This window comes from Bufo bufo, chromosome 4 (assembly GCF_905171765.1).
Source record: "Bufo bufo chromosome 4, aBufBuf1.1, whole genome shotgun sequence".
Taxonomy (NCBI): Eukaryota; Metazoa; Chordata; class Amphibia; order Anura; family Bufonidae; genus Bufo; species Bufo bufo.
Window position 1 is genome coordinate 433,599,392 of NC_053392.1, and position 566,081 is coordinate 434,165,472.

The window sequence follows — 566,081 nt, forward strand, 5'->3', positions numbered from 1 at the left end:
TGTGTTCTCTTGTGGTAGTTTTTCTTCTTTTAAATATGCTCTCCTCCTTTACCGAGTTGATTCCCTTTATGTATTTAAAAGTTTCTATCATATCCCCTCTGTCTCTTCTTTCTTCCAAGCTATACATGTTAAGGTCCTTTAACCTTTCCTGGTAAGTTTTATCCTGCAATCCATGTACTAGTTTAGTAGCTCTTCTCTGAACTCTCTCTAGAGTATCTATATCCTTCTGGAGATATGGCCTCCAGTACTGCGCACAATACTCCAAGTGAGGTCTCACCAGTGTTCTGTACAGCGGCATAAGCACTTCACTCTTTCTACTGCTTATACCTCTCCCTATACATCCAAGCATTCTGCTGGCATTTCGTGCAGCTCTATTACATTGTCTTCCCACCTTTAAGTCTTCTGAAATAATTACTCCTAAATCCCTTTCCTCAGATACTGAGGTCAGGACTGTGTCAAATATTCTATATTCTGCCCTTGGGTTTTTACGCCCCAGGTGCATTATCTTGCACTTATCCACATTAAATTTCAGTTGCCACAGTTCTGACCATTCTTCTAGTTTTCCTAAATCCTTTTCCATTTGGCGTTTCCCTCCAGGAACATCAACCCTGTTACATATCTTTGTGTCATCAGCAAAAAGACAAACCTTACCATCGAGGCCTTTTGCAATATCACTTATGAAGATATTAAACAAAATTGGTCCCAGTACAGATCCTTGTGGAACCCCACTGGTAACATGACCTTGTTTTGAATGTTCTCCATTGACTACAACCCTCTGCTGTCTGTCACTCAGCCACTGCCTAATCCACTCAGCAATATGGGAGTCCATGCTCAATGACTGCAGTTTATTGATAAGTCTTCTATGTGGGACAGTGTCAAAAGCCTTACTAAAATCTAGATATGCGATGTCTACTGCACCTCCACCGTCTATTATTTTAGTCACCCAGTCAAAAAAATCTATAAGATTTGTTTGACATGATCTCCCTGAAGTAAACCCATGTTGTTTTTCATCTTGCAATCCATGGGATTTTAGATGTTCCACAATTCTATCCTTTAATAGGGTTTCCATTAATTTTCTTGGAGCAAGAAGTGAAAATAATAAAAGAGGAGAACATTACATTAAAAAAAGACTATAACCACCTGAAGAAAAAAAAAGGAAAAGGTGTATTTAGAAGATCGGTCAAGAAGATGCAATGTTTGAATTATTGGCTTAATAGAATCCTCAGATGATAAAGATCTAGCAGGAACGATACAATCCATAATTTTTGATAATTTTGGGAAGGAACATTTTTCACCTCTGTCTCTAATTGAAAGGGCCCATCGAATCCCTGGTGGTAAATCTTCTCCAGGGAGGCCGCCAAGGACTGTAATTATCAAGATGCTAGCCGCTTGTGATAGAGATATGATCCTGAGGCGAGCACGGGATACCCCTCCGATTTTGTATAATGGGTGTAAACTCCTTTTTTTCCTTGATTTCTCCAAAGAAGTTCAAGATAAGAGGCGTACCCTTTTGGATGTTAAAAAACGCCTTCAGGGCAAGGATATTAAATACTCTTTTTTGTATCCAGCCAAGTTAAGGATTGTGTTTAATGAATCTGTGTTCTTTTTTGAAACTTCAGAGGTGGCCACTGAATGGCTAGATAGGAATAATGTCTGAAATTCGTTTTTTTTGATCGAGGGAAGTTCGGTTGAGGGAGTGGGGGAGGGATGGTCCTAGTTAAGAGGTCTGTTACTTTTTTTTACGGATCAAGGGGGATTTGGGGTTTGCGGGTGGGGGAGGGGGGGTTACAGGGGAGAGTGTGCTATGATGCGTCTTTTTCTTGAGGTGGGGAATGGAGTGAAGCCGGAGGACTCTACTAGTTGGAAGCTTTAAGATTAATTAATGACTACAAAAATACTAACATGGAACATTTGGGGTCTTGGGGAGAAGGAAAAAAGGCAGGCGGTTCTAGATTTGATCCGGAGACATTTACCAGCTATCGTTAGCTTAGTAGAAACTCACTTTACACAGGACATGATTTTTCGACTTGGGGGGGGGGGGGGGGGCTACACAGGGCTACAACTCTACATATACCAGCTACTCCAGCGGAGTTACTGTTTTAATCCATAAACAGATTAACTTTTTCTGTTTGGCATCCTCTGTTGATAGACAGGGGAGATATGTCTTTCTCCATGGTAGGCTAGATGGGAAATGATGTATCTTGGCCTTTATTTATAACCCTCCTCCTTTCTCTATGCAAATATTGACCTCTCTGATGGCGTTTGTGGACCAGTGGCCTCAATGTTTGGTAATAGTCAATAGGGATTTTAATTGCGTGATGAACCCTGAGGTGGACAGGATCTCTAGGGGGGGGGGAATGGTTATTTCCCGTCCCAGGGGTCCCCCTTGGCGTGGTTTTGCCAAGAGGTGGTCCTCGTGAATGTTTGGGAATAACTATGCAAAGGAAAAAGAGCTTATTCCTGTGTCAGTAAATCTGGAAGCTCCATGTCTAGAATTGATCTGGCCCTGATAAATAAGGGATATCTGAATTGTATTAAACGGATGAAATATGAGACCAGATCCGTATCCGACCATGTTCCCTTTTTTATAGAGCTATGTATGGTTAGGAATAATTTTAGACTGAAACCCCCATTTAGATTGAATCCCCACTGGATATTAATAATTGATAATCATAACCAGATAAAAAATTAGATTACTTCCTTCTGGGATAAAAATATTCTTTCCGCCAAATCTCAATATGTTTGGGACGCGTTTAAAGCGGTTATGAGGGGGATTTTTATTAGTACAATTGCTAATCTAACTAAATGCTATTCAAGGAAGGAGAAAGAACTAGAGGAAGCAGCCGCGGCTGGAATGGCTGGTTTCACTAAGTTAAAAACGGAGGAAGCTAGAGAGATTATGCAGAGGACTAGCCAGGCTTTCTCTGACTTCCTTTTGGACAAATTGCATCAGAGGTTATTCTTTAGAGGACAAAAATATTTTTCTGAGGCAGGACATCCTGGGAAGATGCTGGCCAGGGTAAAAGCTAGCCAGGATAAAAAAAAAAAAGAGATTCGTATTATTCGTGCCTCGGATGGGACAATTATTGAAGATCAGGAGGGAATAATAGTAATATTTATAAACCATTTTTGTGAATTATATAAATCAGAGAGTGTTCTCTCAGAGGAAATGATGGACTCATATTTGGATTCTATTTCCCTTCCAGTTCTTGCAGACAGTCAAAAGGAACGTCTGGAGATGGACTTATCTCTCCAGGAGATTGATGATGCAATTGACTCCTGTTCAGGTAATTCCTCTCCTGGACTGGATTGACTCCCGTATGAGTTTTATCGTAAATACAGGGAGGTTATTCTTCCCCATCTGTGGAGAACACTCTCTTATTCAATAAAGGAGGGAACTCTTCCAGAAACAATGACAGAGGCCGTGATCACAGTGATACTAAAGAAGGGTAAAGACCCCAATGATTTGGGGTCATATAGACCTATTTCTCTTCTTAATACAGATGTCAAACTTCTGTCTAAAATCTTAGCTCTGAGGCTATCTAGTGTTATGACATCAATTATACATCCAGACCAAAATGGTTTCATGCCTAATAAAGGGACTTATTATAATCTTCACTGTCTTTTTGCTAATTTACAGACCTCTGGAGGGACTTCACGTTCCATTTTGTCTATAGATGCCTCTAAGGCCTTTGATAGGGTTAAATGGGGGTTTCTCTGGAGAGTGCTTTATAAGATGGGCTTTGGCCCTAGATTTAGTAACATGATTAAACTTCTGTATAGATCTCCTACTGCAAGATTGAATATAAATGGCAATCTTACAAGAAGTTATTGTATGACTAGAGGCACTCGCCAGGGATGTCCACTCTCTCCTCTTCTATTTGACATCTATATTGAGCCCCTGGCCACCATTGTCAGACAAAACCCTAGGATTCTAGGGTTTGGGGTATCAGGAACGGAAGATCGTATTTCTTTATATGCAGATGATATTTTATTTTATATTCAACAGACTCAATCTACTTTGCCATATATCATTCAAATGATAAATCAGTTTGGAGAAGTTTCAGGTCTGGATGTAAACTGGGGAAAAAAATACCCTTATGCCATTGGATAATATGACTATATCCTTAGATAAACCTGCACTCCCTAATGATGCCCCCTTTAATACTCTGAAAATTTCTGAGTCCTTTCAGTATTTAGGTATTACAATCTCTCCTAGGGTGGAAGATTTTATCCCGCTTAATTTAATGCCATTGATAAATAAGTTGAGGTCCAAAATAACAACATGGCTTTGCTTATCTTTATCGAAGGCCGATAGAATATCTTTAGTTAAGATGGTGATTCTCCCCCAGTTACTTTATGTCTTTAGGAACTCTCCACTCTGGATTGGGGACAGGTTTTAAATTAATAGAAATAATTATTAATGACCTACTTTGGGGGAGGAAACGTGTAAGACTTAAACTAGAGCATTGGTATAAACCATTTGATAGGGGAGGAGTCAATCTCCCTTGCTTCAAGGGATATTTTTTAGCTATACAGTTTTGTTTTTTCCGGGAGTGGAATGACAGCCCACTCTGTAAGCATATACTGAATAGATCTCCATATGATAACTTTTTTACGTTATTGGAGTCAGATCAATTGACCGACTCCGATAAGGAATTTCAATCCACCAGGAATCTTTTTTGAAGTCATGGTATTCTATTAGACTTTGGTTTGGATTGAAGGGCTCAATGGGATGTACTCCTTTGTGGTATAACAGGCACTTGCAAACTTTAGTTGAATTAGGTAGAGATCAATACGGGCAAAAAAGTAATATTTTATACGTGACACAGATAGTAGGTAACGGGGATATAGTTCCATTCACGTACTATCACAAAGAGAAAAACCACAGAAACTACTATGTTTCGCTACTTACAGTTAAGATCGGCACTTTTAAGTATAAAAAAAAAAATAGGCTTGAAATACACACTTCTACACAATTTAATGATTTGATAGGGAATTTGGAGCATAGGATGAAGATTTCCCAACTTTATAAAAATTTAATTATAGCACGATTTGTAGATACCTGTTCTCCAGGACAGAGGGCTTGGCAAAATGAATGTGCAATGAATCACCTGGATGATCAGGATAAGGTAGTTCAGGATTTAAAAGTGGTTTCACGTAATTTTAATCACATTGTGGTGCAGTTTAATATTTTACATAGACTTTACGTTACACCTTTTTGGCTTAAGAGATGTGGTATTAGGAGTGATTCCAACTGCATATGTTCTGGTTCTTTGCAGAGCTGAAACAATATTGGGGGACTATTCATGATTACATAGAGGGAAAACTGAATGTACGGATTCCTTTTTTTTTTTTTTTATAAATATTTTTATTAGTATCACCGTTGTACAAAGATATAAGACTTTGATTACAATTCAATATTCATAGCAAAAGGCAATACATAATTTTCTCAATTCTGAACAAAGAAATCCCAACCCCCCAAGCCCTCCCCCCTCCCACCCAACTGAGTCACATCTGCAAATACTGTCACTTTTATATTATAATCTCCTGTCAGCTATTCCAAATTTTGTCCAGAGCTTTCTGTCATATGTTAACCCAGATCATTTTCTGTCTCCCCCACCCCTCCTTATGGCAGTACTTAAATGGCTAAATTCCCCAACGTGCCCTTAAGGCAGTGCTTCTCAAATAGTGGGGTGTGCCCCCCAGGGGGAGCGCCAGGCTCCGTAAAGGGGGGCTCATTCAGGGCCGGCCTTTGGGGTGTGCGGGCTGTGCGGCCGCACAGGGCGCCATAGCAACAGGGGCGCCGGCCGGCCGACAGCTCGCAGTGTAATATGTGGCAGGGAGATGAGCGCTTCCATTGTGGAAGCGCTCATCTCCCGTCTGATCAGAGGCCGGCGCAGGCGCTGGAAGGGATGTACGGAGCGGGGGCCGGGGGAGGGACTGGGAGGAGGAGCTGGGGGCCGGCAATAGCAGTGGGTCGGTGCGGTCACTGTACTATAGCCCCGCCCCACCGCTCCCTCCGGTATACTAATATAAAATGTATTATTGAATTAAAAGTTATTAAATATGCCCCCCTCACTCCTAATAGTACCGTATATCCGAATTTCTTCTGTATAATGCCGGCAGGCAGGCCGGGCGGCCGGCGCGTCCCTCAGTGATGTCACGTGCCTGTGCAGCCTGCTTTATGCCGGCATTATACAGAAGAAATTCGGATATACGGTACTATTAGGAGTGAGGGGGGCATGTTTAATAACTTTAAACGGCGGCGGCGGGCACACGGAATCTGTGGATGGCACAGTTAAGGGGTGGGGGTCTGTGGATGGCACTGTTATGGGCTGGGGGGGCACTGTGGATGGCACTGTTATGGGGTGGGGGGTCTGTGGATGGCACATATATAACAGTGCCAGCCACAGATCCCCCTGTAACAGTGCCAGCCACAGATCCCCCCCATAAGTGTCCGTCATCCACAGATCCCACCATAAGTGTCTGTCATCCACAGATCCCCCTATAAGTGTCCGTCATCCACAGATCCCCCCATAAGTGTCCGTCATCCACAGATCCCCCCATAAGTGTGTGTCTGATCCACATTTCTTTCTTTTTTTATTCTCTTATACGTTAATAAGGATACAGTGTTATGCAGAGGTGTACTTCTAACAATTTTATAGACAAATGATACTATTTACAGTCGCGCGGGGGGCGCGAAATGTTTTCTTCTTCCTAGGGGGGGCATGACAGAAAATAATTGAGAAGCACTGCCTTAAGGGCTTCTAAGTTATACCATTCTGTGTACCTGAATGATTGCATAATATTTTTAATATCCTCCTGGGTAAAGCTATTGGCAATAAAAGTTTTCCATCTTTTGAAAAACCATTTAGTTTTCTTATCTTTGTTTGACTCTGTGTCTAATTTGTCTATATACATAAAATGAACCATATGTGTCTTCACCTCATGAAGTCTAGGCACCTCCGTTTTCAACCACCACTGTAGAAGACATCGCAGTGAAATCACTAATGCTGCATCTATTATCAACGGGGGAGAATGCTGGGACTCTTCAAAATCATGAAAGAGCATAGTTTCGGGTGCTAATCTCATGTCATACTTCCAGATTTCCCTAATCCAACTTTTGACCTGATTCCAAAATGTCTGCACCTGTGGACATAACCATATACAGTGCGTCAAATCTGCCTTGTCCAAAGCACACTTCGGGCAGGCAGTAAGGAGATCTGTATTTTCTGGGAAAGGGGAAATCATAGATGGCCGAATGAATTAAACGCAAGTGCGACTCTCGCCACACTTCACAAGGTATCACTTTGCACACTCTAAGCCATCCCTACAGGATTTTTTCAGGTATTATTGAAACATTCAGTGTCTTCCCCCATTTTTTGGAGAGAAATTGAGCTGAGGCTTTATTGCCCGATTCCCTTAACACTCTGTAGATATATGATATAGAAAGCCTGGATTTATCAGCTCCTAAGGAGAAAATCAAAGAGCTACCTGTACATTCACCCGATACATCTCTCAAGTAGTCTCAACCTTTCCCTACAGAAAAGGTACACTTCTTGGAAAGGTAGCATATGAGATTTGTCTAGGTTATATTTTTGGCATAATTCCGGAAAGGTAAGATATCTTTTTTCTGTTACATGAAGAAGGTCAAGTAAAGTTTTAATACCCCTTGACCTCCATACCTGAAACATCTTATTCAAAACCCCTTGTGGGAATTCAGGGTGTTGCCAGATGCCCATTACCCTGGAAGCTAAAAAAGGTTTCTTAGCTAGTTTGCTCGCCTCCTTCCACGCTATAACCGTATCGCGTATTACAAGTGAATGTTTCAGGAGTTGAGGTAAAACCTGTCTCCTAGTGTGAAGTAAATTTACTAGTGGCCAGGGATGGGACAGCTGTGACTCCAAATCAAAGTTGGAAAAGTGACTAGTCTCATGTATCCAATCTAAACCATGCCTAAGGAGACATGCCAAATTATAAAGTCTGATGTTTGGTACATTAAGACCACCCAGTTCTCTTGGTAACATTAATTTTGCTAAGGCGATGCGAGGCTTCTTACCTGACCACAAGAACTTAGTAAACACTGAGTGAAGGTCACAGACATCAGAGTGTTTTAAAAGTACTGGGATTGTCTGTAGGGGGTACAGTAATTTGGGGAAACATATCATTTTCAGTAGATGACTCCTGCCTGACAGAGATAAAGGGAGACTCTGCCACCTACTGAGGTCGCTTTTAATTTTCCTAAACAATGGGAGGTAGTTTAGATTGTAAAGGGATGAAGGAGACCTTCCTATATTTATTCCTAAATAGGTGATCTGGGAATCACTGACCTTAATACCCTCACACAAATTGGGAAGTCCTTCTCTAGTCTTCAGTGTCTTTAACGGCATCAGAACACATTTATCTCGATTTATTTTGAAAACTGACACTGTCCCAAAAGAGTCTAGAAGGTGTACAACTTTTTCCATGTCCTCCAAAGGGTCGGCCATGAACAATAGAACATCATCTGCAAAAAGTGACGCATATATTTCCCTTTGACCTACTTTAATTCCTCTAAAAACGTCACCCCCTTCCAACATTCGAGCCAGCGGTTCCAATGTGAGGTTGAACAATAACGGGGAAAGCGGGCAACCCTGACGTGTTCCCCTGCACAGTGGGAAGGGAGAAGATAAAAACCCTGGAATTGCTATCCTCTCCTTGGGAGATGTATAAAGTGCTGTAATAAAAGTTCGTACTGGACCACTGAAACCCATTCTACCCAATATCTCATCTAGCCAATCCCACCTGACGTTATCAAATGCCTTCTCTGACTTTATCAAATGCCTTCTCTGCCTTCTCTCGCCAAAAGCGACGGACGCTGAGAAGGACAAGTATTCCACTGAACTGCATCTAAAACCGCCAATACTTTTCTGATATTGGTAACAGCAGCCCTACCCTTGACAAATCCAGACTGAGAGGGAGACACCAACCCCAACATAAATGAAGAGAGCCTGTCCGCCATAATCCTCGCCACTAATTTAAGGTCCACATTGATTAAAGATATTGGACGATACGATGAAGGATCCGTAACATCTTTCCCTGGCTTAGGGATTAACTTAATATAAGCCAAATTATCAGACGATGACAACGGAGAACCCTTCAGTATGCCATTGTACACCGCCGCTAGAGGATTTTTTAAGTCATCTCCTAGCATCTTAAAAAATTCTACTGTATATCCATCAGGACCCGGGGCCTTATGTAAATGTAGACCTTTAATGGCTGCGCAGACTTCCTCCTCAGATATAGGGGAGTTCAGTGTATCTAGCTGGGTTGCCAAAAGAGTAGGCAGATTTATACATTTGGAGAGAAAGGATGACAACGGGGCCTTGGGACCCGGGTCTCTATACAGATCTCTATAATAATCTCCCAGGATAGAAACCTCAGGTATATTATGCATAAAACCCCCAGCATCAGCTATTTTTAGGATGTGATTCTGACGTCTAGAATTTTTAATAAGGTTGGCCAACATTTTTCCAGACTTATTTCCTCCCCTGAAATACCTGTTCTCTAGATTGGACATGTCACTTTTCATTTTTCTTTCATACCATAACTCATACTCTCTTTTAGCCAGATGCCAAGCTTCTTTATTTTGTGAGGTCATGCTAGCTTGGTATGCTGTGTAAGCATTTCGCAGGGAGGAACCAAGTTCCAGGAGTCGGTCCGAATTTTTTTTCTTTAAACCCCTTACATAAGCAATTATCCTACCCCTAAGGACAGCCTTAGCTGTGTCCCAGAATAATGACGGATTCTCAGCGCTGGACACATTGTCTCCTCTAAACTCCAGGTACCACCCTCTAAGAACGTCACCAAAGTTTCCATCGTTATATAAGTAGGAGGGAAACCTCCAGATGATGTCCTGGCCCTTTGGCTGATTCTCTGAAATCGTAATAGAAATCGGGCTATGGTCTGAGATTACCATGTCATGAATTTTCGGATCCACTACTCTCGATCTCAGGGAATCCGAGACTAGAAAATAACCGATCCTAGACCAGGAGTCGTGTGGAGATGAATAGAAAGTAAAGTCCCTGTCATCTGGGTTGGCGAACCTCCAAATATCTGTTAAGGCCGTATCCCTCAAGAAGGGTTCAAGTACTTTGTCATGGATATAAGGAAGATCTGACCCTCTCCCCACACGTCTCCTATCTTCTATCGTACTGACTACTGTGTTCAGATCACCTCCAACTAGTTGCTTAGACACCGAGTCCCTATTTAGTCTGGTCGCCAGGTCAGCAAAAAAGGTCTTATTATCACCATTGGGGCCATATATATTATGTAATTTAATTTCTCCCGAATTAGTATTTAGGTGCAGTGTACACCAGCGCCCTGAGTCGTCAGAGTCAACCCCAAGAATATCATATGTTAAATTCTTGTGTAGTAGGAACAGTACCCCTGCCTTGTGTTGCACTGCTTACGAGCCCACTACCTTTCCTACCCAGGACTTCTCCATGCGACAAAAATCACTTTCTAGAAGGTGAGTTTCTTGTAACATAGCAATATCAGCTCTTAAATTTTTTAAACGTTTTAGAATCATATTGCACTTTTGAGGGGAGCGCAACCCTTTAACGTTCCACGACACAATTTTCATAGCCGCAGCAAGGATAAAAAGAACCCTTTGAGACATTTGGATGTGAGTAACATAAAGAACCCAATCACCCTCCGACCAACCCTCCATACTATAACAGTAAACCATATTGAACATAAACATGCCCAGAGCAAAGCGCACTGTAGATCTGCCTAGTGCTTCCTTCATAGCTCTTACAAACTTCACTTTTTTCCACATGTGGCGTCAGGCAAAGAACTGCTGCAAATACTCCCTACCCCCAGAAACAGTTGAGAAAAATATAAAATAGAATAATAAGGTACAGACAATAGGAAACAAGACTGACTACCCCCTCATATCCTTCTTACTCAGCAGCCTAGACTCTATGTTCCCCTAGTAAAGAGAGTGTCCCCATACTAAAACTGTATGTAATCTTTACTTTACAGTCCGTCAGCACTTCTTGAGAGTCTCTTGTTGAGCCTGTCAAAATCTTCAGCGATTCCTTTTAGGACGTGGGTCATCTTGTTGGTCCGTATCCCGGGACAGATCTTCTTGCGCGCCTTTTAGTAAGTTCCGTTGGCCTCGCGTTATAGGACCCATTTTCCCATCTAAGTCGGCCGCGGCCTTCTCAGGTGAGGTATACGTCTTGCTGGAACCATCCAGTTTAAAGACTCTCAAGGTGGCCGGATAAATTAGGGCGAATTTGACTCCCCCTCGATGAAGCTGGGTGCATAATGGGGAGAAAGCTTTACGTTTCTTCGTGACCTCAGCAGAATAGTCCCCGAACAAGAGAACTTTCGTTCCCCTTAGTGTAACGGGTTCTTTGCGGGCTTTAAAAGCTTTGAAGATAGCCTCTTTGTCCGTGTAGTCCAAATAATGCATGACTACTTGTCTTGGACTGTTCGGCTGATTTTCAATAACCGAGCGGGGGGGGGGGGCCCACTCTGTGAGCGCGCTCAACTTTGCAGCGCCTTGCTATCCCCAAGGCCTGAGGCAATTCCAGCTCGCATATATTAAGTAAGTCCCCCTGGCGTATAGATTCCTGAAGACCCACTAATCGTAAATTGTTGCGCCGGGATCTATTGTCCAAGTCCTCCATCCTTTCCCATAGGCGCTTGTTATCAGCTAATGCTGTTTGGAGCTTTAAAAGAATCGACTCCGTGGTGTCTTCCATCACTTGTATGCGGCCTTCTGCTTCCTCCAGACGGGTCTCGTGCTGCTGGACTGCCTCCTGCAACTGTCGCATGACATTGGCGACCGACGACGCTAAAGTTTCCCGCAAATCCAGGGCCAATTGTGTGGCTACTTCCACCGCCAGCTCCTTATAATCGATTTATGGTGAAACATTTACGTTCACCGTCGATTCAGCTGCTGAACTCACCTCAGGTACGTTAGGCGCCATTGTTGAAGCAGCCTGATCCTCGGGCCGCGAGGGAGAAACCGCTCTGCCTTTTGTTTTCTTGCCCATGTTGGTCAGAAACTGATCCATACGTTATGGTCGGTATTCAGGGTAGCTAATTCTTCCGGTTTCCAACAGTTTACGGGCAATTTGGATCTGTATGAGTCTCAACTGTTACGGAGCTCCTGTGCCAGGCGTCTTCACATGTCGGCGCCGGAACCGGAAGTGTACCGATTCCTTTTACTGCTGAATGTTGGGTATTGGGTGATCTTGCCAAGGTGGGTTGCCAGCAATATAAAAAAAATCTTCTGTACAAGATAATGTTTCTGGCCAGACTGTTAATAGCTCGCTCTTGGTTTGCGCGAGATGCCCCCAGTATGAATACATGGCTAAACTTGATAAATACTAATAAGAGATATGAATATATTTTGTATAAGCAAAGAAATATTGAGATAAAATGGCTTAGAATCTGGGGATACTGGAGTCCCTCGCTTCCTCCGTTTTCTCCAGCCCTCTCCATCTCTCCCCTGTCTGGTTACGGAGGGGAGGTGGTGAAGGGAGGACGCATCATGGGAGGGGAGTAGGAGGGATTGGGAGGGTATTTTGTGTGAATTTTTTTTAAGATTTATATGTTTTTAGAACACTGATTGTTAATATTAGAACTTTAATAAAGAAAGTTAATATGGAAAAACAAACAAAAAACACCCATAAATGGCCCCATTTTAGAAACTACACCCCTCAAGCTAATCAAAACTGATTTTACAAACTTTTTAACCCTTTAGGTGTTCCACAAGAATTAAAGGAAAATGGAGATGAAATTTCAGAATTTCACTTTTTTGGCAGATTTTAAATTTTAATGTATTTTTTCCAGTAACCAAGCAAGGGTTAACAGACAAACCAAACTCAAAAAATGTATTACCCTGATTCTGTAGTTTACAGAAACACCCAATTTGTGATCGTAAACTGCTGTATGGGCACACGGCAGGGCGCAGAAGGAAAGAAATGCCATTTGGTATTTGGAAGGCAGATTTCAGTGGGATAATTTTAAGTTGCCATGTCACATTTGAAGACCCCCTGATGCACCCCTAGAGTAGAAACTCCAAAAAAATGACCTCATTATGGAAACTACGGGATAAGGTGGCAGTTTTGTTGGTACTATTTTAGGGTACATATGATTTTTGGTTGCTCTATATTATACTTTTTGTGAGGCAAAGTAACAAAAAATAGCTGTTTTGGCACCGTTTTTATTTTTTGTTATTTACAATGTTCATCTGACAGGTTAGATCATGTGGCATTTTTATAGAGCAGGTTGTTACGGACGCGACAATACCAAATATTAGTTTTAAATAATAAAGCATTTTTAAAAACAAAATTTATCTTTTTTGGGCAACTGTCTTTTGTAGGGGCTCATTTTTTTCTGTATGAGATGATGGTTTAATTGGTACTATTTTAGGGTGCACATTACTTTTTGAACGTTAAAACAAAAACAAAAAAAAATATTTTTATTAAGAACCACTATATGAATTGGGCTAATCCACCCTTGTTTATGTGCAACAGGCTACAGGAATAGAGTGTATAAAGAGGGACTATCTATATGCGCCGTCTACACACTTCTATTCCTGAAGTAACTCTTCTGTAGTGTATAGGGATTTACTCATCGGCTCCTATTGTTACAATCAGCAAATCCATATCACCATGACCACCAGGGCAGGTATTTAAGGTAAGTCAATACACACCCCAATTCGAATCCCTGGTGTTAAGGTATCAAACACCAGTACAGTGTACCTGGGAGGGAGCCCTAAATGGCAGTGGTCACCTAAGAGTTCCTAACTGAATGCTCAGCTAACATACTGCCCTGCCTGCTGTATAGCTGCAGATGCTACTCTTTCATACGCTCAACGCGTTTCCGCATGGAGATTATTCATACTTACTCATGAGCAATATAGGTAACAAAGTTGTGGCGCAGGTTGCTGCTATGAAGCCGCACTGTTGCGTGCAAGCACCGGCGCTATGATGGCCATATGCGGTCGCCAGAATGCTGGGTACATAAAATATAAGCCCCACCAACCTGGGCGTATGTGCCGGTACAGTCGGCCAATCGGGGAAGTAGGTGTGTCAGACTGACACCCCCCCAGCGAGGCCGACTGACACAGGAGGGCATTGCAGCCCGGGAGGTGAGCGCAGGCGCGCTCACAAGGTACAGGGGGAACCAAGCATGCGGCTATCTACACCCCAGTATATATTCCCCAGTATATATTACTCTCAGTGCTGGTAAATGGGATCAGGTTGAGAGGAAGAACTGTAGATACATGCAATAAGTAGGGATGAGAAGGCAGAACGCTCCAAGGCACCATAAATTACATCCCTGGACAATGCCCCATTGCGAATAGCACCATCACAGGTAGACACAAGATCATATCAATATCCCCCCCTATCCTGATCCTGAGTATATCTTATAAATATAGTATACACGTCATCTGTAGGAAAAGGGGGTCGGAATATTAAATATGAAGGACAAATGAATCACAGACCCATATTCAGGGCGTATTATATCGCTGAAATAATCAGTAGGGTGTCCCTGTATACCATGGTATGTGCACTATATGAAGCAGGCATATTAAATTGCTTCATTCAATCCGTTAGGTCTTACTGCCCGTAGTTTAAAGATCCATTGGATCTCTGTCCGGAATTGCATGGTGTCAATGTCGCCCCCATGGATGGGTTTCGTAATGTGCTCCATCCCTTGAACCCTCAATGTCTCTGCATTCCCTTCATGTTGTTCCCAGATGTGACAAGCCACCGATGTGTCACGGTTGTTTCTAATATCTGATAGATGCCTGCCAATGCGTCGTCTGAATTCCAGTGTGGTCTTGCCCACGTATTGCAATCAACATGAGCAGGTTAGCAAGTAGACCACCCCTACAGACAAACAGTAAATGAAAGATCTGATGGAATACAGTATCTTTCGTTAGTAACCAAGCTTGTAAAAAATGCCCCCTTAAGTAATGTTGGAATATGCCACACAAGATCCGCATGGAAAAGTGCCCACAAGGGTATTTTTAAGCCATGTTGATGGTCTGGGGTGTTGGTACAGACTGTAGACAAGACGGTCACGCAGATTTGAGCCATGGCGATATGTGACGAGCGGATGTTCTGGCATCAGATCTCCATTGTCTGGGTCCGATATTAAAATGGACCAGTGAGACTGTAAGATCTCACATATCTGTTTATGTGCCTTGTCATAGGTCCCTATTATTCTTGTGGTCGTTTCTTCAGCGGTACTGATTTTAGGGCTTAGAAGTTGCTAACAATTAGTGCTCATGGAATGATGATAGGCCTGTCTAATGATCTCTTGTGGATACCCCCGATTGGTGAAACGGGTCCTTAGATAACGAGCCACTCTTTTAAAATGACTCAACTTAGAGCAGTTCCTTCTTGCCCTCTGGTATTATCCCTTCGGGATACCTATTTTGGGGGCAAGAGGATGCCCACCGTCCCAGCACAGAAGACTATTTGTTGCTGTCCTTTTTCTGAACAGGTTCGTGACTAGTTTTCCTTCTGTCCCTAAAGAGATGGTAAGATCAAGGAATGTAATTTCACGTTCATGAATCTCGGATGTGAAAAAGAGACCCAGCTGGTTCGTATTTAGTTCTGCCACAAATTTGGCGAACATTCCTCTGGTGCCTTTCCACAACATGAATACATCATCGATGTATCTAATCCAGATCAATATTGATGATGTAAATTGATCCATGAATCACTGAAAACGACCTCTCTCTCCCACCAGCCCAGGTAGAGATTTGCATAAGTCGGGGCACATGGACTGCCCATCGCAACTCCCCTGAGCTGGTGGAAGAACTGACGGTCAAACAGGAAGACGTTATGTGTTAACACGAATTCCAGAATATCCATCACAAAAGCGTTATGCCGATTCATATGTTCACCTCTTTGCTGGAAAAAGGTTTTTATGGCCTGGCATCCAGTGCGATGGGGAATGGAGCTATATAATGCCTCCACATCTAGGCTAGCCAGCCATGTATCTCCATCGCACTGAATGCTATCCAATCTCTGCAGGATGTCCATCGTGTCTCTGGCATATGACGGTAGGCCTACCACAAATGTGCTGATATATATGTGCTGATATTGGCTGTAAGACCGCCTATGCCCGACACTTTGGGCCTACCCTTAATAGGTGTGCCTGATTTGTGTCGTTTTGGCAGGCTATAAAAGGTGGCACATATTGGAAAATTCGGTAACACATAGTCTAATTCAGTCCTGCTAATGAGACGGTTATCATAGGCCTCATTTAGGAGAATGGACAATTGAGCCCTGAAAGGTGCCATAGGGATGGTGGCAAGGCGTCTATATGTGTTATCATCTTCCAGTATCTGAAGACACATGTCTCGGTACCGGTTATAATCCATTACGACTATGTTACCCCCCTTGTCTGAGGGTTTAATCACAATAGTCGTATCACCTTCAAGGTCCCTCAGAGCCTCTCTCTCCTCCCTGCTCAGATTGTCTGGGCCGAACTGCCTACTCTCCAGCTTAATAAGTTCTTCAGTGACCACTGTTACAAATGTGTCAATCGGTGTGGTATCACTGATGGGGGGTATTGTTTAGAAGGTGTTCTCAACTCAGTTAATGAACCGTCGCCAATATCTCTTTGTCCCTCTTCATACAAGTCAGCTAGAATTTGGACATCCCCAAGATCTTCCATTTCTATTCCTAGCTCTTGACATTTGCGCTTGTCATGAGTAAGGAAAAATGTCCTCCTTTTGAGCTTACGTGCCAATAAATGTAGGTCTTTGAATTGAATTTCCGCGAGGGAACAAAGGAGAGGCCTCTTTTGAGGACATCCATTTTAGATGGGGTAAGGGTACGCTGCGAAAGATTTATAACTTGCAGTTCTTCTGTTTGGGGATGGTTAATCACTGCTTGTTGCGTAGAAGGTAGTCCAAGACTGCGGGGGTGTTGTCTAAAAAAAAAAACTTTTACGCCTCTCCCTGGTCTACCTTTTTGTCTCCCTGCAAATGGTCTGCGGGGACCTCTAATTGATGTGCCTCTTCCCCTTACTTGTGTAGGTCCCTGATCTATATCTGTATCACACTCTGAGGAGGATTAGTCAGTTTCCGCCCCAGAGGTGATTCTCTGTTTTGAATTGTAATCAAACACCTTGCCTTCCTTAACCCCTTATGGACCGGACTCATTTTCACCTTAAGTACCAGGCCATTTTTTGCAAATCTGACCAGTGTCACTTTATGTGGTGATAATTTTAAAACGCTTTGACTTATCCAAGCCATTCTGAGATATTTTTTTAGTCACATATTGTACTTCATGACACTGGTAAAATGGAGTAAAAAAAAAAAAAATTATTTATAAAAAAATACTAAATTTACCAAAAGTTTGGAAAAATTTGCATATTTCCAAGTTTCAATTTCTCTACTTCTATAATACATAGTAATACCTCTAAAAATAGTTATTACTTTACATTCCTCATATGTCTACTTCATGTTTGAATCATATTGGGAATTACATTTTATTTTTTGGGGACGTTACAAGGCTTAGAAGTTTATAAGCGAATCTTGAAATTTTTCAGAAATTTTCAAAAACCCACTTTTTAAGGACCACTTTAGGTCTGAAGTCACTTTGTGAGGCTTACATAATAGAAACAACCCAAAAATTACCCCATTCTAGAAACTACACCCCTCAAGGTATTCAAAACTGATTTTTACAAATGTCGTTAACCCTTTAGGTGTTCCACAAGAGTTAATGGCAAATGGAGATAACATTTCAGAATTTAGATATTTTTTTGGGCAAATTTTCCATTTTAATAATTTTTTTCCAGTAACAAAGCAAGGCTTAGCAGCCAAACAAAACTCAATATTTATTGCCCTGATTCTGAAGTTTGCAGAAACAGCCCATATATGGTCGTAAACTACTGTACGGGCACACAGTAGGGCGTAGAGGAAAAGGAGTGCCGTGTGGTTTTTAGAAGGCAGATTTTGCTGGACTGATTTATTTACACCATGTCCCATTTGAAGCCCCCCTGATGTACCCCTAGAGTATAAACTCCATAAAAGTGACCCCATCTAAGAAACTACACCCCTCAAGGTATTCAAAACTGATTTTACAAACTTTGTTAACCCTTTAGGTGTTCCACAAGAGTTATTGGCAAATGGAGATGAAATTTCAGAATTTCAATTTTTGGACAAATTTTCAATTTTAAGCCATTTTTTTCAGTAACAAAGCAAGGGTTAACAGCCAAACAAAACTCAATATTTATTCCGCTGATTCTGTAGTTTGCAGAAACACCCCATATGTGGTCGTAAACTACTGTACGTGCACACGGTAGAGCATAGAGGGAAAGGACCGCCGTGTGGTTTTTGGAAGGCAGATTTTGCTGGACTGGTTTATTTACACCATGTCCCATTTGAAGCCCCCCTGATGCACCCCTAGAGTAGAAACTCCATAAAAGTGACCCCATTTTGGAAACTACGGGATAAGGTGGCAGTTTTGTTGGGACTAATTTTAGGGTACATATGATTTTTGGCAAGTTTGCCAAAAATAGAAATTCTGAAATTCAATCTCCATTTGCCATAAACTGTTGAGGAACACCTAAAGGGTTAATAAAGTTTGTAAAATCAGTTTTGAATACCTTGAGGGGTGTAGTTTCTTAGATGGGGTCACTTTTATAGAGTTTCTACTCTAGGGGTGCATCAGGGGTTCTTCAAATGGGACATGGTGCCAAAGAAAAAGGCCATCAAAATCTGCCTTCCAGAAACCATATGGCGTTCCTTTCCTTCTGCGCCCTGCCGTTTGGTCATACAGAAATTTACGACCACATACGGGGTGTTTATGTAAACTGCAGAATCAGGGTAATAGATATTAAGTTTTGTTTGGCTGTTAACCCTTGCTTTGTTGCTGGAAAAAACGGATAAAAATGGAAAATTTTCCAAAAAAAGCTCAGTCTTTATTTTATTTTTTTGACCGTGTCTGAGGGGTTAGGTCATGGGGTATATTTATAGAGCGGATTCTTACGAACGCGGCGATACCTAATATGTCTACTTTTTATTTATTTAGTTAGGTTTTACACTATATTATCCTTTTATAAACAAAAACAAAAAACATTTTAGTATCTCCATAGTCTAAGAGTAATTTTTTATTTATTTTTGTTTTTTGACGGTTATCTTAGGTAGGGGCTCATTTTTTGCGGGATGAGAGGACGGTTTTATTGGCACTATTTTGGGGGGCATATGACTTTTTGATCGCTTGCTATTACACTTTTTGTGATGTAAGGTCATAAAAAAATACCTTTTTTTGCACCGTTTTTATTTTATTTTTTTGAACGTGTTCATCTGAGGGGTTAGGTCATGGGGTATTTTTATAGAGCAGATTCTTACAGACGCGGCGATACCTAATATGTCAACTTTATTTTTTATCTATTTTAGTTTTACAAAATAATATTTTTGAAAAAAAAAAAGTTTTTTGTTTTAGTGTCTCAAGTCTGAGAACCATAGTTTTTTTTCGATTGTCAGTGGCTAAATTGAATTAAAATTGGGGAGGGGGTTTTTATTTTTAGTACTCCATGGAAGTGTGGTACTTCCTGAAGCAACCGTCAATGCAGAGGCCCGGATGATCAGGGCACGTGTCACACTGAGTGGTGGTGTCCTTCCGTATCCCCCAACCTGCACTTTTTTGGGACCGTCCCTTCTTTCCAGTATGGGGGACCACACCTGGAAAGTGTTGGCCAGGGACGATCCGGGCGCCTCCAGTTCCCGAGGTACTCCGGCCTGCTCTTTCCCAGTCAGAAAAAATCAGGGCCTTGAGGACTGCCTCATAGAACTGGAGGAATTTCCCTGTGTTGCCAGCGCTCCGGGACAACACAAAAGAGTTGTACAAAGCAACCTGTACCAAGTAAACCGCAACTTTTTTGTACCATGCCCGGGTTTTGAGCATTGCGTTATATGGCTTGAGGACTTGATCAGAGAGATCAACTCCTCCCATATACCGATTGTAGTCAACGATACAATCGGGCTTGAGGACCGTTGCCGCGGTACCTCGCACAGGGACAGGGGTGATGCCGTTACCGTGAATTGTGGACAGTACAAGGACATCCCTCTTGTCCTTATATCTGACTAGCAACAGGTTTCCACTGGTAAGGGCAGGGGTCTCACCTGGAGGGGGTGGGTAGGGAGGCCGCGTTGATTTTTCCGCATGGTCCCACAAGCGGACGTGGATCTGGCTGCGAGGGACTGGAACAAGGGGATACTAGTATAAAAGTTATCCACGTACAGGTGGTAACCTTTATCTAGCAGTGGGTGCATAAGGTCCCGTGGGTGCACAAGTTTCCCGCTAACACCCAGAGTGGGGGGACATTCTGGGGGTTGAATACGGGAATCTCGCCCCTCGTACACACGAAACTTGTAAGTGTACCCTGAGGTACTCTCACAAAGTTTGTACATCTTCACGCCATACCTCGCCTGCTTTGAGGGAATATACTGGCGGAAAATGAGTCTCCCCTTGAAAGCAATGAGAGACTCATCAACCGCGACCTCCCTTCCAGGTACATAGGCCTACAAAAATTTGGCCCCGAAGTGATCGAGACCCGCCTGATTTTGTACAGGCGGTCATAGGCAGGATCACCTTGGGGGGGAACATGCTGCATTATCTGCATAATGCAGGCATTTCCGGATGGCCTCAAACCGGGTACGTGTCATGGCCGTACTGCAAAGTGGGGTCTGGTAGAGGACGTCCCCACTCCAGTAATGCCTGACACAGTTTTTTTTTACTAGGCCCATGTGCAGCACGAGGCCCCAAAACATCCTCATCTTGGCTGCACTGATCGGAGTCCAACCACCAGCCCTAGCCAAAAAGGAGCCCGGGTGTTGAGTAATGAACTGTTGAGCTCCACCATCAGATTTACAAAGTGGTCACTGAAAAAAATACTAAAATAGTCATATTCAGTGAAGCCCACTGTGGGAATCTGGATTCCTGCTTGGCCAACAAAATCAGGAATCACAGGCTCAAAATGCTCTGGGGTACAAGTTACAAGCTGCAGCACCCCTGGGGGGGGGGTCTAGGGTCACACAGCTGAGTGCTGTGGACCCCAGACACCTGATCCGGGCGCTAGACCACAATAAAAAAACTTTTTTTTTTTATCCCTAACTCTCCCTCACTATCCCTGCCTAATCTACCTTTCCAAAATACACTGATTTGAAAAAACTTACAGTACAGCCGAGCTCCTCTCTCTCCCGCTCCACGGACGTGTATGAGCGGGGAGAGGAGCTCCGGCAATTCAAAATTGCCGCTGCGCTCGCCCACCTGCCCAGCCGGCCAATCAGAAGCGATCGTGAGAGGTGGCGTGACTGCCACCTCTCAGGATTGCAGGACGGTGATTGGTGGTGTATAATAACACCACCGATCAACATCCTATTCCGGGTTATCGGGTCTCAACTGGCCTGTGGTTTGCTACGATCGCCGACACGGCAGGGAGGGGGGTCACAGGACTCCCCTGGGCATTGTACCAAGGTGCCTGCTCAATGATTTCAGCAGGCACCTTGTTCCGATCACGGCCCGCCGCACGGCGGTGATTGGAAATACACAGGGCGTACCAGGACATCAGGGCGTACCTGTACGCCCTGTGTCCGTAATAGGTTAAAGTCCTTAATGTCCCTATTGTATTGAAAATGTTTCTATTGCTTTAGCTGACACGTAAATCGTTCTATGTTTTGTTGTAGAAGAGTTTCTTTTTTACCAAAGTCAGTATGTGCATTGAATTTCTTAGTTTGTGCTATTCTCTCCTTTAGATAAGTTTCACATCTAACCAGTAGTCTCTTTTCTTCCTCAAGTAATAGCTTCATGAGACGGAGAGAGCCCCCAGTTATTGATAAAAGTCGTTAGAACGAACATGTGCCGCTGGTATGATAGGGTTTTGTAATCCTCTAGGGACAATATTGTTCTTAATATATGTATCTAGTGTTTGGACCTCCCACCAACACTGAATGTAATCTTTATATATGCGGGTCAGGTTTTTAAATGATGCGGTGATGCTTGTATTCACTGCCTGTCCTGACAGTTCTTTTTCAGAATAAACCTCTCTAGGGTCTCCCAGCCAGCTTTCTGAACTTAAATCACTGGATAGAAAGCCTGCCATTCCCCAGCACAACACTAACAGAAAAGCTCAAAACACGCTAAAGAATATCAAGTTGTATACATTCCTGTTTCAATTCCAGGATATTCCTGTATGCCTGTTGCACATAAACAAGGGTGGATTAGCCTATTTTATATAGTGGTTCTTAATAAAAAAAAAAAAAATTTTTGTTTTTGTTTTAACGTTCTATCAGGCTGTGAACTTTATAATTGAAACAGCAACGTATGCAACTTGATATTCTTTAGCGCAGGGATGGCCAACCTGTGGCTCTCCAGCTATTGTAAAACTGCAATTCCCACCATGCCTTGTTGTAGGCTAATAGCTGTAGGCAGTCTGGGCATGTTGGGAGTTGTAGTTTTGCAACAGCTGGAGAGCCGCAGATTGGCCATGCCTGCTTTAGCGTGTTTTGAGCTTTTCTGTTAGTGTTGTGCTGGGGAATGGCAGGCTTTCTATCCAGGGATTTAAGTTCAAATAGCTGGCTGGGAGACCCTAGAGAGGTTTATTCTGAAAAAGAACTGTCAGGGGTGTGGCCTAACCGGCGATGTAGAGAGTTGCATGGCGCAGAGCTCCTGGATATAATCCTGCACTTTATAGTCTACCCATCTCCTACCTGACCTCAGTGAGGACCGACACTGCTCAGAAGCCTCCCTAGACACTGGGTGATAATCCGGTCACAGTATGACCCTTCAGAAGCAGAGGGAGAAGGAGAATAGAGACAGCGGCATGGACACGCCGAATAAACAAAATGGCGCCGCACACACTACAAAACTTTCTGATGTGGGGGCGAAGCTGGGGAAGTTTGCCCGTACCTCAGCTGCTGCAGCAAGTGATCCGGAGCCTGATGCTGGGACGTCCGGTGATGTGAGGGGAGCGGAGTCCCTAGAAACGGCCTCATATGCCTCTGTAACGCAGCCAAAGGTGGGTCCCGAGTTGCCGCCAGAAGCGGCGCCCATATCCGAACCTACCATAGCAGACGTGAACAAGATGGTAGCGCAATGCAGTACAGCCCTCACGTCCCTAAACATTAATGTGGGAGGCCTCAAGGAGGAAGTCTTATTGATAAGACAAGATATGCGGCAATTTAAAGAAAGAGTTGGAGGGTCACGTTAGTGAAATGGAGGACCAGCTACCACCTGTTAAGAGGGACTTGCAGCGTGTTATACATAATGCAGGGCTCGACAAATCCCAGGCGCCAGGTCGCCATGGCGACCAGGAATTTAGTCCTGGCGCTTGGGTATTTGTCAGCCCGTTTTCAAAGGTGCCCGGGCGATGGGTGCGGAGCTGCCGTTCTGTCCGGAGGCAGCACCGTTTGAAACAGCTCCTCAGTCTGAGTCAGCTCCGTCACAGCACACAATAGCAGAGAAGCTGGCAGCAGGGAGGGGAGGGACTCGGGAGGAGTGTAATCTGATCCTAGAGTGGAAGCTGCTTCTGCCAGCCCCTCCCCTCCCCGCCCACCAACCAATCAGAGCTGAGGCAATGCAATCACTAGCAGCTCTGGGTCACTGACACAAGTACAGGAGGGAGTCTAGAAAGAATCGCTCATTTGATTCTTTGAGTTAAAAGAACCGTGAGTCAGACTCTAGAACAGTTTACACTGAGGCTGATGCTTTTGTTGCAGCAGTGATAAGATTAAGGGACAGGAGCAGAGAGATAAGTGACAGGACACAGTTTAGATTACAGTTTGAATTAACCCTTTAGGATCAAATTGGCTTCTCAAGGAGATATATATGTTAAAGGCATCCCTTCATCTGTCTCATTCAGTAGCTATATAACTAAGGGTACTTCACACTTGCGGCAGGACGGATCCGGCATGCTGTTCACCCTGTCGGATCCGTCCTTCCGCTGTTTCGCCGGACCGCTGCTCCGTCCCCATTGACTATAATGGGGGCAGAGCTCTGGCGCAGCACGGCAGCGCCGGACTAAAAGTACTGCATGTCCAACTTTTTAGTCCGGCGGCCTCTCACCGCGAACTGTGCCGGAGCTCCGCCCCCGTCCACATTATAGTCAATAGGGTCCGGGGACGGAGCGGCGGTATATGTAACATGGTATACAGCATTATTGGGGGGCTCTATGGAAAAGTGGGGGGGGGAGCACTATGGGGGCACCTACTGGGGGCTTTATGACTCGGCTCCGCCTGGCTCCTAACTTTTTTAGCTGGCTTCTAGATTCCAAGGAAATTTGTCAAGCCCTGATACATAATGTGTCTCTGCTCATATCGAAATCAGATGATTTGGAAAACCGTCTGAGACGGAATAATGTGCGATTTATTGGGATCCCGGAACGCACTGAGGGCTCAGACCCTGTTTCATTTATGGAAAAATGGCTGGTGGACACTATTGGGAAAGAAAAGCTATCCCCACTCTTTGCAATAGAAAGAGCACATCGGGTGCCATTTCGCCCGCCGCCACCAGGGGGCGCCTCCGAGACCTCTCCTGATCAAGGTTTTACATTACAGAGACCGGGACGCCATACTTAGAGCAGCCAGGAATAACCCTGACATCTAAATTGGCGATAGCCGAATTCTGATGTTTCCGGACTTTTCTGCTGAAATACAGAAACTGAGAGCGAAATTTCTGGAAGTCAAGAAGTGGTTGAGATTATTGCAGTGGCCTTATTCCATGTTATATCCGGCAAAGCTGCGGGTGGTGGCGAATGGATCCACGCATATGTTTGAAGATCCGTCTGAGGCATGTCAATGGCTGGACACTCATGAACATGATCGGCGTGGCAACAACACCTGAAGAGACGATGATACCTTTGATGGGACTGTTCTTGTTCTACTAGTGTTCTTAGATTGACACCCCGCACTGCAGGTTACAGCTTTGTGGGATTATTGTATGTTTTCTTAAGGAGGGAGGTTTCATATGATGACCTTTCACTGGTTATGTTTAACAATGTGTGGGTTGGTATGTGGTTGGGGGGAGGTTGGGTGGACTAACCTATTTGCACATCCAGGTTGAGGCGCCTATGCTAACTAGGTAACTGCTTTGCTATCTGTGCCTCTATCGTTAACCCATGATGGCTAGGTTCACTTTATGTGTTTATAGTGTACCCCTGTTTATCTGGTTGATAACTGGCAGAATGTTCAGGGAAGTTAAGGGACAGTTGGGGGGACGGGGGGGGGGGGGGGGTACAGGGGCAGGCTCTATTTTCAATTTTACTATCAATGGGAGGTTCCTCTGGGGTTGTCGGCACTGGCTTCTATATCTGCTTATGAGTCACCATGATGTCTTTTGTTAAAATTCTCGCGTGGAATGTGAGAGGAATGTCACAGGCGTCTAAACGATCAGCTATTTTCCATGCCCTGAGAGATATACAGCCAGCTATTATGTGTTTATCCGAGACCCACTTGACCGCTGATAAGACGCATCTGATACATAAAGCATGGGTGAGTTGTGAGTTTCACTCTACCTATTCCACGCATGCCAGAGGCGTTAGTATTTTAGTACATAGATCTGTTCCGTTTGTTGCCCAGGAGTCATATATTGATAATGATGGTAGATTTATTTGTATAGATTGTCATATCTTTCAATTCAGGATTATTTTGGTGGCAGTGTATGTTCCCCCTCCATATTCAGCTGAAGTTATGAGGTTGATTATTACTTTTACATCTAAATTCCCGCTAGTCCCTATATTAATTGTAGGAGACTTTAACATGTATATTGACGGTTCCTTGGATAAATTTCATAATGGGTCGGGAACATACACTGCTACTCCTACTTCTCTGGCAAGATTGCTATCGGAGGTGGATCTATGTGACATCTGGAGAATCATAAACCCTGGTCGGTGTCAGTATTCATGCTATTCATCCTCACACAGCTCCCTATCCAGAATAGATTTAGCAATTGGATCCTCATCCTTGGTAACCCTGACAAAGGAAATCTCATATTTGCCTCGTAGTATATCTGATCATTCCCCACTATTGATTACATTGGAAGTGGGAAGACACCTATGCACTACTAGACCTATATGGCGTTTAAACCCATTTTGGTTATCAATAGTGGATACAGGAACGGATATCTCTAGGGCCATTACAGATTTTTTATCTATTAATGTGGGCTCGACATCGGAAGCTATGGTATGGGATGCCCTGAAGGCATATGTCAGGGGACTGTATATTAAGCACATTAGTATTAAAAAGTCTAAGAGTCGTATTCTGGATAGGGAGCTCTCAGATAGGGTTACGCACTTAGAAGCTAAATTTGTGGAACAACCCACATTGACTAAGGAGGCACAGTGGAAGGAAGCTCAAAAACTTTTGAAAGAACACATACAGACTAGGGCGGAGGATAAACGTCTCTTTGTGACTCCGAGATATTTCGCTGAAGGGGAAAGTGCGGGCCACTTGTTGGCTACTGTGACTAAAGCACAAAATGGTCCTTCCTGTATAGCCTCAATCAGAGGAACTGAAGGGCAACTAGTAACAGGAGATGAGAACATTTTGGGAGAGTTCGATGCTCACTTTGGGGAGGTGTATAAGTCCAGGCTGGTCACTAATGAGTCTGATAGATCCAACTATTTGGAGGGGATTAATATCCCTGTCTTAACTGGTTCTTGAGGAAGATATAGCTCTGGAGGAACTGGAGATGGCGCTGAATTCGATCCCCAATGAAAAGGCGCCTAGTGGGGATGGTCTTCCTGGGGAATTCTATAAGAAACATGGGGAATTACTACTTCAACACCTTCTAACTGTTTTTAAAGATGCCTATCGAGAGGGTAGGTTGCCCTGTTCCATGAGAGAGGCGATAGTCGTGGTAATACCCAAATCAGGCAAAGACCCCTCACTAGTGGACTCCTATAGTCCCATCTCTCTCCTGACAGTGGATGTAAAACTTCTGGCTAAAGTTTTGGCCAATCGATTAAGTAGGATCATTCAAACTATTATCCATGATGATCAATCTGGATTCGTGCCTGGAAAATCTACGGCTTTGAACCTTAGGCGACTGTTCTTGAATCTCCAGTTGGAGGGAGGAGACGGACAGGATAGTAGAGCTGCGGTGGTCTCACTTGACGCTGCCAAAGCTTTTAACAGCGTCGAGTGGGAATATCTGTGGGCAGTCATGACTAGGATGGGCTTCGGATAAGGATGTTTAAAATGGGTCAAGCTATTGTATTTCGAGCCTAGGGCTAGAATTAGAGTGAATGGTCAGTTATCACCTGCGATTGCTCTGGAGAGGGGGACGAGATAAGGCTGTCCGTTGTCTCCCTTATTATTTGCGATTGCAATAGAACCATTGGCATGTCTTTTAAGATCTACACCGCTGCTGGGAGGGCTAGTGAGGGGCTCTATTGAGTGACAGTATCGATGAACCCTGCAGATTATATCTCTAATAACCTACTACCCTCGATACGGAAGTTTAAAAGTAAGATTGCCATCTGGCACAAACTGCCTCTATCGTTGATAGGTAGAGGTAACTTATTGAAAATGATTTTAATGCCTCAGCTGCTCTATATTTTGCACAACTCCCCCATACGGATCCCTGCGCATTATTTTCATAAGATGCAACAACTGTTTCGGTTCTTTATATGGAAAAATAATAGAGGCAGAATCTGCTACAAAATTTTACAGAGGAATAAGGATGCAGGGGGTTTGGCTCTACCCAATCCTATGCTTTATTTTTTGTCAGCCCAACTACAACATTTCAAGGGGTGGGGAGTGCCAGGTGGCTTGGGAGGGAAAAGTGGTCGGCTGATGGGATGGGCATCGAATAGGTGTCCCCCGTTAGCAGCTATTGAAGGAGAGATAAAAGGGGAAATGGGGCGTATTCCAACTCTACAACTCATGAGGAAAGTATGGGGCAAGGCAAAAATTATCTTAGGGATAACGGGATTAATTAATATCTCACCCACCTTTATGGAGTAGTTCTGTGCTCCATGAATTGGGTGGCCTGAATAGAGTCTCCCAGTGGAATAATAAGGGAATATGGAACTTAGGTCATATTTATTCTAATGGGATTTTAAAGCAATACCAGCAGCTGTGTTCTGAATTTGGGCTGCCCTCTTCGCAAGTACCTGCAGCTTAGGCATGCATTGTAAGCTCAATCCAAAATAGCCCCGGTGACGTTTGTATCCAATCATATTAAGTATGGCGGTTAATGCAGGACCAGTAAAGGGAGCGATCTCCCTGGTATATCAAGCCTTGTTAGAGGACTTTCTTAAAGGGTACCCCCTTAAAAGCAGACAACATTGGGAAAGAGATGTGGGTGAACTCATGGACGAGCAGTGGGTGGAGGTGGTAGAACTCGCCCCTAATTTATCTCTTAGTGAGGCAGTACGTTTATCCCATCTGTACTTAAAGAGGACCTTTCACCGATTCTTACCCTATGAACTAAGTATACAGACATGTGGAGCGGCGCCCGGGGATCTCTCTGCACTTACTATTATCCCCGGGCGCCGCTCCGTTCTCCTGCTATGCCCTCCGGTATCTCCGTTCCCTAAGTTATGGTAGGCGGAGTCTGCCCTAGCGCTGGCCAATCGCATTGCAGAGCTCACAGCCTGGGAGAAAATAACTTCCCAGGCTGTGAGCTCTGCGCTGCGATGGGCCAGCGCTAGGGCAGACTCCGCCTACCATAACTTAGGGACTGGTATCTCCGCCTACTATAACTTAGTGAGCGGAGATACCGGAGGGCATAGCGGCAGAACGGAGCGGCGCCCGGGGATAATAGTAAGTGCAGTGAGATCCCCGGGCGCCGCTCCACATGTCTATATAGTTAGTTCATAGGGTAACAATCGGTGAAAGGTCCTCTTTAATACATAGGGTATATAAGACCCCAGTGTTTTTGCATAAAATAGGTTACAGAGATAGTCTGACTTGTCCAAAGTGTGGAAGTGCTGAGGCTGATCTACTTCATATGTTGTGGCATGCCCCTCACTGACATCTTATTGGAAGGCTGTAATACACCTTGTAAATAAGGTATATAGTGCTAATCTTACGCTAGACCCTAAGCTGTGCCTATTAGGCATAATACCAGAGGTTAACCTGCAATCTGTTATAGCCACTGGAATAGGGAGAATGTTAAATCAGGCTAGGAAAACATTAGCGGCAAAATGGATCCAATCAGTACCTCCAGATATCTCAGAATACGTCGCTAGACTAAATATGGTGATTCGCCTAGAAAGGGGAGTGTACCAAAAAAGGAAGAATCTGTCTAAGTTTGAGGCGATTTGGGGAAGTTGGATTGATAATTCTGGATGCTGTAGCCCTTGGTTGGCGCTTACAAGAAGCTTTCTGTGTGCTAGGTGAGTGCATTGAGTGTGGAGGTTATGTATGATTCCGAAGTATATATGAGAAGGGGGAAGGGAGGGGAAAGTCCATAGTGCGTGGTATGTGAGGTGTATGTATACCAAAACTGGTTGCTGATTGATTTAAATGGAGTTGGGATATGGCTGAATGTGGATATGGATGCTTGGTGGAGATACTCTTTGGGTATATAGGTGATTGGAAAATGGAGCTGGGTGATAGTTTACTAATAAGGATTGCGGTGCCGACACCTCAGGGATGGTGTTGAAGGGAGGTTGGTATAAATGTGTCCTGCTTTTGTAGGGTCTGGGGTGGAGGGAGGGGCTAAGGGGGTTACTTGTTATTGGGTGGTTTTATTGATTACCTTAAAGATGTCCATACTGTATGACTTTATGCATAGATGTATGACTTGTCTTTGTAGCCTTGTCTTTGTGGTTTGTACTGTGTCTACTGTATATGTCTGACAATGAACATGTCTTTTGTCAACAAAGTATGTCATAATAATGTTAAAAAAGTCTGAAAACTGATAATAAAGAAATATCTGATTAAAAAGAAAAAGAACTGTCAGGACAGGCAGTGAATACAAGCATCACCGCATCATTTAAAAACCTGACCCGCATATATAAAGATTACATTCAGTGTTGGTGGGAGGTCCAAACACTAGATACATATATTAAGAACAATATTGTCCCTAGAGGATTACAAAACCCTATCATACCAGCGGCACATGTTCGTTCTAGCTATTTTCTCAAAAAATGGGAGGAGGAATCAATTAAGGGCTCTTTCCGTCTCATGAAGCTATTGCTTGAGGAAGAAAAGAGACTACTGGATAGAAGTGAAACTGATCTAAAGGAGAGTATAGCACAAACTAAGAAATTCAATGCACATACTGACTTTAGTAAAAAAGAAACTCTTCTACAACAAAACATAGAACAATTTACGTGTCAGCTAAAGGAAAGGAAACATTTTCAATACAATAGGGACAATAAGGACTTTAAGGAAGGCAAGGTGTTTGATTACAACTCAAAACAGAGAATCTCCTCTGGGGTGGAAACTGACCAATCCTCCTCAGAGTGTGATACAGATATAGATCAGGGACCTACACAAATAAGGGGAAGGGGCACATCAATTAGAGGTCCCCGCAGACCGTTTGCAGAGAGACAAAGAGGTAGACCAGGGAGAGGCGTAAGAGTTTTTTTTTTAGACAATACCCCCGCAGTCTCGCACTACCTTCTACGCAACAAGCAGTGATTAACCATCCTCAAACAGAAGAACTGCAAGTTATAAATCTGTTGCAGCGTACCCTTACCCCATCTGAAATGGATGTCCTCAAAATGCCTCTCCTTTGTTCCCTCACGGAAATTCAATTCATTTAATTGGGTTAAAGACTTAAATTTATTGGCATGTAAGCTCAAATAGAGGAAATTTTTCCTCACTCATGACAAGCGCAAATATCAAGAGCTAGGAATATAAATGGAAGATCTTGGGGATGTCCAAATCCTAGCTGACTTGTATGAAGAGGGACAAAGAGATATTGGCGACGGTTTATTTACTGAGTTGAGAACACCTTCTAAACAATACCCCTTCATCAGTGATACCACACCGATTGACACATTTGACAATCTGAGCAGGGAGGAGAGAGAGGCTCTGAGGGACCTTGAAGGTGATACGTCTATTGTGATTAAACCCTCAGACAAGGGGGGTAACAGTCATAATAGATTATAACCGGTACCGAGACATGTGTCTTCGGATACTGGAAGATGATACCACATATAGACGCCTTGCCACCAACCCTATGGCACCTTTCAGGGCTCAATTGTCCCTTCTCCTAAATGAGACCTATGATAACCGTCTCATTAGCAGGACTGAATTAGACTATCTGTTACCAAATTTTCCAATATGTGCCACCTTTTATAACCTGCCAAAACTACACAAATCAGGCACACCTATTAAGGGTAGGCCCATAGTGTCAGGCATAGGCGGTCTTACAGCCAATATCAGCACATATATAGATACAGTGGGGGAAATAATTATTTGACCCCTCACTGATTTTGTAAGTTTGTCCAATGACAAAGAAATGAAAAGTCTCAGAACAGTATCATTTCAATGGTAGGTTTATTGTAACAGTGGCAGATAGCACATCAAAAGGAAAATCGAAAAAATAACTTTAAATAAAAGATAGCAACTGATTTGCATTTCATTGAGTGAAATAAGTATTTGAACCCTCTAACAAAAAAAGACTTAATACTTGGTGGAAAAACCCTTGTTTGCAAGCACAGAGGTCAAACGTTTCTTGTAATTGATGACCAAGTTTGCGCACATTTTAGGAGGAATGTTCGTCCACTCCTCTTTGCAGATCATCTCTAAATCCCTAAGGTTTCGAGGCTGTCTCTGTGCAACTCTGAGCATGAGCTCCCTCCATAGGTTTTCGATTGGATTAAGGTCCGGAGACTGACTAGGCCACTCCATGACCTTAATGTGCTTCTTCTTGAGCCACTCCTTTGTTGCCTTTGCTGTATGTTTTGGGTCATTGTCGTGCTGGAACACCCATCCACGACCCATTTTCAGTTTCCTGGCAGAGGGAAGGAGGTTGTCGCTCAGGATTTCACGATACATGGCTCCGTCCATTTTCCCGTTTATGCGAATAAGTTGTCCTGTGCCCTTAGCAGAAAAACACCCCCAAAGCAAAATGTTTCCACCCCCATGCTTGACGGTGGGGACAGTGTTTTGGGGGTCATAGGCAGCATTTTTCTTCCTCCAAACACAGCGAGTTGAGTTAATGCCAAAGAGCTCTATTTTGGTCTCATCAGACCACAGCACCTTCTCCCAGTCACTCTCTGAATCATTCAGGTGTTCATTGGCAAACTTCAGACGGGCCTGCACATGTGACTTCCTGAGCAGGGGGACCTTGCGAGCCCTGCAGGATTTTAATCCATTGCGGTGTAATGTGTTTCCAATGGTTTTCTTGGTGACTGTGGTCCCTGCTAATTTGAGGTCATTAACTAACTCCTCCCGTGTAGTTCTAGGATGCTTTTTCACCTTTCTCAGAACCATTGACACCCCACGAGGTGAGATCTTGCGTGGAGCCCCAGAGCGAGGTCGATTGATGGTCATTTTGTGCTCCTTCCATTTTCGAACAATCGCACCAACAGTTGTCACCTTCTCTCCCAGCTTCTTGCTAATGGTTTTGTAGCCCATTCCAGCCTTGTGCAGGTCTACAATTTTGTCTCTGACATCCTTGGACAGCTCTTTGGTCTTTCCCATGTTGGAGAGTTTGGAGTCTGCTTGATTGATTGATTCTGTGGACAGGTGTCTTTTATACAGGTGACTAGTTAAGACAGGTGTCCTTAATGAGGGTGACTAATTGAGTAGAAGTGTCTAACCACTCTGTGGGAGCCAGAACTCTTAATGGTTGGTAGGGGTTCAAATACTTATTTCACTCAATGAAATGCAAATCAGTTGCTATCTTTTATTTAAAGTTATTTTTTCGATTTTCCTTTTGATGTGCTATCTGCCACTGTTACAATAAACCTACCATTGAAATGATACTGTTCTGAGACTTTTCATTTCTTTGTCATTGGACAAACTTACAAAATCAGTGAGGGGTCAAATAATTATTTCCCCCACTGTACATACCATTTGTGGTAGGCCTACCGTCATATGCCAGAGACACGATGGATGTCCTGCAGAGATTGGACGGCATCCAGTATGATGGAGATACATGGCTGGCTAGCCTAGATGTGGAGGCATTATATAGCTCCATTCCCCATCGCACTGGATGCCAGGCTGTTAAAACCTTTCTCCAGCAAAGAGGTGAGCATATGAATCGGCATTACTCTTTTGTGATGGATATTCTGGAATTCGTGTTAACACATAACGTCTTCCTGTTTGACCGTCAGTTCTTCCACCAGCTCAGGGGAGTTGCGATGGGCAGTCCATGTGCCCCGACTTATGCAAATCTCTACCTGGGCTGGTGGGAGAGAGAGGTCGTTTTCAGTGATGCAATCGTTCAATTTATCGATGATGTATTCATGTTGTGGAAAGGCACCAGAGAAATGTTCGCCAAATTTGTGGCAGAACTAAATACGAACCAGCTGGATCTTTTTTTTTACATCCGAGATTCATGAACGTGAAATTACATTCCTTGATCTTACCATCTCTTTGGGGACAGAAGGAAAACTAGTCACGAACCTGTTCTGAAAAAGAACAGCAAGAAATAGTCTTCTGTGCTGGGACAGTGGGCATCCTCTTGCCCTCAAAATAGGTATCCCGAAGGGACAATACCTGAGGGCAAGAAAGAACTGCTATAAGTTGAGTCATTTTAAAAGAGTGGTTGGTGATCTAAGGACCCGTTTCACCAATCGGGGGTATCCACAAGAGATCATTAGACAGGCCTATCATCATTCCATGAGCACTAATTGTTAGCAACTTCTAAGCTCTAAAATCAGTACCGCTGAAAAAACGACCACAAGAATAATAGGCACCTATGACAAGGCACATAAACAGATATGTGAGATCTTACAGTCTCAAGGGTCCATTTTAATATCGGACCAAAACATTGGAGATCTGATGTGCCAACATTACTAAGGGGGCATTTTTTACAAGTTCGGCTACTAACGAAAGATACTGTTTTCTATCAGATCTTTTATTAACTGTTTGTCTGTAGGGGTGGTCTACTTGCTAACCTGCTCATGTGGATTGCAATACGTGGGCAAGACCACAAGGGAATTCAGATGACGCATTGGCAGGCATCTATCAGATATTAGAAACAACCGTGATACATCGGTGGCTTGTCACATCTGGGAACTACGCCCTGAATATGGGTCTGCGATTCATTTGCCCGTCATATTTAACATTCCAACCCCCCTTTACCTACAGATGACTTGTATCCTGTACACTGCATATGGATTTATAAGATATACTCAGGATCAGGATAGGGGGGGATATTGATATGACCTTGTGTCTACCTGTGATGGTGCTATTCGCAATAGGGCATTGTCCAGGGATGTAATTTATGGTGCCTTGGAGCGTTCTGCCTTCTCATCCCTACTTATTGCATGTATCTACAGTTATTCCTCTCAACCTGATCCCGTTTACCAGCACTGAGAGTAATATATACTGGGTGTAGATCGCCGCGTGATCGGTTCCCCCTGTACCTCCCGGGCTACAATGCCTTCCTCTGTCAGTCGGCCTCGCTGGGGGGGTGTCAGTCTGACACACCTACTTCCCAGATTAGCTGACTGTATCGGCACATACGCCCAGGGAGGTGGGGCTTATACTTTATCTACCCGACGTTCTGGCGACCACGTAAGGCCATCATAGCGCCGGTGCCCGCACGCAACAGTGCGGCTTAATAGCAGCAACCTGCGCAACAACTTTGTTACCTATAACGCTCTTGAGGAAGCGTGGTGTAAAATCTCCACGCGGAAACACGTTGAGTGTATGAAAGAGTAGCATCTGCAGCTATACAGCAGGCAGGGCAGTATGTTAGCTGAGGATTCAGCTAGGAACTCTTAGGTGACCAGTGCCATTTAGGGCTCCCTCCCAGGTACACTGTACTGGTGTTTGATACCTTAACACCAGGGATTCGAATTGGGGTGTGTATGGCCTTACCTTAAATACCTGCCCTGGTGGTCTTAATACAAATGACTGTATGTGATATGGATTTTCTGATTGTAATAGGAGCCGACTATTAAATCCCTATAAACTACAGACGCGTTACTTCAGGAATAGAAGTGTGTAGATAGTCCCTCTTTATACACTCTATTCCTGTATGCCTATTGCACATAAACAAGGGTGGATTAGCCCATTTTATATAGCGGTTCTTAAAACAATATATATTTTTTGTTTTAGCGTTCTATCAGGCTGTGAACTTTATAATTGACACAGGAACGTATACAACTGGATATTCTTTAGTGTGTTTTGTGCATGTGACTTTTTGATCGCTTGGTATTACACTTTTTGTGATGTAAGGTGACAAAAAATGGCTTTTTTAGCACAGTTTTTATTTAAAAAATTTACGGTGTTGACCAGACGTGGTGGATTATATGATATTTTTATAGAGCAGGTTGTTACGCACACGGTGATACCTAAAATGTCAGTTTTATTTTTTATTTTTCCTCTGCAACAGTCTCGTGTGGAAGGATTCCTCCTGGAGTATCTTTCTCCTTGTTATACAGTTTCAAGCGATTGCGATGTACTATTTTAAGCAATTTGTTTTCTCTGGTGATCTCATAGGTGTCAGTTGCTGGATTGGGGATAGCTGAAACGATGTAGGGGTCTCTTTCCCACTTACGCAACTCTGGTGCGATGATTGTTCTTTAGCCACACATAATCACCAATTTCAAGAGGCTCTGCTTTGGCAGATTGGTCATAATCTTTTTTCTGCCTTTTGTGAGCATGTTCCATGCGGTGGTGAACAATTTCTTGTGCATCAGCTAGACGTCTTTGGTTCTCGCTCACCCAATCAGTTTTTGGCAATGGATTGATGGCATCAGGCACTTGTACGTCCAAAGTATGATCAGCAGGTAGTTTACCTTGTCGGCCAAACATGAGGTAGTAAGGTGTATACCCAGTGGAACAGTGAATGGTATTATTATATATAGGTATACATCAATTGAGGCAGAAGAGTAGGCCAATCATTCCTGGTAGAAGGTGGCACAGCTCTAAGCATTTCTATTAGGGTCTGGTTCATATTTTCACAAAGTCCATTACCTTGGGGATGGTAAGCTGTCGTTCAGATTTTCTGACAATTGTGAAGCGAACACAGTTCTTTAAAGAGTTGCGATTCAAAGGCAGATCCCTGATCTGTAAGAATTTTTTCTGGACATCCGTATGGTAACATGAAATGTTTCAAGAAGGCATCTGCAGTTGTTTTAGCGGTTAAGGCTACTTTCACACTTGCGTTCAGAGCGGATCCGTCTACTGTCTGCACAGACAGATCCGCTCCTATAATGCAGATGTTTGAATCCGTTCAGAACGGATCCGTCTGCATTATAGCTTAGATCCGTCCAGACTTTACATTGAAAGTCAATGTGGGACGGATCCGTTTGAAAATTGAGCCATATGGTGTCATCTTCAAACGGATCCGTCCCCTTTGACTTACATTGTAAGTCTGGACGGATCCGTTTGCCTCCGCACGGCCAGGAGGACACCCGAATGCTGCAAGCAGCGTTCGGGTGTCCGCTTGCTGAGCGGAGGCTGAACGCTGCCAGACTGATGCATTCTGAGCGGATCCGCATCCACTCAGAATGCATTGGGGCAGTACGGATGCGTTCGTGGCCGCTTGTGAGCCCCTTTAAACGGAGCTCACAAGCGGAGCCCCGAACGCTAGTGTGAAAGTAGCCTAAGTCCTTAACAGGTACGGCTACAACGAATTTGGTGTAGTGGTCAATGATGGTCATAGCGTATGTGTAGCCTGAGCGACTTGGTTCTAGTTTCACGTGGTCAATTGCAACGATCTCCAATGGTGTCTGGCATACAATAGGATGTAAGGATGCTCTTTGGTCATGCTTTTCACCTCGTCCAACAGCACAGGCGGAACACTCTTGATACCACTTCTCAATGTCTCCTCGCATTTAAGTCCAATAGAATTGTTTACGGACGGTAGCTTCTGTCTTCTGCACGCCAAAGTGTCCTGATTTGTCATGGTACATTTCGAGAATGATGCTTGCATCCCAGCGGGGTATTAGGATTTAGTATACCCTGTCATAGGTAACTGGATCCAGGCTTCTTCTCAATAGTAGGCCCTTCTGCAGGAAGAGTTGTTTTCGTTGTCTCCACAGCTTCAACAGTTCTGGGTCTGCATTCCTTCTGCGGATTCTCTCAGGTGTTCTTCCACTGGCGAGGAAGTCATGTAGCTCTCCGATTACTCTACTTTCTGACTGAAGTTTGATCCATCTCTATTTTTCAATTTGAGATTCTGGATTGTTCTGTAGATGGGGATTTAGGACTCTTTTGTTTTTGATGGAAAGTATGTCTTGTTGGGCGAAGTTTTTGTAGAAATTAGGCATCTCCACTTCTTCCCAGACATCTATGTGTGCAGTAGGATCTTCCTTGGTAGGCAGGTGAGATAAGTTAGCAAGACGTGAGGCCCATCTTTGTTCTAAGGCACCTAGCTTGGCTGTATTGAGATGCGCCAGTGGGTTGTTATTGGTGAAAGCTATGAAGGGAGTTGCTGCAAGGTAGTCCTTAAATTTTTCGGTGACAGCCCACACAAGTGCGAGGAACTCTAACTTGAAAGAGCTATAGTTCCGGTCATTCTTTTCAGCTCCTTTCAGGGATCTACTAGCGTAAGCAATCACTCTTTCATGTCCTTCTTGCATTTGGGACAGAACAGCTCCCAGGCCTTTCTGGCTGGCATCTGTAACGGTCGCGTACACACACACAGGGGGGAGGGAAGTGACCACTGCGCTCCACCCTCACCCCTGGGCCTGCCTACTTGCCTTGCGATTCCTAATGACAGGGGACAACTGGACAGCAATCCCTAGCTTGGAATAAGTGCAGGGAGGACAGACCAGACAAACAACAGAATGTGAACGGACCGAGTCTATACCAGGAAAGCTACGAAGTACAAATGGAGCAAGCAGAGAATAGTCAGGAGAAGCCGGGGTCATAAATACCAGGAGAGTCGTGAAGTACCAAAGGAGTCAGCAGAGGATCGTCAGGAGGAAGCCGGGGTCAGAATACCAGGAGAGCAGCAAAGTACACATGGAGCAGGCAGAGGATCGTCAGGAATTCAGCAGGAGGTAAGTATGCCAGGAAAGACAAAGTCGCAGGTGGAACCTAAATAACAGGCAATCTGTGGCCAGCAGACTGCCTGTTTAAATAGGGAGCCAGAGGGGTCATGTGACGTGGCCAGCGTCACATGACTCCACACAGACTACACGGCCGAGCACCGAGTGATCAGCTCGGCGCTCAGCCCTAAAACCATTCTCATGAATGCGCATAGACGCGCGGGGGTCGTGCAGAGTATTATCAGGAGCGCGGGCGGCGTGGACGCGCTGATGATGCGTGCGCGCTCCAGACGTGCCCGCCTCCTAGACCGCGCCGTGACAGTACCCCCCCTTTTACGTGGGGCCTCCGAACCCAAGGACTCAGATGACAGCTTCTCGGGATGATCCTCATGAAATTTCTTAACCAGTCTAGGGGCATGAACCTCCCTAGCTGGTACCCAAGACCTTTCCTCGGGTCCATAGCCCTTCCAGTGCACCAGATACTGCAAGGAATTACGCACTCTTCTGACATCCACAATTTTAGATACCACATACTTCACAGAATCATTAACCAGAACAGGCAGAGGTGCGGCTTGTGACAGTACAACAGGTTTGATGTATTTTTTTAGTAGGGACTTGTGAAATACAGTACATCGTGAATGTGGAACGAGTCGGGCAATTCTAACCTAAATGATACAGGATTAATCACCTCTATGATTTCATATGGCCCTATAAAGCGCGGAGCAAACTTTTTTGAAGCAACTTTAAGTGACAGATTTTTAGAGGACAACCACACCTTATCCCCCACCTGAAAGTTCACCCCCGTGGAACGTTTTCTATTGGCCTGGACTCTTTGAGTATTTTGAGCTTTTTCCAGGTTCGATTGAACCCGAGCCCATACTGTGCACAGTTTTGAGGAGATCTCATCCGCCTCGGGATTACACGAGGAGACGGATGACCCAGAAAGAAAATGAGGATGAAAGCCATAGTTACAAAAAAAAGGAGAGACCCCAGAAGAGGAATTAACACGGTTATTCAGAGCAAACTCGGCTAACGGAAGGTATTTCACCCACAACTGTTGATCATCTGCAACATATGCCCTGAGAAATTGTTCCACTGACTGATTGAGGCGCTCAGTCTGTCCATTACTTTCAGGGTGATAAGCAGATGAAAAGGACAGAGAAATCTGGCATCTCAGACAGAAGGCCCTCCAAAACTTGGACACAAACTGCACACCCCTGTCAGATACAATATTTTCTGGAATGCCATGTAAACGTACAATTTGTTTCGCAAACAAAGATGCTAGGGTCTTCGCACTCGGGAGTTTAGGCAGGGGAATAAAGTGAGCCATCTTGCTGAATCTATCAACCACTACCCAAACCACAGTCTTACCCTCCGCAGGTGGCAGATCAGTGATAAAATCCATCGAGATATGAGACCAGGGTCTACTGGGAATGGGTAAGGGTCGTAGGTCCCCAGCCGGGCGAGTCCTAGGGGTCTTAGACCTCGCACAAACCTCGCAGGCCAACACATAAGACTTGGCGTCTCTAGTTAAAGTAGGCCACCAGAATGATCTGGAAACCAGCCCTCAATGCCCGGATGTCCACAAAACACAGAGTCATGACACTCACCCAGCAGTTGGGGACGAAGCTGTACGGGAACAAACAACTTATCTGTAGGAGCTAGGTGTTGTTCAGCCTTGATGAGAGTCGTGATGTCCTGAGACAAGTCTGCTAGGAAGACCTTAGCTGGTAAAATGGTTTTAGGTGGAGTTTCTGTACAGTAGGCTGGTACGCACAGAAACTCAGAAAGAGTGCGTCGGCCTTCACGTTTCTACTTCTTGGTCTGAAAGTGATGGAAAAATTAAATCGAGTAAAAAACAATGCCCATCTAGCCTGACGGGGATTTAACCTTTTAGCCGACTCGAGAAATATTAGGTTCTTATGATCGGTAACAACAGTAACACAATGTTTTGCCCCCTCAAGAAAATGTCTCCATTCTTCAAATGCCCACTTAATGGCCAGTAACTCCCGATTTCCTATGTCATAATTTCTCTCAGAGGGGGAAAACTTTCTGGAAAAAAAGGCACAAGGTCTCAGGTTAGTGAGGGTAGCAGGACCTTGCGAGAGGTCTGCTCCTGCCCCGTCCTCAGAAGCATCCACCTCCACGATAAAAGTATTTTCCTGATCTGGCTGGGTTAGAACGGGAGCGCTACTGAAAGCCTCCTTTAGGGTTTCACATGAATCTAAGGCCTCAGTAGACCAATTTTCCAGATCCGCCCCTTTCTTAGTGAGGTCGGTCAGTGGTCTAGCGATTACCGAGAAACTCTTTATGAACTTACGGTAGTAGTTAGCGAAACCAAGGAAACGTTGTAAGGCCTTTAAGGATGATGGTCTTACCCATCCCTTAATCGCTAAAAAACCTTGCTAGGATCCATCTTTATGACGTGGGGAGTCAGAACATGTCCGAGAAATATAATCTCCTGCACTCCAAAGACACATTTTTCCTGTTTAGCAGATAATTGGATCTCTCTCAACACCTCTAACACCTGTCTAACATGGAACACATGACTCTTAACCCCTTAAGGACGCAGGGCGTACCGGTACGCCCTATTTCCCGAGTCCTTAAGGACTCAGGGCGTACCGGTATGTCCTAACTTTAAATCGTTATTCCGGCGCCGCGGGAGTTAATCGGAACGGGATGCCGGCTGAAATCATTCAGCCGGCATCCTGTCACAACGCCAGGGGGGGGGTCATGTGACCCCCCCGTATCGGCGATCGCCGCAAACCGCAGGTCAATTCAGATCTGCGGTTTGCTGCGCTTTCTGCAGTTTCTGATCAGAAACTTTAGTGTCCCTAAAATAAAGATTTTGCACCCCCCCTGCACCCCTGCATGATTTTTTGCCGGCGGGTGGTGCAGGGGGGGAGTTGTGGGCGGTGGGGGCCGTTGGTGTACAGTGGGTATACCAGGGTGTCAGCACATTGCTGACACCCTGGTATAAACGGCTGACATCTGTGCAGATGTCAGCCGTTTAACCCTTTCCATACCGCGGTCCGTACGGACCGCTGTATGGAAAAAGTTAACAGTAAGAGGGAGCTCCCTCCATCTCCCATCGGGGGGCTGCTGTGCCTTTGCAGCCCCCCGATGGAGAGGGAGAGAGCCCCCAGACAGCCCCCAGAGATCCCCGTCCTTACCCTTCCCCGTCTGCTAAGTTCTGACCACTACTGAGCAGACGGGGAAGGTTCCCATGGCAACAGGACGCCGCCTCAGGCATCCTGCTGTCCATGGTGCTGAACAGATCTGTGCTAAAGGCAAAGTGTAAGTAAAATTCAGTACAAAACACTATATGGTGTACTGTACTGTATTATACAGACATCAGACCCATTGGATCTTCAAGAACCAAGTGGGTCTGGGTCAAAAAAAAAGTGAAAAAAAGTGAAAAAAATTTAAAAATCAAAAAACACATTTATCACTGATTAAAAATGAAACAAATAAAATTCCCTACACATGTTTGGTATCGCCGCGTCCGTAACGACCTGATCTATAAAATGGTCATGTTACTTTCCCCGCTTGGTGAACGCCATAAAAATAAAAAAATAAAAACTATTAGGAAATTGAAATTTTGCCCACCTTACTTCCCAAAAAAGGTAATAAAAGTGATCAAAAAAGTCTCATGTACGCCAAAATAGTACCAATCAAACCGTCATCTCATCCCACAAAAATCATACCCTACCCAAGATAATCGCCCAAAAACTGAAAAAACTATGGCTCTTAGACTATGGAAACACTAAAACATGATTTTTTTTGTTTCAAAAATGAAATCATTGTGTAAAACTTAAATAAAAATAAAAAAGTATACATATTAGGTATCGCCGCGTCCGTATCGACCGGCTCTATAAAAATATCACATGACCTAACCCCTCAGGTGACCACCGTAAAAAAATAAAGATAAAAACGGTGTAAAAAAAGCAATTTTTTGTCATCTTACGTCACAAAAAGTGTAATAGCAAGCGATCAAAAAGTCATATGCACCCCAAAATAGTGCCAAACCATCATCTCATCCCGCAAAAAATGAGACCCTACTTAAGATAATCGCCCAAAAACTGAAAAAACTATGGCTCTTAGACTATGGAGACACTAAAAAAAAATTTTTGTTTTAAAAATGAAATCATTGTGTAAAACTTACATAAATAAAAAAAATTGTATACATATTAGGTATCGCCACGTCCGTGACAACCTGTTCTATAAAATTACCACATGATCTAACCTGTCAGATGAATGTTGTATATAACAAAAAAAAATAAGTGCCAAAAAATCTATTTCTTGTTACCTTGCCGCACAAAAAAGTGTAATATAGAGCAACCAAAAATCATATGTACCCTAAACTAGTACCAACAAAACTGCCACCCTATCCCGTAGTTTCTAAAATGGGGTCACTCTAGGGGTGCATCAGGGGGGCTTCAAATGGGACATGGCGTCAAAAAAAACAGTCCAGCAAAATCTGCCTTCCAAAAACAGTATGGCATTCCTTTCCTTCTGCGCCCTGCCGTGTGCCCGTACAGCGGTTTACGACCACATATGGGGTGTTTCTGTAAACTACAGAATCAGGGCCATAAATAATGAGTTTTGTTTGGCTGTTAACCCTTACTTTGTAACTGGAAAAAAAATATTAGAATGGAAAATCTGCCAAAAAAGTGAAATTTTTAAATTGTATCTCTATTTTCCATTAAATCTTGTGCAACACCTAAAGGGTTAACAAAGTTTGCAAAATCAGTTTTGAATACCTTGAGGGGTGTAGTTTCTTAGATGGGGGTCACTTTTATGGAGTTTATACTCTAGGGGTGCATCAGGGGGGCTTCAAATGGGACATGGTGTCAAAAAACCAGTCCAGCAAAATCTGGCTTCCAAAAACCATACGGCGCACCTTTCCCTCTACGCCCTACTGTGTGCCCGTACAGTAGTTTACGGCCACATATGGGGTGTTTCTGTAAACGGCAGAGTCAGGGCAATAAACATACAGTCTTGTTTGGCTGTTAACCCTTGCTTTGTTAGTGGAAAAAATAGGTTAAAATGGAAAATTAGGCAAAAAAATGAAATTCTCAAATTTCATCCCCATTTGCCAATAACTCTTGTGCAACACCTAAAGGGTTAACGAAGTTTGTAAAATCAGTTTTGAATACCTTGAGGGGTGTAGTTTATAGAATGGGGTCATTTTTGGGCGGTTTCTATTATGTAAGTCTCGCAAAGTGACTTCATACCTGTAGTTGTCCCTAAAAATTGGGTCTTTGTAAATTTCTGAAAAATTTCAAGATTTGCTTCTAAACTTCTAAGCCTTGTAACATCCCCAAAAAATAAAATATCATTCCCAAAATGCTACAAACATGAAGTAGACATATGGGGAATGTAAAGTCATCACAATTTTTGGGGGTATTACTATGTATTACAGAAGTAGAGAAACTGAAACTTTGAAATTTGCTAATTTTTCTAATTTTTTGGTAAATATGGTATTTTTTTATGCAAAAAATTTACTTTTTTGACCCAATTTTAGCAGTGTCATGAAGTACAATATGTGATGAAAAAACAATCTCAGAACGGCCTGGATAAGTCAAAGCGTTTTAAAGTTATCAGCACTTAAAGTGACACTGGGCAGATTTGCAAAAAATTTACAAGTCCTTAAGGTGAAATAGGGCTGAGTCCTTAAGGGGTTAAAATCAGGGGAAAATATCAAAATGTCATCGAGATATACAATAACAAATTTTCCCAAGAACTCCATAACGAGATATTCAAAGTGACCAGCCAGGGTATTGAACGCTGTCTTCCACTCGTCCCCCTCCTTGATTCGGATTGAATTGTATGCTCCTCTTAAATCAATCTTAGAAAACCAGGCCGCCCCTAATACCTGGTTATATAAATCCGGAATCAATGGGAGGGAGTATTCCGGATAGTGATCTTATTTAATTTCCGGTAATCTATACAGGGTCTAAGACCACCATCCTTCTTCTTAACAAAGAAAAACCCCGCCCCCATAGGAGAAACCGAGGGTCTAATGTGCCCCTTAATGAGACTCTCCTTAATGTAATCTTCCATGGCCTCACGTTCAGGTTTGGAAAGATTGTAAATACGCCCCTTAGGAAACCTTGCCCCCTTCTCCAGGACTATGGCGCAATCATAAGGTCTTTGGGGAGGAAGAGCCTCCGGGGACGATGACGAGAACACATCAGCATACTCCTTTATGACTGCGGGTAATACCTCAGACTCCACAGAGAACCCAACCCGTATTCTAGACAAACACGAGCCGGACTCAGATCCCCAACTCACCAGTTCCCCTCTGGTCCAATCAATCGTAGGATTGTGTAATTGAAGCCACGGCATCCCCAATACCACCTCGACAGGTAAGTTTTCCAGGACTAACAGGGAACATTTCTCTAAGTGGCACACTCCCACAGTTAAGGAAATCTCTGAGGTACATGACCTCACAGTACCCCCTACCAGGGGAGTGGAGTCGATTGCCATGATATGGATGGGCATAGGTAAAACAAAAATTGGAATACCCTGTCTAGTAGCATACCCATGGTCAATAAAGCTGGCCGCTGAGCCCGAATCTTTAAAGGCCTGACCCGACCACTTATTAGAACCCAGAGAAATGGTTATAGGAACTAAAAGCTATACTCTTAGTAATAACAGGGAGTACCTGGTCCCTTGGTGGTCTTGTCTTGGAAGCCTTATCAGAAAGGATCCTCTTTGGACACTGATTGATCCAATGGTCAGGATCTCCGCAGTAGAAACAGATCCGTCAAACGTCTGTGGTGCTGATCCCCTCTGGTCATGCCAATTTGCATAGGTTCTTCTGAGGAGACCTCAACACCACTCCTAGTACAAACCTCAGACTGGACCAGCACCTGAGAAGAGAACTGTTGTTCCTGTCGTCTTTTTCTCACACGTCGGTCGAGTTGGACTGCTAGGGTCATAGTCTCCTCAAGAGTCTCTGGGATCTGATAACTCACTAGTAGGTCTTTTAGATGATCAGATTGGCCTAACCTGAATTGACACTTAAGAGCTGGCTCGTTCCACCCTGAGGGAACACACCACCTTCTAAATTGGGTGCAATACTCCTCCGCAGAGAGGTTGCCTTGAACCAATGCTTTCAGCGCGGTTTCGGCTACCAGGGCCCTGTCTTTTTCATCATACAGGGTACCCAGAGCCTGAAAAAAAAACTCTACTGTGGCTAAACAACTAGCATCAGGGGGTAAAGAAAAGGCCCACTCCTGGGGATCCCTCTGTAAGCGGGAAATACCAATGCCCACCCGTTGGCTTTCCGACCCGGAAGACAAGGGGCGTAAACTAAAATACAATTTCCAGCTCTCCTTAAAGGAGTGAAACTTCCTCCGATCTCCAGCGAAGGGTCTGGAAGCTTGATTGGTGGCTTCATATGAGGGCTCAAGTTCAGATCAGAGGCCTGAGGAGCAGCGGCGTCTTGTCCTATTTCTAGGGAATGAGTCTTCTCCCCTAGCTCCTGCGCCATCTGCGTCAGGTTTGACACATGCTCAGTCAGGGTCACTAGAGAATTCATGGTACAGTGGTTTCAGTAGGCCTGAAATTTTGTAACGGTCACGTATACACACACAGGGGGGAGGGAAGTGACCACTGCGCTCCACCCTCACCCCTGGCCCTGCCTGTTCGTGGTGACGCCAATTTATTTTATGCAGTATACCAGACCGACAGGGGAATTATACGTGAGGTCACGTTGTGAGCATTAGGTGGGCCGAGGGAAATACAGTTCTGGTTACTCACGGTTATGTCGTCCCTGGGCAGGCCTACATAAGTGATGAGGAGAACGGCACAGGAATTCTCTGGGGCACACTCTGGTGTAAGGGACACAGGCCAGATGGTGGTTCGAGGTGCTCTTGATGGTCTGTATTAATGTGCCTATGGCAAGGTCCCTTGTACTTGTAATGCCAGTACCTTTTTATGGTGGTACAACCATTTACTGTAGTGTTAACTGAGGAATTGAAGACTGAGACAAGGATGGTGCAATCCAACTTATAACTTTTACTAAACGTTGCTCCTGATAACGGTTACATCCAAGTATAAAACAGTCTCTAGTACATCCAGATATTAAATACAGTCTCTTTAAGATGGACAGAGGTAAAGCTGCAAGAGGTCCACTGCTTACAGGTGTGATGTCTGTCTCTCAGGCTATTAATGATATAAGTTTTATGCTTACTGGCAGAGGACTTCTACGCTGGTCCCTGTTATCCCAGTGCAGGTTAGTGAGGCTGCCGGAGGGCGGTAAATCCTTCACTTTTAACTCCAAAGGTCCTAAGGCGCATATAGCGATGGCCGTAACCCTTTGTATCTCTGTTTCTTTAGTGGTTTCTGGATTAATATCCTTTTCTAAAGCTAAACTTCTAGCTGATGTCCACTAACTCTTAGCAGAGTTCTCAGCTGGATGTGGACCACTTCAGCTCAGGGCTGAAGACTGACTACTACTACTTAAAGGGGTTCTGCACTTTGTTTAAACTGATGATCTATCCTCTGTATAGATCATCAGCATCTGATCAGCGGGGGTCCAACACCCGGGACCCCCGCCGATCAGCTGTTTGAGAAGGCAGCGGCCTTCTCACTGTTTACCGCCAGCCCAGTGACGTCACGACTAGTATCACTAGGCGGGGCTAAGCTGCATTCAAGTGAACAGAGCTTAGCCCCGCCCAGGCAAGTTGATTCTAGTCGTGACGTCACTGGGCCGGCGGTAAACAGGGAGAAGGCCGCGGCACTGCTGGAGCGCCGCTGCCTTCTCAAACAGTTGATCGGCTGAGGTCCCGGGTGTCGGACCCCCGCCGATCAGATGCTGATGATCTATCCAGAGGATAGATCATCAGTTTAAACAAAGTGCAAAACCCCTTTAAGACTAGGCATGAGCTGGGCTATATATATGGGATGTGTTGTCTCCCCCTAATGGTAGGCTCGATGAAATGGAATCTAACACATCTGTAGTCAGAGATTATGCAAAAAGATACACTGCAGCATAAAGCAGGTTATTTAAAGCATACAAAGCATAACACTACGACTTTGTAGTACCCACGTGGGTAGTGGGACACTGCAAATACCCAGGCCCTTTTACTGTCAAGCATGCTGCCCAAAACGGCGCAAAAACAGGTGAAACAGTCGGCAACCCCTTCGCAGCGGAGGAGAGACTGGCATGACGCTGCAGGGGACCCCCTGGATCAAACGCAGAACTTAGGGAAAAACGATGACGACAATCTGTGCTGGGAGCAGCTCTCGGATACTGTTGGAGAAGGAGAGGAAACTGCTGTACCGTCATCACAGTCCTCCATGCTACTACGCCAGACCATGCAGCACCTGCCTACCAAAGAAGACTTCAAGGCATTGATAGCAGAGGGGAGAAGCACATGTAAGTCCGAAATATCCTCATTGCGTCAAGATTTTAAACAAATGTCAGCATTGACTCTATAGAATCGGATCATGACGAGACTCGTCGTTATGTAGCCCACCTAGAGTCTATTATCACTAGTCAATCTCAGACTGTTAAAGATCACTCCCGCCATTTAGAAGACTTAGATAACAGAGGGCACAGGAACAACATTAGAGTCAGAGGCCTGCCAGAATCAGTCAGTTGAAAACTTATACGACCCTCTGGAAGAACTTTATTATGATATTAGGCTCTTAACCACCAATAACTATCAAATTGGTGTTATGCCCCAAAGGTGCCTACCTGCACTACCACGTGACGTAATTTGCTGTCTGCAAGACTTTCAACTTAAAGAAACCATTATGGCCAAGGCTCACTCCTTACAATCTATTGAATTTCAGGGCACAGCTGTGCAGCTCTATCAAGATCTCTCCCGATTAACACTTCAGAAGAGGAAAGCCCTGCAACCTCTACCTACATGTCTTTGCGACAGGAAAATACCATACCGCTGGGGATTTCCTTTCGCTTTACTGGCCTCTAGAAACTGCAAAACATCTGTCCTACGGAGCCATGCAGATTTAAAGACCTTTTGTATGGCCATGGACATTTCCACACCACCTATTGATGATTGGGAGATTCCAGAGACGACACCTGCCCCTGCCCCGGTGTGGCACGCCGCTCGTCAAAAACGGCACCGCTCCCCTCCACAAAGCGGCCTATCCAAGCCTGTAAATCGGGATGAGCCTCCATGAAAATGACTATCTGTGGAAATTCACTTATTACAAGTCTCCCGCTTAAAGCTCTACAAATAAGCGGCGTTCACAACATCTGAAGATAGTGTATACTTATTACAGTTATTTGACACATTCTTGTTTTTCTTTTTTCTTTTTCTTGATGCGCCCGAAGTCTTTATGGGTGCTCAGTCATGCCCCAACAGACGGGGTTTTTTTTTCTGTCCATCCACCTCGGCCCGTGAAGCTGATGGATGGGGAGGAGACTTGGAGAATTTTTGGGGTTGTTATACCCTCCAAACCCCTACCTGGGTATATATACCCAACGATAGTCAAACTGTTTGGATCGTGTTATCTATGTACATTACTGTGTGTTTCCCCAATCCCTCTTGTGTCTCCTTATATTTTCAGGTATCCTGGTTACATCTTAGCTGCAACAACAACTCCAGACCAAACTCCCCAGTCCTGATTCTCCTGGGGAATTGTTCTACACACTTCTTAATAGCAAGTATGGTACTCTGTATACACACATAAATGATTAAATGCATTTCATTGAATGTTAAGGGCCTTAACTCCAATGCCAAAAGGAGATTGGTCCTTAATGAATGCCGCTCTCAAAAAGCGGATCTGGTTTTCCTTCAGGAGACTCATTTTGATCAAAATGGCTCCTTTAAATTTGCAACTAGGTCATACCCTCGAATATACTATTCTTCAACTGACAAAAAGAAAGCAGGTGCAGCTATCCTGTTATCAGCGAACTGCCCTCTACAAGTTGAGGCTTCAGTCTCAGATGTTAATGGAAGATATGTCATACTCAAATCTACTCTCAATGGCAACCCACTCATACTGTGTAACATTTATGCCCCTAACTCGGCTCAAATACCCTTTTTGACTACAGTGCTATCGAAGCTCTCTTCTTATCTCCCTGCCATACTAATCATAGGGGGAGACTTTAATATCTCCTTCTCTGAGCACATGGTTAGAACCTCCCTTAGTGGGAATGCACCCTCACATTCTCAGCGAAGACTTTCACGATTAGACGGTTGATCCGAAGGTTTGCATTATATGACCTGTGGAGAATAAACTATCCCACGGCTAGAGCATATATTTTTTTATTCCCATCCTCACCGCACGCATACCCGTATTGATTATTTTTCTGGTAATATCCCAATCCTAATAATGCCAGAAATAGGGGATATCACGTGGTCGGATCATTATCAAATTTCGATCTCCATTTATACATCGTTCTGACATGCGTACTAGGGTTTGTCACTGGCGGTTAAACGAAACATTACTCACTAGACCAATACTCAGACAAGAACTTCTGACTACTTCTCTCTTAACCAATCTTCAGTCTCTTCCATCTCTACACTGGGAGGCACATAAAGCAGTGTTTAGGGGTAGCTGTATTGCTCTTGGATCGAGACTGAAAAAGGATTGTACCCTATTACAGGATACTATTAAAACACAGTTGAAGGGCTTGGAGTCCCAGTTGGAGACGCAATGCTCTCATCATTTGTTACGAAGAATAGTGCTCCTACGAGCCAGATTATGCGAATTAGCCTTTGCAAAGACAGAAAAGCTCCTATTATACTCGAGACAGCGAGACAACTAACTATGTTAGCGAGATAACTCAGGGACTCTAATCTCTCAGGACCTCCTACAGTCCTAAGATGTCCCGATGGAACTAAGATATACGATCCAGGAGTAATTTCAGACCTTTTTCAAGAATATTATGCCTCTTTATATTCCCTCCCACAGCCAATGCCCTCTGACCAGACGGGGAACTGAAATCTCCTCACCTCCTTCCTGAATAAGTACAACCTGCCTAAGGTATCGAGAGAGGCATTATCATCACTTAATGCTCAGATTACAGCGGAAGAGATTCAGGAGGTGGTGAATCAATTACCCAATAATAAATCCCCCGGACCGGGCGGCTTAGGGTACTTTCACACTAGCGGCAGGACGGATCCGACAGGCTGTTCAACCTGTCGGATCCGTCCTGGTGCTATTTCGCTGTGCCGCCGGACCGCCACTCCGTCCCCATTGACTGTAATGGGGACGGGGGCGGAGCTCCGGCACAGCACGGCAGTTTGGGGTGAGAGGCCGCCAGACTAAAAAGTCAGACATGCAGTACTTTTAGTCCAGTGGACTTTCGCCGTGCACTGCCATGCTGCACCTGAGCTCCGTCCCTGTCCCCATTATAGTTAACAGGGACAGAGCGGTGGTCCGGCGGTCCGGCTGTTTTAGTGTGAAAGTAGCCTTACCCTATCTTTACTACAAGACCTTTTCTTCTACTCTCCTTCCACATATGCTACCACTTTTTGACTCTTTTCTACGGGGCTCGCTAATTTTTGCATCCACCCTGCATTCATATATTACCATCATACCAAAGCCTGATAAAGACCCGTTAGACCGTTCAATCTATAGACCTATAGCTCTTCTTAAAGGGGTATTTCCATCTCAGACAATGGGGGCATATTGCCCCCATTGTCTGATAGGTGCGGGTCCTACAACGAGAACGAAGTGGGGAGCGCTATGGCTGGAGGACACCGGATTTCCCGGGGTCCGTCAACCACCAAGCGCTGCTCCCATAGAAGTGGCCCATGCTCCCATTCATTTCTATGGGGCAGACGACAATAGTGTATTAACACAAAAAGAAAAAATACATTTGACGCTCAGCGGTGCAGTTATCTGTAGTAAAGGCTTTTGTGGGGTGTTATAGCGGAAAAAGAAAAAATACATTTGCCGCTCTGTGGTGCACTTATTTAATGTTATGCCTTTTGTGACCTGTATTAGCATAAAAAGAAAAAATACATTTGCCGCTCTGCGGTGCAGTTTTTTCTTGTTAAGCCGTTTGTGACGTGTATTAGCGTAAAAAGAAAATATATATTTGCCGCTCAGCAGTGCAGTTATTTCTTTTAAAGCTTTTTGTGACGTGTATTAATGCAAGAATAAAAAATACATTTGCTGCTCAGCAGTGCAGTTATCTGTAGTAAAGGCTTTTGTGGGGTGTTTTAGCGGAAAAAGAAAAAATACATTTGCCGCTCTGCAGTGCAGTTAAGCCTTTTGTGACGTGTACAAGCACAAAAATAAAAAATACATTTGCCGCTCTGCGGTGCAGTAATCTGTAGTAAAGGCTTTTGTGGGGTGTTTTAGCGCAAAAAGAAAAAATACATTTGTCGCTCTGCGGTGCAGTTATTTCTTGTTAAGCCTTTTGTGACCTGTATTAGCATAAAAAGAAAAAATACATTTGCCGCTCTGCGGTGCAGTTATTTCTTGTTAAGTCGTTTGTGACGTGTATTAGCGTAAAAAGAAAAATATATTTGCCGCTCAGCAGTGCAGTTATTTCTTTTAAAGCTTTTTGTGACGTGTATTAATGCAAGAATAAAAAATACATTTGCTGCTCAGCAGTGCAGTTATCTGTAGTAAAGGCTTTTGTGGGGTGTTTTAGCGCAAAAAGAAAAAATACATTTGTCGCTCTGCGGTGCAGTTATTTCTTGTTAAGCCTTTTGTGACCTGTATTAGCATAAAAAGAAAAAATACATTTGTCGCTCTGCGGTGCAGTTATTTCTTGTTAAGCCTTTTGTGACGTGTATTAGCACAAAAAGAAAAAATGTATTTGCCGCTCTGCAGTGGAGTTATTTGTGACATGCATTAGCACAAAAAGAAAAAATATATTTGCCGCTCAGCAGTGCAGTTATTTCTTTTAAACCTTTTTGTAACGTGTATTAATGCAAGAATAAAAAAGACATTTGCTGCTCAGCAGTGCAGTTATCTGTAGTAAAGGCTTTTGTGGGGTGTTTTAGCGGAAAAAGAAAAAATACATTTGCTGCTTTTTGGTGCACTTATTTCTGGTTAAGCTTTTTGTGACCTGTATTAGCGTAAAAAAATTAAATACATTTGCCGCTCTGCAGTGCAGTTAAGCACAAAAAGAAAAAATGTATTTTCCGCTCTGCAGTGCAGTTATTTCTTGTTAAGCCTTTTGTGACATGTATTAAAGTAAAAAGAAAAAATATATTTGCTGCTCAGCGGTGCAGTTATTTTTTTTAAAGCTTTTTGTGACGTATGTTAGTGCGAAAAGAAAAAATATATTTGCCGCTCAGCGGTGCAGTTATTTCTTTTTAAGCTTTTTGTGACGTGTATTAGCTTAAAAAGAAAAATACATTTGCCGCTTTGTGGTGCAGTAATCTGTAGTAAAGGCTTTTGTTGGGTATTTTAGCGGAAAAAGAAAAAATACATTTGCCACTCTGCGGTGCAGTTATTTCTTGTTAAGCCGTTTGTGACGTGTATTAGCGTAAAAAGAAAAAATATATTTGCCGCTCAGCAGTGCAGTTATTTATTTTAAAGCTTTTTGTGACGTGTATTAACACAAGAATAAAAAATACATTTGCCGCTCAGCAGTGCAGTTATCTGTAGTAAAGGCTTTTGTGGGGTGTTTTAGCGGAAAAAGAAAAAATACATTTGCCGCTCTGCAGTGCAGTTAAGCATTTTGTGACGTGTATAAGCACAAAAAGAAAAAATACATTTGCCGCTCTGCGGTGCAGTAATCCGTAGTAAAGGCTTTTGTAGGGTGTTTTAGCGCAAAAAGAAAAAATGCATTTGTCGCTCTGCGGTGCAGTTATTTCTTGTTAAAGGGCTTCTGTCACCCCACTAAAGTCATTATTTTTTTTTGGGCTAGTTAAATTACTTATACTGCGATATATGAAAATATAATGGTCTTACTTACTTTGCTTCAGCAGTTTATTATAAAAACGAACTTTTATAATATGTAAATTAGGTCTCTACCAGCAAGTAGGGCGTCTACTTGCTGGTAGCCGCCGCAAAAAAACGCCCCCTCGTCATGTTGATTGACAGGGCCAGTCGCGATCTCCTCCTCCGGCCGGCTCTGTCAGCATTTCAAAAATCGCGCGCCTGTGTTCATTCGGCGCAGGCGCTCTGAGATGAGGAGGCTCGCCTCCTCAGAACTCCCTCAGTGCGCCTGCGCCGATGACATCACCGAAATAGAAGACGTCATCGGCGCAGGCGCACTGAGGGAGTGCTGAGGAGGCGAGCCTCCTCATCTCAGAGCGCCTGCGCCGAATGAACACAGGCGCGCAATTTTTGAAATGCTGACAGGGCCGGCCGGAGGAGGAGATCGCGGCTGGCCCTGTCAATCAAGACCATTATATTTTCATATATATCGCAGTATAAGTAATTTAACTAGCCCAAAAAAAAATAATGACTTTAGTGGGGTGACAGAAGCCCTTTAAGCCTTTTGTGACGTGTATTAGCACAAAAAGAAAACATGTATTTGCCGCTCTGCAGTGCAGTTATTTCTTGTTAAGCCTTTTGTGACATGTATTAACGTAAAAAGAAAAAAAAAATTGCTGCTCAGCGGTGCAGTTATTTATTTTAAAGCTTTTTGTGACGTATGTTAGCGAAAAAAGAAAAAATATATTTGCCGCTCAGCGGTGCAGTTATTTCTTTTTAAGCTTTTTGTGACTTGTATTAGCGCAAAAAGAAAAATACATTTGCCGCTTTGTGGTGCAGTTATCTGTAGTAAAGGCTTTTGTTGGGTATTTTAGCGGAAAAAGAAAAAATACATTTGCCACTCTGCGGTGCAGTTATTTCTTGTTAAGCCATTTATGACGTATATTAGCGTAAAAAGAAAAAATATATTTGCCGCTCAGCGGTGCAGTTATTTCTTTTAAAGCTTTTTGTGACGTGTATTAGCGCAAAAAGAAAAATACATTTGCTGCTTAGTGGTGCAGTAATCTGTAGAAAAGGCTTTTGTGAAGTGTATTAACGCAAAAAGAAAAAATACATTTGCCGCTCAGCGGTGAAGTTATCTGTAGTAAAGGCTTTTGTGGGGTGTTTTAGCGGAAAAAATATATATCTATTTGCCGCTCTGCCGTGCACTTATTTCTTGTTAAGCCTTTTGTGACGTGTATTAGCGTAAAAAGAATAAATACATTTGACGCCCTGCAGTGCAGTTATTTCTTGTACAGCCTGTTGTGACGTGTATTAGCGCAAAAAGAAAAAATGCATTTGCCGCTCTGCAGTGCAGTAATCTGTTGTAAAGGCTTTTGTGGGGTGTTTTAGCGCAAAAAGAAAAAATATATTTGCCGCTCAGCGGTGCATTTATCTGTAGTAAAGGCTTTTGTAGGGTGTTTGTTCCTTTTTATTTATTTGATCTAACAGTATGTCAGACAGAAGTGCCAGGCCCTGCACAGGGGAGTGGCAGAGGCCTAAATGTTACTGGCGCAGGCAGAGGTCACAGCAGAGCAAGGGGCCGTGGCAGCAGGGGTCACTTTGAGAGGCCTGAGCTCCCAGTGTCAGCTAGCGGTCGTGTCGTGACCACCAATCCAGCGGTTCTTGAGTGGTTGACTCAATCTTCGACTTCGTCGTAAGTGACATCAGACACCCCTAGCCAAAAGTCAGTGGGTTCGACAGACACAACCCTTAGTTGCAGGGCTGGCTCCAGGTTCATTTGGGTCCTTGGGCGATAAATCTCAGTGGGCCCCCTTGTGGCATTTGTCAAATGTCACCATGGCATCTGATAGTGTTAAAAAATGGAAGCACGGGCTTCCTGCTCAGACGCGCCCAGGCTCATTGTTAGTATATTCCAGTTCAGACCACTAGGTGGCAGCACTAAACTGTGATATAGTGATTTCTATAGAGAATAATGGAGCAATTTCCATTATTCTGTATAACTTTCAAACTGATGAAAAGTAATTTAAAAAAGTAAAAAATAAAAAAAATGTTTGGAAAATATATAAAAAAAACTTAAAACATAAAATCACCCCACTTCCCCCAAAAATGAACAAAATAATAAAAAAATGATGGGCATCGTCGCATGCGAAAACACCCATACTATTAAAATATAAAAAAGTTAGCCCATTTGCCATTTTTTCATCACTTTATCTCCCAATAAAATTGAATAAAAAGTGATCAAGTCATACACACCCCAAAATGGTATTGTAAAAAAAGACTGATTTCCCTAAAATGAGCCCCCACACATCCCTGTAGACATAACTATAGAAAAAGTTATGCGGGTCACCGGGGAGCAGGGGTTCTGTTAAGGTTGCCACCTTTTCCAACAAAAAATAATAGTTACACAAATTAAAAAGGTTGGTGTGTCAATTTAAGTTTTATTTAGCCTCTATTTTTGAAATGATTATGCTGGGATTCAAACTCACAGCCTTCTACATTAACATCAAGAACCTTAACCACTGGGCTATAGAGCTTCATGTTAACCTGCTGTACATATATTATGGCAAAAAACCTCAGTAGTAGTTTCCCACATATTATGCATTCATATATATATCAGAAGTATGATTATATATACTAAAGAAATAGAAGTGGGGTACTCTCTAAAAGTAAAGGGATCTTTAATAAACGTGAAATACAATAAATTGACAATATAATATACAATAAAATTCAATAATAATTAAAACAGCAGAGGATAAATCATTAATAGCAGTGGTGAGAGTTCAGCGGTGAATAAAACCTAAAATGATAAGATCAACATAAATATAGATCCCAATAGATAATTATTGAAGCAAATAATTTGAATATTTAAAAATAATCAGAAAAATATTCGAATAAATAATCGTAAAAATCTTGTTTTCCACTGGTAGTAAGTAAATGCGTTTTCCACATACGAAATATAAATGGATAAATAAATAATCGTTTGTGTCCGATGATGATGAACTTATGACCAATCTCTTGTACACGTAAATAAATAGTCAGTGCGAAATTTTCGTGATATAAATAGTCGCTGACTGCCGAATATTGAAATCGATTTGCGGCCAGTCTTTTAATACATGTGCATAGTGGTGGCCCAAGTTCCAAGCATGTATGGCTTTCGATAATTTGGGCAGACAGTATTACAGCTACTTGCTAGCACAGCGGCGTCCCGCTGTATTTAGTTGAAAAAGAGAGCATTAAGAACATTGTAAAAACATTGTATGGATATTTCTCTAGATAGCAATAAGTTACATAAGAAGTCTTTCATACAGTTATTCAACATCCCCTTTGGAGTCACATGATATAAAAAATGCACCGGTATCGCATGTGGTTTTAATGCGTTTCCGGTGCGTTTTTTCTAGAAATTTAATATTTCAAAAAGATGATTCATTTTCAAGCTTCTTACAACAATTTGGAAACATAGAAATATTATGTGGGTATTTCTTCATAACTAGTGTAGAGTGATTGAATGTAGAGTAATTGGATGAGGGCCAAATGTAGAGGAAAAACTGGACGAATTTAAAATATCGTCCAGTTGATCATCGACAAATGGCGCCCATCCTATAGAAAACCGAATAATTCAAAATCTGCGTTCAGACCTTATGGTTGTAATGTATTTAATTCAAAAATTCGCTTTGTTTCTAAACGCGACATTTTGTCTACATGATTTCCACCTCTCCAATCCTTTTGTACTTTGTCAATTGCTGTGAATCTCAAACATGAGGGGTCTTGGTTATGTGCTACTTTAAAATGGTATGATAGAGAATGGTTTTCAAAGCCCTTCTTTATGTTGCCAACATGTTCTGCAATACGTTTTTTCAACATTCTCTTGGTTCTCCCTACGTATTGGAGCCTGCAAGGGCACTCTATAACATATATCACGTCCTCTGTACTACATGTAAGAAATTCATTGATTTTGTGGCAATGTTTGTTTGTAGTTGATCTAATTTCGATAGTTTTTTTAGGGAACGAGGTTAGTTTACAATTATTGCATCTGCCACAGCGAAAAAAAAACTGGATATTTGCCCAAGATTGGACTGTAGGGGTGCGAACTTTCTTTCTCTGAACAGTAGGTGCTATTTTAATATTCAGGTTAGGGGCCTTAGTAAATACAATTTTCGGTTTAGGTGGTGTTAACGTATTTAATATTTTGTCTTTTTTCAACAGGTGCCAATGTTTATTGATGATAACTTGGATTTTCCTAAAATCTCCATTAAAGGGCAGGATTAAACGCAAATTAGAATCCATTATCTGAGTTTTCTTGTCTTTTTTATCAATAAAAAACTCTTCCCTATCCATTTCTTTTACTTTATTGAGAGCTGCGTCCAAAATTTCTATAGGATATTTTCTATCCAAAAATTGGTCCGTCATGATTTTAGCTTCCTTTTCAAACTCCACATTCAGTGTACAATTATGTTTTGCTCTCCGTATTTGTCCTTGTGGGATGTTAATCAACCAGTTAGGGAGATGACAGCTATTGAATAAAATATAGCTATTACAGGCCGTGGGTTTAACAAAAGTTGTGCATTGCAGTTTGCCCTCTTGGTTAAAAATCCTTAAATCTAAAAATTCCAATGATGTTTTACTAATGTTCCCCGTGAAGGTCAGATTCCACTCATTAATGTTAATATCATTTAAAAATTGTTTCAGAGAATCCCCATCTCCCTGCCAAATAAAAAATATATCATCGATATATCGTTGCCAGAGCACCAGGTTCGTCCCCAGTTTGGGTTGAATATTTTCATATTCCCACTGTGCCATAAATAAATTGGCATAACTGGGGGCGAACCTGGTGCCCATGGCTGTTCCCTGGGTCTGTATGTAGAAATCTTCTGCAAATTTAAAATAGTTATGGGTAAGAATAAAATCTATGGCATCTACTACAGTCGTGGCCAAAAGTTTAGAGAATTAGATACACTGCTCAAAAAAATAAAGGGAACACAAAAATAACACATCCTAGATCTGAATTAATTAAATATTCTTCTGAAATACTTTGTTCTTTACATAGTTGAATGTGCTGACAACAAAATCACACACCAAAAAATGGAAATAAAAAATTTTAACCCATGGAGGTCTGGATTTGGAGTCACCCTCAAAATTAAAGTGGAAAAACACACTACAGGCTGATCCAACTTTGATGTAATGTCCTTAAAACAAGTCAAAATGAGGCTCAGTAGTGTGTGTGGCCTCCACGTGCCTGTATGACCTCCCTACAACGCCTGTGCATGCTCCTGATGAGGTGGCGGACGGTCTCCTGAGGGATCTCCTCCCAGACCTGGACTAAAGCATCTGCCAACTCCTGGACAGTCTGTGGTGCAACGTGACGTTGGTGGATAGAGCGAGACGTGATGTTCCAGATGTGCTCAATTGGATTCATGTCTGGGGAACGGGCGGGCCAGTCCATAGCATCAATGCCTTCGTCTTGCAGGAACTGCTGACACACTCCAGCCACATGAGGTCTAGCATTGTCTTGCATTAGCAGGAACCCAGGGCCAACCGCACCAGCATATGGTCTCACAAGGGGTCTGAGGATCTCATCTCGGTACCTAATGGCAGTCAGGCTACCTCTGGCGAGCACATGGAGGGCTGTGCGGCCCTCCAAAGTAATGCCACCCCACACCATTACTGACCTAATGCCAAACCGGTCATGCTGGAGGATGTTGCAGGCAGCAGAATGTTCTTCACGGCGTCTCCAGACTCTGTCACGTCTGTCACGTGCTCAGTGTGAACCTGCTTTCATCTGTGAAGAGCACAGGGCGCCAGTGGCAAATTTGCCAATCTTGGTGTTCTCTGGCAAATGCCAAATGTCCTGCACGGTGTTGGGCTGTAAGCACAACCCCCACCTGTGGACGTCAGGCCCTCATATCACCCTCATGGAATCTGTTTCTGACCGTTTGAGCAGACACATGCACATTTGTGGCCTGCTGGAGGTCATTTTGCAGGGCTCTGGCAGTGCTCCTCCTGTTCCTCCTTGCACAAAGGCGGAGGTAGCTGTCCTGCTGCTGGGTTGTTGCCCTCCTACGGCCTCCTCCACGTCTCCTGATGTACTGGCCTGTCTCCTGGTAGCGCCTCCATGCTCTGGACACTACGCTGACAGACACAGCAAACCTTCTTGCCACAGCTTGCATTGATGTGCCATCCTGGATAAGCTGCACTACCTGAGCCCCTTGTGTGGGTTGTAGACTCCGTCTCATGCTACCACTAGAGTGAAACCCCCGCCAGCATTCAAAAGTGACCAAAACATCAGCCAGGAAGCATAGGAACTGAGAAGTGGTCTGTTGTCACCACCTGCAGAACCACTCCTTTATTGGGGTGTCTTGCTAATTGCCTATAATTTCCACCTGTTGTCTATCCCATTTGCACAACAGCATGTGAAATTGATTGTCACTCAGTGTTGCTTCCTAAGTGGACAGTTTGATTTCACAGAAGTGTGATTGACTTGGAGTTACATTGTGTTGTTTAAGTGTTCCCTTTATTTTTTTGAGCAGTGTACTTTCTATGGATCTGTACTCCGCATGCTCAAAAAACTAAGCAGAAACAATAAAAGCAAAACAGCAGAGCACTCTGAGCAGTGCTGCTGCCCTTTCATATTTTTTAAGGTTTAGGTATTCTTTAAGAAACTGACTGCAGCCAAATATTTATTCCCAGAGAATTCTTGTACTGTCACTCAGAATTGAGAAAGCTCGTTGGAAGAACGAGTGAAACGTTTTCAAGAAATCTACAGTAAGTCCAGTTGCCTTGATTTATTCTTTACATATATACCATGACCTGGATAAATGAGAACCTTCACAGACTGACTGCAGCCAAGGAACAGTGAAAAAAGTAAAGTGTTCTTCCGCTGTACTCTTCTAAAAGGTTTAAGTCCTTTGCATTTTGACAAATATTACAGTTATATCCTGTGTGGATTTCCAGTATCAATTTCCATATTTTCCTTACTAGCATCTGGCCAATTGTTTTCTTTCATCCATTCTTATTTTACACAATCCCTGACTTCTCTGACTTTGAGTATCCTCTAACTCAAGATACATCATCTTGTCAAATCTATTTTCATTTCGATCACCAAATGTAAGTATCCTTATTTTTTGTATTTTTCAGTTTACACTTGTTCTGGATATTTGTTGTAGGCAGGACAGAGATATTTAGCTCCATATCTGGAGCCGCTGTCTGTTAATCCAGCCTTTTTGGCACTAGGTGTTTGATGTTTGCAGGAGAGGTTGTTTTGTAGTGACATGTTCCCTGCAATTAGCTACCACTACAGGGTGCAGCAATACTTCTTGACTGCTATATAATAAATTAACCCACATACTGCAGATGAAGGAATTTATTGCACAGCATAAGGAGTATAAAGACCATTTTAGGAGATTTCTTCTTGGATTGGTTTTCAAACACTAAGGCCCCTTTCACACGGGCGAGTTTTCCGCACGGGGGCAATGCGGGGTTATTATGGAAAATAATAGCATTCTTTAATACAGAATGCTAAGTAAAATGTCCCTTGAGGGTTAAAAAATAATAAAAAAATGACACCTCATCCACTTGCTAGCGCAGCCGTTATCGTCTTCTTTCTTCTTCTTGCAGGAGCTGCAAAAGGACCTGCGCTGACGTCATCGTGCTCACCACGTGGTGCGCGATCAAGTGGATGAGGTGAGTAATTTTTTTATTATTTTTTTAACCCTCAAGGGACATTTTACTTAGCATTCTGTATTAAAGAATGCTATTATTTTCCATTATAACCATGTTATAATGGAAAATAATAAAATCTACAGAACACCGAACCAAACCCGAACTTCAGTGAAGAAGTCCGGGTTCGGGTCTGGGTACCACATTCAGTTTTTTATCACACGCGTGAAAAACGCTTTGCACTCGCTGGGAAAAAACTGAACAACGCAATCGCGGACAAAACTGACTGAATGTGCATGCGCACTCACGCGGGTTTCCTGTGATGCACCCGCAACGCATCCGGACAAAATCCGTGATGCACGTATGCAAGGGGCCTAAGGGATACATTTATATGCCGCACTTAATCCCTCTCTGCTGCTGGTGGATGCACCAAAGTTATGTAGAGGAGCAGGCCTCTACATACCTTCTAACTCTTGCTGCCGCCAGCCGTGTAACGTGCTTTTAACTACACCAGCTCCCTTCAGCCGGCTGGTCTGTCCTCTTCCCTGCCCACACCACACCCCCTTTTTCAGCCACTTCATAAATGTGGCGTGAGTGGGTTAAAGTCACAGATTTTGTCGCAAAACACCTTTGCAACAAAATATTTAATTAAACCTAATTACGCCAAAATGTGGTGTAAAAAAATAATAAATGACCGCCTAAGTATATTTGCCACCATTTTCCTTTTCTTCTAAACCCCCACTACCCAGCTTTCTTTGTTGACCCCCAACCATGAAAGTAGCATATTAGAAAGTATAGTGTACATACTGTAGCACTTTTTTTTACCAGCTTGCCTTTCTACATATACGGTACATTTATCAGCCATAATATTAAATGGGTTGTATAGTGGGTTAATATTGATGACTTATTCTCAAGATAGGACTAGAGTTCAATACCATAAACAAGTATTGCGATACCCCATACTACACGAAAAAAAAATAAAACACAAAAAAAGCTGCGTGCATTACGCATTTTATGGAACTTACGGCCCATAATAGAACAGTCCTATCCTATTTTTTGGGGGGGACAAGGTGACAAAAAAATGGCGAATCGGGTGTTTTCAGTAGCATCCTGGCTGCCATGGTAACCGATTGGAGCCCTGCGATTTCACTGCTGGGGCTCTGATCAGAAGCTTCCACTGCCACCAATGCAAATCCTGAGGGGGGGGGCCCTGTGTGCACCAAAGAAGATAACAATGGGAGGGTTAGGGTGGGTGGGTTGTTGGCCAATGCACAACCAATTAATATAATTAACCCCTTAAAACAAATGTACATGATGGGTGCCGGCTGTATCACACAGCGGGCACCCAGCCTCAATGACAGGGATCCCGCCGAACTGCGTCAAATAACTCCTCAGGTGCCGCACCTGAGGGGTTAATTGACAGAGTTTGCGGGATCGCTGTGCCCTGTCATTGAGGCCAGGTCTGTGATAGTGATCTCTTTCAGCAGGATAATATCACACCTCAAAAATTGTTAATGACTGGTTTGAACATGAAAAAGAGTTAATGGTGTTGATTACACCTCCTGATGATCTGGGGGAAAAAGTCTTCAGGACCTTTGCGATTTTCTGTTTTTGCTTTTTTTAATCTCTGCCTTCCCAAAGCCATACCTTTTTATTTTTCCATTCACATAGACATATGAGGGCTTGTTGTTTGATGAACAAGATGTACTTTCTACTGCATACAATGTAGAGGCAAGCTGGAAAAAAACTAAAATTGGTGGTATTGGGAAAAAAAATCTGCTATTTTGCCAAAGTTTTATGGGTTTCATTTTTATGGCATTCCCTACTCTGTTAACTTCATTCTACGGGTCAGTACAGTTTCAGCAATACCACAGTTATATCGTTTTACTTGTGTTTTAATACTTAAAAAAAATGTAAACTGAAAAAAATTATTTTCTTTGCATCGCCATAACTCTGACTCCCCTAAATTTTTTATAGTTACGTTAGTCTATGGACCTGTGTGAGGGCTCATTTTTGAGGGGCAGTCTGTAGTTTTCATTGATACCATTTTCGAGTGTGTATGATCTTTTGATAAATTTTCATTCAATTAAATTTTTTGGGGAGGTGGAGAGACCTGAGTGGTGTAAAAAGTTAAGCCTCATGCAGACGTCCGTGGAACACGGTCCGTGAGATACCGGACTGGCATTGCAGGAGCGCACGGCGTCATGGCAACCAATGACGCCATGCGCTCCTGCAATGCCAGTCCGGTATCTCACGGACCGTGTTCCACGGACGTCTGCATGAGGCTTTAGTGAGAAAGTGGGTGTAGTTAGCCATGTTAATTAGTTTTAATCCAGAATTATCACTTTAAATTATCAATCGCAGGTTGCAAAAATATTCACAAGCTCACTTCTGTTGGTGTGGAGATGGAAAACCCAAAGTAGCATTTCTAGACGAAAGTGTTATGCTTGAAGATGCACAAATTTAACAAATGTGTGACATTTGATAAATTTGGTGCAAAGTATGCCTAAACAATCTTCCTGTTTAGCTGCATACATAGGGGGAGATTTATCAAAACTGGTGTAATGGAAAACTGGCTTAGTTGCCCATAGCAACCAGTCAGAATCCACCTTTCATTTTCCAAAGGAGCTCTGAAAAATGAAAGATGGAATCTGATTGGTTGCTATGGACAACTAAACCATATTTCTTTTACACCATTTTTGATAAATCTTCCTCATAATATATGCGGCTGAACATGAAGACTTGGGAACACATCTGGTTAGGAGGTGACCTGAGTGGAGGAGCCCGCAGCCAATCTGTGGTGTTTTTTTTTGGTGGCCCAACAGAGGGGTAAGTACCAACCAAACTGTTTTCCCACAACAGGGTAGGAGGCAGCTGGAAATTTTTCATAAGCCTGGAGAACCCCTTTAAATATATTCTGTCATGGATGGACTTTTTTTTCCCCCAGTGATGTTGTCTTTTGGAGATATTTGAATGCATTCATTTTTATGTACTGTAGGAAGGAACAAGGGGCCATCATTGATGGTCGATATGTGTCACCGAGGTTCCTGGCCTCGGTGAGGTAAGAGCCGTTTTTTCTCAAGTGTCATTATTGCAGATTGCAGTCTGACATTTCAGCTGTTTAGTATGGGTGTAAAGCTGATCGGGGACGGCTTTTACTGGGAGTAGTCAAAAGTGCTGGGTGGGTGGCTACTCCCCACGTTTCAGGCCGGGTCTTGGCAGGCTTATAAAGCAGTCAGCACTATCCAGGTGGTGTGGATCTACCTCCATCTGACAGTGAAGCTGTGGAGTCCTCTGTGCTGAAGGCTGAAGACTGCAAACAGGCGTGCATGCCAGTGAACTTTTCTGTGGCTGAGCAGTCAGTCGGGTGTGAATTGACACCTAGGATTCCAGGTGAACATTGTTTTGTTTTGCTGTGTATGAACAAGCACCAAGACTGTTATGTTTTGCTGAATGTGAATAAAACACTGAAGTTTGATTTATAACCTGGTTCCTTGCCTCTATACTGCGTCAGCTAACCTGTCTACCAGTGCAAATCCCCACAGTACGTACGTCTTTATACACACAAAAATGAATGTAGTGAAATATCTCCATCTAAAAAGTAATAAAGAGATAAAAGCCTGAATTGAAATTCTCTGATCTCTTTATAATAAAAATGAAAATGTCTTAGTATAAATTATGACTCTTTCTTCAGCCCATGCCTAGTGTGTGGTAGCCATATTCCTTTGAGGATATCCTCAGATGACTGAGTAACTCAAGCATCAAAGTGTCTGTATGAGAAAAAATAACAAAGAGGAACAATGGGTTTATCTATTCTACAGCAATGACATTGGGGAATTTCAGAGTGGCATGAAATATTCTGATTCATATCTGGTTTATTTTACTTTGTCATGTCATAGATCACATATGACAGAATCCTGTCAGATATCGACACCACAATAAAATCCTCCAACAACAGTTGTAGAGTATATAAACTAGTATCGCTTGTCTTCAATATTTTCATTTACTGACATATTCAGAACTATCAGCTGTGCATTTGTAGTGTCCCACTAGGTAAATATGGGCACTACACAAGGGTTAACATGACATTTGTGTTAATATGATGTTTTATGCATATTTTCCTGTGTATCTGGGTATCAGGCCTGTTAGGGTGTAGTTCAGCATCCTAGGCACTAGAGCGAGCTAGTGAGCACTTAATATATATAGTTAGGCCCAGACAGGGAAGTGTAGTGCAGTCCAGGAGGCTAGTAAGTGCAGTCTAGCCTGCCTGAAGTTCCTGAGCCTCTGTTAGCTCAGAAGATTCACCCCAAGAGAAGAGTTTGCCTCCTTGAGAAACCTTCAGTTCCTAAACAAAGCAGAGCAGAGCCAGTGTTCCAGCTAGTCAAGTAAGCTGAAAGGCAGAAGAATCATTAACCTAAAGCAAGGGATATATACCTGAGGAGGATTGCTACCAAGGATAAAAGCCAGCATTAGGGCATACAGGCCTTGGGATACAGACAGCCAGGATATCTGAGGAAATAGTGCAGCCTGGTCTGTGAGTGTTGATTTTACCCTCTGAGTATCTTGCAAAGAACATTACCTGCCATTGTTGTAAGAGCCTGCTATTGATTAATGCTGCAAAGTGGAACTGAACCTAAATTGTATAAAGTTTGAACTGGTTCCAGTAAAGAAAAGTTTGGTTCACCACAACACTGTGTTCCTCACTTATTACAACTATAAATCGGTGTGCCAACGTTACAGGCACTGGCGTCACAAACCTTAAAGGGACCTTTCCCTAGGCACATTAAACATCTGCAACATCCAGGGCACCTCATCCACCATCAGGCCTGGTCCCTATATACAGAGAGTGCCCCAGAGGACTACTGTGCCAGCCTCTCCATCACTGCTGTACGCTGCCCAGGGTCATCCTACAAACTGTGAGTGACCCATAGCAACCCTCGTTTGCCTAAGTAACCGTGACCTCACATCGCAAAACCCTGCAGGCCTGCGTACCGCATATTTTGGCGTCACGAACAGGATTGACGGACTATTCCTACGCCATTTCGGAATTTAAAACTGTGTGCCATTGTATGCCCAAAAAGTGACTAAGGCCTACTTGTTTATTGAGGAAAATTGCTGGGCCAAAGGACTGTAATAATCGCGGTGTGAAGAATTTATTGCATGGACTGTTTTGCTGTTTCTGAAGTCACCGCTTGCTGTCCGTGAATGGACAGCGTGTGCTCAAAAATGGCCGCTTAACCTGACTGGATTATTTGTGCGCCTTGTTGGGTCTGTTTGGCACGAAAAAGACAAAGAGAAGGTACCGCCCAGCCTGCAAGAAAGAAAACGCCGCCCTGTCTCTGAAGAAGATACCGCCTACCTTGAATCCCGGAGCTCCAAGAGGCCGCGCCTATCTTCTGACACCGCGCGTGGGACTCCCGTCTGACGTAATCATGCATCTCGTGAGATTTGGAGCGAGCACCGCCGGAGAAAGTACAAACTTTCATGTTCACCGGCCCCTGCATATATCCGTACCGGGAAGGTCCCGATCCTTGCCAGGAGACTGGGGAAGGTCCCCCACTAGCAATAAGAGACTTGACCTGGGGGAAAAATACATCTACCTTAGCTCCGGTCAGGTCCGGAGTTTCTTAAAGGGCCATACTCACTCCATAGCCCCCTTAGCAACGCTATGTCCGCACCTGAGGAAGCGGGGCAGGCAGCCCCCGATGTGCCTACTGAAGCACACGCAGCGGATAATAGGGTGCCTGCCGCTGCGGCAGCATCAATCCTGATGCCACTGACCATGCCGTATTATTTTGGGGTGCCCTTATAAGGCCAGCTGAGGATGCTGTCGGCCCAACACCCCCATTGTGCGTTTTTGGACTTTAAAGAGCTGTCCATCAGTATCCTAGGCCAAAACCCACCCATGGGGCCAGCACCCTCTCTTGAACCTCAGGCCCGTCAGTCGAAAACTTTCAATGTGAGGCCGTCTGGAGTTAGTCAAGCCACACAGGCCCCAGTAACAGATGTGGTGGCGGCACTAATGGAGCAGGTAAACCATCTCACTAAGAGCCTGGAAAAGGTGTGCAGGAAAATAGAAGAATGGGAAAGACCATTGCTACTGGAAGATGAAAGCCCCCTGCCTCCAAGGCTCCCGCCTGCATATATATGATGTATACCCCAAGGAACCTAATGGACGACCGAGTTACTGGTCTAGAAATCGCAGGCAGCCTGTCTGTCACTATTGTAAAAAATTTGGACATACTGAATCCACGTGTTGGCAGTTAAACTGGCCACCCCTGAGGCCGAGGACCGCCCCTCGGGAGGTAGAACAATAGGTCCAAGGGATTCAAGCTGGATGCCCAGATACGTAGGATCTCACCCAAAAATTAACATATGTAACAACAAGATACCTTTTGAAGCCCTGCTGGATCCCGGGTCTCAGGTCACCACCATCCAACGGCCTGCCTTTGACCAATTTTGGGATTCAAGTCTCCTCACCCAGCCACCAGAATCCTGGCTGGATATCATTGCCAGCAACGGTAAGCCAGTGAAAGTTCATGGGTACTGGGAACCTACCCTTCAGGTGGGAGAAGCCACATTACCACAGCAAGGTGTGATTGTGGTACAAGCCGGAGATAAAGGAGGACACCCTGTGATCCTAGGGACTAATGTCTTTAAAAATTGTTACTCCGAGGTGCTTGAAGCATTGAATCAAACTTATACCCTCAGCCTCACCTGCTTCTAAAAGAGTCATTCAAAAGACTATCAGTGTGCTGTGTGCTCAACAAAGGTTCGCAAATGGAAAAGGATAAATCTGTACTGTCCGGATCCGGGACAACCAGCCGGTAATTCTGCCTCCAAATTCCCAGATCATCCTGTGGTGTCGTGCTGTGTTAGGGATTCAGGGCCAGGACTATTAAGCCCTAGTGGAACCTATTCAAATTGAGAATCATCCCTTCGTATGAACAGCCAAGAGTCTGGTGACCGTGTCTCAAGGTAAACTGCCTGTCCGTCTGATTAATTTCGGTGATCACCCTTTGGGGAACCTGTCACCAAAAAAATCGCTTATTAAGCTGTTCAGAGTACCTTATAGAGCTACATAGTAGTGTCCTATTGCACTTTTTCTTCGTTTTCCAGCATTTAGCCTCATTGAGAAATCGATGTTTTATTCAGCTGCTGCCTTGTGCTTCAAGTCAGTCTTGAAGTCAAGGGGGCAGCGGCCTAGTCGTCTCCAATCCTGCTCTCCCCGCCTCCCGTCGCCTTGATTGACACGCCGCATCTCAGTGCCGGGACCGTGCTCTCAGCCCGCATGCGCAGTAAAGGGCTGCTGTAGCGCGATCCCGGCTCGTACACTCAGCCGGCTTCAGTCTCGCTACAGCGCATGACCCCGCTCTGTATGCGCAGGTAGAGAAGATGCCGGGCGCAAGTATGTAAGGCTGGCGGGCGCATGCGCTGTAGCGAGACTGAAGCCAGCTGAGTGTACGAGCCGGAGCCGGGATCGCGCTACAGCAGCCCTTTACTGCACATGCGGGCTGAGAGCGAGGTCCCGGCTCTGAGATGCGGCGTGTCAATCAAGGCAGCGGGAGACGGGGAGAGCAGGATTGGAGACGACTAGGCCGCTGCCCCCTTGACTTCAAGCCTGACTTGAAGCACGGGGCAGCAGCTGAATAAAACATCGATTTCTCAATGAGGCTAAATGCTGGAAAACGAAGAAAAAGTGCAATAGGACACTACTATGTAGCATTATAAGGTACTCTGGACAGCTTAATAAGCGATTTTTTGGTGACAGGTTCCCTTTAAGCACTGCCCCGTTGCTCAGCTTTTCCAGGTGTCTTTCCAGGATGTGATCCGACTGCCTGCCACGGAGACGTTCCAGACCACACAGAGCAGCAGCGCCCCTGCCAGCGCCTCTTCAGTATCCTGGTGGGAAGAACTTCATGTGGGGAATGAATCCACCCCGAAGGAGCAAATAGAGGGAGTCCTGAGTCTGGTAAAAAAAGCACCACAAGGCCTTTAGCAAGCACTCCATGGACTATGGAGAGGTCAGTGTAATCAAACACACCATACCCACTGGCTCTCATCCTCCTATCAAGGAGAGATACAGACCCATACCACCTACTACCTATCAGTCTGTGAAAGAGAGGATACAGGAGATGAAGGACTCTAACATAATCCGGGACAGTCATAGTCACTGGGCTGCGCCCCTAGTTCTTGTCCGGAAAAAAGATGGCAGTATAAGGTTCTGCGTGGATTATAGAAAAATCAATCAAATCACCCACAAAGACGTTTATCCGTTGCCACACATTGAGGAGTCCTTGACTGCCCTGGGGTCATCCGCCTACTTCTCCACTCTGGACTTAACCAGTGGGTACTGGCAGGTACCCATGGCCCCAGAAGATCGAGAGAAGACCGCTTTCACTATGCCTATGGGCCTGTTTGAGTTTAATTATATGCCGTTCGGATTGTGCAACGCTCCAGGGACATTCCAGCGGCTGATGGAGCGTTGTTTAGGCCATAGGAATTTTGAGACTGTACTACTATACCTAGATGACGTCATTATCTACTCAAAGACGTATGAGGACCATTTAAAACATCTGACTGAAGTGTTTCAAGTCCTTGTTAAATATGGCCTTAAAATTAAGCCGTCCAAGTGCCACCTACTGAAACCTGCCGTGAAGGATCTAGGGCACGTTGTTAGTGCCGAAGGAGTCCAGCCTGATCCTGATAAACTTGCTGCTGTCCGTAATTGGCCTACTCCCACCACCGTGAAAGAGGTGAGAAGTTTCCTCAGCTTTGCAGGATACTATAGACGCTTCATCCCGCATTTTGCTCAAATTGCGGATCCGATCCAGGAACTTCTAAGGGGGCATCCCAAGAAGAGTCCAAAGACTCCTATCCCTGTTGAATGGAATGAGGAACGGGAGATTGCCTGCCAGCTCCTAAAGAAGAAGCTGACTGAACCCCCTGTTCTGGGTTACCCGGATTATCAGAAGCCGTTCCACCTCTACACGGATACCAGTAAAAGAGGCCTGGGAGCCGTGTTGGCCCAGGTGCAGGACAACAAAGAGAGGGTGATTGCCTACGCCAGCAGATCCCTGAGGGGAGCTGAGAAAAACAATCAGAATTATAGTTCCTTCAAGCTGGAGTTCCTCGCTTTAGTGTGGGCTGTAACTGAAAAGTTCAAAAACTATCTTGCTGCCACTCCGTTTGTCGCCTTCACGGACAACAACCCCCTGGCGCATCTGAACACAGCCAAATTAGGGGCGCTGGAGCAAAGATGGGCCTCCCGCCTTGCCAACTATGACTTCACTGTGAAATACCGAGCAGGCCGCTCCAATGATAATGCTGATGCCCTGTCCCGGCTTCCCACTACAGAAGCCCCAGAGGAACCAAAAGATGCCTGGGAAGAAGTGGAGATGCCGGCGTTTTACAACAAATTTGCTCAGCAAGATAATGTTTGCACTGAAAATCACTCAGCTGCTGATTCTTCCTCATCAAATATTCCAGGGGCGAACAAGAAAGGTGGATTAAGCTCCAGTCCGAAAGTAGAGTCCTCGGTGAACTGCTCGACTTCCTTACTAGTGGGAGAACTCCTGAGAGAGTCCGCAGGAAGAGTGCAGACCCAGAACTATTGAGACTGTGGAGACATCGCCATCGACAAGGCCTGTTGCTTAGAAGGAGCCTGGATCCAGTGTCCTGCGATAGAATATACCAGATCCTCATACCATGTCCAGATGCCAGTCTGGTGCTGGAGATGTATCATTACCAGTCCGGACACTTCGGTGTGCAGAAAACTGAGGCCACTATTCGCAGGAGATTCTATTGGATCGGGATGAGAGAAGACATTGAGAAATGGTGCCGGGAGTGCACTGCCTGTGCCGTGGGGAGAAGTGAACGCCATGACCAGAGGGCGCCTCTCCATCCTATCGTAAGTAAAACTCCCTTAGAACTTGTTGCCATTGATCATGTGAAGCTGGAGCCAAGTCGTTCAGGGTATACTTATGCCATGACTATTATTGATCACTTCACTAAGTTTGTCGTAGCAGTGCCTGTGAAAGATCTGACAGCCAAGCCTGCGGCGGAGGCATTCTGGAAGCATTTCCTCCTGCCCTACGGCTGCCCAGAGAGGATCCTCACCGACCAGGGGCCTGCGTTTGAATCACAGCTGTTCCAAGAGATGTGCCTGCTACATAATTGCCAGAAAGTCTGGACCACCGCCTATCATCCACAAGGTAACGGACTCTGTGAAAAGATGAATCAAACTCTCATTGAAATGCTGAGAGCAGTACCCCCTAAGACCAGGGGTAATTGGCCTACTCTACTGCCACAACTCATGTATACTTACAACAATACAATTCACTGCTCCACCGGGTACACGCCCTTCTATCTGATGTTCGGTCATCAAGGGAGGTTACCTGCTGACCACTCCCTGGACGTACAGGTGCCTGATGTCATCAATCCACTACCAAAAACCGATTGGGTAGTGGAGCATCAAAGGCATCTCCTCAATGCTAAAGAGATTGTCCAGGAGCGCATGGAAAATGCCCGGGAGCAACAGCAGAGAGACTATGACCTGGCTGCTCATGCAGGGCCTCTAGCTATAGGAGACATGGTGTGGTTAAAAAATAACCACCGTGCCAGTAAATTGGACAGTAAGTGGGAAAGGACTCCCTATGTCATTTCTGCCATCCCTAATGCTGAGGCACATATTTATCAAATTTTCAGAGAAGATAAAGGCTCCCAAATTGTACACAGGAATCGCTTAAAACCCTGCATAGAAGGAGAAAGTGCAGCAGAGGACATTGAGCCAGAGTCTCCTGAGTGAGTCCGAGTTGCCGGCCCAGCCTGCTGATCCTATGCAGGCTGTGGAGAACCTGATACATGATGAAAATCCACTTCATTGGTTCCTCACACCCTGGTTAAACCTGGTAGTACCAGCTCCAGTTCCTGCTGGTTCTCAATCCCAGGATGAACCCTCTTCAGCTCCTGCTATTCCTCCACCTCAGGATGACCTGTCCCAGAGTGTACCTGAAAGAGTTCCAGAGCCTGTGGACTCCTCCAACCCTCCTGAACTAAGCCAGGAAGAATCTCCGCCAGTAAGAAGATCCACACGGTCTACTAAGGGGCACCCACCTGTGAGATTTGGGGACTACATTGTGGGCCCAAGTAGATCCTCCCGGGAAACCTCTGTTTAACTGTTTATAAGACCCCGGGTACGGACTCATTTTTGTTCTTTGAGCCTCCAGGAACTTACCTCATGTTTTCATTTTCTATCGTCATCATTATAGACTATCTTTATGGACTATCCTGGTTATCCTTGATATGCTGTACCAGGTCAGCGCCCCCTGTTCCCTTATACTATCCTAAGAGAAGAGAACGACGCCCCTTTTCACCGCACTTGCCAGAGGAACTGCTTGATATTTGTACTGTAACAATGGTGACGGTTGTATATGCCTGCTTTTCATTTTGTCTTTCAGGCTGCGGTTTCCTGCTGGGCGGGCCCCTTATGTTGCGCCGAGGACGGGCAACGTCACAGCAACGGGGTATGTAGTGTCCCACTAGGTAAATGTGAGCACTACACAAGGGTTAACATGACATTTGTGTTAATATGATGTTTTATGCATATTTTCCTGTTTATCTGGGTATCAGGCCTGTTAGGGTGTAGTTCAGCATCCTAGGCACTAGAGAGAGCTAGTGAGCACTTAGTATATAGAGTTAGGCCCAGATAGGGAAGTGTAGTGCAGTCCAGGAGGCTAGTAAGTGCAGTCTAGCCTGCCTGAAGTTCCTGAGCCTCTGTTAGCTCAGAAGATTCACCCCAAGAGAAGAGTTTGCCTCCTGGGAGAAACCTTCAGTTCCTAACCAAAGCAGAGCAGAGCCAGTGTTCCAGCTAGTCAAGTAAGCTGAAGGGCAGAAGGATCATTAACCTAAAGCAAGGGATATATACCTGAGGAGGATTGCTACCAAGGATAAAAACCAGCATTAGGGCATACGGGCCTTGGGATACAGACAGCCAGGATATCTGAGGAAATAGTGCAGCCTGGTCTGTGAGTGTTGATTTTACCCTCTAAGTATCTTGCAAAGAACATTACCTGCCATTGTTGTAAGAGCCTGCTATTGATTAATGCTGCAAAGTGGAACTGAACCTAAATTGTATAAAGTTTGAACTGGTTCCAGTAAAGAAAAGTTTGGTTCACCACAACACTGTGTTCCTCACTTATTACAACTATAAATCGGTGTGCCACCGTTACAGGCACTGGCGTCACGAACCTTAAAGGGACCTTGCCCTAGGCACATTAAACATCCAGGGCACCTCATCCACCATCAGGCCTGGTCCCTATATACAGAGAGTGCCCCAGAGGACTACTGTGCCAGCCTCTCCATCACTGCTGTACGCTGCCCAGGGTCATCCTAAAAACTGTGAGTGACCCATAGCAACCCTCATTTGCCTAAGTAACCGTGACCTCACATCGCAAAACCCTGCAGGCCTGCGTACCGCACATTTGTCCATCTGCTGAAAACCCCACTGATTGGCCAACGGGATTTTCAGTGATTTTCAAGGGAGATGCTACACACGTCTGTTACAGATGACCCTGCCTCTAAGGGCTTGTTCACACGACAGTGCAGTGTTTTGCGATCAGCAAATTGCAAATCCGCAAAACACAGATGCCGCCCGTGTGCCTTCCGCAATTTGTGGAACTGAACAGGAGGCCCATTATAGAAATGCCTATTCTTGTCCGCAAAACAGACAAGAATAGGACATGCCTCATAATTTTTGCGGGGCCACGGGATGGAGCAATAGATGCGGACAGCACACGGTGTGCTGTCCGCATCTTTTGCGGCCCCATTGAAGTGAATGGGTCCGCACCTGAGCCGCAAAAAATGCAGCTCTGATGCGGACCAAAACCACTGTCATGTGAACAAGCCCTAACAGAGCATTATGACAAGATGTGTCATGCTTTATCAAGATAAATTCTGGATGCAGATTGTCTAAAGGGATATGAATTTTTATTCGGCCAGCCATTGCTCCTTGAGTCAGATCTCCACTGTGAAGTGCTCTCTGGACTGAGCTGCTTCACTGCCTTTCCCCTCTGCTTTAAATGACAGAGCACTGTGTCCTGGCTGGATGCTACAGATGTTATTTGGAACAGAGAGGAGGCACTGTGGAGCAGCTAAAATGCAGAAAAAACTTCACAGTGCAGCATCGGCTCCTGGGCACTTTCAGGAGTAGTGTCTGGCAGAACAAAAGTTCATAGTTAACCCCTTAAGGACTTAGTACGTACCGGTACGCCATGTTTGCTGAGTCCTTAAGGACTCAGGGCATACCGGTACGTCCTAAGTTTAAAACTAGATTACGGCGCTGCGGGCGGTGATTGGAACAAGATGTCCGCTGAAATCATTCAGCGGGCATCCTGTCACAACGTCGGGGTGGTCCCGTGACCCCTCCGTGTCGGCGATCGATAAAAGGGATTAGACACCCAAAAGTTGAAGTCCCAAAGTGGGACAAAAAAATGTAAAAAAAAAGTTGAAAAAATAAAGTTTTCCCCCAAAAAATCAAAAGTTTAGAGTAAAAATAAACAAAAACGTCATTTCCCCCCCCCCCCCAAAAAAAGTTGACATATTAGGTATCGCCGCGTCCGTATCGACCGGCTCGATAAACATATCACATGACCTAACCCCTCAGATGAACACCGTAAAAAATAAAAACTGTGCTAAATAAACAATTTTTTTGTCACCTTACATCACAAACAGTACAACAGCAAGCGATCAAAAAGGTGTTTACCCAGCAAAATAGTCCAATCTAACCGTCACCTCATCCCGCAAAAAATTAGCCCCTACCTGAGACAATCTCCCAAAAAATAAAAAAAACTATGGCTCAGAATATGGAAACACTAAAACATAATTTTTTTTGTTTCAAAAATTATATTATTGTGTAAAACTTATATAAATAAAAAAAAGTATACATATTGGGTATCGCCGCGTCCGTATCGACCGGCTCTATAAAAATATCACATGACCTAACCCCTCAGATGAACACCGTAAAAATAAAAAAATTAAAACTGTGCTAAATAAACAATTTTTTGTCACCTTACATCCCAAAAAGTGTAATAGCAAGCGATCAAAAATTCAGATGCACCCCAAAATAGTGGCAATCAAACCATCATCTCATCCCGCAAAAAATGAGACCCTACCTAAGATAATCGCCCAAAAACTGAAAAAACTATGGCTCTCAGAATATGGAGACACTAAAACATGATTATTATTTTTTTGTTTCAAAAATGATATTATTGTGTAAAACTTACATAAATAAAAAAAAGTATACATATTAGGTATCGCCGTGTCCGTATCGACCGGCTCTATAAAAATATCACATGACCTAACCCCTCAGATGAACACCGTAAAAATAAAAAAATTAAAACTGTGCTAAATAAACAATTTTTTGTCACCTTACATCACAAAAAGTGTAAACGCAAGCGATCAAAAAGTCATATGCACCCCAAAATAGTGCCAATAAAACCGTCATCTCATCCCGCAAAAATCATACCCTACCCAAGGTAATCGCCCAAAAAGTGAAAAAATTATGTCTCTCAGACTATGTAAACACTAAAACATGATTTTCTTTGTTTCAAAAAAGAAATCATTGTGTAAAACTTACATAAATAAAAAAAAAGTATACATATTAGGTATCGCTGCATCCGTAACAACCTGGTCTATAAAAATATCACATGATCTAACCTGTCAGATGAATGTTGTAAATAACAAAAAATAAAAACGGTGCCAAAACAGCTATTTCTTGTTACCTTGCCTCACAAAAAGTGTAATATAGAGCAACCAAAAATCATATGTACCCTAAACTAGTACCAACAATACTGCCACCCTATCCCGTAGTTTCTAAAACGGGGTCACTTTTTTGGAGTTTCTACTCTAGGGGTGCATCAGGGGGGCTTCAAATGGGACATGGTGTTAAAAAAAACAGTCCAGCAAAACCTGCCTTCCAAAAACCGTATGGCATTCCTTTCTTTCTGCACCCTGCCGTGTGCCCGTACAGCAGTTTACGACCACATATGGGGTGTTTCTGTAAACTACAGAATCAGGGCCATAAATATTGAGTTTGGTTTGGCTGTTAACCCTTGCTTTGTAACTGGAAAAAAATTATTAAAATGGAAAATCTGCCAAAAAAGTGAAATTTTGAAATTTTATCTCTTTTTTCCATTAATTCTTGTGGAACACCTAAAGGGTTAACGACGTTTGTAAAATCAGTTTTGAATACCTTGAGGGGTGTAGTTTCTTAGATGGGGGTCACTTTTATGGATTTTCTACTCTATGGGTGCATCAGTGGGGGCTTCAAATGGGACATGGTGTAAAAAAAAACAGTCCAGCAAAACCTGCCTTCTAAAAACCGTATGGCATTCCTTTCCTTCTGCGCCCTGCCGTGTGCCCGTACAGCGGTTTACGACCACATATGGGGTGTTTCTGTAAACTACAGAATCAGGGCCATAAATATTGAGTTTGGTTTGGCTGTTAACCCTTGCTTTGTAACTGGAAAAAAATTATTAAAATGGAAAATCTGCCAAAAAAGTGAAATGTTTAAATTGTATCTCTATTTTCCATTAATTCTTGTGGAACACCTAAAGGGTTAACAAAGTTTGTAAAATTAGTTTTGAATACCTTGAGGGGTGTAGTTTATAGAATGGGGTAATTTTTGGGTGGTTTCTATTATGTAAGCCTCGCAAAGTGACTTCAGACCTGAACTGGTCCCTAAAAATTGGGCTTTTGAAAATTTCTGGAAAATTTCAAGATTTGCTTCTAAACTTCTAAGCCTTGTAACATCCCCAAAAAATAAAATATCATTCCCAAAATGATCCAAACATGAAGTAGACATCTGGGGAATGTAAAGTAATAACTATTTTTGGAGGTATTACTATGTATTCTAGAAGTAGAGAAATTAAAATTTGAAAATTTGCAATTTTTTTACAAATTTTTGGTAAATTTCGTATTTTTTTAATAAATAAAAATGGATTTTTTTTACTTCATTTTACCAGTGTCATGAAGTACAATATGTGACGAAAAAACAATCTCAGAATGGCCTGGATAAGGCAAAGCGTTTTAAAGTTATCAGCACTTAAAGTGACACTGGTCAGATTTGCAAAAAATGGCCAAGTCCTTAAGGTGAAATAGGGCTAAGTCCTTAAGGAGTTAAACTACTCATTATAATAAAAGCTCTGTAAAAAGTTTTGATTGTCGTGCTCTCCTTGACCCTTACTTAGTGCTGTCAGCAGCTTTGCATTGGCAAAAACTGCTGACAGACACACGTTATACATAGTGAGATTTAGAAGTTTAGAAGATTTTTTGCAGAAGGCTACAGAAAACTAAGCATTATGAATATCAGAGCACTTGGGAAAAATAAAACAGCAGGCGTCACGGTAAAATAAATAAATAAATAAATAAAAAATATACTAAAAATAAATCCAAAACTTTTCGCTAAAAGTCTCAGACAACGCACATTCATATCCCCTCGCACAAATTTCTTGTCAGTATGATGCCCTAGTTTTTTCTTTTTTTCTTCTTCTTTCTAATATTGTATTTATGACTCTCTGAAATTGTCACGCCGTCTGCTCTTTATTGACAGGGTCAAGCAGTGTAGACAAGATCAAGCCTGCCTGGCCCTGTCGATCAAAGTGGAGAGGCAGTTGCAGAGAGAGCTGAGACTCTAGGTGTAATAGTAACACCCCCATTGCCCCTAGAAGCTCATTTGCATATATGAAAACTTCATTTTTTTTTAGCAATGCTTGCACATATGAACATGAGACCAACAGAGATGCCTTCAGCTACTAAGGGCACTTGCAACAGATCAGTTTTATAGGTACAAATCTGCTGACAGATCCCCAGCAAGAGGGAAAGGTAAAATGGTAAAATGTATAAGCTGTGCGAGAATAACTCTGGGTACACCCTCAGGTTCCAAGTTTATGAAGGGGAAAATACACAGATTCAACACCCAGAATGCCCCTCCCCCCCTCCATCCTAGGAGTTAATGGGAAAATAGTGTGAGACAGTGCACCCGCTGCTGGACCAGGGTTACCCCCTCTATGTGGATAACTACTGCACCAACATACCACTATTTAAAGGATAACTGTCATATTTTTTATTTTTTTTTGCTAAAGTGTAGGGCAAGTGATAGGTAACAATTTTGCAATAGACTTTATTTAGGCAAAACGTTTATTTTTGGTAGAAAACTGGGGCTGAAATGGCCCTTAGCAGCACTCTTCAAAAGAGCGTTGCTAAGGGCCATCCGTCCATTAGAAAAGATGTGCTGTGCAGACGCTATGCTTCTGACTCGTGCTTCCCTGGGAGACAGAAGGCTGGGCACAGGAGTCTTCGAGTTAAAATTACATTTACATTCCCCCTTTCTATGCAATCTAATGCTCCGTTACATTCACTGACCTGCGATCCCTGTGATAATAATTCATGAAGCAGCCACCGGAAGTAGAAGCACTGTGCGCAGTGAGTCGGCGGCTGATTCATGAATTATTATCACAGGGATCGCAGGTCAGTGAATGTAACGGAGCATTAGATTGCATAGAAAGGGGGAATATAAATGTAATTTTAACTCGATGACTCCTGTGCCCAGCCTTCTGTCTCCCAGGATAGCACGGGAGGCAGAAGCATAGCGTCTGGCTGCACAGCCCGTCTTTACTAATCGGAGACGGATGGCCCTTAGCAACGCTCTTTTGTTTGAAATCTCTTTTTATTAGACAGACAAAGATTATATTTAAATGTACAAATACATTGTTGAGTGCGTAACAACGTACATAGATCAAGGCATATATCTTCGTAGGCACAGCCTAACAATACAGGCTAGGTTGAGAAAATCACTCATCTAGGACCAAGGGGCCCCGCATGTGAATGACCTTACAGTACAAACATAAAGTACATAGATGGCATGCAAATAAAGACAAAAGGTAAACAATCAACCAGAACCAACAGCCCTAACGTTGTGTCATCCTAAATTGTAATTTAGGAGTAGCAGTAAGACAATAACTATTCATGTCTTCTAGATCGTTGAGTGGGCTAACCTTAGCCAATATATCCCTAAAAGTGGGCATGGGGGGGGATAAAGAGGCCTAGGAGATCCCAAGAAAGAACATTTTCCAATTCTTAATTCTAATTAATTCCTGAGTGCAAAGGGTCGAGGATGCTTGTTCTGTAATTCAGCCAAGGTTGCCAGAGCAGCAGATAGCGGTCTCTACTGTGGTATGTCCATCCTATTAGTTCCTCCATTTGACACATCTGGTGTACCCTATCACGCCACATTTCTATGGTAGGTGGATCAACTGATCTCCACTTCAAGGGAATTAGGAGTTTTGCAGCCATAAGTAAGGGGGTGATTAGATTATTCTTCCCTGGACGAAAATTTGGAGTAGGCAGCCAAAGTAAAACTAACTGGGCTGTGAGTCTCTGGGTCGTGGCACAGATCTTGTTTATAGCGTGCTCTACTCCTTCCCAGAATTGGCGAATGGCCGAACAGGACCACCAGATGTGGGAAATGGACCCAGTGGCGGCGTTACATCTCCAACATAGGTCTATACCATAGGGTTCTATACCATCTAAACGCCACCTTTACAGAGTTTTCTTGTATTTTTATACATTTGGAAAAACCGTGTGAACACTTTTGGATAAATTTTCTGCTAACATCATCTAGTGTGAGGTGTAGTTCTCTCTCCCAATCATCTACCCATGGTGGTAAATTTGAGTCCCTAGCGCAGAGGATTTGCCTATATATGTGGGTGGTGCACATGTGGGGCAGGTTTGGCAATAAAATGACATTTTCTAGCCACGTCGGATCTGGTAATGGAAGAAACTTAGAGGATTTAAACTGCCTGCAGATGATTTCAAAGTCATTCCTTTGAATGAAATTTTTCCCAGGGTCTGTTTCTCTTGAGAGGGCAGTGTAAAAGTCAGCAGGGGCTTGTAGCTTTGTCAAGTCACCTAGTCTGTGACGGGTCATTGAAAGCCAAATTTCAGATGGGATCTTAACTTGTGGACACATAAGGGTGGGTGGAACTGATATAGGAGCCAAAGGAGAGATCTTCGCTAGACCAGAGTTAAGTTCCTTTGATTTGTGGCAGCCGTGCAACAGCCCCCTGGTAAGCTCGCTGTCTATTTTGGCCCCCTCTCCTGCCTTTCCAGGCATCCACAATCTGTGGAATGATTCTTTGCCTAGCAGGGCCAATTCTAAATCTACGTGCATACAGTGGATCTCCTGTCTGGTCAGCCTAAGCCACCGTTCTAGATTAATGGCCTGGGTATAGGTCGGGATGTCTGGGAGAGAAATGCCACCATGTTTTTTCCTACAAGAGAGCAGGCGGAAGGACATTCTAGGACGGCCACTAGCCCAGAGATATTTGCTCATAAGGGCTTGAAGTTTGTTTATGAAGTTACAGGGTATTGAAATAAGAAGGGCTCTTAGAGTATACATTAGTAATGGAGGAATGGAGGTGGTCAAGACATTCTTCCTGCCTAGCCAGGTGAGGAAAGGCGAGGAGCTTTTTGAGAGAATAGAGGTGGCTTTGGAAAGTAGCGGGGGAAAATTGAGACAAAATAAGAGCTTGGGATCCATCAGGATCATGACTCCCAGATATTTTATAGCCTGGGATGGCCATTTAAACGGTGTGAGGGCTTTGACCCTAGTTCGCAGGGCAGGTGACAGGGATATACCTAAGGCTTCCGACTTATCAAAGTTTATCTTAAAGTTTGAGATTAGCCCAAAAGATTTGAATATCCGCATAACCTCCGGCAGGGCCTCCTCAGGGTTTGTCATCAAGAGCAGCAAATCGTCCGCAAAGGCGGCCATCTTATGGGTGTGATTTCCCAATTTCACTCCTTTAATCATGGGGGATTGGCAAAACCTTAGCAGTAGCGTCTCCAGGGTGAGGATGAACATGGTGGGGGACAGCGGGCGTCCTTGGCGGGTACCATTTTTGATTTGGAAGGCGTCCGATAGGGTCCCGTTGACCATCACTCTCGCAGATGGTGCTGAGTACAGTGTAAAGATGGCTCTTATATAGTCCTTTGGGAGGCCAAAGGCATTCAATGCCATTCTCATATAGTTCCAACTGACCCTATCGAACGCCTTCTCAGCATCTGTGCCTAGGAGCACAAGGGGGGACTTAGTTTTAATAGCGTGCGTGGTCACATGTATCACTCTACTGATGTTATGTCTGCCCTCTCTGCCTGCAACAAAGCCCACTTGCTCTTCACCCACAAGCCCAGGAAGCAACTTCGAAATTCTGTTGTTAAGCAATTTAGCCCACCATTTTAGGTCAGTATTTAGCAGTGATATCGGTCTGTAATTTCCACAGGCCTCTTTATCCTTTCCATCTTTGTGGATAATTGTTATATGTGCTTCCTGGGCTTGTGGGGTCAGAGAACTACCCTTGAGGAGGAGATTGCACACATCAACAAAGTGAGGTATTAGGATGTCCCTGAATTTTTTGTAATAGGAGATTGGAAACCCATCAGGCCCTGGGCTCTTACCGGAAGGAATAGAGGAGAGGACTTGGTCTACCTCTTCTACCGTAAATGGCAAAAGCAGCCCGCGTATATCTTCCGTGGTTAGCCTTGGGATGTTAATGGAGCCTAGAAACTCAGAGATGCGCTCATCAAGCTGCTGGCTAGTGGAGGGTGCCGGGAGGTTATACAAAGTCGAGTAGAAGGAGCAAAACTCTTGAGCTATCACTGGGGTGTTAATAAGTCGGGAGCCTGAACTCGATTTAATGGCTTGGATAAAGGATTTGTTCCTTTGACCCTTAAGAAGGTTAGAGACCAGTTTGGATCCCCTATTCCCATGTAGATATTGTTTAAAACGCAGGGTCTTTAGGGCTTTAGCCGCCCGTACGTTTAGTAGTTCAGTAACCTTTTGTCTCAATCGTTTAAGCGACTCCAAGACCTCACCTGACCTCGCTCTCTTGTGCAGAGTCTCAAGTGTGGAGATCTGCTGAAGGAGGGAGTCTAACTGTTTCTGTCTATTTCTTTTAACTTTGGAGCCCAAGCTTATAAGCTCTCCTCTGACAACTACCTTATGTGCTTTCCAGAGAGTTGTCTTGCTGGCGAGATCTCTGGCATTTTCTCTAAAATAGTTCCTAAGGCACTGCTCTACAGCTCGTCTGTGTGGTTCGTCCTCTAAAAGTGTCTCATTCAATCTCCAAACCCAGGACTTCGGTGGGATTGCGTGAAACCTCACCTTCACACTGTTCGGCGCATGGTCAGATACGACTATGTTCCCAATGCTGGCCTCCGTAACTGAAGACAGCAATTGGTTTGTTAAGAGTAAGTAGTCCAGACGTTGATATGCATTGTGCGTCCATGAGTGGAAGGTGTAGTCCTTATCCTCAGGATGGAGAAGACGCCAGACATCTGAGACCCCTAAGTCTGTGAAGGTGAGAAGAAGTCATCTCAGCTGTCTCTTAGAGGGACGTCGGCCTATAGAAGTTGAGTCCTTGGATGAATCTAGCGTGAGATTGAGGTCTCCCCCTATGATGAGGTGCCCTTCTCTAAAGGTTTTAAGAATCTCCAATGTGCGTAGCAACCAGGGGATCTGCCCACTATTCGGTGCGTACAGGTTCACCAGTGTGAACATGGAGTTTGCCACCCTGCGTTTCAGAAATAGGTAACGTCCATCAGGATCAGCCAATTTAGACGTCATAGTGAAGGGCAAATTCTGCCCCAGACCTATGGACACCCCTCTGGCTGCTGAGGAGTACGAGGCATTATGCCACACAGGGAAATGTTTGCTTACTACTCTAGGTATGTGCAAATGTCTAAAGTGGGTCTCCTGTAGTAGTACTAAATCAGCACTTTCCTTTCGGAGTAGATGGTAAATTTGGCTTCTTTTTTGCGGAGTATTCATGCCATTCACATTGAATGACAGAAGCTTTAAGTCAGACATGATGGTAATATGTGGATCTGAGCAGATGACCTGGGAGAGTAGTTAGAGGGTGACACAGGGCATCAAATGTAAAACAGAGTATAAACATTGCAATATGTAGGATTCTTGAGGCAAATACTAAAACGGTAATATTTACCTAGGAGGTCTCAGACCTCGGTAGGGGGGGATTAGTGTGGAAGTGCACCTAGCGCCAACTCTCCGGCTGCGGCAGGCTTGGGAGATCCGGTATCGGGCTGCAGGGGAGCCAAGACTGAATGTCCGGGGCCTCTGTTCCCAAGGCCTACCATATAGGCAGTAAGTCCTCCGGGAATCTCACAGTTTACTGCTTCCCCCCGATTTCGGTGCTTAAGCCGAAAGGGAACAGCCATCGGACCGGTATTTTCTTGTCCCTCAGCATCGAGGTTAACGGACGTAAGTTCCTGCATTTGGCCAGTGTACTCGCCGCCAGGTCTTAAGACAGGAGCACCTTGTGACCATCTAGGGTGGCATTGCCTTTCTCTCTAGCCGCTCTCAGGACGGCGGCTGTGTCTAGAAAGTTCATCAGGGCACACACGACGTCTCTGGGTGGGTCTCCCGCAGCGGGTTTAGGCCTAAGAGCTCTATGAACCCTTTCAATGACAATGGCGGCGGCCTGGTCTTCTCCCACCAGGAAGGCAAACAGGCGGCGCACTGTGTCTGTCAGGTCTTCAGCCGACACCGTCTCAGGTATTCCTCTCAGGCGGATATTTTTCCTCCGCCCTCTATTTTCCTGGTCTTCCAGGTGCACATAGGCTGTGTTAATCATTTTAGACATAGCCGCCAGGTGATTTTGTACTCCGGCTTCATGCTGGACTAGGAGGTCATGGCTTTCTTCCAGGTGTTCAACCCAGTGACCAAGCTGCTGGAACTCGGCCTTAATGTCAGAAAGTTCTTTCATAACCGGGGTAAGGGCCTGGGCAAACGATTGTTGCAGGAAGCTTCGGGTGAGAGGGAGAGAGTCTGTCTCACCTCTATTGTATGCTTCAGCGTCTAAACTGTCGGCATCTGAATCGGCACTGTTAAAGATGTGTGAATTTTATTCTAGATTTTGTATCTCTAGGAATGTAATGAGTTAACTTTTTCTTTTTCAAGTGCCTCCCACCCCCCTCTTTGTTTCAAGACTGGAGAAGAGAGGGGGGGGGGCAAAGAGCTGTGCTGTGAGAAGTGTCTGTTTTCTCATCTTTGTACAGGTGTATAGATTGTGGAGGAATGCATAGGCCAATCATATGACTTGATGATATGTATACACTAATATATAGGATAACCAGGCACTCAAATATGGAGTAAATTGATCAGAATATTTATTCCCACAATAACAATAGAATATAACAATAAAATTTACCAGTAAAATACCATAAAACACTTTAAATCGTTAATAGCAGCAATATTCAGCATATACACTAATTAAATAGCAGCGGCAGTGGACATATTTTCCAAAGTGACAGATGCGGCTTAATTGAAGTCGTTGTATCCAGAAGAAAAACGCAAACGAAAACGCAATTTCGTACTTGGTAACAAAGTCTTATGAACGCTCTTTTGGTTTCAATGATAATAAATTGCAAAGCGGTGGCGTCCCACCGAATTGAGCAACTATGTTGCTTAGTTTTACCTGGCCAGTGTATCCTTATCCTAAGTCCGGACCTGGAGAGATATGCTGTGGACGCGGTGTCACCTGGATATCCACTCACGGAAGCTATGTCTGTGGCTTTGTTTGGATTCCTCCGGTGTTCGTCGCTCTCAATCACAGCTATTCAGTTTCAGAAGTCCAGGGGAGCTATTTTTCCAGCATGCCGGTACAGGGTGTTTAACCATACGCGTTTCGGGGTTCTCTGAATGACCCCTTCCTCAGTGGTTACCACTGAGGAAGGGGTCATTCAGAGAACCCCGAAACGCGTATGGTTAAACACCCTGTACCGGCATGCTGGAAAAATAGCTCCCCTGGACTTCTGAAACTGAAGCGGTGTGATTGAGAGCGACGAACACCGGAGGAATCCAAACAAAGCCACAGACATAGCTTCCGTGAGTGGATATCCAGGTGACACCGCGTCCACAGCATATCTCTCCAGGTCCGGACTTAGTATAAGGATACACTGGCCAGGTAAAACTAAGCAACATAGTTGCTCAATTCGGTGGGACGCCACCGCTGTGCAATTTATTATCATTGAAACCAAAAGAGCGTTCATAAGACTTTGTTACCAAGTACGAAATTGCGTTTTCGTTTGCGTTTTTCTTCTGGATACAACGACTTCAATTAAGCCGCATCTGTCACTTTGGAATATATGTCCACTGCCGCTGCTATTTAATTAGTGTATATGCTGAATATTGCTGCTATTAACGATTTAAAGTGTTTTATGGTATTTTACTGGTAAATTTTATTGTTATATTCTATTGTTATTGTGGGAATAAATATTCTGATCAATTTACTCCATATTTGAGTGCCTGGTTTATCCTATATATTTTCGTAATTTCTTTCTGTGACTGGGTGGGTCACATAAACCAAGAGCACCTTAAATCCATTACTCAGCTGTAGCGATCCACAGATACCGCATTCTGATATGTATACACTGCCTATAGAGAAGCACCTCCTTGAAGTGTCACATATGACGTATGCAGTATTATTGTTAGGATAAACGCCATTACAAAATGGCGACGATAACCAGATGTTTATATCAGTTCACATTCCAAAGTAGTGCCCAGTGCGCAGATGCCAGGGTGTTATCTTCTCTCTCTTATCTCTTCTTCCTTTTGAGCCAATTAAATAATGCCTGGGCCTCAGAAAGTACTGCCCTTTTCTGAAGATACATATACCACTTACTTTCTGTAATAAATTAGAGATTGCTTTGACCAGCTTCTGTGTCAGTGTCCAGTCTCTCAACCACGTGTGGATATTAACCCCCTGGGGGTACATTGATTTGGAGCACCAGAGTGTATCTCAAATGCTCTAATTTAGGGCTACTTTAACAGATGGCACCCCAGATGGGACCCCAAGGCGAAGGGAGCATCAACAGCCGACACACAAGAGGCCCCAGGACTTGACGAACGGCAGAGAGGAGATGGCAGGCTTTAATTTAATGGTAAGAATACTCTTTCCAGCCATTTAGTTCGTCACTTCATGTTGGCTTAGTCTGCTGTGAGGTAGTACCCATGTAAGTATAGTAATCGGCTAATATGCTGAAAGCCTGGGGTCCATAGAACCATAATCTGAATTGATAGATCACTCTGGTGTGTATATGTTTTGTGTGTGTCTGTGATTTATCTGAGGAGTGAGTTGAGCACAGATGGTAAAACCACAGACAAAGGGAGGGAACACTAACCTCCTGGTTTGGAAGGGGGCGCTGTAGCGCAGAGGTGTGGGACAAAGTAAACTCCAGCTGACCTGGCCAGGAAGACGCGTGGCGCCACATAACCCTTAGACAAGGGAAGACTGCAGAGATATTCTCCACCTGACCTGACCCCCAGGAAGATGCGTGCGGAGCCCGCCTGACCACTGGAGAGGGGAAGACGTGCGGGGAGTCCCAGCTGACTAGTCAGAAGTGATATAATCACAGCTAAGACGATATCCCGTCAGAGGGAGTGATAACCACAGGTGGTGTATATGTAATAAATGTAATCACAGGAAGCAACCTGTTTAAAACGTAGCCTTTAATCTAATATCAACATAAAATAAGAAACTCCCACAGACACACATAGAAACGAACAAAAAAAAAAAAAAAAAAAAAAAAAAGATATATCCTTGATGACATAAGAGATAATACTGCAATCGTCCAGTGGCACGGGTCAATGATAGACGAAGTGGACAGTCATGGATACTGATCTGTCCCTAAAGCTGACCCTAGACTTGATAGCCCTGCCTAAAGACGGAATAGCCGTCCTGATAAGGACGATCCCGTACACAGGAACCTCCTTATGATACCTGGATAGACCCTATAATCCCGGTGAGTCTCTATTAAGGGGCCTGCTCTAGGCGCACAGAAAAAAACAAACAAAACGAATATAGATTGACAGTATAGGGAGCAATGAACCACCCACACTCATGGATGCTGCGTCTTGTGGGTGGACAGTTGCTCACACAGATATGTCATATAAGGTACACAGACAACCACAGGTGTGATCATCTGTGAGTATGCATCATCAAGTAGGCAATATCGGTGCGTGCCCCCCACACATCAGAAATGCGTGATGTTCATACGCCGATAGTCGCCGTTCACATTTGTACAAGCAAGTGTATAGTTGAGATGTGTATACACTCTAGGCACCAGGACCACTGCCTGTAGTGGCATGCAGTCATGTGCCAGTGTCCCAACGCGTTTCACCCTAATTGATTTTCGGGTTCCTCAGGGGACATATATAAGTACAATGCTCTTTTTGGCATCAATAAGAGGTAACGGAGCAGTCAGCAGAGTCCTCAATCATGATGACACGATTAGACCAGATCATTTACTGGTCTCATTAAGTTCAGTTAATAGATAGCTTTTAAGCGGTCAGATACAAGGACCATATTAGAGGACCATGGGGACATTACCTGAGTAAATCACTTGCCTTAGTGTGTATAGAGCATGAGTTGCAGATTACCACACAGATATACAGGCTCATGCAAATATAGTTCCCACATAGGTAAACAGAGTAACGACCTATAGAGGCGGCCACATATGTGTGATAACATGTATGAACAGCATGGCAAACAAGTAACAGGTACTACTTGCGTGTCCAGATGCAGTCTAATAGGCCCCAGGCTGTCTATGGAGTTAGTAGGTTCTCTGTCACTCCATCCATAGCCCGTGTGTACACTGTTTAGGGCAGAAGAAATCATAGTTAACAGCCAGATAAGGCCATGCACACCAACCTTTAGTAAGTAGGAAGAGAAGCCCTCCGTGGAACTCACAGGTAAGGGTGCCTCACTGGTCCTGCGTGTGAGGTCGCCATGCAGGGAAGCCTGTCTGGTTTAAATAGCCCGCGCTTAGTGAGTAATGTTGGGGGTGAGCCTATGACTCAGTCACGCCTCTAATGGGTGTGTCTGTCATACTGAGTAGCTGAGGCCACCCCCACACCTGCTATGTATTATGTGCCGATGCCGCCCCATTACACCCACAGGGGCTGTACCCTGCTGCTATGGGCGGACCTAATCCTACTCGTGTCCTACAATGTGCAGCCGGCATACCGGACGTCGCTATTGACGTCACTGGCCGCACTCGGTCACATGGCCCAGCAGACGTCGCGTCATCAGCATAGTGTCAGGACGCTGCCTGATGACGTTGCCAGTCACCTCCGATCACATGGCTCGGCAAGTACAGTTTAAAGCAATCAAATGCTTGTGATACACGGATCATATTGTGATCAAAAATCGGGTCCAGTAGGATGAATAAAACATCGTTGTGATACAATTGTGAGGACCCAATGTGAATACCTGGGCCGTGATTAAGGGTATAAGACAATTTGTGCAGTATAGATGCACAGACCATGAACCGGTATAATATACATGAATAGAATGGGGACAATACATAGGACAGGTATTGACACGGTACCCATACATAGGAGGCGATGATATTCATGGGACAAGAATCCTGCAGGCTTAATAAAGCTATTTATAAGATCTATTGTTATATCATAGTGAATAGAGTTAATAATCTATATATATGTGAATTGATTTGTACATGGGATAGAATAAAAAAGCATACCAGTAATGGGGATGGCCACATATCCTCCCCTCAAATTATTACCGTGCTATGATATATATATCGACCCCATATTAGATAGTATATGGCTGACTAAAGAAAGCAGGAGTAATCGATATTTTCATTCAGTCCTGCAGGCGACATAGTATTTAATCTGTGTATCCATTTTGACTCTTTCTGTCTCAGGATAATGTCAATGTCTCCTCCTCTGATGGAGTGTTTTATTGTCTCCACCATGGAGAAGTTAATTGCTTTCGGGTCTCCTCCATGTTTAAGAACCACATGCCTGGACAAGGGCTTATCACGCTTATGGCGGATGTCACCGATGTGTTCCAGGATCCTCTTTTTGAATGCTCTGCATGTTTTACCAATGTATTTGAGGTTACATTTACACTGGGCCATGTAGACCACACCTGTTGTGTTGCAATTTGCAAAGCCACGGGTCATATATGTATGGTTCTGTTCGGCATTCGTAAAGGACTGGCCTACTGCTATAAAGGAACAGGCCTTACATTTACCACACCTATAGGTCCCATTTCTCCTGTCCGCTAGCCAGGTACATGGAGGGGGGGTTGGTTCAAAGTGGCTGTGTACCAGCTGATCCCCTATGCTACGACCCCGTCTGAAGGTGATTGAGGGGTGTTCCGGAAGAAGGTCGGTCAAGTCAGGATCAGATTTAATCAACGACCAGTAACGTCCGATGATCTGACGCACTTGATTGGACTCAGTGTCGTATGTGCCTATGATTCTAATGACATCTTCTGATTTCTTACCCTTCCCTACAGAGTGGATTAATGCTGATCTATCAAGGGACCCAGCATGACTCCAGGCTTCATAAAGACAATCCTCCGAGTATCCCCTCTGTTTGAACCGATGAAACAGAGTGCTGGCTTGTTTATCAAACTCAGTTGAGTCGGAGCAGTTCCTGCGTATCCGCAGAAACTGTCCTTTAGGGATACCCTTTTTGAGCGGTTTGGGGTGGAAACTCTCCCACCTCAATAAACTGTTGGTGGAGGTTGATTTGCGGAACAAGGTAGTTGTTAAAGTATTGTTCATGTTCTTACTAATCTGTAGGTCGAGAAAATTTATTGATCTAGATTGTAATTCATAGGTAAAAAATAAGCCGATATGGTTAATATTAAGATCCTTCATGAACCCATCAAAGTCTTCTGGGGTACCTGACCAGAATAACAGGATGTCATCGATGAACCTTGACCAAGATATTATATGGCGGGTCCATCGTTGCATCCCTTCCGTGAAGACAATGGTGTCCTCCCACCAGCCCAGGAGCAAATTGGCGTAGGTAGGCGCACAGGGGCTCCCCATCGCCGTGCCCCTGAGCTGGTGGTAGAATCGACCATTGAACACAAAGTAGTTGTGTTTTAAAATGAAATCTAGAAGTCTGATCACAAATTGGTTGTGATCCTTGAGGTCAGTTGATCTGGTATCTAAAAAATATTTGACTGCCGCCAGGCCCTTGTTGTGTGGGATTGAGGTGTATAGAGCCTCCACATCAATGGAGGCCAACCAGACATCCGGATCCAATGAGATGCCATCTATCCGTTTCAGCACATCATTTGTGTCACGGAGATATGAGGGTAGAGACATTACAAATGGACGCAGGATCTTGTCAATATAGGTACCTGCGTGCTCAGTCAGGCCCCCTATCCCAGATACGATTGGACGACCCTTGAGGGGGACCGTGCCCTTATGAATCTTAGGGAGACAATAGAAGGTGGCCACCCGGGGATTCGATATTTCAAGGTAGTCACATTCACGCCGGTCAATAAGTCTCCCCTCAAGGGCCTCCTGTAGGATCTGAGATAGTTCTCTCGCATACATCTGGGTTGGGTCCAGCCTGAGTAACTCATAGCTGGGTCCATCAGATAGAAGCGACATGCACATGTCACAGTATTGTTCACTGGACATAACAACGATGTTCCCCCCTTTGTCCGAGGGTTTAATTATAAGTTGTTTATTGGGGCCTAGATCCCGTAATATTTCCATTTCCCTCTGTGTGTAGTTTTTTGTGCCGCCCGCTTGTGTAGATGTCAGATTACCTAGGTCCCTAGTTACTGATCTCAGAAATAGATCAATGTGGGCCTCACCCAGTGTTTTCGGAGGCATCCTAGTACTTTTGTTTCTGAGGCTTGTAAATGGGCCATGACCCGGGGGGCGATCGTTATCGTCCAATAGATCCACCAGGGCATCATAGCCCATAAGATCACTTGGATCTAGTCCAAGTTCAAGGCTCCTCTTTTTGTCCGAGGCGCAAAATAGCTTGCGCCACCTCAGTTTTCTCACGAACAAATGAAGATCCTTTACCCAGTCAAACAAACAAAAGCGGGTGGTTGGCACAAATGACAGTCCTTTCTTCAACAGTTTTTGCTCGACCTCTGATAGATCTATCCCAGATAAATTAAGAATCACAGGTTGAGCCTCAAATGAGGTCAGTGCTTTTTCACGGGTTGGGACTGAGTTTGGGTGCGATCCCTCAGGATATACGTATTGGGCGGTGGTGGGCCTAAAAAAGAGGAATTGCTTGCAACAGGTGAGGTACCAGATGAAGAAGCAGTATCCGACAAGATGGTCCCACTTTGGGCCATCATTAGCCTGTTTGTTGGTTCTGGGTCGACGGTAGTTTCTGTTCTTACAGTTTGATGGGAGGGGGCCTGTATTCCCCATGACGTCCCAGACCTTTGGCCCGTAGGTGCGTAGCCTCTTGTCTGAGGTCTCTGATTGTATTGTCCTCTCCCTCTACCTCGTCCCCTACCTCTCCAGTTACCTCGACGTCTAGAGTATTGATTTTGTTGGGACTGGTGATAGTCCAGACAGGCTTCCCTGCATGGCGACCTCACACGCAGGACCAGTGAGGCACCCTTACCTGTGAGTTCCACGGAGGGCTTCTCTTCCTACTTACTAAAGGTTGGTGTGCATGGCCTTATCTGGCTGTTAACTATGATTTCTTCTGCCCTAAACAGTGTACACACGGGCTATGGATGGAGTGACAGAGAACCTACTAACTCCATAGACAGCCTGGGGCCTATTAGACTGCATCTGGACACGCAAGTAGTACCTGTTACTTGTTTGCCATGCTGTTCATACATGTTATCACACATATGTGGCCGCCTCTATAGGTCGTTACTCTGTTTACCTATGTGGGAACTATATTTGCATGAGCCTGTATATCTGTGTGGTAATCTGCAACTCATGCTCTATACACACTAAGGCAAGTGATTTACTCAGGTAATGTCCCCATGGTCCTCTAATATGGTCCTTGTATCTGACCGCTTAAAAGCTATCTATTAACTGAACTTAATGAGACCAGTAAATGATCTGGTCTAATCGTGTCATCATGATTGAGGACTCTGCTGACTGCTCCGTTACCTCTTATTGATGCCAAAAAGAGCATTGTACTTATATATGTCCCCTGAGGAACCCGAAAATCAATTAGGGTGAAACGCGTTGGGACACTGGCACATGACTGCATGCCACTACAGGCAGTGGTCCTGGTGCCTAGAGTGTATACACATCTCAACTATACACTTGCTTGTACAAATGTGAACGGCGACTATCGGCGTATGAACATCACGCATTTCTGATGTGTGGGGGGCACGCACCGATATTGCCTACTTGATGATGCATACTCACAGATGATCACACCTGTGGTTGTCTGTGTACCTTATATGACATATCTGTGTGAGCAACTGTCCACCCACAAGACGCAGCATCCATGAGTGTGGGTGGTTCATTGCTCCCTATACTGTCAATCTATATTCGTTTTGTTTGTTTTTTTCTGTGCGCCTAGAGCAGGCCCCTTAATAGAGACTCACCGGGATTATAGGGTCTATCCAGGTATCATAAGGAGGTTCCTGTGTACGGGATCGTCCTTATCAGGACGGCTATTCCGTCTTTAGGCAGGGCTATCAAGTCTAGGGTCAGCTTTAGGGACAGATCAGTATCCATGACTGTCCACTTCGTCTATCATTGACCCGTGCCACTGGACGATTGCAGTATTATCTCTTATGTCATCAAGGATATATATATTTTTTTTTTTTTTTTTTTTTTGTTCGTTTCTATGTGTGTCTGTGGGAGTTTCTTATTTTATGTTGATATTAGATTAAAGGCTACGTTTTAAACAGGTTGCTTCCTGTGATTACATTTATTACATATACACCACCTGTGGTTATCACTCCCTCTGACGGGATATCGTCTTAGCTGTGATTATTTTGATTTAACAATTGTGATATTTGTGAGCTTGTCTCACACAGTGTTATGGCTGGCTTCCTTAGCACACAATTGGATACCAATAAATGGCTCTTAGAAGCCAATGAAATCTTTTCAGAGAAAGAGCTGACGGGCATAAATACGGTTACTCCATCAATTAAAACTACTTTTAAGGACCTCTATGAAATCCATAAGGAGTATCACAAATCCTGGTGGGAGGTCCAGTCCCTGGACAACTATATCAGGAACTCGATCATACCCAGAGGCCTACGAATCTACCTTAAACCAGCACCACGTATATGTACCCCAGAATTTCTGAGTAGATGGGAAGGTGAAATAATAGAGAGTTCTTTACGCCTTATGCGATTGTTGTTGGAACAGGAACGGGTTAACTTGGAGACGATTGAGAGATCTTTGAATACCCAGGTGGAGATAGCACTGGGGTTCAGAGACCACCCAGAGTTCTCAAAGAAAGAGACTGAATTACAAACCAATGTAGAGAGGTTTAAGTCCAACCTAGTGGAGCGAAAACACCGCCAATTCATCAAGGACCTGTCGGACTTTAGAAACAAAACAGCGTACATAATAGCAAAGTCCACCGAGAAAGTCTCCGCCAGTGAGGGCTCGGCCTCTGAGGCCGAAAGCTCAGATCTGGACTATCACCAGTCCCAACAAAATCAATACTCTAGACGTCGAGGTAACTGGAGAGGTAGGGGACGAGGTAGAGGGAGAGGACAATACAATCAGAGACCTCAGACAAGAGGCTACGCACCTACGGGCCAAAGGTCTGGGACGTCATGGGGAATACAGGCCCCCTCCCATCAAACTGTAAGAACAGAAACTACCGTCGACCCAGAACCAACAAACAGGCTAATGATGGCCCAAAGTGGGACCATCTTGTCGGATACTGCTTCTTCATCTGGTACCTCACCTGTTGCAAGCAATTCCTCTTTTTTAGGCCCACCACCGCCCAATACGTATATCCTGAGGGATCGCACCCAAACTCAGTCCCAACCCGTGAAAAAGCACTGACCTCATTTGAGGCTCAACCTGTGATTCTTAATTTATCTGGGATAGATCTATCAGAGGTCGAGCAAAAACTGTTGAAGAAAGGACTGTCATTTGTGCCAACCACCCGCTTTTGTTTGTTTGACTGGGTAAAGGATCTTCATTTGTTCGTGAGAAAACTGAGGTGGCGCAAGCTATTTTGCGCCTCGGACAAAAAGAGGAGCCTTGAACTTGGACTAGATCCAAGTGATCTTATGGGCTATGATGCCCTGGTGGATCTATTGGACGATAACGATCGCCCCCCGGGTCATGGCCCATTTACAAGCCTCAGAAACAAAAGTACTAGGATGCCTCCGAAAACACTGGGTGAGGCCCACATTGATCTATTTCTGAGATCAGTAACTAGGGACCTAGGTAATCTGACATCTACACAAGCGGGCGGCACAAAAAACTACACACAGAGGGAAATGGAAATATTACGGGATCTAGGCACCAATAAACAACTTATAATTAAACCCTCGGACAAAGGGGGGAACATCGTTGTTATGTCCAGTGAACAATACTGTGACATGTGCATGTCGCTTCTATCTGATGGACCCAGCTATGAGTTACTCAGGCTGGACCCAACCCAGATGTATGCGAGAGAACTATCTCAGATCCTACAGGAGGCCCTTGAGGGGAGACTTATTGACCGGCGTGAATGTGACTACCTTGAAATATCGAATCCCCGGGTGGCCACCTTCTATTGTCTCCCTAAGATTCATAAGGGCACGGTCCCCCTCAAGGGTCGTCTAATCGTATCTGGGATAGGGGGCCTGACTGAGCACGCAGGTACCTATATTGACAAGATCCTGCGTCCATTTGTAATGTCTCTACCCTCATATCTCCGTGACACAAATGATGTGCTGAAACGGATAGATGGCATCTCATTGGATCCGGGTGTCTGGTTGGCCTCCATTGATGTGGAGGCTCTATACACCTCAATCCCACACAACAAGGGCCTGGCGGCAGTCAAATATTTTTTAGATACCAGATCAACTGACCTCAAGGATCACAACCAATTTGTGATCAGACTTCTAGATTTCATTTTAAAACACAACTACTTTGTGTTCAATGGTCGATTCTACCACCAGCTCAGGGGCACGGCGATGGGGAGCCCCTGTGCGCCTACCTACGCCAATTTGCTCCTGGGCTGGTGGGAGGACACCATTGTCTTCACGGAAGGGATGCAACGATGGACCCGCCATATAATATCTTGGTCAAGGTTCATCGATGACATCCTGTTATTCTGGTCAGGTACCCCAGAAGACTTTGATGGGTTCATGAAGGATCTTAATATTAACCATATCGGCTTATTTTTTACCTATGAATTACAATCTAGATCAATAAATTTTCTCGACCTACAGATTAGTAAGAACATGAACAATACTTTAACAACTACCTTGTTCCGCAAATCAACCTCCACCAACAGTTTATTGAGGTGGGAGAGTTTCCACCCCAAACCGCTCAAAAAGGGTATCCCTAAAGGACAGTTTCTGCGGATACGCAGGAACTGCTCCGACTCAACTGAGTTTGATAAACAAGCCAGCACTCTGTTTCATCGGTTCAAACAGAGGGGATACTCGGAGGATTGTCTTTATGAAGCCTGGAGTCATGCTGGGTCCCTTGATAGATCAGCATTAATCCACTCTGTAGGGAAGGGTAAGAAATCAGAAGATGTCATTAGAATCATAGGCACATACGACACTGAGTCCAATCAAGTGCGTCAGATCATCGGACGTTACTGGTCGTTGATTAAATCTGATCCTGACTTGACCGACCTTCTTCCGGAACACCCCTCAATCACCTTCAGACGGGGTCGTAGCATAGGGGATCAGCTGGTACACAGCCACTTTGAACCAACCCCCCTCCATGTACCTGGCTAGCGGACAGGAGAAATGGGACCTATAGGTGTGGTAAATGTAAGGCCTGTTCCTTTATAGCAGTAGGCCAGTCCTTTACGAATGCCGAACAGAACCATACATATATGACCCGTGGCTTTGCAAATTGCAACACAACAGGTGTGGTCTACATGGCCCAGTGTAAATGTAACCTCAAATACATTGGTAAAACATGCAGAGCATTCAAAAAGAGGATCCTGGAACACATCGGTGACATCCGCCATAAGCGTGATAAGCCCTTGTCCAGGCATGTGGTTCTTAAACATGGAGGAGACCCGAAAGCAATTAACTTCTCCATGGTGGAGACAATAAAACACTCCATCAGAGGAGGAGACATTGACATTATCCTGAGACAGAAAGAGTCAAAATGGATACACAGATTAAATACTATGTCGCCTGCAGGACTGAATGAAAATATCGATTACTCCTGCTTTCTTTAGTCAGCCATATACTATCTAATATGGGGTCGATATATATATCATAGCACGGTAATAATTTGAGGGGAGGATATGTGGCCATCCCCATTACTGGTATGCTTTTTTATTCTATCCCATGTACAAATCAATTCACATATATATAGATTATTAACTCTATTCACTATGATATAACAATAGATCTTATAAATAGCTTTATTAAGCCTGCAGGATTCTTGTCCCATGAATATCATCGCCTCCTATGTATGGGTACCGTGTCAATACCTGTCCTATGTATTGTCCCCATTCTATTCATGTATATTATACCGGTTCATGGTCTGTGCATCTATACTGCACAAATTGTCTTATACCCTTAATCACGGCCCAGGTATTCACATTGGGTCCTCACAATTGTATCACAACGATGTTTTATTCATCCTACTGGACCCGATTTTTGATCACAATATGATCCGTGTATCACAAGCATTTGATTGCTTTAAACTGTACTTGCCGAGCCATGTGATCGGAGGTGACTGGCAACGTCATCAGGCAGCGTCCTGACACTATGCTGATGACGCGACGTCTGCTGGGCCATGTGACCGAGTGCGGCCAGTGACGTCAATAGCGACGTCCGGTATGCCGGCTGCACATTGTGGGACACGAGTAGGATTAGGTCCGCCCATAGCAGCAGGGTACAGCCCCTGTGGGTGTAATGGGGCGGCATCGGCACATAATACATAGCAGGTGTGGGGGTGGCCTCAGCTACTCAGTATGACAGACACACCCATTAGAGGCGTGACTGAGTCATAGGCTCACCCCCAACATTACTCACTAAGCGCGGGCTATTTAAACCAGACAGGCTTCCCTGCATGGCGACCTCACACGCAGGACCAGTGAGGCACCCTTACCTGTGAGTTCCACGGAGGGCTTCTCTTCCTACTTACTAAAGGTTGGTGTGCATGGCCTTATCTGGCTGTTAACTATGATTTCTTCTGCCCTAAACAGTGTACACACGGGCTATGGATGGAGTGACAGAGAACCTACTAACTCCATAGACAGCCTGGGGCCTATTAGACTGCATCTGGACACGCAAGTAGTACCTGTTACTTGTTTGCCATGCTGTTCATACATGTTATCACACATATGTGGCCGCCTCTATAGGTCGTTACTCTGTTTACCTATGTGGGAACTATATTTGCATGAGCCTGTATATCTGTGTGGTAATCTGCAACTCATGCTCTATACACACTAAGGCAAGTGATTTACTCAGGTAATGTCCCCATGGTCCTCTAATATGGTCCTTGTATCTGACCGCTTAAAAGCTATCTATTAACTGAACTTAATGAGACCAGTAAATGATCTGGTCTAATCGTGTCATCATGATTGAGGACTCTGCTGACTGCTCCGTTACCTCTTATTGATGCCAAAAAGAGCATTGTACTTATATATGTCCCCTGAGGAACCCGAAAATCAATTAGGGTGAAACGCGTTGGGACACTGGCACATGACTGCATGCCACTACAGGCAGTGGTCCTGGTGCCTAGAGTGTATACACATCTCAACTATACACTTGCTTGTACAAATGTGAACGGCGACTATCGGCGTATGAACATCACGCATTTCTGATGTGTGGGGGGCACGCACCGATATTGCCTACTTGATGATGCATACTCACAGATGATCACACCTGTGGTTGTCTGTGTACCTTATATGACATATCTGTGTGAGCAACTGTCCACCCACAAGACGCAGCATCCATGAGTGTGGGTGGTTCATTGCTCCCTATACTGTCAATCTATATTCGTTTTGTTTGTTTTTTTCTGTGCGCCTAGAGCAGGCCCCTTAATAGAGACTCACCGGGATTATAGGGTCTATCCAGGTATCATAAGGAGGTTCCTGTGTACGGGATCGTCCTTATCAGGACGGCTATTCCGTCTTTAGGCAGGGCTATCAAGTCTAGGGTCAGCTTTAGGGACAGATCAGTATCCATGACTGTCCACTTCGTCTATCATTGACCCGTGCCACTGGACGATTGCAGTATTATCTCTTATGTCATCAAGGATATATCTTTTTTTTTTTTTTTTTTTTTTGTTCGTTTCTATGTGTGTCTGTGGGAGTTTCTTATTTTATGTTGATATTAGATTAAAGGCTACGTTTTAAACAGGTTGCTTCCTGTGATTATAGTCAGAAGTGATAGTCGGATTTGAGCCAACCAGAGGGGAGGGTGAATCCTTTGTCTGTGGAGGAAAGGGTTAAAGGTGCCTCTTTACTCCTCTGTTTTGTGTGTGTCAGTCTGAAATACTGCTGTCAAAATGGGTCAGTCCCAGTATTATGAAGAAGGAGAAAATACAGACCCTAGCTAGTAGCGAGGGAAGAGGGAGATTATAGGATGTGATATTAATGGAGAATTGAAAGTTAAAATGTGAAAAAGAATGTTAGAGAAAGTGTGGCCCCGGACAGCAGGTCGCCCGGCTGGCAACAGGGATGAAAATCTGTAAGAATCTGTGAAGTTAGGGCTTACAGACTGTGGGCATCAGAACTCCTGTGATGTTGAGGGGGGGGGGGGGGGGTTCTAATGAGTGAGAAAACAGAGAAGTGTCAGGATGTTAATTGATGGCACTAGCAAGAAAGAAAGTGCCCCAGTGTCTGCAATCACAAAGGCTTTTGTGTTAAATGTTCAGAAATGAACTGGTTAAGTTTTGTTACCCTAATAATATGTGTGTGTTTAAATAGGGAATCATGAAGAGTAAGTGATGTGTAATATATTATACAAGACGAAGAATTGTTCAATAATTTTCTTTCTTCTTTCCCAAACAGTGTAATGTGGGAATCCAGCTTTTAACAAAATGACTGTATGATTATAACATGTATATTGTCTTCTTATAAGAGTTGATTAATCACAGAGTGAAGACCAGAAGACATTGGAAAACACAGCACAACTGCGACATAGAACATCAGCAATTCTGGGTGTGGTGTGGTTATCTGTTTTCCAGGAAAGCTGTGTTTGTCTGTGCTGCAAGTTTTGGGATGAAACAAAGAGAACTATGTGGCTGGGTTGGAAGACATAAATGATTCAGTGGAATGTGAATGGGTGTGGCTTTGAGTTGTAGTTGAGTTGAAAATGTGTGAAGACTGATGGATGTTTTTAGCAGATGCTGTAAATGCAATTCACATTTTATGTATAAGGGCGTGGTTATGAGCTGTTTGTGAAAATGAGTACATGAAAATGTTAATGTGTATGGAGTACGATATTTGTTTTTTTTTAAATAATATGGGCATTGAGAATTTAATTTTATTTTCTTTGGAAAATTTTGGGTTTTTTATTGGTGCCAACAGTGTTGATTAAGCTGTACATTTTTTTTTAAATTGAAGTCAATGAAAGTTTCTTATGGGCCCTTTGTGTGTTCATGTCTGTATTGTCAGATCTGTTTGTTTCAATGTTTGAAGTTAAATGTTACATGTTAAGTGTTGTGCTAAACATCAGAGCTCTGTTCTAATGGACAGCTGGCACACTACTGAAGGACAAAATGAGGACCACAGCGTCCAACTGAAAGGGGTGGACTTAGATGACTCAGAGCGGAGGGAGGACGATAGGGGTGGACGTTACAGACAACGACAGCCCTTGTGCCCATCCCCTAGTTATAAGACACTCCCATGGAAGATGAGAAGTCCTGTTTTCCAGTCTATTAATTCCACGATAGGAAAAGTTGGATACTTCTGTAAGCCAAAATGCAGAGTAACATCAAGCAGCATTGGGAGGTTCAGTGGTGCCAACCATAGGTAGTGTTCCTTTGGCATTGCTTTAGCCCTGATGTCAAACGCCACATTGAAGTGAGGAAAAAGTAAGTCTGCCACCCTATAATGGTCGTGGGAGATGGGCCTGCAGAGTCTGTGGGACCCAGATCCCAGAAAAGAGAGTGTTGTGCTGTGTGTGGTACTCCTCGTCCACACCACACAAGAGGATTGTATTCTATGTTGACCATGCCCGGATCACTGTCCGTCCCCACAGACACCCATGTTTTTTTGGTCATAAGGAAAAAACAAAGACAGGTGAGGGGGAGGGGGGGGAGTTAGATCAAGATTAGGAAACAGGAAATCCAGTATCGGCTCTACTTTTAAACATTTTTAGCAGATTCAGTCTGGCCCAATGATATCCCTCACTCTGGGTGATACTGGACCAGCCAAGACAGTTGTGCACAGCAAACATGGCCTGCCCTGATTTACTCTCCAAGGACACCAGTCTTTGGGTAGAAGTGGATGGGAAAGTAGTACGCTCCCTTTTCAACAGAAACCATCCATATTAGATTTGCCCCTAACCAAGATGTGCTTGCCCGTTTGCTGGTCAGTGGTAACGCCCCTTATTGCCTCCTGGGTGCAGATTTGCTTGCAAAAGTACATGCTAGTATCTCATATCAGGAGGACGGCACTGTGAAGCTTACAGGTGCCCTCAATGACCAGGAACTTTGTTTGTTGGCCATTAGTGATAAAATTCCCTCGTCCATGTTTGTATCAGTACTCCCAGAAGCTGAGAAAAGCAAAACCACTCACCATTGGATGGTACATGACCTACATGCCGTTAATGAAGCCACAGTTTCTAACACCCACATCGTGCCCAATACACACACCTTGTTGGCTCAGGTTCCCATTACCTCTACGCACTCCACTGTGATTGATTTGTCCTTTAGTCCCTACCGCCTCACAGATGAGGTGGTAGATGCTTTTTATGCCTAGAGCTGGCAATTTTGTGTTCCCCCACACTGGGCCTATCAGATTATTACATTTAGATTGTATTGTTATGAAGTGAGTGGCCATGACTCAGCTGTCCTCACCCAACTGCATGGCCAGCAATAACGCCCCGTAGCATATTATTCAGCCAGACTTGATCCCGTGGCCAGAGGTGCCCCTTTCTGCATCAGAGCTGTAGTAGTTGCACTAGCCATGCTTGATGAAAGCTCTGAGATAGTTCTGAACCACAAAGTGATGGTGATATTACATCTATCCTCATGAACATACAATCCATATGATTGTTTTGTTGCCCGTTATTTGAGAATGCAGTGTTCCATATTGTTGCTTGACAATGTTGCTCTCCAAAGGTGTAATACTTTGGACCCAGCCACCCTGTTGCCTCTGGATCAAGGGGGGAGGGAAGAGTTAGGGCACCGCACTTTAAACTTTTCTTCCAGATTTAAAGGAAGAGGCTCCTGACTGTTTGCAGATGATGACACAAGAGGTAGTGGGATTTGGTAAATCAGCCATTAGGTAATCTAGATCAGCGGTCCCCAACCGCCGGGCCACGGCCCAAGACTGGGCCCTGGGAGATATGTTGCCGGGCCGCAGAGGAGAGAGGAGCACAGACGCCAGGCGCATGCGCGCCCGACATGTACATGTTGCCAACATTAGTGGAGACGGAGGGAGGGACGGAGGGAGGGAATCCCTCCCATGACGCGGCCGCTGCAGAGCCCAATACAATGAGCGGGCTGTGAAGCGCCGCACCACTGCCACCAATGAATATGTCTAATATTAAAGTAGGAGAAGGGACGGGGGAGGGTTTACCGCTGCACCGTCTCAGCTAGTGTGCTCGGCAAATGGCAGCCTCCTCCTCCTCCTGACTCTGTTCTCAGACCAGTCCCAGCAGCCATTAGTGATCTGGAAAGCGCAGTTACCCACACACTGTCCCACAGATGCGGTCACCTATTATTAATCTGATGTACATGGTGCTATTACATTAGTACCCCCATGTACCTCAGATTAAAAGTATGTGGCCCCCAAGCACATCATCAAATAATGGGCAACATTGGGTTAACCATTAATATGAGGGACACATAATGAGGTTTCTTACTATTAATGTGAGGCACATGCAGGTCCAAATTGATTAAACAATGTGCCTCATATTAACAGCATGTACCTGATGCCATTAACCCCATGTTGTCCATTATGTTAAGCGGGGTACTTGACGAGGTTTCTATTAATATGTGGCACATGGTTTCATCATTTTAGACTTCATGTGCCTCACATTAATAGCCAGTAACCTTATCATACTGTAGTATCCAACACCAGCCAACACATTAACCCCATGCTGCTCAATGTCCATTATGTCAGGAAGTACTTGCTGGTGTTACTATTAATATGAAGCACATGGCTTTATCAATTTAGACCTCTATTTACTTCACATTAATAGTAAGTGACCCCATCAAGTACTTCCTCACATAATGGGCAATTGATACTTTGCAAAAAGTAAAAATAAAAAAAATACTCACACGTTAACCCCATGCAACATGTGGTTAACGTGTGAGTATTTTTTTTTTCATGGTATCGAATTGGTCTTGCAATACTTTTTTTTTGGAGTCACATTTAAATAATAAATGTAATCGTTATATAGTGTTATATATTTTAATATGCACATTGTGTTTTGTCGTGCGCGTGAATCAGTCAGCGCCGACCAGCACCCCCATAAACCCCGCCCACCCCCTAAGCCCCGCCCCAGAACCCCCCCACCACACCCGGTCCCTGAAAAAATTTTCTTACATGAAACTGGTCCTTGGTGCAAAAAAGATTGGGGACCACTGATCTAGATCATGTGCTCTTTGTGGATGGATCGAGGTATAGCCAGGATGGCAGGTAAATGGGGAAGCAGTGAGGTCTCTGATGGAAGCCCTCTTGTCACTAACATGAGGGGTGATGATAGCAACGAAAGGCCACTATAAACAGATGCAGAGGAGGCAAAGGGGAAAGCCACGGCAGATCAGGCAGCAAAAATGGCTGCCAAATTACCTAAGCAGACCCCTATCTTAAGTGGCCACAGTTCAGGTCCCTGAAATAACTCCTCCTGTCTCCCGAAAGTTCTTAAGACCTTACAGAACCAGATGGGGAAAGAGGAAAGGGACTGGTGGATGGAAAAGGGGGGACTACAAATAAGAAGGGAAACTTTGCCTTCCCAGGTCCCTCTACTCTACGATGGCACAGGCAACCCATGGAGTGATGCACCAGACAAAAACTGCTATGTGTGATTTAGTACGTAGCATATGGTACGCCCCAGGGTTCAGCACTGTAACAGTCAGACATACTCAAGGATAAATGATTTGTGCCCAGAACAACGTGGGCAAGGTGGTTAAGGTACCCAAGAAACACGTCTTGCTTTTTGTATCTGTTTCAACGTTTGCAGACTACCTTTAACTACCCAAGGTGGGCATGTATGAGTATGTATTGATATGTGATGACTTGTTTTCAGGATGGCCAAAACCATACCCAAAGAAGTAAAGAAGATTATGGCCGAAGTTGTGTGCAGGTATGGGGTACTTTAGATCATTGAAAGTGACACAGGTGTTCACTACACAGGTGAAGTGATGCAGGAGATGATGAAGGTTTTGGGTGTAGGACAGGCCTTACATGCTTCGTACCATCCACAAAGCAGCAGTAGAGTAGGGAAAAGGAACTGAACGGGACACTAAGTTAAAGATTCAAAAGCCTTAATAGAGTGCCTGCTGGTAGCCCTCTTTTAGTAAGGTATAAGCCTAACCGTGAGACAGGCCTTTGTCCCTATAAGGTCCTTTTTGGGTCAGCACCTAGGATAGGATTTTATTTCCCACAGCAGCTCCAGATGCAACATGGTTGTCTGACAGATTATGTGATCAGTTTTGTACAAGCATTTGACTAAAGTACATTTTCGAGTTTTTTGCTTCACTTCCAGGTTTTGATAAAGTACACTTGTGTCTGGAGATTGGGTGGTAGTAAAAGACACGTTGGAAAAGTCCTAAAACCCTGGTTTGATGGTCCATTCCAAGTGTTGTTGACCACAAGCACAGTGAAGCTCAAAGAAAAGCATAATTGGATTGATTTCAAGGAAGTGTTGAGACTGGTTTTCCCTTGTGTGACTGTTGATCATGACTCAAAAGAATATGGAAAATAGTATGAAAACTTCAGTCCAGTCAAATCAGAAGCACTGATGACCTCCAGTCTCCCTCATGTGATGTCAACGCAAATTAGGGAAAGATCATCTGACTTCCCCGTGCTCAAATCCAGTGTCATGGGAGGCTGTTCACTAGGAATGGCTTGTCGTGGAAGCTGGTGAAGAGGAAGAGGAGGCGGAGCATTGGGACAGATGTTTAGGTTTAGGGAGAGAATGAAATTCAAGGGGGGAATGTTAAAGATGTGTGAATTTTATTCTATATTTTGTATCTCTAGGAATGTAATGAGTTAACTTTTTCTTTTTTAAGTGCCTCCCACCCCCCTCTTTGTTTCAAGACTGGAGAAGAGAGGGGGGGTCAAAGAGCTGTGCTGTGAGAAGTGTCTGTTTTCTCATCTTTGTACTGGTGTATAGATTGTGGAGGAATGCATAGGCCAATCATATGACTTGATGATATATATACATTGCCTATAGAGAAGCACCTCCTTGAAGTGTCACATATGACGTATGCAGTATTATTGTTAGGATAAACGCCATTACAAAATGGCGACGATAACCAGATGTTTACATTAGTTCACATTCCAAAGTAGTGCCCAGTGCGCAGATGCCAGGGTGTTATCTTCTCTCTCTTATCTCTTCTTCCTTTTGAGCCAATTAAATAATGCCTGGGCCTCAGAAAGTACTGCCCTTTTCTGAAGATACATATACCACTTACTTTCTGTAATAAATTATAGATTGCTTTGACCAGCTTCTGTGTCAGTGTGCAGTCTCTCAACCACGCGTGGATATTAACCCCCTGGGGTACATTGATTTGGAGCACCAGAGTATATCTCAAATGCTCTAATTTAGGACTACTTTAACAGCTACTTTAACTTCCCGCTCAGAGTTAGTTCATACTTCACGCGCCATCTTGCCGCTCTGAGGGTGCGAGGAGGATCCTCTGTTAAGGAATTTGTTCAGGTCCCCCTGAGTCTTTTTCGTCTTCAGGGTGTTCCCTGTCGACCCATCTCTGTCTCTGAGAGTTTTCCCCATCATGGGATCTTTGTCTACTGAATAAGGCTGATAAAGCTGGGCTAGCGGTGAGGAGCTCTGGTGGAGACGACCTACACCATGGCTTTCTGGCTCCGCCCCCTAGCAACGCTCTTTTGAAGAGTGCTGCTAAGGGCCATTTCAGCTCCAGTTTTCTACCAAAAATAAACGTTTTTAACCTGTCCTTTAACCACCTCAGCTCCCCTAGCTTAAACACCCTTAATGACCAGACCACTTTTTACAATTCTGCACTACACTACTTTCACGGTTTATTGCTCGGTCATGCAACTTACCACCCAAATGAATTTTACCTCCTTTTCTTCTCACTAATAGAGCTTTCATTTGGTGGTATTTCATTGCTGCTGCCATTTTTACTTTTTTTGTTATTAATCAAAATTTACCGAAATTTTTGCAAAAAAATGACATTTTTCCACTTTCAGTTGTAATTTTTTTTTTTAAAAACTACATTTCTATATAAATTTTTCTCTAAATTTATTGTTCTACATGTCTTTGATAAAAAAAATGTTTGGGTAAAAAAAAAAATGGTTTGGGTAAAAGTTATAGCGTTTACAAACTATGGTACAAAAATGTGAATTTCCGCTTTTTGAAGCAGCTCTGACTTTCTGAGCACCTGTCATGTTTCCTGAGGTTCTACAATGCCCAGACAGTAAAAACACCCCACAAATGACCCCATTTCGGAAAGTAGACACCCTAAGGTATTCGCTGATGGGCATAGTGAGTTCATAGAACTTTTTATTTTTTGTCACAAGTTAGCGGAAAATGATGATTTTTATATATTTTTTTCCTTACAACGTCTCATATTCCACTAACTTGTGACAAAAAAATAAAAACTTCCATGAACTCACTATGCCCATCGCAAAATACCTTAGGGTCTTTTCTTTCCAAAATGGGGTCACTTGTGGGGTAGTTATACTGCCCTGGCATTTTAGGGGCCCTAATGCGTGAGAAGTAGTTTGAAATCAAAATGTGTAAAAAATGCCCTGTGAAATCCTAAAGGTGCTCTTTGGAATGTGGGCCCCTTTGCCCACCTAGTCTGCAAAAAAGTGTCACACATGTGGTATCGCCGTACTCAGGAGAAGTTGGGCAATGTGTTTTGGGGTGTCTTTTTACACATGCCCATGCTGGGTGAGATAAATATCTCTGTCAAATGACAACTTTGCATAAAAAAATGGGAAAAGTTGTCTTTTAGAGAGATATTTCTCTCACCCAGCATGGGTACCGTATTTATCGGCGTATAACACGCACTGGCGTATAACACGCACCTTCATTTTAAGGGAAATTTCAGGAAAAAAAATTAAATTTCAAATTGTACTGCTATGGGGTGGGGGGATCTGTGGATGGAACTGTTATGGGGGGGATCTGTGGATGACACTGCTATGTCATCCACAGATCCCCCTCATAACAGTGTCCATTTCAAATTGTACTGCTATGGGGTGGGGGGATCTGTGGATGGAACTGTTATGGGGGGGATCTGTGGATGACACTGCTATATGTCATCCACAGATCCCCCTCATAACAGTGTCCCCCAATACACCGGGCCCCGCCGCTCACCGAAGTATTTATAAACGTGAATCCTTATCCTGTTATTAAGCTGCCCTCTCCCATGTTCCCATGTCCCCCCTGTATCCCCACAGCACTTACTTAAGCAGCTAAGCTTCCATAGCAGGCAGAGCGGACGGCACCAGTAACGTCACTCACTGACGTCGCGCGTCTGCTCCGCCTGCTTCATTCATAAAGGGGGCGGAGCAGGCGCTCAACGTCAGTGAGTGACGTTACTGCTGCCACCCACTCTGCCTTCTATGGAAGCTTAAGTAAGTGCTATGGGGATACAGGGGGGACATGGGAACATGGGAGAGGGCAGCTTAATAACAGGATAAGGATTCACGTTTATAAATACTTTGGTGAGCGGCGGGGCCCGGTGTAAGAGTACAGTGACTGCACCGGGCCCCGCCCCTAGTTACGGACTCCAGCCCCTCCTCTCTCCCGGCTCATACAGCACAGTCTGTGATGCTGCATCTTTGCCGGGCCGCAATGAATATCGGCGTATAACACGCATACATCATTTGCCCCCTATTTTCAGGGGGAAAAAGTGCGTGTTATACGCCGATAAATACGGTATATGTAAAAAGACACCCCAAAACACATGTGGGGTATTTATATTGCCCTGGCATTTTAGGGGCCCTAAAGCGTGAGAAGAAGTCTGGAATATAAATGTCTAAAAAATTTTACGCATTTGGATTCCGTGAGGGGTACGGTGAGTTCATGTGAGATTTTTAAGAAAAAACAAAAAAGCAAAAAAAAAAAAAAAATCTATTTCCACTAACTTGTTCCAAAAAAATGTCTGAATGGAGCCTTACAGGGGGGTGATTGATCACCCCCCTGTCATTGATCACCCCCCTGTAAGGCTCCATTCAGACGTCCGTATGTGTTTTGCGGATCCGATCCATGGATCCGTGGATCCGTAAAACACATACGGCCGTCTGAATGGAGCCTTACAGGGGGGTGATCAATGACAGGGGGGTGATCAATGACAGGGGGGTGATCACGGAGTCTATATGGGGTGATCACCCCCCTGTGATTGATCACCCCCCTGTAAGGCTCCATTCAGACGTCTGTATGTGTTTTGCGGATCCGATCCATGGATCCGTGGATCCGTAAAACACATACGGACGTCTGAATGGAGTCTAACAGGGGGGTGATCAATGACAGGGGGGTGATCAATGAAAGGGGGTGATCAGGGAGTCTATATGGGGTGATCAGGGATTAATAAGGGGTTAATAAGTGACGGGGGGGTGTAGTGTAGTGGTGTTTGGTGCTACTTTACAGAGCTGCCTTTGTCCTCTGGTGATCGATCCAAGCAAAAGGGACCACCAGAGGACCAGGTAGCAGGTATATTAGACGCGGTTATCAAAACAGCGTCTAATATACCTGTTAGGGGTTAAAAAAATCGCATCTACAGCCTGCCAGCGAACGATCGCCGCTGGCAGGCTGTAGATCCACTCGCTTACCTGCAGTTCCTGTGAAGGCGCGCGCCTGTGTGTGCGCGTTCACAGGAAATCTCGCGTCTCGCGAGATGACGCGTATATGCGTGACTCTGCCTGAGTGAGCCGCCTCCGGAACGCGATCCTGCGTTAGGCGGTCCAGAGGCAGTTTAAGTGGTTCTCTAGGAATTAGGAAAATAAAAATACTTAAATATTACTTTTATATATAATATTACTTTTATATTATAAATATATTCCTCAATACCTTTTATTAGGTATAATGGCTCTTTTGTCTAGGGAGCAATCATTAGAAGAAATAAAATGGCCGCCATCCTATAAGTACACACAAAGCCTGGCCTACTCACACAGATAGGACAAGTTACTTTACAACACTGAGCTAAAAAGCTGCCTGCCTCATCCTCCTCTAACATTCTCTACTTGTCAGGGATTATGATCCTGAATATAGCTGATAAGATCTTCCGTTGAATCTCTGTGGGAATGGAGTTCATGAGGACACTGTCACGGTCCCGCCTGTGACAGGGACTAGAAGATTGAGGAGACTGGCTGCACGTGATTGACACTCTCTTTGGTTTCACTTTCAGTGTTGTTGCTGGGGATGACCGCACCTCTTGTCTCAGGTGTAGCTTAAGTGGTCATGCCTTCTCCTCTATTTAGTCTGACCTCACCCATCATGGTATGCGGTTGATAGCTCCTTGTTTGTGGAAGTGCTGGTGTTTGCTCTCTCTGAGTTCCTGCTCATCCGCATACTTCTGGAAGTAAAGTTGATCTTCATTATTGTTTGTTGTTTTCCCCTACCTGCTGATATTAGACTTTAGAGGGTCTCCTATTCCTTCATCTGGGAAGGAATAGGCCATCCGGGTCCTGACACATTCTGCAGGGCCCTGTTAGGGTGAGATTGGGCTTAGGTTCCTGCGTATGAACAGTCCTACCATCAGGGTCTGTTCATAATTATAGCAGTCAGGGCTCGGAGTAGGGACTCTCTAGGAGTGACCATTTCCCTTTCCCTAGGTTCCTGGCCTAATACCTTTTCCCTTCCTTCTTTGTGCAGTGTGGAGTGAATATACCACACTACGCCGTGACAGACACATTGGGGAGATTTATTAACCTCTTTATGCCACAATTATGGCGCATGCTATGTGTGCACCTTAATTTGAAACTTTTTGATCTTCTCTGCACTTTCCTGAAGTGCCAAGAAAAAGGAGGCATGGCTTAGTGGGAGGGGGCGTGGCTTTGTGCCACCCGCCGCATTTACTAAAACTTTCGCCAGAAAGTGGCCGAAGTTATAGCTGAAGTCTACGCCAGCATGTACCTGGCATAGACTTCAGTTTTCTGGCCATTCTGGGCGCATCTCACGCCAGTCTTGATATATCTCCCCTATGAAGTACAGCGAAGATAGACACGGTAGGCAGAAATCAGAGAAGCCTTCCGAACATACCGGAGGACATAACGGGAGAACGGAGCGGCGCCCAGGGATAATAGTAAGTGCAGTGAGATCCCTGGGCGCCGCTGTATATGTCATGATATTTAGTTCACAATGTTTGGACCGATGAAAGGTCCTCTTTAAAAGGACCCAGCCATTTTTCACCTTAAGGACCAGGCCATTATGTGGTGATAACTTTGGAACACTTTTACTTATCCAAGCCATTCTGAGAATGTTTTCTCGTCACATATTGTACTTCATGACAGTGGTAAAACTGAGCCAAAAAATTTCTTTTTTATTTATAAAAACGACCAAATTTACCAGAAATTTTGTAAAATTAGCTAATTACTATTTCTCTACTTTAATAGTTATTACTTTACATTCCCCATATGTCTACTTCATGTTTGGATCATTTTGTGAATGCCATTTTATTTTTGGGGGGATGTTAGAAGGCTTAGAAGTTTAGAAGCAAATCTTGATCTTTTCAGAAAATTTCCAAAACACACTTTTTAAGGACCAGTTCAGGTCTGAAGTCACTGTGAGGCTTACATAATAGCAACCACCCAAAACGACCTCATTTTAGAAACTACTCCCCTCAAGGTATTCAAAATTCATGTTACAAACTTTGTTAACCCTTTAGGTGTTACACAAGAATTAAAGGAAAATGGAGATGAAATTTCAGAATTTAACTTTTTTGGAAGATTTTCCATTTTAATAAAAATTTTTGCCACTAACAAAGCAAGGGTTAACAGCCAAACAAAACTCAATATTTATTGCCCTGATTCTGTAGTTTACACAAACACCCCATATGTGGTCGTAAACTGTTGTACGGGCACACCACAGGGCGCAGAAGTAAAGGAACGCCATATTGTTTTTGGAAGGCAGATTTCACTGGTATAATTTTAAGCTGCCATGTCACATTTGAAGACCCCCTGATGCACCCCTAGAGTAGAAACTCCCAAAAAATTACCCCATTTTGGAAACTACGGGATAAGGTGGCAGTTTTGTTGGTATTATTTTAGGGTACATCTGATTTTTGGTTATGGGGTTTAGGTCATGTGATATATGACATGTTAGAGCCGGTCGATATAGAGCGATACTTAATATGTCTACTTTTTAAAAACACTTTTTTTCATTTTTTATATTTGTAACACTGTGGGACTTCACCTTTTCAGGGTCTGATCCCTGTTTCAATTCAGTACAATACATTCTGTATTGTACTGAATTGAACTGTCAGCGTCTTACACAGTAAGACACTGACAGTTGCCTAGGAAACCCAGCCCTCAGAATGGATCTCATGGGCTTCCGTAGCTGGCAGGCCCCAATGCCTGTGTAAGGCATCAGGGCTGCCATGGCAACCATCGGGCCCGCGCCACCGCAGTGCAGGACCCGATGGATAAGGAGAGGGAGCGCAAACCTCCCATATGCCGTGGTCAGCGCTGACCGCGGCATATGAGGGGTTAATCCACCGGCATCGGCGTTATCACCGATGCTGGTGGATGCAGCACGGCTCCGGCTGTCAGTAACAGCCGTATCAGTGCTGCTGATCGCAGCAGCGCACATGGGGGGGAGGAAGGACCGCAGGACAAGAATGCTCGTCCTGGGGCACAAATTACCTGCCATTTAGGACGAGCGTTCTCGTCCTGGGTCGTTAAGGAGTTAATATATTGACACACTAATTATACAGTAATGTCCCCCATCTTACTGAAACAATGGGGGAGATTTATCAAGACTGATGTTTACTACACCAGTCTTAATCTTCCGTGCGCTGGAGTGAGATGCCCCTAATTTATTAAGAGGCATGCCTCTTAATAAATTAGGCATATCTCTGTCCTATATGAACAATAAACTGAAATCCATGCCAGTGAAAAGCTGGCATATACTTGAGCTATAGTTTACACCAGTTTCTAATGTACATTATGGTAAATCCAGGGGACCTAGGGTACTCCTCCCTTTCCAATAAGCTCCACCCCTTTCATCACCACTTTAGAAAAGTGCCGAAAAGCACAAAAACTGTCTATTTACAAATGGTCCCTAAGACCAAAAACCCCTTTTTATTTTAGGGCTCTTTCACACTTGCGTTGTTCTGTTCCGGCATAGAGTTCAGTCGTCGGGGCTCTATGCCGGAAGAATCCTGATCAGGATTATCCCAATGCATTCTGAATGGAGAGAAATCCGTTCAGGATGCATCAGGATGTCTCCAGTTCAGGACCGAAACGTTTTGCTCCGGTCAAAAATCCTGAGCACTTGCCGCAAGGCCGGATCCGGAATTAATGCCCATTGACGTTTAGCTTTTTCTGAATGGTTACCATGGCTGCCAGGACGCTAAAGTCCTGTTTGCCATGGTAAAGTGTAGTGGGGAGCGGGGGAGCAGTATACTTACCGTCCGTGTGGCTCCCGGGGCGCTTCAGAGTGACGTCAGGGCGCCCCACGCGCATGGATGACGTGATCGCATGGATCACGTCATCCATGCGCATGGGGCGCTCTGACATCATTCTGGAGCGCCCCGGAAGCCACACGGACGGTAAGTATACTGCTCCCCTGCTCCCCACTGCTACTATGGCAGCCAGGACTTTAATAGCGTCCTGGGTGCCATAGTAACACTGAACGCATTTTAAAGACGGATCCGTCTTCAAATGCTTTCAGTTCACTTGCAGTGTTACGGATCCGGCGGGCACCTCCGGCAAATGGAGTGCACGACGGATCCGGACAACGCAAGTGTGAAAGAGGCCTTATGTGCCAATTATGAAAACATAACATTTATTGGATCCATAAACTAAAATATCCATAAACTAAATAAAGATGTTTAAAACTATCAGCTGTGTCACATAGTTGCTTTGTATTTATAGCTCTTTTAAATACTGTTTTACTCAGAGTGTACTTTCACTAGCTAGGGAGTAGGGAGCCGGTTACTGCGCACTACTACCGGCTCACTACTGTTCAATCCCTACGCTATAGTAATTTTCCTATGCCTTAAGTTGCTACTTTCTTTCCTATGTGCACTTGCTGTTTTAAAATCGCTCAAACACTGCCCCCCAACATGTTTCACCAGCTAAACTGGCGTCCTCAGGGGAATTGGGCAGAGTGTGCTTGAGAGGGGTAGGGACGGCCCTATTAACCTTCTGCTGGTGACATCACCAATATCGCTAGTCTCAATGTTCCCATATGGGCTTAGACTTCAGTTATGAGGGCTCTAATTTGAGAAAGCCCATCCTCTCCCCTCCTCTTTTTACTGGACAGCCGCTTTGTGCACGGCCCCTCTCCCTCTATCAGCTCTTGCGCATGAACAGAGACTTGGTCTACAAAACTCAAGCCCGTGTTCACTGCACATGTCAGGGGACTTAGTCTCTTTTCCCCATGATTCAACAGATTCTGCTCATGTCAGGGGACTTAGTCTCTTTTCCCCATGATTCAACAGATTCTGCTCATGTCAGGGGACTTAGTCTCTTTTCCCCACGATTCAGCCGTGTTCTTTGTGCATGTCTTAATACTTCATTTCTTACTTCTCTTCTTAGATGGAAATTCTCATATATACAGTATGTCTTGTTCCGCTATTTATTTTAATCATGATTGGATCGATTTTCATGATTTTCCATATGATATGGCCATATTTAAATAGAAATAAAATAAACTACTTTACCAATAGATGAATTGTTATTATTTTACATTATTTCATCATGTTTGGTATTATATATTATTTCATCATGTTTGTACATTAACCACCTTAATTTATTTTAAATCAATAATCATGTTCTGATTCATACATCATTGGTTATTTAATTTTTGATTTATCTGATCTCAGATGAAATATATGAACTATCCTTTATAATATTAATTACGCAGTTTTTATCACTAAATTTAATATCTCTTCTGATATTTATTTCTTATTTTATTTCTATTCTTTATGGTTTTTAGAATTTTTTTATTATTTTTTCATTTGATTACTTATTCTATTTTAATATCTAAAACTAAATCAATTCATACTAATTATTCATTAAATAAATAAATACAGGGGGGTATCATGACATTCATGGATGCTAAATGAGGGAGCAGGGGAGCCATTTGAAGAGGGGATAAATATTGCTTAGGATCATGGCCCCTACCGTAAAATTATAATTGTCCTTTTTGCTCATTAGTCTATAGAAATATTATCGTCTTTTCATTTTGAATATCTCTCATAGAACCACTAAAGTCAGAGGAATGATACATATGTGAATCCTTCATTAAGTCCTAATGGAGTTAGGCTCTTCAGGCGATATATCAATTTTGCTTCTTCTTGTTGTAGTGGGCCAGAAAAAAGTTGATACTTAGAGAGAAGCACAAAAAGTCTCAAATTATGGTGCAAGTGCCATAATTTGCAACTTTTTGTTGTCACTTTTGTGGTGTAAAAGGTTTAACTTTTGCGTCACCCATATCTTCTCGTAGATTGCAAGCTCTTATAAGCAGGGACTTCACTCCTCTTGTTTTAACTGTTGACTTGCTTGTTGCTATGTGATGTATGATTTTGTTTGCACATGAACCCTCTGATTGTAAATGCTGCAGTCTTTGTAAAACAATGCAGGGACAACAAAAAGACTTTTGCCATTCATTTCAAATGAATGGCCATCTACATACTGCAACGACAGGCCTGTTGCAAGACAGACACTTTTCCCGCCCACCTTTGATGACATCTATATGCCCTAATAGTCTATATAGACGGTGGTTATTTATATGCGTCAACCCTTTAAGGTAAATGAAACAAGACCCAAATAATTTGGAATTTTGTTTTATTTGTTGATTTTACTGTACAACTAATAGGGAAATTTTACAATTAGTAGTCATTTTCACTTCAGTAGAAAGGTGTAGGTAAAAGTATCAAAGGTTATAGAGGAGCCTGACATGTCTGTTTTAGTAACTACTTGAATTCCCCATATAACAACAATTCTGGAGCATCTATTCTTATGACTCTGTGTTGTGCCATTCCTTTATTATTACTGCTAGAGGTTATTAATGAATTGCTAGCACTTGCAATGAAGTTCCAGCTGGGTGTTACCAGTTGAGGCGTGTCCCTGCTATGCAATCAGTACTGCCAGTGTCAGACTGCAGAGTCACACAACCAACTGGTAACACCCAGCTGGACCTTCATTACAAAGTGCTGGCAATTCATTCATAACTTCTAGCAGGAATAGCAGGAATAATAAGAGAATGGCACAACATAGAGTCATAATAGATGCTCCAGAATTGTTATTACATGAGGAATACATGTAGTTCCTAAAACAGACATGTCAGGAGACATTACAGATCCCCTTTAAGAGTGTTTTTAGAGGATCACTACTTTCTAAGGTCAGCACCCAAGGCATCAATGATAAAGTTCAAAGTACGTTGGTAGATGAATGAGTCCTTACTCTTTGGCTTGCAGATGTTTAGATGGTTTACTTCCACAGGAATAATTTCACCAATACCCAAATCTGAACAATAATAAAAACAGAATAATATAAATTAATAATGTCATTCATCAGATGCACAAATCCATCTCTAAAATGGATTGCTCATTCTTACATACACTGAGCAAAAATATAAACGAAACACTTTCGGTTTTGCTCCCATTTTGCATGAGCTGAACTCAAAGATCTGAAACATTTTCTACATACACAAAAGACCCATTACTCTCAAATATTGTTCACAAATCTGTGTTAGTGAGCACTTCTCCTTTGCCAAGATAATCTATCCCACCTCACAGGCGTGGCATATCAAGGTGCTGATTAGACAGCATGAATATTGCACAGGTGTGCCTTAGACTGCCCACAATAAAAGGCCACTCAGAAAGGACTTACTGGGGCGGGGGTCAGAAAACCAGTCAGTATCTGGTGTGGCCACGCAGTGCAACACATCTCCGTCGCATAGAGTTGATTAGGTTGTTGATTGTGGCCTGTGGAATGTTGGTCCACTCCTCTTCAATAGTTGTGCGAAGTTGCAGAATATTGGCAGGAACTGGAACATACTGTTGTATACGCCGATCCAGAGCATCCCAAACATACTCAATGGGTGACATGTCTGGTGAGTATACTGGCCATGCAAGAACTGGGATGTTTTCAGCTTCCAGGAATTGTGTACAGATCCTTGCAATATGGGGCCGTGCATTATCATGCTGCAACATGAGGTGATGGTCGTGGATGAATGGCACAACAATGGGCCTCAGGATCTCGTCACGGTATCTCTGTGCATTCAAAAGGACCTTAATAAAATGCACCCGTGCTCACTGTCCATAACATACGCCTGCCCATACCATAACCCCACCGCCACCATGGGCCACTCGATCCACAACATTGACATCAGCAAACCGCTCACCCACACGACGCCACACACGCTGTCTGCCATCTGCCCTGAACAGTGAAAACCGGGACTCATCCGTGAACAAAACGCCTCTCCAACGTGCCAAGTATATGCAGAGATCTGGCAGCACTACTGGGCCCAATAACCAATTGGGAAAACCATACAAAATACCTAAAATGGTGGTGGTGGTGCAAGCAGATGGGGGTCTTGGCTGATGATCCCAACGTCAGATAAATATAAAAAAATCTGCAGCACTCGCCATTTGTGAAAAATCCAGTAATGGGTTTATTCCATAAAACAGCAAGGTGATGCAACGTTTCGACCTTCCTCTGTCTTTTTCAAGCAATACAATGAATACAAAGTATGTGTCTTATATAGTGCCTAATGGGTGGGATTAACCCTCCCTCAGGTGAATTAATACATCTTCATCAATATACATCCATGTGTCACCATACATAGTCATTAATATACAATCTTCCAGTGCAATAAACAATCTTATAGGTTAATATTACCTCCTATATAGAGATGGCGTCCCCGGGGTATTGTACCATGTCCGCATAGCTTCTCAGAACATGCCAAACTCGGCGTCCCGGAAGCTATAGTGCGCATGCGTCCTCCTCCGTCATCAGCCAATGGGAAAAATTCCGTTAGTGACGTCACCTGTTACCAATGGCATGGAGGCAGATTGCGTTCCACGGCACTGTGGTGCGCCAGGTTTGTCCCTCATCAATGACGTAGGGGTTGCCATGGAGACGCGGCCGTCCACACAGTAAACCATGGAGCGTGCGCGTCACACGGCTCTTCCCCTCGTCAATGTTAAAGTGGTTCCAGGACAGGTCCTAATGGGTGAAGGTCCAACCCATTGTGCCCGAATACCTCCAGTATTAAAGTTGGGGTAATTTGTAGACAATACAAGTTCCTCCAGGGTGATCGCTGATTTCCTTCAGCCATACACCCCTATGGGGATACCCTATTCTCAAACATACTACCCCTTCACAAATGGTGACCCTGTCCCACCTGTGCCAACAGATGGGGCAGATATCCCCTATTGGGGTTCACGGTCGTTTTGGGGTGTCACACGGGCCAATCATATTTAATGAAAATAGCCCCCGTGACACACCACGTCCGTCCATGCATACACTATAGTTTCTTTTTAGAGGTAAAGGACCAAAGGATAGGACTCGACCCCCACTGGCCAAGCCTGGATACCACAAATGCTGGACATTAGGCTATATGACATTGGGGACATCAGAATCAATGGTTGCAGACCAAGTAAAAACCCGGCGAGGACATCCCTAGAAAGAGACAATTAAATATTAGTGTTTGGTGAACATCTCTAAATGTTAAAATCATCGCAACATAATCATTGTTGGGCACAATATTTCGTTACACAAAATAACAAAGTAAATATCCCATCTACACTTAAGAGGAAGAGATACACTCTGGACCCCCTATAGAAAGACCCCCAGATTGAAGTCCCTATTGAGTCCCCTAGGTTCACGCATATCAAGCCTATATATCCATTTTAGTTCTAGTTGTTTAAGTAGGGTTTCTCGATCCCCTCCCCTCCGTAGCGGTGGTACCCCATCTATGATCTGAAACCGCAATTGAGATAGATTTTGCCTTAGCTTGTCAAAATGATCTGGTACTGGGAGATCCAAAGCTTTTTTCCGGATCTTGGACTTATGTTGTGTGATCCTCTTTTTTATCAGCTGTGTGGTTTCTCCCACATAGAGGAGCCCACATGGGCACTGAAGGGTGTAAATGATATAGGATGAATTACAGGTGTAAAACTGTCTGATTTTATATTTTTTTCCTGTATGGGGGTGTGCAAATGTTTTTCCTTTTATCATGTTATTACAATGGCAACACCCTAAACAGGGATAACATCCTATCTGTTTCTGTTGTTGTATGTTTGGAGGTCTGTCAGCATGTACCAACCTGTCTCTAATGTTAGGTCCTCTTCTGTATGAAAATAGGGGGGGGGATTTTTAAACTCTGGGGTATCTGGAAATGCCTGTGTAAGGAGTGTCCAGTTCTTTCTAATTACCGTAGCCACCTGTCTACTCAACATCGTGTATCTGGAAACAAAGGGAATCCTATTTTGAACACTCGATTTATCTGTGTTTTTCTTGAGTATTGTATCCCTTTCTATCCTATGGGCCCTGTCCTGATGCTTATTGGTCAGTTGTGAAGGGTAGCCCCTATTCACAAATTTTTTGTTCATTTCCCGCAATCTTGTCTCTACCTTTTCCTCATCGCTCACAATTCTACGTACCCGTAAGAATTGGCTGTAGGACAGTGATTTTATCATATCTCGTGGGTGTGAGCTATCATACTGCAAAATGTTATTTTTGTCAGTATGCTTCACATGTATATCTGTGCCCAATTTCCCGCCCTGTACACACACCAGTGTGTCCAGGAATTGCAACTGGGTTACAGAGCTGAATTTTAGGGCTGGATGGATATTATTCAGGTACTCGTTGAATATATGTAGTTCCGGTTCTGTACCTGTCCATATACAGAAAATATTGTCTATGTATCTCATCCAGCCGCTCACATTATTGAAGGAGCTGGATGGATAAACAAACAGACTCTCTATATAGGACATATAGATGTTAGCGTAAACCGGTGCGGCGTTAGACCCCATTGCGGTCCCCCTGGTTTGTAAAAAAAATTGGTCCTTAAACTTAAAATAATTGCAGGTCAGTATTATCTCCAATACGCCAGAATAAAATTCACCATTTCTGGTGTAAATTCTGAGTCATTCAAGATATATCTGACCGCCTCCAAACCTTTGTCATGGTCAATACTAGTGTAAAGACTAACCACGTCAAACGAGACTAGCATATCCCCTGGTTCAATTTTTAGTTCTTTCAGCCTAAGTAAGAAGTGGGTGGTATCTTTCACGTAAAACAAGGCACTCGTTGCATATTTTTGGAGCACTCCATCTAAAAAGATGGCTAATCGTGAAAGAACAGAGTTGATGCCGGACACTATAGGGCGCCCTGGCGGATCAACCCTGTTCTTATGTATCTTAGGTAGGGTATACAGTACCGGGGTGATGGGTGCATAACTATCAAGTAATTATGTAATGGGCTGTCTATGATATCCTCAGCGTACGCGTCATCGACCAGAAATTTGATCTTTCGAGAAATCTCAAATTTTGGATCATGGTCAATCTGACGGTAAACTGAGGTATCATTAAGCTGTCTCTTTATCTCATATTCATATTTCGCAGTGTCCATAATGACAATGGCCCCGCCTTTGTCGGCCGGCTTAATGGTGATTTCATCTCTATTGCTCAATTTAGTTAATATCACTTTCTCTGTTTTTGTGAGGTTAGATTTGAACTTAATCTGAGACCGTTCTTTTAACTTCTGCATATCTTTCTGCACCAATGAAATATATGCCTCAATGGCATTAATATTTGGCGGTGGTTGGAACCTGCTTTTAAGTGAGAGGTTATAATGTTTAAGGGTCATAGTATTGTGCCCACCCTCCTCCTCCTTTCTGGTAGTTTCATCCCCCTTTCCTGAAAAAAAACCTTTAAGTCTCAAACGTCTAAAGAATAAATACAAATCAACCTCATATTCAAACCAATCAATAAACATGGTAGGGCAATAGGATAAGCCCTTATTTAGTAATGTCAATTCGGACTCTGTAAAAAAAAAAAAATGAGATATTTACCACCAAATTATCTACTTTGTTCTGTTCATAACTTGATCCTTCGTTTTGTCCAAATGTCCCATCCGGTTCTGACCCGCAGGTGGTTTCTTTGACCTGGTTGTCACAGTGCTTCCTCTATCACCTATGTTTAGATCCTCCCCTCCTTTGTTGTCGCGTTTTCTTTGATCGAGCCCTTGACCTAAAAAAAGAGGGTCATCTCTATAGTCCTCAGATGACTCCGGGGTGGTCATATCTCTATCCGTTCTTCCATCATAAGGCTTACGGCGTGGTTTTGCTTTAAATTGTGTATTTTCGTTCTTTTGTCGTCCCATGTTTTGCTTTCTATACACTTCACCTCTAGTGTAGTCATCGAGGTCTCGATGCCAATTTTGCCTCTCAGTAATCTGAATGTTATTCCGGTATTTAGCTAAGTCCGTATCCAATTTAATTTTAATTGCCGAAATTTCAGTCGCTGGTAATAGAGTGCTCAGTTGGTTCTCTAATACATTGATACGTATCTGATTAGCTTCCAATTCAATTTGTAAATGTTCCATATTTAAAAGCATGATGTCCATGGAATAACGGTTCGATATCATTTCAAATTTTGCGCAAAATTCATTATTATTCGGTAATAAGATAGGTCTGAGATGAGAACGGAGACCTCTAGGGATTCTCCCAGCTTTGTAGTATTCCCGGAGGGTAGATTGATGGAGTTCATGAGAAACCTGTGCCTTTCTCTCCTGTTCCAATTTACGCTTGATTAAATCAGCCGTGGGTTTATTCAAAAAGGAACCCTCTCCGGAGGTCTCTCCCAGGATCCTTGTCACCTCCTCCTCAGTATAGACTGAGCTTTCTGCTGTTGCCATTATTTTTTTATAAAAAAGTGAAACAAAATAATTATTTTTCCTTGAAAAAAAACGTCCGTTTTAAAGTGTGCACGCTCAGATAATGGCCATGTCAAGTATATGCAGAGATCTGGCAGCACTACTGGGCCCAATAACCAATTGGGAAAACCATACAAAATACCTTCAAAGATGGTGGTGGTGGTGCAAGCAGATGGGGGTCTTGGCTGATGATCCCAACGTCAGATAAATATAAAAAAATCTGCAGCACTCGCCATTTGTGAAAAATCCAGTAATGGTTTTATTCCATAAAACAGCAAGGTGATGCAACGTTTCGACCTTCCTCGGTCTTTTTCAAGCAATACAATGAATACAAAGTATGTGTCTTATATAGTCTCTAATGGGTGGGATTAACCCTCCCACCCATTAACCCTCCCTCAGGTGAATTAATACATCTTCATCAATATACATCCATGTGTCACCATACATAGTCATTAATATACAATCTTCCAGTGCAATAAACAATCTTATAGGTTAATATTACCTCCTATATAGAGATGGCGTCCCTGGGGTATTGTACCATGTCCGCATAGCTTCTCAGAACATGCCAAACTCGGCGTCCCGGAAGCTATAGTGCGCATGCGTCCTCCTCCGTCATCAGCCAATGGGAAAAATTCCCTTAGTGACGTCACCTGTTACCAATGGCATGGAGGCAGATTGAGTTCCACGGCACTGGATTTTTCACAAATGATGAGTTGTCACTACCAGAGCTTTGGGACGTTCTCACAGCTCTGTTTCTCCACCCCTGTGATGATGTCACTACTAGAGCTGGGAGGAGTTTTCTGTTTCCTTCCTCCCAGCTGCGTTTGATTTCCCTGCCTTTATATTCCCCCTCCTCCTATTGTAGGTGTGGATTATATTTCTCATTTGGGTTATAGCTCATGCTTGAGTATCTTCCCTTGTATGCTATCCTTTCACTGGACCTGTGTTCTGCTGCAGCAAGTACTCCGGATATTGCCAGCCTGTCTTTGGATCCGTCTTCACTGCGGCTGCAGCCCCTTCAGCTAAGTGTGCAGACATTGTTGTGTATCTGTGTGTTTTCTGACTGGATCCGAGGCGACCACGGTTCCCTCCATATTCTGAGCAGGGCACCGGTGGCCGTGCCCCTTCCACTGTATGGGTTACAGTGGTCATCAGTCTTAGGTACGCGGGCATGCCTCCTTCCACCATTTGGATCCGGGCATGGGCTTAGCAGCATAGGGAGAGCTTTCGAGGGTCTGACAGGGGTCACCCTTTATCCTCCCTAGTTTGGGTCCGGTCAGTAGCTCTATTTTCTGTGCATGCTCTTGTTGCTCACATACAGCCGTGACACGAGTGCTGCAGATTTTTTTATATTTCTCCAACGTGCCAGATGCCATCGAATGTCAGCATTTCCCCACTCAAGTAGGTTACGACGACGAACTGCAGTCAGGTCCAGACGAGCATGCAGATGAGCTTCCCTGAGACGGTTTCTGACAGTATATGCAGAAATTCTTTGGTTATGCAAACCGATTGTTGCTGCAGCTGTCTGGGTGGCTGGTCTCAGACGATCATGGAGGTAAACATGCTGGATGTGGAGGTCCTGGGCTGGTGTGGTTACACGTGGTCTGTGGTTGTGAGGCCGGTTGAATGTACTGCCAAATTCTCTGAAACGCCTTTGGAGGTGGCTTATGGTAGAGAAATGAACATTCATTGCACGGGCAACAGCTCTGGTAGACATTCCTGCAGTCAGCATGCCAATTGCACGCTCCCTCAAACATTGCGACATCTGTGGCATTGTGCTGTGTGATCAAAGTGCACATTTCAGAGTGACCTTTTATTGTGGGCAGTCTAAGGCACAACTGTGCAATATTCATGCTGTCTAATCAGCACCTTGATATGCCACACCTGTGAGGTGGGAGAGATTATCTCGGCAAAGGAGAAGTGCTCACTAACACAGATTTAGACAGATTTGTGAACAATATTTGAGAGTAATGGGTCTTTTGTGTATGTAGAAAATGTTTCATATCTTTGAGTTCAGCTCATGCAAAATGGGAGCAAAACCAAAAGTGTTGCGTTTATATTTTTGCTCAGTGTAATTAAAGAGTAATTACTGCAGTATGAAAAGTTAAACAATTTTCTAAGATATCATATTTTAATTGCTTAGACTGGATATAGTGCTAGAAAACTATTAGGAAGTATTAGATTCTTTACATACTTTTAACATCTGAATCTAAATAGTAATGTTCCCAAACACTGTCTGCAATATGATGTCTTGAAAATGGTGAGAAAGTTGCAGAACTTTTCATAATACAATGATGACCCCCCCCACTATTAATAATGCCCAAGTAGTGGCCCCCAGTTTTTATAATGCGCCATTAGTGGCCCCGAGTATTAATAACACCCCCATTAATTGTCTCAAGTAAAATTAATGCTCCCAATTGTTGCCCCCCTAGTATTATTTTTCCTCCATGAGTGGCTCCCAGTATTAATAATGCTCCCATTAGAGGCCACAGTATTATTAATGCCCCCTTCCTCACTCTTCTTGTGCAAACAAAAATGAAAAAAAAAAAAAAAAAACTGAACTCATCTATTTGATTGTGCCACGGGGAACACTCTCTGCTCACTGGATGCGCAAGACAAGATCTGCGCTCCAGCGTGATGACATTTCGCAGGTTCTGCTGCTTCCAGTCAGTGCTGTGAAACATCATCACGCTGGAGCGCAGGTCTTGTCCTGCGCATCCAGTGAGCAGAGAGTGTTCCCCGTGGCGCAATCGATGAGGTGAGTTTTATTTATTTTTTACTTTTTTTTTTAACACAAGCAGAAGAGGGGGCAAAAGCTGTATTAATGAGCGCTCCACAATAGCGCACAGATGGCAACCCCATGCACAGCCCACACAGAGCCGTTTTCCCACAGAGAGGGCTCTGAGTGTCCCCTCTGGCACACGTGCCATAGGTTCAACACCACTACTAAATAACTTTACACCAACAAAGATTTACTATACAATTATAAAAAGAATAAGTCACTTAATTGCAGTTGTGCTATAAATGTACATACCTGCTGATTGTGCTGGAACTACATACAGTTTCATCATGCTGCCTATTCGTGTTGGCAATGTTTCCGAAAAGCTGACAACCTTGAAGTCTTTGTTTTTGGCAAATTCTATGAACTCTTCATTTAGCTCTTTCAGTGCAGGGGAATCTTTTAGAAAATATATTAGATATTGCTATATTAATAATGGCTGTATGCAAGTGATATGTTTATGTTATACTTCTATGCAGAAAAAAAATATAATATGAACCACTTCAACCAAAGATTTCATGCAACCACCTTCTCCTAAATTGCAGGGGAAGTGACTTTTAATCTACTCATGAGATTAATATACTAAAGTTTCCATCACATCTCTTTTGACAATAGATAAAGTAAACCATGTCAGGTACAATCTGGTGTTGTTTGTTCAGTAACTGCGTTACGGTATATCAAAGAGTGGGTATATCCATCCCAAGTATTAAATCTTAATCAATGTAATATTGCATAATGAAAAGTTCTGCAGCTTTTCAGACCAAGTTGTGCTGCAGATATACACTCACCTAAAGAATTATTAGGAACACCATACTAATACGGTGTTGGACCCCCTTTTGCCTTCAGAACTGCCTTAATTCTACGTGGCATTGATTCAACAAGTGTCATGGTCTTACCTTCTTGCTGTTCTCCTTCGTTTGACATGTGCTGGCGGCCATCTTGGTTTCTGGGTTTCTTGTAGCCTTCCACCCTGCGGCTCCTCCTTCCCACTGGGAGGAGCTGGATGCCTAGCTCATATATATAGGAGGTCTGTGGCTTCAGTTCCTTGCTTGGTCCTCTTGTGTTCACATGCTTCTAAGACTGCTGCTGCTTCTGGTTCCTGATCCTGGCTTCGTCTGACTACCCTGCTGGTTCCTGATCCTGGCTTCGTCTGACTACCCTTCTGGTTCCTGACCTCTGGCTTCGCAAAGACTCTGCTCGGTTTCACCATCCGTTTGGACTTTGCTTTACAGCTTTATTTTCAATAAAGCCTTCTTATTTTCACTTATCTCTTGTTGTACGTCTGGTTCATGGTTCCGTGACATTAGGACCAAGCCATGAATTCTGACGGTACAGGGCCATCCTCGCTACCCACGCTGGTTGCCAGACTTGATCAGCAGGATCACCTGTTGGGTCGGTTCGCTGTGGCGTTGCAAACCCTGCTTGAACGCACGGCTCATTTCGCTCCCGTTGCCGATGGGTCGGTTGTCGCTCCTGGGCTCGCTCCTACTGCCGCTCCGGTTGTTGCGCCAGAGTCTACCCCGACACCTGTTGTTGCGCCTGCGGTGTTTCGGGGTATGACCGGTTCTGCCCCTCTTCCACAGCGCTTTGGGGGAGAGCCAACTCAGTGCCGAGGTTTCCTTAACCAGGTGGGCATTTATTTTGAGTTGCTGCCACATGCCTTTCCCACTGAGAGATCAAAGGTGGGCTTCTTGATCTCGCTGCTCTCGGACAAGGCCTTGGCCTGGGCCAGCCCTTTATGGGAGAACAACAATCCGGTGGTTGCCGAGTTTTCCGGTTTTGTTGCTTCTCTTCGGAAGGTATTCGATGTGCCGGCTCGTGCTGCCTCTGCTGCGAAGCTCCTTATGTCCATCAGACAGGGTTCACGATCCGTAGCTGAATACGCCATTGAGTTTCGTACCCTGGCAGCAGAGGTGGGCTGGAATAATGAGGCTCTGGTCGCTGCTTTCTCTCATGGTCTCTCGGATGCCTTGAAGGATGAGGTTGCAGCTAAGGACCTACCAGTTGAGCTCGAGTCTCTTATTTCTTTCCTGATTTTGATTGACACCAGACTCAGGGAGAGACCTTCCTTTAAGGAGAACCTGCGGAGGTCTTCTAACAGATTGGTGCCTACGTTTGCTGTCCCACCCGTGCCTTCCTCTCCTCCCACGCCTCCTGGGGATGACTTGTTTGGGGGTGAACCCATGCAGCTGGGGTTTGCTCGCCTGTCCGAGGGGGAGAGGGCACTCCGGAGACGCGAGGGCCGATGCATGTACTGTGGTCTCGGTGGGCATTTTCGGTTGGCATGTCCGAACCGTCCGGGAAAACGCTCGTACCTGAGATCCTGTCGGGGGCAGATCTTGGGTGGAGTCTCCTCGTCCCCGGTTTCCCGTGTTGACAAACCACTGATCACTGTTGTCCTCTCCTGGGTCGGGGGCTCGGTGACGACCCAGGCGTTGGTGGACTCTGGTGCTGGTGGTTTGTTCATTGATAGTGTGTTCGCTGCCGCCAATTCCATTCCTCTGCAGGCTCGAGGTTCCCCACTGGCTCTTGAGGCGATAGACGGCAGACCCCTTCTGCCGCCACACGTGACTCATGAGACCCTTCCAGTGGGGATAGCCATTGGTGCCGTTCACAGAGAGTCGGTCTGCCTCCAGGTTATTTCGTCTCCACACTACTCGGTGGTCTTGGGGTACCCCTGGCTCCAGAAGCATAATCCGACTTTCGATTGGAGATCGGTCGAGATCCTCTCGTGGTCACCGCAGTGTGGGGCTAGTTGCATCCATGGGTCTGTCAAGTTGCTGTGTACTTCCTCGGACTCTCTGTTGCCTCCTGAATACGAGGAGTACCGGGATGTATTCGATAAGGTGCGCGCGGTTGCCCTACCTCCGCACCGCCCATACGATTGTGCCATAGAGTTACAATCTGGTGCCGTTCCTCCTCGTGGCAAAGTCTATCCACTGTCGGTAGCGGAGAATGAGGCCATGGAGGAGTACGTGAGGGAGGCGCTTTCACGCGGACACATTCGCAAATCTTCGTCCCCGGCAGGGGCTGGATTTTTCTTTGTGAAAAAGAAGGGCGGTGAGTTGAGGCCTTGCATCGATTACAGGGGTCTCAATCGCATCACGATCAAGAACCCTTACCCGATACCCTTGATTTCCGAGCTGTTCGATCGCCTTAAAGGGGCCACGGTCTTTACCAAACTCGACCTGAGGGCGGCATATAACCTGGTAAGGATCAAGGTGGGCGATGAGTGGAAGACCGCGTTTAACACCAGGACCGGTCATTACGAATCCTTGGTTATGCCCTTTGGGTTGTGCAATGCGCCCGCAGTCTTTCAGGAATTCATCAACGATGTTTTCCGTGACCTGTTGCAGCAGTGTGTGGTGGTCTATTTGGATGACATCTTGGTATATTCTGAATCCATGGAGGCCCACATTCTGGATGTCAGACGAGTGTTGCAACGGTTACGAGAGAACAAGCTGTTCGGTAAGCTTGAGAAATGCGAATTTCACCGTTCCCAGGTAACCTTCTTAGGTTACATCATTTCCGCTGAGGGGTTCTCCATGGATCCTGAGAAGGTTTCGGCTGTCTTACAGTGGCCCCAGCCCAGTGGTCTTCGTTCCCTGCAGCGCTTTTTGGGCTTCGCCAATTATTATCGGAAGTTCATCAGGGACTTTTCCATGCTGGCCAAGCCTCTCACGGATCTGACCAGGAAGGGCAGTAATTCCCAGGTCTGGCCGCTCGAGGCCACCCGAGCTTTTGAGGCCCTAAAGTCCGCCTTTGTGTCGGCTCCGATTCTGTCGCATCCCAACCCTGGGTTGCCCTTTGTCCTCGAGGTGGACGCGTCTGAGACGGGAGTAGGCGCCCTTCTGTCTCAGCGTAGAACACCAGAGGGTCCTCTGCTTCCTTGTGGGTTTTACTCCCGGAAACTGTCTTCCGCGGAGTGCAACTATCAGATTGGTGACAGGGAGTTATTGGCCATCGTGCAGGCCCTTAAAGAATGGAGGCACTTGCTCGAGGGTTCGGTGGTTCCGGTTCTCATCCTGACGGACCACAAGAATCTGACCTACCTTTCTGAGGCCAAGAGATTGACACCACGTCAGGCCAGATGGGCTCTGTTCTTGTCACGTTTTAATTACGTGGTCTCCTACCTACCCGGTTCCAAGAACATCAGGGCGGATGCCTTATCACGGCAGTACTCCGAGCTGTCCAGGGAGGAGTCGATTCCGACTTCGGTCATACCTCCGAATCAGATCCTGGCCGCCATTCGCACCAGCCTGACCTCTCCCCTGGGTGAGCAGATTTTGGCGGCTCAATCTGGTGCTCCCTCTGGGAGACCCAACGGCAGATGTTTTGTGCCTGAGGAGTTGCGCACTCGGTTGTTGCGAACCTACCATAACTCCAAGACCGCGGGGCATCCTGGAAAGAATCAGCTGTCCTGGGCTGTTTCACGTCTGTTCTGGTGGCCTTCCCTACGTTCCGACATCGCCGCATATGTAGCGGCATGCTCCGTTTGTGCCCAGAGTAAGTCCCCTCGGCACCTTCCGTTGGGCCTTCTGCAACCCATAGCCACCGGGGAGCGCCCATGGTCACACCTGGGGATGGATTTCATTGTGGACCTCCCTGCATCCCGAGGCCATACGGTCATTCTCATGATTGTGGATCGGTTTTTCAAAATGTGCCACTGTGTTCCTCTCAAGAAGTTACCCTCTGCACAAGAGTTGGCCACGATTTTTGCCAGGGAGGTCTTCCGGTTGCACGGTTTGCCTAAGGAGATTGTGTCGGATCGGGGGAGTCAGTTTGTGTCCAGGTTCTGGCGCGCCTTTTGCTCCCAGTTGGGGATTCATCTCTCCTTCTCCTCGGCCTACCACCCTCAGTCCAATGGGGCCGCAGAACGATCCAATCAGGCCTTGGAGCAATTCCTTCGTTGCAATGTCTCCGATCACCAAGACAATTGGGTTGACCTCCTGCCTTGGGCTGAGTTTGCCAGGAACACGGCGGTGAACTCTTCCTCTGGGACGTCTCCCTTCATGGCCAATTATGGGTTCCAACCTGCCGTGTTACCGGAGGTATTCTCTCCCCAGGATATTCCGGCTGTGGAGGATCACCTTTCCGTCCTACGTGCTTCTTGGGTACAGATCCAGAAGTCCCTTGAGGTCTCTGCGCAGCGCCAGAGACTCCAGGCTGATCGCAGACGAGCGCCTGCTCCTTCCTACCAGGTCGGAGACCGTGTATGGTTGTCCACCCGCAACCTCAACCTTCGAGTGCCCACTCCCAAGCTGGCGCCTCGCTTTGTTGGTCCCTTCCGAGTGCTTCGCAGGGTAAACCCGGTAGCCTATGCCCTTGCGCTTCCTCCTGGCATGCGGATCTCCAACGTGTTTCATGTCTCCCTGTTGAAGCCACTGGTGTGTAATCGTTTCACTTCCTCGGTTCCTCGGCCTCGTCCGGTCCAAGTGGGCAATCGTGAGGAATATGAGGTGAGCAATATCCTGGACTCACGCCTGGTCCGCGGTCGGTTGCAGTTTTTGGTCCATTGGCGTGGTTATGGTCCAGAGGAGCGTTCCTGGGTTCCCTCCGCAGATGTCCATGCTCCTGCCTTGCTCCGAGCCTTCCACGCACGCTTCCCTCAGAAACCGTTTTGTGCTCCGCGGAGGAGGGGCCCTTGAGGGGGAGGTACTGTCATGGTCTTACCTTCTTGCTGTTCTCCTTCGTTTGACATGTGCTGGCGGCCATCTTGGTTTCTGGGTTTCTTGTAGCCTTCCACCCTGCGGCTCCTCCTTCCCACTGGGAGGAGCTGAATGCCTAGCTCATATATATAGGAGGTCTGTGGCTTCAGTTCCTTGCTTGGTCCTCTTGTGTTCACATGCTTCTAAGACTGCTGCTGCTTCTGGTTCCTGATCCTGGCTTCGTCTGACTACCCTGCTGGTTCCTGATCCTGGCTTCGTCTGACTACCCTGCTGGTTCCTGATCCTAGCTTCGTCTGACTACCCTTCTGGTTCCTGACCTCTGGCTTCGCAAAGACTCTGCTCGGTTTCACCATCCGTTTGGACTTTGCTTTACAGCTTTATTTTCAATAAAGCCTTCTTATTTTCACTTATCTCTTGTTGTACGTCTGGTTCATGGTTCCGTGACAACAAGGTGCTGATAGCATTCTTTAGAAATGTTGGCCCATATTGATAGGATAGCATCTTGCAGTTGATGGAGATTTGAGGGATGCACATCCAGGGCATGAAGCTCCCGTTCCACCACATCCCAAAGATGCTCTATTGGGTTGAGATCTGGTGACTGTGGGGGCCATTTTAGTACAGTGAACTCATTGTCATGTTCAAGAAACCAATTTGAAATGATTCGAGCTTTGTGACATGGTGCATTATCCTGATGGAAGTAACCATCAGAGGATGGATACATGTTCTCATTCTGTTTAGGCCAAATTTGGACTCTACCATTTGAATGTCTCAACAGAAATCGAGACTCATCAGACCAGGCAACATTTTTCCAGTCTTCAACAGTCCAATTTTGGTGAGCTCGTGCAAATTGTAGCCTCTTTTTCCTATTTGTAGTGGAGATGAGTGGTACCCAGTGGGGTCTTCTGCTGTTGTAGCCCATCCGACTCAAGGTTGTGCGTGTTGTGGCTTCACAAATACTTTGCTGCATACCTCGGTTGTAACGAGTGGTTATTTCAGTCAACGTTGCTCTTCTATCAGCTTGAATCAGTTGGTCCATTCTCCTCTGACCTCTAGCATCCACAAGGCATTTTTGTCCACAGGACTGCCGCATACTGGATGTTTTTCCCTTTTCACACCATTCTTTGTAAACCCTAGAAATTGTTGTGCGTGAAAATCCCAGTAACTGAGCAGATTGTGAAATACTCAGACCGGCCTGTCTGGCACCAACAACCTTGCCACGCTCAAAATTGCTTAAATCACCTTTCTTTCCCATTCTGACATTCAGTTTGGAGTTCAGGAGATTGTCTTGACCAGGACCACCCCCCTAAATGCATTGAAGCAACTGCTAAGTGATTGGTTGACTAGATAATTGTATTAATGAGAAATAGAACAGGTGTTCCTAATAATTCTTTAGGTGAGTGTATAGTACATTGAGCTGCAAACATCTTGAGAATGATGTCTAACTCAATGATAAAGTATATTAAAATGTTAAAGGCTATGTACACCTCCACAGGCAATTTTTGTTTATGATTGCATTTTACTAATTTTTGGCTAAAAATCATATTTTCAATTGGCCTTTATTAAAAATATTGAGCCATTCTGTCACAAAGGGTTAACTGTTTTTCCAACTGTGTGCTATAATGAGTGTTTATAATGTCAGAGAGCAGAAATAAGGATCCCGTCAGCTTCCCAAATGACGGAAAAGACATAAAATCCAAAGGCTGCTACTACAGCATCTCAGCTATGTACACAAAAATAGATTCCATATTTTTAATAAAGACCAATTGAAAAAATTATTTTAGCTCAAAATAAGTACAATGCAATATAAAAAACTTGCCCCCAAGGTGTACATAGCCTTGAACTTTTTTGTAAAGTAATAAAGTATCCATTATCATTTATTAACATAGTGATTCCAACTGCAACTATACTTTTACTCCCAATGTCTCTGTGTCCTTGATACAATGGGAAGATCCAAGCACTTCAGAAAAATAAATGTGGATTTATAGAAGTCTGGAACCAGCTCTTCACGACCAGGACAATTTTCATTCTTCCTTTCTTGCCTACCTACTTTTCCATTCATATTGCCATTTAAGATGTATTTTTTATTGCACCATTCAATTTACCAGATCTTGTTTTCAAAAACAGGAAAAAAAAAAATTTTGTCGGGTGAAATATAAAAAAAAACACAATCCCATTCTGCCATATTTTGGGGTTTTATTTTTATGGCATTCACTGTCCGACTTATTCTGCAGCGACACCAAATTTATATAGTTATTATGTTTTACTACTTAAAAAAAAAATCTACATATTCTGACACCCATAACTTTTTTAAAATATTTTCTAATACATAGCTGTGTGAGGGCTTATTTTATTTTTCTGTGTGAACTGAAGTTTTTATTGGTATCATTTTACAGTACCAATAAACTTTCTGATCCCTATTTATTAAAACATTTTCAGGTTACCAAATAAAAAGGTGATTCAGGCATTTATTTTTCCATTATGGCTTACGCTGTGCAGGATAAATACTTTTATATATTGCTAGTTTGGACATTCTGGACAAACTGGTAAAGGGAGGATTTGGATCTTTCATTCTTTTTTTTTTTAACGTTTCACACCTTAAGTATGCAGCCAATTTTAATTTTTTCACTTTTGAACCCGCTGCATACACCCCTCCACCGCAGATGTATATTTACAGGGCAATTTCCAAACATTTGAAGACTGCATAAGAATCTTTATTAATTTGTTCAAGAAGTCCTACCCCAGTGAAGTTTGTAAGTGATCACCAAGATAATGACCTAGCCTTTTAGAAAAGTGTGTCTTTAGCCTGAGTGTACTGTATGTAAATAGAGATGAGCGAATTTCTTAAAAGTTTCATATGGCTGATTCGCCACGAAGCGCATATTTTTGTAAGTAGCAGGTGCAATGACAGGGAGCTGCGATAGCACCGCCCCCCGTCATTGTACCCCTCAGATGCCGCGTTCATACATGTAAAATTAACAATGAAATTTTTTTTAATCAAACTTACCTCCTGCATTTGCTTGCGACGGGCTGGCTGCCGCCATCTTGCTTGAAGATCTCGGCCGAAATCCTGTGCAGCACGAGATTACGTCATCATGCGAGATCTTCAAGCAAGATGGAGGCTGGCGGCCCGTCGCAAGCAAATGGAGGAGGAATTTTTTTGTTTTTTATACTATTTCAGGTTAAATCGATTCGCTGACACGAAGCACGAGGAAATTCGGCTTCTAGGCGAATCGAATTTATCCTGAAATTTGGATCGAATTCCACTTCGTCGGATTCGATTCGCTCACCTCTATATGTAAACTTTGAGCCTCAACTGTACATGTGACCAAATCACTCAATTAATCTGACCACCTGATTTGTCTCATTAGACTTTTTTGATACAACACATTTCTTACTACATGCTTAGTAACTGCTGTCTCACCTTTGCTAAGCTCCTTAACTTCTATAGATGGAAAAAGTAGCAATCTTGCATTAACTGAATATTCTGCCAGTCGAGAACCATGGTGGGGAACACTGTAAAAGGCAATCCCTCTTGTGTTCTTCACAAAATCTTGCATCTCTTCATCCCTTGATGCATTTACCAACATCTTTTTAACTAACAGCCCTAAAAGAAAATTGTTAAACTTAAAGAGAACCTGTCACCATGAAAATGGAGTCCAATCTACTGGTATCATGTTAAGGCCTCATACACACAACCGTTATGTTTTTTGCGGTCCACAAACCGCGGATCCGCAAAAAACGGAAGCCGCCTGTTTGCCTTCCGCAATTTGCGGAACGGAACGGGCGGCACATTGTAGAAATGCCTATTCTTGTCCGCAAAATGTACAATAGGACATGCTATATTTTTTTTTGCGGGGCCACGGAACGAAGCAACGGAAGCAGACAGCACACGGAGTGCTGTCCGCATCTTTTGCGGCCCCATTGAAGTGAATGGGTCTGCACCGGAGCTGCAAAAAAGGCGGCTTGGATGCGGACCACAACAACGGCCTGTGCATGAGGCCTAAAGCACAGGAGAAGCTAAGCAGATTGATGTATACTTTTGTGCAAAAATATTCTGTATAATTTGTAACTGAGGTCCTGATCCCCCATCCTGATGGAGTGGTAGACCTACATGCCCTGCCACTCCTTCCATTCTCTATGGGACTGCCAGAGATAGCCAAGTACAGCTCTGGATGAAAAGTACGGGAGTCCCTGTTCTCAGGATCGGTAGAGGACCAGTGCTGGGACCCCCACTGATCTCCTAGTTATCCCCCTATCCACAGGGATAGGGGATAATTTGCTACAACCATAATTCCCCATTAAACATCATTTAAACAACAAGACAACCTAAATACTTGAGGCATTAAACAAAACTATCTACTACCACAAACTTGTATGTATTTTATACATTTTGCACTATCCTTATCCTGATTTTTAGTGTAAATTGATTGATTCTCTGCTAATTCCCATTACACATTAACAGTCATTTTAAGAATGTTCCAGTCATGTTTCCACTGATGGAAAAAAATTACTGAAATGACATTTCCCTACAATGTACGTATGAACAAGTAGTTCCAAATAGTTCCATAAAAGATCTAAATTATGGTTAGAAAATGTTTGTATAGGGCAGGGGTCTGCAACCTTTAAGAAATAAAGAGCCACTTGGACCCCTTTCCGAAGGAAAAAAAAAAACTGGGAGCCGCAAAACCATTGCGACATTTAAAACAAATATAACACTGCATATATTGTTTCTTACCTTAATGCTATATACAGGATCGTGCAGTCAGCTGTAAAAAAAAAAAGGACTTTTTCACTTAACAATGTAAAATATATTTTTGCAAATGAATAGCTAATTAAAATATTTAATTTACCTTTACCAGACCCCCCCAATCATGTGCCAGTAATACCAGACCCCCCTCCAATCATTTGCCAGTAATACCAGACCCCCCCAATCATGTGGCAGTAGTAATACCAGACCCCCCCAATCATGTGCCAGTAGTAATACCAGACCCCCCCAATTATGTGCCAGTAGTAATACCAGACCCCCCCAATCATGTGCCAGTAGTAATACCAGACCCCCCCAATCATGTGCCAGTAGTAATACCAGACCCCCCCCAATCATGTGCCAGTAGTAATACCAGACCCCCCCAATCATGTGCCAGTAGTAATACCAGACCCCCCCCAATCATGTGCCAGTAGTAATACCAGACCCCCCCAATCATGTGCCAGTAGTAATACCAGACCCCCCCAATCATGTGCCAGTAGTAATACCAGACCCCCCCAATCATGTGCCAGTAGTAATACCAGACCCCCCCAATCATGTGCCAGTAGTAATACCAGACCCCCCCCCCAATCATGTGCCAGTAATTCCAGGGCCCCCCAAATTCCCCAATCATGTGCCAGTATAATACCAGGGCCCCCCCATTATGTGCCAGACTGCCAGTTAAAAAAAAAAAAATTAACACTTATACTTACCTCTTTGGAGCGATGCGATGCAGGCTTCTTCCGGCCTGTGTCCCGACTCCAGCGCTGTACGGCTCAGGCGGCGCGATGACGTCATCGCGCCGCCTACGCCGGCCTCTGATAGGCTGCCGGCCTAGTAGTGCCGGCAGCCTATCAGAGGAACAGGAAAGGGACACACCTCCCTGCCCTGCTCCTCCGCACAGCCTTCTGTTTGTATCGCTGTCCTGAGGACGGCGATACAAACAGATCACTATGGAGATAAGCGCTTCGCTTCCACAATGGAAGCGCTCATCTCAGTGCCTGCCCAGCCGCCGCACAGTGCCTGCCCCGCCGCCGCACACACACTGCCGCTGGCCTTGGGGGGGATTTGATACCCCACTTCCTACGCCCATGCTGGAGCCGTGGCAAAGGTTCAAAAGAGCTGCATGCGGCTCCGGAGCCGCGGGTTGCCGACACCTGGTATAGGGGATGGGAAATTATGGTTAGGTGTAGATTGATAGATTATATGTCGTGTGTACATGTAGAAATTTGAATTTGTATGGTATACTGGGACTTGGAATAACTAGAACTTATTGTGTGTTAAGCTTTGATCATATAAAGCTTCAAGAGTTCTGGTGACATTTAAATTACATTTGTGCAACTGATTCACAGTTACATGAAAATGCTTGTGTGAAAACTTTTAAAATGTGTATTTCTTCTATAACTATGCTTAAAAGTTTTTTCCAGGATTATTATTCTGATGACCTATCCTCTGGGCCCCGTTGCCTTCTCGCAGTTTACCAAGCATAGCGCCATACATTGTATAGCGGCTATACTTGGTAATGCACTTAGCCCCATTCACTTGCATGGAGCTGAGCTGCTCTTAGGCCACGTGACCGATGAACGTGTCATCACTGGCCTAGGAAAAGCAGAGAGAAGCCCACGGCGCTACTGCGAACGCCGCTGCCTTCTCAAATAGCTGATCGGCGGAGGTCCCAGGTGTCGGACCCCCACCGATCAGATACTGATGACCTATCCAGAGGAAAGGACATCAGTATGAAAATCAAAAAAAAAAAAAATAACTTTAATTTCTAGAAAGATATATATTTTAGTTTAAATTGTATAATCAATGCTTTAATGATCTTTGCATACAAGAATTAGCTGGTGCATTTATGCAATTTTAAGACCTGTAATACAAAGCATTCGGAAACTCTTCAGACTCACTTTTTTCACATGTTACTTTGCCGCCATGTGCTAAAATTAAACATTAAAAAAAAAGGTTTTCCACTATTAATCTGCCCGGGTGGACTGGCCATAGACTCTACAGGGAAATTTCCCAGTGTGCCGATGCAACGCCCACATGGTCACCGGCCAGGTACCACGATCTGATGCTCTTAGCATTAATTAATGAAAGGAGCATCAGGTGCCTTCCTGAATTCAACTGTACCTCTATGGTATTGTTGGCCTTACCTACTTCTATTGTCTCTGCCTAGTTTTTTTGCCCTGCCTTCCGTCAGTCTGGACCCACCTACAACATGGGGCCACTTTTAGTTTTTTTTCCAGGGCTACTTTAAGTTCCAGTCCACCTCTGTAGTCTGCACTCAGTACCCCATAATGAGAAAGTGAAGACAGAATTTTAGAATTTTTTGCAAATTTATTAAAAAGGTGAAACTGAAACTTTGCATTGACATAAGTAGTCCAACCAATTGTTATGCCTCTTGGAATTAAACTCTGGGGGCATTCCAACTCTCTTGATCATCTTTGAGATGTTTCTAGACCTTGACTGAAGTACACCTGTGGTAAATCTAGCTGATTGGCATGGCTGATTCGCACCCCCCCCCCCTCTATATAAGTGAAAATTCATATCAGAGTGAAAACCAAGCCATGAAGAGAGAAAGAACTACCTGTGGAGCTCAGAGACAGCACTGCTTGAAGGTGGAGATCTGGAGAAGGGTACAAGAATTTCTGCTGCACTGAAAGTTCCCAAGAGCACTGTGGCCTCTATAATTCTTAAATGAAAGAAGTTTGGAACAACCGGAACTCTTCCTACAGTGGGCTGTTTCACCAAACTAAGTAATTGGGGGAGAAGGACCTTGGTAAGAAAGGTGACCAGGAACCTAATGGTCATTCTGCCTGACCTCCAAAGATCCTGTGTGTAGATGGGAGAAACTTCCAGAGGGTCAACTATCACTGCAGCACTCCACCAATAAAGGCTTTATGGCAAAATGGCCAGAAAGAAGCCTCTCCTCAGTAAGATACATAAAAGCCCACTTGGAGTTTTCAAAAACGCACCTAAGGGACCCTCAGAGGGTAAGAAACAAGATTCTATGGTCTGATGAAACAAAGATTTATTTTTTTGGCCTAAGTCATGTCTAGAGGAAACCAGGCACTCCTCATCACCTACCCATTACCATCCCTAGAGTGCAGCATGCTGGTGGCAGCATCATGCTGTGGGGGTGCTTTTCAGTGACTGGGGCAGGGAGACTGGTCAGGGTTAAGGGGAAAGCTAAGTGAAATAAAGAACAGAGATATTCTCAATGAAAACCTGATCCAGAATGCTCTGGATCTCAGACTGGACCACAGTCTCACCTTTTAACAAGACAATGACCCTGAGCACACAGCGAAGACAACACAGGAGTGGCTTGGCACAATTCTGTGAATGTCCTTGAGAGGCCCAGAGCTAGGGTGGCCACTGGCTTCACCCTAGAAAGCCGGATCTCACCGACCACACCCCAAAGAATACCTACAATGCCCCAAACCACACCTCCAAATCACATGAAACCAAGCTCCCGCATCAGTGAAACCACTCCCCCACCGTCGGCCGGAAAAACACGGGGGAGGAGAGGGAAGAACTTTGTGAATGGAAGGCGAGCGGGGGCAGCCGGGGTGCTTCTCTCCCCCTCAGTCAGCCACAGGGAGCCATAGCTGTGGCTCTAGTGACTGACTGGGGGTGAGAGAAGCCTCGGTCAGTTGCTGCAGCTCACTCTCAGACAGCACAATGCTGCTGCCTGAGCTACTGAAAAGGAGGACATCCCTGTGTCCGTCCAGGCACTGTGCCGGACGGAGGACAGGGAGCCTGAAAACCGGACTGTCCGGCCTAAAACCGGACGTCTGGCCACCCTACCCAGAGCCCTGACTTGAACCTAACATCAAGCATCTCTGGAGAGACTAGAAAATAGCAGTCCACTGATGGTCCCATCCAATCTGACAGAGCTTGACAGAATTTGCAGAGAAGAATGGCAAAAGTAAGTAAGTAAGGTACGCCAGTCTTGATAAATCTCCCCCATTCTGTTTTCACTTTGTCAATATGAGGTACTGAGTGCAGAATGATGGAGAAAAACTTATTTTAGCACAAAGCCACAATATAACAAAATGTGAAAAAGTGAAAGGGTCTGAAGAATTTCTGAATACACCGTGTTATGTGGTATCATTACATCCCACGTTTTTTTTTTTTTAGCATTGATTATTATTATTTTGCACTATTTTGTATCATCATTTTTATTGTTCAGTGTACAGTTGGGGTTGTTCAAGGATAGGTCATCATTATCTAATCTGCGAGGGTCCGAGACCTGACACCCCCACCAATCAGCTGTTTTAAAAGGAGACAGCGCTCCATGAAAGCACTGCTTCCTCTTCATTACACTGTCTATTGTGTCAGAAGTGCAGTGTAAATAAAAGTACTTGCACCATTCCTTTGAATGGAGCGAGTAGTTGTAATTACACTACGCCACTGCTACAGGGGAAACCATGTATAGTGTAATGAAGAGGAAGCAGTGCTCGCATGGAGAGCCGCCTTCTGTTCAAACCGCTTATCTGCGGGGGTGAGGTTAGTTGGACTCCTGCCGATCATTCATATCCTGAGGATAGGTCATCAATTTAAACTGCTGCACAACCCCTTTAAGGAAGCAGTCAGGTAAGTCTTGCACTGCTGGACCATCCTGACTGCAGACTATAAGACACAGAGACTTTATAGCAAGATTTTTTTCAGCTAAAAAAGTAAGTCTTATAGTCCAAAAATACTATTATAAATTTGGTGCATACCACCTAATCCTTTAAAATAAAAAATTATCATATACTCACCTCTTTCTCCTGCGCCATTCTCTGCGTCACTGCTAAAATGAGGACAGCAAAATGAGGCCACTTTCTGTATACCTGTACATCATTGCTGCTGCCTTATTACAAACAGTGGGACTGGACCAGTGGCACAGAGAAAGACGAAGGAGAAAGGTGAGTATATAATATTTATTTATTTTAAAGCATGGTGCCATGGGCCAAATTTATAATTATTTGAACAACCTCTTTAAATTCATTAACATGCAAAGTTGTAAGTGTATATTGTATTATTATGGACTACAAGTTGTGTGATTCCTAAAAAGCATAGTTACATTTCCTGTGTTGCTTCAAAAGGAATAAAAACATGTTAAAACAATTTGTCATAAAGTTATACCCAGGTACTTACCTCCCATGCTATGGGATACCCATATTATTGGCCGCTTCCCAACACCAGCCATCTTTAGCTTTTCAAGGAGTTCAGAGCTTCTGTAAGCCATAGATTTCCTGTGACAGAAATAAACCTGATCTTGCATTAAACAGGTTTTTATGTAATTCAAGTTTCATAACTCTATAAAGGTGCATTCACATGACCATATATTTCTGTCCACATCCATTCCGCAATTTTGCGGATGGGATGCGGACCAATTCATTTCAATGTCCATTCAGAAGTCTGTTCTGTGGCCCCGCAAAAAAGATAGAACATGTCCTATTCTTGTCTGTATTTGTGGACAAGAATAAGCATTTCTATCATGGAGGAGGATGTTCCATTCTGCAAAGTGCAGAAAGCATGCAGACGGTATCCATGTTTTGTAAGTCCGCAAAAAGGATACGGTCCCGTGAATGAGCCCTAACATTTTCTAACCGCCTAATTGTCACGGTGGGAAGTGGGGGAAACCCCCCACCATGCGGTGTCAAAGGGTAAAAGGGAATCAGCCTGGCCAAAAGGTGTAATAAGGGAGCAGGTCACCTCCTACAGCATCCCTAATCCTCTCCCTGATTCCTCACAGTATGAGCGGACCCCGATGGTAGGACGACTCATACTCAGGATTCCTAGAGACTGTAACGGTCGCGTACACACACACACACACAGGGGGGAGGGAAGTACCCACTGCGCTCCACCCTTACCCCTGGCCCTGCCTACTTGCCTCGCGAGTCCTAATGACAGGGGACAACTGGACGGCAATCCCTAACTTGGAGTAAGTGCAGGGATGACAGACAGACAAACAACAGGCGGTGAACGGACCGAGTCAATACCAGGAAAGCTGCAAAGTACAAATGGAGCAAGCAGAGAATTGTCAGGAGAAGCCGGGGTCATAAATACCAGGAGAGCAGAGAAGAGGAGTCCTAAGAGAGTAGTCAGGTGGGAGCCGAGGTCACAATACCAGGACGGATGCGCAGTACAGGAGGATCAGGCAAAAGGATGGTCAAGGAACAAGTATTCAGCAGTCCAACAAATAGCCAGGAACCTAGAAATTAACAGGCAACCTGTAGCCAGCAGGCTGCCTGTATTTATAGTGGGGAGTGAGGGTCATGTGACGTGGCCAGCGTCACATGACCGACAGACCAACCAGTCGAGCACCGAGTGATCAGCTCGGCGCTCAAGGCAGACTTAGGAGCAAGGAGCCACCCAGCTAGTAAAGCCGCCCTGGGAATGAGGTCAAACACAGAACCTCATTCCAAAAGCTAAGCAACAGTTCTGCGGGCAATGGGGGACCGAGTGCACCTTCGGAACCCCGTGACAGAGCCCTTAAGTCGCCCTGGTAATCCCTCACCAAGGAGCAGGGAAGAGACGACCTGCTCATCCCAGTAATGGAGGAACAGGAGTCTCAATCTGAGGCCAGGCTGCAAGGAGAGGGGAACACATACAGCATAAGGAGATGGCAGGTAAGTGAAACCAATAACACACTTACCTGCCACAGACACACCGACTAGAACCCGTGCACCAGTGCTGCTGTCCACACCAACATTAAGGGACACAGCACACACCACAAACCACACAGGAACCCAGGACACCCATAGCTGCAATAAGATGAGACAGGGGAATGTCTAGTAAACATGCTGGACGCCAAACACCACCAGACATGTAACACCAAACTAGACATGCAAACACCCTGAACATAACCCACTCCATACAAATAAGGACAGGAAGGGAAGGAGACAGATGGAACACCCTGGACTGGAGCAGAGCTCCAGCACCAACCACAGCTGAAGTACAACTGACTCCAGCCAGGAAACCACAGAAGATATAAGGAAGTGACCCCACCCAGTCAGGGAGTTAACCCTTACAGCACCAGACAGAGCAACTTAAAGGGGAAGTGCACACACAAGCATACCAAAAACGTTACCACCGGCAACAGCATGTGTGGCAACCATGTTACGGCAATCACCCAGAAGGCCGAGACACTGCCACTGCATGCTCTCACAGCAACAAGTTGCCGCGGGCAACCGCAAGTGTGGCAACAGTGTCACAGCGCAAACCAAAAGCTGTGACACTAATATAGTCATTTTTCCAAGTTTCCTGTTGTCGATTTAAAACATTCCCATTTACATCTAGAGGAGGGGTCAGCAACTCCTGACACATTTGGCAGAGATGGCACGCAGGCCACGATCTACTGGCACACCAGCAAATGGTGTCCAGACTTTTCAATTTTATCGTCATGTGTTAGTAGCCCCACCGGGGAGAGTGGGACTCGCCCACTGGCTGCCTTCCTGCATAGCTCGCTGATGTTGCTACTATTCCACTACTACTCCTCTGCCTCAGGACTGCCATAAATGGGGACATAAGCTGTTGTGAGAAAGACTTTTGCAGCGTAGATTTTGAGTGGCTTATGGTCGCAGTGTTGCTTTTGATCAGCCCCTGGGTATAGCCATTTTCTGAGAACCATACATTTTTTTTTATTTTTCTCTTGATGGACCAGTGTGAGGTCTTATTTTTGTGGGATGAGTTGCCATTATAATTGGTTAAATTTTACAGCACTTTTTGATCACTTTGTATTTAGCTTTTTGGAAAGCAGGATAAAGAAAAGGCAGGATTTCTGCCATTGCTTTTTTTTTATTTTTATTGAGGTGTACAGATGTAGCAGTGCTAGCAAACATTGTTTTCGCATAGCGTTACTAACCAATCGCGACTTCTGCTCTTTCATTCGGAACGAAACAACAATTGTAATAGCAATACACAACAAGGCCAGTAGAAGGCAGTGTTAACCTAAAGTAACTACAGTAATGAATGAGTAGCAAATCACACCTGTGACTTCCCCATCTGAAGCTACAATACACCTAATTTTATGTGATACTGTAATATGCCGCTTGGCAGCCGCAGCTACCCAGCATGCTCTGCTATCATGCCAGATTGACAGCGGACAAGCGGGCACAATGGTGTTACCTTGGGGGGGTCTTTGGATGGAAGGAATGAGTGGGCACCGTGGTGTTACCTGGGGGTGGATGAACAACCAGTGGGCATTGTGGCATTACCTGCGGATGGGGTGAGAGGAGATGAGCGGGCACCGTGGTGGAGGAACAAGTGATGAGAGTGCCTACTGTGGCAGCCAGTATGCAGTTAACCCCTCTTCTGCCGCAGGTTTGTTCCAGATAAGGACTTTTCGGGCTGGGATCGAAAGCAGCGCAGGGACAGTTCGGGGAGGATCCCTTCAGTAGAAGCGCAGGAAGGAGTGAGGGCTGACTCTGCAAGGACTGTGGCCCCTGCACGTGGGGCTGTGTACATACAAGCCGGGGACCAGAAGAAGGGGCTGCCCTTGGAGTGACACCGCTGATTATAGGTTTTATCAGTGGCTGTAAGCTAATCCAAGCTAAAAAGCTGGTAATAAAGAAGGATTGTAGGATACGGCCCACAAGCTCACTGGGTATCGGTGCTCTGCTCCTTTTCGGTGGCTGTCAAAACCCGGCCTGGAACGTGGGGAGTAGTCACCCACCCAGAACTTTGACTACTCCCAATAAGAGCCGTCCCGGATCAGCTATTTACAGCCATACTAAATAGCAAAAGTGTCAACCAGCATTAGCTGCCGCTGACACATGAAAATACTGGCTCTTACTTCACCAAGGCCAGGAACCTCGGTGACACAAACCTACTATGAATGATGACCCCTTGTACCTTCCTACACACCTCCCCCTTTGTTAAACCCTGAGGGGGTGAACACACGCTAGACAGTATACCTGGGACAGGGCATCCGCGTTTCCCTGTAACTGGCCTGCCATGTGTTCCACCGAAAACGTAAAGTTCTGTAATTTCCATCCTTGGCCTGGGTAATCCATTTGAGAGGGGAGTGGTCAATCACCAGGCGGAACTTTCTCCCCAACAAATATTAGCAGAGAGATTCTAGTGCCCACTCTCTCTCCACTATACTATACCTGGTCTCAGCTGTTGTAAGCTTACGGCTGAGGAAGACAACGGGATGCTCCTCCCCATTGACTACTTCGGAGGCATCGGTCTGTACTATAAACTCCCTTTTGAAGTCGGGCATCACCAAAACCGGGGACCCACACAGGGCTGACCTCAAAGCGGAGAAAGCCTTTTCCGCCTGATCATCCCAGTGAACCATCACAGACTTGCGTCCTTTGAAGAGCCCTGTCAAGGGTGCGGCCACCGTAGCAAAGTGGGGGACAAACCTCATATAATATCCCACCATTCCCAGGAACAACTTTACTTGCCTAGTAATGACAGGTCGGGGCCAATTCCGTATTGCCTCTATTTTGTTCACTTGGGGTTTGATGACTCCGCACCCAATGACATAACTCCAGGTATTTCGTCTCCTCTAACCCTATTGCACATTTTTGGGGGGTTAGCTGTTAGTCCAGCCTTTCGAAGGGAGTCCACTACAACCTGTACCTTGGGCAGGTGACTTTCCCAGTCGGTACTGGGATGACAATATCGTCCAGGTAAGCCGAAGCATACCGACGGTGTGGACGCATCACAATGTCCATGAGCTGTTGAGAGGTGGCGGGGCGCCGTACAGACCAAAGGGTAACACCTTATACTGATACAGTCCCTCTGGTGTGATGAAGGTAGATTTCTCTTTGGCAGCCTCCATTAAGGGTACCTGCCAGTACCCTTTAGTGAGGTCCAAAACAGAAAAATACCGGGCTTGGCCTAACCTCTCAATAAGCTCATCCACCCGAGGCATGGGATACGCATGAAATTTGGAAATCTCATTTAGTTTGCGGAAATCGTTACAGAACCATAGCGCCCCGTCTGGCTTGGGAATCAAGACTATTAGACTGGCCCATTCACTTTTGGACTCCTCGATTACGTCTAGTTGTAGCATTAGCTGCACTTCTTCCGAGATGGCTTGTCGCCGAGCCTCGGGTACCCAATATGGTTTCAACTGGACTCTGGCCTAAGGCTCAGTGACAATGTCATGTTGGATGATAGAAGTGCGTCCAGGGAGGTCTGAGAACATGTCTGTGTTCCTGCTGATGAACTCCCTAGCCTCCTGAGTCTGTTTAGAGGAAAGGCTGTCGGCAATCTTCACTGTGGCAACTGCTTCCCTTGTATCAGACCACGGGGCTGGAACCGATTCCCCTAGAAAACCCGGCCGCGGGCTGTCGTCTGTACTGGTCTCCCTATCTTTCCAAGCTTTGAGTAAATTCACATGGTACACCTGCTCCGGCTTTTGCCGCCCTGGCTTGTAGTTTACCTCACCAACTTTTTCGAGTACTTCATAGGGTCCCTGCCACCTAGCCAGGAACTTACTGTCGACTGTTGGTAACAGAACCAAATCCTGATCTCCCGGGTTAAAGATCCGGACCCGAGCCTGCCGATTATAGACCCTACTCTGGGCTCGCTGGGCTGCCTCCATATGTTCCCTAACAAGCGGCAACACTGTCTCTATCCGCTCTTGCATCTGGGTGACATATTCAATTACACTTTTATATGGTGTGGGTTGTTGTTCCCATGCCTCTTTGGCTATGTGCAACAGACCGCGTGGATGTCGGCCATATAGCAGTTCGAAAGGCGAGAATCAAGTAGCAGCCTGGTGCACCTCTCGCACTGCGAACATGAGATAGGGCAGAAGAAGGTCCTAATCCCTCCCAACCTTAGACACCACTCTTTTTAACATGTTTTTTAATGTTTGATTAAACGTTTCTACAAGGCCATCCGTTTGCGGATGATAAACGGACGTCCGTAGCTGTTTTATGTGCAGTAATTTAGAGTTCCCTCATGACCTTTGACATAAAAGGGGTCCCTTGGTCGGTCAGAACCTCTTTAGGTAGCCACACTCGGGAAAATATCTCCATTAACTCCTTAGCCATGAGTTTGGCTGATGTATGTCGTAGGGGCACCGCCTCCGAGTACCGAGTGTCATAGTCTAGGACGACCAAGATGTGTTGGTGCCCTCTAGCGGACTTCAGTACTGAGCCTATGAGATCCATAGCAATTCGCTCGAATGGAACCTCGATAATCGGAAGAGGGACCAGGGGACTACGGAAATGCGGCTGGGGGCTAGTTATCTTGCAGGTTGGGCAAGACTTACAAAATTCTTCCACCTCTCTGAACACACTGGGCCAGTAAAACCGCTGTAGTATCCGGTCCTGCGTTTTCTGCCATCCCAGGTGTCCCCCAAGAACATGTTGATGGGCTAGCTCGAACATGAGCTTGCGATACGCCTTGGGCACCACCAGCTGTTACACATGCTCACCCCGTAGTTGGTTTACCGGATACAGCATCTTCTGATGAACCACAAAACGGGGAAACATCGACTTGGCCCCCAGTTGTTGAGTTTCGCCATCAACAATTACAACATTTTCCCAGGCCCGAGATAGTGTTGGGTCCCGATGCTGTGCCGAAATTTTCCCCAGAGATGTTGAGGTCTGCCAACTCCGGACCTGGCGGCAAATCCTCCACGTCTCACACCATTACACTCAGCGGGGTTGTCTCCCACTCTTCCACCGAAGTGGCAGCCACCCCTACCGCTGGCCCTTCGGTCTCAGGTTCCCAGGGTTCTGGCCTCCCCCCTGAGCAAGGCCACTCTACTGGGGTTACGCCACTCTCAAGGGTATCGGTAACTTTCGTATCAGGCCACAGTGCCGGGAAGTCTCTTGCAATTATAAGTTCATAATGTAAATTGGTGGCGACGGCAACCTCCTGGGTCCATCTGCCGGCCACCGTGGACAGAGACACCAGTGTGGTGGGATAGTCCTTTAAGTCTCCATGGATGCACACGACCCCGACTTTTCGGCCAGTATACTCGGCGGGCAGCACCAGGGCAACTCTTACCAGGGACACCAGACACCCTGAGTCCAGCAGAGCTACCGCCAGAGTGTCTCCCACTTCCACCTGGCACAGGTGGCTATTGTCTATAATCTCTGGGCTACCTGTTGCACACAGCTTCCTGGCATACAAGGAGTGGCGGTAGCCATAGTTAGTATTCATGGGTTCATCCTAATGGGGACAGTCGGCCCTTATGTGGCCAGGCTCCTGACACCGCCAGCAGATTATCGGAGTTAGGTCTGTAGGGGGTCTCAGGCGGGTTTTTGCTGGCACCAGTTGCCGGGTCTGGGGTGGAGATTTCCAGGGTTTGACTGCCCCCCTCCCAAAAGAACCCCCTTGTAGATTCCTGGAAGCCTCATAGCGCTCCACCAGGTCGACCATCTCAAGGGCATTACCAGGAGACAACTGGCCGATCCAGTACTAACAAAGCCCTAACGAATACATTAGCCAACAGACGGTCCAGCATAGCAGTGGAACTCAGCACGTCAGGCTACAGCCTTTTTTGCAACCGGTGTAACAGATCATATTACTGAGGTCTTGCGGGTTCAGCCGGGTTAAACTCCCACTCATGCACCCGCTGGGCCCGGACCAACACATTCACCCCCAGTCTTGCCAGAATCTCATTCTTTACTGTCGTGTAATTGGCTGCTTGATCATCTGGTAAGTCGAAAAACACCTGCTGGGGTCTGGATGCCAGGAAAGGAGCGACGACCTCAGCCCACTGATCTCGGGGTAGTTTCTCCCTCACGGCCACCTTTTTGAACACCACCAGATAGGTCTGGATGTCGTCCAAGGGGGTCATCTTAGGGATCGCCGCACGGATCACTTTTCGGGCATCGTGGACGCTCTGGGTGTCACGACCATGGTCATGACTCCTGTATCTGCATGTTGTTGCCTGCGGTTTGGTTGTTCAACCACAGATGACGGCCGCTAGTATGTTGCCTCACTTGTGGTTGCCGCTGGCAACATGTAGTTATTTCGCAGTTTAGCAGCCTGAGCTGGTGCTGGGCAGCTTGCTGCAATGTGCATGCGGTTTCACCTGGCAACCTATCTTTGCTAGGGGTGTCTTTTGTATGTCTGGTGTGCACAGGGTTTTAGTTATGTGTGCACTTTCTCCTTTAAGTGGCTGTCTTCCCTTCCCTGGTGTGAGAAGGGTTAACTCCCTTCTTTGTGTAAACACTGGGTGTGTCGGTGTGGCTACATGGGCTATAAAGCCCCAGTGGAGACCTGAAGCTGAGGGGTACTCCAGCCTTGTTTGTAAGCTGGAGGCACCCTCCTGGTCCCTTATACCATCTGCCAGTGAGGGCCACCCTTGTGGTCATAACTCTTGTTTGATGTTATAAAGATGTGTCTGTGGTATGCTAGTTTATTGCAGCTTATGGTCCTGGGTTCCTGTGTGATGTGTGGTGTGTGCTGTGTCCGTTTGTGTTTTAGGACAGCAGCACTTGCACATGGGTTCCAGGCTTTGTGCCTGTGGCAGGTGGGTGTTGTGCTTGTGGCATTTACCTGCCATTGCCATAAGTTGTATATGTTCCCCCTTCCTTGCAGCTTGGCCAGTGAGACTCCGGTTCCTCCGTATCCAGGAGGAACAGGTCGTCTTACCCTGCTCCTAGTTTAGGGCCACCCTGAGGGCTAGCAGGGACTTCAAGGTTCCGGAGTATGAGCCCTCCTACCATCAGGGTCGGCTCATACAGCTAGGAGTCAGGGTCAGATTAGGGATGCGATTAGGAGATGACCTGCTCCCTAATTCTGTCGTCCTGGTCAAGCAGCGACCACCATCTTCCGTCATCGCACGGCTGAGGGTTTTCCCCATCCTCAGCCGTGACACTGGGATGCTCCTGCTGCTTGCAAAGCCATCACTTGTTGCAATAGCAGCTGGTTGGTTTCCTGCTGCTGCTTATTAGCCTCCCGCTGTTGTAAGTTAGCCTCCACAAGGAGTTTCACGACAGCTTCCATTTTGTCGAGAGACACTGGTTGTAATCTCACAGGTTTGATGTAAGACATACAACCGTGCCCGGAAAAACTTAAATATTTTGGCCTTCACGCCAGCCTCACTGCACTTGCCCGCATCCTCCACCAATTGTGGGGATTCTCTATGGTAGTTGGGATAAGCGGGTGCAGTACAGAGGCAAAGTACAAGTTCGTAATTCAAATGTCCGTGTTTATTCATACATAAGGTCAAACAAAAAACACTCTTGGTGTTGGTGGTGGGTGGGTGTTTGTTCACACCGAGTAGAAAGTTCATGCATAACAAAAACGTCACTTTGTTGGCGGTTCTGCCTCCAGCAGTCTAAATGCAGGCTTTAGCTGGCCTGCTCTCCCAACACACGGGTCTCAGCTTTTCAGCCAAGCACGGGGCTCACATCACAACACACAGGGCGTTCCCTGCTGCTGAGCCAGCTGCCTTTTTAAGGATAGCCAAGTGCTGTCAAAACCCGGCTTGGAATGTGGGGAGTAGTCACCCACCCAGCACTTTGACTACTCCCAATAAGAGCCATCCCGGATCAGCTATTTACAGCCATACTAAATAGCAAAAGTGTCAATCAGCACACATGAAAATGTGTGCCGCTGACACATGAAAATACCGGCTCTTACTTTACTTAGGCCAGGAACCTCGGTGACACATACCCATTCACATAAAAAACTAGGTTTCATTTACAGAATAAAAAATAGTTTTTAATGTGATTGGGCAGGGGAGGGCATGTGACTTGTGGAACCAATGAAATCAAAACTCCTGGTATAAAAGGATCAGCCAGAAAAGAAAATGGCACTCCTTTTTGGATGTGAAGCAGGGATGCTGCTCCTTTTTTTTTATTATATTTTTTTATTGACCCTGGGTGTTCTGGAGCTCCCTGATCTCCTGTCATACTGCCCATTAACCCTTTCATCCTCTTCTACTATATACAAATAAGATGCAGAGAAGACCAGTTTGTAGCCATGTTCTACCTGTAGGGCACTGTCCCAAGTAAATATTTGTTTTTAGATTGCGTGCAGGGACTCACATCAAAAGCGCAATGAATAGTGAGGGTTCAACACCTTACTGAGCCACCCAATCCCAGTATATTTTAAAGATTTTTTTTTTTATAAAAATAGGTATGCACTCCTGCTTCTGGTTTTGCATATAGAGCGATAGATTTATTGGACAAGTAAAATAGGAGTGAATATAAAAATTAGAAATAAAAAATATTAATCCTTATTAATATTAATTACGACAAGAAGATGGTGCCATCTAAGATCTGAGATCATACTACAGTAAGTGAAGAAGTACATGGAATAAAATCTCCAATATGTATGGAGACTGATCCATATACGGGTCTTATATATGACCCATTTATATATAGATCCAGCACGGCTTCTGAGTGTGGAAGAAAAACTAAGATGCTGCTACTGGATAAGAGAAAGATGCACTACCTAGAAAAAAAGAAGCAGCGTTATCACAGCATACACATCAGCTACACTCAAAGCCTCTCCTAGGATCAGTTTGTTCAGCGCTGCAGTAAGAGGGGAAGGGGTAAGTGCACAAACCCCATACACCGGCTCACTCCAAGTAAGTGTTTATTACCTACTATCTATTATTTACCCATTATCTAACTTGCTGTTGAAAGATACGTGGCGTGGAGTTGTGGCTGTGATATCTATTTATTTATACATACTAACTAGAGACCAAGTGCAATTATATCTTCATGTTATTATACAGTACATCCATGGAATGAATTTATATAAGGGATTCAATTAACTACTGTACATACAGACTTGGCAGATTTGGATATTGGACACTATATTGGAACTATAAAAGGCACTGGGTTATGCAGATGCTCACCCGTCTATTATCATGTAAGGTGCTCTAAGTCTAACTGGCTCACCCAGCCAGTGGAAAAGTTACGTAAAGATAGGTGTGATAGACAGACTGGCACACTATATATCTGGAGTCGAGTAAAGAGAAGACTCGGTGGATATATTGTAAATTAGTTTATTGCCCTTAAAAATAGTATGTAGAATATATAAACAGAAAAAAGAGAACAGAGGAAAAAGGTTTTTTCAAAAGTTTTTTTCAAAAAGTTCTTTTTTGTAAAAAAAAATATATATATTAAAAAAAACACTTGTGATGGTACAATATTCGAGATCTGCCTTCCTAGGGTTAAAAAAAATAAAAGTCTCGGTTCATCAGTAATGCAATTGCCCTTAGGTAGCCCCTTGGTTGGTTGGTTGACAGTCAATATAGCCTGTGCATATACGGATGTTTGGTTGTGGGTTGATCCGTAATATAATTAATATGGTAAATAGTTGCCTGAACAGGGAGGAATAATCCACTGTGTAATTAGAGCAGTGGGTTTCTTATGTATCCACAGGGGTATTGACGGTGGCCTTACATAGAATGGCTGTTTATAGTAAACTGATATAAATTAAGTGGTAGAGATGGCAAAAAAAACTTGTAAAAAAGCTTGGTAGCAGGCAGGTAATGTGTAGGTAGCTCCGGTGGCGTCCCACACGGAGGCAATACTCTGCCTGCTATTACCTTTGAGCCGTCTATGAGTGCGACCGATCCTTTCCTGTGCGCTGTCAGGCCGGGTTCTCCGCTCCCGATCTGCGTGCAGAGTGCGCGTGGCATACTCTGCATCCCACGTGGAGTTGGCGTCCCACGTGGTCTGAGATCGCTTGATTGTGCAGGTCTGCTGTGGGGGATATGAGGGCTGGTGTGATTGTGGGGAAGAGCTTCCTATTAGTGACCGGTGTCCTACAGTCAGGTCCATAAACATTGGGACATCGACACAATTCTAACATTTTTGGCTCTATACACCACCACAATGGTTTTGAAATGAAACAAACAAGATGGGCTTTAACTGCAGACTGTCAACTTTAATTTGATGGTATTTACATCCAAATCAGGTGAACGGTGTAGGAATTACAACAGTTTGCATATGTGTCTCCCACTTGTTAAGAAACCAAAAGTAATGGGACAATTGGCTTCTCAGCTGTTCCATGGCCAAGTATGTGTTATTCCCTCATTATCCCAATTACAATGAGCAGATCAAAGGTCCAGAGTTCATTTCAAGTGTGCTATTTGCATTTGGAATCTGTTGCTGTCAACTCTCAAGATGAGATCCAAAGAGCTGTCACTATCAGTGAAGCAAGCCATCATTAGGCTAAAAAAAAAAAAAAAAAAACATCAGAGAGAAAGCAAAAACATTAGGCGTGGCCAAAACAACTGTTTGGAACATTCTAAAAAAGAAGGAACGCACTAGTGAGCCCAGCAACACCAAAAGACCCGGAAGACCACGGAAAACAACTGTGGTGGATGACCGAAGATTCTTTCCCTGGTGAAGAAAACACCCTTCACAACAGTTGGCCAGATCAAGAACACTCTCCAGGAGGTAAGTGTATGTGTGTCAAAGTCAACAATCAAGAGATGACTTTGCCAGAGTGAATACAGAGGGTTCACCACAAGATGTAAACCATTGGTGAACCTGAAAAACAGGAAGGCCAGATTAAAGTTTGCCAAAACGACATCTAAAAAAGACTTCACAGTCCTGGAGCAACATCCTATGGACAGATGAGACCTAGATCAACTTGTACCAGAGTGATGGGAAGAGAAGAGTATGGAGAAGAAAAGAAACTGCTCATGATCCTAAGCATACCACCTCATCAGTGAAGCATGGTGGTGGTAGTGCCATGGCGTGGGCATGTATGGCTGCCAATGGAACTGGTTCTCTTGTATTTATTGATTATGTGACGACTGACAAAAGAAGCAGGATGAATTCTGAAGTGTTTCGGGCAATATTATCTGCTCATATTCAGCCAAATGCTTCAGAACTCATTGGATGGCGCTTCACAGTGCAGATGGACAATGACCCAAAGCATACTGCAAAAGCAACCAAAGAGTTTTTTAAGGGAAAAAAATGGAATGTTATACAATGGCCAAGTCAATCACCTCACTTGAATCCGATTGCGCATGCATTTCAATTGCTGAAGACAAAACTGAAGGGAAAATGCCCCAAGAACAAGCAGGAACTGAAGACAGTTGCAGTAAGGGCCTGGCAGAGCATTACCAGGGATGAAACCCAGCGTCTGGTGATGTATATGCATTTCAGACTTCAGGCTGTAATTGTCATGGTCTTACCTGCTTGCTGCTCTCCTTCGTTTGACATGTGCTGGCGGCCATCTTGGGTTCTGGGTTTCTTGTAGCCTTCCACCCTGCGGCTCCTCCTTCCCCTGGGAGGAGCTGGATGCCTAGCTCATATATATAGGAGGTCTGTGGCTTCAGTTCCTTGCTTGGTCCTCCTGTGTTCACATGCTTCTAGACTGCTGCTGCTTCTGGTTCCTGATCCTGGCTTCGTCTGACTACCCTGCTGGTTCCTGATCCTGGCTTCGTCTGACTACCCTGCTGGTTCCTGATCCTGGCTTCGTCTGACTACCCTGCTGGTTCCTGATCCTGGCTTCGTCTGACTACCCTTCTGGTTCCTGACCTCTGGCTTCGCAAAGACTCTGCTCGGTTTCACCATCCGTTTGGACTTTTGCTTTACAGCTTTATTTTCAATAAAGCCTTCTTATTTTCACTTATCTCTTGTTGTACGTCTGGTTCATGGTTCCGTGACATTAGGACCAAGCCATGAATTCTGACGGTACAGGGCCATCCTCGCTACCCACGCTGGTTGCCAGACTTGATCAGCAGGATCACCTGTTGGGTCGGTTCGCTGTGGCGTTGCAAACCCTGCTTGAACGCACGGCTCATTTCGCTCCCGTTGCCGATGGGTCGGTTGTCGCTCCTGGGCTCGCTCCTACTGCCGCTCCGGTTGTTGCGCCAGAGTCTACCCCGACACCTGTTGTTGCGCCTGCGGTGTTTCGGGGTATGACCGGTTCTGCCCCTCTTCCACAGCGCTTTGGGGGAGAGCCAACTCAGTGCCGAGGTTTCCTTAACCAGGTGGGCATTTATTTCGAGTTGCTGCCACATGCCTTTCCTACTGAGAGATCAAAGGTGGGCTTCTTGATCTCGCTGCTCTCGGACAAGGCCTTGGCCTGGGCCAGCCCTTTATGGGAGAACAACAATCCGGTGGTTGCCGAGTTTTCCGGTTTTGTTGCTTCTCTTCGGAAGGTATTCGATGTGCCGGCTCGTGCTGCCTCTGCTGCGAAGCTCCTTATGTCCATCAGACAGGGTTCACGATCCGTAGCTGAATACGCCATTGAGTTTCGTACCCTGGCAGCAGAGGTGGGCTGGAATAATGAGGCTCTGGTCGCTGCTTTCTCTCATGGTCTCTCGGATGCCTTGAAGGATGAGGTTGCAGCTAAGGACCTACCAGTTGAGCTCGAGTCTCTTATTTCTTTCCTGATTTTGATTGACACCAGACTCAGGGAGAGACCTTCCTTTAAGGAGAACCTGCGGAGGTCTTCTAACAGATTGGTGCCTACGTTTGCTGTCCCACCCGTGCCTCCCTCTCCTCCCACGCCTCCTGGGGATGACTTGTCTGGGGGTGAACCCATGCAGCTGGGGTTTGCTCGCCTGTCCGAGGGGGAGAGGGCACTCCGGAGACGCGAGGGCCGATGCATGTACTGTGGTCTCGGTGGGCATTTTCGGTTGGCATGTCCGAACCGTCCGGGAAACGCTCGTACCCTGAGATCCTGTCGGGGGCAGATCTTGGGTGGAGTCTCCTCGTCCCCGGTTTCCCGTGTTGACAAACCACTGATCACTGTTGTCCTCTCCTGGGTCGGGGGCTCGGTGACGACCCAGGCGTTGGTGGACTCTGGTGCTGGTGGTTTGTTCATTGATAGTGTGTTCGCTGCCGCCAATTCCATTCCTCTGCAGGCTCGAGGTTCCCCACTGGCTCTTGAGGCGATAGACGGCAGACCCCTTCTGCCGCCACACGTGACTCATGAGACCCTTCCAGTGGGGATAGCCATTGGTGCCGTTCACAGAGAGTCGGTCTGCCTCCAGGTTATTTCGTCTCCACACTACTCGGTGGTCTTGGGGTACCCCTGGCTCCAGAAGCATAATCCGACTTTCGATTGGAGATCGGTCGAGATCCTCTCGTGGTCACCGCAGTGTGGGGCTAGTTGCATCCATGGGTCTGTCAAGTTGCTGTGTACTTCCTCGGACTCTCTGTTGCCTCCTGAATACGAGGAGTACCGGGATGTATTCGATAAGGTGCGCGCGGTTGCCCTACCTCCGCACCGCCCATACGATTGTGCCATAGAGTTACAATCTGGTGCCGTTCCTCCTCGTGGCAAAGTCTATCCACTGTCGGTAGCGGAGAATGAGGCCATGGAGGAGTACGTGAGGGAGGCGCTTTCACGCGGACACATTCGCAAATCTTCGTCCCCGGCAGGGGCTGGATTTTTCTTTGTGAAAAAGAAGGGCGGTGAGTTGAGGCCTTGCATCGATTACAGGGGTCTCAATCGCATCACGATCAAGAACGCTTACCCGATACCCTTGATTTCCGAGCTGTTCGATCGCCTTAAAGGGGTCACGGTCTTTACCAAACTCGACCTGAGGGCGGCATATAACCTGGTAAGGATCAAGGCGGGCGATGAGTGGAAGACCGCGTTTAACACCAGGACCGGTCATTACGAATCCTTGGTTATGCCCTTTGGGTTGTGCAATGCGCCCGCAGTCTTTCAGGAATTCATCAACGATGTTTTCCGTGACCTGTTGCAGCAGTGTGTGGTAGTCTATTTGGATGACATCTTGGTATATTCTGAATCCATGGAGGCCCACATTCTGGATGTCAGACGAGTGTTGCAACGGTTACGAGAGAACAAGCTGTTCGGTAAGCTTGAGAAATGCGAATTTCACCGATCCCAGGTAACCTTCTTAGGTTACATCATTTCCGCTGAGGGGTTCTCCATGGATCCTGAGTAGGTTTCGGCTGTCTTACAGTGGCCCCAGCCCAGTGGTCTTCGTTCCCTGCAGCGCTTTTTGGGCTTCGCCAATTATTATCGGAAGTTCATCAGGGACTTTTCCATGCTGGCCAAGCCTCTCACGGATCTGACCAGGAAGGGCAGTAATTCCCAGGTCTGGCCGCTCGAGGCCACCCGAGCTTTTGAGGCCCTAAAGTCCGCCTTTGTGTCGGCTCCGATTCTGTCGCATCCCAACCCTGGGTTGCCCTTTGTCCTCGAGGTGGACGCGTCTGAGACGGGAGTAGGCGCCCTTCTGTCTCAGCGTAGAACACCAGAGGGTCCTCTGCTTCCTTGTGGGTTTTACTCCCGGAAACTGTCTTCCGCGGAGTGCAACTATCAGATTGGTGACAGGGAGTTATTGGCCATCGTGCAGGCCCTTAAAGAATGGAGGCACTTGCTCGAGGGTTCGGTGGTTCCGGTTCTCATCCTGACGGACCACAAGAATCTGACCTACCTTTCTGAGGCCAAGAGATTGACACCACGTCAGGCCAGATGGGCTCTGTTCTTGTCACGTTTTAATTACGTGGTCTCCTACCTACCCGGTTCCAAGAACATCAGGGCGGATGCCTTATCACGGCAGTAGTCCGAGCTGTCCAGGGAGGAGTCGATTCCGACTTCGGTCATACCTCCGAATCAGATCCTGGCCGCCATTCGCACCAGCCTGACCTCTCCCCTGGGTGAGCAGATTTTGGCGGCTCAATCTGGTGCTCCCTCTGGGAGACCCAACGGCAGATGTTTTGTGCCTGAGGAGTTGCGCACTCGGTTGTTGCGAACCTACCATAACTCCAAGACCGCGGGGCATCCTGGAAAGAATCAGCTGTCCTGGGCTGTTTCACGTCTGTTCTGGTGGCCTTCCCTACGTTCCGACATCGCCGCATATGTAGCGGCATGCTCCGTTTGTGCCCAGAGTAAGTCCCCTCGGCACCTTCCGTTGGGCTTTCTGCAACCCATAGCCACCGGGGAGCGCCCATGGTCACACCTGGGGATGGATTTCATTGTGGACCTCCCTGCATCCCGAGGCCATACGGTCATTCTCATGATTGTGGATCGGTTTTCCAAAATGTGCCACTGTGTTCCTCTCAAGAAGTTACCCTCTGCACAAGAGTTGGCCACGATTTTTGCCAGGGAGGTCTTCCGGTTGCACGGTTTGCCTAAGGAGATTGTGTCGGATCGGGGGAGTCAGTTTGTGTCCAGGTTCTGGCGCGCCTTTTGCTCCCAGTTGGGGATTCATCTCTCCTTCTCCTCGGCCTACCACCCTCAGTCCAATGGGGCCGCAGAACGATCCAATCAGGCCTTGGAGCAATTCCTTCGTTGCTATGTCTCCGATCACCAAGACAATTGGGTTGACCTCCTGCCTTGGGCTGAGTTTGCCAGGAACACGGCGGTGAACTCTTCCTCTGGGACGTCTCCCTTCATGGCCAATTATGGGTTCCAACCTGCCGTGTTACCGGAGGTATTCTCTCCCCAGGATATTCCGGCTGTGGAGGATCACCTTTCCGTCCTACGTGCTTCTTGGGTACAGATCCAGAAGTCCCTTGAGGTCTCTGCGCAGCGCCAGAGACTCCAGGCTGATCGCAGACGAGCGCCTGCTCCTTCCTACCAGGTCGGAGACCGTGTATGGTTGTCCACCCGCAACCTCAACCTTCGAGTGCCCACTCCCAAGCTGGCGCCTCGCTTTGTTGGTCCCTTCCGAGTGCTTCGCAGGGTAAACCCGGTAGCCTATGCCCTTGCGCTTCCTCCTGGCATGCGGATCTCCAACGTGTTTCATGTCTCCCTGTTGAAGCCACTGGTGTGTAATCGTTTCACTTCCTCGGTTCCTTGGCCTCGTCCGGTCCAAGTGGGCAATCGTGAGGAATATGAGGTGAGCAATATCCTGGACTCACGCCTGGTCCGCGGTCGGTTGCAGTTTTTGGTCCATTGGCGTGGTTATGGTCCAGAGGAGCGTTCCTGGGTTCCCTCCGCAGATGTCCATGCTCCTGCCTTGCTCCGAGCCTTCCACGCACGCTTCCCTCAGAAACCGTTTTGTGCTCCGCGGAGGAGGGGCCCTTGAGGGGGAGGTACTGTCATGGTCTTACCTGCTTGCTGCTCTCCTTCGTTTGACATGTGCTGGCGGCCATCTTGGGTTCTGGGTTTCTTGTAGCCTTCCACCCTGTGGCTCCTCCTTCCCCTGGGAGGAGCTGGATGCCTAGCTCATATATATAGGAGGTCTGTGGCTTCAGTTCCTTGCTTGGTCCTCCTGTGTTCACATGCTTCTAGACTGCTGCTGCTTCTGGTTCCTGATCCTGGCTTCGTCTGACTACCCTGCTGGTTCCTGATCCTGGCTTCGTCTGACTACCCTTCTGGTTCCTGACCTCTGGCTTCGCAAAGACTCTGCTCGGTTTCACCATCCGTTTGGACTTTTGCTTTACAGCTTTATTTTCAATAAAGCCTTCTTATTTTCACTTATCTCTTGTTGTACGTCTGGTTCATGGTTCCGTGACAGTAATTGACTGCAAAGGATTTGCAACCAAGTATTAAAAAGTGAAAGTTTGATTTATGATTATTATTCTGTCCCATTACTTTTGGTTCCTTAACAAGTGGGAGACACATATGCAAACGGTTGTAATTCCTACACCGTTCACCTGATTTAGATATAAATGCCCTCAAATTAAAGCTGACAGTCTGCAGTTAAAGCACATCTTGTTCGTTTAATTTCAAATCCATTGTGGTGGTGTATAGAGCCCAAAATGTTTGAAATGTGTCGATGTCCCAATATTTATGGACCTGACTGTATGTTAGCGGGTCTTTCACCTTTTTCTTTTACCTTTTTCTGGTGAAAGACCCGCTAACACAGGACACTGGTCACCAATAGGAAGCGCTTCCCCATAATCACACCAGCCCGCATATCCCCCACAGCAGACCTGCACAATCAAGCGATCTCAGACCACGTGGGACGTCGATCCCAGACCACGTGGGATGCCAACTCCACGTGGGACGCAGAGTTCGCCACACGCACTCTGAACGCAGATCGGGAGCGGAGAACCCAGCCTGACAGCGCACAGGAAAGGATCGGTCGCACTCATAGAAGACGGCTCAAAGGTAATAGCAGGCAGAGTATTGCCTCCGTGTGGGATGCAACCGGAGCTACCTACACATTACCTGCCTGCTACCAAGCTTTTTTACAATTTTTTTTTTGCCATCTCTACCACTTGATTTATATCAGTTCTGTTTACTATAAACAGCCATTCTATGTAAGGCCACCGTCAATACCCCTGTGGATACATAAGAAACCCACTGCTCTAATTACACAGTGGATTATCCCTGCCTGTTCAGGCAACTATTAACCATATTAATTATATTACGGATCAACCCACAACCAAACATCCGTATATGCACAGGCTATATTGACTGTCAACCAACCAAGGGGCTACCTAAGGTCAATTGCATTACTGATGAACTGAGACTTTTATTCTTTTAACCCTAGGAAGGCAGATCTCGAATATTGTACCATCACAAGTGTTTTTTTAATATATATATATATATATATATATATATATATATACATATACACACACTGTATATCTATAATGGAAAAATAGAGCAGCACTCCAAAATTGCGGTACAAAAGTGATATTTTTATTCACCCATTGGTGATGCGACGTTTTGGCTCCAACATGAAGCCTTTCTCAAGCAATGTGAACATTCCAAAGTGAACATATATATAGTGAGAGGAAGTGACATCATAACATCAAAAATGTTTTCAGAAAAAAACTGCTTTAACCCATGCTGGCGTGTGCAGCAATATAAATACATCAAAATATTACAATTTATCAAGAAAGCATGTGTAATAAATTCATAGTACAATACAAAAAAAAACAATGTTGTAAATATCAATACATGATTAGTATAGAATCAATGTGTACATAAAGTGTTATAAAATTACTCCCAACATTAAATGGTTAAAAACAGTTATTCCAATTCATCTGTGCGTGGGAAAAGGCAGGAACACATGATGGTGGGCGTAAGTGAAAACACATGCCAAGACAACTTACACAACCCCATTACAGATCGACCGCTATGCACGGCGTCCCCGATCCTCCAGTGTGCATGCTCCAGGCGGCGCATCATATTAGTATCACATAACAGCGTCATAACAACCATGTGCATGCGCAGTATTCAATATTCCTCAACAATCGCCATCTTGGGAAAGGTAAGCCCTGTATTATACGTACTAACCAAGATCCACAAGACACTGATCGACCCACCTGGGCGACCAATAGTTTCCGGTTCTGATTCCATTTTTAGTCATCCGGCTACATTTCTTGACAAAATATTACGAGGTTTTGCTATTGCTGGTACCTCTTATATTCGTGACACCAGTGATTTTCTTGTTAGATTAAATCAGGTGGATATTTCTGATTTTCAAAATGTAATTTTAGCATCATTTGATGTGGTTTTTTTGTATACCTCAATTGAACATTGTATGGGGATTGATGCGGTTAGGAGAATGCTGTCCACCTCCACACTGACTGATGTGGCTGTGGACTTCATTCTAAGTTTGCTTACTATTTTATTGGAACATAATTACTTCTTGTTTCAGGATACATTTTATATCCAAAAGCAGGGTGTGGCTATGGGGTCTAACATGGCCCCCACTTACACCAATATATACATGTGTGTGTTTGAGGAGGACGTCATCTATCTATCTAGCCACTTCAAGTATATACTGAGGTGGTGGAGATACATAGATGACGTCTTCCTCATTTGGACAGGTAGTCAGGATCAACTCATGGATTTCCATAGATTTCTTAATGGTGTTTATACATCGTTGCAATTTACACTGGTATATTCTAACAGTGAAATGCAATTTTTGGACACTAAGGTGTCAATTGTGGATGGAATTTTCCACACACAGCAGTACACCAAGCCTACAGATAAGAACACTGCACTTCTGTACAGCAGTTGTCATCCTAGGAAAATGATATGCTCTCTTCCATATTCACAGATGCTTCGCATCAAGAGAATTGTCTCTGACGACGCGGAATCCAAACATACTATGGATAACATGATACGGAAACTCCGAAATCGTGGATATCCATATAAATTATTGAATGAACATCGTAACGCAGTGATTGACTTGGACAGGAAGAAAATCCTGTCCAATCCAACAGTGAAATGCACAACATCTAGAATCCCCTTTGTATCCACCTATACAGAGGTGAGTAATGATATTAGTCATATAATCAGACGACATTGGCCCACTTTAGCTGGGTCCATTAAGTCTGTACCGGAATTTAACTGTCCACCATTGTTTTCCTATAGGAGATCCATGAGTTTGAGGGCTGATGTTGGAACTAAAAAAGCACTGAGACAGTCTACTTTGACACGGCCTGGATTGGGATGTTTTCCCTGTCTAGGCTGTGTCAATTGTAGGTATATGTGCAAATCTACCACATTTACTCACCCATCTACAGGTGTGAATTATTCTATTAGTTTCCACCTGACATGCATTTCGGATCATGTGATTATATGTATTATCCTGTCCATGTCATATCTTATATGTCGGGGAAACTTCTACGGATTTTAAATCTAGAATGAATAACCATTGATTAAGTATTAGACAAAAAAGATATGATTTGCCTGTTTCCAAACATTTTGCGGATCTCAATCACAAAGAAAGAGATCTCAAATGCTGGCTTATAGATTATGTACCAATGCCCAGGAGGGGGGTAATAGAGTTTCATTATTAAAGAAAAAAGAAATATGGTGGATATATACCCTCAATTCTTTGAGACCACATGGTCTCAATGCAGACTTCAATTTAGGATAGGTATCTGGAAGTTAGCTTGCCCGGTCCAACTATATGATTGTTTATGTCTTTATCCTGTGGTTAGGTTGTAATGTAACTTCTATATTATAATATATGGGGGATATATTTATAGTAATCATTTTTCTTTTTTCTCTCTTCCTTTTTTTTATCTCTATATAAAGATTGTGGTGGTGAATGACCAGGGACTACATGATTGATGGACGATGTGATGCACAATCAAAGCAACTTCAACCCCAGATTTTATTATTAGGCGTCTTTTTTACATGCGTTTTTAACTTGCGATGATACGGTTGTTTAGATTCCTTAAGTATGAGTGTGAAGATACGAGGAGATACCTCATAATGTTGCGGGATCAACAGGGTTAACATTGTGTGGAATTGCTGGTGGCTCGGCTCCTCCCACACATGGTTCCTTGTATGTGATTCAACAGTTGGTGCCTGACGGTAACCTGGTCGGGCACAGATAATCCTATAAGCAACGGTGTGCTTTATGTGTGAACAGTATGGTTTTGCCATGGTTTGAATGGTATTTTGCACAGGTGGGGACGCTGTGTTGCAGTTGTACTTCACCTGTGCTTCACCTTTTCCAAGATGGCGAATGAATGGGGTTGTGTAAGTTGCCTTGGCATGTGTTTTCACTTACGCCCACCATCATGTGTTCTTGCCTATTCACACGCAGATGAATTGGAATAACTGTTTTTAACCATTTAATGTTGGGAGTAATTTTATAACACTTTATGTACAGATTGATTCTATACTAATCATGTATTGATATTTATAACATTGTTTTTTATAACATTGTTCAAATGTTGTGCCCATTCACAAGAAAGGTAGTAGGGAGGAATCGGGCAACTATAGGCCAGTAAGCCTGACATCAATAGTGGGGAAATTAATGGAAACCATACTTAAGGAGAGGATTGTGGAACATCTAAAATCCCATGGATTGAAAGATGAAAAACAGCATGGGTTTACTTCAGGGAGATCATGTCAAACTAATCTTATTGATTTTTTTGATTGGGTGACTAAAATAATAGATGGAGGAGGTGCAGTAGACATTGCTTATCTAGACTTTAGTAAGGCTTTTGATACTGTCCCACATAGAAAGCTTATCAATGAAGTGCATTCTTTGGGCTTGGACTCCCATATTGTTGAATGGATTAGGCAGTGGCTGAGGGACAGGCAACAGAGGGTTGTAGTCAATGGAGTATATTCAGACCAAGGTCTTGTTACCAGTGGGGTACCTCAGGGATCTGTTCTGGGACCCATATTGTTTAATATCTTTATCAGCGAAATTGCAGAAGGCCTCGATGGTAAGGTGTGTCTTTTTGCTGATGACACAAAGGTTTGTAACAGGGTTGATGTTCCTGGAGGGATACACCAAATGGAAAAAGACTTAGGAAAACTAGAGGAATGGTCAAAAATATGGCAACTAAAATTTAATGTTGATAAGTGCAAGATAATGCACCTGGGACGTAAAAACCCAAGAGCAGAATATAAAATCAGTGATACAGTCCTAACCTCAGTATCTGAGGAAAGGGATTTAGGGGTCATTATTTCAGAAGACTTAAAGGTAGGCAGACAATGTCATAGAGCAGCAGGAAATGCTAGCAGAATGCTTGGGTGTATAGGGAGAGGAATTACCAGTAGAAAGAGGGAGGTGCTCATGCCGCTCTACAGAGCACTAGTGAGGCCTCATTTGGAGTATTGTGCTCAGTACTGGAGACCATATCTCCAGAAGGATATTGATACTTTGGAGAGAGTTCAGAGAAGAGCTACTAAACTGGTACATGGATTGCAGGACAAAACTTACCAGGAAAGATTAAAAGTCCTTAACATGTATAGCTTGGAAGAAAGACGAGACAGAGGGGATATAATAGAAACTTTTAAATACATAAAGGGAATCAAGAAGGTAAAAGAGGAGAGAATATTTAAAAGAAGAAAAACTGCTACAAGAGGACATAGTTTTAAATTAGAGGGGCAAAGGTTTAAAAGTAATATCAGGAAGTATTACTTTACTGAGAGAGTAGTGGATGCATGGAATAGCCTTCCTGCAGAAGTGGTAGCTGCAAATACAGTGGAGGAGTTTAAGCATGCATGGGATAGGCATAAGGCCATCCTTCATATAAGATAGGGCCAGGGGCTATCCATAGTATTTAGTATATTGGGCAGACTAGATGGGCCAAATGGTTCTTATCTGCCGACACATTCTATGTTTCTATTGTACTATGAATTTATTACACATGCTTTCTTGATAAATTGTAATATTTTGATGTATTTATATTGCTGCACACGCCAGCATGGGTTAAAGCAGTTTTTTTCGGAAAACACTTTTGATGTGATGATGTCACTTCCTCTCACTATATATATGTTCACTTTGGAATGTTCACATTGCTTGAGAAAGGCTTCATATTGGAGCCGAAACGTCGCGTCACCAATGGGTCAAGAAAAATATCACTTTTTTTACTGCAATTTTGGAGTGCTGCTCTATTTTTCCATTACATATTTGGGTAAGCTTTTCCCTTTGAGCTAGCACCCACCTCTTTTTTTTTTTGGTTGGTGCTGCCATATTTTTATTTTATATATATATATATATATATATATATATATACAGTACAGGCCAAAAGTTTGGACACACCTTCTCATTCAAAGAGTTTTCTTTATTTTCATGACTATGAAGGCATCAAAACTATGAATTAACACATGTGGAATTATATACATAACAAACAAGTGTGAAGCAACTGAAAATATGTCATATTCTAGGTTCTTCAAAGTAGCCACCTTTTGCTTTGATTACTGCTTTGCACACTCTTGGCATTCTCTTGATGAGCTTCAAGAGGTAGTCCCCTGAAATGGTCTTCCAACAGTCTTGAAGGAGTTCCCAGAGATGCTTAGCACTTGTTGGCCCTTTTTCCTTCACTCTGCGGTCCAGCTCACCCCAAACCATCTCGACTGGGTTCAGGTCCGGTGACTGTGGAGGCCAGGTCATCTGGCGCAGCACCCCATCACTCTCCTTCATGGTCAAATAGCCCTTACTTTCAAAGTTTTCCCAATTTTTCGGCTGACTGACTGACCTTAATTTCTTAAAGTAATGATGGCCACTCGTTTTTCTTTACTTAGCTGCTTTTTTCTTGCCATAATACAAATTCTAACAGTCTATTCAGTAGGACTATCCGCTGTGTATCCACCTGACTTCTCCTCAACGCCACTGATGGTCCCAACCCCATTTATAAGGCAAGAAATCCTACTTATTAAACCTGATAGGGCACACCTGTGAAGTGAAAACCATTTCAGGGGACTACCTCTTGAAGCTCATCAAGAGAATGCCAAGAGTGTGCAAAGCAGTAATCAAAGCAAAAGGTGGCTACTTTGAAGAACCTAGAATATTATATATTTTCAGTTGTTTCACACTTGTTTGTTATGTATATAATTCCACATGTGTTAATAGTTTTGATGCCTTCAGTGTGAATAGTCATGAAAATAAAGAAAACTCTTTGAATGAGAAGGTGTGTCCAAACTTGTGGTCTGTACTGTATATATATCTATATCTATCTATCTATCTATCTATCTATATATATATATATATATATATATATACACTGCTCAAAAAAAATAAAGGGAACACAAAAATAACACATCCTAGATCTGAGTTAATTAAATATTCTTCTGAAATACTTTGTTTTTTACATAGTTGAATGTGCTGACAACAAAATCACACAAAAATGAAAAAATGGAAATGTAATTTTTCAACCCATGGAGGTCTGTATTTGGAGTCACACTCAAAATTAAAGTGAAAAAACACACTACAGGCTGATCCAACTTTGATGTAATGTCCTTAAAACAAGTCAAAATGAGGCTCAGTAGTGTGTGTGGCATCCACGTGCCTGTATGACCTCCCTACGCCTGTGCATGCTCCTGATGAGGTGGCGGACGGTCTCCTGAGGGATCTCCTCCCAGACCTGGACTAAAGCATCTGCCAACTCCTGGACAGTCTGTGGTGCAACGTGACGTTGGTGGATAGAGCGAGACATGATGTCCCAGATGTGCTCAATTGGATTTAGGTCTGGGGAACGGGCGGGTCAGTCCATAACATCAATGCCTTCGTCTTGCAGGAACTGCTGACACAATCCAGCCACATGAGGTCTAGCATTGTCTTGCATTAGGAGGAACCCAGGGCCAACCGCACCAGCATATGGTCTCACAACGGGTCTGAGGATCTCATCTAGGTACCTAATGGTAGTCAGGCTACCTCTGGCGAGCACATGGAGGGCTGTGCGGCCCTCCAAAGAAATGCCACCCCACACCATTACTGACCCAATGCCAAACCGGTCATGCTGGAGGATGTTGCAGGCAGCAGAACGTTCTCCACGGCGTCTCCAGACTCTGTCACGTTTGTCAAATGTGCTCAGTGTGAACCTGCTTTCATCTGTGAAGAGCACAGGGCGCCAGTGGCAAATTTACCAATCTTGGTGTTCTCTGGCAAATGCCAAACGTCCTGCACGGTGTTGGGCTGTAAGCCCAACCCCCACCTGTGGACGTCGGGCTCTCATATCACCCTCATGGAGTCTGTTTCTGACCGTTTGAGTAGACACATGCACATTTGTGGCCTGCTGGAGGTCAATTTGCAGGGCTCTGGCAGTGCTCCTCCTGTTCCTCCTTGCACAAAGGCGGAGGTAGCGGTCCTGCTGCTGGGTTGTTGCCCTCCTATGGCCTCCTCCACGTCTCCTGATGTACTGGTCTGTCTCCTGGTAGCGCCTCCATGCTCTGGACACTACGCTGACAGACACAGCAAACCTTCTTGCCACAGCTCGCATTGATGTGCCATCCTGGATAAGCTGCACTACCTGAGCCACTTGTGTGGGTTGTAGACTCCGTCTCATGCTACCACTAGAGTGAAAGCACCGCCAGCATTCAAAAGTGACCAAAACATCAGCCAGGAAGCATAGGAACTGAGAAGTGGTCTGTGGTTACCACCTGCAGAACCACGCCTTTATTGGGGGTGTCTTGCTAATTGCCTATAATTTCCACCTGTTGTCTATCCCATTTGCACAACAGCATGTGAAATTGATTGTCACTCAGTGTTGCTTCCTAAGTGGACAGTTTGATTTCACAGAAGTGTGATTGACTTGGAGTTACATTGTGTTGTTTAAGTGTTCCCTTTATTTTTTTGAGCAGTGTATATATATCTTTTTTTAACTTTTTGAAAAAACTTTTTATTTTATTTTTAAAAAAAAACTTTTAAATTTTTTTTTAAAACTTTTTGCCTCTGTTCTCTTTTTTCTTTGTATATATTCTACATACTATTTTTAAGGGCAATAAACTAATTTACAATATATCCACCCAGTCTGCTCTTTACTCGACTCCAGATATATAGTGTGCCAGTCTGTCTATCACACCTATTTTGGAACTATACATACAAGTCTATTATAATTAGCTATATAAGGCTGCTAGACAATAGAATTATATAATACATTTCTATGAAGTATGAATTATTAAATGCAGAATCTCACACATGGATGTTGCGATAATTTTTTTGTGGCAAAACCAACCGCGCCACTGGGTGCTGGAGAAGCCTGGTTGCCAGCCTCTTGCCCCAGGATTATGGGCCCTCTCATCAGCCCATGCTAAACTTAAACCCCATGGCGATTTGACTGTGTTTGTGGCATCTGAGCGCTGTTTGGATATGATTTGCCTGTTTCCAAACATTTTGCGGATCTCAATCACAAAGAAAGAGATCTCAAATGCTGGCTTATAGATTATGTACCAATGCCCAGGAGGGGGGTAATAGAGTTTCATTATTAAAGAAAAAAGAAATATGGTGGATATATACCCTCAATTCTTTGAGACCACATGGTCTCAATGCAGACTTCAATTTAGGATAGGTATCTGGAAGTTAGCTTGCCCGGTCCAACTATATGATTGTTTATGTCTTTATCCTGTGGTTAGGTTGTAATGTAACTTCTATATTATAATATATGGGGGATATATTTATAGTAATCATTTTTCTTTTTTCTCTCTTCCTTTTTTTTATCTCTATATAAAGATTGTGGTGGTGAATGACCAGGGACTACATGATTGATGGACGATGTGATGCACAATCAAAGCAACTTCAACCCCAGATTTTATTATTAGGCGTCTTTTTTACATGCGTTTTTAACTTGCGATGATACGGTTGTTTAGATTCCTTAAGTATGAGTGTGAAGATACGAGGAGATACCTCATAATGTTGCGGGATCAACAGGGTTAACAATGTGTGGAATTGCTGGTGGCTCGGCTCCTCCCACACATGGTTCCTTGTATGTGATTCAACAGTTGGTGCCTGACGGTAACCTGGTCGGGCACAGATAATCCTATAAGCAACGGTGTGCTTTATGTGTGAACAGTATGGTTTTGCCATGGTTTGAATGGTATTTTGCACAGGTGGGGACGCTGTGTTGCAGTTGTACTTCACCTGTGCTTCACCTTTTCCAAGATGGCGAATGAATGGGGTTGTGTAAGTTGCCTTGGCATGTGTTTTCACTTACGCCCACCATCATGTGTTCTTGCCTTTTCACACGCAGATGAATTGGAATAACTGTTTTTAACCATTTAATGTTGGGAGTAATTTTATAACACTTTATGTACAGATTGATTCTATACTAATCATGTATTGATATTTATAACATTGTTTTTTATAACATTGTTCAAATGTTGTGCCCATTCACAAGAAAGGTAGTAGGGAGGAATCGGGCAACTATAGGCCAGTAAGCCTGACATCAATAGTGGGGAAATTAATGGAAACCATACTTAAGGAGAGGATTGTGGAACATCTAAAATCCCATGGATTGAAAGATGAAAAACAGCATGGGTTTACTTCAGGGAGATCATGTCAAACTAATCTTATTGATTTTTTTGATTGGGTGACTAAAATAATAGATGGAGGAGGTGCAGTAGACATTGCTTATCTAGACTTTAGTAAGGCTTTTGATACTGTCCCACATAGAAAGCTTATCAATGAAGTGCATTCTTTGGGCTTGGACTCCCATATTGTTGAATGGATTAGGCAGTGGCTGAGGGACAGGCAACAGAGGGTTGTAGTCAATGGAGTATATTCAGACCAAGGTCTTGTTACCAGTGGGGTACCTCAGGGATCTGTTCTGGGACCCATATTGTTTAATATCTTTATCAGCGAAATTGCAGAAGGCCTCGATGGTAAGGTGTGTCTTTTTGCTGATGACACAAAGGTTTGTAACAGGGTTGATGTTCCTGGAGGGATACACCAAATGGAAAAAGACTTAGGAAAACTAGAGGAATGGTCAAAAATATGGCAACTAAAATTTAATGTTGATAAGTGCAAGATAATGCACCTGGGACGTAAAAACCCAAGAGCAGAATATAAAATCAGTGATACAGTCCTAACCTCAGTATCTGAGGAAAGGGATTTAGGGGTCATTATTTCAGAAGAATTAAAGGTAGGCAGACAATGTCATAGAGCAGCAGGAAATGCTAGCAGAATGCTTGGGTGTATAGGGAGAGGAATTACCAGTAGAAAGAGGGAGGTGCTCATGCCGCTCTACAGAGCACTAGTGAGGCCTCATTTGGAGTATTGTGCTCAGTACTGGAGACCATATCTCCAGAAGGATATTGATACTTTGGAGAGAGTTCAGAGAAGAGCTACTAAACTGGTACATGGATTGCAGGACAAAACTTACCAGGAAAGATTAAAAGTCCTTAACATGTATAGCTTGGAAGAAAGACGAGACAGAGGGGATATGATAGAAACTTTTAAATACATAAAGGGAATCAAGAAGGTAAAAGAGGAGAGAATATTTAAAAGAAGAAAAACTGCTACAAGAGGACATAGTTTTAAATTAGAGGGGCAAAGGTTTAAAAGTAATATCAGGAAGTATTACTTTACTGAGAGAGTAGTGGATGCATGGAATAGCCTTCCTGCAGAAGTGGTAGCTGCAAATACAGTGGAGGAGTTTAAGCATGCATGGGATAGGCATAAGGCCATCCTTCATATAAGATAGGGCCAGGGGCTATCCATAGTATTTAGAATATTGGGCAGACTAGATGGGCCAAATGGTTCTTATCTGCCGACACATTCTATGTTTCTATTGTACTATGAATTTATTACACATGCTTTCTTGATAAATTGTAATATTTTGATGTATTTATATTGCTGCACACGCCAGCATGGGTTAAAGCAGTTTTTTTCGGAAAACACTTTTGATGTGATGATGTCACTTCCTCTCACTATATATATGTTCACTTTGGAATGTTCACATTGCTTGAGAAAGGCTTCATATTGGAGCCGAAACGTCGCGTCACCAATGGATCAAGAAAAATATCACTTTTTTTACTGCAATTTTGGAGTGCTGCTCTATTTTTCCATTACATATTTGGGTAAGCTTTTCCCTTTGAGCTAGCACCCACCTCTCCTTTTTTTTGGTTGGTGCTGCCATATTTTTATTTTATATATATATATATATATATATATATATATACAGTACAGGCCAAAAGTTTGGACACACCTTCTCATTCAAAGAGTTTTCTTTATTTTCATGACTATGAAGGCATCAAAACTATGAATTAACACATGTGGAATTATATACATAACAAACAAGTGTGAAGCAACTGAAAATATGTCATATTCTAGGTTCTTCAAAGTAGCCACCTTTTGCTTTGATTACTGCTTTGCACACTCTTGGCATTCTCTTGATGAGCTTCAAGAGGTAGTCCCCTGAAATGGTCTTCCAACAGTCTTGAAGGAGTTCCCAGAGATGCTTAGCACTTGTTGGCCCTTTTTCCTTCACTCTGCGGTCCAGCTCACCCCAAACCATCTCGACTGGGTTCAGGTCCGGTGACTGTGGAGGCCAGGTCATCTGGCGCAGCACCCCATCACTCTCCTTCATGGTCAAATAGCCCTTACTTTCAAAGTTTTCCCAATTTTTCGGCTGACTGACTGACCTTAATTTCTTAAAGTAATGATGGCCACTCGTTTTTCTTTACTTAGCTGCTTTTTTCTTGCCATAATACAAATTCTAACAGTCTATTCAGTAGGACTATCCGCTGTGTATCCACCTGACTTCTCCTCAACGCCACTGATGGTCCCAACCCCATTTATAAGGCAAGAAATCCTACTTATTAAACCTGATAGGGCACACCTGTGAAGTGAAAACCATTTCAGGGGACTACCTCTTGAAGCTCATCAAGAGAATGCCAAGAGTGTGCAAAGCAGTAATCAAAGCAAAAGGTGGCTACTTTGAAGAACCTAGAATATTATATATTTTCAGTTGTTTCACACTTGTTTGTTATGTATATAATTCCACATGTGTTAATAGTTTTGATGCCTTCAGTGTGAATAGTCATGAAAATAAAGAAAACTCTTTGAATGAGAAGGTGTGTCCAAACTTGTGGTCTGTACTGTATATATATCTATATCTATCTATCTATCTATCTATCTATATATATATATATATATATATACACTGCTCAAAAAAAATAAAGGGAACACAAAAATAACACATCCTAGATCTGAGTTAATTAAATATTCTTCTGAAATACTTTGTTTTTTACATAGTTGAATGTGCTGACAACAAAATCACACAAAAATGAAAAAATGGAAATGTAATTTTTCAACCCATGGAGGTCTGTATTTGGAGTCACACTCAAAATTAAAGTGAAAAAACACACTACAGGCTGATCCAACTTTGATGTAATGTCCTTAAAACAAGTCAAAATGAGGCTCAGTAGTGTGTGTGGCATCCACGTGCCTGTATGACCTCCCTACGCCTGTGCATGCTCCTGATGAGGTGGCGGACGGTCTCCTGAGGGATCTCCTCCCAGACCTGGACTAAAGCATCTGCCAACTCCTGGACAGTCTGTGGTGCAACGTGACGTTGGTGGATAGAGCGAGACATGATGTCCCAGATGTGCTCAATTGGATTTAGGTCTGGGGAACGGGCGGGTCAGTCCATAACATCAATGCCTTCGTCTTGCAGGAACTGCTGACACAATCCAGCCACATGAGGTCTAGCATTGTCTTGCATTAGGAGGAACCCAGGGCCAACCGCACCAGCATATGGTCTCACAACGGGTCTGAGGATCTCATCTAGGTACCTAATGGTAGTCAGGCTACCTCTGGCGAGCACATGGAGGGCTGTGCGGCCCTCCAAAGAAATGCCACCCCACACCATTACTGACCCAATGCCAAACCGGTCATGCTGGAGGATGTTGCAGGCAGCAGAACGTTCTCCACGGCGTCTCCAGACTCTGTCACGTTTGTCAAATGTGCTCAGTGTGAACCTGCTTTCATCTGTGAAGAGCACAGGGCGCCAGTGGCAAATTTACCAATCTTGGTGTTCTCTGGCAAATGCCAAACGTCCTGCACGGTGTTGGGCTGTAAGCCCAACCCCCACCTGTGGACGTCGGGCTCTCATATCACCCTCATGGAGTCTGTTTCTGACCGTTTGAGTAGACACATGCACATTTGTGGCCTGCTGGAGGTCAATTTGCAGGGCTCTGGCAGTGCTCCTCCTGTTCCTCCTTGCACAAAGGCGGAGGTAGCGGTCCTGCTGCTGGGTTGTTGCCCTCCTATGGCCTCCTCCACGTCTCCTGATGTACTGGCCTGTCTCCTGGTAGCGCCTCCATGCTCTGGACACTACGCTGACAGACACAGCAAACCTTCTTGCCACAGCTCGCATTGATGTGCCATCCTGGATAAGCTGCACTACCTGAGCCACTTGTGTGGGTTGTAGACTCCGTCTCATGCTACCACTAGAGTGAAAGCACCGCCAGCATTCAAAAGTGACCAAAACATCAGCCAGGAAGCATAGGAACTGAGAAGTGGTCTGTGGTTACCACCTGCAGAACCACGCCTTTATTGGGGGTGTCTTGCTAATTGCCTATAATTTCCACCTGTTGTCTATCCCATTTGCACAACAGCATGTGAAATTGATTGTCACTCAGTGTTGCTTCATAAGTGGACAGTTTGATTTCACAGAAGTGTGATTGACTTGGAGTTACATTGTGTTGTTTAAGTGTTCCCTTTATTTTTTTGAGCAGTGTATATATATCTTTTTTTAACTTTTTGAAAAAACTTTTTATTTTATTTTTTAAAAAAAACTTTAAAAATTTTTTTTAAAACTTTTTGCCTCTGTTCTCTTTTTTCTTTGTATATATTCTACATACTATTTTTAAGGGCAATAAACTAATTTACAATATATCCACCCAGTCTGCTCTTTACTCGACTCCAGATATATAGTGTGCCAGTCTGTCTATCACACCTATTTTGGAACTATACATACAAGTCTATTATAATTAGCTATATAAGGCTGCTAGACAATAGAATTATATAATACATTTCTATGAAGTATGAATTATTAAATGCAGAATCTCACACATGGATGTTGCGATAATTTTTTTGTGGCGAAACCAACCGCGCCACTGGGTGCTGGAGAAGCCTGGTTGCCAGCCTCTTGCCCCAGGATTATGGGCCCTCTCATCAGCCCATGCTAAACTTAAACCCCATGGCGATTTGACTGTGTTTGTGGCATCTGAGCGCTGTTTGGATATATTGAGCGCTCAGATCCAAGCCATCTGGGGATATGTTAAATGTCTATGTTTACTGTAATGGTTGGGACATTGTATATTTGAGTAGTGATGTCTGTCCTATTGTCTCCACGTGTGTATTGGCGATTTCCCTTTATCCTGAGAGATAATTGAATTACTCCTCGGTTGTCTCCAGGACAGAAGACATTGTGTATTCTCCTGCCTGTGATAATTACATCAACCCATTGTGTAAGGTAATTGTATCACAGACAGAGGGGAGGATTTTGCGTGGGAGTGTTTTACTGTATTGTACGTGTTTATTTGTTGTTTTTACAAAACCCTGTGGGTGGTACTAATGTGTACCAATGTCATAAAAGAACAATAAACACACAGCTCTGGCTGACCACTGCTTGACCCTCAACACAGAGTCTTGTCTTGTTCTTGGGGGGATTCACTGTATGCTGTTAGAGACTGATTGCTAGGAGTGTAAGCCGCTTGGGTGCGTTTCCTATTAGTCTGCTAGCAGCTATTCGTGAGGTTCCGTTCGGGAGTTTGGAGCATTCCCTTGTATGCCGTAACAATTGGTGGCAAGTGGCAGGATCATTCCCACAGCCAGAAGGACAGCTACAGGAGACACCATTTCATGGATTTTACAATTTGAGGGCAACGCATGTCCTAGTACAGCGACCCTGACAGCACCAGAATCGAACCAGCAGTGGAGTACGATGAGGAAGACCTGGATGGCCGGGATGCATTAAGGAAAGGCATCTGGTACCAGGCCCTGGATAATGTACAATACCAGCGAGGCGAGAGTCTCCCCAGTGAAGAGCAGTGATTGCAGAAGCAAGTGGCCCTGCAGATGCCCTTCCTGGGAGAGCAGCCCCTGGAGGAATGGGTGAAGGAACTAGAGCACCGGGTATGGCAGGAGCTATGGCTGGAGGATGCCTACCAGGCGCTCTGGTGGTATATGGCAAGGTATATACCCTGGACAGCTGAGCATGACAAGCCAGAGGGAGAGGAGTTTGATGGTCCTGGCTTGTTATGGGAGTCCTTTGCAGAGCCTGACTTCGGGATCCCTGCACAGTCCAGACTTCAGGACATTTTCTATGAGAGGGAGGCTAGGCAGGATTGGGATGATCCCCATGAGGTAGAGAAAGACCTGGCTCACCTAGCAACCCTGGAGTGGGAACTGGAGCAGGAGTACCGAGATCTCTTCCTCTCCATTGGGAAGGCTCAGCAGGACAGCAAGATGACAGATCCGGATCCAGACCCATTCAGCTGGGCAGATATTGTGGAGATTTACTGGGAAGAACCCCAGGTGGCCAGTGGAGGTGGGACCAAGGTCTCTCCACCGCTCCTGCAGGGAATTGGGAGCCCAGTCTCCATTCCCCAGCGGCAGGCTGAGTAAAAGGGGGCAGGGACAGTCGGTCCTGTCCCCCAGTGGCAGAGTGTCCTACAGGGAAGAGAGAGCCCAGTCTCCTTTCCCCAGCAACAGTACACTGTATTGGGAGCGGAGACAGTCGGTCTCCCTCCTCAGAGGCTGGAAGTATGTATGGGAGAGGAGCTTGCTACCCCCTCTCCCCAGCGGCAATGTGATTTATTGGGAATTGGGAGCCCAGTCTCCATTCCCCAGCGGCAGGCTGAGTTACAGGGGGCAGAGACAGTCGGTCCTGTCCACCAGCGGCAATGTGATTTATTGGGAATTGGGAGCCCAGTCTCCATTCCCCAGCAGCAGGCTGAGTTACAGGGGGCAGAAACAGTCGGTCCTGTCCCCCAGCGGCAATGTGATTTATTGGGAATTGGGAGCCCAGTCTCCATTCCCCAGCGGTAGGCTGAGTTACAGGGGGCAGAGACAGTAGGTCCTGTCCCCCAGCGGCAATGTGATCTATTGGGAATGGGGAGCCCAGTCTCCATCCCACAGCAACAGAAGGATTTGTTGGGAATTGGGAGCCCAGTCTCCATTCCCCTGCGGCAACTTAACGTACCAGGGGGAGACAGTAAGCCCAACAACCGTGCAGATGGGACCAAGGTCTCTGCACTCACAGCACAGGGGGTAGGGACAGTCGGTCCTGTCCCCCAGCAACAGGGCTGTTTAGCCAAAGGGGGGACAGTCGGTCTCCCCCCACAGCAGCATGGTGGTTTATATAAAGGGGAGACAGTCGGTCTCCCCCTCCAACAACAAGGCTACAACCAGGCTTCTTCTGTGGTAGTGCTGGCACCAGGGCAAAGTACCGCTGGTCTCTGCCCACTCAGCAACCCACCAAGGCAGTCTACCAGTCCACCAACCAGCCGTAGTGAGGCACATGGACATGGACAAGTTTATCCCTTGCTCAGGTGTAGTAACCATTTATTGTAGGTGGGCTGTACTGCTGTTTCTATTTTGTGGGTGGGCTGCTGGACTAACAAGGGCACTGGCCGGCAGAAGGTCAGATACCCTGTTAGTCTGTTTGGAAAAGGGGAGAAATGTGGCGAAACCAACCTCACCACTGGGTGCTGTAGAAGCCTGGTTGCCAGCCTCTTGCCCCAGGATTATGGGCCCTCTCATCAGCCCATGCTAAACTTAAACCCCATGGCGATTTGACTGTGTTTGTGGCATCTGAGCGCTGTTTGGATATATTGAGCGCTCAGATCCAAGCCATATGGAGATATGTTAAATGTCTATGTTTACTGTAATGGTTGGGACATTGTATATCTGAGCAGTGATGTCTGTCCTATTGTCTCCACGTGTGTATTGGCGATTTCCCTTTGTCCTGAGAGATAATTGAATTACTCCTCGGTTGTCTCCAGGACAGAAGACATTTTGTATTCTCTTGCCTGTGATAATTACATCAATCCATTGTGTAAGGCAATTGTATCACAGGCAGAGGGGAGTATTTTGTGTGGGAGTGTTTTACTGTATTGTACGTGTTTGTTGGTTGTTTTTAAAAAACCCTGTGGGTGGTACTAATGTGTACCAATGTAATAAAAGAACAATAAACACACAGCTCTGGCTGTCCACTGCTTTACTCTCAACACAGAGCTTGGTCTCGTTCTTGGGGGGATTCACGGTATGCTGTTAGAGACTGATTGCTAGGAGTGTAAGCCGCTTGGGTGCGTTTCCTATTCGTCTGCTAGCAGCTATTCGTGAGGTTCCGTTCGGGAGTTTGGAGCATTCCCTTGTATGCCGTTACATTTTTTATTTCCAATTTTTATTTTTATATTCATTCCTATTTTACTTGTATATGTATTTTTATCTGTACTTTTATATTATATGGTATATGTACAATAAATCTATAGTTCTATATGCAAAACCAGAAGGAGGAGTGCATATTTATTTTTTATAATTTTTATTTATTTACCCCTTCCAGGCTGGAAGGAAAGCTTCTGTATTCTCTTGCCATTGATAGCCGGTCAGTCACTGGGAATGGAGCAGGATCAACATTGCATGTTCTGCCCAAGGATGCTGTACGCCTACTGTACTTTCTGTCTGTGTCACTGCCAGTTCTGTGAGAAGATCTGGCAGACGTTCTTCTCTACCTCTTGTATGATGTTCTGGTTTCACTTTCTCATCTCCTTTCCTTCTGTCAGGTTCACTTATTTAGACTAATCGTCTTCCTTTATAATCCCTCCCATACTGCCTCACTTTACAGTTTATACTACTTCCTTGATGAGGTGTTCACTGCTGGAGGCTGCTTCTGCTGTTTGTTCAGATAAGTCATTTACTTTATTGTGTTTCCTTGCTGGCTTGATTCTAGGTGACCCTGACTCCGTCCGTATTAAGTGCAGGGAGCCGGTGGTCGTGTCCCCTCACTATTATAGGGTTTTCAGGTGTCACACAGTATTAGGTACGCGGGCATGCATTATCAGAAATCCATGTCGGGTTTCAGGTGGGTTTTTGAAAGCCACAATATAAAAAGAAGGGGGTAGTAGCACTCATATTATAGCCACTGAGGAAGAGGGTGAACCCTCGAAACGCGTCTGGATGGTTCTGCGAGTAATAACTACCCACCTGAATCCGAACAAAGACCTACTAAATACAGTACGGGCTATTATAAGAAAAGGATTTCTGCATAGATTCAAGAGTAAGGAGAACCTGGTTCGTTCTATCGCGAGATAACGTGAATTGTGCTGAGCTCTTCCTGGACGGTGACACACAAAGAGGAAATCACGTGGAACGCCGAGAGACCAGAGAGTAAAGCAGCAAGTAGAAACAACTAAGTATCGGATCCCATGTGATTCTTCGGGAGATACAAAGAACACAGGAACTACAGGAGGAGCGATCCTGTCAAAGACAGCTACCGCAGCAGAAAATCCACCTCAAAGGGCAAGGTAAGAGGGTCTGCATCAGGGGGACGCCCCAGCTGCAAAACCCGACCGATGTTAATACCTAACCCTTAAAGGCAAATTAACCCATACATTGTGGATTCTGAATAGAATTGAAGCACAAAATACCATTAGAGGAGTTTCCTTGATTTTATTACAAAAATTTACATGCGCATTGCATATTGATTTATATTTTGCTACAACAGTGTCACGTTGGACGGCTACATTGTGGACATTTCATCTATTAATATATTCTTCACAGGATACATCTGTCACAGGATATTTCCTTAATAGGATATTTGTCACAGGATATTTCCTCTACAGGATATATTTACTCTGCACAGGACACTTTTTTTGCACAGGAAACTCCAATTGGGGTAAATGGACATTTGACCTGCACAATCAATTCATTATTTGCACTAGTATATATTTTTGTACAGGACACTTTACAAGGATTTGTTTTTGTTTAACAGGATTATAGCATATAGCAAAAGATTAGGTAAAGATTTATCCTTATACTATATAGTGTAGCGAGTAGGAATTGTTGATTTGAATATATATGTATGATATTGCATAGCAGTGTATTTTAATACCGTATTTTACACATATTTTTATGTATAGTTTTAGACCATTATATTGAGTAAAGATATCAATTTTAATATACCAGATGGTGAGTGCCTGTTTTTATTTATAATTGGACCATACATGTGTTACTTAGGATGAACAGGTGAATCATCCCAAAAACAGAGCACCATAACCATAATAGAGATACGGGTGAGCCGCGATACATATACCTTAATTTTCTACTGTACTTTCTGTCTGTGTCACCGCCATTTCTGTGAGAAGATCTGGCAGACGTTCTTCTCTACCTCTTGTATGATGTTCTTTGTTTTGGTTTCACTTTCTCATCTCCTTTCCTTCTGTCAGGTGTCACTTATTTAGACTAATCGTCTTCCTTTATAATCCCTCCTATACTGCCTCACTTTGCGGTTTATACTACTTCCTGGATGAGGTGTTCACTGCTGGAGGCTGCTTCTGCTGTTTGTTCAGATATGTCATTTACTTTATTGTGTTTCCTTGCTGGCTTGATTCTAGGTGACCCTGACTCCGTCCGTATTAAGTGCAGGGAGCCGGTGGTCGTGTCCCTTCACTATTATAGGGTTTTCAGGTGTCACACAGTATTAGGTACACGGGCATGCAATCGTCTACCATAGAGACCCTTGCATGTGCATAGCAGTCAGGGAGAGATCTTAGGGTTTTATAAAGCTCACCTATAAGCTCCTTAGTTTGGGATCAAGCCAGTCGCTCGTTTATTTATATGTTCCAGCTATCTGCTAACTGACATTATAAACCGCCATAACCGTCTTAAGCATGGATCCGGTTTCAGCCTTGATTTACCGCATGCAAGGTCTTTCGCTGGAGGTAGCAGATCTCCGTAAAACTGTGTCTCAGTTTCAGGTGACCAGTTCTGCTGGCGTTCATGGAGTTTGTTCCGAGCCTAAGATCTCGCTCCCGAATACGTTCTCCGGGGGTAGTGAGAATTTGTTCGCTTTGGAGAGGCTTGCAAACTCCATTTTCGACTACTTCCCCATTCCTCTGGTGATGAGGAGCAGAGGGTGGGGATCATCATCTCGCTGCTCAGGGATAACTCTCAGTCTTGGGCCTTTTCGCTGCCGGTGGGGGCACGGCCCCTCCAATCGGTGGATGAATTTTTTGTAGCTCTGGGGCAGATATATGATGACCCGGATCGTATTGCTCTGGCTGAATCTAAACTGCGTATTTTATGCCAGGGTAAACAGTCTGCAGAGATATATTGTTCTGAATTTCGGAGATGGGCAGCTGATACTGGTTGGAATGATGCTGCACTCCGAAGTCAATTTTGCCATGGTCTTTGGGAAAGATTGAAAGATGCATTCGCTTTTCATGAGAGACCAGCGTCGTTAGAGTCAGCCATGTCTCTAGCTGTTCGTATTGACAGGCGTCTTAGAGAGGGAGAGGAGACTACTCTTTCCTGTCATATTCAGCCCAAGGACAGTGGGGCTGTCTCATTCAGTGCGCAGGGGTCTCAGTCTGTCTCAATCCCCTCTGAGGAGGAGGCCATGCAGCTGGGTTTGCTTGCCTCTGATAGTAGAGGATTCAGCTCTCAGAGGAGGGTTTGTTTCTGTTGTGGGGGTATAAACCGTTTGGCTAATGTTTGCCCCTCCAAGAGATTCTTGGCGTTTTCTGAGGGTAATAAAAACGAAACAAAAAAAAAAAAAAGCCTCTAAAAACTTTCCATTTGCTACTATTGGCAAGGTTGATGTGGAAATTGAAGGTTTGCCGTTTGCTTGTAGTTCCCGTTTTCTCCTACCTGCCAGGGTGGCGCTAGACAGCAAGAACATTGTTTTTGAGATTTTTGTAGATAGTGGAACAGCTGTCAATCTCATTGATAATCAATTTGCAACAACGCATGGTTTCCAGTTATGCACTTTGGAAAAGGATATACCTGGTTTTGCTATCGATTCCGCTCCACTTTCTCAAAGATCGTTAAAGGACATAGTTCACAATATCCGTTTGACTGTGGGTGACGATCATGTTGAGGATATGTCATGTTTCGTCTTAAGCGGATTACCTACAGTTGTGTTCAAAATTATTCAACCCCCAATGCTGTAAAGGGTTTTAGGGAATTTAGTGTACATTTGTAATTGTGTTCAGAATGAAATCTTACAAGGACTTTTTAAAGAACCAAATGCAACTAAAATTACATCAATTGTTTTTGTAATACAGTATTAAATGTTTTTTTTTTTGTGATTTCTTCATTGACACAATTATTCAACCCCTTAAACACTACCACTCTTAAGAACAGAGGTTTATTCAAGTCTTTTCGATCAGGTATTGAAAACACCTGTGGATGTCAAGGAGCAGCAATCAAGCATAATAAGCACCAATTAGGCAGATTTAAAAGGACTGTGATACTCAGCTCCTTCTAGACATTTACTGGTGTGTTTACAAACATGGTGAAGTCAAGAGAATGGTCCTGTCACGAGGGTATCAAGAGCCACGTCTGACTCCGTTATACCCGGGGTCAGGAAGTCGCAGCGGGTGGCTGCGCGCTCTATATCTAAAGATCACGTTGTTTTTTAGTGATTGTTTTCTGTGTTTGCCTTGCTGTCCTTTTTGTCTCTCTCAGGGATCCGTAGCTTCTCCTCCTCAGCTGTTTCTTGTCTTCCACTCCCTACCTCCTTATATTCTCCCCTCACACTTCTCTAGTTGCCAGTTATAGAGCTTCCTGCCTGGACATCTATACTGACCCACTGGAGTGGTGAATCCTGCTTGTTGTTCCTGAGTGCTACCCTCCGGATCCCTGTTGGGCTTATTGTTGTCTCCTGTTGTCGCCCACCTGGGAATATATGTTGGAGTCTGTGTTGTCTGTCCTCCCCTTGGTGTTTTCCCTTAGAGTTAGTGGTGCGGACTAGTGTTCCCATCGCCCTGTTCACTACCTAGGGCTCAGCTCAGGGAAAGCCAGGGCTTTAGGCACGTGATCGGCGTACGGGTGAGGAACCCGTCTAGGGACGTCAGGGCAGCCAGGTGCCAGCCGCCAGGTGAGTCAGGGGTCTCCATCTTCCCTCTCACTTGGGCAGAGCCTTCCTCGTTCCCTCCCTCTGTGTCTCGTATGTGATAGCCACGCCGACCGTGATAGGTCCAGGAAGACAAGAGAAGAGGTGATTTCTCTTCACAGGAAGGGCAATGGCTATAAGAAGATTGCAAAGATGTTAAACATACCAAGAGACACCATAGGAAGCATCATTCGCAAATTCAAGGCAAAGGGCACTGTTAAAACGCTACCTGGTCGTGGCAGAAGGAAGATGCTGACTTCGACTGCTGTGCGGTACCTGAAGCGCAAAGTGGAGAAAAGTCCCTGTGTGACTGCTGAGGAACTGAAAAAAGATTTGTCAGATGTGGGTACTGAAGTTTCAGCTCAGACAATAAGTCGCACACTGCGTAATGAAGGCCTCCATGCCAGAACTCCCAGGCGCACCCCCTTGCTGTCTCCAAAGAATAAGAAGAATCGACTGCAGTATGCCAAAAGTCATGTGGACAAACCACAAAAGTGTTCTGTGGACTGATGAAACAAAATTAGAACTGTTTGGGCCCATGGATCAACGCTATGTTTGGAGGAGGAAGAACAAGGCCTATGAAGAAAAGAACACCTTGCCTACTGTGAAGCATGGCGGGGGGTCAATCATGCTTTGGGGCTGTTTTGCTTCTACAGGTACAGGGAAGCTTCAGCGTGTGCAAGGTACCATGAATTCTCTTCAGTACCAGGAGATATTGGATGAAAATGTGATGCAGTCCGTCACAAACCTGAGGCTTGGGAGACGTTGGACCTTTCAACAGGACAATGATCCAAAGCATACCTCCAAGTCCACTAGAGCATGGTTGCAGATTAAAGGCTGGAACATTTTGAAGTGGCCATCGCAGTCACCAGACTTAAATCCGATTGAGAACCTCTGGTGGGACTTAAAGAAAGCAGTTGCAGCGCGCAAGCCTAAGAATGTGACTGAACTGGAGGCTTTTGCCCATGAAGAATGGGCGAAGATACCCGTAGATCGCTGCAAGACACTTGTGTCAAGCTATGCTTCACGTTTAAAAGCTGTTATAACTGGAAAAGGATGTTGTACTAAGTACTAAGATTGAATGTCACTTGGGGGTTGAATAAAACTGATAATGATGTGAGCACAGAAAAGACATTTGTGGTTATTTCATTATAAATGTTATGTTATATTTGTCTGACTTACAAGTGCCTCTTTGATTTAATTGTAAACAAGATGACTGAAATGATCAAAATCAATGTCAAACTGGCCAAAACACTCAATTTCAGTGGGGGTTGAATAATTTTGAACACAACTGTACTCCTCTAGTGTTGGGGCTACCCTGGCTCACTAAACATAACCCCCCCATTGATTGGCAAGCAAGGCAAATAAATGGTTGGAGTGAGTTTTGCAGAGAGAATTGCCTCACGGCGTCTCTTTCAGAGGTTTCTACCAAGACTTTGCCATCTTTTCTCTCTGAATTTTCGGATGTGTTTTCTGAGAGTGGTGTCCAGGAGTTGCCCTCTCACCGGGAGTAAGACTCCCCTATTAATCTCATCCCAGGCGCCAAGCTGCCAAAATCACGACTATACAATCTCTCCCAACCTGAAAGAGTCGCTATGCGTACTTATATCTCTGAGAGCATGAGAAAGGGGCACATCCGACCCTCGAAGTCACCTGTTGCCGCTGGGTTTTTTTTGTTAAGAAAAAAGATGCTTCTTTAAGACCTTGTCTGGATTTCAGGGAGCTGAACCGTATCACGATTCGTGACCCATATCCGCTTCCTCTGATCCCGGACCTGTTTAACCAGATTGTTGGGGCTAAAGTTTGGGGCTAAAGTTGGATTTAAGAGGGGCATACAACCTAGTCAGGGTCAGGGAAGGGGACGAATGGAAGACGGCCTTCAATACCCCTGAGGGTAATTTCGAGAATTTGGTTATGCCCTTTGGTTTGATGAATGCTCCGGCCGTCTTCCAACATTTTGTGAACCGCATTTTTTATCATTTAATGGGGAAATTTGTACTGGTGTATCTAGATGACATTTAGATTTTTTCTCCTGATTTCAAGACTCATCGGGACCACCTATGTCCGGTCTTGCTGATTCTGCGGGAGAATAAATTATACGCTAAACTGGAAAAATGTGTGTTTGCAGTTACGGAGATTCAATTTCTTGGTTTTCTTCTCTCCGCTTCTGGTTTTCGGATGGACCCTGAGAAGGTCCGCGCTGTTCTTGATTGGGAGCTTCCTGAGAATCAGAAGGCGCTGATGCGGTTTTTGGGTTTTGCCAATTATTACAGAAAGTTCATTTTGAATTATTCCTCTGTTGTTAAGCCACTCACTGATATGACTAAAAAGGGGGTGGATTATGACTTGTGGTCGGTAGATGCGCTTAAAGCCTTTTCTAGTATTAAAGAGAGTTTTGCTTCCGCTCCCATTTTGGTACAACCCGATGTCTCTCTACCTTTTATTGTTGAGGTGGATGCTTCTGAGGTGGGTGTGGGTGCGGTCTTATCTCAGGGTCCCTCTCCTGCCAAATGGCGACCGTGTGCCTTTTTCTCAAGGAAACTCTCCTCTGCAGAGAGAAATTACGATGTGGGAGATAGGGAGTTGTTGGCCATCAAATTAGCTTTTGAGGAATGGCGCCATTGGTTAGAGGGAGCCAGACACCCTATTACCGTGTTTACCGACCATAAGAATCTGGCCAAATTGGAATCGGCCAAGCGCCTGAACCCGAGACAGGCCAGACGGTCTTTGTTCTTTTCTAGGTTTCATTTTGTTGTTACGTTCCGCCCTGGGGTTAAAAATGTGAAGGCGGATGCCTTGTCACGTTGTTTTCCGGGAGGGGGGAACTTTGAGGACCCGGGTCCCATTTTGGCTGAGGGGGTGGTCGTCTCTGCTCTTTATCCTGATTTGGAGGCAGAGGTTCAGGCAGCCCAGGCAGAGGCCCCTGATCTTTGTCCTCCTTGTTTGTGCCTCTCGCTTTACGACACAAGGTTTTTAACCCCTTAGGGACGCATGACGTGCCGATACGGCATGTTTCCCGAGTCCTTAAGTTACCCATGACGTACCGGTATGTCATGGGTTTAAACCGCGATTGCGGTGCGGCGGGGGTTAATCGGAACAGGATGGTCTAAATCATTCAGCAGGCATCCTGTCACAACGCCGGGGGGGGGTCAATTCAGACCTGCGGTTGGCGGCCTTACCTGCGGTTGCGGCAGCTGTGCGGCAGTGCCATCGGGTCCCCATGCGGCTGTAGGGGGGACCCGATGGCATGGAAGGCAGCGCGATGTCTAAGGAAGGCATTGCGCTGCCTTCCGGTGAAGAGCCTGTGAGAACCGGCCCCCTTGATCTCACAGGCCCCGGAAGCTGTATGAGTAATACACACAGTATTACTCATACAGCCAATGCATTCCAATACAGAAGTATTGGAATGCATTGTAAAGGAATATACCCCCCAAAGTTCAAGTCCCAAAGTGGTACAAAAAATAAGGTGAAAAAAAAAGTTGAAAAAATTAAGTTTTCCCCCCCAAAAAATTTAAGTTTCAAGTAAAAATAAACAAAAACGTAATTTTCCCCAAATAAAGTTGAAAAAAATTGGTAAAAAATAGGGGGGAAAAAATAAGTATACATATTAGGTATCGCCGCGTCCGTATCGACTGGCTCTATAAACATATCTTATGAACTAACCTCTCAGATGAACACCGTAAAAAATAAAAACTGTGGTAAATAAACCATTTTTTGTCACCTTACATCACAAAAAGTGTAATAGCAAGCTATCAAAAAGTCACACGCACGCATTGTGTAAAACTTACATAAATAAAAAAAAAAGTATACATATTAGGTATCGCCGTATCCGTGACAACCTGGTCTATAAAAATATCACATGATCTAACCTGTCAGATGAATGTTGTAAATAACAAAAAATAAAAACGGTGCCAAAACAGCTATTTCTTGTTATCTTGCCTCACAAAAAGTGTAATATAGAGCAACCAAAAATCATATGTACCCTAAACTAAGACAAACAATACTGCCACCCTATCCTGTAGTTTCTAAAATGGGGCCACTTTTTTTGAGTTTCTACTCTAGGGGTGCATCAGGGGGGCTTCAAATGGGACATGGTGTCAAAAAAAACAGTCCAGCAAAATCTGCCCTCCAAAAACCGTATTGCATTCCTTTCCTTCTGCGCCCTGCCGTGTACCCGTACAGCTGTTTACGACCACATATGGGGTGTTTCTGTAAACTACTGAATCAGGGCCATAAATATTGAGTTTTGTTTGGCTGTTAACCCTTGCTTTGTTACTGGGAAAAATGGATTAAAATGTAAAATTTGCCCAAAAATTTTAATTCTGAAATTTCATCTCCATTTGCCAATAACTCTTGTGGAACACCTAAAGGGTTAACGACGTTTGTAAAATCTGTTTTGAATACCTTAAGGGGTGTAGTTTCTTAAATAGGGTCACTTTTATGGAGTTTCTACTCTAGGGTTGCATCAGGGGGGCTTTAAATGGGACATGGTGTCAAAAAAACCAGTCCAGCAAAACCTGCCTTCCAAAAACCGTATGGCATTCCTTTCCTTCTGCGCCCTGCCGTGTGCCCGTACAGCGGTTTACGACCACATATGGGGTGTTTCTGTAAACTATAGAATCAGGGCCATAAATATTGAGTTTGGTTTGGCTGTTAACCCTTGCTTTGTAACCGGAAAAAAATTATTAAAATAGTAAATCTGCCAAAAAAGTGAAATTTTGAAATTGTATCTCTATTTTCCATTAATTCTTGTGGAACACCTAAAGGGTTAACGACGTTTGTAAAATCAGTTTTGAATACCTTGAGGGGTGTAGTTTCTTAGATGGCATCACTTTTATGCAGTTTCTACTCTAGGGGTGCATCAGGGGGCTTCAAATGGGACATGGTGTCAAAAAAAACAGTCCAGCAAAACCTGCCTTCCAAAAACCGTATGGCATTCCTTTCCTTCTGCGCCCTGCCGTGTGCCCGTACAGCGGTTTATGACCACATATGGGGTGTTTCTGTAAACTACAGAATCAGGGCCATAAATATTGAGTTTGGTTTGGCTGTTAACCCTTGCTTTGTAACTGGAAAAAATTTATTAAAATGGAAAATCTGCCAAAAAAGTGAAATTTTTAAATTGTATCTCTATTTTCCATTCATTCTTGTGGAACACCTAAAGGATTAACAAAGTTTGTAAAATCAGTTTTGAATACCTTGAGGGGTGTAGTTTATAGAATGGGGTCATTTTTGGGTGGTTTCTATTATGTAAGACTCGCAAAGTGACTTCAGACCTGAACTGGTCCCTAAAAATTGGGTTTTTGAAAATTTCTGAAAAATTTCAAGATTTGCTTCTAAACTTCTAAGCCTTGTAACATCCCCAAAAAAATATATATCATTCCCAAAATGATCCAAACATGAAGTAGACATATGGGGAATGTAAAGTAATAACTATTTTTGTAGGTATTACTATGTATTATAGAAGTAGAGAAATTAAAAGTTGGAAATGTAAATTTTTTTTACAAATTTTTGGTACATTTGGTATTTTTTTGACTTCATTTTACCAGTGTCATGAAGTACAATATGTGATGAAAAAACAATCTCAGAATGGCTTGGATAAGTCAAAGCGTTTTAAAGTTATCAGAACTTAAAGTGACACTGGTCAGATTTGCAAAAAATGGCCAAGTCCTTAAGTTGAAATAGGGCTGAGTCCTTAAGGGGTTAAGGAGCACCACGATACTGTCCTTGATGGGCACCCAGGGAGTAGAGCCACAGTGGATCTCATTGCTCGGAGATTCTGGTGGCCGGATCTTCGTAAGACGGTTGAGGGTTATGTGGCAGCCTGCGAGACCTGCGCTCGTGCCAAGGTCCCTCATTCACGGCCATCGGGTTCTCTCCTCCCGTTACCCATTCTTTCCCGTCCTTGGACGCATCTGTCCATGGATTTCATTACGGACCTGCCTCGTTCCTCGGGGAAGACTGTGATTCTGGTGGTGGTGGACCGTTTTAGCAAAATGGCACATTTCATTCCCTTTCCTGGGTTACCCAATGCTAAGACACTGGCGCAAGCGTTTGTTTATCATATTGTTAAATTGCATGGCATTCCTTCAGACATCGTTTCTGATAGGGACACGCAATTTGTTTCCAGATTCTGAAAGGCCTTCTGTTCTCGCTTGGGGGTTCGGTTGTCGTTCTATTCTGCTTTTCACCCGCAGTCGAATGGTCAGACCGAACGCGTCAATCAGAATCTGGAGACATATCTGCGCTGTTTTGTGGTGGAGAATCAGGAGGATTGGTATTCTTTTTTGTCCCTTGCTGAGTTTGCTTTAAAGAGGACCTTTCACTAGAATAAAACATCTAAACGAACTATACAGACATGGAGAGCGGCGCCCAGGGATCTCCCTGCACTTACTGTTATACCTGGGCGCCGCTCCGTTCGCCCGGTATAGGCTCCGGTATTTTCATAGTTAGGCTCCACCCAGGGGAACCTGCCAGCGTCTCATTCTCCCATGCTGTAGCGCTGCCCAATCGCAGCGCTCAGCTCATAGCCTGAGAGAAAAAAAGCCTCTCAGGCTATGAGCTGAGCGCTGTGATTGGCCAGCGCTACAGCATGGGAGAATGAGACGCCTGGAGGTTCTCCTGGGTGGAGCCTAACTATGAAGATACCGGAGCCTATACCGGGCGAACGGAGCGGCGCCCAGATATAACAGTAAGTGCAGGGAGATCCCTGGGCGCCGCTCTCCATGTCTGTATAGTTAGTTTAGATGTTTTATTCTAGTGAAAGGTCCTCTTTAAATAACCGTCGCCAGGAGTCCTCTGATAAGTCACAATTTTTTGCTGCATATGGGTTTCATCCGCAGTTTGGGACATTCTCTGGAGAGGGGTCTTCTGGTTTACCTGATGAGGAGAGATTTCCCTCGTCTTTGTAATTTATTTGGCAAAAGATTCAGGGTAATCTGAAGAGGATGAGTGAGATATATAAGCGTGTGGTGGATAAGAGACGTGTGCCTGGTCCGGACCTGAATGTTGGTGATCTGGTGTGGTTGTCTACAAAGAATATCAAACTGAAGGTTCCCTCCTGGAAGTTGGGTCCTAAGTTTATTGGGCCTTACAAGATCTTGTCCGCCATCAATCCCGTTGCCTTCCGTCTTGATCTTCCTCAGACTTGGAAGATCCATAATGTTTTTCACAAGTCCCTATTACCACTGTACCCTCCTCTTTGCCTCCTCCTCCGATTATTGTTGATGGTAATCTTGAATTTCAGGTCTCGAGGATTGTGGATTCTCGCATTATCCGCGGTTCTCTTCAGTACCTCGTTCATTGGGAGGGTTATGGTCCTGAGGAGAGGATGTGGGTCCCAGTGGCGGACATTAAGGCCGCTCGTCTCATCAGGGCTTTCGATAGGTCTCATCCTGAGAAGGTGGGCTCTGAGTGTCTGGAGTCCACCCGGGAGATGTTCTTCTCTACCTTTTTGTTTTGGTTTCACTTTCTCATCTTCTTTCCTTCTGCCAGGTGTCACTTATTTAGACTAATCGTCATGTTGTGCCTTTTCATAGGTAAATACATTCATATCCAATTCATTATTGTCAAGATGGATGTTCATTACCTTTAAGAGACATGCTCGACTATAGTTGCAATTTTGTATGTCTTGAGTAGGCCGAAGTAAGGTCACACAAAGGTTTCTGCTTTATAGTTATAGTACTATTCTTCTCATGAATGTACCAGTCTGAGAAGAGGCCTCCTTCTCTACTTTTAAATTTATGACGGGAGATAAAGATAAGCTCTATGCAGCTGGTGATCATTACCTATACAATTAGATATTTATTAATGAAGCAAAATATATAATATGTATGTATTCATTTAATGAGCCTTAATTAGTCCTTAGCATAGGACAATCAGTAGGACATATATATATATATATATTTGTTTATATTATATTGTTATATGTTACAAAGACATGTATCCAGTATATTATATATATATTTCTCATTAGGAGAATATCTGTCTCAAAAAGAGTGTCTGTGAAGATGTGTGTTTTGTAACAATTAATCACATCTTTGGTATGACAGGAGGTACTGATATCTCTGTGAGAAAACAAAGCCATTCATACTATTTATGATACATAAATCAACAGTGTGAGAAACATTTAGAGAGACGCCTAGAGGTCTGTCTCTAATTGCTACAAGTGTCAGAATTAATCCCTATGGCTTTGAATTAAAGCTTTTAAGGTCAAATGTATATTCTGACTTACATAAGTTAACCCTTTATACTATGATGCAAATAGCTTACACAGCAGTGCCACCTAGGTATGAGTAGGTGACATTACAACAGTAGCAAAAGTGCATTCTGGGTAGGGTTATGATGTCACATTTTTTATCAATGGTCCCGCCCATCCGACAATGATTGGAAAGTTCCAAACTAGGAAGGTGTGTCTAACTGATAAGTTTGTGATCATAAGCCATACACAGAAGGTAAAGAAAGAAAGGAAAAAAAAGAAAGAAGGAGAAAAAGAGAGAAAAGGAGAGAGGAGAAGACAAGTAAAGCTTTCTAGAGGGGTCTATCAAGATTGAAAGCCATGGTGAAATGTGCTATGATGGACCACCCAGCTTTCCTAGGAGCAGAAGTGAGAGTCCTACTAGGACTTGGTAAGAGACACAGAAAATGATATGTCATTTTATTAAGACTAATTTGATAGTGTGGGTGAAATTATACCATCTAGATTGGCGAATAAATAAATAATTAAATTAATTGATCATCTCCATATTGAGATGTAGTCTTAGGATATTGTGAGGCTTCATTCTACCTGCAGAAGAATCTAGACTCATAATCTAGCAAAGCATTAAATAATTGCTTTTATATATATATATATATATATATATATATATACAGTCATGTGAAAAAATTAGGACACCCTTTGAAAGCATGTGGTTTTTTGTAACATTTTTAATAAATGGTTATTTCATCTCCATTTCAACAATACAGAGAGATTAAAGTAATCCAACTAAACAAAGAATACTGAAGAAAAGTCTTTTCAAGATCTTCTGTAAATGTCATTCTACAAAAATGCCTATTCTAACTGAGGAAAAAGATAGGACACCCTCACATGTATTCCCTCTTAAATTGGCTCAGATCTCACACAGGTACAGTGGGGGAAATAATTATTTGACCCCTCACTGATTTTGTAAGTTTGTCCAATGACAAAGAAATGAAAAGTCTCAGAACAGTATCATTTCAATGGTAGGTTTATTGTAACAGTGGCAGATAGCACATCAAAAGGAAAATCGAAAAAATAACTTTAAATAAAAGATAGCAACTGATTTGCATTTCATTGAGTGAAATAAGTATTTGAACCCCTACCAACCATTAAGAGTTCTGGCTCCCACAGAGTGGTTAGACACTTCTACTCAATTAGTCACCCTCATTAAGGACACCTGTCTTAACTAGTCACCTGTATAAAAGACACCTGTCCACAGAATCAATCAATCAAGCAGACTCCAAACTCTCCAACATGGGAAAGACCAAAGAGCTGTCCAAGGATGTCAGAGACAAAATTGTAGACCTGCACAAGGCTGGAATGGGCTACAAAACCATTAGCAAGAAGCTGGGAGAGAAGGTGACAACTGTTGGTGCGATTGTTCGAAAATGGAAGGAGCACAAAATGACCATCAATCGACCTCGCTCTGGGGCTCCACGCAAGATCTCACCTCGTGGGGTGTCAATGGTTCTGAGAAAGGTGAAAAAGCATCCTAGAACTACACGGGAGGAGTTAGTTAATGACCTCAAATTAGCAGGGACCACAGTCACCAAGAAAACCATTGGAAACACATTACACCGCAATGGATTAAAATCCTGCAGGGCTCGCAAGGTCCCCCTGCTCAGGAAGGCACATGTGCAGGCCCGTCTGAAGTTTGCCAATGAACACCTGAATGATTCAGAGAGTGACTGGGAGAAGGTGCTGTGGTCTGATGAGACCAAAATAGAGCTCTTTGGCATTAACTCAACTCGCTGTGTTTGGAGGAAGAAAAATGCTGCCTATGACCCCCAAAACACCGTCCCCACCGTCAAGCATGGGGGTGGAAACATTTTGCTTTGGGGGTGTTTTTCTGCTAAGGGCACAGGACAACTTATTCGCATAAACGGGAAAATGGACGGAGCCATGTATCGTGAAATCCTGAGCGACAACCTCCTTCCCTCTGCCAGGAAACTGAAAATGGGTCGTGGATGGGTGTTCCAGCACGACAATGACCCAAAACATACAGCAAAGGCAACAAAGGAGTGGCTCAAGAAGAAGCACATTAAGGTCATGGAGTGGCCTAGTCAGTCTCCGGACCTTAATCCAATCGAAAACCTATGGAGGGAGCTCAAGCTCAGAGTTGCACAGAGACAGCCTCGAAACCTTAGGGATTTAGAGATGATCTGCAAAGAGGAGTGGACCAACATTCCTCCTAAAATGTGCGCAAACTTGGTCATCAATTACAAGAAACGTTTGACCTCTGTGCTTGCAAACAAGGGTTTTTCCACCAAGTATTAAGTCTTTTTTTGTTAGAGGGTTCAAATACTTATTTCACTCAATGAAATGCAAATCAGTTGCTATCTTTTATTTAAAGTTATTTTTTCGATTTTCCTTTTGATGTGCTATCTGCCACTGTTACAATAAACCTACCATTGAAATGATACTGTTCTGAGACTTTTCATTTCTTTGTCATTGGACAAACTTACAAAATCAGTGAGGGGTCAAATAATTATTTACCCCACTGTATATCACACCAGGTGCACATAATTAGTACTGTAGATCGTTACTCTGCATGTTGAATGAGGCTTGCCCTATTTAAACCTCAGACATTTAGTTTGGTGTGCTCCTGACTGTTGAAGTGAGAGTGAGCACCATGGTGAGAGCAAAAGAGCTGTCAGAGGACTTCAGAAAAAAGATTGTAGCAGCCTATGAGTCTGGGAAGGGATTTAAAAAGATCTCAAAAGATTTTGAAATCAGCCATTCCACTGTCCGGAAGATAGTCTACAAGTGGAGGGCTTTCAAAACAACTGCCAACATGCCCAGGACTGGTCGCCCCAGCAAGTTCACCCCAAGAGCAGACCGCAAGATGCTAAAAGAGGTATCCAAAAACCCTAAAGTGTCATCTCGAGAACTACAGCAGGCTCTGGCTACTGTTGATGTAGAAGTACATGCCTCTACAATCAAAAAGAGACTGTACAAGTTTAACTTGCATGGGAGGTGTGCAAGGAGGAAACCTTTGCTTTCCAAGAGAAACATCGAGGCCAGACTGACATTTGCCAGCGATAAAGTTAACAAAGACCAGGACTTCTGGAATAATGTTCTTTGGACAGATGAGTCCAAAATTGAATTATTTGGACACAACAGCAGAGGACATGTTTGGCGTAAACCAAACACAGCATTCCAAGAAAAGAACCTCATACCAACTGTGAAGCATGGAGGTGGAAGTGTCATGGTTTGGGGCTGCTTTGCTGCAGCAGGACCTGGTCAGCTCACCATCATAGAATCCACGATGAATTCTACTGTGTATCAGAAGGTGCTTGAAGAACATGTGAGACCATCAGTTAGAAAATTAAAGCTGAAGCGGAACTGGACCATGCAACATGACAATGACCCAAAACATACTAGTAAATCAACCAAAGATTGGCTGAAAAAGAAGAAATGGAGAGTCCTGGAATGGCCAAGTCAAAGTCCAGATTTGAATCCCATTGAGATGCTGTGGGGTGACTTGAAAAGGGCTGTACGTGCAAGAAACCCCTCAAACATCTCACAGCTGAAAAAGTTCTGCATTGAGGAGTGGGGTAAAATTTCCTCAGACCGATGTCGAAGACTGGTAGATGGCTACAAGAACCGTCTCACTGCAGTTATTTCAGCCAAAGGAGGTAACACTCGCTATTAGGGGCAAGGGTGTCCTATCTTTTTCCTCAGTTAGAATAGGCATTTTTGTAGAATGACATTTACAGAAGATCTTGAAAAGACTTTTCTTCAGTTTTCTTTGTTTAGTCGGATTACTTTAATCTCTCTGTATTGTTGAAACGGAGATGAAATAACCATTTATTAAAAATGTTACAAAAAACCACATGCTTTCAAAGGGTGTCCTAATTTTTTCACAAGACTGTATATAGACGTAGAAAAAGGGCAGCACTCCAATAAATAAAATAGCAAAAAACTTTATTTACCCATAAGGCTGTAGCGACGTTTCGGCTCTAACACAGGAGCCTTCCTGCTTGAGGAAGGCTCCTGTGTTAGAGCCGAAACGTCGCTACAGCCTTATGGGTAAATAAAGTTTTTTGCTATTTTATTTATTGGAGTGCTGCCCTTTTTCTACGTCTGCATTATTGGATTGGCTTTTATCCACATTGGGCTTTTTGCACCCTCCATTCCCTTTTTTCTGTCACGGTGCTGCCATCTTTTTTCTTTTTTTATATATATATATATATATACATACACACTGCTCAAAAAAATAAAGGGAACACAAAAATAACACATCCTAGATCTGAATTAATTAAATATTCTTCTGAAATACTTTGTTCTTTACATAGTTGAATGTGCTGACAACAAAATCACAAAAAAAAAAAAAAATGGAAATCAAAATTTTCAACCCATGGAGGTCTGGATTTGGAGTCACACTCAAAATTTAAGTGGAAAAACACACTACAGGCTGATCCAACTTTGATGTAATGTCCTTAAAACAAGTCAAAATGAGGCTCAGTAGTGTGTGTGGCCTCCACGTGCCTGTATGACCTCCCTACAACGCCTGTGCATGCTCCTGATGAGGTGGCGGACGGTCTCCTGAGGGATCTCCTCCCAGACCTGGACTAAAGCATCTGCCAACTCCTGGACAGTCTGTGGTGCAACGTGACGTTGGTGGATAGAGCAAGACATGATGTCCCAGATGTGCTCAATTGGATTCAGGTCTGGGGAACGGACGGGCCAGTCCATAGCATCAATGCCTTCGTCTTGCAGGAACTGCTGACACACTTCAGCCACATGAGGTCTAGCATTGTCTTGCATTAGGAGGAACCCAGGGCCAACCGCACCAGCATATGGTCTCACAAGGGGTCTGAGGATCTCATCTCGGTACCTAATGGGAGTCAGGCTACCTCTGGCGAGCACATGGAGGGCTGTGTGGCCCTCCAAAGAAATGCCACCCCACACCATTACTGACCCAATGCCAAACCGGTCATGCTGGAGGATGTTGCAGGCAGCAGAACGTTCTCCACGGCATCTCCAGACTCTGTCACGTCTGTCACATGTGCTCAGTGTGAACCTGCTTTCATCTGTGAAGAGCACAGGGCGCCAGTGGCGAATTTGCCAATCTTGGTGTTCTCTGGCAAATGCCAAACGTCCTGCACGGTGTTGGGCTGTAAGCACAACCCCCACCTGTGGACGTCGGGCCCTCATATCACCCTCATGGAGTCTATTTCTGACCGTTTGAGCAGACACATGCACATTTGTGGCCTGCTGGAGGTCATTTTGCAGGGCTCTGGCAGTGCTCCTCCTGTTCCTCCTTGCACAAAGGCAGAGGTAGCGGTCCTGCTGCTGGGTTGTTGCCCTCCTACGGCCTCCTCCACGTCTCCTGATGTACTGGTCTGTCTCCTGGTAGCGCCTCTATGCTCTGGACACTACACTGACAGACACAGCAAACCTTCTTGCCACAGCTCGCATTGATGTGCCATCCTGGATAATCTGCACTACCTGAGCCACTTGTGTGGTTTGTAGACTCCGTCTCATGCTACCACTAGAGTGAAAGCACCGCCAGCATTCAAAAGTGACCAAAACATCAGCCAGGAAGCATAGGAACTGAGAAGTGGTCTGTGGTTACCACCTGCAGAACCACTCCTTTATTGGGGGGGTCTTGCTAATTGCCTATAATTTCCACCTGTTGTCTATCCCATTTGCACAACAGCATGTGAAATTGATTGTCACTCAGTGTTGCTTCCTAAGTGGACAGTTTGATTTCACAGAAGTGTGATTGACTTGGAGTTACATTGTGTTGTTTAAGTGTTCCCTTTATTTTTTTGAGCAGTGTATATATATATATATATATATATAAAAAAAAGGGAAAAAGGGCAGCACTCCACTGGATTAAAATAAAATAAACTTTATTTACCCAAAGGCTGTAGCGACGTTTCGGCTCTTACACAGGAGCCTTCCTCAAGCTTGAGGAAGGCTCCTGTGTAAGAGCCGAAACGTCGCTACAGCCTTTGGGTAAATAAAGTTTATTTTATTTTAATCCAGTGGAGTGCTGCCCTTTTTCCCTTTTTTATATTTGTTGGATTGGCTTATATCCACATTTGGGCCTGTGCACCCTTCTCTTCCAAGTTCCATCGTGACGGTGCTGCCATCCCCTTTTTTTCTTTTTATATATATATATATTGATAGAACATTCTTCGCCAAGCTAAGTGATGGATTCCCACAGGAAAGACTTGTTTCAAGTCCTTCCCGTTTAAGATCTTAGATCCCTGTTATTTGTCTTAATAGTCTTTCCAAAGTTATATATGTGAAAATAGTCCAGGATGGGGCGGAAGGATACAGTTGTCTCTTCTAAGCTATATCCTTGAATGGATTTGCCCATCTTGAAGTCATGTGATGTGTAGTTGGTTAGGGAGGGAGGGGGGGCAGAATGTATTTAGCATTCTATAATGATGTCTAGGATTGGACATGCCCATCCTGATATCATGAGGTTTTCTCTGAACAGAAGTAATGGATATAACTTATGTTCATATTTTGATATCCTAACCTAATAATAGCTTGGTTATAATGTGACAAGTTATTTCCACTCACATGTATTGTTAAGCTTGTAATGCTTTATATTAACACTATATATATTAATTTGCATGTATCATTGTATTTATTTACTTATATATTTTTATAATCTTGTAACCAATAAATCTGCATATTTTTATAACCTGTGTATTATTGTATAATGCAGAACTACATTTTATCATTAACGTCATCTCACGTCAAAAAGAACTTATTTATCTGAGGAAATAGTCGGACTCAGATGTGAATTGCATCAATTAGGTTGTCTACAATTCACCAGGTCATGATTTTAAGAATTTATGACAAATTTTATATATATTTTTTTTTTATGGTTAATTATTTTTATGACCATGATTAATAATTCTTAATTGAATTATTACCCCCCGACAGTCTTCCTTTATAATCCCTCCCATACTGCCTCACTTCGCGGTTTATACTACTTCCTGGATGAGGTGTTCACTGCTGGAGGCTGCTTCTGCTGTTTGTTCAGATAAGTCATTTACTTTATTGTGTTTCCTTGCTGGCTTGATTCTAGGTGACCCTGACTCCATCCGTATTAAGTGCAGGGAGCCAGTGGTCGTGTCCCCTCACTATTATAGGGTTTTCAGGTGTCACACAGTATTAGGTACGCGGGCATGCAATCGTCTACCATACAGACCCTTGCATGTGCATAGCAGTCAGGGAGAGCTCTTAGGGTTTAATAGGGCTCACCTATAAGCTCCTTAGTTTGGGATCAAGCCAGTCGCTCGTTTATTTATATGTTCCAGCTATCTGCTAACTTCATCCATGACAGTCTGTCAAGATATTAGGTATCTGTCTATTAAAATCTTGTGTCCCAACAACAGTATGATCAGATAGAATAGGCAAATCAATAGGTAGTCAAGCAATGTGCAGTATGTATTAGGTCCTGGCTCTGGGCTAAACTGCCAATTTCTCATACTATCTCAAATTATATAATAGATAGATAGATAGATAGATAGATAGATAGATAGATGGAATGATAGATATAATTTTCTTTTGAATTTTATTTTATTTTAGGTTGTGTGATATACTCTTCGTGATGGCAATATGATAATGATATGGTTCCCTTTTATAGATTCCCTCAAGACTATTGGTGACCTTAGCCATAGAAGGTGTATTGGAGGAAGGGAATGCTGGAATTACATGTTGTGTATGGGAAATGTACAGTATGCTTCATACTGTACGTGACTTTGGGGTTTCATAAGCTGTAAGCCATAATCATCCAAATTATAACAAAAAACGGCTTGAAATATCTCGCTTTGCATGTAATGAGTCTATCTTATATGTTAGTTTCACCTTTTAAGTTGCATTACTGAAATAAATGAACTTTGCACAATATTCAAATTTTTCGAGTTTCTTCTGTATGAAGCAGTCACAATTTTTTTTCTTGTTTCCAATGACATTTTATTGTATTAAAAGGAAAAACAATAAACAAAAATTAAAAATAAAAATACTTGAATACTTAGTTAGTTACTGTTGAGAGAGTTCCACGTGGCCTGAGGGTGTTCAAAGAATTGATGCAGTATGAAAGTGATGAGGCATTCGTAAAACAATAAAAAGATCTGCACGCTGGTTTCTCCTTGATAGAGATGAGGTTGAATATAAATCTATAAAGGAGGAGTTGGAAAAAGCGAAGGAGGAATTAAAGAAAAGAGTTATGGAGACTCAGTACTTGAATTTTGAAAAGAAGCTGAAGTCCTCATCCAAGCAGAGATAAAAGAAAGGAAAAAAGACAAGTTTATACGTGATAAATGTGACTATGAAACTGGCAAAATATTTGAATGGAATAAACGTAAGCAGCGCAAGAGACGCCCCCAACGCAAAATGAGGGGAGATTTCTGGACTACAGATTCTGACTCTAGCGTTTCTGAAGTAGACCTGGAGAATCAAGGACAGAAGAGTGGCCCTTTAGATGCAAGACCAGGCGAGGGAGAGCCCGAGGCACTAAGAGAAGTCAGAAAATCCTCTCGCAGGAGACGTCAGGTCTCTTGGAGGCAATAGACTCTACCTCTATCGACCCCTTGGGCATTAAGGACAAGATTGTTATCAACTTGACAGACCGAGAGCTCTCCCCAGACTGTATCGCAGTCCTTAATCGAGGGCTGGGATACAGTCTTGTGGAGAGCTTTGACTTGGTACAATTTGAAATTGATTTGTACAAATCCGTCCACAAATTATATGAAAAAAAAATGTTTGGGGATGTGCCCTCTGTGCAACCACCCAATAGGCAGGGCGAAATACCGGCTAACATTCATCAGCTGGGGTTCAATATTTCCAGTGAATTTGACGCAATCGAGGTAAGCATGTTTGGAAATACTCACAGGGTTGGATTTGCAATACTCACGGGGGTGGAATAAGGTCCACTTTTTGCCCCCCTATGCTGCCCAGCAGCACTTTAGACGTCTTCCACAAGCGTGTTCTTAGGGATATTAAGGCTTTGATTTACCCTAGGACTCATGACAATATTAGCGCAGGCGAAAAAAACGCTCTTTTACGGCTTAGTCAGATGGATGACGTCATAGTGAAGCCGGCCGACAAGCGGGGGGCAATATAGTCTTAATGACCCGGGAATACTACCTACAGGAAGCTCAATGATCCCATGGTATATGAAAGATTGGGGAGTGACCCAACGGATCCATTTTAACACAGTTAGAGGAGCTCCTCAACAAGTATGTAGCATTAGATTTTTTCCCGGGTAGCATAATTGACAAATTGGTACCGTCCCACCCCAGGAAGCCCACCTGGTATTTCGTTCTCAAGGTACATAAGTCACTGGCCGTCCCATTGTGGCCGTCCCACCGGCCCACCTGGCCGTCCCATTGTGGTGGGCATCGGGTCAGTGACTCAGGCTTTGTCTAAATACGTGGACTGGTTACTCAGACCCCTCCTTCAAAGTGCTCCCACGTGCAATCACGCGCATATTGAGTAGTACAGAGAAAAGCAGACTCTATTGTCAGTTTGTTGAGGAAGCTCTGAATTTTGTCCTCACTAATAACACTTTCAGGTTTGACGAACAGTGGTACAGGCAAAGACTCGGGACCGCCATTGGCACACCGGTGTCTTGTACCTTCACAAACCTGTATCTGGCTGTTTTTGAGGACAAATATATTTTTTCTACCGCTAATCCTTTTTTGCGCTATTTACATCTATTTTTGCGTTATGTCGATGACGTGTTCATAATATGCAATAAAGAAGGAAAGACCGGCACTCGCGATGATGATGAATGTTGCGTTTAAGCGCAACATTCATCATCATCGCGAGTGCCGGTCTTTCCTTCTTTATTGCAAGTATTGGGACGTCTCCCCACTGACTCGTGCACCGCGTCTATTCCAGCAGTGCCAACCCTTTCCTATATAAGAGTGTTCATAATATGGTCCGGTATAGAGGCGCAGTGCCGAGATTTTTTGACTAACTAACAATATGAATATGAGGTTTACGCATAATTATGGAGGGACATCGCTAGAGTTTTTGGATGTGTCAATTTCAGCGCTTGATGAAAGATTACAAACTAGCGGGTTCCGCAAACCATCAGCTACCAATTCTCTATTTACATCATGGCAGTTTCCACCCGCGCAGTGTTAAAAAGTCCATTCCATATTGTCAATTTGTCCGCTTAAAGCGCAATAACAACACACAGGAAGGATACGCCCAACAGGCACTAGAACTTAGGCCTATTGCACACGACCGTATTGTTTTTTTTAGTGTTTTGCGATCCGTTTTTCACGGATCCGTTGTTCCGTTTTTTGTTTCCGTTGTGTTTCCGTTTCTGTTCCGTTTTTCCGTTCCGTTTTTCCGTATGGCATATACAGTATACAGTAATTACATAGATAAAATTGGGCTGGGCATAACATTTTTAAAAGATGGTTCAGCAAAAAACGGAACGGAAACGGAAGACATACGGATGCATTTCCGTATGTGTTCCGTTTTTTTGCGGACCCATTGACTTGAATGGAGCCACGGACTGTGATTTGCGGGCAACAATAGGACATGTTCTATGTTAAAACGGAACGGAAAAACGGAAATACGGAAACGGAATGCATACGGAGTACATTCCGTTTTTTTTGCGGAACCATTGAAATGAATGGTTCCGTATACAGACCGTATACGGAACGCAAAAAACGGCCAGTAAACGGGGAAAAAAAAACGGCCGTGTGCATGAGGCCTTAAGGAGAGGTTGGTTGCTAGGGGTTACCCCGAGCGTGAGGTGGATGGAGCCAACAAGAAGGTGGCTCTGCAGACGCAAGATCAATTACTACGTAGGAAAATAGTTGATACACAGGATCGCAAAGAGAGATTTGCATTTGTGTTTAATTTTTGCCCGGTGGCAGATTTAATTAAGCATGTCATACAAGATAATTGGGATATGCTTAAAAATGAGGAAGGTTTGCAGGGTCTTACTGAAAACAGACCCCTTATTACGTTTAAGCGTTGTCACACCATAAAGGACAAGTTAGTGAGGAGCCAAGTCCGAAGTTTAAAAGCAGGCAACTGGTTGTCCAATAGGAAGCTAGTAGGTAATTATAGCTGCAGTTGTTGCTCCTTTTGCAAGTACAATAGTCAAAGTATTTTTCTGCGTTTTGGTGGTGAGTCCTACAAGGTAACTCACTTTATTAATGCAGGAGTAACTATGTGGTGTATATAATACAGTGCCAGTGCGGAGTCTTCTATATAGGAAAGACGATACGACCCCTCTTCGAAAGGTTTAGAGAACATATCAACTCTGTGTGTTTATTTGATTCTGCAATGATACATTATGCATCTACTTGTATTGTTTTAGGAACATGTGTTGTTCAGGGAAGCGCCCATTGTCGTCATGGCAATGAGACACCTTGAGGTATAAAGGTCAGCACACAGGTGTGTGCTGATGTCAGTGGCCAGATGAAGTGCTAGTCCCGCGCAAAACGGCCATCGCTGCTACACCTGCTGTGATTTACTGCATGTATGCTCCAACCCTGCTTTTTTTTACTCATGGATGAATAAAGTGAGTGAATTTTTTCTACAGTGGTGAGTGCCGCCTTCTTTTCTTTCTACCGTTGAACGTTACTGTTGAGAGAGTGACTGCTGTTTGCAAATAAATTAATGTGTCCATACTGCCTATAGGCAGAGGAAGCCGCTCACTGTACGAGCCGCACTGGCATTTCCTGCCACCGAAAAAGTGCAGAGCACCGATACCCAGTGAGCTTGTGGGCCGTATCCTACAATCCTTCTTTATTGCCAGCTTTTTAGCTTGGATTAGCTTACAGCCACCGATAAACCCTATAATCAGCGGTGTCGCTCCAGGGGCCCCTTCTTCTGGTTCCCAGCTTGTATGTACACAGCCCCGCGTGCAGGGGCCACAGTCCTTGCAGAGTCAGTCCTCACTTCTTCCTGCACTTCTACCGAAGGGATCCTCCCCAAACCGCACCGGACAAACCTGCAGGAAAAGAGCAGTTAACTGCATAGCGGCTGCCCTGCCACAGTAGGAGTGCTCATCACTTGTTCCTCCGCCACGGTGCCCGCTCATCTCCTCTCACCCCCTCCGCAGGTAATGCAACAGTGCCCGCTGGTTGTTCATCCACCCCCAGGTAACACCACGGTGCCCACTCATTCCTCCCATCCAAAGACCCCCCGCCCCAAGGTAACGCCATGGTGCCTGGTTGCCCGCTGTCAATCTGGCATGATAGCAGAGCCAAGCGGCATATAAATTATCACATAAAATGAAGTGTACAGTAGCTTCAGATGGGGAAGTCACGGGGGGCCATTCATTCATTACTTTATTAGGTACAAATACTACGGTTTGAAACTGCAGTTCCATGCATCATCTGCTGTTTACAAACCGAAAATGAAATTTCTCACTACTCTTTTTACGCGTACGCGTTGTAAATAAACAGGATATCACTCTGCGCTTATGCGATTCAACTATGATCGCTAGCGCTGCTACACCTGTACATTGTAAAAAAAATTACATGCTAACTTTATTCTGCTGGTCAGTATTATTACAGAGATACCAATTTTATGTATCATTTTTTAAACTATTGCTACTTTTAAACAAAGAATTTTTGAAACAAATTTGTTTTCGTGTTGTCATTTTTTGAAAGCCATATGTTCTATTTTTATTTTTTCTGGCGATGGTCTTGTGTGAGGGCTCCTTTTTTGCAGGATGAGGTGACGTTTTGATCGGTGCCATTTTGAGTGTGTGTGAATATGACGTTTGACAACTTGAGATTATGATTTTTGGGAGGCAAGATGACAAAAAAAAAAGACTGTTCTGGTTCACCTCACAGAGTAGGTCATGGGATATTTTTACAGAATAGGTCATTACAGATGCAGCGATACCAAATGTGTATTGTGCATATTGTGCATATAGAGATGGCTGTCAGTCACAAAGTAGGAATTGACTCCTAATCATCAAAAGGGTAGGGATTTAAATGAATAAAATACAAGTTTTGCAGAATCTTTTCCCACAAAAATATATATCAGTCAACCCAGCTCCTCCTCCTCTACACACAAGCTGTCTTCAGATAGATCAAGGCAAAGTACAATGTGACAGATTCCCTTTAATTGGATTTGTCATTAGATTTATGAAAACAATCAAGTTGTGAATCAGGGTAGTTCATAGTTACCTGTCATTGTCTACAGGGCATTTTGCTTTCCAGTCGCTTAGATGAGTGTCGTATTCCACAGAAATAATTCTTAAAGCAGGTATGTCTTCTGCCAGCCAATCCTAAATGACAAGAAAAAATGTAAAGTACATATGTCGAGATCAAGGCAAATATTAACTTTTTAGTGGTTTGGTCAGCAAATGCCATCCCTCGTAAACAAGGGTGTTTTTGATTACTCAGTTTACCTTTAGCCTAAAGTACCACTTAGAAGAGGGCAGAGGAGGAGGTTTGAATGTTCTACAACCATTGTCTACACGACTGATTTTAACCAATGGGTGTTCACTTCATTACAAAGTTGAATTTTCGACTTGATGTTTTTGTAGCAGTTCTACACAAAAAAAAAACCTGCAGAAAACGCATGGCTTTACATGGAGCTGTTTTTTCCGTAGCTTCCTATTAATTTCAATGGGAGATTCAGTGCCGATTCTGCCCCAAGATAGGGCATACGGTTCATTTTTCCCACGCTGCTTCCCATTCAATTGAATGGGAGGCTATTTTGAGTTTTTTATTTTTTTTGCCGATTTTGAAGCATAAGCACTACAAAATCAGCGCCAAAAAACCTCTGTGTGAACTGGCCCTTAGGCTAGGGCAACACTATGATTTATTTTGTAGCAATACTGATTGATTTTAACCGTCGATCCGCAGCTGCAGTCCAAAGGAACACATTAAGTTGTAAGTTATCTTGTGGTCTTCAGCTGTCATCAGTAGCGCTAGCCCAGATCTGCTACTGCTATAGGAATGACTTTTTTCACAGACAACTTTTAACCGCCTCCGGACCGCCTAACGCAAGATCGCGTTTCGGAGGCGGCAGCCCTGCGCACAGTCACGCATATACGCGTCATCTCGCGAGAGTTGGAGGACAAGTTTGTCATCAGCCTGCCAGCCAATAATCGTGGCTGGCAGGCTGGCGATTTTAAAAAAAATGAATGAAAAGCCAGATAACACATCATATTAGTAAATATGATGTGTTAAATGGCTTGTCTGCTCCTCTGCTGGTCCTTTTCGTCGGTTGGTTCCAGCAGAGGAGCAGACATCACAGTGAGTAGCACCAAACACTTCACCTTAGCCCCAGATCACCCCCATCACCCGAATTAACCCCTTGATCACCCCTTGATCGCCCCTGTCAATCACCTAGTGAAAGGAAAAAAGTGATCAGTGTAAACTGTCACTTTTTTTTTTCACTGGTATTGACTGATAGGTTTTAGGATAGTTTAGGCCCCTTGGTTAGGTAGTTTAGCGTCAGTTAGCGCCCAGCCCACCGCACTCACTGATTCGCTGATTAGCGTATCGCTAATCAGCATTTGTACATTTATAGTATTTGTAAGTGATCAAAACTGATCACAGTCAGATCTATAATTGTATTAGTGTCACCTTAGCTCGCCCTCCACCCAAAATGCAGTGTTTGCCCGAACAGGCCTGATCGGTCGCCCACACGTGCGTTCACCCACACCCGCCCCGCCGCAGTGACAAAAAAAAAATATTTTTTTGATCACTGCACAATCACTTTCCAAGCGCTGCGGCGATAAAAAAAATCAGTTTTGATATTTTTTATCAACCGCAGCGGCCTCCGGTACTTCGCTAGCCTCCCCTTTGTAAGACAGGCTTGCTTTTTTTCTTGGGTAGTCTCAGGGAATACCCCTAAATTTAGTAGTCCAAATGTCAAACAGGGGGTATTCTTCTGAAGAGGCCTACAGGATTCTGACCCAGTCGGATGAGGAATGGGAACCCTCATATGACGAATCTAGCGGGTCAGAATATGAACCTGTAGAAAGCAGTGGCAGTCTGACCCAAAGTTCGGACGAGGAGCTGGAGGTCCCTGATAGAACCAGGCGTACCCGGCCCCGTGTCGCTAGACCACAGGTTGCGCAGGATCCGCTTCAAGAGCAGCAGAGTGGGGCTGGCGCTGTCGGATCACGTGGTGAGGCATACAGCAGCAGCGCAGCCCTCCCTGGACCTAGTACCAGCACTGCCGTACAACATGGTGAAGTGGCGAGCACCAGAAGGGCAGTTGAAGCTGGTACGGTGGCACGTGCAGTAGTTACCCCGTCGCAGCCACCGCACAGACAGGCCCGTAGAGCCCCTAGAGTCCCTGAGGTGCTGGCAAATCCTGATTGGCAGTCACCAACTTCAGCCGCACCATTAGTTCCCCCTTTCACCGCCCAGTCTGGAGATCGGGTTGAGACAGCTCAGATCCGTTCGGCCCTGGGATTTTTTGAGCTGTTCTTGACTGCGGAGCTCTTGGACTTAGTCGTGGCAGAAACAAATCGGTATGCCACTCAATTTATATCCGCCAACCCGGGAAGCTTTTATGCCCAGCCTTTCCGGTGGAAACCAGTCCAAGTTTCCGAAATTAAAATTTTTCTGGGCCTTCTCCTCAACATGGGTCGAACCAAAAAGCATGAATTGCGGTCATATTAGTCCACGAACCCGATTCATCACATGCCCATGTTCTCTGCTGCTATGTCCAGGGCACGATTTGAGGCCATCCTGCGTTTCCTGCACTTTAGCGACAACACCACCTCCCGTCCCAGAGGCCACCCAGCTTTTGACCGGCTTCACAAAATTCGGCCCCTCATAGACCACTTCAACCAGAAATTTGCAGATTTGTATACCCCAGAGCAAAACATCTGCGTAGACGAGTCCCTAATACATTTTACCGGGCGCCTTGGCTTCAAACAATACATCCCAAGCAAGCGCGCCCGGTATGGGGTCAAATTGTATAAGCTCTGTGAAAGGGCCACAGGCTATACCCACAAATTTCGGATCTATGAGGGAAAAGATCAGACCCTGGAGCCGGTCGGTTGCCCTGACTACCTGGGGAGCAGTGGGAAGACAGTCTGGGACTTGGTGTCACCCTTATTTGGCAAGGGGTACCATCTTTATGTGGACAATTTATACACAAGTGTGGCTTCCCCCAATGGCTCGTTACCACCCGTCTTGCAAGGGGGGAGAGGGCTGCCTTGTGTAACGAAGAACTGCTCGCGGTGAAATGGAGAGACAAGCGTGACGTTTAAATGCTCTCCTCCATTCACGCAGACACGACAATACAAATTGAACGGGCAACCCGTGTCATTGAAAAGCCCCTCTGTGTCCACGACTATAATTTGCTCATGGGAGGGGTGGACTTCAATGACCAGATGTTGTCTCCGTATTTAGTTTCCCGACGCACCAGACGCTGGTATAAGAAGGTGTCTGTATATTTGATTCAATTGGCTGCATATAATAGTTTTGTTCTCTACAGTAAGGCTGGGAGAATGGGATCCTTCCTCAAATTTCAGGAAGAGATTATCGAGAACCTCCTGTATCCAGAAGGTTCCATGGCCCCAACCACCAGTGTAGTTAGCCGTCTACACGAGCGACATTTCCCCAGTGTCGTTCCTGGTACCTCAACCCAACCGTCACCCCGAAAAAGATGTCGTGTCTGTAGCAGGAGTGGAATAAGGCGTGAAACCCGCTATTTCTGTCCTGACTGTCCTGACCACCCTGCCCTATGCTTTGGAGAGTGCTTCCGGAAGTACCACACACAGGTACACTTAGCATAGGGATTGCATCTCACAGGACAGGCACACAGGGCTATTAGGGCCCTTTTACTCACAGCTGCTGCAAACCTCTCCTTTCACCTGGGATAAAGTGCATAATGTACTTCGCCACATCTTTGGGCGATTTGCGCTTTGCACATTGTCCCATGGGGAAGGAGAGGTTTGTCCTATAAAAGGTAAAAAAAAAAAAAAAAAAAAAAAAAAAAAAACAGTAAGCAAAAAAGTTAACTTCAGTTCAAAAAGTTAAAAAAAAGTTTATATGTTCTGTTCAAAAGTTATTATAAAGTTAATAAAATTTATTGCGTTGTGGCCTGGTTTTTTCTTTTTTTTTTTTACCTTCCAGGTGGACCAACCGAGGCATATGAGCTGAGGAGGCGGCAGTGTTCATATGCTTTGGCAAACACTTTGTATATATATAAAAAAAAAAAAAATCCCGGCAATGATTTATTCATCCACATCGATTGATGTGAATGGATAAATCTGGTTTGCCAGGGCATACGAGCTAAGTGGGTATGGATGTTGGGCGGAGCTCCTATGTCCTGGCAGACGCCTTTCCCCTCCTTTTTTTTTTTTTGGCAGAGATTTTTTCATCCACATTGATCGATGCGAATGAAGAAATCTGTGCCGTTCATTTTTTCTTTCAGCCCAGAGGCTGAACGAAAAAAAAATAATCTCATTACCCGTATGCTCAATATAAGGAGAATAGCAGAAACTCCTAATGCTGGGCATACATGTAATGATTGCGGAGACCCTCAAATGCCAGGGCAGTACAAACACCCCACAAATAACACCATTTTGGAAAGAAGACACCCCAAGGTATTCGCTGAGGGGCATATTGAGTCCATGAAAGACTGAAATTTTTGTCTCAAGTTAGCGGAAAGGGAGACTTTGTGAGAAAAAAAACCAAAAAATCAATTTCCGCTAACTTGTGCCAAAATTTTTTTTGCCGATGAACTCGCCATGCCCCTCATTGAATACCTTGGGGTTTCTTCTTTCCAAAATGGGGTCACATGTGGGGTATTTATACTGCCCTGGCTTTTTAGGGGCCCTAAAGCGTGAGAAGAAGTCTGGGATCCAAATGTCTAAAAATGCCCTCCTAAAAGGAATTTGGGCACCTTTGCGCATCTAGGCTGCAAAAAGGTGTCACACATGTGGTATCGCCGTACTCAGGAGAAGTTGGGGAATGTTTTTTGGGGTGTCATTTTACATATACCCATGCTGGGTGAGATAAATATCTTGGTCAAATGCCAACTTTGTATAAAAAAATGGGAAAAGTTGTCTTTTGCCAAGATATTTCTCTCACCCAGCATGGGTATATGTAAAATGACACCCCAAAACACATTGCCCAACTTCTCCTGAGTACGGAGATACCACATGTGTGACACTTTTTTGCAGCCTAGGTGGGCAAAGGGGGCCACATTCCACAGAGCACCTTTCGGATTTCACCGGCCATTTTTTACAGATTTTGATTTCAAACTAATTACCACACATTTGGGCCCCTAGAATGCCAGGGCAGTATAACTACCCCACAAGTGACCCCATTTTGTAAAGAAGACACCCCAAGGTATTCCGTGAGGGGCATGGCGAGTTCCTAGAATTTTTTATTTTTTGTCACAAGTTAGTGGAAAATGATGATTTTTTTTTTTCTTACAAAGTCTCATATTCCACTAACTTGTGACAAAAAAGAAAAACTTCTATGAACTCACTATGCCCATCAGCGAATACCTTGGGGTGTCTTCTTTCCAAAATGGGGTCACTTGTGGGGTAGTTATACTGCCCTGGTATTCTAGGGGCCCAAATGTGTGGTAAGTAGTTTGAAATTAAAATCTGTAAAAAATGGCCGGTGAAATCCGAAAGGTGCTCTTTGGAATGTGGGCCCCTTTGCCCACCTAGGCTGCAAAAAAGTGTCACACATGTGGTATCTCCGTACTCAGGAGAAGTTGGGCAATGTGTTTTGGGGTGTCATTTTACATATACCCATGCTGGGTGAGAGAAATATCTTGGCAAAAGACAACTTTTCCCATTTTTTTTTATACAAAGTTGGCATTTGACCAAGATATTTATCTTTGGAATGTGGGCCCCTTTGCCCACCTAGGCTGCAAAAAGTGTCACACATGTGGTATCTCCGTACTCAGGAGAAGTTGGGCAATGTGTTTTGGGGTGTCATTTTACATATACCCATGCTGGGTGAGAGAAATATCTTGGCAAAAGACAACTTTTCCCATTTTTTTTATACAAAGTCGGCATTTGACCAAGATATTTATCTCACCCAGCATGGGTATATGTAAAATGACACCCCAAAACACATTGCCCAACTTCTCCCGAGTACGGAGATACCAGATGTGTGACACTTTTTTGCAGCCTAGGTGGGCAAAGGGGCCCACATTCCAAAGAGCACCTTTCGGATTTCACCGGCCATTTTTTACACATTTTGATTTCAAACTACTTACCACACATTTGGGCCCCTAGAATGCCAGGGCAGTATAACTACCCCACAAGTGACCCTATTTTGGAAAGAAGACACCCCAAGGTATTCGCTGATGGGCATAGTGAGTTCATAGAAGTTTTTATTTTTTGTCACAAGTTAGTGGAATATGAGACTTTGTAAGAAAAAAAAAAAGAAAAAAAAAAGAAAAAAAAAATCTTCATTTTCCACTAACTTGTGACAAAAAATAAAAAGTTCTATGAACTCACTATGCCCATCAGCGAATACCTTAGGGTGTCTACTTTCCGAAATGGGGTCATTTGTGGGGTGTTTGTACTGTCTGGGCATTGTAGAACCTCAGGAAACATGACAGGTGCTCAGAAATTCACATTTTTGTACCATAGTAAACGCTCTAACTTTTACCCAAACCATTTTTTTTTTACCCAAACATTTTTTTTTATCAAAGACATGTAGAACAATAGATTTAGAGAAAAATTTATATATGGATGTCGTTTTTTTTGCAAAATTTTACAACTGAAAGTGAAAAATGAAATTTTTTTGCAAAAAAATCGTTAAATTTCGATTAATAACAAAAAAAGTAAAAATGTCAGCAGCAATGAAATACCACCAAATGAAAGCTCTATTAGTGAGAAGAAAAGGAGGTAAAATTCATTTGGGTGGTAAGTCAGAAGTGTAAAAAGTGGCCTGGTCATTAAGGGTGTTTAAGCTATAGGGGCTGAGGTGGTTAATATGGGAGCCGTTGGCCCAAATATGGAGTGTGATGGGGGCTGAGTGTTCGCCAATACGATATATGGACAGGGGTCGCCCTGATGTGTCAGGTTCAAGAGCAATGTAATTTCTACAGTATGTAAAGCCTTAAATGGAAATATGCATTTTCCTGAAAACTAAACAAAACTAAACAATATGTCAGCCCTGTGTCTGTCTGTCTCAGTGCTAATTGTTCTTCTCTGGTCTAGATTTAGGTCTGATTAAATATTTTCAGTTTTATAACCATCTTATCCTGGCCCAAAGCATTCCTTACCAACAACTGCCTGATAATCAGTGGAGTTAAAGCACTGCCTTTACATGCATAATGAATGGACCGGCACTCCACAGTTGCTTTGCAAGTGATTTCTTTATTCGTCACCCATGTGACGCGCATTTCGGCACAAGCATGTGCCTTTGTCAAACAACAGGTGATAACAGCAGTTATCACCTGTTGTTTGACAAAGGCACATGCTTGTGCCGAAACGCGCGTCACATGGGTGACGAATAAAGAAATCACTTGCAAAGCAACTGTGGAGTGCCAGTCCATTCATTATACTTTGATGGGGATCCGACCTGTTGACCGTGCACCCTGACTACTATACCAGCACTGTGCCATCCAATTTCTTTGAATTTGATATGCCTTTACATGCAGTGATAATCTCCACTGCATGGGGATGAGCAATGCCTACTGCCCTGACTCATCGCCATACAGATCCACTGTTTCTGGGCGGCAGAGTGCTGTTTAGACAATATGATTTGCTACCCAGAAACAATGATTTAGGTGTATGTATATTCTTAATGAGATACCATTAAAACGTAACTTTTATTGTAGTCAGTTAAATCCCTAAGTATGCATGGTATACACCAAACGTTGCGCAATTGGTGACCCGGAACTAGGGATAGGGGAGACTAGTACTGGGTCTCTGATGACTAATCTCACCCTGCACTGGATGTACCTTGAGGTGGAAAAGTACTATCCACAAATCCCAAATTACCAGTGGACACCTATAAGACACTCCCTGTCCCTGCGCAGCAATGGAGACTGCCCAGCTTCATCACGCTGTGGTGGAGGGCCCTGTTACCAGTGTGTTAACATTAGTACAATAGCACTCTTATGATCCTGTTAAGCGTCCCAATGCATTTCGTTGGACATAGGTCCAACTCATCAGGGGACCTGTTGGTAATGATCCCAGTTTTGGAGATAGTGGTCACTTTTGCTGGGATGTGTTTGTAACCCCAGACTCAAACCCACCTCTTCCCACTGGTGTACAGTACAATAGTCACATGCTATGGGGAAAATAAAGCCCCTTTACAGTAGTGTATTAGTTAGCATATTACTTATCTTTGCCCCCATGTATCGGTCCACACGGATGCGGCTGTATTGTGGCTTGTAGCAGCAACAGTGCCACATGTACAATGGCACCTTTTTAAAGAACGCCGGCCCGCCTCCACAGCGGTCAGCTGACTGCCTCGTGACCGGCTCATGTGACTAACCCGGCAACGCGCAGCCACCACCACCACCTCCCCCAAAGGATCACATGATCGTCGTGCCTCCCGATGATGCGTGAGGCTCAGTGAAGCGCGCGCCATGTGACCCAGGGAGGTGACATCAGGGAGGAAGTGTTTCTCCCTTTTGGTGTTACGCCGAAGTAGGCGGATATTCAAACGAAGGGGAGACGGGCATCACTGCGGGATAACAGCACCCCTCCTCTCCGCTGTTTGTAAGCAAGTATTTCACAGACAGTAATAGAATAGCTGCGCTTTCAGTGTCAATGCAAACAGCGCAATATAGAGCATTTTGAACGGCGTGAGAATAATAGGCAAACCTCCTATATATCAACAACCATAACTATTTAACAGAGGGGGTAAATAAATGTCCTAGATCCCACTTTTGAGGGTATATCTTATATGTTAAATGTTAATATCTAGAGGCTGAACACTAAATAAAGTACAAAGACATAGATACGCAGAGGAAAGATTAAATATCAAATGTCAAAAAATCAAATATCAGAAATCAGGTGCCAGGATGGCTCAAATTCATATCCCCACTCCCTATCTTCCACATATCATCCACCCACCAGGGTAGCACAAAGACTGTGGGGCGATAAATAGCTATCCAGTTGGTAGACAGGAGTCAAGGAGTGAGATTATGGGCTCTTTCACACCTGCGTTATTGTCTTCCGGCATAGAGTTCCGTCGTCGGGGCTCTATGCCGGAAGAATCCTGATCAGGATTATCCTAATGCATTCTGAATGGAGAGAAATCCGTTCAGGATGCATCAGGATGTCTTCAGTTCCGTAACGGAACGTTTTTTGGCCGGAGAAAATACCGCAGCATGCTGCGCTTTTTGCTCCGGCCAAAAATCCGGAACACTTGCCGCAAGGCCGGATCCGGAATTAATGCCCATTGGAAGGCATTGATCCGGATCCGGCCTTAAGCTAAACGTCGTTTCGGCGCATTGCCGGAGCCGACATTTAGCTTTTTCTGAATGGTTACCATGGCTGCCGGGACGCTAAAGTCCTGGCAGCCATGGTAAAGTGCAGTGGGGAGCGGGGGAGCAGTATACTTACCGTCCGTGCGGCTCCCCGGGCGCTCCAGAGTGACGTCAGGGCGCCCCAAGCGCATGGATCACGTGATCGCATGGATCACGTCATCCATGCGCATGGGGCGCTCTGACATCATTCTGGAGCGCCCCGGGAGCCGCACGGACTGTAAGTATACTGCTCCCCGATCCTACTATGGCAACCAGGACTTTAATAGCGTCCTGGGTGCCATAGTAACACTGAAAGCATTTGGAAGACGGTTCCGTCTTCAAATGCTTTCAGTACACTTGCGTTTTTCCGGATCCGGCGGGCACCTCCGGCAACGGAAGTGCATGCCGGATGCCAACAACGCAAGTGTGAAAGAGGCCTATCTCAAGCTAAATGAAGCAGCCAAAGGATAGCTGCTCATTGAGCCCCCCTGGTTGTACAGTTCTCAATTCAAAGATCCACCACGCCTCACGCTGTATGATCCTTCTATCCCAGTCCCCCCTTCTTTTAGGGTACGGCACTGATTCGATGCCCATGAATTTAAAGCCCGAAAAGATGCCCCGATGGTGGCTCGCGACATGTTTTGCCAAAGGAGTATCCCTACAGTGTCGCATGTCTCCCACGTGTTCGCCCACGCGCCTTCTGAACTCACGGGTAGTCTTAGCCACGTACTTCAAACTGCATATACAAGTAGCCTTATATAAGACACCTCTTGTTCGATAGTTTAAAAATTGTCTAATGGAGTAACGTTTCTGGGCAACACCACCTGTGAACTCACAGCCCTGCGTGACATACTCGCATGCCACGCATCCACTACAGCGATAGCAGCCCCACACCGGTCTCAGCCAGTTCAGCCCTTTGTTTCTGGTTGAATCTAAGAAATGGCTGTGTACCAGCCGATCCCGCAAGCTACGTCCTCTACGATATGTAATCTGTGGCCTGCTTGTGATCACATTCTTAATATCGGGGTCTAGTTACAGTATCTCCCAGTATTTCGAGATCACCTTTTTTATCTCATTGGCTGCTCCGTCATATGTGCCAATAAGGCGTATTGGGTTATTAATCGCCTGTCGGGGCGGGGGATGTAAGAGCTCTGTTCTGTTACATTTCCGTGCCCTTTGGTAGGCCTTTCTCAGAGCTGCACTGGGATATCCTCTGTCTAGGAATCTTTGCTCCAAATCCCTTGCCTGTAGTTTAAAATCGTCAAGGGATGAGCAATTCCTCCTTATCCTCAAGTATTGACCCACTGGTATCCTCCTCTTCAGTGGCTCGGGTTGTGACTGTCCCACTTCAAGAGGGAATTGGTTGCTGTGGGTGTTCTATACGTTTTTGTATGTACTTCACCTCCTGGTGCCTTTATAATTTTAATGTCAAGGAAAGGTAGAGTGTTCTCACCTAATTCAAATGTAAACCGCAAACCAAGGTCATTTCGATTAATCACCTGTACAAACTTTTCAAAGCCACTCTTAGTCCCTCTCCAAATCACAAAAACGTTATCTATGTACCTTGCCCACATGATAATGTCCAATGTCTGGGGGATTGGTGGATCTCCAAATACACTATTTCTTTTCCACCAGCCCAGGAACGGGTTAGCATACGATGGGGCGCAAGGACTCCCCATAGCCGTACCCCTGAGCTGGTGGTAGAAGACCCCGTCAAACAGGAAGTAATTCTGGGTGAGCGTAAATTCCAACAGATCTAACACAAAATGGTTATGTGCCCTGAACTGAAACCCCCTGGTGTTAATAAAGTCCCCCACTGCCCTAATCCCCAACTGGTAAGGGATGGAGGAGTAGAGGGCCTCCACATCAATCGATCCCAGAAGTGCCTCCTCTTCAAGAACTACCCCCTCCAGTCGGCTGAGCAGATCCCTAGTATCTGTAAGGTAGGACGGCAAAGTCCTCACAAAGGGTGCCAGAATGGAATTAATGTACAGGGTGGGCCATTTATATGGATACACCTTAATAAAATGGGAATGGTTGGTGATATTAACTTCCTGTTTGTGGCACATTAGTATATGTGAGGGGGGAAACTTTTCAAGATGGGTGGTGATCATGGCGGCCATTTTGAATCAAACTTTTGTTTTTTCAATAGGAAGAGGGTCATGTGACACATCAAACTTATTGGGAATTTCACAAGAAAAACAATGGTGTGCTTGGTTTTAACGTAACTTTATTCTTTCATGAGTTATTTACAAGTTTCTGACCACTTATAAAATGTGTTCAATGTGCTGCCCATTGTGTTGGATTGTCAATGCAACCCTCTTCTCCCACTCTTCACACACTGATAGCAACACCGCAGTAGAAATGCTAGCACAGGCTTCCAGTATCCGTAGTTTCAGGTGCTGCACATCTCGTATTTTCACAGCTTTCAATTGCTTTCAGATGACCCCAAAGATAAAAGTCTAAGGGGGTCAGATTGGCAGACCTTGGGGGCCATTCAACTGGCCCACGATGACCAATCCACTTTCCAGGAAACTGTTCATCTAGGAATGCTCGGACCTGACACCCATAATGTGGTCGTGCACCATCTTGCTGGAAAAACTCAGGGAACGTGCCAGCTTCAGTGCATAAAGAGGGAAACACATCATCATGTAGCAATTTTGCATATCCAGTGGCCTTGAGGTTTCCATTGATGAAGACTGGCCCCACTATCTTTGTACCCCATATACCACACCATGCCATCAATCTTTTTGTTCCAGCAGTCTTGGAGGGATCTATCCAATGTGGGTTAGTGTCAGACCAATAGCGGTGGTTTTGTTTGTTAACTTCACCATTCACATAAAAGTTTGCCTCATCACTGAACAAAATCTTCTACGTGAACTGAGGGTCCTGTTCCAATTTTTGTTTTGCCCATTCTGCAAATTCAGTGCACCGATCTGGGTCATCCTCGTTGAGATGCTGCAGTAGCTCGAGTTTGTAAGGGTGTCATTTGTGAGTAGCTAATATCCGCCGAAGGAATGTTCGACTAATGCCACTCTCCAGTGACATGCTGCGAGTGCTACGCTGTGGGCTCTTGCTGAATGAAGCTAGGACAGCCACTGATGTTTCTTCATTAGAGACAGATTTCATGCGTCCACATTTGGCAAATCCAACACTGAACCAGTTTCACGAAACTTAGCAAGCAGTTTGCTAACTGTAACATGGGAGATGGGTGATCTCGTAGGGTGTCTTGCATTGAAATCTGCTGCAATGACCTGGTTACTGCGTTCACCAGACATCAACACAATTTCTATCTGCTCCTCATGTGTTAACCTCGGCGACATGTCAATGGCTGTAAACAAAGAGAAACTTGTAAATAACTCATGAAAGAATAAAGTTACGTTAAAACCAAGAAATTCCCAATAAGTTTGATGTGTCACATGACCCTCTTCCTATTGAAAAAACAAAAGTTGGATTCAAAATGGCCGACTTCAAAATGGTCGCCATGGTCACCACCCATGTTGAAAAGTTTCCCCCCTCACATATACTAATGTGCCACAAACAGGAAGTTAATATCACCAACCATTCCCATTTTATTAAGGTGTATCCATATAAATGACCCACCCTGTACACCCCAGCATTCTGACTCAGGCTGTTAATGCCTGATACAATGGGACGACCTTTCAAGGGGGACATTCCCTTGTGAACTTTTGGCAGACTATAAAAAGTTGCCACCGTAGGATGTCTACATTGTAAAAACTCAAACTCCTCAGCTGAGATGAGATCCTCAGTTTTGGCTTTCTGCAGGATGACACTCAGTCTTTTTTGATATGTAGAGGTGGGGTCCACCTGGAGCCTCTCGTATGTGTCTTTATCTTGTAATAGGCCCAGACACATCTTTTTGTACTGGGCCACATCCAAGACAACCAAGTTCCCCTCTTTATCTGAGGGTTTGATAACTATGTTAGCATCCTGTGCAAGGGAAGAAATGGCTTTGAATTCTGCCTTTGTACAGTTAAATCTACATGGATTGATTGCGAGCCCCTCTAGCTCCCGGGACACACGGTTGAGAAAGAGATCAATACATGATGGATCACCTATTGGGGGCATTTTGCAACTTTTTGATTTAAGCAAGGTAAAGGGACCTTTTCCTTCTTGGGGCACGTTGTCCCCTAAATTATATAGCAAACGTACATCTTATAAAATATCAGGAGGGATCCCCAATTCCTTACTCTCTCTCTTATCAATCAAGGCAAAGTGTTTACGCCATCGCAATTTTCTCGCGAACAGATTTAAATCCAGTTAAAAAGGTTAAATGATGACACTGGCACGAAAGATAACCCCTTGCTCAGTATCGCCATTTCCGCTTCCTGGATAGATCTACATGACAAATTCAATATCTGGCTGGATATGCTGTGGGTGCAGGTGGAAGACTCGATGTATGGGGTGGGGCTCTGGGTGGGTTGTGTGTTCGTAGATGGTAGGAATTTCCTTGTTCTAAAAAAATGTGGGCCTGTGTCTTTCTGACGCCCCCTCCCTCTCCCTCTATTCTTAGAATCCCTCTCTTTCCTTTTTACTTTCAGAAAGATCTGTATCACTCGAAGTTGGCTCAGAGTCTCTTTTTTTCTGAGTCCCGCTTTTATCAATGCTTGTGTATACTCGATTGTCTCTGAAATCCAGCAAGTCCCGGTTAAATTGACGATGCTTTCGTTCTTTCAAGTTTTATTGGTATTTTTCAAGGGTGTCTTTCAACTGTACTTCTTTGTTCAGATAGTCAGGTTCTTGTTTAAATTTCTGTGTCTCCTCAATTTGTTCCCTGAGTTTGCTCTCAAGGGTCGCTAGGGTTGCTCTCTCCTCCTCCAGGAGTAGATGCATAAAGCGGAGGAAGCTATTCGTTGCTTCCTCCTCCCATTTACGCATGAGAGTTGCAGTTCTGCATCTACTCGCCGGAGCTAATGTGATTCTCAACCCTCTCGGAACGATTTTATGTTTTAGGTAATTTTCAAGGGACTGGAACTCCCACCAGGAGGAAATTTGGTCCTTGTAGGTCTTTGTCATCCCCTTGAAAATTACCTTAAAAGAGGGTGCATATTTAGTTAAGGTCAGTGTTTTCTCACAGAAAACCTCCTCTGCTTCTGATAGCCACTGGTTTTTATCAAGTCCGGTTGCCAAAAACCCAGCCATGCCCTGTCTGAATTGCCTAATCAACTAATAACACGACCAAATTGTCTGGTGTTACAAACACATCCCAGCAAAAGTGACCACCACCTCCGAAACTGGGATCTATACAAACAGGTCCCCTGATGAGTTGGACCTATGTCCAACGAAACGTGTTGAGAAACTTGACAGGACCATAAGAGTGCTATTGTACTAATGTTAACACACTGGTAACAGGGCCCTCCACCACAGCGTGATGAAGCTGGGCAGTCTCCATTGCTGCGCAGGGACAGGGAGGGTCTTATAGGTGTCCACTGGTAATTTGGGATTTGTGGATAGTACTTTGCCACCTCAAGGTACATCCAGTGCAGGGTGAGATTAGTCATAAGAGACCCAGTACTAGCCTTCCCTATCCCTAGTTCCGGGTCACCAATTGCGCAGCATTTGGTGTATACCATGCATACTTAGGGATTTAACTGACTACAATAAAAGTTACGTTTTAATGGTATCTCATTAAGAATATATATACAATTATGGAACATGATACCGTTTTTTTTTATCAGACAGTGACCAATGCGCAATTTGGTCGTGTTATTAGTTAAATGATTTAGGTGTCCAAATATTTTTTTGCTTGGTCATGGGGTGATCTGCAGCACCTTTACATGGGTAGATTATGAGCGTTCATACAAACTTCTGTCGACAATAATCTGCCCAACAATTGGGCAGTGTAAATCCACCTTAAAATTCACTGTACCTAAACATGTCATATACACATTGGACAATTATCAGCAGATCATTCCAATGTTGTCAGGATCTGCTTACAATCTATGGCCCCTGCCGCTCTAACCATCTTTTTTTATATGATTGAATCTAAACTCAAGAGAGAGGGGAAACATTCCCTAATATTTAATCCCTAATGTTTACTCTCATCCTTGTACAGAGATATGATCCTTCTTTTGATTTGAATACATATTGTCATGTGGCAGCCCGCGCCTGCCACCGCTACAGTCTCTGCAGTGGGCATGGTTGCCACTCTGCTTACCCACTCTGAAGTCCCGGTGGCTCAGATGCGACAGTGCCTCTCTTCTAGTATCTGGTGGGACCAACTACCGAAATAGTGCTCTCAGCATTCCTCACCTCCTTTGCAGGCTGATGTTTGCTTCTGCTCTACCTATTGGGCAAGTACGTACTCCTTTCAGCTCTTAAAGGGAACCCGTCATCAACTTTATGCTGATCTCACTGAGGGCAGCATAAAATAGTGACAGATGCTCTGATTTCAGCGGTGTCACTCATCAGCTAAAAATAAATGGTTGCCGAGAACCAGCATCATAATCATTGCAGCACAGGCCTTGAAAATAGTTAAATCTACTTGAGAAGAGTCATGCTTATTCATAATCTCCTGCTCTCTGGTCCATCTGCTGATGATTGGCAGTTCTCTCCTAGAGAGATAGGAAGAAAACTAGGTAGAAGACTGTCAGTCATCAGCAGGGAGGAATTTATGAAAAACCATGACTCTTCTCAGGTGGCCGCGACTCTTGCCTGACCTCTGCCTTATTCCTGTTCTGACCCTGAGTCGCCCGCCCTGACCTCTGACTGTTTGCACAAACTCTGCCTGCCGAGACCTCGGCCTGTCCCTGACTAGTGTTGAAGGATGTTTCGGTGCTCTGCACCTGTGTCTCTTGACTCCTTTGGGTCAGCAGACACAGAATGTTTGAAATCTTTGTTAATTTATTGGAAAGGAAAATCGAAATTGCATTGACATAAGTATCAAAACCCTTTACTTAGGACTTAGTTAAAGCACCTTTGGCAGCGATTACAGCCTCCAGTCTTCTTGGGTAAACTGGATTTGGGTATTTTCAGTGATTCTTCCCTGCAGATCCTCTCCAGCTCTGTCAGGTTGGGTGGGGACCGCCTTTGGACAGTCATTTTCAGATCTCTCCAGAGATGTTTGATTGGGTTTAAGTCAGGTCTCTGGCTGGGCCACTCAAGGACATTCACAGCCACTCTTTTGTTGTCTTGGTTGTTTGCTTAGAGTAATTGTCTTGCTGGAAGGTTATCCTTTGGCCCAGTCTGAGTTCCAGTGCACCCTGGTTCAGGTTTTCAAGAATATCTCTGTACTTTGCCCTATTCAGCTTTCCTTCAACCCTGACCAGTCACCCTGTTGCAGCTGCTGAAAAACACCCCACAGCATGATGCTGCCACCACCATACTTCACTGTAGCAATGGTAATGTGCAGGTGATGAGCAGTGCCTGGTTTCCTCCAGACATGGCTCTTAGATCTGAGGCCAAAAAGTTTAATCTTGGTTTCATCAGACCACAGAATCTTGTTTCCCACAATCAGAAGTCCAATCTGAGTCCTTTAGGTTCTTTCTTGTGAACTCCAGGTGGACTTTCATGTGTCTTTTACTGAGGAGAGGTTTCTGTCTGGCTACTCTACCATTAAACCCAGATTGCTGGAGTCCTGCAGTGATGGTTGCCCTTCTGGAAGTTTCTCCGATCTGCACGCAGGATCTTTGGAGCTTAGCCAGAGTGACCATTTGTTTATTATTCACTTCTCATACCAAGGCCCTTCTTGGCCCTCATGGTTGTACCAAACGTCTACCATTTAAGAACTATGGAGGCTACTGTGCTCCTGGGAACTTTCAATGCAGCAGAAATTGTTTGTACCCTTCTCTAGATCTGTGCCTTTAAGCAGCGTTGTCTCTGAGCTCTACAGGCAGTTCCTTCCCTCTTCATGGCTTGGTTTTTGCTCTGATACGCATTGTCAGGTGTGAGAACTTATACAGACAAGGGGGTATCTTTCCAAATCATGTCTAATCAACTGAGTTTACCACAGGTAGACTCAAATCAAGGTGTTGAAGCATCTCAAAGATGATCAAGGGAAATAGAAGGCCCCCCAAAGCTAAATTTGAAGTGTCATAGCAAAGGGTCTGAATACTTTCTGTATTTTTCGCCCTATAAGACGCATTCGTCCATATTACGCACCTAGGTTTTAAAGGAGGAAAATAAGAAAAAATTTATTTTTTCACCAGACCTCAGCTCAGAGCCACAATCAGACCCCCAATGTTAATAAGACCCCAATCAGACCTCCAATGTTAATAAGACTCAATCATACCTTAGCTCGGACTCTAATGTTAATAGACACCCAATCAGACCTTATATCAGACCCCAGTAGTATAGGGCTACACATCTCATCAAGCTAAAAGTGACAGGTCAACACGCCCCTTTCCCCAGGCAATAACCCCACCCACAACCCCTCCCAGTCCCTTCCAAAGTGCCGCCCGTCGCACGGCCCAAACCACGCCTAAACACCACCCATTCAACGCCTCTTATTCTGTTAGATCTGATATCATGTCAGTAATTCAATTAAGTTTTAATATTTTTAAAAATAAAATGATATCAAGCTTGTATTAACCTCTTACTAAGCCATTATAAATATCGACAATGGCTAATTGATCCGTCTATCTTCATAAAGCTAAAGTAGCTTTGATGATATCATTACAGGTCCTGGAAGGGAACTGGTGCAGTCTCTTTGTTAGATCCTGCAGGACGTGCGATGTTGTAAATTTGCTTTAATTATATACGATCGTGTTTAATAAAATCAAAGGCGTACGTGATTTAAACAAAATATTTGATCACTGCATCTTACACAGATATGTATCATTTATAAATATTAACAATAGCTAATTAATGCACCCAACTCTCCCCGGGGGCCGATAAAATGTTGAAGCTATATTCGTCCCTATTTTTTGCCCTCAGCGTCCATTTTGTGAAATGCGGCGGCAATTTTGCGAAGCGCGTCAGGGTATGTTCGGACATGATGAAGGCATGTTTGGACATGTCTAAAAACGTTATTTAAGAGCGGCGAAAACATTTTGTCTTGTTAGGAAATTTGCTTCGTTACGAAATTATGTTTAATAAAAATCGAAGGTTTACGTGGTTTAAACAAAATGTTTTTATTTACGACGCATCACGGTACATTTTTCAAAAACGCGGTAGGGTAGGCACGTTTGTGCGTAATTACAGCAACGTATACATAATTGTTTAATGCACTTTGTTACAAAGGTACATACAACACGGTAATTTTTAAAAAAATCAAAAGACATTTCTTTAGCGATACAATGTAAGATATAGATGCAGTAATGTACGCAGACCGAACTAACGGAGTCCTGTATTTGTCTGTTTTGATACCTTATAGTTTTAGTGTTTAGAGATAAAAATTTCGTAAATTCACCAGGAAATATTTCATTTGTGGGCGATAATCCATAACTATCACAAAAAATAGATACGTCATTCGGGTGTAATATAATTAAAATCCAGTGCTTTCCCCGCTGATACTAATTGTTTGTATTTACAATATAGGTTGCCGGTCGGTCGATGATTTTATTTCCCGGTAATAAATCACACGGAATTACACCTTAAAATATGCGTCGGGCATGAAAGTCAGCTTTGATAACGCAGGTAATTTCATAATTATTCATTTTATTGAAAATGCGATTTTCATGAACGGAATACACAATCATGTTAATAGTGTTTAGCAGCGGCTCAGCAAATCTAATTTCAGCTCTTAGTTTTCCAGGTTTTACTAGAGAGAAACGTCCGCCAGGTTCTTGATCCGGCGATAAATCAAAAGCGAACAAAGTATACCCGTTCAAAAATTCTGACCGATCCACGGATAAAGCATTGTCAGCCTTTTGCTTCCCCAAAATGTGTACGAGCGACATATATTCACGAACAGCTGATTCGTCATGAAAATTAGGCTGAAATGGTTTTGCGGGTATCTGTTGTCCGTCCAAATATAAGGCTGCATTATTCACATTATAGTGATTGAAACACAAAGGATTTCTTTGGTAATTCTTGGAAAATGATTCGTTGTCCACAAACGCTAGTATTACTGTTTTTGGGATGTTTCCCAGATAAAGATTCTCATAGTGAGATATGCGAGTGCCTGCGGGAATGCTATACACTTTAAGCGACGCATGATCGACAGAGTACTTTGCGTTAGTGGTTAACAGACCGCGACTGTGCCCGATTCTCACAGTGGGCAATACTTGAACTCTTTTGACAAACAACGATGCGTGCTGTATTTGGACTGTAAAATGGGTCGCCTCGGCATACATAAGACAGAAGGTAGCTTTGTTTCTGGTCAACGTTATCTTTAAATCTAATCCGATCAGTATTAATTTAGGCTGATTAAATATATCGGCGTAAATGGGTCCTATTAATTCAACACTTCTAGAGCGAGTCGTATACTGAGCTCTCTTGGCGAAACCAACATTACGACCGTCGAGAGCCCGGTTATGATGACCCGCTGTATCTTTATAGAATAAGCCGGCTGTAAATTGGGCCGCTAAAGTTTGTGAATTATAATTTATTAGGGACTCTATATACGCCCTATATGTATAAATATTGTGGCTTCTTGAAATCAATACTTGTTTGCATGGGCGGTATTTGAAAGATATCCAACTCAGATTTTGCATACTCGGCGGATGCATCATGTACAAAGGCCATAGCACTTGATTAGAAAATGTCGCTCGGTGAACGGCTTCTTGTTTTCTGGCGTCTCTTAGTCAGCGCTGCTTTATTCATAAAAGGGGGTAGGACGCCGCCGTCGCGTTTTCTTTTCCACATTTTTCATTTTTCTCCGAATTTGAACGATGCCAGAGCCCTCCTGCCCTTGCGTAGGTCTATTTATTCAATCCATAACGGCGGTCGTTGCCATAGCGACAACATCTTTAGCGATATTCCTTACAGCTGTTTTTACCTGCGGTTTTACAAATTCCACACCTTTCTTAAATAGGGGAACGACTCGGCCGTGAAAGCCATCCAAATCATGACCAACTTGCGCTATGTAATAATGCGTATACGCACCTGGGTCGCCGTACACTCTCTGGAACAACCTTTTAATGCGTCGTTACAGCGCGAGGTCTAAAGTGTAATCGCGCAATAGATTTCCCGTATTTGAATTTAACAGGTTTAGCTTGATCCGTGAGTATCTATATTGTAATGGTATCAAAGTGTTGTTTGCAGAGAGGTATATGGTCCGGCCTGTTATACTTTTGCGTGACTATTTCACCATTTTAGCCGCTTAGCTCCACAGTTCTTAAAAGCTCTACGAAGCTATCGCCAACAAGTTGATGCTGAATGATATCGGTATAAACAAACATTGTATAAAATCCGGCTTTAATATTGGGGTGAATTTTTCTCTTTATAGGTAAAGAAGCGTACTCTTTCACTAAAACAAAATCCTCATCATCAGCTAAAACATCCACAAAATGTTCTAAGATTCATTGTAGCACAAAACGATGTTCTCCGCGCCTACATACTTGTTCGAGCGATTGCGCGATTACCCCTGAAGCCCCAATATATTGCCTAACATTTCACCAGGCATAAACCTGTATAAGCTTGATTTCATTACATAAGCGGTTCTGTCAATCTCGTCATATCTTAGACGCAATTGATCAGGCAGCATTTTTATAGAATCAAGTTTGGTATTAATGGCTTTGATCAGTTCGTTCATATTAGGGTAATAACCCGATTTAACAAAAAACTCTCTGACAGGGTCATGGCGTTGGGTGACGTAGAATACACCATCGCCGGTTCCAAAGGTTTTCCACGTATGAGGGTACTGAATCTCTACTAACGCCACTTCATAAGGACCGCGAATTTGCCATGTACCAGTATAGTCACGGATCCTGACGAGCTTTTCAAATTAGCGTTTGTACCATACTACAATCTCTCCGAGGTTAATTTCATTGATAACGAGATGGCCGTAGTCAATTGGAGTTATGGAAAAGAGTGCTACATGCTCAACAAAAACCCAAACATTTTTATAGCCTGTTTTACAACCGCCTATGCCAGACTCGAATTATACACACTCCTAGACAGACAGCAAGAACGCTGTCTTTATCACAACACAGACTCCGTCATATTCGTAAGTAGAAATGGTGACTGGAATCTGCCATTGGGTGATTTTCTCAGTGAACTAACTAGTAAAATACCCGCTGACACGTACATTACTGAGTTTGTATCTGCGAGTCCAAAAACGTATGGGAAAACTGTATTAAGGGTTAAGGGTATAACTGTCACGGCCATGGCTATGACCGTGACTCCTGAACCGCATGCGGGTGTCAGCGGTTTAGTTTGGTTGTCAATCACAGGTGAGGGCTGTGGTATTTGCCCCACCTGTGGTTGCCGCTGGCAACAGTATGTACGTGGCAGCTTGCTATGTTATGCATGCGGTTTTGTGTGATATGTATGTCTGTGTGCACTCTGTCTTATGTGTGGTGTGCACTTACATCTTCCCTTCACTGTGGTTGCCCGTGGCAACGTTTGGTTGTAATGTGTACATGTGGTGGCAGTGTCCCGGCCTTCGGGCTGACTCCCAGGACACGGTTGCCACCCATGTTGCCTGCGGCAACAACCACAGTGTGTTTGTCGTGTTGGACACTTTTCCTTTTAGTTGGTGTTTTCCCTTTCCTGTGGTGTGCTGGAGGGGTTAACTCCCTTCCCAGTGTGTGTGATGTCACTGGGTGTGTCTGACCATTGGGTGTGGCCTCTTAGGCCTATAAAGCCTCTCACTTTGGCATGGCTCAGTAGGTTGCTTCAGTCATGCTTTGCTGTAGCAGCCTCCTGTGATTTCCATCTTCTTGTAAGGGCCACCCTTCCGGTCATAAGTTCTAATACCGTGATGTGTTGTTGATGTTTACCTTTGTCTGTGTGGACAGCCTTTCCTTAGCACGGGTTCCAGTCAGCAAGGCTGAGACAGGTTTGTGTGGAACTGTTTGGTTCATCTGTCTTATCCATAGTCCTGTTTATGTACCCCCTTCTTCATGCTGCTTGGCCAGTGAGACTCCTGCTCCTCCATGCCTAGGAGGAGTGGGTTGTCTTACCCTGCTCCATAGCCCAGGGACCGGTCGGAGGGTAAGTCAGGGATCCGAGGTTCCTGCGCATGGGTCCTCCTACCATCAAGGTCGGCCCATGCAGGTAGGAGACAGGGTCAGCGTTAGGGACGCAACAGGAGGTGACCTGCTCCCTGATTCTGTGTTCCTGGCGAGTAGCGACTGGACATCTTCTGTCACCGCACGGCTGAGGATTTCCCCCATCCTCAGCCGTGACAGTATGACCGGAAAGGCTCCTTGCTTGGAGGTTCCCTCGAAAGAGGGGGGCAGCATGTACCGCCATCTACGGATGGGGTGCATGCGCGTTCTCCGGAGGGAGAGCATTATAGGGGTATCACCGGTTACGGCGCGGTGAGTGGCTTTCCCCGCCATTCCTTTCTCACCGTGTCCGTGTCTCCTTGTTTGTCATTCCCCTCCCCCCCTCCCATTGTTTTTTGTGCCTCACCAACCTTCCCCTTTTGTTGTTGGGAGGGGCTTTAAGGGGTGGGAGTATCCGGCCCTCAAAAGAGGGTGAAGCATGTACCGCCGTCTGCGGAAGGGGTAGATGCGCGCTCTTCGGAGGGAGAGCGTTCTGGGGGTTTCGCCTCTGACGGCGCGGTGAGTGGCGTTTCCCCGCCATCCCTTCACCGTTGCCTTGTTTGGCGTCCCCCTGATTTTATGGCACCGGTGTGCAGCATGCAGTGCCATCCTCTTGTGGCCTGCATGCGCGTTCTCCGGAGGGAGAGCGTTCCGGGGGGATCTCCGTTAACGGCACGGTTGGTGGCTTTTCCCCGCCACCTTACCTTCCGTGTCCGTGTTGGTGATCCCTCGTCCCTCTCCATGTTCCCATCTCTGGTCGTTTGCTGGCAGCACTCCGTAAATGGTCCGGCTGCGTGCTGGTTAGGAGTGTCTGCTGGCAGCGACTGGAGTAGGGACGTGTGTGGAGAGTCCCCTCATTCATCTCTCTGTGGTTCTCCCCCCTGTGTTGCTGGTGCGGGCTGCAGGCCTCGTCGGACTGGCTGAGTTGTGTGCTGAGAGAGGATGCAGCTGACAGCGACTTTTTGGGAACCGTGTCTGAGAGTGGACGTCCCCTTCTCCCATCCCCTTGTGTGAGTCCCTCACTAGTTTCCTTTTTTTTGGTGGGGGGGCTTTGAGGGGTGGGAGTGTCACGGCCATGGCTATGACCGTGACTCCTGAACCGCATGCGGGTGTCAGCGGTTTAGTTTGGTTGTCAATCACAGGTGAGGGCTGTGGTATTTGCCCCACCTGTGGTTGCCGCTGGCAACAGTATGTACGTGGCAGCTTGCTATGTTATGCATGCGGTTTCGTGTGATATGTATGTCTGTGTGCACTCTGTCTTATGTGTGGTGTGCACTTACATCTTCCCTTCACTGTGGTTGCCCGTGGCAACGTTTGGTTGTAATGTGTACATGTGGTGGCAGTGTCCCGGCCTTCGGGCTGACTCCCAGGACATGCTTGCCACGCATGTCGTTGCATGCGGCAACAGCCACAGTGTGTTTTTCAGTTGGACACTGTCTGTTTGAGTTTGTGTTTCCCTTCCCTGGTGCTGGAAGGGTTAACTCCCTTCCCAGTGTGTGTGTGACTCACTGGGTGTGTCTGACTGCTGGGTGTGGCTTCTTGGCCTATAAAGCCTCACTGTTAGCATATGTCTGTGGGTTGCTTCAGCCATGCTAAGCTGGAGCAGCCTCCTGTGTTTACCAACTGCCAGTGAGAGCCACCCTTGTGGTTCATAAATATTATGTCACATTAAGTTTATGTTCATCTTTATGTGTGATTTCTATGTGATGGTCTGTTGGGATTTTCCTATGTTGTTTAGTGCAGCTTATGGATCTGGATTCCTGTTTGCACAGGGATCCAGTCAGCAAGGCTGTGGCAGGTAGGTGGAACTCGGATAGTTCACCTGCCATATCCGTAAGTCTGTTTGTGTTCCCCTTTTCCCTGCAGCTTGGCCAGTGAGACCCCTGTTCCTCCGTGTCCAGTAGGAACAGGCCGTCTTACCTTGACTCCTAGCCCAGGGACCGGTCGGAGGGTGAGTTAGGGATCCGAGGTTCCGGAGCATGGGTCCTCCTACCTTAAAGGTCGGCCCATGCAGCTAGGAGTTAGGGTCAGGTTAGGGACGCTTTAGGAGGTGTCCTGCTCCCTAATCCTGTTGTCCTGGCCGAGCAGCCATAACATCACGTGGCATCGCACGGCTGAGGATTTTCCCCATCCTCAGCCATGACAATAACTCTCAATGTCGCTAACACTCGACTTGTTAATTTTGACAGTTTAAAAGACCTTGTGTTGGATTACTCACGCAATCCTGATCCCAAGACACAGAAAACAATAGGTATAGAGCAAAATAGCATTTTCAGAAATAGGAAGAGTTGGGACATAGAGACAAGGCAGTTACATAAAAAGCTAAAGTGCGTCTACACAAAGACAGCTGATGACGGACTTTACAACGTTACCTTTCGGCTATTAAACATGGCCGTACAGTTTCAACACCCGTTTTCTTGTATTTTAGCAGGACCCTCAAATTCCGGAAAGAGTTTTTATGTAAAACGTTTGTTAACTCCTTAAGGACACAGCCATATTTCACCTTAAGGACCAGGCCATTTTTTGCAAATCTGACCTGTGTCACTTTAAGTGGCGATAACTTTAAAAAGCTTTGACTTATCCAGGCAATTCTGAGATAGTTTTTTCGTCACATATTGTACTTCATGACACTGGTAAAATTAAGTAAAAAAAATCTTTTTTATTTATAAAAAAATACCTAATTTATCAAAAAATTTTAAAAAATTGCAGTTTCAATTTCTCTTCTTCTATAATACATAGTAATACCTACAAAAATAGTTATTACTTTACATTCCCCATATGTATTCTTCATGTTTGGATCATTTTGGGAATGACATTTTAGTTTTTGGGGACATTACAAGGCTTTGAAGTTTAGAAGCAAATCTTGAAATTTTTCTGAAATTTTCAAAAACCCAATTTTTAGGGACCAGTTCATGTCTGAAGTCACTTTGTGAGGCTTACATAATAGAAACCACCCAAAAATGACCCCATTCTAGAAACTACACCCCTCAAGGTATTCAAAACTGATTTTACAAACGTCGTTAACCTTTTAGGTGTTCCACAAGAGTTAATGGCAAATGGAGATAAAATTTCCGAATTTTGATTTTTTGCTAAATTTTCCATTTTAATCCATTTTTTCCAGTAATAAAGCAAGGGTTAACAGCCAAACAAAATGCTATATTTATTGCCTCGATCCTGTAGTTTGCAGAAACACCCCATATGTGGCTGTAAACTACTGTAAGGGCACACAGCAGGGCGTAGAGGGAAAGGTGCGCCGTGTGGTTTTTGGAAGGCATATTTTGCTGGACTGGTTTATTTACACCATGTCCCATTTGAAGCTCCTCTGATGCACCCCTAGAGTAGAAACTCCATAAAAGTGACCCCATCTAAGAATCTACACCCCTCAAGGTATTCAAACTGATTTTACAAACTTTTTTAACCCTTTAGGTGTTGCACAAGAGTTATTGGCAAATTGAGATGAAATTTGATAATTAGATTTTTGGGCAAATTTTCCATTTTAATCAATTTTTTCCAGTAAGAATATCACTGAGCAAAAAAAAAAAACTAAAATATAACTTTTAATAGTATGCAAATAAAATTGAATTGATAAACACCAACTTATATCTAAATAAACACAGGTATGATGACCTATATCAGATGTCCGTGCTGAAGATACAGTATCAGCACAGTGAAAAAATACAATAACAGCAAGAAAAACGGTAACCAGCCTCACATCTGCATCTCTGATAAACTCTATAAGTCTATACACATTAGTTAAGTTATCTGATAAAGACTCACGGTTACTTGCATACAGGTGATCTCATGATTGAGGGAGACTCAACGTAACACATCATCAGGTTGTCTGAAGGTCAGCAGCCAGGACCATGGGGTGGGGAAGATCTTAATACCCTAAGTTGTCCCTGCCGGCTAGTCCTGCCTAAAAGCAGAGCACCTTCCCCGAAAGGGGCGACCCCGCTTTTCTGGGGCTAAACCATCAGACGTCCTAAATATCCCTGCTAAAAAGATGATCTTCTTCCCGACGCGTTTCCCCAAGTGGAGCTATCCAAATGGTTCATCAGGGGACAGTGTTTTGTTGATACACAATAGCTGCAGATCAGACACATATGATTAGGGCACCAAGATAAAGAGGACCGCACCAGTGATTGAGAATGTTCCCTTTTAAATGCCGCACGTCCGACGTCACTTTCGGTCATGTGATCATACGGAATATCGCATCGAACTATAGTATAATCAGAATTCACCTCTTGAAATCATATACACTTCGATTTCCAAGAGATCAATGTTATTAGTAGTGATAGTCGCATGTTATCAAGATACATACATGTTCGGGCGGAAATCCGTCATCAAAAGGCCATAGGAGCGCATCAGGGAAGCGCCGATATACGGTGTAACGCATACTGCGTTCCAAAAACCAGAAATGACGTACATCAGGCCGGATATGCCTCTTTTGGACAGCGCGGACACCGCAGAGTGCTGCCATGGCTACATGACGCTACTCTCATGTTACGATAGTTACTCACACTATGCATCACCAAGGTTCAAAAAAGGGAATCAATCACTAGATGGCTAACTTGTGGTGCCCCATGGGGAATGTGGGAAGGGACAGTTATTAATAAACCCTGGTTCATCATACCATACATAAGTTGATCTAGGGTGTCCCTATATAGTAGTGTACATTAAATTGGCCATTTTTTTGGCTATGGTGTACAGGCAGGATTTTAGTCTGTACCCTAACTTGGTGCCCAGATACTTTTTTATATCTAATTTAAACACTGTTACTTAGATCATATAGGCTACAGAAAGCAAGAGTAAGAGATCTGTTCATTGAGACCCATTGGATTCACCGTTTAAAATCAGAGAATTTTTATTTGGTTTTTCAAAAAATCACGAAAAAGCTAAGAAAGACAGTCTGTACAGCATACATGCAACAGTTGATGACAGATAGTTACTTACATAAGTATCATAAGTAACATAAACCATGGTACAAGAAGCACATAAAATCACGTATTCTATTTACAAAGTATATCTGGTACAGAACCACATTTCCCATTCAATAATTTATCAAAAGGAAACCAACCCTCCCTACCCAACTAAAGCCCAGTACCCCCCCCCTCCCTACCCAAGCGATGGAGCGGATCCAAACTCCAAAATTGGACATCTTATTAACATGTCAAAGGCACATCCATTGGTGTACACCTCCTGTCTGTGTATCAGACCTCTGCACACCCGACCTGCGTAGTACTACACACCTTCATACAGCATATATCCAGGGTAAATTAGGATAGAGGAGATAGAGAGCCTACATAAACCAATACTGCGCCTCTTCCTACCCCGTAGTCCAACTACGAGGAAAGGCTAAAAAGGACAGGATTCACAGTTTTAAGCCGATGAATCCACTGGGCCTCCTTGCGGAGTATCCTTTTATCCCAGTCCCCGCCTTTGGGTGATTTTCGTACCACCTCAATAACTTGAAACCGTAGGGCGCTAACATCACCAGAGTGATATTCCAGGACGTGCCTGGCTACCGGTTTGTCTCTCCGATGTTTTACATCTCCGATGTTTTACATCTCCGATGTGGTCTCCCACATGTCTTCTCAGTTCCCTTTTTGTTTTACCCACATAGTTAAGTGGGCAGGGGCGGGTACATAGATAGACAACTCCCTCGGTTTTGCAGTTGGCAAAGTCTCTCATAGTATAGTTTATTCCGGTGGAAACGCTGCAGAAAACCGTAGACTTATAGATGAGTGGACAACAAATGCAGTCATTTCCACATCTAAAGGTTCCACAGACCTTCCGACTGAGCCAGCTGCCAGCCTGAGGTGGTGCTTTGTAATGGCTATGAATTAACCTATCCCTAAGTGATCTGCCCCTTCTATATGTTATCATTGGTCTTGGGGGCAAAACTCCTTTAAATCCGAGTCAGATAATAAGATACTCCAAAATCTCCTCAAGATCCCCATGATTTTCTGATTCTGGACATCATAGGTGCCAATGATTCTCATCATGTTTTTCTCAGGGGCAGACTGTTCACGTGGGGACAGTAGGGATTGTCTATCTCTATGGAGGGAGAATTGAAAAGCCTCTTTTAAAACTTCGAAGGGATAGCCCCGTTGGGTAAACCTGCTCTGCATGTCCCTAGCTTGCTCCCTAAATGATTCCATAGAGGATCATTTCCTACGTGTCCTAAGATATTGTCCCTTGGGGATTCCTTTCCTTAGACTCCTGGGATGGTAGCTGTTCCACCGTAAGAGGCTATTTGTAAAAGTAGGTTTACGATATGTGGTGGTATGTAGTTCACCATTGCCCTTAGTAATACGGATATCAAGAAAGGCGATACTTTGTGGTTCAATTTCAAATGTAAAACCAAGACCGATGGGGTTACTGTTTAAACATTGGACAAAGGTTTTAAAGAGATCCATGCTACCATCCCAGAGAATCAGGATGTCGTTGATGTAACGACCCCAAAAGACAATATGTGACGTAAATTCGCTGGTCTCCTCTGAGAACACCATCGTATCCTCTCACCAGCCCAGGAGCATTTTTTCCAGTAACAAAGCAAGGGTTAAGAGCCAAACAAAATGCTATATTTATTGCCCCGATTCTGTAGTTTGCAGAAACACCCCATATGTGGCCGTAAACTACTGTACGGGCACACAGTAGGGCGTAGAGGGAAAGGTGCGCATTATGGTTTATGGAAGGCAGATTTTGCTGGACTGGTTTATTTACACCATGTCCCATTTGAAGCCACCCTGATGCACCCCTAGAGTAGAAACTCCATAAAAGTGACCCCATCTAAGACACTACACCCCTCAAGGTATTCAAAACTGATTTTACAAACTTTGTTAATCCTTTAGGTGTTGCACAAGAGTTATTGGCAAATGGAGATGAAATTTGAGAATTTAAATTTTTGGGCAAATTTTCAATTTTAATCAATTGTTTCCAGTAACAAAGCAAGGATTAACAGCCAAACAAAATGCTATATTTATTGCCCCGACTCTGTAGTTTGCAGAAACACCCCATATGTGGTCGTAAACTACTGTACGGGCACATGGTAGGGCGTAGAAGGAAAGGTGCGCCGTGTGGTTTTTGGAAGGCAGATTTTGCTGGACTGGTTTATTTACACCATGTCCCATTTGAAGCCACCCTGATGCACCCCTAGAGTAGAAACTCCATAAAAGTGACCCCATCTAAGAAACTACACCCCTCAAGGTATTCAAAACTGATTTTACAAACTTTGTTAATCCTTTAGGTGTTGCACAAGAGTTATTGGCAAATGGAGATGAAATTTGAGAATTTAAATTTTTGGGCAAATTTTCCATTTTAATCAATTGTTTCCAGTAACAAAGCAAGGATTAACAGCCAAACAAAATGCTATATTTATTGCCCCGATTCTGTAGTTTGCAGAAACACCCCATATGTGGTCGTAAACTACTGTACGGGCACATGGTAGGGCGTAGAAGGAAAGGTGCGCCGTGTGGTTTTTGGAAGGCAGATTTTGCTGGACTGGTTTATTTACACCATGTCCCATTTGAAGCCCCCCTGATGCACCCCTAGAGTAGAAACTCCAAAAAAATGACCCCATTTTGGAAACTACGGGATAAGGTGGCAGTTTTGTTGGGACTATTTTTAGGGTACATATGATTTTTGCTTTATCTATATTACATTTTTGTGAGGCAAGGTTACCAAAAATAGAAATTCTGAAATTTCATCTCCATTTGTCAAATTGTTGAGGAACACCTAAAGGGTTAATAAAGTTTGTAAAATCAATTTTGAATACCTTGAGGGGTGTAGTTGCTAATATGGGATCGGTTTTATGGAGTTTCTACTCTAGGGGGCTTCAAATGGGACATAGTGCCCAAAAAAAAAGGCCATCAAAATCTGCCTTCCAGAAACCATACAGCGTTCCTTTCCTTCTGCGCCCTGCCGTTTGGTCATACAGCAGTTTACGACCACATATGGGGTATTTCTGTAAACTGCAGAATCAGGGTAATAATCATTAAGTTTTGTTTGGCTGTTAACCCTTGCTTTGTTACTGGAAAAAAACGGATTAAAATGGAAAATGTGCCAAAAAATTGCTGTTTTGGCACCGTTTTTATTTAATTTATTTTGACCGTGTTCATCTGAGGGGTTAGGTCATGGAGTATTTTTATAGAGCAGATTCTTACGGACGCGGCGATACCTAATATGTCAATTTTTTTTATTTATTTATGTTTTACACTATATTATCTTTTTATAAACCAAAAAAATAACATTTTAGTATCTCCATAGTCTAAGAGTCTTTTTTTTTTTTTTTTTGCCGATTATCTTAGGTAGGGGCTCATTTTTTGCAGGATGAGAGTCCGGTTTTATTGGCGCTATTTTGGGGGGCATAATATGACTTTTTGATTGCTTGCTATTACAATTTTTGTGATGTAAGGTGACAAAAAAAATACCTTTTTTTGCACCATTTATTATTTTTTTGTTTTACCGTGTTCATCTGAGGGGTTAGGTCATGGGGTATTTTTATAGAGCAGATACCTAATATGTCTACTTTTTTTATTTATTTTAGTTTTACTAAATAATATTTTTGAAAAAAAAATGTTTTAGTGTCTCAAGTCTGAGAACCATATTTTTTTTATTTGATTGTCAGTGGCTAAATTGGGATATAAATTTAGTAATCCATGGAAGTGTGGTACTCCCTGAAGCAACCGTCAATGCAGAGACCCGGATGATCGGTGTCCTTCCGTATCCCCCTCCTGTGACACACACTGCACTTTTTTGGGGTCCGTCCCTTCTTTCCAGTATGGGGGACCACACCTGGAAAGTGTTGGCCAGGGACGATCCAGGCGCCTCCAGTTCCCGAGGTACTCTGGCCTGCTCTTTCCCGGTCAGAAAAGATCAGGGCCTTGAGGACTGCCTCATAGAACTGAAGGAATGTCCCTGTGTTGCCAGCGCTCCAGGACAGCACAAAAGAGTTGTACAAGGCAACCTGTACCAAGTAGACAGCAACTTTTCTGTACCATGCCCGGGTTTTGCGCATGGCATTATATGGCTTGAGGACTTGATCAGAGAGATCAACTCCTCCCATATACCGATTGTAGTAGACGTTACAATCGGGCTTGAGGACCGTTGCCGCGGTACCTCGGACAGGGGTGATGCCGTTACTGTGAATTGTGGACAGTATAAGGACATCCCTCTTGTCCTTATATCTGACCAGCAACAGGTTTCCACTGGTAAGTACACGGGTCTCCCCATGGGTATAGGTACCTGGAGGGGGTGGGTAAGGAGGCCGCGTTGATTTTTCTGCACGGTCCCTCAAGCGGACGTGGATCTGGCGGCGAGGGACTGGAACAAGGGGATACTAGTATAAAAGTTATCCACGTACAGGTGGTAACCCTTATCTAGCAGTGGGTGCAGGTCCCACACAAGTTCCCCGCTAACACCCAGAGTGGGGGGACATTCTGGGGGTTGAATACGGAAATCTCGCCCCTCGCACACACAAAACTTGTAATTGTACCCTGAGGTAACTCTCACAAAGTTTGTACAGCTTCACGCCATACCTCGCCCGCTTTGAGGGAACATACTGCCAGAAAATGAGTCTCCCTTGAAAGCAATGAGAGACTCATCAACCGTGACGTCCCTTCCAGGTACATAGATCTGTACAAATTTGGCCCCAAAGTGATCGATGACAGGCCTGATTTTGTACAGGCGGTCATAGGCAGGATCACCTTGGGGGGGACATGCTGCATTATCTGAATAATGCAGGCATTTCGGGATGGCCTCAAACCGGGAGCGTGTCATGGCCGTACTGTAAAGTGGGGCCTGGTAGAGGACATCCCCACTCCAGTAATGCCTGCCACTAGGTTTCTTGACTAGGACCATGTGCAGCACGAGGCCCCAAAACGTCCTCATCTCGGCTGCACTGACCGGAGTCCAGCCACCGGGCCTAGCCAAAAAGGAGCCCGGCTATTGAGCAACAAACTGTTGGGCGTACAGGTTTGTTTGCTCCACCATTAGATTTACAAAGTGCTCACTGAAAAAAGAGACTAAAGTAGTCGTATTCAGTGAAGCCCACTGTGGAAATCTGGATTCCTGGTTGGTCTACAAAATCAGGAATCACGGGCTCAAAACGCTCTGGGGTATACCATGCAAGTTCACCGGCAGGGGGCTCCGGTGGACTTAATTGGTGGGCCGGAAAAATAGTATGAGCCCCAGAGCTGCTCGTACTAGAGTGGGCCACAGGGTCCCTAGCATGGCGGTCCCCTTGCTCCGCCTGGCGGCGTCTCCGGACGTGGATGACAAAAGGAAAGTGGGGTCATCCTTGTCCTCACTGGGACTCTCGGAGTCGGAGGCAAGCTGGGCGTATGCCTCCTCGGCCGAGAACATCCGGCGGGCCATAGGGGAGTGCGTGTGTGTGCGTGCGTGATAAACTTTATTTGGTGTGCGTGTGTGTGGGGGCACGGGTGTTCACGAACTTACCCTAAACCTAACAGACAAAAAAAAAAAAGACTAACTAAAAAAGGCCAAAAAATGTCAAAAAAATAAAAACATTTCTAAATCGCTGATCAACCGTCCGAAGTTCATCAGTGGTGGGGTGTGTGATGCGCTAACAGTGGCCGGACGCTAAGAGTGCCGGCCACAGTCAGCGTACGCACAAAAAAAAAAAATGCTTGCGCCCCAAAAAAAGTTGTGGGGGGATAGGGGAGGGCAAGCTGCAGCACCCCTGGGGGGGTCTAGGGTCACACAGCTGTGCTGTGGACCCCAGACACCCGATTTAGGGTGAGGCAATCAGTAAAGTTTTAGTTTTTTTCCTTCCACTAACTTTCCCTAAATATCCCTGGCTAACCTAACCTTTCCCTAAATACCTGGTGGTGCTGGGACACAGATTGGGTGCTCGCTGACGATCCTGAGCTTTTTACAGATGGGGGTGCTGGCTGGAGATCTGACGCAGCTCTCCTCGGCTCCCGGACTGAAAAGGAGGAGGAGAGGAGCGCTGATGCAATTTGAAATACATGACCAATGAGAGGCGAACCTGAGAGGTGATGTCACATCACCTCTCAGGATCGCAGGATGGTGATTGTTGGGTTGCTGCGATCGCCTACACGGGAGGGGGGGGGGGGGTCGACGCATTGTCCCCAGGTATCTGCTCAATGATTTGAGCAGGCACCGGGTTCCGTTCACCGCCCTATGTCCGGAAGAAGTTAATACAAGCGGATACGCTAATGTCGCACAAACTTGACAATGTCATTTGGTTTTATGCATGTTGGCAGAAATTGTATGACGAGCTAACCCTTTTGTTTACAAATAGCAGGTTTATCGAGGGAATACCGCAAAATTTTACAGACAATGACCTATTCCCGCCGGATAAGGTAAATTTGGCAGTTGTTGATGATCTTATGCAGGCGGCTTGCAAAAATCTTGAAATACAAAACGTACATCACAGAAATTTGAGCATCATGTATCTCGTTCAAAATGTTTTCTGTCAGGGTAAGAAAAGCAGGACCATAAATTTAAACACTAAATACATGGTCCTTTTTAAGAACCCGAGTGATAAATTACAGGTTATTACATTGGCTCGGCAAATGTACCCCGGTAAAACACATTTCTTTTTAGAAGCCTTTGAAGATGCTACACACGTGCCTTACGGCTATTTACTTGTAGATTTAAGATCTGACACGCCTGAGGAACTACAGCTAAGAACCGGTTTGTTCCCGCCAGATCTTCCGGCGGCATATGTGTGCAAAAATAAGCTCTAAAATGTGACATTTTGCATTTCGACGGTCATTCTTGGTAGCGTGGCTGCTCCTGTAAAGATGTAGAGATGTAGAACAGGATTCGCCATAAAAAAAACTACTGTCCGAAAATCAATAATTACTCAGCGCCAGTAATTATTTGATATCCGCTATTGGCGAGGTCGCTCTCAATATCCTTAAAGGAAAGATACCTCTTAGAGAGCGACAAAAAAAATATACTGAAAAGATGGTGCAAGGCTATAAAGAAATTAAGCGATAAAAGTCACACATTAAAGACAAGAAGTGCATTGTGAACCAGAGCGGTGGTTTTATAGGTTCGCTGCTTGGTTTTGCAATACCTTTAATCACTAGCTTGATAGCTAATAGAGGCAGTGGGTCATAATGGAGTAAGCAGAGAAAATGTTCCTGGTTTCCAAACACGAGTTGGACCGGCTAAAAAAAACTGCTGTAGAAACACTAGACATCCGCCAAACCGCTACGCAGCGTTTAGATGAAGAAATTAGAGAAATACTACACAGAAATTACCTTTCAGATGATGAAAAAAATTAAGAGATACACTAATGTGTTACAGAGATACTTGATGCTCAACAAACAGGTCGGTAAAGAAATGTCAACCTTAACTTTGATTACGCAACCGGCAATTGACAAATGACTCTTCTAGCAGAGACGATGTTAAAGAGATACTTGACAATGTTAATATAAGGTATAGGAAAAATGCAGCCCTTTTGTTGAACAACCTGCGACGATCAGGTAACAAACCGTACTGGAACGCTAGGGGTGAATTCATTTACAAAGATCAAGTTATACCAGGATCCAACATCATTGACTTGATTCGCACCGCAAAGCAGAGTCACAGTTTGCTTAAGGCTAAAACACCTCGCGGGTGGGACTTCTTCATGGAAACCATCGCTGAACTGAACATACCATGAACTGTGATCGGTAATACAAGAACAAGAGAACTTTACGATAATTTAAAAAGGGGGTCGCCCGGTGAACCTTTTGAAGCGGTTCGTACCCCTTTTAGTCAGCAGCTGTTCGTAACAACAACACCGGTGTTAACGCGCGGCTCTTTATTACCTAAAAAAAGAACGCCACCTTTGTTACAGATGGCTTGTTTAACGTTGTAACTTTTACTTTTGTATGTAATTGTATGTAGTGCCTAATTTTTTATTGTTTTACATAAAATGACTTTTTAAATAATAATGTAGTCCGTTTTTTTTTTTTTTTTTTTTACAATAAATACATTATCTTGATTAGTTAAAATTGCATAAACCGCGGGGGCACACCCGTGACAGCAGGTACTTAAAAACGTTGCTAAAATGACTGCAAACGCCAAAATATTAAGAAGACAGTACCACACACTAAAAGCTGTTGTTACGGCGGCGTTGAAACCTTATTCAGAGAAGTTTGAAAATTTGGAATAAGAAAAGACGCTGTAAAAAAAATCCTCCCCGTCCCTCTGCCAGATCCCGCGCCTGCGCACTAGGCTCAGCCAATCTGCAAGTCATATCAGGGTGGAGCGAATTGCGCATCAGGCCGGCGCATGCGCATTTCGCTCAACGAAGCCGCTGCCAGGAGTCCGCAAGGGCGCATCAGGCTGAGCCTAGGAGGATTGCGGAGGCATCGCTGAGCTGTAGAAGGTGGTGCTGAAGACAGGGAATGTGGCGCTGAAGACAGGGAAGGCGGCGCTGGGCACCGGATGGCGAGGGGTGTGGCCGGGCACCCTGTATTAACGGACCTCCCCTTGGGCACCTTAAGTAGGTGATTGACAGGTTATAAAAAACTGTTTTTTGGGCAAATAGAGCCACAGTGAGGTTTAATAAGGCCAGCTTAGGATTCTTCGTATTAGTCTGGACATGAGCATATGTTTAGGTTAGAGGGGTAAAATCTGATGACAGAATCCCTTTAAAATACATCATTTTTTTTATATAGAATACGGTCAAAGCGTCGTTGGTGGAGCGTTTTAATAGTACGCTGAAAACAAGAATGTTAGAGAACAAAACACATACAGATACATTGACAAGATACAAGACCTGGTGTATAGTTATATTCGCACGTACCACAGAACCATAAGGTTTTGACCTGTTTATGTAACAAAAGAGAATTCTTTAACCATTTGGAAAAATATCTTCGGCGATTACACTGCTATTAAAAAAGTTAAATCGTTATTAGAAATAGGCGACTACGTCAGAATTGTACGCTATAAGGGAGCATTCACTAAGGGCTATGAACAAACCTATACGGACGAGATATACCCTTATATGAACTAACTGATCAAAGCCATTAATAACAAACTTGATTCTATAAAAATACAGTCTGATCAATTGCGTCTAAGATACGAGGAGATTGACAGAACCGTTTATGTAAAAATCAATCTTATACAGGTTTATGCCTGGTGAAAAGTTAGGCAATATATTGGGGCTTCAGGGGTACTCGCGGGATCGCTCGAACAAGTATGTAGACGCGGAGCACATCGTTTTGTGCTACAACGAATCTGGCTTGCCTGTTTTAGAACATTTTGTTGATGTTTTAGCTGACGATGATGATTTAGCGAAAGAGAACGCTTCTTTTCCTATACACTGCGTGCAGAATTATTAGGCAAATGAGTATTTTGACCACATCATCCTCTTTATGCATGTTGTCTTACTCCAAGCTGTATAGGCTCGAAAGCCTACTACCAATTAAGCATATTAGGTGATGTGCATCTCTGTAATGAGAAGGGGTGTGGTCTAATGACATCAACACCCTATATTAGGTGTGCATAATTATTAGGCAACTTCCTTTCCTTTGGCAAAATAGGTCAAAAGAAGAACTTGACAGGCTCAGAAAAGTCAAAAATAGTGAGATATCTTGTAGAGGGATGCAGCACTCTTAAAATTGCAAAGCTTCTGAAGCGTGATCATCGAACAATCAAGCGTTTCATTCAAAATAGTCAACAGGGTCGCAAGAAGCGTGTGGAAAAACCAAGGCGCAAAATAACTGCCCAAGAACTGAGAAAAGTCAAGCGTGCAGCTGCCAAGATGCCACTTGCCACTTGCCACCAGTTTGGCCATATTTCAGAGCTGCAACATCACTGGAGTGCCCAAAAGCACAAGGTGTGCAATACTCAGAGACATGGCCAAGGTAAGAAAGGCTGAAAGACGACCACCACTGAACAAGACACACAAGCTGAAACGTCAAGACTGGGCCAAGAAATAGCTCAAGACTGATTTTTCTAAGGTTTTATGGACTGATGAAATGAGAGTGAGTCTTGATGGGCCAGATGGATGGGCCCGTGGCTGGATTGGTAAAGGGCAGAGAGCTCCAGTCCGACTCAGACGCCAGCAAGGTGGAGGTGGAGTACTGGTTTGCGCTGGTATCATCAAAAATGAGCTTGTGGGGCCTTTTCGGGTTGAGGATGGAGTCAAGCTCAACTCCCAGTCCTACTGCCAGTTTCTGGAAGACACCTTCTTCAAGCAGTGGTACAGGAAGAAGTCTGCATCCTTCAAGAAAAACATGATTTTCATGCAGGACAATGCTCCATCACACGCGTCCAAGTACTCCACAGCATGGCTGGCAAGAAAGGGTATAAAAGAAGAAAATCTAATGACATGGCCTCCTTGTTCACCTGATCTGAACCCCATTGAGAACCTGTGGTCCATCATCAAATGTGAAATTTACAAGGAGGGAAAACAGTACACCTCTCTGAACAGTGTCTGTGAGGCTGTGGTTGCTGCTGCACGCAATGTTGATGGTGAACAGATCAAAACACTGACAGAATCCATGGATGGCAGGCTTTTGAGTGTCCTTGCAAAGAAAGGTGGCTATATTGGTCACTGATTTGTTTTTGTTTTGTTTTTGAATGTCAGAAATGTATATTTGTGAATGTTGAGATGTTATATTGGTTTCACTGGTAAAAATAAATAATTGAAATGGGTATATATTTGTTTTTTGTTAAGTTGCCTAATAATTATGCACAGTAATAGTCACCTGCACACACAGATATCCCCCTAAAATAGCTAAAACTAAAAACAAACTAAAAACTACTTCCAAAAATATTCAGCTTTGATATTAATGAGTTTTTTGGGTTCATTGAGAACATGGTTGTTGTTCAATAATAAAATTAATCCTCAAAAATACAACTTGCCTAATAATTCTGCACTCCCTGTAAAGAGAAAAATTCACTCCGATATTAAAGCCGGATTTTATACAATGTTTGTTTATACCGATATCATTCAGCATCAACTTGTTGGCAATAGTTACGTACAGCTCTTAAGAACTGTGGAGCTAAGCGACAAAAATGGCGAAATAGTCACGCAAAAGTATAACAGGTTGGACTATATACAGTTGTGTTCAAAATAATAGCAGTCAGACATCACTTACCTGATCAATCACGGTTTTTGGCATAAATGATATTATTTTTTTTCATGTTTTGATTTGGAATAGAATGTGTAGTGTTCCCAATGCATTTGTGTGTATGGAAATAAAAGCTATTAGAAGGATTTTGAGCTTTAATAAATTTTTTAAACACACTGCTATTATTTTTAACACAACTGTACCTCTCTGCAAACAACACTTTGATACCATTACAATATCGATACTCACGGATCAAGCTAAACCTGTCAAATTCAAATACGGGAAAACTATTGCGCAATTACACTTTAGACCTGGCGCTGTGACAACGCATTAAAATGTTGTCCCAGAGAGTGTACGGCGACCTGGATGCATATACGCATTATTACATAGCGCAAGCCGGTCATGGTTTGGAGGACTTTGACGGGCAGAATTCATGCACAGTTCTGGGCTCGCTGGGTTATTTCGGGGTCTGTTCTGTCGAGTCGTTGCCCTATTCAAGAAAGGTGTAAAACCGCACCTAAAGACAGCTGCAAGGAATATCGCTCAAGATGTTGTCGCTACGGCATCGACCGCCGTTATGGATCGAATAAATAGACCTACGCAAGGGCAGGAGTGCTCTGGAGTCGTTCAAATTCGAAGAAAAACGCGGAAAAGAAAACACGGCCGCAACGGCGTCGTCCACCCCATTTTATGAATAAAGCAGTGCCATAATTGAAGCGCTCATTAGTATTCGCCCTATAAGACGCACTGACTTTTCCCCCCTACTCTGGAGGGAAAAATTACGTCTTATAGGCTGAAAAATATGGTATATCCATGCAAATTTTTTGTTTTTACTTTGTAATAAAGTAGCAAAAATGTCTAAAATTCACTTTCTCATTATGGGGTAATGAGTGCAGATTGATCGAGGAAAATTAGCTTTTTTTTTTCTTTTTAGCAAAAGGCTGCAACATAAAATGTAAAAAAGTGAAAGGTTCTTAAGACTTTCCGATTGCACTGTACAGTACTTTAGATACCTCTACATACAGTAGACTATTTAGACTTGTGTGTCTACTACTATATGTATGAAGAATCTGTTCACCTCTTGAGAGAACTAGGAGACAGTCTTGGGGTGGAGGTCCCACTTAGCACTTGAATAATCCAACCCTGCTGACATAGCAGCCCCTAGTTACAGGGAAAGCTCCCCATGTAGTGTACACATTTAAAGGTGATCAGGATCTTGTAACACAGGGCATCTATGATGTTGTGATGGAATCTCACACGATTTATCAAGCGATCACAGGAATTAATTTGGGATGTAGCAGTAAAGTATCCTATTATTATACTGATTGTTGAAAAAATATTTGTAATCATTTCGTTATAAATAAGATTTAGACCCTATAATTATTGTAAATCTAGGTAAACAAAGTGATAAAACTGACCTTTGGCCAACATTCTGTATAGTCTTCTTCCTGAGCAGCACTTTCATCCAGCGGTTGATCGCGATCTTGTTGGCGCCAGGTTTTGAAGGCTGCTCCCAGCAGACCATGGACAAATAGAACATCTGCTTTTATAGACTGGCTACAGATGGAATTTTTGGAAAGACAAAAAACAGATATCCTTAATATGACAGGCCTCATGAAAAAGACACAATGAGCTGTATGCAAAAAAGGGCACAGATACAGTCAGGTCCATAAATATTGGCACATCGACACAATTCTAACATTTTTGGCTCTATACACCACCATAATGGATTTGAAATGAAACGAAGAAGATGTGCTTTAACTGCAGACTATCAGCTTTAATTTGAGGGTATTAACATCCAAATCAGGTGAACGGTGTAGGAATTACAACAGTTTGCATATGTGTCCCCACTTGTTAAGGGACCAAAAGTAATGGAACAGAATAATAATCATAAATCAAACTTTCACTTTTTAATACTTGGTTGCAAATCCTTTGCAGTCAATTACAGCCTGAAGTCTGGAACGCATAGACATCACCAGATGCTGGGTTTCATCCCTGGTGATGCTCTGCCAGGCCTCTACTGCAACTGTCTTCAGTTCCTGTTTGTTCTTGGGGCATTTTCCCTTCAGTTTTGTCTTCAGCAAGTGAAATGCATGCTCAATCGGATTCAGGTCATGTGATTGACTTGGCCATTGCATAACATTCCACTTCTTTTGCAGTATGCTTTGGGTCATTGTCCATCTGCATTGTGAAGCGCCGTCCAATGAGTTCTGAAGCATTTGGCTGAATATGAGCAGATAATATTGCCAGAAACACTTCAGAATTCATCCTGTTGCTTTTGTCAGCAATCATATCATCAATAAATACAAGAGAACCAGTTCCATTGGCAGCCATACATGCCCACGCCATGACACCATGCTTCACTTCACCATACATGCCCACGCCATACTACCACCATGCTTCACTGATGAGGTTGCTTAGGATCATGAGCAGTTCCTTTCCTTTCTCCATACTCTTCTCTTCCCATCACTCTGGTACAAGTCTCATCTGTCCATAGGATGTTGTTCCAGAACTGTAAAGGCTTTTATAGATGTCGTTTTGCAAACTCTAATCTGGCCTTCCTGTTTTTGAGGCTCACCACTGGTTTACATCTTGTGGTGAACCCTCTGTATTTACTCTGGTGAAGTCTTCTCTTGATTGTTGACTTTGACACACATACACCTACCTCATGAAGAGTGTTCTTGATCATGCCAACTGTTGTGAAAGGTGTTTTCTTCACCAGGGAAATAATTCTTTGGTCATCCACCACAGTTGTTTTCCGTGGTCTTCCAGGTCTTTTGGTGTTGCTGAGCTCACCGACGAGTTCCTTCTTTTTAACAATGTTCCAAACAGTTGTTTTGGCCACGCCTAATGTTTTTGCTATCTCTTTGATGGGTTTGTTTTGTTTTTTCAGCCTAATGATGGCTTGCTTCACTGATCGTGACAGCTCTTTGGATCTCATCTTGAGAGTTGACAGCAACAGATTCCAAATGCAAATGGCACACTTGAAATGAACTCTGGACCTTTTATCTGCTCATTGTAATTGGGATAATGAGGGAATAACACACACCTGGCCATGGGACAGCGGAGAAGCCAATTGTCCCATTACTTTTGGTCCAGACTTCAGGCTGTAATTGACTGCAAAGGATTTGCAACCAAGTATTAAAAAGTGAAAGTTTGATTTATGATTATTATTCTTATTACTTTTGGTCCCTTAACAAGTGGGGGCACATATGCAAACTGTTGTAATTCCTACACCGTTCACCTGATTTGGATGTAAATACCCTCAAATTAAAGCTGATAGTCTGCAGTTAAAGCACATCTTGTTCGTTTAATTTCAAATCCAATATTTATGGACCTGACTGTATATAAAATAGCTGAGAATAAATCCATAGAAATGCTATGATTTGTATTATAATTTTACAGTATCTCTCGAGTATATACTCCTACTTTTCAGTCTTTTAACTTAACAGTCTCAAAAAGAATAAAGTTATGAGAAATTATACAGTATATGGCCTCATGCACACGACCGTTGTGTGCATCCGTGGCCGTTGTTCCGTTTTCCGTGATTTTCTGCGGACCCATTGACTTTCAATGGGTCCGTTGAAAACTCGGAAAATGCACCGTTGTTCATCAGCGGCCGTGATCCGTGTTTCCTGTCCGTCAAAAAAACCTGTCCTATTTTTTTGACGGACAACGGTTCACGGACCCATTCAAGTCAATGGGTCCGTGAAAGAACACGGATGCACACAAGATTGGTATCCGCGTCCGTGATCCGTAGGTTACTTTCATACAGACGGATCCGAAGATCCGTCTGCATAAAAGCTTTTTCAGAGCTGAGTTTTCACTTCGTGAAAACTCAGATCCGACAGTATATTCTAACACAGAGGCGTTCCCATAGTGATGGGGACGCTTCTAGTTAGAATATACTATGAACTGTGTACATGACTGCCCCCTGCTGCCTGGCAGCACCCGATTTCTTACAGGGGGCTGTGATCCGCACAATTAACCCCTCAGGTGCTGCACCTGAGGGGTTAATTGTGCATGTCATAGCCCCCTGTAAGAGATCAGGGGCTGCCAGGCAGCAGGGGGCAGACCCCCCTCCCTCCTCAGTTTTAATTTCATTGGTGGCCAGTGCGGCCCACCCGGCCCCCCTCCCTCCCTCTATTGTATTATTTTCATTGGTGGCACAGTGTGCGCCTTCCCCCGGCCCCCCTCCCTCCCTCTATTGTATTATTTTCATTGGTGGCACAGTGTGCGGCCCCCCTCCATCCCTCTATTGTATTATTTTCATTGGTGGCACAGTGTGCGGCCCCCCTCCCTCCCTCTATTGTATTATTTTCATTGGTGGCACAGTGTGCGGCCTCCCCCCCCCGATCATTGGTGGCAGCGGAGAGTTCTGATCGGAGTCCCAGTTTAATCGCTGGGGCTCCGATCGGTAACCATGGCAACCAGGACGCTACTGCAGTCCTGGTTGCCATGGTTACTTAGCAATATTAGAAGCATCATACTTACCTGCTGCGCTCTCTGTGACCGTCCGGGAGCTCCTCCTATTGGTAAGTGACAGATCATTAAGCAATGCGCCGCACAGACCTGTCACTTACCAGTAGGAGGAGCTCCCGGCCGGTCACAGACAGCGCAGCAGGTAAGTATGATGCTTCTAATATTGCTAAGTAACCATAGCAACCAGGACTGCAGTAGCAATGATATGGGGGGAAGGCCGCACACTGTGCCACCAATGAAAATAATACAAAAGAGGGAGGGAGGGGGGGCCGCACACTGTGCCACCAATGAAAATAATACAATAGAGGGAGGGGGGGCGGGGGGGCCGCACACTGTGCCACCAATGAAAATAATACAATAGAGGGAGGGAGGGGGGGGGCCGCACACTGGCCACCAACGAAAATAATACAATAGAGGGAGGGAGGGGGGGCCGAGGGGGGGGCGCACACTGGCCACCAATGAAATTAATACAATAGAGGGAGGGAGGGTGGCCGAGGGGGGTCAGCCCCTGATCTCTTACAGGGGACTATGATACGCACAATTAACCCCCCTCAGGTGCGGCACCTGAGGGGTTAATTGTGCGGATCACAGCCCCCTGTAAGAGATCGGGTGCTGCCAGGCAGCAGGGGGCATTCATGTACACAGTTCTTAGTATATTCTAACTTGAAGCGTCCCCATCACCATGGGAACGCCTCTGTGTTAGAATATACTGTCGGATCTGAGTTTAACGATCTAACTCATATCCGACAGTATATTCTAACAGAGGCGTTCCCATGGTGATGGGGACGCTTCAAGTTAAAATATACCATCGGATTGGAGAAAACTCAGATCCGATGGTATAATAGGGATTCCTGACTTTACATTGAAAGTCAATGGGGGACTGATCCGTTTGCAATTGCACCATATTGTGTCAACGTCAAACGGATCCGTCCCCATTGACTTGCATTGTAAGTCAGGACGGATCCGTTTGGGTCCGCACGGCCAGGCGGACACCAAAACGATTTTTTCTTCATGTCCGTGGATCCTCCAAAAATCAAGGAAGACCCACGGAAGAAAAAACGGACACGGATCACGGACCTACGGACCCCGTTTTTGCGGACCTTAAAAAAGAACGGTCGTGTGCATGAGGCCTATAGCTGTTGCTAGGAATATCAATGGAGATAAATGCTGCCAGAGATGCCAACTTGAAATTCAACTTTCTTCTCAGCTATTACACTTGCTGAATGTTTAGAAGTATGGACTGTGAATGTGATCTGACTCTGTAATCAGAATAGACCAGGGCAATTACAGCGATATAGCATGCCGCTCATGACTGTCACCAGACCTGTACAAAAACAAATTATTTTTACCTCCTGCACACTTGTTAAACATAGAAATTCTGTTGGAATAATGCTGTTAATGAAAAGGGCAGGGTTCATCTCAAAGTCACATTAGCCAACTGCACAGATTTCTACTACACATCACTGTACTGTACCTGCTAATAAAAAGCCAAGTGATAATTATAGTCTGCAGAATAGGAAGCATGGGTCATTAGCATGTGGAAATAATGATGTGATAATAAAGAGCCTTTCTTCATGGTATACAGTTGCAAGAAAAATATGTGAACCCTTTGGAATGATATGGATTTCTGCACAAATTGGTCATAAAATGTGATCTGATCTTCATCTAAGTCACAACAATAGACAATCACAGTCTGCTTAAACTAATAACACACAAATAATTAAATGTTACCATGTTTTTATTGAATACACCATGTAAACATTCACAGTGCAGGTGGAAAAAGTATGTGAACCCCTAGACTAATGACATAGAAACATAGAATGTGTCGGCAGATAAGAACCATTTGGCCCATCTAGTCTGCCCAATATACTGAATACTATGGATAGCCCCCGGCCCTATCTTATATGAAGGATGGCCTTATGCCTATCCCATGCATGCTTAAACCCCTTCACTGTATTTGCAGCTACCACTTCTGCAGGAAGGCTATTCCATGCATCCACTACTCTCTCAGTAAAGTAATACTTCCTTATATTACTTTTAAACCTTTGCCCCTCTAATTTAAAACTGTGTCCTCTTGTGGTAGTTTTTCTTCTTTTAAATATGCTCTCTTCCTTTACCGAGTTGATTCCCTTTATGTATTTAAAAGTTTCTATCATATCCCCTCTGTCTCTTCTTTCTTCCAAGCTATACATATTAAGGTCCTTTAACCTTTCCTGGTAAGTTTTATCCTGCAATCCATGTACTAGTTTAGTAGCTCTTCTCTGAACTCTCTCTAGAGTATCTATATCCTTCTGGAGATATGGCCTCCAGTACTGCGCACAATACTCCAAGTGAGGTCTCACCAGTGTTCTGTACAGCGGCATAAGCACTTCACTCTTTCTACTGCTTATACCTCTCCCTATACATCCAAGCATTCTGCTGGCATTTCGTGCTGCTCTATTACATTGTCTTCCCACCTTTAAGTCTTCTGAAATAATTACTCCTAAATCCCTTTCCTCAGATACTGAGGTCAGGACTGTGTCAAATATTCTATATTCTGCCCTTGGGTTTTTACGCCCCAGGTGCATTATCTTGCACTTATCCACATTAAATTTCAGTTTCCAGAGTTCTGACCATTCTTCTAGTTTTCCTAAATCCTTTTCCATTTGGCGTTTCCCTCCAGGAACATCAACCCTGTTACATATCTTTGTGTCATCAGCAAAAAGACAAACCTTACCAGCGAGGCCTTTTGCAATATCACTTATGAAGATATTAAACAAAATCGGTCCCAGTACAGATCCCTGTGGAACCCCACTGGTAACATTACCTTGTTTTGAATGTTCTCCATTGACTACAACCCTCTGTTGTCTGTCACTCAGCCACTGCCTAATCCACTCAACAATATGGGAGTCCATGCTCAATGACTGCAGTTTATTGATAAGTCTTCTATGTGGGACAGTGTCAAAAGCCTTACTAAAATCTAGATATGCGATGTCTACTGCACCTCCACCGTCTATTATTTTATTCACCCAGTCAAAAAAATCTATAAGATTTGTTTGACATGATCTCCCTGAAGTAAACCCATGTTGTTTTTCATCTTGCAATCCATGGGATTTTAGATGTTCCACAATCCTATCCTTTAATAGGGTTTCCATTAATTTGCCTACTATTGATGTCAGACTCACTGGTCTATAGTTGCTCGATTCCTCCCTACTACCTTTCTTGTGAATGGGCACGACATTTGCCAATTTCCAATCTTCCGGGACGACTCCTGTTACTAATGATTGGTTTAATAAATCTGTTAACGGTTTTGCCAGCTCACCACTAAGCTCTTTTAATAATTTTGGGTGTATCTCATCAGGCCCCTGTGACTTATCTGTCTTCACCTTAGACAGCAAACTTAGAACATCTTCCTCTGTAAAGATACATGCATCAAACGATTTAATAGTCATTCTTTCTAGTGGAGGTCCTTCTCCTTTTTCTTTTGTAAAAACTGAACAGAAGTATTCATTAAGGCAGTCGGCTAGCCCTTTATTCTCTTCTACATACCTTCCGTCCTTTGTTTTTAATTTAGTTATTCCTTGTTTTAATTTCCTTTTTTCATTTATATATCTGAAGAATGTCTTATCCCCTTTTTTCATAGACTGAGCTAGTTTTTCTTCTGCCTGCGCTTTAGAAGTTCTTATAACTTGCTTGGCCTCTCTCTGCCTAATCTTGTAGATTTCCTTATCTTCATTGCTCTGGGTTTTTTTATAATTACAAAATGCTAGCTTTTTATTTTTAATGATTTGGGCCACTTCTGCTGAGTACCACATTGGTCTCCTCCTTTTTTTGCTTTTACTGACGAGTCTAATGCAATTTTCTGTTGCCTTCAATAATGCACCTTTTAAGTAGTCCCATTTCTCCTGGACTCCATGTAATCCGTTCCAGTCTGATAAGGACTCATTTATGACTAATTTAATTTTTGAAAAGTCTGTTTTCTAAAATCTAAAACTTTTGTTTTTGTGTGGTGGGACTCTTTCACAGTTCTTATATTAAACCACACTGACTGGTGATCACTAGATCCCAAGGTTTCGCCTACAATGACATCATATACCGAATCCCCGTTTGTGAATACCAAATCCAAAATGGCCTCCCTCCGGGTTGGCTCCTCAACCACTTGTTGTAGAGATAACCCCAGTAGGGAATTTAGAATATCTGTACTCCTGGTAGAACTTGCTATTTTGGTTTTCCAGTTTATATCTGGAAGATTGAAATCTCCCATAATGATAACTTCTCCTTTCATTGTCATTTTAGCTATTTCTTCAACTAGTAGATCATCTAGTTCTTTAACTTGACCAGGTGGTCTATATATCACACCTACACGAGTTACTGCATGGTTAGCAAACTGCAACGTAACCCAAACTGACTCTATGTTGGCCTCACCAACTTGTATTAGGTTAGATTTAATGCTATCTTTCACATACAGGGCCACTCCTCCTCCTTTCTTGCCTTCTCTGTCTCTTCTGTATAAAGAGTACCCTGGTATGGTTATGTCCCAGTCATTTCTTTCATTAAACCATGTCTCCGTAACAGCCACTAAATCTACATTCTCAGATGCCATTATTGACCCAAGTTCATTGATTTTTTACCTAAACTGCGAGCATTTGTAGACAGGACTCTGAGCTTATCATTTCTTAACCTCAGTGCTTCTGGCCTGTTCTGGCATTGTTTCGGGGGGCAATTGGACTCTTTTATTTTCACTCTTTTGCCCCCCCTTCCTAGTTTAAATACTCTTTCGCAAATTCTTGGAGTTGTTCACTAAGTACATTTGTTCCTTTGAGAGAAAGATGCAAACCATCTTTTTTGTACAGTTCCTTTCTATTCCAAGTAGAGCTATCATGAGAAACAAAGCCAAATCCTTGCTCTTGACACCATTTACCAAGCCATATGTTGAACTCCTTTATGCGCCTCTGCCTATCATTCTGAACATTATGCACAGGCAGAACTTCAGAAAATGAAATGGTGGATGCAAAATCATGTACGTCATTACCAAGTGTGATAAAAGATTTTTTCACCTCTGACACTTCATTGCAAGCCAGGTCATTTGTCCCTAGATGGACAAGAACATCCACGTCCCCTTCCTGCTTTGCTTGCTTAACAATATTAATAATACGTCTTCTATCTCTTCTAGCAGTAGCCCCAGGGAGACATCTCACAAAACCATTTTCTTTAAGCTCCACACTTCTTATGATTGAATCACCCAGCAACAGCTGCATCCTTTGAGACTTCACTTTATCTTTTTTGTTGCATACATTAGACATAGGAGTCGATGGTTTCTCACCCTCTGTGCTTGAGTCCATATCCATGTTGTCCTTACATTCTGAGAGTGCTGCAAATGAATTATGGAGAACCACCGACTGTGGGACATGTCTTCTATCCACCACTCTAAGACTTCCAGAACCTACATTAACCCATCTGCCATTTCTGGGGGTCCTCTGTGGCAGTGGCATTGCAGCAGTCCTAGCTGGAGTTTGTTTAACAGATAATTTAAATATTTCAGCTTTCAAAAATGCAATTTCCTGCTGCAGTAAGGAGAACTGTCTACAGATCTGACAGCATCCGAATCTCCAAAGAGTGGAACATGAAATAAATGCACAACAATTCCTGCACTGAACCAAGTCTGCCATTTTAAAGAGGAGAAAAAAAAAAATTAAAAAATTTGTAACTTTAAATCAAACAAATCTTACCTTTTTTTTTTTGTATTGTTTCCACCTTCCAGCCTACCTCCTGACTATCTCCTGCAATATCTCTTTACTAGTACTTAATGTAGTACTTGAAGCTAGTACTTTCAGCTAATGAGTCTGTCTCTATATATACACACACTCCTTCCCAAACTCCTCCCCCAGCAACAAATGTAACACCTTAGTGAGCTAGGCTCATTAGCAAACGCACAATAGCAAACAGCTGACCGAATTCCTTACCTCTTCTCAATCAATGATCAGCAAAAACAACACAGGTGAGCCAGTTGGAGACTCTAAGCCAATCTCTTGCAGTATCTCTTGAATCTCTTCAGTCTGCTGCAATATCTCTTTACTAGTACTTAATGTAGTACTTGAAGCTAGTACTTTCAGCTAATGAATTAGGCCAGCTAATGAGTCTGTCTCTATATATACACACACTCCTTCCCAAACTCCTCCCCCAGCAACAAATGTAACACCTTAGTGAGCTAGGCTCATTAGCAAACGCACAATAGCAAACAGCTGACCGAATTCCTTACCTCTTCTCAATCAATGATCAGCAAAAACAACACAGATGAGCCAGTTGGAGACTCTAAGCCAATCTCTTGCAGTATCTCTTGAATCTCTTCAGTCTGCTGCAATATCTCTTTACTAGTACTTAATGTAGTACTTGAAGCTAGTACTTTCAGCTAATGAATTAGGCCAGCTAATGAGTCTGTCTCTATATATACACACACTCCTTCCCAAACTCCTCCCCCAGCAACAAATGTAACACCTTAGTGAGCTAGGCTCATTAGCAAACGCACAATAGCAAACAGCTGACCGAATTCCTTACCTCTTCTCAATCAATGATCAGCAAAAACAACACAGATGAGCCAGTTGGAGACTCTAAGCCAATCTCTTGCAGTATCTCTTGAATCTCTTCAGTCTGCTGCAATATCTCTTTACTAGTACTTAATGTAGTACTTGAAGCTAGTACTTTCAGCTAATGAATTAGGCCAGCTAATGAGTCTGTCTCTATATATACACACACTCCTTCCCAAACTCCTCCCCCAGCAACAAATGTAACACCTTAGTGAGCTAGGCTCATTAGCAAACGCACAATAGCAAACAGCTGACCGAATTCCTTACCTCTTCTCAATCAATGATCAGCAAAAACAACACAGATGAGCCAGTTGGAGACTCTAAGCCAATCTCTTGCAGTATCTCTTGAATCTCTTCAGTCTGCTGCAATATCTCTTTACTAGTACTTAATGTAGTACTTGAAGCTAGTACTTTCAGCTAATTGGAGTGAGGTGTCAGCCAACTGAAGTCCAATCAATGAGATGAGAATGGAGGTGTTGGTTACAGCTGCCCTGCCCTATAAAAAACACACACTAGTTCTGGGTTTGCTTTTCACAAGAAGCATTGCCTGATGTGAATGATGCCTCGCACAAAAGAGCTCTCAGGAGACCTACAATTAAGAATTGTTGACTTGCATGAAGCTGGAAAGGGTTATAAAAGTATCTCCAAAAGCCTTTCTATTCATCAGTCCACGGTAAGACAAATTGTCTATAAATGGAGAAAGTTCAGCACTGCTGCTACTCTCCCTAAGAGTGGCCGTCCTGTAAAGATGACTGCAAGAGCACAGCGCAGGCTGCTCAATGAGGTGAAGAAGAATCCTAGAGTATCATCTAAAGACTTACAAAAGTCTCTGTGTAACGGTCGCGTACACACACACACAGGGGGAAGGGAAGTGACCACTGCGCTCCACCCTTACCCCTGGCCCTGCCTACTTGCCTCGCGAGTCCTAATGACAGGGGACAACTGGACGGCAATCCCTAACTTGGAGTAAGTGCAGGGATGACAGACAGACAAACAACAGGACGTGAACGGACCGAGTCAATACCAGGAAAGCTGCAAAGTACAAATGGAGCAAGCAGAGAATTGTCAGGAGAAGCCGGGGTCATAAATACCAGGAGAGCAGAGAAGCACAAGAGGAGTCCTAAGAGAGTAGTCAGGTGGGAGCCGAGGTCACAATACCAGGACGGATGCGCAGTACAGGAGGATCAGGCAAAAGGATGGTCAAGGAACAGGATCAGGTAAGTATTCAGCAGTCCAACAAATACCAGGAACCTAGAAATTAACAGGCAACCTGTAGCCAGCAGGCTGCCTGTATTTATAGTGGGGAGTGAGGGTCATGTGACGTGGCCAGCGTCACATGACCGACAGACCAACCAGTCGAGCACCGAGTGATCAGCTCGGCGCTCAAGGCAGACTTAGGAGCAAGGAGCCACCCAGCTAGTAAAGCCGCCCTGGGAATGAGGTCAAACACAGAACCTCATTCCAAAAGCTAAGCAACAGTTCTGCGGGCAATGGGGGACCGAGTGCACCTTCGGAACCCCGTGACACTCTGGCATATGCTAGCATCCCTGTTAGCGAATCTACGATACGTAAAACACTAAACAAGAATGGATTTCATGGGAGGATACAACAGAGGAAGCCACTGCTGTCCAAAGAAAACATTGCTGCACGTTTACAGTTTGCACAAGAGCACCTGGGTGTTCCACAGCAGTACTGGCAAAATATTCTGTGGACAGATGAAACCAAAGTTGAGTTGTTTGGAAGAAACACACAACACTATGTGTGGAGAAAAAAGGCTCAGCACACCAACATCAAAACCTCATCCTAACTGTGAAGTACACTCACCTAAAGAATTATTAGGAACACCTGTTCTATTTCTCATTAATGTGATTATCTAGTCAACCAATCACATGGCAGTTGCTTCAATGCATGTAGGGTTGTGGTCCTGGTCAAGACAATCTCCTGAACTCCAAACTGAATGTCAGAATGGGAAAGAAAGGTGGGCTACAACAGCAGAAGACCCCACCGGGTACCACTCATCTCCACTACAAATAGGAAAAAGAGGCTACAATTTGCACGAGCTCACCAAAATTGGACTGTTGAAGACTGGAAAAATGTTGTCTGGTCTGATGAGTCTCGATTTCTGTTGAGACATTCAAATGGTAGAGTCCGAATTTGGCGTAAACAGAATGAGAACATGTATCCATCATGCCTTGTTACCACTGTGCAGGCTGGTGGTGGTGGTGTAATGGTGTGGGGATGTTTTCTGGGCACACTTTAGGCCCCTTAGTGCCAATTGGCCATCGTTTAAATGCCACGGGCTACCTGAGCATTGTTTCTGACCATGTCCATCCCTTCATGACCATCATGTACCCATCCTCTCATGGCAGGATAATGCACCATGTCACAAAGCTCGAATCATTTCAAATTGGTTTCTTGAACATGACAATGAGTTCACTGTACTAAAATGGCCCCCACAGTCACCAGATCTCAACCCAATAGAGCATCTTTGGGATGTGGTGGAACGGGAGCTTCGTGCCCTGGATGTGCATCCCTCAAATCTCCATCAACTGCAAGATGCTATCCTATCAATATGGGCCAACATTTCTAAAGAATGCTATCAGCACCTTGTTGAATCAATGCCACGTAGAATTAAGGCAGTTCTGAAGGCAAAAGGGGGTCCAACACCGTATTAGTATGGTGTTCCTAATAATTCTTTAGGTGAGTGTATAATGGTGGGGGCATCATGGTTTGGGGCTGCTTTGCTGCGTCAGGGCCTGGACAGATTGCTATCATCGAAGGAAAAATGAATTCCCAAGTTTATCAAGACATTTTGCAGGAGAAATTAAGGCCATTTGTCCACCAGCTGAAGCTCAACAGAAGATGGGTGTTGCAACAGGACAACGACCCAAAGCATAGAAGTAAATCAACAACAGAATGGCTTAAACAGAAGAAAATACGCCTTCTGGAGTGGCCCAGTCAGAGTCCTGACCTCAACCCGATTGAGATGCTGTGGCATGACCTCAAGAAAGCGATTCACACCAGACATCTCAAGAATATTGCTGAACTGAAACGGTTCTGTAAAGAGGAATGGTCAAGAATTACTCCTGACCGTTGTGTACATCTGATCTGCAACTAAAGGAAACGTTTGGTTGAAGTTATTGCTGCCAAAGGAGGTTCAACCAGTTATTAAATCCAAGGGTTCACATACTTTTTCCACCTGCACTGTGAATGTTTACATGGTGTGTTCAATAAAAACATGGTAACATTTAATTCTTTGTGTGTTATTAATTTAAGCAGACTGTGATTGTCTATTGTTGTGACAATCACATTTTATGACCAATTTGTGCAGAAATCCATATCATTCCAAAGGGTTCACAAACTTTTTCTTGCAACTGTACATCCTAGGTTTAAGGTGAATGGGCACTCACATGCCTGTCATTCACCACTTCTACCAGCTCCACTACGTTGCCAGCACACTTTTTGCCCAGGGAGAGTGGCACAGACTGCAATCATTGCCAGCAGAGCAGTAAGGTTCAAGATGTAGGCTTTTTCATGCTTTGTGCTGAGGTTGCCCATATTGTTCTGCCCCCCAATTTTAGATCAAGGCCAAAACAAGTGACCACAGCCTCAAACTGCGGTCTCCAGTTTTCTGGCCTAAAAAAGGTGCAAACTTCATGTTTGCAACTTTTTTAACTAAATCTAGGCACAAGTTGCGCTTCTACGCCGCCCTCAGGGAATTGCGAGGCATGGAGGAGGGGTCAGCTGGCCTACAATATTTATCTTCCTTTGCGCCTGTTTTCTGGAGTAACAGAACACTGAAATCTACGGCAGTTCAGAGCCTCTGTAGAATCAATCAAGGCTCAAGGATGGAAGATGCGTCTCATCATAACTTAAGCACATTCTCCTGCAGCTCAGAGAATATTATAAAGCGGTGTTTATAAGTTCTCCCCATAATTTGGTGTACCTTGAAGCCTAACACTTTTGTTTACAAATTCTAATCTAATTTTTCTATGTTACCCCTCTACTAGAGAGAATGTGTGGCCCCCAATGATAAATCTGGATGGTCATTAACATACCTAAGCACACAGGAATGAGTGGTGTAAAAATGCAAAAAGTAGCAATTTCTTTTTAGCAAGTAGCCCCCCAAAATTTTCAGGTCTCTTGTTTGCAGCTTCTGGAAGCCAGAACTCGGTAGTGCAGGTTCTGATAAATTCCCCCTGATGTGCTTAAACAATTGTACAGGAAAGGGACTGTCTCATTAGGGCATATGGACACGCCATATTAAGGAATATGGACACAGAGGAATGGGTACCCACTTGGCAGACGTGCCATCTAATATTTTTTGTGATAAGAGCAGAATGCTGGAAGTTAGAGAAGAAGGTGAACTGCTTTTTAAGTAAGTTTTCGTAACAATTTATGTAACGATTTATGTTGAAAAATGGATTTCACTTAAAAAATATCTTACTTTCATACTTTATTACCTTGTCCTGTGTTGTGGGTAAAGCACATAAACATCATCAGGGTATTTTTCACTAACAGTATCCCGGTCCAAATTAGCCAATGCTCTTGCAGCATGTGATGTCTGAATGACATAAGGAGATTTCATTGCTTCCGCCAGCAAAGAAATCCAGCCTTGAGAAACAAAGAAATAGGACATACAACACATACTAGAATCGGTCATTCATCAACCTAATACATACACTTCTAATTATTTCAGTGGGGAGCCTGTTATGAGTCTGCTGTATGGCATCCCTACTCAAAATAACTATACTATTCTAGCAATAGAGGAAGAAATGTGTGAAAGGTATAATCTCATGTTCTATATCACTATTGTACATAGACTGAACTGCAGTGATGCTGTGGGTTTTGCTGCCACCTGTTCATTACAATATATGAAACACTGATGTAAATTAATATGTATAGCACCATATGTATTCCTGTGTAAGGGCTGATTCATAGGACCATTATAGCCACATCTCCCAGATCAACCATGGCTCCCCTGACCCGCATTGACAACATCATAGTGTTTTATGATACAGTCAGTTCCTATATGATCACCATCTACATGATGACATAAGTACAGTACAACAGACTTTCAATCAGATAGGGACTGATTGTATCATAAAACACTATGATGTTGCCAGTTCGGGTCAGGAGAACCGTGGTCGGTACGGGAGATGCTGCCGACACATGGTCCATGTTCCCACACCAAGCACAGTCACATGAATCAGCCCTGAAACTATTCACTACCTTCCAGATGTCCGCTTTATTGTATATTTTTTTCAATGAATTGTTCAAATACAGTATAATTCAATTTCCTAAATGAACCTGAGTGAACATAGAATACAGCTTTTAAGTTATTATTGCATTTATTTTAAAGGGAACTGTATGTAGATTATGACATTGTATACTACTAATTACACTGAGAAGCGATGTTCATTTTCCTGGGAAGCAACAACAGATCAACGCATGTGGATGTTCGATCCATGTTTTTCTCTTTTTTGTAGGAATATTCCGCGGTATGACTGGGATTTCAAAAAGTTCCATTACTACACTGAACCATATGGCCACTGAGCAACTTCGCTACAGCAGAAAAACACTGCATGTATGTATGGCCTGATACTCCATTACTGTACACCTCAGAGTAAGCTGCGGTGTAACCAGGGATTTCCTGATTGTCAGGGCTACCTCAGACCAGTCTCTTCAACAGGTTAGTGGAAGCATTCTGTGAGCACAAGGATGGGGTACAACATAAATACTGCCTAAAATATTGCCATAAATACTCTTTGGGCATCCTCACTACATCACACAGTAGCTCTACTGCCTTAGAAACTACTCAGGTAAGCTCTTAGCATAATCATATACCGGTAAATCATCTCTCTTATGACTAATTGGTGTCATATTGTTTTAAATGCATGAGTAGCTTTAGATGATTTGAGGTTATAAGCCACTAACGTGTATCTACATTGAATAAAGAAAAAAAGTGATAGCAGAAGGCAGACTAGTTTTCATTTGATCAAAAATATGAAAAAATACATCATACTGTAGGAAAAATTTAAATATATACATTGCAAGCATAATACATTTACAATAAACGTTTTACTGGCATTTTATTACATTTGCAGCATAGATACAGTGGCGCTTGAAAGTTTATAAACCCTTCAATAATGTCTATATTTCTGCATAAATTTGACATAAAATTACATCAGATTTTCACATAAGTTCTAAAAGTAGATAGATAACCAAATAAAAAATGAGTCAAAAATATTGGACTTGGGTCATTTATTTATTAATAAAAATAATCCAATATCACATATGGTAAGTATGTGAACCTTTGCTTCTGGTATCTTTTGTGACCCCCTTCTGCAGCAATAGTTGCAGCAAAAATTTCCCAGTAACTGTAGATTAGACCTGGGCATCAGCTTTGAGTAATTTTAGTCCATTCTTCCATACAAAACAGTTTAACCACTTCCCATCTGGGCCCTTTGCCCCCTTCCTGACCAGGCCAAATTTTGCAAAACTGACATATCTCACTTTATGTGGTAATAACTTTGGAACGCCTTTATTTATCCAAGTCATTCAGAGATTGTTTTCTCGTGACACATTGTACTTCATGATAGTCATAAATTTGAGTCAAAATATTTCACCTTTATTTATAAAAAAATCCCAAATTTACCCAAAAATTTGAAAAATTCGCAATTTTCTAAATTTCAATTTCTCTGCTTTTAAAACAGAAAGCGATACCTCATAAAATATTTATTATTTAACATTCCCCATATGTCTACTTTATGTTGGCATCATTTTGGAAATGTCATTTTATTTTTTTAGGACGTTAGAAGGCTTAGAAGTTTAGAAGCAATTCTTCAAATTTTTAAGAAAATTGCCAAAACCCACTTTATAAGGACCAGTTCAGGTCTGAAGTCACTTTGTGGGGCCTACATAGTGGATACCCCCATAAATGACCCCATTGTAGAAACTACACCCTCAAGGTATTCAAAACCGATTTTACAAACTTTGTTAACCCTTTAGGCGTTCCACAAGAATTAAAGGAAAATGGAGATCAAATTTTTAAATTTCACTTTTTTGGCAGATTTTCCATTTTAATCAATTTTTTTCTTTAACACATCGATGGTTAACAGCCAAACAAAACTCAATATTTATTACCCAGATTCTGTGGTTTACAGAAACACCCCACATGTGGTCGTAAACTGCTGTATGGGCACACGGCAGGGCGCAGAAGGAAAGGAACTCCACATGGTTTTTAGATGCCATGTCCCATTTGAAGCCCCCTGATGCACCCTTACAGTAGAAACTCCCAAGAAGTGACCCCATTTTGGAAACTAGGGGATAAGGTGCCAGTTTTATTAGTACTATTTTTGGGTACATATGATTTTTTGATCATTCATTATAACACTTTATGGGGCAAGGTGACCAAAAAATTGGTTGTTTTAGCACAGTTTCTATTTATTTATTTTTACAGCGTTCACCTGAGGGGTTCAGTCAAGTGACATTTTTATAGAGCAGATTGTTACGGACGTGGCGATACCTAATATGTATACTTTTTCTCATTTATTAAAGTTTTACACAATAATAGCATTTTTGAAACCAAAAAATTATGTTTTAATGTGTCCATGTTCTGAGAGCTATAGTTTTTTTTATTTTTTGAGAGATTTTCTTATGTAGGGGCTCATTTTTTGCGGGATGAGGTGACGGTTTTATTGGTACCATTTTGTGGGACATACGCGTTTTTGATCACTTGGTGTTGCACCTTTTGTGATGCAAGGTGACAAAAATTGCTTGTTTTGACACAGTTTTTTTTTTTTTTTTTTTTACGGTGTTCACCCGAGGGGTTAGGTCATGTGATATTTTTATAGAGCTGGTTTTTACGGACGCGGCAATACCTAATATGTATACTTTTTTTTATTTGTTTCACTTTAACACAATAATAGCATTTTTGAAACCAAAAAAATGATGTTTTAGTGTCTCCATGTTCTAAGAGCTATAGTTTTTTTATTTTTTGAGTGATTTTCTTATGTAGGGGCTCATTTTTTGCAGGATGAGGTGACGGTTTTATTGGTACCATTTTGTGGGACATACGCGTTTTTGATCACTTGGTGTTGCACCTTTTGTGATGCAAGGTGACAAAAATTGCTTGTTTTGACAGTTTTTTTTATTTATTTTTTACGGTGTTCACCCGAGGGGTTAGGTCATGTGATATTTTTATAGAGCTGGTTTTTACGGACGCGGCAATACTAAATATGTCTATTTTATTTTATTTTTTCTATTTTTAATTTTTTTTTTTATTCCTTACTTGGGATTTTTTTTTTTTTTACATGTGAAACTTTTTTTTATTTTATTTTTTCAACCCTTTATTTTATTTTTATTTTATTTTACACTTTTCGTCCCCCATAAGGTCATACAAGACCTCTGGGGGACATTTACTTCACTTTTTATTTTTTTTTACACTGTTGATTTCTCCTGTAACTGGGGCTGACATAGTAGCCCCAGTTACAGGACAAATGCACCCCTATAGAGGCTGTACAGCAGCAATCCTGCGCTGTACAGCCTCACAGCAGGGCTGATCGAGGTCTCTGAGAGACCTCACACAGCTCCTGCACTCTCCGGTCACGGCGGTCACATGACCGCCGGGCCGGAACAGGAAGCGCCCAGCGCTTCCTGCTCTGCAGACACAGCGCTCGGTGAGCGCTGTGTCTGCAGCGATCGTGAAGGCAGGGACACCTGGGCACTGTCCCTGCCTTGTCTTAGGGTTGCCCTGCTGTCACTGACAGCGGGCAACCCGATCAGCAGCTGCACGATTAGCGTGCAGCTGCTATTTCTGACAGGACGTTTTAAAACGTGCTGTCAGAAATAGACGTCCACCCATAGGACGTTTATATCCTATGGGCGGACGTGAGGCGGTTAAACTCTGTTATGTTGGTGGGTTTCCTCCCATGAACAGCTCGCTTCAGGTCCTTCCACAACATTTCTATTGGATTAAGGTGAGGACTTTGACTTGGCCATTCCAAAACTTTAACTTTATTCTTCTTAAACCATTCTTTGGAAAAATGACTTGTGCGCCTAAGGTCATTGTCTTGTTGCATGACCAACATTCTCTTGAGATTCAGCTCATGGACAGATGTCCTAACATTTACCGGATGCAGCATAACAGGCCCAAACCAAGATACTACCACCTTCATGTTTTACAGATAGGATGAGGTTTTTATACTGGAATGCAGTGTTTCTTTTCTTCAAATATAACACTTTTCATCTAAACCAAAAAGTTCTATTTTGGTCTCATCCATCCACAAAACATGTTTGCAACAGCCTAATGGCTTGTCCAGGTGATCTTTAGCAAACTGCAGATAGACAACAATGTACTTTTTGGAGAGGAGCAACTTTCTCTTTGCAATCCTGCCATGTACACCAACGTTCAGTGTCCTCCTAATGCAGGGATCAGCAACCTTCGGCACTCCAGCTGTTGTGAAACTACAACTCCCAGCATGCTCCTTTCACTTCTGTGAAAGTTCAGAGAACAGCCAAGCAACTGTGCATGATGGAAGATGTAGTTTCACAACACCTGGAGTGCTGGAGGTTGCTGACCCCTGCCCTAATGGATGACTCATAGCTTAGAGGTTACCTTGGGTTCCGTTTGGACCTTGCGGACTATTGCACACCTTGGTATTGGTATGATCTTTGTTGATCAACCACTCCTGGGAAGGGTGATAATGGTCTTGAATTTCCTCTCTTTGAACACAATCTGTCTGACTGTGGTATGGTGGAGGAAACACTTTTTACAGATTTTTTTTTAAACCTTTTCCAGTCCGATGACCATGAACAACTGTTCTTCTGAGGTACTGAGAAATCTCCTTTGTTCATGTCATGATACACAATCATGTGTTCTGAAGATCAGACTTTGATAGATCCCTGTTCGTTAAATAAAATAGGTCGATAAATAAAACACCTGATTCCACTCTAATATCACCTTCAAATTATCTGTTAATTCTAAAGGTTCACATAGATAATTTTCCTCTATAAACAAATGGCCAAGTCTAATATTTTTGACTCATTTGTTTGATTTGGTTATCGTTATCTACTTTTAGGACCTCTGTGAACATCTGATGTAGTTTTAGGTCAAATTTATGCAGAAATATAGACATTTTTAAAGGGTTCACAAATTTTCAAGCACCACTGCATATATGAACTGTTCATATTTCATATGTGCATTGTTTCAATACATATTCTTTATACAGTGAGGAACAGAAGTATTTAAACACCCTGCGATTATGCAAGTTCTCCCACTTAGAAATCATGGAAAGGTCTGAAATTCACATTGTAGGTGCATTCCCACTCTGAGAGACAGAATAAAAAATTTCAGGACATCACATTGTATGATTTTTAAAGAATTTATTTGTCTTGCACTGCTGAACATAAGTATTTGATCACCTGAGAAACAGCAAGAATTCTGGCTCTCAAAGACCTGTTACTGTGCCTTTAAAAAGTCCACCTCTACTCCACTCATTAATCTAACTTAGTAGCACATGTCTGAGCTCTTTAAAGACACCTGTCCACCCCACAGTCAGACGCCAACTACTACCATGGGCAAGACCAAAGAGCTGTCAAAAGACACCAGAGACAAAATTGTGGACCTCCACAAGGCTGGAAAGGGCTACGGGGCAATTGCCAAGCAGCTTGGTGAAAATAGATCAACTGTTACAGTGGATATAAAAAGTCTACACACCCCTGTTAAAATGTCAGGTTTCTGTGATGTAAAAAAATGAGACAAAGATAAATAATTTCAGAACTTTTTCCACCTTTAATGTGACTTATAAACTGTACCACTCAATTGAAAAACAAACTGAAATCTTTTAGGTGGAGGGAAGGAAAAAAAAAACTAAAATAATGTGGTTGCATTAGTGTGAACACCCTCTTATAATTGGGGATGTAGCCGTGTTCAGAATTAAGCAATCACATTCAAAATCATGTTAAATAGGAGTCAGCATACACCTGCCATCATTTAAAGTACCTCTGATTAACCCCAAATAAAGTTCAGCTGCTCTAGTTGGTCTTTCCTGAAATTTTCAGACCTGATCATCCAGACCTGAATCCGATTGAAAATCTGTGGGGTGATCTGAAGAGGGCTGTGCACAGGAGATGCCTTTGCAATCTGACAGATTTGGAGTTGTGACGCACTGAACCATCACTGGGGCTGCTGGAGAAGCCTGAGGGCCAGCCTCCTTCCTACAGACTATGGACCCAGAATTATGGAGACCCCCTCAGACCTTTTGGGTTACAAGGAACTATGAACCCTGATTTATGTGTGGAATTTATATGCCACATATTTCCTATTGCCCATTAAAAAGGCACGGTGTGGATTCAGCAACACAAAAAGAGTTAACTCTGCACTGAGACTCCCACTGATTGTATTAGCGATGGAATTAAGTAGTTGATTATAGGAGCAGCCAACATCTAGATGAGTAGATCACCATATGATACACTCAGGAGATAATCCCATCACAGGTGTCTCCTCCCTCCCTATTCATTCATTATGGAGGGGGTGAAGATGTCTGTTTGCATGTTGTTCATGGTTGATTGCGTTATGTTGTTATACTTCTTGAACTGTATATATACTGAGTTGATCTTCAATAAAGAGAGTTCCTGTTTTACACTTTATCATATTGAGGCTGGTGTTTGGGTAACTGATCTACACTGGGGATTGCTATACGCTGAAGATTGCTATACTCCCCTGGCTATAACTACTAGCTCTTGTAAGAGCTGTTCCTGCTCTCTGGATTTAGGAGAGGTTCACCCACTGGAGCCTGGAGCCTTGTCGTAGCTCTGTCCAGGATAGAATAATACAGCATCTCGGGTAAGTACGGAATATTCCTGTCTTTAACGACTGGGGACATTCCGATGCTTTCCGAACAAAAACATGCTGTTGCTTCTATTTTAAATCCACTTCAGACACACTGAAAGGAATAGTACCTATCTTTAGGCAAGATAGACTATAAATCGACTACTGGCCAAGTCTAACAGATAAATTCTTTAGGGAAGAATTTAAAAGAGAAATTCTTTAGGGAAGGATTTAAAGGAGGAATTATTTTGGGAAGAATTCAAATAGTGTCTGCACCCTGTTTTTTTTCTTGTTAGCCAATTTCTATTGCTTCTTATCTGTCGCTTTCTTTATGCTCTATTGTATTTTCTGATGTTATGAAGCATTAAGTAATTTTTATGCTGAAGGTAAGCAGCAAATGATACTGTGAAAACTGTACTAACTTTATTGTGTGTGTCCTGGATAACTGTAAGCCGCCCCACTATTTTGGCGAGGGGAAACCCGCTAACCCAAAACTAGTGAACGCAAGTGACAGTTTGAAGGGATAATACTAACAGTCCGTTGAGGAGGAAGTTGAGCATAGACATAAGTCCTCTAACCCAGTTGACAGGATTGTCGGAGCCTTTATGGTTCAGTACAGCCAGTCCTGGGGAGAGTTATGCTCTGCTTCCGTCTCAATTCAGTTATAAGAAATGGGTGCAAAGCAAGGAAAGGTCTCTCCACCCCCTCCGAACGTAAGAGAAACATGTAAGGATTATGTAGCCCGGGTCTGTGGTACTGATTATTATTTAGTTACTCCCTGGGTGGATAATATGGCAGGATGGACAGAGGGGATGAAGAGTATAAATTCGTTCCCTCAGGAAGGGGCTAATGACACCTTCCATATGGACATGGTAAAAGGGTTATGTTTGGGTGACACTGAAGCTTACCCATATTATGGTCCAGACCCCCAGTGGGACCTGCAGTATATGAAGTTGGGAGGGGAAAATTGGCTTACTTATGCACCATATTGGTATACCAGACCAAATAAAAAGGTTAAGAAACAGAAGGCAGAGAATCAGGAGGGATATAAAAAGAAACATGAGTTAGAAAAAGAATTGACAAGGGGTTCACCTCAGAAGCCCCCTCCTCCCTATTTAGGAAATATCCCACAGATATATCCATCCTTTTCAAATGATGAGTTAGATTTACTGGCTGCATATACTGCTACCCATATCCAACCACCGAGAGCTCCCCAGCTCCCGCAGCCACCTCCGCAGTTGTCACAACCTATGCCTGATCAAAGTGGTCAGGACCCAGCGGCTGGTGCTGTTGGTGATGGGGATGCCATATCTCCCAGGCGCCTTAGATCACAAAAATCTTTACCCAAACCTGAACATATACCTCATCCTGATGAGGATAATGACCTTGAGGAACAGTTCCCTTTTATGACTGTAGGGGACACCTTGTTAAAGAAACCTATTGAAGTAGATGATATTAATAAGATTGTTAAACACTGCCCTAAACCCTCCTCATCTTCATCTGGGACATTTCATTATTTGAAAAGAGCTTGTAAAGGAAGATGTCTGACTCAGGAGGATATGCGCCTCATAATAGATGGGATAGTTGGGCACAATTCCCCCTGGGATTGGAGTAGAGTCCCCTATATAAGCACTATAGAACCCCTGAATACGCCGGCTGGAAATTATAAATTAAATACTGAGGCAGGCATAGACACAATGTGGGAAGAAATTAAGTGTGAAATGGAGAGGTGTTTTCAGACTAGGTCCTCATTGGCGACTGCTGTAGCCTGCAAACAAAGATCAGGAGAGTCTGTTATAGACTTTTGGAAGAGGTTTAACCCCTTAAGGACTCAGCCCTATTTCACCTTAAGGACTTGGCCATTTTTTGCAAATCTGACCAGTGTCACTTTAAGTGCTCATAACTTTAAAACGCTTTGACTTACCCAGGCCGTTCTGAGATTGTTTTTTCGTCACATATTGTACTTCATGACACTGCTAAAATTGGGTCAAAAAAGTTAATTTTTTTGCATAAAAAAATACAATTTTTACCAAAAATGTAGAAAAATTTGCAAATTTCAAAGTTTCAGTTTCTCTACTTCTGTAATACATAGTAATACCCCATATGTGATGACTTTACATTCCCCATATGTCTACTTCATGTTTGTAGCATTTTGGGAATGATATTTTATTTTTTGGGGATGTTACAAGGCTTAGAAGTTTAGAAGCAAATTTTGAAATTTTTCAGAAATCTTCAAAATCCCACTTTTTATGGACCAGTTCAGGTTTGAAGTCATATTGTGAGGCTTAGATAATAGAAACCTCCCCCATTCTAGAAACTACACCCCTCAAGGTATTCAAAACTGTTTTTTCAAACTGTATTAACCCTTTAGGTCGTCCACAAGAGTTAATGGCAGATTGAGAAACAATTTTGAAATTTCTATTTTTTGGAAAATTTTCCAATATAATCAATTTTTTTCAGGAGGAAAACAAGGGTTAACTGCCAAACAAAACTCATAATGGGTTGCCCTGATTCTGTAGTTTGCAGAAACACCCCATATGTGGTCGTAAACTGCTGTTTGGCCAAACGGGAGCACGTAGAAAGAGGGGAACACCATATGGGTTTTGGAAGGCAGATTTTGCAGGACTGGTTTTGTTTATACCATGTCCCATTTGAAGCCCCCTGTTGCACCCCTAGAATAGAAATTTCAAAAAAGTGACTCCATCTAAGAAAGTACACCCCTCAAGGTATTCAAAACTGGGTTTACAAACTTTGTTAATTCTTTAGGTGTTCCACAAGAGTTATTGGCAGATGGAGAAACAATTTAGAAATTTCTATTTTTTTATAAAAATTTCCAATATAATCAATTTTTTCCAGGAGTAAAACAAGGGTTAACTGCCAAACAAAACTCAAAATGGGTTGCCCTGATTCTGTAGTTTGCAAAAACACCCCATATGTGGTCGTAAACTGCTGTTTGGCCTAACGGGAGCACGTAGAAAGAGGGGAACACCATATGGGGTTTGGAAGGCAGATTTTGCAGGACTGGTTTTGTTTATACCATGTCCCATTTGAAGCCCCCTGTTGCACCCCTAGAATAGAAATTTCAAAAAAGTGACTCCATCTAAGAAAGTACACCCCTCAAGGTATTCAAAACTGGGTTTACAAACTTTGTTAACCCTTTAGGTGTTCCACAAGAGTTATTGGCAGATGGAGAAACAATTTAGAAATTTCTATTTTTTGGAAAATTTTCCAATATAATCAATTTTTTCCAGGAGTAAAACAAGGGTTAACTGCCAAACAAAACTCAAAATGGGTTGCCCTGATTCTGTAGTTTGCAAAAACACCCCATATGTGGTCGTAAACTGCTGTTTGGCCAAACGGGAGCACGTAGAAAGAGGGGAACACCATATGGGGTTTGGAAGGCAGATTTTGCAGGACTGGTTTTGTTTATACCATGTCCCATTTGAAGCCCCCTGTTGCACCCCTAGAATAGAAATTTCAAAAAAGTGACTCCATCTAAGAAAGTACACCCCTCAAGGTATTCAAAACTGGGTTTACAAACTTTGTTAACCCTTTAGGTGTTCCACAAGAGTTATTGGCAGATGGAGAAACAATTTAGAAATTTCTATTTTTTGGAAAATTTTCCAATATAATCAATTTTTTCCAGGAGTAAAACAAGGGTTAACTGCCAAACAAAACTCAAAATGGGTTGCCCTGATTCTGTAGTTTGCAGAAACACCCCATATGTGGTCGTAAACTACTATTTGGCTAAACGGCAGGACATAGAAGACGGGGAACGTCATATGGTTTTTGGAAGGCAGATTTTGCTGGACTGGTTTAGTTACACCATGTACCCTTTCAAGCCCCCTGATGCACCCCTAGAGTAGAAACTCCATAAAAGTGACCCCATCTAGGAAACTACGGGATAAGGTGGTTGTTGTTTTGGGACTATTTTAGGGGTAAATATGATTTTTGGTTGCTCTATATTACTCTTTTTTGAGGCAATGTAACAAAAAAAAAATTCTAAAATTGTTTCTACATTCGCTATTTAGTTTTGTGGAACACCTAAAGGGTTAACATAGTTTGTAAAGTAACTTTTGAATACCTTGAGGGGTGTAGTTTCTTAGATGGGGTCACTTTTTTGGAGTTTCTAGTCTAGGCTACATCAGGGGGGGCTTCTAATGGGACATGGTGTCAAAAAAAAAACTGTCCATCAAAATCTGCCTTCCAGAAACCGTATGGAGTTCCCTTCGTTCTATGCCCTACCGTGCGGCTAAATAGCCATTTACGACCACATATGGGGTGTTTCTGCAAACTACAGAATCAGGGCCATAAATATTGAGTTTTGTTTGGCTGTTAACCCTTGCTTTATTACCAGCAAAAAGGATTCAAATGGAAATTTTGCCCAAAAATTGGTGTTTTGGCACCGTTTTTATTTTATATTTTTAACACCGTTCATCCGAGGCGTTTGGTCAAAAGTTATTTTTATAGCGACTACTTTTACGCACGCGACGATGCCCAATATGTATGGCTCTCAGACTTTGGAGACACTAAGCAGGCATCCTAAAAACTGCGGCCCTCCAGATGTTGTAAAACTACAATTCCAACCATGCCCTGCTGATGGCTGTAGGTTGTCTGGGCATGCTGGGAGTTATAGTTTTACAACATCTGGAGGGCCGCAGTTTGAGGATGCCTTGCTCTAAAACTAATATTTTTTTGGGGAAAAAAAATTGTTTCCGTGTCTCCAAAGTCTGAGAGCCATAGTTTTTTATGTTCTTTAGTGGACTGTTGGGGATTATAAAAATTTAGTACTCCATGGAAGTGTGATACTCCCTGAAGCAATCAATAACGCAGAGGCCCGGATGATCGGGGCATGTGTCACACTGAGTGGTGGTGTCCTTCCGTATCCCCCTCTTGTGACACACTCTGCATCTTTTTTGGGTTCGTCCCTTCTTTCTAGTATGGGGGACCACACCTGGAAAGTGTTGGCCAGGGACGATCCGGGCGCCTCCAATTCCCAAGGTACTCTGGCCTGCTCTTTCCCGGTCCGAAAAGATCAGGTCCTTGAGGACTGCCTCATAGAATTGGAGGAATGTCCCTGTGCTGCCAGCGCTTCGGGATAGTACAAAAGAGTTGTACATGGCAACCTATACCAAGTAGACCGCAACTTTTTTGTACCATGCCCGGGTTTTGCGCATGGCATTATATGGCTTGAGGACTTGATCAGAGAGATCAACTCCTCCCATATACCAATTGTAGTCGACGATACAATCGGGCTTAAGGACCGTTGCCGAGGTACCTCGCACAGGGACAGGGGTGGTGCTGTTACCGTGGATTGTGGACAGCATAAGGACATCCCTCTTGTCCTTATACCTGACCAGCAACAGGTTTCCACTGGTAAGTGCACGGGTCTCACCCCTGGGGATAGGTACCTGGAGGGGGTAGGCAGGGAGCCCGCGTTGATTTTTCCGCACGGTCCCACAAGCGAACGTGGATCTGGCGGCAAGGGACCTGAACAAGGGAATGCTGGTATAAAAGTTGTCCACGTACAAGTGGTAACCGTTATCCAGCAGTGGGTACATAAGGTCCCACACGAGTTTCCCGCTAACACCCAGAGTGGGGGGACATTCTGGGGGTTGAATACGGGAATCTCGCCCCTCGTACACACGAAATTTGTAAGTGTACCCTGAGGGCAAGTGGCAGGGGGGGGGTCTGGGGTCTGATAGATGGATCAAAGAAAGTTTAGTGTAAAAGTTTTTTTTTTTTTCCTAACTAACTTTTCCCTTCTTTCCCTTCCTAACGGTGCCTCTCCCTCACTGACCCTAACCTACCTGGGTGGCGATGGGTGCAGGAGGGTGATGGATGGCGATTAGGGGGACACAGGAGCTGGTGCTGAACGGTGCTCCACGGTCAGGGTGCTGGACAGGAAGAGGAGGGGAGAGAGGAGCGCAGGAAGTTTGAATCTCGCGCCTCTCTCCCCTGCACCAATCAGCACCCTGGACAGCAGTGTTCAGCACCAGGGCCAGCACCGCCTCTCCAAATCCTCGGACTGCGATAGGTGGTGTATAATTACGCCACCGATCGCAGTCTTTTTCCGGTTCATCGGGTCACAGGACACCCGAATGGACCGGAAACGCAGAAAACCGCAGGTCGGTTTTCTGTGATCGTCGATACGGGGGGTCAAATCCCCCCCCCCCCCCTGCATTGTTACGGGATGCCGGCTGAATGATTTCAGCCAAAATCCCGTTCCAATTAACCCCCGCGGCGCCGGAATAGCAAATTAAAGCCATGACGTACCGGTACGTCATGGGTCCTTAAGGATTCGGAACCCATGCCGTACCGGTACGTCCTAAGTCCTTAAGGGGTTAATGAAGTTTGGACTCTGGAAGCAAGAATGAGCATTCAGGATAATATGCATTCTATGCTTATTCAGACTTTTCTTACCAATCTACAGCCACATCTCCAACTTACTGTTAAACAAATGATCTCCGAATGGCCTGGTCTTAATAAAGATCAATTCCAAAATAAGTTAATGGAGAAAGATGCGGCGGGTTGTCTTGAAATGGTAGGACCTAAAAAGGCCCATTACCAAACTCAGGATAGGAATTGTCCCTCAAATCAGCCCAATAGGGGAAGTGGCAGGAGAAGGGGTAGAGGGCCATGCTCTGGGAGAGGGGGGAATAATAGAAATCGTTCAGCAGGTTGCTTTAATTGCGGTAAGACTGACCACTGGATCAGTCGAGGCCCTTACCCACTTAGGCAACCTGCCCTGAATGATACCCAAGCTCAAGGCACCCAACCATATCCACAAGCTCAAGTCAGAGATCTTCCCCCACCACTGCCACAGTCCCAGAATAATACCCCTCGTTTTCCCGTAGCCTGGGGGCAGCAGACATCACAATGAGGATGCCCGGGGGACAGTATCCCAGCATTCACTCTCATCACAAACCACTATAAGGAATCACCACTGATTGTGTTAACCATAGAGGGACGTTCTCTCCCTTTTCTTGTGGATTCTGGTGCTACTAGTAGTACTATATGTTAGGATTATTATAGTGGTCCAAGAGAGAATGCTGAGCCCTCTGTGGGAATTAATGGGATACTGACCAGATCTTAGAAAACTCCTCCCCTCTCGATCCAACATCAATACAAGCACCAGTCAATGTTCACACACAGTTTTAGGATCATTCCAAATTGTCCTGTGAATTTATTAGGGAGAGATTTGTTTGTTTTGTCAAAGTTGCAGTTGGGGATTAGCAAGATGGGACACCTACATGTCACATCCTCAGTTATGCCCATTCATATACTAAAGGATAATTGTTTTTTATATTTGGAATGCCAAACTCAGGATCCGATACTTGATCCAGTTCCTCCTGAGGTTTGGGCAAATACTAACCAAGATGTTGGCCTTATCTCTTGTACACCATATAAGGCAATGCTTAAGCCCGGCGCTGCACCTGTTTACATTAAACAATACCCCCTTTCACCAGAAAAAGAAAAGGGGATTGTTGATGGAATTCCTAGAGGCAGGGGTTATTAAGGAAATTACCTCCCCCTATAATACACCTATCAACCTAGTGAGAAAGGCAGATAATACCTTTAGGTTTGTCCAGGATCTTAGGGCGTTAAATGCACAGATCATACCCATAGCCCCTGTGGTTCCAGACGTACCATCTCTGCTATCAGCTATTCCTGCCCATGCAGAGTTTTTCTCCATTATTGATTTAAAGAATGCATTTTTTTCTGTCCCAGTTGACAAGGAGACACGGCCACTTTTTGCTTTCACATTTAAATTTCGCCAGTATACTTGGTGTAGAATGCCTCAGGGTTATGTAGACTCCCCAGTAGTCTACTCCATTGTCCTCCAAGTTACACTGCGCCCTTGGACTGCCCCTCATGGTTCTGTCCTTCTACAATATGTGGACGATCTCCTCATATGTAGTCCTACTCGGGAGGCCTGCCAGGCAGACTGTGTTAGTTTATTACTGTGGTTATGCGAATGTGGTCACAAAGTTTCTAGGAAGAAACTACAATGGTGTATGGAAAGTGTTGAGTATTTGGGCTTTGTTCTCAGTAAAGGTGAGAGGAAAATCAGCCATGCCAGAATTACCTCCGTACTGGGTCTGCCCCGCCCACAAACCAAGAAAGACATGTTGACCTTTCTTGGCATGATTGGTTACTGCCGCCAATGGATTGCTGATTGTTCCTACTATGATAATATTCTGAGACAAGCCACTAATACTGAGATCCCTGACTTGATTAAATGGTCTGATGAAATGTTACAAGCTTTTAGTCATTTGAAATGTGCAATGGTTTCAAGTCCTGGTTTGGGCCTACCCGACTATGGCGTGATGTTTCACTTATTTGCCAGGGACAAATGTAAAACCATGGCAGGAGTCCTGGCGCAAGATCATGGAGGCAAATTCCGCCCTGTTGCTTTTTTCTCAAAAGTGGTTCCCGTACAGGTTCAGGGCATGCCTGCGTGTCTCAGGAGTTTGGCAGCCTGTGCTATGGTCGCTGAGATGGCCACGCCTGTCACCCTAGGTCATCCCACCACTCTGCATACCTCACACAATGTTCAGGCCCTATTGAGGAACATATATACACAACATATGTCAGCAAAAAGACTGAGTGGATATGAAGTTTTGTTGCTATCTAATCCTCAACTTCATATCAAATACTCAGCACCCACATTCGGTCCAATGGCTATACTGAATGCCCTACTTGGCTACAAGGGAGAGCAGGATGATTTGCCTCCTCCCCATGCATGTACTGAACTTATACATGAACATACCTCACCTAGGCCTGACTTACAGTCCACACCCATTGAAGAAGCACCTGATATTTTTGTGGATGGCTCCTGTTCCCGTCCTAATGACAACACTTATCATGCAGTATACGCTGTGGTTCAACTCCCTGATGTTATACTGGAATCGAATCCTATACTGAACTGATTGCCCTCACTAGAGCTTGTTGTCTTTTTGAGGGGAGAGATGTAAATGTTTACACCGATTCCAAGTATGCCTTTGGGGTTGTACATGATCATGGGGTAATCTGGCAGAGGAGAGGCTTCATAGCTGCAGATGGGAGACAAATCTCACATTCCACCCTAGTACATGATCTCCTGGCCGCCATCCAATTACCAAGCAAAGTTGCTATTATCTATTGTACGGCACATACTGGTCTCCAAACACACATAGCTAAAGGGAATGCCCTAGCTGATCAGGCAGCGAAAGAGGCTGCTATTAGAACAGCAGCAACAATTCAAATGCCCTCCCTAGTTCCAGACATTACCCTTACTGACAATCTATTGCTCAGCCTCCAGGATTTGGCTCCCAGTAGTGACAAAATAGAATGGCAGTCGGTAGGTGCAGTACAAGACCCGAATACGGTTCTTATCTGCAAAGAGGGGAAGCCATGTAGCCCAGTTGCAAGCGCCCTGATTTTAATTGCACAATATCATGGTCTTGGCCATAGGGGGGCACAGGCAACCACTGACCTCATTCAGAGAGATTTTTTTATACCAGGTCTTAGATCAAAGGTACAATCTTATGTCAATCCCTCCTTGAAGTCTGGTCGATGGCTAACAATACACAATCTTTTATTCCCTTGTATGACTTCTGTGGGGAGTGTCAGAAATTAGGAAATAGCAGGGATAATATTAGAATAAACACTATTAATGTGACTGCAGCAGAGACTTGTTTTACCTTTTCCCAGGATATGACTTTATATTGTGATGGTAGAGACATAAAAAGTGGATTACCTAAGAATAGTGTATATGATTATATTGACGACACCTGTAAAAAGAATAGAAGACTTGCTAGCTCCCTGAATAATTCCATGAGTTGTAATAAGACCATTGTGACTCCCAGTTTTATCTATAATATAATGCTCCCTAAGGGATGTTTTTTGTCTTGTGGTAACAGCACTTACAATGACATTCCTGCTAATGTTATTGGAGGTCCCTGTGCGTTATCCAGGCTGACTTTGGCCCTTCCCAGTCAACTCCCTATCAGGAGAGCGTACAGATCAGTTACCAAGACCTTATCAGAAGACTGTGACTCTACTTTACCCCTTCTCAGCCATTCAGAATATACAAGTTTGGGCGCCTCTATATTAGGAGTGCCTAGACTGGCTATATATAATACTCGTACTATAAATTCTATTGCATGTGACTTAGCTAAATCTCTGAATCATACCTCTATCGCCTTATCAGATATGCTTTTAGATATACAAGACATAAGAGGAGCAGTGCTAGAAACTATATTTGCTGTGGATTATTTGTTACTTAAACATAATATAGGATGTCAAGATTTTAAAGGAATGTGTTGTTTTAATTTATCTGACCATTCCAGATCAATCCAGTCCCATATTCAAGGGTTACATGAAATTGCTAATAATATCAAGAAAGATGTTGATTCATCCTCTTGGTGGGACTGGTTATTGAGCTGGCTGCCAGATTTGAGTTGGTTGAGAACATTATTTATCAGTATTATAATTATAATTGCTTCCTTGATTATTATATGTTGTTGTATTCAATGTATCCCTTCCCTCATACAGATGTTTTGCGTAATGTGTCCAAAACCCACAGACTCTGGACAATCATATGCTACTTACCTCTCTATGAGAGAAAGAAGATAAGTCATATTCATGACTTAAGAGGGGATTGAAGGGTTAAATAGAATAAGCTATATGATCTGTATGCGGGACAGGAGGTTGGGTGACATCATTCTAGAGGGAGAATATGTTTACATTAGCCTTATGTCCATATAGGGAATGGAGTCTGCCCAGCAACAGTGAATATGTGTATCACATCTGTTTCCAATATGTGTGGAAGAATGTCTATAAAGGTGCGGAATTCAGAGAATTAAAGCAGAACGGTTTCAGAAACACGCCTGTGTGTTTATCTTATTGAGACCAGTTCTCCGGGTACCTGTCTGTGACAAACAAAGGAAGAACCAGGGTGCATTAAGAAGCAGATTTCTTTCAGGCGGTTCGTGGGGTCTGCAGTGCTTACGGTGTCAAGTGGAGTGCTTGGAGTCCTCGGGAAGCACTAGGAGCATCCATCAATGGAGGTACCCGGTCGGGGTGCCAGGAGCTCCGTTACAGTGGTGGCAGCATTGGGTTCGCGTCCTAGTGTGAGGAGAAGCAGCTCGGAGACACAGTTCGTGGAGCATATTGAGGGCAACGCTAGTATCCATACAGCGCCCCTGGCTGCAGCAGGATGGAATTGGCTAGTCTTTGGACAGCGTTACACTACGATGAGGAGTACAGGGAAAAGAAAAGAATACCGAGATAAGAGCATCACATCTAAAAAAGTATCAAATTTATTTAAAGCAACAGACACAACAAAGAATGGGTTAAAAACATTGTATACAATGAATCCGGGCCATGTGAACTGAACATATGCACATGCCCCCCTGACTCACCACAGAATTATGAACATTCCCCCACATATACAAATAAACAACAGATGAAGGTACACCACGCATACGCCCACAATGCTATTCTAAATGATAAGTATTATAGCTCTCCATTATATTTTTTTGTTGATGGATTACATGTACCTTCATCTGTTGTTTATTTGTATATGTGGGGGAATATTCATGATTCTGTGGCCCGGATTCATTGTATACAATGTTTTTAACCCATTCTTTGTTGTGTCTGTTGTTTTAAATAAATTTGATACTTTTTTAGATGTGCGGCTCTTATCTTTGTATTCTTTTCTTTTCCCTGTACTACATTTTGTATTTTATACTGTGTGCCGGCGCTCTTACCTTAATCTTGATGTGCCCCCGCTCCCTGAATTACACTACGATGAGGAGGATTACATGGACTGGAGGGATGCAGTCCGGAAAGGCGTCTGGCATGAGGCCCTGGAAGATGTACAGCGTCGGCGGGGCGAGAGTCTTCCCAGTGAGGAGGAGCGGTTGCAGATGCGAGTGGCCCTGCGAATGCCCCTGGGAGAGCAGCCCCTGGATGAGTGGGTGACAGAACTCGAGAGGCTGGTATGGAAGGAGCTTTGGCTAGACGACGCCTACCAGGCACTCTGGTGGTATGTGATTCGGCACTCCCCCTGGATGGCTAAGCACGACAGACATGAGGGGAAGGATTATGATGGCCCTGGCCTGTTGTTTGAGTCCTTCGCCGAACCAGAGTTTGGAGATGCTGGAGAGTCCCGGATCTGGGATATCTATGACTACAGGGAGGCTATGATTGGGCTACAGCGAGAGAGGTGAGACAAGACCTGGCATCTCTAGTGACAACGGAGTGGGAGCTGGAGCAGGATTACCAATACTTCCTCAGCTCAATTCGGCCCCAATATACACTGCCGGAGAGCTGGGTGGCAGTCCCAGACCTACAGCCCTACAGCCGGGAAGACCCGACTGAAGTATCCCCTGCTTCAGTGCCAGCTGCGGAGGTAGGGGACCTCATGGACTGGTCCTGGGGGGAACCCCATATGGCAGGTGGAGATGGGACCGAGATCTCTCCACTGGCCCTACAGGGATGATGGGCGGTCGGCACAGATCCTCGGCAGCCGGAGTTTCAGGACGTAGGGAAAGTCGGTCCTGCTCCCCAGCGGCAGTTTACCTTGAAGGGAGAGGAGACAGTCGGTCTCTCTCCCCGGCCACAGGGGGACAGCACCCCTGGCTCCGATGGTACAGATGGGACCGTGGTCTCTGCACCAGACCTACAGGGATGCTGGACGGCCGGAGCAGATCCCCCACCAGCCCCACAGGAATGCCAGGAGGAGGATTTAAGCAATCTCTCCTTTCCACAGCCGATCCGCAGCAAGGTCCTGGGGGTAGGATTGCCTGACCCCATCCCAGCGGAAGAGCTGGCATCTGGGCAGAGCGCAGTTGGCCTCTGTCCTCCCCTATCCTCTTGTCCAGAGGCTGACTCCCCGCAGGCTACCCCAGCGGAGGAACTGGCATCCGGGCAGAGCGCAGTTGGTCTTTGCCCTCCCCTATCCTCTTGTCCAGAGGCTGACTCCCCACAGGCTACCCCAGCAGAAGAGCTGGCATCTAGGCAGAGCGCAGTTGGCCTCTGCCCTCCCCTATCCTCTTGTCGCAAAAGGAAAAAGATTGATGGTGCACTGGTGTGGTGCACCAATTGATACCTTCTGGCGCAAAAACACGACATCAGTGGATAGATAAAAGGGTCTTTTATTGATGATAGACAACGCGTTTCGGAGTTGGTACACTCCTTTTTCAAGTCTGTAGGGTTCGTGCTGGGGCTTGAAGCGCGCTTGAAGGCCGCGCTTCAAGCCCCAGGACGGACCCTACAGACTTGAAAAAGGAGTGTACCAACTCCGAAACGCGTTGTCTATCATCAATAAAAGACCCTTTTATCTATCCACTGAGGTCGTGTTTTTGCGCCAGAAGGTATCAATTGGTGCACCACACCAGTGCACCATCAATCTTTTTCCTTTTGCAATATATATCATTCCTCTGGAGTTTTGGCCACTCCACCTACGAGGACTGAGAAGATACCGGCTGCACCGACCCCTTGTCCTCACGAGTGTTGTGCCTACGTATGCACATCACCAGAAGGTGAGCATAACTTTCGATGTCTTGATTTCATATATCTATAATTGAACCTATTACCCTATGAGCGCCTTCCTATCTTTTTTCGCCACTATCGCTATCCTCTTGTCCAGAGCCTGACTCCCCACTGGCTACCCCAGCGGAAGAGCTGGCATCTGGGCAGAGCGCAGTCGGCCTCTGCCCACCAAGTACCCACAGCTCCAAGCTAGAGAACAACAATGAAGAAAGGAGTAACAGATGCCCACTCAACAGCTGGGGACATACAGAACAGAGCCAGGCCCCAGAGTTCAACAGGACCAGTGCTTGTTTATGGGTAGGCTACTTGACTAACTCAGGCACCGACCGACAGAAGGTCAGGTACCTGGTTAGTCTACTGTTGGGAGGGGAGAAATGTGACGGACTGAACCATCACTGGGGCTGCTGGAGAAGCCTGAGGGCCAGCCTCCTTCCTACAGACTATGGACCCAGAACTATGGAGACCCCCTCAGACCTTTTGGGGTTACAGGAGTGTTTTTGCAAAGAAGAGTGTGCTAATCTTGCCAAGTCAAAATGTGCCATGCTGATAGACTCATACCCAAAAAGACTGAGTGCTGTAATAAAATCAAAAGGTGCTTCAACAAAGTATTAGTTTAAGGTTGTGCACACTTATGCAACCATATCATTTTTTTAAAATATTTTTTCTTCCCTCTACATAAAAGATTTCAGTTTGTTTTTCAATTGAGTTGTACAGTTTATAAGTCACATTAAAGGTGGAAAAAGTTCTGAAATGATTTATCTTTGTCTCATTTTTTTACATCACAGAAACCTGTCATTTTAACAGGGGTGTGTAGACTTTTTATATTCACTGTATATATAAGGGCTCATGCACACGACTGCTGTTGTATTGTGGTCCGCAAATTACGGATCCACAAAACACGGATACCAGCTGTGTGCCTTCTGCATTTTGTGGAACAGTACGGCCAGCCCATAATAGAACAGTCCTATACTTGTCCGTAATGCGGATAATAATAGGACATGTTCTATTTTTTGGCGAAACGGACATGCAGATATATGGACATGGAATGTACACTGAGTTAATTTCTTTGGAATATGCCACCACTTCCTATTAGGTGGGGACCGATTGCCACCCCCATGATCCGGTAAATGAAAGGGTACTTTGCAAGAAGAGTTGTGTTGTAGTTCCCTTCACAGCAAAAAAATTGCTAAAAGGACATTGGTGGGGTCTCAAAGGTCATACCACCACTGATCAGAATGTAGTATAACATAGGATTAGCTGCCAATATTCAAAAAGGGTCCAAAAAAAGAGCCTGGAAACTATAGGCCGGTAAGTTTAACATCTGCCGTGGGTAAACAGTTTGAAGGTTTTCTAAGAGATGCTATTTTGGAGTACCTCAATGAAAATAAAAAAATATCAGCATGGCTTCATGAGGGATCGGTCACGTCAAACTAATTTAATCAGTTTCTATGAGGAGGTGAGTTCTAGACTTGACCGCGGCAAATCAATGGATGTCGTATATCTTTACTACTCCAAAGCATTTGATACTGTGCCACATAAAAAGGTTAGTATATAAAATGAGAATGCTTGTACTGGGAGAAAATTTATGTATGTGGGTAAGTAACTGGCTCAGTGATAGAAAACAGAGAGTGGTCATTAATGGTACACACTCAGATTGTGTCACTGTCACTAGTGGGGTACCTCAGGGGTCAGTATTGGGCCCTATTCTCTTCAATATATTTATTAATGATCTTGTAGAATGTTTGCACAGTAAAATATAATTTTTTTTGCGGATGACACTAAACTGTGTAAAGTAATTAATACGGAAGAGGACTGTATACATCTACAGAGGGATCTGGATAGATTGGAGGCTTGGGAAAGAAAATGGGGGCATACTTAAATAAAAGAAATGCAGAGTTTCATTCAGGTGACATTTTCACATCTATAATGTCAGCCTGTTTAATAGCGAAAATTGGAGTGACAGAAACCCTTTAACACTGACAAATGTAAGGTTATGCACATGGGAAGGAATAATGCAAGTCATCCGTATATAATAAATGGTAAAACATTGGGTAACACTGACATTGAAAAGGACCTAGGAATTTTAGTGAACAGCAAACTAAGCTGTAAAAACCAGTGTCAGGGAGCTACTGCCAAGGCCAATAAGATAATGGGTTGCATCAAAAGGGGCATAGATGCCTGCGATGAGAACATAATCCTGCCACTTTACAAATCACTAGTCAGACCACACATGGAGTACTGTGTACAGTTCTGGGCTCTTGTGAACAAGGCAGGATAGTGTGTACAATAAAGGAATTCAAGAGGGGCCTGGATGTATTTCTGGTGTAATAATATTACAGGCTATAGCTACTAGAAAGGGGTCGTTGATCCAGAGAGTTATTCTGATTGCATGATTGGAGTCGGGAAGGAATTTCTTTCCCCTAAAATGAGGGAAAATTGGCTTCACAAGTTTTTTTTTGCCTTCCTCTGGATCAACATGCAGGATAACAGGCTGAACTAGATGGACAAATGTCTTTTTACAGCCTTAGGCCTCATGCACATGACCATTGGGGCCGCAAAAGATGCGGACAGCACTCTGTGTGCTGTCCGCATCCGTGGCTCCGTTCTGTGGCCCCGCTAAAAAAATATAACATGTCCTATTCTTGTCCGCGCTTTGCGGACAAGAATGGGCATTTATATTGCCGGCGCCTGTTCCGCAAATTGCGGAAGGCAACACGGGCGGCTTCTGTTTTTTGCGGACCGCAAAAAACATCACGGTCGTGTGCATGAGGCCTTATAAACTATGTTACTATGTTACCATGACTTCTCCACCTTTATTGACAGGGCAAGGCAGTGAAAACATGATCACATCTGACCCTGTCAAACATAGTACAGATTACGCAGCAGTTGCAGAGAGAGCAGAGCCTCTATGAGTAAAGACAACGCCTCTGTTGCTCCCAGGCGCTCATTGGCATATATTTTAAAAAAAATTCTCAGTAATGCGGGCACATATAAACATTGGACTAAGGGCTCATTCAGACGGCCGTATGCTGTCCGCAAAAATAATGAATGCTATCCGTTTTTTTGCGGATCTGCAAAAAAAATGAAACATGTCCTATACTTGTCCGTGAAAATCAGGACATGGCCCCATTGAAGTCTATGGGTCCGCCAAAATACTGAATGCTATCCGTTTTTTTGCAGATCCGTTTTTTTGCGGATCCGCAAAAAAAGGATAGCATTCAGTATTTTTGCGGACAGCATACGGCCGTCTGAATGAGCCCTAACACAGATGTCTTCAGCTACCAAGTGCACATGGAACAGGTCGGTCAGTTTCATAGGTACAAATCTACTGACAGATGCAGGTAACTTTTCACATGGTTGATATTGTGTGGTGTATAATTTTGCTCTTCACAATGCACTGTCGCTCTACACTGAAATGAGTAGGAGTTAAAAAAGCTAGCTATTAAAACAAAATAAGACAGCATAAGTGTGGTAATAATATAGAAACTGAGCTATTTGTCTGATTAGGTTCCCAGGATTTTACTTGCAACGGGAACTCTGGTAGGGTACAAAACTAAAGGCTGATAAGTTAATAGGATACAATTATAAAATATACAGTACATCTAATTATAAGCCATACTTTAGAAATATCAAGCTGTCACTACCTGAATCCACTATGCTTGAGTGCAGATGCTCATGTAAAGCCAGGTTTCCAATTACACGCATTATACCCCTTTGTATTTTCTGAGAATCCTTGCGGAGCAGATATATTCTCTGCAGCAGCTGCAGCCCTCCGTTTGACACTATACTGTCAACATGGGTAGATATCTATAGATGTATGATGACAAAAAATGTCAGATGAGAATTTTTACCTACTGTAGAAAGCAGTTAATAACTGAAGCAAGAGTTAGGCTACTGTTAAACCTGCATTCAGTGCGGATCCGTCTTGTATCTGCACAGACGAATCCGCACCGATAATGCAAACGCTTGTATCCGTTCATAACGGATCCGTTTGCATTATTCATTCAAAAAAAAGTCTAAGTCAAAACGGATCTGTCTTGACTTACATTGAAAGTCAATGGGGGACGGATCCGTTTTCAATTGCACCATATTGTGTCAGTGAAAACGGATCCGTCCCCATTGACTTACATCCCGCAGCCAAATTGATGCATTCTGAACGGATCCTTATCCATTCAGAATGCATTGGGGCTGAACTGATCCATTTTGGGCCGCTTGTGAGAGCCCTGAAACGGATCTCACAAGCGGACCCAGTGTGAAAGTAGCTTTAGACATGTTATTAAACATATATGGGTCTTCTGTTCTATTTAATTACAGGGTATATATAGTTTTGCAATCATGTTTATTGCTCCAATGTAGCTAAATAGAAAAATATAGCAACTTTCCAAATATTATAAGTTTTGTGCTTTCCTCAGCAATTTCAAGATCTTTGTTGTTAATGAATGGAAACATTGTGTTGCATGGAAACAATACTGTTGTAATAGGTATGAATTTAGGAAAATGTTGCATGTCGCATTAGACGCAACTCACTAGATACCGTATTTTTCGCCCTATAAGATACACTGACCCATAAGACGCACCTAGGTTTTAGAGGGGGACAATAAGAAAAAAATATTTTTCATTAGACCTCTGATCAGATCAGCAATCAGACTCCCAATATTAATCAGACCTCAGCTCACAGCCCCAATCAGATCCCCAATGTTAATAAGACTTCAGATCAGACCTCAGATCAGAGCCCAATATAAAGAAGACCCCCAATCAGACCTCAGATGAGACCCCCATGCCTCATATCAGTCCTCCATGCCTCATATCAGCCCCCAGCCATATGTGATTAGCCCTCGGCCATATGTAATCAGCCCCCAGCCATATGTAATCAGCCCCCAGTCATATGTAATCACCCCCCAGTCATATAATCATCCCCCAGTCATATAATCAGCCGTGCAGGTCCCTAAGACAACCCTAATTCCAAAAAAATGTAAATAAGAACAGAATGCAAATTTGCAAGTCTCATAGACCCATATTTTATCCACAATAGATCATAGCAAACATATCAAATGTTTAAGGTGAGACATTTTACCATTTCATGAAAATAATTATTGCATTTTTCACATTATAAGACAAACCTGATGATAAGACACATCTAGGTTTTCTAAGAAATTATTTTTTTTTTCATCAAACCACAGAACAGACTCCAGAATCTGTCAGAAGCAAAGATGAGCAGATATTCACCAATCTGCGAAAAACTGCATTTAACAATTGTGAAACAACTTCAGAAAAATGTTTCAGGTGCTCCCCGCTGATAAGACTAGTATCTATAGGGTCAGAGTACCTAGGTAAATAGTGATATAAGCTGTCCTTTCACTTAACAACCGCCACTGATCTATTTGAGACACAATTGGCTAATTTTCTACCACTCCCCGGGTCAAACTGACAATAATTTATATCATTAGTCAGATGTGTATAGACAGAGTACAAAAGCCTGCATCTCTGATTGTATGGGGAAGCATTAGTGCCTACGACATGGGCAACTTACACATCTTAAAAGGCACTATCAATGCTAGAGATTTTAGAACAACACATGCTTACATCCAGACAAGACTCTTTCAGGGAAAGGCTTGCATAGTTCAGCAAGAAAATGCTAAACCACATAACTGCATCCGTCACAACAGCATGGCTTCACAAAAGAAGAGTCCTAGTGCTGAACTGTCCTGGCGCATCATAAAAAGAAAAATCCAGCAAAGAAGACCCAGGAATATTGAGCAGCTAGAATTCTACATCAGACAATAATAGGACAACATTCCTCTCCGAAAACTCCAGGAATTAGTTTTGTCACTACTTAGACATTTATAGACTCTTGTTAAAAGCAAGGAGAATGCTATACAAAGGTAGACATGGCAGACATCGCCCTGTCCCAACATTTTGGAGATACGTTGCTGCCATCAAGTTCTAAATGAGTTAATTTTTTCATGAAATTATAAAATGTCTCATAACATATGATATGTGTTCAATGAGCTATGGTAAATACAATAAGATATGCAAATCACTGCATTCTCTTTTTTTTACATTTATTTACATTTTATACAGCGTCCAAACTTTTGTGGAATTGGTGTTGTAATTACACAATAATAAAAAATAAAAATCCTTTCAGTGTCCCAAATTTTAGCTAATGGGGCCCTTATTTCATTCACAGACTTAAGAGAGCGGTATCAAATCCAGTGGTCTGATTTTTATAAGTACCTTCAGCTACGCCACCTCCTAGCATCCAAGATTACACACACTACACATTCCTCTATGTATACAGCATATTTTCAGAACCCCAGAATACGGAAGGGAGGTATTTCTGAGGCCTATAGGGGGTTGCAGCTCTCAGTTACTATATCAAAATTTCCGTTCCAGACTAAATGGGAGAAAGATTTAAATAAAACTTTTGCACCAGCGCATTGGGCCTTTGTTTTCTCCCTGAGCTCTAAAACTTCGAAGTGTGTCGATCACCTGGAGGCCTCAAGAAAACTCCTTTATAGGTGGTATTATACCCCTTATCGCCTATCCATCATATATCCAACCACCTCAAATGTTTGCTGGCGATGCCTATCAGCAGTTGGCAACTTAATGCATATCTGGTGGACATGCCCTGCTATCAACCGTTTCTGGTCCAATATATTGTCACTCATAGGTGCTGTAATAGAGAAGGTACTCCCCATATCCCCGGAAATGGCTTTACTCTCTTTGGGGCTGGAATGTTTAGATTTAAAAGACTTCACTATTGCTTTTCATATACTAACAGCAACGAGAGTCGCGATAGCTAAAAGATGGAAGAGTAGGGACATCCCAACCATACCAGAAATCATTGCTAAAGTTCACTATAATTACGGCATGGAACTACTGATTGCAAAACAACTTTGCCGGCTGGCAAGTGTCAGTGTCAGGTGGCGTAATTCGGCGTCTTATATATCCAAACACTATCCATCTTTGCCAAATCTACAAGTGTAGAAGATGTATACCTTAATTCTAACGCTTGATTTTAACTGTGGTGCAATGTTTATGTTTATTATTGTTTGTTTGTTGGTCGTCTTCTCACGACCTTATAAATGAAGGCTTTTCATCCGATGTCTTCTATCCTGAATACTTGTAATGTGATGAACAAATTATACTGTAATTTACGGTAATATGTCACTGTGGAAGATGTTGTATGCTTCAATTTTCAAATAAAAAATTTGTGAAATAAAAATAAAAACTGCCATCCAATCTCTATTTCAATGTGAATATAGTCAATAAAAAGAGTAGATGTACGTTACCCTAGAATGTTTCAATAAAGCCTGTAGGCTGTATACTTCCAGTTTTTCAGATGGAACAGAACTGAGACTTTCAGCATATGGTAGTCCATTTCCCCCAAAGCACCATAATCCTCTCTGAAACAGGAAAACAATTTACTATATAAGCACTGGAGCCTCATACAATATGCAATTTTTTCTCCTGCTAACTTTATATCATAACATTTTGTATTCTATTTAACAGAGGTCTGAAACATAACTAACAACATACAGTGAATTCCAAATATAATACAGTGATCCCTAAAAATACAAGGACCTCAGGATACAATATTTTCAACATACAATGGGCTTTTCTGACCCATCGTAAGTTGAAACCAGACGCAACATACAATGTGTCAGACTTAGACCCAACCAATCAAGGCCCCTTCTCTGGTAAAATAGCTGTATTAGGGCTCTTTCACACTTGCGTTGTTGGGTTCCGGCATAGAGTTCCGTCGTTGGGGCTTTATGCCGGAAGAATCCTGATCAGGATTATCCCAATGCATTCTGAATGGAGAGAAATCAGTTCAGGATGCATCAGGATGCCTTCAGTTCCGGAACGGAACGTTTTTTGGCCGGAGAAAATACCGCAGCATGCTGCGCTTTTTGCTCCGGCCAAAAATCCTGAACACTTGCCGCAAGGCCGGATCCGGAATTAATGCCCATTGAAAGGCATTAATCCGGATCCGGCCTTAAGCTAAACGTCGTTTCGGCGCATTACCGGATCCGACGTTTAGCTTTTTCTGAATGGTTACCATGGCTGCAAGGACGCTAAAGTCCTGTTTGCCATGATAAAGTGTAGTGGGGAGCGGGGGAGCAGTATACTTACCGTCCGTGCGGCTCCCGGGGCGCTTCAGAGTGACGTCAGGGCCCCCCAAATGCATGGATGACGTGTCGCATGGATCACGTCATCCATGCACATGGGGCGCTCTGACGTCATTCTGGAGCGCCCCAGGAGCCGCACTGACTGTAAGTATACTGCTCCCCCTCTCCCCACTACTACTATGGCAGCCAGGACTTTAATAGCGTCCTGGGTGCCATAGTAACACTGAACGCATTTTGAAGACGGATCCGTTGTTACGGATCCGAAGGGCACCTCCGGCCGGACAACGCAAGTGTGAAAGAGGCCTTAGTTGCCAGTTATCAGCTATTCCTGACTGTTATATGTAAGGACTTGCTTCATATGTCTTAATTATCTGCTTATTTTTTTTAAATCTTCATTTTCTCTTATCTTGGATGATATTTTGGGGCTTTAGAACCGATTACTCAACTTACAATGGTTTCAACATACAATGATTGTCCTGGAACCAATTAACATTGTAACTTGAGGGACCGCTGTATAAGGATAATAAAAAAAAAAGAACAGCAAGGAAAAAGCTTTCTGGAAACTAGAGGGTATACTATATTTAATAGTAATGAGAATAAGGGTTTAAAAAAGATTGTAGATGTTGCCACATTTTAACAATAAAAAAACATATATAGGAAAAAAAATTGGAAGTACAAATTACTCATTTAGGTTTTTTTAAGATTTTCCAACATAACACATTAGAACAGTTTCAAAGTCATGTGACATGAACACTTCAGTTATGGTACTTATATACAAACCGGATTCCAAAAAAGTTGGGACACTATACAAATCGTGAATAAAAACTGAATGCAATGATGTGGAGGTGCCAACTTCTAATGTTTTATTCAGAATAGAACATAAATCACTGAACAAAAGTTTAAACTGAGAAAATGTACCATTTTTAGGGAAAAATATGTTGAATCAGAATTTCATGGTGTCAACAAATCCCCAAAAAGTTGGGACAAGGCCATTTTCACCACTGTGTGGCATCTCCCCTTTTTCTTACAACACTCAACAGACGTCTGGGGACCGAGGAGACCAGTTTCTAAAGTTTAGAAATAGGAATGCTCTCCCATTCTTGTCTAATACAGGCCTCTAACTGTTCAATCGTCTTGGGCCTTCTTTGTTGCACCTTCCTCTTTATGATGCGCCAAATGTTCTCTATAGGTGAAAGATCTGGATTGCAGACTGGCCATTTCAGTACCCGGATCCTTCTCCTACGCAGCCATGATGTTGTGATTGATGCAGAATGTGGTCTGGCATTATCTTGTTGAAAAATGCAGGGTCTTCCTTGAAAGAGATGACGTCTGGATGGGAGCATATGTTGTTCTAGAACCTGACTTATTTTTCTGCATTGATGGTGCCTTTCCAGACATGCAAGCTGCCCATGCCACACGCACTCATGCAACCCCATACCATCAGAGATGCAGGCTTCTGAACTGAGCGTTGATAACAACTTGGGTTGTCCTTGTCCTCTTTGGTCCGGATGACATGGCGTCCTAGATTTCCAAAAAGAACTTTGAATCGTGACTCGTCTGACCACAGAACAGTCTTCCATTTTGCCACACTACATTTTAAATGATCCCTGGCCCAGTGAAAACGCCTGAGCTTGTGGATCTTGCTTAGAAATGGCTTCTTCTTTGCACTGTAGAGTTTCAGCTGGCAACGGCGGATGGCACGGTGGATTGTGTTCACTGACAATGGTTTCTGGAAGTATTCCTGAGCCCATTCTGTGATTTCCTTTACAGTAGCATTCCTGTTTGTGGTGCAGTGTCGTTTAAGGGCCCGGAGATCACGGGCATCCAGTATGGTTTTACGGCCTTGACCCTTACGCACAGAGATTGTTCCAGATTCTCTGAATCTTCGGATGATGTTATGCACAGTTGATGATGATAGATGCAAAGTCTTTGCAATTTTTCGCTGGGTAACACCTTTCTGATATTGCTCCACTATCTTTCTGCGCAACATTGTGGGAATTGGTGATCCTCTACCCATCTTGGCTTCTGAGAGACACTGCCACTCTGAGAAGCTCTTTTTATACCCAATCATGTTGCCAATTGACCTAATTAGTGTTAATTGGTCTTCCAGCTCTTCGTTATGCTCAAATTTACTTTTTCCAGCCTCTTATTGCTACTTGTCCCACTTTTTTTGGGATTTGTTGACACCGTGAAAATTGGAATCAACGTATTTTTCCTTTAAAATGATACATTTACTCGGATTAAACGTTTGATCTGTCATCTACGTTCTATTACAAATAAAATATTGACATTTGCCATCTCCACATCATTGCATTCAGTTTTTATTCACAATTTGTTTAGTGTCCCAACTTTTTGGGAATCTGGTTTGTAGTTGTAAAGGGTATATACAACCCGGTATCGAAGAATATGAACCATGGAACAACATGGAGTTAAATGCCCTAAGTGGACATGAAACTAACGAGAAGAGACATACAAATAAGACGATAGACAATGGGAGAGGGGAAAGGGAAGGAGGGAAATGGAAAGAAGGCTGCAATTGACCATGGGGAGTCTAGACCTGTGCATTCTGAAATGAGTTCGAGGAACGGAAGGCTTCCCAGGGGCCCCACGTTTTCACATATTGTGAGGTGTCTGGGGGCGTAATACTGATGAGGTCTTCCAATCTCTGATATAGGGCGATTTCATCAAACCACTCCTCAGGTGAGGGAGGAGAGGTGGATTTCCGATGCCTAGGAATCACCGCTTTCGCCGCTTGCACAATATATTGTAAGAGAGATTTCTTATATGCTGGGACATCCAGGACACAGTCGAACAGTAGTAAGGCATCTGGGGATTTCTGAATGGGGACGCCCGTGACTTCCTTGATTGTTTTATGTACAAAGTTCCAGAAAGGGCGCAAGCCGCTACAATTCCACCAAACGTGGATCATCGTGCCCTCCTCCGTAAGACATCTCCAACAACGATCCGACACTGTCGGGAACCATTTATGGAGTAACGCTGGTACTCTATACCATCTAGATACAATTTTATAGCTTGTTTCTTGAGCTTTGGTAGAAATTGTGGATTTATGAGATAGTAGGAAGCATTTGTTCTATTGAGCTGGGGTATAGTGGTTACCCAGATCCCGCTCCCAGGCCTGACAATACGGAGGAAGGCACGAGGAACGCCGGTGTATCAGTAGCCTGTACACAGAGGATATGGGATGTAGGACCGCTGAGGGAGAGACACACATCTGCTCAAACTCAGTGAGTTTTCGGGTCAGGGTGTGAGTCTTGTTTAAAGAGAAATAGAAAGGGAGGAGTTGCAGATACTCAAAGGAGTTACGGGCTGATGGGGTCTCAAGTATTTGGGGCAGAGGTTTCAGTGCGGAGCCTGAGAGAACATGCCAGAACCTGATCGGGCGGGTTCTCGTGCCCTGGAGGAAGGGTCGAGATGAATGTCCTGGAGGAAATCTGGGGTGGTCAGTTACCGGTACCAAAGGGCCTTTATTATCAATCAGTGAAGTAGGTCGACCTATGGATGCTAAGATTGCGAGGGTGTGGTGGGTGGTAAAGGACAGTTGCAATGGTGTAGGGCGCGGAGAGCCCACAGCCATGGGAGGGCTATTACGGAACACGATGAGGAGTCCCGTGCAATTTGCACCCAGGATTTGGATGTGTCAGCACGTGTCATGTCCAATAATCGAGCATAAGCAGTAGAGTGGTAATAAAGTCGACAGTCTGGGAGACCCACCCCTCCAGCTTCCTTAGTGCGGGTCATTATTTCCCATTTTAATCGCGGCCGACCGGGTGCCCACACAAATTGCGTGAAACATCTACGAAGTTGAGACCAGAATGTGGATGGGATGCGAAGGGGGATGGTTTGTAAGAGGTAGAGTAGTTTATATAACAGGGTCATTTTTAAAATACTAATCCTACCAAACCAAGAGAAATCTCGTTTGCGCCAACCATCTAGATCTTTTTGGAACTGTTGGAGGAGAGGTGCGAAGTTTAGTTTGTGGAGCCGTGAGAGATCAGTGGTAATTTTTATTCCAAGATATGTTATTCCATTTGGTGGCCAAGCGAAGGGAAAAGAGGCTTTAAGGGAGGAGGTCAGAATGTCTGGTAAGGAGACGTTTAGGGCCTCTGATTTGGACATATTAATTTTAAAATTGGACCAAGCGCCAAAGAGAGATATCTCCCGAAGCAAAGATGGCAAAGAAATGCGTGGATTGGTTATGTAGAGAAGGAGATAATCGGCAAACGCTGCACATTTATATTCTTGCGATCCAATCTTTATTCCTGAGATATCTGGATTGGCACGAATGGAGGCCAGTGTCCCATTGTGGATTGGGAAGGGGGGGGAAAGAGCACCATTAATTTTAACTCGAGCTGTGGGGTGTTGGTATAGTGTTAGGATCTTTGACAGGAATATCGGGCCAATACCTATGTGTGAAAGAACAGCATGGATGGCATGCCAAGATATCCGGTCAAAGGCATTTTCTGCATCTAAGGAAATAATCATGAAGGGGATCTTTTTTGATTTAGCATAATGGATAATGTCCAGGGTTTTGAGAGTGTTATCCCGGGCCTCCCTCCCCGGCACAAATCCAACCTGGTCATTGCAGATCAATAAAGGTTGGTAAGTATTCAATCTATTCGCCATTAATATGGCAAAGATCTTAAGATCTACAAACCGGATTCCAAAAAAGTTGGGACACTATACAAATCGTGAATAAAAACTGAATGCAATGATGTGGAGGTGCCAACTTCTAATATTTTATTCAGAATAGAACATAAATCACGGAACAAAAGTTTAAACTGAGAAAATGTACTTTTTTAAGGGAAAAATATGTTGAATCAGAATTTCATGGTGTCAACAAATCCCAAAAAAGTTGGGACAAGGCCATTTTCACCACTGTGTGGCATCTCCCCTTCTTCTTACAACACTCAACAGACGTCTGGGGACCGAGGAGACCAGTTTCTCAAGTTTAGAAATAGGAATGCTCTCCCATTCTTGTCTAATACAGGCCTCTAACTGTTCAATCGTCTTGGCCTTCTTTGTTGCACCTTCCTCTTTATGATGCGCCAAATGTTCTCTATAGGTGAAAGATCTGGACTGCAGACTGGCCATTTCAGTACCCGGATCCTTCTCCTACGCAGCCATGATGTTGTGATTATCTTGTTGAAAAATGCAGGGTCTTCTCTGAAAGAGATGACGTCTGGATGGGAGCATATGTTGTTCTAGAACCTGAATATATTTTTCTGCATTGATGGTGCCTTTCCAGACATGCAAGCTGCCCATGCCACACGCACTCATGCAACCCCATACCATCAGAAATGCAGGCTTCTGAACTGAGCGTTGATAACAACTTGGGCTGTCCTTGTCCTCTTTGATCCGGATGACATGGCGTCCGGATCAAATTTGGGAAGTAGAAGAGAGGGATCGGGGGAGTTACCCATTCTTTGTAAAGATGTTTGGGGTAAGTCATAGAGCTGTGAGTAAAAGGAATGGAAGGTGGCCGCAATGTCCGTGGTGGTGTGTACCATACGGTCCTGAGAATTTTTTACAGCGGGAGTGTGGGAGGAGGCTAGTTTTCCCCGTAGAGCTCTTGCCAACATACGTCTACTTTTGTTTCCATATTCATAGAATTTACTCCTGCATATTTGTATCATGCATTTATAGGATGCCTCCAAGAGGCGTTTGGCTTCCATGCGCTCATTCTGGAGGTCATGAAGAGTTTGCAGGGTATGTGCTCGTGTGTGGGCAAATTCTAGGGAAGTAACTCTTTGGCAGTGCGAGTTTAAGGGAATGGGCTTTCTCCTTCTTGAGACAGGAGCCATGTTTAATGAGAACACCTCGGAGAACACATTTCAGGGCCTCCCACTGGACCGGGAGCGGGGTGGTATCCTCTTTGTGATCTGACAAAAAGTTTGTAATACAGCTTGTAAGGTCAGCAGCACACCCCATGTCAATAAGGAGAGTTTCATTCAACCGGCACGTCCATTCCTGTCTGGTAAGAAAGGGGAGATTCAGGGAGCAGTATATGGGGGCATGGTCTGACCACAGAATGTTTCCTATTTGTGTGAGATCCAGCCAGGATAAGGCCGGTTGCTGAATAAGGATGTGGACAATATGGCTATAAGAGTCATGAGGGGCAGAGTAAAAGGTGTAATCTTTGTCAGCTGGGTGTTGGAGATGCCAGGGGTCTCGTAATTGCAGTTGAAGTAGTGCCCGTTTGACCTTTTTAATAGTGGAGTATGTGAGGGAAGCGTGCCCAGTTGAGTTGTCAAGTGTAGGGTCAAGGGTCAGGTTAAGGTCACCACAAAGTATAATAGTCCGCCGGATCAGAGGTGTGATTTTGTCAATTAGGTCTACAATGAAGGGTGCTTGGTTCTGGAAGGTAAATTACACGTTAAGGAAGGTAAATTCTTGTCCCCCAATAAGTAGTACAAGGAAAAATCTGCTAGGAAAATTCACAGCTGGAAGAAACGTTGTGATTAAGCTAAAACTTAATTTTATTAGATATACACTAAAACTAGGGAGAAGTGTGAAAATCCCTAAATAAGTGGGGACTACCTCTTGAAGCTCATGAAGAGAATGCCAAGAGTGTGCAAAGCAGTAATCAAAGCAAAAGGTGGCTACTTTGAAGAACCTAGAATATGACATATGTATGTTAATTCATAGTTTTGATGCCTTCATAGTCATGAAAATAAAGAAAACTCTTTGAATGAGGTGTGTCCAAACCTTTGGTCTGTACTGTATATATATATATATATATATATATATATATATATATTTATACCCCCCTAAAGGTATTATGCTGGGGGCCACGTTCCTGTATAGTAACAGAAAACAGACATATGATATATGTTCATTCAGGCCCTCAGGACGCACAGTGCGCAACCTGAACGTCCACACGTCTCTCATCATGGTCCCCACCTCTTACAGACCTATTGACCACCTCAATACCCTGGAATAATAGTAGTTGTTACAAAGTGTTGGATATCAATCCTACTGATAAGTTTAGGTGTGAACTGAGGAACATTCTTATGTCAGCGCTGGAGGAGAATTTTATTAATCAAGCGGAATTTGATTTTCTGCTCCCTAAACACCCGGTAGTTCCCTGTTTCTACAGCCTCATTAAAATCCATAAAGGGGTCACTCCCTTAAAAGGGAGACCTATAGTTTCAGGAATTGGTAGTCTCACGGAGGGCATAAGCATATACGTGGACAAGATCTTGTGACCGTTTGTATTGGCCCTTCCGTTGTGGGGGACACAACGGATGTGATCAACAAATTGGAAGGCATTCAGATTAATGATCAGACCTTACTCGCTAGCCTGGATGTGGAGGCGCTCTACAGCTCCATACCCCATGTAAAAGGGTGTGGGGCTGTGGGGACCTTCTTACAGGAACGAGGTACATATCTGTGGTGACATGGCGAGTTTGTACTACAACTGCTGCAGTTCATTTTGGAACATAATGTGTTCCTGTTTGACCGCCGACTATACCACCAGCTCAGGGGAGAGGCAATGGGGAGCCTCTGTGCACCGACCGTTGTCAACCTCTACCTGGGCTGGTGGAAACGGGAGGTTGTCTTTGCGGAGGAAACAAATGAATGGACCCAATACATAGGGTTGTGGCTACGTTATATCGATGACGTGCTGATCCTTTGGTCAGGGAGTGAGGGTGACTTTAAGAACTTTGTCACCTACCTCAATAAAAATGACCGGGGTCTGTATTTTACGTCTGAGATTCAGAAAAATCTGATTACATTCCTGGACCTCACAATATTTAGAGATATGGAGGGGAATCTCTGCACACGTCTTTTTCGTAAAACGACGGCCACAAACAGCCTCCTCCAATGGGACAGCTGCCACCCTCAGGCCTTGAAAAAAGGTATACCAAAAGGGCAAAATTTGAGGTTGCACAGAAATTGCTCCAGGCTTACTGACTACCAGGTGGCAGCAAGGGACCTTCAAGGTTGTTTTGAAAAGAGAGGGTACCCACAACAGGTCCTGAAAAGTGCATATCAACACTCTTTGGCGGTTAACCGGGATGCACTACTGAAACCACGGGCCAGAGAGGATGAGTCAACGATGATGTTCTTAGTCATAAGAGTCATAAGATGTGGGACATCTGGTGGGGACCACTCCCACGATTACATTCCGCCGTGGACGAAATTTGAAGGATAGGCTGGTCCACAGTTTTTTGCAAACCCCACAGCCAGGAACGTGGCTTGATCGGCAACCTAGGGGGACCTTTCGTTGTAGCGGCTGCGTCGCTTGTGAGGCGATCCAACGGTGGCAAAACTTTACCAGCACAGTGACACAGAGACAATTTACAATTCTATTCTTCATAAATTGCAGGACCAGCGGGGTCATCTATTTAGCCACGTGCACGTGCGGTCTGCAATATGTGGGCAAGACGGTTTGGGAGTTCAGGCGGAGGATAGGTGAGCACCTCAACGATATCCGCAATGGTGCGGACACTCCCATCGCATGCCATGTTTCCACCGAACACGCTGGCAATGTGGGGGCTATTAAGTTCCAGGGTATTGAAGTGGTCAATTGGTCTGTAAGAGGTTGGGACCATGTTAACCACCTCCGGACCGCCTAACGCAGGATTGCGTTCCGGAGGTGGCAGCGCTGCGCAGAGTCACGCATATACGCGTCATCTCGCGAGACGCGAGATTTCGCTCAAAGCCGGCCCGCGCATGCGCATCGCGGGCCGGCAAAATTAAAAGAAGTATTTCGTCACCAGCCTGCCAGCAACGATCATTGGCTGGCAGGCTGGCGATTTTCAAAAAATCCAATCCAAAGTCATATAACAGATCATATTAGTAAATATGATCTGTTATATGGCTTGTCTGCTCCTGTGCTGGTCCTTTTCGTCGGTTGGATCCAGCACAGGAGCAGACTGAACTGTGAGTACACCAAACACTACACCTTAGCCCCAGATCACCCACCTGCACCCCAATTAACCCTTTGATCACCCCTTTGATCGCCCCTGTCAATCACTAGTGAAAGGAAAAAAAGTGATCAGTGTAAACTGTCACTTTTTTTTTTTCACTGGTATTGGCTGTTAGGTTTTAGGGATAGTTTAGGCCCCTTGGTTAGGTAGTTAGCGTCAGTTAGCGCCCACCCCACCGCACCGCAGTCACTTTTATTCGCTGTTTAGCGTATCGCTAATCAGCATTTGTACTTTTATAGTATCTGTAAGTGATCAAAACTGATCACGGTCAGATCTATAATAGTATTAGTGTCACCTTAGCTCGCCCTCCACCCAAAACGCAGTGTTTGCCCGATCAGGCCTGATCGGTCGCCCACACGTGCGTTCACCCACGCCCGCCCCACCGCAGTGACAAAAAATTATTATTTTTTGATCACTGCACATTCATTTTACACGCACTGCGGCGATAAAAAAATCAGTTTTGATATTTTTTATCAACCGCAGCAGCCTCCGGTACTTCGCTAGCCTCCCCTTTGTAAGACAGGTTTGCTTTTTTTCTTGGGTAGTCTCAGGGAATACCCCTAAATTTAGTAGTCCAAAATGTCAAACAGGGGGTATTCTTCTGAAGAGGCCTACAGGATTCTGACCCAGTCGGATGAGGAGTGGGAACCCTCATCTGACGAATCTAGCGGGTCAGAATATGAACCTGTGGAAAGCAGTGGCTCTCTGACCCAAAGTTCGGACGAGGAGGTGGAGGTCCCTGGCAGCACCAGGCGTACCCGGCCCCATGTCGCTAGACCACAGGTTACGCAGGATCCGCTTCAAGAGCAGCAGAGTGGGGCTGTCGCTGCCGGATCACGTGGTGAGGCATACACCAGCAGCGCAGCCCTTCCTGGACCTAGTACCAGCACTGCCGTACAACCTGGTGAAGTAGCGAGCACCAGAAGGGCAGTTGAAGCTGGTACGGTGGCACGTGCAATAGTTACCCCGTCGCAGCCACCGCAAAGACGGGCCCGTAGAGCCCCTAGAGTCCCTGAGGTGCTGGCAAATCCTGATTGGCAGTCACCAACTTCAGCCGCACCAGTAGTTCCCCCTTTCACCGCCCAGTCTGGAGTTCGGGTTGAGACGGCTCAAATCGGTTCGGCCCTGGGATTTTTTGAGCTGTTCTTGACTGCGGAGCTCTTGGACTTAGTCGTGGCAGAGACCAACCAGTATGCCACACAATTTATAACCGCTAACCCGGGAAGCTATTATGCCCAGCCTTTCCGGTGGAAACCAGTCCAAGTTTCCGAGCTTAAAATTTTTTTGGGCCTTCTCCTCAACATGGGCCTGACAAAAAAGCATGAATTGCGGTCATATTGGTCAACGCACCCAATTCATCACATGCCCATGTTCTCTGCTGCTATGTCCAGGACACGATTTGAGACCATCCTACGTTTTCTGCATTTTAGCGACAATACCACCTCCCGTCCCAGAGGCCACCCTGCTTTTGACCGGCTCCACAAAATTCGGCCCCTCATAGACCATTTCAACCTGAAATTTGCAGATTTGTATACCCCTGAGCAAAACATCTGCGTAGACGAGTCCCTAATACATTTTACCGGGCGCCTTGGCTTCAAACAATACATCCCAAGCAAGCGTGCCCGGTATGGGGTCAAATTGTATAAGCTCTGTGAAAGGGTCACAGGCTATACCCACAAATTTCGGATCTATGAGGGAAAAGATCAGACCCTGGAGCCGGTCGGTTGCCCTGACTACCTGGGGAGCAGTGGGAAGACAGTCTGGGACTTGGTGTCACCCTTATTCGGCAAGGGGTACCATCTTTATGTGGACAATTTCTACACAAGTGTGGCCCTCTTTAGGCATTTGTTTCTAGAACGGATTTGCGCCTGTGGCACCATGCGAACTAGTCGCGTGGGCTTCCCCCAACGGCTTGTAACCACCCGTCTTGCAAGGGGGCAGAGGGCTGCCTTGTGTAACGAAGAACTGCTCGCGGTGAAATGGAGAGACAAGCGTGACGTTTACATGCTCTCCTCCATTCACGCAGACACGACAATCCAAATTGAGCGAGCAACCCGTGTCATTGAAAAGCCCCTCTGTGTCCACGACTATAATGCGCTCATGGGAGGGGTGGACTTCAATGACCAGATGTTGTCTCCGTATTTAGTTTCCCGCAGAACCAGACGCTGGTATAAGAAGGTGTCTGTATATTTAATTCAATTGGCGCTCTACAATAGTTTTGTTCTCTACAGTAAGGCTGGGAGAACAGGATCCTTCCTCAAATTCCAGGAAGAGATCATCGAGAACCTCCTTTACCCAGGAGGTTCCGTGGCCCCATCCACCAGTGTAGTTAGCCGTCTACACGAGCGACATTTCCCCAGTGTCGTTCCTGGTACCTCAACCCAACCGTCACCCCGAAAAAGATGTCGTGTCTGTAGCAGGAGTGGAATAAGGCGTGACACCCGCTATTTCTGTCCTGACTGTGCTGACCACCCTGCCCTATGCTATGGAGAGTGTTTCCGGAAGTACCACACACAGGTACACTTAGCATAGGGATCACATCTCACCAGGACAGGCACACAGGGCTATTAGGGCCCATTCACTCACAGCTGCTGCAAACCTCTCCTTTCACCTGGGATAAAGTGCATAATGTACTTCGCCACATCTTTGGGCGATTTGCGCTTTGCACATTGTCCCATGGGGAAGGAGAGGTTTGTTCTATAAAAGGTAAAAAAAACTAAACAAAAAAAAAAATACCGGTAAGTAAAAAAGTTAAATGTTCAGTTAAAAAAGTTTAAAAAAAGTTTCTATGTTCTGTTCAACAGTTAATAAAGTTATTGCTTTGCGGCCTGGTTTTTTCTTTTTTGTTTTGTTTTTTTTACCTTTCAGGTGGACCAACCGATCGACTAGCTGCAGCACTGATGTGCATTCGGACAGAAGCATTGCGCTGCTGTCAGATTACACGCAAGTCGGTGTATGCGGCGCTGCAAGACGAGATTTCTCCTCTGCAGTAAAAGATACGTTTGCCGAGGCATATGAGCTGAGGAGGTGGCGGTGTTCATATACTTTGGCAAACACTTTGTATATATAAAAAAAAAAATCCCGGCAATGATTTATTCATCCACATCGATTGATGTGAATGGAGAAATCTGGTTTGCCAGGGCATACGAGCTGAAGTGGGTATGGATGTTGGGCGGAGCTCCTATGTCCTGGCAGACGCCTTTCCCCTCCTTTTTCTTTTTTTGGCAGAGATTTTTTCATCCACATTGATCGATGCGAATGAAGAAATCTGTGCCGTTCATTTTTTTCTTTCAGCCCAGAGGCTGAACGGAAAAAAAAAATCTCATTACCCGTATGCTCAATATAAGGAGAATAGCAGAAACTCCTAATGCTGGGCATACATGTAATGATTGCGGAGACCCTCAAATGCCAGGGCAGTACAAACACCCCACAAATAACACCATTTTGGAAAGAAGACACCCCAAGGTATTCGCTGAGGGGCATATTGAGTCCATGAAAGATTGAAATTTTTGTCCCAAGTTAGCGGAAAGGGAGACTTTGTGAGAACAAAATCAAAAAAATCAATTTCCGCTAACTTGTGCCAAATTTTTTTTTTTTCAATGAACTCGCCATGCCCCTCATTGAATACCTTGGGGTGTCTTCTTTCCAAAATGGGGTCACATGTGGGGTATTTATACTGCCCTGGCATTTTAGGGGCCCCAAAGCGTGAGAAGAAGTCTGGTATCCAAATGTCTAAAAATGCCCTCCTAAAAGGAATTTGGGCACCTTTGCCCACCTAGGCTGCAAAAAAGTGTCACACATGTGGTATCTCCGTATTCAGCAGAAGTTGGGGAATATGTTTTGGGGTGTCATTTTACATATACCCATGCTGGGTGAGATAAATATCTTGGTCAAATGCCAACTTTGTATAAAAAAAATGGGAAAAGTTGTCTTTTGCCAAGATATTTCTCTCACCCAGCATGGGTATATGTAAAAAGACACCCCAAAACACATTCCCCACCTTCTCCTGAGTACGGAGATACCAGATGTGTGACACTTTTTTGCAGCCTAGGTGGGCAAAGGGGCCCACATTCCAAAGAGCACCTTTCGGATTTCACAGGTCATTTACCTACTTACCAGACATTAGGGCCCCTGGAAAATGCCAGGGCAGTATAACTACCCCACAAGTGACCCCATTTTGGAAAGAAGACACCCCAAGGTATTCCGTGAGGGGCATGGCAAGTTCCTAGAATTTTTTATTTTTTGTCACAAGTTAGTGGAAAATGATGATTTTTATTTTTTATTTTTTTTTCATACAAAGTCTCATATTCCACTAACTTGTGACAAAAAATAAAAATTTCCATGAACTCACTATGCCTATCAGCGAATACCTTGGGGTCTCTTCTTTCCAAAATGGGGTCACTTGTGGGGTAGTTATACTGCCCTGGCATTCTAGGGGCCCAAATGTGTGGTAAGGAGTTTGAAATCAAATTCAGTAAAAAATGACCTATGAAATCCAAAAGGTGCTCTTTGGAATGTGGGCCCCTTTGCCCACCTAGGCTGCAAAAAAGTGTCACACATCTGGTATCCCCGTACTCAGGAGAAGTTGAGGAATGTGTTTTGGGGTGTCTTTTTACATATACCCATGCTGGGTGAGATAAATATCTTGGTCAAATGCCAACTTTGTATAAAAAAATGGGAAAAGTTGTCTTTTGCCAAGATATTTCTCTCACCCAGCATGGGTATATGTAAAATGACACCCCAAAACACATTCCCCACCTTCTCCTGAGTACGGAGATACCAGATGTGTGACACTTTTTTGCAGCCTAGGTGGGCAAAGGGGCCCATATTCCAAAGAGCACCTTTCGGATTTGACAGGTCATTTTTTTCAGAATTTGATTTCAAACTCCTTACCACACATTTGGGCCCCTAGAATGCCAGGGCAGTATAACTACCCCACAAGTGACCCCATTTTGGAAAGAAGACACCCCAAGGTATTCCGTGAGGGGCATGGCAAGTTCCTAGAATTTTTTATTTTTTGTCACAAGTTAGTGGAAAATGATGATTTTTTTTTTTTTTTTTTTTTTCATACAAAGTCTCATATTCCACTAACTTGTGACAAAAAATAAAAACTTCCATGAACTCACTATGCCCATCAGCGAATACCTTGGGGTGTCTTCTTTCCAAAATGGGGTCACTTGTGGGGTAGTTATACTGCCCTGGCATTCTAGGGGCCCAAATGTGTGGTAAGGAGTTTGAAATCAAATTCTGAAAAAAATGACCTGTCAAATCCGAAAGGTGCTCTTTGGAATATGGGCCCCTTTGCCCACCTAGGCTGCAAAAAAGTGTCACACATCTGGTATCTCCGTACTCAGGAGAAGGTGGGGAATGTGTTTTGGGGTGTCATTTTACATATACCCATGCTGGGTGAGAGAAATATCTTGGCAAAAGACAACTTTTCCCATTTTTTTATACAAAGTTGGCATTTGACCAAGATATTTATCTCACCCAGCATGGGTATATGTAAAAAGACACCCCAAAACACATTCCTCAACTTCTCCTGAGTACGGGGATACCAGATGTGTGACACTTTTTTGCAGCCTAGGTGGGCAAAGGGGCCCACATTCCAAAGAGCACCTTTTGGATTTCATAGGTCATTTTTTACTGAATTTGATTTCAAACTCCTTACCACACATTTGGGCCCCTAGAATGCCAGGGCAGTATAACTACCCCACAAGTGACCCCATTTTGGAAAGAAGAGACCCCAAGGTATTCGCTGATGGGCATAGTGAGTTCATGGAAGTTTTTATTTTTTGTCACAAGTTAGTGGAATATGAGACTTTGTATGAAAAAAAAAAAAAAAAAAAATCATAATTTTCCACTAACTTGTGACAAAAAATAAAAAATTCTAGGAACTCGCCATGCCCCTCACGGAATACCTTGGGGTGTCTTCTTTCCAAAATGGGGTCACTTGTGGGGTAGTTATACTGCCCTGTCATTCTAGGGGCCCAAATGTGTGGTAAGGAGTTTGAAATCAAATTCTGAAAAAAATGACCTGTCAAATCCGAAAGGTGCTCTTTGGAATATGGGCCCCTTTGCCCACCTAGGCTGCAAAAAAGTGTCACACATCTGGTATCTCCGTACTCAGGAGAAGGTGGGGAATGTGTTTTGGGGTGTCATTTTATATATACCCATGCTGGGTGAGATAAATATCTTGGTGAAATGCCAACTTTGTATAAAAAAATGGGAAAAGTTGTCTTTTGCCAAGATATTTCTCTCACCCAGCATGGGTATATATAAAATGACACCCCAAAACACATTCCCCACCTTCTCCTGAGTACGGAGATACCAGATGTGTGACACTTTTTTGCAGCCTAGGTGGGCAAAGGGGCCCATATTCCAAAGAGCACCTTTCGGATTTGACAGGTCATTTTTTTCAGAATTTGATTTCAAACTCCTTACCACACATTTGGGCCCCTAGAATGCCAGGGCAGTATAACTACCCCACAAGTGACCCCATTTTGGAAAGAAGAGACCCCAAGGTATTTCGTTATGGGCATAGTGAGTTCATAGAAGTTTTTATTTTTTGTCACAAGTTAGTGGAATATGAGACTTTGTAAGAAAAAAAAAAAAAAAAAAAAAAATCATCATTTTCCGCTAACTTGTGACAAAAAATAAAAAGTTCTATGAACTCACTATGCCCATCAGCGAATACCTTAGGGTGTGTACTTTCCGAAATGGGGTCATTTGTGGGGTGTTTGTACTGTCTGGGCATTGCAGAACCTCAGGAAACATGACAGGTGCTCAGAAAGTCAGAGCTGCTTCAAAAAGCGGAAATTCACATTTTTGTACCATAGTTTGTAAACGCTATAACTTTTACCCAAACCATTTTTTTTTTACCCAAACATTTTTTTTTTATCAAAGACATGTAGAACTATAAATTTAGAGCAAAATTTCTATATGGATGTCGTTTTTTTTGCAAAATTTTACAACTGAAAGTGAAAAATGTCATTTTTTTGCAAAAAAATCGTTAAATTTCGATTAATAACAAAAAAAGTAAAAATGTCAGCAGCAATGAAATACCACCAAATGAAAGCTCTATTAGTGAGAAGAAAAGGAGGTAAAATTCATTTGGGTGGTAAGTTGCATGACCGAGCAATAAACGGTGAAAGTAGTGTAGGTCAGAAGTGTAAAAAGTGGCCTGGTCTTTCAGGGTGTTTAAGCACTGGGGGCTGAGGTGGTTAAGAGACTGTTACAAAGGGAGGCAGAGTGGACGTTCAGGTTGCGCACTGTGCGTCCTGAGGGCCTGAATGAACATATATCATATGTCTGTTTTCTGTAACCATACAGGAACGTGGCCCCCAGCATAATACCTTTAGGGGGGGTATATATATATATATATATATATATATATACAGTACAGACCAAAAGTTTGGACACACCTTCTTATTCAAAGAGTTTTCTTTATTTTCATGACTATGAAAATTGTAGATTCGCACTGAAGGCAACAAAACTATGAATTAACACATGTGGAATTATATACATAACAAACAAGTGTGAAACAACTGAAAATATGTCATATTCTAGGTTCTTCAAAGTAGTCACCTTTTGCTTTGATTACTGCTTTGCACACTCTTGGCATTCTCTTGATGAGCTTCAAGAGGTAGTCCCCTGAAATGGTTTTCACTTCACAGGTGTGCCCTGTCAGGTTTAATAAGTGGGATTTCTTGCCTTATAAATGGGGTTGGGGCCATCAGTTGCGTTGAGGAGAAGTTAGGTGGATACAGAGCTGATAGTCCTACTGAATAGACTGTTAAAATTTGTATTATGGCAAGAAAAAAGCAGCTAAGTAAAGAAAAACGAGTGGCCATCATTACTTTAAGAAATGAAGGTCAGTCAGTCAGCCGAAAAATTGGGAAAACTTTGAAAGTAAGGGCTATTTGACCATGAAGGAGAGTGATGGGGTGCTGCGCCAGATGACCTGGCCTCCACAGTCACCGGACCTGAACCCAATCGAGATGGTTTGGGGTGAGCTGGACCGCAGAGTGAAGGCAAAAGGGCCAACAAGTGCTAAGCATCTCTGGGAACTCCTTCAAGACTGTTGGAAGACCATTTCAGGTGACTACCTCTTGAAGCTCATCAAGAGAATGCCAAGAGTGTGAAAAGCAGTAATCAAAGCAAAAGGTGGCTACGTTGAAGAACCTAGAATATGACATATTTTCAGTTGTTTCAAACTTGTTTGTTATGTATATAATTCCACATGTGTTAATTCATAGTTTTGATGCCTTCATAGTCATGAAAATAAAGAAAACTCTTTGAATGAGAAGGTGTGTCCAAACTTTTGGTCTGTACTGTATATATATATATATATATAAAAAACGAAGAAAGGACAGCACTCCAAGTAAAAATATGATGGTCTTTAATCACCCATGTAGATGGCAACGTTTCAGCTCCAAACAAGAGCTCTTGTTTGGAGCTGAAACGTTGCCATCTACATGGGTGATTAAAGACCATCATATTTTTACTTGGAGTGCTGTCCTTTCTTCGTTTTTGTTCATCTGGGGTAAGCAGCAATATCCCTGGACATAGCACCCATTTTTGCTTGTTTCCAGTGCCGCCGCCTTCTTCCTTTTTTTTATATATATATATATATATATATATATATATATGTGACTACACCACGGATCCAATACACCTATTGTCCGTCCTACTGGTCTCTGTCCCAACTGAACTGAGTCATCATCATTTTTCATATATGAGCTCATATGTATGTGTTTCTATTACCTCAGCACACATGGGGTTAATGTATCTGACAGGGAACTGAGGTATATGGATGACTGGTCGCCGATATGTAATACTGCTTCTTTCAGCACTATTTCTATTCTGTCCCAACCTGTGTTCTTTCATGTGCATTATACTGAAATGAATCGCCGATTGTTCCCTGCTAAATATATAATTTTTGAGTGTGTTGACACTCAGTGCAGGATCGCGGCATGAAGAGGGACGGGTCTCTCACACACCCACCTCATGTGACTCGCCAGCTGCCGCTGGATCCGCGCAGCCGTGGGGGGGGATTTCTCCCTATTTAAACTGCAGAGAGCGGCGGCCGTATTATGGCCATCATAGCGCCGGAGCTGTCGCCTCACCACCAGAGGCTGACGGCACCTACATGTTTGTTTGTCCAACAGTTAACCTAGCTCCTGATGAGCCTCCACAAGGCGAAACCTTGAGCTTGAACAATAGGTTTAGGGCACGGACAGAGCGCATTCACATGCTATTTAGGGCAGATAGCCGTCAGTTGGATTAGTTAGGACTTTGAGTTTTTACTGCATGAAGGGGTTTGTAGGAAGGATTTTCTCACCTGGTGTTCATTTTTGAGGGTCACCTATATAAAGGTGGTTACTCCCCTCCCCCCTGACAACTTTTGAAGCCTAAACTTGGTAACCCTGTATTTGTTGTCAGCACATGATTACCTGTGATCTGAGCACGCAACAGTGGTTTTTACACAGGTGCTGCAGGTGGTGGACGGGGTCATCCCGATGACACAGGAGCAGGTGGAAGGAGAGATGGCCAGGGTCCCAAATCCACCGATGGCAAGTCCAGCTGTTATAGAAAGTGGGAAAGATCTGAAGGGTCACGGAGGGTGACAACCGGTTCCTTGGGACCCGCAAGTAGAGAAAAAGGGTAACCCCAACGGTAAGAAATGCAGCGATCTTTGAGGAGGTTCAAGAGCGGACGCAGGGCAGCACGTTGTGCCAAGGTGTGACGGGAAAGGTCCTGTAGTAAAACTAAGGGGGTCCCTTCATGAGACAGAGAGGACATCTGTCGAGCTATAAGCAGGATCTGTTCCTTGATGGCGTAGAAATGAATTCTGCAAATGACCTCCCTTGGTTTCAAGGGGTCAGGGTTGGGGGGTCTCAGAGCTCTGTGAGCCTTGTCGATTTCGATGTTGGAGCTTGGCGGTCGTCCCAGGAGACCATTGAAGATTTTTACAATTGTGGGTAGGAGACCCGCCTGCGTTATTGACTCAGGGAAGCCTCTGATCCACAGATTATTGCGACGATTTTCAATGTCATCTAGATGATGTTGCAAGGCGTGCAGTTGTGCATCATGGGACTGTACTTTGTCTTTCAAGGTTTGAACAGCTGCGGACAAGGAGGCATGGTCCTGTTTAAGGGAGTCCACCTTTGTATTGATTAGGGCTATCTCAGAGCGTACTTAAGTAAACTCTCTTTTACATTCTTGTACGATGTTGGCGGCAAAGCTGGAGAGATCCGCCTTGGAAGGTAGCGAGCATATCAGGTTGCGTAAGTCCGCCATAGTGGGTGGGCTTTGGGTCCCAGGATGGTAGGGTGAGAGAGCGGCTGAGGAGACCTCTGTGGTGGGGGGGGATCCCCTGCACTGACCTGCATCTCTGAAGGACGTGGGGACAGCGCATCGGCTGTCAGGGATTCCCTCCGGTAGAGATATACAGGCTCAGAGCGCGGCCCAGGGATGACATCTTTCAGGCTGTGGAGCTGCTGGCCTTGATCGGGAGAGGTGCGCAGGGTCGGCACAGATGCAGACTGGGATCTGCGCCGGTCCGGTGAGGGGTGAGGAGACCCAGGCACAGCTGGAAGTACTGCAGGCGGGCACGCGTCAGGGCCAGCGGCGCCATTTTGCAGGCACTTTTTGACACTTTGCCCATTGGTGGTGGATGGCTGGAGAGCGTTTTTTTCTGGGGCTGTGGAGGAGCTCGCACCACGAGCGTCTTCACTGCTGCATGGCTGGCCATGCCCCCCCAGAAGTACAATTTATTGGTGGTGGTGTTCTGACACATGTACAAATTTAGGAAGATTCTCTTCCCCATGCATTAAACATGTATTAAACAATAAAGTCCACACCAAACAAATAACAATGGATCTGGGGTCTGTGTAAATTTGGGTTCCGATATGGGTCTGTATGAATTCGGGGGCCTATTTGGGGTATAATCTGTGGTCTGTATAAATTTGGGGTCTAATATGAGGTCTGTGTAAATTCGGCGTGGATTTGGGGTGTAATCTGGGGACTGTATGAATTTGTAAGCTGATCTGGGGTCTACGTAAATTTCTGTAATGATCTGGGATCTGTATAAATTTGGAGGCTGATCTGGGGTCTGTATTAATTATGGGAGTCTATATTACTGTTGGGGTGTCACTTGGGGTCTGCATTAAGAAGGGGTTGTCCAGCCATGTGAAATTTACTTTTGAAAACTGGTCAGGATGCCACATAAATGTAGCAATACCTCTCTCACCCCACTGTTCTCACCACTTGGGGTCCTTCTAGCATCATTGTCTGCACCAACTGAGAAAGGTGGGTTTGGCTGATAGTCTAATGTGCATGCGGAGCTCCTGACTCTCCTTCAAAAGATGATACTGAAAGAGAGAAGGATCAGGTGAACTGAATATTTTTGCCCAATCCTTTTGTTCCTCCAGAAGTGTCTGGCAGCAGCTTTATCCTCTTTCCCCATTGACAACTCATACACACTGAACTGAAAGTGTATGTGTATAGGGTAGTCGGGAGACATAGCTGTTGACCAAATGATTATTCAGCCAACAGGTACTGAATGTGTATGTCCAGCTCAAACCAACCAATGGTTGGTATAAACAGGGTCATTAATCAAGACTGATGTTTTCTATATCAGTGTGATAGACGTTTTTTTAACGGAAGTCACACACCCGTTTTAAGAACAATGGTAGTCTATAGGGTTATTCAGACTGAAGTTTTCTTGATGGCCAGTGAATAACAGATGTCAAAAAATAGAACATGTTCTATCTTCTCCATTTTCACTGACTGACACCCCCATATAATTGAATGGGACCGTTTGTTAGTGTCCGTTTCTCAGAAAGGCATCAGTGAAAAAATGTCCATTAAAAACTGGCAGTTTATCTATTTTTAACAGATTTTTTTGGTTCACTGTTGTGTGCATGCAGCCTAAATTTAAACCAACGAACATTTGAGTTGGTTGAAATTGTCCATGTTGAGCAACTTTAGACTATTGTGAATGGCCATCTATAGGGCTGTCCAGAAGAAGAAGTTAATTTATTTTTATTACTCAGAAATGCTGCATTCATATATTTATATAAAATTGTATTTTCCAGCTATTTTCTTATCTTTTAATCAATTACGATTAAAAATGTTCTCCCAGATTTTGTCAAGTATTTTCATAACTAGAAAAATTGTATTGGCTTGCTTATAGATATAAATGAGCCTTACAGCATACAACATATGGATAACATTCTATGTCCAAAACAAATAACCATATGGCTATATTTAAGGGAATCTATCACCAGAGACCTCCCTAGCCAACTGTTTGCATATAGAAACATAGCTGTGTCTATATGCAAAAAAACCTCTTTTTTTCTTTTTTTTTTTTTATCTGAGGCTCCGTTCCAGAGTTATGATAACTTTTCTTAATATGCAAATTAGGCCTCTGGTTCAACGAGGGTGTCACCGTGGCCCTTGTTGAACCCAAGTTCCACTCCTTTCTGTTGCTAGCCCCCAGGCTGCTTTGATTGACAGGGCGAGGCAGTGGCAAAGCAGCGAGGGAGGGGCTTGCAACAGAAAGGTGGGGAGCTTGGGAGCAACAAGAGCAATGATGACCCCTCATTGCACCAAATGCCTAATTTGCATTTTAATTAAAAGTATCATAACTCAGGAATGGAGCCTCGGATCAACAAAAGAACAACAGTGTTTTAATCAGGTGGACAACAGCTATTACGCAAATAGTTGGAGAGGGAGGTCACTGTTGACAGATTCCATTTAAGCTGATATTTGCATATATTCATTACAAAAGGTCTGCTCTATAGTGGGCTCAAATCCAGAAACTCCTTGATAAAAACTTTGTATGAAGACCTATAACTGGATCAGTGTGAAACTACTTCTTTATTATTTATAACCATGGAGATCAGCAAAGAATAGCAACAGAAATTAACAGATCTAATCAAAGCTTTTAGAAGCAACGCATTCATTACTGATATTACTGATGTCAGCTTTTTTTATGCCTTAGTGACCAGTGTGACGTTTCATAAATTCTATTTAATATAAACAACATTAAAATAAAAAAACAACTACATATTGAAAAAACTTCCCTTTATGGATGAGAACAGATTCCACTTAAATATTAAACAACGAGATCTTTTTAAAATCTTAGGATTCCCACTTTGAAAATAGAGAATCATGAAATTATCATCACTTACCATTTGGGCTACTAGGGACTGACTGCTCTCTCTTAATGCCAGTGATGTAAAATACTTTATACATTGGTCAACTACTGTCTGTGGAAGGGAGGACAGCAACTGGCGTACCTCATCCTCGATGGAATAGTTCTGTAACCCAAGTGGAAATAAAAAACGTAGATATAGATTGAAGGAGCAAAGTATAAATGATCTAAGGGTACATTAATAAATATAAGTCTGTCACCTCCAAAATCTGTTTCAAAGTAAGCATTAACGCCATGTAGGGTGAATCATACCTTTTTTTTCTTTTTTTTTTATCCGGTTATCTAATCCCAAAAAATGCTTCTTTTTTTATTTTTATGTAAATAAGATTTTTGGGTCATCAAATTCCAAATGGGGTAAAATAAAAAAAACAACAGTTTTATGGGTTCTGTTTTTATGGCGTTCCCTATGTGGTAAAACTGACTTATTACTTTCATTCACCAGATCAGTATAATTACGGCGATACCACATATGTATAGTTTTTCTTGCGTTTTAATACTGAAAAAATAAATAAAAACAGAGCTGTACGAGGTCTCATTTTATTGCGTCGCGATTTGTACTTTTCAACAATACCATTTTAGGGTGTGTATGATATTTTGATAACGTTTTATTTCATTTTTTGTGGGAGGTGAAGCAACCAAATAACAGCAAATCGGCCATTTTGACTTTTTTTTTTCCATTATGCCGTATGAGACAAATATTTTCAGATTTTAATAGTAAGGGCATTTTCACAGGCAGTAATGCTCATGATGTGTTTTTTGATTGTTTATGTATTTTATTTTCATTTTGGGGAAAGGGGGTGATTAGAATTTTTCAATTTTAAAAACATTTTTTTACACTTTTTTTTATAGCTCCCATAGGGAACTATAACTAGCAGAGATCAGATTTTACTGTCTGCTTGTCGTTGTGTGCGTCTGCTCACTCCTCTCCCCACCCTTTTCCATACACTTGCATAGCTGATCCATCTTGTATGGGTTTAATTGAAAAGCAATTAGCAAAGGGAAGGGGGAGAGGTAAACAGCTGATAACATGTGAACTAGAAACTTCTCACTGATAAGACATATTGTATTACAAACTGCAAAGTTATGTGAAAAGTTAGTGATTATTTGAAGATAAGAATATGCATGTGTGTTTAAGGTACATTGAATATACTGCACATGTGTCAGTCAGTGCCACTATGTAGTGATCGTCTGAGTATCTACGTATGTACTGAGCCCACACATAAGTGCAAGCACGTAATCAGCATGCGTACGTATGAATACCTGTATTTCAGGGTGCATGAAAAAAGGTATAACTGGCCAACAAGTAGGGGCACATTTATGAAGACCGGTGTTTAAGACGCCGCTCTTAATACTCCTTATACCTGGCGGTGGATCCGTCGGAGTTATGAAGAGGCACCTGCCTCTAAATAACTTCGGCGGATCCTCCACCACTTATAAATGTAAGACATCTTCCTTGCTGTCTTACATTTAGATAATTTTCTACACCTAAAACAGGCGTAGAAAATGATGAATGAGACGGGCCTGCTGGCCCCTCCCCTTCCCCCACGACATGCCCACTTTTTTTAGACCTGCTGTGAGCTGGGAAAAGTCGCAATCTGCACCAGAAATCCGCCTAATTTAGACGTATTTCTGTTTGAGAAATGACCCCCATAGAAACATAAAAAAACTGCCATAAAGGGTTTCTCTGGGTCCGTACATAAAAAGCCCCTTTCAGCTAAGCTGTGGACACTTTATGCAGTAGTTATTATTCTGTTACTCTGCCTGTGGGCTCTGACACCTCTGAGGTAGCGACTGGATGTGCTCCTCTTACTTTCTGTTCAGCTACATCTACAAACCGGATTCCAAAAAAGTTGGAACACTATACAAATCGTGAATAAAAACTGAATGCAATGATGTGGAGGTGCCAACTTCTAATATTTTATTCAGAATAGAACATAAATCACGGAACAAAAGTTTAAACTGAGAAAATGTACCTTTTTAAGGGAAAAATATGTTGAATCAGAATTTCATGGTGTCAACAAATCCCCAAAAAGTTGGGACAAGGCCATTTTCACCACTGTGTGGCATCTCCCCTTCTTCTTACAACACTCAACAGACGTCTGGGGACCGAGGAGACCAGTTTCTCAAGTTTAGAAATAGGAATGCTCTCCCATTCTTGTCTAATACAGGCCTCTAACTGTTCAATCGTCTTGGCCTTCTTTGTTGCACCTTCCTCTTTATGATGCGCCAAATGTTCTCTATAGGTGAAAGATCTGGACTGCAGACTGGCCATTTCAGTACCCGGATCCTTCTCCTACGCAGCCATGATGTTGTGATTGATGCAGAATGTGGTCTGGCATTATCGTGTTGAAAAATGCAGGGTCTTCCCTGAAAGAGATGACGTCTGGATGGGAGCATATGTTGTTCTAGAACCTGAATATATTTTTCTGCATTGATGGTGCCTTTCCAGACATGCAAGCTGCCCATGCCACACGCACTCATGCAACCCCATACCATCAGAGATGCAGGCTTCTGAACTGAGCATTGATAACAACTTGGGTTGTCCTTGTCCTCTTTGGTCCGGATGACATGGCGTCCCAGATTTCCAAAAAGAACTTTGAATCGTGACTCGTCTGACCACAGAACAGTCTTCCATTTTGCCACACTCCATTTCAAATGATCCCTGGCCCAGTGAAAACGCCTGAGCTTGTGGATCTTGCTTAGAAATGGCTTCTTCTTTGCACTGTAGAGTTTCAGCTGGCAACGGCGGATGGCACGGTGGATTGTGTTCACTGACAATGGTTTCTGGAAGTATTCCTGAGCCCATTCTGTGATTTCCTTTACAGTAGCATTCCTGTTTGTGGTGCAGTGTCGTTTAAGGGCCCGGAGATCACGGGCATCCAGTATGGTTTTACGGCCTTGACCCTTACGCACAGAGATTGTTCCAGATTCTCTGAATCTTCGGATGATGTTATGCACAGTTGATGATGATAGATGCAAAGTCTTTGCAATTTTTCGCTGGGTAACACCTTTCTGATATTGCTCCACTATCTTTCTGCGCAACATTGTGGGAATTGGTGATCCTCTACCCATCTTGGCTTCTGAGAGACACTGCCACTCTGAGAAGCTCTTTTTATACCCAATCATGTTGCCAATTGACCTAATTAGTGTTAATTGGTCTTCCAGCTCTTCATTATGCTCAAATTTACTTTTTCCAGCCTCTTATTGCTACTTGTCCCAACTTTTTGGGGATTTGTTGACACCGTGAAATTTTGAATCAACGTATTTTTCCTTTAAAATGATACATTTACTCGGATTAAACGTTTGATCTGTCATCTACGTTCTATTACAAATAAAATATTGACATTTGCCATCTCCACATCATTGCATTCAGTTTTTATTCACAATTTGTTTAGTGTCCCAACTTTTTTGGAATCCGGTTTGTACATTGTGCAGCTGATCAGGAAGAAAGAGGAGCACATCAGGTGGATTGTCAAAGTCACGGAAGGTTAAGTACTGCTCAAAGTGTCCTCTCTCCAGGGGCGTAACAATCATGGTCGCAGAGGGTGTGACTGGGACCGGCGGGAGGAAGGGCCCGCAGCCCTGCAAGTGCTTTTAATGGCCAGTTGCCATCGTGGCCTACTTAAAACCCATCCCGTCTCAAACCCACCCATACCCTCTCTGCCCGGCGCTGTGCCACCAGACTCACACACACTGTCAATTTATTCTGTGACAGCACGAGACCCTGCGCTGAGGTCACGGGTCTCGAAAAATCACAGGATGACGGAATGACGCGGTGCCGCAGAGAGCGATTGCGCAGAGTCTGACACCTCACTGAAGGCCCCAGCCGGCAGCACGAGAGTACAGACTGACGGACAAAGCTGAACAGAGTAGGTAAGTATTATTTTTTTTTATGTATGTCCACACCAGCTTCATACTGGGGGGAGAGGGGGCACCTGGCAGTAGCAGCATATAATTAACTACCTAACCCTGGATTCAGAAAGGGGGGTCATATGAGGGCAGGGCGGGGCGAGGCACTGGAAATCTGACAGCAAATCATTCATTACTCAGGGGGCAAAATGAAATATATAGGTGTCAAAAAAAAATTATATATAAATTGAGAGAGGGGGCAAAAAATTAGATATATACATTGAGAGAGGGCAAAAAATTAAATATATACAGTGAGATGGGGGGCAAAAAATGAAATATATACAGTGATACACCATGGCAGATTATTTTATGACCAATCTCCTTAGAAATATATCTTTAGCCATTTTAGATGCACATAAGAAAGAGAGATTTTCAAGGCAGATAAGACTCCGTTGTTATTATTTTTATGTTATTGAAGGCACATTAGTATTAAAAGCTCTTTAGGAAAAAAGCAGATGAGTAATTCCTGATTAATCAGAACTCAGTTGCATGCATTTCTTCTTTCCCACTTATAAATCTGTTTGGTCACTCACATCATCTACTTTTGGCAGCGCTGGAGGAGGAAGGAAGAATCGCAGGTCTACATTTTTGCTCCTGGCTAACCCAACCGTTGTTCTTCTGTCACATGCTTGTGCCACTGTCCGATACTGGTAATCTGCAAAATCACAAAGTCTGGTGCTCGCTTGAGGAGAATATCTCACTAGATATAACCAAACTGGCTAATAAATGAAGCTGCTGAGGTTATCAGTCTATCAGACAAGGACATAGTATAAACATCTATGGCAGTTTTGTAGAGTACATGCTGAATGACCCAACCATGGTATACATGATTGATATTAAAACATCAATCACCTCAACCACAAGGACGCCTCACACATTTTCTACATTTCTTTTTATATTGTCGTTTATTTACAAGCACTATTAAATTCATCAGTAAGCTTTATTCTATCCTATTGCATAATGCCCCACGGAGAAAGTGACACATCAACCAGATTACTTACTAGTTTGATAAACTTGCACTAGAGATATGCATTCTACAGTAAACCAATGCGAAAACCTCCCCCACTGCATTTTTTCAGCATGTCTATCAAGAAACTAATCCACTTGTCTAAATTAGCAACTCCCAATTAAAGTACCGCTCCAAGATGTTAAAGTACCACAAGTGTTTTGTCTTTGATTCATCAGGAGGCGTCTATTAATGATACAGAATATAATGAGCACGTCATAATAGTTATTACAATAGAATACAGGGCAGACACAACACAGTAAGTGCCCTGAGGGTACAGAACCCAGCAGAGGTGATATAGTAGCACCAACAGAATTTGTTAGGCTAATTTCACATAAGTGAGTTCTCAGTCGGGATGAATTCCATTTTGTGAACAGACAGGATCCGGACTGAGCACTAACCCATTCATTTCTACGGGTACACGCATATGAGCATTTTTTTTTTTTTCACTGATCAGCATTCAGGAAAAATCGCAGCATGTTCTATAGTCATCCGTTTTTCATGCAGGACTGGTCCATTCTAATCAATGGGTCAGAGAAAAAACTGACAGCACAGGCATGCCATCCAGATGCAGTTCATTTTTCACAGATGGTTGCTAGGAGATGCTGTGTGTTATTCTTCAGTTTTTTTATGTCACGTACGTGAAAAACAGATGTAAAAAGGATGCAATCATGGCAGAAAAAATGGAAACACTAAACGCAATGGCAGACAAAAATGATTCAACTTGCATGCAAAACCATCAGATTTTCACTGACTCTGACACATTGTGTGTTACTCTTGTGAAAGAGCTACATGCCGAATTTTACATCCACAGCATGTCAATTGATGTTGTCACCCCTGATAATCCATGACAAATCCGCTTGCGTGTGGCTGTACCCTAGTACAGTCAGTTGGACGTGCAGATCATTATTACAAGTTAAACTTACTAATTACAGTAAACTTTCAGATTACAGAAAACAAATAATAATGCACTAATACAACAGATGCAAGCATTATATATGGACTAATCCCTCACTCTGATATGATAAAATCTGAGACTCTCAGCCAATATTTTTCGATCAAAACACATCTGTGCCCGCCTACCAGGGCCAAGGTGGTCTCAGTCAGGCAGGTTCTACTCTAAACCTACCTATGCCGTTAAGTATCTACATTCAGGAGAGCAGACCCTACACATAAAGTGTGTTGCTCCTAGTCACTTCTATGTGCATCCAGCAACCGATGAGAGGAGGAGCAAGCACACCTATATGTACCACCTTAAAGGGGTTGTCCGGGTTCAGAGCTGAACCCGGACATACCTCCATTTTCACCCAGGCAGCCCCCCTAACTTGAGCATCGGAGCAGTTCATGCTCCAATGCTCTCCTTTGCCCTGCGCTAAATCGCGCAGGGCAAAGGCATTTTCAGGAGTTGCAGTGACGAACTGGGCTCTCCATGGGGCTGCCAGGCAGCCCGGTGACATCACCGGCACTGATGGGCGGACTTTAGCGCTGCCCTAAAGCACACCCATCAGAGCCAGTGACGTCAGCAAACACACTGTCGGGCGGAAGCTTCCGGCTGGCAGTGTGTTGTTGTAAACAAAAGAGCCCGTGCCCTGCGCAATCTAGTGCAGGGCAAGGGAGCGCATCAGAGCATGAGATGCTCCGATGCTAGCCTCAGGGGGGCTGCCTGGGTGAAAATATGGGCGGTCTGTTTTATAGGAAGGGCAAAAGTGCATATGCTACTCCCAGGATAAAATAGAAGCGTATTCACACTTGAGGGAGCCACTCCCTCAAGTGTATACTACAAACTAAGCAAAAATCACTGAATTTTCACTCTGTCAGGCAGCTCAGATGACGGCTCCTTATTTCTGATCTTTTAAACACTCATTATAGCTCAGGTCTTATCTTACTGACAAGAATGTGGCTTAAATAAGTCTTTATGACCTTTTAGTAATTTAGAGATAAGGTTTATTAAATGTCTGATAGTTTGCGACATTTAACCCTTTGTGACAGAACAGCTCAATATTCTTAATAAAGACGGAAATGAAAAAAAGATTTTTAGTCCAAAATGAATAAAATGCAATCATAAAAGAAAATTAGCCTCAAAGGTGTACATAGCTTTTAAAGAGATTTTCTGGTAATGTGCTGTAATGTGTTGCTTGTGACCACTTCACCACTGGAGCCAGTCATTGGCTGGAGTGTTGCATGTGGCCATTCTCATAGCCAGCTGGCTGCCAGGACCGGAAGATGGAATCCGTTGGGGTAGTGTGGAGGACTGGAGCAGCGGGAAGCAGGTAATTATAAATCTTTTGTTTCAGGACCATGCTGTGGGCACTTCATAAGAAAAAAATATATCATTTTTACCAGAAAACCCCTTTAAAATTCTTCCTGCTGGATCCACTTCTGACTTGGCTAAAAAACAAACAAAACAAAAACAAACAAAGAAGCATTTAAAAGCTGCACCTTACCACGCCAATAATGGATTTCCGCCATGTTCTGGACAGCTTCCAATCTGACTTTTTTATCTGTTGACTGTGTGCCCTTCAAAAGAAGCCAAAGAGGAAGCTCGTGGTCCTCCATGTTTGATTTGCTGTATTTTTCTATAAATAAATAAATGCATTTGATATATAAATAGTATGTTCTTCAGAATATCATAGTTAAAGGGTTTCTATCACTTCGTATGCCATAATTAGCTCTCAGACACTAGCGATCCGCTAGTGTCTGCTCTGGCCAACCATCCTAATATAAGAGCTTTTTGGGCAGCCGTTTTGCTAAAAAAATAACTTTTATAAATATGCTAATGAGCCTCTAGGTGCTATGTGGGCGTCATTAGCACCTAGAGGCTCCGTCTACCTTCATACACAGCCACCGCCCAGCGCGTCCCTCCAGCCCGCCCATCTCCTGATGAATGCGATCCTCCGTGTGACGCAACGGACGAATTCTCGCTCATGCGCCGTGCGCGGCTGTATTCGGCGCATGCGCAGAGAATGTCTGACCGCTTCCCTGCTCAGACATCTCCACTGCGCCTGTTCCTTGGAGCACTATGACGTCATCGGCGCAGGCGCAGTGGAGATGTCTAAGCAGGGAAGCGGTCAGACATTCTCTGCGCATGCGCCGAATACAGCCGCGCACTGCGCATGCGCGAGAATTCGTCCGTTGCGTCACACGGAGGATCGCATTCATCAGGAGATGGGCGGGCTGGAGGGACGCGCTGGGCGGTGGCTGTGTATGAAGGTAGACGGAGCCTCTAGGTGCTAATGACGCCCACATAGCACCTAGAGGCTCATTAGCATATTTATAAAAGTTATTTTTTTAGCAAAACGGCTGCCCAAAAAGCTCTTATATTAGGATGGTTGGCCAGAGCAGACACTAGCGGATCGCTAGTGTCTGAGAGCTAATTATGGCATACGAAGTGATAGAAACCCTTTAATAGTCAAGAAAAGTTTTGAACAAATAATTATTCAATAATAATAAATACCTAGTCTAACAGTCGCTAGTCTCTCAGAATTGTCTATATTAATTAAAGGAGATGTGTCACCAACATTTTTTTCTGCCAGCTAAAACCAGATAGCACATACCCTTTCTTTCTCATTTCTTTTTATTTTCTGATTACAGATTTTATTTTTATTCTATTTCCTGAACATAATTATGGGGGCCTCCATCTTGCCTGAGCTGTTCTTAATAGCATTTAGAAAACATAAAAAATTGCTTTACGACAGCCCCGCAGGCCATAAACACAATGGGCAGGATGGGACCTCTTTGACTTCTGTGACAGAGTTTTCTACGCATGCTGTGTGACCTGTATAGAGGTCATTGTACAAGGAAAGAATAAGCTTTGACAATCACGTATTGTGAACGATGAATTCTAATCCTTCCTGTAATGATCTGTACAGACCAAGAAGTGACATCTATTATTAGGCTTAGTGGCCAGTAAGAAAACTGCAGAATTTTATGTTTTTTGTTTAAATATATTGACATGGAAAATTGAAAATAACATCATGAAAGATTCTTTAAAAATATGTTTAAACACAAAAAGGTGATTTAAAGGGAACCTGTCACCGGGATTTTGTGTATAGAGCTGAGGACATGGGTTGCTAGATGGCCGCTAGCACATCCGCAATATCCAGTCCCCATAGCTCTGTGTGCTTTTATTGTGTAAAAAAAACGATTTGATACATATGCAAATTAACCTGAGATGAGTCCTGTATGTGAGATGAGTCAGGGACAGGACTCATCTCAGGTTAATTTTCATATGTATCAAATAGTTTTTTCCCCATAATAAAAGCACACAGAGCTATGGGAACTGGGTATTGCGGATGTGCTAGCGGCCATCTAGCAACCCATGTCCTCAGCTCTATACACAAAATCCAGGTGACAGGTTCCCTTTAAACAATAGGTTATTTTCTGATGACACACTTCCTTTAAACTTTTTTTTCCCTGGGATTACAATATTCATGGACATCCAATTCACTTAAAGGGGATCTGTCACCTGTTTGACCATATTAAGCTCTCACTATTGCCATGTGTAATAAATTACCTTCTCTCCTGAAGTGGTTTTCTTTCTTATTTTCATGCTTTCGTTTTGCAAAAAAAGCGATCTTTGTGATATGCAAATGAACTCTGAAGGTGCCCAGAGGGGCGTTATCCTTCACCCTCTGAGCCCAGTAACGCCCCCCTGCAGTGCCTAGCCCGCCTTAGTTTATAGCCCAAGCACGCCTCCTCGCTATGTAGTAACGTCCCACAGTCTAGTTTAATGGCGCTGCCCCCTCTGGTATGTCAGCTAATTCATTCAAACCAGGCACCTTGCATCTTTAGTTAGTCCAGCTGAAATCTCGCGCAGGCGCATTACTTCCTGCACCTGTGCGATCCGACCGCTCTTGAGGGCAACAGCCTCAAAAGTGTCACTGGGCATGCGCAGAGCCCAGTGACGTCTTCTTATCGTTGTTGCCCTCAGGAGCGGTCGGATAGCACAGGCAGTAGGTGCCTGGTTTGAATGAATTAGCTGACGTACCAGAGGGGGCGCCGCCATTAAACTAGACTGTGGGACGTTACTACATAGCGAGGAGGCGTGCTTGGGCTCTAAACTAAGGCGGGCTAGGCACTGCAGGGGGGCGTTACTGGGCTCAGAGGGTGAAGAATAACGCCCCTCTGGGCACCTTCTGGGTTAATTTGCATATCACAAAGATCACAAGAAAACCACTGCAGGAGAGAAGGTAATTTATTACACATGGAAATGGTGAGAGCTTAAAGGGGTTATCCCATCATAATGATCACTGTTAAATCTGTTAATGATTTGACAGTGATCATTTTTGTAAATATACTTTATTAACAAATTCCCACCGATTAGGAGAAAATTCATCCCCACTTACCTCATTGTTGTGACTCGGTCTCCCCTGGTTACGACCACCGCTCTTCCGCAAAATCCCGATGGTCGCGCTTGCCCAGAAGACTTCTTCTTTTCTCCCGGCCGGGCCACTCGCTGTTCTGAACGCGCACGCTGCCGCGCATGCGCGACGGTGACTTCTTCCCGGCCAGAATAGTACAGAGCTGCGAACGCGCACGCCGGCTCTGTACTATACTGGCCAGAAATAAGTCACATTGCGCATGCGCGGCAGCGTGCGCGTTCAGTCCAGCGCGCGGCCCGGCCGGGAGAAGACTTCAATCAAGATGAAGCCCGCCCCCAGCCAGAATCCAGCAAGTGAACGCGCGGTGGCAGCAGGTAAGTATGAAACTGCTAAGTGGGATAACCCCTTTAATATGGTCAAACCAGGTGACAGATTCCCTTTAAATGGGCCACATCTGCAATACCTAGTGCAGCCACTACCAGTTGTAGGTCTAACAGCTAATCAGCAGGAATGCCGAGATTTATATATATATATATATTAAATATGCTTATAACTTGAAGATTTTTCCCATTTAGAAAATTACTTATTGTTAGAAAGGTCCAGCAATCACAAAGTTTATTAAAACCAGTTTAACAAAATCAGTTGAAATTGTACTACAGAGAGTTTTATTAAAATAGGCATCATTGCTTTATTTTAATAAGCTTATTGTATTTATGTTCTTTTAACTATTTATTTTCCTTAGTTATGTACTTTTGTTATTCACAACTAATGGGCGGTCCTTTTTTGCTGATCCTCAATTGTTGTTGGACTGTATATACTTGTATCTATGTATACTCTGTACTTCATGCTACATGCTCATACTAATTCTTACATTTACACAAAACATTGCTACCCGAGGCATGGCTCTCATGTACGCCATGGCTATGCAGCAATAATGAAGATTCCTCTCCAACAAGAAAGTCGATTCCTGATGAAAATTCCCAATGGTTTAAAAATATTAGGAATGAAAAAAAAAAAAACAGAAGCACTCCTTTGTGCTAACAATTACAACTGCTCCAGTCCAACACTTGTAGAATGTGGATTGAAGCTACCTCATCGTTAAACTAAGACATCAGTAATGTAAAGTTGGCCATAAACATTAGTTGTACTGTATATTGGTCAAACCAGCCTAACCTAATGTGTATGGGGGCATCTCAGCTGACCACCAATGACAGATGTTGTGAGAGATAAGGATCAAGCAGTTGGGTATCAGCTGCTAGATCCTTTTGTTCAGAGGGAGATAAGCTGATGCCAGAGGAGTCAGCAGTCTGGTAGTAATTTCTTCCTCCTCTTTCTACTGAGAACAATTCTTATTGAGTAGACATGTATATGAGGGACCAGGACTTATAACCGACAGGTATCTTATGTGTATCGCCGGCCTTACTCAGGACTTGTCAGAGATCCACTAGACCTTGACCTACAGTACTTGCTGCCTACCTAGGCTTTAGGCTGTATTAGGCAGCCTGATTTAACAGGCGATTGTTGTGATGAAAGCGTTCCTTCCTAGAAATCGTCTGCTCACTAGTAGAGGAGACTGCTGCTATTACATGTAGCGATCTTCTCCTCAGTAAAGGGAGGAGCAATCACTATACCATCGCTCTTCCCTATACTGAATAATTTTTTGCCGGCATGAGATCATGATTAGACACCACGATCTACCCCCTGAAAACAATGATTTTTAATCTGTCCAAAGATTTTGATTGACCTATTAGACTGCCAGATGATCGCTAACGAGCATTACTACAGATGTAGCTGAGCTAAACTTGATTCTGATAACTCATATCACAGTGTTATCTTAGTTATCTCGTGACAAAAGCCATCAAAATCCATTCAAAAGTTAGTTATCTTTTTCTTGACATTCTTTACTTAACGTGTTAACCATGAAGTATAGCTCAACTGCATCTCTAGCAACGCTCATTGGCGATCATATGCCAAAAAATCGGCAGGTGTAATACGGTCTTGTGACCTTGCATTATTTTTGTTGCACACCTTTGTATATATTCTTATGAATATCTTTTTTTCTTTTTCTAAGACGCAGCACATATTGTAAATGTTCTCTAAAACTCTGTATAGTAAAATTAAGACTTTCAAATTTACACACTTATTTACTTTACAGTACCTCTATCATATTCTTTCCTGAACAATCTTGCTGAAGCTTCCAGAGCTTTTATAGCTGTTTTGTGAAACTCCTTTCTTAATTTATTTGTGATTCCTAAAAACATAATATGCAAACAGTCTCAATAAGATCAGTGAATAATGTGTAGAATTGAGAAAAGCCCAATGGTTCATCCTATGAAAAATGTACATATTAGTGATATTAATATAAAAAGTCGTCGGAAATATGTTATAAACCAATATATACTACATGGCTTGTTGGACATCCCATACCAAAACTATACAAAAATATGGAAAGATACCGCAGCACTCCCAAGTCTTCAAAGATACTGTGTTTTATTCACCAAAATGTGCGACATTTCGACCTTACACGGTCTTTTTCAAGCTTTTTCTATTTTATTTTTATACCAAAACTATAGGCGTTAGTATGTATTTTAACCTCCTTTTCCGCAGCTGTAACAGCTTCCTCTCTTCTAGGAAATCTTTCCACAAGGATCTCAAGTGTATCTGTAGGAATATGTGCCCGTGCCACCAAAAGAGGTCAGACATTGACATTAGATGAGAAGGTCTGTCTCGCAGTGAACCTTCTAATTTATGCAAATATGTTGTCCATTATAATTAACCAGGGATACAGCTATATACCAAGTGCACAGGTCTTTTAAAGGAGTAGCCTGACATGCTACTCCTCTGTGTAGGGATCGACCGATTATCGGATGATTTTCGAAGTTATCGGAATCTAACCTTGCCGAGGGAATCCCTCCCTCCTATGACGCGGCCGCCACAGAGCCTAATAAAATGAGCGGGCTCTAAAGCTGTCAGCACCACTGCCACCAATGAATGTCTGGCTAATATTAAAGCAGGAGGAGGGACAGGGGAGGGTTTACCGCTGCGCCGTCTCAGCTAGTGTGCTCGCCGAAGGGCAGCAGCCTCCTCCTCCTGAGTGTCCTCCCCAGAGTCAAGCAGCCAGCATAGCAGGCGCCTGGCTACTGTGCCACCAATGATAATTTGAATGCAAATACAGGAGGAGGGTGCCGGCTGTACCCGCCTCCTGTATCTGTATTAAAGGTTAATTATCATTGGTGGCGCAGTGCGCCCCCCCAGTCCCCCCCCCGCCAACCTAAGTAATTTCATTGGTGGCAGTGGCAGTTCTGATCGGAGCCCCAGCAGTGTAATCGCGGGGCTCCGATCATTACCATGGCAGCCAGGACGCTACTGAAGCCCTGGCTGCCATGGTGAGCTCCCTGCTGCTGTGTGTACTATGCACAGGGCAGCAGGGACAGTGTAAGATCCTATTCATCCTAATAGAGCTCTATTAGGGTGAATAGGGAATATCGGCTATCGGCCTGAAGGTTTACAGGTTATCGGTATCAGCTCTAAAAAAATCAATATTGGTCGATCCCTACTTCTGTGGACAGCTTTTGTCAGATATCAAAATGCTAAAATAAGAATTGCCTAAAAAGATTTATCCAGTTGCAGGTAGGTCTCTCCACTACTAATCTTAAAGGAGTATTCAAAGACTTTTATACTGATGACCAATCCTCTGGATAGGTCATCAGTATTTGATCGGTGGTGGTACTACACCTGGTACCCCCTCCGATAAGCTGTTTGAGAAGGCACCACCGCTTGCAGTAGTGCTGGCACCTTCTCACAGCTTAGCACATTCATTGGTCACATGTTCTAGACACGGCTCAGCCCCATTGAAGTGAATGGGGCTGAGCTGCGATACAAAGTATGGTCACTATCCAATGGGTCTAAGGTTATGATGTAGAGTGCCTAGAGGAGCTAAAAATGTCTATATACATTGGATTAACTGGGTTGTCCCATTGCAGTGCATGGGAGCTACGTAAACAGCATAGCACAGCAAGCTATGCTGTTTCCCTAACTCGGAAACCATAGCTTGCTTTGATATGCTGTTTCATTAGCATCCTTGCACCACTCCAGTGTTTTATGGCCACGTTGTGGTCGAGATTTAGTCTTATCTCGCCTTTGTAACAGCAAGTTGAGACAACCCCTTTAATGTTGGTCAAACTTCACAATCTTGGCAGTACTGAATAACCATCTTATGTCTATGTGGCAGACCAGATTTTCCCTAGGTGCTGAGGGAAAGAAGAATTGGGCTGTTAGAGTTCAACATTCCGGGTTCCTATGTTTTGGAAGTAATCAGCCACCAGAAGTATTTCTCCCCTCTTCCCATTCAGAACACCTGCACACTTGAGCTGAGCGTGCATGTATATCGGGGTGGTCGTAAGGGATTGCTGTTGTCTAACTGAGCATAACGTTGACAGCTTTCTAAAGGCTAAAGCCAGCTTAAGGCCTCATGCACACGACAGTATTTTTTCACGGTCCGCAAAACGGGGTTCCGTTGGTCCGTGATCCGTGACCGTTTTTTCGTCCGTGGGTCTTCCTTGATTTTTGGAGGATCCACGGACATGAAAAAAAAGTCGTTTTGGTGTCCGCCTGGCCGTGCGGAGCCAAACGGATTCGTCCTGATTTACAATGCAAGTCAATGTGGACGGATCCGTTTGACGTTGACACAATATGGTGCAATTACAAACAGATCCTTCCCCCATTGACTTTCAATGTAAAGTCTGGAGTTAATATACCATAGGATCTGAGTTTTCTCCAATCCGATGGTATATTTTTTTTTTTAACTTTCAAGTTTTATTGGTTTTTCAGCATAAGAAAATCAGACAGTAAATATGTCACTTGCATAAGCCAGAACAATGTTAAGATTTGCAAAGTACAACTTTGACATTCATATTGTGATGTTACATAGTTAATCCAACATAAGAATACCAGATAATAAATGTCACTTGTAAAATCCATCACTAATATATGCAAAGCATATTAATGACATATACAACAGATTGTAACATAGTCAATCCAAGAACAAAACTAATAGAGTGAATCCATAACTTGTGATCCTTTTTTTTTCTTTTTTTTTTTAATATATAATTTATTATATACTTTAGTGTACCACTATATAGGTTTTTCCTACACCGTTATCTATCCAGTTATCTATCCACCGTTCTCTCCTGCTATGTATACCACATTATCAGTCACTACAAAGCCAAAGAGTGAATATTAGCTGCAAACGGGCAAGAGTTCCACAATTCCCATCTTTTGTGAGCTTTTAAGCGTTCAGAGTAAGAATCTGCATATATATATTCATGTTGCATATATTGATTAACTAGTGAGATCACATCAGTCACCTGAGGAGTAATGGGCAGCTTCCAGGAGGTCGCAATAAGCTTCCTTGCAGCCGAGAGAATGCCCATTATAACCGGTCTATGGGAATGAGGTAAATCTCCTATTCCTATGGATAACACAGCTAATGGAGGGTCGAGGGGGATCTGGAAGCCCGCCACTGTCGAGATAAGGTCAAAAATCTTCCTCCAAAAAGGGAGAATAATAGGGCACGACCACCACATATGTGATAAGCTTCCCTTTTCCCCACAATTCCTCCAGCAGTTTGAGCTGTATTCAGGATCCATGTGTGCTATACGGGCTGGAGTCAAGTACCATCTAAGTTGTATTTTCCTATTTTGTTCAATATGATTAATGCATTTGGCAGTAGCTATCGTCCAATGGAAAGCATCCCTCCACTCCGCAACTCTTCTTCCCACTTCACCATAAAGTTAAGCTTTGTTTCTAAAGTAGGGTCAAGTGCATGATATGCAGTCGCTAGGCCTTTCCCCTGACCTGTCTTACTAGTAAAATATTTACTAAAAGAGGTAGTTTTATTCAATGAGATAATGGGAGGTCTCGTTCTGTGTAGCATATGCCTAACTTGTAGGTATTGATAGAAACAAGTATTAGGTATACCATAGTTTTGATGTAAGGTTTCAAATGTTTTCATAGTATCACCTTCATACAGCTGATCCAAACATATAATACCTGCTTTCTCCCATTTATCCAAGGAGAGATCAGGAACCCCATACGTAAGCCCAACCAATGGGATCTCAGATCTCTTAGGAGAGAAAAGCAACCCTTTCTCTATATAATGGCACCAGGTCCAAACTGCCGCTTGCATAGTCAAGAGAGGGGGGCGAAGATTTAGGCGCCTCTAGGGAATGGGCGGCAAGAAAGCCTGGGAGAGAACCCAGTTTTGTGTAGGTGGATTCTAATTCATGCCATCTCTGTAGCGAGGAAGGCGCCCACCACTCCTCAGTCTGCTCAATGAGGTTCGCTTTTTAATAACAAATGAGATCCGGGACCCCGAGGCCTCCCTCTCTCAGCCTTGGGTAAAGAGCTCGTCGGTCCACTCTAGGTGTTTTGTCACCCCATATAAATCTTATAAGGTCCGACTGCAGCAATTTTAATATTTTTTGTGGAATGACAAGGGGAATACATCTAAGTTTATAGAGGATCTTAGGTAGAATCATCATTTTGACCGCATTAATTCTGGCCAGTCATGACATAAACAGCTTAGAATACTCGGCATAATCTGTTAGTAATTCTTTTCTCAGGGAATCGAAATTGCTTCTCACCAAATTTAGTATTCGAGGTGTTAGTAATATGCCCAGGTAAATTATGCCATCCTCTGCCCACTGAAATGGAGCTTTCGCCAGAAGCTCCCTTTTGAGAGGTTCTTGGATCGCAAATGGGAGAATATGTGATTTTGTAACATAAATTTTATAGAAAGAGGCTTGTGCATATTCTTTTAAAACTTCCATGACATTTGGGAGAGATATCTCTGGATTCGTAAGTGATAACAGGACATCATCCGCGTACAGTCCTATTTTGTGTGATGTATTTCCCACTTGTATCCCCAAAATACCTGAATCCAAGTGGATTCTTTCTGCCAGGGGTTCCATCACTAACGCAAAAAACAACGGTGACAAAGGGCAGCCTTGTCTGGTACCGTTCGTTATATCAAAACTTTTGGAATAAAAGCCGGATGCCAATACTCGAGCTGATGGAAGGGAGTATAAATTTAAGATAGCCGATAGAATAGGTCCCTGGAACCCAAAATAATTTAACACCTCCGTCAGAAACCCCCAGTGCACCCTATCGAAAGCTTTTTCAGCATCAAGAGATATAATTATCGCGGGTGCACCGGAGGTATCTGCCAGCTAGAGCAGATCAATTACTCTACGAGTTCCATCTCTACATTGACGGCCAGGGATGAAACCAACTTGGTCAGTAGACACCAGTTTAGGGAGGAGGGGCTGTATCCTCAGGGCCAACAGTTTAGAGAATAATTTCAGGTCATTATTTAATAAAGATATGGGGCGGAAATTTGCTGGAGTATCATGAGGTTTCCCTGGTTAAGGGATTGTCGTGATAATAGCACATAACATTTCTTTGGGTATATTACCCGGGAGTAGAAATGTATTAAAGAGTCGCGTAAGGTATGGTAATAAGCTTATTTTAAAGGATTTATAATAGTCCCCCGAAAAGCCATCTGGGCCTGGAGCTTTATGCAATTTTAATGATTTAATAGCTGTATCTACTTCCCGTTCTGAGAAGGGGGCATTAAGCAATTCCAAATCTTGGGGGGCAATACTTGGGAGAGATACTGATTTTAAGAAATTCAGTATGGTATGTGAGGTGGGTTGTGGAGTGCCGCCGTCATTTTTCAAATTATAGAGGGAACTATAGTAATCTGCAAACGCATCTGCAATATCTATCGGATGTGTAGTCATCTTTCCATTATTTTGCTTCATTGATTCTATGCGGGAGGCTACCTCCCTTTTTTTCAGTCTGCGGGCTAGCATAGCCCCGACTCTATCTCCTAAGTGATACCATTTTGCCTTCGACTGTCTGTGAGTTGAGCTGATAATGTATCTGTAGTGGTCTCCTTAAATCGCGCTTCTACCTCCACTATTTGAGCTAAAATGTCCTGCATCTGTTTATCTCTTTGCTTCTTAAGTTTGGACGCATTCTGAATGAAAAGGCCTCTCATGTAGCTTTTATGGGCGCACCACAATGTGGAGACGTTGATATCTGGCGTATCATTAAGAACAAAGTATTCGTCCAAAGCTTTAGAGAATAATTGGTGCCGATTTTCATCCCTCAGCAAGTATGAGTTAAAGGTCAGCCCACTAAACCGTTTTTTTTTTTTTGTTTACTAATAATCCCTACACTGCGATTTATGCATACATAAGTTAAATAATCATTTCTGTTCAGTAGAATTTGCTAAAAAGCGATTTTTAAAATATGCAAATTACCTTGCTACCAGCAAGTAGGGCGGCTACTTGCTGGTAGCAGTCGCATCCTCTGACCCTAATGACGCCCCCTCCGCATTGTGATTGACAGGGCCAGGGAACGGAATCGTTCTCTGCTGGCCCTGCCTGTTAGCATTCAAAATCTGGCGCCTGCGCTGCGGCCGTACGTATCTTCAATCTGCGCAGGCGCACTGAGAGGCGGTCGCTCTCTCCTCAATGCGCCTGCGCCGGGTGTAGATGTGACGTCATCGGCGCAGGCGCATTGAGGATGGAGCGGCCTAGCGAGTGGCCGTCTCTCAGTGCGCCTGCGCAGATTGAAGATAGGTACGGCCGCGGCGCAGGCGCCAGATTTTGAATGCTAACAGGCAGGGCCAGCAGAGAACGATTCCGTTCCCTGGCCCTGTCAATCACAATGTGGAGGGGGCGTCATTAGGGTCGGAGGATGCGGCTGCTACCAGCAAGTAGCCGCCCTACTTGCTGGTAGCAAGGTAATTAGCATATTTTAAAAATCGCTTTTTAGCAAATTCTACTGAACAGAAATGATTATTTAACTTATGTATGCATAAATCGCAGTGTAGGGATTATTAGTAAACAAAAAAAAAAAAAAAAGGTTTAGTGGGCTGACAGAAGCCTTTTAAGGCGCCAAAGCGGTGGGTTAGGATTAGGATATTTATCTGCGATGTGGAGGTAGGTTGGGGCGTGATCAGACCATGTGATATTGCCTATTGCTGTGTGAGTGGTTTTATGAAGAAGGTCTTTGGATATAAGGAAGTAGTCGATTCTAGATTGGGAGATATGAACCTGGGACATAAAGGTGTAATCCCTTTCTGTCGCATGCTGGTACCTCCATATATCATGTAGGGGAGTAGTTTTGAGAAGCTTACCCAACGCAGGCCGATGACCCCCCGTTTTCTTGGAACAGTCCATCAAAGGGTCAATGGGCAAGTTAACCACCTCAGCCCCCAGTGCTTAAACACCCTGAAAGACCAGGCCACTTTTTACACTTCTGACCTACACTACTTTCACCGTTTATTGCTCGGTCATGCAACTTACCACCCAAATGAATTTTACCTCCTTTTCTTCTCACTAATAGAGCTTTCATTTGGTGGTATTTCATTGCTGCTGACATTTTTACTTTTTTTGTTATTAATCGAAATTTAACGATTTTTTTGCAAAAAAATGACATTTTTCACTTTCAGGTGTAAAATTTTGCAAAAAAAAACGACATCCATAAATTTTGCTCTAAATTTATTGTTCTACATGTCTTTGATAAAAAAAATGGTTTGGGTAAAAGTTATAGCGTTTACAAACTATGGTACAAAAATGTGAATTTCCGCTTTTTGAAGCAGCTCTGACTTTCTGAGCACCTGTCATGTTTCCTGAGGTTCTACAATGCCCAGACAGTACAAACACCCCACAAATGACCCCATTTCAGAAAGTAGACACCCTAAGGTATTCGCTGATGGGCATAGTGAGTTCATAGAACTTTTTATTTTTTGTCACAAGTTGGCGGAAAATGATGATTTTTTATTTATTTTATTTTTTTCTTACAAAGTCTCATATTCCACTAACTTGTGACAAAAAATAAAAACTTCTATGAACTCACTATGCCCATCACGAAATACCTTGGGGTCTCTTCTTTCCAAAATGGGGTCACTTGTGGGGTAGTTATACTGCCCTGGCATTCTAGGGGCCCAAATGTGTGGTAAGGAGTTTGAAATCAAATTCTGTAAAAAATGACCAGTGAAATCCGAAAGGTGCTCTTTGGAATATGGGCCCCTTTGCCCACCTAGGCTGCAAAAAAGTGTCACACATGTGGTATCTCCGTATTCAGGTGAAGTTGGGGAATGTGTTTTGGGGTGTCTTTTTACATATACCCATGCTGGGTGAGATAAATATCTTGGTCAAATGCCAACTTTGTATAAAAAAAATGGGAAAAGTTGTCTTTTGCCAAGATATTTCTCTCACCCAGCATGGGTATATGTAAAATGACACCCCAAAACACATTGCCCAACTTCTCCTGAATACGGAGATACTAGATGTGTGACACTTTTCTGCAGCCTAGGTGGGCAAAGGGGCCCATATTCCAAAGAGCACCTTTCGGATTTCACTGGTTATTTTTTACAGAATTTGATTTCAAACTCCTTACCACACATTTGGGCCCCTAGAATGCCAGGGCAGTATAACTACCCCACAAGTGACCCCATTTTGGAAAAAGAGACCCCAAGGTATTCGCTGATGGGCATAGTGAGTTCATGGAAGTTTTTATTTTTTGTCACAAGTTAGTGGAATATGAGACTTTGTATGAAAAAAAAAAAAAAAAATCATCATTTTCCACTAACTTGTGACAAAAAATAAAAAATTCTAGGAACTTGCCATGCCCCTCACGGAATACCTTGGGGTGTCTTCTTTCCAAAATGGGGTCACTTGTGGGGTAGTTATACTGCCCTGGCATTTTCCAGGGGCCCTAATGTGTGGTAAGTAGGTAAATGACCTGTGAAATCCGAAAGGTGCTCTTTGGAATGTGGGCCCCTTTGCCCACCTAGGCTGCAAAAAAGTGTCACACATGTGGTATCTCCGTATTCAGGAGAAGTTGGGGAATGTGTTTTGGGGTGTCATTTTACATATACCCATGCTGGGTGAGAGAAATATCTTGGCAAAAGACAACTTTTCCCATTTTTTTTATACAAAGTTGGCATTTGACCAAGATATTTATCTCACCCAGCATGGGTATATGTAAAATGACACCCCAAAACACATTCCCCAACTTCTCCTGAATACGGAGATACCACATGTGTGACACTTTTTTGCAGCCTAGGTGGGCAAAGGGGCCCAAATTCCTTTTAGGAGGGCATTTTTAGACATTTGGATACCAGACTTCTTCTCACGCTTTGGGGCCCCTAAAATGCCAGGGCAGTATAAATACCCCACATGTGACCCCATTTTGGAAAGAAGACACCCCAAGGTATTCAATGAGGGGCATGGCGAGTTCATAGAAAAAAAAAAATTTTGGCACAAGTTAGCGGAAATTGATTTTTTTCTCACAAAGTCTCCCTTTCCGCTAACTTGGGACAAAAATTTCAATCTTTCATGGACTCAATATGCCCCTCAGCGAATACCTTGGGGTGTCTTCTTTCCAAAATGGTGTTATTTGTGGGGTGTTTCTACTGCCCTGGCATTTGAGGGTCTCCGCAATCATTACATGTATGCCCAGCATTAGGAGTTTCTGCTATTCTCCTTATATTGAGCATACGGGTAATGAGATTTGTTTTTTCCGTTCAGCCTCTGGGCTGAAAGAAAAAAATGAACGGCACAGATTTCTTCATTCGCATCGATCAATGTGGATGAAAAAATCTCTGCCAAAAAAAGAAAAAGGAGGGGAAAGGCGTCTGCCAGGACATAGGAGCTCCGCCCAACATCCATACCCACTTAGCTCGTATGCCCTGGCAAACCAGATTTCTCCATTCACATCAATCGATGTGGATGAATAAATCATTGCCGGGATTTTTTTTTTTATATATACAAAGTGTTTGCCAAAGTATATGAACACCGCCACCTCCTCAGCTCATATGCCTCGGCAAACGTATCTTTTACTGCAGAGGAGAAATCTCGTCTTGCAGCGCCGCATACACCGACTTGCGTGTAATCTGACAGCAGCGCAATGCTTCTGTCCGAATGCACATCAGTGCTGCAGCTAGTCGATCGGTTGGTCCACCTGGAAGGTAAAAAAAACAAAACAAAAAAGAAAAAACCAGGCCGCAACGCAATAAATTTATTAACTTTTGAACAGAACATATTAAACTTTTTTTTAACTTTTTTAACTGAACATTAACCTTTTTACTTACCGGTATTTTTTTTTTTGTTTAGTTTTTTTTACCTTTATAGAACAAACCTCTACTTCCCCATGGGACAATGTGCAAAGCGCAAATCGCCCAAAGATGTGGCGAAGTACGTTATGCACTTTATCCCAGGTGAAAGGAGAGGTTTGCAGCAGCTGTGAGTGTAAGGGCCCTAATAGCCCTGTGTGCCTGTCCTGTGAGATGCAATCCCTATGCTAGGTGTACCTGTGTGTGGTACTTCCGGAAACACTCTCCATAGCATAGGGCAGGGTGGTCAGGACAGTCAGGACAGAAATAGCGGGTGTCACGCCTTATTCCACTCCTGCTACAGACAAGACATCTTTTTCGGGGTGACGGTTGGGTTGAGGTACCAGGAACGACACTGGGGAAATGTCGCTCGTGTAGACGGCTAACTACACTGGTGGATGGGGCCACGGAACCTCCTGGATAAAGGAGGTTCTCGATGATCTCTTCCTGGAATTTGAGGAAGGATCGTGTTCTCCCAGCCTTACTGTAGAGAACAAAACTATTATACAGCGCCAATTGAATTAAATATACAGACACCTTCTTATACCAGCGTCTGGTTCTGCGGGAAACTAAATACGTAGACAACATCTGGTCATTGAAGTCCACCCCTCCCATGAGCGCATTATAGTCGTGGACACAGAGGGGCTTTTCAATGACACGGGTTGCTCGCTCAATTTGGATTGTCGTGTCTGCGTGAATGGAGGAGAGCATGTAAACGTCACGCTTGTCTCTCCATTTCACCGCGAGCAGTTCTTTGTTACACAAGGCAGCCCTCTCCCCCCTTGCAAGACGGGTGGTTACAAGCCGTTGGGGGAAGCCCACGCGACTAGTTCGCGCGGTGCCACAGGCGCAAATCCGTTCTAGAAACAAATGCCTAAAGAGGGCCACACTTGTGTAGAAATTGTCCACATAAAGATGGTACCCCTTGCCGAATAAGGGTGACACCAAGTCCCAGATTGTCTTCCCACTGCTCCCCAGGTAGTCAGGGCAACCGACCGGCTCCAGGGTCTGATCTTTTCCCTCATAGATCCGAAATTTGTGGGTATAGCTTGTGGCCCTTTCACAGAGCTTATACAATTTGACCCCATACCGGGCACGCTTGCTTGGGATGTATTGTTTGAAGCCAAGGCGCCCGGTAAAATGTATTAGGGACTCGTCTACGCAGATGTTTTGCTCGGGGGTATACAAATCTGCAAATTTCTGGTTGAAATGGTCTATGAGGGGCCGAATTTTGTGGAGCCGGTCAAAAGCTGGGTGGCCTCTGGGACGGGAGGTGGTGTTGTCGCTAAAATGCAGGAAACGCAGGATGGTCTCAAAACGTGCCCTGGACATAGCAGCAGAGAACATGGGCATGTGATGAATCGGGTTCGTGGACCAATATGACCGCAATTCATGCTTTTTAGTTAGACCCATGTTGAGGAGAAGGCCCAAAAAAAATTTAAGTTCGGAAACTTGGACTGGTTTCCACCGAAAAGGCTGGGCATAATAGCTTCCCGGGTTGGCGGATATAAATTGTGTGGCATACCGGTTTGTCTCTGCCACGACTAAGTCCAAGAGCTCCGCAGTCAAGAACAGCTCAAAAAATCCCAGGGCCGAACCGATTTGAGCCGTCTCAACCCGAACTCCAGACTGGGCGGTGAAAGGGGGAACTAATGGTGCGGCTGAAGTTGGTGACTGCCAATCAGGGTTTGCCAGCACCTCAGGGACTCTACGGGCCTGTCTGTGCGGTGGCTGCGACGGGGTAACTAGTGCACGTGCCACCGTACCAGCTTCAACTGCCCTTCTGGTGCTCGCCACGTCACCATGTTGTACGGCAGTGCTGGTACTAGGTCCAGGAAAGGCTGCGCTGCTGGTGTATGCCTCACCACGTGATCCGGCAGCGACAGCCCCACTCTGCTGCTCTTGAAGCGGATCCTGCGTAACCTGTGGTCTAGCGACACGGGGCCGGGTACGCCTGGTGCTGTCAGGGACCTCCACCTCCTCGTCCGAACTTTGGGTCAGAGAGCCACTGCTTTCCACAGGTTCATATTCTGACCCGCTAGATTCGTCAGATGAGGGTTCCCACTCCTCATCCGACTGGGTCAGAATCCTGTAGGCCTCTTCAGAAGAATACCCCCTGTTTGACATTTTGGACTACTAAATTTAGGGGTATCCCCTGAGACTACCCAAGAAAAAAAGCAAGCCTGTCTTACAAAGGGGAGGCTAGCAAAGTACTGGAGGCCGCTGCGGTTGATAAAAAAATATCAAAACTGATTTTTTTATCGCCGCAGAGCGTCTAAAATGAATGTGCAGTGATCAAAAAAATATATATTTTTTGTCACTGCGGTGGGGTGGGCGTGGGTGAACGCACGTGTGGGCGACCGATCAGGCCTGATCGGGCAAACACTGCGTTTTGGGTGGAGGGCGAGCTAAGGTGACACTAATACTATTATAGATCTGACCGTGATCAGTTTGGATCACTTACAGATACTATAAAAGTACAAATGCTGATTAGCGATACGCTAAACAGCGAATAAGTGACTGCGGTGCGGTGGGCTGGGCGCTAACTCACGCTAAACTACCTAACCAAGGGGCCTAAACTATCCCTAAAACCTAACAGCCAATACTAGTGAAAAAAAAAAAGTGACAGTTTACACTGATCACTTTTTTTCCTTTCACTAGTGATTGACAGGGGCGATCAAAGGGGTGATCAAAGGGTTAATTGGGGTGCAGGTGGGTGATCTGGGGCTACAGTGAAGTGTTTGGTGTACTCACAGTTCAGTCTGCTCCTCTGCTGGATCCAACCGACGAAAAGGACCAGCAGAGGAGCAGAGAAGCCATATAACAGATCATATTTACTAATATGATCTGTTATATGACTTGTGATTGGATTTTTTGAAAATCGCCAGCCTGCCAGCCAATGATCGTTGCTGGCAGGCTGGTGACGAACTTCTTCTTTAACTTTTGCCGGCCCGCGATGCGCATGCGCGGGCCGGCTTGGAGCGAAATCTCGCGTCTCGCGAGATGACGCGTATATGCGTGACTCTGCGCAGAGCTGCCACCTCCGGAACGCGAATCTGCGTTAGGCGGTCCGGAGGTGGTTAAAATCCCCTCCTAGAATGATGGAACCCCTGGCAGAATTCAACAATTTCTTAAAGAACCTTGTAAGGAAAGAAATTTGGTGAGAATTAGGTACATAGACATTAGCTATAGTGTATTCAGCATGATTTATAGAGCAAAGGAGAATAATATATCGTCCCGCTTGATCAATAATAGTTTGATGTGCTTTAAATTGGACCGATCGCCTAACCCCTATAAGAACCCCAGCTTTTTTAACTTCTGCAGATGCAAAATAAAGATGTGGGTAGTGCCTATTAGAACACTTACCGATATCTTTGGTCAACAAATGAGTTTCTTGAGCTAGCACTATATCACACTTGGTCCTATTAGCATCATTCCACAGCGCAGAGCGCTTGTAGGGGGAATTTAAACCCCTTACGTTTATAGACATTAGTTGTAGTACCATTGTGGTTTTGTGGGGGTAAGTAAGTACTTAGCGTTATACAGGAGAGAACGGTGGATTTCAGACGGCACGATGGATATAGTAGATTCAGGATCACATTGAGTCTGCAAAAAACAACAGTGGTTAACAAGATCACAAAATAAAACTAGGCAAACATGCCTATATTGGTACGAAAACCAAAGATGAGCGCCCATGAATTTTCAGGAGCGCAAAGGTTTCCAAATTAAACAGAAAGATCCTGACAGGATCACAATCCGATGGTATATTTTAACTTGAAGCGTCCCCATGACCATGGGAACGCCTCTATGTTAGAATATACCATCGGATTTGAGTTACATCGTAAAAACTCATATCCGACAGTATATTCTAACACAGAGGCATTCCCATGGTGATGGGGACGCTTCAAGTTAGAATATACCACGAACTGTGTACATGACTGCCCCCTGCTGTCTGGCAGCACCCGATCTCTTACAGGGGGCTGTGATATGCACAATTAACCCCTCAGGTGCCGCACCTGAAGGGGTTAATTGTGCGTATCATAGCCCCCGGTAAGAGATCAGGGGCTGCCAGGCAGTAGGGGGCACACCCCCTCCCTCCCCAGTTTGAATATCATTGGTGGCCAGTGTGCGGCCCCCCCGGCCCCCCCTCCCTCCCTTTATTGTATTATCATTGGTAGCCAGTGTGCGGCCCCCCTCCCTCCCTCTATTGTATTATCATTGGTAGCCAGTGTGCGGCCCCCCCTCCCTCCCTTTATTGTATTATCATTGGTAGCCAGTGTGCGCCCCCCCAGACCCCCTCCCTCTCTTTATTGCATTATCGTTGGTAGCCAGTGTGCGCCCCCCCCCCCCACTATGCAATATCAACAACGATCAACTTTTAATGCAATGATCAACTTTTAATGCATTTTTTGTGGACATTTACTAATATTGCGCCAGAATTATTTTTTCAAATGCGTCAAATATAATGGAGCTTTGATATGTGCCAAATATATCAACTGTTTTTCTCTGTGTTTTGAATGTCAAAGTGGGTGGGTGGGGGCTACCAAACTAAGGTATAATACACCTCATTTATCAATTTATGTTCGGTTTAAAAGGCGCAAAATGTAGCAGTAGATAAAGCTTGCTTCTGTGGTAGTGTAATTTATTTTAAAAGGCGCACGGCAGATTAAATAGATAAATAATTTTAGCCATTAAATGTCTCACATCAGCCTTAAAGTAGTCGCATGTTCTAAATCAGTTGAGCACAGATGCATTGTCGCAAATACAATGAAATGTCTCATTTTAACACTCCGGCATAATAAATGTTGCATTTGTTTATAAAATGACAGATTATTAGTCTACAATTACAAAAGACACATTGTAAAAATAGCATGCACCTTTTAATAAATGAGGTGAAACAAATCACCACTTTCGATTCCTGATGTAAGGATTTTTCTGGTGCAATATACGTCATTATTGATAAATTTCCCCCATTGTGTTTTATTATATTTTTTTACATGTTCACTTGGGAGGACCTGCACTTCTGCATTCCTGCGCTTTATGTTTTAGCACAACTCTCTCTTGAGGTTAAAGCGTGGTATTTATGATACACTTGGACATTAGTATTTTAGGCAGCATTTGCTTTTTGTGTAGGTTTATAGACTGTTTCATTGCACTAGGCAGCTTTCATGTTGTGCCATTAACTGTATTAGAACATGCACATTTGGATACATACTGTAATAATATGTGACCCCCTGCTTTATGTGTGCAACCTTACCCCTACAGAATATGGTGTATTTTATGCTATAGCCCAATAAAGTATGATATTTATTCACAATGAACCTTGTGTATAGTTGGTGTTAACTGTATCATCTACAGGTAGTATGGTTTCAGTGCCTAAGCAATTTGATGATCAGATCTTCTCCCATCTGCAGGTCTGATCACTGAATGACAATAGAGATATAATGTGATAAGCCTGTAATTTGGCCTCTCGCTGGCATCTGATCTCTGCCACTATGCAGATAATGTACTGGTGCATGTAATGTAATGGTAGTCACTGTACATTTTACATTAAAGCAAATAGTGTAATTACCTGAAATATCTCTCAAATCCAACAATTAAAGGCTATGTACACCTTTGGGGGCATTTTTTTATTTATTATTTCATTATAATTATTTTGACCTAAAAATCACCTTTTCAATTGGTTTTTATTAACAATATGGAATCCTTTTTTCTCTACAGAGCTGACATACTCTACTAGCTGCCTGTGGATTTTTTGTCATTTCCGTCATCTGAGGAGCAGACGGACAGCTTATCTCTGCTCTCTGACCTTATAAACACTCATTAAAGCTCAATCCTTATCTTACTGATAAGAATGTATGTCACGGATCAGCAGATGTGAACCCACTGTGCCACTGACTGGCTATACTCTAGACTAGAGGGGCGTGTCTAAGCAACTACCTGGTATTCACCAGAGCCTCAGATGGTGAGGATGGACTTGAGCCGTTAGGGTAGATGCAGGAGCTACTCCAGAGCAATAACCAAGTCAGTGGCAGCTGGTCTAGACGGACCAGGGAGTACCTGAGCAGGTACCTGAAGTATAAGCAGAGACGTCAGTAGCTCATACCTCTCATTTCAAATGGGCACATGGACATTTGGCCAAGCCAAGAGTGTACGTGTATGGCGGTATCAGGCAGAATAGCTGTTGGCTGAACAAGTATTCAGCTATCTACAGTGCATGACCAGCTTAAGACCAAACAGGTAAGGAGATCATTACACACAGGCATAAAAACAGCAGACATACCACAATTCACCATTGAACTGGGGCCTTAGCTTCAATGGTTTTGAAACAATATTCAGGAATAACAGCGCGGTTTAGGATAACACAGTATGGAATCCTAAGCAATAGAAATATTTCTTACCTTGCAAATAATTTTTATCTGCTGCCAAAGTGTGCACATAGATATATGACTTCAGCTTCTCCTGTTGGACTGCTTGCGTGTCAAGTGTAATGGCTTTTCTGAGAGACTGGATTTCATACGTGATAAACACACAACCTCTGGTTGCAAAAAAAGATAATGGATGACTTAAAAAATGTAAATATCATCTTCAATGCCTTTCCTTCCATAATAATGACCAACATACAGTGCCTTGCAAAAGTATTCACCCCCCTGGACTTCTTTCGTATTTTGGTATAATTACAGCCTTATGTTCAATGCTTTGTTAATCTGAATTTTATGTGATGGATCAGAACACAATAGTCTAAGTTGATGAAGTGAAATGAGAGAAATATATAATTAAAACTATTGTTTAGAAATAGAAAACAGAAAATTGGCATGAGCGTATGTATTCACCCCCTTTGTTAGGAAGCCCATAAAAAACTCTGGTGCAACCAATTACCTTCAGAAGTCACATAATTAGTGAAATGATGTCCACCTGTGTGCAATTTAAGTGTCACATGATCTGTCATTACTTATACACACCTTTTTTGAAAGGCCCCAAAGGCTGCAACACCTAAGCAAGAGGCATCACTAACCAAACACTGCCATGAAGACCAAGGAACTCTCCAAACAAGTAAGGGACAATGTTGTTGAGAAGCATAAGTGAGGGTTAGGTTTTAAAAAAATATCCAAATGTTTCATGATCCCCAGGAGCACCATCAAATCTATCATAACCAAATGGAAAGAACATGGCACAACAGCAAACCTGCCAAGAGACGGCCGCCCACCAAAACTCACAGACTGGACAAGGAGGGCATTAATCCGAGAGACTTAAGGTAACCCTGGAGGAAATGCAGAGTTCCACAGCAGAGACTGGAGTATCTGTACATAGGTCGACAATAAGCCGTATGCTCCATAGAGTTGGGCTTTATGGCAGAGTGACCAGAAGAAAGCCATTACTTTCAGCTAAAAACAAAAAGGCACGTTGTGAGTTTGCAAAAAGGCACGTGGGAGACTCCCAAAATGTATGGAGGAAGGTGCTCTGGTCCGATGAGACTAAAATTGAACTTTTCGGCCATCAAAAAAAATGCTATGTCTGGCGCAAACATAAACACATCACATCACCCAAAGAAAACCATCCCCACAGTGAAACATGGTGGTGGCAGCATCATGCTGTGGGGATGTTTTTCAGCAGCTGGGACTGGGAAACTGGTCAGAGTTGAGGCAAAGATGGATGGTGCTAAATACAGGGATATTCTTGAGCAAAACCTGTACCACTCTGTGCGTGATTTGAGGCTAGGACGGAGGTTCACCTTCCAGCAGGACAATGACACCAAACACACTGCTAAGGCAACATATGAGTGGTTTGAGGGGAAACATGTAAATGTGTTTGAATGGCCTTGTCAAAGCCCAGATCTCAATCCAATAGAAAATCTGTGGTCAGACTTAAAGATTGCTGTTCACAAGCGCAAACCATCCAACTTGAAGGAGCTGGAGCAGTTTTGCAAGGAGAAGTGGGTAAAATTCCCAGTGGTAAGATGTGGCAACTGCTCATAGAGACTTATCCAAAGCGACTTAGAGCTGTGATTGCCACAAAAGGTGGCTCTACAAAGTATTGACTTTAGGGGGGTGAATAGTTATGCACATTGGGCCAGATTTATCATTAACTCAAGTCAGAATAATAGAGTGAAAAAGTCGTGAAAAAATGCGCAAACGCTAAAACTGCGCACAAATTTGCAACTTTTTTCTGCTCTGCACTATGCTTGCCAGTTTTCTGAAAGTGGGCGTGTTTTCTTATGTAAATGAATCTCTATACAGATTTACTATTGGGACTATTTAAAAAGTTGCAAAAAAGACGCAAAAAAAATGCGCAATTTCACTCCAGTGAGGACCATGCTTATCTTATGAGACTTTTTAATAGAACATGCGACTTTTTTATAAAGATGTGCGACTTTTGTAAAGCTGCTTACTGACGGATAAACTGCTACCGTCAAACCACATTTATTACAGTCTTAAAGGGCCGATAATAATTCTGACTTGGCTAAAACTGACTTTAGCCATATGTGAAAGTGGAGTGAGCTGTCAGTCAGAGTAATGATAAATCTGGCCCATTGACTTTTTCTGTTATTTTGTCCTATTTGTAGTTTGTATCACAATAAAAAATAAAATAAAATACATCTTTAAAGTTATCCCAACTGGTAATACGTTGTGTAAGTGAGACCTTCAAATCATCAGGGCAGATTTTCATTGTTCATGTAAACAACAAAAGTTCCACAAGCAATTTCCACAAATTCTGAAGGCATTTTGATACAGTCCCTTGACATGGGATGACGATCTAGCAGATTGTCGGGAAGGAAGTGTTCCGACAATCTGCTTATCACTAGTGGAGGAGACCACTGCATTTAACATGCACCTCCAGCTCCTCCAGAGTATGGGGAGGAGCGATCGCTAATACCATCGCTCTTCCCCATACTGACTCATTGTTTTCGGCAGCAGATCACGTTTACACAGCACGATCTGCCACTGGAAAACGATTATCTCTTGTGCTGCACAAAATATATAATTACTCGAGTGTTTTGCTCGTTCATTGGGTAATTGGCAGTGCATTTACATCGCAAGATCATCGCTAAAGAGCATTACGAGTAACACTCGTTAGCGATGATCTGTTCAATCGTCGGACCGTGTAAAGGGCCCTTAAATAAGCTTTATCTGCTGAAATCAGAAAACCTATTTAACTTCATCACAAAAGTAGGACAAAAATGGAGCTCTAAGCACAATAAATATATTGTTTAAGAAGCTTGAACGTGGCATTAGGATACAAAATACAGAAAAAAATATCTGAATAAATGAAAGTTTTTTTTTACTTCCGTTCTATAGTTGATAAGGGCTCACGCACACGACTGTAATGGCTCAGTGCCCAGTATTGCGGACTGTAAACGATGGGACCACAATATACGGGCACTGGCCGTGTGCACTCCATGCTAAAGATACATTGACTTGAATGGGTCCGTGATCCGCATGATACAAACAAAGATAGGACTTCATCTATCTTTTGAAGCGCAGAGGCATGGATCGGAAGCCCATGAAAGTACCTTGAAGCACTTCCGACGGCTTTCAGGTCCATGCCTTCCCACCGCAAGAAATAGAACATGTTCTATCTTTGGCAGGATCTTGTGGATCACGAACCCATACAAGTCAACGGGTCCACACCGCAATATGGAGTGCACACGGCCAGTGCCTGTTCATTGCGGACTGCTATTTGTGGTCCACAGCACAGGCACTGAGCAATTACGCCCATGTGAATGAGCCCTAACACTGCAAATTAAATAAAGAATAGGGTGGTCTCTCAACCACAGAACATAATATAATACAATGTGCTATCATCAGCTGATACATCGGAGGCAGTAGTATGGTCTAGTTGGCAGTAGTAAGTGCAGTTACAGCATACTTCTGTTTGCATTCACTTATTAAAACAAATAATGCACTTACCCTAAAAACAGTGATCCTGTAATCCTTGCAATGTTTCCTAAAAGAAGACAATAACACATGGCACATCATAATTGTATCATCATATATATGCAGGTAATTTGTGTGGTTACAGTTCAGAGCACCTCAAAATGCAAATCCAGTTAGAAGTAATGCACTTGAGAGGGCACGGCATGACGTGACCAGGGAAATGCATCGCACTGAGCAGCTGGCTATATGCGAACAGAACTGCCTCCAGGAGGAAGATGGAGACTGAGGCAGCACTTCCATCATGACTCTCAGCTGCCTGGCATTTTGGCAATATGCATCCCTTCCTGCAGTCAGCAGATAACAGAGTTGAGGTATGTGCAATCTCCTCTGATGATAATTACAGCCCACCCTTAAAGATGTCTATGCTGTGGTTTCCATTTGCAATTCCACTTAAGCCACTCCAAATATGGGTTTGGGCCATCTTAAAGTGTACACGTGGCATGATGTTCAAAAAGCAGATGAGAGAATGGGTGCAATGGTGGGTACAATGCGTACAGTAGAGGACGAGCTATAAAGAAAAACTTTAGAGAAAACTGTACAAAATGTTACTATGCCAATCAGCAAAACGGATGTCCTGGAAACTCGTAGAAATAACAAATGACTCGTCAGGGTACCTGGAAATCTGAGGGACAAAACCCTTACAACCCAATTGTCAGACAGATTATCAGGAACAAATGTTTCTACAAATGCTGGTTCCTGCAATTCTGCCTGTGTAAAGGTGCTGTAGATCAAAATGCTCATCAGGTAAAATGATCCTTGGGGGATTGAGCTGGGCTGGGCCTAGACGGCCTGGCAAATCATTACAAAGTCCACACCAGGTGGACTGGTGTGTACCCAATTGTGGTGCATCTCACACAAGCACATATTAAGATCAGTGAGTAAAACGGTGGTTTTAATAAATTCCCTTCACGTTCCCTGCCCTTTGCTGTATCCTGCTAAACTCTGCATATCTGCTTTTGGAGGTATTCATTTCTTTGATTCCCCCAAAGAAGTCTCTTCTCCTTTCTTGCCTAGATAATAATGATAACATATTGAGACATGAGGAGCAGAAGAGCTAATGCTACATTTACATGCACCAATGGAGCACACAATTGTCGGGAAGGAAGAGTTTTTTTGCAACAATTGCCTGCCCATTAGTGGAGGTGAAGAGCTGCATTTACAAGCAGCGATCACCTCCACAGTATCAGGATGAGTGATGGCTACTGCTGACTCTCGTCCTCATAGAGCTGCATTGTTTCTGTCAGCAGATCGCTGTTTAGACTGCACGACCTACTTCCAAGAAAGAATAATTTAGGTGATCGCATTAACAATTATTTCACCCAATGAATGATCATTTTGCTCGTTCATCGGGAAATCTGCGGCACCTTTAAACGAGCAGATTATTGAGAACTAGGGTTTGTAGGAATGTTCGTCCCCGATAATTCCCTGACAATCAGTCAGTGTAAACCTGCCTTAAGTACCATTGTCCAGCCAGCTCTTAATAAAATTGTTGCTGTGTTGCAGGTAGTGCCTTATCTGTTAAGCTATACTGTATGATTTGTAGTACAAGTTGCATTTTTTAATAGTACCCTCTAAATTACCATATTCTGTACTGGAAAAAGGAAAAAAAAAATTGTATGTGGGGTGAAACTAAAGAAAATGCAATTCCATCATTTTTTTAGGTTTAGTTTTTATGGTGTTTGTTGTGAACTAAAAAAAACATACCAATTTTATTGGGTTGGGTCACCATAATAATTAAGGATGAGCGAATCAACTTCGGATGAAACATCCGAAGTCGATTTGCATAATACTTCATTTAAATACTGTACGGACTGAGCGCTCTGTACAGTATTAGAATGTATTGGCTCAGATGAGGCAAAGTTTTTACTTTGCGAAGTCTCGCGAGACTTCGCATAATAAATTAATAAATTAATTTCTACTGTAAAAAAACATTTCCCGAACTTGGGTTTGGTTCCAAGTGGTGAAAATGATGAAATTGAATAAAAAATGGCAAACTCTGATGAGGAACTGCAGCTTCCTGGCCAAGAAATCAACCATCATGACAGGCCAGGAGCTTCTTCAGGTCAGTTGCCTCAAGACGTAAAAACCACATCATCCGCCATGACACAGCTGAGAAGACACCAACGAATTTTATTGCTGATCCAAAAGTTGCACACAAGGGGCCCCTAATACCACAAGGCATGTCCCTGGGAGAAAATCCAGAAAGTGGAGAACCCCCACAAAAAAGACCCCAGGGCGCTGATGCTGAGGAGCCATTCCTTGTCCACAAAGCACCACCTGCTAAAAAAAACACCAAAGAGCTGTAAGCGACGATGTAATAGAAAGACTTGTCAAAAACAAGACAAAACAGTGAAGGATGATTTATTTTTAAATTTCAAGACCCTTAAAACATTGGACAAGAAAATGTCTGAGTCTGCTGAAGACCTTTTGAAGGCATCTCGTGAATCTTCCAAAGCCAGTCTTAAAAGGAAAGCACAGACCTCCAATGACAGTCAGTCTGGGACATTTCCACCAGCCAAAAGAGCTGTGGCAGAAAACACGTCCTCTCCTACTTCTAAAGATGTATATGAAAGAAAAAACCAGAAAGAGGCAGCGCCTCTTGTGTGGAACCTTACAGACAATAATACAGAATTGCACTGATTATGCTTACCATGTGGTGTTGTGAAAAGTCACAACACCTATGTTTCGCCTTGCTGGAAATAATCCCGTCCAGTCTGCGGGGGATGGATCTGCATCTGCTGCCTTGGTCTATGCCCTTTTTCCGTCGCTCACGGTCAAAGAGATAAAGCAGGTTTAGTTGAAAGAAGAAGATCGGACCAAATTTAAACGGCGCTGATGCGGAAGAATGACTCCGTGTTGAGATGTTACCATATAGGTAATCTTTTATTCAAAAGTCTACGCGTTTCAGGGGCGGACTGCCCCCTTCATCAGGACAATAAAACTTATTAGGATAAAACATGTGTTCTGGTGTGCTTTACTATATAAACTCTGTTTGGGCGCGATGTGCAGTGACATAGGGGGCGTGAGGGGGGCGGGTTTGTGGGCGTGGAGGAGTCCGGTGTTGCTAAGCTACTGTGACCTCCCTTACGGCCGGTATTGGTGTTCTCAAGGCAGTGGGTAGGGGAGATTAGCATAAGGGGCGGGGATAGGGCGGGTTGCAGAGCGGGGGGAGGATGTCTGTGATGTCGGGGCACTGAACATTAGACGCTGATTGCAGGCAGAGATGTTTGTGAGCGAAATCTGCTGATAAGCGGGAGGTGCCGACCAGAGGCATTATGTGCCGATCTGAGGCATTTATGGTCCCTCTTCCGATCCGCTGTTCGATAATATAGTGGCTACCGGACAGACGGATTGGAAGGCGGGACATGGGAGGAGTTCTGGCTAGTGGCAAGGGAGGAGCCAGGTTGCCTGGTGTGTGGTACGCTAGCTCTCGTTGCTATGTCCTTATGTTACGTATAAGGGGCGTAGGGGCTGGGAGTGACGTACAGGGGGCGGTGTTCATAGCCCCGATCACATGACGGTGTCATTCTATTGTGTTTATAGCGTTAGTGACCGGTATGCTTGGCTGCGGGGGTAAGGTATGCAGGCAATGTGGAGGATAGAAATGAAGAGAGGTATTTGGACGCTTATAAAATATAGTAAAATATAGTAAAAGATAAAGGGTAAAAAATGCAAATATAAGATAAAGGGGAATTTGAAAAGACATAAAAGGTTTCCCCTATATACTTGTATACACATAAATATGTATACACGTGTATACACAGGGAATAAAATGAGATACATGAATTAAATGGGTTAAATAAATAAATAAATAAATAAATGTATGTATACGGCGGTATGTTAAATAAATATATATATATATGGTGGCGGTATATGTATGTGCATGTCCTTCCAGGTGATGGCGGTATAGACGTGCATAGGGGTGTAGGGCGATCGTCATGAGCATGTGTACCCATGGACACACATATGCAGTGGGTAGTCTCCAGTCGCACACGTTCGGGCTATTGATCTTACTTTAGTCACACATATTGGAGTATTAAAATATAGTTTCCTTATTAGAGTATGGTTTCGCTCATTTCGTTTAATCCATATGGCCTCAGAGTATCTAATTGGTAGATCCAATAGACCTCTCTTCTTTGGAGGATACTGAATCTATTATATGGGTTGGGTGGTATATGGTCTATAGGAGTGATTGTTAATTTATGTCTATTTTTTTCTCGTGTGGTGGCGCAGTGTCGAGAGATGCTGTGTTTGATGCATAGTTTTTGGATGTTATGCCTATGCTGGTTGACTCTGCAGTGCAGTTCCTGTGTTGTGCGGCCTATATACTGGAGGCTGCATTCACATTCGATTAAATATATGACGTAACTACTTTTGCAAGTTAGATGGTATTTTATTGGGAAGCTAGTGCCGTTTTTTGTGGAACTAAAGGAGGTCTTATTGTGTGTGATCATGTCGCAACACAAGCATCGTTTCGTGGCGCATTTGTAGCTGCCTACGCGTTCCTTTCTAGTTATATTTTTGATTTTTGTATGCTTTTTCTGTTTGCTTGGGGCTAGGACGCTTTTTATTGTAGGAGCTCTTCTGTAGGTGATCGTAGGTATATTGGGGAGATATTTTTCAAGGTAAGGATCCTGCCTCAAGACGTGCCAATGTTTGGACAGTATTGCGCGAATCGTTTTATTAGATGTATTATATTGCATAATTAGGTTTAAATGTTTTAGATTTTCTTCCTTTTGGTCTTTGGCTACACTCAGTAGGCATTCTTTCTGCGTATTTTTTAGGCTCCTTTTGTATTCGTCTTTTAGTAGTTGGCTTGGGTAGCCTTTATCGGTGAATCTTTTTTGTATAATCTTTGCTTGTTCCTTGAACGTCTCGTTTTCTGTGCAATTACGTCTAATGCGCTTATACTGACTATATGGTATATTTTGCAGCCATTTTTTGTGGTGAAAGCTCTTATAGTGTATATAACTGTTAGGCCTCTTTCACACTTGCGTTGTTGGGATCCGGCATGCACTTCCGTTGCCGGAGGTGCCTGCCGGATCCGTAACAACGCAAGTGTACTGAAAGCATTTGAAGACGGAACCGTCTTCCAAATGCTTTCAGTGTTACTATGGCACCCAGGACGCTATTAAAGTCCTGGCTGCCATAGTAGTAGCGGGGAGCGGGGGAGCGGTATACTTACAGTCCGTGCGGCTCCCGGGGCGCTCCAGAATGACGTCAGAGCGCCCCATGCGCATGGATGACGTGATCCATGTGATCACGTGATCCATGCACTTGGGGCGCCCTGACGTCACTCTGGAGCGCCCGGGGAGCCGCACGGACGGTAAGTATGCTGCTCCCCTGCTCCCCGCTACACTTACCATGGCTGTCAGGACTTTAGCGTCCCGGCAGTCATGGTAACTATTCAGAAAAAGCTAAACGTCGGGTCCGGCAATGCGCCGAAACGACGTTTAGCTTAAGGCCGGATCCGGATCAATGCCTTTCAATGGGCATTGATCCCGGATCCGGCCTTGCGGCAAGTCTTCAGGATTTTTGGCCGGAGCAAAAAGCGCAGCATGCTGCGGTATTTTCTCCGGCCAAAAAACGTTCCGTACCGGAACTGAAGACATCCTGATGCATCCTGAACGGATTACTCTCCATTCAGAATGCATTAGGATAATCCTGATCAGTATTCTTCCGGCATAGAGTCCCGACGACGGAACTCTATGCCGGAAGACAATAACGCAAGTGTGAAAGAGCCCTTAGTATCGACCTGTTTAAAAAATGTCTTTGTTGTGACAATGTTATTAGTAATATTGATGGTAATGTCTAGGAAATCTATTTGTTGTTTCTGGAAGTTTGGAGTGAAGGTGATACCCCAGTTCGTATTATTCAGTTTTTCGTGAAATTTTAGGGCTGAGTGTTCATCCCCGTCCCAGATAATAAAAATATCATCGATGTATCTCTTATAGTAAATGATCTGCTCGTTGGTGACGTGTTCATTCTCAAAGTGGCCCATAAATATGTTAGCGAAAGCTGGCGCTACTTTCGTACCCATAGCGGTACCGCGGCATTGATGATATGTGATGCCGTTGTATATAAAGAAGTTGTTCTCTAAGATGAACCGTAAGCACTCCAATAGAAAGTTGACCTGTGGTGATTTTAGGGTGGTGTCGTTGCGTAGTGTGGCTTCTACGCACTTGATCCCTAGATTGTGTTCGATGTTTGAGTATAATGCTGTAACGTCCATGGTGAATAGTGCATAAGTGCTCCTCCATGTTATGTTTCCAATTTCTTCCATTAGCTGTCTTGAGTCATGTAGGTAACTTGGTAGATTCTGGACATATGGTTGAAGAAAGAGATCAAGGTAATGGGATAGATTACTTGTTGCTGAGTTTGTGTTTGACACGATGGGCCTCCCTGGGGTTTTTTCTGTATTCTTGTGTATTTTTGGTAAATGATAGAAGTACGGGTTTGACGGTGCTTTAGGTATAAGGAAGTTTTTTTCTTTTTTGTTTATGTATTGAGTTTTATGGGCCCTTTTAACAAGGCTTCCAAGGTTCTTAATTATATCTGGGAAGGGGTTGTTATCTATTACCTGGTAGTACTCGGTATCGTTTAGAATATTGCGTGCTTCTTTTTCGTATTCTTCTACATTTTGTATTACAATCCCACCTCCTTTATCCGCTGGGCGGATTATTAGGTTCTCATTGTTTTTAAGGCTCCTTAGGGCATATGTCTCTTGATAGGATAAGTTTCCATTTTTCGGGGGTCTCTTTGGATTCTGCTCAGAGGCAATTTTCTTAATGTCTGCTGATATTAGGTCAAAGAATGTCGGTATAAAATGTCCCTGACTTTGGACTGGAAAGAAACAAGATTTAGGACGCACTTCCTGATGTTTAAAAGTTTCAGATTCCTCTATGTTTATGCTCATCATAGTGTCTTTTTTGTTTCTTGTTTTCTCATGTTCAAAATGTCTTTTTATTGTCAAGTTTTTTCTAAATTTTTGGATGTCTAGGTACAGTTCGAACATATTGACATTGTTATAGGGACAGAAAGAGAGACCCTTTTGAAGGAGGCTATTCTCTGACTTTGTGAGTTCGTGCGATGATAAATTGAAGATTTTCACCGTCGGTATGAGGGTGATTTCAGTAGGGCCATTTTCCTTTTTATTTATGTTCTTTTTGTTCTTCTGGTGTTTGCCTCCCCTGCATCCTCGGGTTCGTATTTTCTTTTCCCTGGGGTGGGTTTGAAGAATTTTGTTATGTGCTGGGTGTTCATTTTTTGGGTGTCCACCAGTTCTTTGTGTTTCGTTGTGGTGCTGGGTATTTGTGTTGTCTGTTTGATATGGTCTAAAAAAGGAACCAGGGCTGATGCTCCTGCCATGGTGTTGTCGATAATAATTACAGACTCGTATTCGCTGTTTTGTTCTTGGGTCGAGGTCTGGTGTATTGTAAGGAGGGAATTGTTAAAATCGTCGTCTAGTAGGAGGTTTGGACTTGGTGACTTTATGTTTGGGCTGCCATCTGATAGCAGGTTGAGTGCCTCACTGATTTGGGTGTTTTTCTTTGGGCTCGGTGTTCTGGGTAACGGAGCTGTTACCGTACCTATTTTGGTATCTGTTTTTGTGGCGTGTCTCATTTTATGTTCGAAATATTTCGTTTTTAGTGCTTTAAATCTGACTAAGAATTCATCGTTTGTTGAATCTGAGTCAGTGTAGCTTGTGGAATGGTTGGGGAGCTCCTCTGGTGGGGTTGCCTCCTTTGGTTTTTGTGTATGTTTAGCTTCTATTGTCATATTGTTCGTATTGGAAGTTGTCAGTATGATATTATTTTTCTGAGGAGGTAAGGGGACTGGCAGAGGTGGGATATTGCTTTTCTGAGGAAGTAAGGGAACTGGCAGGGGTGGGATAATACTTTTCTGAGGAAGTAAAGGAACTGGCAGAGGTGGGATATTACTTTTCTGAGGAAGTAGGGGAACTGGCAGAGGTAGGAGACTACTCTTAGATGCTTGGTTAGTTGGGGAGTTTGTCATGCCTGCCTTTTCCAGCGCGATGGATGTATTTTGTAGTGTATATGGACTTCTAAAGATGTAGGAAGCCCGGAGCTGGGAACACCACAAGTGGAGATGGCCTATAACCACAGAGCACAGAACAACTGGTCTCCAAAACACTTATCCATCCTGAAGAGCAGTGGCCAGGAAGGCATGCTGGACAATGACATCATTAACAAGGACCAGGATCTCCTGCAGAATCAGTTTGGGGACTTTGATGGCGTGCAGCCCGCCACTGCTATTCTCGTTCCAGGGTACAGTGTGCTAAAGAAGGCCATACAAATCCACTACAATGAGGACAGGGTGCACTGGCTGACCACCTGCGTCAAAAATGGCAACATCCTAGGGGCCGACAGCATCAAGACAAGCAATTGCCTCTATCTGTTTGCAAGCAGATTAATAACATCTACAGTGTACGGGTCAATGAGCCCCTGAAACATCTAATATTTCTCAACGTGGATCAGCAGAGAAACACCTATGACTGTGAGGTGTTCGCCATAGCATTTGCCTTTCAGTTTCTGGCAGATGACGGTGAACCCACAGCGATTTTCCAGCACAACGTCATGAGAGACCATCTAATATCCTGCCTGCAGAATGGCAGGATCACAGGCTTTCCCAAACAGGTCAATTAGCAACTCAAGGTCTTTCATGAAATGTCGAGTCTATGATGGGCCAAGAGATCGCCCTGACCTGAAGCCTGATATTACAAAAAACAGACCTGGATCCTCTACATCACCAAAGCTAGAGTCTCTACCTAACCCCAGATTACAACTGCTGACCCATGGTACAGGTCTAGAACCCACAGACTTGTTGGCATCAGTAAGTAATTAGTGACTTTTCTAAGTTTGATCATCTTCATGTACTGATTGTAATAATGTCTTCTCATGTGATAATATATGTATGTGTAGTAGGTACTTAGACAACCACCAAAGGGTCAGAATAATCACACCCCACAAACACTGGTCTTTTAGCTTATGGGCCCCATAACTTTGCTGCATCTACAGTTATACCTATTAATGAGGGGGTGTCCTAATTTATTATTTTAACTCGGTCCTAGAGACCTGATTATCAGGCAGTTGTGTCCCGGTAACATGTGTCAGACTATTAGATGATAGGGACCGCATCCATGAGAAGACCTTGTATCTTCATTGGGTATATTGATGATTTGTGATTTTTCTGCTTCTTTATATTTATGTTGTTTTCTGTATAACACAGCAATATCCACTGGAAATAAAAACAGCATGGGGTTAAGAAGGCAATTACAGCAGATTGGATCACCAGAGGTCTGAGACAAAATGAGGCGCAGAATAAACCATCTCCTGATCTTCACCAGTGACCCCTGCTAGAAGATTTTGGTTTTAAGAATCAAAAAGATCCCTAAATAAGGTAAGATCCTTGTTACAGGAGTCATAAAATGCAATGTGATTTCTGACAGGAGCTCATAATAATAACAGACATGATGCCAAGTTCTGGTGACACCAGAGTGATGACACAGAATAGTTTAGGGTTTAGAATCTCCACAAAGATGAGCAGAGCAGTGGCCATTAGTGGAAATTCATCCAAATCGCCTGATACATGGCATATAAGTATGATAAAATTCTAACTGCCTGCAGTTACCTCTTGGGGGAGCTCCCATTGACCTTGATATGTAGATCACATAAGGGAGGGCCGCATTTTTGATTTTGGACCTAAACGTCCAGTTGCGGCTGAGTTGGACACAGAAGTGTCGTCCTCTGAATGTGACATGGACGCCGAACAGGCGAGTGGATCTACAAGAGGACGGGGGGGTTATAGACGAGGAGGTCGTAGAGCTCGCAGCTCCCAGCAGGGAGGTAGATCTGGGAGAGGTTCCCGTGGAGGTTTTTTAGATTTCCCACCGGTGTCAGACTATCTATTGCGCCAGAAGAAAGCTCCCTAGGCCCCCAAGTAGACGAACTTCAAGTCATCAATTTGTCTAAACGTGCACTTTCTACCACAGAGATGGGGCTTCTCAAGAGAGGACTCTCATTTGTACCCCTTCAAAAATTTAACTTATTCAACTGGGTGAAAGATTTGCAGCTTTTTGCACGTAGATTAAAATGGAGAAAGTTTTGTAAAATCCATGACAGGAGAAGATGTCATGAGCTGGGTATCGAGGTAGAGGATTTGCAGGATGTCCAGCTGTTGGCAGGATTATCTGAAGAGGGTGACAGAATAATAGGGGATGTTCCATTTACGGATCTGAGGAATCCATCCAAAATATTCCCCCCTGTCAGTGATAGTACCCCAATTGATACCTTCCTACATGTAGTCACACAGGACCTCCAAAAACTAGAGGATATACCCCTGGGAAGGGATAACCTGACATCAGCTGAGAGACAATCCTTAGAGGTACTTGAGAGGGATACGTCTATTGTTATTAAGCCCTCCGACAAAGGAGGCAACATTGTCGTGATGGAGCAGGAGGACTATCATCTAATGTGTCTCGGCCTACTTGAGGACCCTAAAACTTATAGACGTCTCTCAACCAACCCTACCCCTATATTCAGGCATGAGCTTGCGACTTTGCTGAATCAGGCCTTTGATGACAGGCTAATCAGCAAAAATGAACTGGCTTACTTGCTTCCTATAGCGCCTGTTGTAGCCACATTTTAGTCTGCCCAAACTGCACAAATCAGGACCAGTGCTGACGGGCAGACCCATCGTCTCGGGCATAGGCGGTCTCACTGCGAATGTGAGCACGTATTTGGACATCATTTTGCGTCCATTTGTGACGTCATTACCGTCCTATGCCCGAGATACGATGGATGTGCTACAACGGCTGGATGGGATTCAGTGTGAGGAAGGTGTTCTCCTCACTAGCTTGGATGTTGAGGCCTTGTACAGCTCTATACCCCATGACTCTGGGTGTAGGGCTGTCGAGGCCTTCATCCAACAGAGAGGTGAACATTGTCGTCGGCATAACATCTTCCTTTTACAATTGTTGGATTTTGTCCTCAAACACAACGTCTTTCTCTTTGATCAACACATCTACCACCAGCTCAGGGGCGTCGCAATGGGCAGTCCCTGTGCCCCGACGTTTGCCAATTTGTACCTGGGCTGGTGGGAGAGGGAAGTTGTGTTTGGTGATGATATGGAGCAGTATACATCTTGTGTGCAAATGTGGATTAGGTACATTGATGATGTGCTAATACTGTGGAAAGGGACACGAGAACACTTTAAGGCATTTGTGGCGGCACTGAATGTGAATCAGATGGGGTTATTTTTTACATCTGAAGTACAAGAACAACAGATTGCGTTTTTGGATTTGATGATCTCCATTGGAACCGACAGAAAAATTACCACTAACCTATTTAGGAAGAAAACCTCGACCAATAATCTCCTACAATGGGAAAGTGGTCACCCCCTGGCCCTAAAAAGAGGTATCCCGAAGGGACAGTACCTTAGGGCCAGGAGGAATTGTTCGGAGCTAGGTGATTTTAGAGCCGCTGCATCTGACCTTAGAGGTCGATTCACCAATCGGGGGTATCCACAATATACCCTGAAACAAGCGTTCCATCACTCTATGAGTACAGCCCGCACCCAACTCTTGGTTCCAAAACCAAGAAGCATCGAAGACCCTACGCCTAGAATTGTCGCAACGTTTGATAAAGCTCACAAAAATGTTCGTGACATTTTACAAAATCATTGGTCCATATTGCAATCTGACCCAGATATTGGGGGATCAATTCCGGATTATCCTTCAATTACGTACCGACGTAGTTCTAATCTACGTGACCACCTGGTACACAGCATATACACACAACCTAAGTCTGAAACCTGGTTGAAAAATACCCTCAAGGGCACTTTTCCCTGTGGTTCATGTATTATGTGCAGGAACGTCCTGAGAGGCGGATTTTTTAGCAGCCATACAACAGGAAAAAGGTACAATATACGTTATTTCATCAGATGTACACTGGCCAGCTGCATACTATAGTGACACTATCAGAGTTTATTGTTGTATCGGGTTGCCCCTCCCCGCTGGTCACATGTGAACAGATGGGGATCGGTACCTACTTTTTCTGGCTAACACATACTCCGATGGATCGTTACAAGTGGATACGCTTGGTATCAGGTGACAATATGAGGGCCGCGATCTTCATTCCCCCTTCTACTGCGCTAAGCGTCATATGTTCCAGGAAGGGTAAGAATCATGACGGCATCGGCCGGTCAGAGGGCGGAGCTATCGAGCCCGCCCCTCACCTCTGATTGGAGATGTCACAGGCACACCCCTCCCGATAGGCGGGGCTTTGGCCATATGAACTCGGCGTTGTATCGGCCGCGCGCGGCCATCACAGCACCAAAGCCATAGCACACCACAGTGCGGCTTATTGTCTTGACACAGTCATTAAATAGCTCCTGAAGATACGTGACAATCACAAGTCACGGTGAAACGCGTAGAGCTGTTGCTTATTAATCAGGACACGGCTCTCCAGGCAGGGTTGCACTTGCTGCAGTATTTCCTATAGCCTTGGAGTGTGTATGTGATGTATGGATGGTAGCCAAAACATACTGGCTACAGGTGTGTGGATGGAGCCAAAATATACTGGCTATGAGTGACTGTTATTAGCCATAACTACTGGCTGCCGATATATGGTTGTTACTTATATACTGGCCGCAGGCTGCACATCTAGATTAGCCTGGACTCCTATACAGCATAAGGATATTTATTAGGCCAACTGATATACCAGGGTGATCTTAAGTATTTAGTTATTTGCGACCCAACCACCAGGTGGCATAACCATATCTGCAGATAATCATTAGGGTCACTCCAACACACACATGTGTGTTCATTCACATCGGTTTCCGTGCCCTTTACTCTGACTTGCTTTCTCATAGCAACTACCAGCTAGCAAGTTGAGGTTCTAGCCCAGTCTCTCAACTGCACAGAGGAGTTATTGTTACCCCTCCCTGTGCAGCTTGGAGATTGGTTGCCTGATAGTCACAGACAGTGACATATAGGCTTTTTTGCCCCTTTTAAACAGACTTTTAATAAAGGTTTTGTTTTTTTATTTTAACGTACATCAGGCTGTGATATTATTAGTATTTTGGTACGTCTACTTATCCAATTATTTAGTGTGAATTTGATATGTAGATCACCTTGAACAGTGGCTCCAAGAATTATTATTTTTTTAAATTCGCTTTATTGAACACAAAGTCAAATACAATGTCTTTCAGGTTCGAATATAACCTTATAATGTACATCAGCATAATAAAAATAAGTTGTATAAGAGAAAATAAACAGGAAATAAATAAAAAACATTCAACACCTGTGCCGTGTCGGGAGATTCATTCCCATCTCTAGAGGGAAGGACCATATCGCAAGAATAGTGGTAGCAATGATAACAGAGGTGGTACATCTAGATCTGTTGATTCCCATCTCTTCTATCCTGTTAAACATTACAAGTGTCTAGTCTGTTCCGCTTGCAATGCCTCTGTCAATCTGCGAGCAGAGTAAAGTGTTTGTGTAGATGAACACCATACACCCCACACCTTTTGGAATTTAGGTATACAGCCTCTGTTTTTGAACACTATATTCTCATACGGGATCACAGTGTTGACCAATAGTTTCCATTGTGTTAGTGTGGGTGCTCTGTCTCCCATCCATCTAATGACTATCGCCTTTCGTGCCAAAAATAGGGTTTCTCTCAAAAATACCCTGGTATGATGGGAGTATAGAATCTCGTCCAGAATACCAAAGAGGCAAACCTTGGGATGAAGTGGTACTGTACACCTCAACAGGTCTGTGAGTAGAGTCACCACCTCCTCCCAAAATGTATTTACATATGGGCAAGCCCATATAAGATGCCAAAAATCAGCATTTTCTGATGCACATCTATGGCACCTGGAGTGGGCAAGCCTGCCCATCCTGTGCAGCCTCAGTGGGGATAAATAGCTCTGATGTATTATGCATAGTTGTATCAATTTATTGTTTATGGCTGGCGATACTAGTGTGGGAGATTCTAGAATTTCCTCATTGTCTTCATCAGACAAATCTGGGATTACTATCCTCCATTTTGACAGTGCCTGCATCGGGTTACCTTTTAGTTTGACACATAGGAGATGGGTGTAAGGTGCCGATATAAAGCCACGTGGGCCTTGAGAGCGTATGACTTCAATCATCGGGAATGTGGACAATAGGACTGGGGTATCACGATAGTGTGTTTGCATAGCATGTCGAATTTGCAGAAACCTATAAAATGCATTACTGGGTAACTCGTGTCTGCGACTCAGAGACTCAAAATCATTAAAGACGTTATCATTGTACAAGTCCCCCAGGGTGACAACCCCACGCTCCTTCCAAAATGCACCGTCCTTCAGTAACATCAGATCAGGAAACATGGGGTTATCCCAGACCGGGGTCTCGATCCAGATCAGACCCAACTTTATGTAAGTGTTTACACGCCGACCATACTTGAACAGCCACCCTGTGAATAGGTAGCAGACTACGGGGAAACAATTTAGGTTGTTCTAGAACTGGCCATAGAGTTGTGAGATCTAAGTATTCAGCAAGATGACGCTCTTGTCTGCACAGAGTGCCAGTTGGTAATAACCAGGACTTTATATTTATCAGTTGCCCAGCTAGGTAATATAGGTATATATCTGGTAAAGACATGCCACCTTCCTTCTTAGGACGCGTCAAGTTTAGTATAGACAACTTCGGTCTATTTGTACCCCAAATGAAAGGTGACATTAAGGATGCGAGTTTCTGAAAGAATGTCTTTGGGACCACATAGGGGGCGTGTTGCAATATATACAGGCATTTGGGTAGGATAATTAATTTTCCCATATACTGAGAGTGGTAGCCCTCGCCATACCCCAAATTTATCTTTGCAGTATTCTAGGAGAGGGTGAATATTCAATATGTGGTAGGAGGCGGCATCCTTGGTTATATATATACCCATGTATTTATAGCTAGGCACCACGGGTAGTTCTCCCTGGGGGAATGCATCGTCTAGTGAGTATAGGGGACACAAGGTCGATTTGGACCAGTTAATCCTCAGTCCAGAATACTGGCTAAATGCTTCAATTATAGAGATTGCTCTGGGGAGTGTGGATTCTGTCTGAGACATAAATAACACTATGTCATCAGCATATAAGCCGACCCTATCCTCCTGCTCTCCTATGCAGATTCCATAAAATTGTGGGTCTATTATGATTCGCATAGCCAACGGCTCTATGGCCAAGGCGAACAGTAGCGGCGACAGAGGACATCCCTGTCATGTACCTCGCCCTAAGCTGAAGCTATCGGACATCAACCCATTGACCAATATACCTGCCTTGGGATGTTTGTATAACATAGCTATCCATTGGATAAAATTAGGGCCGAATCCAAATTTTTTAAGAACCTGAAATAGATAGGGCCACTCAACGGAGTCGAACGCCTTTGCGGTGTCGAGAGACGCTAATGCCCAGCGTTCCCCTTTCTGTAATCCAATTTGAGTTACTACCTGTACCCATCTGATATTATCAGTGGTAGATCTACCGGGCAAGAATCCAGACTGATCCGGATGAACCAACATGCTAGCCACTTTTCCAAGGCGCATGGCCAGAATCTTTGATTTTATAATCGATATTCAATAAAGATATCGGTCGATACGATCCACACTCATCTGGATCCTTGCCCGGTTTAAGGAGAATCACTATGGTGGCGTCATACAGAGATGGTGGCAAGCAGCCTTTATGAAACGCGTCCTCATACATCCGGATTAGCAATCGGTTGATGTGAGCAGCATATTTAACATAAACCTCTAGAGGCAGTCCGTCAGGGCCGGGTGATTTACCCCTAGCTAGTTGTGCTATAGCATCCGCTAATTCCTGAGTGGATATAGGGGCTTCTAAGCCACCTACCGCCTCGTGTGGCAGTGTGGGGAATACAGATCATCAAGATACTGTGTGACCTCATCTATCTCATAGTTTACTTTAGTCTCATATATATATCTTTATAGTACTCTTGAAACCTACCAGCTATAGGTTCAGGGTCTGATAACCTCTGACCATCTGAGGCCTTGATACGTAGTACCGTCGGGGATGCCTGATTTTGTCTGACTATTTGAGCGAGCAATTTACTAGATTGATTGCCCATTTCGAAGTATGTTTGTTTTGTGAAGAACATTTTACGTTGGGCTTTCTCTTTAAGCAGGGTCAGGTACTGACTCCCCAGGGATAACCAAGATTCCCTATTCAAATTAGTGGGGTCAGCAATATATGCTGCTTCTAGTCTAGAGCATTCCGCTGCCAGTCTTTCTTCCTGTCTAGCTGCCGATTTTTTTATGAAAGATATGGTGGATCTCAGGCATCCCCTAAGGTATGCTTTCATAGTCTCCCAAAGTAATGAGTAGTCTGTGACATCTCCATGCCCCTCTATAAAGACTTTCAACTGGTCAGGAATGCGATCAGAAGGTCCAAACATGGACAGCCAGAAAGGATTTATCCGTGTTGAGCATCTGATCCCATCCCCTCCCATCCGCAACACCAGCTGTATCGGTGAATGATCTGATATGCCCCTTGGTCCATATTCTATGCAATATGTCAGTGAGCACATAGGTGAATTACCAAAGGCGTAATCTATTCGTGACAGTGCATTGTGGCTAGTCGAGTGGCACGAATATTGTCTAGTGTCAGGGTATTTAAGTCGCCACATGTCCATCCATCCCACCTCCCCTATCAATGCGGCCAGAGATGTCGTACTACTGGGGCGGTTATCAGAGGTCTCAGCCAAGTGGTATCTATCTAAGTCCTTGTCTAAGGTCAGATTAAAGTCACCAAGACAGACCATACGAGCTGAGGGATACGAAGCCGCAAAGCTCACGGCCTGCTGAACAATCTGAAGAGAGGAAGGTGGCGGTATGTATACACCCAGAATGACATACAGTATACAGTTAATATAGGCAGCTACAAACACAAATCTCCCAGCCGGGTCAATCTGGCTGGCCTCTATTTCCCATCTAAGAGACTTATGCACCAGCAGTGACACCCCTCTAGACAAACTGGAATAACAAGAAAGTTGCACCCATTGGACCAGGGTTTCTGGGTACGTCTAGTAGTATCTGCCGTTAGGTGGATTTCCTGCAAACAGAGTATATGTGGATTGAATCTTCTGATTGCAGAAAAGACCATGGCGCGTTTTCTGGTACTGCCCAGTCCCCTAATGTTCCAGGACATTATACGTATTTCCGACATGATAATCTAATGAAAAGGAGCTTGTTGCTCCCCTGTCTCACTCTCTGTAACCTACCCCTCCCGACCTGGCACATAATGCACAACATTTGAACAATCAAGTGTAACGTGGTATGGGTGAAAAGCGTCTGCATGGTTTAACACTAAAACATCTGTAACACTCTTAACTGCTAAAGACAAGACGCTTCACCGATTGTGTAGCAATTCAAGAAAACGGGGTGTGCGAATGGTGAATAACCAATAGCACGGCTCCCATAATTTTAACTATGGAAGTGTGTAAGAAAGCAGGGGTTTTGGCGACTTGTATCATGAACACTGAGCTCCAAACCCTACAAAAAAATATATGAAAATAAATCAGCCCACGATTATAAGGTGTATTCTGTTTATGTTGGATACAGCAGTGGGTCCCAGAACAAGAATAACAGCTATAACAGTCAATGGCATTGATAAGTGTTGGTATCGCTGTTAGAAACATGGGCCCAAGTTTAATACAGTTAAAGTGATTACAATGACCCACAGTGACCAGGAGTAAATTGTGTGTCACTTGTTCAGTCATAATTAGTTATATTTTTTGAACCAGAGCGGGGGTCTCACTATGTCCCTGCAATGAATATGGGATACAGCTAGAGGTGATGACTCTACCACAAGTCAGTGACATGGTGGCCACCGTGTCAGGATCAGATGACCTGCGCTTCAGCAAGAGGCAATTTTTGGGCGCAGTCTCTGCACTTACCCACCGGACTATCTGCTGTCAGACGTATTCACTAAAGAAGTGACTTTCCTGCTGCATTAAGAGGCAGATTCCGGGCTCGGTCTCTGCATTCATCACTGGACTTGTCAATCACCTGACTTTCTGCAGTCAGATGTATTTACCAAAGAAGTGAGTTTCCTGCTGCATCAAAAGGCAGATTCCAGGCTTGGTCTCTGCAGAAGTCAAGACACTTTACAAAATCTACCATCCTTGTCACGTGCCATCGTTTTCCTTCACCGCCTAGGGGAAGGGCAGTCCTTCAGCCATGGTTCCCTAGAGGTTTCTTCCAATGGGGTTTTTTCCTCTCCTGAGTGCTGAATGCCCAACATTTCATGAGTCAAAGGCCCATCATTAACAGGGCCACATTTAAGACCAGTGCGCTGACTTCTAATGAGAACATCTACTGTACATTTTATACCTTGCAGTAGGGGTGGGCGATATAGGCGGACCGCGATATGACCGGTAGTGAATGATCGTGCTCTCGGCACTCACCATGTTCTCCTGAGCCGGCACAGTGGAGAAGGAGGGAGTCCCTCCCTCCCCAGTGTGCACGGCTGCCGCTGGCCACCAATAAGAACAGAGTAGGAGGAGGAGGGGAGGAACTGTGGCCACTGTGCCACCAATGAGAACAGAGAGGAGGAGGGGAGGGACTGAATACAAACGTAGCATTTATGTGCCGGCCATATCCCGGCCCCTATGACTGCACGCTGCGATCCGCCGCAATTAACCCCTCAGTTGAGGGGTTAATCGCGTGGATCACAGCATCCTGTCAGAGGTCGGGTGACGGGAATGTTCTTCAGTCTCTGCATTGGTGGCAGTGGGCAGTTCCGATTGGAGTCCCAGCAGTGTAATGCTGGGGCTCCGATTGGTTACCATGGCAGCCAGGAGTCACACTACTGAAGTCCTGGCTGCCATGGTATGTTAGTGAGCAGCATTATACTCACGTGCGCCGTGGCACCCGGTCGCTCCTTCTTCTGTCTGTGCAGCGCATTGCTAATGATTATAGCATTAGCAATGCGCCGCACAGACCTATGAGAAGAAGGAGCGCCCGGCGGCCATGGCACACGTGAGTATAATGCTGCTCACTAACATACCATGGCAGCCAGGACTTCAGTAGTGTCCTGGCTGCCATGGTAACCGATCGGAGCCCCAGCATTACACTGCTGGGACTCCGATCGGAACTGCCCACTGCCACCAATGATGAGGGGGGAGGAGGGGGACCCTGTGGCCACTGCCACCAATGATTAATACTGGGGAGGGAGGGGGGGTGGGTTTGAGTTACCAGAGGGGGCTGATAAGAGGGAGAGGCTGGGTGGCTGATCAGAGGTTGGGGGCGGATCAGAGGCTGGGGGGGCAGATCAGAGGCTGGGGGGCTGATCAGAGGCTGGGGGGCACATGAGAGGCTGACTGCCATGGTCAGCTCCCTGCTGTTGTGTGCACAAAACACAGGGCAGCAGGGAGAGTGTAAAGTCCTATTCACCCTAATAGAGCTCTATTAGGGTGAAAATGACAAGGGTTCTAGCCCTTAAGGAGGCTAATAGTTATTAAATAAAAAGTAAAAAAAAAAAAAAACTTAAACCCCCTTAATGACCAGACCACTTTTTACAATTCTGCACTACACTACACTACACTACTTTCACGGTTTATTGCTCGGTCATGCAACTTACCACCCAAATAAATTTTTCCTCCTTTTCTTCTAAATAATAGAGCTTTCATTTGGTGGTATTTCATTGCTGCTGACATTTTAACTTTTTTTGAAATTAATCAAAAATAATTAAATTGTTCACTTTCTGTTGTAAAATTTTTCAAATAAAACTACATTTCTATATCAATTTTTCTCAAAATTTATTGTTCTACATGTCTTTGATTAAAAAAAAATGCAATAAGTGTATATTTATTGGTTTTGGTAAAAGTTATAGCGTTTACAAACTATGGTGCAAAAAAATTATTTAAGCACTTTGACTTTCTGAGCACCTGTCATGTTTCCTGAGGTTCTACAATGCCAAGACAGTAGAAACACCCCACAAATGACCCCATTTCGGAAAGTAGACACCCTAAGGTATTCGCTGATGGGCATAGTGAGTTCATGAAAGTTTTTATTTTTTGTCACAAGTTAGCGGAAATTGATATTTTTTTTTTCTTACAAAGTCTCATATTCCACTAACTTGTGACAAAAAAATTAAATTTTACATGAACTCACCATACCCCTCACGGAATACCTTGGGGTGTCTTCCTTCTAAAATGGGGTCACTTGTGGGGTATTTATACTGCCCTTGCATTTTAGGGGCCCTAAAGCGTGAGTAGTAGTTTGGAATCCAAATGCGTAAAAATACCCTTTGAAATCCTAAAAGTACTCATTGGAATTTGGGCCCCTTTGCGCACCTAGGCTGCAAAAAAGTGTCACTCATGTGGTATCGCCGTACTCAGAAGAAGTAGCGCAATGTGTTTTGGGGTGTATTTTTACAAATACCCATACTGTGTGTGAGAAATATCTCTGTAAATGACAACTTTTTTCATTTTTTTATACAAAGTTGTCAATTTACTGAGATATTTCTCTCACCCAGCATGGGTATATGTAAAAATACACCCCAAACCACATTGCCCTACTTCTCCTGAGTATGGCGATACCACATGTGTGACACTTTTTTGCAGCCTAGGTGCGCAAAGGGGCCCAAATTCCAATGAGTACCTTTTAGGAGGGCATTTTTATTCCAGACTTCTTCTCACGCTTTAGGGCCCCTAAAATGCCAGGGCGGTATAAATACCCCACATGTGACCCCATTTTGGAAAGAAGACACCCCAAGGTGTTCCGTGAGGGGCATGGCAAGTTCATAGAAGTTTTTTTTTTTTGGCACAAGTTAGCGGAAATTGATTTTTTATTTTTTTTTCTCACAAAGTCTCCCTTTCCGCTAACTTGTGACATAAAGTTCAATCTTTTATGGACCCAATATGCCCCTCAGCGAATACCTTGGGGTGTCTTCTTTCCAAAATGGGGTAATTTGTGGGGTGTTTGTACTGCCCTGGCATTTGAGGGTCTCCGCAATCATTACATGTATGGCCAGCATTAGGAGTTTCTGCTATTCTCCTTATATTGAGCATATGGGTAATGAGATATTTTTTTTTTCGTTCAGCCTCTGGGCTGAAAGAAAAAATGAACGGCACAGATTTCTTCATTCGCATCGATCAATGTGGATGAAAAAATCTCTGCCAAAAAATGTGCAAAAAAAAAAAAAAAGAGGGGAAAGGCGTCTGCCAGGACATAGGAACTCCGCCCAACATCCAAACCCACTCAGCCCATATGCCCTGGCAAACCCGATTTCTCCATTCACATCAATCGATGTGGATGAATAAATCATTGCCAGAATTTTTTTTTATATACAAAGTGTTTGCCAAAGCATATGAACACCGCCCCTCAGCTCATAAGCCTCGGCAAACGTATCTTTTTTACTGCAGAGGAGAAATCTCGTCTTGCAGCGCCGCATACAACGACTTTTGTGTAATCTGACAGCAGCGCAATGCTTCTGTCAGAATGCACATCAGTGCACATCATCGCTTGGTCCACCTAGAAGGTTAAAAACAAAAAAAACAGGCCGCAATAAATTTATTAACATTAACTTTATATAATATTTGAAACAGGAAATTAACTTTTATAAACTTTATTGAACTTTTGGATCATTAACTTTTTTGCTTACCTGTGATTTTTATTTATTTTTTTACCTTTAGAGGACAAACCTCTCCTTCCCCATGGGACAATATGCAAAGCGCAAATCGCCCAGAGATGTGGCGAAGTACATTATGCACTTTGTCCCGGGTGAAAGGAGAGGTTTGCAGCAGCTCTGTGTGAAAGGGGCCTAAGACCCCTGTGTGCCTGTCCTGTGTCACGCAATCCCTATACTAAGTGTACCTGTGTGTGGTACTTCCGGAAACACTCCCCTAAGCATAGGGCAGGGTGGTCAGGGCAGTCAGGACAGAAATAGCGGGTGTCACGCCTTATTCCACTCCTGCTACAGACACAACATCTTTTTCGGGGTGACGCTTGGTTTGAGGTACCAGCAACGACATTGGGGAAATGTCGCTCGTGTAGACGGCTCACTACACTGGTGGTTGGGGCAACGGAACCTCCTGGATACAGGAGGTTCTCGATGATCTCTTCCTGAAATTTGAGGAAGGAGCCTGTTCTCCCAGCCTTACTGTAGAGAACAAAACTATTGTACATAGCCAATTGAATTAGGTATACAGACACCTTCTTATACCAGCGTCTGGTCCTGCGGGAGAGTAAATAAGGAGCCAACATCTGGTCATTGAAGTCCACCCCTCCCATGAGCAAATTATAGTCGTGGACCGAGAGGGGCTTTTCAATTTGGATTGTCATGTCTGCGTGAAAGGATGAGACCATGCAAACGTCACGCTTGTCTCTCCATTTCACCGCGAGCAGTTCTTCGTTACACAAGGCAGCCCTCTCCCCCCTTGCAAGACGGGTGGTAACGAGCCGTTGGGGGAAGCCCCAGCGACTAGGTCGCGCGGTGCCACAGCAGCCAATCTGTTCTAGAAACAAATGCCTGAAGAGGGGCACACTTGTGTAGAAATTGTCCACATAAAGGTGGTACCCCTTGCCAAATAAGGGTGACACCAAGTCCCAGACTGTCTTCCCACTGCTCCCCAGGTGGTCAGGGCAACCGACCGGCTCCAGGGTCTGATCTTTACCCTCATAGACACTAAATTTGTGCGTATAGCCTGTGGCCCTTTTCACAGAGCTTATACAATTTGACCCCCTACCGCGCTTGCTTGGGATGTATTGTTTGAAGCCAAGGCACCCGGTAAAATGTATCATGGACTCGTCTATGCAGATGTTTTGCTCAGGGGTATACAAATCTGCAAATTTGGTGTTAAAGTGGTCTATGAGGGGCCGAATTTTGTGGAGCCGGTCAAAAGCTGGGTGGCCTCTGGGACGAGAGGTGCTGTTATCACTAAAGTGCAGGAAGGTCTCAAATCGTGTCCTGGACATGGCAGCAGAGAACATGGGCATGTTATGAATTGGGTTCGTGGACCAATATGACCGCAATTCATGCTTTTTTGTCAGGCCCATGTTGAGGAGAAGGCCCAGAAAAGTCTTAAGTTCGGAAACTTGGACGGGTTTCCACCGGAAAGACTGGGCATAAAAGCTTCCCCGGTTGGCTATAAATTGAGTGGCATACCGGTTTGTTTCTGCCACGACTAAGTCAAAGAGCTCCGCAGTGAAGAACAGCTCAAAAAACCCCAGTGCCGATCCGATCTGAGCTGTCTCAACCCGAACTCCAGACTGGGCGGTGAAAGGGGGAACTACTGGTGCGGCTGAAGATGGGGGCTGCCAATCAGGGTTTGCCAGCACCTCAGGGACTCTACAGGCCTGTCTGTGCAGTGGCTGCGACGGGGGAACTACTGGACGTGCCACCGTACCAGCTTCAACTGCCCTTCTACGGCAGTGCTGGTACTAGGTCCAGGATGGGCTGCACTGCTGGTGTATGCCTCACCACGTAATCCGACAGCGCCTGCCCCACTCTGCTGCCCTCGAAGCGGATCCTGCGCAACCTGTGGTCTAGCAACACAGGGCTGGGTACGCCTGGTGGTATCAGGGACCTCAACCTCATCGTCTGAACTTTGGGTCAAACTGCCACTGCTTTCTACAGGTTCGTATTCTGACCCGCTGGATTCGTCAGATGAGGGTTCCCATTCCTCATCCGACTGGGTCAGAAGCCTGTAGGCCTCTTCAGAAGAATACCCCTTCCTTGCCATTTGGTCAACTAAATTTAGGGGGTATTCCCTGAGACTACCCAAGAAAAAAAGCAAGCCTGTCTTACAAATGGGAGGCTAGCGAAGTACAGGAAGCCGCTGCGATTGATAAAAAAATATCAAAACTGATTTTATTATCGCCGCAGCGCTTGTGAAGTGATTGTGCAGTGATAAAAAAATAAATCAAATTTTGTCAGTGCGGCGGGGCGGGCGTGGGTGAACGCATGTGTGGGCGACCGATCAGGCCTGATCGGGCAAACACTGCATTTTGGGTGGAGGGCGAGCTAAGGTGACACTAATACTATTATAGATCTGACTGTGATCAGTTCTGATCACTTACAGATACTATAAAGTACCAATGCTGATTAGCGATACGCTAATCAGCGAATCAGTGACTGCGGTGCGGTGGGCTGGGCGCTAACTGAAGCTAACTTCCTACCAAAGGGGCCTAAACTAACCTAAACCTAACAGTCAATACTGGTGGAAAAAAAAAATGTGACAGTTTACACTGATCACTTTTTTCCCTTTCACTAGTGATTGACAGGGGTGATCAAGGGGTTAATTGGGGTGATGGGTGATCTGGGGCTAAATATGTAGTGCTTGGTGTACTCACTGTGATCTGTGCTCTCTGCTGGGACCAACCGACGAAAAGGACCCAGCAGAGAGCACAGAAGCCATTTAACACATTATATTTATAAATATAATGTGTTATATGGCTGGTGGTTCGTTATTTTAAAAGTCACCAACCTGCCAGCGCTGATCACTGGCTGGCAGGCTGGTGACCAACTCCTTGTGCGCCTTTTGCCGACCCGCACATCCCTGCGTTAGGTGGTCGGGAGGTGGTTAAACACCCCCCCAAATATAGAAAACAATATATTGCGATGTATATCGCATATCGCACATGCTTAAAATTATATCGCAATATAGATTTTAGGCCATATCGCCCACCCCTACCTTGCAGTTAATAAAGAAGTCAGTGTATATTAAGTAGTGGTGTGTCTGAGCCTCTTTATGAATCTTCATAATCAACTGGATGGGGGTGCAGGGTGTCAGACCCTTGCTGATCAGATAGTGATGGCCTTTCTTGGTTTTACAGCTCAGCTTATTTTTTTATCCCTTACCCACAGAATAGGGGATAAGTATCTGATCGGTGGAGACTGCTGGGTCCCCCATGATCATGAGAATGGGGATCCTGCATCCCCAAAGAAGTGGAATTGTAGGTCAACCATGTTCCCTTCTGATTTATTCAATGTCTATGAGATTTTTGGAAATAGCTAAGTATTGTACTCGGCTATCTCCAGCTGTCGCAGAGAGAGTGAACAGAGTAGCTATGTGCATGCTCGACCTGCCACTTCATTCATAAGGGGACACAGGATCCAGTTCTCGTGATCAGTGGTGGTCCCAGATATACTGTGGATAGGGGAAAGTTTTGTTTTGACAGAAACTATCAAGACCACATACCTATTAAAGTCAACGGGTCCGCAAAAAATTTAGATGTAACATGGACCACATCCATATTTTTGCAGATCCGCGATTTGCGGACCGCAAAACGGATATGGTTGTGTGCTTGGGACCTTATACAGATTCTACTGAAAAATAAAAAAATTAAGAGGTACAGTCAGCGGTGTACCTCCAACAGTAGACCATGCAGCTGCTATGGGGCCGCTGGAGGAAGGAGGCCCGGTCTTGGACAAAAGGCCCTGCCTCCTACTTACACTTAAAGGGGTTATGCGACCCCTGAAATGTCCCCATATGCCCAGGCCCCTCACACACAATGTACTTACTTCGCTCCCTGGCACCCACGTCACTTCTGAAGCCCGCACGGCCGCCACTGCTTCTCCACACGCGCAGATAAAAACATCCAGTAACGGGGGGCAGCCAATGGCATCGCGAGTGACGCTACGGAGGCTCGTCCCCGTCACCGCCTGCCATTGGCTGCAACCCCTCGACACCAGATGTTTTCATCTGCGCATAGGGAGAAGCAGCTGCAACCGTGTGCGCTTCAGAAAGGACGCAGGTCCGGGGAGCAAGGTAAGTACATTGTGTGTGAGGGGCCCAGGCATATGAATGGGAGCATTTCAGGGGTCAAATAACCCCTTTAATTCTCGCTCCTGTCTTGAGTCCCTGTCCGGGGCTCAGGCTCTGCTTTCCAGCTCCTGCTTCCTCTGTCCAGAGGACATTTCCAGTGCTGAATCCTCAGTTCTGATGCAGAATTCTACTCTCTCTGCTCTAAAGATGAACCTGAATCTTCACCCTCTCAGCCACTGACATAGTGTAATGCCGCCATGCCCTGCTCTGTGCACTCAGGTACAGTAAGGCCCCTTGCAGACAAGCGTGTCCGGATGCGTCCCGGTGCATTGCGGCAAACCCGCGCGAGTAGGAACGCAATTGCAGTCAGTTTTGACTGCGATTGCGTTCCAATGTTCAGTTTTTATCGCGTGGGTGCAATGTGTTTTGCACGCCCGTGATAAAAAACTGACTGTGGTACCCAGACCCGAACTTCTTCACAGAAGTTCAGGTTTGGGTTAGTTGTAGTGTAGATTGTATTATTTCCCCTTATAACATAACATGGTTATAAGGGAAAATAATAGCATTCTGAATACAGAATGCATAGTACAATAGGGCTGGAGGGGTTAAAAAAATAATAATAATAATAATTAAACTTACCTTAATCCACTTGTTCGCGCAGCTGGCATCTCTTCTGTCTTGTTCTGTGAGGAATAGGACCTTTGATGACGTCACTACGCTCATCACATGGTCCGTCACATGATCCATCACTATGGTGATGGATCATGTGACGGACCATGTGATGAACGTAGTGACGTCATCAAAGGTCCTATTCTTCACAAAAGAAGACAGAAGAGATGCCGGCTGCGCGAACAAGTGGATTAAGGTGAGTTAAATAATTTTTAATTTTTTTTTAACCCCTCCAGCCCTATTGTACTATGCATTCTGTATTCAGAATGCTATTATTTTCCCTTATAACCATGTTATAAGGGAAAATAATAATGATCGGGTCCCCACCCCGATCGTCACCTAGCAACCGTGCGTGAAAATCGCACTGCATCCACACTTGCTTGTGGATGCTTGCGATTTTCACGCAACCCCATTCATTTCTATGGGGCCTGCGTTGCGTGAAAAACGCACAAAGAAGGAGGATGCTGCGATTTTCACGCAACGCACAAGTGATGCGTGAAAATCACCGCTCATGTGCACAGCCCCATAGAAATGAATGGGTCCGGATTCTGTGCGGGTGCAATGCGTTCACCTCACGCTTTGCACCTGCGCGGAGATCTCGCCTGTGTGAAAGGGGCCTAAGTGTCTCTGTGTCAGCTTCATGCACTGATGTAGAGACACATTGACCTGCTTTACACTGCAGCTTAGCTCCGTAAGGGAACTACTATGATCAGTGTCGGACTGGGGTGCCTAGTTCCCACCAGTAAAATGTATTTTGGGGGACCACCGTACGGATACATTCAAATATGACCTGCTCACACAGCAGCAAGATGCTTCCAGATGATTTAATATGGGGCTCCCTGCAGCAACTTTGAGAAGGTAGGTCCTGGGGAGAAGAGGATACTGGCAACTTTCCTCTATGCCTAGAAGTCATCTCAGCTCTGATTGTGTCTATAATAATAAACTGGGGAGTTTCTTTAATAATAGATCACGTTTTTTTATATGAACATAGGCTGGTGGAGGTGCTGTACATGGAATATATGTATGTAGTGCAGTAAGTCTACTGTATTATGTGCCACTTGTGCAAGGTGTGGGAGACTAGGGGCCCACCTGTACCCCTGTGGGCCAGTCCGAGCCTGCCCACAGCATATGTAGTGGCTTTCTGCATAGTCATTTTGCCTGGTCCTGTTAATCAAGAAGAAGGATAGACTGGCAGAGAAATCAGGAGTAGCAAGGGTGTACAGAATGGCTTGGGCCCACCCTTGGGGAACTTAACTGCTTATATACAGTACAGACCAAAAGTTTGGACACACCTTCTCATTCAAAGATTTTTCTTTATTTTCATGACTATGAAGGCATCAAAACTATGAATTAACACATGTGGAATTATATACATAACAAACAAGTGTGTGAAACAACTGAAAATATGTAATATTCTAGGTTCTTCAAAGTAGCCACCTTTTGCTTTGATTACTGCTTTGCACACTCTTGGGATTCTCTTGATGAGCTTCAAGAGGTAGTCCCCTGAAATGGTCTTCCAACAGTCTTGAAGGAGTTCCCAGAGATGCTTAGCACTTGTTGGCCCTTTTGCCTTCACTCTGCGGTCCAGCTCACCCTAAACCATCTCGATTGGGTTCAGGTACAGTGACTGTGGAGGCCAGGTCAACTGGCGCAGCACCCCATCACTCTCCTTCATGGTCAAATAGTCCTTACTTTCAAAGTTTTCCCAATTTTTCGGCTGACTGACTGACCTTCATTTCTTAAAGTAATGATGGGCACTCGTTTTTCTTTACTTAGCTGCTTTTTTCTTGCCATAATACAAATTCTAACAGTCTATTCAGTAGGACTATCAGCTGTGTATCCACCTGACTTCTCCTCAACGCAACTGATGGTCCCAACCCCATTTATAAGGCAAGAAATCCCACTTATTAAACCTGACAGGGCACACCTGTGAAGTGAAAACCATTTCAGGGGACTACCTCTTGAAGCTCATCAAGAGAATGCCAAGAGTGTGCAAAGCAGCAATCAAAGCAAAAGGTGGCTACTTTGAAGAACCTAGAATATGACATATTTTCAGTTGTTTCACACTTGTTTGTTATGTATATAATTCCACATGTGTTAATTCATAGTTTTGATGCCTTCAGTGTGAATCTACAATTTTCATAGTCATGAAAATAAAGAAAACTCTTTGAATGAGAAGGTGTGTCCAAACTTTTGGTCTGTACTGTACATGTGGATTAGAAGTGTCACCAACTTACCTGTCCGAGCTCCAGAGCCACAGTCTGCGGCTGAGGCACTGCAGTGCCACTGGCGGATCCAGAGGGGGGGGGGAAGGGGGGCAAGGGGGCAATTGCCCCCCGAGCTGCTCAGAAGTGGGGGCGGCAGCCGCAGGGCACAGGGAGATGAACGCTTCCATTGTGGAAGCGCTCATCTCCATAGTCATCTGTATCGCCGTCCTCAGGACAGCGATACAGATGGCTGTGCTGTGAGTGTGAACGGGCAGGGGAGGGAGAGGTGTGTCCCTTTCCCTTCCTCTGATAGGCTGCAGGAACTAGGCAGGCGCAGGCAGCGCGATGACGTAATCGTGCCGCATGAGCCGTACAGCGCGGGACACAGGCCGGAAAAGGCCTGCATCGCATCGCTGACATGAAGGTAAGTATAAGTGTTTTTTTTTTTATAGGGGGGCTCTTGTTACTGGCACATTAGGGGGGCTCTTGTTACTGGCACATTAGAGGGGCTCTTGTTACTGGCACAGTAGGGGGCCTCTTGTTACTGGCACAGTAGGGGGCCTCTTGTTACTGGCACATTAGGGGGGGGGCTCTTGTTACTGGCACATTAGGGGGGGCTCTTGTTACTGGCACATTAGGGGGGGCTCTTGTTACTGGCACATTAGGGGGGGCTCTTGTTACTGGCACATTAGGGGGCTCTTGTTACTGGCACATTAGGGGGGGCTCTTGTTACTGGCACGTGATGAGGGGGCTCTTGTTACTGGCACATTAGGGGGGCTCTTGTTACTGGCACATTAGGGGGCTCTTGTTACTGGCACATTAGGAAGGGCTCGTTACTGGCACATTAGGGGGGGCTCTTGTTACTGGCACATGATGGGGAGGTTCTTATTACTGGCACATGATGGGGGGGTGCTCTTGTTACTGGCACTTTATTGGGGGGCATCTATGGGGCACATTTTACTGGCACATGATTGGGGGCACTTATTACTGGCACATTATTGGGGGCACTTATTACTGGCACATTATTGGTGGGCACTATAGGGGCATCTACTGAGGCCACAAAGAAGGTGTATTTTATATGGGGGGATCTGTACTATGGGAAAGGGCGGAGAGGAGTACTATGGGGTCATCTACGGGGGGCACTAAGAAGGGATATTTTATACTTGCAAATTATGAGGGACACTGAGGGCATCTACTGGGGCACTATATATGGGGCATTTTATACTGGTACATTATGTGGGGGCACTAGGAGGAAGGAGGGAGAGGAGCACTATGGGGGCATTTACTGGGGGCACTATATAGGGGTATTTTATACTGGCACATTATGGGGGCATTGTGGGGACATTAGGTCAACTGGGGCATTACAAGGGGGTATTTTTTGCACTGTCTATTATAAGGAGAATTATTTCTACTGGGGGGGCATTATGGTGGGCTTTATTACTCCCCCATGGTATGAGCCCCCTAGTAGCAGCACCAGCCTCTCCCTGCTCTGCTATCCCTCTGCCCCTTGAAATCTTTCTCATTAGGATAAAACACATCAGCTCCGCTGAGCCCCCCAGCCAGAGTGTTGAATTGGCGTCCGAGATCCCCAAGGGCCAAGCCAAGTAATGTTTGTTATACACATATAGCATACACTGTGCCACACAATATACAGTATAACTCTACACTGTGTAGTCTTGTGGCGGCAGACAGAAAATAATCTGGAAGTTCCCCTCCTGAGACCAGGCTCTGGATCCGCCACTGTGCAATGCAGTGTCGGATGTGCTGACAAACCATGCCCCCCTGGTGATGTGCCACCTAGGCCATGCCCCTATGTGAGGCATCACTTAGGACATGTAAAAAAAAATAATAATTTGGTTTTCCAGCTCACCATAAAACGTGGATGCACGGAACAAGACCGGACCAATCTTCTATGCAGAGTACAAAACAAAGAGAGTTCCAGCACCCGATGATTCACACAGTTGCTTTGTCTTTATTAAACTTCATGATATAAATCCGTCCAGTGTACACCTCCACCCACCGCCGTAGCAGGTTAAAATGTTTCAAACTTCTCTCAGTTCTTAGTCATAACCTAGTGGAGTGCTCGTCACCAGGAGTATAAGAGGACCCCACCTTCCAATCCTGGGTGTGGGTGAGGGGATCTAGGCCCCTCCTGGAGGGGAGCCTTCCACGTAAATATACCCATCACCATACATCACTTTGAATCGGATTATTTACTTTCACTTAAAAAATTTTAGGAACTTGTTCCAGAGGGACGGGAAGTGGGATTGTGTCTGTTCTTTTTGATGGAAAATTGTGATAGGATTTTAAAAAGAATGAATTTTCTTAGAAGTAGTGGTGATGCCCTACTTTATACACAGCAAAGTGTTGGAGTTATTGGAAATAAAAATACAGATGGTATTGAACTTACTGATATCTTTCCAGCTGCGGTCACGTCTTGAGGCAGTTCCAGATGTAGTTATTTTCCTACAGCAGATGAGACAATGCACTGCTACCGACATATTTTACCTGCACAGAATAACACATTGGATATATAGATATAGCCATGAAACAAAACTAGGAAGAGTATAGATGTAAATGGCATTGAAGACGTCGCAATCAAATATATATCCATCGTTCTCTTTACATACAATGTAATAGCATCAAGCTTTTGTAGGGGTAAACCAGCACCAGGCTGGAGCTTAAATACATATTAACTAAAAGACAATTGTCATGTGGAATAAAAAATAAAAAATACCCAGTGAACATAAAGATGCGATTACATGGGCTAGAAGTACGCTGCCTGATCATAAATATTTTTAATCTGCGGATTTTGTTGCAGATATTACACGGATCAATTTACAGTATCTCACAGAAGTGAGTACACCCCTGACATTTTTGTTAATATTTTATTCTATCTTTTCATGGGACAACACTGAAGATATGACACTTTGATACAATGTAAAGTAGTCAGTGTACAGCTTGTATAACAGTGTAAATTTGCTGTGCCCTCAAAGTAACTCAACACACAGCCATTAATGTCTAAACTACTGGCAACAACAGTGAGTACACCCCTAAGTGAAAATGGCCAAATTGTAGCCAAAGTGTCAGTATTTTGTGTGGCCACCATTATTTTCCAGCACTGCCTTAACGCTCTTGGGCATGGAGTTCACTAAAGATTCACAGGTTGCCACTGGAATACTCTTCCACTCCTCCATGACGACATCACAGAGCTGGTGGATGTTTGAGGATGCCCCACAGATGCTCAATAGGGTTTAGGGCTGGAGACATGCTTGGCTAGTCCAGCACCTTTACCCTCAGTTTCTTTAACAAAGCAGTAGTCGTCTTGGGGGGGGGGGGGGGGGGGTGTTTGGGGCTGTCGCCATGTTGAAATACTGCCATGTGGCCCAGTTTCTGAAGGAATGGGATCATGCTCTGCTTCAGTATGTTGGCATTTATGGTTCCCTCAATGAACTGTAGCTCCCCACAGCCGGCAGCACTCATGTAGCCCCAAACCATGACACTCCCACCACCATGCTTGACTATAGGCATGACACACTTGTCTTTGTACTCCTCACCTGGTTGCCGCCACACATGCCTGACACCATCTGAACCAAATTAGTTTATCATGGTCTCATCAGACCAAGGACATGGTTCCAGTAATCGATGTCCTTAGTCTGCATGTCTTCAGCAAACTCTTTGCATCATCTTTAGAAGAGACTTCCTTCTGGGACAAAAGCCATGCAGACCAGATTGATGCAGTGTGTGGCGTATGGTCTGAGCACTAACAGACTGACCTCCCACCCCTTTAATCTCTGCAGCAATGTTGGCAGCACTCGTATGTCTATTTTGAAAAGACAACCTCTGGATATGATACTGAGCACGTGGACTCAACCTCTTTGGTCAACCATAGCGATGCCTGTTATGAGTGGAACCTGTCTTGTTAAAGCGCTGTATGGTCTTGGCCACCATGCTGCAGCTCAGTTTCAGGGTGTTATAGCCTAGACCAGTGATCGCTAACCTCCGGCATTCCAGTTGTGGTGAGACTACAACTCCCAGCATGCTCTATTCATTTCTATAGAGTTCTGAGAACAGCCAAGCAAGTGTACATCTTGGGAGTTGTAGTTTTATCACAGCTGGAGTGCCGGAGGTTAGCATCACAGGCCTAGACCATGTTTATGTAGAGCAACAATTCTTTTCTTCAGATCCTCAGAAAGTTCTTTGTCATGAGGTGCCATGTTGAACTTCCAATGACCAGTATGAGAGAGTGTGAGAGTGACAATATCAAATTTAACACACCTGCTCCCCATTCACACCTGAGACCTTGTGACACATGACATCAGGAAGAGAAAATGGTTAATTCGGCACATTTTGGCCATTTTCACTTAGAGGTGTACTCACTTTTGTTGCCAGCGGTTTAGACATCAATGGCTGTGTGTTGAGTTATTTTGAGGGCACACCAAATTTACACTGTTATACAAACTGTACACTGACTACTTTACATTGTATCAAACTGTCATATCTTCAGTGTTGTCCCATGAAAAGATATAATTAAATATTGACAAGGGTGTATTCATTTTTGTGAGATTCTATATTTCCGTGTGGCCACGCACAAATCCATATTTTTTGCGGCTTTGTGTGGCTGTAAATTATAGAACATCCTATTCTGGTCCCTATTGCAGGCGTGAATAGTCCATTCTATTGGTGGGAGTGAGAAAAATGCATAGTGCTCACGGAAGGCATCCATATTTTGCGGATCCGTGATTTGGAGACCAAAATACAGATAGTATTAGTCTCTGATAGGTTGTGAGATTGCATAAGGGAATTCCAGTTTTCATTGTTTGTGTAGGTAACGTGGTAAAAATACGGCATATGCCACTGAACATGGAAATGGGATATGTTGGTTTCTATAGGCCAGTTTAGTCACATGACTATGGAAACCCACATGGCTTTTAATAAAGGTAAATACGGAGCAAATTATAGTTGATACAAAAATGAGAGATCTCTGTTGTGAATTTTTGTTTCATGCATCTTATGGAATGATTGTGATTTGTGAATAGTTTATACCAATTAGGGTCCATTTACACGTCCACAATTCTTTTCCGCATTTTGGCGAACGGAATTGTGGACCCATTCATTTCTATGGGGCCGCACGATGTGCTGCCCAGATCCGGAAATGCAGACCCGCACTTCCGGGTTCGCATTTCCATTCCCGAAAAAAATAGAGCATGTCCTATTCTTTTCCGCAATTGCGGACAAGATTAGGCATATTCTATTTAGTGCTGGTGATGTGTGGTACGCAAAATGCGGAACGTACATTGCCGGTGTCAGTGTTTTGCGGATCCGCAAAACACACAAGGATGTGTGAATGGACCCTTATTTGAAGTTAGAGACAATAAGTTACCATTTGCATTACGACATTTTATTAAGCAGCCTACATCTATGTACTTTATTTCTGATTTGTTGGAAAACTGACCCATTAATCTTTGATAGTGCAGCGTTTAATGGGAACTGTCCACAAGACTTTTGTTTTTTTTTAAATATGGATGTGTGCATGAAGCCTAAGACTAACACTTCATACTCCAGTCTTCAGAAAAGATTGTTAAAATTGAATTGGACCAATTTATTAAGAGGCAGATGGCTGTTTGGCAGTACAGGTGCCAGCTAAGGCTATTTTCACATTAGCGTTTGAGAGCGTATTGCCAGAAGCTGCCTGCTCCACCGGCTCCAATCAGTCGCAACCAGACAAATATGTTGAGAATCCACCAAACTAAAACCCGCTGCGTGCAATGGGGCGGCGCTCATCCGCAGGTGTGAAACTAGCTTTAGGGAAGGCACAGACTTGAGCTATAACTCATACCAATTTCTGGCACAAGTTATAGTAAATCCGAAGGCTCCACCTTCCGCTAAACCCCACCCCCTTTCTTAACACTTAAAAGTGTTGAGAAGCTCAAAAAGTCACAAATTATGGTACAAATATGGCGTACACCATAATTTGTCACTTTTAAATGCCACAATAGTGGCATGAACAAATTGGTAAATGCCCCTCATTTACTGCCTTAAGTAATAATGTGAGCTGGTTCTGTTAACCCCCTCTTACCATTATAATCTTTGGCAAGCGTGGCACAAAAAACTATTTTCGTGGAAAAATCACAACCTTTTGGGCCACAGTTTACACAAAAAAACCTAGTGTAAACAGATTAGGGAACTACAGTCTTAACAGCTAAAACAAGCATTCCAACCACTGCAATTTGTTGTAGACCATGTACAGAGTCACCACTACACTTTTCTGGCAGGTATAATTACACCGCAACACATAACCCCGTCAGCTCCTCTCTTAACGGTTTGTTTGTTTTTTATTTCTGTTCAGCAATTTCTTAGTGGAGTACAATACGGAGTACTATACGTTTTGGAGGGCAAACATCTCCAATTCTCACCGATGTGGTGCCATATTAATATCCCTAACGTATGAGATACCATTGGTCTGAAAATGAATTCATTATTTATCATATTTCTAATACTGGTTGTCTATCTGTTCTCTCATATGATCAGGACGTAACATAAAATCGGGCGTAACATAAAATACATAGTTGCACCTCCCCTATCTTGAGATATATATTTATGGAGGAGTGACCCACATGGGTGTCATTTTTCTGAGTGGGGTCACCTCCTTGAATAGATTATTACCAGCAGACCTCCATTATCCCCTCATTGTATCACCCTACCTGATGGGTTTCTTTAGTAACATTAGATCTCTGATATGACCTCTCGTCAGAAATAACCAGCACCTCCCCTTTGCCGGCTTTGCATAGCAGGTGGAACGCATAGCCACGCCCATAGTATGCGTCGCTGGAACGCAAGCATAACTGCGTTCCAGGTATCGCGTTCTCTTGATGACGCCGCAGGCCTGGATTGGCCGGTCTATGGTGGAACGCATGGCCATCTTGGAGCCTCGGCGTGCGTTCCACCTAGTGTGATCCAGGATATTAAAATTGATATAACGTGAGGACATAATGGCGATTTCTACATACAATAGTATAAACAGGAAAGAGGGAAGGCTTAGACACCATCAAGTGCATGTATGCATAGGAGTATATCTATGTATTTCTATGTTATGGTACCTGTGAACATAAGGGGCGGTGTGGAGACTGGACCACATGATGCCCTACCACCCTGGTGATTGGAGAGTTACTACTAAGTACCGCCCCACCTGGGGGTTTAAATTAGCTAGGGACTAGCACACAAATTGGAGCCTCATTTTCAGTGCCCCCTGGAGCACCCCAATCTGCAGGTCGCCGTCTGGTACTCATACAGCATAAGATAAGTATTAATCTCAATCATCGTCTCTATCTGAATTGGCTGGCAATTGTTATAATACATCATTGTTGTGAGATCCTTGGCGGTTATATGCGACCTTGGGGTTGCTCCAGCTATTATTTTATTTTATTGTTTTCTCTTTTGATTTTGGTTTATGTGTGTTAAACCATTGGTGTGTGGCCACCTAGTATTGAGGGTGGGCCACCTGATTACCTTCACTGTCTCCTGATGAACCTATATGTAATAGGGGAAACGCGTCGAGACTGGAAGGGAGACCAATATCATCTATTAGATATTAATTCACGCATTGAATGACCCGGGCATCCATTTGGGCCAATCTGTGTGGTAAGGGCTTCTTCAAGGACAGACAGTTTTAGGCACGGGGACAGAGTGCCTCTACCATCTGGGGGCATCTCTGGGCAGAGAATTAGACAAGAGACACCCTAGGGTTACACCAGGGACCCTATATGGTTGCCCAGCACCTGTTGTCAGTAATAGAGCATCTCTATCTGTCTCTTGTCGGCCGCTTACGGCTGTTTTGTTGTTTGTCTGTGTTGTAATTATTTTTTTCCCCAGAGAGGGATTTTGTTTATCTTATAGCATAAGAATAAAAGTTACGTTTTAGGTAGTTGGCCTCTGTGACTAACTACTATACGTTCTAGCCAGAATATTTCTAGTCATCTAAGGGCTCATGCACACAAGCTGTAGTTGCTTTTACGGTCCACTGGCCAAGAACCTGCCGCCATTTTTCCCCCCTCTGTCATTAATGTCCGCATCCATATGTCTGTTCTGCGGCCCTACAAAAATTGTACAACATGTCTTATTCTTGTCCGTTTTGCAGACCACGGTTTGTGCATGAGGCCTAATATAAAAAGTGTCCACATAAAAACTAGCATCAGCAGTTCTATGTACCCTGAGGTACCTTATACATAAGAATACTATGGCCATGAACACTCTATTTCTAGGATCTTCAAGATGTCTGCCAGCTTTCAGTCAGTGGGAGATTTCACGTGGGAGTATTCAGTCTGGGACCACGCTCAGTGTGACAGCTATATTTCCTGAACAGGACACTGTTCCTGTAACCTGAACTCACAGCATCATAATGATTTGTGATGCTGTGTCTTCATGCCTGACTGAACTGTAGCAGAAGACTAAAGATCCATTCACACGTCTGCAAGTGTTTTTTGCGGTCCACAAATTGTGGATCCGCAAAACACGGACACTGGCGGACCGCACATGCCAGGCAATTTAAATAGAAATGCCTTTTCTTGTCTGTCTGCGGACAAGAATAGGACATGTTCTATTTTTTTGCGGAATAGAAGTGTGGATGCGGACAACACACTGTGTGCTGTCCGCATCTTTTCCGGCCCCATTGAAAATGAATGGGTCCGCATCCGTTCCACAAAATTGCGAAATGGATGTGGACCCATTCATGCGGACGTGTGAATGGAGCCTTACAGTCAGGCTACTTTCACATCAGCCTTTTGGCATTCCGGGTTTGAGATCTGGCAGATGTGAAAGCAGAATCAGGAAGGGAGTTCATGTCAGAGGAGCACTGTTCAGTTTGGGAAATACACGTCACAGTAAGTGTGTTTCCTGGACTGAATACACTTGTGTAAAACTGGCCACTGGCTCAGAATTACAGGACTGCTGTTATACATTCATCTCATATAATAACTAATATAATTGGAGCCTGCAGCATTATTAGAGAAATATATATATATATATATATATATATATATATATATATATATACACACATATACATACACTGTTCAAAAAAAAGGGAACACTTAAACAACACAATGTAACTCAAAGTCAATCACACTTCTGTGAAATCAAACTGTCCACTTAGGAAGCAACACTGAGTGACAATCAATTCCACATGCTGCTGTGCAAATGGGATAGACAACAGGTGGAAATTATAGGCAATTAGCAAGACACCCCCAATAAAGGAGTGGTTCTGCAGGTGGTGACCACAGACCACTTCTCAGTTCCTATGCTTCCTGGCTGATGTTTTGGTCACTTTTGAATGCTGGCGGTGCTTTCACTCTTGTGGTAGCATGAGACAGAGTCTTCAACCCACACAAGTGGCTCAGGTAGTGCAGCTTATCCAGGATGGCACATCAATGCAAGCTGTGGCAAGGTTTGCTGTGTCTGTCAGCGTAGTGTCCAGAGCATGGAGGCGCTACCAGGAGACAGGCCAGTACATCAGGAGACGTGGATGAGGCCGTAGGAGGGCAAAAACCCAGCAGCAGGACCGCTACCTCCGCCTTTGTGCAAGGAGGAACAGGAGGAGCACTGCCAGAGCCCTGCAAAATGACCTCCAGCAGGCCACAAATGTGCATGTGTCTGCTCAAACGGTCAGAAACAGACTCCATGAGGGTGATATGAGGGCCCGACGTCCAGAGGTGGGGGTTGTGCTTACAGCCCAACACCGTGCAGGACGTTTGGCATTTGCCAGAGAACACCAAGATTGGCAAATTCGCCACTGGCGCCCTGTGCTCTTCACAGATGAAAGCAGGTTCACACTGAGCACATGTGACAGACGTGACAGAGTCTGGAGACGCCGTGGAGAACGTTCTGCTGCCTGCAACATCCTCCAGCATGACCGGTTTGGCATTGGATCAGTAATGGTGTGGGGTGGCATTTCTTTGGAGGGCTGCACAGCCCTCCATTTGCTCACCAGAGGTAGCCTGACTGCCATTAGGTACCGAGATGAGATCCTCAGACCCCTTGTGAGACCATATGCTGGTGCGGTTGGCCCCTGGGTTCCTCCTAATGCAAGACAATGCTAGACCTCATGTGGCTGGAGTGTGTCAGCAGTTCCTGCAAGACAAAGGCATTGATGCTATGGACTGGCCTGCCCGTTCCCCAGACCTGAATCCAATTGAGCACATCTGGGATATCATGTATCGCTCTATCCACCAACGTCACGTTGCACCACACACTGTCCAGGAGTTGGCAGATGCTTTAGTCCAGGTCTGGGAGGAGATCCCTCAGGAGACCGTCCGCCACCTCATCAGGAGCATGCACAGGCGTTGTAGGGAGGTCATACAGGCACGTGGAGGCCACACACACTACTGAGCCTCATTTTGATTTGTTTTAAGGACATTACATCAAAGTTGGATCAGCCTGTAGTGTGTTTTTCCACTTAAATTTTGAGTGTGACTCCAAATCCAGACCTCCATGGGTTGAAAAATTTGATTTCCATTTTTTTATTTTTGTGTGATTTTGTTGTCAGCACATTCAACTATGTAAAGAACAAAGTATTTCAGAAGAATATTTAATTAACTCAGATCTAGGATGTGTTATTTTTGTGTTCCCTTTATTTTTTTGAGCAGTGTATATATACACATATATATATTTATTATATGAGATTTTTTTTTCTTATCAGTCTATATTCATCCTTCTATGGATGACCTAGAACAGCAGAGGTGTATGGAGTGATGGAAGGCTGCGCCCCGCTCCTTACAAGTCTGCTGGGTATACAGAAATGGTGAGGGATGGTGCTAAGCTGGTCCTGTATCTATCACACACTGTTATAATAAAAAGGATATTTTCGTATGGCCATAGTGTTAGCCAGTGATTCATATGCATTAGAGATGAGCGAATTGATTCTAAAATGTGAAAATTCAACCTGAATTTTCAAAAAAAATTAAAAATAATATCTGATTTTAAAGAACTCAGATTTTGTGTGATTTGATTCAGGAGAATCAAAGAAGGAATAACAGTGAATGAGAGCGACTTTTCCAGGCAACCTGAGCACTTTTAATTCAGGTCGAATTTATTTGGACCCCAGTCGAAGTAGCCGGCCGATTCAGGCCGATTGAATTTTAGGAAACATTCTCATCTCGAATCTGCAAGGTACTGTAGGGCTCTTTCACAATATGGCACACATAAGGGGGGAAAAGTATAGTCAATTGTATGCAGAGAAAGTATTTAAAGGGCGTTTGTCAGTAGATTTGTTCCTGTTACATGTGCACTTGGCAGATAAAGGTATCTGTGTTGGTCCCATATTCATATGTGTCTGCATTGCTGAGAAAAAATTATGTTTTAATATAGGCAAATGAGCCTCTAGGAGCAATGGGCGTGTTGCCGTTACACCTAGAGGCTCTGCTCTCTCTACAAGTGTCAAGCCCTCTGTACTTTGATTGACAGGGAGAGGCAGTGAAAACATCATAATGCCTGGCCCTGTCAAAGTGCAGAGGGCACAGCAGTTGCAGAGAGAGCACAGCCTCTAGGTGTAGTGGCAAAGCCGCCCTTGTATATATTAAAACATAACTTTTCTCAGTAATGCGGGCACATATTAACATGGAACCAACACAGATGCCTTCAGCTGCCAAGTGTACATGTAACAGGTCAGCGAGTTTCATAGGTACAAATCTACTGACAGATGCCCTTTAACTATATGGCATTCTGCTCTATGTATCTGCCATTTAGTCAATAAATGTAGTAAAAAGGGCCTTTCCTGCTGGAATACGTTTTTTTGCAAGAAGTATAAGAATCAGACATGGACAAGAAAACATGCCTGAGTGTGCCAAAAAATGTTTACTTCTTGAATTACAACAAAATGTACAGAATATACAGAGCTATACAATCAAGAGCAAAATATAGCTTTTTATGGTTTATTCAAGAAAAGATTTAGGTTTTCACTTAGCGACTTTTCAATAAGCTCCATGACCCATAGTCATATTTTTTTTTTTCATTTTCTTATTTTTTTTATAGTTTCCATTTCATGTCCAGTCTTCTAGCCACAACATAATACCATTTTAAAATCACCACATCCAGATATTATAGAGATTGGTGGTGAAATGTCTGCTTGTTGCTACTCTATCTTAAAAAGGGCTGCATGAAGTGGTGACAGACACATTGATTCAGCTGCGTGCCTTTAATCTGTGCATCTATAGCTTAAAGGCGATGTCCTACGAAAAATATTCTAGTTTTCAAACCAGCACCTGGATCTGAATACTTTTATAATTACATGTAATTAAAATGTTGTATAGCCACTGAGTTATTGAATACAATGTATCTGTATAGCACCACCTGCTCTTTGTTCTTTTTCTTATTTCTTTGTCCGGCTCACCGAGAAGGCCGCACATGCTCAGTTACGTCATTCAACTGCCTCCTGAGCTGTGATAGGTAGAGCTGAGACACGCCCCTTTAGCTTCAGCAGATAGCTGCCAGCTTGATATAAATCTAGCAGAGCAATGAATGGGGAGATCTCTGGATCCATGTGAGGTAGGGCTGAAAAGATTACTCGATTGAATCAGGTAATTTGATACAAAAAAAAATCATCAATGCAAATTTCTTGCATCGAGGATTCGTTTGTGTCATGTGACCACGGAGTGGGAGTGAAGCGCTTGCTATTACTTACTGCTCCGTGGTCAACCGCCAGCCCGTACCGCGCTGCACTGAATCCTGACACATAGTCAGGTCATAGTGCAGTGCACGTAAGCGTGCACTATGACCCGACGCTGTGTGACGTCAGGATCCAGTGCAGCACGCGGAGAAGAAGAGGAAGAAGCTGTGGAGGCAGCCGGCAATTGATGGCATGGAGGCTGCCGATCCGATGGCACCGGGGGACATGGAGGGGCCGATCCGATGGCACCGGGGGACATGGAGGGGCCGATCCGATGGCACCGGGGGACATGGAGGGGCCGATCCGATGGCACCGGGGGACATGGAGGGGCCGATCCGATGGCACCGGGGGACATGGAGGGGCCGATCCGATGCCACCGGGGGACATGGAGGGGCCGATCCGATGCCACCGGGGGACATGGAGGGGCTGATCTGATGGCATGCTGCATGTAAATACTGAGCCCAGGTCATCAGTATGTGATCGGTGAGGGTCTGACACCCGGAACCCCTGCCGATCAGCTTTTTGAGAAGGCAGTGGCGCTCACAGTAGTGCTGCGACCTTCTCACAGCTTTCTCTAGGCCAAGTGACAACATGTTCATTGGTCACATGGCCTAGGTGCTGCCCAACTCCATTCAAGTGAATGGAGCCGAGAGCAATACCAAGCACAGCCGCTATACAATGTACGGAGCTGTGAGAAGGCTGCGTCACTCACAGGAGTGCAGTTGCCTTCTCAAACAGCTGATTGGTGGGAGTACCAGGTGTTGGACCCCCAGCAATCAGATACTGATGACCTATCCAGAGGATAGATCATCAGTATTTAATTCTCAGAAAACCCTTTTAATGGTCCTAACATTTTGGTTTATTTGTTGGACTACCAAATTATTTTTGTAATATTATTTATGTGATAAATACCTCATTCTTTACATATGCAATTGCACACTAAAATAAGTACGGTAAATAAAATGAGTTCCCCTGTCGTTTTGGTATATAATATGTTTAAACTGTTTTATTTAAACATTTTATATGAATATTAACAAGACAGGAATATATAGCGTACAGTGTCAGTTTACAAGGATCTGAGAAGGCAATTTACCTAGACATGCGTAGTTCAAATACAAATTTCAAATGTGCTATTCAACTCCTATAATAAGGAGGAGCGTCCTTGGTAGAGTCATTGCCTAGGCACCTACACTGAGACGCTTTAACAAAACATGGCTACAAACTGGAGAGGATAGAAAGAGAGAGTTTTGGTATATAATATGTATCATTTTTCAACTAGTGTGAGCATATTTTTTTCTTTCATTGGTATATATTTTTTCATAACTTTATAACTTTTTTAAATATATATATTGTGGGGTTTTGCTCTGGCAGATAGGGTAAGCGGGCGCAGTACAGAGGCAAAATACAAGTTCTTAACTCAAACGTCAGTGTTTATTTCCATTTGAGGCAATTGCACAAAACAACACGTAACTTTGCAGTCTTGGTGTTAATTCACACACAATGGAAAGTTCATATAAACACTGGGGGAGTGTGGCAGTCTGCCTCCAGTAGTCCACAGCAGGCTTTAGGGGGCCTGTTTGCCCGGCATTCAGCTCTCAGGCCTCCAGCACGGCACAAAGCCTCAGATGCCAAAAACAGAGACATCTCTGCTGCCAAAACCCGGATCGGCACTTAAACTCCGGTCGGTATTTGACCTCACCTGGCTGGAAACCAGCCCAGCCGCACATGCTGGGAGGAAAATACCTACCTTGCCTCACTGTGTGTCATATATATTTATTTATTTTATGCACTTATATAGCGCTACTATATTCCGCAGCGCTTTACAGATATTAGTATCCAACTGTCCCAAATTGGGCTCACAATCTAAGGTCCCTATCAGTATGTCTTTTGGAGTGTGGGAGGAAACCGGAGTACCCGGAGGAAACCCATGCACACACGAGAACATACAAACTCCATGCAGATTTTTCCCTTGGTCGCATTCGAACCTATAACCCCAGCCCTGCTAGACACCAATGCTAACCACTGAGCCACCGTGTTTCCCATATATATATATAATATTTTTTTTAGCCACATAATATGTTCCCCAAGACGTCATTGAACGACCTCTGAGGGACATTGACTTTTTTTTCTCTCGATGTTACAGGGGAAAACAGCACCCTGTTGGGGCACTGTACACATGCAGAGCTTATCTGGGTTTGCCAAGACCCAGCAGCTCTGCTTTACCCGAGAACTGCTGGGTCCAAGAGGGGAATTGGCATAAGCCTGGATGCCACATCTCCTCATGGAGTGCTATGTATCAAGGAATGGAGAAGGCAAAAGTGGCTTCTATCTTTTCCTTGGTGCCCTAACCTGCTCCTGCTACATTGCAGGAGCCTTAATATTGGGCTGTACATGTATGACACTCCAGATCACAGCCCAGTATCAAGCATCACACATGTACGGCGCTTGGTCATTATTAGGTTAATGTAACCAAAGACGGTTTGCGGAGCATCAACTGTCAGTAACAAGAAACCATGGGGTGAAACTGAGGGTCCTGATGCATGTGTACTAGAGGTCACACCTCTAGATTAATGAAGAGCTTAATCTGTTCACATTATATCTGAGCCTTTCATGAGACATATGTGTCAGAAATATTGCTTATGTCAAAGCATACTGTAGGGCTGAAACGGTTACTCGATTGAATTGAGTAATTCAACACAAAAAAATTCTCGATGCAAATTTTTTGCATCAAGGATTCGTTAGTGTCATGTGACCACGGAGCGGGAGGGAAGCGCTTGCTATTACTTACCACTCCGTGGTCACACGCCAGCCCCTACCGCGCTGCAGTGGATCCTGACACATTGTCAGGTCATAGTGCACGTAAGCGCTCACTATGACCCGACGCTGTGTGACATCAGGATCCAGTGCAGCGTGCGGAGAAGAAGAGGAAAAAGCTGTGCAGCGGTGCCCCTACAGGAAAGCTAAGTATTTTATTTCACTGGCGCTGGGGACATGGCACTGAAGGGGGACAGCTGGCAATTGATGGCATGGAGGGGCTGATCTGATGGCACTGGGGGAGTGGGGGACATGGAGGGGCCGATCTGATGGCACTGGGGGAGTGCTGATGGCACTGGGGGAACTGATGCACTTGGGCTGATCGCACAGGGGGGAACGAAGGGTGTTGGGGACTGATGGCAGGGGGTCTGATGAGTTTTTATAAAGGAAAACACAGTCTATTAAATTAAATTTATTTTTTCTTATTAGATTACTCGATTAATCGTAAAAAATAAAAATCTATAGAATACTAGATTACTGAAATAATCGTTTACTGCAGCCCTAATATACATACTCTGATACAAGCCACCAGAGTATGCCTCTATTACTGACTATACTTTTTTATACACTAAACAGAAAAAGGTACACTTAGAATACTAATACCTACCCGATAGAGGCCCTAGGAACACTCTTTTGGCCATTGTAGCGTGGATAAAACCCTATGGATATGTTTGACATATATTCATGGAATTTTCCCAGCATATACAGTAAACGTAGGGCTCAAATGCATTGTGAACAGAGTCTAAAGTGTTCACCGGCTTTGGAGACTCCCTTGTGGTTAGGGTGCCTTCACACACAACAGATTTTGTGGCAGAAAATTCAACGACTGAAAATCAGTTCCATTCATTTAAATGGTAAGAAATGGCCAAAAGAAGAGAGAGGCTCTTACAGGGTGAGTGTGTAGAAGCAAAACAGTGTCCTCCAAATAAAGGTGAGTAAATTCTGCTCACCTGTTTGGGTTGCACCGGATAGGGTGCAACCACAATGAAGACAAACTGGGGAAACAGCAAGTATCTGGTTGGTGCCGTCGACTGTCAGTTACAACACCTTAGGCGGGGGCCAAGCCGCTGTTCAGGTGAACACTGGAACTAGTATTGGGGCTCCTCTGGACTTTAGTGGTCTAGTGAGCGTGTGGACACAAGACACATCACAACCGGATGTTATTAGTACAATCAGATTTATTGTAGGACAACGCGTTTCGGGGTTCAAAGGACCCCTTTTTCAAGTCTATAAAGAACACATAAATCGTAAAAGGTACATATATATATATATATATATATATATATATAAAAATAACAAATATGAGTGATGTATTCCCCCATCTATCACTACCCCTCCAGTCAGTTCCCATTCATCTCAGCTCCACCCACCTTAACCACACCTCCACAATTGTGATTCTTATCATCATATATGGCTATCCCAATAGTCAAATCAACCTTCAGCTATTACATCCAAGACAATTTCCATTTCATATCCCCACCACCCGATTATAGCTTTTCAGTTAACATTAGTTCTTTCTTGTCCCCCCTTTATTCCTTCCCATCATCCTCATCACCACCCTCCCCTTGTATCCTATAGAGCCAACATCATTTTGTTTATATTCCATCCTCCCCACCTCCCGTTCTCCGGCCACTACAGCGGACTGCATTAGCCAGGAGCATCAGTGCTTCTTGGCTCCTCCCACCCACCTCTTCCCTCCTCCCCTCCATCAGTCCTCTGGCCGCCACACCAATCAGTACTAGCCAGACGCATCAGCGCGTCCTAGCCCCGCCCACTTCACGCCTCATATCACTTCCCTCTTCAGCGCGCGTCACGACCACACCGCCGATCGTACACGCCATGTGCAGGGACCAGGCGGCAGCGCTCCAGCTTATTCTCCTGCTGCAGCGCTTCAGGTACCAACATATATATTTTTTTCCCCCCACCACAGGTCTGATGCATCTCTTCTACACATAACAGATCAGTTATACCCATCCTCATACCTCATTCTTCCTACCGCAGTCACACAGCTCCCCCCCCCTCTCTTTTTTCCACTCACTCTCCAGTCCTCTCCTTTAACTCCTGACACATGTTAATCTTCTCTTGGTGGACACACAACCACACACTCCTTATATAGGGGGGCTGGGGTATAGGGCAGATCAGGTTCCCCCATTCAGGACCCAAACTCACCAAACAAGTAATCATCTGGTTCCCATGTTGCTAACCACATACTTGGGTAAGATAATAGGATTTAACATGCGAGCAACCACATTTCCATGTAAAACACATGAATGTATTCACTCTATTATTAATGTACGATTTAAATCTACATCGAGCGACATAGTGTGCTATTATGAAGTCAATTATTTATTTACTCGATTATTTATGTATTTGAGTGGGAAACCATCCACCTTTTTATGCAACAAAAGGCTATTTCTGTTATTTATCTACCTTTCATTAAATTAATTATTTAATCAATTAATTATTTATACAAATATTTAGCGGTTTTCAAATATTATATATAGGCAAAAATCATCAGTTATAACAATGATAACTCCTTTTATTACCGTTTTGGGCCTTTTTATTATGATATCCCCATCACTTTATTTATATATATTCGATATATATATATATTTATATATATATATATATATATATATATATATATATATATTCGAGAACCTATTCGGATTCGAAAAAAATTGGATTCGTCCCACCTCATATATATATATATATATATATATATATATATATATATATATATTAGAGGTGGGACGAATCCAATTTTTTTCGAATCCGAATAGGTTCTCGAATATATCGAGTCTTTCGAATCTCGAATCCTACGAATTCTGTACATAATTGTGTGAACGCACGGTGTAAGAAACAAAGTCAGACCGCGTCAGTTTGTCTGAACCTCCACCTCCCAGTCACGGTCGCACCCTATATGACCGCGATGACCCCTGCTATGACCCCTGCTATGACCCCTGCTCCTATCACTACAGAACATACAGGGTAATACAGCGCACATACCTCTTACATCCAGTGACGTCTCCTTTGATGTAGATGTTCTCTTTCCTCATCTTCTCCTTTCAGACATTCAGACCAGACACCATTTTTCGGCCATTTTACGTCTCTGCAGTTTGACAAAAAAATCTTAGTTTACTACTTTTCCATCCTCCTCCCATCTTCTGGACAAATCATCCTAACACCCCCAATACTGTTCCGCTGTGCTCCCCAATACTATACTGCAGAAACAGATAATACCCCTGATAATACTAGTACCACACAGAGCCCCCCATATAAAATACCCCTTCTTTGTGGCCTCAGTAGATGCCCCCATAGTGCCCCCCAATAATGTGCCAATAAGAAGTGGCCCCACAGTGCCACCCAATAATGTGCCAGTAAGTGTCCCCATAGATGCCCCCCTAATCATGTGCCAGTATCAAGTGCGGAGTGCCTCTCTCCTCCCCCCCATGTGCCAGTATTATAGTGCCATCTCCCCCCATAATGTGCCACTATCATAGTGCCATCTCCCCCCATAATGTGCCAGTATCATAGTGCCATCTCCCCCCATAATGTGCCAGTATCATAGTGCCATCTCCCCCCATAATGTGCCAGTATCATAGTGCCATCTCCCCCCATAATGTGCCAGTATCATAGTGCCATCTCCCCTCATAATGTGCCAGTATCATAGTGCCTCTCACCTCTCCCCCTGGCATCCACAGACCCCCCATCCTATAACAGTGCCATCCACAGACCCCCCCACCCCATAACAGTGCCATCCACAGACCCCCCCACCCCATAACAGTGCCATCCACAGACCCCCCACCCCATAACAGTGCCATCCACAGACCCCCCCACCCCATAACAGTGCCATCCACAGACCCCCCCACCCCATAACAGTGCCATCCACAGACCCCCCCACCCCATAACAGTGCCATCCACACCCCATAACAGTGCCATCCACACCCCATAACAGTGCCATCAACAGACCCCCCCACCCCATAACAGTGCCATCCACACCCCATAACAGTGCCATCAACAGGCCCCCCCACCCCATAACAGTGCCATCCACAGACCCCCCACCCCATAACCGTGCCATCCACAGACCCCCCCCACCCCATAACAGTGCTATCCACAGACCCCCACCCCATAACAGTGCCATCCACAGACCCCCCCACCCCATAACCGTGCCATCCACAGACCCCCCCCACCCCATAACAGTGCCATCCACAGACCCCCCCACCCCATAACAGTGCCATCCACAGACCCCCCCCACCCCATAACAGTGCCATCCACAGACCCCCCCACCCCATAACAGTGCCATCCACAGACCCCCCCACCCCATAACAGTGCCATCCACACCCCATAACAGTGCCATCCACACCCCATAACAGTGCCATCAACAGGCCCCCCCACCCCATAACAGTGCCATCCACAGACCCCCCACCCCATAACCGTGCCATCCACAGACCCCCCACCCCATAACAGTGCCATCCACAGACCCCCACCCCATAACAGTGCCATCCAAAGACCCCCCCACCCCATAACAGTGCCATCCAAAGACCCCCCCACCCCATAACAGTGCCATCCACAGACACCCCCACCCCATAAGTGCCATCCACACCCCATAACAGTGCCATCCACAGGCCCCCCCCACCCCATAACAGTGCCATCCACAGACCCCCCACCCCATAACAGTGCCATCCACAGACCCCCCACCCCATAACAGTGCCATCCACAGACCCCCCCACCCCATAACAGTACCATCCACAGACCTCCCCCCCCCCACCCCTTAACAGTGTAATCCACAGACCCCCCCCCCCCATTGCCGCTCCAGTACAGTTATAAAGTGTGTAATTTAATTAATAATGAATGATTCATGCTGCCCCCTCTGTCTGTAGTACATTCAATATATCCGACTTACAGGAATACTGACATCGTAATGCAGGCCGGCCGGGCAGACGAGCGGCAGAGTGACTGACTGACGTCACCTGCCTGCGCCGCCTGCTTTATGAATGAAGCAGGCGGCGCAGGCAGGTGACGTCAGTCAGTCACTCTGCCGCTCGTCTGCCCAGCCGGCCTGCATTACGATGTCAGTATCCCTGTAAGTCGGATATATTGAATGTACTACAGACAGAGGGGGCAGCATGAATTATTATTATTAATAGAATACACATTTTATAACTGTACTGGAGCGGAGGGGCCGGAGCACAGTGAACGCACCGGCCCCCAGCTCCTCCTCCCAGTCCCTCCCACCGGATTCGTATGAGGTAAATTACGTCGGGATTCGAGTCCACGAATCCCACAAGATTCGAGGGATTCGACGAATCCCCCGTCCCATCTCTAATTTTATATATATATATATATATATATATATATATATATATATATATATATATATATATATATATATATATATATATATATACACATACACACACACACACACATACACTCACCTAAAGAATTATTAGGAACACCATACTAATACGGTGTTGGACCCCCTTTTGCCTTCAGAACTGCCTTAATTCTACGTGGCATTGATTCAACAAGGTGCTGATAGCATTCTTTAGAAATGTTGGCCCATATTGATAGGATAGCATCTTGCAGTTGATGGAGATTTGAGGGATGCACATCCAGGGCACGAAGCTCCCGTTCCACCACATCCCAAAGATGCTCTATTGGGTTGAGATCTGGTGACTGTGGGGGCCATTTTAGTACAGTGATTCGAGCTTTGTGACATGGTGCATTATCCTGCTGGAAGTAGCCATCAGAGGATGGATACATGTTCTCATTCTGTTTACGCCAAATTCGGACTCTACCATTTGAATGTCTGAACAGAAATCGAGACTCATCGGACCAGGCAACATTTTTCCAGTCTTCAACAGTCCAATTTTGGTGAGCTCGTGCAAATTGTAGCCTCTTTTTCCTATTTGTAGTGGAGATGAGTGGTACCTGGTGGGGTCTTCTGCTGTTTTAGCCCATCCGCCTCAAGGTTGTGCGTGTTGTGGCTTCACAAATGCTTTGCTGCATACCTCGGTTGTAACGAGTGGTTATTTCAGTCAACGTTGCTCTATCAGCTTGCATCAGTCGGCCCATTCTCCTCTGACCTCTAGCATCCACAAGGCATTTTTGCTCACAGGACTGCCGCATACTGAATGTTTTTCCCTTTTCACACCATTCTTTGTAAACCCTAGAAATGGTTGTGATTGAAAATCCCAGTAACTGAGCAGATTGTGAAATACGCAGACCGGCCCGTCTGGCACCAACAACCATGCCACGCTCAAAATAGCTTAAATCACCTTTCTTTCCCATTCTGACATTCAGTTTGGAGTTCAGGAGATTGTCTTGACCAGGACCACACCCCTAAATGCATTGAAGCAACTGCCATGTGATTGGTTGACTAGATAATTGCATTAATGAGAAATAGAACAGGTGTTCCTAATAATTCTTTAGGTGAGTGTGTATATATATATATATATATAACTGATATCTGTACCTTTTATGACTTGTGTGTTTTTTATAGACTTGAAAAAGGGGTCCTTTGAACCCTAAAACGTATTGTCCTACAATAAATCTGAATGTACGAAAAACATCCGGTTGTGATATGCGCCTTGTGTCCACACGCTCACTAGACCGCTAAAGTCCAGAGGAGCCCCAATACTAATTCATTTAAAAGGGGCAGCAAGCACATAGATTTCTGCAAGCTCCATTAAAGTAAATGGAACGGATTTTCTGCCACAAAATCTGCTGCGTGTGAAGGCACCCTCAGAAGTGTCCTTTGACAGTAAGATGATCATTAAGTCTCCCTCCTATTGGGACCTTCAACAATCAGCAGTAAACTGTGAGAAACCTGCAGTGAACCAGTAACTTCAATTTCTCGGTAGTGCCATGATGAGCAAAATTAAAGCAAAGCACATTCAAATCAATGGATTTGCTTTGTAATACAGTACAAGAAAGGTCCTTCAGAGTGAATGATGAAATAACCCCTCTCCCCCAGGTGCCATTTACAGCACCAGAAAAGGATATTATTTATGTTTCTTCACAACAAGAAAGTTATTATTTTCACAAATGTTCACTTCCATCCAATAAACATTTTCCACTGCAAAACATTTCACACAATACTTAAGAAATCCATCCAAAATTATCTTCTGAAAGTAACGTCATTGTAGTCAATGAGGCACAGACCACCACCAGTTTCCAGAACAAGAATGGTGTTTTCAGCACCACAGATCTCAGTTATTGGAAATCCGACATTCTAAGCAAACGGCCATACAAATCAAATCTTAGGTAATTTACTTACAATGTTGTGTCATACAAATGTAGAAGCTTGTAGACTCCATGGATGTGATCTACTGACCAGTCTCTTGACTTCACAACCAACCAACCCTGGGTGCACATTTCCCATGGCTCTTGGTCAGAATCTGGTGGTGATGCAATGATGACAGAAATGGCACACATTAGGCCCAGCTGACGACTGGTTAAATGCCACAGCCCTGAGTACGGCTGATCACACGCATCTCTTTATGGCTGCAGTCTATTAGTTTTCTAATGAATATTTCAAACAAGATTTGTTACATTACATTGTTATCTCAAGGAAAGAAATGAGTACCCCAGTGACCCTTGACCAGAAAGTAATCAGATACAGTATATTTGGGATGTGGTGGAACTGGAAAATAGCAAACATTTACTCCCGTGAGAACACCCAGAACACAGTGTAAATTGCCCCAAAATGTGCTTGACGAGGGTCATGGCATAATGTGAAAAGGACATGGTCTAACATTTTGGAGCACAATTGTGCCACAATTCTGTTGAAAAATTCTGTCCAAAACCAAGACAACCAATAACCGGTATAGGGTTAAAAAAAATAGTGAGCCACTGTGATAAATTTTCTGCATGTCTAAACAGCCTGTCTAGGTTTATTAATCTATAGCATTAGTAAATCTGCACAGTTTTCAGCATATTGTTTAACTGAAATAATAGGGTTTTCTAGCTTTGTGCACTTTTAAAAAATTCAAGCACAGCCTGCTGTACCTGTTTAATAAAAAGCAAAACAAAAAAAAACAAACAAACACATGCTCCCTGATGCTCTGTGGTCTTCCAGTCCTCATCCTGTAAACTTCTGGAACAGATGAGGTCATTAGTGACGCTGTAGCCAGGACTGGTCTCAGTGGTGACAGGTCCTCAAACAGCATATGACCTAGCAGTGACATGCTGCTTGGGGACAGATCCCCACTGAGACCAGTCATTGGCTTCAACTGCGGACGTAACCCCATCCATCCACAAGCTTACAGGATGGGGATCATAAGGCTGCAGTAGGGAGCAGCTGAGTATGTTTCTTTCCACAGGTACAGCAGACTGGACTTGAAATTGACAAAAGAGCACAAAGTAGGTAAAGGGGTCATCCGGGATTCTACAAGTGATAGCCTATCCTCAGAATATGTCGGTGAAGGTTCTCATTCACCCTGGTTATGGTACATCAGTAGTAAGTCAGAGCAACTAGACATTATTTTTTTTTTAAAGACGTTTTGGTAGTCATTTCAATTACAATTCTAATTCAGAAACCCAGATGGATGGAATGTCTTCAAGAGACAATACAACAAGTCCCGGTGCTCTGATTATTACTGATGTCCTCAGGATAGGCCATCGCCTATCGTTCTGCAGTAGCTTCGACCCCGAAAGTCAGCACTGTGTAGTAGACAGTACTGGTTACCTTTCGTGCTGCTCCCACTGAAGTGAACATATGTAGATAGAAAACGTGGCAAATTTTGGATACAAAAGAATAAAAACAAATCACACAACAATGTTATGTGAACTTTATTGGCAAAATAACACAAAGAAATGTTAACATAAGAAGCATAAGCTGAAGTGGTCTGGATTTAAAGGGATTGTCACCTCATTTTAGCCTATAGAGCTGTGGACATGCACGGCTAGATCGCCGCTAGCATGCCCGCAATATACCGGTCCTATAGCGCTGTGTGCTTTTATTGTGTTTAAAAAATTATTTTATAGATATGTAAATGAGCCTGGTTAGGAGCCCAAGGGGCTGTACTTACCTTCTTGGAGCCCAGCCACGCCCTCTGTGAAGGAGCCCAGCAGTGCCTGCGTCCTCCGAATCTCCTTCTCTCTCACAGTTAGATTGCCGTAATCTCGCGATGCGCAAACCGCGCATGCGCAGTTCCTTCCCTGAGGCTGATGCCAGCATCGGAAAGGAACACTATGCATTGCGAGATTACGGTGATCTAACTGTGAGCAAGGAGGAGATTCGCAGGACGCAGGCGGTGCTGGGCTAATTCATAGGGGGTGTGGTTAGGCTTCAAGAAGGTTAGTACAGCCCCTTGGGCTCCTTACCAGGCTCATTTACATATCTATCAAATCTTTTTTTAAATACAATAAAAGCACACAGCGCTATGGGATAGGTATATTGCGGACATGCTAGCAGCGATCTAGCCGTGCATGTCCGCAGTTCTATAGGCTAAAACGAGGTGACAGAATCCCTTTAAGGAGATATAGAACATAGTTAAATTAGGTTTGTACAGTGAAAAATCCATGTGAACCCATATCATTTTACAGTCCATAGATTTTACTTCTGTGTGACAGGAAAGGAATTCTGATCCATCAGCTCCCCAACCTTCTCCTGAAGAACAGCAACCAATTCAGCTAAGACAAACACGTGGGTTTCATCCAAGTCCTGGATAATGAACTTTGTTCCTAAAGCATTTGTTTCATCCAGGTATAAAAGGAACTGTTTCATAGCTGGATCACTGCAAACACAAACATCAGAGGGAATATTGGTCATCCACACAGCAGGCATTTTTTACATTACACAAATACACTTTGTACTAATCCTAAAATAATTTACAATAAAATAAAATTGTGCCTAGTGTGACAGTAGGTTTTGTCTGGGAAAACAGGTATTTTCCTCCGAGCATGTGCTGCTGGGCTGGTTTCCAGCCAGGTGAGGTCAAATACCAGACCAGATTTTAAGTGCCGTACCAGGTTTTGGCAGCACCTGGTGGTCCTTAAAGGGTTTCTACCACCTTATTTTGACCTAATTAGCTCTCAGACACTAGCGATCTGCTAGTGTCTGATCTACCTAACAATGCTATTCTCAGACCTGTGTGTGGATCCGTTTCACTAAAAAACTAACTTTATTAATATGCTAATGAGCCTCTAGGTGCTATGGGGGTGTCTTTTACAACACCTGGAGGGCCGCAGGTTGAGTATCCCTGCTCTAGGTGCTGAAAACTACAACTCCCACGATGCCCTTCTGTAGGATGATAGCTGTAGGCTGTCAGGGAATGATGGGAGTTGTAGTTTTGCAACAGCTGGAGGGCCACAGGTTGAGTATCCCTGACCTAGAGGCTCGGTCAACTCACATTGTATGCCGCCCCGCTCGTCCCTCCATCTCCTCTTGAATGCCATCCTCCATCTGAGCCAGCGGACGAATTCTCGCGCCTGCGCCGTGCGCGTCTGTATTCGGCGCAGGCGCAGTGAATGTCTGACCGCTGCCTGCACAGACATCTCGGTCATCGGCGCAGGCGCAGTGGAGATGTCTGTGCAGGTAGCGGTCAGACATTAGGCGTGAGAATTCGTCCGCTGGCTCAGATGGAGGATGGCATTCAAGAGGAGATGGGCGGGCTGGAGGGACGAGCGGGGCGGCATACAATGTGAGTAGACCGAGCCTCTAGGTGCTGAAAAGACACCCCCATAGCACCTAGAGGCTCATTAGCATATTAATAAAAGTTCGTTTTTTTTAGTGAAACGGATCCACACACAGGTCTGAGAATAGCATTGCTAGGTAGATCAGACACTAGCAGATCGCTAGTGTCCGAGAGCTAATTAGGTCAAAATGAGGTGGCAGAAACCCTTTAACCTCCTCAGGACCGCCGTACGCAGGATTGCGTCTTTGCGGCGGTCCTGTTGTTCTGGGTGGACGCGCCGGTGCGAGATTTCGTGCATTGCCGGCCCGCGCATGCGCATCGCGGGCCGGCAAAAGTTAAAGAAGTATTTTGTCACCAGCATGCCAGCCACGATCATTGGCTGGCAGGCTGGCGATTTTCAAAAAATCAAATCAGAAGCCAGATAACAGATCATATTAGTAAATATGATCTGTTATATGGCTTCTCTGCTTCTCTGCTGGTCCTTTTCGTCGGTTGGATCCAGCAGAGGAGCAGAGATCACTGTGAGTACCCACCAACACTACACCTTAGCCCCAGATCACCCTCCATCACCCCCATCATCCTAATTAACCCTTTGATCGCCCCCTGTCAATCACTTAGTGAAAGACAAAAAGTGATCAGTGTAAACTGTCACTTTTTTTTTTTCACTAGTATTGGCTGTTAGGTTTTAGGATAGTTTAGGCCCCTTGGTTAGGTAGTTTAGCGTCAGTTAGCGCCCAGCCCACCGCAGTCACTTTTATTCGCTGTTTAGCGTATCGCTAATCAGCATTTGTACTTTTATAGTATCTGTAAGTGATCAAAACTGATCACGGTCAGATCTATAATAGTATTAGTGTCACCTTAGCTCGCCCTCCACTCAAAACGCAGTGTTTGCCCGATCAGGCCTGATCGGTCGCCCACACGTGCGTTCACCCACGCCCGCCCCACCGCAGTGACAAAAAAAAATTTGTTTTTTGATCACTGCACATTCACTTTACACGCACTGCGGCGATAAAAAAATCAGTTTTGATATTTTTTATCAACCGCAGCGGCCTCCGGTACTTCGCTAGCCTCCCCTTTGTAAGACAGGCTTGCTTTTTTTCTTGGGTAGTCTCAGGGAATACCCCTAAATTTAGTAGTCCAAAATGTCAAACAGGGGGTATTCTTCTGAAGAGGCCTACAGGATTCTGACCCAGTCGGATGAGGAGTGGGAACCCTCATCTGACGAATCTAGCGGGTCAGAATATGAACCTGTGGAAAGCAGTGGCTCTCTGACCCAAAGTTCGGACGAGGAGGTGGAGGTCCCTGGCAGCACCAGGCGTACCCGGCCCCGTGTCGCTAGACCACAGGTTATGCAGGATCCGCTTCAAGAGCAGCAGAGTGGGGCTGTCGCTGCCGGATCACGTGGTGAGGCATACACCAGCAGCGCAGCCCTTCCTGGACCTAGTACCAGCACTGCCGTACAACATGGTGACGTGGCGAGCACCAGAAGGGCAGTTGAAGCTGGTACGGTGGCACGTGCAGTAGTTACCCCGTCGCAGCCACCGCGCAGACAGGCCCGTAGAGCCCCTAGAATCCCTGAGGTGCTGGCAAACCCTGATTGGCAGTCACCAACTTCAGCCGCACCTGTAGTTCCCCCTTTCACCGCCCAGTCTGGCGTTCGGGTTGAGACGGCTCAAATCGGTTCGGCCCTGGGATTTTTTGAGCTGTTCTTGACTGCGGAGCTCTTGGACTTAGTCGTGGCAGAGACAAACCGGTATGCCACACAATTTATATACGCCAACCCGGGAAGCTCTTATGCCCAGTCTTTCCTGTTGAAACCAGTCCAAGTTTCCGAACTTAAAATTTTTCTGGGCCTTCTCCTCAACATGGGTCTAACTAAAAAGCATGAATTGCGGTCATATTGGTCCACGAACCCGATTCATCACATTCCCATGTTCTCTGCTGCTATGTCCAGGACACGATTTGAGACCATCCTGTGTTTCCTGCATTTTAGCGACAACACCACCTCCCGTCCCAGAGGCCACCCAGCTTTTGACCGGCTCCACAAAATTCGGCCCCTCATAGACCATTTCAACCAGAAATTTGCAGATTTGTATACCCCCGAGCAAAACATCTGCGTAGACGAGTCCCTAATACATTTTACCGGGCGCCTTGGCTTCAAACAATACATCCCAAGCAAGCGTGCCCGGTATGGGGTCAAATTGTATAAGCTCTGTGAAAGGGCCACAGGCTATACCCACAAATTTCGGATCTATGAGGGAAAAGATCAGACCCTGGAGCCGGTCAGTTGCCCTGACTACCTGGGGAGCAGTGGGAAGACAGTCTGGGACTTGGTGTCACCCTTATTCGGCAAGGGGTACCATCTTTATGTGGACAATTTTTACACAAGTGTGGCCCTCTTTAGGCATTTGTTTCTAGAACGGATTTGCGCCTGTGGCACCGCGCGAACTAGTCGCGTGGGCTTTCCCCAACGGCTTGTACCCACCCGTCTTGCAAGGGGGGAGAGGGCTGCCTTGTGTAACGAAGAACTGCTTGCGGTGAAATGGAGAGACAAGCGTGACGTTTACATGCTCTCCTCCATTCACGCAGACACGACAATCCAAATTGAAAGGGCAACCCGTGTCATTGAAAAGCCCCTCTCAGTCCACGACTATAATGCGCTCATGGGAGGGGTGGACTTCAATGACCAGATGTTGGCTCCCTATTTAGTTTCCCGCAGAACCAGACGCTGGTATAAGAAGGTGTCTGTATATTTAATTCAATTGGCTGCCTATAATAGTTTTGTTCTCTACAGTAAGGCTGGGAGAACAGGATCCTTCCTCAAATTCCAGGAAGAGATCATCGAGAACCTCATTTATCCGGGAGGTTCCGTGGCCCCATCCACCAGTGTAGTTAGCCGTCTACACGAGCGACATTTCCCCAGTGTCGTTGCTGGTACCTCAACCTAACCGCCACCCCGAAAAAAATGTCGTGTCTGTAGCAGGAGTGGAATAAGGCGTGACACCCGCTGTTTCTGTCCTGACTGTCCGGACCACCCTGCCCTATGCTATGGTGAGTGTTTCCGGAAGTACCACACACAGGTACACCTAGCATAGGGATCACATCTCACCAGGACAGGCACACAGGGCTATTAGGGCCCTTTCTCTCACAGCTGCTGCAAACCTCTCCTTTCACCTGGGATAAAGTGCATAACGTACTTCGCCACATCTTTGGGCGATTTGCGCTTTGCACATTGTCCCATGGGGAAGGAGAGGTTTGTTCTATAAAGGTAAAAAAAAACTAAACAAAAAAAAAATTACCGGTAAGTAAAAAAGTTAAAAAAAAGTTAATATGTTCTGTTCTAAAGTTAATAAAGTTATTGCTTTGCGGCCTGGTTTTTTCTTTTTTGTTTTGTTTTTTTTACCTTCCAGGTGGACCAACCGATCGACTAGCTGCAGCACTGATGTGCATTCGGACAGAAGCATTGCGCTGCTGTCAGATTACACGCAAGTCGGTGTATGCGGCGCTGCAAGACGAGATTTCTCCTCTGCAGTAAAAGATACGTTTGCCGAGGCATATGAGCTGAGGAGGTGGCGGTGTTCATATACTTTGGCAAACACTTTGTATATATAAAAAAAAAAATCCCGGCAATAATTTATTCATCCACATCGATTGATGTGAATGGAGAAATCTGGTTTGCCAGGGCATACGAGCTGAAGTGGGTATGGATGTTGGGCGGAGCTCCTATGTCCTGGCAGACGCCTTTCCCCTCCTTTTTCTTTTTTTGGCAGAGATTTTTTCATCCACATTGATCGATGCGAATGAAGAAATCTGTGCCGTTCATTTTTTTCTTTCAGCCCAGAGGCTGAACGGAAAAAAAAAATCTCATTACCCATATGCTCAATATAAGGAGAATAGCAGAAACTCCTAATGCTGGGCATACATGTAATGATTGCGGAGACCCTCAAATGCCAGGGCAGTACAAACACCCCACAAATAACACCATTTTGGAAAGAAGACACCCCAAGGTATTCGCTGAGGGGCATATTGGGTCCATAAAAGATTGAACTTTATGTCACAAGTTAGCGGAAAGGGAGACTTTGTGAGAAAAATAAATAAAAAATCAATTTCCGCTAACTTGTGCCCAAAAATTTTTTTTTCAATGAACTCGCCATGCCCCTCATTGAATACCTTGGGGTGTCTTCTTTCCAAAATGGGGTCACATGTGGGGTATTTATACTGCCCTGGCATTTTAGGGGCCCCAAAGCGTGAGAAGAAGTCTGGTATCCAAATGTCTAAAAATGCCCTCCTAAAAGGAATTTGGGCACCTTTGCCCACCTAGGCTGCAAAAAAGTGTCACACATGTGGTATCTCCGTATTCAGCAGAAGTTGGGGAATATGTTTTGGGGTGTCATTTTACATATACCCATGCTGGGTGAGATAAATATCTTGGTCAAATGCCAACTTTGTATAAAAAAATGGGAAAAGTTGTCTTTTGCCAAGATATTTCTCTCACCCAGCATGGGTATATGTAAAATGACACCCCAAAACACATTCCCCAACTTCTCCTGAATACGGCGATACCACATGTGTGACACTTTTTTGCAGCCTAGGTGGGCAAAGGGGCCCACATTCCAAAGAGCACCTTTCGGATTTCACAGGTCATTTACCTACTTACCACACATTAGGGCCCCTGGAAAATGCCAGGGCAGTATAACTACCCCACAAGTGACCCCATTTTGGAAAGAAGACACCCCAAGGTATTCCGTGAGGGGCATGGCAAGTTCCTAGAATTTTTTATTTTTTGTCACAAGTTAGTGGAAAATGATGATTTTTTTTTTTTTTTTTCATACAAAGTCTCATATTCCACTAACTTGTGACAAAAAATAAAAACTTCCATGAACTCACTATGCCCATCAGCGAATACCTTGGGGTCTCTTCTTTCCAAAATGGGGTCACTTGTGGGGTAGTTATACTGCCCTGGCATTCTAGGGGCCCAAATGTGTGGTAAGGAGTTTGAAATCAAATTCTGTAAAAAATGGCCTGTGAAATCCGAAAGGTGCTCTTTGGAATATGGGCCCCTTTGCCCACCTAGGCTGCAAAAAAGTGTCACACATCTGGTATCTCTGTATTCAGGAGAAGTTGAGGAATGTGTTTTGGGGTGTCTTTTTACATATACCCATGCTGGGTGAGATAAATATCTTGGTCAAATGCCAACTTTGTATAAAAAAATGGGAAAAGTTGTCTTTTGCCAAGATATTTCTCTCACCCAGCATGGGTATATGTAAAATGACACCCCAAAACACATTCCCCAACTTCTCCTGAGTACGGAGATACCAGATGTGTGACACTTTTTTGCAGCCTAGGTGGGCAAAGGGGCCCATATTCCAAAGAGCACCTTTCGGATTTCACTGGTCAGTTTTTACAGAATTTGATTTCAAACTCCTTACCACACATTTGGGCCCCTAGAATGGCAGGGCAGTAAAACTACCCCACAAGTGACCCCATTTTGGAAAGAAGACACCCCAAGGTATTCCGTGAGGGGCATGGCGAGTTCCTAGAATTTTTTATTTTTTGTCACAAGTTAGTGGAAAATGATGATTTTTTTTTTGGATTTTTTTTTTATACAAAGTCTCATATTCCACTAACTTGTGACAAAAAATAAAAACTTCCACGAACTCACTATGCCCATCAGCGAATACCTTGGGGTCTCTTCTTTCCAAAATGGGGTCACTTGTGGGGTAGTTATACTGCCCTGGCATTCTAGGGGGCCAAATGTGTGGTAAGGAGTTTGAAATCAAATTCTGTAAAAACTGACCAGTGAAATCCGAAAGGTGCTCTTTGGAATATGGGCCCCTTTGCCCACCTAGGCTGCAAAAAAGTGTCACACATCTGGTATCTCCGTACTCAGGAGAAGTTGGGGAATGTGTTTTGGGGTGTCATTTTACATATACCCATGCTGGGTGAGAGAAATATCTTGGCAAAAGACAACTTTTCCCATTTTTTTATACAAAGTTGGCATTTGACCAAGATATTTATCTCACCCAGCATGGGTATATGTAAAAAGACACCCCAAAACACATTCCTCAACTTCTCCTGAATACAGAGATACCAGATGTGTGACACTTTTTTGCAGCCTAGGTGGGCAAAGGGGCCCATATTCCAAAGAGCACCTTTCGGATTTCACAGGCCATTTTTTACAGAATTTGATTTCAAACTCCTTACCACACATTTGGGCCCCTAGAATGCCAGGGCAGTATAACTACCCCACAAGTGACCCCATTTTGGAAAGAAGACACCCCAAGGTATTCCGCTAGGGGCATGGCGAGTTCCTAGAATTTTTTATTTTTTGTCACAAGTTAGTGGAAAATGATGATTTTTTTTTTTTTTTTTTTTTCATACAAAGTCTCATATTCCACTAACTTGTGACAAAAAATAAAAACTTCCATGAACTCACTATGCCCATCAGCGAATACCTTGGGGTCTTTTCTTTCCAAAATGGGGTCACTTGTGGGGTAGTTATACTGCCCTGGCATTCTAGGGGCCCAAATGTGTGGTAAGGAGTTTGAAATCAAATTCTGTAAAAACTGACCAGTGAAATCCGAAAGGTGCTCTTTGGAATATGGGCCCCTTTGCCCACCTAGGCTGCAAAAAAGTGTCACACATCTGGTATCTCTGTATTCAGGAGAAGTTGAGGAATGTGTTTTGGGGTGTCTTTTTACATATACCCATGCTGGGTGAGATAAATATCTTGGTCAAATGCCAACTTTGTATAAAAAAATGGGAAAAGTTGTCTTTTGCCAAGATATTTCTCTCACCCAGCATGGGTATATGTAAAATGACACCCCAAAACACATTCCCCAACTTCTCCTGAGTACGGAGATACCAGATGTGTGACACTTTTTTGCAGCCTAGGTGGGCAAAGGGGCCCATATTACAAAGAGCACCTTTCGGATTTCACTGGTCAGTTTTTACAGAATTTGATTTCAAACTCCTTACCACACATTTGGGCCCCTAGAATGCCAGGGCAGTATAACTACCCCACAAGTGACCCCATTTTGGAAAGAAGAGACCCCAAGGTATTTCGTGATGGGCATAGTGAGTTCATAGAACTTTTTATTTTTTGTCACAAGTTAGTGGAATATGAGACTTTGTAAGAAAAAAAAAAAAAAATCATCATTTTCCGCTAACTTGTGACAAAAAATAAAAAGTTCTATGAACTCACTATGCCCATCAGCGAATACCTTAGGGTGTGTACTTTCCAAAATGGGGTCATTTGTGGGGTATTTGTACTGTCTGGCCATTGTAGAACCTCAGGAAACATGACAGGTGCTCAGAAAGTCAGAGCTGCTTCAAAAAGCGGAAATTCACATTTTTGTACCATAGTTTGTAAACGCTATAACTTTTACCCAAACCATTTTTTTTTTTACCCAAACATTTTTTTTTTTATCAAAGACATGTAGAACAATAAATTTAGAGCAAAATTTATATATGGATCTCGTTTTTTTTTGCAAAATTTTACAACTGAAAGTGAAAAATGTCATTTTTTTGCAAAAAAATCGTTAAATTTCGATTAATAACAAAAAAAGTAAAAATGTCAGCAGCAATGAAATACCACCAAATGAAAGCTCTATTATTGAGAAGAAAAGGAGGTAAAATTCATTTGGGTGGTAAGTTGCATGACCGAGCAATAAACGGTGAAAGTAGTGTAGGTCAGAAGTGTAAAAAGTGGCCTGGTCTTTCAGGGCGTTTAAGCACTGGGGGCTGAGGTGGTTAAATAGGCAGCTGGGCTCAGAAGCCAGGTCTCTGTGTTGGGATCTGGGAGCCTTATGTCTGGATGAAGGCTTTGCTCCCTGTTTGGCGTGAAAACAGTTTGGTGCTGCTATCAGCAAGGACTCTTTGAGGCAGAATTACCGCATGGTGTGAATTACCACCAACACCGCAAGGTGACTTTTTGCTTGTTTTGTCACTTGCCTAAAGTGGGAATAAAAACACTGAACTGTTTGATCCAAACAACTTGTTGTTGCCTCTATATTGCGTCCGCTAATCCTGTCTACCAGAGCGAAACCCCACAATTGGTGGAAGATGCTGGCAAGAGCAGTGAGGCTGGCATAAACGCCGATATTTTTGGTTTCTGCATTTTTCAGGCATGGTTGTATGTCGTACATTAAACCTGCTGTATTACAACCAGTGCCCCACGACCAAATGGAGGTTGTTGTGAAGGCCCTCATGGAGGCTAATCTGCAGCAGCAAGAGACAAACCTGCAGCAACGCAAGGCTAATAAGCAGCAGCAGGAGACTAACCAGTTGGTGCTACAACACATGATGGCTTTGCAGACAGCAGGAGCAACCTGCCCGGAAAGCAGTCCGTGCCGCGATTGCTAAGGATGACCGCCGCAGACGCGACATAGAAACCGACCTGGCGATGTATGAGAAAGTGGCCATCACGAAAAAGCTACCCCATGACCAGTGGGCTGAGGTCATTGCTCCGTTCCTGGCATCCGATTCCCAGCGGGTGTATTTCGACTTGCCGGAAGATCAAGCGGCCGACTACCAGAAAGTCAAGGGTGAGATTCTGGCAAGACTGGGGGTAAATGTGTTGGTCCGGGCCCAGCGGGTGTATCAGTGGGGGTTCAACCTGACGGAGCCTGCAAGACCCCAGTATTATAACTTACTTCACCTCTTGCAAAAATGGCTACAGCCTGACGTGCCGAGTCCCACTGCTATGCTGGATTGTCTGTTAGCAGATATGTTCTGGAGGGCTCACCTGCACTGGATCAGCCAGATGTCTCCTGGCAATGCCCTTGAGATGGTGGACCTGGTGGAACGCTATGAAGCTACCAGGAATCTAAAGGCGGGTTCTGTCAGGGAGGGGGTCGGCAAACCACGGAAATCTCCACCCCAGGCCCGGAGATTTGAGCCGATAAAACCCGCCCGGGATGTACCCACAGCGGACCTGGCTCCAATAGTATGCCGACGGTGTCAGGAGCCTGGCCATGTAAGGGCTGACGGTCCCCATCGGGTTGAGACCATGGACACTAACTATGGCTACCATCAGTCGCTATATGCCAGGAGGCTGTGTGCAACAGGTACCCCAGAGTCTCTAGATCACTTGTGCCAGGTGGAAGTGGGAGACACTCCGGCGGAGGCTCTGCTGGACTCAGGGAGTCTGGTGACCCTAGTAAGGGCTACCCTGGTGCGGTCCAGTGAGTGTACTGGCCGGAAAGTCGGGGTGATGTGCATCCACGGAGACTTAAAAGACTACCCCACCGTGCTGGTGTCTCTAACCACAGTGGCCAGTAGATGGACCCACGAGATGGCTGTCGCCACAAATCTACATTATGAACTCATAATAGGGAGAGACTTCCTGGCACTGTGGCCTGCTATGAGAGTAACTGATACCCATGAGACAGGGGTAACCCTAGCATAGTGGCCCGGCTCAGGGGGGAGACCAAAACCCTGGGAACCTGAGACCGAAGGGCAAACGGTACGGGTGACCGCCACTTCGGTGGAAGAGGGGGAGACAACCCCGCTAAGTGTGATGGTGGGAGACGTGGAGGACTTGCCGCCGGGTCCTGAATTGGCAGACCTCAATGCCTCCGGGGATAATTTTGGTACCGCCCCAACATCGGGACCAAACTCTATCCCGCGCCTGGGAAAATGTGTTAATAGTAGATGGTGAACCACAAAACGGGGAAACACTGACTCTGTTCCAGGTTGTTGTGGTTCATCAGGATGTTGTATCGGGTAAACCAACTACGGGGTAAGCCTATTGAACAGTTAGTGGTCCCCAAGGATTATCACAAGCTTGTGTTAGATCTAGCCCACAACACGTTCTTGGGGGGTCACCTGGGGCTGCAGAAAACTCAGGATCATATTCTACAGCGGTTTTACTGGCCCAGCATATTCAAAGAAGTGGAAGAGTTTTTTTAAGTCTTGCCCGATCTGCCAGATAACTAGCCCCCAGCCACATTTCCGTAGTCCCCTAGTACCTCTCCCGATTATCGAAGTACCATTTGACCGAATAGCTATGGTCCTCACAGGCCCAGTACCGAAGTCCACCAGAGGACATCAACACATCTTAGTCATTCTAGACTACGCCACTCGGTACGCAGAGGAGGTGCCACTGCGATATACCTCAGCCAAACTCATAGCTAAGGAGTTAATGGAGATGTTTTCCCGAGTAGGACTACCTAAAGAGGTTCTGACCGACCAATGTACCCCTTTTATGTCCAAGGTGATGAGGGAACTCTGTAAGTTGCTGCACATAAAACATGGACGTCTGTTTACCATCCGCAAACGGACGGTCTGGTAGAAAGGTTTAACCAAACATAAAAAAATATGTCGAAATGGGTGGTGGCTAAAGATGGGAAGGACTGGGATCTCCTTCTGCCCTATCTCATGTTCGCAGTGCGAGAGGTACCCGAGGCCTCTACTGGCTTCTCGCCCTTCGAACTGCTATATGGCAGACACCCTCGCGGTCTCTTGGACGTGGCCAAAGAGGCGTGGGAACAACAACCCACTCCACATAAAAGTGTCATTGAGTATGTTACCCAGATGCAAGATCGGATAGAGACAGTGTTGCCTCTTGTTAGGGAGCATATGGAGGCAGTTCAGCGAGCCCAGAGTCGGGTCTATAATCGGCAGGCTCGGGTACGGATCTTTAACCCGGGTGATCGGGTTTTGGTTCTGGTGCCGACCGTGGACAGTAAGTTCCTGACTAGGTGGCAGAGGCCATACGAGGTACTCGAGAAAATTGCAAGGGCGAAGCAGGTTTACCATGTGAATTTACTCAAATCGTGGAAAGATAGGGAAACCTGTACAGAAGACAGCCCGCGGTGGCTGGGTTTACTAGAAGAAGAGGTACCGGCACCCCTGTCTTATGCAAGAGAGGAGGCTGCCACAGTAAAAATTGCTAACAGCCTCTCCTCTAAACAGATTCAGGAGGCCAAGGAGTTCGTTAGTCAGAACATGGACCTCCCTGGACGCACTTCCATAATCCAGCATGACATTGTCATTGAGCCTCAGGCAAAAGTCCGATTGAAACCATACTGGGTACACGAGGCTCGGCGACAAGCCATATCGAAGGAGGTGCAGCTAATGTTGCAGCTAAACGTAATTGAGTCGTCAAAAAGTGAGTGGGCCAGTCCTATAGTAGGGATACCCAAGACGGACGGGATGTTGAGGTTTTGTAACAACTTTCGAAAACTTAATGAGGTTTCCAAATTCGATAAGTATCCCATGCCCCGGGTGGATGAGCTCATCGAGAGGTTAGGACAAGCCCGGTATTTTTCTGACGAAAGAGTAATGGCAGGTGCCCTTAACGGAGGCTGCCAAAGAGAAAACTGCCTCGATCACGCCTGAGGGGCTGTATCAATATAAGGTCTTACCCTTTGGTCTGCATGGCACCCCCGCGACCTTTCAGCAAATAATGGACATCGTGCTTCTTCCACAATGCACAGGCAACATCAGTGCAGCGGGCCGACCCATTCAACTTGAATGGGTCCGTGGTCTGTCCGCACCGCAAAATAATATGACAGGTCATATTTATTTGCGGTGCGGAACAACACAAACACCACCGAAGAACTCCGTAGTGCTTCCGGTGTTCCGTGACTCCGTTCTGCATCTCCAGAATTGCGGACCCATTCAAGTGAATGGGTCCGCATCTGCGATGCGTGGTGCACACGTCCGGCGGCCGTGGATTGCCGACCCACCGTTTGCATGAGGCCTTACAGGTTATAGTTATTAGATTTCTGGAGCAGGGTTGTTGATCCAGGGAGGTACAGTCAGGTCCATAAATATTGGGACATCAACACAATTCTAACATTTTTGGCTCTATACACCACCATAATGGATTTGAAATAAAACGAGCAAGATGTGCTTTAACTGCAGACTGTCAGCTTTAATTTGAGGGTATTTACATCCAAATCAGGTGAACGGTGTAGGAATTACAACAGTTTGCATATGTGCCTCCCACTTGTTAAGGGACCATAAGTAATGGGGCAGAATAATAATCATAAATCAAACTTTCACTTTTTAATACTTGGTTGCTAATCCTTTGCAGTCAATTACAGCCTGAAGTCTGGAACACATAGACTTCACCAGACGCTGGATTTCATCCATGGTGATGCTCTGCCAGGCCTCTACTGCAACTGTCTTCAGTTCCTGCTTGTTCTTGGGGCATTTTTTCTTCAGTTTTGTTTTCAGCAAGTGAAAAACATGCTCAATCGGATTCAGGTCAGGTGATTGACTTGGCCATTGCATAACATTCCACTTTTTTCCCTTAAAAAACTCTTTGGTTGCTTTTGCAGTATGCTTTGGGTCATTGCCCATCTGCACTGTGAAGCGCCGTCCAATGAGTTCTGAAGCATTTGGCTGAATATGAGCAGATAATATTGCACAAAACACTTCAGAATTCATCCTGCTGCTTTTGTCAGCAGTTACATCATCAATAAATACAAGAGAACCAGTTCCATTGGCAGCCATACATGCCCACGCCATGACACTACCACCACCATGCTTCACTGATGAGGTGGTATGCTTAGGATCATGAGCAGTTCCTTTCCTTCTACATACTCTTCTCTTCCCATCACTCTGGTACAAGTTGATATTGGTCTCATCTGTCCATAGGATGTTGTTCCAGAACTGTGAAGGCTTTTTTAGATGTCGTTTGGCAAACTCTAATCCTGCCTTCCTGTTTTTGGGGCTCATAAATGGTTTACATCTTGTGGTTAACCGTCTCTATTTACTCTGGTGAAGTCTTCTCTTGATTGTTGACTTTGACACACATACACCTACCTCCTGGAGAGTGTTCTTGATCTGGCCAACTGTTGTGAAGGGCGTTTTCTTCACCAGGGAAAGAATTCTTCGGTCATCCACCACAGTTGTTTCCCGTGGCCTTCCGGGTCTTTTGGTGTTGCCGAGCTCACCGATGCGTTCCTTCTTTTTAAGAATGTTCCAAAAAGTTGTTTTGGCCACGCCTAATGTTTTTGCTATCTCTCTGATGGGTTTGTTTTGTTTTTTCAGCCTAATGATGGCTTGCTTCACTGATGGTGACAGCTCTTTGGATCTCATCTTGAGAGTTGACAGCAACAGATTCCAAATGCAAATAGCACACTTGAAATGAACTCTGGACCTTTTATCTGCTCATTGTAATTGGGATAAGGAATAACACACACCTGGCCATGGAACAGCTGAGAAGCCAATTGTCCCATTACTTTTGGTCGCTTAACAAGTGGGAGGCAGATATGCAAACTGTTGTAATTCCTACACCGTTCACCTGATTTGGATGTAAATACCCACAAATTAAAGCTGAGTCTGCAGTTAAAGCACATCTTGTTCGTTTCATTTCAAATCCATTGTGGTGGTGTATAGAGCCATAAATGTTAGAATTGTGTCGATGTCCCAATATTTATGGACCTGACTGTATACTCATTGCTAGATTTGGAGTCAGGAAGGAATTTTATTCCTCTAAGTTGAGGAAAATTGGCTTCTATCTCATGGAGAATTTTCTGCTTTTCCCTTTGCAGGATAATAGGCTGCATTCTCATAGATGGATGTCAGAGTGGGGTTAGACAAGCCCTTTAAATCCTAAGCCCATAAACGGTAACGTATTTTCCATGCAAGCACAAGCTATTGTGTAGCATACTCCATCTCTGAAGTTGGAGTCCCCTGGCTACCCTGGTATCAGTGATGCCAACACAGAAGCCTAGAATCTTACACTTCAGTATCGCACAAAATAGCAGCGGTCACGTAACCGCTTCCTCGGGCTGTTCTGTCTTCCTCCCCTACAGTTCAGGTGCAGAACGGTAAAAGGATACCTCTGGCATATGCACAGATACAAGTGCATAACAGCATAGAAGGGAACCGGACACATTAAACATGATGTGTTCAGTATAAACTTGTAACTTATTTGTGGGAATTTAGAGACTGACATATCTCAGGGTGCAATCACTGAGTAACGTGTGCTGCCCGTTGTCGTATTGCGGATCCGCAATACACAGGCACTGTTTAGTGTGTATTCCGCATCACGGATGCGGACCCATTCACTTCAATGGGTCCACAAATCCGGAGATGCGGAACAGAACCATGGAACACTACGGAATGCTTTCTGGGGTTCTGTTCCGTGCCTCCGCACCGCAAAAAGATAGAACTTGCTCTATCTTTTTGCAGAATGGACGGATCGCGGACCCATTCAAGTGAATGGGTCTACGATCCCCATGTGGCTGCCCCACGGACGGTGCCCGTGCATCGCGGACCGCTTGAACAAGCCCTAAGACCACCTTTGCACACAGAGCAGATTCCAATTAATACTATACAAAATTATATAAAATCTAAAAGCTACACTGAATCATTTCCCACAAAACTACATTTATATACTTTATAACATGGTGTCAACGCGACAAAAACAGGTAATATCCTGCATCAGATTTAACATTAGCTGAGGACACTGTACTGACATGAGCTTATTACCACCAACTAGAACAGGATGAGTAACTGAATTTATTTGATTAATCACTATCAGTGGATATCTATTCTGATTATAACAGAATCATGAAATCTATATAAGACATGCGAGGATAACATCAGGTGACACAAACACTGTGGGAGACTGCACTGACTGAAGCCAGGCTCCTGTTAGGGGCCTGGACAGATAACTCCAATCGCTGCTGTTTAACCCCATTTAGGCAGTCAGACAGTGGCAAGGGGCTCCCTCTGTCGTCCCCACAATATCAGGGTGTCAAAGCATTTCCATGGCAACATAAAGATAAACACAAAAAATAACAAACAAAAAAAACAAAAAAAAAACAATCAAGTACCTTAAAGGGAACCTGTCACCTGGAAAAGACAATTTACACTAATCACAGTACCTTAAAGTATCTCTCATAGTGTGCCCAAAGATGTATTCATATCTTCTTTCTGCGTTGTGCTGTCTCATAAAATCGACTTCTAAAACTGTGTTTGGCACCTTTTTGAAGTCGTGCTGAAGTCACGGGGCAGCGGCCTCCTTGACTCAACCGTCGGATAAGCCCGCCCCTATGCCGCTCCTCCGCATATTGATGGACATTTTTTCCTGTAGCCGTGACCGCGCTCTTCTCGCGCATGCGCCGTGCGCGTCCTGCCGCAGCGCCATCCCGGCTACGGCTCCCTCCCTGGCATCTGCGCAGTGAACAAGAAGATGCCAGGGAGGGAGCCGGGATCATGCTGTGGCAGGACACGCACGACGCATGCGCGAGAAGAGCACAGTCACGGCTTCAGGGAAAAATGTCCATCAAAATGCGGAGGAGCGGCGTAGGGGGGGCTTATCCGACGGTTGAGTCAAGGAGGCCGCTGCCCCCGTGACTTCAGCACGACTTCAAAAAGGTGGGCACACAGTTTTAGAAGTCGATTTTATGAGACAGCACAACGCAGAAATAAGATATGAATACATCTTTGGGCACACTATGAGAGATACTTTAAGGTACTGCGATTAGTGTAAATTGTCTTTTTCAGGTGACAGGTTCCCTTTAAAGTGGTATCAATGAAGGCTAAACCTTGTCTGGCACAAAAAAACAAAAACAAAAAAAAAACACAAAGGAAGGAAAAAATTAAGAGTTAACCCTCTTGGAATTCAGTGACAAAAAAACACAACTTTTTTATTTTTTGCATGAGATGTGTGATATTTAGTATTGCCATAATCGTTGATATTGATGGTTATCTAAAGCAGTGTTTTCCAACCTTTTTTGTGCAAAGGCACACTTTTTTCATGAAAAAAATCACGAGGCACACCACCACTTTTTTGACTTAGCTATAAGTTCAGCAACGTGATAGCTAGCTTTAAGAGCTCTTTCATTTACCTTTGTGGTTTTTCTCATGAAAGTTGCCTGTTTCTCCGTGTTTTCACGCAGGCGAACAAAATAGTCCGCATTCTTGTTTTGAAGCGAAGGGTGTTTCGTTTGGAGATGGCGTTTAAGTTTACTTGGGACCATAGCACTGTTAGATAGCTTTTCACCACACACCAAGCACAGTGGAGTTGGTTTCTTTGCATCTCCGGTGAAAGTAAATCCAAATGAAATATAGCTTTCGCTATATTGCCTTGGCCAGAGAATTTGCTTGAGCTAACCATCTTTGCTTTCTTTTGATCCCCACTCATACTTGGGCTCTCATCTGGCTCCGAATTTTGTTCAGGGTCCAGTTCTTTCCTTTTCAAAAACTTGTCCATCACTGTATCTGCTCCTGTCTCACTGTCACTCAGTACTTACTGTGCTTGTCTCCTCCAGATAGCCGCTGTCCGCCACACCTAAGGCGCTCTTCTCCATCCAGATCCATCAATCAGCGCTCTTCTGCTCATGTCTCCTCCAGATCCATCACTCAGCGCTCCTCTGCGCTGCGATAATCAGATCCATCGGCGCTCTTCTGCGCATCAGATCCATCAATCAGCGCTCTTCTGCTCATGTCTCCTCCAGATCCATCACTCAGCGCTCCTCTGCGCTGCGACGCGATAATCAGATCCATCGGCGCTCTTCTGCGCATCGGTGATCTACTGCGATGTCTCCTCCTGTCAGACTGTAACAGGACAGTGACACCGGAGCTATATAGTCCGTAACATGCGGCTTCAGCTCACAAATAGACCAAATTGGAATTTTTCCCCACGGCACACCAGACAATATCTCACGGCACACTAGTGTGCCGCGGCACAGTGGTTGAAAAACACTGATCTAAAGAATGTTCTGGCACGTTGAATGTACTTGGGCACACAAATCACTAAGATCCACTGCTGGCAGCGCACTTTGCAATTTCCAACCAATGGCGTCCAAGATGTGCTCGATGGGAGACAAGTCCAGAGATGCTGCAGGCTATAGTAACATGTTTAGGCCACGCAGGCTGCTGACCGTAGCACGAGCAACATGCGATCTGGAGCTGTCCTGTTGAAAAGATCTGGATCTGGGGACACTTTGAAGAAATGTCTATACCACTGGTTCCATGACCAAATCAATGTAATACTGAGCTGTTAGTGTACCTGAAATGAACACTAGAGAGGTCTGGCTACTGTACAATATGCCATGCCACATCATAACGCAGGGAGTAGGACTGGTGTGACATTCCCTTCTGACATTGCCCATGTGGTCTCCAGACCAATATCTGGCTATCATTGTGTCCAAGGCAAAAGTGAGGCTCATCGCTGAAGAGGATGGACCTCCATTCCAGTCTCCATTGCAGTCTTGCTTTACACCATGATAGCCTTTGAGAACGGTGGATTGAGGTCAAGGGAACACCTGATGCTGGACGTCTGGCTCATAGCCCAATGTCGTGCAAATGCCTTCTGATGGTTTGTGTCGACACGGTTTGCTCCCCTAGGCTTGGAATGTGACGTTCATTTTCACTTGTAGTACAGAATGGATCATTATATGCCATTTATCTAACGAGATGAGCCGTAGGTGCATGGGTTCTCCTCTGTGCACCTCTTACTGTCGTTTCAGTTCGTCGTTGTCCCCGAACCACAAGGAGGTGGAAAATTGAATAGTGCTGACATCTAAGCCTTGGTACATAGTGATCTGCCCAAGTGATAAACCAAATCTCACAGTTCAGGGATTCTCAGTTTGCGACAAGTGGTGATAATTGACCCATCAACAAACTGGAGGTATCGCCCTCATCATCCCACATGACTTGATCCGATTTTTTAGGTTTTGAGTAGCTAAAAAAAAATATTTTGATTTCATTCTGGCTCCCCCCACCACCGTTAGGACCTAGGTGCTTAAAAATTTGATCAACTGCACAGCTTAGCAACATCTGCTACTTCCTGGATATATAGATTATATCAGGGCTTGACAAATTTCCTTGGAATCTAGGAGCCAGCTAAAAAAGGTTGGAGCCAGGCGGAGCTGCGTCATAAAGCCCCTAGTAGGTGCCCCCCCCCCCCCCCAATAATGCTGTATACCATGTTACATATACCGCCGCTCCGTCCCCGGACCCTATTGACTATAATGGGGACGGGGTGGAGCTCCGGCGCAGCACGGCAGTTCGCGGTGAGAGGACGCCGGACTAAAAAGTTGGACATGCAGTACTTTTAGGCTACTTTCACACTAGCGTTCGGAGCGGGTTCGTCTGATGTTTCATCAGACGGATCCGCTCCTATAATGCAGACGTTTGTATCCGTTCAGAATGGACCCTTCTGCATTATAGCTTAGAAAAATTTCTAAGTCTGAAAGTAGCCTGAACGGATCCGTCCAGACTTTACATTGAAAGTCAATGGGGGCGGATTCGTTTGAAGATCGAGCCATATTGTGTCATCTTCAAGCGGATCTGTCCCCATTGACTTCCATTGTAAGTCTGGACGGATCCGCTTGCCTCCACACGGCCAGGCGGCCACCCGAACGCTGCAAGCAGCGTTCAGGTGTCCGCTCACTGAGCGGAGCGGAGGCTGAACGCTGGCAGACTGATGCATTCTCAGCGTATCCGCCTCCACTGAGAATGCATTAGGGCAGTACGGATGCGTTCGGGGCCGCTTGTGAGCCCCTTCAAACGGAGCTCACGAGCGGACACCCGAACGCTAGTGTGAAAGTAGCCTTACCATGCACTGCCGTGCTGCGCCAGAGCTCTGCCCCCATTATAGTCAATGGGGACAGAGCGGTGGTCCGGCGAAACAGCGGAAGGACGGATCCGACAGGGTGAACAGCCTGCCAGATCCATCCTGCCGCAAGTGTAAAAGTAGCCTTAGTTCTATAGCTACTGAATGAGACAGAAGAAGGGATGCCTTTAACATAGATCTCCTTGAGAAGCCAATTTGATCAGAAGGGTTAATTCAAACTGTAAGCTAAACTGTGTCCTGTCACTTCTCTCATCTCTGCTCCTGTCCCTTAATCTTATCACTGCTGCAAAGCATCAGCCACAGCCTCAGTGTAAACTGTTCTAGAGTCTGACTGACTGTTCTTTTAACTCAAAGAATCGAATGAGTCACTAACTGTCAGATCTTTAGATTCTTTTAACCTGAGACTCATTCGATTCTTTCTTACTTAGGGCTCTTTCACACCTGCGTTCTTTTCTTCCGGCATAGAGTTCCGTCGTCGGGGCTCTATGCCGGAAGAATCCTGATCAGGATTATCCTAATGCATTCTGAATGGAGAGTAATCCGTTCAGGATGCATCAGGATGTCTTCAGTTCCGGTACGGAACGTTTGTTGGCCGGAGAAAATACCGCAGCATGCTGCGCTTTTTGCTCCGGCCAAAAATCCGGAACACTTGCCGCAAGGCCGGATCCGGAATTAATGCCCATTGGAAGGCATTGATCCGGATCCGGCCTTAAGCTAAACGTCGTTTCGGCGCATTGCCGGAGCCGACATTTAGCTTTTTCAGAGTGGTTACCATGGCTGCCGGGACGCTAAAGTCCTGACAGCCATGGTAAGTGTAGTGGGGAGCGGGGGAGCAGTGTACTTACCGTCCGTGCGGCTCCCCGGGCGCTCCAGAGTGACGTCAGGGCGCCCCAAGCGCATGGATCACGTGATCCATGTGATCACGTCATCCATGCGCATGGGGCGCTCTGACGTCATTCTGGAGCGCCCCGGGAGCCGCACGGACTGTAAGTATACCGCTCCCCCGCTCCTACTATGGCAACCAGGACCTTAATAGCGTCCTGGGTGCCATAGTAACACTGAAAGCATTTGGAAGACGGTTCCGTCTTCAAATGCTTTCAGTACACTTGCGTTTTTCCGGATCCGGCAGGCACCTCCGGCAACGGAAGTGCATGCCGGATCCCAACAACGCAAGTGTGAAAGAGGCCTTAGACTCCCTGTACTTGTGTCAGTGACTCAGAGCCGCTAGTGCTTGCCTTGCCTCAGCTCTGATTGGTTGGTGGGCGGGGAGGGGAGGGGCTGGCAGAAGCAGCTTCCACTCTAGGATCAGATTACACTCCTCCCGAGCCCCTCCCCTCCCTGCTGCCAGCGTCTCTGCTATTGTGTGCTGTGACGGAGCCGACTCCGGACAGAACGGCAGCTCCGCACCCATCGCCCGGGCACCTTTGAAAACGGGCTGACAAATACCCAAGCGCCAGGACTAAATTCCTGGTCGCCATGGCGACCTGGCGCCTGGGATTTGTCGAGCCCTGGATTATATAATCCATGACAGACAGTGTCTGAAGCATAATGCTCATAACAATCAGGGCCGTCTTTGCCACAGGGCAAAAGGGGCAGCTGCCCCGGGCCCAGTTGCTCCTGGGGGCCCAAGGGAGCTCTGTTTCCCGACTCCCATTCATTAGTGACTGCGTCGCTAGGTTAAAACATTCAGGGCCTGGGCCCCTGATGTTTTGTCCCAGGCCCCGAATGTCCTGCCTGCCTGCTAGAATCGAATACCGGAGTGAAGAGGAGGAGGAGCCTAATGCTGATGTCTGATGAGGACTGGAGAGGTAAGTGAAGGGACAGGGAGAGGCAGAGCAATGCTGGGGGTTGTAGTTATTTAACTGGGATGTATGTTAGGGCTGAAGGGAGGGATGTTATTGACATGGAACTGTGTGCTTGAGGTGGCTGGGGAAGGGAGTGATGTTATTTACATGGGACTGTATGTTGAAAGTGGATGGTGGGGGGGAATGATGTTTATGTACATGGGACTTAATGTTTAGGCTACGTTCACACTTGCGTTTGGGGATCCGCTTGTGAGATCCGTTTTAAGGCTCTCACAAGCAGCCCCAAATGCATCAGTTTAACCCCAATGCATTCTGAATGGATGCGGATCCATTCAGAATGCATTCGTTCGGCTCCGTACGGCCCCCCGTTCCGTTTTGGAGGCGGACCCCAAAATGCTGCAAGCAGCGTTTTTGTGTCCGCATGGCCTTGCGGAGCCAAACGGATCCGTCCTGACAATGTAAGTAAATGGGGACGGATCCCTTTGCATTGACTCAAAATGGTGCAATTGTAAACGGATCCGTCCCCATTGACTTTCAATGTAAGTCAGGACGGATCCGTATTGGGACTTAGAAATTCAAATCTAATACAAACGAATCGGTCCAGAACGGATGCATTCGTTTGTATTATCGGTGCGGATCCATCCTGTACAAGTACAGGACAGATCCGCACGAACGCAAGTGTGAAAGTAGCCTTAGGGGGTGATGTTTACATGGGACTGTGTGTTGGAGGCGGCTGGGGAGGGGGTGATGTTATTTACATGGGACTGTATGGTGGAGGGAGGATTATAACTGCAGGGGGCACTGCAGATCCAGGGGACATTATAGGCGGTCTTATTACTTCTGGGGGCTCTATAGGTGGGTCTTATAGATCCGCCTTATTTCTACTAAGCGCACTATGGGGGCCTTATTATTACTGAGGGGTCTGTAGGGAGCTTTATTACCACTGGGGGAACAATAGGGGGCCTTATTTCTACTGGGGACTCTGTGAGGGTATTATTAATATGGGAGGGCTCTTCTAATAATGGGGGCATTGTTGAGGAGCATTATCACGGTTGGGGCAGTGTTACTATTGAGGGCATTCTAGAAGGGAATTACTATTGGTGGGACTATGAGGAGCACTATTACTATGGAGGGCAGTAATGTTTCTTCAGGATAGTATTTGGGGGGGGGGGGGGGAAGGGGCGTAACTAAAGGCTTATGGGCTCTGGTGCAAGAGTTCAGCTTGGGCCCCCCTTCGCTCAGTGCTTTGTGTGTCTTCTTATGCGGCACAAGTGTCTTTGGGCCCCTTCATGCTCCTGGGCCCGGTAGCGACTGCTACCTCTGCACCCCCTATAGCTACACCCCTGGGGGGGGGGGACAAAGCAAGCAGCAGGATAACACTGTGGGGACTCCAGTTGGGGGATAAATGATAGAATGTGAGGAAGCTAAGATGTCTGTGTGTCACACTCTGCAGAGACGAGGCGGCTGAGAGAAGTTGTCCAGACCGAGTGGAGAAGATGATGAGAGAGAAGATCTACAGAGAAGATGATGACAGAGAGGAGACGTCACCTGGAGGCTCTGGACGTGACAGGTAAGTGCTGCTGTATAGCAAGTACAGCAAAGTGCGGGGGGGGGGGGCGGGATCCAGGGGGCCCAAGTAAATTCTTGCCCAGGGTCCAATCAATATTAAAGACGGCCCTGATAACAATAGTAGGAGTGGAATAAACCTACATAAAGATTCCCACAGGAGAGATTGCAGGTTTTATTGTAATGTGTGATGTAATGTGTAATTGACCCCCTGCAGGGGAGGTTCTCTCAGGCCGGAGTCAAAGTTCTGATTTGAGGGAATCAAGTGGGCCTGTTAGATGTGCTAAAAGTCCAAACAAAGAGGAAGCTAAAAAGCCAGGACAGGAAGTAAAAGACAAAGAAAGACTTTAAAAAAATTATATCCAGAAAACCAGCCACTTTAAAAAAAAAAAAAAAAAATGGAAAGGCCCCTTTAATAGTAATGCTTCTACAGGGTTTTCTTTTAGACAAAGAAAGCAGTGGATAGGGAAATACAAAGGAAAGACTAATATCTAATCCTCTGTTTGGCCCAGACTGCATGTGTGTGTTTCCAGCCCAGTTAACATAGTGCATTTTAAGTTTTATTTGAGATGTAAAATGTAAAAGTTTTAGGAGTCACATCTTGTCTAGATCCATATCAGATTTTGACAGAAGAAAAAACTGCATGCCAATGCAAAAACATTAGCTGTAACTGGCAATAGCTTGGAAACCTCGTACAGCATGGGTGTCAAACATGCGGGCCGCATGCGGCCCGCAATGAATATCTTTGCGGCCCGGCAAAGATGCAGCATCGCAGACTTCTATGTATGAGCCGGGAGAGAGGAGGGGCTGGAGTCCGTAACTAGGGGCGTGGCCCGGTGCAGTCACTGTACTCTTACACCGGGCCCCGCCGCTCACCAAAGTATTTATAAACGTGAATCCTTATCCTGTTATTAAGTTGAACTAACGCTGCGCTCTCCCATGTTCCCATGTTCCCCTGTATCCCCATAGCACTTACTTAAGCTTCAATAGCAGGCAGAGCGGACGGCAGCAGTAACGTCACTCACTGACGTCGAGTGCCTGCTCCGCCCACTTTATGAATGAAGCAGGCGGAGCAGACGCGCGACGTCAGTGAGTGACGTTACTGGTGCCGTCCGCTCTTCCTGCTATGGAAGGTGGTTCGTAAGTGCTGTGGGGATACAGGGGAACATGGGAGAGCGCAGCGTTAGTTCAACTTAACAGGATAAGGATTCACGTTTATAAATACTTCGGTGAGCAGAGGGCCGGTGTATTGGGGGACACTGTTATGAGGGGGATCTGTGGATGACATATAGCAGTGTCATCCACAGATCCCCCCCATAACAGTTCCATCAACAGATCCCCCCACCTCATAACAATGCCATACACAGATAGCCCACCCCATAACAGTTCCATCCACAGATCCCCCACCTCATAACAATGCCATCCACAGATCCCCCATAACAGCACCATCCACAGATCCCCCACCCCATAACAATGCCATCCACAGATATCCCACCCCATAGCAGTACCATCCACAGATCCCCATAACCGTGCCATCCACAGATCCCCCATTACAGTGCCATCCACAGATCCCCCATAACAGTGCCATCCACAGATCCTCCATAACAGCACCATCCACAGATCCCCCATAACAGCGCCATCCACAGATCCCCCATAACAGTGCCATCCACAGATCCCCCATAACAGTGCCATCCACAGATCCCCCATAACAGTGCCATCCACAGATCCCCCATAACAGTGCCATCCACAGATCCCCCATAACAGTGCCATCCACAGATCCCCATAACAGTGCCATCCACAGGTCCCCCATAACAGTGCCATCCACAGGTCCCCCATAACAGTGCCATCCACAGGTCCCCCATAACAGTGCCATCCACAGATCCCCCACATGACAGTGCGTCATCCACAGGTCCCCCATAATAGTGTCATGCACAGACCACCATTAATTCAAAGCCCACCAAAAGCACAACTTTTGGTTAAAAATATTTTTTTCTTATTTTCCTCCTCAAAAACCTAGGTGCGTCTTATAGTGAAGTTTAATATTTGTATATATATATATATATATATATATATATATATATATATATAGGTCTCACTTGTGTTATTGGGCAACGGGATGTTGGGGGTCAGCAGTCATGAAACAACAATGTTGTTCTATGAAAATGTACGATTTTTTTTTTTTTGATGCGGCCCACATAAACTTAAATATTTTTTTTTGGCCCATGTTAGCCTTTGAGTTTGACATGCTTGTCGTACAGCCATACACGAGGCTCATATTATTGCAGCAGCTATAAACCTGTAAGTATAGAAGTGAGTAAAATAATACTAATAATAATATCCTGATCTGCACAACTGGCTTCTTATCATTTACCATATACATTAGATGAACGTCAGCCAAACACGCTGATTTCGATGGGATTTCAACAAGCCCAATTCTTTATTCTCACACATCCAAACTGAACCGGTTGGAAGTAATAGCGGACACAGCTGACAATCTGTACGGCCAGCTATTGCACTTAAATCACAGTTGAGCGCATACATAAAAATGTGGAATAAAAACTGTGTTTTTTTAAACTCATACACTTGTTTTACTGGAATATTATTTCATGTATTGATCTATTGAAGGAGCTGGTGGAGACTCTGTATGCAGAATACTGGTAACTATTGGGCAAGTACAGGCGCAGCCGGAGATTAGCGGATCAAGTACAGGCACCATGACGCCGGGGTTAACACATTGCTTGTGTTACTTTTTAAAGAATCCACTGAAAAAATGCTTTGAAAATGTATGCATTTTTTAATCACATTTTTTGTCAAGGCAATGTGTAATGTGTAAACCAGCCTCATTTCGTTTTTTCACAGAATTAAATAAAGTGTACTTACCATTCTACAAGGACGCCCTTGAGAACGTTCACCATTTTGACAGCCGAATACTGAAGGGGTAGTCAAGTCTTTGTGGTACAACTTCGTTAATGTTACTGCTCTGGTATTAAGATATGATTGCTAATGAGTTGGAGATCTAAAATAAAAAGTAGTTCTCATCTTAGAAATCCATGCATTGTTTTAGGTACCTTATAAGAAAAAATGCAGTAAGATCCCCAGAATGTTTTAGCAATGTTAATCCCCAAGAAACATGGAGTTCTTGGACACACATGAACTTCTGTAAATGCACAACACTGTAATCCCATGACAAAAGTGCATGAAAGAGAGGGCAAAACGTCAAACAAAAACACGTTCGGCTCTGTTCACATCTGCATCGTGGTTTACATCATAAATGTAGAGCATGACACAGTGCCAGATCAGTCACACAACTGACCAAGGCAATGACTAATGGATCTCTTTGACTTATGAGTGGCGGTTGGGTTCCTCCACAGTGGCCAGAGTTATTCTTCCAATCAAAAGTAGGGAATCTCCAGACTTAGGCCTCTTGCATACGACCGTATGTATTTTGCAGTCCGCAAAAAATACGGATGACATCTGTGTGCATTTCGTATTTTGCGGAACGGAACAGCTGGCCCCTAATAGAACAGTGCTATCCTTGTCCGTAACGCGGACAATAATAGGACATGTTTTATTTTTTTGCAGAACAGAAATACGGAAACGGAATGAAAATATGTTCATGTGCAAGAAAGGATTGTGTCACCTCAGACACTGGTGGCATACTTCTACGATACGCCACCAATGTCAGATGTGTGCGGGTCCCACCTCTGGGACCCAATTCCTATATCCTGAATGAGAACACCAAAGCGAATGGAGAGCGTCCACCCTCCATTCTATTTTATGCGAGTTCCAAAACTAGCCGAATGCTGACTCAGCTATTTCTGGCAGTACCATAGATGTGAATGGAGCGGTAGCTGCACTTGCACAGTGTGATCTCCATTAACTTCTGAGGGACTTCCAAAAGTAGCTAAACACACGCGCTCAGCTATTTTTGGAACTCCCATAGATATTAATGGAGGGCAGGCTGCGTATGTGTGGTGTGCTCTTCTACACTTTGGGGGGGCCTTTTTTGGAGATAAGTGCGGGTCGCAGTCCTAGCGATATGCCAATAAGTGAGGTGATACAACCCCTTTAAAATTTTATGGGTCATGTAATAATGAGGACTGTGACCCTGGAAACTACAAAATCACAACATGTCAGCCGAGTCCAGGTGACATACTTGTATTAAAAGAAACAAAAAACAAGAAAAACACAAGCTCATATAAGTTATCCTGACTGTCAATGTGAAAAATCTAAATTTTGGATTTAACGTTACAGAAAATTAAGCCCAGTGGAAATGTTCCTTTGGATGGAAGTGATACTCGACATAAAATAAAGTATGCCATTGGTTTCTAATGATGTCACATTCTTATACTTATCACACTATAATGCAATATATATATATATATATATATATATATATATATATATATATACATACACAGTACAGACCAAAAGTTTGGACACACCTTCTCATTCAAAGAGTTTTCTTTATTTTCATGACTATGAAAATTGTAGATTCACACTGAAGGCATCAAAACTATGAATTAACACATGTGGAATTATATACATAACAAACAAGTGTGAAACAACTGAAAATATGTCATATTCTAGGTTCTTCAAAGTAGCCACCTTTTGCTTTGATTACTGCTTTGCACACTCTTGGCATTCTCTTGATGAGCTTCAAGAGGTAGTCCCCTGAAATGGTTTTCACTTCACAGGTGTGCCCTGTCAGGTTTAATAAGTGGGATTTCTTGCCTTATAAATGGGGTTGGGACCATCAGTTGCGTTGAGGAGAAGTCAGATGGATACACAGCTGATAGTCCTACTGAATAGACTGTTAGAATTTGTATTATGGCAAGAAAAAAGCAGCTAAGTAAAGAAAAACGAGTGGCCATCATTACTTTAAGAAATGAAGGTCAGTCAGTCAGCTGAAAAAATTGGGAAAACTTTGAAAGGAAGGGCTATTTGACCATGAAGGAGAGTGATTGGGTGCTGCGCCAGATGACCTGGCCTCCACAGTCACCGGACCTGAACCCAATCGAGATGGTTTGGGGTGAGCTGGACCGCAGAGTGAAGGCAAAAGGGCCAACAAGTGCTAAGCATCCCTGGGAACTCCTTCAAGACTGTTGGAAGACCATTTCAGGGGACTACCTCTTGAAGATTGAGAATGCCAAGAGTGTGCAAAGCAGTAATCAAAGCAAAAGGTGGCTACTTTGAAGAACCTAGAATATGACATATTTTCAGTTGTTTCCCACTTGTTTGTTATGTATATAATTCCACATGTGTTAATTCATAGTTTTGATGCCTTCATAGTCATGAAAATAAAGAAAACTCTTTGAATGAGAAGGGGTGTCCAAACTTTTGGTCTGTACTATATATATATATATATATATATATATATATATATATATATATAAAAATTCTGAAATTACAAACATTTTGTAACATCTTAAATTTATAATCTAATTGAAACAACAGCTCTCTGGGTGTATTAAAGGGGTTTTCCGGCATTTTACTACTGGTGACCAGTATCTGATCGGTGGGAGTCTGCCAATCAGATGTTAGAGAAGGCACCGACGCTCCTATGAGAGCCTTGGTCTTCTCCGTGATTACCAAGCACAGGGCCGTACATTGTATAGTGGCTATGCTTGGTATCGTGTTCAGCCCCATTCACTTCAATTTAACACTCCGACAGTCGAAGACGATGAACTTTATCTGGATCCAACCTGAATGTACATGTAAAGGCCCATTTAGAAGACTAGATAATCTTTCAGGCGATTACCAACACAACGCCAATGATAACAACAAGCATGTACATGCAGGGCGTTTCCCGTACAAATGTGTTTGATTGTATACTCACTTAACAGGGTTAACCAGGAATAGATATTGATTATCTATATTCAGGATTGGTCATAAATATCAGATCAGCTGTGGTCCGACACCTGGGACCGCCAACCATCAACTGTTAAAAGAAAAGTGGGCACTCAATGAGTGCCGCAGCCTCTTGCTAGGCCAGTGATGAACCGTTCATCGGTCACGTGGCCTAGTTGCAGCTTAGCCCCATCAAGGTAATGGGGCTAAGCACGATACAAAGCACAGCCACTATACAATGTACGGCGCTGTGCTTGGAAAGCCGACGGGAGCCAACGGTGCTGATCGGCAGGGGTGTCAGGACTCAGACCCCCACTGATCTGTTAATGGTGACCTATCCTGAGGATAGATCATTACAGATCATTGGATAGCCCCTTTAAACAATGATGGCTGACTGTGTTCAGACTGGTCTAGTCATCGTGCCTATTAGCGAAAGGTCCCACGATGCACTTTTATATTACCACAATTCAATAAACAATAATTTACATCAATAATTTCAAAAAGAGCGTTTTTAGTAAAATCATTCAGTTGTTACATCCATTCTCATTACATGATTATCATCCACCATGAATCATTAGTGTTCAAAATGTACTACTCGTCTACATAAGCCTTAATCAAACCAAATGTATTAATATAAGGATAATATTATAGAAACAATAAAATGCAGGTGATTATAGATAATAGAATGGAAAACCATTCAGCACAGAATGACGGGGGGGGGCATTGCTCCTGCTCCTAGAGGCTCGGTTCTCCCACACTTCATTGACAGGGCGAGCATTCGTTTCCTCCTGCCGGCCCTGTACGCTGGATAAATCTCGCGCCTGCGCAGTCCCAGCGCACAGATCCGGAAGGAGAAGACTAACGCTGCCTGGCCCTGTCAATCAAGGACGGCAGGGCGTGATTTATTTATTTTTGGCTGATTTATTAACTAATTTATTTACATTTTCCCCTTCAGCATCCGTGGAAACCAGGCGCCGTGTATTTTTATTTTTTTATAAACACTTTATTAATCATCCAACAATACACATTATATAAAAATATCATTCCTAACATTTATCATCATCTTTTTTCTTTTAACCCCCCCACAACCCTCCCCCCTCCCCCCCAGCGATGCGTCTTCATTCACCAGTATGGTGACGAGTGGGGGTCGGAAGTTCTATGAATTCCAGTCTCCCCAAATTCCAATACATTTTTTCTCTGTATTTCTCTGCTTATATTCATATCTCTTAGTAGTGTTCACCAGATTTAACCATATATTCATAGTCGGACTCTTTCGCGAAAACTAAGAGCGTGCTATCAAAAGACATGCCAAAAACATTATCTTGAAAAAAAGATTTTTTTTTATGTTGCTGACAGCTCACCTTGGTCAGCTCACCCAGTACCCAACATTCAACGGAAAAAGGGATCCGCACCTTCAGTTTTCCCTCAATGTATTTATGAATAACTCCCCAATAATGTTTCAACTCTGCACAGGACAAAAACATGTGAAGATATTCCGCTTCGGGGACATCCAACCTGGGACAGTTAGAGTCTTACCTAATCCCACATCTATTAAGCCAGAAATGTGTAACATAAAGTCTATGTAGAATATTAAACTGAACCACCATGTGATTAAAATTATGTAAAACCAATTTGAAATTCCGAGTTACCCTCTCCTGGTCAACCAAATAAATCATTGGACACTCATTTTTCCAAATCTTCTGACGAGGAGAGGAAGCACCTCCAAATCGAGTTATTAATACATTTTTATAAAGGTGAGAAATCTTCATCTTCTGGTCCAAATTCCCTATCCACTCATTAAACTGTGTTGAAGTGTGTATTTGAAGCCTATTTTTTTCCTGTATACTCAAAAGTGCCGATCTTAACTGTAAATACCGAAACCATAATAATTTCTGTGCTTTTTCTCTCTTTGATAATTCTATAAAAGAAATAATATCTCCATTACTTACTACCTGTGTCAAATATATAATACTTTTTTTCCAATATTGTTCCTAAGGCCTCTTTCACACTTGCGTTGTTGGGATCCGGCATGCACTTCCGTTGCCGGAGGTGCCTGCCGGATCCGGAAAAACGCAAGTGTACTGAAAGCATTTGAAGACGGAACCGTCTTCCAAATGCTTTCAGTGTTACTATGGCACCCAGGACGCTATTAAAGTCCTGGTTGCCATAGTAGGAGCGGGGAGCGGGGGAGCGGTATACTTACAGTCCGTGCGGCTCCCCGGGCGCTCCAGAATGACGTCAGAGCGCCCCATGCGCATGGATGACGTGATCCATGCGATCACGTGATCCATGCGCTTGGGGCGCCCTGACGTCACTCTGAAGCGCCCCGGGAGCCGCACGGACTGTAAGTACACTGCTCCCCCGCTCCCCGCTACACTTACCATGGCTGTCAGGACTTTAGCGTCCCGGCAGCCATGGTAACCACTCTGAAAAAGCTAAATGTCGGCTCCGGCAATGCGCCGAAACGACGTTTAGCTTAAGGCCGGATCCGGATCAATGCCTTTCAATGGGCATTAATTCCGGATCCGGCCTTGCGGCAAGTGTTCCGGATTTTTGGCCGGAGCAAAAAGCGCAGCATGCTGCGGTATTTTCTCCGGCCAACAAACGTTCCGTACCGGAACTGAAGACATCCTGATGCATCCTGAACGGATTACTCTCCATTCAGAATGCATTAGGATAATCCTGATCAGGATTCTTCCGGCATAGAGCCCTGACGACGGAACTCTATGCCGGAAGACAATAACGCAGGTGTGAAAGAGCCCTTAGCTAGTGCATCTAAAGTTTTGAAATGCTGATTATAGCATAAAGGAGTGCATCCTAGTGAGCCTTTCACTCCACACCATAGTCTAATAGCCTGCCATGACTTTACAAAAAGATTCCTGGTTGATCTAAATTGCCTATCTGAGTTAGACAGTTGATCAGACTCCAGAAGGGTAAAAAAATTATCATATGAAGATCTGTTAACTAAGTCCCTACAAAGTGGGCTATCTTTCCATTCACAGAGAAAACAAAACTGTGCAGCTAAGAAATATCCCTTGAAACAGGGGAGGTTAACTCCTCCACTCTCCAGGGGCTTATACCAATGCTCTAGCTTAAGTCTAACCCGTTTCCTCCCCCAGAGTAGATCATTAATAATTCTTTTAATCACCTTAAAATACCTATCCGGGATCCAAACTGGAGAGTTCCTAAAGAGATAGAGTAACTGAGGGAGAATCACCATCTTAACTAGAGATATTCTAGCAGCCTTTGATAGAGGTAAGTGAAGCCACGTTGTTATTTTTAACCTTAACTTATTTATCAATGGCATCAAGTTAAGCGGAATAAAATTGTCCACCCTAGGGGAGACTGTGATACCAAGATACTCAAAGGAGTCAGCAATTTTCAGGGTGTTCAGAAGACTATCATTGGGGAATGCAAATTTATCTAAGGGCATAGTTGTTATATCTAGTGGCATAATCGTGGTTTTGTCCCAATTTACCTCCAGACCTGAGGCTTCTGCAAAAGAGTTTATCGTTTGCATAATAGTTAACAAAGTAGAGTTTGTCTGTTGGCCATAAAATAAAATATCATCAGCGTATAGAGAGATGCGATCTTCTGTTCCCAATACCCCAAACCCTAGTGTCTTGTCTGACCCTGGCAGCCAAAGGTTGTGGATGGCACCGTTATGGGGGCATCCGTGGATGGCACCGTTATGGGGGCATCCGTGGATGGCACCGTTATGGGGGCATCCGTGGATGGCACCGTTATGGGGGCATCCGTGGATGGCACAGTTATGGGGGCATCCGTGGATGGCACCGTTATGGGGGCATCCGTGGATGGCACCGTTATGGGGGCATCCGTGGATGGCACCGTTATGGGGCAATCCGTGGATGGCACTGTTAATGGGGATCATTGTGGGGGCATCTGTGGATGACACATATATAGCATCTTATCTTATGTGTCATCCACAGATTCCCCCCCCCCCCCCCATACCAGTGTCCCTGTGTAGTGAATGGGGGTCGGAATCTGTTTCTGTAATGGCAGCGGGGCCCGATGCCTGCTTCATTCATAAAGTGGGCGGAGCAGGCACGTGACGTAGTGAGCTACGCTACAAGCTCCCACCCGGCCTCCTGACTGCCAAGAAGTTAGTAGTAAGTAGTACAGCGCTAGATTTAAGATGATTGGAATACTTTAACAATATCCACAAGTTAGATATGATTATATTACAGTGAGCGGGGCCCGGTGTAGTATTATACAGTGACTGCACCGGGCCCTGCTGCAATTACAGAACCAGATGCCGGCCCCCAGCCCCTCCTCCCTCTCAGCCTATTCACCGGACGGTCGCAGCATTCGCCCCATAAGACGCACTGTTATTTTTCCCCCACTTTTGCGAAAAATACGGTACTTCTCTACTGTGAGAATAAAGGCCAATGCATGCAGTGCGTCACGTTACCGCAAAACGAACACGTTAAGTGACCATGAAGAAGCATGCTTTTCACATGCTTCACTATATGGCACGCAACGCACAGTTAAGGAGCGGCATTACTTATACTTTCCATTGTGTTGTCTTCCGCTGTTACAGGGAACGCAACGCCCATGGTTAACCTAGCCTCTCACTGATAACTGATCAAGTAAATATGTTTTTTGCAGGACTAGAGACACTTGTATAAGTGAAGGGAATGGATAGTCAATAGTTCAAGACTGAAGCTGTAAACCATTTGAAAAACTGCCGTCATTCAGCTAAGGCTATAAAAACTTGTAAACTCAGATTGTTAGCTTAAAGTAGAACTGTCGTATATATTTTTTTGGAGTATTGGATTGTGGTGATTAATATCTCCTTGGTGGCCCTATTCAACTTTTCACTGTGTATTCAATTACCCCTTAATTCCACACTTTTGTTCCCTGTACTGCCTACTTTTACCTGTGCTTAAAATAGGGTTGCTAGGCATGGTCCGTCTATCTGTTGAAGGACGGAGGATGCAGAAGCATGCAGCGTGCAAGGTCAGATTACTGACAGCCAGGGACTGTAAGTAAATGATTAAAGCCAGGTCCTCCCCAGCAGCTGATAAGCCTGGGCTGTGTGCACTTCTCCCTGTCCCTGTGCTTGGCAGACGCTCCCTCACTCAGCAGAGCTGGAGAAGTAGAGTTGAATCAGCGCAGACCAGGGAAGGGAGATCTGCCGTCTGCTCAGTGTATAAATGAAAGCAACATATGGTAAGAGGACCCCTTTGTGCTGCAGGAGATTAACCCTTTAGGGGGAGGGCTCTGGTTACTGACACTTTTGGGGGGCTATTGTTACTGGCTAGTGAGGGCTGGCGGGATTAGCCTCAGGGTGAGGGCAGTGGCGGCCATCCTAACTGAATAGTGAAATTGCAGTTTTATGCAGACTGGTTGCTAAGGGCTGAATCTTATTAAATATGGGGTAAGTCAGTCTAATAGTAACGGATTCTGGAATATCATGTTATTAGTAACTACATATATGAAAATTTAAATTAGGGTCTAAGTGTGACAGTTATCCTTTAAACTTTAAACATGACTATGGGATTCTACTAGGGCAATCATGTTTTACAATAAATGCCCCGTCCCCTGCCCCTTCCTGGATCCTCCCACTGCCCTATCTTCAGCAGAAGATCAGCACACAAAGGAGAAGGCAGCAGCTTCCTAGCCAGTAGTTCTATGGTAATGACATGTATGTTGCCTTTCTTTCCTTCAAGGAATGTATAAAATACATTCACATATTAAATACAGAGGAGTCGGAAGTACCAAAAACTGAGGAGTCGGAGCATTTATCTACCGACTCCACAGCCCTGCTTGTTGAGTCTTGCGGTAGGAGATCTATAAAGAAGTTTAACCATATTAATAAACCTACGGCCAAAGCACTCTCCATAGAAATCCCCACTCAACTATCAAAAGCCTTGGACGCATCTATAGACAAAATAGATCGTGAAGGCCCTCCAGAGGTCTGTATATTAGAAAAAAGACGATGTAAATTATAATGAGTCCCCTTATTAGGAATAAAGCCATTTTGGTCTGGATGCAAAATTGATGTCATAACACTAGATAGCCTCGTAGCTAAGATTTTAGAATAAAGTTTAACATCTGTGTTAAGTAAAGAAATAGGTCTATAAGATCCCAACTTATTAGGGTCTTTTCCCTTTTTTAATATAACTGTTATCACGGCCTCCGTCATCGTTTCTGGGAGGACTCCTTTTATTGAATCAGAGAGTGTTCTCCACAGATGGGGAAAAACAACCTCCCCGTATTTACGATAAAACTCATACGGGAGTCCATCCAATCCGGGGCAAGAGTTACCTGAACAGGCCTTCATTGCATCCTCTATCTCTTTGGGGCACAAGTCCATCTCCAAGCGTACCTTTTGCCCATCTGTAAGAACCGTAAGGGCAACAGAGTCCAAGTAGGAGTCCATCGCAGCCTCTGAGAGGACACTCTCTGAGTCATATAGTTCAGAAAAATATTTTATAAATACTTCTATTATTCCCTCCTGATCTTCCACAATAGTACCATCGGGCCTACCGATACTACGGATCTTTCTTTGGATCCTGGCTTGCTATTACTCTAGCCAGCATCTTCCCAGGGCGACCTCCCTCTGAAAAATATTTTTGTCCTCTAAAGAACAGCTTCTGTTGTGCTTTATCCAGAAGAAAGTCAGTAAGAGCCTGGCTTGTCCTCATCATAATCTCTCTGCCTTCCTCTAGTTCTTTCTCCTTCATAGCATAGCGTTTGCTCAGATTTGCAATTGTGCTGATAAAAATCCCTCTCATAAATGCTTTAAACGCATCCCAGATATATTGAGATTTAGCTGAGGCATAATTCCTATCCCAAAAGGAAATCTCCATTTCTATCTGATTATGATTATCAATTATTAATAGCCAATGGGGATTCAATCTAAATGGGGGTTTCGCTCTAGAATCATTCCCAATCATACACAGCTCTATTAAGAAGGGAGCATGATCTGAAACGGATCTGGCCTCTTATTTCATCCGCCTAACACAATTTAGATAACCTCTATTTATCAAGGTCAGATCAATTCTAGACAGAGCTTCCAGATTTACTGACAGAGGAAAAGGCTCTTTTTTCTTTAAATAGATATTCCCAGACATCCACGAGGCCCACCTCCTGGCAAAAACGAGCCAGGGGGGACCCCTGGACCGGGGAACACCCATTTCCTCCAGTAGAAATCCTATCTACCTCTGGATTGATCAGACAATTGAAATCCCCATTGACTATCACCAAGCAATCAGGCCACTGATCGACAAAGGCCATCAAACAATTCAGAACTTGCCTAGAAAACGGAGGGGGGATATAAATAAAAGCCAGAATACATAGCTTCCCATCAAGTCTGCCATGAAGAAAAATATATCTCCCCTGTTTATCCATAGAGGATGCCAGGCATAAGAAATTAATCTGTTTGTGAATTAATACTGTAACTCTTCTGGAGTAGGTAGTATATGTGGAATTATAAACCTGTTTAGCCCACCTCCCCCTAAGTCGGGGTATCCTTTCCTGTGGAAAATGAGTTTCAACCAAACAAACAATGGCTGGCAAATGTCTCCTTATCAAATCTAATACCGCCTGTCTTTTTACCTTCTCCGCTAGACCCCGAACATTCCATGTAAGTATTCTTATAATCATTAATTAATCCTAAAGTACCCCGGTACCACTCTCCTCAAGCCTAACTCCGTTCCCCACCTCAACGTAAGACCCATCGCAGCCCACCCTTCCCTCTAGCCCCCGCACCTGACCCCTCTGACTCCATCCACCTCTCCCCACCCAGAAACCACCTATCCCCCTTGATCTGTCGTTGAAAAAAAAAACAGACCTCTTAACTAGGACCATCCCTCCCCCACTCCCCCAGCCGAATCTCCATCAACCAAAAATACCAAAAAGCAAGAGTATCAAAGGAAAAAAAATAATAATAATATTTTGGACATTATTCCTATCTAACCAATCGGTGGCCATATCTGGAAGTGTCAATACAACCCTTAATTTGGCTGGATACAAAAAAAAGAGTACTTGCCCTGAAGACGTTTTTTGTCATCTAAAAAAGTACGTCTCTTATCTTGAACTTCTTTTGAAAAATCAGGAAAAAAAATAAAGTTTACACCCATTGTAGAAGATCGGAGATATATCTCGTGCGCGCCTCAGGATCATGTCTCTGTCACAAGCAGCTAGCATCTTAATTATTACTGTCCTTGGCGGCTTCCCCGGAATCGGTTTGCCACTGGAAATTCGGTGGGCCGTTTCAATTAGAAACAGAGCTGAAAAATGTTCCTTCCCAAATTCATCAAAAATTATAGATTGTATCGTTCCTGCCAAATTTGTTTTTTCATCGGAAGTTTCTGTTAAACCCATAATTCGTACATTACATTGTCTTGACCTATCCTCAAGGTCCACCGTTTTTTTTTCTCAGATAGTTATAGTCCTTTTTTACTGTACTATTCTCAGCCTTTAACACTTTTACTTCTTGTTCCAGACCATTCACTGTGATTTCCAATTCCTTAATTCTATCACGAATCTTTATCAAATCATCTTTTATAATAAGTACATCTGACTGTACTGACCCCAATTGAACAGCAATATTTTGTATCGCTTTTCCATTCTTTTTAACAAACGATAAAATCTCCTCTAATGTGGAAGAGTTTTCCACTTGCTTCTCCCCGTCTCCAATATCAGGGTCCCCCTCAGGTGGATCCTCCGTTCTAGACTCGGAAATATCTTTTTTTGCATTGATATCTTGCCTCCCCTTTGGTCCAGACCTGGTGTTTAAATTCGGTGATCTCAAAAATTGGTCTATTTTAGCAGACTCTATTGGTTTCTGTCCAGACTTGAACAGCGTCAAATCCGTCGATCGTCTATTTTGTTTAGGAGCCATCTTTTCTCTCTTTTTTTTTTTTTGCCCTTGTTCTTTTTCCTTTCTTCTTTCCTTCCTGTTCTTTTTAAAATAAATTCTTTGCCCCCTTTTTTTTTTCCTCTCCCTCTTTCTTCCCTCCTCTTATTTAAATTTTATTTTGTTATCCGTATACTTTTGTTTTTACTACAGTTTACTTTTTATTATCTCACTTTTTTTTTTTTTTTTATTCCTTCCCCCCCACTTCCAATGAAAAAAAAAAAAACTGTGGATGGTTAGAAGTTAGTTAAGGGGTGAAAAAAATTGAAGCTGGTGTTAAATGGAGGGGAAAAAGAGGGAACACAAAGTCCAAGGAGCAAAAGGGAAAAATAAATCAGTCCAAACAAAGGGGGGAGGACAAGGATGGATCTCACCAAACAAACCAGGATCTTCAGGTTCTGGCTCCACTCTCAACTCGCTGTACAAGTCCAAAACCTCAGCACAGGACCGCAGAGAGACAACTCGAGACAAAACGCACAAAGAAAATCCGGAATCCACACAGGGGGATCGATCCAGCAACAGGAGGACATAGGGACAGCCAGACAACGCATCCACAGGGAGACAACCGGACAGGAAACAGCCGCAGACCAACCATGTAAAGCCGGAACCGGAGAGAGACACAGAGCGGGCAGCGCCCAGAACACAGCACTCTCACCCCCCCAGGTAAATGAGCAAACCTCTGTCCGCGATCCGCAATGCAGCTCAGCGTCCGGGAAGCAGTGCAAGGGTCAGCGATGCAGCGATGATTTCAAAGACCGCGATCCAGAGAGGACTTTCAGTAGATGATCCGGAGATACGCCGGCATTAGGGGAGGAGGGAGAGCGCAACGTTACACCCTCACGTCATCACGTCCTTCCTCTACCCAAAATTGGTGTGAGGCAGGGCGTGACTTGAGGTGGGAGAACTGAGCCTCTAGGAGCAGGAGCAATGTCCCCCATGCTCCTAGAGGCTAATGTGCATATCAAAGTTACAATTGTGCAGTAACCAGGGCATCAATAAGCATAAAAATAGTACAGTTAGGGTCTGCTGACATTAGCACATCGCTAATGTCAGCCAGTTTATTAGGGTTAATTCTGGAGCAGAAACCCTTTATATGGGTCCAGCGGGCATTCCGTCGGCATCTGGCAGTGCCATATCCAGTAACTTCAGCGGGCTGTTTTCTGACTGAATTTACACTGCAGGTATGAAACTAGCCTTAGTTTTTCCTATATACCTGATGGTTGGAATTCATGTCATGAACGCCCATGACTTCCACGTAGGTAAACAATGAGGGCAAAGTAATTTTAAAGAGGTAAAATTATCCTCTTCAGATTGGCAGGGAGGGCTCCTTCCTGTTCAAGCGAATACTACAGACCTGTCCCATTAAAGTGACTGGGGATGGTGGAGTTGCAATTACACCTGCTTACCGCTGCGGTTGTGACAGCGAGCAGGTAAACAGTGAGGAGAACATAGCGCTTGTACAAGATTTGCGTTCTCTTCAAACAGCTGATTGGCGGGGTGCCAGGAGTCGGACCCCTGACGATTTGATATTGATGACCTATCCGGAGGATAGGTCATCAATATAAAAAAGTGGACAACCCCTATAAGGCAACCAACAGTTGCTGTGGATCCCTGGCCTAGATGCTCTGATCATAGAGATCTGCAACAACTAGGAAATGATCAGCCAGAAATAATAATGTCAGACGTAAAGATTATTACAGATTTTGGCACAAGGACTTTTCTCTGAAACGGTACACCCAGAATTTGATCAGTCTGCAGCACCCTGCCCACAATCCAACAATGTTACCCGCTAATCTCAGGAATGGTTTATATTGCTTTATGGTTGTCAATAATAATAATAATCACAATAATCTAGGGATCAGAACAAGATGCATAGTTCACTGTCAACAGGGTCTGGTGTACATATGCTCAACTATTAAATCTGAGGGAATGTGTGTGAGGGGATGGGGAGGGGGGGGGGGGGGGGACTCGGTATCACAGTTACCTGGCTATTTGTTTACTGCTCCATTAGGCAGAATATACCGTGGCATAGCTTACAATACATGCATAGTTAGAGCAGTGGTACGGAGACTGTATGTTATGCTCCAGAGCCTACACACGGTCACACAGTATATACATGCAGCACTGCCTCTAAGTACTAGATTTTACAGGTAGGAGCAGAGCCTACATGTACACATACATAGATACCACTATTATACTGTGCACAGAGCTGTATACACTTCACCATTATCACTGCAGTACAGACGTCACTATACACATGCTAAGGAGGAGGAGACTTAGTGCTCATGCACTCAGCCGTACCAAAACACAGACACGGAGGGGAACGTCCGGGTCATAACAGCACTGTCCTACCCTTGTCCGTAATACGGACAAGAATAGGACATATTCTATTTTTTTGCGGGTGACGTGGAATGGACATACGAATGCAGACACCACATGGAGTGAAGTGAATGGGTCCACATCCAATCCGCAAAAATATGCTGATCAGATGCAGACTAAGGGCGCATTCCCACGACTGCAGCGTGTTTTTTGGTATGCAAATTGCGGACCTGCAAAACACAGATGCCGCTCATGTGCGTTTCGCAATTTGCAAATTGAATGGGCGGCATATTATAGAAATGCCTATTGCTTGTCCGCAGACAAGAATAGGACATGCTCTATATTTTTGGCGGGCTGTGGAACGGAACATTGGATGTGGACAGCTGTCCACAAATTTTGCAGCCCCATCGAAATGAATAGGTTCGCACCCGTTCCCGCAAAATGGCAGAACAGATGCGGACTCATTCATACAGTCGTGTGAATGAGCCCTAAAACAACAGTTGTGTGCATGTGCCCTTAAATGGGAATTCCAGTCCACAGAATAGGGGATAACTATCAGACTGGTGGGGGCCATACCGCTGGGACACCCACCAATCACGAGAATGGGGGGTTTCACAGGGTACGGGACCCCCAGAAAAGGACGAAGCGGCTGGTCAGAAATATGCACGGCCACTCCATTCATTTCTAAGAGGAGCGCCAAAGATAACCAAGAACTGTACATGGGCAAGATTATGCTGATTAACCCCTTTGCTACGGCGCTGATGTGATGTGTAAACATGGCAATAATGCTGATTGCCGTAATTAAAGGCTTTAGATGACGTGATCAATTGAGATCATGGCATCTAAATGTGCAAAAACTCTGGAAGCGCTTCCTACCAACACCCCCTGCGGCAAATGGGGCTGTAACTGCCAGTAGTTGCTCTGAATACTATGAGCCTCGCTGACGAGGCTTATAGTATTCATGCTGCAATTCTTATTTTGGCCACCAGATAGCAATTGACAGTCAAACTAAATAAAAAAATCCCTGATTGTACAAAATTAAGAATTAAAAAACATTATTTATAGGCTCATATATGAGCTTCAAAATAATTACAAAAATTTAAAAACATAAAAAAATATATAGAAAAAAATATTAAAGTTTAAATCACCCCCCTTTCCGTATAATAAAAAAATAAATACCTAAATAACAATAAATATAAACATTATGGGTATCACAGCTACGCCCGTACTAATAAAATATAAACAAAAAATCCATTACGCCGAATGGCGTAACGGAAAAAAGGGTCAAAATGGCCAATTTGCCATTTTTTCATTGTTTCTTTTACCCAATTTTTTTAAAATAAAATGTGATCAAAAAGTCACACACACTCCAATGGTATCAATAAAAACTACAGTCTGTCCCGAAAAAAAATTAGCCCCTATACAGCTCAGTAGACATAAGTATAAAAAAGTTATGTGGGTCAGAATATGGTGATGTAAAAAAAAAAATAGTTTTTTTCAAAGTTTAAATAGATTTTTACACTATTTAGACATAAAAAAAACTATACACATTGGGCATCGTTGTAATCGTACTGACCCAGAGAATGAAGGGCATGGGTTAGTTTCGCCACAAACGTAACACCGTGGTAACAAAACCCATAAAATGGTGGAGGAATTGCGTTTTTTTTTCCAATTCCACCTCATTTGGAATCTTTTTACCGCTTCCAACTACACTGTATGCCATAATTAAAGGTGGCATTAGAAAGTACAACACACAAAAAATAAGTCCTCATACAGCTATGTAAACGGAAATATATTTAAAAAAAAGTTATGGCTCAAGGAAGATAGGGGAGAAAAATGAAAACGAAAAAACCTCCGGTAGTTAAAGGGTTAATCAGGCTGCAAATTTTTCCCCCCAATTAATTGCCCAGCCCTAACATCTACTACACACTCTTATATTATATACACATCTGCTACAGTCCACCCAGAAGGTCTTCAAACCTTTTCCCTTTTTTCACATTATGTTATGTTGTGGCCTTCTGCTAAAATAAACAAAAAAATAATAATCTAATTTTTCCACTTGTGGGGGGCTCCCATTTCTCTTGATCATCTCCGAGACGTTCCTATACCTTGGAGTCCACCTGTGGTAAGTTTATTTGATTGGACAAGTGGAAAGACAAAGCCCAGTCTATATAAGATCTCAGAGCTGACGTGTATCAGAGCAAAAACCAAGCCGTGATGAGGAAAGAACTGCCTGGAGAGCTCAGAAACAGGATTGCGTGTAGGCACAGATTTAGAGAAGCTTACAAAAAAAAAAAAAAATCTCCATAATTCTTGGAAGAAATTTGGGACAACCAGGAGTTCCTAGAAATGGTAACCCCACCAAACTAAATAATCAGGGTCCTTGGTAAGAGAGGTTTGAACAAGAACCCAATGGTCACTCCGGCTAAGCTCCAAAGATCCTGTGTGCAGATGGGAGAATCCTCCAGAAGGTCAACCATCACTGCAGCACACCACCAATCTGTGCTTTATGGCAGAGTGACCATAAAGAAACCTCTCCTAAGTAAAAGACACATGAAAGCCGGTCTTAGGCCCCTTTCACACGGGCGAGTATTCCGCGCGGATGCGATCCGTGAGTTGAACGCATTGCACCCGCACTGAATACCGACCCATTCATTTCTATGGGGCTGTTCACATGAGCGGTGATTTTCACGCATCCCTTGTGCGTTGCCTGAAAATCGCAGCATGCTCTATATTCTGCGTTTTTCACGCAACGCAGGCCCCATAGAAGTGAATGGGGTTGCGTGAAAATCGCAAGCATCCGCAAGCAAGTGCGGATGCGGTGCGATTTTCACGCACGGTTGCTAGGAGACGATCGGGATGGAGACCTGATCATTATTATTTCCCCTTATAACATTGTTATAAGGGAAAATAATAGCATTCTGAATACAGAATGCATAGTAAAACAGCGCTGGAGGGGTTAAAAAAAATAAAAATAATAATTTAACTCACCTTAATCCACTTGACCGCGGAGCCCGGCTTCTCCTTCTGTCTCCTTTCTTCAGGACCTGGGTAAAGGACCTGTGGTGACACATGATCTTTTACCATGGTGATGAATCATGTGATGACCGGAGTGACGTCACCACAGGTCCTTTACCCAGGTCCTGAAGAAAGGAGACAGTAGGAGAAGCCGGGCTCCGCGGTCAAGTGGATTAAGGTGAGTTAATTTTTTTTTTTTTTTAACCCCTCCAGCGCTATTTGACTATGCATTCTGTATTCAGAATGCTATTATTTTCCCTTATAACCATGTTATAAGGGAAAATAATACAATCTATAGAACACCGATCCCAAGCCCGAACTTCTGTGAAGAAGTTCGGATTTGGGTACCAAATATGCGCGATTTTTCTCACGCGAGTGCAAAACGCAATACAATGTTTTGCACTCGCGCTGAAAAATTGCGGGTGTTCCCGTAACGCACCCGCACATTTTCCCGCAACGCCCGTGTGAAAGAGGCCTTAGACTGTGAGAAACAGGATTCTGTGATCTGATAAAACCAAGACTGAACATTTTGGCATCGGTCCTAAGCTTTATGTTGTAGGAAACCAGGCACTGCCCAATAACATCCCTATAGTGAAGCATGGCGGTGGTAGCATCATGCTGTGGGGGTGTATTTCAGTGGCTGGGACAGGGAGACTGGTCAGAGATGAGGGAAAGCTGAATGGAGCAAAATAGAGATATCCTTAATGAAAACCTCATGCACAGTGCTCTGGACCTCAGACCGGGCCAAACGTTTACCTTCTGAAATGACAATGGGAGTAATTTAATCAAAACGAGTGTAAAGGAAAACTTGCTTAGGCCTCGTTCACATCACAGTTTCTCCTTTCCGTTCTCTGGCTCAATTGAGGAGCAGGAGAAAGGAAAGGATGGATTCTGCAGATAACTGAGCGTAATGGAGCCTAAAGACACCACAGACTATAATGGGGTCTGTTCGGTGTCCGTTCAGAACATGATTTTTGAGCGGAGACGAAAGTCCTGCATGCAGGACTGCGGACACCGAACGGACCCCATTATAGTCTAAGGGGTCTTTAGGCTCCGTTACGCTCAGTTAGGCCTCAGTTAGCTGCAGAATCCATCCTTTCCGTTCTCCTGCTCCTCAATGGAGCCAGAGAACGGAAAGGAGAAACGGTTATGTGAACGAGTCCAGATTCAACATTTCATTTCTTATAGCTCTTTTGGAAAATGAATGGTAGAATCTGACAGGTTGCTATGGGCACAAGCCAGATCTCCTTTGCACTAGTATTGATTAATTTCCCCAAATGACCCCAAGCACACAACCACAGGAGCAGCTCAGGAACAACTCTGTGAGGGTGCCGTAACACGCTTCGTATACTGTGGTAGAATTCTCTGCAACTAAAAATCAGTTTCATTTATTATAATGGGGCAGCAAGCACATGGATTTCTGCAAGCCTCATTCAGGTGAATGGAACTGATTTTCAGTCGTGGAATTTTCTGCCACAAAAACTGCCACGTGTGAAGGCACCCTGAATGTCCTTGAGTGGCCCAGCCCCAGCCCTGGACCGAAGGGAACATCTTTGGAGAGACTTTAAAATGGCTGTGTCCAGCAACTGTCCCCATTCTCCCTATCAGAGCTAGAGACTTAGGCCCCTTTCACACAGGCGAGAAATCCGCGCGGGTGCAATGCGTGAGGTGAATGCATTGCACCCGCACTGAATCCGGACCCATTCACTTCAATGGGCCTGTGCACATGAGCGGTCATTTTCACGCATCACTTGTGCGTTGCGTGAAAACCGCAGCAAGCTCTATATTGTGCGTTTGTCACGCAACGCAGGCCCCATAGAAGTGAATGGGGCTTCGTGAAAATCGCAAGCATCCGCAAGCAAGTGTGGATGCGGTGCGATTTTCACGCATGGTTGCTAGGTGACGATCGGGATGGGGACCCGATATTTATTATTTTCCCTTATAACATGGTTATAAGGGAAAATAATAGCATTCTTAATACAGAATGCTTAGTAAATTAGGGGTGGAAGGATAAAAAAAATACAGTCCTGATCAAAAGTTTAAGACCACTTGAAAAATGGCAAAAAATCATATTTTACATTGTTGTATCTTAACAAGGTTCCAAGTAGAGCTTCAACATGCAACAAGAAGAAATAAGAGTGAGACAAAACATTTTTTGAGCATTCAATTTAAAATAACGATTAAACTGAAACAGGCTGTTTTTCAGCTAATCCAAATTTTAGGACCACATGCCTTTAACCCCTTAAGGACTTAGGACGTACCGGTACGTCCTGTGTAGTTTTGATCACTGCCGCACACCTAAAGGGCTAATAATGTTTGTAAAATCAGTTTTGAATACCTTGAGGGGTGTAGTTTCTAGAATGGGGTCACTTTTGGGTGGTTTCTATTATGTAAGCCTCACAAAGTAACTTCAGACCTGAACTGGTCCCTAAAAAATTGGATTTTTTGTACTCACCGTAAAATCCTTTTCTCGTAGTAGGCATTGGGGGGCACAGCACCATGGATATATGTCCAACTACCTCTAGGAGGCGACACTAGACATAAAAAGTGTTGGCTCCTCCCCGTTGGGCTATACCCTCTCCACAGGCACTAGGCTAATCAGTTTGTACCAAAAGCAGTAGGAGAGAAGAAAGGCAAGGAATCAACAACTCCCGTACCGGGAAGATCAAGAGACCAGCCCGGAGAAGCGGAAGTAAAAAACATAGCTCCCACCCTGTGTCCCCCAATGCCTACTACGAGAAAAGGATTTTACGGTGAGTACAAAAAAAATCTAATTTTCTCGTGCGTGGCATTGGGGGACACAGCACCATGGGACGTCCCAAAGCAGTCCCCGAGGGTGGGAAAAGGACAGCCATGTCACAAGTTGGGCATACAGGTGCAGGAGAACCATGTGGCTCAACAGGAGAAATGCACGGAATAGGCAAGAAGCCTCATAACAAGGGAGAAACCCTAAGGAAGCAACAGCGAAGACTGCCAGCACCCCAGGACAAAAGCCTGGGAGAAGGTCCCAAATGCAAGAAGAAGGCAAAAGGGAAACACCCAGCTCATCCAAAGGCTGGAGAGAAAGTAGGACAGCATCGCGTATTGGAGCTACCTAACATTCTAATTGACTCAGGCAAAAGCACAAACACCCTGCGGCCAACCCCTGACAGGCCAGGGGAACAAGGAAACATGGAATCACTGAAGGCCAAACGAGTGAGGGAAGCCAAGGCAAGGCTCACATGAGAAGGCAGCAGGTCTCCCCTCAGCGCAAAAAAGGTGATGAAGATAAGCGCCCTATTGAAAGGAGAAAACCCCAAAGACGCTAAGGGAAACCGCCAACCCTTGGAAAGGGAGGGGGTTGTAAGTAAATGCCAGGAAAAGAGAAAAGATAAGACCGGCATCACAAAATCAGGAGACGAGGAACGAGCCCCTGAAAACAAAATATCGCTGAGAAGCGCAAGACCGGAGAAACTCTGGCCAAGTGAAGTATCAGGGAAAAATGGGGACCAGATGCAGGCCCCGGGAATCTCAGCAGGGACACACTGGAGTGAGGGAAGCCATAGCAAGGCTCACAATGAAGTGAGCAGGTCTCCCCCCACCGCAAAGCAGGTGATGAAGTTAAGCGCCTATTGAAAGGTGAAAACCCCAAAGGCGCTAAGGGAAACCGCCAATCCTTGTAAAGGGAGGGGGTTGCAAGTAAAGGCCAGGAAAAAAGAAAAGATAAGATAAGACCCGCATCCCAAAACCCAAATGAAGTATCAAGGAGATGCAGGCCCAGGAAATCTCAGCAGGGACACACTGGACTGAGAGACATGGGAGGAGAAGGGGAGTACTCCCAACAATCTAAAGAGGAAGGTTCTACAAACAGGAGGAAGTCCCTCCCGAAGGAGACCATAAGGTGGAAATGCAAACCGTAGCACTAAACCACTCAACACCAGGTACTTGACGTGGGAGGATGGGAAGATAGACACAAATCCCAAGAGGTCCACAAGGCTATTGGAACCCACAAGTGGAACAATCAACCCAGGTCCCCCCCAAACAACGATTATCATACAGAATCTGAGTGGTCACATGAACGGGGACAGGGACTCCAGAAAGGAGTACCCGGTATGGGCTCACAAGGAACTGAACCACCAGAGGACAACAAAAGCTAGAATATCCAAGAAAAAATGAAAAGAACCACCATATGGGAAGGGATTGGTCATGGACAACTAGCCATTCTAAGAATAGTGGCTAGCAATCTGCATACATTGTCCCGGGGAGGGAAAGTACAGCGGCTTGGGTTGCACCACTAAATCGACAGACACCCAGACGCATAAGGAATGGCGAAGTCGTTATGAAGAAACTGGGTGTGACTACACGAAGTGTAGGAACCACCTGCAACCAACACACAGAAGACTCCCAGGGGGAGAAAGTACCTGACAGGCGCAGACAATAGCAAGGTCCAAAGGAACTGCCCTCTGACATATAGTACAACTAAGCAGAGAATATAAAGGGAACACCCGGACCCAGAAGGAACTACGGAACCCTGTCCGATGCCAGAGCAATCAGCAGAAATTTCGCCTACCAGGCAGGTGTGTGGCGCTCAGTGGTTGTGTCCCTGACTCATCAGGAAGGACATCCAGTGAGGAAAAAACGCTGACCCCAGAATGATTCCGTGTGGCGGAGGACATCCAGTGATGGCCGAAAACTGCTGCAGCGGCCGGTGCTCACCAAGCTACGTACCCAAACAAGGAAAAAGATCCAGTGGAGATCACTGTACTCCACCAGGAGTGGTCCGCCCTGTAACAGAAAACAACGCGGGTAATCATTTATAATATGGGGTAACGCGGAGTGCCGCAGACAGTAGCACTTTATAGGGATGGCAAGAGCAACCCTAGCACAAAAGCCAACAACCACCTGGCCATGGTGTAGGGAGCGTGGATGTATGTGGACCACCCACCAGACCAGAACAGATCAGCCATATACTGGGTACACCAGAAGTAGCAGTAGACTGACAAGGTGGAGGTGGGGGTCGGGCTGGCCCACCCCTGCCAGATATTGTTACCATGCACATGCTGAACCAGGAAGGTCTGTTGTGGACAGTGCCTTGAGAAAGTACAAGAAGACCATAGAGCACGACAGTAACGGAGTGCAGGATGTATGGAAGAACCAAAAAAGAGCAGTAACCACGTCCGCAGCATAAAATAGAGTCCGGGGAAGGAAGCACCCAGTAATACAGAACTGTATGGGCCACAGATTGCACCATAGGGCCCAGCACATGGGAACTAAAAATACACGCCTAAAACCGAGGTAAAGTGGCTGCATGTTGCACACTAAGGAGCGTGGAAACAAAGCCTCAGCATCCGGGAATGCAACCACATTTGGAGGGTACAGGTCCGCAACCTGTTAAAGTAGAAATACGGCTGTGTAGTGTACAGATACGCCCAGGTTACTGGCATGACAAGCAGTTCCCACCTGAGATGTTTTCTACGCGCCACAGTGGAGGGGGCGCCATAATGGTCTGATGTGCTTTTTCCTTCAGTGGAACAATGGAGCGTCAGGAAGTGCAGGGGTGTCAAACGGCCGCTGGCTATGTCCAGATGTTGCAGAGAGCATTCCTCATGACTGAGGGCCCTTGTCTGTGTGGTAACGACTGTGTTTTTCAACAGGACAACGCTACAGTACACAATGCCCAGAGGACAAGGGATTTCTTCCAGGAGAATAACATCACTATTTTGGCCCATCCTGCGTGTTCCCCTGATCTAAATCCAATTGAGAACCTTTGGGGATGGATGGCAAGGGAAGTTTACAAAAATGGACAACAGTTCCAGACAGTAGATGGCCTTCGTGCGGCCATCTTCACCACTTGGAGAAATGTTCCCACTCACCTCATGGAAACGCTTGCATCAAGCATGCCGAAACAAATTTTGGAAAGTGATAAACAATAACGGCGGAACTACTCATTACTGAGTTCATGTTTGGAAGTTGGATTTCTGTTTTTTGGGGGGGGGTTTAGTTGTTTTTTTGGAGGTGTGGTCCTAAACTTTTGATCAGCTGAAAAACAGCCTGTTTCAGTTTATTCGTTGTTTTCATTAAATTGAATGCTCAAAAAATGTTTTGTCTCACTCCCATTTCTTCTTGTTGCATGTTGAAGCTCTACTTGGAACCTTGTTAAGATCCAGCCATGCTAAATATGATTTTTTGCCATTTTTCAAGTGGTCTTAAACTTTTGATCAGGACTGAATAATAATAATAATAATAATAATAATAATAATAATAATAATAATAATAAAATATATATATATATATATATATATATATATATATATATATATTACATTACACTCACCTCTTCCAATTGTTCGTGTAGCCCAGCTTGTGTTCTTTGAAGACCTAGGAGGAAAAGGACCTTTGGTGACGTCACTGCGCTCATCACATGGTCCAAGTGGATGAGGGGAGTTTAAATATATATTTTTTTAACCCCTCCATCCCTAATTTACTTAGCATTCTGAATTAAGAATGCTATTACTTTCGCGTATAACCATGTTATAAGGGAAAATAATAAAATCTATAGAATACCTAACCCAAACTTCAGTGAAGAAGTCCGGATTCAGGTCTGGGTACCAAACATGCCGATTTTTCTCACGCGCGCGCAAAACGCATTAAAACGCTTTGCACTCGCACGGAAACATCTTGCATTTTCCCGCAACGCACCCGCATCTTGTCAGTCCCTCACACGCGATGCCCGTGTGAAAGAGGCCTTACAGAGAAGAAGGGCAGAAAATCCCTAAATCCAGGTATGTAAACCTTGTGACTTCATACCCAAGAAAAATGCTGCCAATGGTGCTTCAACTACGTCCTGAGTAAAGGGTCTGAATACTTATGTCAATGTAGTATTTTAGTATTATCTCTTCAATATATTAACGAAGATTTCTTAAATTCTGACTTCACTTTGTCATTATGGAGTATTGAGTGCAGAACGATGGAGAACATGAACTTTTTAAATTTAGCACAAGGCCACAATATAACAAAATGTGAAGGAAGTGAAAGGGTCTGAAGACTTCCATGGCACTGTATATACACTTCTACTATAACTGGTTACATTGTGGAACAGAAGTAGGCTTGAGCGAATCGAGCTTCCGATCATAGATCCAAAGTCAATTTGTTCAAAACGTTCATATTTAATGTTGATTTCGTACAGCATTAAAATGTATTGGATGTGCATAGCCAAACTTCATATCGCCCGAAGTTGCGCGAGACTTTGGCGAATTACTACGACATTCCTATCTGCCTCTTTAAAAACAATTTAAAATAGGAATCCGAAGTGGTACCTCAGATTCCTATTTTAAACTGTTTTAAAATACACAGATACAGTAGTAATTCACTTTCAGAGAGCCAATACATTTTAATGCTATACGGAAACAGCATTAAAACTGAAGGTTTTGAACAATAGGACGTTAGAACCGTGATCGGAAGGTCGATTCTATCAAGCCTGAACAGAAGTTAATACACTGGTTTTCAACCTGTAAAACTACAACTCCCAGCAACCCCCTGCAGCCGGCTGCGACCACATACACCACTGACATAAAATACACATCAGATCCTGTAATGAAGTCTCTATGCAAACCAGAAGCTGGGGTAATGGCTAAATACTATATTCGGGAAGGACCTGCTGGCGTCATAACATCACGTGGCACTCCTAGATCACGTGGATCGGAAACAGGAGAGCCGCTCTCTTTTTCACATGTATCATACCATCATGGAGCTCGCTAGGGTCAGCAGCGCGGGGAGTGTACTAAAAAAACTCCTGCAGTGTTGTAGAAGTACGCGGAACCTACTGATTTAGTAACTTATTTTGTACTGAAACTGTTGGGGATGTGCTGTGAGGGATTGTACACCAGGGGGAGGGGGGGGCAGCTGCGTGGATGCTGAGGGAGGGGGCATCTTGTATGGGGGGGGAGGGGAGCTGCGTGGATGCCGAGGGAGGGGGCATCTTGTATGGGGGGGAGGGCAGCTGCGTGGATGCTGAGGGAGGGGGCATCTTGTATGAGGGGGGGAGGGCAGCTGCGTGGATGCTGAGGGAGGGGGCCATCTTGTATGGGGGGAGGGCAGCTGCATGGATGCTGAGGGAGGGGGCATCTTGTATGGGGGAGGGCAGCTGCGTGGATGCTGAGGGAGGGGGCATCTTGTATGGGGGAGGGCAGCTGCGTGGATGCTGAGGGAGGGGGCATCTTGTATGGGGGGAGGGCAGCTGCGTGGATGCTGAGGGAGGGGGCATCTTGTATGGGGGGGAGGGCAGCTGCGTGGATGCTGAGGGAGGGGGCATCTTGTATGGGGGGGGGGAGGGCAGCTGCGTGGATGCTGAGGGCGGGGTATCTTGTATGGGGGGGCAGCTGCGTGGATACTGAGGGAGGGGGTATCTTGTTGTATGTGGGGGCAGCTGCGTGGATGCTGAGGGAGGGGGTATCTTGTTGTATGGGGGGCAGCTGCATGGATGCTGAGGGAGGGGGTATCTTGTTGTATGGGGGGGCAGCTGCATGGATGCTGAGGGAGGGGGTATCTGGTTGTATGGGGGGGCAGCTGTGTGGCTGCTGAAGGTGGGGGTATCTGGTTGTATAGGGAGGGCTATGTTTGGATGCTGAAATGGGAGGCTGTGTAGTAGGGTGGTGTCTGGTTTGTATGTGAGGGGGACTGTGTGGTGTAGCACACTGAGATGGTGGGGTGGTTATGTGTGAGGGAGGGGGTATCTGGTTGTATGTGAAGAGGGCTGTGTGATGGGGGACAGCTGTGTGTATGCTGAGGGGGGTGTCTTGTGTGTGGGATTGTATGTTGTTGGTTGTGTGTGTAAAGACTGTATTACATAGGCAGATTTTCCAGGCGATAAGGAAGGAATCGCCTGCTTGCTGAGGAGACCACTGCTATTAGATGCAGCGATCGTTATACAGTCGCTTGTCTCAATGCTGTACAGTTATTTGCCAGCGGCAGACTGTAATTAGCACCATCTGCCGTTTGCTTGCTCATCGGGTAATTACCGGCGGTATTACACTGTATTGATGATATGGGAATGTTGGGATGACTTCAGACCAGAGGTCGCAATAACGCCTGTAGAAGCGCCAGAGATGCCTGTTCAGGCTGTTCTTCTCTCTGAAAAAAGTTTAAGGTGTACCAATACACCGTAGACTTTTCCATGCCATTCATCAGCGCAGGCGCTCTGAACGGCATGGAAGTGCATCAGTGCTGCCTGTGCCTGCAATAAGGAGCTTTGTTATTGGTTAGTTTGGGCGGTACAGTGTCCTGCAGCAGAGAAAGCTGGTGGGAGCTGTAAGGAGGAGGGGCTAGCTTCCGGGGTTGCTATATTAGGGAGAGCCAGGCACGCTCCCCAAGGACCCCGGCAAATATGGCAGTGGAGCTGAAGACTACATCCCAGACATCAAGATGGATGCGCAGAACAAGGTGACAGCAGTGTGTAATCTATCCATGTATGTGGTGCAGTGTGTGATCATCAGATGCGCCCCACACGCTTCTAATGCCACACGTACCTCACACTGCCCCACACGCTTCTAATACCACACGCACCTCACACTGCCCCACACGCTTCTAATACCACACGCAGTTCACACGCTTCTAATACCACATGCACCTCACACTGCCCCACATGCTTCTAATACCACATGCACCTCACAATGCCCCACACGCTTCTAATACCACATGCACCTCACACTGCCCCACACGCTTCTAATACCACACGCACCTCACACTGCCCCACACGCTTCTAATACCACACGCACCTCACACTGCCCCACACGCTTCTAATACCACACGCACCTCACACTGCCCCACACGCTTCTAATACCACACGCACCTCACACTGCCCCACACGCTTCTAATACCACACGCACCTCACACTGCCCCACATGCTTCTAATGCCACACGCACTTCACACTGCCCCACATGCTTCTAATGCCACACACACTTCACACTGCCCCACATGCTTCTAATACCACACACACCTCACACTGCCCCACACACTTCTAATACCACATGCACCTCACACTGCCCCACACGCTTCTAATACCACATGCACCTCACAATGCCCCACACGCTTCTAATACCACACGCACCTCACACATGCTGCATCCCACGCACTGATGTGTGTGTGAGATGCATGTAGCGAATGCAGGCTATTAAAGCTAAGTGGTAAAGTACAGGGAGCATCCGCCATATTGGACCGGACTTTATCACTTCACTATAATTACCTCATGTTATTTAGACCAGTAACAGTTTCCTGCATGCTCACCTCTTAGGCCCCGTTCACACCACCGCTATTTATTTCTGCTCTGCTCTGTTAGATGAGCAGAACAGAAATGAAGGAAGTTCTGCATGGGGCACGTAAGGGTGTCTTTTTGTCAACATACACAAAAAACATATACATTATCGGACAACTCACTGACGCCATACTGTGGCATCTGTCACCATAGAGTTCCATTGTAAAAAAAGTAAAGCAAAGGTTTGTTGTAGGACTCTGCAGGATGGGAAAGTGTAGTGTACCACTGCTGCAGTTTTCCATCCTGGAAAAAAAATGGTATAGGCTAACGTATATATTTTTTTACACTATGGAACTCTAAGGTGATGCCACAGTATGGCATCTGTCTGAGGCACCTGGTAACATATATACATTTTTTGGCGTACATTAAATGTATGACAAAAATGTGATATGAGCCCGGCCTAACAGACAGGGAAGAAGCTGAACAGACCCCGCCAACTATGATTGAGTCCGTTCAGTTTCTGTTTAGGATCTGACTTTATACCAGACAAAAAAGTGCTGCATACATGGCTTTTTTTGTCTGTGATGGAAAAATGAATCTAGCCAGCAATGGAGGCAATGTGGAGAATCATAATACATTAGAAGGTGGCTTGTATTAACTTTATCTACATCAGGGATGCTCAACCTGCGGCCCTTCAGCTGTTGTAAAACTACAACTCCCACCATGCCCTTCTGTAGGCTGAAAGCTGTAGGATGTCCGGGAATGATGGTAGTTGTAGTTTTACAACAGCTGAAGGGCCTTAGGTTAAGCATGCCTGATCTACATGATGAATGCTATTTGCTGAAGTGAGAGGACCCCTTTAACTGGGTTAGAGGTGGGCTTGGTCAGGATTTGGGGAGTACAGTTTAGGCACATTTATAATGGTGTACTACTGGTTAGGATTCTGTGGGTGCACTGGGGTAACATGGTTTAGCACTGGCACGGTGTGCTGGAGGGACACAGAGGATGGTGGCATGCTTGAGATGGTTTTTTTTGTCCCTTATGAAAGGTATATGTAAAGCTTGTGGGGTGCTTGTAACAGTGTGGGTGTAGTCTGGGGGTACATGGGGGACCAGTGGGGTGCTGGTAATAGTGTGGGTGTAGTCTGGGGGTACATGGGGGACCAGTGGGGTGCTGGTAACAGTGTGGGTGTAGTCTGGGGGTACATAGGGGACCAGTGGGGTGCTGGTAACAGTGTGGGTGTAGTCTGGGGGTACATGGGGGACCAGTGGGGTGCTGGTAACAGTGTGGGTGTAGTCTGGGGGTACATGGGGGACCAGTGGGGTGCTGGTAACAGTGTGGGTGTAGTCTGGGGGTACATGGGGGACCAGTGGGGTGCTGGTAACAGTGTGGGTGTAGTCTGGGGGTACATGGGGGACCAGTGGGGTGCTGGTAACAGTGTGGGTGTAGTCTGGGGGTACATGGGGGACCAGTGGGGTGCTGGTAACAGTGTGGGTGTAGTCTGGGGGTACATGGGGGGCCAGTGGTGTGCTGGTAACAGTGTGGGTGTAGTCTGGGGGTACATGGGGGACCAGTGGGGTGCTGGTAACAGTGTGGGTGTAGTCTGGGGGTACATGGTGGACCAGTGGGGTGCTGGTAACAGTGTGGGTGTAGTCTGGGGATACATGGGGGACCAGTGGTGTGCTGGTAACAGTGTGGGTGTAGTCTGGGGGTACATGGTGGACCAGTGGGGTGCTTGTAACAGTGTGGGTGTAGTCTGGGGGTACATGGGGGGACCAGTGGGGTGCTGGTAACAGTGTGGGTGGAGTCTGGGGGTACATGGTAGACCAGTGGGGTGCTGGTAACAGTGTGGGTGTAGTCTAGGGGTACATGGGGGACCAGTGGTGTGCTGGTAACAGTGTAGGTGTAGTCTGGGGGTACATGGTGGACCAGTGGGGTGCTGGTAACAGTGTGGGTGTAGTCTGGGGGTACATGGTGGACCAGTGGGGTGCTGGTAACAGTGTGGGTGGAGTCTGGGGGTACATGGTAGACCAGTGGGGTGCTGGTAACAGTGTGGGTGTAGTCTAGGGGTACATGGGGGACCAGTGGTGTGCTGGTAACAGTGTAGGTGTAGTCTGGGGGTACATGGTGGACCAGTGGGGTGCTGGTAACAGTGTGGGTGTAGTCTGGGGGTACATGGTGGACCAGTGGGGTGCTGGTAACAGTGTGGGTGTAGTCTGGGGGTACATGGGGGACCAGTGGGGTGCTGGTAACAGTGTAGGTGTAGTCTGGGGGTACATGGTGGACCAGTGGGGTGCTGGTAACAGTGTGGGTGTAGTCTGGGGGTACATGGTGGACCAGTGGGGTGCTGGTAACAGTGTGGGTGGAGTCTGGGGGTACATGGTAGACCAGTGGGGTGCTGGTAACAGTGTGGGTGTAGTCTAGGGGTACATGGGGGACCAGTGGTGTGCTGGTAACAGTGTAGGTGTAGTCTGGGGGTACATGGTGGACCAGTGGGGTGCTGGTAACAGTGTGGGTGTAGTCTGGGGGTACATGGTGGACCAGTGGGGTGCTGGTAACAGTGTGGGTGTAGTCTGGGGGTACATGGGGGACCAGTGGGGTGCTGGTAACAGTGTGGGTGTAGTCTGGGGGTACATGGTGGACCAATGAGGTGCTGGTAACAGTGTGGGTGTAGTCTGGGGGTACATGGGGGACTGGTAACAGTGTGGGAGTAGTCTGGGGGTACATAGGGGACCAGAAGTGTTAGAATATTGCCACTCCTCTGTAGAAGATTACAAATCGCTGACATGGGCAAGATTACATTGGTTATTGCGGTCCCCAGTGCATGGAACGGGCGGCACATATGTCTCAATATGGGAGCATCTCACCAGATAAAAAAAAGGTCCTGTTTGAAAGAGTGTGACGTGCCCTACAATGCTGTTTAGTTTACTATTTTTAATCTTGCATTTTTTTCTTATAGGGTTAACCATAATTTGTGGTTAAATAAATGTTATATTTTAGATGAATAAAATATGTAAACATTTCAAATAATTGTCGTCTTTTTTTAAATTAACTATATACTTTGGGAAACTGTAGCCGTGCATTTGTCTCCGATGGCACACTCTGGGGGAATTTATCATAAAGAGAATATTTAAAGTCAGTTTTGCTTGAGTTTGTGTTGGAGAACTTTATTCCACATTCATCACATGTCACAGGTTGTCTGATAAATGTGGCTTGTTCTTACACCCAACACTTCTTCTAGAGAAGCTCCTCCAGTTTTCCTAAGTAGTAATAATCATTAATAGGGATCGACCGATATTGATTTTTTAGGGCCGATACCGATAATTTGTGAACTTTCAGGCCGATAGCCGATAATTTATACCGATATTCTGGGAATTTTCATTTTTGAGAAAAAAAAAAATTCCTACACAAATCTGCTGAAAATTAATGTTTACTGTTAATGTGTATTTTTTTTTGTTTATTGTTAATGTGTATTTATTTTTGTTTTTTTAAATCTTTTTCATTTATACTTACTATTTTTGTGGGGGTTTTTTTTACTAACTTTTAGCCCCCTTAGGGACTAGAACCCTTGTCCTATTCCCCCTGATAGATCTCTATCAGGGTGAATAGGAGCTCACACTGTCCCTGCTGCTCTGTGCATAGTGCACACAGCAGCATGGAGCTTATCATGGCAGCCAGGGCTTCAATAGCGTCCTGGCTGCCATGGTAACCGATCGGAGCCCCAGGATTACACAGCTGGGGCTCCGATCGGAGGAGCAGGGGAGAGGGGATCCTGTGGCCACTGCCACCAATGAGTAATACTGGATGTATTACTGTAATACTGCGCCACCAATGTTTTTACTATTGGGATTGGGATGGGGGTGGGGGGCGCACTGCGCCACCAATGATTAATACTGGGGGGCTTGGGGGGGGGTGCACTGCGCCACCAATGATTAATACTGGGGGGCTTGGGGGGGGGGGGCGCACTGCGCCACCAATGTGGATAAGTCTCTCAATCATATACAGGAGGCGGGAGCTGGCTGCAGAATCACATAGCCGGCTCCCGACCTCTATGAGCGGTAGCTGCGATCCGTGGCACCTGAGGAGTTAACTACCGCAGATCGCAGCTACAGTTCATAGAGGTCGGGAGCCGGCTATGTGATTCTGCAGCCAGCTCCCGCCTCCTGTATATGAATTAATGAAAGGCTTATCTTCATTGGTGGAGCGCTGGCCACAGCCCCTCCCCTCCTCTTATGTTCTCTCCTCTCATTGGCGGCAGCGGCAGCAGCAGCACAGGGGGAGGGAGACACTGCTTCCTTCTCCCCTGTGCTGCGGAGGGAACACGGAGAGCGCTGAGAGCAGCGCGTTCTGTGTTCCCAATACGCTATCGGTATATCGGCAAAATAGATGCCGATACCGATAACGTTCAAAATCCTCAATATCGGCCAAACCGATAATCGGTCGATCCCTAATCATTAACATAGCTAACCACACCCACTTTTCCATCCATATTACAAATCTGGCATGAGTTGTTTAAAAATGCAAAATTTGGCGCAATTAATGGCAAAAGAAGTTGCATAAGCCATATTTTGCACTTTTTGATGCCAGAATTCTGGAGTGAAGTTCTGATAAATCAGGGCCTATGTATGATGTAACAGACACACACATTAAAACAGCTTTGGTGACCTTTGCTACTAGGGAGCAGCATCTACTGCTAGAAGGGAGACTCCCTGCATTGTACAATGCTTCAATCATGTGTCACAGAAAGGACAATTCTGATGCTCACCTACTCTAACAATGTTCCTAACTGTTTGCACAATCTTTCCTAGTCCACAGTCACTCCTTAATTCCCCTATACGGGGAAGGTACCGTGGGGTCAAAATAACTGACTAGTGACAGATCAGCCAAAATCAAGTAAAAACAAAGCGGAAACCAAATGAGCCAGGACAGACAAAAACACATGGAAACAGAAGACACAAATCAATAACCAAATTCCACCAAAATCAATACTGGGAGAGACACAGGAGACATTTACACTGTCGCTCCTGCACAGTATGCCAGGCAGGGTCGCTAAATCCTATCCCTGAAAAGAACCTCAGCAGTATGAATCCTCCATACTCCATAATAAAGGGAAAAGGTCCTTTTGGGCTATGGGAAATAGTCACTTCAGTGTGAGTCGGCTAAGGGTCCATTCACATGTTCGTAAGTGTTTTACGGATCTGCAGGACACAGCAATGTGCGTTCCGCAATCTGCGGACCGTACATCGCCGACACTATAATAGAAAATGACTAATCTTGTCCACAATTGCAGACAAGAATAGGACATGTTCTATTTTTCCCTTTCATCCTTCATGATGGCATACCATGAGAGATGACCCGCCTCCAACCAGGTAGGGACAGAAAGAATAAATTTGACCCTCCTCCGGATCCTCCTCAGTGTCTTCCTGTCCCTCCAGGTGGTAGACGGGTTATTCCTCACGGCACTTGCTGTGGGTCCACTTCTGTGTCGGCAGGCAGAGGTGGCGATTTTACTGTCATTATGCCTAGGCACATGAGGGATGCAGGCAGCACCCGTTCCCTAGTTGGGCATTGGAGTGCTGGAAGTCTGTAGGTAAGGGACCCTGCTCCTTACCTCCTGCTCTGCGCGCCGGGGTGGAGGTCCATGTGCCAACCAGACACTTAGTTCCTCCTGTCTTTTCAGCGCTCCTCATGGCATCCCGAATCTTCGGTGCATGACTATGACGTCACAGGAAGTCGCATGCGTTCCAGCGGTACTTCTGGTTGTGTGAGTAACGTAGGGGGCGGAGCTTAATTTGGCGCGGAGATCAAGGCAGAAGTCGCCCTCTGATCTGAGGTCTGCAGGTAAGGAGAAATAAAAAGGGGGACAGACATGGCAGAGGTCTGACAGTATGTCGGAATTAGGATCAGGCCAGATGTCCGCCATGGGTCCTGCTGCTGTGGGTTTCTTTCACTTGGGGGATGCTGTATATCTTGTACTTATGCTAACCTCTTGTGTTTCTGTTAACCCTCTCCTGTATGCGTGCAGAGTGATAAGGATGGTGTGCAGGAAACAAAATCCACCCCTAAAATTAGGAAATGTGTAGTGTGTTCGGTAAAATTACCAGAAACATGTACTAAAAAAACTCTGCAAAAAATGTACTACAAACATAGCCAACGATTTGATTCCATCTATCAGGGAGGAATTAAGGGACGTAATTAGAGAGGAGATGCGCTCAGCTTTATCCAAACAGCCTATGTCCGTCTACCTCTAAACGTAGGGAACAAAAAATTATGTATTCTAGCTCCTCAGATTCAGAGCAGGATGCAGACCAAGGAAGTTTTGACTCTGTTGATTCCTCTGGATCTGATACAGATTTTAATTGAGAGAATTGATTAAAGCCATTAGGGCGACCATGGACCTCTCAGACGAGAAAGTCCATAGGTCTGTCCAGGACGAAATGTTTAGTGGACTCGAACATAAAGAAAAAAACGAGTCTTCCCAGTCCATAAAAATATGCATGATATGATAAAAAGGGAATGGAAGACGCCAGATAGGAAATTATTTATTCCCAAACAATACGGCGTAGATTTCCCTTTAGTGAGGAAGATGAAGCCTTGTTAAAGGGTTTCTGTCATGGTTTGACTCTCTCTGTGACAATGGCCACACCCATCTGCCTCCCAGCCAAGCTCTTGAACTAATCTCTGCTTACCTCATTTGCATAGCCAATCAGAGGGGGTTTTACAATTTACCAATTGAAAGAGGTGTTCCAACTGTCATTATAAATATATGTGATGCATTCAATAAAGATTTTGTCAGTTTGAACTCACATACAGCCTGACTGGTGTTAGTTCTGTGAGAATTAAAACGACACGAGCGGTCGTTTGAGGCCGGATCATCAGCGGCGGAGCCAGCAGATATTGTGGTCACATCAGGGAGTGCCGTGAGAGCAGAATAGAGCGAGGAGGGGCTCGTTACATTGGTGGCAGTGGTGGGATTGGCTCTCCAGTTACTGGGACACTCCAAGTCACAACTAGGAATGACCAGCTACGCATCCTGCAGGAGAGACACGCTGAAAGATTTACTTGAGAGCCAAGGAGGGATCGCTGGGACAAAGAACAAGGCCACCTTGATCAGTGAGTTAGCTGAGATGGATCAGAGGGATGGTGATGCTGGACCTCGGTCCGTGGAAGCCTTGTTTCAGCAACGAGTTAGAGAACGGTTGGCATTATATGGTGCCAACCCATCTGAGACCGCCATACAGAATGCCATCAGAGACATCCAGCTGCAGGATGAGCGGCAAGAGAAAGAACTAGAGCAACAAGAGAGAGAATTGGAGCGACAACATGAGTGGAGAATGGCGGAAATACGGCGATCAGAGACAGCACCTAGAGATACAGCACCTGTCCGTAAGTTGCCATTTCGCGCATTCAAATTATTTAAGGAAGGAGAGGAGGAAATAGAAGAGTTCCTCCAGGACTTTGAGAGACTGTGCCAGATACATAAAGTGCCGTCCCAAGATCGGGTCGCCTTACTGGCGAGTAACCTAACTGGCAAAGCTGCGGATGCGTATCGGGCCATGGAGGATGAGGACGCCATGGATTATGACAGGGTAAAAGAAGCCCTGCTAGCCCGATTTGCCATTACCCCTGAAGCCAGCTGGATTAAGTTTCGAGAATCCCGGAAACAAGACAACCTAACCTACGTGGAGTGGGCACATCGTCTGCAGCGGAACCTCAAGGGCTGGTTCCAGGGAAGCCATGCTCATACCATAGAGGACATCACCCAGCTAGTTCTCTTAGAGCAGTTCTTTGACCACACCCCTCCGATAGTACGGGATTGGGTGCGAGATAAGCGGCCACAGACGGTACAGCAAGCAGCTACTTTGGCCGATGAATATCTGGACTCTCGGAGATCCATTGGAGGCCAGCGCTATCCACTACCGTGGCCCAGTGTACCGACCTCGAGCCCAACTCCAGTATCTCAGTGGGCTGCCTCTAGACCCTTAGCCCAATCAAAATCTTCTACCGGGCCTAAGTGCTATATATGTAATCAAACGGGTCATCTGCAGCGTTATTGCCCTACCCGATCCCCGAGGTACAAAGAGACTGCCCAGTTATCCAGGTCGGCGAATTATTGCCTCCAGAACGAGGCCAACCCGCTAGATGTTCAGGAAGAGTTTGGTGAGCTGTTCGAGGCGGATCCCGTCCAAGCCGCAGCTGAAGATAATCGGCAGCACCATCGTCAGGCGGTATGGGTTAATGGGCAGCCGGCCCAGGGACTTCGTGATTCCGGGGCTACGATTACCCTTATTCAGCCTCACATGGTTCCTCAGTCGGCCCGAACCGGCCAGACTGTGGCAGTCAGGGTAGCAGGGGGCAAGGTGCTGCGTTTATCCACCACCAGAGTTCACCTGGATTGGGGCTCAGGGAAGCGACAAGTGAGAGTAGGGATACTCCGTGAGTTACCCGCAGAAGTACTTTTGGGGAACGACTTGGGGCATTTGACTTCTTCATTTGCACCAGAGACCGCCATGGCCGTGACCACCCGACAACAAAGCCACCTACAAGGCAACTCCACTCCTATGGGGACCCAGGTAAGACCAAATCCTCCCACGTTACCCCGACTTGACAACCCCATGTCCTGGGATTCTCCTTCCGACGTTAGGCAAGAAACCCTGGAAAGACCCTACTTTAGCGTGCTATCGGGACAGGGCGGGCAAGGATCCAGGGGGGTTGGGGGGAAGACAGAATAGAGTGGGAGGGAGGGCTTCTTTATCGTTACACTTAAGGGGTGGGTAACGGGAAACGCGAGGGCCCCCACAAACAGCTAGTCGTACCCCAGAAGTACAGACAGGAGCTATTGAGGCTGGCTCACGACATCCCCTTGGCCGGACATTTAGGGATAGCTAAGACCCGGAGTCGGTTGTCTCGTGCTTTCTTCTGGCCTAGGTTACATGCAGAGGTACGAGAATACTGCCGGACCTGTGAGACTTGCCAGAGAGTTGGAAAGGCGGGGGATCATCCAAAAGCCTCTCTGCACCCCATGCCGATAATTAGGGAACACCTTTAGCCAGATAGCAGTAGACATTATTGGCCCACTGGCCCGCCCCAGTGCTACTGGGGAGAAGTATATTCTTACAGTGGTTGATTACGCCACCCGCTACCCGGAAGCTATTCCCCTATCCAATATCCAGGCTGACACGGTAGCTGATGCCTTACTGCGGGTGTTTACTAGGGTAGGATTTCCCCAGGAGATATTGTCTGATCAAGGAAATCAGTTCACCGCTGAGCTGACCCAGCAGCTCTGGCGCCTCTGTGGTATTAAAACCCTCCAGAGTGCACCCTACCACCCCCAAACGAACGGGCTGTGCGAGAGATTTAACGGGACCCTAAAACAGCTACTTCAGGCCTTCATGGAGAGTAGGAAGGATTGGGAAAAATATCTTCCCCACCTACTGTTCGCATACAGGGAGGTACCTCAAGAGTCCACAGGGTTTTCACCATTTGAGCTGTTGTATGGGCGAAGGGTTAGGGGACCCTTAGACTTAGTGAGTGCCCAGTGGGAAGGGGGAGAGGATCCTGAAGGCCTCCCCATCCTTAGTTACGTCTTGGAACTCAGGGATCGACTGCGGGAACTTACCGAGCTAGTCCATGAGAATATGCAATAAGCCCAGAGTCAGCAGAAGGTTTGGTATGATCGATCTGCTCGGAATCGCACTTTTTATGTCGGACAGAAGGTCCTAGTACTAAAACCCTTGAAGCAAAATAAATTACAGACCTCCTGGCAGGGCCCCTATCAGGTGGTAAAACAGCTGTGCGACACCACCTACGTGGTCGCCAGCTGTGCAGACACAAGAATTAAGAGGACATTCCACATCAATATGATGAAGGCCTATCACGAGAGGGCTGAGGCAGTAGCCGCCATATGCGCTCCTGCCACCGGGGACTCTGAATACCTGCCGATGCTGGAGCTTCCTGCAATCAGTAATCATTCTGGGGGGGTGGAAGATGTTCAGTTAGGAGATGGGTTAGGACCCCAGGAACAAGAACAGGTCAGGGAATTACTCCAGGACCGGAAAGAGATGTTCTCAACACTCCCTGGATACACTCACTTGGCAGTGCACAAGGTGGAGACCCTCGGGCAGAAGCCCCTGAGACAATCAGCCTATAGGATTCCTGGAGCTGTGCAAGAAGGGATGAGAGCAGAGATTAGGGAGATGCTTAAGTTAGGGGTGATCGAACCATCAGGAAGCCCCTGGGCTTCCCCTGTAGTATTAGTCCCAAAACGGGATGGCACAACCCGATTTTGTGTGGACTATAGGCGACTGAATGACTGTACTGTGACAGATGCCTACCCCATGCCCCGAGTGGACGAATTGTTGGACAAAATAGCTCAGGGACATTATCTGACGACTATTGACCTGTGTAAGGGTTACTGCCAGATTCCCCTGGAGGCGGCCGCCATTCCAAAGTCGGCCTTCATCACCCCGTTTGGCCTTTACCAGTTTCGGGTAATGCCATTCGGGATGAAAAATGCTCCGGCTACCTTCCAACGAATGATAGATCAACTCCTCGGTGGTCTGCAGGATTTTGCATGCGCATATCTTGATGATGACATCGCAATCTATAGCCAGACATGGGAGGAGCATCTCAGACACCTGGGCATAGTTGCAGGCCTGACCCTGAAGCCAGACAAGTGTAATATCGGGATGTCTGAGGTACAAAATTTGGGACATAGAGTGGGATGTGGGAAGCAGAGGCCGGAGCCTGCAAAAATCGAGGCCATCCTAAACTGACCGATTCCCAGAACCAAGGCCCAGGTACTTGCATTTTTAGGGACAGCCGGGTACTACAGAAAGTTTGTACATCACTATAGTGACATAGCCAAACCACTGACGGACCTGACCAAAAAGAATCTCCCTAGACAGGTCCTGTGGTCCCCGGAGTGCGAAACAGCATTTCAACAGTTGAAAACCACCCTAACACAAGCTCCCATACTGACGGCACCCGATCCTAACAAACGCTTTGTCGTACATATAGACGCCTCCATGTTCGGACTGGGAGCCGTACTAAGTCAAGTTGGCGACGATGGGAAGGAGCACCCGGTGGCGTATCTCAGCCGCAAGTTGTTACCCCGTGAAGTTGGATATGCTGCCGTGGAAAAAGAATGTTTGGCTTTAAAGAAATTGCAGCCCTACGTCTATGGACGCTCTTTTACCGTCATGACGGACCACAATCCCTTGATATGGCTAAACCGGGTGGAGAGAATGGCCCATTACTAAAGGTGGAGCCTGGCTTTGCAACCCTACAATTTCACCATACAATATCGGCCAGGGCCTCAAAACGGGAATGCGGATGGATTGTCACGGCAAACGGACCTGGAATCTTAAGACTACTTTTCCAACATGCTCGAGTTGACCCGGTGAGGGTCCCACTGTGGCTGTTGGACTGTTTCCCGGGAGGGGGGGGTAATGTCATGGTTTGACCCTCTCTGTGACAATGGCCACACCCATCTGCCTCCCAGCCAAGCTCTTGAACTAATCTCTGGGCAATTCCATGGAAATGTCAACCCAATCACACAAAAATGAAATTGTATTTAAAAACACAATATGTGTGTAATATTAATGTACACAATCTAAAGTTCAAGGAAATATTGTTTTGTAACTTAAAAAAAAAGGCGCCTTAAAGTAGCAACATTGTAAACCAAGATGGCCGATTTGCTTGCACAGATGGTGCATTCTTTGTCAAGTTTGTGATACCATCAAGTAAGCCAGGACGTTTTGACATTTGTTTGATAAGTGCAGTCACTTGTAGCATGCATTAGAGATTTGATATTAATAGATAGAGACTTTCCACCATGTTTACAAGTCAACCACTAGCTGTTTAAAGATGGTGTGCATGAGCATGTCATTCCGTCACGATAACCGAGATTTTTCTTGCTATACGGGTCGGTATTTTATACAGGTCAGTAAAAAGTTTTGTGCAAAGCACTACCTTTACCAGGATTATTACTGTAAAAAGTCACAAATTTTCACATGTTATTAGGACAGTTATGGCACTGTGACGGAATCACCTGAATGTCCATAAGGCTATTTCATGCTAACTAGAGTGGTAGTATAGGTCTATGAAGCATCCAATTTATTTTAGGTCTTTGAGTTTGTAGCAACTTGTGAGAAAGATGGGCAAAACTGATGCTGAGAGACGACGTGAAAGTCGACAAAGACAAAAAAATGCAGGCCTGCATGAAGCAATGAATCGGAAGCAAGACAAGCGGACAGCAATGACACCAAGACACTTAAGAAATTCAACAAACAGCATAATATTGCTCAAAGAAGATACAGAGACAAGCAGAAGACAGTTCACAAGATAAAGCTTCTATATCTACAGCAGTTGCCGATACTCCATGCAGTCATGAATATGCTTTACCTTCATCATTTCTGTACAATAGTAGGCAAAGTCTTTGGAAAGCACTTAAAGGGGTTGTCCGGGTTCAGAGCTGAACCTGGACATACCCTTATTTTCACCCAGACAGCTCCCCTGAGGCTAGCATCAGAGCATCTCCTGCTCCGATGCGCTCCCTTGCCCTGCGCTAAATCGTGCAGGGCAAGGGCTCTTTTGTTTTCAATAACACACTGCCGGGCGGAAACTTCCGCCCGGCAGTGTGATCGGTGATGTCACCGGCTCTGAGGGGCGGGCTTTAGCTCTACCCTAGCAGTTTTACTGGCTAGGGCAGAGCCAAATCCCGCCCATCAGTGCCTGGCAGCCCCATGGAGAGTCCCGGTACGTCACCGGATCTCCAAAAAATGCCTTTGCCCTGCTCAATTTAGCGCAGGGCAAAGGAGAGCATCGGAGCATGAACTGCTCCGATGCTCATGTCAGGGGGGCTGCCGGGGGGCAAATGGAGGTATGTCCGGGTTCAGCTCTGAACCCGGACAACCCCTTTAAGCGGGTCAAGAGAGGTCTTCCGCACAGTCCACAGAAAATCATAAAAGTTGTACAATGCCTCAGTGATCAGTTTCCCTCTCCATCCCAATCTTTAAGTCCCAGAGCAAGTAATCAGCAGGTCAATGCTGTTGGGGAAGAGTTCTACAACAGCGATATCAGTTGGATGTCACCTGGTTTAAAGGACTACATCATTGTTAAAGGTTGGTAGTTTCGTGCTCTGTACATACTATGGGAAAAATTAAAACGTTGGACAACCAGCAGACTCCCAATTTGAAGTTCTCAACTTGAGAAAGAATGATGAAGCCGGCCAGATTTTTGTGTTCCCAGAAAAAGAAAATCAATGCTGGGTTGATGAACATGATGTTATACATATACCGCAGCCAACTTTAAAGTTGGCCTATGACAGAATGAAATATGTATTTGCGAACTCCGTTAATGCAGAATAAGTGCTGCTTGTATAAAAGAAAATTATAAGCTTTTAAATATTCATTAAAAGAAAACTTAAGTTAAATAAAATCTTTCATTACACTGTGAAGGACAACTGGTGATTCCGTCACGGTGATTCCGTCACAGTGCTGAAATCGATGGTAAGCTATGTTGTATAACAAAGTGAGAAAAATTATATCTGCTACTAGGCCATATACTAAGTAATGTATAACATATATAACAGAAACATTATCTTTTTCTTTTACATTCACAGAGATTTATTCTTTTTGAAACAAACTCATCTCTTTGTGTCCATGAAAAGTGATTCCGTCACAACATGTTATGGACAATTTACACAATGTAACAAAAGCAAAAAATACAAGTATTTTTGCTTAAATGTACAGTCTCATATATGCTTTGTCACACAATGCCAAAATGCATATAGCATATACTTTAGTAGCAGACTTATTTACCGTCAAATGTGGAAGCACATACTTAAATAGTGATTCCGTCACAAATGGAATTGCCCCTCTGCTTACCTCATTTGCATAGCCAATCAGAGGGGGTTTTAAAATTTACCAATTGAAAGAGGTGTTCCAACTGTCATTATAAATATATGTGATGCATTCAATAAAGATTTTGTCAGTTTGAACTCACATACAGCCTGACTGGTGTTAGTTCTGTGAGAATTAAAACGACACGAGCGGTCGTTTGAGGCCGGATCATCAGCGGCGGAGCCAGCAGATATTGTGGTCACATCAGGGAGTGCCGTGAGAGCAGAATAGAGCGAGGAGGGGCTCGTTACAGTTTCCATCATCACAAAATTCGTTATGTAGCTGGCTGACATTAGCGATGTGCTAATGTCGGCAGTACATAACTGTGTAACTTTTATCTGCCTACATGCTGCCGTTTGCCCAGAAAACTAAGTTTAAAAATATGCAAATGAGCCTCTAGGTGCTATTGGGGCGTTGCTGCAGCACCTAGAGACTCCGTCTCCTCACCGTTCGGCATGCCCATTTTGCTTTGATGGACATCTTTGCTCTGCGCTTTGAAAGTAAAATCCTGCGCCGTCTCATTTAGTAGTCGGCGCAGGTGCAGTGAGTGAAGGATGCTCACCTGCTGCCGGCTGTCTTCACTTCCGGGGAGCTCTGTGACGTATTTGACACAGGCGCAGTGAGGAAGCCGGCGGCAAGCGAGCATCCTTCACTCACTGCGCCGAATACTAAACGGGACGACGCAGGCGTGGGATTTTACTTTCAAAGAGCAGAGATGTCCATCAAAGCAAAATGGGCGCGCCGAACGGTGAGGAGACGGAGTCTCTAGGTGCTGCAGCAACGCCCCAATAGCACCTAGAGGCTCATTTGCATATTTTAAAACTTAGTTTTCTGGGCAAACGGCGGCATGTAGGCAGATAAAAGTTACACAGTTATGTACTGCTGACATTAGCACATCGCTAATGTCAGCCAGCTACATAACGAATTTTGTGATGATAGAAACCCTCTAACTTCATGCCCTAAAATAGATGTCACTTTCCAAGTTGGTTAAAGGTTCTAATGCTCTTCCCTTTGAGGACATGGGGTCCTTAAAAGACCCCATGGATAAAAAGGTAGATTCACGCCTAAAGAAGACTTGGAAAGCTGCCATGGGTATTTTCAAACCCAATTTAGCCGCCACCTCTGTGCCTCGGTCCCTTAAAAAGTGGTTACAACAATTAGAATCTCTTCTTAGAGAAGGGGATATGTATAAAAAAAAGGAGGAAAAACTGAGGATGTGGTTACCAAACACTACCAAAGTACACAAGATGTACAGCAGGTGAAAAGGAACCAGAGGCGCCAAAGATAATGGACAGAAGTAAAGAGATGGTGGATAGTGAATGATGCTAGTAAAGAAGGCAGCCTGAGATAGTGTTAGCAATGCTATACACTTAATGGACAAATGGAGAGATGGGTCAAGGATGGGCCGTGTGTGCCTGAAACGTCCACAAAGGGAGTCTCAAGACGGCCTTATCCCCACCCCAAAAAAGAAAACAATAAACAAAATTCGGCGCCACTCTTAGTAAACGATGATATTAATAAAATTAAAGGGCCACAGGTAAATAATAAATGTCACGTGCATATATTGGCGTATTGAACACACAATGCGCCGACAATGTTTAGGAAGATACCAAAGCACGCATACCCACAATTATTGTTAGTAATATGGGCTTAGTTGCTAATTGAAAATCACAACTGGAATTATTAAAACATAGATCAAAAAAATAAAAATTAAAAAAATCAAGATTGTGTACAATCCTGATGCACTCACTTCACAGGGGGGTGTGCCACCAGGATAAAGCTCAAGACACCTGGAGCAGAAACCCCCCAGCCAAGGTCGCCTGTAGTATGTACAAGATCTGACGTCAGCGCTCCAGTTCTACCAAGTTGGATATATACGGCACACGGAACAGCGATTCTTCTTCAATCTTTTATTTCAATAAATTGGCTCAACGCGTTTCGGGTCGAAGTAGTAGTCCCCTTCATCAGGAGCAGAATATATATTCTGCTCCTGAATATATATTCTTTTTAACATTAATAGACTTGAAGGATGCGTATTACCACATTCCGGTATATGAAAGAGCTCAAAAATGTCTTCGTATTGCAGTTTTTCTGGGAACAAAGTTACATAATTTTCAGTTCCAAGTACTCCCCTTTGGGATCACCTCAGCCCCGAGGGTGTTCACAAAGGTAATGATAGATGTAGTGGCTCACTTGAGGAGACGAAACGTCTTAATAATCCCCTAATCTTCTAATTGTGGGAGATTCGAGAGAATGCCTAGAGAAGAATCTATTTCAGACTTGCCAGACTCTGTATCAAACAGGTGGGGTGATAAACAGGGAGAAATAAAACCCCTGCCCTTAACAGAGTTAAATTTTCCTAGGGGTTCGTATGGATTCCACCCATCAAAAAAACCTTTCTTCCAAACGAAAAAGGTGACAGGAGTAATAGGAAAGGTCTCAAACTTCCAAAATCTGTCAGTTTGTACGATCAGAGAAGCTATGAGACTGTTGGGCACACTAACATCATGTATTCCCGCAGTCAAATGGGCCCAATTCCACACTCGGATCCTCCAGCAGTGGTTATTGGGATGTTGCGACAGAAATCAGGAATCTATATATCAGATAGTTCAAATTCCCTCTTGGGTAAACCATTCCCTACAGTGGTGGATAGATCCAGATCACCTGAGGGAAGGAGTTGCCTGGTCTCCCGGTCATCTACAGATTGTTTCAACCGATGCAAGTCTATGGGGATGGGGAGCTTATTGCTCTCATCACTCCTGTCAAGACCAGATGTCCAGGGATCAGATGGATCTCTCTTCAAACCAGAGGGAATTCTCTGCGGTTTGGAAAGCTCTAAAAGTACTATCCCAATATATAGTGGGGAAGGACATACAAATAAGATCGGACAACACAACGGTAGTAGCCTATCTAAACTATCAAGGAGGAACAAGAAGTGTGGGGCTAAGCAAAATAGCGGAAAAAATATTCTCCTGGGCAGAGGTTCATCCAAAATCCCTGTCAGCGATACATTTAAAAGGGTCTTTAAACACAAAAGCAGACTTTTTAAGCAGAGTATCACTGAAGTCGACAGAGTGGATTCTAGAGGAACAGGTTTTCCTACAGATAACCTCCTTATGGGGGATCCCGCAGGTGGATGTGTTTGCCTCCGCAGTGAACACAAAACTCAAAAAATTATTTTCCCTAAACCCCTTCGGTGGGAACATAGGGGTGGATGCCCTGTCCCAAAAATGGGACTTTCATCTGGCATATGCTTTTCCTCCCTTTCCTCTGATACCCAGGGTACTAAAAAAGATACGTCAGGACAGAGCCCATGTGATATTGATAGCGCCATTATGGCCCAAAAAGTCCTGGTTCCCTCTTCTAAAACTCCAGTCAGTACAGAGCCCGTGGATGCTTCCCTGGAAGCAAGATCTATTGTCCCAGGGTCCAGTTCACCAACCCAAAGTGGAAAAATTACATCTGGCTGCCTGTAATCTGAGGCTAACTTTAAGAGTTTAAAGGGACACTGACAGGGCCAAAAAGCATATTAAGGTATATATATGACTGTACAGGTCTTATAAAGTGTATAAGAATCATGTAAGTACCCCCCCTGTCCACCTTATAACTACAGTAATGTGAAGTTTTATAACCTGCTGGAATCGGGTTCAATCTGCCCAAGGGGCGGTGCTTCACCTCAGCTTGCGCCCAGCCAGCCTCGCCACAACTGCCGTTTGAAGCGCCGCCCAGCTCATCAATATTCACTTCGCTGGGCGGCGCTAGGCGGCTACTAGTGTCCCCGGCTATCTTCAGCGCATGCGCCCGGCACCCTCACTGGCCGGGATCGCATCGCGCCTGCGCACAGTCTCATTCTCAGAGGCATTTTCAGAGGCAGCCTCTGAGAATGAGACTGTGCGCAGGCGCGATGCCGGCCAGTGAGGGTGCCGGGCGCATGCGCTGAAGATAGCCGGGGACACTAGTAGCCGCCTAGCGAAGTGAATATTGATGAGCTGGGCGGCGCTTCAAACGGCAGTTGTGGCGAGGCTGGCTGGGCGCAAGCTGAGGTGAAGCACCGCCCCTTGGGCAGATTGAACCCGATTCCAGCAGGTTATAAAACTTCACATTACTGTAGTTATAAGGTGGACAGGGGGGGTACTTACATGATTCTTATACACTTTATAAGACCTGTACGGTCATATATATACACCTTAATATGCTTTTTGGCCCTGTCAGTGTCCCTTTAAGGCTTATCAGATTCCATAATTAACACCATGGCAGCCAGCAGGAAGGCGATTACCTCCAGGATTTATTCCAGGGTCTGGAAAAGATTCTGCGGCTAGTGTTACCGGTCCAAATATTCATCCCAGGAGTTCTCTATTCAAACTATATTGGGATTTTTACAATCTGGATTTCAGAAAGGGTTGCGCCCAAATACTTTAAGGGTCCACATATCAGCTTTAGGCTCCATTCACACGTCCGCAATGTGTTTTGCGGATACACGGAGTCACGGATCCGCAAAACACGGAAAGCGGCAATGTGCGTTCCGCATTTTGCGGACCGCACATTGCCGACATAATAGAATATGCCTGTTCTTGTCCGCAATTGCGGACAAGAATAGGACATGTTCTATTTTTTTGCGGAAACGGAAGCACGGATGCGGAAGTGCGGATCCGCAAATGTGGATGCGGACAGCACATTCCGTCCCCATAGAGAATGAATGGGTCCGCACCCTTTCCGCAAAATTGCGGAAAGGATGCGGACACATTTTGCGGACGTGTGAATGGAGCCTTATGTTCCGTGTTTGATAAAAAGATTGCAGACCATCCATGGGTCATCCGATATCTGAGAGGAGCAGATAGATTAAGACCCTTTCTAAGACCCACGGTTCCCCCTTGGGATCTTAATCTAGTCTTGTCTGTGTTAACTTTAGGCCCCTTTGAGCCTCTTTCAGAAGTCCCGTTAAAATATATTACACTGAAAACTTTATTCCTAGTGGCAATTACCTCAGCACGTAGGGTAAGTGAAATTCAGGCCCTGAAAATTGTGGACCCTTTCTTTACGGTATTCCCTGACAAAGTAGTGTTTAGATTAGACAATTCATTCCTACCTAAAGTTGTTACTAATTTCCACAGACAGGAGGAAATTACGATTCCCTCTTTCTGTTCTAATCCAAAATCGGAAGGGGAAGTTAAATTCCACAAACTGGATGTACGGAGAGCCATCCCGGCTTATCTAGAAGCCACAAAACCCTTTAGGAGATCAGACTACCTATTTGTACAGTTCCTAAGGACTTATAAGGGTCATAAAGCCACAACAAATTCCTTGTCCAGATGGATAAAAATGCCTATATCCGAGTCCTACAATACCCTGGGTGAGACCCCACCAGGAAATCTAAAAGCCAATTCTACAAGATCAGTCTCTACATCCTAGGCGGAAAAAGCAAATGCCTCCATAGAACAAATTTGTAGGGCTGCAACATGGTCAAGTACTCACACATTTACCAGACATTACAGAGTGGATACTACAGCAAAGCGAGAGCTTTCCTTTGGAAGGAAAGTTTTGCAGGCTATAGTCCCTCCCTAAAGGATTAATCTGTTATATCTCATGGTATGCAGTCATGGAGGATGAAGGGCAAAAACCATATTACTTACCGGTAATTTCCTTTTCATGAATCCTCCATGACGGCATGGGGTCTATACACCCCCCCCCCCCCCCCAAAAAAAAACAAAAAAAAAACAAACTAATATTTGGTATATATAGGTGTGGAAAAGGAAAAGACTCTCTAGGCTGTCGGTTCAGAAAGACACTGAGGAGGAGCCGGAGGAGGGTCAAATTTATTCTTCCTGTCCCTACCTGGTTGGAGGCGGGTCATCTCTCATGGTATGCCATCATGGAGGATTCATGAAAAGGAAATTACCGGTAAGTAATATTTTTTGGGGCGGAAACGGAAGTGTGGATGCATCTTTTCCGTCCCCATCGGAAATTAATGGGTCCGCACCAGTTACACAAAATTGCGGACCCATTTTGCGGACGTGTGAATGGAGCCTAAATCCTATCCTTGAAAAGGACCTTGGCAGTATGAATCCTTCCTAGTACATGATGGAGGGAAAAGGTCCTTTTGGAGTACAGGAAATAGTCACTTCAGTGTGAGTCGGCTAAATCCTATCCCTGAAAAGAACCACAGCAGTATGAATCCTCCCTAGTACAAAATAGATGGAAAGGGTCCTTTTGAGAATATAGGAAATTTCTAATTTGTTTTTTTAAACAAATAATGTTAAAAGGGGGTTATCTGATATCGAAAATATCTCCGCCAATGCCCGGTCCCCTTGTATGGATTATACATGCTCAGGGCACCCGCGTCGCTCCCAATCCCTGCATGACCACCGCTGCATCTCCCAGTCACTCGGATCAAAATATCTGGACACGGGGAGAGCAGGCAATAGCAGGCCGCGACTGGAACGAGCCCCCTTGGGTCTGGTCACCGTTGCGGCCTGCTATTAGCTGCTCCCCCGTCACTGGATGTTTTGATCCGAACGACATGGAGATGTAGCAGTGGCCATACAGAAATCCGCAGCGACGCGGGTGCCACTGAGCAGGTAAGTACACTGCTCATTAAAAATAAAGGGAACACTTAAACAACACAATGTAACTTCAAGTCAATCACACTTCTGTGAAATCAAACTGTACACTTAGGAAGCAACACTGAGTGACAATCAATTTCACATGCTGTTGTGCAAATGGGATAGACAACAAGTGGAAATTATAGGCAATTAGCAAGACACCCCCAACAAAGGAGTGGTTCTGCAGGTGGTAACCACAGACCACTTCTCAGTTCCTATGCTTCCTAGTTGATGTTTTGGTCACTTTTGAATGCTGGCGGTGCTTTCACTCTAGTGGTAGCATGAGACGGAATCTACAACCCACACAAGTGGCTCAGGTAGTGCAGCTTATCCAGGATGGCACATCAATGCGAGCTGTGGCAAGAAGGTTTGCTGTGTCTGTCAGCGTAGTGTCCAGAGCATGGAGGCGCTACCAGGAGACAGGCCAGTACATCGGGAGACGTGGAGGAGGCCGTAGGAAGGCAACAACCCAGCAGCAGGACCACTACCTCCGCCTTTGTGCAAGGAGGAACAGGAGGAGCACTGCCAGAGCCCTGCAAAATGACCTCCAGCAGGCCACAAATGTGCATGTGTCTGCTCAAACGGTCAGAAACAGACTCCATGAGGGTGATATAAGGGCCCGACGTCCACAGGTGGGGGTTGTGCTTACAGCCCAACACCGTGCAGGACGTTTGGCATTTGCCAGAGAACACCAAGATTGGCAAATTCGCCACTGGCGCCCTGTGCTCTTCACAGATGAAAGCAGGTTCACACTGAGCACATGTGACAGACGTGACAGAGTCTGGAGACGCCGTGGAGAGTGTTCTGCTGCCTGCAACATCCTCCAGCACGACCGGTTTGGCATTGGATCAGTAATGGTGTGGGGTGGCATTTCTTTGGAGGGCCGCACAGCCCTCCATGTGCTCGCCAGAGGTAGCCTGACTGCCATTAGGTACCGAGATGAGATCCTCAGACCCCTTGTGAGATCATATGCTGGTGCGGTTGGCCCTGGGTTCCTCCTAATGCAAGACAATGCTAGACCTCATGTGGCTGGAGTGTGTCAGCAGTTCCTGCAAGACGAAGGCATTGATGCTATGGACTGGCCCGCCCGTTCCCCAGACCTGAATCCAATTGAGCACATCTGGGACATCATGTCTCGCTCTATCCACCAACGTCACGTTGCACCACAGACTGTCCAGGAGTTGGCAGATGCTTTAGTCCAGGTCTGGGAGGAGATCCCTCAGGAGACCGTCCGCCACCTCATCAGGAACATGCACAGGCGTTGTAGGGAGGTCATACAGGCACGTGGAGGCCACACACACTACTGAGCCTCATTTTGACTTGTTTTAAAGGACATTACTTTAAAGTTGGATCAGCCTGTAGTGTGTTTTTCCACTTTAATTTTGAGTGTGACTCCAAATCCAGACCTCAATGGGTTAAAAAATTTGATTTCCATTTTTTTATTTTTGTGTGATTTTGTTGTCAGCACATTCAACTATGTAAAGAACAAAGTATTTCAGAAAAATATTTAAGTAATTCAGATCTAGGATGTGTTATTTTTGTATTCCCTTTATTTTTTTGAGCAGTGTATAATCCATACAAGGAAAGTACAGAGACCACATGACCAGATGTTTCTGCAATGCGCTTTACCATGAATATCACAGGAACGACATTTCTGAAGATACAAGTGCTCAGAAGTCACATGATATTTTTTTTTTATTGTAAAGATTTTTCAGAAATAAAAATAAACATAAAAGAGGCTTATTCTACAATAGTCACCTATATAACTTTTTTGTATACTATAACACTGTATCCATGTAGATGTGTTACTGGTCATAGTTAAAGGGATTCTGTTCGAATTTAGGCCTATAACCTAAACATATGACGATGTCCCTAGTAATACAATGAATCCTAAAGTGACTTTATCAAATGCGTCCGTGGCTCTATAATCATAAAAAACTGGTTTATATCACTTGTCACTCACGTCAGAAATGTGTCCAAGGGGACGTCTCATGGTGAAAGGTGCCCGGCTGCAGCCATCTCGTTTAGGTGCCCAGCGCCGCCTTCTGAATTGAAATCACCGCCCTCCCTTTCATTAGATCCGCCTACCTTAGTTCATCGCCGCCTTTATAACGTCCGCTCTCTTCAGCCAGATCCTGCGCGTGCGCACTAGGTAGAACTTGATGCGCCCGTCCGGACTACTGGCAGCGGCCTCGTTCAGCGAAGTGCGCATGCGCCGGTCGGCGCACTTGGCTCGAACCTGCGGGATCTGGCGGAGGAGAGCGGACGTTAGAGAGGCGGCGATGAACTGAGGTAGGCGGCTCTAATGAAAGGGAGGGCGGAGATTTCAATTCAGAAGGCGGCGCTGGGCACCGAAAGGAGAAGGCTGCAGCCGGGCCCCCTGCATCATGAGACGACCCCTTGGACATATTTGACGTGAGTGACAGGTGATATAAACCTGTTTTTTATGATTATAGAGCCACAGGCGCATTTGATAAAGTCACTTTAGGATTCAGTGTATTACTAGGGACATCGCCATATGTTTAGGTTATAGGCCTAAATTCTGATGACAGAATCCCTTTAATGACCAGGTCCTAATAGGGGATTTAGCCAAGTCATTGAGAAACAACTAAATCCTAACAGAGTTCAAGAACCAGATCAAGGAAGCAGAAGAGGTCCCTACAAATTATGGGAAATAGACAGCTCCTCTACAGTCGGCTATTTCCTATCACTGGTGAGGACCAGGTCCTTACGGAGTATAGTATTTAGTCACAACCCAGAAGCTGGGGCTTACCTGCCACACTGCTCCATACAAGTACTACCAACAGAAGTCACGTGACCCAGGGCAGCGACAACTCCGGACGTTCCACTCAGAGACTCACAACTAGGACAGTACTTCCTTCTTCCTGTCCCGCCCCGCTACGGAGCGCAGCCAATCATCGAGCCAGCCTCCACATGAGTGACGTCGCCGAGCGTCTCGGAGGCTCCCAGCAAGAAAGGCACAGGCAGAAATGGGTTGGTGGCCTCGGGCGCCCTCTTGTGGTGTGCTTTGTTGACAGCGATACTGGGTGGGCTCTTTCATCCTCCTCCACATGGATGTCTAGTCTGAGGAGGAAAACACATGGCTGTCACACGAATCAGTAAATGGAGCCAGCCATATGGGTGGAATCCATAACAAGCAGAGGGGCTTACTAACTCTAACTGGCACTGAGATTATTACACTCTCAGGCAGACACTGCCCATGGCAGTATACAACAGACAATGTACATGGGCACTCCCTGGCAGGCACTTTGTATAGGGGCAGGCACTTTGTATGGGAGCACTCCCTGGCAGACACTGTGTGTGGGGGCACCTGGAAAGCACTGTGTATGGGGCACTCCCTGGCAGGCACTGTGTGTGGGGGCACTTCCTGGCAGGCACTGTGTGTGGGGGCACTTCCTGGCAGGCACTGTGTGTGGGGGCACTTCCTGGCAGGCACTGTGTGTGGGGATACCTGGCAAGCACTGTGCATGGGGCACTCCCTGTCAGACACTGTGTATGGGGCACTCGCTGGCAGGCATTGTGTATGGGGCACTCGCTGGCGGGCACTTCCAGGCAGGCACTATGTATGGGGGCACTTCCTGGAAGGCACTGTGTGTGGGGACACCTGGCAAGCAGTGTGTATGGGGGCACTCCCTGTCAGACACTGTGTATGGGGGCACTCGCTGGCAGGCACTGTGTATGGGGGCACTTCCTGGCAGGCACTGTGTATGGGGGCACTCGCTGGCAGACACTGTGTATGGGGGCACTCCCTGGCAGGCACTGTGTATAGGGCACTCCGTAGCAAGCACTGTGTATGGGGCACTCGCTGGCAGGCACTGTGTATGGGGGGCACTTCCTGGCAGGCACTGTGTGTGGGGGCACTCCCTGTCAGGCACTGTGTATGGGGGCACTCGCTGGCAGGCACTGTGTATGGGGGCACTCGCTGACAGGCACTGTGTATGGGGGCACTCGCTGGCAGGCACTGTGTATGGGGGCACTCGCTGGCAGGCACTGTGTATTAGGGATCGACCGATATTGATTTTTTAGGGCCGATACCGATAATTTGTGAACTTTCAGGCCGATAGCCGATCATTTATACCGATATTCTGGGAATTTTCATTTTTGAGAAAAAAAAAAATTCCTACACAAATCTGCTGAAAATTAATGTTTATTGTTAATGTGTATTTTTTTTGTTTATTGTTAATGTGTATTTATTTTTGTTTTTTTAAATCTTTTTCATTTATACTTAAAGGGTTTCTATCACTTAGTATCACATAAGTAGCTGGCAGACACTAGCGATCCACTTGTGTCTGCTCTGGCCAACCATCCTACTATAATCGCTTGTGGGGCAGCGGTTTTGCTAAAAAACGAACTTTAATAAATATGCTAATGAGCCTCTAGGTGCTATGTGGGCGTCATCAGCACCTAGAGGCTCCGTCTACCTCCATAAACAGTCGCCGCCCAGCGCGTCCCTCCAGCCCGCCCATGTCCTGCTGAATGCGATCCTCTGTGTGACGCAGCGGACGAATTCTCGCGCATGCGCCGTGCGCGGCTGTATTCGGCCCATTTAAGATGTCTGAGCTGGGAGCAGACACACAGAGGATCGCATTCAGCAGGACATGGGCGGGCTGGAGGGACGCGCTGGGCGGCGACTGTGTATGGAGGTAGACGGAGCCTCTAGGTGCTAATGACGCCCACATAGCACCTAGAGGCTCATTAGCATATTTATTAAAGTTCGTTTTTTAGCAAAACCGCTGCCCCACAAGCGATTATAGTAGGATGGTTGGCCAGAGCAGACACTAGCGGATCGCTAGTGTCTGCCAGCTAATTATGTGATACCAAGTGATAGAAACCCTTTAATATTTTTTTTTTTTTTTTTACTAGAACCCTTGTCCTATTCCCCCTGATAGATCTCTATCAGGGTGAATAGGAGCTCACACTGTCCCTGCTGCTCTGTGCATAGTGCACACAGCAGCATGGAGCTTATCATGGCAGCCAGGGCTTCAATAGCGTCCTGGCTGCCATGGTAACCGATCGGAGCCCCAGGTTTACACAGCTGGGGCTCCGATCGGAGGAGCAGGGGAGAGGGGATCCTGTGGCCACTGCCACCAATGAGTAATACTGGATGGGGGGGGCGCACTGTGCCACCAATGTTTTTACTATTGGGATGGGGGTGGGGGGCGCACTGCGCCACCAATGATTAATACTGGGGGGCGCACTGCGCCACCAATGATTAATACTGGGGGGCGCACTGCGCCACCAATGATTAATACTGGGGGGCTTGGGGGGGGGGGGCGCACTGCGCCACCAATGAAGATAAGTCTCTCAATCATATACAGGAGGCGGGAGCTGGCTGCAGAATCACATAGCCGGCTCCCGACCTCTATGAGCGGTAGCTGAGATCCGAGGCACCTGAGGAGTTAACTACCGCAGATCGCAGCTACAGTTCATAGAGGTCGGGAGCCGGCTATGTGATTCTGCAGCCAGCTCCCGCCTCCTGTATATGAATTAATGAAAGGCTTATCTTCATTGGTGGAGCGCTGGCCACAGCCCCTCCCCTCCTCTTATGTTCTCTCCTCTCATTGGCGGCAGCAGCATCACAGGGGGAGGGAGACACTGCTTCCTTCTCCCCTGTGCTGCGGAGGGAACACGGAGAGCGCTGAGAGCAGCGCGTTCTGTGTTCCCAATACGTTATCGGTATATCGGCAAAATAGATGCCGATACCGATAACGTTCAAAATCCTCAATATCGGCCGATAATATCGGCCAAACCGATAATCGGTCGATCCCTACTGTTTATGGGGGCACTCCCTGGCAGGCACTGTGTATAGGGCACTCCGTGGCAAGCACTGCGTATGGGGCACTCGCTGGCAGGCACTGTGTATGGGGGGCACTTCCTGGCAGGCACTGTGTATGGGGGGCACTTCCTGGCAGGCACTGTGTATGGGGCACTCCCTGTCACTCGCTGACTGGCACTGTGTGTGTGGGGACCTGGCAAACACTGTGCATGGGGAACTCCCTGGCAAGCACTGTGTATGGGGCACTCCCTGTCAGGCACTGTGTATGGGGGCACTCGCTGGCAGGCACTGTGTATGGGGGCACTTCCTGGCAGGCAGGCACTGTGTGTGGGGGCACTCCCTGTCAGGCACTGTGTATGGGGCACTCGCTGGCAGGCACTGTGTATGGGGCACTCGCTGGCAGGCACTGTGTATGGGGCACTCGCTGGCAGGCACTGTGTATGGGGCACTCGCTGGCAGGCACTGTGTATGGGGCACTCCCTGACAGGCACTGTGTATGGGGCACTCCCTGGCAGGCACTGTGTATGGGGGCACTCACTGGCAGGCACTGTGTATGGGGGCACTCGCTGCTAGGCATTGTGTATAGGGCACTCCCTGGCAGGCACTGTGTATAGGGCACTCCCTGGCAGGCACGGTGTATGGGGGGCACTTCCTGGCAGGCACTGTGTGTGGGGGCACTTCCTGGCAGGCACTGTGTGTGGGGGCACTTCCTGGCAGGCACTGTGTATGGGGCACTCCCTGTCAGGCACTGTGTGGGGGCACTCCCTGGCAGGCACTGTGTGTGGGGATACCTGGCAAGCACTGTGCATGGGGCACTCCCTGTCAGACACTGTATATGGGGCACTCGCTGGCAGGCACTGTGTATGGGGCACTCGCTGGCGGGCACTTCCAGGCAGGCACTATGTATGGGGGCACTTCCTGGCAGGCACTGTGTGTGGGGACACCTGGCAAGCACTGTGTATGGGGCACTCCCTGTCAGACACTGTGTATGGGGCACTCGCTGACTGGCACTGTGTGTGGGGGCACCTGGCAAGCACGGTGTATGGGGAACTCCCTGGCAAGCACTGTGTATGGGGGCACTCGCTGTCAGGCACTGTGTATGGGGGCACTCGCTGGCAGGCACTGTGTATGGGGCACTCCCTATCAGAAACTGTGTATGGGGCACTCGCTGGCAGGCACTGTGTATGGGGCACTCGCTGGCAGGCACTGTGTATGGGGCACTCCCTATCAGACACTGTGTATGGGGCACTCGCTGGCAGGCACTGTGTATGGGGCACTCGCTGGCAGGCACTGTGTATGGGGCACTCGCTGGCAGGCACTGTGTATGGGGCACTCGCTGGCAGGCACTGTGTATGGGGCACTCGCTGGCAGGCACTGTGTATGGGGCACTCCCTGGCAGGCACTGTGTATGGGGGCACTCCCTGGCAGGCACTGTGTATGGGGGGCACTTCCTTGCAAGCACTGTGTGTGGGGGCACTTCCTGGCAGGCACTGTGTATGGGGCACTCCCTGTCAGGCACTGTGTGTGGGGGCACTCCCTGGCAAGCACTGTGTGTGGGGGCACTCCCTGGCAAGCACTGTGTGTGGGGGCACCTGGCAAGCACTGTGTGTGGGGCACTCCCTATCAGACACTGTGTATGGGGCACTCGCTGGCAGGCACTGTGTATGGGGGCACTTCCTGGCAGGCACTGTGTGTGGGGGCACTTCCTGGCAGGCACTGTGTGTGGGGCACTCCCTGGCAAGCACTGTGTATGGGGCACTCGCTGGTGGGCACTCCCTGGCAGGCACTGTGTATGGGGCACTCGCTGGCAAGCACTGTGTATGGGGCTCTCGCTGGCAGGCACTGTGTATAGGGGCACTCGCTGGCAGACAATGTGTATGGGGGCACTCCCTGGCAGGCACTGTGTGTTGGGCAATATACTCTCTTGCCCAACGTGTCCCTGACACATGATTTCGGTGATCAGCTTGAATTAAGTCTATCCGGTACCGGGAGAATGAATCAGATGAACACTGAACACATGTCTAGTTCCAATCCATTCTGGTTTATTTCACAGTTGGCAAACCGTTATAATACAGGGGGTTGAGCTTCCTTGACATCCAATCATATGTTAGCATTTGTTTGACCTATGGTATGATCACACATGAGCTCTGCATTAACATAATAGATGACTCATAGTAACAGCATTTGACCAATCAGGTATATACACATAGGCCAGCAGACACTTGAGCCAGATGACCTTATATGGTAGGACTGTTACAAACTAAGGAATGTATGTGTATCTCGAAACTGCACAGGAAGTTTCACACATTCCAAAAGGGAGAAGGGAGATTTTGTAAGTGCACTGACCAAATGTAATACACGTTGCTGAAAGGACAAAATGGAGTTACTTATACCCCATCACTGTGTATAGGGCACTCCGTGGCAAGCACTGTGTAGGGGGCACTTCGTGGCAAGCACTGTGTATGGGGCACTCCGTGGCAAGCACTGTGTATTGGGGCACTTCCTGGCAGGCACTGTGTGTGGGGGCATTCCCTGTCAGGCACTGTGTATGGGGCACTCGCTGGCAGGCACTGTGTATGGGGCACTCGCTGGCAGGCACTGTGTATGGGGCACTCGCTGGCAGGCACTGTGTATGGGGCACTCGCTGGCAGGCACTGTGTATGGGGCACTCGCTGGCAGGCACTGTGTATGGGGCACTCGCTGGCAAGGACTGTGTATGAGGCACTACCTGGCAAGCACTGTGTATGGGGGCACTCGCTGGCAGGCACTGTGTGTGGGGGCACTTCCTGGCAGGCACTCCCGGTCAGGCACTGTGTGTGGGGGCACTCCCTGGCAAGCACTGTGTGTGGGGGCACCTGGCAAGCACTGTGTATGGGGCACTCCCTGTCAGGCACTGTGTATGGGGGCACTCGCTGGCAGGCACTGTGTATGGGGGCATTTCCTGGCAGGCACTGTGTATGGGGGCATTTCCTGGCAGGCACTGTGTATGGGGGCATTTCCTGGCAGGCACTGTGTATGGGGCACTCCCTGTCAGGCACTGTGTATGGGGGCACTCGCTGGCAGGCACTGTGTTTTTGGGGCACTCGCTGGCAGGCACTGTGTATGGGGGCACTCCCTGGCAAGCACTGTGTATGGGGCACTCGCTGGCAGGCACTGTGTATGGGGGGAACTTCCTGGCAGGCACTGTGTGTGGGGGCACTTCCTGGCAGGCACTGTGTATGGGGCACTCCTTGGCAAGCACTGTGTATGGGGTACTCCTTGGCAAGCACTGTGTATGGGGCACTCCTTGGCAAGCACTGTGTATGGGGCACTCCTTGGCAAGCCCTGTGTATGGGGCACTCCTTGGCAAGCACTGTGTATGGGGCACTCCTTGGCAAGCACTGTGTATGGGACACTCCTTGGCAAGCACTGTGTATGGGGCACTCCCTGTCAGGCACTGTGTATGTGGCATTCGCTGGCAGGCACTGTGTATGGGGGCACTCGCTGGCAGGCACTGTGTATGGGGCACCTGGCAAGCACTGTGTATGGGGCACTCCTTGGCAAGCACTGTGTATGGGGCACTCCTTGGCAAGCACTGTGTATGGGGCACTCCTTGGCAAGCACTGTGTATGGGGCACTCCTTGGCAAGCACTGTGTATAGGGCACTCCTTGGCAAGCACTGTGTATGGGGCACTCCTTGGCAAGCACTGTGTATGAAGCACTCCCTGTCAGGCACTGTGTATGTGGCATTCGCTGGCAGGCACTGTGTATGGGGGCACTCGCTGGCAGGTACTGTGTATGGGGGCACTCGCTGGCAGGCACTGTGTATGGGGGCACTCGCTGGCAGGCACTCACTGGCAGGCACTGTGTATGGGGGGCACTTCCTGGCAGGCATTGTGTATGGGACACTCCCTGTCAGGCACTGTGTATGGGGCACTCCCTGTCAGGCACTGTGTATGAGGCACTCGCTGGCAGGCACTGTGTGTGGGGGCACCTGGCAAGCACTGTGTATGGGGCACTCCCTGGCAAGCACTGTGTATGGGGCACTCACTGGCAGGCACTGTGTATGGGGGCACTCGCTGGCAGGCACTGTGTATGGGGGCACTTCCTGGCAGGCACTGTGTGTGGGGGCACCTGGCAAGCACTGTGTATGGGGCATTCGCTGGCAGGCACTGTGTATAGGGGCACTTCCTGGCAGGCACTGTGTGTGGGGACACCTGGCAAGCACGGTGTATGGGGCACTCCCTGTCAGACACTGTGTGTGGGGCACTCGCTGGCAGGCACTGTGTATGAGGCACTCCCTGGCAAGCACTGTGTATGGGGCACTCGCTGGCAAGCACTGTGTATGGGGCACTCGCTGGCAAGCACTGTGTATGGGGCACTCCCTGGCAAGCACTGTGTATGGGGCACTCCCTGTCAGGCACTGAGAATGGGGCACTCCCTGTCAGACACTGTGTATGGGGCACTCCCTGTCAGACACTGTGTATGGGGCACTCCCTGTCAGACACTGTGTATGGGGCACTCCCTGTCAGACACTGTGTATGGGGCACTCCCTGTCAGACACTGTGTATGGGGCACTCCCTGGCAGGCACTGTGTGTGGAGGCACCTGGCAAGCACTGTGTATGGGGCACTCCCTGGCAAGCACTGTGTATGGGGCACTCCCTGTCAGGCACTGTGTATGGGGCACTCGCTGGCAGGCACTCGCTTGCAGGCACTGTGTATGGGGGCACTTCCTGGCAGGCACTGTGTGTGGGGGCACCTGGCAAGCACTGTGTATAGGGGCACTCCCTGGGAGGCACTGTGTATGGAAGCACTTCCTGGCAGGCACTGTGTGTGGGGGCACCTGGCAAGCACTGTGTATAGGGGCACTCCCTGGCAGGCACTGTGTATGGGGGCACTTCCTGGCAGGCACTGTGTGTGGGGACACCTGGCAAGCACTGTGTGTGGGGCACTCCCTGTCAGACACTGTGTATGGGGCACTCGCTGGCAGGCACTGTGTGTGGGGGCACCTGACAAGCACTGTGTATGGGGCACTCCCTGGCAAGCACTGTGTATAGGGCACTCGCTGGCAGGCAGTGTGTATGGGGGGCACTTCCTGGCAGGCACTGTGTGTGGGGGCACTTCCTGGCAGGCACTGTGTATGGGGCACTCCCTGGCAAGCACTGTGTATGGGTCACTCCCTGTCAGGCACTGAGTATGGGGCACTCGCTGGCAGGCACTCGCTTGCAGGCACTGTGTATGGGGGCACTTCCTGGCAGGCACTGTGTGTGGGGGCACCTGGCAAGCACTGTGTATGGGGGCACTCCCTGGGAGGCACTGTGTATGGGGGCACTTCCTGGCAGGCACTGTGTGTGGGGGCACCTGGCAAGCACTGTGTATGGGGGCACTCGCTGGCAGGCACTGTGTATGGGGGCACCTGGCAAGCACTGTGTATGGGGCACTCCCTGTCAGGCACTGAGTATGGGGCACTCGCTGGCAGGCACTCGCTTGCAGGCACTGTATATGGGGGCACTTCCTGGCAGGCACTGTGTGTGGGGGCACCTGGCAGGCACTGTGTATGGGGGCACTCCCTGGGAGGCACTGTGTATGGGGGCACTTCCTGGCAAGCACTGTGTGTGGGGGCACCTGGCAAGCACTGTGTGTGGGGGCACCTGGCAAGCACTGTGTGTGGGGGCACTCCCTGGCAGGCACTGTGTATGGGGGCACTTCCTGGCAGGCACTGTGTGTGGAGACACCTGGCAAGCAGTGTGTATTGGGCACTCCCTGTCAGACACTGTGTATGGGGCACTCGCTGGCAGACACTGTGTGTGGGGGCACCTGGCAAGCACTGTGTATAGGGCACTCGCTGGCAGGCACCGTTTATGGGGGGCACTTCCTGGCAGGCACTGTGTGTGGGGGCACTTCCTGGCAGGCACTGTGTATGGGGCACTCCTTGGCAAGCACTGTGTATGGGGCACTCGCTGGCAGGCACTGTGTGTGGGGGCACCTGGCAAGCACTGTGTATGGGGCACTCCTTGGCAAACACTGTGTATGTGGCACTCGCTGGCAGGCACTGTGTATGGGGGCACTCGCTGGCAGGCACTGTGTATGGGGGCACTTGCTCGCAAGCACTGTGTATGGGGGGCACTCGCTGGCAGGCACTCTGTATGGGGGGCACTTCCTGGCAGGCACTGTGTATGGGGCACTCCCTGTCAGGCACTGTGTGTGGGGGCACTCCCTGGCAAGCACTGTGTGTGGGGGCACTCCCTGGCAAGCACTGTGTGTGGGGGCACCTGGCAAGCACTGTGTGTGGGGCACTCCCTATCAGACACTGTGTATGGGGCACTCGCTGGCAGGCACTGTGTATGGGGGCACTTCCTGGCAGGCACTGTGTGTGGGGGCACTTCCTGGCAGGCACTGTGTGTGGGGCACTCCCTGGCAAGCACTGTGTATGGGGCACTCGCTGGTGGGCACTCCCTGGCAGGCACTGTGTATGGGGCACTCGCTGGCAAGCACTGTGTATGGGGCTCTCGCTGGCAGGCACTGTGTATAGGGGCACTCGCTGGCAGACAATGTGTATGGGGGCACTCCCTGGCAGGCACTGTGTGTTGGGCAATATACTCTCTTGCCCAACGTGTCCCTGACACATGATTTCGGTGATCAGCTTGAATTAAGTCTATCCGGTACCGGGAGAATGAATCAGATGAACACTGAACACATGTCTAGTTCCAATCCATTCTGGTTTATTTCACAGTTGGCAAACCGTTATAATACAGGGGGTTGAGCTTCCTTGACATCCAATCATATGTTAGCATTTGTTTGACCTATGGTATGATCACACATGAGCTCTGCATTAACATAATAGATGACTCATAGTAACAGCATTTGACCAATCAGGTATATACACATAGGCCAGCAGACACTTGAGCCAGATGACCTTATATGGTAGGACTGTTACAAACTAAGGAATGTATGTGTATCTCGAAACTGCACAGGAAGTTTCACACATTCCAAAAGGGAGAAGGGAGATTTTGTAAGTGCACTGACCAAATGTAATACACGTTGCTGAAAGGACAAAATGGAGTTACTTATACCCCATCACTGTGTATAGGGCACTCCGTGGCAAGCACTGTGTAGGGGGCACTTCGTGGCAAGCACTGTGTATGGGGCACTCCGTGGCAAGCACTGTGTATTGGGGCACTTCCTGGCAGGCACTGTGTGTGGGGGCATTCCCTGTCAGGCACTGTGTATGGGGCACTCGCTGGCAGGCACTGTGTATGGGGCACTCGCTGGCAGGCACTGTGTATGGGGCACTCGCTGGCAGGCACTGTGTATGGGGCACTCGCTGGCAGGCACTGTGTATGGGGCACTCGCTGGCAGGCACTGTGTATGGGGCACTCGCTGGCAAGGACTGTGTATGAGGCACTACCTGGCAAGCACTGTGTATGGGGGCACTCGCTGGCAGGCACTGTGTGTGGGGGCACTTCCTGGCAGGCACTCCCGGTCAGGCACTGTGTGTGGGGGCACTCCCTGGCAAGCACTGTGTGTGGGGGCACCTGGCAAGCACTGTGTATGGGGCACTCCCTGTCAGGCACTGTGTATGGGGGCACTCGCTGGCAGGCACTGTGTATGGGGGCATTTCCTGGCAGGCACTGTGTATGGGGGCATTTCCTGGCAGGCACTGTGTATGGGGGCATTTCCTGGCAGGCACTGTGTATGGGGGCATTTCCTGGCAGGCACTGTGTATGGGGCACTCCCTGTCAGGCACTGTGTATGGGGGCACTCGCTGGCAGGCACTGTGTTTTTGGGGCACTCGCTGGCAGGCACTGTGTATGGGGGCACTCCCTGGCAAGCACTGTGTATGGGGCACTCGCTGGCAGGCACTGTGTATGGGGGGAACTTCCTGGCAGGCACTGTGTGTGGGGGCACTTCCTGGCAGGCACTGTGTATGGGGCACTCCTTGGCAAGCACTGTGTATGGGGCACTCCTTGGCAAGCACTGTGTATGGGGCACTCCTTGGCAAGCACTGTGTATGGGGCACTCCTTGGCAAGCACTGTGTATGGGGCACTCCTTGGCAAGCACTGTGTATGGGGCACTCCTTGGCAAGCACTGTGTATGGGACACTCCTTGGCAAGCACTGTGTATGGGGCACTCCCTGTCAGGCACTGTGTATGTGGCATTCGCTGGCAGGCACTGTGTATGGGGGCACTCGCTGGCAGGCACTGTGTATGGGGCACCTGGCAAGCACTGTGTATGGGGCACTCCTTGGCAAGCACTGTGTATGGGGCACTCCTTGGCAAGCACTGTGTATGGGGCACTCCTTGGCAAGCACTGTGTATGGGGCACTCCTTGGCAAGCACTGTGTATGGGGCACTCCTTGGCAAGCACTGTGTATAGGGCACTCCTTGGCAAGCACTGTGTATGGGGCACTCCTTGGCAAGCACTGTGTATGAAGCACTCCCTGTCAGGCACTGTGTATGTGGCATTCGCTGGCAGGCACTGTGTATGGGGGCACTCGCTGGCAGGTACTGTGTATGGGGGCACTCGCTGGCAGGCACTGTGTATGGGGGCACTCGCTGGCAGGCACTCACTGGCAGGCACTGTGTATGGGGGGCACTTCCTGGCAGGCATTGTGTATGGGACACTCCCTGTCAGGCACTGTGTATGGGGCACTCCCTGTCAGGCACTGTGTATGAGGCACTCGCTGGCAGGCACTGTGTGTGGGGGCACCTGGCAAGCACTGTGTATGGGGCACTCCCTGGCAAGCACTGTATATGGGGCACTCACTGGCAGGCACTGTGTATGGGGGCACTCGCTGGCAGGCACTGTGTATGGGGGCACTTCCTGGCAGGCACTGTGTGTGGGGGCACCTGGCAAGCACTGTGTATGGGGCATTCGCTGGCAGGCACTGTGTATAGGGGCACTTCCTGGCAGGCACTGTGTGTGGGGACACCTGGCAAGCACGGTGTATGGGGCACTCCCTGTCAGACACTGTGTGTGGGGCACTCGCTGGCAGGCACTGTGTATGAGGCACTCCCTGGCAAGCACTGTGTATGGGGCACTCGCTGGCAAGCACTGTGTATGGGGCACTCGCTGGCAAGCACTGTGTATGGGGCACTCCCTGGCAAGCACTGTGTATGGGGCACTCCCTGTCAGGCACTGAGAATGGGGCACTCCCTGTCAGACACTGTGTATGGGGCACTCCCTGTCAGACACTGTGTATGGGGCACTCCCTGTCAGACACTGTGTATGGGGCACTCCCTGTCAGACACTGTGTATGGGGCACTCCCTGTCAGACACTGTGTATGGGGCACTCCCTGGCAGGCACTGTGTGTGGAGGCACCTGGCAAGCACTGTGTATGGGGCACTCCCTGGCAAGCACTGTGTATGGGGCACTCCCTGTCAGGCACTGTGTATGGGGCACTCGCTGGCAGGCACTCGCTTGCAGGCACTGTGTATGGGGGCACTTCCTGGCAGGCACTGTGTGTGGGGGCACCTGGCAAGCACTGTGTATAGGGGCACTCCCTGGGAGGCACTGTGTATGGAAGCACTTCCTGGCAGGCACTGTGTGTGGGGGCACCTGGCAAGCACTGTGTATAGGGGCACTCCCTGGCAGGCACTGTGTATGGGGGCACTTCCTGGCAGGCACTGTGTGTGGGGACACCTGGCAAGCACTGTGTGTGGGGCACTCCCTGTCAGACACTGTGTATGGGGCACTCGCTGGCAGGCACTGTGTGTGGGGGCACCTGACAAGCACTGTGTATGGGGCACTCCCTGGCAAGCACTGTGTATAGGGCACTCGCTGGCAGGCAGTGTGTATGGGGGGCACTTCCTGGCAGGCACTGTGTGTGGGGGCACTTCCTGGCAGGCACTGTGTGTGGGGGCACTTCCTGGCAGGCACTGTGTATGGGGCACTCCCTGGCAAGCACTGTGTATGGGTCACTCCCTGTCAGGCACTGAGTATGGGGCACTCGCTGGCAGGCACTCGCTTGCAGGCACTGTGTATGGGGGCACTTCCTGGCAGGCACTGTGTGTGGGGGCACCTGGCAAGCACTGTGTATGGGGGCACTCCCTGGGAGGCACTGTGTATGGGGGCACTTCCTGGCAGGCACTGTGTGTGGGGGCACCTGGCAAGCACTGTGTATGGGGGCACTCGCTGGCAGGCACTGTGTATGGGGGCACCTGGCAAGCACTGTGTATGGGGCACTCCCTGTCAGGCACTGAGTATGGGGCACTCGCTGGCAGGCACTCGCTTGCAGGCACTGTATATGGGGGCACTTCCTGGCAGGCACTGTGTGTGGGGGCACCTGGCAGGCACTGTGTATGGGGGCACTCCCTGGGAGGCACTGTGTATGGGGGCACTTCCTGGCAAGCACTGTGTGTGGGGGCACCTGGCAAGCACTGTGTGTGGGGGCACCTGGCAAGCACTGTGTGTGGGGGCACTCCCTGGCAGGCACTGTGTATGGGGGCACTTCCTGGCAGGCACTGTGTGTGGAGACACCTGGCAAGCAGTGTGTATTGGGCACTCCCTGTCAGACACTGTGTATGGGGCACTCGCTGGCAGACACTGTGTGTGGGGGCACCTGGCAAGCACTGTGTATAGGGCACTCGCTGGCAGGCACCGTTTATGGGGGGCACTTCCTGGCAGGCACTGTGTGTGGGGGCACTTCCTGGCAGGCACTGTGTATGGGGCACTCCTTGGCAAGCACTGTGTATGGGGCACTCGCTGGCAGGCACTGTGTGTGGGGGCACCTGGCAAGCACTGTGTATGGGGCACTCCTTGGCAAACACTGTGTATGTGGCACTCGCTGGCAGGCACTGTGTATGGGGGCACTCGCTGGCAGGCACTGTGTATGGGGGCACTTGCTCGCAAGCACTGTGTATGGGGGGCACTCGCTGGCAGGCACTCTGTATGGGGGGCACTTCCTGGCAGGCACTGTGTATGGGGCACTCCCTGTCAGGCACTGTGTATGGGGCACTCCCTGTCAGGCACTGTGTATGGGGCACTCCCTGTCAGGCACTGTGTATGGGGCACTCCCTGTCAGGCACTGTGTGTGGGGGCACCTGGCAAGCACTGTGTATGGGGCACTCGCTGGCAGGCACTGTGTATGGGGGCACTTGCTGGCAGGCACTGTGTATGGGGGCACTTCCTGGCAGGCACTGTGTGTGTGGGCACCTGGCAAGTACTGTGTATGGGGCACTCCCTGTCAGGCACTGTGTATGGGGGCACTCGCTGGCAGGCACTGTCTATAGGGCACTCGCTGGCAGGCACTGTGTGTGGGGACACCTGGCAAGCACTGTGTATGGGGCACTCCCTGTCAGGCACTGTGTATGGGGCACTCGCTTGCAGGCACTTCCTGGCAGGCACTGTGTGTGGGGGCACCTAGCAAGCACTGTGTATGGGGGCACTCCCTGGCAGGCACTGTGTGTGGGGGCACTTCCTGGCAGGCACTGCTTGTGGGGGCACATGGCAAGCACTGTGTATGGGGGCACTCCCTGGCAGGCACTGTGTGTGGCGGCACTTCCTGGCAGGCACTGCTTGTGGGGGCACATGGCAAGCACTGTGTATGGGGCACTCGCTGGCAGGCACTGTGTGTGGGGGCACCTGGCAAGCATTGTGTATGGGGCACTCCCTGGCAAGCACTGTGTATGGGGGGCACTCGCTGGCAGGCACCGTGTGTGGGGGCACCTGGCAAGCACTGTGTATGGGGCACTCCCTGGCAAGCACTGTGTATAGGGCACTCGCTGGCAGGCACTGTGTATGGGGGGCACTTCCTGGCAGGCACTGTGTGTGGGGGCACTTCCTGGCAGGCACTGTGTATGGGGCACTCCCTGGCAAGCACTGTGTATGGGGCACTCCCTGTCAGGCACTGAGTATGGGGCACTCGCTGGCAGGCACTCGCTTGCAGGCACTGTGTATGGGGGCACTTCCTGGCAGGCACTGTGTGTGGGGGCACCTGGCAAGCACTGTGTATGGGGGCACTCCCTGGGAGGCACTGTGTATGGGGGCACTTCCTGGCAGGCACTGTGTGTGGGGGCACTTCCTAGCAGGCACTGTGTATGGGGCACTCCCTGTCAGGCACTGTGTATGGGGCACTCCCTGTCAGGCACTGTGTATGGGGCACTCCCTGTCAGGCACTGTGTGTGGGGGCACCTGGCAAGCACTGTGTATGGGGCACTCGCTGGCAGGCACTGTGTATGGGGGCACTCCCTGGCAGGCACTGTGTATGGGGGCACCTGGCAAGCACTGTGTATGGGGCACTCGCTGGCAGGCACTGTGTATGGGGGCACTTCCTGGCAAGCACTGTGTATGGGGCACTCCCTGTCAGGCACTGAGTATGGGGCACTCGCTGGCAGGCACTCGCTTGCAGGCACTGTGTATGGGGGCACTTCCTGGCAGGCACTGTGTGTGGGGGCACCTGGCAAGCACTGTGTATGGGGGCACTCCCTGGGAGGCACTGTGTATGGGGGCACTTCCTGGCAAGCACTGTGTGTGGGGGCACCTGGCAAGCACTGTGTATGGGGGCACTCCCTGGCAGGCACTGTGTATCGTGGCACTTCCTGGCAGGCACTGTGCGTGGGGACACCTGGCAAGCAGTGTGTGTGGGGCACTCCCTGTCAGACACTGTGTATGGGGCACTCGCTGGCAGGCACTGTGTGTGGGGGCACCTGGCAAGCACTGTGTATAGGGCACTCGCTGGCAGGCACCGTTTATGGGGGGCACTTCCTGGCAGGCACTGTGTGTGGGGGCACTTCCTGGCAGGCACTGTGTATGGGGCACTCCTTGGCAAGCACTGTGTATGGTGCACTCGCTGGCAGGCACTGTGTGTGGGGGCACCTGGCAAGCACTGTGTATGGGGCACTCCTTGGCAAACACTGTGTATGTGGCACTCACTGGCAGGCACTGTGTATGGGGGCACTCGCTGGCAGGCACTGTGTATGGGGGCACTCGCTCGCAAGCACTGTGTATGGGGGGCACTCGCTGGCAGGCACTGTGTATGGGGGGCACTTCCTAGCAGGCACTGTGTATGGGGCACTCCCTGTCAGGCACTGTGTATGGGGCACTCCCTGTCAGGCACTGTGTATGGGGCACTCCCTGTCAGGCACTGTGTGTGGGGGCACCTGGCAAGCACTGTGTATGGGGCACTCGCTGGCAGGCACTGTGTATGGGGGCACTCGCTGGCAGGCACTGTGTATGGGGGCACTCGCTGGCAGGCACTGTGTGTGGGGGCACCTGGCAAGCACTGTGTATGGGGCACTCCCTGTCAGGCACTGTGTATGGGGGCACTCGCTGGCAGGCACTGTGTATAGGGCACTCGCTGGCAGGCACTGTGTGTGGGGACACCTGGCAAGCACTGTGTATGGGGCACTCCCTGTCAGGCACTGTGTATGGGGCACTCGCTGGCAGGCACTCGCTTGCAGGCACTTTGTATGGGGGCACTTCCTGGCAGGCACTGTGTGTGGGGGCACCTAGCAAGCACTGTGTGTGGGGGCACTCCCTGGCAGGCACTGTGTGTGGGGGCACTTCCTGGCAGGCACTGCTTGTGGGGGCACCTGGCAGGCACTGTGTATGGGGGCACTTCCTGGCAGGCACTGTGTGTGTGGGGCACTCCCTGTCAGACACTGTGTATGGGGCACTCGCTGGCAGGCAGTGTGTGTGGGGGCACCTGGCAAGCATTGTGTATGGGGCACTCCCTGGCAAGCACTGTGTATGGGGGGCACTCGCTGGCAGGCACTGTGTATGGGGACACCTGGCAAGCACTGTGTATTGGGCACTCCCTGTCAGACACTGTGTATGGGGCACTCGCTGGCAGGCACTGTGTGTGGAGGCACCTGGCAAGCACTGTGTATGGGGCACTCCCTGTCAGGCACTGAGTATGGGGCACTCGCTGGCAGGCACTCGCTTGCAGGCACTGTGTATGGGGGCACTCTCTGGCAGGCACTGTGTATGAGGGCACTTCCTGGCAGGCACTGTGTGTGGGGGCACCTGGCAAGCAGTGTGTGTGGGGCACTCCCTGTCAGACACTGTGTATGGGGCACTCGCTGGCAGGCACTGTGTGTGGGGGCACCTGGCAAGCACTGTGTATGGGGCACTCCCTGGCAAGCACTGTGTATGGGGCACTCGCTGTCAGGCACTGTGTATGGGGCACTCGCTGGCAGGCACTGTGTATGGGGCACTCGCTGGCAGGCACTGTGTATGGGGGCACTTGCTGGCAGGCACTGTGTATGGGGGCACTTGCTGGCAGGCATTGTGTATGGGGGCACTTGCTGGCAGTCATTGTGTATGGGGGCACTCGCTGGCAGGCACTGTGTGTGGGGGCACTTCCTGGCAGGCACTGTGTGTGGGGGCACCTGGCAAGCACTGTGTATGGGGGCACTCCCTGTCAGGCACTGTGTATGGGGTACTCGCTGGCAGGCACTGTGTGTGGGGGCACCTGGCAAGCACTGTGTATGGGGCATTCGCTGGCAGGCACTGTGTATGGGGGCACTTGCTGGCAGGCACTGTGTGTGGTGACACCTGGCAAGCACTGTGTATGGGGCACTCCCTATCAGACACTGTGTATGGGGCACTCGCTGGCAGGCACTGTGTATGTGGGCACTTCCTGGCAGGCACTGTGTGTGGGGGCACCTGGCAAGCACTGTGTATGGGGCACTCCCTGTCAGGCACTGTGTATGGGGGCACTCGCTGGCAGGCACTGTGTATGGGGGCACTTCCTGGCAGGCACTGTGTGTGGGGACACCTGGCAAGCACTGTGTATATGGCACTCCCTGTCAGGCACTGTGTATGGGGTACTCGCTGGCAGGCACTGTGTGTGGGGGCACCTGGCAAGCACTGTGTATGGGGCACTCGCTGGCAGGCACTGTGTGTGGGGACACCTGGCAAGCACTGTGTATGGGGCACTCCTTGTCAGACACTGTGTATGGGGCATTCCCTGTCAGGCACTGAGTATGGGGCACTCGCTGGCAGGCACTCGCTTGCAGGCACTGTGTATGGGGGCACTTCCTGGCAGGCACTGTGTGTGGGGGCACCTAGCAAGCACTGTGTATGGGGGCACTCACTGGCAGGCACTGTGTGTGGGGGCACTTCCTGGCAGGCACTGTGTGTAGGGGCACCTGGCAAGCACTGTGTATGGGGGCACTCCGTGGCAGGCACTGTGTATGGGGGCACTTCCTGACAGGCACTGTGTATGGGGCACTCGCTGGCAGGCATTGTGTGTGGGGGCACCTGGCAAGCATTGTGTATGGGGCACTCCCTGGCAAGCACTGTGTATGGGGCACTCGCTGGCAGGCACTGTGTATGGGGCACTCCCTGTCAGGCACTGTGTATGTGGCACTCCCTGTCAGGCACTGTGTGTGGGGGCACCTGGCAAGCACTGTGTATGGTGCACTCGCTGGCAGGCACTGTGTATGGGGGCACTTGCTGGCAGGCACTGTGTATGGGGGCACTTCCTGGCAGGCACTGTGTGTGGGGGCACTTGCTGGCAGGCATTGTGTATAAGGCACTCGCTGGCAGGCACTGTGTGTGGGGACACCTGGCAAGCACTGTGTATGGGGCACTCCCTGTCAGGCACTGTGTATGGGGGCACTCGCTGGCAGGCACTGTGTATAGGGCACTCGCTGGCAGGCACTGTGTGTGGGGACACCTGGCAAGCACTGTGTATGGGGCACTCCCTGTCAGGCACTGTGTATGGGGCACTCGCTGGCAGGCACTCGCTTGCAGGCACTTTGTATGGGGGCACTTCGTGGCAGGCACTGTGTGTGGGGGCACCTAGCAAGCACTGTGTATGGGGGCGCTCCCTGTCAGACACTGTGTATGGGGCACTCCCTGGCAAGCACTGTGTATGGGGGGCACTCGCTGGCAGGCACTGTGTGTGGGGACACCTGGCAAGCACTGTGTATTGGGCACTCCCTGTCAGACATTGTGTATGGGGCACTCGCTGGCAGGCACTGTGTGTGGAGGCACCTGTCAAGCACTGTGTATGGGGCACTCCCTGTCAGGCACTGAGTATGGGGCACTCGCTGGCAGGCACTCGCTTGCAGGCACTGTGTATGGGGGCACCTGGCAAGCACTGTGTATGGGGGCACTCTCTGGCAGGCACTGTGTATGGGGGCACTTCCTGGCAGGCACTGTGTGTGGGGGCACCTGGCAAGCACTGTGTGTGGGGGCACCTGACAAGCACTGTGTATGGGGGCACTTGCTGGCAGGCACTGTGTATTGGGGCACTTCCTGGCAGGCACTGTGTGTGGGGACACCTGGCAAGCAGTGTGTGTGGGGCACTCCCTGTCAGACACTGTGTTTGGGGCACTCGCTAGCAGGCACTGTGTGTGGGGGCACCTGGCAAGCACTGTGTATGGGGCACTCCCTGGCAAGCACTGTGTATGGGTCACTCGCTGTCAGGCACTGTGTATGGGTCACTCGCTGTCAGGCACTGTGTATGGGGCAATCGCTGGCAGGCACTGTGTATGGGGGCACTTGCTGGCAGGCACTGTGTATGGGGGCACTTCCTGGCAGGCATTGTGTATGGGGGCACTCGCTGGCAGGCACTGTGTATGGGGGCACTTCCTGGCAGGCACTGTGTGTGGGGGCACCTGGCAAGCACTGTGTATGGGGGCACTCCCTGTCAGGCACTGTGTATGGGGGCACTCCCTGGCAGGCACTGTGTATGGGGGCACTCCCTGGCAGGCACTGTGTATGGGGGCACTCCCTGGCAGGCACTGTGTATGGGGGCACTCCCTGGCAGGCACTGTGTGTATGGGGCACTCGCTGGCAAGCACTATGTGTATGGGGCACTCGCTGGCAGGCACTGTGTATGGTGCACTCGCTGGCAGGCACTGTGTATGGGGGACTCGCTGGCAGGCACTGTGTATGGGGGGCACTTCCTGGCAGGCACTGTGTGTGGGGGGCACTCCCTGTCAGGCACTGTGTATGGGGCACTCCCTGGCAGGCACTGTGTATGTAGTACTCGCTGGCAGGCACTGTGTGTGGGGGCACCTGGCAAGCACTGTGTATGGGGCACTCGCTGGCAGGCACTGTGTATGGGGGCACTTGCTGGCAGGCACTTGCTGGCAGGCACTGTGTGTGGTGACACCTGGCAAGCACTGTGTATGGGGCACTCCCTGTCAGACACTGTGTATGGGGCACTCGCTGGCAGGCACTGTGTATGTGGGCACTTCCTGGCAGGCACTGTGTGTGGGGGCACCTGGCAAGCACTGTGTATGGGGCACTCCCTGTCAGGCACTGTGTATGGGGGCACTCGCTGGCAGACACTGTGTATGGGGGCACTTCCTGGCAGGCACTGTGTGTGGGGACACCTGGCAAGCACTGTGTATGGGGCACTCCCTGTCAGGCACTGAGTATGGGGCACTCGCTGGCAGGCACTCGCTTGCAGGCACTGTGTATGGGGGCACCTGGCAAGCACTGTGTATGGGGGCACTCTCTGGCAGGCACTGTGTATGGGGGCACTTCCTGGCAGGCACTGTGTGTGGGGGCACCTGGCAAGCACTGTGTATGGGGGCACTTGCTGGCAGGCACTGTGTATTGGGGCACTTCCTGGCAGGCACTGTGTGTGGGGACACCTGGCAAGCAGTGTGTGTGGGGCACTCCCTGTCAGACACTGTGTATGGGGCACTCGCTGGCAGGCACTGTGTGTGGGGACACCTGGCAAGCACTGTGTATGGGGCACTCCTTGTCAGACACTGTGTATGGGGCACTCCCTGTCAGGCACTGAGTATGGGGCACTCGCTGGCAGGCACTCCCTTGCAGGCACTGTGTATGGGGGCACTTCCTGGCAGGCACTGTGTGTGGGGGCACCTAGCAAGCACTGTGTATGGGGGCACTCTTTGGCAGGCACTGTGTGTGGGGGCACTTCCTGGCAGGCACTGTGTGTGGGGGCACTTCCTGGCAGGCACTGTGTGTGGGGGCACCTGGCAAGCACTGTGTATGGGGGCACTCCCTGGCAGGCACTGTGTATGGGGGCACTTCCTGACAGGCACTGTGTGTGTGGGGCACTCCCTGTCAGACACTGTGTATGGGGCACTCGCTGGCAGGCATTGTGTGTGGGGGCACCTGGCAAGCATTGTGTATGGGGCATTCCCTGGCAAGCACTGTGTCTGGGGCACTCCTTGTCAGGCACTGTGTATGGGGGCACTCACTGGCAGGCACTGTGTGTGGGGACACCTGGCAAGCACTGTGTATGGGGCACTCCCTGTCAGGCACTGTGTATGGGGGCACTCGCTGGCATGCACTGTGTATAGGGCACTCGCTGGCAGGCACTGTGTGTGGGGACACCTGGCAAGCACTGTGTATGAGGCACTCCCTGTCAGGCACTGTGTATGGGGCACTCGCTGGCAGGCACTCGCTTGCAGGCACTTTGTATGGGGGCACTTCGTGGCAGGCACTGTGTGTGGGGGCACCTAGCAAGCACTGTGTATGGGGGCACTCGCTGGCAGGCACTGTGTGTGGGGGCACTTCCTGGCAGGCACTGTGTATGGGGGCACCTGGCAAGCACTGTGTATGGGGGCACTCTCTGGCAAGCACTGTGTATGGGGGCACTCTCTGGCAGGCACTGTGTATGAGTGCACTTCCTGGCAGGCACTGTGTGTGGGGGCACCTGGCAAGCATTGTGTATGGGGCACTCCCTGGCAAGCACTGTGTATGGGGGCACTCGCTGGCAGGCACTGTGTGTGGGGACACCTGGCAAGCACTGTGTATTGGGCACTCCTTGTCAGACACTGTGTATGGGGCACTCGCTGGCAGGCACTGTGTGTGGAGGCACCTGGCAAGCACTGTGTATGGGGCACTCCCTGTCAGGCACTGAGTATGGGGCACTCGCTGGCAGGCACTCGCTTGCAGGCACTGTGTATGGGGGCACCTGGCAAGCACTGTGTATGGGGGCACTCTCTGGCAGGCACTGTGTATGGGGGCACTTCCTGGCAGGCACTGTGTGTGGGGGCACCTGCTGGCAGGCACTGTGTATTGGGGCACTTCCTGGCAGGCACTGTGTGTGGGGACACCTGGCAAGCAGTGTGTGTGGGGCACTCCCTGTCAGACACTGTGTATGGGGCACTCGCTAGCAGGCACTGTGTGTGGGGGCACCTGGCAAGCACTGTGTATGGGGCACTCCCTGGCAAGCACTGTGTATGGGGCACTCGCTGTCAGGCACTGTGTATGGGGCACTCGCTGTCAGGCACTGTGTATGGGGCAATCGCTGTCAGGCACTGTGTATGGGGGCACTTGCTGGCAGGCACTGTGTATGGGGGCACTTCCTGGCAGGCATTGTTTATGGGGGCACTCGCTGGCAGGCACTGTGTATGGGGGCACTTTCTGGCAGGCACTGTGTGTGGGGGCCCCTGGCAAGCACTGTGTATGGGGGCACTCCCTGTCAGGCACTGTGTATGGGGGCACTCCCTGGCAGGCATTGTGTGTATGGGGCACTCGCTGGCAAGCACTATGTGTATGGGGCACTCGCTGGCAGGCACTGTGTATGGGGCACTCGCTGGCAGGCACTGTGTATGGGGGCACTCTTTCGCAGGCACTGTGTGTGGGGGCACTTCCTGGCAGGCACTGTGTGTGGGGGCACCTGGCAAGCACTGTGTATGGGGGCACTCCCTGGCAGGCACTGTGTATGGGGGCACTTCCTGACAGGCACTGTGTGTGTGGGGCACTCCCTGTCAGACACTGTGTATGGGGCACTCGCTGGCAGGCACTGTGTATGGGGGCACTTTCTGGCAGGCACTGTGTGTGGGGGCACCTGGCAAGCACTGTTTATGGGGTTACTCCCTGTCAGGCACTGTGTATGGGGGCACTCCCTGGCAGGCACTGTGTGTATGGGGCACTCGCTGGCAAGCACTATGTGTATGGGGCACTCGCTGGCAGGCACTATGTGTATGGGGCACTCGCTGGCAGGCACTGTGTATGGGGCACTCGCTGGCAGGCACTGTGTATGGGGCACTCGCTGGCAGGCACTGTGTATGGGGCACTCGCTGGCAGGCACTGTGTATGGGGCACTCGCTGGCAGGCACTGTGTATGGGGGCACTCGCTGGCAGGCACTGTGTATGGGGGCACTCGCTGGCAGGCACTGTGTATGGGGGCACTTCCTGGCAGGCACTGTGTGTGGGGGCACCTGGCAAGCACTGTGTATGGGGGCACCTGGCAAGCACTGTGTATGGGGGCACTCCCTGGCAGGCACTGTGTATGGGGGCACTTCCTGACAGGCACTGTGTGTGTGGGGCACTCCCTGTCAGACACTGTGTATGGGGCACTCGCTGGCAGGCATTGTGTGTGGGGGCACCTGGCAAGCATTGTGTATGGGGCATTCCCTGGCAAGCACTGTGTCTGGGGCACTCCTTGTCAGGCACTGTGTATGGGGGCACTCGCTGGCAGGCACTGTGTGTGGGGACACCTGGCAAGCACTGTGTATTGGGCACTCCCTGTCAGACACTGTGTATGGGGCACTCGCTGGCAGGCACTGTGTGTGGAGGCACCTGGCAAGCACTGTGTATGGGGCACTCCCTGTCAGGCACTGAGTATGGGGCACTCGCTTGCAGGCACTGTGTATGGGGGCACCTGGCAAGCACTGTGTATGGGGCACTCCCTGGCAAGCACTGTATATGGGGCACTCACTGGCAGGCACTGTGTATGGGGGCACTCGCTGGCAGGCACTGTGTATGGGGGCACTTCCTGGCAGGCACTGTGTGTGGGGGCACCTGGCAAGCACTGTGTATGGGGCATTCGCTGGCAGGCACTGTGTATAGGGGCACTTCCTGGCAGGCACTGTGTGTGGGGACACCTGGCAAGCACGGTGTATGGGGCACTCCCTGTCAGACACTGTGTGTGGGGCACTCGCTGGCAGGCACTGTGTATGAGGCACTCCCTGGCAAGCACTGTGTATGGGGCACTCGCTGGCAAGCACTGTGTATGGGGCACTCGCTGGCAAGCACTGTGTATGGGGCACTCCCTGGCAAGCACTGTGTATGGGGCACTCCCTGTCAGGCACTGAGAATGGGGCACTCCCTGTCAGACATTGTGTATGGGGCACTCCCTGTCAGACACTGTGTATGGGGCACTCCCTGTCAGACACTGTGTATGGGGCACTCCCTGTCAGACACTGTGTATGGGGCACTCCCTGTCAGACACTGTGTATGGGGCACTCCCTGGCAGGCACTGTGTGTGGAGGCACCTGGCAAGCACTGTGTATGGGGCACTCCCTGGCAAGCACTGTGTATGGGGCACTCCCTGTCAGGCACTGTGTATGGGGCACTCGCTGGCAGGCACTCGCTTGCAGGCACTGTGTATGGGGGCACTTCCTGGCAGGCACTGTGTGTGGGGGCACCTGGCAAGCACTGTGTATAGGGGCACTCCCTGGGAGGCACTGTGTATGGAAGCACTTCCTGGCAGGCACTGTGTGTGGGGGCACCTGGCAAGCAATGTGTATAGGGGCACTCCCTGGCAGGCACTGTGTATGGGGGCACTTCCTGGCAGGCACTGTGTGTGGGGACACCTGGCAAGCACTGTGTGTGGGGCACTCCCTGTCAGACACTGTGTATGGGGCACTCGCTGGCAGGCACTGTGTGTGGGGGCACCTGACAAGCACTGTGTATGGGGCACTCCCTGGCAAGCACTGTGTATAGGGCACTCGCTGGCAGGCAGTGTGTATGGGGGGCACTTCCTGGCAGGCACTGTGTGTGGGGGCACTTCCTGGCAGGCACTGTGTATGGGGCACTCCCTGGCAAGCACTGTGTATGGGTCACTCCCTGTCAGGCACTGAGTATGGGGCACTCGCTGGCAGGCACTCGCTTGCAGGCACTGTGTATGGGGGCACTTCCTGGCAGGCACTGTGTGTGGGGGCACCTGGCAAGCACTGTGTATGGGGGCACTCCCTGGGAGGCACTGTGTATGGGGGCACTTCCTGGCAGGCACTGTGTGTGGGGGCACCTGGCAAGCACTGTGTATGGGGGCACTCGCTGGCAGGCACTGTGTATGGGGGCACCTGGCAAGCACTGTGTATGGGGCACTCCCTGTCAGGCACTGAGTATGGGGCACTCGCTGGCAGGCACTCGCTTGCAGGCACTGTATATGGGGGCACTTCCTGGCAGGCACTGTGTGTGGGGGCACCTGGCAGGCACTGTGTATGGGGGCACTCCCTGGGAGGCACTGTGTATGGGGGCACTTCCTGGCAAGCACTGTGTGTGGGGGCACCTGGCAAGCACTGTGTGTGGGGGCACCTGGCAAGCACTGTGTGTGGGGGCACTCCCTGGCAGGCACTGTGTATGGGGGCACTTCCTGGCAGGCACTGTGTGTGGAGACACCTGGCAAGCAGTGTGTATTGGGCACTCCCTGTCAGACACTGTGTATGGGGCACTCGCTGGCAGACACTGTGTGTGGGGGCACCTGGCAAGCACTGTGTATAGGGCACTCGCTGGCAGGCACCGTTTATGGGGGGCACTTCCTGGCAGGCACTGTGTGTGGGGGCACTTCCTGGCAGGCACTGTGTATGGGGCACTCCTTGGCAAGCACTGTGTATGGGGCACTCGCTGGCAGGCACTGTGTGTGGGGGCACCTGGCAAGCACTGTGTATGGGGCACTCCTTGGCAAACACTGTGTATGTGGCACTCGCTGGCAGGCACTGTGTATGGGGGCACTCGCTGGCAGGCACTGTGTATGGGGGCACTTGCTCGCAAGCACTGTGTATGGGGGGCACTCGCTGGCAGGCACTCTGTATGGGGGGCACTTCCTGGCAGGCACTGTGTATGGGGCACTCCCTGTCAGGCACTGTGTGTGGGGGCACTCCCTGGCAAGCACTGTGTGTGGGGGCACTCCCTGGCAAGCACTGTGTGTGGGGGCACCTGGCAAGCACTGTGTGTGGGGCACTCCCTATCAGACACTGTGTATGGGGCACTCGCTGGCAGGCACTGTGTATGGGGGCACTTCCTGGCAGGCACTGTGTGTGGGGGCACTTCCTGGCAGGCACTGTGTGTGGGGCACTCCCTGGCAAGCACTGTGTATGGGGCACTCGCTGGTGGGCACTCCCTGGCAGGCACTGTGTATGGGGCACTCGCTGGCAAGCACTGTGTATGGGGCTCTCGCTGGCAGGCACTGTGTATAGGGGCACTCGCTGGCAGACACTGTGTGTTGGGCAATATACTCTCTTGCCCAACGTGTCCCTGACACATGATTTCGGTGATCAGCTTGAATTAAGTCTATCCGGTACCGGGAGAATGAATCAGATGAACACTGAACACATGTCTAGTTCCAATCCATTCTGGTTTATTTCACAGTTGGCAAACCGTTATAATACAGGGGGTTGAGCTTCCTTGACATCCAATCATATGTTAGCATTTGTTTGACCTATGGTATGATCACACATGAGCTCTGCATTAACATAATAGATGACTCATAGTAACAGCATTTGACCAATCAGGTATATACACATAGGCCAGCAGACACTTGAGCCAGATGACCTTATATGGTAGGACTGTTACAAACTAAGGAATGTATGTGTATCTCGAAACTGCACAGGAAGTTTCACACATTCCAAAAGGGAGAAGGGAGATTTTGTAAGTGCACTGACCAAATGTAATACACGTTGCTGAAAGGACAAAATGGAGTTACTTATACCCCATCACTGTGTATAGGGCACTCCGTGGCAAGCACTGTGTAGGGGGCACTTCGTGGCAAGCACTGTGTATGGGGCACTCCGTGGCAAGCACTGTGTATTGGGGCACTTCCTGGCAGGCACTGTGTGTGGGGGCATTCCCTGTCAGGCACTGTGTATGGGGCACTCGCTGGCAGGCACTGTGTATGGGGCACTCCCTGGCAGGCACTGTGTATGGGGCACTCGCTGGCAGGCACTGTGTATGGGGCACTCGCTGGCAGGCACTGTGTATGGGGCACTCGCTGGCAGGCACTGTGTATGGGGCACTCGCTGGCAGGCACTGTGTATGGGGCACTCGCTGGCAAGGACTGTGTATGAGGCACTACCTGGCAAGCACTGTGTATGGGGGCACTCGCTGGCAGGCACTGTGTGTGGGGGCACTTCCTGGCAGGCACTCCCGGTCAGGCACTGTGTGTGGGGGCACTCCCTGGCAAGCACTGTGTGTGGGGGCACCTGGCAAGCACTGTGTATGGGGCACTCCCTGTCAGGCACTGTGTATGGGGGCACTCGCTGGCAGGCACTGTGTATGGGGGCATTTCCTGGCAGGCACTGTGTATGGGGGCATTTCCTGGCAGGCACTGTGTATGGGGGCACTTCCTGGCAGGCACTGTGTATGGGGCACTCCCTGTCAGGCACTGTGTATGGGGGCACTCGCTGGCAGGCACTGTGTTTTTGGGGCACTCGCTGGCAGGCACTGTGTATGGGGGCACTCCCTGGCAAGCACTGTGTATGGGGCACTCGCTGGCAGGCACTGTGTATGGGGGGAACTTCCTGGCAGGCACTGTGTGTGGGGGCACTTCCTGGCAGGCACTGTGTATGGGGCACTCCTTGGCAAGCACTGTGTATGGGGTACTCCTTGGCAAGCACTGTGTATGGGGCACTCCTTGGCAAGCACTGTGTATGGGGCACTCCTTGGCAAGCACTGTGTATGGGGCACTCCTTGGCAAGCACTGTGTATGGGGCACTCCTTGGCAAGCACTGTGTATGGGACACTCCTTGGCAAGCACTGTGTATGGGGCACTCCCTGTCAGGCACTGTGTATGTGGCATTCGCTGGCAGGCACTGTGTATGGGGGCACTCGCTGGCAGGCACTGTGTATGGGGCACCTGGCAAGCACTGTGTATGGGGCACTCCTTGGCAAGCACTGTGTATGGGGCACTCCTTGGCAAGCACTGTGTATGGGGCACTCCTTGGCAAGCACTGTGTATGGGGCACTCCTTGGCAAGCACTGTGTATAGGGCACTCCTTGGCAAGCACTGTGTATGGGGCACTCCTTGGCAAGCACTGTGTATGAAGCACTCCCTGTCAGGCACTGTGTATGTGGCATTCGCTGGCAGGCACTGTGTATGGGGGCACTCGCTGGCAGGTACTGTGTATGGGGGCACTCGCTGGCAGGCACTGTGTATGGGGGCACTCGCTGGCAGGCACTCACTGGCAGGCACTGTGTATGGGGGGCACTTCCTGGCAGGCATTGTGTATGGGACACTCCCTGTCAGGCACTGTGTATGGGGCACTCCCTGTCAGGCACTGTGTATGAGGCACTCGCTGGCAGGCACTGTGTGTGGGGGCACCTGGCAAGCACTGTGTATGGGGCACTCCCTGGCAAGCACTGTATATGGGGCACTCACTGGCAGGCACTGTGTATGGGGGCACTCGCTGGCAGGCACTGTGTATGGGGGCACTTCCTGGCAGGCACTGTGTGTGGGGGCACCTGGCAAGCACTGTGTATGGGGCATTCGCTGGCAGGCACTGTGTATAGGGGCACTTCCTGGCAGGCACTGTGTGTGGGGACACCTGGCAAGCACGGTGTATGGGGCACTCCCTGTCAGACACTGTGTGTGGGGCACTCGCTGGCAGGCACTGTGTATGAGGCACTCCCTGGCAAGCACTGTGTATGGGGCACTCGCTGGCAAGCACTGTGTATGGGGCACTCGCTGGCAAGCACTGTGTATGGGGCACTCCCTGGCAAGCACTGTGTATGGGGCACTCCCTGTCAGGCACTGAGAATGGGGCACTCCCTGTCAGACACTGTGTATGGGGCACTCCCTGTCAGACACTGTGTATGGGGCACTCCCTGTCAGACACTGTGTATGGGGCACTCCCTGTCAGACACTGTGTATGGGGCACTCCCTGTCAGACACTGTGTATGGGGCACTCCCTGGCAGGCACTGTGTGTGGAGGCACCTGGCAAGCACTGTGTATGGGGCACTCCCTGGCAAGCACTGTGTATGGGGCACTCCCTGTCAGGCACTGTGTATGGGGCACTCGCTGGCAGGCACTCGCTTGCAGGCACTGTGTATGGGGGCACTTCCTGGCAGGCACTGTGTGTGGGGGCACCTGGCAAGCACTGTGTATAGGGGCACTCCCTGGGAGGCACTGTGTATGGAAGCACTTCCTGGCAGGCACTGTGTGTGGGGGCACCTGGCAAGCACTGTGTATAGGGGCACTCCCTGGCAGGCACTGTGTATGGGGGCACTTCCTGGCAGGCACTGTGTGTGGGGACACCTGGCAAGCACTGTGTGTGGGGCACTCCCTGTCAGACACTGTGTATGGGGCACTCGCTGGCAGGCACTGTGTGTGGGGGCACCTGACAAGCACTGTGTATGGGGCACTCCCTGGCAAGCACTGTGTATAGGGCACTCGCTGGCAGGCAGTGTGTATGGGGGGCACTTCCTGGCAGGCACTGTGTGTGGGGGCACTTCCTGGCAGGCACTGTGTATGGGGCACTCCCTGGCAAGCACTGTGTATGGGTCACTCCCTGTCAGGCACTGAGTATGGGGCACTCGCTGGCAGGCACTCGCTTGCAGGCACTGTGTATGGGGGCACTTCCTGGCAGGCACTGTGTGTGGGGGCACCTGGCAAGCACTGTGTATGGGGGCACTCCCTGGGAGGCACTGTGTATGGGGGCACTTCCTGGCAGGCACTGTGTGTGGGGGCACCTGGCAAGCACTGTGTATGGGGGCACTCGCTGGCAGGCACTGTGTATGGGGGCACCTGGCAAGCACTGTGTATGGGGCACTCCCTGTCAGGCACTGAGTATGGGGCACTCGCTGGCAGGCACTCGCTTGCAGGCACTGTATATGGGGGCACTTCCTGGCAGGCACTGTGTGTGGGGGCACCTGGCAGGCACTGTGTATGGGGGCACTCCCTGGGAGGCACTGTGTATGGGGGCACTTCCTGGCAAGCACTGTGTGTGGGGGCACCTGGCAAGCACTGTGTGTGGGGGCACCTGGCAAGCACTGTGTGTGGGGGCACTCCCTGGCAGGCACTGTGTATGGGGGCACTTCCTGGCAGGCACTGTGTGTGGAGACACCTGGCAAGCAGTGTGTATTGGGCACTCCCTGTCAGACACTGTGTATGGGGCACTCGCTGGCAGACACTGTGTGTGGGGGCACCTGGCAAGCACTGTGTATAGGGCACTCGCTGGCAGGCACCGTTTATGGGGGGCACTTCCTGGCAGGCACTGTGTGTGGGGGCACTTCCTGGCAGGCACTGTGTATGGGGCACTCCTTGGCAAGCACTGTGTATGGGGCACTCGCTGGCAGGCACTGTGTGTGGGGGCACCTGGCAAGCACTGTGTATGGGGCACTCCTTGGCAAACACTGTGTATGTGGCACTCGCTGGCAGGCACTGTGTATGGGGGCACTCGCTGGCAGGCACTGTGTATGGGGGCACTTGCTCGCAAGCACTGTGTATGGGGGGCACTCGCTGGCAGGCACTCTGTATGGGGGGGCACTTCCTGGCAGGCACTGTGTATGGGGCACTCCCTGTCAGGCACTGTGTATGGGGCACTCCCTGTCAGGCACTGTGTATGGGGCACTCCCTGTCAGGCACTGTGTGTGGGGGCACCTGGCAAGCACTGTGTATGGGGCACTCGCTGGCAGGCACTGTGTATGGGGGCACTTGCTGGCAGGCACTGTGTATGGGGGCACTTCCTGGCAGGCACTGTGTGTGTGGGCACCTGGCAAGTACTGTGTATGGGGCACTCCCTGTCAGGCACTGTGTATGGGGGCACTCGCTGGCAGGCACTGTCTATAGGGCACTCGCTGGCAGGCACTGTGTGTGGGGACACCTGGCAAGCACTGTGTATGGGGCACTCCCTGTCAGGCACTGTGTATGGGGCACTCGCTTGCAGGCACTTCCTGGCAGGCACTGTGTGTGGGGGCACCTAGCAAGCACTGTGTATGGGGGCACTCCCTGGCAGGCACTGTGTGTAGGGGCACTTCCTGGCAGGCACTGCTTGTGGGGGCACATGGCAAGCACTGTGTATGGGGGCACTCCCTGGCAGGCACTGTGTGTGGCGGCACTTCCTGGCAGGCACTGCTTGTGGGGGCACATGGCAAGCACTGTGTATGGGGCACTCGCTGGCAGGCACTGTGTGTGGGGGCACCTGGCAAGCATTGTGTATGGGGCACTCCCTGGCAAGCACTGTGTATGGGGGGCACTCGCTGGCAGGCACCGTGTGTGGGGGCACCTGGCAAGCACTGTGTATGGGGCACTCCCTGGCAAGCACTGTGTATAGGGCACTCGCTGGCAGGCACTGTGTATGGGGGGCACTTCCTGGCAGGCACTGTGTGTGGGGGCACTTCCTGGCAGGCACTGTGTATGGGGCACTCCCTGGCAAGCACTGTGTATGGGGCACTCCCTGTCAGGCACTGAGTATGGGGCACTCGCTGGCAGGCACTCGCTTGCAGGCACTGTGTATGGGGGCACTTCCTGGCAGGCACTGTGTGTGGGGGCACCTGGCAAGCACTGTGTATGGGGGCACTCCCTGGGAGGCACTGTGTATGGGGGCACTTCCTGGCAGGCACTGTGTGTGGGGGCACCTGGCAAGCACTGTGTATGGGGGCACTCCCTGGCAGGCACTGTGTATGGGGGCACCTGGCAAGCACTGTGTATGGGGCACTCGCTGGCAGGCACTGTGTATGGGGGCACTTCCTGGCAAGCACTGTGTATGGGGCACTCCCTGTCAGGCACTGAGTATGGGGCACTCGCTGGCAGGCACTCGCTTGCAGGCACTGTGTATGGGGGCACTTCCTGGCAGGCACTGTGTGTGGGGGCACCTGGCAAGCACTGTGTATGGGGGCACTCCCTGGGAGGCACTGTGTATGGGGGCACTTCCTGGCAAGCACTGTGTGTGGGGGCACCTGGCAAGCACTGTGTATGGGGGCACTCCCTGGCAGGCACTGTGTATCGTGGCACTTCCTGGCAGGCACTGTGCGTGGGGACACCTGGCAAGCAGTGTGTGTGGGGCACTCCCTGTCAGACACTGTGTATGGGGCACTCGCTGGCAGGCACTGTGTGTGGGGGCACCTGGCAAGCACTGTGTATAGGGCACTCGCTGGCAGGCACCGTTTATGGGGGGCACTTCCTGGCAGGCACTGTGTGTGGGGGCACTTCCTGGCAGGCACTGTGTATGGGGCACTCCTTGGCAAGCACTGTGTATGGTGCACTCGCTGGCAGGCACTGTGTGTGGGGGCACCTGGCAAGCACTGTGTATGGGGCACTCCTTGGCAAACACTGTGTATGTGGCACTCACTGGCAGGCACTGTGTATGGGGGCACTCGCTGGCAGGCACTGTGTATGGGGGCACTCGCTCGCAAGCACTGTGTATGGGGGGCACTCGCTGGCAGGCACTGTGTATGGGGGGCACTTCCTAGCAGGCACTGTGTATGGGGCACTCCCTGTCAGGCACTGTGTATGGGGCACTCCCTGTCAGGCACTGTGTATGGGGCACTCCCTGTCAGGCACTGTGTGTGGGGGCACCTGGCAAGCACTGTGTATGGGGCACTCGCTGGCAGGCACTGTGTATGGGGGCACTCGCTGGCAGGCACTGTGTATGGGGGCACTCGCTGGCAGGCACTGTGTGTGGGGGCACCTGGCAAGCACTGTGTATGGGGCACTCCCTGTCAGGCACTGTGTATGGGGGCACTCGCTGGCAGGCACTGTGTATAGGGCACTCGCTGGCAGGCACTGTGTGTGGGGACACCTGGCAAGCACTGTGTATGGGGCACTCCCTGTCAGGCACTGTGTATGGGGCACTCGCTGGCAGGCACTCGCTTGCAGGCACTTTGTATGGGGGCACTTCCTGGCAGGCACTGTGTGTGGGGGCACCTAGCAAGCACTGTGTGTGGGGGCACTCCCTGGCAGGCACTGTGTGTGGGGGCACTTCCTGGCAGGCACTGCTTGTGGGGGCACCTGGCAGGCACTGTGTATGGGGGCACTTCCTGGCAGGCACTGTGTGTGTGGGGCACTCCCTGTCAGACACTGTGTATGGGGCACTCGCTGGCAGGCAGTGTGTGTGGGGGCACCTGGCAAGCATTGTGTATGGGGCACTCCCTGGCAAGCACTGTGTATGGGGGGCACTCGCTGGCAGGCACTGTGTATGGGGACACCTGGCAAGCACTGTGTATTGGGCACTCCCTGTCAGACACTGTGTATGGGGCACTCGCTGGCAGGCACTGTGTGTGGAGGCACCTGGCAAGCACTGTGTATGGGGCACTCCCTGTCAGGCACTGAGTATGGGGCACTCGCTGGCAGGCACTCGCTTGCAGGCACTGTGTATGGGGGCACTCTCTGGCAGGCACTGTGTATGAGGGCACTTCCTGGCAGGCACTGTGTGTGGGGGCACCTGGCAAGCAGTGTGTGTGGGGCACTCCCTGTCAGACACTGTGTATGGGGCACTCGCTGGCAGGCACTGTGTGTGGGGGCATCTGGCAAGCACTGTGTATGGGGCACTCCCTGGCAAGCACTGTGTATGGGGCACTCGCTGTCAGGCACTGTGTATGGGGCACTCGCTGGCAGGCACTGTGTATGGGGCACTCGCTGGCAGGCACTGTGTATGGGGGCACTTGCTGGCAGGCACTGTGTATGGGGGCACTTGCTGGCAGGCATTGTGTATGGGGGCACTCGCTGGCAGGCACTGTGTGTGGGGGCACTTCCTGGCAGGCACTGTGTGTGGGGGCACCTGGCAAGCACTGTGTATGGGGGCACTCCCTGTCAGGCACTGTGTATGGGGTACTCGCTGGCAGGCACTGTGTGTGGGGGCACCTGGCAAGCACTGTGTATGGGGCATTCGCTGGCAGGCACTGTGTATGGGGGCACTTGCTGGCAGGCACTGTGTGTGGTGACACCTGGCAAGCACTGTGTATGGGGCACTCCCTATCAGACACTGTGTATGGGGCACTCGCTGGCAGGCACTGTGTATGTGGGCACTTCCTGGCAGGCACTGTGTGTGGGGGCACCTGGCAAGCACTGTGTATGGGGCACTCCCTGTCAGGCACTGTGTATGGGGGCACTCGCTGGCAGGCACTGTGTATGGGGGCACTTCCTGGCAGGCACTGTGTGTGGGGACACCTGGCAAGCACTGTGTATATGGCACTCCCTGTCAGGCACTGTGTATGGGGTACTCGCTGGCAGGCACTGTGTGTGGGGGGCACCTGGCAAGCACTGTGTATGGGGCACTCGCTGGCAGGCACTGTGTGTGGGGACACCTGGCAAGCACTGTGTATGGGGCACTCCTTGTCAGACACTGTGTATGGGCATTCCCTGTCAGGCACTGAGTATGGGGCACTCGCTGGCAGGCACTCGCTTGCAGGCACTGTGTATGGGGGCACTTCCTGGCAGGCACTGTGTGTGGGGGCACCTAGCAAGCACTGTGTATGGGGGCACTCACTGGCAGGCACTGTGTGTGGGGGCACTTCCTGGCAGGCACTGTGTGTAGGGGCACCTGGCAAGCACTGTGTATGGGGGCACTCCGTGGCAGGCACTGTGTATGGGGGCACTTCCTGACAGGCACTGTGTATGGGGCACTCGCTGGCAGGCATTGTGTGTGGGGGCACCTGGCAAGCATTGTGTATGGGGCACTCCCTGGCAAGCACTGTGTATGGGGCACTCGCTGGCAGGCACTGTGTATGGGGCACTCCCTGTCAGGCACTGTGTATGTGGCACTCCCTGTCAGGCACTGTGTGTGGGGGCACCTGGCAAGCACTGTGTATGGTGCACTCGCTGGCAGGCACTGTGTATGGGGGCACTTGCTGGCAGGCACTGTGTATGGGGGCACTTCCTGGCAGGCACTGTGTGTGGGGGCACTTGCTGGCAGGCATTGTGTATAAGGCACTCGCTGGCAGGCACTGTGTGTGGGGACACCTGGCAAGCACTGTGTATGGGGCACTCCCTGTCAGGCACTGTGTATGGGGGCACTCGCTGGCAGGCACTGTGTATAGGGCACTCGCTGGCAGGCACTGTGTGTGGGGACACCTGGCAAGCACTGTGTATGGGGCACTCCCTGTCAGGCACTGTGTATGGGGCACTCGCTGGCAGGCACTCGCTTGCAGGCACTTTGTATGGGGGCACTTCGTGGCAGGCACTGTGTGTGGGGGCACCTAGCAAGCACTGTGTATGGGGGCACTCCCTGTCAGACACTGTGTATGGGGCACTCCCTGGCAAGCACTGTGTATGGGGGGCACTCGCTGGCAGGCACTGTGTGTGGGGACACCTGGCAAGCACTGTGTATTGGGCACTCCCTGTCAGACACTGTGTATGGGGCACTCGCTGGCAGGCACTGTGTGTGGAGGCACCTGTCAAGCACTGTGTATGGGGCACTCCCTGTCAGGCACTGAGTATGGGGCACTCGCTGGCAGGCACTCGCTTGCAGGCACTGTGTATGGGGGCACCTGGCAAGCACTGTGTATGGGGGCACTCTCTGGCAGGCACTGTGTATGGGGGCACTTCCTGGCAGGCACTGTGTGTGGGGGCACCTGGCAAGCACTGTGTGTGGGGGCACCTGACAAGCACTGTGTATGGGGGCACTTGCTGGCAGGCACTGTGTATTGGGGCACTTCCTGGCAGGCACTGTGTGTGGGGACACCTGGCAAGCAGTGTGTGTGGGGCACTCCCTGTCAGACACTGTGTTTGGGGCACTCGCTAGCAGGCACTGTGTGTGGGGGCACCTGGCAAGCACTGTGTATGGGGCACTCCTGGCAAGCACTGTGTATGGGTCACTCGCTGTCAGGCACTGTGTATGGGTCACTCGCTGTCAGGCACTGTGTATGGGGCAATCGCTGGCAGGCACTGTGTATGGGGGCACTTGCTGGCAGGCACTGTGTATGGGGGCACTTCCTGGCAGGCATTGTGTATGGGGGCACTCGCTGGCAGGCACTGTGTATGGGGGCACTTCCTGGCAGGCACTGTGTGTGGGGGCACCTGGCAAGCACTGTGTATGGGGGCACTCCCTGTCAGGCACTGTGTATGGGGGCACTCCCTGGCAGGCACTGTGTATGGGGGCACTCCCTGGCAGGCACTGTGTATGGGGGCACTCCCTGGCAGGCACTGTGTATGGGGGCACTCCCTGGCAGGCACTGTGTGTATGGGGCACTCGCTGGCAAGCACTATGTGTATGGGGCACTCGCTGGCAGGCACTGTGTATGGTGCACTCGCTGGCAGGCACTGTGTATGGGGGACTCGCTGGCAGGCACTGTGTATGGGGGGCACTTCCTGGCAGGCACTGTGTGTGGGGGGCACTCCCTGTCAGGCACTGTGTATGGGGCACTCCCTGGCAGGCACTGTGTATGTAGTACTCGCTGGCAGGCACTGTGTGTGGGGGCACCTGGCAAGCACTGTGTATGGGGCACTCGCTGGCAGGCACTGTGTATGGGGGCACTTGCTGGCAGGCACTGTGTGTGGTGACACCTGGCAAGCACTGTGTATGGGGCACTCCCTGTCAGACACTGTGTATGGGGCACTCGCTGGCAGGCACTGTGTATGTGGGCACTTCCTGGCAGGCACTGTGTGTGGGGGCACCTGGCAAGCACTGTGTATGGGGCACTCCCTGTCAGGCACTGTGTATGGGGGCACTCGCTGGCAGACACTGTGTATGGGGGCACTTCCTGGCAGGCACTGTGTGTGGGGACACCTGGCAAGCACTGTGTATGGGGCACTCCCTGTCAGGCACTGAGTATGGGGCACTCGCTGGCAGGCACTCGCTTGCAGGCACTGTGTATGGGGGCACCTGGCAAGCACTGTGTATGGGGGCACTCTCTGGCAGGCACTGTGTATGGGGGCACTTCCTGGCAGGCACTGTGTGTGGGGGCACCTGGCAAGCACTGTGTATGGGGGCACTCGCTGGCAGGCACTGTGTATTGGGGCACTTCCTGGCAGGCACTGTGTGTGGGGGACACCTGGCAAGCACTGTGTGTGGGGCACTCCCTGTCAGACACTGTGTATGGGGCACTCGCTGGCAGGCACTGTGTGTGGGGACACCTGGCAAGCACTGTGTATGGGGCACTCCTTGTCAGACACTGTGTATGGGGCACTCCCTGTCAGGCACTGAGTATGGGGCACTCGCTGGCAGGCACTCCCTTGCAGGCACTGTGTATGGGGGCACTTCCTGGCAGGCACTGTGTGTGGGGGCACCTAGCAAGCACTGTGTATGGGGGCACTCTTTGGCAGGCACTGTGTGTGGGGGCACTTCCTGGCAGGCACTGTGTGTGGGGGCACTTCCTGGCAGGCACTGTGTGTGGGGGCACCTGGCAAGCACTGTGTATGGGGGCACTCCCTGGCAGGCACTGTGTATGGGGGCACTTCCTGACAGGCACTGTGTGTGTGGGGCACTCCCTGTCAGACACTGTGTATGGGGCACTCGCTGGCAGGCATTGTGTGTGGGGGCACCTGGCAAGCATTGTGTATGGGGCATTCCCTGGCAAGCACTGTGTATGGGGGCACTCGCTGGCATGCACTGTGTATAGGGCACTCGCTGGCAGGCACTGTGTGTGGGGACACCTGGCAAGCACTGTGTATGGGGCACTCCCTGTCAGGCACTGTGTATGGGGGCACTCGCTGGCATGCACTGTGTATAGGGCACTCGCTGGCAGGCACTGTGTGTGGGGACACCTGGCAAGCACTGTGTATGAGGCACTCCCTGTCAGGCACTGTGTATGGGGCACTCGCTGGCAGGCACTCGCTTGCAGGCACTTTGTATGGGGGCACTTCGTGGCAGGCACTGTGTGTGGGGGCACCTAGCAAGCACTGTGTATGGGGGCACTCGCTGGCAGGCACTGTGTGTGGGGGCACTTCCTGGCAGGCACTGTGTATGGGGGCACCTGGCAAGCACTGTGTATGGGGGCACTCTCTGGCAAGCACTGTGTATGGGGGCACTCTCTGGCAGGCACTGTGTATGAGTGCACTTCCTGGCAGGCACTGTGTGTGGGGGCACCTGGCAAGCATTGTGTATGGGGCACTCCCTGGCAAGCACTGTGTATGGGGGCACTCGCTGGCAGGCACTGTGTGTGGGGACACCTGGCAAGCACTGTGTATTGGGCACTCCTTGTCAGACACTGTGTATGGGGCACTCGCTGGCAGGCACTGTGTGTGGGGGCACCTGGCAAGCACTGTGTATGGGGCACTCCCTGTCAGGCACTGAGTATGGGGCACTCGCTGGCAGGCACTCGCTTGCAGGCACTGTGTATGGGGGCACCTGGCAAGCACTGTGTATGGGGGCACTCTCTGGCAGGCACTGTGTATGGGGGGCACTTCCTGGCAGGCACTGTGTGTGGGGGCACCTGCTGGCAGGCACTGTGTATTGGGGCACTTCCTGGCAGGCACTGTGTGTGGGGACACCTGGCAAGCAGTGTGTGTGGGGCACTCCCTGTCAGACACTGTGTATGGGGCACTCGCTAGCAGGCACTGTGTGTGGGGGCACCTGGCAAGCACTGTGTATGGGGCACTCCCTGGCAAGCACTGTGTATGGGGCACTCGCTGTCAGGCACTGTGTATGGGGCACTCGCTGTCAGGCACTGTGTATGGGGCAATCGCTGTCAGGCACTGTGTATGGGGGCACTTGCTGGCAGGCACTGTGTATGGGGGCACTTCCTGGCAGGCATTGTTTATGGGGGCACTCGCTGGCAGGCACTGTGTATGGGGGCACTTTCTGGCAGGCACTGTGTGTGGGGGCCCCTGGCAAGCACTGTGTATGGGGGCACTCCCTGTCAGGCACTGTGTATGGGGGCATTCCCTGGCAGGCATTGTGTGTATGGGGCACTCGCTGGCAAGCACTATGTGTATGGGGCACTCGCTGGCAGGCACTGTGTATGGGGCACTCGCTGGCAGGCACTGTGTATGGGGGCACTCTTTCGCAGGCACTGTGTGTGGGGGCACTTCCTGGCAGGCACTGTGTGTGGGGGCACCTGGCAAGCACTGTGTATGGGGGCACTCCCTGGCAGGCACTGTGTATGGGGGCACTTCCTGACAGGCACTGTGTGTGTGGGGCACTCCCTGTCAGACACTGTGTATGGGGCACTCGCTGGCAGGCACTGTGTATGGGGGCACTTTCTGGCAGGCACTGTGTGTGGGGGCACCTGGCAAGCACTGTTTATGGGGTTACTCCCTGTCAGGCACTGTGTATGGGGGCACTCCCTGGCAGGCACTGTGTGTATGGGGCACTCGCTGGCAAGCACTATGTGTATGGGGCACTCGCTGGCAGGCACTATGTGTATGGGGCACTCGCTGGCAGGCACTGTGTATGGGGCACTCGCTGGCAGGCACTCGCTGGCAGGCACTGTGTATGGGGCACTCGCTGGCAGGCACTGTGTATGGGGGCACTCGCTGGCAGGCACTGTGTATGGGGGCACTCGCTGGCAGGCACTGTGTATGGGGGCACTTCCTGGCAGGCACTGTGTGTGGGGGCACCTGGCAAGCACTGTGTATGGGGGCACCTGGCAAGCACTGTGTATGGGGGCACTCCCTGGCAGGCACTGTGTATGGGGGGCACTTCCTGACAGGCACTGTGTGTGTGGGGCACTCCCTGTCAGACACTGTGTATGGGGCACTCGCTGGCAGGCATTGTGTGTGGGGGCACCTGGCAAGCATTGTGTATGGGGCATTCCCTGGCAAGCACTGTGTCTGGGGCACTCCTTGTCAGGCACTGTGTATGGGGGCACTCGCTGGCAGGCACTGTGTGTGGGGACACCTGGCAAGCACTGTGTATTGGGCACTCCCTGTCAGACACTGTGTATGGGGCACTCGCTGGCAGGCACTGTGTGTGGAGGCACCTGGCAAGCACTGTGTATGGGGCACTCCCTGTCAGGCACTGAGTATGGGGCACTCGCTTGCAGGCACTGTGTATGGGGGCACCTGGCAAGCACTGTGTATGGGGGCACTCTCTGGCAGGCACTGTGTATGGGGGCACTTCCTGGCAGGCACTGTGTGTGGGGGCACCTGGCAGGCACTGTGTATGGGGGCACTCCCTGTCAGGCACTGTGTGTGGGGGCACTCCCTGGCAGGCACTGTGTGTATGGGGCACTCGCTGGCAAGCACTGTGTGTATGGGGCACTCTCTGGCAGGCACTGTGTATGGGGTGCACTTCCTGGCAGGCACTGTGTATGGGGTACTCGCTGGCAGGCACTGTGTGTGGGGGCACTCCCTGTCAGGCACTGTGTATGGGGCACTCCCTGTCAGGCACTGTGTATGGGGTACTCGCTGGCAGGCACTGTGTGTGGGGGCACCTGGCAAGTACTGTGTATGGGGCACTCGCTGGCAGGCACTGTGTATGGGGGCACTTGATGGCAGGCAATGTGTGTGGTGACACCTGGCAAGCACTGTGTATGGGGCACTCCCTGTCAGGCACTGTGTGTGGGGGCACCTGGCAAGCACTGTGTATGGGACACTCGCTGGCGGGCACTCCCTGGCAGGCACTGTGTATGTGGGCACTTCCTGGCAGGCACTGTGTGTGGGGACACCTGGCAAGCACTGTGTATGGGGCACTCGCTGGCAGGCACTGTGTGTGGAGGCACCTGGCAAGCACTGTGTATGGGGCACTCCCTGGCAAGCACTGTGTATGGGGCACTCGCTGGCAGGTACTGTGTGTGGGGGCACCTGGCAAGCACTGTGTATGGGGGCACTCCCTGTCAGGCACTGTGTATGGGGCACTCGCTGGCAGGCACAGTGTGTAGGGACACCTGGCAAGCACTGTGTATGGGGCACTCCCTGTCAGACACTGTGTATGGGGCACTCCCTGTCAGGCACTAAGTATGGGGCACTCGCTGGCAGGCACTCGCTTGCAGGCACTGTGTATGGGGGCACTTCCTGGCAGGCACTGTGTGTGGGGGCACCTAGCAAGCACTGTGTATGGGGGGCACTCCCTGGCAGGCACTGTGTATGGGGACACTCCCTGGCAGGCACTGTGTATGGGGGGCACTTCCTGACAGGCACTGTGTGTGTGGGGCACTCCCTGTCAGACACTGTGTATGGGGCACTCGCTGGCAGGCACTGTGTATGGGGGCACTTTCTGGCAGGCACTGTGTGTGGGGGCACCTGGCAAGCACTGTTTATGGGGTTACTCCCTGTCAGGCACTGTGTATGGGGGCACTCCCTGGCAGGCACTGTGTGTATGGGGCACTGGCTGGCAAGCACTATGTGTATGGGGCACTCGCTGGCAGGCACTATGTGTATGGGGCACTCGCTGGCAGGCACTGTGTATGGGGCACTCGCTGGCAGGCACTGTGTATGGGGCACTCGCTGGCAGGCACTGTGTATGGGGCACTCGCTGGCAGGCACTGTGTATGGGGCACTCGCTGGCAGGCACTGTGTATGGGGGCACTCGCTGGCAGGCACTGTGTATGGGGGCACTCGCTGGCAGGCACTGTGTATGGGGGCACTTCCTGGCAGGCACTGTGTGTGGGGGCACCTGGCAAGCACTGTGTATGGGGGCACCTGGCAAGCACTGTGTATGGGGGCACTCCCTGGCAGGCACTGTGTATGGGGGCACTTCCTGACAGGCACTGTGTGTGTGGGGCTCTCCCTGTCAGACACTGTGTATGGGGCACTCGCTGGCAGGCATTGTGTGTGGGGGCACCTGGCAAGCATTGTGTATGGGGCATTCCCTGGCAAGCACTGTGTCTGGGGCACTCCTTGTCAGGCACTGTGTATGGGGGCACTCGCTGGCAGGCACTGTGTGTGGGGACACCTGGCAAGCACTGTGTATTGGGCACTCCCTGTCAGACACTGTGTATGGGGCACTCGCTGGCAGGCACTGTGTGTGGAGGCACCTGGCAAGCACTGTGTATGGGGCACTCCCTGTCAGGCACTGAGTATGGGGCACTCGCTTGCAGGCACTGTGTATGGGGGCACCTGGCAAGCACTGTGTATGGGGGCACTCTCTGGCAGGCACTGTGTATGGGGGCACTTCCTGGCAGGCACTGTGTGTGGGGGCACCTGGCAGGCACTGTGTATGGGGGCACTCCCTGTCAGGCACTGTGTGTGGGGGCACTCCCTGGCAGGCACTGTGTGTATGGGGCACTCGCTGGCAAGCACTGTGTGTATGGGGCACTCTCTGGCAGGCACTGTGTATGGGGTGCACTTCCTGGCAGGCACTGTGTATGGGGTACTCGCTGGCAGGCACTGTGTGTGGGGGCACTCCCTGTCAGGCACTGTGTATGGGGCACTTCCTGTCAGGCACTGTGTATGGGGTACTCGCTGGCAGGCACTGTGTGTGGGGGCACCTGGCAAGTACTGTGTATGGGGCACTCGCTGGCAGGCACTGTGTATGGGGGCACTTGATGGCAGGCAATGTGTGTGGTGACACCTGGCAAGCACTGTGTATGGGGCACTCCCTGTCAGGCACTGTGTGTGGGGGCACCTGGCAAGCACTGTGTATGGGACACTCGCTGGCGGGCACTCCCTGGCAGGCACTGTGTATGTGGGCACTTCCTGGCAGGCACTGTGTGTGGGGACACCTGGCAAGCACTGTGTATGGGGCACTCGCTGGCAGGCACTGTGTGTGGAGGCACCTGGCAAGCACTGTGTATGGGGCACTCCCTGGCAAGCACTGTGTATGGGGCACTCGCTGGCAGGTACTGTGTGTGGGGGCACCTGGCAAGCACTGTGTATGGGGGCACTCCCTGTCAGGCACTGTGTATGGGGCACTCGCTGGCAGGCACAGTGTGTAGGGACACCTGGCAAGCACTGTGTATGGGGCACTCCCTGTCAGACACTGTGTATGGGGCACTCCCTGTCAGGCACTAAGTATGGGGCACTCGCTGGCAGGCACTCGCTTGCAGGCACTGTGTATGGGGGCACTTCCTGGCAGGCACTGTGTGTGGGGGCACCTAGCAAGCACTGTGTATGGGGGCACTCCCTGGCAGGCACTGTGTGTGGGGGCACTTCCTGGCAGGCACTGTGTGTGGGGGCACCTGGCAAGCACTGTGTATGGGGGCACTCCCTGGCAGGCACTGTGTATGGGGGCACTTCCTGACAGGCACTGTGTGTGTGGGGCACTCCCTGTCAGACACTGTGTATGGGGCACTCGCTGGCAGGCATTGTGTGTGGGGGCACCTGGCAAGCATTGTGTATTGGGCACTCCCTGTCAGACACTGTGTATGGGGCACTCGCTGGCAGGCACTGTGTGTGGAGGCACCTGACAAGCACTGTGAATGGGGCACTCCCTGTCAGGCACTGAGTATGGGGCACTCGCTGGCAGGTACTGTGTGTGGGGGCACCTGGCAAGCACTGTGTATGGGGCACTCCCTGGCAGGCACTGTGTATGGGGGCACTTGCTGGCAGGCACTGTGTATGGGGGCACTTGCTGGCAGGCACTGTGTATGGGGGCACTTGCTGGCAGGCATTGTGTATGGGGGCACTCGCTGGCAGGCACTGTGTATGGGGGCACTTCCTGGCAGGCACTGTGTGTGGGGGCACCTGGCAAGCACTGTGTATGGGGGCACTCGCTGGCAGGCACTGTGTATGGGGGCACTTGCTGGCAGGCATTGTGTATGGGGGCACTCGCTGGCAGGCACTGTGTATGGGGCACTCCCTGGCAAGCACTGTGTACGGGGCACTCGCTGTCAGGCACTGTGTATGGGGCACTCCCTGGCAAGCACTGTGTATGGGGCACTCGCTGTCAGGCACTGTGTATGGGGCACTCGCTGGCAGGCACTGTGTATGGGGGCACTCCCTGGCAGGCACTGTGTGTATGGGGCACTCGCTGGCAAGCACTGTGTGTATGGGGCACTCGCTGGCAGGCACTGTGTATGGGGTACTCCCTGTCAGGCACTGTGTATGGGGTACTCGCTGGCAGACACTGTGTGTGGGGGCACCTGGCAAGCACTGTGTATTGGGCACTCCCTGTCAGACACTGTGTATGGGGCACTCGCTGGCAGGCACTGTGTGTGGGGACACCTGGCAAGCACTGTGTATGGGGCACTCCTTGTCAGACACTGTGTATGGGGCACTCCCTGTCAGGCACTGAGTATGGGGCACTCGCTGGCAGGCACTCGCTTGCAGGCACTGTGTATGGGGGCACTTCCTGGCAAGCACTGTGTATGGGGGCACTCTCTGGCAGGCACTGTGTATGGGGGCACTTGCTGGCAGGCACTGTGTATGGGGGCACTTCCTGGCAGGCACTGTGTGTGGGGGCACCTGGCTAGCACTGTGTATGGGGCAATCCCTGTCAGGCACTGTGTATGGGGGCACTCGCTGGCAGGCACTGTGTATAGGGCACTCGCTGGCAGGCACTGTGTGTGGGGACACCTGGCAAGCACTGTGTATGGGGCATTCCCTGTCAGGCACTGTGTATGGGGCACTCCCTGTCAGGCACTGTGTATGGGGCACTCGCTGGCAGGCACTCGCTTGCAGGCACTTTGTATGGGGGCACTTCGTGGCAGGCACTGTGTGTGGGGGCACCTAGCAAGCACTGCTTGTGGGGGCACCTGGCAAGCACTGTGTGTGGGGGAACTTCCTGGCAGGCACTGCTTGTGGGGGCACCTGGCAAGCACTGTGTATGGGGGCACTCCCTGGCAGGCACTGTGTACGGGGGCACTTCCTGGCAGGCACTGTGTGTGTGGGGCACTCCCTGTCAGACACTGTTTATGGGGCACTCGCTGGCAGGCACTGTGTGTGGGGGCACCTGGCAAGCATTGTGTATGGGGCACTCGCTGGCAGGCACTGTGTGTGGAGGCACCTGGCAAGCACTGTGTATGGGGCACTCCCTGTCAAGCACTGAGTATGGGGCACTCTCTGGCAGGCACTCGCTTGCAGGCACTGTGTATGGGGGCACCTGGCAAGCACTGTGTATGGGGGCACTCTCTGGCAGGCACTGTGTATGAGGGCACTACCTGGCAGGCACTGTGTGTGGGGGCACCTGGCAAGCACTGTGTATGGGGGCACTTGCTGGCAGGCACTGTGTATGGGGCACTCGCTGGCAGGCACTGTGTGTGGGGGCACCTGGCAAGCACTGTGTATGGGGCACTCCCTGGCAAGCACTGTGTATGGGGCACTCGCTGTCAGGCACTGTGTATGGGGCAATCGCTGTCAGGCACTGTGTATGGGGGCACTTCCTGGCAGGCATTGTGTATGGGGGCACTCGCTGGCAGGCACTGTGTATGGGGGCACTTCCTGGCAGGCACTGTGTATGGGGGCACTTCCTGGCAGGCACTGTGTGTGGGGGCACCTGGCAAGCACTGTGTATGGGGGCACTCCCTGTCAGGCACTGTGTATGGGGGCACTCCCTGGCAGGCACTGTGTGTATGGGGCACTCGCTGGCAAGCACTATGTGTATGGGGCACTCGCTGGCAGGCACTGTGTATGGGGCACTCGCTGGCAGGCACTGTGTATGGGGGACTCGCTGGCAGGCACTGTGTATGGGGGGCACTTCATTAGCTGAAAGTACTAGCTTCAAGTACTACATTAAGTACTAGTAAAAAGATATTGCAGCAAACTGAAGAGATTCAAGAGATACTGCAAGAGATTGGCTTAGAGTCTCCAACTGGCTCATCTGTGTTGTTTTTGCTGATCATTGCTTGAGAAGAGGTAAGGAATTCGGTCAGCTGTTTGCTATTGTGCGTTTGCTAATGAGCCTAGCTCACTAAGGTGTTACATTTGTTGCTGGGGGAGGAGTTTGGGAAGGAGTGTGTGTATATATATATATATATAGAGACAGACTCATTAGCTGGCCTAATTCATTAGCTGAAAGTACTAGCTTCAAGTACTACATTAAGTACTAGTAAAGAGATATTGCAGCAGACTGAAGAGATTCAAGAGATACTGCAAGAGATTGGCTTAGAGTCTCCAACTGGCTCATCTGTGTTGTTTTTGCTGATCATTGCTTGAGAAGAGGTAAGGAATTCGGTCAGCTGTTTGCTATTGTGCGTTTGCTAATGAGCCTAGCTCACTAAGGTGTTACATTTGTTGCTGGGGGAGGAGTTTGGGAAGGAGTGTGTGTATATATAGAGACAGACTCATTAGCTGGCCTAATTCATTAGCTGAAAGTACTACATTAAGTACTAGTAAAGAGATATTGCAGGAGATTGGAAGGTGGAAACAATACAAAAAAAAAAAGGTAAGATTTGTTTGATTTAAAGTTACAAATTTTTTTTTTTTTTCTCCTCTTTAAAATGGCAGACTTGGTTCAGTGCAGGAATTGTTGTGCATTTATTTCATGTTCCACTCTTTGGAGATTCGGATGCTGTCAGATCTGTAGACAGTTCTCCTTACTGCAGCAGGAAATTGCATTTTTGAAAGCTGAAATATTTAAATTATCTGTTAAACAAACTCCAGCTAGGACTGCTGCAATGCCACTGCCACAGAGGACCCCCAGAAATGGCAGATGGGTTAATGTAGGTTCTGGAAGTCTTAGAGTGGTGGATAGAAGACATGTCCCACAGTCGGTGGTTCTCCATAATTCATTTGCAGCACTCTCAGAATGTAAGGACAACATGGATATGGACTCAAGCACAGAGGGTGAGAAACCATTGACTCCTATGTCTAATGTATGCAACAAAAAAGATAAATGTCACGGCCATGGCTATGACCGTGACTCCTGAACCGCATGCGGTTGTCAGCGGTTTTCTTTGGTGTTCAATCACAGGTGAGGGCTGTGGTATTTGCCTCACCTGTGGTTGCCGCTGGCAACAGTGTGTATGTGGCAGCGTAGCAGGCTGAGCTGTGCCATTGCAGCTCGCTACGTTGTGCATGCGGTTTTGTGTTATGTGTGTATGTGTGCACTTCCTTTTTATGTTATTGTGTGCACGTCTCCTTTAAGTGGTGTTTTCCCTTCCCTGGTGTTGGAAGGGTTAATCTCCTTCCTAGTGTGTGTGTGCACTGGGTGTGTCCGACTGTGGGGTGTGGCTTCTTGGCCTATAAAGCCTCACTGCTTTTGCAGGCCTGCAGGTTGCTTCAGCCATGCTTAGCTGAGAGCAGCCTCATGTCTTTATTACCTGCCAGTAAGAGCCACCCCTGTGGTCATAACCATAATGTTGCTTTAAGTTATTTCTAGTTATGTGTGATGTCCGTGTGATGTTTTATATGTGATTTTGTGCAGCTATGGATCTGGGTCCCTGTGTGGGGATGCGTTTGTGATCTGCACCCTGCTAACACAGGGATCCAGTCAGCAAGGCTGTGGCAGGTAGGTGGAACTCTTTGTTCGCCTGCCATATCCATAGAGCTGTTTATGTCTCCCCTTTTCCTGCAGCTTGGCCGTTGAGACTCCTGCTCCTCCGTGTCTAGGAGGAGTGGGCTTGTCTTACTCAGCTCCTAGGTGAGGGTCATCTTGAGGGCTAGCAGGGACTTTTAGGTTCCGGAGCATGGGCCCTCCTACCATCAAGGTTGGCTCATGTAGCTAGGAGCCAGGGTCAGGTTAGGGATGCTTTAGGAGGTGACCTGCTCCCTAATCCTGTCTTCATGGCCAAGCAGCCGTAACATCACCGGGCTGCACACGGCTGAGGATTTCCCCCATCCTCAGCCGTGACAATAAAGTGAAGTCTCAAAGGATGCAGCTGTTGCTGGGTGATTCAATCATAAGAAGTGTGGAGCTTAAAGAAAATGGTTTTGTGAGATGTCTCCCTGGGGCTACTGCTAGAAGAGATAGAAGACGTATTATTAATATTGTTAAGCAAGCAAAGCAGGAAGGGGACGTGGATGTTATTGTCCATCTAGGGACAAATGACCTGGCTTGCAATGAAGTGTCAGAGGTGAAAAAATCTTTTATCACACTTGGTAATGACGTACAGGATTTTGCATCCACCATTTCATTTTCTGAAGTTCTGCCTGTGCATAATGTTCAGAATGATAGGCAGAGGCGCATAAAGGAGTTCAACATATGGCTTGGTAAATGGTGTCAAGAGCAAGGATTTGGCTTTGTTTCTCATGATAGCTCTACTTGGAATAGAAAGGAACTGTACAAAAAAGATGGTTTGCATCTTTCTCTCAAAGGAACAAATGTACTTAGTGAACAGCTCCAAGAATTTGCGAAAGAGTATTTAAACTAGGAAGGGGGGGCAAAAGAGTGAAAATAAAAGAGTCCAATTGCCCCCCGAAACAATGCCAGAACAGGTCAGAAGCACAGAGGTTAAGAAATGATAAGCTCAGAGTCCTGTCTACAAATGCTCGCAGTTTAGGTAAAAAATCAATGAACTTGGGTCAATAATGGCATCTGAGAATGTAGATTTAGTGGCTGTAACGGAGACATGGTTTAATGAAAGAAATGACTGGGACATAACCATACCAGGGTACTCTTTATACAGAAGAGACAGAGAAGGCAAGAAAGGAGGAGGAGTGGCCCTGTATGTGAAAGATAGCATTAAATCTAACCTAATACAAGTTGGTGAGGCCAACATAGAGTCAGTTTGGGTTACGTTGCAGTTTGCTAACCATGCAGTAACTCGTGTAGGTGTGATATATAGACCACCTGGTCAAGTTAAAGAACTAGATCTACTAGTTGAAGAAATAGCTAAAATGACAATGTAAGGAGAAGTTATCATTATGGGAGATTTCAATCTTCCAGATATAAACTGGAAAACCAAAATAGCAAGTTCTACCAGGAGTACAGATATTCTAAATTCCCTACTGGGGTTATCTCTACAACAAGTGGTTGAGGAGCCAACCCGGAGGGAGGCCATTTTGGATTTGGTATTCACAAACGGGGATTCGGTATATGATGTCATTGTAGGCGAAACCTTGGGATCTAGTGATCACCAGTCAGTGTGGTTTAATATAAGAACTGTGAAAGAGTCCCACCACACAAAAACAAAAGTTTTAGATTTTAGAAAAACAGACTTTTCAAAAATGAAATTAGTCATAAATGAGTCCTTATCAGACTGGAACGGATTACATGGAGTCCAGGAGAAATGGGACTACTTAAAAGGTGCATTATTGAAGGCAACAGAAAATTGCATTAGACTCGTCAGTAAAAGCAAAAAAAGGAGGAGACCAATGTGGTACTCAGCAGAAGTGGCCCAAATCATTAAAAATAAAAAGCTAGCATTTTGTAATTATAAAAAAACCCAGAGCAATGAAGATAAGGAAATCTACAAGATTAGGCAGAGAGAGGCCAAGCAAGTTATAAGAACTTCTAAAGCGCAGGCAGAAGAAAAACTAGCTCAGTCTATGAAAAAAGGGGATAAGACATTCTTCAGATATATAAATGAAAAAAGGAAATTAAAACAAGGAATAACTAAATTAAAAACAAAGGACGGAAGGTATGTAGAAGAGAATAAAGGGCTAGCCGACTGCCTTAATGAATACTTCTGTTCAGTTTTTACAAAAGAAAAAGGAGAAGGACCTCCACTAGAAAGAATGACTATTAAATCGTTTGATGCATGTATCTTTACAGAGGAAGATGTTCTAAGTTTGCTGTCTAAGGTGAAGACAGATAAGTCACAGGGGCCTGATGAGATACACCCAAAATTATTAAAAGAGCTTAGTGGTGAGCTGGCAAAACCGTTAACAGATTTATTTAACCAATCATTAGTAACAGGAGTCGTCCCGGAAGATTGGAAATTGGCAAATGTCGTGCCCATTCACAAGAAAGGTAGTAGGGAGGAATCGAGCAACTATAGACCAGTGAGTCTGACATCAATAGTAGGCAAACTAATGGAAACCCTATTAAAGGATAGGATTGTGGAACATCTAAAATCCCATGGATTGCAAGATGAAAAACAACATGGGTTTACTTCAGGGAGATCATGTCAAACAAATCTTATAGATTTTTTTGACTGGGTGAATAAAATAATAGACGGTGGAGGTGCAGTAGACATCGCATATCTAGATTTTAGTAAGGCTTTTGACACTGTCCCACATAGAAGACTTATCAATAAACTGCAGTCATTGAGCATGGACTCCCATATTGTTGAGTGGATTAGGCAGTGGCTGAGTGACAGACAACAGAGGGTTGTAGTCAATGGAGAACATTCAAAACAAGGTAAGGTTACCAGTGGGGTTCCACAGGGATCTGTACTGGGACCGATTTTGTTTAATATCTTCATAAGTGATATTGCAAAAGGCCTCGCTGGTAAGGTTTGTCTTTTTGCTGATGACACAAAGATATGTAACAGGGTTGATGTTCCTGGAGGGAAACGCCAAATGGAAAAGGATTTAGGAAAACTAGAAGAATGGTCAGAACTCTGGAAACTGAAATTTAATGTGGATAAGTGCAAGATAATGCACCTGGGGCGTAAAAACCCAAGGGCAGAATATAGAATATTTGACACAGTCCTGACCTCAGTATCTGAGGAAAGGGATTTAGGAGTAATTATTTCAGAAGACTTAAAGGTGGGAAGACAATGTAATAGAGCAGCACGAAATGCCAGCAGAATGCTTGGATGTATAGGGAGAGGTATAAGCAGTAGAAAGAGTGAAGTGCTTATGCCGCTGTACAGAACACTGGTGAGACCTCACTTGGAGTATTGTGCGCAGTACTGGAGGCCATATCTCCAGAAGGATATAGATACTCTAGAGAGAGTTCAGAGAAGAGCTACTAAACTAGTACATGGATTGCAGGATAAAACTTACCAGGAAAGGTTAAAGGACCTTAATATGTATAGCTTGGAAGAAAGAAGAGACAGAGGGGATATGATAGAAACTTTTAAATACATAAAGGGAATCAACTCGGTAAAGGAAGAGAGCATATTTAAAAGAAGAAAAACTACCACAAGAGGACACAGTTTTAAATTAGAGGGGCAAAGGTTTAAAAGTAATATAAGGAAGTATTACTTTACTGAGAGAGTAGTGGATGCATGGAATAGCCTTCCTGCAGAAGTGGTAGCTGCAAATACAGTGAAGGGGTTTAAGCATGCATGGGATAGGCATAAGGCCATCCTTCATATAAGATAGGGCCGGGGGCTATCCATAGTATTCAGTATATTGGGCAGACTAGATGGGCCAAATGGTTCTTATCTGCCGACACATTCTATGTTTCTATGTCTATGTTTCTATGTGTATGGGGCACTCCCTGTCAGGCACTGTGTATGGGGTACTCGCTGGCAGACACTGTGTGTGGGGGCACCTGGCAAGCACTGTGTGTGGGGGCACCTGGCAAGCACTGTGTATGGGGCACTCGCTGGCAGGCACTGTGTATGGGGGCACTTGCTGGCAGGCACTGTGTGTGGTGACACCTGGCAAGCACTCGCTGGCAGGCACTGTGTGTGGGCACTCCCTGTCAGACACTGTGTATGGGGCACTCCCTGTCAGACACTGTGTATGGGGCACTCCCTGTCAGACACTGTGTATGGGGCACTCCCTGTCAGGCACTGAGTATGGGGCACTCCCTGTCAGGCACTGAGTATGGGGCACTCGCTGGCAGGCACTCGCTTGCAGGCACTGTGTATGGGGGCACTTCCTGGCAGGCACTGTGTGTGGGGGCACCTAGCAAGCACTGTGTATGGGGGCACTCTTTGGCAGGCACTGTGTGTGGGGGCACTTCCTGGCAGGCACTGTGTGTGGGGGCACCTGGCAGGCACTGTGTATGGGGGCACTCCCTGGCAGGCACTGTGTATGGGGGCACTTCCTGACAGGCACTGTGTGTGTGGGGCACTCCCTGTCGGGCACTCCCTGTCAGACACTGTGTATGGGGCACTCCCTGTCAGGCACTGAGTATGGGGCACTCGCTGGCAGGCACTCGCTTGCAGGCACTGTGTATGGGGGCACTTCCTGGCAGGCACTGTGTGTGGGGGCACCTAGCAAGCACTGTGTATGGGGGCACTTCCTGGCAGGCACTGTGTGTGGGGGCACTTCCTGGCAGGCACTGTGTGTGGGGGCACTTCCTGGCAGGCACTGTGTGTGGGGGCACTTCCTGGCAGGCACTGTGTGTGGGGGCACCTGGCAAGCACTGTGTATGGGGGCACTCCCTGTCAGACACTGTGTATGGGGCACTCGCTGGCAGGCATTGTGTGTGGGGGCACCTGGCAAGCATTGTGTATGGGGCATTCCCTGGCAAGCACTGTGTATGGGGCACTCCTTGTCAGGCACTGTGTATGGGGGCACTCGCTGGCAGGCACTGTGTGTGGGGACACCTGGCAAGCACTGTGTATTGGGCACTCCCTGTCAGACACTGTGTATGGGGCACTCGCTGGCAGGCACTGTGTGTGGAGGCACCTGGCAAGCACTGTGTATGGGGCACTCCCTGTCAGGCACTGTGTATGGGGGCACCTGGCAAGCACTGTGTATGGGGGCACTCTCTGGCAGGCACTGTGTATGGGGGCACTTCCTGACAGGCACTGTGTGTGGGGGCACCTGGCAAGCACTGTGTATGGGGGCACTTGCTGGCAGGCACTGTGTATGGGGGCACTTCCTGGTAGGCACTGTGTGTGGGGCCACCTGGCAAGCAGTGTGTGTGGGGCACTCCCTGTCAGACACTGTGTATGGGGCACTCGCTGGCAGGCACTGTGTGTGGGGGCACCTTGCAAGCACTGTGTGTGGGGCACTCCCTGGCAAGCACTGTGTATGGGGCACTCGCTGGCAGGCACTGTGTATGGGGGCACTCGCTGGCAGGCACTGTGTATGGGGCACTCGCTGGCAGGCACTGTGTATGGGGGCAAATGCTGGCAGGCACTGTGTATGGGGGCACTTGCTGGCAGGCATTGTGTATGGGGGGCACTCGCTGGCAGGCACTGTGTATGGGAGCACTTCCTGGCAGGCACTGTGTGTGGGGGCACCTGGCAAGCACTGTGTATGGGGGCACTCCCTGTCAGGCACTGTGTATGGGGGCACTCCCTGGCAGGCACTGTGTGTATGGGGCACTCGCTGGCAAGCACTGTGTGTATGGGGCACTCGCTGGCAGGCACTGTGTATGGGGGACTCGCTGGCAGGCACTGTGTATGGGGGGCACTTCCTGGCAGGCACTTTGTGTGGGGGGCACTCCCTGTCAGGCACTGTGTATGGGGGCACTCCCTGTCAGGCACTGTGTATGGGGCACTCCCTGGCAGGCACTGTGTATGGGGTACTCACTGGCAGGCACTGTGTGTGGGGGCACCTGGCAAGCACTGTGTATGGGGGCACTCCCTGTCAGGCACTGTGTATGGGGGCACTCGCTGGCAGGCACTGTGTATGGGGGCACTCGCTGGCAGGCACTGTGTATGGGGGCACTTCCTGGCAGGCACTGTGTGTGGGGACACCTGGCAAGCACTGTGTATGGGGCACTCCCTGTCAGACACTGTGTATGGGGCACTCGCTGGCAGGCACTGTGTGTGGGGACACCTAGCAAGCACTGTGTATGGGGGCACTCCCTGGCAGGCACTGTGTGTGGGGGCACTTCCTGGCAGGCACTGCTTGTGGGGGCACCTGGCAAGCACTGTGTGTGTGGGGCACTTCCTGGCAGGCACTGTGTGTGTGGGGCACTCCCTGTCAGACACTGTGTATGGGGCACTCGCTGGCAGGCACTGTGTGTGGGGGCACCTGGCAAGCATTGTGTATGGGGCACTCCCTGGCAAGCACTGTGTATGGGAGGCACTGTGTGTGGAGGCACCTGGCAAGCACTGTGTATGGGGCACTCCCTGTCAGGCACTGAGTATGGGGCACTCGCTGGCAGGCACTCGCTTGCAGGCACTGTGTATGGGGGCACCTGGCAAGCACTGTGTATGGGGGCACTCTCTGGCAGGCACTGTGTATGAGGGCACTTCCTGGCAGGCACTGTGTGTGGGGGCACCTGGCAAGCACTGTGTATGGGGGCACTTGCTGGCAGGCACTGTGTATGGGGGCACTTGATGGCAGACACTGTGTGTGGTGACACCTGGCAAGCACTGTGTATGGGGCACTCCCTGTCAGGCACTGTGTGTGGGGGCACCTGGCAAGCACTGTGTATGGGGCACTCGCTGGCGGGCACTCCCTGGCAGGCACTGTGTATGTGGGCACTTCCTGGCAGGCACTGTGTGTGGGGACACCTGGCAAGCACTGTGTATGGGGCACTCGCTGGCAGGCACTGTGTGTGGAGGCACCTGGCAAGCACTGTGTATGGGGCACTCCCTGGCAAGCACTGTGTATGGGGCACTCGCTGGCAGGTACTGTGTATGGGGGCAGTTCCTGGCAGGCACTGTGTGTGGGGGCACCTGGCAAGCACTGTGTATGGGGGCACTCCCTGTCAGGCACTGTGTATGGGGCACTCGCTGGCAGGCACTGTGTGTGGGGACACCTGGCAAGCACTGTGTATGGGGCACTCCCTGTCAGGCACTGAGTATGGGGCACTCGCTGGCAGGCACTCGCTTGCAGGCACTGTGTATGGGGGCACTTCCTGGCAGGCACTGTGTGTGGGGGCACCTAGCAAGCACTGTGTGTGGGCAACTCCCTGTCAGACACTGTGTATGTGGCACTCGCTGGCAGGCATTGTGTGTGGGGGCACCTGGCAAGCATTGTGTATGGGGCACTCCCTGGCAAGCACTGTGTATGGGGCACTCCTTGTCAGGCACTGTGTATGGGGGCACTCGCTGGCAGGCACTGTGTGTGGGGACACCTGGCAAGCACTGTGTATTGGGCACTCCCTGTCAGACACTGTGTATGGGGCACTCGCTGGCAGGCACTGTGTGTGGAGGCACCTGACAAGCACTGTGAATGGGGCACTCCCTGTCAGGCACTGAGTATGGGGCACTCGCTGGCAGGCACTGTGTATGGGGGCACCTGGCAAGCACTGTGTATGGGGGCACTCTCTGGCAGGCACTGTGTATGGGGGCACTTCCTGGCAGGCACTGTGTGTGGGGGCACCTGGCAAGCAGTGTGTATGGGGCACTCCCTGTCAGACACTGTGTATGGGGCACTCGCTAGCAGGCACTGTGTGTGGGGGCACCTGGCAAGCACTGTGTATGGGGCACTCCCTGGCAAGCACTGTGTATGGGGCACTCCCTGGCAAGCACTGTGTATGGGGCACTCCCTGGCAGGCACTGTGTATGGGGCACTCGCTGGCAGGCACTGTGTATGGGGGACTCGCTGGCAGGCACTGTGTATGGGGGGCACTTCCTGGCAGGCACTGTGTGTGGGGGGCACTCCCTGTCAGGCACTGTGTATGGGGCACTCCCTGTCAGGCACTGTGTATGGGGCACTCCCTGTCAGGCACTGTGTATGGGGCACTCCCTGTCAGGCACTGTGTATGGGGTACTCGCTGGCAGGCACTGTGTGTGTGTGGGGGCACCTGGCAAGCACTGTGTATGGGGCACTCGCTGGCAGGCACTGTGTATGGGGGCACTTGCTGGCAGGCACTGTGTGTGGGGGCACCTGGCAAGCACTGTGTATGGGGCACTCCCTGTCAGACACTGTGTATGGGGCACTCGCTGGCAGGCACTGTGTATGTGGGCACTTCCTGGCAGGCACTGTGTGTGGGGGCACCTGGCAAGCACTGTGTATGGGGCACTCCCTGTCAGGCACTGTGTATTGGGGCACTCGCTGGCAGGCACTGTGTGTGGGGACACCTGGCAAGCACTGTGTATGGGGCACTCCTTGTCAGACACTGTGTATGGGGCACTCCCTGTCAGGCACTGAGTATGGGGCACTCGCTTGCAGGCACTGTGTATGGGGGCACTTCCTGGCAGGCACTGTGTGTGGGGGCACCTAGCAAGCACTGTGTATGGGGGCACTCCCTGGCAGGCACTGTGTGTGGGGGCACTTCCTGGCAAGCACTGTGTGTGGGGGCACCTGGCAAGCACTGTGTATGGGGGCACTCCCTGGCAGGCACTGTGTATGGGGGCACTTCCTGACAGGCACTGTGTGTGTGGGGCACTCGCTGGCAGGCATTGTGTGTGGGGGCACCTGGCAAGCATTGTGTATGGGGCACTCCCTGGCAAGCACTGTGTATGGGGCACTCCTTGTCAGGCACTGTGTATGGGGGCACTCGCTGGCAGGCACTGTGTGTGGGGACACCTGGCAAGCACTGTGTATTGGGCACTCCCTGTCAGACACTGTGTATGGGGCACTCGCTGGCAGGCACTGTGTATGGGGCACTCCCTGCCAGGCACTGAGTATGGGGCACTCCCTGCCAGGCACTGAGTATGGGGCACTCGCTTGCAGGCACTGTGTATGGGGGCACCTGGCAAGCACTGTGTATGGGGGCACTCTTTGGCAGGCACTGTGTATGGGGGCACTTGCTGGCAGGCACTGTGTGTGGGGGCACCTGGCAAGCACTGTGTATGGGGCACTCCCTGTCAGGCACTGTGTATGGGGGCACTCGCTGGCAGGCACTGTGTATAGGGCACTTGCTGGCAGGCACTGTGTGTGGGGACACCTGGCAAGCACTGTGTATGGGGCACTCCCTGTCAGGCACTGTGTATGGGGCACTCGCTGGCAGGCACTCGCTTGCAGGCACTTTGTATGGGGGCACTTCGTGGCAGGCACTGTGTGTGGGGGCACCTAGCAAGCACTGTGTATGGGGGCACTCCCTGGCAGGCACTGTGTGTGGGGGCACTTCCTGGCAGGCACTGCTTGTGGGGGCACCTGGCAAGCACTGTGTATGGGGGCACTCCCTGGCAGGCACTGTGTACGGGGGCACTTCCTGGCAGGCACTGTGTGTGTGGGGCACTCCCTGTCAGACACTGTGTATGGGGCACTCGCTGGCAGGCACTGTGTGTGGGGGCACCTGGCAAGCATTGTGTGTGGGGCACTCCCTGGCAAGCACTGTGTATGGGGGGCACTCGCTGGCAGGCACTGTGTGTGGAGGCACCTGGCAAGCACTGAGTATGGGGCACTCCCTGTCAAGCACTGTGTATGGGGGGCACTCGCTGGCAGGCACTGTGTGTGGGGGCACCTGGCAAGCATTGTGTGTGGGGCACTCCCTGGCAGGCACTGTGTATGGGGGCACTCGCTGGCAGGCACTGTGTATGGGGGAACTTCCTGGCAGGCACTGTGTGTGGGGACACCTGGCAAGCACTGTGTGTGGGGGCACTCTTTGGCAGGCACTGTGTGTGGGGGCACTTCCTGGCAGGCACTGTGTGTATGAGGCACTCGCTGGCAAGCACTGTGTATGGGGCACTTGCTGGCAAGCACTGTGTATGGGGCACTCACTGGCAGGCACTGTGTGTGGGGCACTCGCTGGCAGGCACTGTGTATGGGGGGCACTTCCTGGCAGGCACTGTGTGTGGGGGCACTCCCTGTCAGGCAGTGTGTATGGGGTACTCGCTGGCAAGCACTGTGTATGGGGCACTCGCTGGCGGGCACTCCCTGGCAGGCACTGTGTATGGGGGCACTTCCTGGCAGGCACTGTGTGTGGGGACACCTCGCAAGCACTGTGTATGGGGCACTCGCTTGCAGGCACTGTGTGTGGTGGCACCTGGCAAGCACTGTTTATGGGGCACTCCCTGGCAAGCACTGTGTATGGGGCACTCCCTGTCAGGCACTGTGTATGGGGCACTCGCTGGCAGGCACTGTGTATGGGTGCACTCGCTGGCAGGCACTGTGTATGGGGGCACTTCCTGGCAGGCACTGTGTTTGGGGCACTCGCTGGCAGGCACTGTGTATGGGGGCACTCGCTGGCAGGCACTGTGTATGGGGGCACTCGCTGGCAAGCACTGTGTTTGGGGCACTCGCTGGCAAGCACTGTGTATGGTGGCACTCCCTGGCTGGCACTGTGTGTGGGGGCACCTGGCAAGCACTGTGTATGGGGCACTCCCTGGCAAGCACTGTGTATGGGGCACTCACTGTCAGGCACTGTGTATGGGGCACTCGCTGGCAAGCACTGTGTATGGTGGCACTCCCTGGCTGGCACTGTGTGTGGGGGCACCTGGCAAGCACTGTGTTTGGGCCACTCCCTGGCAAGCACTGTGTATGGGGCACTCACTGTCAGGCACTGTGTATGGGGCACTCACTGTCAGGCACTGTGTATGGGGCACTCACTGTCAGGTAGGCACTGAGTGTGGGGGCACTCCCTGTCAGGCACTGTGTATGGGGCAGTCGCTGGCAGGCACTGTGTATGGGAGCACTCCCTGGCAGGCACCGTGTATGGGGGCCCTTTCTGGCAGGCACCTGGCATGCACCTTTCAGTGGGACAGGTGCAGGCACCTTTTATTGGGACTATGGCTGTCCATGCTATGCAGACATTGTATTGCTGTAGGTAATATCACTATAGATTGGGCAGGCACTCTATGGGGTCACAGCTCTTCACCGCCACCCAGTGGCGTAGTGTGGGTTGCCAGCACCCGGGGCAAGCCAAGAATTGCCCCCTCCCTCCAGCCAATGGGCACACCCCTTTTAACAGATAATGTAGTAGATCACTTGTAGTCCTATGTAACACCACAGATAACAGTGATAACTCTCTTAGTACAGATAATGTAGTAGATCATGGTATCTGTGTGGTGCACCACACTTTGATTGCCTGCTCTGCATGCCTTTTTACCCGAATAAAGTAAAGTTTGGCCCTTCTTGGTGAGTGCCGTCTCGTATTTTCTTACTGTGTGCGGGACTGTGTGTTGAGACTGAGCACCACCGAAGTCGATCGTGGGTCCCGGTGGTGAATTTGAGGGGAAGCCGAAGCAGTGCCGGCCTATTCATTTGTCTCCCTGTGTTCGTTAAAAACCACAGATAACACTAGCCCTGATAATGTGGTAGTGTTACCTGCAATCCTATGTAAAACCACAGATAACACTAGTGTAGATCATGTGGTAGTGTTACCTACGTCCTTAGTGTGCCTCCCTGTGCCTCTCCCATGGGACTCCATGCTGGTGACGATGCCTCTTCTTCCTTCTTCTTCTTCTTGCTCCGCCCAGAACGTCCTGATGCAGCTGCGTCAAGATATAGGAACTCTGTGGGAATGGAGATGGTGACACACACACACACAGGGAGAGACAGACACATACATATGGACAGACACTTATACGTATGGTGAGATCGCATAGTGGGTGGGGCTGCCACATTATGTACATACATGTATATGGATGAGAAAAAGAAGTGCACAGCAAGCAGTAAAGTAAATATTCCCAAATGCTCAGTCAGCAGTATGTCCAGCCTCAGTCATGAGTGCGTCTGTCATTACTTATAACTTATCACTAAAGTTATCAGTAATGACAGACTCACTCAGTGCTGACTGAGGCTGGACATGCTGCTGACTGAGCCTTTAGGAATATTTGCTTTACTGCTTGCTGTGCATTTGTCATCCATATACATTACATTAGATGTGATAGCCTGAGGATAGGTATACTGGGGGGGGGGGGGGGGGGGGAATCCCTCCCCCAAAAAAACACCACCATGCATTAAAACACCACACCATGCATTAGCCCTGCAGCCGACCCCTCATGTTACTGATGTGTGGTGTCAGTGGTCACACGTCACAGTGACTCACATCTCAACACTGATGGCTGCCCTACTTCTGGTTTCTTCGGCACTTGGCTGTGTCTTCAGCTGCGCTCCCGCTGCTGATCAACTCCGCTTCGCCCCTGCTGTGATCACGTACACGTTCCTCCAGTCGTCCTCCGATCTGCTGGAAATCCTGTGAGATGGCAGTGCAGCGCAGCATAAAGATAAAGTACGTCAAAATGTTTAAAGGGGCCGCAGAAACGAGTGGGCCCCAGCACTTGCCCGGGTATGCCAGGTGCTGATGCCGGCCCTGACCCTGCCCCTTTAACAGTGAACTCCACGGTCCCCCACCCCTTAACACTGACCCCCGCCACTTTAAAATGGGATCTCCACAGCAGCCCATTCCCTTAACTTTGACCTTCACAGCAGTCCGACCCTTTAACAGCGAGTTTCACAGCACCCCACCCTCTTGACAGTGACCTCCTCAGGGGTCTGCCCCCTTAACAGTGACCTCCACAGTACCCTGCTGCCTTAAGAGTGACCCCCACAACAGTTGCCCCTTTAATAGTGGCCGCTGCCCCCTTAACAGTTACCTTCACAGCGGCCCCCTTAAAAGTAACATGCATAGTGAACGCCTCTTTAACAGTGACCTCCACATTGCCTGCCCCTTTAATGCTAGGGCTACACGACGACATGTCGCCAAACATTTTGTCTCAACAATATTTATAATGATAGACTATTGTGTTGCACTGCGACATGTGACATACTGCGACACGACATGAAGTGTGGATGGAGGGGGCACACCAATAAATACAAATAATACAGAGAGTGCAAAGGAGTGGTTAAGAATATGATACGGAAACAAATAGACTCAATGAAGAGTCAAAAGAACCACCCTAAGGATGCACATCCAACAATAACCATAGGTAAAACAAAAATTATATAAAAATTTATTAGACAACTCAAACAGACACACTAAAAAATTGTATACAATATGAACAACGTGTCGGTAACTGAATAAGATCGACACATACAGAATCCACTGGACGTCTACAAAATCAGGACATAAGATATATGCCAGCTATAGACAATGTCAACATATAAGCTACATATAGAAAATGTTAAATAAGGTATGGCCACTAATAAAAAAAAGCAGACCGCAATGAGGTCAAAGAGTAAAAGTAAGAGCCAGAACCTGTCTGGTGCATTGGATCTGAACGAAGTGAGAGACGCCCAACGTGTATCGCCTGCGCCGGCGAGCTTATATTGGCTGATAAGGGACATGTGACCGTGTGCATGGCAGTTGGGATATGAAGAGAAATACTTGCAGGCTTGTATTGGCTTAATGCAGGTCATTTTTGGGGAATATCTCCGGAACGGTACGTCCTAGAGAGTTGTGACCCCCACAAGATTTCTTTCCAGGTAGCAAGGGATGTGTATACCAAGTTTTGTTGAAATCGATGGTTGCATTTTTGAGTGATTGCGGAACATTATATATATATATATATATATATTATATACATATATACATATACATATACATATACACAGTACAGACCAAAAGTTTGGACACACCTTCTCATTCAAAGAGTTTTCTTTATTTTCATGACTATGAAGGCATCAAAACTATGAATTAACACATGTGGAATTATATACATAACAAACAAGTGTGAAACAGCTGAAAATATGTCATTCTAGGTTCTTCAAAGTAGCCACCTTTTGCTTTGATTACTGCTTTGCACACTCTTGGCATTCTCTTTATGAGCTTCAAGAGGTAGTCCCCTGAAATGGTCTTCCAACAGTCTTGAAGGAGTTCCCAGAGATGCTTAGCACTTGTTGGCCCTTTTGCCTTCACTCTGCGGTCCAGCTCACCCCAAACCATCTCGATTGGGTACAGGTCCGGTGACTGTGGAGGCCAGGTCATCTGGCGCAGCACCCCATCACTCTCCTTCATGGTCAAATAGCCCTTACTTTCAAAGTTTTCCCAATTTTTCGGCTGACTGTCTGACCTTCATTTCTTAAAGTAATGATGGCCACTCGTTTTTCTTTACTTAGCTGCTTTTTTCTTGCCATAATACAAATTCTAACAGTCTATTCAGTAGGACTATCAGCTGTGTATCCACCTGACTTCTCCTCAACGCCACTGATGGTCCCAACCCCATGTATAAGGCAAGAAATCCCACTTATTAAACCTGACAGGGCACACCTGTGAAGTGAAAACCATTTCAGGGGACTACCTCTTGAAGCTCATCAAGAGAATGCCAAGAGTGTGCAAAGCAGTAATCAAAGCAAAAGGTGGCTACTTTGAAGAACCTAGAATATGACATATTTTCAGTTGTTTTACACTTGTTATGTATATAATTCCACATGTGTTAATTCATAGTTTTGATGCCTTCAGTGTGAATCTACAATTTTCATAGCCATGAAAATAAAGAAAACTCTTTGAATGAGAAGGTGTGTCCAAACTTTTGGTCTGTACTGTATATATATATTTGTGGTCGTGGCTAAAATACGAACTCGGGCAGCGTGCCCTCCTTGAACCTAAACCGGCTGAGGTGTGCCTGGAGCTGGGTATGAGAGCAGCCTATAAGGGGGCTGGCCTAAAGGAGGACCCTTGAAATAAAGGGAATGGGTGGGTGGGTCCACGACCGGATCGCCTACTAGGTGAGGGAAAGAGGGGGCTTATAAAGGCTCAAGCCCCTCCCACAAATGCAGGCTGAACTTCAGCCTTACCAACTTGTGGTCGTGGCTAAAATACGAACTCTGGCAGCGTGTCCGCCTTGAACTTAAACCGGCTGAGGTGTACCTGGAGCCGGGTACGAGAGCAGCCTATAAGGGGGCAAAAAGGGAACAAAGATAGTTAAATTCAAGACTTTTATTACCTCATAATACCAGAGACTGAAACGCCTGCGAAATCTCCACCTGGGGGTTAGGTATATATCTGGCGAAGCAAGACGAGCGCCACCTTCCCATCTTTCGGATGACATGAGCGGGGACCCCGTGTCGGGAAGCCGCGGAAGCCGCTCCAATGCGGAAGGAATGGCCGGATATAGAGCCGGGGTCAAACCTCAAGCCAGCAGCAACAGTACGGATGTGTTTGATGAACTGCGCTGCGGTGAGAGCGCCATTAAGATGCGGTAGTAGAGGGCTGTGAGGGGGAGCATCATGGATGGCAAGCATGAGCTGGCCAAACACCTGTACCGGGCACCATTCATTGCCAGACGGGAAAAACTTAACCTCCACCGGGGGACCTGTTTGGCTTGTTTTGGTGGAAATTAACTTCAGCGTGTAATGGTCCTGGTTCCGCACCAGCTGTTCTTTGTGCAGACTGCAACGCCCTGCCGCACTGCAAGTGAATTCGCCTGGCCTAAGAAGCCCAAATACATAGCAGCTTTAAAGACCAAGCTGGAGAAGGGCCCAAAAGGAGCACCATCCAGGGCTGAAGACAACCTCCGGAACATCTCCCCAGTGACGCCCTCTCTACGGGACGGGGGATTGGCCCTACCCTTCTGGACCCCTCGCAAGGTGGCCCTGTTCGCGTGCGCAGAAAAAATTGAGCCCCTATCCCTGGGTTGCGGAGCATGGCGTGGTGTTGGACGCCCGCCAGGTATAACTTAATGGTGTTGTATGAGAGATGCAAATGGTGATGACAATGGGCAATGAAGGCCATGATGTATGGAATGTACACCAGGCCACCCTGCGGGTGCAGATTCGAAAACTCCTGGTAGGTTCTTAGGCCTGAAAGATAGTTCCTGCCCGTATTGGGGGCGAGGGACTGCTGCGCCAGGTCTCTTGCCGAAGAGACGAGCATACTTAGCCCATTGTCAGGGAACTGAAAGCCGGGGTGGGACATCTGAGTGGATCGGCCTCCGGCATGACCTGAAAAAAGAGGGTGAAATTAAACTGGGATAGCGCGTCAGCCGCCACGTTTTGCTGACCCGGAATGTGGCTTCAATGCACATGGAAGTTGTGTGACAGGGCCAGCCATACCAGCTGGCGCAATAGAGCCATGATTTTGGGGGACTTGGCCCTGCCCTTGGCTAAGATGTCGACTAGGGCCTGATTGTCCGTGATGAACATCACTGGCAAGTTAGCCCAGAGATGACCCCATGCCTGAGCAGCTGCGACAATGGAGTACAACTCCAACAGGGAGGAGGTGCGGATGGACTCGGAATCCTCTAGGACGGACATGGGCCAACGGTCAACCAGCCAACGGGGACCCCAAATGGCCGCGTAACCGCAGGATGCAGCGGCATCTGAAAAGATAGTCGGGCAGGAGGGTGACCATGGAGAGACGAAGAAGGAGACGCCGTTCCACGGGGACAGGAACAACTCCCACATGGCCAGGTCTGCCACTGCCTGGCCGTCCAAATGGATGACGCTGTCCTGCTCGGGTGCTGAGGGAAGAAGCTGGAGCAGCCTCAACACGAAAGTTCTTCCCTGGGGCATGATCCTAGAGGCGAAATTGAGCCGGCCCAGAAGAGATTGTAACTCAACTCTAGTGAGGTACCCAGAGGAGGCCGCTTGGGAAATGACCTCTCGACACTGAGCGAGTTTCTCTTCCGGGAGGCTGGCCCGCAGCAAGACAGAATCCAGGATGATGCCCAGGAACGAGACCCTCGTGGCGGGACCCTTAGTCTTGGACTCCGCGACCGGAACAGCCAGACTGGCGAACATCTCCAGGAGGACGGCGAGAATGCCAGACCCGCCCTGCGGGTCTTCCACGACCAGGAAGTCATCCAGGTAGTGGATGACTGACTGGAGGCCACAGTGACGGACCAAGATCCAATGTAGCGCCTTGGCCAGCTGGTCGAATAACCAGGGGCTACTTTTGGATCCGAACGTAAGTCTGTTGGCAAAATAATACTGTCCGGCCCACTCAATGCCATAGAATTGCTACAACTGAGGTTGGATGGGAAGGAGCTTGAACGCATCGGCGATGTCAACCTTTGCCAACCAAGCACCCCTGCCATGCAACAGGATGGCCTGAATTGCGTAGTCTACGGAGGAGTACCGCATAGCAAATTCTTCCGATGGAATCAGGGAATTGAGGCTGGGAATTGCAGAAACATGAGGGGCGGACAGGTCATAAATCAACCTTTTTTTATTGGTGTTTTTTTGGACACTAGGCCGATAGGGTTGATGCGCCATGAAGCAAATGGGATGAGTGGGAAAGGGCCTATGAGGAAACTTTCGCCACCTCAGACTGGAGCAACTCGCTAGTCGCTGGAGGGTCCAGGGTGGCTGACAGCAGATTCCTGCCTTCCCAGGGAACCTGTGGCAGTGTAATGAGCCCTGTGTGGTACCCCTGCCGGAAGCCTGCCAACAGAAACGCCACGAAGTCCTGATCATGGTGATCCTGAAGGAGAGCCGCCAAGAGGTCCACATTGATGTCGGCTAGTCAGGATCCCTTAGCTGCTTTTTTAGGACAGGCGGACCGCGGATGGGCTCTGAAGCACAGGGAGCACACGTGGAGGGATCTGCAGCTGGCATAGGAGCAGCCTCCTGAGTTAAAATTATTGCAGACCTGACTTCTTCCCAAGTAGACAATGGGTCTGCCCAGCTTGTCAGTGGAGGGGTTGGACAGTAGAGACCCGGAGATTCCCGGGAGGGCCCTGTCCTGAGATGGGTGAGCGTTATTTGGGCACCATTCAGATGAGTGGAAAATAGATTGGCACGTCGCACAGTTGGGTGCCCTGAGGCCAGCGAAGTGACGACAGAAGAGCTCTGTGTCAATAAAAGGACCAGCTGGTAACCTATTTGAACTGTGCCAAAGCTGCAGCCGCCTTAGCCGAGAAGGAACGATGGTAGTCGTAGAAGGCTGAACCACCATACTTGTGACCTAGGTCAGTGACCAGGTACAAGTAGCTGTCCAGCTCTTCCCTCCTCTCCTGCTGTGCGGTGCAGATAATGTCTCTGAAGAGGCTAAACGCTAAGACGAACTCGGGGATAGTCAATTTGCGATTAAGCCGCGAGTCCTTGGCCCTGAGGACCACCGACACATCCCCACAATTGATAACCCTGTTCTCGGGCACATCTTGAGCGACAATGAGGATCGACGCCAGATTAACGTCCTTCCCTGCCAGAATGTCCCTCTTGAGGTTGTCGGGAATGAAGTGTGAGGGGGACACCTGGGGAATGGGCCTGGGCGTACCTGGACCGGTGCCAGGGGCGCCATGGGTGGCCGGGATTCCAGCTCTGATACCCTCGCCCGGACATCAGCTACAGAGTCGACCAACGAGGTTAGGGTAGATTGCAGCTGCACCAGTGATAACTGGATGGAAGACGTCTCCTGCTGCACCGCCGAAGTGCTGGAGTTGGTCATGAGCAGTTTGTACAGCTCTGCCTTCCTGGCGGTGGCCGGGTGCGGAACGCCTCTCCGGTTCAGCTCTGCTAACAACTTTGGTATGGTCCAACTCCTAAGGGATGATGGACCCCCCCTGGCCTGACATGACCGACCCGGAGACAGATAGGCTGTCATCCATACCCAAAGCTCGAGACATAGTAGAGCTGTTGAAACACAAAAAGGCGTGACAGATAAAGGGAGAAAAAAAAACAAAAAATGAGAGGGTGATGAAGGAACGGTATTGAAGTGGTGCAAGATGGAGAAAACACGTACCGGAATGAGAACCCGTAACACGAACTAGCAGAACCTGACCTAGCCGGACAGACGAAGAGACCAATTAAAAACGTGAACATAGACCCGATGGGTACACCAACTGAGTCAGTGCGAACTTACCTGTATAGGACCGATAGGAACAGGAAATAGGAAAAAATAAATAAATAAACCCTGAAAATAAAAACAACAGGCGAAATTTGAGAGTGCAGAATAACAGATGACCCCATACCTGTTAGAACCAGGCGAACTGGCCAGGATGGGGTGCACCCCTAGGTCAATTAAACAATCTGAGCGTATCTGACTGTTATTTGACAGGAAAAGGCCCCCTGAGCGTACCAGGCGGGTGAAAGGAGTGATGGCGCGTTGCCATGAGGCTGTGCGTAGCAGCGGCCCGCGAAGGGCGGCAGACTGACATGGAGCACCTGTGAGTCAGGGGAAAAAAGAGCGTAGAACAACAAGGGGAGCAGCCAGAGAATGGCCCCTTAGACAGTACTACCAAGACAAGGAAAGCCAGCGGAAAGGTGCGCCAAGACCCACGTAACAGAGAAGGAGAAAAGAATGAGGACCTGGGCGTACCAGGGATGTACCGTACAAAAACAAGATCACCGACTGTGCCCTGCTGACAAGATCTAAGTGGCTATGACAAAACAACAGTGGCCTGGGCGTACCAGGAGGATGAGAATAGCCTGGGCGCAACCAGGTAGAAAGCAAGTAAAAAGAAGCAGGGCGAATCCTGCAAGGATGGCCACCCTAGCGGTTAAGGCGGTGTATTTACATTTTTTATTTTTTTTTAAACTATAATATAGGTTGTTTTATTGAAAAAAAATGTAATATATTTTCCTTTTTTTTTTTTTTTTTTATGGCCCCCAAGAGTATGGCAGCAACCCTGTGGCACCCGACCTGGGACGCTAGCACGTGGATTCCATGCGCCAGCGAAGGTGAACCTGGTTTTGAACATTAACAACAGGATGTAATGTTACGGGATAGTGGTTTAACATTAAGGACGCGGTGGAACCTGAGCAAATCCCCCCAGTGCGTGGAACCGAAGGGGTTTGCAGGCAGGAGGAGGTGCCGCGTGCGTATCGCCTTGGAACACACGCCGCTCCCCCAGGACCGGTGCCCGTACAAAGACAGGCCTACTTATGCAGCAAGTCAGGCCAGCGCCGTGACCTGGAGATCACATGTCCCCCATAAATTCAACGTGAAGCAGTTGCCCGGCTACCATCACCTGTTGGAGACATGGAGCCACAATTTATATTGAAGAAAATAACAAGCTTTGAGTCGGTCAATCCCCCCCCCCCCCCCCCCTTGCTAGCCTAGATGCATGTGCGCGTGCGCTCCACGGTGGAACGCAAGCCGCCACAGCAGCAATGGTGACCGGCCAGGGGGTGAGTCAAACACATGCTGCTAGCGCCGGTAGGCACGTGCTCTCCACCCTGGAACGCACGCCTCTGTGCGCCGCCTACGTGCCTATTCTGAGCCGGGCTACCGCCTGTCCCAAGTAAAGAGGGGGCCGCGTGCGTTCCACAGTGGAACGCACGCTGCCGCCACCAGTTGCCATGGTGGCAGGGAGACTGGCCGGCCCACAGGAAGCGCGTGCGTTCCACGCTGGAACGCACCCGCTGAACGAAGAAACGCGAGTATGTGAGCCAGACTGTCGTTGTCCTCTGCTCCGTTTGCACTGACCGAACCCACACTTACCCACTCGAGATGTCGCGTGAGGCGGCCGGCGGAACGAGGAAACACAGACGTTACTGTCCAGTCCGAAAGTCCACGACCGGAATGCCTACTAGGTGAGGGAAAGAGGGGGCTTATAAAGGCTCAAGCCCCTCCCACAAATGCAGGCTGAACTTCAGCCTTACCAACATATATATATATGATGAATTATTCAAAGGAGAGATGGAGAGACAGCGGTACTCACCAATTCCAAAGTAAAACGTCCAGTTTAGACTTCCGGTTCCGCCGCTGAGATGGAGGACGCAGAGTAAGGGTGCTCCGACCATCCCTCACCTATAACGAACTCCGGACGCCGCAAACAGACATAGCAAGGGACGGGACAGTGACCCTGACCTCCCCAGAACGTCCTGGCACAAGGCCCACGGACAGATATCTGCTCCGGAGTGGGAGAAAGCAGGTACAGAGCGGCGCTACACTAACCGATGCCAGCATGCCAGACAAGATGGAGGGCTCGGAGCCTGGGTCCCCCTCGAGTGCTGTGGAAAGCGTGATAGAGGCCCTGACAAGCTCGCAGCCTGAAGAACCATCGGACATGGCCAAAATAAATTATAAATCGCTGGCCATAGAAGTAGCCAGACACCTGGCCCCAGACATCAAGGAGACACTGTCCAAAACGCTGGCGATGTCCCTACAGCAGCTGCATGAGACTGTGGCGCAGCATGACACGTGTCTGGTGGACCTAGAGCAGCGGTGTACCTCTTTAGAAGATGAGAACTCAAAATCAAATCTGGCCATCTAGGAGTTACAGAAACATAACATCATCCTGAGAGACGGTCTTGAGGACTTAGAGAACCGGTCCAGACGGAATAATTTGAGGCTTCTAGGCCTACCCGAGGTGGTCAAAGCACAGGCCCTTAAAGAGATTTGTGAAATTGATTTACCGTGGGCCCTGGGGCTGGATGGAAAGCATAAAGTGGAGCGGGCGCATCGGGTCGGACCACCGCCAGACCCACATAGCTCACCTAATCGTGAAGGTAACAACTTACTGCAGAGACCCCGTCCAGTCATTATGAGATACCTGGATTATTGTGACAAGGAGGCGATTCTCAGAGCCTACAGAACCAGAAGGGGCCCCTTGAAGATTAGAGGACAAACCATACTGCTATTTGCGGACTATTCCGCTCAGGTAGCAAAGCAAAGGAGGGAGTTTAGTGGCCTATGCTCAGCTTTATTTCGCCGACAAATTAAGTTCCAGCTACAATACCCGGCCACATTGAGAGTAACCATGCTAGATGGATCAACCGCCATTTTCAGTGACCCTTCCGCAGCGTCTGAGTCGCTGCAGGATCTATTGACCGCTGAAGATACACGGGACTTAGCTGACCGGGACAATACTAAATCCAAGCGGTGGGAAAGGTCAAACAGCCCGAATGGGAATCATCTTCCTCAGAGGGAACGGGATCGCAGAGGCAGAGAGCAGCTTTACGGAAGGGGCCGTATGTCCCGTGTCAGTTAAGGACTCAAATCTTGTCTGTTATTGTTTAATGCATAGCAATGTTTTCTCATAAGCAAGTGAGGCTAATATGATAAGCAATGTGGCCAAGGGCGAAGTTAGGAATACTGGTGCAATTATGTTTAACTTGTTCTGGTTCTAGGCATTTTAAAATGCTAAATATGCCACTAGTTACACCCAGAGGGTGACGTACGATGATGTAACAACAAGGCAGGATATAGGAGGTGAGGGGTGGGAGGGTCCTAGCAGCTCAGAAAAAAGGAAGCCCCAATAACAAAAGGAAATAGTGTTGAAGTAGGGGTTTATCACCTGGTGTTGTTAAAGGTACACGTTCTAAGGTTTTTCTTTTTTATATTTTTATTTTGTGGGGGGAGGGGGGTTTTCATCACAATTGCTGGGGATTTGTTGTCCTATTTTCAGAGAGGCATAATCCATCCAAGTGGGTGAAACAGATATAAAGCTTTTCCAAGTTACACAATATTACACCTAGAAAAGCAAGTAAATGAAGGTCATATCATGGAATGTGAAGGGTCTAAGGTCGCCTCACAAGAGCTGGATGGTGCTGCGACATTTGAAGAGGGCCAATCCGGATATAGTGCTTCTTCAGGAGACGCACCTTGCAGAAGGCGATTTTGTAAAAATGAATAAATTGTGGGTAGGAAAGGTATACGGGTCGGCTTCGATTGCTAAGAAGGCTGGGGTACTGATCCAAATTAACAAAAATTTAAGCTGCCAGGTCCTAGGGACATCATCTGATGGAGGGGGGCGGTTGATCCAAATCCAGATTGTAGTTCAAGATACTCACTATAGTATCTATAATGCATATGGTCCCAACAAAAATAACGAGAGTTTTTTCAAAGACCTAGAAACCAAACTTTTGTCTGACCCTTGCATGAATAAAATAGTGGGGGGAGATTTCAATTCTGTGGTGAAAGATGTGGAAGATAGGCAACGTGGTAACCCCACAAAGGCAGGGTTAAGCAAACATGACAGAGCACTAGGTAGGCTGATGGAGGGGGCGGACTTGGTGGATCCATGGCGCCAATTTCACCCTGACGAAAGATCCTATTCCTTCTATTCTCATCCTCATCCACAGGATTCATGGTCGCGAATCGATTATATATTGACTAGCTCCAATTTAATGAGAAAGCTGGAAAAGGCTGATATTGGCGACTTGGTGATATCAGATCACTCCCCAATTTGGTTACAATTAAGAGATACTTACCCCAAGGGTTCCGATTATTTGTGGAGATTCCCTGCGAATCTAACAGCTAGTGAAGACTTTACCAATAAATTAATAGCATGGTGGGAGGAGTACAAGGGAGACAACCAGGAGCATGTTGACTCACCGGAGTTGTTGTGGAATGCCTCTAAAGTGGTCATACGGGGTAAGATCATGAGTTATATCTATGGTAGACGGAAGCTGACTCAAACACGATTAGAGCAAACAAGCTTGTTAGTAAGAAGTTCCTGCCAGGAATATAGGAGGGACCCCACCGCTATGAACAAACAGAAGTGGATAGATGCCAGGGTAGCCTTTGAGGCCAATGAGAAGGATAGGGAATTGTTAAACAATACAAATCTTACAGCAACATTACATAAGTTTGGAAATAAATCTGGACGCCTTATGGCTAACCTTGCCAAAGGGAGACGAGCCCCTCAGTTCATATCTGGACTAAAAGAAAAAAAAGGGGGAGTCATTACTGACCCTTCTAAGATAAACTCAATACTAGGAGATTACTATGAGAAATTATACCAGGATGTCACTAAGCCAGATCTTACGGATTCCCTCTTGGAAAAGGTTAAACTACCCTGTCTCAATAGAGATCAATTACAATATCTAAATGGAAAGGTTAGTCTCGAGGAACTTCAGTCAGTCATTAAAAAACTAGGGAACACTAAAGCACCTGGCCCGGATGGCTATTCCGGGGAATATTATAAGGCATTGATAGGCCAGGTATCTCCGGTCCTGTTAAGATGGTATAATGACGTTCTAATTGGCAAAGCATCCCCAGACAAGGAGAATATCTCCTATATCAAATTACTACCTAAGCCGGGAAAAGACCCCTTATTACCAGGGTCATATAAACCGATTTCACTTATAAATGTGGACACTAAAATACTTTCGAAGATCATTGCAGATCGTTTGGCAAATACCTTACCATCACTCATCGGTAAAGAACAGGTGGGGTTTGTGCAGGGCCGTTCAGCGGTAACCAATATCCGTACTGTATTAACGGTGCTAGATAGGGTTCGCCACCAACCACGGCCTGGAGAGGCTCACCTTTGATGCTGAGAAAGCCTTTGATAATGTGAAATGGGCATGGCTGGAGGCAGTATTGGATAGGATGGGTTTCACTGGGACTTTAGGGTTTTCCTTTCACAATTGTACAGGTTTCCTGGGGCACGTATATACACTCCGGGGTTTTTATCCAAACCCTTTCAACTCCAAAAAGGGACACGCCAGGGGTGCCCCATATCACCCCTTTTGTTTAATCTTTCTATAGAGCCTTTAGCTAGGTTTTTATGCCACTCTGATCTATATGAAGGAATAGGGATTGGCACTAGGCAACTAAAGATCGCGCTGTTCGCGGACGATATAATGTTATTTATAGCTAATCCTAAAAAACATGTGGAGCAGATTTTTCATGCATTGAGTCACTTCGGATCCTATTCAGGGTATAGATTGAATGCGTCAAAGTGCGAGATGTTAGCCCTATCCCAGAAAGATACAGGGAAATATCAGTTGCCTAAGCACTTGAACATAGCAAAGGCACAAGGGAGCATCAAGTACTTGGGAATAAAAATTGGCAACGACCCGCACTCATTATATACCCTGAACTTTCCACCTCTCATTGCCAAGATTGTACAGGCGTTAGATAGATGGCAGGGGCTACCGTTAAACCTGGTAGGTAGATGTCATCTTATCAGAATGATGAGTATGTCCAAACTTCTCTATCCACTACAGACCATCCCACTTCTTCTTCGTCATGCAGACGTTCAATTGCTGGAAAGCAGGTTCATACGGTTCATCTGGGAAGGCAAACGACCCAGAATTTCACTTGACAAACTAAAACTTAGAAAGGAGGAGGGAGGTCTGAACTTTTCAGACATTAGAGGCTACAACCTGACGTGCATAAGTAGACACATTCTGGATTGGATCGACTGGACATCTCATTACTCAAACCCGGCCTTAGAGCGGGAGTTAGTAAGTCCCTGGGACCTGGTTGCTTTGCTTCATGCCAAAAGACCCATTTTACCTGTGAGCATCAAAACTTCTCTAGTAGTAAGGGACACGACGGTAGTCTGGAAAACTCTTAGAACTTAGAACTCATTTCCATCTCCCATACCAGATTTTAAACACCTCCCCTTAAGGGGGAATCCCTCTTTTATACCAGGCAGGGATAATGCATTCTTTAATGAATGGGCCCTCAAGGGGATAAATAAAATAGGAGACCTGTTTCATGAGACTGAAGGAAGGTGGGCGACTTTGCAAGAATTAAAAAAGAAATTGGCACTGGGAAGCTCCTCATTTATGCAATACACTCAAGTTAGAAACTATTGTAAGAGATTAGCTAGTGACTTGACAAAGGAGTGGAAGCCCAATGATTTTGACTCGTTCCTAAGCATCAAGACAAAGAGATCACTGTCTATGTTACACCAGGCGCTGAGAGATAGGTGGAGAGTTAAAGACCCTAAGGGGATATTCAAAAAATGGGGCCAAAAGCTGGAGGTGGCGGAGATTCACGAAACAGTTTGGTCAGGAATCACAGCTATGCGTAAGGCCATAATAAATGAAACATGGAGGGAAACTCACTTGAAAATTTTGCATCATGCTATATATGGATTTGACTTACCTAGTTCCCTAGCCAGTCCAGGGAGAATAACAGCATGCCCCAAATGTGATACCCCCAAGTCAGATTTGTATCATGGTTTATGGTCATGCTCGAAACTGAGGAGGTACTGCGAAGGGATCAGCCAGATGTTAACCACTTCCCATCTGGGCCCTTTGCCCCCTTCCTGACCAGGCCAAATTTTGCAAAACTGACATATCTCACTTTATGTGGTAATAACTTTGGAACACCTTTATTTATCCAAGTCATTCAGAGATTGTTTTCTCGTGACACATTGTACTTCATGATAGTCATAAATTTGAGTCAAAATATTTCACCTTTATTTATGAAAAAATCCCAAATTTACCCAAAAATTTGAAAAATTCGCAATTTTCTAAATTTCAATTTCTCTGCTTTCAAAACAGAAAGTGATACCTCATAAAATAGTTATTATTTAACATTTCCCATATGTCTACTTTATGTTGGCATCATTTTGGAAATGTCATTTTATTTTTTTAGGACGTTAGAAGGCTTAGAAGTTTAGAAGCAATTCTTCAAATTTTTAAGAAAATTGCCAAAACCCACTTTATAAGGACCAGTTCAGGTCTGAAGTCACTTTGTGGGGCCTACATAGTGGATACCCCCATAAATGACCCCATTGTAGAAACTACACCCCTCAAGGTATTCAAAACCGATTTTACAAACTTTGTTAACCCTTTAGGCGTTCCACAAGAATTAAAGGAAAATGGAGATCAAATATTTAAATTTCACTTTTTTGGCAGATTTTCCATTTTAATCAATTTTTTTCTTTAACACATCGATGGTTAACAGCCAAACAAAACTCAATATTTATTACCCAGATTCTGCGGTTTACAGAAACACCCCACATGTGGTCGTAAACTGCTGTATGGGCACACAGCAGGGCGCAGAAGGAAAGGAACTCCACATGGTTTTTAGATGCCATGTCCCATTTGAAGCCCCCTGATGCACCCTTACAGTAGAAACTCCCAAGAAGTGACCCCATTTTGGAAACTAGGGGATAAGGTGCCAGTTTTATTAGTACTATTTTTGGGTACATATGATTTTTTGATCATTCATTATAACACTTTATGGGGCAAGGTGACCAAAAAATTGGTTGTTTTAGCACAGTTTCTATTTATTAATTTTTACAGCGTTCACCTGAGGGGTTCAGTCAAGTGACATTTTTATAGAGCAGATTGTTACGGACGTGGCGATACCTAATATGTATACTTTTTCTCATTTATTAAAGTTTTACACAATAATAGCATTTTTGAAACCAAAAAATTATGTTTTAATGTGTCCATGTTCTAAGAGCTATAGTTTTTTTATTTTTTGAGAGATTTTCTTATGTAGGGGCTCATTTTTTGCGGGATGAGGTGACTGTTTTATTGGTACCATTTTGTGGGACATACGCGTTTTTGATCACTTGGTGTTGCACCTTTTGTGATGCAAGGTGACAAAAATTGCTTGTTTTGACACAGTTTTTTTTATTTATTTTTTACGGTGTTCACCCGAGGGGTTAGGTCATGTGATATTTTTATAGAGCTGGTTTTTACGGACGCGGCAATACTAAATATGTCTATTTTATTTTATTTTTTCTATTTTTTTTTATTTTTTATTCCTTACTTGGGATTTTTTTTTTTTTTACATGTGAACCTTTTTTTTATTTTATTTTTTCAACACTTTATTTTATTTTTATTTTATTTTACACTTTTCGTCCCCCATAAGGTCATACAAGACCTCTGGGGGACATTTACTTCACTTTTTTTTTTTTTTTTCACTGTTGATTTCTCCTGTAACTGGGGCTGACATAGTAGCCCCAGTTACAGTGGAAATGCACCCCTATAGAGGCTGTACAGCAGCAATCCTGCGCTGTACAGCCTCACAGCAGGGCTGATCGAGGTCTCTGAGAGACCTCACACAGCCCCTGCACTCTCCGGTCCCGGCGGTCACATGACCGCCGGGCCGGAACAGGAAGCGCACAGCGCTTCCTGCTCTGCAGACACAGCGCTCGGTGAGCGCTGTGTCTGCAGCGATCGTGAAGGCAGGGACACCTGGGCACTGTCCCTGCCTTATCTCTGGGTTGCCCTGCTGTCACTGACAGCGGGCAACCCGATCAGCAGCTGCACGATTAGCGTGCAGCTGCTATTTCTGACAGGACGTTTTAAAACGTGCTGTCAGAAATAGACGTCCACCCATAGGACGTTTATATCCTATGGGCGGACGTAAGGCGGTTAAGTAAGATTAGCAGGATGAGCATTGCAGTCACACCATCGTTGGCAATACTGCACTGTGATGCTGCTAAACATACAGATAAACAAGGGTCAGAGGAGAAGGAAGGGGACCTTTCGAAAATACCATTAGTAGGACATAAACTAATTATGGTTGCAAAAAAATGTCTGCTTCAACTATGGTTATCAATAGAGATCCCTACTATGGAAATGGTGGTAACACAAATGCGTAACCTTTTTCATTTGGAATGGTTAGAAGCGCTAAAATTTAAAGAGGTGCTAGGACAGCGACTTTTTCATACTTGGAAATTATTTGTCTTGACGTATATTCCAGGCACAGAGTACATGAAAATAATGAGCCCATTCAGGCTGACAGCTTGGTATCTAAAAGAGGACCTGAGGGGAGATTTGGGACCATTAAAAGTATCCAGATAATATTCAGTTGTTATTCTCAGATTCACTGAGGGATTGGTACACTAATCAGACGCAAATACTTTTAGAAGAGGGGAGGACAATTCAGTTTGTCTGTAATCCCCAAAGGCGAAAATCATTTTCTTTTTATTTCTTTTCTTTCACCACCTGTATATGCTGAGGCACCTTTGTTGTGATTATGACTCTACTGGAACCTGCTTAGGGCAACAAATCGTATCAATTGGAGGTGGGAGGGAAACAGGAGGTATGTCAGTTTGTGGGTAAGGTTGATTTAAGGGGGGTGGGGGGGGGGTGAAAAATGAAAAATGTGACTCCAAATGTATTATTTGAACTGTACTTTATTTTGCTCTAATTTATGTATCACAATGCAAAATGGAAGAGAATGCAATGCTTTCAAATTGTATGATATTGTATGGAGACTCACAAAACTTAATAAAGAGATATTGAAAAAAAAAAAAACATCCAGTTTATTATACTTCTTTAAAATAGGGTACAAGCAGGTCTGTGCACATAGATCAATGAAGGTACAGCCGTTTCACGCTAGACGCGCTTCATCATGCCTTTCATGCTGTGGAGGTGAGTGACTGACCTATAAAGGTCAGGTCAAGCCACTCCCCCCACCACATCACAGAGGAACAAGGTATTAACTCATTCAGTGCTCTAAAAGACCAAAATTCACAGTGTATCAAACAAAAACAAATAAATAATTTCTATCATTAAAACCTAATGGTCCCATTGCTTCTGTCTTAATAATCCATAGTGCTTCTCTCCGTAGGAGAAGCTTTTTTCTGTCTCCGCCGCGAGGCGGTAATTTCACTATTTCTAGACCTGCAACCTGTAAGAGGTCCTCACGGTTTTGATGCGTTTATTTCATATGCTGGATTAGCTCCAATTTCTGTTTTGAGGCTATGCTTGTGTTCTCTAAAACGAACAAAGAGAGGTCTTAAGGTTTTTCCAATATAAAATTGGCCGCAGGGGCAAAAAAGGGCATAAACTACAAAGGTGGACCTACAGTTAATGAAGTCTCTCACTCTGTTTTATCATTCCAATTTTCAGGTGTGCCCCTCTCCACATCTGTTCACACATAGAGCAGTGTCCACACCTGAAGTTACCCTCAGGAACGCAGCGTTCAAGCCAATTTTTGTTCACATTACATTTAAACTGGCTCTGTGTGATCATACTTCCTATGGTTTTGCTTCGTCTGAAGCCCACCACAGGTATACTAGACACTTTTTCTTGAAGGGTGGGATCCCTTTGTAAAATGTGCCAGTTTATTAATATGGCATTTTTTATTTGCTGCGCCATGGGTGAAAAATCAAATGTGAACACTGGTCTATCGGGAACCGTGTCGAGGGTGCAGTTTTTATCTTGTGGCCCTACATTTCTGCACCTGCGGACTGACCTCAGACCAACGTCTCCTGCAGATCTTCTCCCTGCAGACTTGCGAAAGCTTGATCGATATTGGGTTGAGTAACCCCTTTGTAAAAACCTCATTTTCATTATTTTAGATTGTTTTAAAAACTCAGTATCACTAGAGATAATCCTATTCAAACGTGAGAATTGGCTGTAGGGGAGAGCGGAGGTCACGTGGGGGGTGGAAGCTATCGAAGTGCAATAATGCATTGGTGGAGGTGGGGTTCCTGAATATAGTGGTTTCCAAGCAGCCTTGTGCCACCTTCACCAAGACATCCAAGAACTCCAATTCGGAGGAATTGATTTTGCTGGTAAATAACATATTCATATCGTTTTCGCGATTTAAGTAATCCACAAAAGCTGCAAAGCTTTCTTCATTACCTGCCCAAACAATGAACACGTCATCGATGTATCTAAAAAATGCCTTGATACTTCTGACGAAAGGATTTTTGACTGAGAACACAAATTTCGATTCAAAATATGCTAAAAATAAATTTGCAAAGATACATGCGATGGGGGTCCCCATCGCTGTACCAGATTGTTGATGGTACCACAAATCATCAAATAAGAAAGCATTGTGTGCGAGTATGAAGGAAAGGGAGTCTGTGATAAAATCCACAAGGATTTTGCTTTTTCCCATATCCCTCAATTGATCTCCAATCACTTTAACTCCAAGTTTCTGAGGAATTCTGGTATACAGACTTTCAACATCAATAGATGCTAAAGAAAATTCTTCATGCCATTCTATCTCTTTTATTGCTGTTAAAAAGTCGCTGGTATCCCTCAAATAATAGGGTATCCCTTCCAACAAAGGGCGCAATAACCAATCGTGGCTGTACCTTCATTGATCTATGTGCACAGACCTGCTTGTACCCCATATTAAAGAAGTATAATAAACTGGACGTTTTACTTTGGAATTGGTGAGTGCCGCTGTCTCTCTTCATCTCTCCTTTGAATATACCACTGTGTCTGCCTCAGCAGAGCACCACCGTATTCATTTGCTGAATCGCATTACCCTGCAATCCTGCATACTGGTCAGGTGTAGCAGTGCCGGCAGCGCTTTCTTCTCCTGATTGTTTTTATATATATGATGAAGACGCCCTAAATTAGGGCATTTAAGATACACTCTGGTGTTCCAAATCAATGTACCCCCCCCCCCCCAGGGGTTAATATCCACGCGTGTCTGAGAGACTAGACGCTGACACATAGATGGTCAATGCAATCTCTAACTTTTATTACATGAGGTAAGCGTATATACATCTTCAGAAGAGGGCAGTCCTCAATGAGGCTTAAACATTGTTTCATTGGTCAAAAAGGAAGAAGAGATAAGAGAGAGGAGATAATACACCTGCATCTGCGCACTGGGCCCTACTTTGGAATGCGAACTAATGTTTTTTGTAATGGCTTCTATTCTAACAATAATACTGCATACGTCATATGTGACACTTCAAAGAGGTGCTTCTCTATAGGCAGTAAATAATATATACATATCATCGAGCCATATAATTGGCTTATGCACTCCTTTGCACTCTATATATGCCTCCCTTGTTGGGACACCTGTACAAGGATGAGAAATCAGACGCTGCCCACAGCACAGCTCTTTGCCCCCCCCCCCTCTTCTCCAGTTTGAAACAAAGAGGGGGGTGGGTGGGCACTTGGAGAAGAAAAAGTTAACTTATTACAGTCCTAGAGATACAAAATATAGAATAAAATTCACACATCTTTAACCACCTCCCGACCGCCTAACGCATGGATGTGTCCGGAAGGTGGTTGATTCATTCCTCCTGGATGCATCCGTGCGTCATCTCGCGAGACGCGAGATTTCGGTCAGAGCCGGCCCGCGCATGCGCATCGCGGGCCGGCAAAAGTTAAAGAATAAGTTCGTCACCAGCCTGCCAGCAACGATCATTGGCTGGCAGGCTGGCGATTTTCAAAAAATCCAATCACAAGCCATATAACAGATCATATTAGTAAATATGATCTGTTATATGGCTTGTCTGCTCCTCTGCTGGTCCTTTTCGTCGGTTGGATCCAGCAGAGGAGCAGACTGAACTGTGAGTAGCACCAACACTACACTGTAGCCCCAGATCACCCCCCGGCACCCCAATTAACCCTTTGATCACCCCTTTGATCGCCCCTGTCAATCACTAGTGAAAGGAAAAAAAGTGATCAGTGTAAACTGTCACTTTTTTTTTTTCACTGGTATTGACTGTTAGGGTTTAGGGATAGTTTAGGCCCCTTCGTTAGGTAGTTTAGCGTGAGTTAGCGCCTAGCCCACCGCACCACAGTCACTTATTCGCTGTTTAGCGTATCGCTAATCAGCATTTGTACTTTTATAGTATCTGTAAGTGATCAAAACTGATCACGGTCAGATCTATAATTGTATTAGTGTCACCTTGGCTCGCCCTCCACTCAAAACGCAGTGTTTGCCCGATCAGGCCTGATCGGTCGCCCACACGTGCGTTCACCCACGCCCGCCTCGCCGCAGTGACAAAAAAAATATAATTTTTTGATCACTGCACATTCACTTTACACGCGCTGCGGCGATAAAAAAATCAGTTTTGATATTTTTTATCAACCGCAGCGGCCTCCGGTACTTCGCTAGCCTCCCCTTTGTAAGACAGGTTTGCTTTTTTTCTTGGGTAGTCTCAGGGAATACCCCTAAATTTAGTAGTCCAAAATGTCAAACAGGGGGTATTCTTCTGAAGAGGCCTACAGGATTCTGACCCAGTCGGATGAGGAGTGGGAACCCTCATCTGACGAATCTAGCGGGTCAGAATATGAACCTGTAGAAAGCAGGTTACGCCGAATCCGCTTCAAGAGCAGCAGAGTGGGGCTGTCGCTGCCGGATCACGTGGTGAGGCATACACCAGCAGCGCAGCCCTTCCTGGACCTAGTACCAGCACTGCCGTACAACATGGTGAAGTAGCGAGCACCAGAAGGGCAGTTGAAGCTGGTACGGTGGCACGTGCAGTAGTTACCCCGTCGCAGCCACCGCACAGACAGGCCCGTAGAGCCCCTAGAATCCCTGAGGTGCTGGCAAACCCTGATTGGCAGTCACCAACTTCAGCCGCACCATTAGTTCCCCCTTTCACCGCCCAGTCTGGAGTTCGGGTTGAGACGGCTCATATCGGTTCGGCCCTGGGATTTTTTGAGCTGTTCTTGACTGCGGAGCTCTTAGACTTAGTTGTGGCAGAAACAAATCGGTATGCCACACAATTTATAACCGCAAACCCGGGAAGCTTTTCTGCCCAGCCTTTCGGGTGGAAACCAGTCCAAAATTCCGAAATTAAAATTTTTCTGGGCCTTCTCCTCAACATGGGTCTAACTAAAAAGCATGAATTGCGGTCATATTGGTCCACGAACCCAATTCATCACATGCCCATGTTCTCTGCTGCTATGTCCAGGACACGATTTGAGACCATCCTGCGTTTCCTGCATTTTAGCGACAACACCACCTCCCGTCCCAGAGGCCACCCAGCTTTTGACCGGCTCCACAAAATTCGGCCCCTCATAGACCATTTCAACCATAAATTTGCAGATTTGTATACCCCCGAGCAAAACATCTGCATAGACGAGTCCCTAATACATTTTACCGGGCGCCTTGGCTTCAAACAATACATCCCAAGCAAGCGTGCCCGGTATGGGGTCAAATTGTATAAGCTCTGTGAAAGGGCCACAGGCTATACCCACAAATTTCATGTCTATGAGGGAAAAGATCAGACCCTGGAGCCGGTCGGTTGCCCTGACTACCTGGGGAGCAGTGGGAAGACAGTCTGGGACTTGGTGTCACCCTTATTCGGCAAGGGGTACCATCTTTATGTGGACAATTTCTACACAAGTGTGGCCCTCTTTAGGCATTTGTTTCTAGAACGGATTTGCGCCTGTGGCACGGTGCGACCTAGTCGCCGGGGCTTCCCCCAACGGCTCGTTACCACCCGTCTTGCAAGGGGGGAGAGGGCTGCCTTGTGTAACGAAGAACTGCTCGCGGTGAAATGGAGAGACAAGCGTGACGTTTACATGCTCTCCTCCATTCACGCAGACACGACAATCCAAATTGAGCGAGCAACCCGTGTCATTGAAAAGCCCCTCTCAGTCCACGACTATAATTTGCTCATGGGAGGGGTGGACTTCAATGACCAGATGTTGTCTCCGTATTTAGTTTCCCGCAGAACCAGACGCTGGTATAAGAAGGTGTCTGTATATTTGATTCAATTGGCTCTGTATAATAGTTTTGTTCTCTACAGTAAGGCTGGGAGAACACGATCCTTCCTCAAATTCCAGGAAGAGATCATCGAGAACCTCCTGTATCCAGAAGGTTCCGTGGCCCCATCCACCAGTGTAGTTAGCCGTCTACATGAGCGACATTTCCCCAATGTCGTTGCTGGTACCTCAACCCAACAGTCACCCCGAAAAAGATGTCGTGTCTGTAGCAGGAGTGGAATAAGGCGTGACACCCGCTATTTCTGTCCTGACCACCCTGCCCTATGCTTAGGAGAGTGTTTCCGGAAGTACCACACACAGGTACACCTAGCATAGGGATCACATCTCACCAGGACAGGCACACAGGGCTATTAGGGCCCATTCACTCACAGCTGCTGCAAACGTCTCCTTTCACATGGGACAAAGTGCATAACGTACTTCGCCACATCTTTGGGCGATTTGCACTTTGCACATTGACCCATGGGGAAGGAGAGGTTTGTTCTATAAAGGTTAAAAAAAAAAAAAAAACACACCAGTAAGCAAAAAGATTAATGTTCAGTTCAAAAAGTTAAAGTTTATATGTTCTCTTCCAAAGTTAATTAAATTATTGTGTTGCGGCCTGTTTTTTTTTTTTTTTTTACCTTCCAGGTGGACCAACCGATCGACTAGCTGCAGCACTGATGTGCATTCTGACAGAAGCATTGCGCTGCTGTCAGATTACACGCAAGTCGGTGTATGCGGCGCTGCAAGACGAGATTTCTCCTCTGCAGTAAAAGATACGTTTGCCGAGGCATATGAGCTGAGGAGGTGGCGGTGTTCCTATGCTTTGGCAAACACTTTGTATATAAAAAAATAAATAAAAATACCGGCAATGATTTATTCATCCACATCGATTGATGTGAATGGAGAAATCTGGTTTGCCAGGGCATACGAGCTAAGTGGGTATGGATGTTGGGCGGAGCTCCTATGTCCTGGCAGACTCCTTTCCCCTCCTTTTTTTTTTTTTGGCAGAGATTTTTTCATCCACATTGATCGATGCGAATGAAGAAATCTGTGCCGTTCATTTTTTTCTTTCAGCCCAGAGGCTGAACGGAAAAAAAAAAGCTCATTACCTGTATGCTCAATATAAGGAGAATAGCAGAAACTCCTAATGCTGGCCATACATGTAATGATTGCGGAGACCCTCAAATGCCAGGGCAGTACAAACACCCCACAAATAACACCATTTTGGAAAGAAGACACCCCAAGGTATTCGCTGAGGGGCATATTGAGTCCATTAAAGATTGAAATTTTTGTCCCAAGTTAGCGGAAAGGGAGACTTTGTGAGAAAAAAAATCAAAAAAATCAATTTCCGCTAACTTGTGGCAAAAATTTTTTTTTTCTATGAACTCGCCATGCCCCTCATTGAATACCTTGGGGTGTCTTCTTTCCAAAATGGGGTCACATGTGGGGTATTTATACTGCCCTGGCATTTTAGGGGCCCCAAAGCGTGAGAAGAAGTCTGGTATCCAAATGTCTAAAAATGCCCTCCTAAAAGGAATTTGGGCCCCTTTGCCCACCTAGGCTGCAAAAAAGTGTCACACATGTGGTATCTCCGTATTCAGGAGAAGTTGGGGAATGTGTTTTGGGGTGTCATTTTACATATACCCATGCTGGGTGAGATAAATATCTTGGTCAAATGCCAACTTTGTATAAAAAAATGGGAAAAGTTGTCTTTTGCCAAGATATTTCTCTCACCCAGCATGGGTATATGTAAAATGACACCCCAAAACACATTCCCCAACTTCTCCTGAATACGGAGATACCACATGTGTGACACTTTTTTGCAGCCTAGGTGGGCAAAGGGGCCCATATTCCAAAGAGCACCTTTCGGATTTCACAGGTCATTTACCTACTTACCACACATTTGGGCCCCTAGAATGCCAGGGCAGTATAACTACCCCACAAGTGACCCCATTTTGGAAAGAAGACACCCCACGGTATTCCGTGAGGGGCATGGCGAGTTCCTAGAATTTTTATTTTTTGTCACAAGTTAGTGGAAAATGATGATTTTTTATTTATTTTTTTCATACAAAGTCTCATATTCCACTAACTTGTGACAAAAAATAAAAACTTCCATGAACTCACTATGCCCATCAGCGAATACCTTGGGGTGTCTTCTTTCCAAAATGGGGTCACTTGTGGGGTAGTTATACTGCCCTGGAATTCTAGGGGCCCAAATGTGTGGTAAGGAGTTTGAAATCAAATTCTGTAAAAAATGACCAGTGAAATCCGAAAGGTGCTCTTTGGAATATGGGCCCCTTTGCCCACCTAGGCTGCAAAAAAGTGTCACACATCTGGTATCTCCGTATTCAGGAGAAGTTGGGCAATGTGTTTTGGGGTGTCATTTTACATATACCCATGCTGGGAGAGAGAAATATCTTGGCAAAAGACAACTTTTCCCATTTTTTTATACAAAGTTGGCATTTGACCAAGATATTTATCTCACCCAGCATGGGTATATGTAAAATGACACCCCAAAACACATTCCCTAACTTCTCCTGAATACAGAGATACCACATGTGTGACACTTTTTTGCAGCCTAGGTGGGCAAAGGGGCCCACATTCCAACGAGCACCTTTCGGATTTCACTGGCCATTTTTTACAGAATTTGATTTCAAACTCCTTACCACACATTTGGGCCCCTAGAATGCCAGGGCAGTATAACTACCCCACAAGTGACCCCATTTTGGAAAGAAGACACCCCAAGGTATTCGCTGATGGGCATAGTGAGTTCATAGAAGTTTTTATTTTTTGTCACAAGTTAGTGGAATATGAGACTTTGTAAGAAAAAATAAAATAAAATAAAAAATCATCATTTTCCGCTAACTTGTGACAAAAAATAAAAAGTTCTATGAACTCACTATGCCCATCAGCGAATACCTTAGGGTGTCTACTTTCCGAAATGGGGTCATTTGTGGGGTGTTTGTACTGTCTGGGCATTGTAGAATCTCAGGAAACATGACAGGTGCTCAGAAAGTCAGAGCTGCTTCAAAAAGCGGAAATTCACATTTTTGTACCATAGTTTGTAAACGCTATAACTTTTACCAAAACCATTTTTTTTTTACCCAAACATTTTTTTTTTATGAAAGACATGTAGAACAATAAATTTAGAGCAAAATTTATATATGGATCTCGTTTTTTTTGCAAAATTTTACAACTCAAATTTCGATTAATAACAAAAAAAGTAAAAATGTCAGCAGCAATGAAATACCACCAAATGAAAGCTCTATTAGTGAGAAGAAAAGGAGGTAAAATTCATTTGGGTGGTAAGTTGCATGACCGAGCAATAAACGGTGAAATTAGTGTAGTGCAGAAGCATAAAAAGTGGCCTGGTCATTAAGGGTGTTTAAGCTAGGGGGGCTGAGGTGGTTAACAGTCCCCCCTTGAATTTCATTCTCTCCCTAAACCTAAACATCTGTCCCAATGCTCCGACATCCTCTTCACCAGCTTCCACGACAAGCCATACCTAGCGAACAGCCTCTCGTGACACTGGATTTGAGCACGGGGAAGTCAGATGATCTTTCCCTAACTGGCGTTGACATTATATGGGGGGGACTGGAGGTCATCAGTGCTTCTGATTTTCTGGATCGATGTTTTCATACAATTTTCCATATTCTTTTGAGTCATGATCAACAGTCACACAAGGGAAAACCAGTCTCAACACTTCCTTAAAATCAATCCAATTATCCTTTTCTTTGAGCTTCACTGTGCATGTGGTCAACAACACTCGGAATGGACCATCAAACCAGGGTTTTAGGACTTCCCTAACGTGTCTTTTTCTACCACCCAATCTCCAGACACAAGTGGGTGGATTCCTGGTACTTTATCAAAACCTGGAAGTGAAGCAAAAACTCAAAAATGTACTTTAGTCAAATGCTTGTACAAAACTGATCACATAATCTGTCAGACAACCATGTTGCATCTGAAGCTGCTGTGGGAAATAAAATCTGTCTGACTGTTACAGTGCTGAACCCTGGGGCGTACCATATGCTACGTACTAAATCACACATAGCAGTTTTTGTCTGGTGCATCACTCCATGGGTTGCCTGTGCCATCGTGGAGTAGAGGGACCTGGGAAGGCAAAGTTTTCCCTTCTTATTTGTAGTCCCCCCTTTTCCATCCACCAGTCCCTTTCCTCCTTCCCCATCTGGTTCTGTAAGGTCTTAAGAACTTTCGGGAGACAGGAGGAGTTATTTAAGGGACCTGAACTGTGGCCACCTAGGACAGGGGTCTGCTTAGGTAATTTGCCATTTTTGCCGCCTGATCTGCCGTGGCATTCCCCTTTGCCTCCTCTGCATCTGTTTACAGTGGCCTTTCGTTGCTATCATCACCTCTCATGTTAGTGACAAGAGGGCTTCCATCAGAGACCTCACTGCTTCCCCATTTTCGATGGGTTTACCTGAAGCGATCAAGGAGTCTCTGGCTTTCCATATGGGCCCATAGTCATGGGCTATCCCAAAAGCACACTTGGAATCAGTGTGAATGTTGGCTGTTTTTCCATCTGCATATCTGCAAGCCATCTTCAGAGTCTTTTAGCTCCACTTCTTGAGCCGACATGTGTGGTAGTTCACGTTTAATCACCACTACCCAACCTGTGTAGTACCTGCCATCCTGGCCATACCTCGATCCATCCACAAAGAGCACATGATCTAAATTACCTAATGGCTAATTTACCAAATCCCACTACCTCTTGTGACATCATCTGCAAACAGTCAGGAGCCTCTTCCTTTGAATCTGGAAGAAAAGTTTAAAGTGCGGTGCCCTAACTCTGCCCTCCCCCCTTGATCCAGAGGCAACAGGGCGGCTGGGTCCAAAGTATTACACCTTTGGAGAGCAACATTGTCAGGCAACAAAATAGAACACTGCATTCTCAAATAACGGGCAACAAAACAATCATTTGGATTGTACGTTCATCAGGATAGATGTAATATCACCATCACTTTGTGGTTCAGAACTATCTCAGAGCTTTCATCAAGCATAGCTAGTACAACTACTACAGCTCTGATGCAGAGAGGGGCACCTCTGGCCACAGGATCAAGTCTGACTGAATAATATGATGCGGGGCGTTATTGCTGGCCATGCAGTTGGGTGAGGACAGCTGAGTCATGGCCACTCACTTCATAACAATACAATCTAAATGTAATAATCTGACAAGCCCAGTGTGGGGGAACACAAAATTGCCAGTACTAGGCATAAAATCATTTACCACCTCATCTGTGAGGCGGTAGGGACTAAAAGACAAATCAATCACAGTGGAGTGAGTGGCGGGAATGGGAACCTGAGCCAACAAGGTGAGTGTATTGGGCACGATGTGGGTGTTAGAAACTGTGGCTTCATTAACGGCATGTAGGTCATGTACCATCCAATGGTGAGTGGTTTTGCTTTTCTCAGCTTCTGGGAGTACTGATACAAACATGGACCAGGGAATTTTATCACTAATGGCCAACAAACAAAGTTCCTGGTCGTTGAGGGCACCTGTAAGCTTCACAGTGCCGTCCTCCTGATATGAGATACCAGCATGTACTTTTGCAAGCAAATCTGCACCTAGGAGGCAACAAGGGGCGTTACCACTGACCAGCAAACGGGCAAGCGCATCTTGGTTAGGGGCAAATCTAATATGGATGGTTTCTGTTGAAAAGGGAGCGTACTACTTTCCCATCCACTTCTACCCGAAGACTGGTTTCCTTGGAGAGTAAATCAGGGGAGGCCATGTTTGCTGTGCACAACTGTCTTGGCTGCTCCAGTATCAATAAAAAACGGGACTACTTCTTTATCACCCAGAGTGAGGGATATCATTGGGCCAGACTGATTCTGCTAAAAATGTTTAAAAGTAGAGCCGATACTGGATTTCCTGTTTCCTAATCTTGATCTAACTCCCCCTTTTCTGTCTTTATGTTCTCCTTATGACAAAAAAAACATGGGTGTCTTTGGGGACGGACAGTGATCCGGGCATGGTCAACATAGAATACAATCCTCTCGTGTGGTGTGGACGAGGAGTACCACACACAGCACAACACTCTCTCTTCTGGGATCTGGGTCCCACAGACTCTGCAGGCCCATCATAGGGTGGCAGACTTACTTTTTCCTCACTTCAATGAGGCGTTTGACATCAGGGCTGAAGCAATGCCAAAGGAACACTACCTATGGTTGGCACACTGAACCACCCAATGCCGTTTGATGTTACTCTGCATTTTGGCTTACAGAAGTATCCAACTTTTCCTATCGCGGAATTAATAGACTGGAAAACAAAACAGGACTTCTCATCTTCCATGGGAGTGTCTTATAACTAGGGGATGGTCACAAGGGCTGTCGTTGTCTGTAACGTCCACCCCTATCCTCCTCCCTCCGCTCTGAGTCATCTAAGTCCACCCCTTTCAGTCGGACACTGTGGTCCTCCTTTTGTCCGTCAGTAATGTGCCAGCTGTCCATTAGAACAGAGCTCTGATGTTTAGCACAACACTTAACATGTAACACGTAACTTCAAACATTGAAACAAACAGATCTGACAATACAGACATGAACACACAAAGGGCCCATAAGAAACTTTTCATTGACTTCAATAAAAAATAAAAATAAAATGTACAGCTTGATCAATGCTGTTGGCACCAATAAAAACCAAAAACATCCAAGAAAAATAAAATAAAATTCTCAATGCGTATATTATTTAAAAAAACAAATATCGTACTCCATACGCATTCATTTTTTCATGTTTTCATGTACTCATTTTCACAAACAGCTCATAATCTCACCCTCATACATAAAATATTTATTGCATTCACAGCTCTGCTAAACACATCCATCAGTCTTCACACATTCGCCTGAACTACAACTCAAATCCACACTCATTCACATTCCACTGAATCATTTATGTCTTCCAACCCAGCCACATAGTTACTTTGTTTTATCCCAAAACTTGCAGCACAGACAAACACAGCTTTCCTGGAAACAGATAGCCACACCACGCCCAGAATTGCTGATGGTCTGTCGCTGTAAGACAATATACATGTTATAATCATACAGTCATTTTGTTAAAAGCTGGATTCCCACAGTACACTGCTTGGGAAAGAAGCAAGAAAATTATTGAACAATTATTTTCTTCTATAATAATATTACACATATAACATCACTTACTCTGCATGATTCCCTCCCCCCTTTCCCCCGCTCCTCTTATCTCAGGAATGTTTCTGTGTGAAGGCAGGGGAAAGTGAATCTCTCTAGTTCACACGGATACAACACTTCCATTAACTGACCATTTTTTGGGATCTTCCCTATTTAAACACACACATATCATTAGGGTAACAAAACTTAACCAGTTCATTTCTGAACATTTAACACAAGCGCCTTTCTAATTGCAGACACTGGGGCACTTTCTTTCTTGCTAATGCCATCAATTAACATCCTGACACTGCTCTGTTTTCCCACTTATTAGAACCCCCCCTTCAACATCACAGGAGTTCTGATGCCCACAGTCTGTAAGCTCTAACTTCACAGTTTCTTACAGATGTTCATCCCTGTTGCCAGCCGGGCCACATGCTGTCCGGGGCCGCACTTTCTATAACATTCTTTGTCACATTTTAACTTTCAATTTTCCTTCTTCATGTGAGTGAGACTGACCCATCTTAAAACAACAGTATTTCAGACTGACACACACATACAAAACAGAGGAGTGATCAGCACCTTTAACCTTTTCCTCCGCAGACAAAGGATTCACCCTCCCCTCTGGTTGGCTCAAATCTGACTATCACGTCTGACTAGTCAGCTGGGACTCCCCGCACGTCTTCCCCTGCTCCAGGGGTCAGGCGGGCTCCGCCGCGTCTTCCTGGGGTCAGGTCAGGTGGACAATATCTCCGCAGTCTTCCCTTATCTCAAGGATCTAAGGGTCATACGGCTCCACGCGTCTTCCTGAGGTCAGGTCAGGTGGAGAATATCTCCGCAGTCTTCCCTTATCTCAAGGATCTAAGGGTCATATGGCTCCACGCGTCTCCCTGCCAGGTCAGCCGGAGTTTACTTTGTCCCACACCTCGGCGCTACAGCGCCCCATTCCAAACCAGGAGGTTACTGTCCCCTCCCTTTGTCTGTGGTTTTACCGTCTGTGCTCAACTCACTCCTCACATAAATCACAGACACACACAAAACATATACACACCAGAGTGATCTATAATTTCAGACTATTGGTTCTATAGACTCCAAGCTTTCAACATTACAACCGACTACTATACTTACATCGGTACCACCTCACAGCAGAGTGAGCTATCTGAGCATGACAAAGTAAATAGCAGAAAGGCAGATGAGATAAAAAGTTTTCTCACCTTTCTTTGAGGTTGCAGTCCTCTCCCCTCTGCCGTTCATCAAGCTCAGGGGCCCGTCTTGTCAGCTGTTTGATGCTACTTTCGCTCAGAGTCCCATCTGGGGTGCCATTTGATGAAGACGCCCTAAATTAGGGCATTTAAGATACACTCTGGTGTTCAAAATCAATGTACCCCCCCCAGGGGTTAATATCCACGCGTGGCTGAGAGACTAGACGCTGACACATAGATGGTCAATGCAATCTCTAACTTTTATTACATGGGGTAAGCGTATATACATCTTCATTAGAGGGCAGTCCTCACTGAGGCTTAAACATTGTTTCATTGGTCAAAAAGGAAGAAGAGATAAGAGAGAGGAGATAATACACCTGCATCTGCGCACTGGGCCCTACTTTGGAATGTGAACTAAAGTAAACATCTGGTTACCGTTGCCATTTTGTAATGGCTTCTATTCTAACAATAATACTGCATACGTCATATGTGACACTTCAAAGAGGTGCTTCTCTATAGGCAGTAAATAATATACAGTTGCAAGAAAAAGTATGTGAACCCTTTGGAATGATATGGATTTCTGCACAAATTGATCATAAAATGTGATCTGATCTTCATCTAAGTCACAACAATAGACAATCACAGTCTGCTTAAACTAATAACACACAAAGAATTAAATGTTACCATGTTTTTATTGAACACACCATGTAAATATTCACAGTGCAGGTGGAAAAAGTATGTGAACCCCTAGACTAATGACCTCTCCAAGAGCTAATTGGAGTGAGATTTCAGCCAACTGGAGTCCAATCAATGAGATGAGATTGGAGGTGTTGGTTACAGCTGCCCTGCCCTATAAAAAACACACACCAGTTCTGGGTTTGCTTTTCACAAGAAGCATTGCCTGATGTGAATGATGCCTCACACAAAAGAGCTCTCAGAAGACCTACGATTAAGAATTGTTGACTTGCATGAAGCTGGAAAGGGTTATAAAAGTATCTCAAAAAGCCTTGCTGTTCATCAGTTTACGGTAAGACAAATTGTCTATAAATGGAGAAAGTTCAGCACTGCTGCTACTCTCCCTAGGAGTGACCGTCCTGTAAAGATGACAGCAAGAGCACAGCGCAGACTGCTCAATGAGGTGAAGAAGAATCCTAGAGTGTCAGCTAAAGACTTACAAAAGTCTCTGGCATGTGCCAACATCCCTGTTAGCGAATCTATGATACGTAAAAAACTAAACAAGAATGGATGTCATGAGAGGATACCACAGAGGAAGTCACTGCTGTCCAAAAAAAACATTGCCGCACATTTACAGTTTGCACAAAAGCACCTGGATGTTCCACAGCAGTACTGGCAAAATATTCTGTGGACAGATGAAACCAAAGTTGAGTTGTTTGGAAGAAACACACAACACTATGTGTGGAGAAAAAGAGGCACAGCACACCAACATCAAAACGTCATCCCAACTGTGAAGTATGGTGGTGGGGGCATCATGGTTTGGGGCTGCTTTGCTGCATCAGGGCCTGGACGGACTGCTATCATCGAAGGAAAAATGAATTCCCAAGTTTATCACAACATTTTGCAGGAGAAATTAAGGCCATCTGTCCACCAACTGAAGCTCAACAGAAGATGGGTGTTGCAACAGGACAACAACCCAAAGCATAGAAGTAAATCAACAACAGAATGGCTTAAACACAAGAAAATACGCCTTCTGGAGTGGCCCAGTCAGAGTCCTGACCTCAACTTGATTGAGATGCTGTGGCATGACTTCAAGAAAGCGATTCACACCAGACATCCCAAGAATATTGCTGAACTGAAACAGTTCTGTGAAGCGGAATGGTCAATAATTACTCCTGACGATTGTGCACGTCTGATCTGCAACTACAGGAAACTTTTGTTGAAGTTATTGCTGCCAAAGGACGTTCAACCAGTTATTAAATTCAAGGGTTCACATACTTTTTCCACCTGCACTGTGAATGTTTACATGGTGTGTTCAATAAAAACATGGTAACATTTAATTCTTTGTGTGTTATTAGTTTAAGCAGACTGTGATTGTCTATTGTTGTGACTTAGATGAAGATCAGATCACATTTTATGACCAATTTGTGCAGAAATCCATATAACTCCGAAGGGTTCACATACTTTTTCTTGCAACTGTATACATATCATCGAGCCATATAATTGGCTTATGCACTCCTTCACACTCTATACAGGGAGTGCAGAATTATTAGGCAAGTTGTATTTTTGAGGATTAATTTTATTATTGAACAACAACCATGTTCTCAATGAACCCAAAAAACTCATTAATATCAAAGCTGAATATTTTGGGAAGTAGTTTTTAGTTTGTTTTTAGTTTTAGCTATTTTAGGGGGATATCTGTGTGTGCAGGTGACTATTACTGTGCATAATTATTAGGCAACTTAACAAAAAACAAATATATACCCATTTCAATTATTTATTTTTACCAGTGAAACCAATATAACATCTCAACATTCACAAATATACATTTCTGACATTCAAAAACAAAACAAAAACAAATCAGTGACCAATATAGCCACCTTTCTTTGCAAGGACACTCAAAAGCCTGCCATCCATGGATTCTGTCAGTGTTTTGATCTGTTCACCATCAACATTGCGTGCAGCAGAAACCACAGCCTCCCAGACACTGTTCAGAGAGGTGTACTGTTTTCCCTCCTTGTAAATCTCACATTTGATGATGGACCACAGGTTCTCAATGGGGTTCAGATCAGGTGAACAAGGAGGCCATGTCATTAGATTTTCTTCTTTTATACCCTTTCTTGCCAGCCACGCTGTGGAGTACTTGGACGCGTGTGATGGAGCATTGTCCTGCATGAAAATCATGTTTTTCTTGAAGGATGCAGACTTCTTCCTGTACCACTGCTTGAAGAAGGTGTCTTCCAGAAACTGGCAGTAGGACTGGGAGTTGAGCTCGACTCCATCCTCAACCCGAAAAGGCCCCACAAGCTCATCTTTGATGATACCAGCCCAAACCAGTACTCCACCTCCACCTTGCTGGCGTCTGAGTCGGACTGGAGCTCTCTGCCCTTTACCAATCCAGCCACGGGCCCATCCATCTGGCCCATCAAGACTCACTCTCATTTCATCAGTCCATAAAACCTTAGAAAAATCAGTCTTGAGATATTTCTTGGCCCAGTCTTGACGTTTCAGCTTGTGTGTCTTGTTCAGTGGTGGTCGTCTTTCAGCCTTTCTTACCTTGGCCATGTCTCTGAGTATTGCACACCTTGTGCTTTTGGGCACTCCAGTGATGTTGCAGCTCTGAAATATGGCCAAACTGGTGGCAAGTGGCATCTTGGCAGCTGCACGCTTGACTTTTCTCAGTTCATGGGCAGTTATTTTGCGCCTTGGTTTTTCCACACGCTTCTTGCGACCCTGTTGACTATTTTGAATGAAACGCTTGATTGTTCGATGATCACGCTTCAGAAGCTTTGCAATTTTAAGAGTGCTGCATCCCTCTGCAAGATATCTCACTATTTTTTACTTTTCTGAGCCTGTCAAGTCCTTCTTTTGACCCATTTTGCCAAAGGAAAGGAAGTTGCCTAATAAATATGCACACCTAATATAGGGTGTTGATGTCATTAGACCACACCCCTTCTCATTACAGAGATGCACATAACCTAATATGCTTAATTGGTAGTAGGCTTTCGAGCCTATACAGCTTGGAGTAAGACAACATGCATAAAGAGGATGATGTGGTCAAAATACTCATTTGCCTAATAATTCTGCACGCAGTGTATATGCCTCCCTTGTTGGGACACCTGTACAAGGATGAGAAATCAGACGCTGCCCACAGCACAGCTCTTTGCCCCCCCCCATCTCTTCTCCAGTCTTGAAACAAAGAGGGGGGTGGGTGGGCACTTGGAGAAGAAAAAGTTAACTCATTACAGTCCTAGAGATACAAAATATAGAATAAAATTCACACATCTTTAACATATATATATATATATATATATATATATATATATACACATACATACATACATACACTCACCTAAAGAATTATTAGGAACACCTGTTCTATTTCTCATTAATGCAATTATCTAGTCAACTAATCACATGGCAGTTGCCTCAATGCATTTAGGGGTGTGGTCCTGGTCAAGACGATCTCCTGAACTCCAAACTGAATGTCAGAATGGGAAAGAAAGGTGATTTAAGCAATTTTGAGCATGGTTGTTGGTGCCAGACGGGCCTGTCTGAATATTTCACAATCTGCTCAGTTACTGGGATTTTCAGGCACAACCATTTCTAGAGTTTACAAAGAATGGTGTGAAAAGGGAAAAAAATCCAGTATGCGGCAGTCCTGTGGGCAAAAATGCCTTGTGGATGCTAGAGGTCAGAGGAGAATGGGCCGACTGATTCAAGCTGATAGAAGAGCAACGTTGACTGAAATAACCACTCGTTACAACCGAGGTATGCAGCAAAGCATTTGTGAAGCCACAACACGCACAACCTTGAGGCGGATGGGCTACAACAGCAGAAGACCCCACCGGGTACCACTCATCTCCACTACAAATATGGAAAAGAGGCTACAATTTGCACAAGCTCACCAAAATTGGACTGTTGAAGACTGGAAAAATGTTGCCTGTTCTGATGAGTCTCGATTTCTGTTGAGACGTTCAAATGGTAGAGTCCGAATTTGGCGTAAACAGAATGAGAACATGTATCCATCCTCTGATGGCTACTTCCAGCAGGATAATGCACCATGTCACAAAGCTCGAATCATTTCAAATTGGTTTCTTGAACATGACAATGAGTTCATTGTACTAAAATGGCCCCCACAGTCACCAGATCTCAACCCAATAGAGCAGCGGTTCTCAACCTAGGGGTCGCGACCCCTTTGGGGGTCGATCGGCCCTTTCCGGGGGGTCGCCTGAGGCTTCCTACTGTGGGTCGCCGCACAACGGCAGCGGCCCCTTATCCTCGCGCACAGGAAGTGATGTCCTATCACTGCCTGTGCTTGAAGGAGCCTGACGTCTGGACGGGTAAGTCGGGCCGCCTGTCTGCTGAGGTCCGAGTTTTTTCGTTAATGACACCGCCGCTGAGCACCACTGCCACCAATGATTTAGTTGAGCCTGGCTAATTTTATTTTAATTATTTGGCTGAGCAAGGCTTAATTTATTTGGGGGGACATGAAGCACCGCTGATTTATTTATTTGGGGGACCCTGAGCACTTCTGATTTATTTATTTATTTGGGGGACCCTGAGCACCATTGATTTATTTATTTGGGGGGGGGGGGGACCTGAAGCACCGCTGATTTATTTATTTGGGGGACCCTGAGCACTTCTGATTTATTTATTTGGGGGACCCTGAGCACCATTGATTTATTTATTTGGGGGAAACCTGATGCACCACTGATTTATTTATTTGGGGGTACCCTGAGCACCGCTGATTTATTTATTTGGGTGAGACCTGAAGCCCCGCTGATTTATTTATTTGGGGGACCCTGAGCACTTCTGATTTATTTATTTGGGGGACCCTGAGCACCATTGATTTATTTATTTGGGGGGGGACCTGAAGCACCGCTGATTTATTTATTTGGGGGACCCTGAGCACTTCTGATTTATTTATTTGGGGGACCCTGAGCACCATTGATTTATTTATTTGGGGGAAACCTGATGCACCACCGATTTATTTATTTGGGGGTACCCTGAGCACCGCTGATTTATTTATTTGGGGGAGACCTGAAGCCCCGCTGATTTATTTATTTGGGGGACCCTGAGCACCATTGATTTATTTATTTGGGGGAAACCTGATGCACCACTGATTTATTTATTTGGGGGTACCCTGAGCACCGCTGATTTATTTATTTGGGGGACCCTGAGCACTTCTGATTTATTTATTTGGGGGACCCTGAGCACCATTGATTTATTTATTTGGGGGGGGGGGGGACCTGAAGCACCGCTGATTTATTTATTTGGGGGACCCTGAGCACTTCTGATTTATTTATTTGGGGGACCCTGAGCACCATTGATTTATTTATTTGGGGGTACCCTGAGCACCGCTGATTTATTTATTTATTTGGGGGAGACCTGAAGCCCCGCTGATTTATTTATTTGGGGGACCCTGAGCACTTCTGATTTATTTATTTGGGGGACCCTGAGCACCATTGATTTATTTATTTGGGGGAAACCTGATGCACCACTGATTTATTTATTTGGGGGTACCCTGAGCACCGCTGATTTATTTATTTGGGTGAGACCTGAAGCCCCGCTGATTTATTTATTTGGGGGACCCTGAGCACTTCTGATTTATTTATTTGGGGGACCCTGAGCACCATTGATTTATTTATTTGGGGGAAACCTGATGCACCACTGATTTATTTATTTGGGGTTACCCTGAGCACCGCTGATTTATTTATTTGGGGGAGACCTGAAGACCCACTGATTTATTTATTTGGGGGACCCTGAGCACTTCTGATTTATTTATTTGGGGGGGACTTGAAGCACCACTGATTTATTTATTTGAGGGGTACCCTGAGCACCACTGATTATTTTTTTTTTTTGGGGGGGGTACTGTGAGCACCACTGAGTTATTTATTTGAGGGGTACTGTGCGCACCACTGATTTATTTTTTAGGGGGTATTTGTTGTTTATTATTTATTTTAAAGTTATTTATTTGGTTTACAAATATTTTGTATTTATGCTAAAGTTCTGTGGTTATGAATGAATACTTGTGTATTTGAATTAACATTTGGTGTATTGGTGTCTGTGCGTGTTTTTGGTGGGTCATCATAACAGTAGCAAAATTAGTTATGACGTAGCAAGGAAAAAAATGTAATGGTTGAGGGTCACCACAACATGAGGAACTGTATTAAGGGGTCACGGCTTTAGAAAGGTTGAGAACCACTGCAATAGAGCATCTTTGGGATGTGGTGGAACGGGAGCTTCGTGCCCTGGATGAGCATCCCTCAAATCTCCATCAACTGCAAGATGCTATCCTATCAATATTGGCCAACATTTCTAAAGAATGCTATCAGCACCTTGTTGAATCAATGCCACGTAGAATTAAGGCAGTTCTGAAGGCAAAAGGGGGTCCAACACCGTATTAGTATGGTGTTCCTAATAATTCTTTAGGTGAGTGTATATATCTATATATATATATATATATATATATATATATATATATATATATATATATATATATATCTCTCGCAGGGAAATGATGAAAATGGAGATTTGATCAAATCCCTAAGGGAGATGATCAATTCACAGAAGATCATGTTGCCTAAAGAAATAAGTGATTTGATCATCAAATCCCTTAACTGTTTTAGTGAAAAGTTTAATAGTTTTGATAATATAATAATATTAAATAATATTTAGATATTTGGATCGGAGTCAGACTTTCTCTTCAAAATCAAAGATTTTTTAGTACTTACTTCCATAACATCGTATATATTGTTTTCCATATTAGTACTGTTTATGTCTATGTTGTAGTTTAAGTAGTAGTGCTAATTTAAATTGCTCAATGACTGTGATAGCTTCTATCCTTTCGCGAGTCCACAAAGGTTTTTCTTTATCATGCCGCTTGTTTTTGCTCAAAAACGTCCTGATAGTTTCATTAAACTGTTCTTCAGATACAACTTCGGTCAGAGTTCGATTTTTTTTCTATATCTGAACCCATGGCCAGGAGTGTGCCCCCACAGAAATATGCCTGGCTGTGTTCCCCCCTGCCAGAACAGTATATACCTAGAATCAGGGGCGTCGCTAGAGCCTTTTATCAGTGAACTGTTAGAGCTATACGATAAAGGACCTTTGATGACATCACCATGTGACCAGTAACATAGCAATATTACTGGTCACATGTCTATGAGGTAATCAAAGGTCCTTCGACTGCTTGCTTTTTTTTTCTCCAGGACTCCTTACTTGTTTATTTCATATTTTCACTAAAACAGTTAAGGGATTTGAGCCAAATCACTTCCGGTACTTTCTTTAAGGAAATCACACCACAGAGATGTTATTTTAAACATCTTCCGTGAATTGATCAAATCTCCATTTTCATCATTTCCCTGATATATATATATTACATATACACATACACACACACCGTATTTTTCGCCCCATAAGACGCACCTTTTTCCCCCCAAAAGTGAGGCGAATGCTGCCATTTTTACTATGCTAACAACACTGATACAGCGCGGCAATGTATCAGCGGGGAGGGAGGAGGGGCTGGAGGCCGCCAACTGCTGT

The 566,081-nt window shown here is 45.9% G+C and overlaps 2 protein-coding genes and 1 long non-coding RNA gene across 4 annotated transcripts; 1 reads left to right on the plus strand and 2 right to left on the minus strand.

Moving 5' to 3' along the window:
• Positions 1-113,934: 113,934 nt before the first annotated feature.
• On the minus strand, positions 113,935-468,570 carry SERAC1 (serine active site containing 1). Of its 2 annotated transcripts, none has more exons than XM_040429358.1 (17): positions 468,476-468,570; positions 369,271-369,368; positions 338,178-338,214; positions 334,671-334,807; positions 318,238-318,330; positions 313,203-313,334; positions 310,286-310,407; positions 305,821-305,949; positions 282,831-282,944; positions 279,183-279,345; positions 254,627-254,777; positions 240,537-240,675; positions 200,693-200,793; positions 138,369-138,466; positions 131,910-132,092; positions 123,075-123,218; positions 113,935-114,622 (listed from the first exon to the last, which is right to left on the minus strand). In XM_040429358.1, the coding sequence occupies exons 2-17, from the start codon at positions 369,359-369,361 to the stop codon at positions 114,486-114,488; spliced, it is 1,971 nt and encodes a 656-aa protein (XP_040285292.1). In that variant the 5' UTR covers positions 369,362-369,368; positions 468,476-468,570; the 3' UTR covers positions 113,935-114,485. The 2 variants fall into 2 exon arrangements, with proteins under 2 accessions (XP_040285292.1, XP_040285291.1); XM_040429357.1 differs by lacking the exon at positions 468,476-468,570 and adding an exon at positions 417,777-417,908.
• On the plus strand, positions 225,422-234,322 carry LOC120998631. The gene is made up of 3 exons (XR_005778447.1): positions 225,422-225,522; positions 233,618-233,619; positions 234,232-234,322. It is a non-coding gene; the product is annotated as an uncharacterized LOC120998631 (long non-coding RNA).
• On the minus strand, positions 391,724-417,908 carry GTF2H5 (general transcription factor IIH subunit 5). The gene is made up of 2 exons (XM_040429359.1): positions 417,777-417,908; positions 391,724-392,078 (listed from the first exon to the last, which is right to left on the minus strand). Exons 1-2 carry the CDS (start codon positions 417,809-417,811, stop codon positions 391,898-391,900), a joined length of 216 nt encoding a protein of 71 aa, XP_040285293.1. The 5' UTR covers positions 417,812-417,908; the 3' UTR covers positions 391,724-391,897.
• Positions 468,571-566,081: the final 97,511 nt, after the last annotated feature.

Coding starts and splice junctions, on each gene's coding strand:
- SERAC1 (XM_040429358.1), bottom strand. CDS start 369,361: ATGTCGGTAGCAGTGCATTGTCTCATCTGCTGTAGGAAAATAACTACA. Junction 132,093..138,368: donor GGTATCCCATAGCATGGGAG/GTAAGTACCTGG, acceptor ATTTTCTTTTAG/GGCTGTTAGTTAAAAAGATG. Junction 114,623..123,074: donor AGTTCCAGCACAATCAGCAG/GTATGTACATTT, acceptor ATTATTGTTCAG/ATTTGGGTATTGGTGAAATT.
- GTF2H5 (XM_040429359.1), bottom strand. CDS start 417,811: ATGGTGAACGTTCTCAAGGGCGTCCTTGTAGAATG. Junction 392,079..417,776: donor AAGGGCGTCCTTGTAGAATG/GTAAGTACACTT, acceptor TTGTGTTTGCAG/TGATCCAGCTATGAAACAGT.